Source organism: Centroberyx gerrardi, chromosome 20 (genome assembly GCF_048128805.1).
Source record: "Centroberyx gerrardi isolate f3 chromosome 20, fCenGer3.hap1.cur.20231027, whole genome shotgun sequence".
NCBI lineage: Eukaryota > Metazoa > Chordata > Actinopteri > Beryciformes > Berycidae > Centroberyx > Centroberyx gerrardi.
In genome coordinates, this window is record NC_136016.1 from 19204676 (window position 1) to 19762175 (window position 557500).

Consider the following 557500-nt stretch of genomic DNA (forward strand, 5'->3'; position numbering starts at 1 on the left):
TATACCAAAGGAAACCAAAGAGACAAGAGAGGAAAAAGATCTAACGTTGGTGAGTCCAGCTTTCTCTGGACGGAGCGCTGCTGTGTAGTAGATTTGGGTTTCACTCTTAAATTTGAATTTGTCACTTCATGTGGGTGGAGAAGTGTCCAGGCGAAACAGTAAAAAAAGAAAGGCGTAAGCTGAAACATGTTGGAATCAACCCATAGTCTTTTTGTATAGAGAGACGAGTGCATCCATTTTTTTTTACTATTTTGCCTTGTCATTATTCCAATAGTCGGCACCTTGTTTGGGTGTGAGTTCTTTTCTTGTCTTTTTTACAGAGAAGTAACCATACTGACACCAGAATTTTATTTGGGCAAATATGGTGAATCTATATGGTCTCAATTAGTGGGTCTCTTCTCTGTTGCTGCCCCACTTTGTGATTTAGGCTGATAGGACAGGTGTATTTGTACATTACAATCTTGCTTAATGTGTTCTTGTGTGTATTTTACTCCAGTTGTAATAAAACAACAGGTGCACCTCACACATTACCACCCAACCACCATCGCTGGAGAAAACCAAGAGAGAACATCATAAAATCGCTGCAGTTATGTGATTCCCTCTCTTCTTTTCCTATCGCTTAGTTTCCCTTCCTTTATACCTTTATATATCCTTTGTACCTATCAGCAGACAACAGAAATTCAGTTGCTGACATCGGTGCACTTTGCCACAGCGTTGTGGGAATTATATATGATCCTAGATAAACACAGGCACAGGAAAGAGGAGTTTCCTGTCAGTTAAGCAGAGATAGTAAAATAAGCACTAAGTCAACTAATCTCAGCAGTATGCAAAACAGGCAGACCTGGTTCGTTGGAAACCGACCTGCACATTACAGAGAACAGCATGTTTGTGTAGGGAGAGCAGCCTCTGCATGATTGAACGCATGTCAGCTCTCCTCACACATTGTCTTTTGAAGAAGATCTGTATCTGTCAATACATAGTTTGGCACCACTTCTGTTGTCTTGTGATGTGCGATCCTCCTCTGCTACTGGGCCGGGTCATCAGGAGGGAGAGTCAGGTCGTCAAACAGTATTTACTTAATAAAGTTATTGTGACGCCAACTATGAATCTCCACATCTTAGCTGCGAATTTTCACCTCCCACAGTCCAGTGCCAACCTGGAAACAAAAGGGATGGAAGGGGCATTTTAGTTGTTAAACTGCTAATCCACCTGATTCTTGTTTTATTTTTTCATTTTGTTGACATCTTTGTTGCTAAGAATTTCTCTCATTTCTGTGGTGTTTCTGCACTGCACTTCCCAGAGATCACCCGTCAATCAAACAGTGGACTGTTTAGTCCAAACAAACCGCTGTTGCTGTTTGCCTGAGGATTTTTCCTGGGAAAGAGCTAACTGACACCGGGTGTGTAGAACGGCAAATGTAAAAACTTTCATGAACTGGATATAGGTTGAATAGATAGAGAGTAGCTAAATGGAAATTTATTGATATGAAAATGTAACAAGCTATTACTTTAAGACAAGTGGATTTCAGTGGTCATACATTTGTTTGTGACAGAGAACAAGACAAATTCATCAAATTAATTGTGAGAATACAAAACTTTTGACAGCTTCAGTGGGAGACAGAAAGCACTGGTTTTAAAGGAGAGTCTCCTTATATGGTGTCTGCCTTCCCTATCTTTCCGGTCGCACCCTTCCCCTTCATTTCTATCTATGTTATCTGAACTTGTTTTCAATCACACCCTTGTGATGCAGCATTTAACATTTGCAAACCCTGCAACAACACAACCATGTTGTTTTCACCTGTTCATCTGGTGGCATTAAATACACCCAGTCAAGGTTATAGGACGCTGGTATACACAGCTAGTAAAATTTCACAGCACACAGGAATTAACCTTGAATATCCAACCATAATCCTTACAGTAGGTAGTTAAACAGAGAGATCATCGGTGTGTGTGTGTGACAGAAGGTAAATGATGATAAGGAAACTCCTGCAGTTCAGTGGCAAGACTGGCAGCGCGGAGGGTGAAGGATGACTGAGGTGAGGACAGACACACACACACACACACACATATATACACACACACATCTATACACTGTTGCACGCAAGCAACGATAAAAGCCCACTGTTCACATTTTCTCTCTCTCTGTCTATCTCTCCTGCACACAAACCTCTGATCTGGTTGAGTGGGCTGCGTTCAGCACGTAATGACTGTGCTATGTGGTTTTTATTTTTCTTACTCCCGTAAAGTTGTCTCATGCTCTGCTGCCTGGTGAGTGTGTGTGTGTGTGTGTGTGTGTGTGTGTGTGTGTGTGTGTGTGGGAGATGTTGAAACGTTGACAGACAGAGTTCACTGTTCTCATATTCACAATAACTGATGATGTGGTGTGATCGGTGACTGTAGCCAAAACTATTGCAGACATGTTTCAAAATGAGAGTTTGTGGAGGTGTTGTTCAATTTTTCAACTGACTTCCCGTTGAAAGCCCAGGCAGCTTGTATAAACACACACACACACACACACACACACACGATCAGACACACACATTCACGCATACTCTCACACACACACACACACACACACACATGCGAATATGTAGGCTCAAACATACAGATATGGACACACAAACTCACACACACTCATATACAGACACACAGACATACATACACACACACACACACACACACACACATGCAACCTTGTAGCGAAATAAGCTACCGCTAAAATAAATAGAAGCATAAATGAATGAATCACACCACTCCATCCTCCATCTTTGTTTAGATGAACAAAGTTATTGTATATCTGTTCACACACACATACATTACATTGGCATGGAAACACACACACACACACACACAGAGGGATATCATGCATTCTAGGCCTACAGTGCCGAGGCGTTCAGTAATTGAAAACAGGGCTGAATAATCTGAGAGAATGACAGCGCTGAAAGATTATGTGAACTCAAACATTAACACAATTAAGTGTGTGAGCACTGGAGTATGTCGCAGCATTAGACACTGTCTTAATAGTCCCTCAGCACAAAGACAGAGGAATGTGTATGTGTGTGTATGTGAGAGAGAGAAAGAGCGAGAGAAAGAAAGAGAGAGAGAGAGAGAGAGAGAGAGAGAGAGAGAGAGAGTGCATGCGTGTGTGTGATTATAACCCATATCGCCATGGTGCAATGAAGAAAGCCCAGAAGCAATGCATCGGTTGCATTTGAGGCACCAAACGTTGCAAAACAAAGAAATATGGTTCTGTTTTAATATCAGTTTGATTACAAAACCAGAAATCCATCCAAAACACAACTCGACCCTGTGCAGAGAAAAATACGCTGATAACAAATAGTCTTATTTTTTATAGCAGTGATCCGGTTGTTAAAGACAGACGCTTTATCAGACAGTGAGCAAATGATTCAATTGTCTCCTGGTGATTCCACGCCTTAGCAACAGCCGCCGGGTCGGCGTGGCGACGGCCGACTTCTGATTTATCTCGCGGGCTGCACTCAGGTGCTGTTTTGTTAACAGGATTGCAGCCATTTATAACTGTGTTTCATTACTGTACTAAGAGCCGATAAGATGATCACTCACACACACACAGAGAGACACACACACGCTCGCGCGCACACACGCGCACGCACAGGCGCTAATTCAATCTGCTGACAGGGAAACACGGCAAACAACATCCATTATGGCCACAGAGCTAATTGGTAATAGGGGGTGGGGGGGTGGGGGGGCAGAGGAAAGAGGGGAAGATGGGAGGCGGGGGCGGAGGAAAGGGGAAAGGGAGCTGGAGAAAGATTTCTTCACTGAGGGGTACAGGACCTCCAGAGAATATTTCCCCTGTTTTTCACCGCCCAGTTTTGTAATTATTCATCACATCCACCTCTCCCACTCTCCCTCCATACCTAAAAAAAAAAAAAGGCCTCCTGAATCCAAGAGGACCATACCTTCTTTCCTCCCTCTTCCCGAAAACAAACCCTGACACTTGCAGTGATAACTCACGGTAACTGTAATCTGTGGGAGGAGGGAAACTGGCGGAGGGGAGAAAACCTGCCAATAAAGTAAATAAACGCATCCGTCTAGACTGGCAGGGGACATTAAGGCCGAGCCCAAAATAAAGATGGCGTCTCGGCCCGGGTGGCATTAAACTGGTAGTGACATTTAATAACTCCCTCTCTCCCACTAGCATCCCCTTCCCACCCCCCCTTCGCTCATCTGACTCTCTATTACAATTAGAGATAAATCTTCTACTGTGGAGAGAAGGAGAGGAGAGGAGAGGAGAGGAGAGGAGGGAAGAGGAGAGGAGAGGAGAGGAGAGGAGAGGAGAGGAGAGGAGAGGAGAGGAGAGGAGAGACAAGGTGGTGATGAATTACCTTCATTCATGCAAAGACAAAAATCTTTTAGGATTCCTGGCTTTGGCTCTATTTATTTACTTCCTCCATCGCACCACATCAGCAACGGAGTGATGGTGGATGAGCGGCTGGAGAGGCAGACAGACCACCAGACAGATGGGAGTTGCCGAGAGAAATAAATAACGCCAGTGGAGATGTTGAATCCAGAGAAGGAAGAGAGAGGAAGAATAAAACAAAAAGAGAGAGAGAGAGAGAGAAAGAGAGACAGAGCAGGAATCAGCCTGAGGAAGAGAGAGATAAACAGAGGGAGATAGAAGAGGGAGGGAGCGATGGATGAGCAGATTTAGAGGGCAGGAGATAAGAGGAGAGATAAAAGCAGGGGGGAACAGAAGGAGGGAGGGAGGGAGGGGGGGGGGGATGCAGCGTACAATGTTTACATGCACAAATACGCTGTTGAACATGTCTGCTTACTTATGTCATTAGCTCAAGCTACTGAGCACGCACACAGCGGATGGCACATGCAGGTACCCAGGCGCGCACACACACACACACACACACACATACACACACACACGAGAAAGAGAGAGAGACAGAGAGAGAGAGAGAGAGTGATGACATGTAGGTAAAAACAAAAGCCGCTGTGTTTCAGCAGTGAGAAACACCCTCTTCATTTTGGCAGATATCCTAATCCTGTTCAAAGCTCTCTCTCTCTCTCTCTTTGCGTGTGTGTGTGTGTGTGTGTGTGTATCTGTGTGTTGCCTATGAGCCTAATAAACAAGCGTTTATTCTCATAAAAGAACATTTGCGTATGAGCTTGATAGAATATATGACACTTACATTCATATTTGTTCATACAGACTGAGCAATTTTACATTGATTAGCCATTTAAAAGACGTCTAAACCGATATAGAAGTCTGGGCTAAAATTAGGCTACATAGGGTTTAAAAGTGAAAGTTTAGTAGACATCTACATCTTAGACTACATCTTCTGAGGTATATGACAAAAATAAAGCATTATCTTGTATATATGGACTTCTCTGGTGCATATGTTTGATATTTACAGTTATTTACAGTTTATTTAAGTGTTTATGTATTATTTAAATATGTAACAATGTATTTACTGCTTTGTCTAAAACTGAACTATACATAGTTAAAAAGATCCTGGGCTATTTAAGAGCTAAAGAATAGATGCAACATTGAAATGACGTCTAGTGCTCAGTGGGTATTCTGCCTCTTGTCAAGGCATTGTGGACCCATGCAGCACAGACTCCCAAAGTTTTGTGAATTGAGCACCAAATCTGAAAGGCCAAAGGATTATGTGACAATTGCAAAAACTGCACACGCCATTTTGACCTGATCGTCACGGTTAAGTTTTCATTTTGATTTAGGTTAGGGTTAGGGTTAGGTTTAGGCGACTGAAACTTTGGTTAAGGTTTGGCCACTAAAACAATTTTGTCAACATTAGATAAATGATTAAAAATGATTAAATAAGAAAATGAAAACTTCACTCACAGTAGAAAATGTCTTGCACGAGTTGGGAATTGAACCTGAGTTATCAGAGGCAAATGTCTAACCGTAACCCTAATCCAACCTCCACATCTTTACTTTGTATTCCTCTCACTTTTCACGTACGGAGCACATTATTTGCATTTTAAGACATCGTGCTCATTTAAGACACATGATCATGAGGCCAAATTCAACTTTTCATGGGACCGCAGGCTGGTAGACATGTAAGTTTTCATAAATAGTACAGTCTTCATCACCAGCAGAGCAGCCCCTCACTTTGTCCAGTGTTTCGTATTCAGGAGACACGGACTGGATATCCAGAGCTGCGTAGGGGTCAGCGTTGGGGTCGGGAGGCTCTGGGACCAAACTGCTACACCTCTTCTTCATTTTGAGGACCAGAAAAGCCCCCGCCACCGTTATCGCAACAACCAACCCGACGCCAGCACTGGCCGCAAATATTTTAGAAAACATGCTTTTGTCTGCGGGTTTCAGGTATTTGCTGAGGTTCTGGGCCGTGGAGTTCTGAGCTGTGATGCGGTTCGCAGCCTCGCAGAGATACAGGTCATCGTCCTGGAAACCGGCAGCGACGATGAAGTCCTTTCTCCCTCCTCTCTGCAGCACCTCCTCTCCCTCTCTGCTCCTCCTGTACCAGGTGTATCCGTGCGCAGGAGGGTTGGCGTCGCTGCTGCAGGTCAGCGTCATTACACCGCCCTTTGTTGTTCCGTCACCTGGGATTTCAACCGACACCGTGGTGTTTCTGGGACCGTATCGGACGCCGAGATTGACAGCCGACGACGGGTGGTCTTCGTAGCCAGTCATAGCGCAGGAGTAGCTGCCTGCGTCCTCATTACTGATCGGGTCCAAAGGCAGCAAGCTCGCGATTGCCCTGCTGCCACTTAGCAGCAGTCTGTTCTTGTACCAGATGTAGGCTGGGTCGGGGTTTGCAGCACAGCCGGGGACACAAGTCAGTATTATCCTCTGACCCTCTGTCACTTCCTGCTCAGCAACAAGCGCTCTCCGGCCCTTAACAATCTCCTCCACCAGGACAGACACAGCAGAAACACGGATATGGAGCCACACACCAGGAGAACCCATACAGGTCCTGTTGACTGAGAAATACCTGAAATAGTAGAGAAAAGAGGGTAACGCTTTATTTTCCGGGTCCGCTCTTTCCTAATAATTTCCTAGAAAGGAACTGTCCTGGAAAGAAACATGAAATTATGTTCTAATTATAGGGAAAATAGAGAAAGAGTTCAATGGTAGTTGGGAAGTACCTCCAATTTCTTCGGCTGTTTCCAAGACAGAACCATGAAATGATGTAGTAGTTTAGAAATTAACTAAAATTAATTCAACAAATAACTATATTATATAATGACCTCTGATAATTGACCTCTGCTTATTATTTTTCCAATAGTTTATAGTTTTGCAGTTCTTTCCAGAAAATTCTTTTAGAAATGTTCAGTATCTTATCAACTCCACCAGACTGCTTACATTTTCTGCATAGCTACTAGATCATTTCATGGTTCTTTCCAAGAAACTTCCTAAGAAATTAACAGTTCCTTTCTAGGGAAATTATTCGGAAATTGTGGACTCTGAAAATAAGGCGTTACCTAAAAGAGTAATAGGACGTGTCGCTCTCTTTTAAGTCTGTGATTCTCAGGGTGCAGTCGTTCCCTCCACCTCTGGCGTACTGCATTCGACCTGAAAATGCCGTGACCTGGTTCAGGTTTTCAGGTTTCATTTTAGGGTCCAATCGTTTGGACCAGAACATGTCGGAGACCTGTGTGTTACTGGAAAAGGAGCAGGGAATCTCCACCGACGAGCCCTCGAAGCCGCAGATTTTGCTCTGCTTGTAGGTCACACACCGGATCGTAGCTAGTCTCCCTGAAGTACAAAACACAAAGTATACAGGCATTAGGAAGATGTTGAAGAAGAAGTTGAGAAGTTGAGACCAAGAGGCCAAAAGTTGAAACTAGAGTAATAGCGATGGTGTGATGAAATCTTTACCTGCCACAGGAAATAACACTAAGAGAGAGGACAAAAATACACATCCTGCTGCCTCCATCGGTTCTTCAAAGGTGCTGTGGCAAGAAAATGGACATAAACGGCAATGAGAGAAGATATACGCAGATACAGGACATGAAAAGTTGTGTATTCTCTCTTATCTACACACTTTTGCGACCCCATCTTATATATTTCAAAGTTATTTACTGATTATGTCTGTAATACTGCCCAATATAATAATTTCTAAACATTTGATCATTTGTTTATCGTCACTTGATGATTTACTGTTGGTTCATGACTGCAAAATAACCTGCCGCAGGAACAACAGGGTCCAATTCAGCTGTCGTTGAATCAGTTTTGTTATTTATGAGTCTTGTTTGTGATGGGAAACGCAGCAGCTATATCATATTTAATCTGTCAGGCAAAAGCGTTGTGCCTCTGAAGAGTCAACCACAGGAACTGAGAGAGCATACTTATTTTCAGATCGACAGCCATGTATTTTTGACGAGACACGGCATATTTTGAACATATTTAATGGGTGCAAGGTTGTACGGCTTACCCAGCGCGTAAACTTTCAACTCAAGCAGGAAAGTGAAAACCTCCGGTCCATAAGTGGAGTTGCAAAGCCTTTGATGAGCGATGCCACGTTGCAACCGTCACAATTAGAAATAAATGATCCTACTTACGATCGGACGGCGGTGCAGTCTGGTCAGTGATCATGGAAACAGCACAACATATTTGTGGTTGTGGTCGGCTAAAACAGGCTGCTGATGCTGCGGGCGTAGCAGACCTAGCTCCCTCCCTTCCTCTTCAATAAGCATGACTCACTGAACTTCATCTGTGCACTGGTGACAATTGTGTCACTGTCACAGGTTAAATAAACAAGTACAGTATATTGGAAATGAAATCATAAGCAAAACAAATTTTTCAGTTTCATTACAAAATGCTACTCATTCATTTTGAGAAACAAATAGCTCAAAATTCTTTACTTCATATTCCAAAAAGACAGAATACACTGCAAAAACTGACAAATTTGACATTTTTTTCAGGATAATGTAACTTGTTGAAGGACATTTACTTGGTAAAAGTGAAATTGTCTTGGAGAAAGTTTCTTGTTTCAAGGTTTTCTTCATTGTTTTCATGATGATTTCGTGAAAGAAGTCATTTTGGCATGAAAGAAGTGAAATTTATTGAAACCAGCAAGATTATCTGCCAGTGCAGTGAGATAATTTGACTAAAAATATCATAAAATAAGCTTGATAGGTCTGGAAACGAGTTAAAATCACTGGACAGCTTGTCATTTTTGCAGAGCACAATGAATAAATTCAAACCGGTAACATTTGGAAAGCAATGGACATATAAGCTAGCAAAACTTTAAACTAAAACGACAGTCTTATGTGATATTCCACAAGTTCCAAGTTTGCTCTCATGACAGCAATCTACTCTCATTATTTCTTATTGAACCAAAACTTTCCAAATACAAAACTGAGTATATCAAGAATACAACAACCCATTAGAAATTGTCACTTCTCCACTTGAGGCTGTGTAGATGTCAGCATCAGATGTCACCAAAATAAAAAATAACGAGGATTTTGCAGATTATTATAAGAGAGGAATTCCAATGACCAAGATAGCCAAACTAACACTTTTTTAAAAGGGTTGAAGGAAGCAGGTATTTTCTTTAGGTGATTGTGGAATGTCCAGCACTGATCTCATTCCCTGCACCATAATAATACTGAATTATTTCCACAGCAGTGATAGTAATGCTAATTTCACTGCCCTCTCCCTGTCTGAAATATCATCTCTTCCTCTCTGCTCGTCTTCCACCAGATGTATTCATGCACATGTGGGGTGGAAACACTGCCGCAGGTCAGAGTCTCTGCAGCGCCTCCTGAAGACACTTTGACTGACACTGTGGTGTGTCTGGGCCGCCTGTATCCTCGCTGCTGACTGAGTCCATATAAAGGAAGTTCACACGATGAGGTCACACGATCGTTTATCTGTCGGCCATTTCTGTATTCAGTGTAAGAGAGATGTTGTGGAGATGTTATTAAAGGAAAAATCCACCCTAAAACACACAAAAAACAGCTATTGGTGCATGTACCATGCATTTCTGGGACAATTTTGTTTTTTGGCGGTATATTTTTCTTATTCTCAAAGATAAGTGGCCAAACATAGATGACATCTTCTACCAGAGGTATGTGAGGTTTAGTCAATCAAAGGTGTGAATCCCCAGACTGGCTGGGAAACGGTGGGTGGGGAAAGTGAATGAGTAATGATCTTCCCTGTCGAGGTGCCTTTGAGCAAGGCACTCAACTCCCAACTGCTCAGTTATTAACATTAATAGAAAACTGTGGTTATACTGGGCAGCTCTCAGGTGTGAATGTGAAGCAGGGTGTTGCTAAAAAAAAAAAGAAAGTGTGCCTAGTCGACATTGACTGGATAGATAAAGGATTTTTAAAAAAAATACAGGTGGTGTTCCAGTCTGGTTTTGCAGAACCATTTGGCGATTATCATTTGAACACCTGTAGAGAAGATTTCTCTAGTTTAAGACTAGTCTAAGCCTTAGACTGGACTAGGCTTATTAAGACTGTCTGTTAGTTAAATACGACGGTCTGTTACTTAAAGTCTGAAACGGAAGTTAGAGCGTCTTTAGCTTCTGTACTGTCACGTATTTCCCAGTGAAACGGAATATTTGAGCGGTGTACAGTTACAAGAGGGATTTAAATCAAATCCTTCGCATTTGATTGGACCGCTAAACAGTGGGCGGGGCTTAGAGTTTAGCGCGATATGGAGCTACAGAGAGAAACGGAGCTACAGAGGACTGTTGGCTCCACACCTCCCTCACCTGTTGTTAGATCAGGAGGAGGACAAGGTAGAGATGAATGAATTAGACCTCAGCAACATTGTTTTGGAAATGAAAACAAAGTTTTTGCCCACTGATATCCAAACACACATCTCTTCCATCTCTCTCCATATTGCTCTGTCAGCTACGACCCAGAAACGGTGAAGTGCGGTTTTATATGACCGGTGTGGCTAGCTAGAGGTTGAAGAATGAGTGATGGGTGGATGTCATGATATTATTGGTTGAAATTGGTTGGTTCATGCTTACGTAAGCACACGGCATATTTTGGATTTAAGTCCAAGACTAGGTCTATCTTTATGCAACTGGCCCCAAGTTGCCAAAAATATTTCCTTTTTCTTGTTTAGTTTGTCCAAACTGAGCGTACGATTAGCTAAGTCAGGTCATTCTCTTTATTTCCAAGATAGCCTACTCCACCCATATCTTCAGGTCCATCAGCAGGCAGCCATGTTTTGAACCTGAATACCTTGGTGACCGCTGGCCGGTGGGAAGTGTGTCAGAGCCGGGGAACTCCGGTCGAGCCGCAGGTTTCTTGTGTTTGTACATCAGACACTCTGATTCTGCATCAGAGAATGAATAGCATAACACCAATGCATTTTTTTGTATGTATTTTGAAGGGTGTAGCCTATTGTTTATGTCTGCTTGAACCAATGTGTATCGTCATCACATGCCAAAAATATAAGGGTGAGAAGACTTTCATAATTAAACATGTGCAACGGGGAAATTAGAATGCATGAGAAAAGAAAGCCAAATGAGAACATACATGCAAAAGATCCTCTTAATCAAATACTATGTATTTCACTGTAATTCAAATAGGACGCATTTTAATGTCTTTCAGCATATGTGTAGTGCTTCTCCACCCTAAGGATTCACACATTGAAATTGCCTAATTTGACAGTATCTTCCTATAGTTTGATTTGATTTGCGTTCAGCTATCTGGAAATTGTAATAATATAAAAACATTTAAGCCTGTTAAAACTAGAAGAAAAGGCCAGGAATGCAATTTAGATAGATAATAAGATAAATTAAAATTTAAATTACACTCTGAACACCACGAAGTAGAACTATTAGAGTGCATTGCTTTTGATAGAAAGATGTAGTCACAGATGAGAACAATGTATTTTTGATGGTCCAATATTTATATGGTCCAAAATCCCACTGCACACAGTCCAGGACTTGTATGACAGCAGTCTAAAGAGGATTGAAGCTGTTCTGAAGAGAAACGAGGCCCTACTCCTTAGTGGGTACTTGATATTTATATATTGTTAGGTTATTTTGCCCCTATACCATTTGCATTCACAACAGCTTCAATCACACAAGTCCTGAACTGTGCAGTGAGATATTGGACCTTTCTTCAAAAAGGAAAGCCTCCAGCTCTTTGAGGGATGAAGGAGGTGGAAATCTACTTTCCCATAAAGGTTCAGTGAAGTTTAGATCTGCTGATTGGGGCCATGGAAGGAGTTTGACTTCATCCTGGAGTTCATGAAACCACTCTTGAATTTGTTTATCAGTGTGTATGCGGGCATTATCATCTTGGAATACGGGAACATCATGTGGGAACAGTGTTTGCACCACAGGGTGCAGCTGGTCCTGTAAAATGGCCTCATATTCCTCTGGCTTTATACGGCCATGCAGAGGAATCATCAGCCCTAATGACATTCATGACACTCCGGATATAAGAGAAACATTGAAAGACGACTCATCAGACTGTGTTACCTTCCTCCACTGCTCATGGCGTCAGGTTTTGTGCTCCTTACACCAGGTTATGCGTCTTTGTGTAGCAGCTTCTGAATGGCAGCCCTGCTTTAAATACCAGCTTTATGAAGCTCATAACGTACAGTTTTGATTGAGAGTCACAGAGGTCTTTAACTTCTGTGGTGATTTTTTTTCAGGCTGTATTTTTATGCCGTTTAGTGCGTCCGTCTGTCTCTGTTGATGAGCTTCAACTTGCAGCCGCTGTTCCTCTCTGCCTGTCTGTTTGTCTGTGTTTGACACGTCATGATTTTCCAGACTGTTCCCTTTGCCACATTAAATAATCTTGCAGTTGCACCAGCACAGACTATTTGGCCTCTTTGTTAGTTGCCTCATGTCTTCTGAAAAAACACATACTGTCACTGTCAGGTGAAAACCTTGCATCTCCAAAATGGCGTCTTTTCAGGAACTAAGAAAAACAGCCTTGTTTTTAGCTTGATGACAAGTTATTTTTGACATTATCCCGTGGGTTTTGAAAGGGTTTCATGAGCCCAAGAGGGCGGAGAATTTTTTCAACCTGTGGAGGAGCATGTGCTCTTTCAATGGAAGTGAAAATATGAAAATCACCAACACTGGAGAAACGAGATCTTCACACGACAACAGCGATATAAAAGTGGCAACTGTCAGATTGTTAAATATCTTGCTCAAGGACACTTAAACAGGTACGATCTCGCGGACGATCGAATGTTCCAGCACACTTACTACAAGGCCACCCTGCCCATTTATATATTGTATTGCAGCATTGTATATATATATAATACAGTTGGAATTATATAGGCTATACAATGCAATGCTTACATGCAGCAGCGAGAACGGAAAGAAGGCCGGTCGGTCGGTTAGTTTTGGCGAGAGGCAGCGAGGTACGGCGTGATAGCGCGGGTGGCGGCTGCGGTCGGCTCGAGCCGGCTATACGATGCAGACGTGGCTTCCTCCCTCTCACATGTTCCTTCCACAGACAGACTTCGGCTCTAATTATTGTGTCAATGTCACACATTAGCCCACTGGGCCAGAAAAAAAATCTCCTCGGCAAACAAACAAAACCAAGAATAAACCAATTTATCAATTTATTCTTGAGACGATGGCAGGGTAAAGCCCATGAAAACTGAACCAAACACCGAGCATTATTCACAGCAGCGGCAGTGCCATCTGGTTTGAGTTTATATCTCTATATGCGTGTAATTTGTGCTACAGTTGATCCGCGTACTGTGTAAACACATTTTAATACACTGGTGGGAACGGGGGGAAGAACGTCAAGACAGAAATGAGTGACGTGGCAGCGTACACTTGTTTCTCTTTCTCTTCTCTTTCCCTGTCTTCCTTCCTCTCTCTCTCTCTTTCACTCTATTCCTCTCTCTCTCTCTCTTTCTCTTTGGTGTGTTGATAGATATAGCACACTCAGCAACATTTCAAGGTATGATGGAGAAAAAAAACACACTTTCATGGTAAAACAAACATGCTTCCAGCTACATAGGCTTTTATTGACAAATGGCAGAGGCAGGAGGAGAAGGAACATTAAGTACAGTCGAAACTGGCAACCTGAATCCTCAAAAAGAATATGAAAAATTCTTGTTTTGGTTAGACCATAACTATAACCATAAGGCTAGGCATGTTTCAAACTGACACACACACAAACACACACACACACACACACACACAATCCTTCGAGGAGCCCGGGGCCTAGAGGGAATAATGGTTAGCAACCTGAAAAATGCCCTCATCACAAAAGGCCTCCGACAGTAATAAATGAAATAGTTGAGCCAAACACATTAATCCATGCTGGTGCTTGTATGTGTGTGTGTGTGTGTGTGTGTGTGTGTGTGCCTGTGTGTGTATTTGTCTGCATATTTGCCTGCATCTGTTGGCATTTCTGTGTGTCCACATGTTGAGTGTCTGCTGTTCATGCATACATGTGTGTGTGTGTGTGTGTGTGTGTGTGTGTGTGTGTGAGAGAGAGCGAGAGAGAGCTGAAAAGGCTGTGAGAGCGCTCTAGTGTAAGAAAGTGAGAGGTAGTAACCCACTGTCAAAGCAAGTAGCCTACTCTCGCTCTCTCTCTCTTTCACACTTTCCCCCTCTCTCTCTCTCTCTCTCTCTCTCCCACCTCCCTCTCTCCAAACTGTGTATATTTAGCCTTCCACTCCTTTCTCCCCCTTTACCTTTATCATCTTTCCAAACTGTATACCTTGGGCTGCTGTCCCTCTTTCTCTGTTTCCTATGCATTTCTCTTTTTTCTGTCTCTAAACTGTGTATTTTTAATCTCCATTTGGACTCACCTTGTTCTTTCCTTCATATTTTTTGTCTGCCTCTCTCTCTCTCCCTCTCTCTCTCTCTCTCTCTCTCTCCAAACTGTGTATATTTGGGTCTGTCTATGGGGAGCCAGGGGTCATTATTAATCTTGCTGGCTCTCTTAGCTTCAGGCATAACAGCGGGGCAGCATCTGTGTGTGTGTGTGTTTGTGTGTGTGTGTGTGTGTGTGTGCATGCACACTAGTGTATAAGTGAGAGGGAGAAGAGTGGTTGTGAATGAGTCAGTTACGCTGTTCGAGGAAAGGTGTGGGAGAACATGTTTATGTGAGTGCACCGTGTGTGTGCGTGTGTGTGTGTGTGTGTGTGTGTGTGTGTGTGTGTGGAGAGGGAAAGTGCATTTTGCCATGATGGATCATGAGAGACGCACATTCTTAATGCACACTCGCACAAGACAGACACCCATGAGAAATGAAGGGGAGAGAGAAACAGAGAGCAGAGAGGGGGGTGAGGAGGGGGAGGGAGAGAGGGAAGGGGGGAGAGAGGGAGGGAGGGAGGGAGGGGGGTGAGTAGGTGATGGGGACACAGAGTGAGAGAAAGAGAGAAAGAAAGGAGAGAGAGAGAGAGAGAGCAGGGAGAGTCTGTCGTTCCTCCTGAACTCATTAACCGTTGTCCTCTCCGCCCTCCCTCCCGCACTCCCACAATGCCGAGCAGCGGCGTGCATCAATAACGCCCGTGACAGCACGAGGGGGACGGGTCAGACAAGCAACCGCCGTCTCCCTGGCAACCACCGCCACGGCCACCATCGCCACGACAACAATTGCCGAGCGCACGCAGGGGGTATCCCCCTTCCTCCTCGGCCCGGCTCCCCTCCTGCAGCCGTCGCACAGCGAGCTCCGCCAAACCCGCCGCTACCGGATCAGACGAGGGCTAAAGCCTCCGCACGACGCCGGCGAAGGATGCGGCGAGACTGTGGATCTTGATTCTGTGGTGAATTGAATGTAAAGGAGATTGATTTTGCACCGAGTACACAAGGACTCCAGCGTGATCCAGGATTCAAGAGGTGGTGGAGGATAGGGGGTCTGCTGAGGGAAGCTACCCCAAAAAGAGCCACTCTAGCTGGACTGTGAGGCTCAGGGAGTATTGGTCGAATTTCACAAGGCCAACAGTTCCCCTCCATTCATCGTCTATAGCCGTCTTTACACAGAGCATTTATACTGGGATATTGATGGATCTGACCTAGGTTTGGTTTCTGTGTAAAAGATTAAAATACGCCCGGCTCTGACCTACATCACGACAAAAAAAAAGTAGAAAACCAGGAGAAAACCTGATGACCTAACCCGGTTTTTGTCTGCATAAAGTAGAGCCGGAGAAATGCGACCATCCACGCCATCTGAGAACCGCGAAAAATCAAAGCTAGCTTAGTAGAGACTTGGTTTCAATTCAAGCAAACTAGAAATATGAACGGAAACATCTTGAATCTACCAGACGTATAAATGGCCTTGTTTCTAAACTATATAATCATCCACGAGATAAACAAAGCTTAGTCATTCCCGCGGTTCCCGTTCCCACAATGTAAAGATGATCATAGCCAACCGGGCAAAAGGTGGATAAAGACGCTTGTTGAAATTGATCATGATGACTTCTCTCCCGGCTCTGCTACGGTATTTTTATCCGGGTCCGCTGTGTAAAGACGGCTTATGAGAAGTGACTAACCGCGTGTGCACGGCATGATGGGATAGGTGGCGACGTGAACCAGGCTCATGATGCAACGATTAAAGTTGAAGAAAACGCAACCAAGCACGACGGCCGTGGTGCGAGAACCAATGACACTGGCGCAAAAATCTGTCTCATTTCTCATTGAATTCCCATTAAATTCTCCCTTCATTCAATTTTTTGTCTCAAATATTTTAGCTGCTAACTCTTGTAGGCTAAACAAGCAATGTTAGCTTGCGTACCTCCCATCACATCCAAATAGCTGTAGCCACTCAGCTAGCTCGCTAGAGTAAAGCATATAACTTTAAGATGACGCTTTTCTGACATAAGTAGGCTACGGATTTTATTCAGGCATAATGAACTGAATAAAATGATAAAATATGAAATATGAAATAATCGAATAATGTTAAACAAACCTGACCCAGAACAACAGCCACAAGCGACGACTTTTGATACAGCGAAGCGATGCAAAGTACTTGTTCTATATACTATGTGGATCAGACTAGAGTCATGTCCATTCAAAAAGTCTTTCAGATATATAATGAATGGAGATTTCATTATATCATTTGTAATATTTAGCCTAGTCACGGTGATTCTGTGTCCTTCTCATGTTTTAGCTCCTTCCATAAATAAATTGGCACCACCAGAGATAGCGGACATAGGAATAACTGTTAATATCAATGTTATCTATTGATTTGCATTGTTTGAATGAGTGCACTATCCCTTGTTTGTACGGTAAAGGAGTTTTTTATTGAGTGTAGATGGATGCAAATACCCAGAATCCAAGAGGTGGAGGAGGATCGAGGATCTTCTGAGGGAAGCTGCCCCAAAAAAAAGACTCTGAAACTGAGGGAGATGAATGGAAAGGTGAATGAATAGACTGACATAAGAAAGTAAAGGGATGGGAAGAATGATAGATAGATAGATAGATAGATAGATAGATAGATAGATAGATAGATAGATAGATAGATAGATAGATAGATAGATAGATAGCCATACACACCAAATTTGATTAAGCTTGCTGGCCTGTTAATCTTTAGTAATCTAATTGATTCATTAAAGGTTAACAGTCCTGTAGTGGCGTCTGTCAGACCTGACACTGCAACACTGCATGTACGTAGAGAACAAGCGTAGTTCACGCGCGTGTGTGTGTGTGTGTGACAGAGAGAGAGAGAGAGAGAGAGAGAGAGAGAGAGAGAGAGAGAGAGAGAGAGAGAGAGAGAGAGAGAGAGAGAGAGAGAGAGAGAGTGTGTGTGTTTCTGTCCATGCTCTTCATGCAACTGGGTTACGGTGAGAGAGCAAATAGCGGCTGGCTGCTTTATGAAGAGGAGAGAGAGAGAGAGAGAAAGAAAGAGAGAGAGAGAGAGAGAGAGAGAGAGAGAGAGAGAGAGAGAGAGAGAGAGAGAGAGAGAGAGAGAGAGAGAGAGGAAAACGTCTCAGGCAATTGGCGATAAAACGAAATAACGGGCAACACCGGCTGACAGACTCTGAGAGCGCGCGGCCGTTTGCAGCCCGGAGACGACGGCGGAGTTAAATATCATATCTAATAATCGTGTTTTTAAAAGAAATCATATTGCGGGTTGTTAAGAGGACCGGTGCGAAATGTCAGATCTGAGTTCGTTTCACGCGCCTCTTGATAGATGTGAAGCGACGAACCGGCCGAGCCCACGGAGCTCGCGAGAGGGATATTTCCTTTCGGACGGAAAACAAGGCAGGGAAGGCGGGAGGGGGGGGGAGGAGGAGGAGTCGAGCGCGCGGCGGTTAGGCCAATAAAACGGCCAAAGATTCCACGGGCGGGTCTTGATTGTGCGGATTCGACCAATGGGAGCCCGAGTGGCGGTCCGCACCCCACGTGGGCGCTGAGCTCCGAACAACATCGACCATGCATTCAGCCCGCTCCGGCCAATCAGGGCGGCGTAAGGTGTTAATCTCGACGCTGATTGGCCTGCAGCTTCACATAGTCCCTCAGTCATCACGTTTAGCCCATTCTAGTTAACTCTTTCCTACCACACAGGAAGGAACAGCCCTGCCATAAAACAAACCCGTACTGTAATAGCCAAATGTGAATTAATGAATGATTCAGAGGCGGTTTGTTTTTAGAAACAAGATACATCAGTTAATCCGGACTGTTTCAAAGACTCGTTTTAGACACATTTAAAGAAACGTGGGGGTAATATACTGGAGCCCATGGGGCGACCCGCGCTGCAGCCTTTTAAGCTTTATGTTGCCCTGATCATAATCAAATCAACATGCAAGCAAGCCAATGAGATTAAAAGCACATGATAAATGAATGCTTCGCAGTGAGGTAGAACCCACATTCACACATACACACGCCCTAAATTGTGGATCTAACCTACTCTAGCTATGCCATATATATAGGATATATTATATGAGCTCAATAGACAAAGAACGAGATTCAGATACAAGATTGGAGACTGATTGGAAATGAGTGCAACAGCAGAAATGCTATTGGATTTCAATGGGAAACGTCCTTCTGTGGTCCCCTTACTGTTAAGAATCACCAACATCACCCCTCTCTCTCTCTCTCTCTCTCTCTCTCTCTCTCTCTCTCTCTCTCTCTCTCTCCCTGCTGTTTTAATTGCACTGGTGATTTAGAGTTGATAAGGCTTCACATGTTGACGTCTTTCAGTTTCTGTAAGGTCCCCCATTAAAGAAGCAGCTAGACATTAAAAGCAGCGATTTAAAATAGCTCTAAAGTCCTCCCCTCCTACGCTATGCAGTCACACAGGCACCAACACTGACAAACCAAGCATCAATCTTCTGAATTTTTTTTTTTTTTTTTTTTTTTTTTTTACCCTCCAAAAACATATAGGCAAGGCTTCCATAAAGGAGCCATGATGGAACAGGCCGATACCGCCTCTGAGTGGCCGGTTTGGGAATTACAACTGTGATCGGGGTCCATCTGGGCATACTAACAAAGGTCAAACTGTGTGTGTGTGTGTGTGTGTGTGTGTGTGTGTGTGTGTGTGAGAGAGAGAGAGAGAGAGAGAGAGAGAGAGAGAAAGAGAGAGAGAGAGAGTGTTTGTATGTATGGAAGCGCAAGGAAGGTTAGTGTTTGTGCATGAAACACAAGAGTGTGTGTGTGTGTGTGTGTGACAGACAGAGAGAGAGAGAGAGAGAGAGAGAGAGAGAGAATGTGTGTTTGTATGTATGGAAGTGCAAGAAAGGTTGGTATTTGTGCATTAAACACAAGGGTGTGTGTGTGTGTGTGTGTGTGTGTCCAAAATCCATTATTTTCATATTTTTTAAAAAATATGGAAGAAATGCATGTAATATATCAAATTATTCTTATCTGCCTCACAATAAACCACTTTCATTTTATTGAAATGCAATTCATTTTTGGATTTTTTTCAAAGTCAAAAAATGTCAGGTGGTGCAGAGCAAACCTGCAGTAAAAAAAAGTACAAATCCTAATCAAATAGTTATATACATTTTAGATTTATGTTTATGGGTTTTCAGTAGTGGTATAAACAGTAAAAGTGCATTATTTTAAATATTTATACGGTTGCATTTCCTGCGTGGTAAGATCATAAATCTTATCTTATATTATGAATATTAAAAAATATTATTAAAAAATTAATACCATCTTAATTAAAGCTATAAAACAAATATGTATACCCAGAACACATTCTATGTTACTCCGTTTTTTTATTGTTTTGTCAGATTTCTTCTTTTTTTTTCTCTATGGAAAACCTCATTTGTCACTGATTGATGAGCATGTGTGTTTGTGTGAGTGTGTGTGCATTAAAGAGGGGGGGAGACGGGTGTGTGTGTGTGTGTGTGTGTGTGTGTGTGTGTGTGTGTTGGGGGGGTATATATTGATGAGGAGGAAGACTGACAGCGGAGACCAGAGATCGGCTTTCCTCCATCCTGTCCGTCCCAAAAGTGTGTCCCCGCAGGAAAAGGAGGAGTAGGGTTTAGGAGGAGAGAGAGAGGAGGGAGGGGGGTTGAGGAAGAGAAGAGGAAAGGGAAGGAGGAGAAAGGCGGATAACAATAAGAGAGAGAGGGAGAGAGAGAGAGAGAGGGTCCGAGGTGATGGGAGTCGGGGAGGAGGAGGAGGAGGAGGAGGAGGAGGTGTGGGACAGAGGGGGAAAAGGAGAGATGGAGACAGATGGACAGGGGGGAAATGGGAGAGGATGGGGGGATGGAAGGGTAGAAGAGGGGAGCGAGAGAGAGAGAGAGAGAGAGAGAGAGAGAGAGAGAGAGAGGGGAAATGGGGATGTGAGGATGAGGAGGGGAGGAGGAAGAGGAGGAGGCAGGAGAAAGGTGGATATGGGCGAGGAGGAAGATCAGAGGGTGAAAGTGATGGTGGAGTTTGATGTATGAAGAAGGAGGGATGGAGGAGGAGGAGGAGGAGGAGGGAGGGGGGAGGGAGGGTGTGAATTAAGGGGAGGCACAGCCATAATAGTGGGAGGTGGGAGTAGAGGAGTGTTTCCCAACCAGTGGGTCGGGGCCCAAGAGTGGGACACGGGTCAGCTCTGATAGGTTCCCAGCAAAAACTCTTGTGACTCTGAAACTGAAAACAAGCCAGTACCTTTTTGTGTGTGTTTGGTTTTTATTTGGATGGAAAGATACACTTCTTTTCTTTCATTGAGCCTACATATCAGTCAGATAACCAGAGAAGGTCTTGTGAGTGACATCCTCCGCCTTCACCTTTTTTCACCCGTTCTCACCTGTTCTTGCTTATTCTCTCTCAAAAAAAACGTGACGGATAGAAGTGTTTAACACAAAAATTCACAATTTGACAGATTGTCATTTTTACTTTTTTGTGATTCTGTTTTGAAATTCTCTTTTCCCTTGCCCCCGCTCCACAGAGAGGTCAGAGGTCAGAGGTCAGAGTCAGCTACAGGGTTGGGTAGTAACAGAATACTTGTGAAGCCGTTACATATTCAAAATGCAAAAAAAATTAACTGCATTCCCTTATCTCACCAAAAAAAGAATGCATTCTGATTACAGATACTTTTGAAAAATTAGAGGATTATTTCTAGGAATGCTTTTAAAGTCAAAGCAAGAAACTTCCACGTCTCTATATAAAGAGACACAGAACAAAATTTCTGTTTGTATGCAAACCTGAAATAATTGCCTGAACTCTGTAAGTTTTCACTTTTTCTCATCTATACCGATCCCTTTATACCTCAAATATGGCAAAGCAATCTGAAAGAAATCTGAATACGTACAGGAGAGAAAGAAGGGAAAGAAACAGACAAAGAAGTGAGGTGAACAAAGCAAGACCACAACCCAAAAATGGCCAAACCTGCTTGGTGAAATGCCAAAATGCAGTAATAGCAGCAAAATTCATAACAGCTCGTAAAAACCTAAGCTGGATCCAGTCGATGTCTCTCTTTTTTTATTCAGCTGTTAATTCAAGTTTAGTATGATTTGTTCAAATCACACAATTTTGAATTGAATTGGTGGAGGTGAGGGGAGAGAAAGACATCGCAAAGGGGAGAGAGGAAGAGTGTGTGGAAGAGAGAAAGAGGTGTGTGTGTGTGTGTGTGTGTGTGGGGAGGGGGGGTATCTATAAGGGTAGGGGGACAGTGGGGGAGCGGGGTAGGAGGGAGCACCCTGCAGTCCCAGGTAATGGCAGAATAGAACTTAATAGGGTAGAAAAGGCTGGGGGCTGTTAACTCAGAAACGGTCATTTTGAGTTCCACCCCTCTCCCTCTCTCTCTCTCTCTCTCTCTCTCTCTTTCTCTCTCTCTCTTTCATTCATTCTCTCGTCTCTCACTCCTCCGTCCATGCGCCCGCTACATCTTTAACTCAGTTTTCCTCCCTGTCTGTCTGTGTAATTTGCCGTCTCTCCCCCCTGTCTCCCCTCCTGTCTCTCTGCACCCTCCACCCGTCTCCCACCGCTCCACCTTTTCCCCTGTCTCTCCTTCCTTCTCCCTTTCACCCTCCTCTGTCTCCTCGTTCTTTTGCTTCGTCCGCGCTTCCTCTACTTCTCTTTTCCTCCCCTCCCTGCGCCCTCACTTCCGTCCATCCCCTCCCTCCCTCCCTCCCTCCTGCCTGTGCACCCCCTCCCTCCTCCCCTCCTCTCCTCCTCCGTGTCTCCTTGGAGGAGGTGTAATGATAGCTATTTGAGTGTCATCAGAGGACCGCAGTAATGGCTTCTAAAGCACCATTCCACGGTTGCCACGGTGAACCTGGCACAGCCGCCATCCCAGAATAAGAAAAGAAAAAAAAAAAAACCCAAAACATCTGGTTGGCTATCGACAGGCGTCACCGTGCCGACGGCGGCACATCAACAGACGATGACACGGCCCCTGGGGGCCGCAGAGAGCGAGCTAATGATGCGTGGGATAGGATCCATATGAGGGGAAGTACAGTAATAGTGATAATAGTGATAGTAATGAAAATAATAGCACTGATAACAATAACAGTATATGGCTTTTTTTGATTTGTGAACAGTGTTTCTCTCTCGCTCCTGTCTCTGTTTCTCTTCTGCTCTCTCGTGTGTTTTCTGTGTGTGTGTGTGTGTGTGTGTGTGCGCGTGTGTGTGTGTGTGGTTGGAAGAGAGAGAGAGAGTGTGAGAGAGAGGTTGTTTCCTTGATGAGGACTCAGGCATGCAAATGTGGGGCTCTGATTTCCAATTCATGTCTGTTATTTCAAAGATAAGGAGTGTTGAGTTCACAGAATGAAGTACATAAGCAGGCGCCTGTACACACACACACACACACACACACACACACACACACACACACACACACACACACGCTGCAGCTCCTCTTACCAAGGCGAGATCAGATGACTTGTCCAAGCAGAAGAGCAGAGTGAATGTACACAGTGAAGTGATTTCATCCATAACTTTAAGTGTTTTTAGGCAGACAGGTAGAGAGTCTTTTTTTTTTTTCAAATGCCAGATGGATTTCAGGAAGTATTTGTGAAACTGTGAGCTTTTACATAGAAGCACACACTCTGAATGAACAGGTTTACATTTAATGTCTCGGTTTGAATTTAAAGGAAAGTCACATGTCAAATTCAGCTGATGCAAGAAGAGATATTCTTGTTGAAAGAAAACCTAAAATCGTCCAAACTTGGGTTCACTTCAGACTGCGAAAGACTTCATGAAGTCCTGCTGGGTCTCCTGTCTACAGAGCAGGAGCGCCCTCTGTAGGCCGAGCAGTGTAGAGCCCAATGTAAAGCTCACGTTTTTATACCAGTGGTTTTTATAGCAGGGCGTTCTGTCATTTATTTCCTAAAAGGCACTAGTCACTAAAAATGAGCCACTGGTACTTATCTTTTAGTGACCAGTTACTTTTCTGCCAGCTACTAGTCACTATTGTAATTTTACTAGTTGCTTTGTATGGTTCTAGGATACTTTACAGCATTTAAATGGTTCTTATTTGAATGTTGTGATGGTAAAAGTGCTCATTTTAGATGCTTAGACTTGGATAGATGACCTTTTTTACTTTTTAACTTCCCATTTTCTCCTGCAGCTGTCGTGTCATGCCTTCTTCTAGTCCGCCTGCCAGACAGCATTCAGTTCTTGCTGTGATAATTTGATAGGGCCAAGTGTAGGATAAAACTGTAAATACTGATCTGGGGTCATTTTAACAATCCTTACAGCAGGCAAAGAGGAGGCAGGGAAACTGATCTCTAGTCAGCATCATAGAAATGTGGGATGGCAGTCTGTTTAGTGTTCACACACTCAGGAATGGGCTCAGGGAACAATTTCACCACTCATTCTCTTCAATACATCTCATGAATGTAATTATTCAACAGATACGGTCTTCTTTATAGTGGATCAGTCAGTGGAAATCTGTGGGTATATTCAGTGGAAATAGAAAGCTTCTGTGTAGATCAACTGCTGGGTGGTGATGAATACATGCATTTTCTTTAATGGTGTGTGTGTGTGGGTGGGTGTGTGTGTGTCAGTGTGTCTCAGTGTGTGTGTGTGTGTGTGTGTGTGTGTGTGTGTGTGTTTGACATGCATTGTTTATCACATTTTGCGTAAAAGCTAGCAGTTCAAGTCTGGGTCACAGGAAGAGTAAATCTCTGGGTGGGTGGAGTTTACCATGAACCCTGAGACCCTCCTCTGACCTCTGTGTGTGTGTGTGTGTGTGTGTGTGTGTGTGTGTGTGTATATATATACGTGTGTGTGTGTGTGTGTGTGTGTGTGTGTGTGTGTATGGTGATGACATGCGTGGTGCTATGGGTCAGTGAGTCTATGCGTATGTTTATAGTCATTGACAAGCAGATGGGGGAGTGTGCGTGTGTGTGCATGTGTGTGCATGTGTGTGTGTGTGTGTGTGTGTGTGTGTGTGTCAGAGATGGGGAGGGGTAGCGCTAGTAGATTAGCCAGGTTGGGATGATTGGGTTGAGGATTAGATGGACTCAGGAACGGACACGTCTGTTTACTCTCCAAACAGGACTTATATCAGGCTGATTGGCACGGCTGATTACACACACACACACACACACACACACACATGCACATGCCCATGCCCATGCACACACACATTCACTCAAGAGCCCATATGCTGATTGCCTGTTATTGTTGCATTTGCAGCACCCACCCACCCCACTCCTCCCCCCCCACCCCACCCCAACCCTCCTGTCCCAAATTCAGATAAAGTCCGACTCCCTCGGCCTCTAGCAAACATTCTCCATTCTCTCCGCCCCTCTCACTCACTCTTGTCCCATTAACACTGACCCATAGAGCTTGCAATCAGAGAAGGTGTGTAACCGAACCCCCAGCCTCGGCAGGTAAGGGGAGCCGCACTCAGGCAACTGCCCCAAAGGCACAGGGAGCGCTCTGGTTACCCGACGCTCTGTGTGTGTGTGTGTGTGTGTGTGTGTGTGCATTGTTTCTAGTTACCTTGTCTTTATGTGTGCCTCGCAGTAAGAGGCGAACAGCAGAGCACAGAATAAAGCGCAGAGCCAGAGAAAGGCAGGATTATACACATGGCAAGTTAGAGAGAGAGAGAGACAGAGAGAGAGAGAGAGAGAGAGAGGATGGGAGTAAAAAGTGAGACAGAGAGAGGCTTAAGACTACAAAAGTGAGCAGTCTTTGTTGCTGAGTTTAGTTGCGATGGAGGGTTTATGTTTTGGAAAAAAGTGAAGGACCAGGACCTCTGAGGATGTTCTTCTTCGCTGATCAAACCTGCGTCTGACACACCGGGAAACTGGACTACAAATAAAGGAAGGAGAAGAAGAAGGTTAGAGCGCTCCATGTGATAGAAACCTGTGGAGAGTTAGGAAGCAAAGGAGTGGAAGGAGGGACAAAACCAAAAACCGGAGGGAGGATAGTCTAGAGGGAGAGAGTGATAGAGCCTTCGGGGATCTGAATAACGAGTCGAGCAAAGACAGGGAGTGTGGAAGAGAGGGGCTGGGCGAGAGAGCACTGTTTGACAGGAGAGAGAGAGAGAGAGAGGCTGAGCAGGCTGCACAAGTGGGGATAAGCAGTGTGACAGAGCGAAGTTAGACTAGAGAGAGAGAGAGAGAGAGGGTGACGTCAGACTCCGGACTGAACAGAGATCAAGGTTGATTCAAGTCCTCGCTGCTTCTAATCCTGATTAGGGAACAGAGAGGGTGGGGGGGGGGCGAACAGGGAGACCCGAACGACAGAACGAGAGAGAGAGCAACAAGCATAGAGAGAGAGAGAGGGAGGAGAGGAGAGGAGAGGAGAGGAGAGAGAGACAGAATTGCAGGAGGATTCTCGGTGAAAGAAACCTCTTAAATCTGGGAGCTGGAATTAGAGACGCAGAAACTCGCAGAGAGGAAGCCACAAAACCACAGTAAGTAAATTAGGAGGCTGTGGCTGGAAAAATGTAAAAGGAAGATGAGGGTGGGGGCGGGAATGTGTGGTCTCTGGAGTGCTTTATATACTGTACCTTAATGAATTGATTTCCTGTCTTTGAGCCTTTCTCATTTCATCATTCTCCATGACTTCACCTCCTTCCTCCTTCCCCTCGCCTCCCTAAAAGCCCCCTTTCTTACCCTTTCTTTTTACACACACTCCTCCCTTCTGCACCCCTCTTCTGGTCTTTTTACCCCTCCTGCTCCCCTCTCTCTCTCTCCTCCCCCAATCCCTAACTTGTCTCACCCCTTTATTCTCCCGCTCTCCTCACCCTCACCCTCCCGATTGCTCCAGGTCAGGATGCCTGCTAACGGGAATCGTCCCTTGAAGTTGCAGTTTGGTCTGATCAACCATGAGAGCCGCTACCTCACCGCTGAGGCCTTTGGCTTCAAGGTACAGACTGCCATCTAACATAACATGAGCCACTTGATGGGCGCTTTTATCCAAAGCACCTTAAAATACCATGAGTGCGTACATTTTTGCATGGGTGGCCCCTGTGGGAATTAATAGTGTTGGTGCCTTGCCTTGCCTGTTGAGCTGTACAGGAACACATTAAGGTATGCAGACAGTAAATCATGCTCCAACCTGCCAGGTTTGTCATATAGTTACAGTATAATTCTCCTATATGCATGCAAGGCGCTGTTAACTGTTTACTTGCTCTGTGCTGGAATATTTTCTATGTATATCAGTGCAGTGAGCCATCCTTGTCTCCAGTGGTAGAAAGAATACTAAAACATCCTACTCAAGTAGTAGTAGTCTACTGTTACTTTGCTGATATTTAAGTACTGGTGTATAAAGTAGCTCATTTAAAATGTACTTAATTGTAAGTAAAAGTTACTGAGTTACTATTTAGAAAAGACAATATTGTTAGATGAGTCTTTCCTATGCAACTCTAATAGGACGAGAGGACAGAGTTCAAACTAGATTCTTTTAATTGGAAAATCACAGGCCCTCTAAACAAAAAATGGGCCGCCTGGCATTCAGATGTGAATTACAAGTGTAGTTTGTAAAGTGTCTGTACAATCTTGCAATCTCAAGCTATGTATAGTGGCCATGTTCTGTTTTTTTGTTAATGCATAAGCACAGTTTCAATCATCAAACTGTATTTCAATATTTCATTGAACAAATGTAATTTATTAAAAATGTTATACTCGCTGTAAAGTGTAATTGTGTAAAATTAGTACTCATTCATGAAAACTGAATTGCATTCAGTCCATTTTGTGGTGTGGTTAGGTTGGGGTACAGGGGGCCCCATAGCAATTCTGGCACCCCGGCCCCTGGTGAACCTCTTACGCCCCTGCTTCCCATCTTCTTGTCTCTCAGGTGAACGCGTCAGCGCCCAGCCTGAAGAAGAAGCAGATCTGGACGCTGGAGCAGGACTCCCAGGACACCCAGGTGGTCTACCTGCGCAGCCACCTGGGCCGCTACCTGGCCTCCGACAAGGACGGCAAGGTCACCTGCGAGGCGGACGGGCGCAACTCCGACTCCCGCTTCCTCATCGTGGCGCAGTCGGACGGCCGCTGGGCCCTGCAGTCCGAGCAGCACCTCCGCTTCTTCGGCGGCTCCCGGGACTACCTGTCCTGCTTCGCCCAGTTCATCACGGACGCCGAGCTGTGGGCGATGCACCTGGCGCTCCACCCGCAGGCCAACCTGCTGTCCGTGGCCCGCAAGCGCTACGCCCACCTGTCCATGGAGGACGGGGAGATCGCCGTGGACCGGAACATCCCGTGGGGCGTGGCGGCGCTGCTCACCCTGGTCTACCTGGACGGGAAGTACTGCCTCAAGACCTGCGACAGCCGCTTCCTCAGCAACGACGGCAAGCTGCTGGCGCAGAGCGGCAGGGCCACGGCCTACACACTGGAGCTGAAGTGTGGGAAGCTGGCCTTTAAAGACTGCGAGGGGAAGTACCTGTCCCCCATGGGGCCCACGGGCACCCTGAGGTCCGGACGATGCTCCAAGCCGGGCAAGGACGAGCTGTTTGATCTAGAGGAGAGCCACCCACAGGTGGTGCTGATGGCAGCCAATGGGCGATACGTCTCCATAAGACAAGGTAGGAAGACACACACACACAAAGGTGTAGATTTGGGGGGAAACAGGTGAAACATGTAGCTACCCCTCAATATTAAGAGGAACTATCCCCTTACTATTTCTGCCTCTGACACATATACTGTATTTTACTCACTTTGTGTTTTTAGAGGCACAGCTGAGATCCACCAAAACATATTTTATGATTGGCTTTGGTCACTAATGCAAACGCTCCTTCCCTTAAAAAATGGATCCCTTCCCTTTGTTTCTTTTAAAGCCTTTAAAGGCATTTCAACAACCAATCAGACTGCCATGTTTCATATTTTGGGGTTCAGTTTTGTAATGTCTCACTGTATTTTATATTGACCAATAATATCACCCCTCTCTCTCTCTCATACATGCACACTTTTCTCATATAAAGTAGCATGTTTTGTTTAAATTCTGCTGAAAACAGAGCTGCATTTATGCTACTACCATGCCAATAGTATGTCAGTGCTCATGGTTTGAACCAGAGTGTGTCCCCACCTCCAAAAATTTAAATGAAACCTACACCCTTGCACACACACACACACACATACACACACACACACACACACGAATTGGAGGCGATACAGCCACATATCTGATGATACGTTGCCCTGAAGCATGGCACGCACGTACAAGCTGTACTTCTGGGATCCTGTTAGTTTCCTTATTGAGAAGGTCATGCAAAGAATCACAGGACATCATTATGTTAAAATGGACCAAGGTGCTGCTGAGGATCAACACAGACAGCAGCCTACACACATACATAATGAAGCAGAGGGGCCGCTACAACTGCTACACCTACTACAGTTACTACTACTAGCCTATATTCATACTGTGCACCGATACACCCGGAGAAAACTGAGCTGTCCGATGCACAGGAAGTACATTAGCTAGTGGACATGCTGAATATGCATGGTCCTGGAATAGACCACTCTCAAATGATTGACAGCTGATAGGGGGTGCACGGTAATTATGGGTAATGTAGTCTGGGGCCGTTCACGTGCCTGTCTTCTTTATCTGCACATCGACATCACATTGGATCTGGCTGGATCTTTCCAGGAAAACAAGATAGACGCGGCCGATATGGGAGACTTGAGACTCGAACTTGAATACACTTGAATACGTCATTTGTGTTGGAGGCTTGCCCATTGATTCAGTCTGTAAGAAAGTCTTTGACAAGTGGGTGATTTGTGCAAACTGATAGATTTACTGTGCATTTACTGTATTTTGGATTTGAGTCTGAATGGATTTACTGTATTTTGGGGGGGAAAAACTAAAACTTTAGCTGATATTGATTGTTCAACAAGAGGAAATAACATCGATGACTATATTCTCCAAAATGTTTCTATAACATAATATTCCATACTAAGTTTTAGTGTCGAAATTAGAAATGAATGTTGTCAGAGAAGCTGTCACATTCTTTAAATGGCGGATATAACTCTTTCTGGGATGCAGAAAAAAAAAAAAAGGGGGATGGTGGGGATGATAATGCATTGTTATCCCTTACTTTTATCTAATAATCTATCATAAACAGTGATGCTTTTCGTAATTTGCATCCCCTCTCGTTCCCTCCCAACTTGACTCCCAGGCTCTGGTAGTGTAATGCTGTTAACGCTGTACACTTTCACCCTTCAGGCTTACTGAAAGAGCTCTTTGTAACCTATATGCTGTACAGTAATGCTCTGTTGGTACTGTATTATATATTTACTCTTTGGTGTGTTTGAGTGGGTTATTTGATCAGCATGCAGGCATGTCAGCGCACCACTACACTGATGGATTACACCTGCTGCACGCTGGCTTCAAAGTCACTGTTTCACAAAAACAAGGCTGGATTTTTTCGGTGGATGTAAAAAAAAGTGTAATTGTGAAGTTCACGTTTCATCTAGCTATAAAGTTACTGAGGCACTTGCTCAGAGCTCGGTTGCTGATGGCGGAGAGGGCTTGCCGGCCTGATTTGAAACTGGATTTGGGATGGATTAGCATACACCAACAGTGCTTGTCAGCATACTTGGCCATGACGCCCGTCCATGGGCTGCAGATTCTTGTCTGAGGGGTCGAGTTTCTTCGGCCCTGGCTGCTGTAACCGAATCGCCGCCCGCTCATTGTTCCTGGTCAGCAGTGGGAGCTGCAGGCAATAACCAAATGACTGGGAGCGCCGCAAACTGATTGGCCCGAGGGCAGCAGAGATAAGGCCAGAGACATGAAAACAACACACACATATACAGTACAGGCATGTGTGTTCACACACAGACACACACATATGTAAACACACAGGCATAGAAATGCACACACACACACATGAAAAAGTTATATCATGCTCACATGCAAGAACTATTTCTCTCTCTCTCTCTTTCTGTGTGTGTGTGCGTCTCTCTCTCTCTCTCTCTCTCTCTCTGTGTGTGAGGGTCTCTCTCTCTCTCTCTCTGTCTCTGTCTCTCTCTCTGTCAATTCTATTCAATGAACTTTATTGGCATGTACAATACAAGTACAATTCAGTATGTATTGCCAAAGCTTTGGTAGTAATCAATAATGATAACATTAATAATTATGATAAAAAAATGTCCCCTAAAATTAAAAGAAACAATTAGAATAATGGTAATAATAACAATATATGTAAAATAGAGAATAGATTGTTAATATTAAGTATAGAAGAGTATACCATAGAGAGTATAGTATAATAGAAAATACAGTAAAATATGTCAAATAAAAGAAAATGTAGTGGAGTATGCTGATATAATATGCAAACACTCCTCTTTGGGAGGCCATGTCTTTTTGTGTCTTCCTGTTTCTACTGCCAATTGGTGTCTCTCTCCCTCTCTCTCTCTCCCTCTCTCTCTCTCTCTCTCTGTCTCTCTCTCTCTCTCTCTGGTCATACACTTGTTCTGCACAAACAAAAGCTTTCTCTTTCTCCGACACGCTCACCCACACACAGCCACACGGTCCTGCTGCGGCGAGTGGTGAGGTGAGGTGAGCCTGTTGAATTATTGATAGAGTCGGCCGCTGTTCATGGAAGGCAAGGTGGAGTCTGCTTTCAGAAACCCAAGCTGCCTCTCTAACCCCGGGCCAAAGCCTCCGCACCGCCAAGTCCCCGGTCTAACCAGGACCGGGCTCACAGGGCTGCTGGAAATCAAGGGAACCGCACTGTTAAAGAGGATGGAAATATACTGTATGTTGTTGGCAAAGTAGGACGTAGTGAAAAAGTAGCACAAAGCTTATTATCATAAACAAAACTAAAACTGAGACAAAACTAGGTGTTATACAGAAATAAAAAGAAAAAACAGGACTTTGAAAAAACTATGTTGTCTATTTGTCTAGGCTATCTTGTAAAAAGAACTAAAATAAAATAAAAAATATACGTGAAATTTTTGTCTTTTTATGTGCAGTGTAAATAGATAATTACATTTTTTTTTAGGCTTATTTATAAAAAACATTTAAGATAAAACAACAGAGAATGGGTTTTGGGCAAACTAGGCCACTAGATGGCGCTGTCCTTTTGCTGCTGAGTCAAGTAGCCTAGTCCCAACTCTAAATTAGTTGAGGATGCATTCAATAAGTAATGTAAAGGAATTTTGAAAATAATTCATGATGTATGTTCTATAATAATCCTGGTACACCATCTGAATAGAGTAGGAAGGAGGGAGGAGGCAGCTGGGGGAGAAAGGGATACTGAATGGTGGAGACATGTAGCCTGTATATGAGGGGAAAGGGGAATGAAAAGACAATATATATAAAACGAAGGGTCCAGAGACAAAACCAAGAAGGAGGTTGAAGGGGAGAGCAAGGAACAGCGAGATGAAGAGAGAACTAGGTGAACATGGAAGTAGATGAGCACAGAAATAAATTCAGAAAGGATGCAGCGAAAAGAGGCTACACCATATCTGCTGAAAGGATGAAAGAGATAAATTTTAAAAGACAGCAGGAACTCCTCTGACAGTTGCACACCAGACGTGATTTCAGGAGGTGAACAGTCAGCCTCCATTCACTGTCTATGAGAAGCAAATAACCATGTGCACACAGCATGATGGGATACGTGGCAACGCTCACCAGGCCCACAACACAAGAAAAGTTGAATAAGTTGAATATTATGTAAATGAACGTGATCGGTCATAACATTCATACAAAAAGCTGGAGATTGATGGTATTCCTGGTGTGTAACGGTTACCAGAAGTAACCTAAAATACTTTAGCTGCTAACTTTAATGTTTAATGAGACAAAACAAGGGGTTGAAAACATTGTTATACTGAAATAAACAGAAAAAACAAGACTGTGAAAAAACTAGGTTATCTTGTATAACAAACTGAAATAGAATTTTAAAAAAAAATGTGAAATGTTTTTAGTTTTTGCTTTTTTGTTTGTAACTATTCCATTACATCTAAAGAGCTGGTGCCACTCAGCTAGCTAGCTGGCTAAAGTAAAGCACAATTTCAAGATTATGTTTTCCATATTTATGCTTATGGACATTTGGCCAAAATGAAATGAAGAAAATGATAAAATATGAAATAGGTCTTCATGAACAAATTGAGACTTTTGAAACTGAAACTGACGACTTTTGATAGAGCAAAGTGGTGTGCATGTGACATGAGGGACTAAAACCCTGGCTGTTAGCTTGTCAGGGTCAATGAAAACAAAAGGGGAAGAGGGGGAAGAGGGGGAGAGGAGAGAGCAGAAGGGAAGGGAGGATCCAAGTGAAGAAGGACTCTCGGAGGACTTCAGGACAATAGCAGGAGGTGTGGAGACAGGTGGGCCGCTCTGCCTCCCTATTGTCACCTGTGTGTTCGCACATAAATCAACACGCTAGTCTGTTCTCCCAGCAGAGCAGAGGTGTCATATTGACTATCTATTTTAAAGTGAGTGCAAATGCAGCACATGGCTCAGTAATAAAGAGGTTTAGTGTTATGAGGTAGAAACTCCACTTTAATAACGTGGATGTGTAAAAGAGTCTTTGCAATAGCCACACTTAAGGCAGTAGTGCTTTGTGTATACGGCTTCCTGTGCTTTCTCTCTGCCCTGAGCCTGTCGCGTGTGTGTGTGTGTGTGCGTGTGTGTGTGTGTGTGTGTGTGTGTGTGTGTGTGTGTGTGTGTGTCAGGTAGATCTGTCATCGTGTCTCTCATCACCTCCCTGTGTTGCTCAGGTTTAAGCGGTCAACTCTGCCTGGAAAGTGAAAAAGAGCTGATACTCCAAAGACACCTACTTTCCATCAACACACACACGTGCATGCACTCACACACACACACACACACACACACACACACACACACACACACACACTGACAGACTCAATCGCACACATGCAGCCCACGAACAGACAAGTGGGAAAGGAGAAAGAAAGAAAGAAAGAAAGAAAGAAAGAAAGAAAGTGCGGCTGTGTAGAATGAAGGATTGGGAGAAAGAAGAAAATAAGGGACAGAGGGGAGTGGCATCACCTTACCATTAATAATAGATGTCAGAGCCATCCATCGCTGATGGATTAGTCAGGCCTGCTCCACTTCTGCGTTCCAGGTAGGACAGCAGCAGAAAGTGGAGCTGGATCCGAGGTCTGCTCCAAAATGTGCCACTACCGAGGCAAACTGTGTGTGTGTGTGTGTGTGTGTGTGTGTGCAGATGTATACAGTGCCACGCTGCATAGTTTATCCGTGCTCATGCCTATGACAACATCTTATTTAGTATGCTTGACCAACTGATGTGTCAAAGATGGTCATCAACACAGCTATTGATATCCTCAGATTCCTGGCTTGGATTTCAACGTATCCAATCTCTCTCTCTCTCTTTCCCCCCCCGCTCTCTGTTTCTCGCTCTTCCTCCATCCTTCTCCCCTTCCTCTGTCTCCTTTTCTCTGGTCTATCAGATAGCGGCGGTGCGGCCCCAGCTGAGCCCCGTCTGGGGATCGTCTCTGGGCTGAATTAGTGTGAAATGGTCACATTGAATTGGTAGATAAAGCATGACATTGAGTTGGGATGAAAGGGAATGAGGGGTGATGGGCCCCTATAGGCAAAGGAGCATAGGTATGGGCGTATGGGCAGAAATATATGCTTCAAATATACTTTAAAATAATGATAATTTGGCCAGTTATATGAATTTGTGATACCTATAGTAGGGCTGAATGATCGAACAAAAAATCTAATTGCAATTATTTGACAGAATATTGCAATTTAGTTTTTCTTATCATACATTTTTTAGAACTTTAAAATTGCTTAAAGAAAAGTGATTTCAGAAAAAAAAATAGATGTCAGTGTGCAGGATTTACTGAGTTTGAGTATGATGAAAGGTTTTCACCGATACTGTACTTGATTCATGGACCAAAGATTACCTGCAGCTCTAAAACACCTTGTTCAGAAATCCATTTTGGACGCTCCTCTCTCTCTCTCTTAAGCAATTAATGCAGCCTCTGCGATTTGGAAATTGCAGAAGTTCATATTGCGATTGCGATTTTATTTTTCATTAATTGTTCAGCTCTAACACCCAGTTTATCAGGTGTGAATAAGATGTGATCAGACTGGTTTGAAACAGCAGACTGCTCACTTGGCTGAACTTGGTGAAGCCTGATATTTGTCAGACAAAAGAGATGTAGCCTGACTTACAACTGCTCCATAAATTTCATGCTACAAGTGGGCACACTGCCTTTCATGATGAGTCTAAGTAAACAATAATGCAGATACGTGTTTCTTTAGCATGTTCTCCATGTGTTTGAGCATTTGGCTTGTGGGTAATTATCTGTATATCCTGCTAAGCACGGACCGCACAATCCTCTGGTCTTTTCCTGTTTTTCCTCTTTTCTTTCATTGAGGGGATTGAGGGATTGGACGGGTAGCACTCCAAAAGCTGATTATATCAGAGCCCCGCTGTGATGTGGAAGGGAGGGGGTGGGGGCGTGTGTCGGAGGGGTAAGGAGGAGGGAGCGATGGGGGAAGGAAGGGAAGGAAGGGAGGGAGGGAGGGAAGGAGGGAGAGAAGGATGGCCATGAGAAGAGAGCAGGGAGAGATAAGAGGGGGGGTAAGGTGCACGGATCAGTGTTGTTAAAGGATTAAGAAAATGAATTGGGGATATTCTGGGATGCATCTCATTTGGGATTTAGCCCTCTGCAATCTGTCTCACGGTGGTGCGATAAACAGCCGTCGCTTTGGTACTTTGGTGCTGTAAACATTTATGATCATGTTTAGATTCGGTAGAAAATATTACAGCTGACAGTTTTAAAGCCAGCACCTGTGATGTCTCTCCACCTGTTCTGATCACAAAAGACTGATTTAGAATTTAATTAGTGTATACTCAGGTGTATGTAAAGAGTGTGTGTGTGTGTGTGTGTGTGTGTGTGTGTGTGTGTGTGTGTGTGTGTTTCTCACGTTTGACACAAAATTCTTGCTTTCAAGTAGTTCACGGGCCGATAATGAGAAGCCCTCAGCAGTAAACACTTCCTCTGTTGAACTAATTGGTTCCTAAGCAATATCCAGAAACTGTTTGTCGGTCAAAGGCCTTTTGTGCTCGGGTGTTAATTAAGTAATGTGGATGCTATTGATGTTGAGCATCGTGGCGAGAGTGGGGAGGAGCGGTGTTACTACAGTGTGGATGGAAACGCATTTCGCTGACTTGTCTGTGTACGATTTGCTTAGCTACATGCAGTGTAGGAAAACAAAAGTGTAGCCTATATAAATCAGAGGGTCAATTCGTGAATGAACTCATCAATTCCAATTCAACTGAGGAATTAGAATTGGAATTTAATTAGAATTTCAAAAAGTTGAATTTAATTCAATGAAATTCTGTGAAATTCCATGTTTTGTTTTTTTGTTTTTTTCTCATCACATATCTGAGATCACACGTAGTGTTATATATTATCGATACTGAATATCATAACATGTTTAAAGGTGGTATTTGATGCAGAACATGTAATCATAATACAAACATTATGATTGAATGTATTTGATTTAAGTGTCTTTTATTTGATTCATTTGATTTATAATGTTTAGTGAGTCAATATAAAGTCTCTTAGAAGTGGAATTTCATGACTATTTCCATGCATTCTCAGTTCAATTAATGAATGGCCCAAACCCTGGTATAAATTCATCTATCCATGTGTGTATCCAGCGCCCCCCGTCAGTGAACATGTCTTTCTCACCCTCGGCCACAGGGGGGCGCAGCAGCCTGTCACATCAAGGCTGCGGTTTAGGACTGAACCACTTAAAAATAACCTAACATCCCAGGATCAGACATGATTACCAACTCTCTCACGCTGTGCCAAGCTAAACATAACAATACAAACTGATTAGCAAGCTGTTATGTCGATGTTTTTTTTCAAACCGCTTTGCTAGGTGTTAGTCTAGCCAGGAAGACTTGAGTGGAAATCCAATGAAGGATAGCAGAGGTCAGTGGAGAAATCAGCCTGGTAACATCTGACAGGGGAGGCGTTCAGGTGCCATGGTCATTTGCAACTCTCTGTGCTGCTTAAAGCCATTGGAAACTGACTATCTCTCTTAATGCATTGTTTTCATTATTGTCTAGGCATATAAAGCAAGTCTGCATAAATATTAGAACTTTGTTACATTCTTAATTTCAGAAATATTAATGTCAAGCATTCCTCTAAATCAGTCAATGGGCTTTCAGGTGAGTGGGGTTAACAAGGAGGTAGTGATGTAATGATAATAATAATGTAATAATGTCCAACCAACCACAGTTTTTTAGTTTAATTTATTTCCTGTATGAACCACTTAAATTAAACCCATTCAATACCCATTCAAATTTATTTGAAACCACAGTTTGATGCTACCTTCTGCTCATTATCCAGTGCTGTTAGCTCACCTCCCCTGTATCTGTGTTTAAATCCTACAAACGTAGTCAAATTAGAACCTGTTAATTCAGCAATAAAACATAAAGCACACAAAGTGAAGTGCAAGGACACAGTTGAGGCGTGAGAAAAAGTGACTTTCAAATGGCTTAGACTAAATAAAAGTTGTGAGCTGCAGTTGATGGATGTAGAAGTTGATGGATGGATTTCTCCAGGCGTTAAATGGCCCTCAAAGTATTCACGCTTTTGGCCGCCTAGAAAGTATACTGAAAGGTTGTCCTTAATATGCCCCTCCCAGGAGTGAGCCTCTCAGCCAATCAGGAGGATGAGACGGACATGGAGACGTTCCAGATGGAGATTGACAAGGAAACCAAGAAGTGTATGTTCCGCACCAGCCAAGGGAACTACTGGGCCCTGGTGGCCCACGGAGGCATCCAGAGCACCGCCACCGAAGTGTGAGTAAACACAGAATTAAAATTAATACATCATCATTTTGTTGTTGTCATGTGAAAACTTCATAACTCCAATGTTGGTGATGTTTGAAAACCTTTCAAAACTCTAAACTCTACAAAAAAACAAAAAAAAAAGTTCCTGAAAACTTTACATTTTGGAGATACAAGGTTTTCACCAGACAGCGATGATTTGCATATGTCAGCTCGACACATTTCATATTGCAGATCTGGGTATATACTGTGCCCTGTTCTGTACTACTAGGTTAAAAGTGACCTTTTTGACTCTGAACCTCTATGTTTCTCTCTAATCACATGCTGCCTTCAAGTGCGCCACATAAGCTCCTACTTCTGAGATCGAAAGTTGTGAATACGACTGGTCACGCATTCAAGTGCATTTGGTCAGAAATTACAAAATGGACCCTGTAACAAAAGTAGTTATTTTGGTGGCTGATGTTTTACTTTAGAAATCAAACAGAACAGTGCTAGTTTGTGCAGAATGAAGAACAGAAAATCCATGTCAGGCATGTTATTGATGTCTTCATTTATTAAAAACAACTTGAAGTTACAATTTAGTAACTTAGAAGTTACACAAAGAATGAAAATGTTGAAAAATGATTCATACAGCAATAGCAGTTACTTACATGGGATGCCAAACAGTAATGTATAGTAATGTATTGCATCATAGTTACCATCAGCTTATTGATATGGCTTACATGATCTTTGCAACTCAGGTCTTATAGAAAATTCCCTCTTTCCTAGTCATATTTACCAATTTGTTGTGCCGTTCATATCCGCTCAACATGTCATGATAGTATTTCCAACAGCATTTGAAGACAGGGAAACTCATCTTCTACCTTGTGATGCTCTGCTACAGGTCAGCAAACACCATGTTTGCAATGGAGTGGCTCGACCACAGGGTGGCGCTAAGAGCCAACAATGGCAAATACGTCTGCACCAAGAAGAATGGCCAGCTACTAGCTGTCAGTGACTCCATAGGTAAGAGTACGACTATGGACAACTGTGAGTTTGTTTCTTTTTTCTCTCTCTGTGCAGTCAAACTAAACCCTGCTTTTTTCCTCTCTACTCATGCTCTTACTGCCCTCACTACCTCCCTCTGCTCCCTGCTGCCCCCCTCTGGTCAGGTGAGGACGAGCAGCTGATTCTGAAGCTGATCAACCGGCCCATGCTGATCCTGAGAGGAGCGAACGGCTTCATCTGCCACCACAGGAACTCCAACACGCTGGATGCCGGCAGATCAGTCTATGACATCTTTAACCTGCAGTTCAGTGATGGGGCTTACCACATTAAAGGTCAGGACACACACACACACACACACACACACACACTGTTTTTTGCTTTCTGCTTCTCTCCTCCCACTTGCTTTTTTTCCCTCCTTTCCATCTCTCAAAAGAGTCTGTGTTCCAGCAATGGGAAACTAATTAATTGCAACAGATTACCGAATCAAGCCACATGACTTGGACTCAAGTCAGACTTGAGTCACAATTTTAGCTGCTTGAGACTTGACTTGATGCATGAAGAGAAGACTTGAGACTTGACTAAGTGACTTAGATTGAAAGTGATGAGATTTGTTCCACCAGACGACTGAATTTAAATTCTGTTTTATGAATTTGTATGGAATGATTGAATTTATTGAAGTTGAAACTCATGATGCTCTTACCAAGTTTTTATCCTATTAAAGCCATATTGCATTGAAAAGTCCTAGATATTTAGTTTTCTTTAAGATATTAAATTGATGCTGGACTCTTGATTTGGTCTGACTTGACTTGGTGTTTCTACATTTACACTTGAGACTTGTGCCTCAAGACTTGAAACACACTTGGTCACACCTCTGATGCCCCACAATCACACACACATCACACACAACCCATATTACTCCAATCATCAGACACACAGCACAACAATCCCATAATGCCGCTTGTCAGTGTGATCAGTCCTTGTCTCTCTCTTGTTCTGCTCCCCCCTGCAGGTGTGAACGGGCGTTTCTGGTACGTGAACAGCGCTGGTTTGGTGTGTGCAGACGGCGAAACCCCTGAGGATTTCACCCTGGAGTTCCCGGAGCACGGTCGCATCGCCATCCGCGGCAAGAACGGCAAATACCTGCGCGGAGACCAGGGAGGCACGCTGAAGGGAGACGGACACAGCCTGACCAGCTCCGCCATTTGGGAGTACTGATCCAGGACTGCGGCAGAGCTGAGGCCTCCCTCTGACTCTAGTCAAGGTAGAGGCGATGAGCTGCTAATCATTGATCGAGGGTCAGCATCAACGAATCATCCAAAGACGCACTCGACGGCTTTTTGAGGTAGAGGACGGTTCATCAGTGACTATAGGTGCAGCCTCTACCTCCCTCCCTCCTTACTGTGGCGAAGGACCACAACAGAGGACTCAAAGAGAAAACCAAGACTTGTACCGGGTGAGAAGGTGTGAGATGGGGGATGAAGTGACCGCGCATAATCAGCCAAGAAGTGTCTCGATGAAGCCGATCACGTTTTGAGTCAGAGCTTGATTTCAAAACAGCAATATATTGGTTTGGTTGTTGTGTTTTTCCTCCCTTTTTTTCCCCAAAGAGACAGTTTTTAGATGATTCTCTGAGTAATTCATACAATTGGCTTTGATTTCCCAAGCTAAATAAAGAGATGTAGATTTCTTGACACTTCTGAGAACTTCTGAAGCCCCACTGGTGTTAAACCAAGAAGTATTTTGACATTTTTAACTATTCTCTCCCTCGATTCATCTTTCCGCTCCACCTTTTCTCTTTTGTCTGTATCTTCTCGGCCATTTTGCCAATCCTGACAGGTATTACGTGAGTGACAGCGTGGCAACGAGCTCAGTCAAAGTCTATGTATTATGACAGAGGTGTGTAATGACTTACAGGCAAAAGCTGACACTTGTCGCTCATCCAGTGAGCGCTCCAGTAAGTAAGAAATTGGGTGCCATTTGAGACGGACCTAGTCACCGTTATTGAGGTCACCTTTTAGCCAGGTCATTAGCATGGTAGCATTGTCAGAGGATGCTTATTAGCAGATGATTGGGTTTCTAGCATGTAACCAACCCTACTATAATCACCCATAGTAACAGGAGTAGACCGTAACCAAGACCGGTGTGTACATGGTTGTAGTACTAATGGGCTCATTTACAACCTGCTGCTTAGAAGTTGGTGAATTTTTCATTTGTCCCTCATCTTTCCAACAGTATTTCTTACTTGACTCTTTTATGAACATGGAAATAAAACTCAACTGACATGGCAAGTGGTGTTCTGTCTTAGAAATGTCTCATTGCTATCAAAACACTGGGGTTTTGCATGTGATATGAAGGATATAATTGGTTGCACTATTGTAAGGATGCAATAGTGTGACCAAGATGAAAGTGTCACCTGGTGAATTCAATACCCTGCCTGATACTCTTATCCTTTGGATTACAGGTAGACAGTACAGACTCAGAAGGTTAACATGGGACTTTTAGTTTGCACACCTAGGATTATAGGATGTATTCACAGGAATTTCCTCCTGTTTTTGGTCATCCTTAATCTAACTCCTGCAATCTGTTCATATTTCAATGCAAATCTCTGCAGTCCATTGTGTGCTGTTCTGGTTGTAAAGACGGCTCTTCCTATGTAGCAGTAATACCAGCATCTTGCATTAGTAAACTCAGTGGGAAACCAGAGTGCCTTTGCCCAGCTGTAAAGAGTGTGTTTTTTGCTATTTGGGCTATACGTTTGTATGTATTTACACCGCCTCTTTACACGCACACTGTGCTGAATGCATTGGTTTGAATAGTGAACTTTCATTATGGAGCATGCTACTAACCAGAAAAAGGGTGAGGTGGGTGACACCAGGCATCATTAGCAGACCAGAGACAGCAGTGAGCTGCATGTGAACATGCACAACAGCAACGTCTAGTGGGTCCCATGGGGATAATCATGAGGGAGAAAATATAGAGTTCATAGAGATAGTTTAGGTTAGGTAGGAGAGTAGCACACTATGCAATACAATCAATATCTCATTTATATATCAGCAAACACACAAAGTCATACCACAAATTCTTTATTATGTGAAGTATCAAATGACAAATCATTATTTACAGTGCTGGAAAAGTATGTTTAGGGCTGCATCCGTCGAGTCTGCATCCAAAATAAATTACTGTTGCCATGAACGGACATTATTTTTGCAGCAAAGTTAGATTATGTAACCCCAGAGCAAGGTGAAGTCAGGCTGCAGGCTCAGTTGAGAAAGGTGTTAGATAATGAGGAGAGGATTTTGTCTGAGTTGTTGGTAGACACCGAGGAGAGACTGGGTCGTCTGCCCTCTGGACAAACCCACGCCAAAGGCCTCTGGGATTCGACTTTGCTGGATCTGGTGCAACAAGAGCTGGAGAGGAGCAGGAAAAGAAAAAGGACATCCACTTAAAACCACTGAGTGCATCTGTTTTTACCGAGCTGGCTGACAGGCTGAGAAAGATATTAACAGACTGAATAGGTCTTACCTCAGCCTGCTGTAGTGCCCGTCTTAAACCCAATCTCTCCACTCTCATTGTGCAAGCAGCTTTCTCCTTCTCAGGAACCTTCTGCAACAGAGTCTGAGTCACGGGACAGAGCAGAAGATGAAAGGAGTTTCAAACCTTAGAAACCTCTTCAGTGTTTGTCAAAGTCATCCTCCTGTAGGTTTCTCTCTGAAAATAACGGAAAGGTTGGCTGTGAGTGTGTTTGTACCTGTACCCGGCGTAACACGGCATGGTGCAGTCCACACACAGCAGCCATGGACGAGCTCTCCACCTGGACCTCCACTGCAGTCAGGGGAACCTCGTCCTTCCCAACGCTCTCCTCCCCTACATTCACCTGGAGAACACAGATGCAACACTGGCTTTCAACTCTCAGCTAATCTCTCTCGACAGAATGTGTGCTTTCAGTTGTTTAAAGGGGCGGGACCAGCATATCTTGACAGTCAAATGTTTTCTCGATTCACGATTGGGTGAGGGAGGCACTTAGAAGACTAGGCGGGGATTCAACAGGGAAATGTGTCGGCTGTGTTCTGTTAACATGGCTTTTAAGAAAACATTAAAAACATTCAAACTCTTCCCGAAACTAGTCAAAAGGCATGCAGAAGCATCACATTTCAAAAGTAAATACCTTAAACAGAGATGTTGCACCAGTTTAAACATTGAAAATTAATGTAAAGTGGAAAGTTTTGACAGAAGTTGGTTGAAAATGTCGGCCATCAAGTACATGTTTACCTTTTCTCTGTTGTTTTATGCTGGAATGAAACACAAGACACAACGCACAGGGTACAACTTCATTAATACAATATTAACAGTGATGCTACCACATACCTCTTTTGCAGTCAGTTTGACTGTGTGTCCATCTGGACCTCGAGCATGGACCACTGAGCTGCCGTGGGCACTCTTGTCTCTTGGGGGTCCCATCTCACCTCCTGCAGGACCTTGGGACAGCAGCCAGTCCAGCAGAGAGACACACAGACTTGGAGGAGACAGCTTTGGCCCCTGGGGGTCCAAATCTGGGGCTTTCAACACCAGTGCAGCACTCAGCAGCTCTGACGACACCCTAACTCTTGCTGAGTACTGCTCTCGCTCAGGCCTTGAAGCACTCTCTCCCTCCCCGCTCCCAGTCCAGCTGACCCGACGAGTGCTTAAAAAAGCTTGGATGCCATCCATGGTGCTCCCTGTGGACTGAGAGGTGATATTTTTGTGGGAGGTTGTGGTTCTGTTCACCTGCAGGGAATCCAACCAATCAACTGTCAGTGTGTCCAAAGCCAAACTGACACAACTACCGTACAATCCCAGGAGTCTGGCCGCCTCCTCCTCTCCCAGCAGACTTTTCAACGAGAAGATGAGTGAGCAGCTCACTGTCATGGGGAAGCATGAGTCACCTGCAGCTGCAAGGGGCAAAGATACTTCTAACTTTTCCCCTGGATGGAGATTGAGGAATGGGAATGAGAAAGTTCTGGAGGAGCTTTCCCCTCCTGCAGTGAGAGAGTAGGACAGAGGAAACACAGTGATGCTCAATGTCCAGCCTCGTTCCAGAACGTAAGGACTAGCATTATCCAGGACACAAGTCAGGTTCAACGAGTCTTTTTGAAGCAATCTGCTCCAACTGGTCACAGCATGACATCTGATTGGCTTCTCCTGGATATGAGGCTGCTCTTCACTATTCCTACTGGCTAGCAGCAGGAAGCTGATGTTGAGCACCTGATTCAGGTTCCTGAGAATTTGGTTTTTGGATTTGATGGTGCTTTTCAATTCTGATGCTCTGAGGGAAAGGAAGTGAAAGCACATTCAGATCAGGTCATATTAGCTATAATAACGTTTTCAGGTGTTTTGTATTTCACTCACAACCAAGAGGAAATCAAGGTGAGTATACCTCTGACATACATCTCCGATAGCAGCCAGGAGGTCCCTGACACTCTGGCCCACCTGTGCTGAGTGGAGGCTGGGTAATCCTGCATCCTCTCTCCCCTTAGGCAGGGTAATCCTCTGGAGCCTCCCGCTGGCAGAGAGCACAAGCAGCTGAACTGCACCTGATGATGAGGCATCACAGCAATGTTTAAAGTCAGGAAAAAACACATGGTTTGGTCTGAAGTGCATATGAGAGGGTTTCCAGGGGCATGATGAGTTAGACTCAGCAAAAGAAAGGCAACACATATAGAGAGATACAAACATACAAGATAGAAATCTTAATTTAACCAAAATGCAAAGGAACCATGTCACCACTTCCACTGTGGTCCCAGTCTGGTTACCTGCAGCGTTGTGTGTAGCTCCAGCCAGGGCGACAACTCTGCAGACATTTAAACTGACGGGGCTTTGCAGGACAGCAGTAACTGTCCTGCTGGTCGTCTCCTCACCGCGGCCCGCAGCCTCACCCCGTCCTGGGCCTGCTCTCTCTGCCGGTCCCCCTGGTAGGTCCAGCACCAGCAGGTCTGAACCGGTGCTGTAGTAAAGATGGCGTTCATCCACACACCCACACACCACGGGTCCCGGCACGCACCCCTCCGTAAAACCAGCTACCTTGCCCCCTACCTCCGGCCCGCCCTCGTCGGTCCTGATCAGCACCACCCTCCCCAGTCCGCCCACTGCCACCAAACACCGAGCCTCCCCCAGGCCCGTTTCCGTGACAACAGATGCTCCGACGAACACGACTGGCTGCTCGAGGCTATGCAGGACTCGGACCCGCGACCCTGGGGGGAGACGCAGAGGGAGGAAGCACAGGCGACCGTCGGGCAGGCCGCAAAGGATTATGGGTGACCTGACGAGGGCCGCGTCAACCCCAAACAGAAGCTTGAAGAGCAGTGGCTCAAGGCGAAAATGGCCGTCCCCGAGTGTTGCCTCTGATGATGACGATAACATGGAGGGAGAGGAAGATGGCGGTGGTTCGTCACTGGAGTGGACACAAATCACCACAGGCTTCCTCCCAAGTCCGCTCTTCATCTTCCTCTCTTTGTCGTCATGTAAACTAACTGAAACCACTGGGAGACTGAGCTCAGCGAGCTTCTCATAGCTGCTGGACGTCGACTGTCTGGAGGCCGGTGTTTTGTACAGAGTAAACCACCACAGTGTGTCTCTCTGGGAAAGGGTGAGGAGAACAGAGCCGACCAGGAGCAGAGAACACACTCCTTCCTCTCCAACAGCAAGACAGTCAGAAGAGATTTTCAGCTCAGCCGGGCTGGAGGAGACGTTAGCCGGGGAGCTGGGAACCCTGGAGGGGTGAAAGGTCACATTTAAGTTAAGAGTCACTGTCTTTCTTCAGTGTTTAAATAGACTGAATGGATTTATTTGACAAATTTCAGTTAACAGCACATTGACAGAAGATATACATGAACTAGAAAAGGTTACATTTTCTAAATAAAATGTGTGCTTGCTTCAGTTTCATATAAAAAAAAAAATAGCTTGCTTCAGTTTGAAAGGTTAAAAGTTAAATTCAGAAATTCATTCATTTAGAAAGTGTAGATGTGTTTAGGATTTGATTACTCTAGAAATATTATTATTACTATTTGATTATTATTATAATTAGAATGAAATGGAATGACAGCTGACTTGTAAATACAATGAAATTAAAGTCTCATGTTTTATTGCACCTGCAGTTGCTAGGTAATTACTAGTGCTTGCTAGGATGCTGCTAAGCGGTCGCTAGGTGATTACTAATGGTCGCTAGGGTGTTACTAGGCGGTTGCTAAGTGACTACTAATGGTTTCTAGGATGTTACTGGGTGGCTTCAAGGATGTCCCCATCTGAACTGTACATTTTGGCTCATACCTGGACAGCAGATTTGGTAAGTTGACACAGTAAACTCCACTCTCACAGGCCACATAGAGGAGCTGCTTATCATGACTGTGAACCAGGTCAGACACAGGACCGGGGAACTGAAGAACAGCCTGCAACAAGAGGAAAAGCAAGGGAACTGTCTAACATTAGCAGCCATAGCAAATGACGAGGCAAATCTATCTTAACAACCTGTCCACAGTCCAGCTAAATGCTTGCCTGGTAAATCTACAGTCCAACGCCCCAGATAGTAAACGTACTGTTAGTTTTCTCTGTTGAATATTGAAGACAACGATCTCGTCGCCACCTGGATAGAGCAACACATCTGTCCCAACAGTAAACACGACTTTCGATGTGCATGCTGCTGCCGAACAGCCAAACTCTGCCCAAGTCTCAACAGCACACCGTCCTTCCATAGCCACGACAGCGAAGAAGAAGAAACTGACGGGTCCGCATATGTAAACACACTTTTGCTGTAAGGTCTGGGGGTCTGTGGAGCTAATTAAAGGCTCGGATAGTGTCAAAACCGTAGTGTTTGACGATCTTGAACCGGTTATTGACACAGGATGCGAAGTTCCGCGCGTCTCGTTTCGGACCAATAGCCGTTAAGAACTACATTACCCATGAAAAATAAACGGAACTTCGAGTCTGGACTCTGGAACTCAAAACGGCTGATGGGCTCAAGTGAAGGTAAACGAGAGATTAAGGATTAAAATTGAACTATTCGCGTTTCTTTCAAAAACAGGTTTGGAAATAGAAATATAGATATTTATTTTTTGTATAACGATAATTTAGCGCTATGCCTACATATACTCCGGTACAGTAGGTGGCGGTATGTACCTTTGCGATACGCGAATAAAGAAGAAGTAGAAGAAGAAGAAGAAACAGAAGGCCGGGGTTTCGTTAGCCAATCAGAACAGTCGAGGTGAACATCCGCCGAAATTTCAAAACGCTCTTAGCTCGGTACTGGCGATTTAGTCTAGTTATACTCTTTTTTAAAACTAAAATATCATGGAGCCATCAAACGAAGAGGAAACCAAAATGTATTTTTACGAAAACAGACTGAAAACTTACGTGGGTTGGCCATTCGACGAAGACTGCAGTTGTACCCCGGAGAACGTGAGTAAACGTTTCAATCTTAACGCCAGACGTTAGCTAGCTAATGTTAGCGAGGCTTGCTGCTTGCATGTAAAACAACAAAACAAATCAGTGTTCAGTTGAGAAAAACAAATGGTATTAAGTGGGAAAACGTTACAACCATACCGAGGGTGTATCGGTTAATCAGAACTTCCCGCAGCGTTAACATTAGTTTTGCTAACTAGCTAAAGCTTTGAATGCTGTTTTGAAGTATTTAGCCACATGTAAAGTGTCTTTTGTTGATTTGATTTTGTCTGGATATGTGTCGTTTCACTGCAGATGGCCAAAGCTGGCTTCATCCACACGCCTTTAGAAAACAGTCCTGACATCGCCAAGTGTTTCTTCTGCCTCAAAGAGCTGGAGGGCTGGGAGCCGGAGGATGACCCAGAGTAAGACGACTGTTCAGTAACGTTACAGTAGGACATGGGTGTACCTTCATCTCATCTACAAATTAACTTTAACATGTCTTGCTAATCCAATTCTAAAGATTTTCTTTCTCTGGAGCCTATACTGAAAAGTTTGGATAAGATGAAATGATTCAGTAGGGAAAACAGACAAATAGAATATAAAATAAGTAATAAAACAATGAAACAAAGTAATAAAATAGGATGTCAACCGTAGACTATATTGGTAGGAAATATGGGGAGAACTTGCAATGAAAGCCAGTCATTAGACCGAGTATGATGTGGTCCAAAGGACCGGTCTAGCATAGATGTGATATAATGCCGCTTTTCCACCGCATGGTACCGGCTCGACATTGAGGGGGTACTATCTGCAGTGGAAAACCAAAGTGGTACTACCAAAAGCGAGTCAAGTCAACTTTTTCAAACAGGATGCAATGATGAGTGCTATAAACATCACCAGTAATAAACCTAAGAGCAGAATGGTAAACAGCATCCAAGGGCTTAAGAGTAGAGGCAGAGGCATGCCTATAAATTACATCACCATAATCTATGACAGAGAGAAAAACAACTTCAACAATCCTTTTCCTACAAACCATAGGAAAGTTAGTTCTATTTCTATACAAAAAAAAACAATTTTCTGTCGTAATTTGTTGACAAGATTGTCTATATGAAATTTGAATGTGAATTTGTCATCTATCCAAATACCAAGGTATTTATATTCTGTAACTCTCTCAATAATGGATCCTTGTACAGTGGAAATATGACAGTTTTTGCTACCATTATCACTAATTATAGAGAATAACATAAACTTAGTTTTATGTGCATTCAGTACAAGTTTAAGATCATTAAGTGCAGCTTGGAGAACGTCAAAGGAATGTAGGTTCTCCACAGCTAGCTGAGCAGAGTCTGCAATGCAATACAATATTGTATCATCCGCGTATAAATGTGCATGGCAATTGGTTAAAGATGAAAAAATATTATTAATATAAATTGTAAAAAGAACTGGACCCAGAATTGAACCTTGTGGAACACCCTTAGTTATCGATAAAAACTCTGAACGAATAGTTCCCAAGTTCACTGACTGCTGCCGATCAGATAGGTAATTCAGGAACCATGCATAAGCACTTGAACTAAAACCAACATTATTTAAAATATATAAAAGCAAGGAATGATCAACAGTGTCAAATGCCTTGGAGAGGTCCACAAAGATGGCCGCACAATGTTTTTTCTCATCCAAGGCATTGACAATGTCATTCACAACCAAAGTGATGGCAGAAACAGTGCTGTGCAAGGGCCTGAACCCGGATTGATGCGGACTCAGAACAGAGTATGCGGCTTAAGTTGACAATTTACCAGTGACTCTAGAATTTTAGCCAAACAAGACAATTTGGATATTGGTCTATAGTTATTTGGATCACTCCTTTCTCCACCCTTATGCAGGGGGATGACATGAGCAGTTTTCCAGACTCTGGGAACTACACCAGTAGAAATAGAAAGGTTAAAAATGTGAGTTATTTGCTCAGCAATTAGTGGAGCAGAAAGATGAAGGAAAAAAGGATCCAAATTGTCTTCACCAGTAGATTTCTTAGGATCAATGGTTTGAAGAGCCTCAATAGCTACGCTGAGAGAGACAGGATCTAGAATAAACTGAGAGGCATAATTTGTAGTAGGTTCATAATCATGATTAATGAAAAGATGGTCAATATTAGTAGAAGGGGATTCCCTATTCTCATCCTCAAAAATGTGGCCAGCTGCTGCAAAGTGTCCATTAAAGGCAGAACAGATCTCACTATGATCATGTACTAAGCAATCATCAAACTTGACATGAGTAGGTAGAGAGGCAGCAGAATTGCTGTTATTAGATTTTACCACTTTACAAAATTTTGCAGGGTTTGAATAAGAGCTAGAGACCAAGTTCAAATAATAATCAGATTTAGCCTTTCTCACAAGGGACGTACATTTATTTCTAATCTTTCTAAATGAAGCCCAGTGGGATTCCTCTGTAGTGCATCTTGCGAGAGACCAAGGTTTGTTTCTTGCCATGAATAAGGTTGGTAGTTCAGGGGAAAACCATGGACTAGATCAATTTTTCACTCTAATCTTTTTAAAAGGTGCATGCTTATTTACGATAGAGAGGAACGCATTTGTAAAAAAAATCTAAAGCTAATTCAACATCAGGAATTCCAGATGTAAGATTAATGTTGCTATCATACAGATCGTTTAGAAAAGCTTGTTCATTAAAATTTCTTACATTTCTCTTAACTATAATTGGTGATGAAGTTCTCTTCAAGTGTGTGTTCCTAATACATGCAATAGGACAATGATCACTAATTCCTAAGTCGAAAACACCACTTGCAATGATATTGTTACTCCTGTTAGAAAAAATTAAATCAATTAGTGTAGATCTTAAAGGGTTCTTCAGATTAGGCCTGGTGGGTTCATTGATCAATTGAGATAAATTGAGGCTAGAAGAAACCTCCTTTAAATAATCAGAAGCAACAGTCAACCAATCAATGTTAAAATCTCCCAAGACTATCATTTCCGAGTTGTTATACCGGGAGAGTAACTCTGCCAAATAATCAATAGAGCCAGCATCAGCTGAAGGAGGTCTATAAATCCCAATTACAACAATGGAGTTATTAGACCCAATATTTATCTTTAAGGCAATAAATTCAAAACATTTGGGCATGGTAATGGCGTTTAAGATAGAAACAGAAAAGCAAGATTTGACATAGATGGCCACCCCACTGCCCCTTCCAATTCTGTCAATTCTAAAAAGATTATAGTCATTCAAGGCCACCTCAGAATCACTAATGCTATTTTTAAGCCATGTTTCTGAAAGGGCCAAAATATCTGGATCAGCTTGAGAGACTAATAAATTCAAGTGATCAAGTTTCTGATGCTGGAGCAGACTTCTAATATTCCAATGAATCAATCCTAAGCCTTTTCTGATCTTAAGCTTATATGGATTATTTAGACAGAATGGAATGGACTCGGGTAGGCATGTCTGAGGAGGAGAAGAATTACATGGAATAACAGAATTAAAACTCAGAGAGGCTGCAGGCACAGCTTCAGGTATATAAGGGGGATCGGAGACAAGACAACTATTTGACAAACTATTTTCAGATGTAGGTAGTTGTCAGGCCAGCGATGCTATAGAATTAATACAGTCTGAAGTCAGTTGCTTTACTCCCAGTCCATTTGGATGAATACCATCCTTTTTGTACAGGTCCTCCCTGGGCCAGAACGATTCAAAATTGCTTATGAATCCATATCCAGTAGCAGTACAGAAGTTCTGTAACCAGCAATGCAGGCTAAAAAAGCGACTAAAAAAATAGAAATTATGCTATATAAGTATGTATAAAATATTAGCAGTATATAGTAAGGGAGATATGTGAACACTGAAGAGTTAAATGTGAATACATAGTAATATTCATGATGTGAAAATGTGCCTCATAAGTCTATAAGGAGCAGCCAAATACTTAATTCTTACTAAAAGCACAGCTATTTCTCTGGCCAGGATTCCTCTTTTGGCTGACTGGTAACTAGATGTTCAAGTTCCCATGTGGGAGAGCCACTGATAAATAAAAAGAAATAGTTGCATCCTCTGTTGTTTGCTACTGAAGTGCAGCCTGAAGCCAGTTCATTAGTTTTTCAATTAGTATTCCAGTGCTCTCACAGTCATTCTGCTGTAGGGACATCAAGCAGAAAACCACCATAGTTCACAAAAAGAAAGAACAGTGCATACATTTATACAGAGGTACATGACGTGCTGTTAACACCACCAGTACACATTTTCTTGTTATAAACCACATACACCAGTGGATTTGTGTGCACATGACTTTAGCTCCTACAGTTAGTCTAAATAGATGTTGAAACAGCCCATGTTCAGCTACGTTTTTAATTTCTCATTGAACTTATTCAGTCTTGTCAAGGAAATGGAAAATATAGGGAAAGTCAGGAAATTTGGTAAATTCTCTGGGGAATATCAGGGAATTTTACAAATGGATTGCATTACCAGCAATATACCAGAACGTATTTTACAACTTAGTTCACATATTTATTGCATTAGATGTTGTTTTCAGCTTTCTCCACAGCAAGCCTGCCCAACTGTAGTGAAAACCAGACTGTTTACCCCTTCAGAACCTTTCTTGGCTGAAAAACATCAACAACCCAGGAAGTAATAAAAGTTTTCTATCATGGAAACACTCCTTTTTAGTCATGGAAAAGTCATGGAATTTTACATCAGGGCCATGGTGGAAATATTCCCACACTCAGTTTCCCTTCAAACTTTGCCAGTGGATGGTGTAGAAAAGGCACAGCAGCAGTACACACATTCTCTGGTTTGCGTGGAAAGATGACTATGCCTCCTATCTGTGCATACACAATTTGCACAGCGCCCTTGGATTTGACTCTTATCTGCACAGTCAAAGTGTGGCTCCTCATCTCTTTCTCTTTCTTTGCCAGAAAGGAGCACAATTCTCACTCCTCGTCCTGCCACTTCATCGTCCTGAAGAAGAGCGTGGAGGAACTGACCGTGGAGGAATTCCTCAAACTGCAGAAGGAGAGACAGAAGTTTATCATAGTACGTGCTTCTGAGGACACCATAAAATATCAATTTGCGATTACTGGCTTACATAATACACCATTTAATCAATTGAGTTAACTAATTTAAGTCACATTAAAGAACATGACTGCCAACAGCAAAACAGACGTCTAAAAATGGCAAATTGTAACTGTCTGTGAGAACAAGAGATGCTGACAACTTATCTGATCCAAATATATTTTCTTCCGCTCACAGAACAAAAGCTGCAATGAAGCCATCACCAAGTTTGAGGAGGCGGCCAAACTGAGGAGAGCAGAACTAATCAAGACAGCCATGGATGAAGAGTGACAAGAGAGAAAAGGATGAATGAGAGATTGGGGGGGTTGAGTGAGAGATCAATTGTGAGAAGTGTCGTTTTCTCAGTGATTTAATTTCCATTTTTCTTTTCTATGTCATTGTCTCCGTTTATTATCTCTGTGATCTTTCAAGATGTATGTGTTGTAATCTGGGAAAAAGTCTTTATATCTGTTTTTAATCATTAAACCTTTACTTTCAGATACACTGTGTTGCGTTAATTATTGTATTTGTTGTATATTTTTGCTTGGAAAGTTCCTAATATGTAACAAATAGCTAGTGGTGTATTTGGTTGTAACTGGCGCTGGAAACCTATAATGCCCCTAATAATTTTGCGTGCTTTTAAATTATGACCATGAAACAAAAGTGGGGATGGCGATACATTTGTCTATTTTTTTTTAATGTGAAATCATGAAGAAATTTGATATTTTTGATATTTGAGATGTTTCTCTAAGTGGCAACAGGAATGAGTGGATTGCAGATCCACAGTATTGTTCCTGTACAAATTAGATAAACTAATAATCTGATATGTGAATTACAAGAGGTATGCACTGCATTGTCTCATTTGCCCTGCTTATAAAGTGTATAAGAGAGCGCAGCTGAAGCGCAACTCAGTTTATAGTCCGCTCTCATCTTTCATCATTATTTTCTCCCACCGTGCCGTGCGTAAATTTGGCTTGTGCGTAAAACTGCGCGCCACCCGAATAAAAAGACGTCCCTCCCTGCCAGCAGCCGCTGTTGTTCAGGCAGGAGGCTGCTGTCATCCCTGTTCAGCTGTCGGAGTTTATTTATCCAGTTTAAGAGAAGTTAATTTATCTCCATCTCTCTTCTACAGGTTTCATTTTCTGCGGCGGTAAGGAAAGCTTTTGGATATCCTCGTAGCTTTTTTTTTTTTTTTTAAACAAACGAACACATCATCGCTCAATTGGTGAATTTCACCCTAAGATTATGGTGTTTTTAAAATCTGTGCATCCCGTTGTAAGTGCGTAAAACGTTGGAGAGGCGAGTGGTCGGGTCAGCACCAGGGAATCGGCGCTACGCATGAGTCAAAGCCATCACCTGTGCAGGATGAGGGTAACTTTTGGCTGGCTGGTGATCGCAGCGGGCATCTGCGGCTTACTGAGCTTCGCTTTACTGGCGGCTGCCATCGGGAGCGAGTACTGGTACATCATAGAGATGAACCCGCTGAACATGAGCGACTTTGAGGACCTGAGCTCCCACTCGGGACTGTGGAAAATCAACGAAGGTACATTTTCATTTACAATTTCAGATTTCAGTGCCTTTACAACTCTCTTCCATGCTGTTTTTAATAACCCAGTCAGTGATAGATAGTAGAATGGCAATTATATATATCTAATGTTCTCATTTTAATGTTTTTTATTACTATATTCAGGTGGGAAGGTGTATGCTTTCACAGCTGACTACTCCAGCTACTCTGAGTCTGAGCTGCAAATGCTGAGTGAGTCTTTCCTGCCTCAGCTTTGATAAAACCATAACACACATTCTGCTAATGAAGTTTTATTGTCAAGACAGCCATAACTCCACTGACGCCCCATAATCCATCTGTGTGTGTGTGTCTGGCTGTGTGTGTGTGTGTGTCTGTCTTCCTCCACACAGACATGCACAGTGTGATTGTGGTGGTGCTTCCTCTCAGCCTGGTCCTGCTGGTGTTTGGCGGCATCTGCGGATTGGTCAGCTCCCTGGCTCGGAGCCCCGCCCTCCTCACCGGCACCGCCTGCTACTTCTTTGTCTGCAGTAAGTGAGGTTCAGTTCCTTCACTCAGGTTTATTCTCACTGGGAGCGAGTTCCAGGTTTAGAAGTCTAGAATTACCCTGATTTTTTTTTGGTTTTTGAATGTGTTTTTTTTTATGCGTCCTCTGAGATATTTTTGCAGCGATTCAAGACAGAGCCATGATACAAAAACCACAATGCCCAGTGGCGCTGTGGGACTAAGATGAATCAGTGATCTGCACCCACCAGGGCTTCGTCAGTACTGTCCACAGGGTGTTGCAGTCCTCCAACTCGCACCAACAGATCGAAAATTGTCCGCACTGCTGTAAAAATCTCAGTAAATCTTATCCATATGGTCTGATTGGCTCACCCAAAACATATGAGGCAAAAAAAATTGCAATTTACAGCACTGTTATTCCATATATCATGATGTAAGTATCCAAAAAGAGCTTGGTACGGAAATTTATACTCAGAATCGATGTGGGAGGAAAATCTGGTTCCAGTACTAAAGTTACCCCAGGCTCCCTATGAAACTAAAATTTTATGGGATAGTTTAGTTTAGTGCTGAAATGATTCATCGATTAGTCATATGACAGGAAATGTATCAATTATGATCGTTTTAGTCATTTATCAAGTGAAAATACCAAACATTTGCTGGTTTCAACTTCACAAATGCTAAGATTTGCTTGCTGTTTTTCCATTTCATATCGTTAAAAATGAATACTTTGGGGTTTTTTTGGCTGCTGGTCAGATCACTTTGGGCTCTGGTAACTTATTTTTGACATTATATAAGCTAAACAATTCATTGATTAATCGAAAAAATAATCTATAGATTAATTGATAATGAAAATAATCATTAGTTGCAGCCCTGGTTTAGTTATACAGTTAAAAAAATGGAAGTAAAGTGATCCAGAAACTCTGGAAAAACACAATGACAAAATACACAGAAAGAACAGATGCAATTGCTGATTTGTTTAGATGACATTTTTTTAAAGGTGCTGATAAAAACATTGCTCCTCAAATCAAACAGTCACAAATTGATAACCAATCATATGGCAGAGCAGGCAGTGTGGCTGGTTACCTACCTATCCATACAATACATCTTTAATATACTGAAGGTATTGTGGAAGAAAGTGGAAAACACTAGAAAACTTTGGAAAGATGCAGTAACTGGAGTCATATTTCAGCTATTTGGAGGCCGCTCTGCACATATGGAGGGAATATGGAGGTGATATGAGGCCATGTGGCTAATGGGAGCAGAGGAAGGCTCTTTATGTGCCGGGCCGTAACTGACCTCCGTTATAGTTATCGACCTCTGGTGGCCGAAGGGACTGAAGTGTTTTACAGCCGGCTCAATCCCTCAAGACGGGTGATTCTTTTGATTTGGCCATATTGGGTAAACAGGAGTGGATGGGCAGGTGTGTGAGTGTCTGAGTGTGTGTGTGTGTGTGTGTACTTTTGATTTTATTGCTGTCTAAGTGTTACAGAGATCCTCCTCAGAAATGCTTCATCCTCTACTCTATTGGATCGGTTATGAGAGTTTCTATCGGTCTGTGGGGAAGAACAACAGTGAAGTAAAATTGCTTCGGAAACCATTACAGCCCAGATTTGCCCTGCATCAGTCACACATAAGATTCTCCCCCCTTATTCTCTCATTTCCTCTCTCTTTCTCTCTCTCTCGCTCTCTTTATCTCTCTCTTTCTTTCAAACTTTCGAACTTTCCCAGAATCCCAACGTCTAATTTCAGATTGTTCGTGTGGGACAACTGAGGGGAACAATGGTCCTGATCAGGCCGCCAAAAGGAATAAAAGAAAATTGCGTAATGTAATTAGATTGAGTGTTTTGTTAGAGAAAGAGGAAAAAGGTCTTGTGGGGTTTTCTCCAGTCGTCTTGTCCCTCTCACTACTTCTCTTTTCCCCTTTACTTCATCGAGGGTTTAGAGCGAAAGGGGCGTAAGCGACCCTTTCCTAATTTTATAGCCGTGCAAAAACAAAACTTTAAATGATTGCATCTTTTTTTTTTTCTTCTTGAAAACATAACATCGGAACCATTCATACTTTTAAAGAGATTAATATTCAGAAAATTGATATTCTACAAAAATATATCAAGTGCAGTTGCGCCCTTTTAGCACCACATTAGGGTTTTCTGTTGAGTCTATTGGATTGTCCCTTTTATTTTAATCATCTTTAAGAGTACAAATGCAGATAGAGCTCAACAGGAGCTTTCCGATTATATATTTTTTTATTTTATTTTTATTATTTTTATTTTTCCTTTATTTAAACAGGTAAGTCTCATTGAGATCAAGATCTCGTTTTCAAGAGAGACCAGTGTACACAACAACAAGAAAACAAAACAAACAAAATTTACGACAAGTTATTTCCAGACAATCCACATGCAGACAAAATAAGAAAACTAAGAAAAACAAGAGCAGTCCCTATATAATGCATCACCCAGCAGCACCCTAAACGTCTCTATGGAGACAAGTCGGTCCAATTTGAGTGAGTCTTGAAGCCTTTTCCATCTATTAGGAGCGTAAAAGATGAAAGCAGTCTTTCCTGACTCTGTGTTCATACGTGGAATGTCCAATCTAATGTATGCCTGCGAACGTGTATGATATCCTGTAGCACTGAAACTTAAAAGCGAAGACAAATACAGTGGTAAATCACATCTGCATAATCAAGCACTGATAAAAATGTTGCTTGTACAATCTGCATCCTACTACTCATTGTAAGGCATTGTTTATTTCTAAAAAAGAAACCCAGTTTAAACTTTAGTTTCTTAGTTCATTGACATGGGTTTTAAAAGACAATTTTTCATCTAACCAGATACCTAGGTACTTGTAGCACTGGACCTTATGAATTTGAACCCCATTTATTGTACTAATGTTAAAATTCATAGGATTTTTTGTATGTGAACTGGTAAAGAGCATGTATTTCGTCTTATCTGGGTTTAGCACTAGCTTAAGTTTAATCAGGGCATTTTGATATATAATACTATATGAGTCAGTAAGTGTCACTTACATCCTTTTTGCACCAAACCATCATCTTCAGTCCATAATCAAAACCGTCAAAGAAGAAGAACTGATGATGATGATGTATATGAAAAGTGTATCTTAATGGGAAGAGCAGGGACTGACATCACCAAGGTACTGTAGGAGTTTCATTCCCACTGGGTTTTTCTGTGCTGGAAATGTATGTGCTCATGGTTCTGTGAGGCACTCTAGATAAAAGCATCCACAAAAAGCCCGATGTTACATGAGAGAAAGAGGGACAGAAGAGAGAGAGAGAGAAAAAGAAAGAGACTGCAAATGGTTTACTGGCTCAGGCTGTACAGAAAAGCTTTTACTTTCTCACCAAACCCTTTCTGTGATTTTTTTTTTTAGTCATTTGAAATAACTCACATTAATGTTCATGATCAATAGAAACACTTGGAAATGTGTAATAAAATCAGAATCAGTTTTATTGGCTGGGTCAGTTTGTACGCGCAAGGAATTTGACTTGAGTTGCTCATGTAGGTCACAAAAACACAAAAATTATAAAAGCATATGAAAAAGTAAAATTAGAAAGTTTGGGGATATATCTCATTTAGAGGTAGTATATAAAAGAAGTGGTATGCAATGTATAAGTAGCATGTATAAGTAGTGCATAAAAAGTACAAGTAGTACATAGAAAAAATCAACGGAGAAATTTAAGAACTAGGCCTCTTTTCCATACAAAAATATATACAGATCTGGAGAATATTGCACTGGGTTCTCTGTGTTTTTTCAACACCGAAAAAGAAAATATTCATCATTGGTTGAATGATTTTCTAATTGATATGACAATTCCTGTTAAATTATGGCAAAATACACAAGATCTCCACTACTCTTGCATTTCTTGGGCAAGAACGCATAAATTGAAAGAGAAGTGTACTGTTAGTCCCGCCCTCCTCCCTCAGTTGGATAAGTTCCCGCCCCCAACGCTTGTCACTCATCCTGATGAGCCGTCTACCTTGAAACAGCATCTATCCTGAGGCTGAGGAAACCAACATCCTTAAAGCTTCCACAGGTGTTGAAGAGGCAGATGGTGAACGCAGCCAGCCTGCAATTTTATAACCGCTGATGTTCACCGTGTTTCTGGACCTGAGTCTTATCTGCTACACGTTCGGCTTCGCTGTACGTTTTCTTACCTTCTCTTTTCTACTATTGTTGTTGTTGCTATGACTTCAGCTCACCACTGGCCACGCCCACAGCTAATGGTACACGCCCCCAAACATCCAGAACAACACTGAAAAGAGGATTTAAGGGATTTAGGCATGAACACACACAGTCACAAACAGACCCAGACTGATCATATATCCTATTTATTTATTGTTATTTTAATATCAAAAAAGTTGCATAACGTTGCTTTAAAGTTGAGCATCTGATTGTCTGTACTGCTGCCATGTGGGTCCCTTGGGTGCTCTCCAGCCAGCAGCATATGACCTCCATAAAGAGGGCCTTGTGTTGGACGAACACTTAATAAACAAGGCCCTTTATAGTCTCCCTTTAAGCAGCAGCACATGGCAATGTGTGAAATGGAATAAAGGCTGGAATTAGATTGGAGTTGTCTTGTGAATTTGGTGACTGTCTGACTGCCCCGGGCCCCCGAGCACGGTACCGCATCCGTTTGAACATATTGTTCTTCCTTAATTTCTCTTCGCCCTGTTTATCGTTCGGTCGGCCACTGTTCTTACACTGACATTCCTACTTGATTCAGTTACATTCTCTATAGTAAGTATCAGTTAAATAGCTTCTAATACTTGAGATTTACTGGAATTTGACTTCAGGCATGGTGTGTGTGTGTGTGTGTGTGTGTGTGTGTCAGTGTGCTTCTCGGTTTGAAACTCCCTTCCCTTAATTCCTTAAGTAAATAAAACCCTGACAGGAACAGGAGCTGTCGACTTTAACAGCTGAAGTGAGAGTGAGGGAGTCAGATCGCAGCTTCATTACGAGCCGCAGACACTTCTTGCGAGTTATTCTGGCGGGAAATGGGTATAAATATATATATATATATGTATAAACCTGGTAATTAGGATTGTCTGTTAATTGCTTTGTTTCCTCGATCTCTGTTTTATGCGACTACCTTCCTCACCAACCGTCACGCTGCCTAATGTGTGTGTCTGCGCTCCCTGCAGGGCTTTGTTCCACTGCCTCTCATGCAGTTCATCTTCGGTGTAATTGATACCCATTCTTGATAAGGTTTCTTCTTAAATGAGTAAATTTACAAAATGATTTCAAGTTCAGAAACTCATTTATTAGAACAACCCATTTAGAACACAAGTGGAAATGCATGTGTGATTTGCATGACGCATGTAACCACTTATCATCATTTTTTATTATTATAGTCATAATAATGATGGCAAAATCCCAACAGTGTCAGTCCCGATTGGCTTTTGTACCTCGAAAAAAGAGTGTAATTGTTGTACTTGTTATGGTAACCATAGGAACAGATGCAGAGTTGGGTTAAAAATATATTCCAGTGCAGTTACGAGTTACTTCATCAAAGTTGGCATCCGTTAAGTAATCCAGTGGATTACTCAAACTCAGTAATGCATTCTGATTACTTTGAGATTACTTTGTCATGTTTAGGTATAAAGTAGTTACAAAGAAAAAGTGAAAAACAAACAAATTTTCCTCTGTGCCACATTTTATGAAGACGAACACCTGCCACGGTTTAAATGGCCTTATGAGTTTCTTGCTTTCATTTTAAAGGTATTCCCAGAAGTAATCCGTAATCTGTAATCAGAATACATTATTTTGTTAGGTAACGTATGGGAATAGTGTTATTATTATTATTTTTTTGTCTTTATAATACATAATGCTGTTGCATGTATTCTTTTACTATATGTACATGTGTGTTTCTATGTGTGTAGATCTTTTCCTGCTTGTCTGTATGTCAGATCGTTCCTCCCTGTCTGTCTGTGCCTGTCTCGCCACTCCTCTACTGTTTACTGTGAACTGCGAGAAAATGAGCTACCAGAGGCAGCTTCCTCCAGGATGACACCCTGGGGTGTAATCGTGATAAAATGATTATTAGTCCCACCCTCGTTAGCCTCCCTGCTCCACTTGCATCCTCTTAAAAACTGTAGCAAGCCGCCAAAATTGAATGGGTTTCTAATAGCAACACAATGGAATTCTGAGAACTCAGACGTCTGTGTGTGTGTGTGTGTGTATGTGTGTGTGTGTGTGTGTGTGTTAGTGTGTGTTTTTATCCAATCCTTTGAGGTCTAACAGGTTATGTAAGCAGATAACATGTGTCAGTGCGTTTCCTGTTTCTTACGACTTTCTGTGGCTAATGGCTTGACGTTATCGTTGGTTTTATTGATGAGTGCTCAGGACCGCAGGCGAGTTTCCGCTTTATAATTGCTAAAGTATGATGCCAGCGCTGACAGAGTTCCCACGAGCCTTGGCAACCCTTGAAAGTTTATGGATATGAGAAAAAAAAGACACAAGGCCAAAAGGGTTTTGGAAAATGAATGGATGGCTTAGTAATCACTTGATGTTTGTTTGTTAAAATATAACACCCACATTCACCAACATACCTCAGCTGTCTCAACCTCCTGTCTCTTCATGTTGGGATCAAGGCTTCACATCCTGAGGAGAAACCCTGTGATGGAGATTTGTCTCGATACAACAGCACTTTTCAAACGATTTCACCATGATTTATTGACTTGACAAGATCACGAGTCAAAAATGAGGCGTCTGTGTCTAATTTCGACCAACGTCATGTCCGGCTGAGGAAGTCGCACGCTCTTTACCTCCTTAAGTGTTTTTTTTATGAGGACCATTGTTCCAGCAGAAATGCCCGATGAAGGCCTGGCACGTCTCCCAACATGCAACTTTGTGTCTTGAGCTTTGTTTTGTTTCCTTGTTTTATTTTCACACTGTATTCCATCATTTGGTTTTGTGATTGATTGTCGATTAGTTAGATTTAGGCTGCTATGAAACCAAACCCCTTCATTTTATCACTGAAATGTCCTTCATTTTTCCATTATATAAACATTAATTATCCATTAAAAAAGTATAATACTTAGTATGATGGGTTTTTAAGGGATTTACTCAGCGGTTGATTCATGGAGACACTAGTAATTAAGGGATTTTTTTTAATCCCTTTTGTGCATGGATTACATGTTATTAATGAATTATTAATGGAAAGTTCTGATTGAATGTACTATATTTTTAATTATCTTAAATTCTCTTAAATCCATTTTGATCTGAAGGCTTATGCTTAAATGCTTGAAGTTTGTTTCTTAGACAAATATAAATAGTGAAGTTGATCCTATGTATGAATTTCTTTCCAAAGCCTTTGCCTTTCCATCAAGGCAAAGGGCGGCTACTTTAAAGAATCTAAAATATAAGATAGTTTTGATTTGTTTAACACTTTTTTGGTCACTGCATCGTTCCATTTGTGTTATTTCATAGTTTTGATGTCTTTACTATTATTCTAAAATGTGGAAAATAGTAAAAAATAAAACTTTTGCCTGGTAGTGTACACTGTCTCCTCTGTGTCCCCAGGCCTGCTGACTCTGTGCGGAGCGAGTCTGTACATCATCTACTCGTACCGCGCCCTGGCGGAGACGGAGCGGCTGGTGGGGGCGGAGGGCCTGGCCCACGTCCGCACCTCCTTCGGCTGGTCTCTGGGTCTGGCCTGGCTCTCCTACGGCCTGGAGCTCCTCACCGGCCTGCTGCTGCTCGCCGCCGCCCACATGACCAGGCGGCAGCGGAGCAGGCCCACCATGGCTTAACGCAAAGCGGATTGAGCACGAGACGGGGGAAACTGGACTGTACTGAACTGTGTCTGAGCGTATGATGTGCTGTAAGGTATGTGGCTGCCGTCTGGCTCTGTGTGTGTTTAAGAACAGGAACAAGGTGGCAGATCCTGACTGGACTACTTTAGGGCTTTGACAAACCACTAAAGTTGAAATTGAGTGGGAATCTCCTTTAAAGATGTATGGGACGGTTTTAAAGGCAAGGCAAGTTTATTTATATAGCACATTTCATACACAAAGGCAATTCAAAGTGCATGTATTTTTTAAATACGTGTCTATGGTCCTTAATGTTCTTGAAACAACTTTAAATTGGAGATTGAAAATTCTTCAGTGATGCAAGCCAAAGCTTGAATACTTGATGTGGCCGACTCATCTTCTGAAGTAAAATTGACCAATTACGCCCCCTTGTGGTGAGAAGTGGCGTTTCAAATCCACTGTCTGCATTTTACCATACTGTTTTTCATACTAATATTCTTGTAACAGATAGTAACTTTAAATAACTTTATCTCTGTGCCAAACTAAACTGAGTGTTTACATGTTCGCATATCCCTTTATGTTAATCTTTATCTTCAATTGGATTTCCTACTATGTTTGTAACATTTGACCAATTACCTCTGTTTTGTCCCGTCATTGTTTATTATATTTAACATAAAAATGAACTTGATGTATAGTGTATTTGTTTGGTCTGAATGTAATAATGAAAGCTGTACTACCATAAGCAATTCCTAAAAGGTATTGTATATATCCTATGAATGTTTTTCATCATGTGTTGATGTGTAATATTGTCCTTTCCATGTGACTGTAACTTATCATTATACTACTGCAGATCTTTCCCCTTTATTCTCCAAATCTTCATGACGGTTTCTCCTGTACCTTCAGTACTGTAGATGTCAGAAACTGCAGTATATGGGATGTGCAGTGCAGTAATTACTCTCTCTGCTCTGAACCTGCAGAGAGTAAAGATACTGCATGTGGAAGCGTTCCTGTGACCGGACAGATGAAATGACAGAGAAGCTTATTAAAAGCATGTATCAAAACTGGTCTCACCACTGCTGCTGCTGTGAAATGTCGTTTAATACCAAGTGAATAACGAACAGCTGTGGAGGAAAAGTAGCAGGAGACGAGTGAGCAGAGGGGCAGCGCTCCTTTATTACTTTTTTAATTTCGATTTTGTAGGCATCCAAAAGAAATGATCACGTAATTTGTAACAAGATACTTTTTTTTGATAGAAGAAAAAAAGCCCTTGTAGAGCTGCCTGAACCACTTGATGCTGTAAAAGAAGGCTGACAGACTGTTCAATGATGTAAAAACAGGCAGCTGATCATACTGATCGGACACGATAAAGCCTCTGCTTGGACCAGTGGGAAACACACAAAGGATTTATTTCCAAAATGCTCTACATTCATGAGGAAAAAATAGATCCCAGCCACTTCGAAAAATAGGTTAAAAAGCCTTTAATCTGTTTGGATATCCATCATGAAAAGTTCACAAACTGCACTCATTGGGCCAAAAGTTTTTTAAACTTTTCATAATGAATAGCCAAATAGAATAAAGGCTTTTTAACCTATTTTGGAGGGCCTCGGATGTTTCAGCTTTCTGCCATCATTAACATCAGAGGCTGAGATGTTTTCCAGCCTCCTATCTGTTTTTCATGATATATATCCATTTTGAAAAATAATTGCTTCCTGGAAACTTTTTTTTTTAATAATTCTCTTAGTTTGGCTTTTAACTTCAAAAGTATTCTACAATAAGATGCACTTTTGCAACATGTTTTTTCAGAGAAGTTGCCAGTTTTGTCACATTGGTAGATATCTCATTTTGGAATGGGATATCAGACTTGAAGGGCAGATTATGATCTACACTGCATGTACAAAAGATTAGAGATATCTTCCTCATATTGAGTTGCAGCACATCTAAATTATCTCAAAGCTTAAAAATCCTCCTCTGATTCTCTTCATCTACATCTCCTCCTTTGTGATCGGTATAGATTTAATAAGGGAAATCAATAAGGGATATCGACCTTTACCTGGATTAATTTCATCAGTGTACTTCATTAAAGGAGAAGTGTCCCTAAGTATTTTGTATATTCAGTGTACTTTGTACTGTGTGTGCATCCATCATGCCCTCATATTATAAAAGGTGATCAAAATCTGGATTCAAAAGCTAAAAAATAATGTTAAAACACCCACACAAATAGAGACACAGCGCCTTATTGAGCAATAAAATAAAGTATTAAAAGTATTAAACTGTTTAAATTCTTCGCCTCATACTTCTTTAACTCGTTAAAGGATAGGTAGGATTTTATTTGGATGTGACTGTTTAGAAATCCCTGTATCAAAGATGACTGTTCAATTTTTTGAAAACAAAGTCCATCTATTTTAATTAAACATATTCCTTCCCACCAGCGTGTTATCACTGAATATTTGTATTGTGCAACTAGATACAATTTCTCATGTATTTTTATTCACCTTAGCCTTGGAGAGAGAGAAGCTGCTTTATCACTTTATAACGCCCGACCGTACCACCTCTCTCTCTCTCTCTCTCTCTCTCTCCTTTTCTCTGTTTGTTACCATGGGAACCGCAACGTTTGAAATAAAAGAAAAAGCAACAAGCAAGGACACAGCAGGGTACACTTGAGGAAAAAAATGGATTTCAGGTCTTAAAATAGCAGCACTTGTGACTGGGAGAGCCGGTTAGAAGGTCAGAGGCGGGAGGCCATCTGAATACTTGACTCCTGACAGCAGTGGGAGAGTGGGATATGACCTTTAATATGGCTGCCTGTAGCCGGCTGGACCGTTGTAGAAAACACACACACACACACACACCAAATACTTTTCAAATAGGTTTCCATAGCAACCTAAACATATCCTGTGTGTACACTCTCACACAAAGGATGAAAATGGGTGCGAGACTCGGCTCTATCCAAGCTCCGCTGGCGCCGCGCTGTACGGTTAAAAAAAAAAAGAAAAAGTTAAAAGCATCTGTAAGACAATTCAGTGAATGATTTTATCCATTCTGCACCCATCTGACTCAACAGTTTTAATCTGTCGCTGTCAGGTGAAAACCTCGCATCTCCAAAATGTCAGGGATAAGGGAAAACAACCTTGGTTTTAGCTCGGTGACGATGCATTTTTGACATTATCCAATGGGTTTTGAAAGGGTTTTGTCCTTCAACAGAAGTGAAAATAATGAAAATCACAACCTTTGGAGTTACAATATTTTCACACGACAGCAGCAATATGCTCTAATTCCATCTCGAAGTAAGAAAAATCTTGTCAATCTCTCTCTTTATCTCTTAGTTCCCTTCTTAGCACATCTCTCTTACACAATCATAACTTTGCACCGATTACGTTGGTGATTTAGGAATTGAAGCTCGTCCTTCTGTTGCTCTCACTGTAAACTGGATCGTAAATAATGATGATGAAATGAACCGGTAACACTGTCGACACAAAGCGTTGAGATAATCGATGCTTCAGTGAGTCATTTTTAATGGGATGAGATCTTCCATGCTCATTCATGAATATCACAGTGCTTCCAGAAACGACACAGACCGGCTTGTCTGTTAATTTATGCAGGAATAAACTTAGGCAACAAAGACCCGAACACAGAAAACAAAACTAGTCAAAAAGATTTAAGTCATTTCTCGATACAGTGCATGAACAACAGAAAAAACTCAATGAGGTGAATTAAGTACATTCACTACATCGTTAAAATGAACAAAGCTTGAAAGTTTAGATGAAAATGTGACGTCATCCCAGAGACCAGCTCCTCGTCCTGCAAGAAACCCGTGGACACGTACAGTATGGCTACATCTTCCCATTTACTGACCCTCATATTGATATGAAGTAGGGACCGATGCGGGTTTTTGAAGGCCGATACTCATATTTTTTTTATTTCATTTTGACCATTTTTCAAGCCAAAATTAATTAATTAACATATTCAGTGTTTCCCCCAGAGTTTTATTCTCATCAGGGTGGACAAGCCTCTGAAACGGCATTCAGAGCATCATGGGACACTAAAACTCTCCACTGAAACCCAGACTGGTGAAATTATTTTAGTGTTTACAGCTCTTTAAGGCAGGGAGACCCGTCCATCTACTGAATGGAAGGGGAAACTCTGGGATACATTTGGCCTTTAAATGAAGAATTCATTTACAAAAAAAACATGATTGAACAATTAAACGAATAAATAAAATGTGATCAGCGAGGAACCTCAGTTTATTGGAGGTGAACGACATGACTGGCCGATATCTGATATTTAGTAAAAGGCAGATATCGCCCCAATATATCAGTCTAACCCTAATATGAACAGATTAGGGGACGGGATGAGAAGGCAGAGGGTTTTATGTTACCGTCTTGCTACGGGATGACAAGCGTCCCAGATGAAAGACGACACCGCAGGGGTTTTCTTTCCAAGTCCTGATGTTTTCATCCACTTTCCCTGACGCTCGTTCTTCTATCCTCCTCTGTCTTCACCCCTCATCGATCGGGACGGACGAAGACGAAGGGACGCTTTCACTCACTGCATCTACATCCACCTCTGGTCTCTCTGGGGGGGGAAAAATGATCACAGATGGACAGAAGCTACACCCCGACTTTTGGCTTCGGCCATCTGAGCCGCATCGGGACGATTCACCAAAAAAAAGAAAAAAAAACACACACGGGTGCTTCTCGATTTCCTCATCGCACTTCGGCGATGCTTCCAACGCTGCCGGGGCGAAGTCAGTTCCACTGGCCGTATGTCTCCAAGGATACAAAAAGGGGTGTGTGGGGGAAGGGGGGGGGGGGGGGGGGGGGGGGCGGATATATTCGGATTTGTCAGCCAGGTAAGCACACCTTTCCAGCAAACAGCAGTCCTACTATGGTGAAGAATATGGAGAGAACAAAGAGTACATAGGAGGAGCCCACCACTGTGTTGTTGGGCAGTTTGTATGGCTGTCCTCCCACCTCGTTAATGTAGAAGCCTATTGGGAATATGAGAGCTGCCATACAAAACAGGACCACTGGAGAGAGAGAGAGAGAGAGAGAGAGAGAGAGAGAGAGAGAGAGAGAGAGAGAGAGGCGTTAGTATCCTATCTAGACGACACATTGTTGTTCACAGTATTAAATATCTAGTTCCTCGTGTCCACTCCAAAAGACTCATTCAGAAACTGGGCCACTTTACCACCTTTAGAACCAAAATATCACAGCCACATTTCAGACATAACATCCAGATACAAAACTGATCACTGAACCTATTCACTGTGTGTGAAAAACTGTCCTTGTCCTCCTAAAAGCAAATAATAGCCGCCGATATGAAGCAGCATCACATAATTCCACCTTCAGAGCCAGAAAAAGCTCCGGTCGTCCTCGCTAATAGAGACGAGCTTCATCTCTCTCCTGTAAAAATAGAAACCGGTTCATCAGTGAAAACTCTCTGGCAGACACTTCGTCAAGATGTTTGCAGTCACCAGACGGAAAGCTTTCACTGAAACGATAAGCAGCACGAAGCGCAGAACGCTGATATCAAACTGATCCCCGCTCATATGACAGGAGATTCTCCAGGTGCAGCTGATTCTCATTTTGCAGTTTGTCAGTGTCACAGTTTCAACCTGGACTTGATTCTCCCGTCTTTTTCCATCATACTGATCGATTTAGACCAAAATCTCATCAATTGCTTCACTATAGAGCTACTTCAGCCTTGCTTGGCTCTCTAATACAGTCCAAAAAGGCCAATGGACACTCAAAAAATCAACCACAAAAGCACCTAAAGCATGTCTTTTTCAGCATATTGATTGCTCGTGTTGGTTGTTGGTTAAAAGATGTAAATGAAAAGTATCTAAAGTGAAAGTCTTGCGTTTCTCATACAGTTTTGATGCTTCCTTGGCCGTTGTTTCAGCACTTTCTTCTTTACTGTTGTTTACTCAACTGTGGCTGCCTGTCTACGTGCACCGCTGTGTAAAGTAGTGCAAAATAAATAGTGAAAGTTGTCACTTAAAAATATACATGTCTCATATATTTGGGTGCTTTTAGGGTTGATTTTTGGAGTGTCCGTTGGCCTTACAGGACTGTATTTTGTATGGTATGATAGTTAGAACGAGCTAAAAAGGCGAAAAAGTAATTTTTCATTCCAGTGTCACAAAGTTTCAATTCATCACCCCCTGTGGGCTGAGAAGTGACCGTACCCGACACTAAAATTTCATCTGGGCAAGAATCTACAGGGTCTCAGTTAGCGGGGATGGGACGCTCTTCTCTACTGCAGCCCCACTTTGTGATTTAGGCTGATATGGTGGGTGTAATTTCACAAAAAAAAATTGACATGTGCAGCTTTAACACGACCAAGGTTAGAGGTTCAATTCCTATGTTGGCCGATGCTTAAGATGCTGCAAAAAGCTTTGGGTAAAAGCATAGCAGCATCCGCCAAATGTTATATGTTGTGTATAGCCTATGTTTCAGTTAGGAACTGTGATAGACTTGGTTGTGCAGCGGATTTCAAGCACAGACTTAGAAATAAACAAGTAGTCTCCTGTATATTATGCATTTCTCTGTTCTGCTTCATCTGCTTTAGATGACTCAAGTAAACATTTCCAGGCTCGCGTCGCATAAATTTACATAATGTGGCGCTGGGAAAAAAAGGACTGCGCAAACAATACGAGTCACCTGCGTGTCTGTGAACACATCAGAGACACTGTGGGGGCGGAATAAGACAGAAGTGATGGAGGAGGGCGAACACCTACTCCCGGTGAAGGCGATCCAGCGGGCGTATCGGGTGGCCTCGCGCCGCCAGTGTGACATCACCAGCAGGCCGCAGGTGACGGTGAGCGAGATGATGCCCAGGACGATGAAGAAGAGCGTGGTGACCCACTCCGGGGGCAGCTGAGGGGGGATGCAGGTCCGGTCCCGTCCGTGGATGGTCTGACACTGCCGGACCAGACCCACCGTCAGAGAGCCTGAGAGAGAGAGAGAGAGAGAGAAGAGTCAACTTTCTCTGTGTTTATAGAAAGAGAAAAGCTCCAGGTTTTATGGGGGAAAAATGTAAAAACTGTAGAACTCGCAGCTCAGTTTGTTAGTAAATGTCTTCAGCTGTGTGAGAAAATATAAATGTTAAAAATGTATTGTCTGCTGCAGATTTACCCTGCTTTCCTTTTCCCTTTCTATCCAATTACTCCTTCAAAAGAGTTCTTCTCTTTCCAATATTGATTGTTGTTATTCGTTAGATTACTGTTTATATATTATTAATTATTAGTCAATGTTGTAGTCTTACCCCATTTGAAATATTGTACTGCTTTGTCAGAGAGAGAGAGAAAGAGAAAGAAAGAGAGAGAGAGATTGATTAAGTTCTATCCATGTTGCTGCAATTCCTACTGGTGGCTGATAGAGGTTGATAAAGATCAAAGATGCCCCTTTAAATTAAAAAGTGGGTTAAACTATGACCTCCATTATGAGATCATCATAAGACAAACCACCACCGACATGAATAAAAATCAGCAAAATATAGATATAGTTTTGGATGTTTTTACAGTGGGAAAACACACATTCTATTCACTTAAAACGATTTAGATCTTTTGATAGTTATAGTTATCGTCCTAGATGTGAATGGGCCTGAAGGTTTATCCTCCTCTACATCGCCGACACACAGGAGGCAGAGACAGACGGAGTTAAGCATCACATCACATTCCTACAGACACAAACAAACAAACCAAACCCTTCCAACAAGCCAACACAAGCTCCAACTCTTTGCGGCTCTTTGTGGTTTTCACAACACCAGGTTACTGCACAACGAAACATGACGTCATTTATGAACGTGCGTCGGGAGGGAAACAGGCTGTTGGGCTGCAGGCCAATGACAGCCGACATCACCCCCCCCCCCCACCCCCCCACCCACCCACCCACAGCATCACAGGGCGAGAGAAACAAGAGACTAACAGTAAGGTGGAAGTCAACAAATGAAAAGTTCAGCGGCCCCAACATTAGGTGGTGAGTCACTAACCCCAAAGCCTGGTGGGTCCAATTATGTCAGCTAGGTCAGACCTCTGCACGCAACACACACACACACACACACACACACACACACAGACCAAGCAGGGGAACCCCACCCTCCAAGGCCCCGCAGAGAATGCATCTGCTCAGCACTCCGCTCCACTCCTCATCCAGTCCGACAACAGAGGACTCCTCACATATAAATGAGAGAAATGCAAAATTAAATCCTCCCACGCCTCTTTTGTTGTTTCTGTTTTTCATGTCTTTGCCTCTTTTGTTGCTCTTTCACAGCATTATCTGGAGCCAGCAGTTGGTGCCAACCACAGAGAGAGGGAACTTTATATTTACGTTTCTGGGATTTATTCAGGGGGCAACTTACAGAGTGCAACTGTAGAATAAGATGGGCAACATTACAAGCAACCAAAATTGCAGGAAATGAGTGCAGGAAAATAGAAGGAATCAGAAATATGAAATTGACATAAAACCTCTTGCTGCTTTTAAATAAACACCTGGGACTTTCAGTGATTCAAAAAAGAGCTCTTACTTTATAATTAACACCGGAGTATTTTTTAAAATCATAATTGTGGGCTTTTCATGTGACAGTAGAGATATAAACGAAGATGAGTTGTTGACACAGAGCATGGATAAAACACTTGCATAAAGTATATTCAGTTAGTTATGAGGACATCACAAGTCGCAATCTTTACAGCAGTGTGTTAAGACGTGCTAAAATAATTAAAGCTGCACTTGGCGGCCCCAAATGGCAACGAGAGGTAACTGTTTGAATTTTAAAGACTTCAAAACCCAGAAATGATGTAACACGTCGTTGGTGACGCAGCGCTCACTTGTTGCCGTTTTGGATTTCACTCTTAAATCTCAATTCTTTATTCCCTGTGTGCTGAGAGAAGATTTCCCTCCGGTGCCCAATATACCAGAATTGAATTTGGGCAATCAGGGCAAATCTGCGAAGTCTCAATTAGCAGATATGGGACGCTCCGGATGGGTGAATTTTTATAGAGATCTTGCCTGCCTGGTGCAGCTTTAGGTATAAAGCCTCGTGTTAAAGAGAGCGTGGTTAGATAAGACTATCGTGTAACTGGAAGTTCACAGGTTCGATCCTCTGCAACAGCCAGAGCGTCTCTCCACGTCAGCGTCCTCGATGTCCTTGATCCCTCTGCTGAAATGGATCTGTGTGTCAGAGGAGCAGGCAAGGAAACGAATCCCCCGGGTGGAAAGACCAAAACATCAGACTCAAGCCGAAGTGCTGTCGCTTAACTGAAGTTTTACTTGTACACCTGCTGGTATAAAAATCTTGAGTAAAAGTAAACAGTTGCTAATCTAAAATGTACTCAGACATGTAATAGACATTGTTAAATATGACTTTTTCCCATACAATGCAAAAAACAACAAAAGGACAGAGTTCAACATGTTTTTATTGACTATGTCGAGAGTAAAAATAGACTTTTGAAATTCATGTCATTATTTGACCTATGATGTAAAAAAACAAATAAAAAACGCCATTATTCCTCTAAGTTACAACACCGATGTTTCCTTTGCTATTAGCTGTCCAGCTAGCAAAACAACAACCAGGCTAACACAAATCAATAATACTGTAGCTGGTTTGACGGCTTTTTGGCTAATATTAACTAAGCTACTATTATGGATAAATTTAAGTATTTAATGTTACAGTTAGTTAATGTTTCCTCCACATGCTCACATGGGTTTGACGCAGGTGAAATTTACCAGTGGAGAGTTTCTGATGTGCAGAAGAGGATTAGGGTCACATGTGGAAAATGTATTTGAGTTCTGAGATTAATAGTTTAATAGATGAATAGAATTCCGAGTTTAAAGTCAGAATTAGTCAGTTTATTCTCAGAATTCTGACTTTATTCTCAGAATCTCAGAATTCAGTTATAGAGTTCTGACAGAATTCTGACTTTATTCTCAGAACTAAAAATGTTTTTTTCACTTGGCCCTAATCCTCTTCCGTACTGACGCAATGCTTATGGAGAGCCTACAAATTTTTTTACTCTGTAATGGATGTGATTTAAAAAGTAGGCAAGTACAATACTTAATACTTTTTGTATTAATTAATAAAATTGTAAAACACAAGTACAAGCTCACAAAAAAGTTACTTGAGAGAAAATGTAATTGGTTACCCCCAGCCTTGTGTATTCCTAATTACACAGTGTGTAATACGACAACTGAGTACTCTAAAAAATTCTTAAAAACATTCCTCATTCCTCTCCCATATCAAGTTCCCCTCTCATCCATCCTGCTGCGTGCCATAAAAATAAAAACAACCTTTTAAATAATTAATGGTCCCATAGTATTAGCCTCAGTTCCTGTACATGGATACAGTGCTGAGTGGGGAGACGTACTGATACCAGGAAAGGCTGAGGATGTGGGAACCGCATCCTTCTGGAGGCTGACCGCTGTTCCCCCTATACACAGGATATCCTGTTCCCTCTCACACATCCTTTCATACAGGGAGGGAGGGGGGGGGGGAAATCTGAATAGTGCCGTTTCATATTTTTTCCCAGACATACTGCATACTGGAGCCCAAGTCAGAGAGCTTGATTAACAACCAGTGGTGAATCCAGATGTGCTGTTGCTCCGTCTCAGTAAGGAAAATGGCATTTGTTTGTATAATAAGAATATGAATAAGGAAAAAATATAAAAATAAGAATAAACACTTATTAATCAGCACTTTTCAAAACTTAGTTAGACAATAAAAACGCCAGAACATGAATTAGAAACATAAGAATTAAACAGGAAAAAACCCTTGCAAATAAAAACACAGAAATGATGTAAAAGACTATCTGTAAACTGCATTTTAGCAGAGAAAACTTCCAGAGATATACAGCCAATTCTGCATTCTATCAATTTGAATAACACAGCACAAAATAACGGCTCTTTTATTGGTTTTGAAAGCATTGAGACCGCAACACAAAACTGGGGATACATAAAATCCCACCACAGAAGGTTTCGGAAGGTTTCTGCAGGGCGTTGTTGTGGGATATATTAAATGGTATCGAATCAATCCAATTGTCCTTTAATAGGATTGGGCATTTGGGAAATAGCTGATGCACTTATCCAGAACAACTTGCAATGAGTGTTACAGTGGAATAAGCTTTAATTCCTAGATCCGCAGCATTTCAAGCAATAGTAAGAAGTCCAAGGGTCAGAGCCGTAATGCCCTGACAATATTCCTGTGACCCCACACCAATTATCCTGTGAGAGAGAAGGACAAGGAAACAAGAGAAATAAGAGATAAGGAGAGAAAAACTAGTTTCTTTTTTTTATTAAGATGAGACCGTATTAGACGGAGCGGATGAGAAATGCTTTGTCATGCAGCACAGTGTTGGTGTGCATGGTCGTGTGTGTGTGTGTGTGTGTGTGTCGTGTAGGTACAGTATACTTTACAAGCGGCCAGCCAAAATCCGAGGTTGGTAAACACTTCCCGAAACCCAGACAGTCTCCCACTGCTTCCAAATTCACAACAGAGTACTTACTGTACTTAACTAGGCGGCACACCGGTGTTCATACACAAATAACAACACACACACACACACACACACACACACACACACACACACAGAGCTCATAAACATGCACTCTAACATTGTGGTACATGACAAAGCATTGGGAATTACAGAACAGCAGCAAAGGAAAACAAGTTTGCCTTTAAGTGATTCAACAATGTCACAACAGCAGCTAATGAGCGAAAGGTGTCGCCGTCTCCATCTGAACGACCACATGATGACGAGTCAACAACAAGTGCACCGCGGGACTGACCTTGTTGTACATTATTAACATCGTGAGGCATTTCAACATTCTTACTGTTTTGTTGGTGTGTAAAAAAAATCTAGTGAGAAGTAGTATCAGAGCCAGTGTAAGTGCGGGAGGAGGAAACAGTGATTTCCACAGGACGATTCTCCATGTTTTTGACACAAAACGCTCCCAGCCGAGGGATAATTTCCGTCATAATTGAGCTTGGAGAGCTTCAATTCTCTAAGCGGAAAGTATTTCTGTCCCAGGAGGCCTAATTAAAAGTCACTACACACATCTCCATTCACAAACAACACCCACCCCCCACACCCCATCATCAGGTAATTACTATTAGGCTAATTAAACGGGAACAAAAGGCTTTTAGTCCCGTCCGATTTCACACCACTGCTCGCTCCTCTGTGGAACAGGAGGGCAGAAGCCTCACATGGAATTAATTGTGTTGAACTTAAGCCCATTTTGAAGGATAAAGAGTGAGATGTGTTGGCAAAAAAATGTTTTAATTGATTTGGTGGGTTTAGTTATGCAACGTAAACCTGTTTGCCATGCACTGAAGTAGCAGCTGCATTGAGTAGGCTATATTTGCATCTGATTCAAGCCTGTGATAAACATGCAACACAACTTTGCATATAGTGGTGCGAAGGCCGTCTGTTTGTTGCTGCATCGGTTTTAGTTTTAGTCAATGTTTAGCCTTTGGACTTTGGATCTGGATATTACAGTAGTGCGATACCTAGGGAATCTGACAATCTACAAACAAACATAACATATGGTATTTGGTGGGCACTTCTACTCTAGGGCTGCACAATTAATACCATATAATCATATATGCAATTTTTGCTCCCACAGCTAATAATCGCAGGCTGTAATATTGTAATAACAGCAATAATTAATCACTCAAAACATAAATATTCCATTCAAAACATCTGCTGTGAGTGAAAATAATCATGATGTTAATGTAGATGCCATAAATGCAGAAAAATAATTATGTTTGTTTCAAATCATGCGGACTAATAATCATAATTAACAACTGTGATCACAGTATCTAGCAATTATCATTTCAGACACAATTATTCGGCCCTAGTGCACATCAGATTTATTCAAAGCAACTTGTAGTAACATGACAACATACTGGTTCTTAAAGGGATCTTTGGTTAGAGCAGTGGGTAATACTGTATTCACTGAAAAATAAAAAATTCTGGTAAATCAGAATAAAGAGTCCAGCATGGTTTTTAAAAAGGTACCATAAAGGTTCAACAATGTACATTTGAACATGGTCCTATAGTGAACCTATAAGCTGTAAGCCCTTCTAAAAGGGTTCCTTATAACACCAACAAGGGTTCTGCTATAGTACAGGCCTAAAGAACCATCTTCCTGGTATTATATAACGATTTTAGTTAAGTGTGTATACAGGACCAAAAGTTGTCCCTTGAGGGTATTTCATTGAGTGTTTTGGGGACAAGCATTGGAGTAAATTCTTAGCTTGTTTAACATTGTTTATGGACACCTATTTTGTATTTTATCATTTTCTTAATGTAATTTTGAAGCATACATATGGAAAATGTAACTTTGAAATTGTGCTTTACTCTAGTTAAGTGGCTACAGCTATTTGGATGTGATGGGATAGTTAAGTGACATCACTTGTTTAGCCTACCGGAGATAAAGTTGGCAGCTTTTATACTAACTCCAGTGATGTAACACATTCATTTGCATATTAGATATTTGTAAACTTTTCTCATCATGTCATGTGCCTGGTTTGTGTCCCCACCTATCCCATCATGCTAAGCGCACACAGTTATTGGCTTCTCATAGACAGTGAATGGAGGTGAACTGTTGGTGAAATCGTGTCACCGTCACCCTGTAAGGTCTATCAGTAGCCATCTCCTGCCTTTACTGCAGCTCTCCACCATAACTCAGCCATGGGAATTTGATAAAGAATACTAATATGGCTGTCAGGCTCTCTGTCCGTCTCTCTGGATCAGAGGCACGGCAGAATGACAGTGAACAGATATCCATGACCACGGCTACACACACACACACACACACATCCACAAACACATACACACACTCGTTTCACACATCTGTTGGAGCATTTTGTCAACTGTCCCTGTCATGGCTGGTACTTGATGCTGAAGGATGGGGGAGAAGAACCTGAAGGGACGAGGAATTTGAACATGTTGGTGCAAAATGCCAAAGAGCAGAAGGTGGCTGGTGAAACCTGGGGCGATGGGACAGGGGTTCAGACTACCCAGGGCCCCAAACTGAGGGAGGGGGCCCTAAAGTGTCCCGACTAAAACGCCTTTTGTGGACCTATATATTTATAAATATTTCATACTTTAATTTCACACTGCTCTGGCATTTGGTGTAAATCTGCAAAACTGCAAACAAATTACACTTTCTCAAAAATACGGTACTGCAACTGTCGTGGAATAGCTGGAATAATGGTGGTGTGGGGAGGAGAGGAGAGTGGAGGGGGGCCCCAGAGTCCCCCTCCCATGCATATAGGACCCACAATTCCTAGCTACGCCCCTGGGTGCAACCTGAGTTTCTTCAGTTTGCTTTTAGCTCAGTACCCACTGCCTGAGTGTGGAGACAGAGGACTCAGCTGGACAGCAGAGGAGAAAGAGGACAAACACTTGGTGGCGAGTCGCACAACAGCTTTGTCAAATCAACATTTTTTAAAGGTGGTGTTGCCAACAATCTTGCTGAAGAGGACATACAGCTGGGCACTGATTCAATATCATCATTTATGGTCTTTCAGTACAATCATATCATGATGAAATATGATACTGAGTTATTGTAATATGACATTCTGCTGTTTAAATTAATGAAACACAGCAAATAGTAATTAAAATCTCTCACAAAATTAGATTTGAAGCAAAGTTAGGGATTATTATTTTGAAAATTTGTGGAGTTTGTGCATACTTTATATTAGGCTACATGCAGTTAAATACAATGACCATGAATTTGATTATTTAACATGTGATTTTGCATATCTGTGTTTTCTGCTAACACCTCAAAACTCCAATTTTGGTGATTTTCATGATATTCGTTGACCTCTTGGGCGTATTAAACCCTTTCAAAACCTAATGGATAATGTCAAAAACTCATTATCATCAAGCTAAAAAATAAGGCCTTTTCTCTTCTTCCTAAAAAGTTGACATTGTGGAGATTGGAGGTTTTCACTAGACAGACACGATACTTTCGCAGATATCGTTATACATCTATATCGCAATAATTTCTTACGATTATCGTGATATGAATTGTTTCCATACTGCCCAGCCCTAAACAATGGTTGACCCTATAGGACAGTGCACATAAACCATTAACAACCCATCATGTTTGTGATAGTTCACCAGTTAAATGGCAGTGCTGGAGTGGAGAAAGTGCCAGTATAACTTACCAGCTGATTCCCCGGTGTTGATCCAGTCCGGGTTGGCGATGCTGGCGATGGCGAAGATGTCTGCAGCTAGGAAGAGGCATCCTGATATCACGGTGAGTTTATCCATCGCCAAGAAGACGCGTTTGGTGATGGACAGCAGGGAGGTCAGTGTGTGTATATATGCCTCTATCTCACCCCTCCAAACGGGAGACAGGACATTTAAAAGTCCCTTACGTTCAATGGCGAGGATCCATAGCCATGCCCAGATCATGCCCTATCATCGTGGCCATCACTGCGGCGATGGGGACGATCCTCGGAGCCTCAATGTTGCCTGTGCATCCCGTTTAATCCCGTACAGTCCAATACGCAGACTTATTCCTTTAAAGTTCCTGGTGATGTTCCTCCTACAGCCGACCATGGCCCGACCTGCTGGCACTTCTCCAGCCCAGGAGAGGATCGCTGACCGGGCTCATGGATATTTAACAGCTCCCTCCAGATGACCGTGCATCCCGCTGATGTTTGCAAATGGACTGGAGGAAAAACAAACCGGGTGTGTTGCTGTAATCGCTAGTTAATTCCCAGCAGCGGAGACGGATTCATGCATGCAGCCTACTTATTTCCTGACTCTGCATGAAGCCCCCCTCTCTCCATATGGAAGCTTTTTCCTTCTTTTAGGCAAGCACAAACCAAAAACGCCGCCCATACTCAGCCACGGCAAAGTGCTTTCTGTGAAGCTTAAAATACCTCCACTTCTAGTTGAATTTCGTTATTTTACCCCTCTTTAAAAAGCTCTTCAAAAGACGTACGTTTCCTCTCCAGCCGCTCCTGGTCGTCTCCCTCTCTCGGCAATGGGAACTGAAAAGCGAGCTCGCGTCTCTCCGTGTGTGTAGTGGACACCAGCTCTCGCGAGAAAATCCGTAAACACCAAACGAGAACGGGAAGCTATTTTCATGTTCCTAAAGTTGGCATCACCACAAATCATGCAATCAGAACTGTAAATGGGTTGTGAAAATTACTCAGAATAAATCGTGCAATTTCAGTCCAGACAGTCTGACGCCACACAGACATGCGCACAAAACATTTAAATTTAGTCTGTTAATTATTAAAATTATTGTCCCTAGGTGATGCACAAAATGTCAACTTTCACTACTAAGGACTAGAATTCATCGTATTTATAGTATTCAAAGCATAGTACACCACAAAAAACTTTAAGGTAGATAGAATTTATTCATTAATTTACATCAGCTATACAGTTCAAGTGGACAAATGAGTGGATCATGACGTTATGATGCACCAGGGAAGCATCCACTGAAAATATAAGAACACCTATAAATTACCCAATGGAATAATGGTGACATTTTATCTCCTGGAACAACAGCATTATGATAGGTAATGATCTGGATTCTCTTTCTGCTTTTGCTGAAATGGACAGAACAAATTCTGCTTTGCAGTTGATGTTACAGTTAGGTTCAGTACGAGGAGACAGGGAGGGATTAGATCTCATCCACGAAGGGCGTTTTTACAAGGTTTCCGCTGGATGCCATGGTCTTCTTGCCGGACACAAACTTCTTTGCAGCCTGGAAATATACAGGAGGAAAGATAAGGACATCATCATTAACTACATAAACCAGAATTTCCCCAAGGGGATTAATAAAGTGCTATCTTATCTTATCTTATCTTATCTTAGATCGATTCCATGTCAAGTCCTAAGTCTCAATGTAGAACAGCAAGTCAAGTCAGAACAAATCAAGAGTCCAGTATCAATTTAATATCTTAAAGAAAACTAAATATCTAGGACTTTTCAATGCAATATGGTTTTAATAGGATAAAAACTTGGTGAGAGCATCATGAGTTTGATTTCTATAATCAGTTTCAACTTCAATAAATTCAATCATTCCATACAAATTCAGAAAACAATTTAAATTCAGTCGTCTGCTGGAACAAATCTCATCACTTTCAATCCAAGTCATTTACACAAACACAAGATCTTTTGTCGAGACTTTAGAAACCTTTTCAAGTCATCAAAGTACAAGTCAAAGTCAAGTCCCAAGTCAAGTCTCAAGTCTTCTCTTCATGCATCAAGTCAAGTCTCAAGCGATTAAAATTGTGACTCGAGTCCAAGTCATGTGACTCAAGTCCCCACCTCTGACAGAAATAACAGTGTCATAGTAGAAGAATTTACATCCCTCCTCTTTGTTTTGACGGCCCTAACAAGCAACTACAGACAGAATAAAACCACTTACGTTGGCGACATCGGTTAAGGAGACGTTGTCGATGCTTTTAGTGATCGACTCGGGAGACTGGTAGGCTCCATCGGCCAGAGCCTGAGAGCCCATGGCCTCCAGCAAACCCTCCGAGGTTTCCAGAGACATCAGGTACTGGGCCTTCAGCTGGGCCCTGCAGGGGGGCGGGGGAGACAATTTGGTCAGAAGCCAATAATATTTAACTCTGAGTGTGAAGTATGAGGGGGAAAGGGCAGTACTGTTTACTTTGTCCTCATCTGTTTTCTACCTTGTGTTGTTATTTAGATTCTTCCAGTTCTGTCTTTGCTTTTTGTTGTTTATTTGTTTATTTTGAGGTGAGATGTTTTAATAATTACATTTTTTTTTATCTCACCTGCACAAATGTTTGGTTCTCTTCTGTGTTTTTTTTTTTTAATTACTGTATTTTTTAGCACTGTTTTTAAATCGCTTTGCTGTGACTGTGGGGGGTTAGGAGTGTAACAATTACCCGATTCAATTTGAGGATTTGGTTTAAAGCTACGCTAGGCAACATCGCACACTATCGGCTCCAAATGACAGCAAGAGGCAAATCTGACATGACCGTAATAAAGTGATTAACTGCTCAGCGAGACATGCTTTAGTTTCTCTCTTTCACATTAGTTTACATCCTACTGCCTTTTTCTGACTATTGTTCACTCCCCTCTTGCTGTCATATTATGTCTGTGCTTGTGAAGGAGTTCCCACTGCTTACAGAACAAGCCATCTGTCTCACAGTGGAAATCGAACAGTCGTGTTGGAATATAAAATGGACGGAAATAAAAAGGCTTCTAGCTTATCGAGACGTTCTTAAGCCTGGTTCATGCTTTCTGTTTGGTTAGGCGCGCGGAAACTGCAACATGTACCTTGGCATTCATGCTTCTCACAACAAGACTTTAAAGCTATTCCCTGTGTATTTCAATGGGCATGGCAAGGCACTAACACTGCCAAGGTTAGAGGTTCTATTCCCCATTGCGATTCATATTAAACTACTATAAGGCACCTTGAATAAACACATCCAACAAATGGCCAATATCAAATCAAAACTAAATTAAACTGTATCTCTAGATGATTTGGCTGTATATTATAGGCCATGCACACAGATATAACAACAAGTAACAGGGAGATATGTACTCTTAGTGTTAGTGTGTATTAGTGTGTGTGTGTGTTTGTCTTACTTGGCCCTGGTGAGGTCAGCAGCTGTGACTCCACCGTCAGCAACAGCCTTCACCTGGGCGACCGCAGCCTTGATCACCTGGAGAGACAGGAGAGTGTGGAGGTCAGGCAAGATTGTTTCACTTTTTACAGTTTCATATTTGAAGGTATAATCCAGCTATTTTGCTGAATAGCTTGTGCTGATTAATAGACTCTTATCATGACTGAGCTAGAGATGTGGAAGGAATCTGTGGTGGGATACTCACATCACCAGCGGCAGCAGTCTGGGAGATGGTGTAGACCCCAAACAGACCAGAGTCAGAGTAGCTTGCACTGAAAGCAGAGGCCTGTACAGAAAAACACACAAGAAAGGGCCAAATGTTGTTGTTTTTTTAACAGGTGGTGTTGCACTTAATGTTTAACACATCTTTCAATTCTAACACAATAAGCAAGGCAAAAGTAAACAGATTGTCCCCCACAAATGATGCAGTCCTCATAACGGCCAGTGAGAAACAAATACGTCACCTTGTTTTGACCTGTAATTGTAGTGCCCCCCTTGGGTCAATCAGTATAATTTTGAAAGAGTGTAGTCGTGAGATGCAAGATTTCCCCAGGTTTCGTATAACCCAATCAGTGGTGGCTGAGATATTGTGTGCGACACACAGACAAATAAATGAAAGAACAAGTTGTGCCCCCTCAGGCTAATCAGTGTAATTGTGAAGCAGTTGCAGTGCAGTTTTTGTTGGATGTGTATGAATTTTTTTAATTTTACTGGTTATGAAAACCAACTGCCAGCCACTCACATCGAAGGGGTCGCTGGTTGCCATGGCAACACCCTGGACCAGTTTGCTGGTGGAGTTGGAGCCCCTCTTGATGTGCGGACCGGCCCCCAGGACGTGCTGCAGCACGCTGAAGGCCAGAGCCTCGCCGGTGCCTGCTGCCGCCGCCTGGCTCACCACCGCCGAGTGGACCAGACCGCTGGAGCTGGGCAGACGAACCTCACCTGGAGAGGGGAAGAGAGGAGAAGAGGATGAGGATGAGGATGAGAGGAGAGGAGAAAAGACAAAAGAAAGGGGATGATGATGAGAGGAGAGGAGAAAAGAGAAGAGGATGAGGAGAGAGGAGAGGAGGGAAGAGAAGAGAAGACAAGACAAGAGAAGAGAAGAGAAGAGAAGAGAAGAGAAGAGAAGACAAGAGAAGAGGATGAGGGCAGGATGAGGAGAGGAGAGGAGAGGAGAGTTTGCCATGTTTAGACTTCTTGGTAGCGGGGGTAAGTGGTCAGCTTTCTCTTCGACTGTTAATTGTTGTATACCCCCATTCAATTTAGTCAGTTAATTTCCTAAATAGAATTCATAAAAATGCCAAGAAATTAGTTAAAATAGAAATCAAACTTTATGAACCCAATATTTTGAAGCTTGTTGATACCCTTTGATTCATTAAAACCTATTCTGGTCCCAAAAGTTGGTGTGGGGTCGACACTCAACAGTGATTTTAGATTTCCAGCTGTCTGGAAACGGATCTCACCTCCACGATACTGGGCTTTGGCCCCTGTGGTTCCCGCCCCACTGCGGATGTTGAGGAACTGCTCGCCCACTTGCTTCAGCACAGTGTGGTCGACACCTGGGGGAAAGAGGAACACATGCATGATCCATTGGTTATTTAGAAGACACTGGGTATGCTATTTTAATGTTAATTCCCAGTTAAGCTGAGTAATGACATCATGTGTCATTTCAGGTTAATATGGTAATAGTATGGTTATTATAAGAATATTATTATAATGATGTAATGACCCTTACCAAGTCCAACAAGAGCCATTCGCGCACTTGTGAAATTATTCTGGACAAAGTGGTGCAGCTGGAGACAAACATTAGAAAGAGGGTTTTAAAGGTTATGATAACACCATCAGTCACAATGTGATAAATACTGAACCATGAATGAATTTATCCTTCAGGAAAGCTCAGGAAAAAAATGAGGCATCTTACATGGTCAGACTTGACGTTGCCAACCATGTGGTCTGGACAGTAGAGGGAGTTACAAAGGGCGTTCTTGTAGGCAGCTGCATGGAGACCTTCAATCACACCTAGAGGAGAGAGATAAGGACAGGATTAGACCTCAGAATGGGAAGTGAGAGGTGATGGGGGGGGGGATCAAAAGGTAGATATTGAAAAGAGTGTGTGTTATAAGGGAAATGAAGGCTGACCAATCTGGGCGCTCTGTGCAGCCTGGGCCTTGTCCGTCTTCACCCTGGGTGTGAGGTCCGACACCTCCCACGGCCGAAACTCTGGGGCTGTGGTCACATTGATCAAATACTCCATCACCGTGTCACTGTAGACAGACAACCAATAAACAAGAGGGAGAGAAACGTGTCAGCCATTTGAACTGCTGTGGGACTGGGCCAGTATCCTGTGCAGCTCAGGATTGCTCAAAATAAACTCAAAAACAAATCTGCTGGTGGAGGATCTTAAAATCTGTTTGTGCTTTGCAGTTTTTAGGATCAAAAATCAGAATCGAAAATCAAAAATTACCAAAGATATTTGTATGTACACATCAGTGTAAGAAATTATTGTTGATTGATCTGATTTTTATAGGCAATTAGGTTCTTTTTGGGGGAAACCTTTATTAAACTATAAAAATAATACATTTCCACTGCATATTGGAAAATAAACACTAAATTTTTACCACTAAGATTTGTTTTAACTTCTTTCCCACAACTGGAAAATCAGGGCAAGCCTAACAGAAGAGCATGATGCTGTTTTCCCCACTCTCTGCCCCCAACCGGTCCATCCTCCACCCCCAATTGTTTAGTTTTTTATGATATTGGTTGTTTTATTTTTTGACGACACAGTGGTTTGCATGGGGTCGGCTTTTTCTTCTCCAGCTGGCTGCAGGGTGCCAACATTTTCTACTGTTTCAGACTGCGTACTGGGTTGTTTTCTGACCAAAAACCGATCAATTCTTCTCATCCAGAATGCACTGGAATTAATCTTCCTGTGAATACACTTGTAGTATGAACACAGCACTAGTATTCATCCAAAGACTCACATGTCGTCTCTCAAGCAGTCGACGGAGTAGATCATGTTCTCTCTGGATGAGGTCACGCTGCAGAGAGGCACAGACATTCAGACATCCAGATAAGAACGCCATTCATGGTGTGTACATACATTCAGAGGTTTTGTTATGACAAATTTTTTCTATTCCAGTTCAAATTTCTTTGTAACTTGCTGACCTCAGGCTGCCTCCCACTGCCTCCACACCGCGACATATCTTGAAAGCTGAGGCTCCTTTGGTTGTCTGGAAAAGTAAAAACACTTGTCAACAGCCGGCTGAGACAGAACGTAATATTCATGCTCCTAAAATACATTATTCAAGTTCTCTATGTTCTGCTTTGTAATAACAAAAACAAGGGCTGGAAGGATAAAGACTTCATGAATACTAAATCGTCAGCAGCTGTTTGAAGTCCTAACAAAGCGCACAATACACCACAACATCAAAGTATAGACATTTAAAACATAAGCATTCAGGCATCCTGGGGGCTCAGTTGGTTAAAGTGCGTATATCCTTGGTTCAAATTCGGCCCAGGACCTTTGTCACGTCATCCCCTCCACTCTGTCTCTCTCCCACTCTTTCCTGTCTATCTCCACTGACAACTATCAAACAAAGGCAAAAATGCCCAAAATCTAATCTTTACAACATCAGCATTTAACATTTAGTAGATATGTTGATTTATCTTCAGCAGTGGTTTGGACAGCGGTCCATATGTTCTACACATTAGCCCTATATGTGCAGGTTTTTCAGCGGAAAAGTAGATAGGTGACAATTTGGTCTAATTTTCTGAGAAGGCATAGGCATTCACAGATGAAGACGGCCTGTCCATCATAATGTTTGTAGGTTAGTAATCAATAAAGATTTGGTCTGAATCAGAGGTACAGGTGTGCAGTTGCTTTCAGGTCTGGAATTCTTGATAATTTTCCCAAAGCTGGTGAATAAAGACAGAGGATGCTCCGCGTTACGGTTTCATACCAGGCTGGAGGCCAGTCGGAGGATGTGGGTGACCCCCTGGTTGTCGGGCGTCTCATAACGACAGCCAGCCTTGATAAACACTCCGATCTTGGAGGCCGGGGAATAGTTCTCCAGCGAGGCAATCACCAGCCCACTGGGCAGTTTGGTCACCTGGACAGGAGGCAACATATAGAGATATGTCTTGCATGAAATTTAGATAGAAATTCAACTAAAGCATAAGAGACAAAACTTCAAATCCCATTCTACACAAGCCTCAATGTATACTTCCAAGTTCAGCTAAGAACAAAGGCACATAATAGTCTTATAAAAAAAGACAAACAGCCTCAGCATTAAGCATGAGCAACACAAACTAGAGTTAGGGCTGGGCGATATGGTTGAAATCAGTATCACAATAGTATTTTTTTCTATATCAATATATATCATGATATGATTCACATATGCAAAATTACATGAAAAAAAATCAAATTTATGTTCATTCCACTGAACCAAATGGTAATGTTAGGTGTGATGTCAAACAAAACTGAAATTTTCAAACAATATTCCTTAAAATGTTTCATACCTCATTTTGTCAGTTTTTAAATTAAATCTGCTTGTTATCATCAGTTTAGACAGCAGAATTGTGCGTCACGATATCCCAAAATCACCATATCATCACAAAATCATTCCAAGACGATAAATGACAATACTGAATTATCGCCCAGCCCTAATTGGAGTAACACAGTTAGAACTATTTTCTAATAGACAAACAAACTCATATCTTCACTCTCAGGCCCCCACCACACTGCCTGGACACCCAGCCCAGCCCTCCTCATTACTCCCCGACATACATGGACATCCTGGTAGGAGTGGGCAGCCCCCGGAGAGAGCTTGAGGCCAGCTAGGGGCTGGGCAAGGGACTGGTCTTTTCTGGCAGCCGCATAGAACCGTCTCTGTGGAGAAGAGAGACACGTCAACAACCACTGACCTGCACTTCCTGCGGCTGAAACTTAACGTGTTCGGCAGCCCCCGTGACCTCCACCTTACGGGCAGCCTGGGCTGCGTAAAGCCTCCTCTGAAAAACCAGAAAACATCAGAAGGAGGGACATTACAGCTAAGGTGTTGTCGGCCGACTGACCCAAGAGCAGTCTGCTGGCTAGAGAGGAAATCAGTGGCAAGAAAGAGTTTGATGTGATGAGAATGAAGGTTAAAAACTAGACTGGATTGTGTTATTGTCATGACCTCTATCCACTTATATATGCTTCTCAAATTCACAGTATTCTGCTGCATCACCACACAGCCATCTTGGTAGGAAAACAACAGGTGATTATAATAAATTAACAGCTGATTATAATCAAATGACAACCACAGCCAATGAGCTGCTTAAATGGCAAGCAAAGCACCATATTGGTAGGAAATGCATGTGACATCATGGGGAGTACTATGAATATACACAATATTCTAATATACAATTATAGCTGTTCCAACAAAATGGCAAAAAGCTCGTGACCAGGATATATGTTTGACAGAGTTAAATAGCCAAGAGTTAACTGTCGTCACAGATATAGGCTGAAATCAGGTCAGAAATGATTAAGCAACTCTTCTTGAGATAACATAAGTCCGCTACATTGTGACAGCAGACAGTCACTGTATTAAATGTATGGCTACTGAGTTGTTGCTCTGATGGAAGCTAGCTTTATTTTGTTATCGTTGTAAAGCAGAGTATCCACTTTTGAGTCTGTGCATGGAGCAAATACCCAATGCTTATGTGTGACCTAATACATAAAACTGTTTATGTAACTTACAACGTATTCCGACTGTCCACATGCTAGCTGTTTATGAACAGATATTCTGACAGTCAAAGCACCGGCTAACGTTACATTGGGGTTTCGAGGAAAAAACACACAACTACACAAACACCATAAGTTAACTTGTCTGGTCAGTTCTTTATTTTTATCCTTATTTGGATTTGAAACTGATCTGGTCGTTTGACACTGTCAATGACAGGCGACGCACAGCACAGTGAGCAGCTTAGCTAACTGACTGTGGAAGGATACTTACTAGCTTGGGCAGTAATGCTAGGTAGCCGTTAATTTAACTAAGCTAGATAGGCGCACGAGCTTCAAGATGCGGCTGGGGTTAATGTTAAATCAGCACGACACGAAAATGAAGCTATAGTTTTCTTTTCGTTTATCTATTCGGTGTTGCGTTGCTTTCTGTGGACCTGGTTTTAAGGACAAAGTAGGTGGTGCTTGTTGGCTGATTGCTTCCTCGCTTGTCTTGACATCTGAACTCTTCTCATATTTTTTTTATAACGGCCGAGAATCCCAGAAAGAGAAACAAATCGGCTGTTGTTCATACAGCTATTCCGACACACGAATATGTAAAGTAAATCCTTACCGATAACTGACTTATTCCCCGAATCCCCTTCATATCCACCTCTCTCCTTCAGCCAGGACGATAAAACAATATGGCTGACTTGACAATGTCCTACCCAGAATTCGTAGCGCGTTGAACTCTTCTTCTGTTTTGCAACGCGTCACTGCGCCCTCTGCTGTCTTGGAGAGTAATAGAGTATTAAAATTATCATATAGTAAAGAGAGTCTACACATTTATTTACTGTATGTTTCTAGCAGCAATATCGGACTTCTGGAATTTCTGATGATGGACGACAGAAACACAGAATTACGGGTGAATAATATAATTTTAATGTGTAATTTCTTTATTTGCCTGAAGACATCCAAACTTTCTCATCTTTCATAAGGAACTGCTCACCTTCACTTCCTTGGAAAATATGAAAAGCAAAATTACAAAGAGACTCTTACAATGAACACAAATATGGCATAGTAGAAATACGCCTTGTTAACCCTTTTTGTTTTTAATAATACATATTATTAAGCAAAAACACAGGCATATAGGAATAGAATATAACAACAGTGTACAGTATGCTCATAACAAACAAAAAGAAAACATGAAAGAAAAGAAAAGCCTGTTGGTGGAGATTTATACAAACAATTTGACAGTATTATAAGCATCCAAGTTCTTACAGCTTTCAAACTAGATGATACATTTCTTAGTTTTAAATGTATTGTTCCTTTTACCATATTGCTAATATAATTGTTTCTTAGATTTGTCGTAAACATGGAATCCCAACAAGACATTTTTATATAACAGAGCAAAGTCACTATAAATATTATCTACGACAAATCTTGAAGTCTCGCCACGATTTCTCTGAAAAATGGCAATACCAAAACAAATGTAAAACAGTTTAAAGTTGTCTTTTTTTAACGCCTTTTTTATGATTTATATTTTATTGAATTTTCAAGTTTTATAACATATACATACAGATAGACAAATGATGAGGGACATAATCAAATATATATATATGAAAGCAACAAAATAATAATAATAATAATAATAATAAAAGAAACAAACAAAAAAACAACTATATAACGCCTTTTTATTTCAATCAGTACAGTACAATAAGTCAGGTAGAAAAAAACAATTAAGACAAAAAGTAAAACGAAGTACAGCGATACGACAAGACAATAAATTAAAAAATAAATAAAGTTGTGTATTGCAAAAACTACAGCACGCCTTGTTAACAAATTTTTTTTTTTAAAAAAGCATTTCCTGTCTGAGAACGGCTGATGCTGAGGCCATCAGTGCGCATGTGCGTCACCACACACGTGTAGTCACCGAGCGGAGCTGCTGCATGCAACAGAACCTGACGAGCTTTTAGCGACGAAGAAATAAAGACAAGCTCTACAGAAACAGTGCAGTCTGTAAACCTTTTCCCACCCGGGTGAAAGAAGATAAGTCCTCCGTGAAGCTTTTCGCCGAGAGGGCCGGACTAATTTGAATAACATAATCCAAAATGGTCAGTGTTTGCTTTGTGTTGAATTAACTAACAAGCTAACTGTTTGCTAGGCGCTAGGTAAACGTACCCCATGCTGTAGAGCTAACTGGAACACCCGGATAGTAATTGCCCCGTGGCTTAAGACACCCTGTATTTCTTTCTTCGTTGTGTAATACTGTTGTCTTGCTTGTTGACAGACTGACGCCGAGGTGAACCCCAAGGCCTACCCGCTGGCCGACGCCACGCTCACCAGCACCATCCTGGACCTCGTGCAGCAGTCCTCCAACTACAAACAGCTGAGGAAGGGAGCCAACGAAGGTGAGGAGGGGAAACGGACACATTGTCTTTTTTTAAGTTACAATGTGGCATCTAGTTCATTGATTCTCAACCCCTTTCATATCAACGACCCCCATATTGAGTCCACATTAGGGCCACGGACCCCCATTTGATGAGATTTTGTCTCTCAGACCCAAATCTTGAGACTATTTTTATTGTTAGATATGATTTTGTCCAGAATTCCATGACTTACATGATCTGTATTGTAGGTAGAGAGATAACAGTCAAACTATGATCAAAATAGTCATTTTTCTACATTCTCTTCTCGTATTATGAAATAATGGTGAAGTTTAACAATGCATCAGTTTGCTGGGGACCCCCCTCAAGGACCCCTGGTGGTGCCCGGACCCCACGTTGAGAACCACTGGTCTAGTTAACTTATGCTACCCACTAATGCATAGGGTTGTGCTGAATCAGCCTGGGTTAAATGTGCGTTTCCACTAGTCTTGGATAGACTGCTTAGCACTTACCTTACATTTTCAGGGAGTAATTAGGGCTGCAACAAACGATTATTTTCATTATTGATTTTTTTTTTCGATTAATCATTTAGTCTATAAAATGTCAAAATGACAAATGTCCACCCAAGTTACCAGAGCCTAAAGAGATTATTAAAATTGCGTACTTAGTCTGACCAGCAGCCAGAAAAAAACACCCAAAGTATTCATTGTATAATGATATGAAACAGAGAAAAGCAGCAAATCTTGGGATTTGTGAAGCTGTAACCAGCAAATATTTGGTCTTTTTACTTGATAAATGACTAAAATGTTTGAGTATCGATTAGTTTTCTGTTGCTCGACTAGTCATTTCAGCTCTTGGAGTAATAATAAACTTTGCTGCTTGACTGCTTTTATTTCTTTTGTAAGTTTTTTCCATGCAATTGTTTTTAGTGGTGTCCTCCTTGTTGCCTTATTTGTTTTTTGTTGCATTCAGCAAACAGCTAGCCTTCTTATCCTGTCTCCTTGTATTTTTTTCACTATTAATATTTTATTTTAATCTGTTTTTTTTTCTCCCATTTCCCCCAATTCCACATAAAAGGGCATTTTGCCTCAGTCTTTTTAGGTCGTTATTGTAAATAACAATTTGTTCTGGATTGACTTGCCTGGTTAAATGAGACATTTTTCCTAACCACTGTTACAAAGTGCTTTAAAAACACATAAGAGATGAATAAATACAATATAGGAGTAGATAAAAAAGGAAACAGACAAATGAGAATAAAATGGAAAAGGAGACAGACACAATTACAGCAGGGTTAAAGCACGACATTAAAATTAACTTTGTAAAAAGACTTTCTTGTACAAACTGGGGGTGATGTGATATCATCCTAAACTTTGTCCATTTCTTCTTCTCCTCCACAAACCTCAGCCACTAAAACTCTGAACAGAGGCATTGCCGAGTTTATCGTGATGGCCGCTGACGCCGAACCACTGGAGATCATCCTCCACCTGCCGCTGCTCTGCGAGGACAAGAACGTCCCGTACGTGTTCGTCCGCTCCAAACAGGCCCTGGGCCGCGCCTGTGGGGTGTCCCGCCCCGTCATCGCTACCTCGGTCACCATAAAGGAAGGATCGCAGCTCAAACCTCAGATTCGGTCCGTTCAGATGTCTATTGAGAGACTGCTTGTGTGATTATGTTGCACTGTTGTACACAGTGGTGACAGTCTTCTTGAAAGGGGAAGACTGACTTCGTAAAGTGAAAGTATTCCTTTTTTTTTATTAAAAGAAAAACATTTTTTGCCATGACCTGGAAATATAGCTATAAGTTTTAGGTTTTTTTTTGTTTTACTTCTCAGGACAATGACAATGGTCCATTTCAATGTACTAGTTTGCCAAGTCATAATCTGATGTTTTGTAATAATAAAACATAATTTCTATTTAAAGTTGTTTTTGATTTTTTCATGTTCACAATTTTGTAAGGAGTGCATCTTTTACATTGAGATAATTTTTGGGGCTTTAACAATGAAACAAATCAAATGTGTCCAAAGTCATTAAACGCTGAAAACCAGAATAAATGGGATATTCATTCGGCGGCGCATCTCCGTGTGTCTTAAAGACCTCAGTGCTTGGATGTCTGTGCACCACCTGAAGCTCAGTCGTGACAAGACGGAGCTCCTCTTTCTCCCAGGGAGAGAGGAAACACTGCCTCACACAGACCTCCATCACCACTGAGAAGACCACTGTGTTGCCCTCTCAGACGACCAGCTGTCCTGCTCTGCCCACACAACCCCAAAATACGCCCGTTCCTTACAAGGGAAGCGGCACAACTCCTGGTCCTGGGCTCCTGCACCGCTCTCCTGGCCGGGCGACCCTCTGCCATCAGACCTTTACAGCGCATTCAGAGCGCTGCAGCCCGTCTGGTGTCACTTCACTGGCTTCTTATCTCCGCTCGCATCAAATTTAAGACCCTGGTACTCTCCTACAGGGCAGGACATCAGACTGCCCCTCCCTATCTGCAATCACTGGTCAGGTTAGGGCCTATAGGGTAGAAAAAGCAGAACCATGATTTTCAAAAAATGTCGTGTCTCCTTAAAGAAATTAATGGTTGTATAAAAATATTTTACAGCTAGCCTAGAATAATAGACAAAGTGACACTACAAAAGTTGTGAGGGCGCTGAAAACTATTTTGATTGAGGTAAGGAGCGCATAAGGCCGATCAACATGGCACTGGATAATCCGAAACATTCTGAGAACTCCAAATTGTTAAAGACCAACACAGGATATACAGGTTTGTCTAGTTTCATGGAGGATCCACCTCCTGAGAAATCAAGAGCAAGAGAAAGATCAGCTGCACCGGCCTCCACCCCTCTGTCCATCTTGTTCCCTGGTGAGCCACTGGCAAACAGACCTGTTCCTCTGTGAAGAAATCATCGAGAGTTAAATTTCATACGTTAATTAAAAAACCCTTCAGTTACACATGACTTGACCTGGGCGATTGCACAGCAGGGTAAAAGACAGAGAGAGGTTAGTACGTACCGGCCTCCATCCTCTGCAGCTGGGCCCTGGAGAGCCAATAAATAGTTTTTTACAGTGTAGGCTAATGGGTTGCAGTGTTAAAACAATAACAAATTTTCCTTACTAAGAGACAGCATTGTATGTTTAAGTAGGCTACTCCTCCTCAAGATGAGAAGTGTGCAAACGACCTCACATGTTAGTCATCCTCTGCAGGTTATAAGTAATAAGTGAGAAATAATTACTGGCTCTTAAAGTGAGACTCAGATATATACTCGAGTCTTAAAACAGAGTAGGTCTAGTGCAGCTCACACAATACAAAAGATTTGGTATTAAAATATTACATCTGCAGTGCAATTTAAGAACATATTTTGTGTTTTTGTTCCTTTTAAAGCAATACAATACAACACAATACAATAAGCTGTAAATATTATGTTCAGCAACTGTTATCATGGTAAGTGAAACATGACATGAAAACATGATAAACCTGAAAGGTGTGATATGATATATATGATATGATATGATATGATATGATAACCCGCGCCGGTCTGACCTGTAAGACAGCGCTGAGGGCTCAAACCGCTCCTGGACAAACTGAATATAAGTCGTTGCCCATTGGACCATTGGACCCACACCCTGTCAGACACACACAGTGGGCTCTTTGGGCTTTATGTCACGTCCTGGTTTAGGTTTAGACTCTGCCGGAGCAGAAGCCATGGCCGAGCCTCCTGTTGTCATATGGCACGATGAAGTCGCGCGCCTGCTGCGGTACAGAGACCTGATTCCCCGTCTGGAGGAAGCCTTGGGCAGTTTCTCCAAACGGGACAGCGCAGAGCTGATCCAGCCGGTGCGCAGCACGCTGCCCCTGCAGAAATACAATGGGTATGTAGAGAAATGCAGAAATACAACGGGCATGTATGCAGAAATACAATGGGTATGTAGAGAAATGCAGAAATACAACGGGCATGTATGCAGAAATACAATGGGTATGTAGGCTTCTATAGCTGGAGCCATCCTTGTCCACTTATAACCAGGTGGAAAAAGTAAACACCGATTCAAGTAGAAGTAGCTATACTCACTGTACTACAGTGATACTCAACAATAATTTCAGTAGTAAGTTTCTTAAAACAAAGTAACAGTGAGGAAGGACTTACAGTAACACACTGGCGACACTGATGCCAGTAGGCTATAGTCCAATAAAAACTTCCATATGCCAGCAAATTACTGTAAAACTGTAAGGGCTAAGTTACAGTACTGTAAAGACATTTAACACAGTAACGATACTGTAAAGGGCTGGTTACAGTATTTAGCTGGCAAGTGTTGCCAGTATTGCTGCACAAAACCAAGGACAAGTCAGTGCTTGCCTGAAAGTAAAACTAGGTCTACTGGTGTAGTAGAAAGTAGCTCATTATGTACTCGTAAAAGTTACTGAGTTACTTTTTAGAAAAGAGAACGTGTTAGCTGTGATCTTTCCCATGTGATTCTAAAAGGAGAGAGGACAGAGTTCAAACTAGATTCTTTTAATTTGAAAATGTGGAAATTACTAAATAAAGTGCACAAACACAGTAAAGCCACATTACTCTTCTCTGCTGACTGACCATTCACTCTGAATGGCTCCACAATTAATTCACGACTGTGCAGGTTCTGATGCTTATGAAGATAGGCCTATTACAAAATTTGTACTGTCATGGATGTAATTTAAAATGTAGCCAAGTAGGTACTTCAGCAAAAATGTACTTAAGTTAAAGTAAAATTACTGACTTAAAAAAATACTCAAAAAACAGTACACAAAAAAAGCTACTCGGGAGTAAATGTAATTAGTTACTTCCACCTTTGGTTATAACAAATTCAACATTCACAATTTTGACCTTTTAGCTCATTCTGTTGTCATTAATGATTCATTTTCATGGTGAAATGACCGATTGACAGATTTTTCGGATCGATGCCCGCATACATGGAGAACAGCGGGGTCCTGTGCACAAAGCTGCTGTGCGTTTACCAGAGGGAGGTTGGCTCAACTCTGCCGTCCGTACAAGCCACAGTGCTGGTGTTCGACCCAGAGTGCGGGAACATGAAAGCGGTGAGTAAAACTGATGATGAGCATGATCTGATGCATACATGAATGACTTATAACATACCTGTGGAGATACCTGCAGGGAGCCCTCCTTCATTCCCCACTTCGTAATATGTAGTCAGGAGAGTGGCCAGGGGGCGGAGTCAGAACAGGGGGCGGGGTCAGAGCAGGGGGCGGGGTCCGGGCAGGGGGTGGAGTCAGGGCAGGGGGTGGAGTCAGGGCACGGGGTGGAGTCAGGGCACGGGGTGGAGTCAGCAAGTGATTGTAAGAGTTATAGTTTCACACCCCATTGACTTGTGCTAGCATTGCTAATAAATGATAATAGGAGGTGGTTGCCAGTTTCACAGAAACGGAAGCTCTAATGTAAAAACTTTTGGCACATTGGCTTGATTAGTGATTAATAGGGTAGGCTTATAAAATTGCTGAGCCTTCCCTATAAGCAGGCCTAATAATTAGTAATAAAAAAAATATAGCCTACAGAATAATTCATAAGTAGTCTAAATCCTCTAAATATTGTTTGTTTACTTGTTTACTGTTACTGAACTCTAGAGCGGACATCATAGGGCTAAAATTACAATGAAGATGACGATTTAAAAGGTGAAGAACAATATATAAAAAAGTAGGCAAAAAGAGGTCAGTCTGTCAGTAATGTGTTCTGGTAACAGCCAGAATGAGAGTGAGGCACAGGAGACAGCCATGTAGAAATGATTCATGACCGCTTCCCATTCCAGTAAGAACAACACCCATTTTTACAACTGAAAAAACTATCTTTTTAAGAAGGACCTCACTCCCCCCTCTCCCATATCTTCATCCTCTGCTTGCTCTCATTCGTTTGTATCTTAGAAGTTAAAAACAAAAAAAATCCCTTCTGCCTCTCTCCTTATAGCTCTTATTTCTCTTCTTTTTCTTACATTATCCCTCTATAGCCTTGCAGGAATATTGTCAAAATCCTTGTACTTCTTAAAGGTTGCTTGTAGTGTGGTGGATCCAAGGAATGATAGCTTAATATAAGTTGTGGATAAAAGGGTCAGCTAAATGCCTGACGTGAATTTCTGTGTTGCCCGAAAATAATTATGTTGCAGATTATTGACGGAGAGGTCATCACAGCCATGAGGACCGCTGCAGCTTCGGCCATTTCTGCTAAAGTACGCTTTCCATTTTTGTTTGACACCAAACCCACTTCAAACATACACTTCTAGTATCTTCATATCTCATCTGTAGTGCTGAAACGATTAGTCGATTAATCACTTAGTCGATCAGTCAATCAACAGAAAATTAATCGATTTTGATAATCGATTAATCGTTGAAGTCATTTATCAAGTAAAAATACCAAACATTTGTTGGTTGCAGCTTCACACATGCTGAGATTTGCTGCTTTTCTCTGTTTCATATCATTATAAAATGAATCCTTTGGGTTTTTTCAGACTAAATAAACAATTTGAAGAATCACTTTGGGCTCTGGTGACTTGTAATGGGCATTTGTCATTATTTTTGACATTTTTTTTTTTTTTTAAATGATTAATCGATTAATCCATAATGAAGATAATCGTTAGTTGCAGCCCTACTCATTTCACCTTGCAGGTCTGACTGTTCTCATTACTTGCACTGTTGTAACGTAACGTAACTTTGTGTTGTGCTGACATTGAAACTCTTGTAGTATCTGATGCCGGCTGGAGCGGAGGTGTTGACCATCTTGGGAACCGGCACACAGGCCCTCAGCCACTACAACATCTTCACAGAAACGTTTACATTTAAAGAGGTACAGTTAAAAAAAATGTGTAAAATGCAACCTGGCAGCCCATTTGTAATCAACTGACAGAAAGTGTGAACAGAGGCATGCATGTGATCCTTGGCAATTTGGGGAAATGTGGCATTGGGTGAATTCAACATAAATGGGACACTTTTTGCATTTCTGAATTCTGTCACATCTATACACCTCTACACAACATACTAGCCCAACACAACATTACATTTCTGAATTCCTCAAGATGTTGCCTAACCAAATACGAAAGATCCCTGCTGCTATCGTATTCACAGGAGACACGACACACACACACACATTTGTGTACAATGTGCATAAAAACAAATTTCAAGTATTTGGCACAGTGAGACTGTAGGCTACCCCAATTACAATTTAATGCACATTAAATATTAATATACAGTATATGAATTAATACTCAACAGAGGGGAACACTGGTTCTGGATGCTGTTCTGTGGGCTTTTTTAGATTTGGCCTCCAAATAGATTTCTGGCAGATTTATCTTGATCTTTGCACTCCATTATAATGACAAAAGCTACAAGATTAGATTTGGGCTGACTTGGACTTATAGGCCTAATATTGGTTCTCATTGTAGGCCATACCTGCCCTAAGTACAGGTGCTTCCTTAATGTAAACTGCATATCTTTCTCCCAAGTGCAAAAGCCAAAAGACTGTCCCACTTTGTATAAAACATGCTGTCCCACTTTATCTATCTGGGTCTAATAAAGCGGGACAACACAAAAGACAAAAGACTGACTTAAACTTCAAACATCATATTGACAATTGATGACATTTCTTTAATTTGAATGCACCAGTAAGTATTTGGCACTTACATAACATTTGGCACAGTGCCATATTCATGACAGATTTATAGCCTTAACATCATAACAGAAAAAGTCTTACCTTGTGCGCCCCTCGATGATGTCACACCAGTGATGTCACACGTTTTTGATCATATGGTTTCACTGCTATGGGTCAGTAACAGCAATGTTGATTTTCAGTCCAAGAAATATACACAAAAAACCATAAGTTGTCCCACTTCACAAAGTCCCACTTCTGCTGAATTCACTTTTAAACCGTTCGATACAGACTGACCGCGTCATCCGTCGTGTCTCCTCCTCCAGGTGCGAGTGTGGAGCCGGACGAGGGAGTCGGCAGAGAGGTTCAGCCGCTCTGTGGGCGGAGCTGTGACCGTGTGCGACTCGGTGGAGGAGGCAGTGAAGGGAGCAGACGCCATAGTGACCGCAACCAGATCCACTGAGCCTGTGCTGTTCGGTCGCTGGGTCAAACCAGGAGCCCATGTGGCAGGTGAGAATGAATGATTCACACACACACACAAACTTTGGGATTTCAACACACTCCCAATCTCCTCTCTTGTATTTTCAACTGCTCAAAGATGGAGGACGGCGCTACAGGCGAGCAACCGGCATCACAACACATTTCAGCTAGCCAAAAACACAAATGACAAAGCAATATTACTATTCAACTGTTATCAATCCTGATGTTTTACTTGTGTAGGAGGAGACAAGTTCTATCAATGCTGTTGTAATTCCTACTGGTCGCTAAAGATTATCGATAAAGATGCAAAAACTCTTAATTGTGTTAGTCTGAAAATACATATACAGGAGAGAGACTAAAGCACACACTCTGTCTCTTTCTCTCACGTGATTGGCCAGCGGTGGGAGCCTGCAGGCCAAACTGGCGGGAGCTGGACGATGTGTTGATGAAGGAGGCGGTGGTGTACGCCGACAGCAGGGAGGGCGCCGCGTCCGAGTCCGGCGACGTCATCATGTCCGGGGTCAGCCTTTCATTCAGCGCGCTCGCATCGGTTCACAAAAGTGTGAAGTTTTAGTTGATGAGAGTGGATTCTCTTACTTTTTTTTTTTTTTTTTCTTCAGGTCGAGGTGTTTGCAGAGATTGGAGACGTTATTAATGGAACCAGACCGGCCCACAGAGAGAAGACGACTGTGTTCAAATCCCTTGGTAAGACACACTTGTTACGGGCGTGTTCCATATCATGGGGCATGTTCTTTATTTTCCTCCTTTCAGTTCATTAAGCATCATGAAAATCACCTTATTTTCATAGTATCCGATTCTTTAAGTTTGCATCTCCAGTTTAGTGTGGTTGTCACATGTATCTGAATCTCGTTATCAGTTGTTTCTTATCCAAGGTTATTACAGTAAACCAAAACTAAAGCTAAGATGAAAACTAGGTGTTTAACTGAAATAAAAATAAAAATGAGATATTGTGAAAAAACTAAAACTGAACTGAAACTACTGTCTCCTTGTAAAACTAACTAAAATAAAATTATAGGGGAAATGTTTTTAGTTTTCGTCTTTTTGTTTATGTGCAGGGGGAAAAAGAGAATGAAGTTTGGGCGGAGATTTTTTGCTTTTGTTTTTACTGAACAATTTTGTATAAATACATTTTAAAAATGATGATTTGTTTGTATTACACTTGTAATACAAACAAAATAAAAACTAAACTAAGAGTCAACATTTGTAAAAAATAAAAACTAAACTAAAATGGCAACCCTAACCTACACTGGAAACTAATCAAAACGAAACTGAAAACTGAACTCAAAATTGAAAACTATATTGAAATAAAAACTAATGACAAATCCTAAACCTAAAAGTAACCCTGTTCTTATGTCCCTACAACAGGAATGGGAGTGGAAGACGCCGTGTCTGCCAAGCTGGTGTTTGACCAGTGGAAGAACAAAGCCAGCAAACTGTGAAGGGAGTCAGCCAGGAAGACAAAAAAAATGACCTATGAACCTGAAAAGCCTGAAATTGTTTTCTTCTTCTCTTCTCTTTCTCTCTCTCTCTCTCGACCTTTATAGTAAAAGTTTATCAAGATCAAGGAAATGTAACAAAAGGCCAGAAATAATGTCTTTCACGTTACTTAATCCACACTGGGACAGCCTCCTCTGAAAGGTTCACTGCTGTAAAATCTGATCCTGCTTGCCATAAATACAGTATGTGTACAGTTTGTGCTCAAGATTAGAGATTATACAGTGTGGGAGCTTGACTCAATATAAGAAACCAACATGGAGAAGGTAAAACTTGTTCAACCTGCCTTGAACTGATGTGTGATTACAAAGTTGATATAAAAGACGACAACGGGTAATTTTAAACGAATTTATTTGCTTTTTTAAAAATTCAGCAGATTACTATATTATGTCAAAATAAAACCACATTTAGCAAGAAGGTAAATCAAGTGTGTACTTTCACTGTGCCATTGAAACACTGCTAAAATGAATCAACAGTTACAATGACTCCCCAGACCACCTATGCATTTTGATCATTGCTCATTTCAAAATAAAAAAAAAATAAAAATGTACTTGGAAAATAGTTAACTGCTGAAGTATGTTGTATAACAGACAAACACATTGTAGTCGGTTGCAACCTCTGAATGCTGATACACTGGATCATAAACTTTGAGATACAGTAATAGATCGGCTCAAAAATGACACGGTTACAAACCATCATGATAGCAATAAGAGCATCGTATACTGAGTCAAAAGCCTAGATTATCCAAGTAAAAAAACACCAGAAATCTTCAAACAAGAGTTACGATGAAAACTTCAAACGATGGCCACGACTACCAAATGAATCCAACCTTTACGGGAAATGGAGGATGTACTGTAGGTCACAGAACGGGTATAACAACATAACATTCAGTCAAACCTCTGGCAATGGAAATCACATACAGAAATGCTGACAAACCATGAAGTTGATTGAACTAACCTGGAGCCTCTCTCTTAAAAGAGGCATTTCTCCCAACACTGAAGCTGAAAGACCGTTGCGTTTTCTCTAAACACAGAATGCAGCGGTGGGCAAAGGGATATTCAGGTTCATCTACAAAGCTTTACAGATAAAGTAAGAGCCATTTTCCATTTAATATCTAGTGTACTATGGTATATTTATTGTTCTGACTGAACTGGAAGATCACAAAAAAATTGCACCTCAACAAGCAGAGACTGCGTTATAAATTTCCTTCCATTGTAGAGAGTAATCATCACAGATCTTAGCAGCTGCTACAACACTTGTTATGGAGCCATTTAGAGTTCATTAACATTTCTCACAAATAGTTAAAACCGTTCTTTCAAGATTGCAAATGATGGTATCTTATACAGGATTAAAACAAAACTCAAAAGGAACAACTTCATTGATACATTTAGTGTACACGGAGTGACTACAAAGTGACGACCGTTAACTGAATTTTGGCAACGCCTCAGTCTAGACAATTGAAGAATGTAAACAAAACGGTCTGTCGAGAAGAGCGGAAAAGGAACTGACACTGAAAAAAGGAGAAATTAGTTTTTAAATCTTCCAAAAGTAAAATTTTAAGAAGGCAGCAGGAATTTCTTAGTGTAGGGGGGAAAAGAGCGCAGCGTGGGACCTTTCTCTTCAATCTGACGAGAGTTAATTCTAGGGTCATTTTTTATGATAAAATCATATTTAAGTAGTACTTCTTACAATACCAGAGAGAAAAAAATGACATATGGATGCATATGCTTTTGTAGAATCTTCCCTCTTTCTCCGAATGCGCAAACCCAAAATCCCAAATCAACTCCCCCTACCCCCCGCCTTACCTAATTCACTTCATTTCTGTCGATCTGAAAGAATTTTGACAGATGTAAGCAAGTCAGGAATAAATCTACCTGAACCATCAGATCTGATCATTTCAGCGTTGCTTAAAGCTATCAAATGCTTTCAGATGCAAGCCTCATCTAACAGGAGCATCTAAGGAAGCGAGGACAAAAGGGGGTGACTTGAGATTCGGGGTACCCCACTATCACCTTCTTCCCCTCTGAATAGGCGAGCTCTGACTGCAGCCGTGTACCTTCTGCTCCCCGTGCGTCGCGTTTACAGTAGTGAGCACTTCTTCTTCCTCTTCTTGACGGGCGGGGGGCACAGGACCGCCCTGATGGCTTCGTCGAACACCGTCTTAAGGCCGCGCTGTGTCAAGGCTGAGCACTCCAGGTACTTCACCGATCCTGGAAGACAGGAGTGAAACATGAACGCAGAGGAAAACTTGTGATGGAAGTCTGAAAACCAGCCTGCAGTCTCTATGTTGACGTGGCATGATCCTGTATTCCAAATAGCCAGTGTTTTACTTCTTGTGCATGTGACAGGTGTTTTCCATAAACGTAACACCATTACAATGACTGTCAAAAACAAAAACTTTCCACAGTATAGACTACAGATTTTGGTTGAAAAGTGAGTCTCATCATAGTGTATTATGCAACCGATTAAGTCTGCATGATGATGAAGTTAAATTAAAATAATGCGACTGTGATACATGAGGACACAGCTCTGTTTAACACGATTTCTTTATAAGCTCTTCTAAAAAGCTTAGGAATATCTTGAGGAAACTGCCAGAATCACCCTAAAAAAAACAGTCTTCCAACTTGAAAATCTCAACAGTCAATATTGTGATTTCAGTATTTCATCAATTAACTGTGCAGCCCCACAACTGACCGATCTCTTTGGCCATGGCCAGGCCCTGGGGGTAGATGATGGGGGAGAGTTTCTTCTCCTTCAGCTTTTCAATAGTGTCCTTGTCGTCTCTCAGATCCAGCTTGGTGCCCACTAGGATGATGGGCGTGTTGGGGCAGTGGTGTCTCACCTCGGGGTACCACTGGAGGGAGGAGGGAGGAGGGGGGAGAGACAGGAGGTCAGAGGATCCTGATACAACTGGACGGTGTGAAGGCTAGTGTGGAATGTGAGTGGGCTGCTAAAGAGAATAGATTACTTTCTTGGAAATGTTCTGGTGCTTGGTCAAATTCTACTGGATGTGACCTTTGATGACCTAGACGGCACAAACCTCCGCCAACGCTGAACAATTCTCCAACCTGCTGCTACACCCACACACATTGTTCCTATGACTTCAATTTTAAAAAGGACCACAACAATGATTTTGCATGCGTTAGCCAATTTACTACAATTCACATGTACTTGACATTACTACCAACCACTTCCCAAAGCGTACCATACTTTTCTTTTTAGATGTTTGAATGCATTTTTCCTACCTTCCAGGCAGCCATTTGCTTCCATTCATTTCAGTATGGTAAGTGGTTCAGTAAACCAACTTGCAGAGACTTTAAACTTGCTTGTAAGCATCCCACCCCGGGTTTATTTTTGTCAAAGTTACTTTATTGTTCACGTAGTAATTTAGTTTGATGCCCGCACTGACTGGAAAAGTCTACATGTCTTCTGGTGCGTCCATATGCTGGTGGGAAGCTCCGACATCTGGGACTTCAAAGTCAGTTGCATCACATGCTAATCAGTCGGAAAATCAAACCCAGAAGACAACATGGCAGCATTGAGAAACGGATGATGTGGATTTGGCTTCTTCTTGCTTTAAACGACCAAATGTGAAATTAGTTTTCCTGATTTATCAAATGCACGTGAATGCACCATTCCTCTCGCACTTGGAAACCCACACAACAGAATGTAAATCTCTGCCAAGGGGTAGTCCGTGAAGAAACGACTGTTTTACAAACTAAATTCAAACGTCCATGACTTCTAAACCCGGGCACAAATGTAAGCTGGAACAGCAAAGAATTTTGAGTCAGGTTTATCACCTGAACGTTTGAATTTTAAAAAAACAGGGAAATAATAAGTAATAATATAAATATTCAAAGCTCTAAAAAGGTATGGTATGCTTTGAAAAATTGTCGGTAGTAATGCAAGGTATGCATGCAGTGTAGTAAATGGGCTAAAACATGCAGAAACACTGGTATGGTCCTTGACCCTGCAAACATACCCTTCGGATTTGGAATGAAGTCTCTATTTAATGGCAGAAATCCCAGATCTGGATCACCACCAAAATCTAATCTATTGTTCCTTGGCCCAAGGCCTATCTGTAATATGTTTTTGAGATATCCTGCTGACAGACAGACAAATCAACAGGGACAAAAACATAACCTTCTTAGTGGAGGTAATGAAACTGAACAAAACATAAAGCAGGCTGTTCTCACCTTGGCACGGACGTTTTCGAAGGAGGCCGGACTGACTAGAGAAAAGCAGATCAGGAACACATCCTAGGGAGGGAGAACCACAACATTAGCTGAATCACTACAAAAAACAGAACCATCAAAATGACATTTTAAATTCAATCAGCATTGTGGAGATGGGTTTTTTTTGGTTATTATTGAGACAATTGTAACCAGAGCCTAATCTGAAAATTGGTTAACTCTGAGATGTCGAAGCTAAAAGAGACAGCACACAATATTTGACTTAACAAATCATTAAACAAGAGAAATGATTCACCAGTCTAGACAAATCTGTATTGGTCCTGTCACTAAAGACGAACTGCCTCCCACTTTCACCTCCCTGTATGTCTTTGGCACAGAGGCCAGTGTGTTACGAAGACAAAGGAGACAGACAGAGCCTCCTTTCACTTCCTCCCAGCGCTCCTCTAGACAGTGTATAGGTACTGTGGAGACAAGGCTCTACTCTCTGCTGAGTGCACAGTCACAGTCTTAAGCATTACAGGCCGATGAATAGCTCAAATTCAATGCTGGCAAAGTGAAAACAGCGTTCCCCTATGGTAAAGGGGCAAATGGTGTTCATCGTAGCATTGTTTGGCTGATACTAATCTATGCGAAACAGTGGTCTGAGACAAGCTATTATTATTATTTGTTTGTGTGTGTGTGTGTGTGTGTGTGTGTGTGTGTGTGTGTGTGTGTGTATACCGTCTGTGGGTAAGACAGTGGCCTGAGCCTGTCATAGTCCTCCTGTCCTGCTGTATCCCACAGTCCCAGGTTCACTGGTTTCCCATCTACCATCACGTTGGCAGAGTAGTTGTCAAAGCTGCCGGAAGGAAAGAAGATATTCAGTCACAATGAAATGAAAACTAACTTTATCACCTTGTTAGCTAATTTGCCATGTCATAAAGTACACAGTTTCAACAAAAAATGCCATAAAATTGACAAATTGGGTTTTTTTTATATCAGAATTCCTTTACTTTTACTTCCTGGAAAACAATGGAATTTTTATTGGTCACTTTAAGGCATACCCACATCGTATAAAACCTGCAACTTCACAATTTGCTGCTGTTGGCAATAGGACCGGCACTAAATGCACCATATGCTTGTACTAATGCACTGCAACCTTAATAATGCCATTGTTTCTTGACTTGTGATAATACTACCTCACACTGAAGTGCAATACTACCTTTTTAATCACTTTAACTTGTTAGCACTTTTTTTTTAATTTGTTGTTAATCATACATGTTGATTACCTAGTTATTGTATATTTATAATAGTTGCATTTACAGATTGCTGCTAAATGGAATTTTGCTGTACTTGTTATAATGACAACAAAGAATCTAATCTAATCTTTCAATGTGACACGGGCAATAGTGCATTTTTGGGTGTTCACCCCCCCTTAAAGCCCTGTTTCCACCATGTCTGTGTCCCAATGGCTGTAATTTATTAATTCTGAAAAATCCAGAGTTTGTGACAGCTCAGGATCATGCACAAAGTTTTGATTTGCACAAGTTTATGCGCAACATTCTTGAATTTCTGGACACTTTTGAACAGTCAATCCACACATAATGTCCCGCCCCAATATACCACTTCAACCAGGAACGTGTTGCATTACAGACGCAAGACACCATCGAAATGCAGTTTCCTTGCGACTTTGGACCACCAGGTGACACGGCAAACGGAGACTGCCTCCACACAATACAGTGATGACATACAGATGTATACAAGCATTAGACGTTTGTTAACAAATTATCTGGAGAGTGACCATATTTTTGAATGTTAGCACTCCAGATGTCTGAGGGAGTAAGTTCAGCATCATCAGCTGAACCATGGCATGTTTCCATATGCTGACTATCTCTTTACATCAGTCAAAAGATAGCTGTCCAGGCTAGATTGTTCAAGAAGTGTGCTTTAGTGTGTGTGTGTGTGTGTGTGTGTGTGTGTGCGTGTGTGTGTGTGCGTGTGTGTGTTACTTACACTGTGGGGATGTACTCCCCGGGGAAAGCATTGGTAGTGTAGCTGATGAGCAGGCATGTTTTACCCACAGCCCTGAGGGGAGAAAGGAGGGCAGGGAGAGGAAAGATTGACAGAGAGAGAGAGAGAGAAGACAATGACTAGAATTTAAGGAGGCTCTTTCACTGACATCTCATTGTTTTAATAGTTACATTCTACTTTAAAACCAAGGGAATAGTTTGAATAAGTTTGAATACTTAATTAGTCACGTTATCAGATTTAATTTCACTATTAACATGATATTTCATTCTGAACTAACTATGACTTTGCAGTTTCTAAGCTGTGTTTTAAGATTACAATATCATGAACTGCCAGTGGGCAAACTAACTATGACAAGAAGTTTTAAAACTGCTGTCGACATGCCAGTGTGCTTAATTTCTGTTAGGGTTAGGTTAAATTACATGTTGTGGGCCTTCTAGTCTCACCCAACTAGCTATCTACGTGCAAATCACCACTGACTGACCCAGCTGGAGAGGAAAGCCGTCACAACAACAGTTGTCAATAGTTAACGTTAGCATGTTATCTGAGGCTAACTAGCCACTAGACAACTATTGTTAACTAAGTTTGAGAAAACCATTACACTACGTAGGTGTTGTTATCAATTATGTCTAATTGTGAAATATTAGAGGACGCAGTGCGGATAGAAACGCCAGCTGAACTTACCCGTCCCCCACCACCACACACTTGATGGCCTGCATCGGACGCCTCTCTCGCTAGCAAGCCAGCTAACGTTAAAGTAGCCCGTTCTCGGTTAGCTTAGCTAACGTTAGCTAAAGTAAACCACTCTTGTGTGTCGCGTGAACCTATTTTCCCAAACAGGGAAAAGAAGTGATAAGGCCTCGACTTTAAGGCAGAAGTTGTTTTAAAAGTTGTCGTGGCGGAAAATATCCCTCTCGTCCCACTTCCTCAGCAACACCTGGGTGGAATTCCAAAGTTGTAAACCAGCAGCAGGCAACACCCAAAAACTCTGAGTGGAGATTGAAAAAACGCCCTCAGACGGAAGCTGCGGCTCGAGATCCATGCAAGTCATTTCCGGTCAGGATTGTCAAAAATGGCCATCTAGTGGTGATCAAGGAGGTTGGAGATACCTACGGGTGATACCCAGGGTGATACCCACGGTGATACCTCAGTGATGACAACATGCCACTGAGCTTCAGTGATCAACATCCTGAAATAGAAAAAGCCGCAGTGTTCACAGTTAACAAAAACAAACAACACAGACCGAACAGACTTGTTGGAAATCGGCCTCTGGTGAGTTAATGGGAATGCCACTCATTAAAAAAAACCAAAACACATTACCCAGGACACTTCAACCAATACTTGTGAACATGCACCACAGTTTCCTGATGTCACTGGAATTTAAAATCTGGCACTGCTCCATAGACAATGAATGGGGCACTGATTTTGTTGATGCATAAGGTTTTTGTGCGAGTTGTTGCACCCAAATGAGGTTTAAATTCAGGTTAATATCTGTTGGCATTGCTAGAATGTAAACTTAATTTTAGTGTGACAACTCAACTTAGCATCTCATGGCTCCACAAAGTCAGACAGCGCCGTTTTCATTACCTATGGAGTAGACGCTGGTTTAATGTCCAAATTACAAATTCAAGGGGTTTCTCTCTGATTTTTAGCTTTAGGAAAGAGTGGTGCAAGTTCACACACACATACACACACACACACACACACACACACTGACTGAACTATCCTGGCCTGGGAGAAAACAAATAACAGATGTGAATTCCTAAAATGGGTGGCATTCCCCCTTAAAGCTACAAAAGTCATTATCCTACATTCCACAGTTTAGCATGTGAACACCAGAGAGCAGCATTCACTTTTAGATGATTATCCATGCTCAATTCAAACTTGTATTCACAGATTAACCACATAACGCTTTATTGGGGTTTTGTTTTATATGTAAATGTTTTGCATTGATCAATTTTACCATTTTTAAAAGTACTGACTGAAAACTCTGCTAACCCAACCTGGAGAAAAATATAAACCATCCAAATCCTCTCTCTTTTTCCTCAGTCTGCCTCTCTCTCTCTCTCTCTCTCTCTCTCTCTCTCTCTCTCTCTCTCTCTCTCTCTCCCTCTATCTCGCTCTCTCTCTCTCTCTATCTCTGTCTCTCTCTCTCCCTCTCTCTTTTTTTCTCTCTCTCCCTCTCTCAATTCAATTCAATATGCTTTATTCTGACTCTTTATTATGACTCTTTCTCTCTTTCTCTGTCACTGTCTCTGTCTCTCTCTCTCTCTCCCTCTCTTTCCCTCTCTGTCTCTCTCTCCCTCTCTCTCTCTCTCTCTCTCTCTCTCTCTCTCTCCCTGTGTCTTCCTAATCAAGGTCTTTACCTGTCATCATTCTAATGGTTTTACCTCTCCATTAATTAATCACTGTCTCCACGGCAACCACTCAGTGCAACATCACCTTCCACCTTTGCACACACAATGTAGACACGCTCATACACACACACACACACACACACACACACACACACACATTCATTAGTAACCTTGACTCTGGATTATGTTATTGGGGGATTTTCAAGCAAACAACACATTAATAGGATAAACGGCAACGTTAAGCGGGGGGGGGGTAAAAGCAGAGGAGAGAGATTAATGAAGGATAAACAGGCCTGTCGCCGGCACATTAGAGGCTGTAAAACACAGAGGAGACACACTGCGGGACCTTGGCATGACAAACAGAGAACAGAGATTAAAGGGAAAATCTGCCCTGAAGCAGAGTTAACACATTGTGGTAAAAAAGAACATATGACTGCAATATTTGTGGTGTTTTTATATGCAGTATTTGTGTTATTTATGTGTTGAATGTGTTTTATGCACCTTGGGCCTTTGAGATCTGTTTAAAACCCACTGGATATTTTCAAGAATACACTGGCGTTTTTTTTTTTCTCTTGCTTTGTGTGGCCTGTAGTAAAACCCTTGCTTATTATGTGACCACTTTCTATATCTCAGGTACCTGCCTCCGCTTGAGAAGGCTTGTATAAAGAATGTATAAGAAAGAAAAGCCTGTCGAATGTTGTTGCGGGCTCTGGGTGTCACCCTTGCATCCCCCCCCCCATGTTATCTTTATTTCTGTTTTGTTATGCAGTGTTGTCTTTCGTATTACCTTGTCCATTGCGTGTTTTGTATAATGATGAAAATGTACAATAAAACTCTTAATATAAAAAAAAAAAAAGAATACACTGGCGTCAATGAGAAAATAGGTATTCTTTCCATAATCCCTGAAGAAAACATACTTTTTGCAGTTATGTTTTGTTTTGGTCAGACAAAAGCATGCAATATGTCATCATGTGAACTGATATTTGCAAACATTTTTGTCTTGCTCCCAATCCATAACCCGGAGAATCAAGACTCTAATGTGTGATGGCACTAAAGTGACACTTCTGCAGCGGATCCATTGATAATCAATGGGAGGGATACATTATCAATGGAGCAACACAGGATTTCTGTCTTTGGGAGTACTTTAGTGTTATCTTGCTATAACAGTTGGCTTTGGAAGAAGAATTGGTACGAGGAAAAAAGAGGTTTAACCAAGCAAGAGAAGATATTAAAGAGATGAGATTAGATAGGCTGTTTAATATATGAACTTTGTCGGAAAGAGCTATTTTTCTGCTCTCTCTCTCTCTCTCTCTCTCTCTCTCTCTCTCGCTCTGCCCTCCTTCTCCTTCCCTGCCTCCCTCAGTCCTTATGTATCTTCCTTCCAAACTGCGGCTCGGATTGTCATTTCACCGGATCATTATGTTCCCCCATTATTCCTCTGAATAATCACCAAGATTTAATGACCCCCATCACAGGACTCCCATTTGCATAGCAGTCAGATTGACAGTCTGCAGGCAATCAACATGTAAATGCCTGCATGTGCTCCGTAATGGCAGCACTGGTAGACCATGTGTGGCGTTGTATAATGTGGGAAAGAGTCAACATTTTAACAAAGTGAAATGAGAATTAGACGGCTGAATGATGGAACCAGTAAGAAGAACCGAATTTGTGTTTTTCCTCCCTTTACCTTCCCTGTGTTATGTGATTATGAACACACAGAACTGAACCCAGCTGAGGCGTTGCCTTCTGTGCCGTTATCTCCACTTCCCACATGATCAATACGAGGCCCTCTGCTGCAGTAATATGATACTGTAGATAACAATGTGCTGTGATTCATTTAGCAGCTGAGATGGGCCGCCACATCTGATGGATTTCCTGAGAACTTCTGCAGAAGCCTGTATGCGTAAGGTGTTGTAAATGTGGATTTTTTTTTGATCTGATAATATGAGTGTGTTTTGATTTCACAGCTGCATCAAAGAATAGTAGCCACCCATGAAGGCCTTTCTATCAAATCCACCCACTAAGCCGAATGTTACACTGCAAAAAATCTCCATCTTAACAAATCATTTAGTTTATTATTGAGTCCTGAAATCGCAATTTTCTTAAAATAAGTGAAAAAATCTTCCAATGCGGTTAGATAATTTCACTCTTTTCCAATGCAAATCAACTTGTTTCAAGAATTTTGTAGAATCAAGTGTCATTTTCTTGATAGTGGTGCAAAGTAGCTTCTTTCAAGATACTGTCACTCATTTCTTGAAAATTCCTGAAACAAGTGAAACTGCATTGGAAGCAGGTGGAGTTATCTCACCTCGTTGGCAGAATCTTTATCTTGTTTTAAGAAAAATCAGATTTGAAGGATGAATATGAGACTAAATGGATGTTTTTTTGCAGTGTCACACAGAGCATAGCACGTACACACACACATGCACACACATGCACACAAAAGCTCTCTATTCCCGCACTGCATTTACAGCTGTGTCAACACTTCAAGCACCGCAGCACAACAAATCCAACCTGAAAATGCCTTAGCGCTAGAAATTAATTCCTCTTTTTTTCTTCGTCACAGGCCGTAAACTGCCTCCAGATCCTTCCGCTCGCTTTCTCAAACCCCTTTGACTTATTAGACTCGTGTGTGTCGTATAGAGCGATGTATAGCCTACTTCAGGGTGTTTATTACCCAGAAGCTATCTAAAGATAACCCCCACTTTTGATGAAGTCTCCACACTGCATGAACAGCGATGTACAGCTCGGTACACACAAGCTTCTGTCGTTAGTCATCAGATGAGGAGGACTTCTGTGTGATTCGTGGTGTCCGGTCCCATCTGCTCACAGGGGCTATTTTTCTCTGATGTCAGTATGTTATGATAAATGTAGCGTTCTCTAACAATCAGCCCATGAGTCATTTTTGCAATCAGGTTTGATCAGCGAGAGCGGAGCAGTGAGGTGAGTCACAGTCACATGCTGCTGCTGTGGTGAGCGGGATGGGAGGCTCCGGTCAAAAAACAGCAAATCACATCACAGTCACTCCTGGCCGGAAAGATGTGCCACATGTTTCCTTAGTCTCTCTCTCTGACTCTCTCTCTCTCTGTCTCTCTCTCTTTCTCTCTCTCTCTCTCTCTCTCTCTCTCTCTGTCTCTTTCTCTCTGTCTCTCTCTCTCTCTCTCTCTCTCTCTGTCTCTTTCTCTCTCTCTCTCTCTCTCTCTCTCTCTCAATTCAATTCAATATGCTTTATTCTGACTTTTTATTCTGACTTTCTCTCTTTCTCTGTCTCTGTCTCTCCCTCTCTCCCTGTCTCCCTCTCTCTCTCTCCATCTCTCTCTCTCCCTCTCTCTGTCTCTCTCTCCCTCTCTCCTTCTCTCTCTCTCTCTCTGTCTCTCTCTTTCTCTCCCTCCCTCTCTCTCTCTCTCTCTCTCTCATCCTCATTCTCTCTTCTGTTATTCCCCAGAATTGCCTGCTTCAGTCTCCCACCCTCTGTGAGAAAGGAAGTGTGTCACATTCACTTGTATGTTTGTGTGTGTGTGTGTGTGTGTGTGTGTGTGTGTGTGTGTGTGTGTGTGTGTGTGTGTGTGTGTGTATGTGTGTGTGTGTGTGTTTGCATTAGCAGGAATGTGTGTGGGACTGCTGCTTCTATCGGTTCCTGATGGGTTTCCTGCATGGGGTTCAGGAATTTCTTGGGAACTCACCAGGCTCCAACACTGACCATCTATTTTCTTAAGCCCAGATGTGAATATTTATTAAACATTATTTTTGAGACAGATTTTGAGAAGAATCCAAGATTTCTCAATCAATCATTACTCATGGCAGATTTTTTTCTGTGATTATGATAAGTTCCCAATGTTGCTGAATCCATTTCTAAACATATTCCACAGAAATGCATCACATCGTTTTAATCACCGTGTTTTAACTTGAAGATCTTTCAGCTGAGGAATTAATGTCTCAATTTTACTGCATGTCAAACAAGTGAATGACAGACAAACTGCAGGGTTGAGTAGACATGAAGTAGTCCGTGTATTTAAATCAAACCTAGATGGAGCAGAGTCTTTCACACAGATGACTGAAACTCGGCCAGTTGGCTCCTGTCAACGCGTACCTCATTATAACAGCATGGGTCACGAAACGGGTTATTCTCTCACTTGTGCATAATGTGAACGCCGTGCGACCGCAGCCAAGAGACACACTGGATGAAACCGGTTCCATGCGGGGTCGTTTCCTCGAGGAGCGTGATGAAACTTCAGGCCATGAAATTTGGATGAGCCGACATGGAGGACAGATATAAGGCGTGACTGCGACACTGACAGGCTACAGTGTGTTAATCCTGTGAGAGATCTCATCTGCAGCGATGCGAGACACTTAGATGTGTGTGTGTGTGAGGGTGTGTGTGAGGGTCTTTGGGTGTGTGTTTGGCTGGCAGTGTATGTGTGTGTATGAGTGTGAGTCTACTAGGATTTGAGTGATATGCGTTTGTGAAGGCCGATGCTGATATTTTTAGGTTGAAACTGCAGATAGTTGAATTTTTTTGCTGATATTCTTTCTTTAAATTTGACCATTTTCATGCCAAAAACAAGGAGTCAGTCTTTCCCCTAGAATTTTATTCTTTAGAGGGTGATAAAGCCTCTTATAAAGCATTTATAGACCATCACGGGACACTAAAACTCTCCATTGAAAGCCACTAATTAAATTATTTTAGATGGCTTTGCAGCTCCTTGCAGGAAAATCCCACCCTCAGATAATCTTACATATCATAAATTTTTGATGTTCAATACGTTCCAGCAGTTATTTTATGATGAATTGTTGTAATTTACTTTTTTTTTGGTGAACCCACTTTCCCTCAACCTGCCTCGTCTACTTCTACTTCAGTTAGCGATTGCCTACATTTCCCAGAATGCCTTTCAACAACCTCCAGAGAACGAGCCTGAACTTGTTCCATTCAGCTGCGGGTTATTAAGTGTAGGTGGAGAGAGCGATAGTGATAGCATAGTAAGAGCAAGAAAGCAAGTTTCTTCCAGTGGAGAAAAAGTGAGAGTCGCGTCCCCTTACTCAGAACATTTGTTTTATGGCTGCATTGCATTCTGGTCTCTCTCCTGCTCCTGTGGGTGGAGAAATTGGTCTCTCTTTCTCTTCTACGATGGATTTCTCCCTGTATGACTGTTGAACGTCTCTTGGTGCAAAATGGCGGCTCTAGAAAGAAGCCCTCGCTCTTTGATACTGAGGGACTGACACCAAAACCTGACGTTTACCGCTGATGTTGAAACATTTTCTGCTTTTAGCTTTAAGAAAAATACACCACCAAACCAGAAATGCAAGATACATCGCCAACAGCTGTTTTTTAACCGTGTTAAAGTGTTTTGGGATGGATTTTTCCTTGAAGGCTGATCCCCTGGTTGAGTAAAATCAAATCCTTACCTCCATAATAGCAGGGCACGACACTCGCTGATATCTGATTTTTATTAAAAAGCCAATATCAGCAAGCTGATACATGTGTCTAAGCCCAGCGCCTGCAGAGTGCGGATGTGTTCACCCTCCCTGCAGCTCCCATCGGACAGCGGCAGATGAGCATGATTGTCCATGACCGCTCAGCGAGGGTCGAGTTAGCTCGGCCCGTTCATCACCGCTCCCTCGCCCCGCGCTGCGATGCCTTAATCTGCCTGACATATGCTGCCTTGTGGGAAACCCGCTTCCAGAGAAATATGGAAAGCATCCATGCAAATGTTTTCCCCTGGCTTGTAAATGGGGAATAAAGAGAGATATATAACTAGATTTTAGACCTTATTTTAATTTATTTTTTTATTTTTTAGGGTAAAGATGATGTAAGATAAGAGTGAGGTTGAGTTGTGATACGTTCTTTGATAAAAAGGGACTCTAATGATTTTCATAGTCAAGACATACAGTGTCATACAGAGTGTATGGGTGAAAAAAATAGGAAAATAGTCAAGCCAAGTAAAGTGAATTCTTATATATGAGGAGTTTCACTTCAAAATGAGATGTCCATCATTTGAACAAAATTATATCTAATCTCACAAAATATTTGCTAGCATAGTCACATTATGGATTACTTTTGAATATTCCCAAAATCTGTAGGTTTTTACGGTTAGAATGATCTGTGGTTTTGAGATATTGGCTCATGAATTTTAGTTAGCAAAATTGTTAAAAAATAAATCAGATATCCATGTAGTGTTTTGGACTAGACTTCTGAGACTTCTTTGGACTTCTGGGTCCAAATATTCCTGTAAACACACTGGACACCATGTGAACAGCAAATGAATTCAACCCCATGTGTTGCGTCTGTATTGATTAAAGGGAAATGGATGAATTGTGTGACGGAGGCGGCTGTTCCTGGACTCCACCCTGCTGGTTTTCACTATGGGAGTGAAACTGGAAATGGAGCCTCTTCCTGGACCGGGCCGGACATCTGCTCTCAACACAGGAAATCATTCCCCAAACTGAAGGCCTCCACGTTCCTGACACAAAAACCCCCATGATTTCTGTCTGTGTGTGTGTGTGTAAGAGGAGCTGTGTGTGTGTGTGTGTGTTTGGTTTGACGGAGATGAGACAGCTGTGGGTAGAAAAAATGAGAGGGAGACAGAAAGAGAGAGACAGAACTTCCCTGATGAAGATTTCATACGTTCAATCAACATTCCCCTCAGGGTCCTCTGTGAAGAAATATAAGGGACCCACGGTGTTTTGGTTGCTGGCCACAGGCGCGGCTCTGGGGCCGCATGAGGAGGACGTTATGGGAACATGCCGCAAATTAGTTGTAACTATCAACGCTGAAATGAGCTGCGGAGCCTGTATTTGTTTACGCCTGGAGCCTTTGAGGGGGGAAAAAAGCAAAAACAACTGAGGCCATTAATTTTCTATTTTAGGAAGGAGATGATATATGGTAAGACAGTATGATGTCATTGCGTTTGGGGTGGAAAGTATATAAGTGAGGAACTTTTAAGCAAGTACTTTACAGAAATAGACTTTTGAGGTGGTGGTTCTTCACTTGAGTAGCTATTCCATTTTAAATAATACTCCACTGCCTTTCAGAGAAAATGCAAAGCATCTTTTTACGCCCTTTCAATGAGAGGGTTTGCATCCAAAACATGTGATCAGCTCATAAGACTGATGCTCTTTTTGACATTGAGTTAATCAACTTATAAAGGTAGTTATCAGGGTAAATATAACTGGACCACCAACCCTGTAAACTTAATCTTAATCTAAGGTTAATGAATTGAAAATGGAACACATTGTTTAATCTGAAATAAGAGCAAATGACAATATGTTGAGCATGTTTTGTTTTGATATCTGAGAACATTTAATATCCAATAGTTTTAGTTGGAAAGACTTTTGAATGGAGGCGTTCTACTGTTAACACAGCGCTGTTTTCTCAGGCTATTTTTACCTTTAATAAAGTCAAATATTTGGGTGCTTCTTCCCCCACTGGTTGGATTATGATTAGCTACAATAGACATCTCAGTGTCATTACTGTGTTTTATAGTAATAAATGCAGAAGTGTTTTACCCAACATGTATATACAGTATTTTTCATACATGTTTAGATTACTGTTACATAAAAAAAAAAAATCCCAAGTCATATAAACATATATTGAGTTAAAATCTTGTCTTTCTCAAAACAAGTCAAATATCTGCCAGTGGTATGAGGTAATTTCACTTTTTTCTATTACAAATCATCTTGTTTCAAGAATTTTCTCAAGAAAAAGAAAGTTATATTATCTTGAAACATACGGAGTGATTGGCCTTATTTCAAGATATTGTCAGTTGTGAAAGTGAAAACAGCATTGAAAACGAGAGAAATTATCTCACCCAATCAAGATTTTTTTTTCTCCACCTAATTTAATAAAACAATATTCCTAAGACTCAGTACTAGATTTACGGAGTTGTCAATATGGGTATTGTTTTCTTTTTTCGAAGGGCATGAAAATCATGACCAAATCGCTGCAGGTAGGGAACATTTGTAAATGGGTTAGTGCTTGTGTGTTTTATAAGCTTGTTCCAGTAACAGTGAGGTCATTCCCAGTGTATGAAACAATGGTTATGTTCATCCAGTTCCTCTTATACAGTTATGTCACGCTCGGCTGTACTGCCAGCAGGTCGACTTTCAGAGCAATTGAACTGTGATTTAAACATGGAAGTGAAGCGAAGGGCGGGAGCAGCAGTCAGTTTCCCATAATTGTTGCATAACAGTTCAAGCTTTCCATGAACAGAGGGAAAATCCAAGGTATCCCACCTAACGCTCAGCAACAGTCAGACTAATTGAGCACAGACTGCAAAATATACACTGTTCGACCATTTCTCAGAGTGTGTATTCTATGTAAGGTTATAAGGGATGAGAGGGGTCCAGCTATAGGGGAGGAGCTTTTTTACAACCCAGAAAAAAACATATTGAGCTGAATACAGGGGACAACAGCAGACTAAATGAATACATTAGAAGTTCATCCTTCCACTTTAGACCTACTGAGAAGATGGTAGGTTAGATTAAGTGAAAATCTTACAAACTGCAGGTCAGGATACCTTTAACACACATGTTCTGTTAAATCAGATGATTATAGCAAATGTATAGATATACCACGGAAAAGAATAGACTATAGAGTAAAAGTTGATCCATCCAATCCAACAACACTTTTTTGCCGTCTAGCTGTGAGTCCTCAGGTCAAAACCTGTGTGAGTTTCATTCCAAAAAGAGATATCCACCATTTCATAAATAATTAACATCTTCTCTTTAAAAAAAAAAAAGTGCAACTCATTGTGGAATACTAATTGAAGTTATTGGCCAACCAAAGAATTTTTCTTACAAAATAGCGACACTTTTGAGAAAGACCCATATTCATGAAATATTGACCAAAACATTTCAGGTGACATTTGAAATATTTTTCAGCATGGATATACAGTATAGCAGTTTGGAATTAAACTCTTCAAATGTAAATGTAAATCAGCTTTCATATTAGTGAGCGGATTGGGGAGGGTGCATCATATCACTTCCTTTACTGTAACTTTCTTCTATCGCCCCCTGCAGCGCTCTACAATAGGTTTAAACAGAACTCCCTTCCTGAACGCTGGACCGTGCGCTGGCTCCTCCCTCCATATTCCTCCTATAGATGGATCACAGCTGGACTGGATCCTGTCTGGAAAACCCTCTGAGTCAGTGAGGTTCAGTGCTGTGAGCTCACAGCTGGGCAGGGACAGGCAGGAAGGAACCACGCAGGATTCATCTGGTCCAACGCCTTGGAAGATGTCATCATGCCTGCATCAGCAACAGAGGATGCAGGGTGTGTGTCCTCACTGTCCTGGGGCAAGATTCATATGTACGAGCTTCTCAAATAAGGCCCGCCTAACAGCTGTGATGTAAACAAGCATAAGGAGTTATTTTAGCTATAGCGATATAACCTTTGTTGGTTTGAAAATGGAAATCCACACGCACAACAATAAAATGTTAATCTTAAAATGTAAGATACAGTAAGTAAAGCTATTCATACTTGGAAATACGTAAAGTTCCAATGAAACCGCATTTTGAGAGCATCTTGCTTGTGATGTAGGCTTCCAGGCATCCTGTTGAAACAGGATGCTGGGGCGGGACGGACCATTCAAAAGTGTAAACTAATGGGAGATCAGTTAGGGAGAGAAAGGAAGTTTTATTTGATGGGAGGGGCGGGACTGTTCAAAACTCTGTGATGGTTTTATTGGTTTGAATTTTGATGCTGCCTCCTGGTACACAATGATGTCACCACTAAAGATTTGCTGTTTTCCAGAAAGTAGAAGTAGGCTAATGACATGTTGATATAAGAATACAAGAAAATTATTTTTTTGTCAGTTTTTTTTGGCATAAATTGTAGGTGGGAAGAGAGTAGGCTCACCATGTGCACACAGTGTTGATGTGAAAAGGTTCAACATGATGCACAGAACGAGAACCAATCACATTCGGGCAAAAATCCAGTCCTTTTTGCCTAAAGACATCTCATTCAACATTATTTCTTTGTTTACAACATGTAGCTAGCCTTAGCCACTAGAATAACATCATTTCAAAAAGAAAAGATTAAGAAAACGAAATGAAAAAAACACCCAGTGAAACACCTACAAGCAATGAGTCAGTATATAACTCAGTAACATCCCTTGTGCAATTCTGCAGAAAGTAGTAGCCTAAGGAGTAAAACGATTTTATTTCAGTTAGTTTCTCCGCTTATTCTTGCAACAAAAACAACATTGGAGCCTTGCGGTGGCTTTTGCTGTGTTTGTGTGTGTGTGTGTGTGTGTGCGGGAGGGTAAGGGGTGGGGGGGGATTGGCAGGGGCGGGGCGTGATGACGTAGCCGCTGGTTGCGGTGTAGCGAATGTGAATGCAGACTCGGCCAGCTGAGGATCCGGCTTGGATGGAGCTGAGAGGGAGGAATGAGCCGTCTCTCTCACATCGGACCCAGACACCCGTAAAATACCCGTCCACAATTAAGGATTTCCCTCTAATTCAGAGCCACACTGCGGTTTCTTCTTGTTCATGTGTCTGCTGGTTCACTTCACCCATCTGTCAACCACCGGCTTCGTCAGTCTGTCAATAGACATTTATGTTGGTTTTTTTTTTTGGTATCCTGTGTGTAACCAGTCAACAAAACATATTTTTGCCGTGAGATTTCAGCTGAACACACCTTCTGTTGCTCTGCCTTGTCAGCGCTGTCAATATGGATGAAGACAATCACGGTAAGCCTCTGTTTTCCCTTTCCTCTGCCTGTAGTCCGTATGTAGAGATGGATGGAGATGGATCCATACGAGTCGAGGGGCTCAGATGGTAACAGCTGTGCTTGGATGTGGATATTTTAGAGACAGGCTGTTATCATCCTAGTTATTCAAAAGACATCGAGGAAATTGAGAAGAAATGACCCCAGTCGGTTGTCACTGTTTACAAATTGAGAATTAAGAAGAAGCCACATCCAGGAGAAAAATACGCTCCTGTTGGTTTCCATGCTCACCATTCTCGCAGGTGAGGGGATATCAGGATATTTCTCCTCACATAAAAACGTTTGTGTTAAATACATATCGGAAGTCTTCATGAAAAAAAAGAAAAACACCTCAGTCTGTCGTACATGTAGCCTATGTCCGTTTGCCAGTTTCCATCTGTTTGATGTCTTGCTGCAAGGCTTTGAAGTTTGTTTGCTCTTATTCTCACTATCTTGTCGCGCCGTTTGAAGCCACTAAATGGGGGGAAATTGATAAGATAAGATGTCCATCATCCATATGGAGGATTCTCCAAGGAAGATATTGATCCCCTATACGAAAAAGAGCTATAGTTTCCCTATAGCAAATTACAGAAGGATACTTTACAAATATCACAGCAAAAAGTCCCTATAGCAGTAGGCTATTATAGGAATATTAACCTATAATGAATCCATAGGAGTTAAAACATACCTTAAAGTACGATAAGACCACTATAAACTCACTATTAAGCACTCCAGGCACGCTGTAAATCCCTATAGTTATATATCATATATAGCTATATGATAGTAGGAATATTATAGTGATACTATAGTTAGGTGGTAAAAATATCGATAAGGTTATAAGCTCACTGATGAGTACCATAGACACGCTGTAAATCCCTATAGTGATAGGCTATTATAGGAGTATTACAGTAATACCATAGGAGATATAAATAGCTTTAAGGTCACTAGAAACTCTATTGAGCACCATAGACACGCTATAAATTCCTATAGTGATACCTTAGGAGATGAAAAAAAAAAAAAAGTATGATAAAGTCACCATTGAGTTCCAATAGTGATTTCAGATGAATATTACAGTGATTTTTGTATAGGGAATTATGTCTATTCAACCCATGCAACTGTATGCAACTGTATGCAATTTGACTAACCCAGATTACTGCTCACATGGCTGCACTCGGCCTCCCATATCGGTATTATGGTGGTTAAACACACAGAGGAGATAATCCAAACCGTTGTGCGGGGTGAAGGTCTTGTTAATGTAGTGTCAACAAATGTCTTAGTCCGGACCGCGATAACATTTTGTCAGTTAAACTGTGGGAGATTAGCAGATGCTGGCTGGGGAAGCAGGAGCCCGGTCTGTCTGAACCACAGTCCTCCACCCGCTTCCTCATCTACATCTTCATGTCTCACCAGGCTGAAAGTATCCAAAACTGAATCTTTGCCATGAATTTCAATGGAAGTGGAGATATATATGAACAACCTAATTAGACACATTTCATTATAGTTCCTAAGGGGAAATCACTATAATATTGCTGTTTTATTCCTATAGGGACTTATGGTACTCAATAGTGAGTTTATTTGACCTAATTGGATTTTATGGTATTTTTTCTTTTATCTCCTATTGTATCACTATAGGATTTTCTGTGGTATGCATATATATTTAACCTGTAATAGCATGATATGTTAAGGTATTGCTGTGATATTTGTATACAGTAGTAGCCCTCTAAAATCTATTAGAGAATAACTGTTAGGGTTAGACCGATACATTGGTTTGTTGATATATTTGGCCGATATCTGCCTTTTCTTAAATATCGGATAGGATATCGGCCATGTTGTCTACTGCTGATATGATGGAGGTTCCTTACCACATGCAATCACATTTTTGTTTCTTTGCACATTTTGTTTATTCATTTATGTTTTTTGTAAATGTATTCTTCATTTAAAGGCAATAATGTATCCCAGAGTTTCTCTTACCATTGAATAGGTGTAGTGGGTCACCCTAAAGACATTTTATTTTTATGGTTTTCATAGAGTTTTAGTGTCCCACATGGTCTAAATGCTGTTTCAGAGGCTTTTCCACCCTGACAAGAAAAGGTCAACTTTAAAGATACTGAATATTGGCACAAAATATCGGCTATCAGCAACTTCAGTCTCACAATATCGGTATCGGTCGAACCTTAATTCCTACAGTTCTTTTTCATAAGCGCTGCACTCTGTTTAGTGAAACAAACACCCGGCTTCAACCCTTTCCAGGCTCTATAAATGGAGTCCTTATCTCTTTAGATGAAAGTTGTGTCCCAGTCGTCTGTCACGCTGTTCACCACTGTAAATGTCAAACTGCTGGGCGACTCACTATTGATTTAGCCTCTTAAGGTTACAAGTGTGAAACCACTGTGGCTTCTGGTGAACCAGACTAGAAATCAAACCCATCAAGCATGCTTTTCATCTACATGGTCTTTACTGTAGGTCTCAGACAGAAGGTAAAACTACAGTAATAGATCTATGGAGTTTAAGAGCTTCTTATAAAGATCCATTACACTGCTTTTAAATGATTTTCACGGCTTGTTGTTTGTTGTTGAAGGTAATAATATGCTGAATTTAGGCTTTGACATGCAGCCTCCTTGCACTGTAGACCATGAGGATATGCTGTAGCCCATAACTGAGCTTTACCATTACCAGGAAAGTGTTTTGTACGTGCCGTTTCCCCTCAAAATCAGTTATTCAAATGTATTGCAAGTGCGATCACCTGAGCCGAGGCCGGTCAGCCACACAGAGAGCCGCTGGTCACCGGATCATGTGACAGGAAGCCAGAGAGAGCAGAGAGGCATGCGGTCCTGTGATCAAAACCGGAAAAGATAACGAAGACAAGAGCCTGGAAAGATTCTGTGCAGCGCCACGCGGCATGAATTATTAAAATAACTCACCATAAATGTTAAACATATTAAGAGAGTGCTCCCCCCCTCCTCCCTCTCTCCTGCACACAATCACATTATCTTGAATTGCATACACACTTACCAACGCACAGACACTATACATGCTAAATTTGCTTCCTCCAGTCACTTAACAGCAGCGCTAGTTACAGAATTCCACTTTCATCAAGACAAGCTCTTCAACCCAGAGCTATTAAATATATCACAGAGTCAGGAGTGTGTGTGTGTGTGAGAGAATATGTGTGTGTGTGCTTCATCTCAGTGGCTGTGAATGCCTCCAAAGACAAGCTGTGCATTGTTGTTGCGTGCCCACAAATGTGTAGTATATCATAGTCATGTGTGTGTGTGTATGCAAATGTGTACATTAGGGGCTATGCTGTCCACACGCCACATGTACAGTAGGCTATGTGTGCGTGCAAACTGTACAACATATGCTCAAAGTTGGGGCCGTAATTTGTTCTGCATCAGCGGGCCGGCCATGTTAAAACAACAGGGAACGGAGCCAACAGATGCCATGATACTCTATAGGATTAGATCGTGGACAAATGAACAGCCGACGCTCTCACTGGCTACTTCTCATGACACAGAAAAGCAGTGAAACCTGGGGCGATGGAGCAGGGGGGAACAGGGGTACGGACTATACCCCAGGGCCCCAAACTGAGGGAGGGGCCCCAAGGTGTCTGGCCTTTTGTGGTCCTTAAGTGTATTGTCTATTTCACACTGCTGTGGTTTTGAAACAGGATTTTGGATGAAAAATGCAGACAAATCAGGCTTTCTCAAAAATATGATACAGCAACTGTTATCTGAGAAAAACTGGAACAAGCAGGAATGAAATTTGGCTCGGTTTTTACATTTCTTGTGCAAAATAACACAACATTTGTCCTCTCTAGACAGATTTTGAACAGAGGAATACTGGTGAAAGTATGACTATAGCAGCCGATTAGTACTATCAGCCCAAACTCCATCATTTAAATTAGGGATGTGTCTGATAATTGATCAGTAAGTGAATGTGTGGAGTTGTGTGTTTGAGTTGTAGATGGGTAGATGTTTGTCATAGCTGGAATAATGGTGGTGTGGGGAAACTGTAGGGGGGGGGCTCAGAGTCCCCGTCCTGTACAAAGGACCCATAATTCCTAGCTACGCCCCTGACTGAAACTATAAACTATGCCACTGTGCAGTATTTGCGGGACGAGGCTATGGCACGGGATTCATTACTCCCATGTTTACTGCGTTCCCTAATCAGAGTTGGCGCTTCTACGCCTCGGTTTACACGCCGCAGAGCAGACACGGCCTGGCCTCCAAATGAATATAAATCAGCGACAGGCTTGAAATCCTAAGTGTTTTTATTGCTCATGAGTCTATTTTTAGCCGCCGTCGTATAGCTGGACGGAGAAGTGGAAAGAACACAGAAGCAGAAATTGGCTGACAGCGGCAGGGTGAAGTCAGTCAGGTCGCTGGTGGACGCCGGCCACGAATTTTAACACTCAGCGCTGCATTGCTGTAGTTAAGGGAGAGAATGAAATTGTGCTGATTAAATGGTCGTTTTGGGTTCCTGTGAGGTTCACTCGGCCATATTTCCTCTGCTGATAACCCCACTGACTCTTTCTGTCAGTCAACACTCTTCTCTCTGTCTGACTGTGGGAAAAGCTGAATGGGAAAGCCCTTTCCTCCAATTCTTCTATTCTCTTTGGACTCTGAGTGTGTGTGTGTGTGTGTGTGTGTGCTAAAATAACAAATATCTAACTGCGTTACTTCTGCTTTTGTCTGTATGAGCCTTTTAATGCTGCACACAAGAATAAATGATGGTGTGTGTGTGCAGATTCTGTTAATAGACATTTGTAATCATGAACGTGCACCTTGCCTTTGCGATTGTTCTTCTTCTGCGCTGGAAAAAAATGAAATTGTGCCTTTCTTCTCAGTACTTTTTTGCAATCATCTTCCTTCTCAAGCCTAATGGACATCTTCCGGGACGCAGTTATTCCGTATAGAGTTCTCCCCCCGCAGGCATGCAACCAAACCCAAGGTGGTTTTCGGAGAACTCGAATCAACGCGTATTAGTGGTTTCGCGGAGAGTGGGTTTAGGTGGGGGAGGTCGGTCTGAGGCGGGCACCATCTTTGTTGTGGCTGTAGGGTGGGTGCGTGGGAGGACATCAGACAGTCACTGGGTGCCAGCTGTGGGTGCTGTGTGGGTATACTTCACCCTGGGGGGCTTAAAGCAGGCGGTTGGTACTGAATGGCCAGACAGCAGCAAAACAGACATCTGAGCCCAAACATCTGTTTCTCGCTCTGTATCTGTAGCTTTCATCTGTCTAATGTCAACCTGTAGATGGACAGTACGTGTGTGCATGGTGCATTTTGCTTGGGTAAAATGCATTAGTTGGCTATTCAATAATGTAAAGCTAAAGGCACCACAGTAGCTTGCAGAGGTGTGACCAAGTCAACTTTGCTCGAGTCCCAAGTCTAAATGTAGTCCAAGTCAAGTCCATGTCATTAATGTCAAGTTTCAAGTCTAAATGTAGAAACACCAAGTCAAGTCAGAACAAATCAAGAGTCCAGTATCAATTTAATATCTTAAAGAAAACTAAATATCTAGGACTTTTCAATGCAATATGGTTTTAATAGGATAAAAACTTGGTAAGAGCATCATGAGTTTGATTTCTATAATCAGTTTCAACTTCAATAAATTCAATCATTCCATACAAATTCAGAAAACAGAATTTAAATTCAGTCGTCTGCTGGAACAAATCTCATCACTTTCAATCTGAGTCATTAACACAAACACAAGATCTCAAGTCAAGACTTTAGAAACCTAAAAAGTACAAGTCAAAGTCAAGTCCCAAGTCACCAGAATTGTGTTTTGTTTTTATCTGACTAGAGCTGGCCAGTCACACAGTACTGTAGTTCAACAAGTGATTTTCCCCGTGTTATCCTGTCCAAAGTCATTCTCTTGTTGATTACAGCCGATCTGTATCAAATCGGCTTATTATCTTTTACGTTGGTGAAGCAAAGCTCCATTATGTGATTGCTATCATCAGTGATTGTGAATGTTTCAGCCTCACCAAACTCCCGACCAATCACAACAGCTCTTACACTCGTTTCACTGGTTTAATCTTACTGTATCAGTCTGATCCACCGTTCTTTCGAGCATTCACTCTGTCTGTGATGCTCAAGGTTCCTAAACAAAACTTATTCCATGTGTGTGTTGATGCAGATGCCAAAAGATGTGCCAACATGCAGAGTTCGTTCCGGCCCCCTACCAGGCTGCGTTATTCAAGGGCTTAAAGGGAGATTTGGAAAAGAACAGAATTCATTTTGACTGTCTAGATTATGGGTTTTGTGGCGCAACATTAGAAGATTAGACACACATTACACCACATGCAAAAAAGCAGACAAATACACACACATGCACACACACACACATTGTCGGAGGGGGTTATGCATTAATGGCAGTGTTGGTGCGTGATGTGGAGGGAGTGAGAGGGAACTAGTAAAGGACGGCCGTACTGAAGCGTTAAGAGAGGGAGCGAGGAAGACTACATATGGACCTGATTAGGAGAGAGACTGGAGAGGCTTCCCGACATGTTCCCATCACCATGGTAGTGTGTGTGTGTGTGTGTGTGTGTGTGTGTGTGTTAGTGTGTGTGGGTGGGTGGGGGGTGAGGCACTGTTGCTGTTTGTCCGCCCGGCAGTACACAACATATTTGTGCTGTTGTGAACGGAGATGCGCTCTAAAAGGGACGGCAGGTGAAATAAGGAGGAGTGAAAGCGCTGGGGAGTGAAAGGTGAAGACAGTGTGGGCAGAGGAGTGCTACGCTTGAGTAATCCACACCTAATTTCAGTGGAAGGCGAGCTAAGTGAAAACAGAGCCTGGCTAACCATGCCGGCATTATGGGGGGATCCAGGGAGGCTGGAGGCTGAAGGACTTGTGTTTCTTGGCCTCTGGAGCTTCTGGGCTTCTGGTCCGATCAGAACGGAGAACCGCACCAACGTCCCGCCTCGTCCCGGCAATCTTTTGGGCATCGCTTCACTCCTTTCCCCCCACCGCTATTTCTCCATGTCCAAGTGTATATTTTCTCCTCTGCTCTGCTCTTGTTTTGAATGGGCTTGTGTGGGCAGCTGGCTTTAGTAGAAAGTCTTTGTTCAGGCGTTCAGACAGAGAACAGGTAGCCATGGGACAGCTTGATGTTTAACATGCTCTATATGAGGAAGTGTGCAGCACTTTGAGGCAATACCAAGAGACGTTGTGGGTAGAGTCCGCAGCCTGTTGTTTTGATCAAAGGTCGTTTTAGTCTCGTCTTGAAAGGCATCAGGGTGGTCCGCCAAACCCTGTGTTATTGCGGGCAGACGGACAACCATCACAGGAACATCCTGAACCTCCAGGCGGGCTTGGGGGGGGGCGACTGCACCTTCTCACTGGAACTGCGACCCATCCAACAGAGCTGCATGGTCAAAGGATAATACCAGTGGTTTTTTTTAAGTTTGTGCCAATCGTCTAGGTTTCTCTTATCCTTTAAATTATTTCTGCTGGAGCACAGTCAGCGTGGAGATATCAGAGCTTGTTTTCCTCCTTCAGAAGAAGCCGTTTGCTGCCGTTCATTCCTGTCCAGTATGAAAAGCAACTTCCACAGAGTGAGAGAATCCATCACAGTAAACATGAAGCCTTCATTTGGTTTTGTCAGAGTTTCTGTTTTATCTGTATTTCATTGTGGCAAGTTGAATGTTTTCATATTAGCGCTGCATTATCGAAATCGAATTACATACGGCACGCATTCCAAACTGATTGGGGGAAATGTAAACTAGACGCAGATGCAACTAAATGGGCTGTAACTCTGAATTTCACTGGTATTCTCCTTTAAATTGGGCCCTTTTTTGCTAAATTTCAGATATGTGAGAATATGGAAAGTGGAGAGTATAAACATGGAGGCTATTGCAGCTTCTCTGCAGGTTCTGAACAAGGACACCGTGGAGGAAGCTACTTGGACCGGACCCAGTCTCATAAAAGCCCCCGATCCTGCCTGGATGCCAGAAGAAACAGCATCCGCCTCCTTCGCTCTCAGGCCTATCAAGTCATCAGATTATGGTTACTTTGGCTGCTAGCATATGGCAGTGGAAGCCCTACAGATCCTACCGGCGGTGTTCATCAAATCAAATGTTGACATAGTGCTGATTCTGAGCAGATGTGTGATATAAGGAGGACATCGTGTGCAGACCACCTCCTATGCAAACACACACACACACACACATGCACACACAGCAGGGGGGCTCTACCCAAAACTGCAGATTAACCAGTGTAATCAGTGTATGGGCAGTTCAGCCCCCGAGCCCCAGATTCCCCCCCAGACCCCAGAGGTAGTTAAACACTCACATATTAGCTCCCCAAATCTCTCTTCTCACGCAAAGGGCAGACTGTTATTACTGAATGATGCAGGGGGCAGCATCATGTTCCCTAATAATGCACGGGTCCATAGGCAGAGATACAACATGCACACAAAGATGAGCTTTACACTCATTATCAGGAATTCATATAATTTGAAAGGGAATGGGAAGGGAAAGTGTGAAAGTAATAATTAGTGACATTTTCATATAAATCAATTTCCATTTTGCTACTCTCTATCGCTGATTTGTATACCACAATATTGATTAATGGACACATTGACTGCACTTACATGCACATCAATATCCTGTTAATATTGGGGTTATTGGCGTGCGCACATATGATATTCCGTTACAAATAGCTGGATAAACCCTGAGTCCAGTTCTGTTAGCCGGGATACTGGGGCATATAAACCCTGTATCCTGACTACTGACATTTATCACAAGTTGCGTAGGCGCACTTTCGCAAGATGTCAAGTCTGAAGTTGGAAGTCAGAAGCTGAAAGACAAAAGCGGAGAATTAAGAATATTCGCAGATGTGTACGGACACAGGGAGATTAGAAAGCGGGATAGTAAATGTACATGTATCCCGAATAAGACCTTCAACGGCTTATGCATTAGCATCTGAGATACTGTGCGCATGTAAACACAGTCGCTGTTTGATTGACAGGTGATCTCTGGGAAGTGCAGTGCAGAAATACCACAGCGATAAGCGATTGGCGCCAAAGATGTCGCCACAATCCAAAAAAAACACGAATCTTGCAAGCTGCCACGGAGGAAACAAAAGGTTTAACTCAGTTATTTCCCTCATTAACAAACTGCCTGCTTACGGGTATTTGGCAGTATGCTCATTAGACATGCATGTACTCTCCTGTGTGCTTGACCCTTCACCCTCCGTCTCCCTCTAACCTCCTTGTCCTCAGCTCGGCCCCTGTGCTAAACTCCCAACATTCCCGCCTTGTGGCTCAGAGCCAAAACGAGTGAGAAACTGAGTCATTTCTCAAGGCCTGGAAATAGATTTTGTTTCTCTGTCCACTCCGAAAAGTGCCAAAAGACCAAAATGCTTCACCAGATAGCCGCAACACGCTCCATCTGCTGTTACAGTTACCGCCGCCGCCGCCGCCACCATGTTGTCCGTCAGCGCCGGGCCAAAGTAGGTTAAAGGCAGGCGGCGGCCGGACGGCGGCAGCATCTGTGCGTTCGCTGTTACACATCACACTTCCTCTGTAAAAGAGCCGTTGTCACATTGGGCTTAAAGAGCTGCGGGGAGGGGGAGTGTGTGGGATTAGTGCCAGCTGGCCTTGCAGTGTGTGTGTATGTGTGTGCGCGCTCAGTGTGTGTGCTCACGTGCGGCTGTATGACCCAGGCTGTAATGCAGAGCGTGTGCTCGTCTACGGTTAGAGGGATTGGGGGCAGCAGGCTCCAGATTAGGGTCTGGATCCAGAGGAAGTTCGCTGCCTTCCTTCCTCCCTGTGTATTTCAGGGCCGACCGGGGGAACAGGGTCATCTCTTTTCAAGCTCCAGCAGTTTAAAAGACACTACAGCAGTTAAAGTCGCTGGTATTAGACCAAAGGATCTGGCTCAATCCGCCTCTCGCTCACACGAGTCGGTGAAAACTGGGAACGCGGCCCGTGTTAAGTGAGCGTGGGATTTTGTCTCTGAGCTCCAGCGCTCTAAGTACCTCGCTACTTTATCTGCCCAACTGGGATGAGTGGTGGAGTGGTGGTTTTAAATTAGAGCTGAACAATGAATCGGAAAAAAATCAAAATCGCAATATGACCTTCTGCAATTTCCAAATCGCAGAGGCTGCAATTAATTGCATAAGAGAGAGAGGGGCGTCCAAAATGGATTTCTAAACTTCTAAACGAGGTGTTTTAGTGCTGCAGGTAATCTTTGGTCCATGAATCAAGTACAGTATTGGTGAAAACCTTTCATCATACTCAAACTCAGTAAATCCTGCACACTGACAGACTCACTTTTCTTTAAACAATTTTAAAGTTCTAAAAATGTATGACAAGAAAAGCCTGAAAAATCACAGTTTAAATCGCAATTGCAATATTCTGTCAAATAATCGCAATTCGATTTTTTGTCTATCTTTCAGCCCTATTTTAAATCATTTTTGAGTCTGTTTTTGAAGTCATTTAGTCATTTTTTAGGCCTGGAAATATGATTTGATTATGATTTTTATGATTTGTTTCTCTCTGTCCACTGCAAAAAGTGCCTGGAATGTATATGAGCATTATGTGACCAAAATAGACAACAAGAACTTTATGAAACTGAAGTATGATGTAGATCTGTGTGTGTGTGTGTGTGTGTGTGTGTGTGTGTGTGTGTGCCCAAGCATCCCTGCATTGGTTTAAAAGCCCCTGGTTTCAGTGGGTGGGCTGGACAGTTGTTAGTTTTGGGTGTGACGAGTGTTCAGGGATTTACTCCTAAGAGTAGATTTTGAGGGATTTGTTTTTTGGGGGTGGGGGGGGGTGGGGGCGGAAATTACTGGAGTGTCTTGTTCTGTGGTGCACATGTTGGAGTTTAAATAAACCCTCTGGCACCGGCTTTGCACCCTCTCAACCCGCCGCTTCATACACTGAATGTTCAAACTCTCATATAGTGGCTCTCTGCTAGAAGTCACGGAGGAGACGGAAATGGGCTTCAAATCTAGTTTTCTGCACATATACCATGGTTGTTTTATCATCAAAGGACTTTCTTGAAATGGATCATAGTTAGCTACGGTAATAAAACATTCCACTCACTGTTACTAACTTCCATGCATTAAATTATAAAGGCCGCATAAGGAGACTATGCAGAAACTGAAGTCAGCGCCTCACAAACCACATCAGATCTGACATTGCTGCTCCACCCAAAGTCTGCGATTTACTGAGAAGCAGTGACTCACATTGTAATTGATTTTAGTAGATTATCATCCAGGCGTGGTTTGGTTTGGTTTGAGCCAATATAGTGTCAGTGACCGGCCTTGTCCCCCCTGCTGACTGAAGACACTAAACTAATTTCCTGGATGAGTCACGGACGGCCACTGGGGGAAGTGTGTTAATAATTTAATTGGTGAGTAATGTAATTGGTGGACCGCCTCTGTTGAAATGCCCACCACCACTAAACCAGATTATTACCGGACCAGAGACATTAGCTCTAATTCTGCAGTCCTCTGGATCATCAGATGGCCGGTTTCCAAGCCATATATTACAGTAGATCCAGTAAAAGAGGCCTGGTTTTGGAGGATAATGGGAAGGCTTTGCTGTTAACGGCAGGCAGGCTTTCATTAAAGGGAGCATCCACTACTTCTCATTAGATTTGCAATGAATCAGGATTGCAATCATGCGCGTTATTGCAGCCAGTGGATGTTTCCATTAGCTAATACACAGCCTGAGGCACCTGAAGAACATTGAGCTCTCTGTTGGCACACTATGAGCAAGTGTTCATAATACAGAATACAAAGAAATATATCACATTTTGAGACTATAATAGTTTTTTTTGACAAATCTCTGTTACAAAAATAGAAAAAGGATTGAGGAATGATGTGCTTAAACCTGATTTCAAACAAATTACCATGTCGTCACCCACAAATAATGTAGGTACACTACACATTGGTCCAATCAGCATCAAGATGCATTCTCCCTCCAAGTTTCATCAAAATCTAGCAGTTTCAAAGTTTGAAATTTTGACCTTTAATAATAGTGGCATCATTCAGCCAATCAGTGTCATTTTTTAAACACTGAAACACAGTGCGAAGATGCATCACCTCTCCAAGTTTCATCAAAATCAGACCAGTGGAGTCTGAGATATCACCTGAGACATCACATTTCATTGCGTGGGGGGGGACAAAAATCCAGCAGAAAACAACACTTAAGTAGAATATTAAAGGCAAAGCGCTCTGTAGAGAAACTTTTTAAGAGGCCTAATTGGCTTTAAAGCGACAGTAGCAGCGCTCATGATTCATGTTGCATAAGTACAGCGAGGTAGCCTGAGGTTATCCGGGCCTAATTAGAGTCTTTATTTCCTCACTGGATTCCACTCACAGTCGTTTTGCGTTCATATCCGCCTCTATTGTTGATTAAAAACATGGCCGACTCGGAGGAAATCCCTCGGCTGTCTCTCCCTCTGTTTACCTGACCCCCATCACTGCTCTACTGTACCGCACAGCGTTGCATAACCAGGTTAGAAACAGTGTGTTGTCTCACTGTTAATGCGAACGCCATCGATTACAATACTTGAACGCAACTCTTTCGCAAACTGTCAAATTAAAAGTGGGCTGAATGCTTTCTCTTGAGCCCGCTGACCTTGTTTCACTTTAATTGGCACAGCTTCTCGCCTGCAAGGAAAATAACAAGTCGATTTTTTTTTTTTTCCTTTAGCAACTTGTAGGCACGAAGCTGTGGCTGTGATATTAGATGTGTCATTTTCCTGTGGCGAGATTTGGCGTGCGTTTCTGCCTCTAAGCTGGTTTAATGAAGCAAGATCACAGAGGCTCTTTTTTTTCTTTTTTTTTTTTGCTCGCTGGTGGCTTCAGAGAGACGGAGGAAATTGAGGAATGAAGTGGGAGGGAGAGAAATGAAATTAAGAGAGAGAGGAAGAGAGGAAAATGATGGAGAAGGAGGACTGAAAGAGAAAGAGAGAGAGAGAGGGGAAGAAACACTGAAAAGCCCTCCTCGCTCATTTCACCCTGCAGCTGTAAAAAAAAAAAAAAAAAAAAAAAAACCCTCGCGGCGGGGGAATCGGGGTCGTAGGCTGTGTTAAATTACCAAATTCACTTTTAATGAAAGGAAACTTAATCTGGATTGGTTTTATTAATAGAATATTCCCCCGGGCCAAGCGGAGAGCGAGGGAGGGAGAGAGAGAGAGCGAGAGAGAGAGAGAGAGGGGGGTGAAACACTTTCAAGTGGAATAATTAAGACCCTTCGCCTTCTCTCTTTCTCTGGTTAATTAAGACGAACACGCTGGCTCTTGATATGTGTTGCTCCAGCTGAACTAGGTGAAACAATCTTCACAGCAGCAGCAGCAGCACTCATCACTTTACAGAGCAAGAGGAGGATGAATCTTCAAGCTGGTTTTTCCTCTCTGATGCGAACTCTTTAAGTGCGTATAGGTGGTAGATTAGACGATCCCTGCCCTCCTCCCTCTTCTACAGAAATCCTCTCATTTTTTGCCTGTGATCTTCTTCTTCTCTTCTGTGCAGGATGAAGTGAGCTGTGTGTGTGTGTGTGTGTCTGCAGATGATTGTTAAGTTTTGATGTATTTCTCTGTTCCTATGTGTTTCAGTTCCTGAGGATCTGTCCCTGGAGGAGAGGGATGAACTGTCCAACATCCGACGCAGGAAGAGAGAGCTGCTCGATGATATTGAGGTGTGTGTGTGTGTTTGTGTGTTTCTCAGTAGCTGGGAAAGCCTCTGTGCTGATATGCTTGTTTGATGTTAATAATTTTAGTTTGCCTTATTTATAGTAGATCTTTTGTTTAGACATACTCTGAAAAAGGACTTCAATGTTTAATGTGTGTCCAAACAAAAATACTGTAGGTGCAGCAGTGGACTGTATATCGTTTAAAAGCATTTATGAGTATAATTTCTTGCTTGTGTTCAATCTAAACTCTAGTTATTGCCTTTGACCTTTAAGACACATAAAAAGTAGTTCCTGCTGTTTATGTTTATGGGCCTATTTGCATGCTGTAAGTAACACAAATTAAGAAACATTCCCGTTATCACACTCAGTTCACTCATAAAACGAAATGAATTTTCCACCACTTGCTGTGCGTTCTCGGTCCCGTTTCGTGCCGGAAAGCTTTCCGTTTAACTTAACGAAAGAAAGCCAACTCCAGGAAAACCAACTGTGTCTTTTCTCTCCGTCTCTCTGTCTCTGTCAGAGGTTGAAGTTTGAGATAGCTGAGGTCATGACGGAGATCGAGCAGCTAACGTGTGTTGGAGAGAGGTAAGTCAGTTTGTCTGGGTGTGCATGTGATGCTCGGCTCTCTAATACAATCTGCAATACCTTTTTATCAATTAATTAACCCTGTGTGGTATGATCCTGTGTGCAGGCCTGGGCGATAAGACCTCAAATCCAATTATATTGTCACATTTACCTCGATAACGATGAATGAAACAGTAATTTATTGTTTTGTTTATGTTTTTTTTTACCCTGGTTCATAAATACCCGTATTTACCACTAGCATCATGGCTCTAGTAGAAACTAAAAATGAAAATGTGTCTGACATCTCTTTAAGGTAAATAAGTGCTTGTCAGCTGCCTCTTTTTGCTTTGCCATACACTCACCATATTCAGTGAGGTGGTTATATATTTGAAGTGGTGAAACAAATTGCTTGTGTTCCCTGTCGTAGCTGCTGCTGCTTTCCGACAGCGTTTACATTTCGTTTTACTCTGCATCATGTTTGCTAAAGTCAAAATGTGCCCAAATGGCCGAGTCCTTTTTCTGTACCAGGTCGTCTCTATCTTCAGCTGACTTCAGTTGATTGCCTTAGCTGGGTTCGGCATTTGCACTCATGTTAGAATAGTCACCGGATGTGACTTTATATTGTAGTTTTTCTCAAAAGCTCAGAAAACAGTGAGGAAGACTTCATACCATCAGCAAAATTAGGCCAGTGAGAGATTCATAATATCGGTATGGGTGAATCTTCCATGTGCCGCCCAGGCCTACCTGTGTGTTTTATGCTTTTATAAATGTAAATATTGACTTATTACACCTATTGTTTGGCACGATGCTAACAGAATCACTCTATAATCTATATGATATAAACAGCAGTCTGTGGTGACTTGGCCAGACGGTAGACGTCCTCCACCCGACAGTTTCATGGTCTATAAATCAATCATAGTCAAAGTGCAGCACAGCTTCCCTGTATAAATCAATCAGGGTGAACGTACCGTACGTGCTTCCCATAGATAAATCACTGTGCATCCACAGTGTGTGTGTGTGTGTGTGTGTGTGTGTGTGCTGTTTGTAGCTGAGGCCACGACTGCTTTATGTTCTCATCTGTCATTTATCAGCCAACTCTGGTATATATCCACATTAAAGGTGGATGTTTTTTTGTTTTAGTTTGAGTGTGTGTGTGCATGTGTGTGTTTTAGATTGTATTTTGGCATGAACATACATACATAGAAGACTAATGATTTGAATGGGTTTGGCAGGAAATAATCTCTCAGTTTCAACTCTGAAGAAAGTGCACTTTAGGCAAATATGTTATTTTCAATGTGGGCATTTGTTGAGGGTAAATTAGAGGAATCTCCTAATTAAATATCCACTTTTCTGTTTTTGTGTTCCAGCAAAACATCACAGAGAAACAAACAGATCGCCATGGGCAGGAAGAAATTCAACATGGATCCCAAAAAGGTACCGTTTCTTTTCCTATACTGTCCCTCACATCTTCACCGTAAACCACCACAGCCTCCAGTCTCTCTCTCTCTAGCCTTGAAACCGGTGTGCAGAGCGATCCATCCTCAGCAGTGAAACCCTGTCATTTTCAAATCATCCGTCCTTGATTGAGCTGAACAGGCGGCCTCGTCTTGTCTCCTTCTCTTCCTCTCCAGGGGATCCAGTTCCTGCTGGAGAACGACCTGCTGCAGCACACTCCTGAAGACATTTCCCAGTTCCTCTACAAAGGCGAGGGCCTCAACAAGACCGTCATCGGAGACTACTTAGGGGAGCGGTAAGCCAGACCGTCTATCAAGCCGCCGGAGAAATTGTTTTTCCCTGCCGTTCGTTTCGGCCCTACTGGCGGCAGATTTATGCCCCCGCTGTGATTAGAGCAGGAAATTATGGGCTGGATTTATTGATTGAAAGTGGGAGAACATGACTGGTTCCCCCCCCCCTAAACATGAATCTTGAAGGTAGCGTGGGTGTCTTGTCATACTCCACCTGCATATAACTGGTAATAAAACGGCCGTCCGATTCCTCACATCTCACGCCAGACTGTCTCAGATAGCAGAGCTGCAGGGTGATGAGGTGAGATGGTTAAATGTGCAGTGTGATTTCTGTTCAATTTAAAAAAAAAACACATTTGAAAAAGCAATCTAAAATTGAAACATTTCGTCCCAAGTTTAGATATCTGCGACACATTCTCTGGCAAAATGATGGCTGCGCAAAATTTACATAAGTTAAGCTCTTTATCCACGCAGAAAAACATCAGCTGTGGACATGTGTGTCTGCATTGTCTTACTCTGTCTAAAAGTTGCTGATTGTGCATGAGTAGACAGATGAGCAATTGTATTCAGACAGAAGATGAACCAGTGAAAGACCCCCCCCCCCACCCCCACCCCCACCCCCTCCCCCAGCTCACTGATGGAGGGGGTGGGGGTGGGGGTGGGGGGGCTCTGGGGACTCCCTTGTTAGGAAGGGAACAGACTTTATTCATGGAGGATCATCAAAGAGCCCACCTACTCAGTGGAAATACCGGTAAATATAGGTTGAAGGGTTACGCTCAGTAATTATCACTAATTGAGTTTATGCTAGGAGCTGGAACCCATCATTACATGCTGAGTAGCTCCCATAGAGAGAGAGAAAGAGAAAGAGAAAGAGGAGGAGGGAAACAGAGAGAGAGGAACAGATGGAAAGGAGGGCTAATAGAAGAGAAAAATGGCTAGAAGGAGGAGAGAGAGAGAGAGAGAGAAGGAGGGATGGAGGCATTTAAATTACGGCTCCAGACCGAGGCAGGAGGGGTGTCAGGGTTCCTGTCTTTGTTCCGCAGCCCTTTTTTTTTATTGTTCCTGTACTTACAATTTAGCTTTGTTTGTCACATACAATCCACTCACTGTTATCACAAGAACTCTGTGTGTGTGTGTTTCTATGTGTGTGTGTGTTTTATTTCTGTGTCACAAACAACAGGCCATATCCGAGTACCTCTGTAATAAATTCAACTATAACCCTGGCCCCGTTCCCCTTCTACCAACACGCACAAACCTCTCAGGACAGGATTTCATTCGGTTTGGTTGCAGACTACAATGTGCGGTGCAATACAGTCTGAGCAAAAACAATCAGCGGGCTCAGAAATACAAACAAGCAAGCAGAACAATCCCCAACCCCCCCCCCCCAAAAAAAATCAAAGAATGTTATTGTAATATGCAACTTTGCTTGTTTCTTTCTTGTAAAGCAGCAAAAACCTCTCCGCAGCGTCTTTCCACACAAAAACGCAAAATGCTCGCTCTGAAAATTCCTCCGTTTCCTTGTTATCTGAGCGATACAAAACACAAAGAGCGTCCAGGATGGAGGAACATGGACCTCGATGTAAAGCAAACAAGATCAGAGAAGCTGTAGCCGCAGCCTGAGAGCAGCTGTTGACTTTTCCCTCTAAAACCCCTCCGACGGTCAAACAAACCTCTGACAAAAGGGACCCTGTGTGGATTCGGTTTAGCTGTTTTTTTCCATCAGTCAAACACACCGTTCGCCCTCGCCAAGTCTGCAGAGCCGAGCGGCCCTATAGGTGCCTCGGGGCGGGGGGGGGGGGAACTCGAGCGCCGGGCCAGCTGTTTAAATTGCTTCCAGACTCCGCCGCTCTGCCTCGCGCGTGAATAAGGGAAGAAATATGACAGGAATGCTGAGAAGAAGGAATCCAGGTTGGGAAATGCCTTCGCGGAGGAAATCTGCTCTTCCCCCGCCCTTCTCCTGGGTTCACACTGCGCTCCTGGCTATCTCGCATCTTCTCCCAGATGTGTTGATATCCCCCACATGGTCTTCCTGTTTCTTTGAAACAAAATGGCTCGGAGGAAGAAACACGTTTTCTAATATGAAATCTCTATTTTCTGGTTCTTCTTGTTTTTTCTCAACAGGGATGACTTCAACATCAAGGTGCTGCAGGCTTTTGTGGAGCTGCACGAGTTTGCAGACCTCAACCTCGTCCAAGCTCTACGGTGAGCAGACGGTTAAACCACATAGAGAGCAGAACTTTTTGATTAAACTCATAATTCAATTCTATATTCACGACAGCCATGTCTTGTATCAATAAATGAATTCCCTCTCCTCTCCCTCTCTGTGTTGCAGGCAGTTCCTGTGGAGTTTCCGCTTGCCAGGCGAAGCCCAGAAGATCGACCGTATGATGGAGGCTTTTGCCTCGCGGTACTGCCAGTGTAACCCCGGGGTCTTCCAGTCCACAGGTCAGTGGGCTGCTGTAATGTGAGCAATGAAATGGTGTGTCTGTGCAGGTTCATTTCAGTCATCCAGGTGGTAAAATGTCCCAATAAAATAAAAACAAAATCCACTGGACTTAAAAATGAAGAGGTGAAGCTGTTTTTCGCCACTCATCCAAGAGGCTTCATCACTTTTACCAACTGATGAGAACTGATGAAGCCTCTCGGAAACGTCTTCAACTCCTCGATTTTAAGTCCAATGGATTTTGTTTTTATTTTTTTGGACAGCGAAATAGCGTGCTTGTCCGTCCTCCATATGAGCGAAGCATGAAAAACCGATGTGTTGGCCAACATTCATGCCACATCTGCCAATAGAAGTACTGCCTGAGGGTCTATTACAGAGTGCAGAGCGGTGGCCTGTTTTATAATGCCTCTGAGTGTAATCATTATGCTATTAGAGGCACTGTAACTGAGGCTCAGTGAGGATTAACCAGATTACAGTCACTACAGAGTCCAGTTCGCGGCAGCAAATTAGCTCACTGAGTAAACAGCCAGCAACAAACATGGGACATCCATTATTCAAGAAGACTCAACCCGGGCCAAGAGTGATACATGTAATCCTGTAATATAGAAAGCCTACAACCACAACAGTCAATACACAATTGATGGATCATGGAGCAACCTTTTGTTACTCCTGGCAAAGAGGATGCAAGGGATAGAGAAGTGTAAACACTGTTAGGGTTAGAGGTTTGACTCGCGCTGGAGTCACCGATGACAAAAATATATCGCTGTTGTCATGGGAAAACCTTGTAACTCCAATTTTGGTGATTTTCATGTTTTAACTTCAATTGGAGGATTACCTGACCCTCTGTGGATTCAGCAAATTCTCCAACTCCTTGGGCTTATGAAAGTCTTTCAAAGCCTGTTTAATAATGACAAATAATCAGAAATGCATGGTGGTGAAGCTACAAACACGGCGGTTTTTCTTTGACGTTTTGGAGATGCAAGGTTTTCACCCAGCAGCATCAATATGCAAGATAAAGACTTTGACTTTGTCCCCGTCCAAATGCTTTACCCACATGGTGCAGCTTTTGTGTTGCATGTCTCCACAGAAGTTATTCTCAGACAAGATTGTCTCTCCGAACAATAGATTCAGGAAGTTTGACAAATAAAATGTGTGTGTGTACGTGCGTGTGTGTGTGTGTTCTGCCATCTCTCCCCATTTTCGTCAGTAGATTCATAGAGTCTGACCACAATCTGTGTGTATGCATGCATGTGTGTGTGTGTGTGTGTGTTTGTGTGTGTGTGTCAGTGTGCAGAGCAGCATAGTGAATCTGTGTAGCAGGCAGACAATAGGCTGCACAGCCAGGGCAAAGTGTGTCAGGGAGAGAGGAGACAGACAGAGGGGAATGAATGATTCATTTACAGACAGTCACTGGCCTGTGTCAGTCTGAACATTAACACACAGCAGAGAGACTATAGCACTCTCTCTCTCTCTCTCTCTCTCTCTCACACACACACACACACACACACACACATCTCAAATAGTCAAAGCCAGCCAGCCATCAAAACAATCTTAAGAAACTGTCAGCTGTGTTAGTCTGAACACCGAGAAGAGAGGCTAAAGCAGACTCTCTCTGTCTCTCTCTTTGTTTCTTGTTTATTTTTATTATTATTATTATTTTTATTTAACCTTCATTTAACCAGGCAGGTCAATTAAGAAATTCTTTTTAATATCTATATCTATATCTATATCCCACCTTTCATCGATAAATAAATCAGAAATGCCAACAAAACTATCTTAAAAAACTAAAAAACTGATATACAAGTCAAAGAGAGACTAAACCACTGTCTCTTTTTCTGTTTCTCTATGTCTCTCGCCCCTGCCTCTCATTGTCAAAATAGAAATACCTTTGAATCGATTTTAAAACACAAAATTAAAAAGAACTAAGGTTTACTATCCAATATAATGAGTCATCCTGACTGTAATTATCATATTTCTGATCCTGTCAGTCGTCATCTGTGCAGATTATTTGACTGAACCCAGCGATGCTCATTTATATTTGGCGTCCATGCTATTGTACGCCCACTGTGCTTCCTACAGCGTTTTCTGCTAAATTTCTCTATTTTTTGCATCCCCTCTGTGGCAGGATACACTTTCATAACCCGATTCCCTCTCTGCTGTCCACAGATACGTGCTATGTTCTGTCGTTTGCCATCATCATGCTGAACACCAGCCTGCACAACCCCAACGTCAGAGACAAGCCCCCCGTCGAGCGCTTCATCTCCATGAATAGAGGCATCAATGAGGGAGGAGACCTGCCAGAGGAGCTTCTCCGGGTGAGAATTTGTCTGTAATGAGTGTGTGAGTGTGTGTGTGTGTGTGTGTGTGTGTGTGTGTGTGTGTGTCCTTGATCTCCCCTACCGCTCTCCCACGCCTCCTCTATACGAATGAGCAAATTTCACCGCAGTTTGATAAATCATTTCCCTCCTGTTTTCTGCAGAATCTATATGACAGCATCAAAAATGAGCCCTTCAAAATCCCAGAGGATGATGGGAATGATCTGACGCACACGTTCTTCAACCCGGACAGAGAAGGCTGGCTGTTAAAGCTAGGTACGTGCATTCATCAAATCAAAAGTAGCTCATGCCTTGATGTGTTAATTCATGTCACTGGAGCCTCAACATATGAGTATCGTCTGTAGTCTTTATTCCTCCCATGATGTGTTTGTTATTTGTGTTGTCTGTGTGTGACTTGTCTATAAAAGGCTTTCAGCTGACGTAACGCACTCTCTGTCGGCCATATTGGAGGTCCTCAGCTCTTGGGCAACAACTGATTGCATTTCTAAATGTACAATTTGTCCGTCTCAACAGAATTCAATAGTCATGGTTAATTTCTGTGCTGTTTTCGCCACTGATAAAACACATCTAATTTGCACACTAGCTAACATAGAAGCTAGCGTTAGTAGTGGCTAGTAGTTTCATGTTAACATTAATATTGGTTTCTTTGATAAATTAGCCTGCTGGCTAGTTAGCTACCTAACAAAGCCAACAAACAAACCATTTGTTCAGTTTAACTGAGCTGACTCGAGATAAAAGAGTGTTTTGGTAGAGACTAGTCTAAAGACAAGTTAACAAATCTACATTATCAGACCTAACGCTAACTCTAACCCTAACCCTAACCATGTTTACTTATAACATTACTGAATGGATCTACACCCACAACACAACAACAAACGTTTTTAGTTATATTTTTTTCTAGGCCGGTTGCTATATATTTAGCTATTGTTTGCACAAAGCTAATTGCCTCCATGATGGCATCAGATGTGGTTGCTAGGAGATTTGTGACGCAACTCTAAAGCCTCTATTCTCTCCTCGCCTGTCATCTTGTCTCGTCTCGTCTTTTCCTCTCCTCTCCTCCCCTTTCCATCCACTTAAAGCATTCTCGTCTGTGTGATTACGCTTTCACCCTCTCTCTCTCTGTCTCTGTCACGGTGATTTGTGTGCTCGATGTGTCTTTCAAAAGTTCTGCCCTTCTGTGTGTGTTTTTTCCCTCTCGCCCTCCCCCTGACCTTTCACCCTTTCACCCTTCTGTGACTGCTGTTGCTTCTTAAATCTCTGCATTAGGAGGTAGGTACCCCTCCTTCCTCCACCACCCTCCCTGCTCATCACGGAGCGTCCTCATACTGGCATCGGCTGCCGTTCTCTCCCTACCAAACCGGGCTCCTGAACATGCTAGCCGCCTCATCTAATTGCCTGGTTGTAGCGGAGCTGTTAGTGGCTGTTAGTGAGTTATGGTGTCCTGAGGTGACGGGTTATCTCGTTCAAAAGCAGGGCCACAGGGAGGTTTCCGATCTCTCTCTCATGCTGCATGGGGATTGGCTGCATTCCTCTTTTGGCATTCCTCTCGCGGCTCTGGAGGAAGCTGGATGACACCGAGGGCTCGTCTCAGTTGGTGCCCCGCAGAGCGCTGCTTTTGATCCCAGGAGGCCTTAGCACAGACGACACCTTTTTATCTCACCACTCTCCTGACATTCCCCTTTTTTATCCCGTCCCTTCCTACAACAGTTAGGGGCTGATACGGATATACACAACAAGCAAGGAATCTCTGGAGAAGGAAAAGTCAGATACGTCAGAGCGTTAAATTGGAGGCAAACTCTAAAGCTTGCAGCAGAATTTGTATTGTAGCAGATGGGAAGTACCTTAAGTTTTTGAAGCCTGAGTTTCAAATGCCTTGGCAATGACACCAACAGCAATTTGTTATTTGGTTTATGTAGTCGTGTTTTGAGTGTTTTCAGAGTGACTGGTAATAATGGGATGTGACCAGACTATTAGGTATAAGCAGATAACCACCTGAGCTTTTTCTGTTGGGTAACGTTAAATAAATTAAATAAAGAAAACCTATAACATTGATCACGTAGTTTGCCTACTGTTTGCAATGCTCTGAAATTGCACCAACAGCTAGCGGTAGCTGGTAGCATAAAGATGAGTGGGCGTGCTGATATCCGACAGAATAACCTCTAGTGAAGTTAAAGTTATTTGCTTTCCTTCACAGCAGTGGTTGAAGAAAAATACCCAAAAAATATATATTTATATGTTTAAGAGTTGACACATTTAGCATTCAAAATGTACTCAAAAACATTAGCTAGTGAACCAAATAACAAATTCCTGTTGGTCCGTGTTTCAAAGGCTATAAGGTATCTGCTGCAATACAAATTGTGCTTCAGGCTGTACAGTTTGTCTCTAGTTAACGCTCTGATGTATCTGACTTTTCCGTCTTTACAGATTCCTTGACACCAAGCTCCCATAGGTCAGTCTGGCTACGTCTCCTTCAGCAGTGTGGAAGGAAAGCAGTTCACCTCATGTTGAGCTACGGACCATTAGAGACTTGCCCTTCGCCTCATACAGCTCCTGCTCCAGCTTTAGTGAATGGGCTGCTTGAGTCTGCGCTGTGAGAATGCGTAAACCGCTGTATGGATGGTCTTGCAGCCAACTAACGGAAACCCCCCGCCATTTTCCTCCCTCTGTTCCTGCCCTCCAGGCCTCAAAACCTCCCGCTGCTTCTCCTCTTCCTCCTCGAGGGATCCCTTTCTCTCTCTCTCTTTCTCTCTCTCTCTCTCTCTCTCCATCCATCTCTCTCCCTCTCTCTCTGTCCCACCGGCTGCGCTTGCCAAACCATTTTAGCTCCAGTTTCCCCCATTAGTGAATTCCACGCTAATTTTAGCCCTGCTTTACTAGGGGAAGAATGGGGATTTTTTTTTGTGTGTTTACAGTGCAGTTGAATGAGTCATTGTACTGGCCTGTCAGGTAGTTTGATATCACAGACTGCTGCTCTACTGTGAGGCTGTGAAGCTCCATAAGCTCTCATTACACTGAGGTGCCTGCTGTTCCCCGGGACTGAGCCTGCGCTGTGCCTGAATCCATCATCATCCAGTCTGTACAGCATGTCATAGTATTCAAATATATTTAAAACGTTCTTAGACAACATTTCAGCCCCAAATTAAAGGGGCCCTTTTAGCGGAATTACAATTTTCTTCTATTTAACTACCTATATGTTCAAAGGTATTTAATGAAGATGTTAAAAGGTGATTTTGTTTGATTGGTTACATTTTAAGTTATTTAGTTGCATTTTAAAAAATCTGTCCTTTTTTACAGGCAGTTTCAGTAGTACTAGTGTTGATTGTGTTGATTGGCTGCCATTACTAAATAACTGCTAAAATCCTTTCAATCAGGAAATGTTGCAGCACTTAAACTGACAAACCATCTATGCCTCCAATCAGCAGATTTACCTAATTTGAATTAGAGGAGCTGGTGTTGTCGGCCAATCAGGGTCCAGTATTGTGACGGTTCTGCCTGTGAGGACTTACTCTTCAAATTCATTTTAACTAAACTACATTTATTTGTAAAACATCATAAAGAGCATTTTTTGCATCCTGAGCCACAGTATCATGAAAACTGAATAATACAAATTATCTTTAATGTACACACCATTTAGAAACCTACACACATTTGTTTGCACTCAAGTGTCCTTAAAGACAACACATGAAACATATGAACACACTGGAAACATGCAAACACAGAAGGCCGTGCAGCGAGCATGAATACACAGATAAACATCAGGTTTGGGGATGAAATGAAACACATGGCTAATCATGTCACCAGGGGGATGTGGTGCTATGGTAAACAGATTTCTGGGCTGCCATATGGTTGAGTATAGCAGAAAAAAAACACACATTCGCTCATATTGACTGACTTAAGATGGTATTCTGTAATGATAGTACACTATTTCTATTTGGCAAGTGATCAAAATTAAATAAGGTGGTTCCCTCTGGGCATATTGCCTGTGAAAGTAAATATTGCGTGAGAAATAATTAAATACATGTTGTGTTGAACTGTAGCCAATATTATAGGGTGGCATCTGTGCCTCGTGTGTATTACGTATTGATTACATCAGTAACTGGTGAGGCGTATGCACACATTCTGGAAAGTCAGCAAGCATGTTATTATATGTTATGCACATTGCAGCACTGGACAGACTGCACATTAATAATAGCCACAGTATAGCTTTGATTACATAGGTTAATTGCTCATTGCGTCATTGGAGGCTTAATTAACAGAAAATCCAATAATCCCGATAATCTGGACAACTATGACCGTTCGTAATCTACATTTATCTGCTGACGGAGGCAGAAGGAGAGACGGCTGTGTCTCTCACTGGGAGATTTCATTTTGGATTTCCTCTGAAAAGAAAAGAAATGCTGGCTGCTCATTTGCTTCCTCATATTCTGCGGTGAAGATAATGTATTATTGAGCATGAGTCAGTTGCTAGAATTAGACCTTTCCTTGTAAAAAGGCGTCGGCTCAGACATTGATAGATGCTCGGGGGAACAACCACGTCTTCGATTCACTGTTTATTACTCGAACTGCTTGGATTTCTTGGCCCAAAGAGGAATGCTCTCTGCAACAATCAGAGTCTCGACATTTTTCTTCCTCGGAAATATGAAAGGCTTTTCTCGGGTCAAGCTTGTAACATGCATCACAATCACTGCAGACCAGTTGAGTACGTTCCCCCTCGGGCGAACCCATGTTGTCACATGTACAGGGCAGCAGGTCTGGGATTTCTCCCCAGAATGAACCCCGGCTCTCCTGTTTTCACAAGCCGCCCCTCCCTCCCTCTCCCCTCCGCCGGCCGAGCCTCGGGCCTCTCTCTCTCTCTCTCTGGGGACTGAGGAGTGTTGGAGGGAGTGTTCACCCTCTGATTGAGTCTAATAACGCAGAGAGCGGATGATCAGAACCAGATGTGGCACGTGGAGCTGAGGTTTCCTGCAGGGCTAGCATGTCGAGCGCTAATACTAACACTACTCGAATCCCAATTTTAATCACTCGAGACTTGATGCATGAAGAGAATACTTGGAACTTGATTTGACTTGGGTTCTGGTGACTTGGGACTTGACTTTGATGACTTGAAAAGGTTTCTAAAGTCTCGACAAAAGATCTTGTGTTTGTGTAAATGACTTGGATTGAAACTGATGAGATTTGTTCCAGCAGGCGACTGAAGTTAAATTCTGTTTTCTGAATTTGTATGGAATGATTTAATTTATTGAAGTTGAAACTGATTATAGAAATCAAACTCATGATGCTCTTACCAAGTTTTTATCCTATTAAAACCATATTGCATTGAAAAGTCCTAGATATTTAGTTTTCTTTAAGATATTAAATTGATACTGGACTCTTGATTTGTTCTGACTTGACTTGCTGTTCTACATTTAGACTTGAGACTTGACTTCAGACTTGGGACTCGAGCAAAGTTGACTTGGTCTATAATGGACCCAGTTTTAAGTCAAAACTCTGCTCTGTTTCTCTCCACAGGCGGCAGGGTAAAGACGTGGAAGAGAAGGTGGTTTATTCTGACCGACAACTGCCTCTACTACTTTGAATACACAACAGTAAGTAGTCAGTGTGTGTGAAGTCTCATTGAAATAAATGTTTTGACGTATCACAGATGCTCATTTGAATGGCACCTTAACATCACATTGTGACCATGAAAAACATTATATAAAGTGTGATCTGATTGGAAGGGAAATGATGAGACAGAGGAAATAAAGGAGACACACATGCCAACACTCAGTCTCTGTCTCTTTCACACACACACACACACACACACACACACACACACACACACCAGCAATCAACATGAGGCATCATGGGAAACATCTGGGAAGTGTGCAGCACATCTGGCCCAGCTAAGCCAAGTGCTTCCCCCAACTCCTGTCACCCCATGCTCAACACACACACACACACACACACACACACACACACACACACACACATACATCCCATCCCCCAACACACACAAATGTACATAATCACGTCGCAGACATATGTGTGGGCAGGGGCCACACAGGCATGCTCAAAGACACGCGTGTATGTATAAATACCAACACACACACACACACACACACACACACACACTCAGACCCTCTCCATTAACCCCACCCCCACCCATCCATCCAGCTGTGAGCCCCTGTCCCCAGGCATGTCCTCCCTGCTGTGCTCCCTCATTAGTGGAAAGACGACAGGACGGGACAAGGGGCTGTTCCTCAAGACCCCCCCCCCCCCCCACACACACACACACACACACACATACACACCAACCTCAGGCCAATGCAGACACAATAGCGGTCGCTGGAGGATGCAGGGTGTGGGGTTACGTCTCCCCCGGGTGCCCCCCCTCTGCATGACCAGGATGAACAATAACCTGTAGTTTGCTGTAATCGCAACCTCGATATGTCCCATGATCCTGTCAGGCTTTGACTAATCTATTTCCTCCTACAATAAGATAATTTAAAATAATCATAAACTATGTCGCAGTGGATATTAAAGGTGCTACCTGTAGCATCAGAAATCATTACCGCATTAATTTTGAGACGTTAGTGTAATTACCGTAAACAAATGAGGCCATCGCTGAGAAGATTGGCAGCCTCTACCCGCCTCTACTCTACGTTTTACATTGTGCGACATTGAATTTGGTGAGAAATCTGCTAGATGCTTTACAGCACAAAGAGAGATTGCTTTATGGCACAAAACACTTTCAATATGTTTATCCTCTTCAATAAAGACAAAGAGAAAACCTTTGACCGAAGAATCAAAGGTCCTCTCTTTGCGACAGGATGCAACAGGGTTTTATGGGAAATGTAGTCTTAATTTTGAGAAACACTAACAATACCACTGGTGTGAGATAGAGGCTACCAGTCGTCTCAAACATGGTCTCATTTTTTCAGGTAAATAAACCAAGGTATCATAATTAATTTGACAATGATATATTGATATTTAGTTGATATTGAAATTCTACATGTCGCACCTTTAAGGAAATGACGAATCACAGTTCAGTCACAGTTTCATCAGACAACTTCAAGGGTGAAATTATTCCAGATGGATCTTTTCTCCATAATGCAGCTTGTCATCCTCATTGATCGTAACCTAATTGTCCAGCCTCCCAATCCCATCTCTGACAGCGGTAGCACATATTGAATGTGTCATGTGTTGATGATGCTGTCTGTGTGTGTGTGTGTGTGTGTGTGTGTGTGTGTGTCTCCAGGATAAGGAGCCTCGTGGGATTATTCCTCTGGAGAACCTCAGTATCAGAGAGGTGGACGAGCCCAGGAAACCAGTAAGAAGCATTTCCAGCATCTCTTCTGTCTCTCTCTGTCTATCTCTGTCTCCCTTATAACTTCAAACACATTTCACCTTTGGAAAAAAATGATTAAAAAATACCATAAAACTGACTGCTATTCTCTCAAAGATATCAATGTTTTTGAAGATTTGCAGACTGAATCATGATTTGTGGTTTAGGGTTGTAGTTTTGGATTTTTCATTCGTTTTTATGTTTACATAGTTTTCAATTTTTATTTCAATTTCAGTTTAGTTTTGTTAGTGTTCAGGTATTGTGTGTAAGACAAACAACAAATCCTAAATTCTTTTTCAAATTTATTTACATACATTTTTCAATACATCCTCAACTAATTGAATGTTTTTCACCCTTTTTCACCCTGCACATAAGCAAAAAGACTAAAACTAAAACCATTCCACATATATTTTTATTTCATTTTATTTTTACAAGTAGCCAAGATGTCCGTTTCAGTTTCCGATGTTTCCAGTTTCCAGTTCTCTAATAACCTTGGCACGCTTGCATCCTGTCCTCCTCCCAGAACTGCTTCGAGCTCTACAACCCCGGCCACAAGGGTCAGGTGATCAAGGCCTGCAAGACGGAGGCGGACGGGCGGGTCGTCGAGGGCAACCACGTGGTGTACAGGATATCAGCGCCCACGCCGGAGGAGAAGGAGGAGTGGATCAAATCCATCAAGTAAGAGAATCCATTTACACTGAGAGGGGCCGGTCCCATGTGGGAGCTTCTCATGTCTGACCTTGGCTGTGAGAAACTAACACACACACACACACACACACACACACACACACACATACGTACTCAGATGTGAGCTCATGCATAAATGTGCAAACTGGCACACATGCACAGAGGCACGTGCACACACACACACACACAGACTCGTGACTCAATTTCTCACACTGGGACACAGATAAGACTTTGACTCTGGGTGATATCTGCTCTCTACTGGATAACCAGGCTTCCCTTTGATTAGGGCTAAAGGAAAACACACACACACACACACACACACACACACAGTTGCACTACGCCTCGCTGTGCTCCTATTCCTGTTTTGGCAGCCTGTTTGTCATATCCAAAACGCTGCCTTGTTAACCTGCAGAGAGCCTCAGTAAATTGGACCCAGCGGGTAATTGATCACCCTCTTCCTCCTCATCATTACTCTCAGCCTAAGCTTCGCCGGGCCGATCCGCCGATCGATACCAGGGCAGAAAATCATATTATATGATCCTTCCATGCTCTTAACGATATAAAAACCCCATTAGCATTGACATTTGTGTTTCCATTAAACGAGAGTGATGGATTTTCGGCCGAGTTCCAGCGAGTTAGTGGGAGTCTTGTCGGAGCGCGGCTGCTTCATGTACAGTTAAGGAGATTGGAAAGCGGGGAGAGCTGCTCATTTGTCCGGGATGGGGAGATTCAAGAGTCAATTGGCTATATTATATGTTTCACACTCCCCACCACGCCGTATCATATATCCTGTTGCAGTGCTATTAGTACCAAAGCATGGATCTGGTTCGCAGTGTAAAGCCTCTTCCTGTAGCTGTTGGAAAAATAATGATAATAGACCGGACTCTGTGCTGCCTCGCCCACACTCTGTCTTGACTCAGCTGCTGGGATGGCAGACTGTCCTGTGGTCAGCAGATTCACACACACACACACACACACACACAAACACACACAAAGACACGCAAACAAACACACATCCACGCTGTACCACCTGACTCATCTGCAGGGGTGGCAACCGCTGCTGTGGCTACTTTTCTATGCACACACACGCACACACACACACACACACACACACACACACACACACACACACACACAGGACTGGCCATCTCAGCACGTCCGCTGCCCCGGCTGCTGGGAAGTCAGTGGATTACTCAGCCTTATTCCCATCCCAGTGTGTGACAGCGACAACACACCACACTGAAGCCAACAAAACAGAGCATTAAAGGAAAAATCCACCCAAAAACACTGTTAAAGAAACAGCTATTGGTGATGTGTGTTGCATTTCTGGGCCCATTTTGTTGTTTGGTGGTGAATTTTTCTTATTCCTGTGGATAACTGGCCAGACGTAGACGATGTGACGTCACGCTGAGATATTTCCAGCGCAGTTACAATGGAGTTTGATATCGGAAAATGTTTCAGCGATCTAAAACCTCAGCGGTAAACGTCAGGTTTTGGCGTCAGTCCCTCAGAATCAAAGAGCGAGGGCTTCTTTCTAGAGCCGCCATTTTGCACCAAGAGACGTTCAACAATCATACAGGGAGAAATCCATCCTAGAAGAAGACGAGAGACCAATTTCTCCACCCACAGGAGCAGAAAATAGACCAGAATGCAATGCAGCTACAACATATGAAAGTCACCGTGGGAAACGTAGGAAATCACTGACAGAAGAAGAAGTAGATGAGGCAGGTTGAGGGAAATTGGGTAAAAAAAACAAAAAAGGAAATCACAACACTCCATCACCTTTTGACGTTTTTAATTTTGTGCATGACTGTACAGTGTCCTTGGGTAGCCTACAAAGAGGCTAAAAATAAAAAGTATTATCACAAAATAATGCATGCATTGAGCATCACAGATTGATGATATCTAACAGTGGATTTTTCCAGCCAGCTGTGTTTTAGAGCACTGCTTCATAAGTAAAACTCTGTAGCAGTAGTTTCGAACAATGTTTATTAGATACTGGAATAAAATATGCAAAATAAGGCAGTAGAAAAATACATCATGTACAGAAAACAGCATCAACAACAGCATACACTTCATTGTATAAAGAGAAAGTCAGTGGGTTGATCATTTATCCTTCCTTCCTCCTTTCCTTTCCTTCCTTCCTCAGAGCGAGCATCAGCAGGGATCCTTTCTACGACATGCTGGCCACCAGGAAGCGGAGGATAGCCAATAAGAAATGATGACCGCCCCTCCTTCCACCAGCCCCATCCGCCATCGCCGCCGCTGTCGTCACCAGCAAGCGCCCTTGTGTGTGTGTGTGTGTGTGTGTGTGTGTGTGTGTCCATCCAGGGCCGGAGGACGCCGAGACACGGGTGGGGGCGTTTCAGATAATACCGCAGCGGTTCCTCATCATACCTTCCAGGAGTTTGTCTGCTTGAACGTATTGAAGATATTTGTTTGATTTGGCACAGACTTTGGGTGCCAATGCTGTGCCATCTGGGTTAAGACTGAATGAGAAAAAACAGCTGCAAAATCTTCACCAAGCTGGATTATAACAAATAGACTGAAGGAAGAGGACTACAATTTTCCTTTAAATGGACTTCAACCCAACTTGGAGGCAAATCCATGGCTGGAAACATGGTAAATCTTTGCATTATTGTAGCTGTGACTGCATCGCCCTCTGCTGGACACATACAGAATTGAATCTACATGTTTCATCGGCAAATATTGGACTTCAGACCTCTATATCCATCCTGGTATCAAATGGGAGTTACATCCACGCTTTCAATCTGCCCCATGTGCTGTTTTTCCCTGCCCAAAATGCCAACAATATGCAGTTGTAGTGTAGCATCATGTTACTGCAAAGCCTCAAGCTTATGAATCAGCTGGTCTGATTGTTAGCCCCCAAAATGACTGTATGCAAGATTTATTCTAAAAGATAAACGACAGTTACTGAAGGAATGGCAGCCAAGAAAGCTGAGCTCACACAGTTCACTTACAGTACATCTTCTTCTTATCAACCGAAGCAAGTTGGGGAATAATGTTGATGAAATTTGTGTGAACTGACCCTTTAAAGCTACAGCACATCCTATTTTAATTCTGCAAACACTCATTTATAAAGTGCTTTATGTATTGAAGATCCACGTCTGCGATCAAGTCCATTTCTTTCATATTTATTTTCCTCTTAATTTGCTCTAACAAAAAAAAAAAAAAAAAGACAGTTTCCTCCCCATTTACATTATGCATGTATATAATGTACATACTGTTTATTTTCTCCTTTGTCGTGTTTTTTTTTTTTTATGTAGCATGTAAATCGTCACGGCCGTAGCCTATACCCGTTCACCTCTTTAGTTTTGTTTTGACAGCATAAAACGTTTACAATAGTGGAAGTGGTGAGTGGATGAAGGCTCCTCATACTGTGTCACTATTGAAAATCTGATGATACATGGTTATGATAGTAAAGCTCACTGCGCTGAGTTTGACAAAGGGAGTGCAGGACATAAACAGAGAGGGGTTTAAAATACCCTGAAAAGGTGAAATAAACAAGATACTGGATTTTTTCTATCAAAACTCAAGTTGTGTGAAGGCTAACTGGAATCTAAGGGCCGTTAATCCCAAGACAGAGATCGAGCTTTTAGGGTTTTAAGCTTGATCCCGGTTTGGGGAAACCGCTCCTAAACACTTTTGATGAAGACTTTGAATAAAAAATACAATGCTGATCAGAAAACACGTGTGTTTGCGTGTGAATTAACTGACAAGACAATGAAGCCTGACTCACCAAACTAACCAGGTCTTTGGTTATTATTTCAAATGTGGCAATACTGTTGTGAATACAAAATGAGGGCGAGGCGAGCCGTCATGCCGACCCGTATTATTACTGGATAGCTAGAAAACGTGTGTGTATTTAACAAACCCTGAATACAAAAGAGTGCCATCAGCCTCCTTCCTTAAATACTCCCTTATTATCATGTAACTCCAGTGGAAAGGAGTCTCCAATACGATCAATCGATTCTATATATATTGTACAAAGGCAGACAGGAGCTTTTCAAAACCCTGGAAAGTCTTCAGTCTTCATCTCAAACCATCAGCATTTTCTAATCATTTCAAATGCAGCTTGTAAACAAAGTCAGAGACAGAGAACCAGTTACAATTTCTGACATTAACAAATGTATTTTAAGGCTTTTTATATACCTTATACAATGTATAAATCTTGACATGCTATTGTTGAACTAAAGGTATAACATAGCCGTTTTTCAACTTTTTTTGTCTTTTAAAAGGTAGTTTAAAAAAAAAGCAAAACCATACCTATTACTGACATATGTCCATAGAATATGGTCTAAATTATGGTGTGGGACTTTTTCTAAAAACAAAGTAACAACAAAAAAAACCAAAACATCTACTGATAATCCTGATACAGGATTTTTATGTATAAAAAAAATAACTGATAGTACAGTTCAAAATTAAATTCACAGTATTCCTTATGACGCTAGAAGACACAAACTGTATTTTTCTTTAAAAGCAAACACAAAAAGGTCCACAGCCATGATAAACAACTTTTGATGCTTTTTTTTTTTTTTGAATGCTTGAATAAAGTGTAAAAAGAAAGAGAAGGATGTGAGAGAGAAGAGGGAGAGGGAGAGAGAGAGAGAGAGAGAGAGAGAGGGGATGCAGAGAAAAACCTCCACATCTGTGAAAAGTTTTAAAAACACAGAGACTGAATCTTATGCTTCGGAGCAAAATGGAAACATAAAAGAGAGCTGGGAAATGTCCTCAAGTCTGTCCAGGGTAACGTGGAGGTATCAGTCACAGAAGCCTTGTTCCCACTGCCGCACTCCTCCGTCTCGTCCACAAACGCCTCCCTCCGTTTTGTTTGTTTGTCCAATCCGCAGAGGGATTTATTTTTTTTAAAATAACAAAAAAAAAAAAAAAAAAAACAAACATTTTGCTTAGGGCTCCATTACAGGTCTGTAGATACGGTGACATCTTAAACTTGCAGCCGTCATGATGTCTTACAGTTCATCTCTTAGGCAACAATTTGTTTTCCCTTTGTTTCATTCTTCGTATTCGGTTGAACCAGGTGGATGTTCACAAGTTTTTAAAGTCCTGAGTCTTCCACTGAGCAGCAGTTGAGATGTTTAAGCTCCAGGCTTCTTCTTTTTTTTTTTTTTTAACTTTCCTTTTTTTTGTTGGTTTTTATTAAATTTGTGTTTATACAAGTATATATTAATCTTTTTTTGTTTTTATCATAAATGTTCATTGAGTGACAGTATTTTTTATTTTTTAACCATAGTTGGGAGAATTAGGGCAAAGAAATCGATGCCTTAAAAAAAAAGAATCTTTAGAACATTTAAAACACTCTTAATGTGGTAAAAATACAATATATTCCCAACGAAGAAGCACCGCGTCAAAAAATTCTTGATGTCATTCTTCTGCTGTTAAAAAGGTGTTGATTTGTACAGTATCTCCAGGTCTGAAACGACAGCAAAGAGGCTTGTTAGGTTATATAATTAAAACAAGCTACAATATTAGTGCTCATAATAACGTTTCCTAGTCATTTCACATCAGCTATGATTACAGCACTGACAGTTGAGCATTTTGGTGATAAAACATAAAAAAGGAAGCCCACTCACATTGTTCTTTTTGCGAGTGAAGTCAGTGTTTCATAGCGCTGCACAGGCCGTTGGAGGAGAATCCGTGGGAGTCTCCGTTGGCTCGGCTGTAGCCATTTCCTACAAAATAGATCAAGACTTTCAACTGACAGACGTGACAGCAGCAATTACAGAGCAGCATATATTGAAACACTGACATTTACAATCCCACTCTGTTCTCAAAGGCTCATTTCTGTTTGTTTCGATGTGATATTTAGATGATTCTTTGGCCTTGGTGTAGGTCGTCTTCAACCCCAAATGAAACTGGTAATGGTTTGTTTACCATTATCACAAAAACATCAACAAATTTTTGCTGCTGCTAATGTTAAATTAGTTCTAGGTAAGGCTGCGACCAATGATTATTTTCATTATCGATTAATCTATCATTTTTTCAAATAATCATTTAGTTTAATGTCAAAAATAATGACAAATGCCAATCACAAGTTACCAGAGCCCAAAGTAATGTCTTAAAATTGCTTAGTCAGTCTGACCAGCAGCCAAAAAACCCCCCAAAGTATTCATTTTATGAGGATATAAAATGGAGAATAGGAGCAAATCTCAGCATTTGTGACGCTGTAACCAACAAATGTTTGGTATTTTTACTTAGATTAATTTTCTGTATATCGACTAAACGTTTCAGCACTAGTCAGATTATTTTAAATCAACAATCACCCAGTTTTTACTAGAATGAGGATGATTTTGCCTAGAATTTGAGGCTGCAGTCGCCACCATCATTCCCCTTCAACACTCATCGTCTCAAAGCAGTAATACCTGTGTGTCCGTTGAGATGGCGGTGTGTTGCGCCGTTTGTGGCTGCCATGGATGATGTGTGGCAGGAAGCGAGTTGATGGTCACCGTTGTCGTCAGCACTGTATGTGCGCTGGCGTTTCTCTGGAGAGCAGCCGCTGTTGTGTTTAGCGTCCTTGTTGTCACAGTAACGGCGCTTGCGGCTCTCCTGTTCCTCGCTGCTGTCGGCCCTGTGGCTGCGGGCGGCGATTGGGCTGCGCTGCGCAGAGCGACGGCCTTCGAAGCTTTGATCGGCCTCGCTGTCGCTGTCGTGCCGCCGCCTTTTCTTTTTCTTCTTCTTGTGTTTGGAGGTCTTGCCCTCAACGGCTCTGTCTGAAGAATCCACGTCAGAGCTTCTAGAGGAAGACAGAACAATACAGACTAGGATCAGCCTCAGGACTCAAATCAACAACCGACTGTGGTATTAGACCTGGTAATCAGCCAAGGAAAATGACATGTAAAATCATGCACTTCAGTTTACAATACAGAGAATAGTATAGAGAGGGTGGTGAGTGTCTTCTTCTTGTTAATAGTTGTGCAAAAGGGCAAATATTATACTGAAAACATAAAAAAAGCACAATGTAGCATAGAGGTGCAAACAGCATTACTCACCCGCTCTCTCTGTGTCTGTCTTTATCCTTTGACTTCTTCTTTTTCTTGCTCTTTTTGTGTTTTTTAGCCCAACGGGCCTCTGAGCTGTCCTCCCTCTCCCTGCTCAGAGGAGCAGCCGTCCTCCTGTCCTGATCCTCCTTCCTAGGAGCAGATTCAAAGGCAGAGAGAGGAGCGCGAGTGGGAGAGCGCCTGGCCTTGGTAGAGGTCTCCGGTACTGGGACAGGCGAGGAAGTGTCCTCTTTTGAAGGGTGATAGTCCCTGTCCCTGCCGTTGCTCTTGTCCTTTTTCTCCCAGGACTCTCGACCCTCCTGCCGCGATCTCCAGCGGCCTTGAGGCTCCTCGCGTTGGGAATAGCCGTGCCCCCTCCGCTCGCGGTCCCGCTCCTCTCTGGATCGCTGGTGGTAGTGGTGGTAGTGGTTAGAGCACCTGTCGCGGTCGCGCTCCCTGGGGTGGTAGACGGTCCGCTCCCGGCGGCGCTCAGACTCCCAGTCCCTGTAGTGACGGTCGTGAGCGGGTGAACGGTCCCTGTATGAGCGATGGTGGTGGTGATCCCGGTCCCGCCTGTAGCGGTACCGATCGGTGTCGGAGTCTCGCTCACGACTCCTGTCCCGGTAGCATCTCTCCTTGTCCCGATCTTTGCTCCAGTCGGAGGAGTGCAGTCTCTCTCTCTCCCTGTCGCGGGAAGATCGTCTTTCGTTGCCTCGGGAACTCGGCTTGGTCAGGTGAGTCTCCCGAACCTCAGTCTGTCCCTCAGGCCCCGTTACTGGACCATTGGTCTGCCGTTTGTCGAGTTCCCCGGCCTCATCAGCACCTGCGCTCGCCCTTTGAGGAGCTACAGCGGTCCCTGCAGTGCTGGCAGGATGGTCTGGCAGGATGGATAAGGCCGCAGGTTTGCCGTGCTGCGCAGAAGAGGAAGCAGATTCTCCAGACGAGAGAGAGCAGCTCTTGGTGGCAGTGGCTGAAGATGGAGAGCTAGCAGCAGAGGATGCTGTGTGCTGAGGCAGGGGGTCAGGAGGAGGTTTAGCCCTTGTGTCATGAGTGGAGAGATGCTGGCTTTCACTGGCAGCAAGATGGAGGTTCTGAGAGGAACTGGCCTGGGTGGGGGCGGCATTATATGCCTCTTTGCTGGAGGAAAAAAACCAAACAAAAACATTCAAGCACATAAAAAGGTGTTTTATGACATCTTTTGGACACAATGTCAGAATGAGAGACATGCACAGCCCAAACATCGATGCAATTGAGTATGTTTTTAACTAACTGAATAAAGTTGTCATTTTAACCTCAGACATGAAGGGATGTGCCTTTCAGTTCACTGCCCTAAGAGGAATTTTTTAGACTGCACCTAATGTCTGGCTGGCTGATACAGCAGTATCTTTTTTTAAATCAACTCAATGTCAGAATGCTAATCTCACCTTGGTTGGCTGTGGTCACATTCTAGTCCATTAGCAGCAGGAGTAGCCACACTGGACAAACCGCCATGATTGTTGCCAGAAATCTGAAGAGCACAAAACAAGACATTTATTAGTTTGTGCATGAAAATAGCTGTTTTCTAAACTTATCAACACAGAGCAAAATGCAAGCAACAATGAGCTAATATTTACCTTAGTTGGGGTGTCAAGTCCGTTGACTTTGTGGTGTCCGTTGTGGTGCCCGTTTTGACTGGGTTTGGAGACGCCATTAGTTGGTCCGTTTAGTCCGTTACCGTTATGATGCACTCCTGCCTCCCCATTGGTGGGTCGTGGAGCCGGTCCATACATCTCTCCTGCTCCGTTCTTTCCATTAACGTGACTCTTGGCCAAGCAGCCGTTATCCAGAGTGCCACAGTTCTCCTGGTCTGATTCCTCGGACGACTCGTGGCCGTACGGCACCAGGAATGACGCTCCGTTCCCTCCACTGTGGTGATCCCCGTTACCGTAAGACGTGCCATTAACGTGATGGAGCTGGCGCGGGACGAAGTGAAGGTCTGAGCGGACGTCTGAGGTAGACTGTGAGGAGGAGGAGGAGGAGGCGCTGGAGGAAGAGGAGGAGGACGGCTGGCTGTAAGAGGAAGAGGAGGACGAGGAGGAGGAGGAAGGGCGGTTCTGTTTGCCCTGGCCAATGAAGAAGGAAAGCTTCTGGCGTTTGTCATGATCTGGGATGACTGTGGGCCGGCTGAGTGTGTGGGAAATGGAGGAGGAAGAGGCAAGTCCGTGGCTAGGCTTTCCCAGACCACCGCTGCTGGTGCTAGGCTTGGAGCTGGAGGGATAATCCCTTAGCGATCCATTCCCATTGACGTGGAGAGCGCTCTGAACGAGGAACAACAAAGGAAACAGGAGAATATTTTATAAGGGTCTTGGTCAGACACGGGCCACATATCTTAAATTCCGAATATGTTTAAGTTTAAGCACCGAAAGAGTGTGCAGTACCTTGGTCATGTGTGGGGGCAGTTGGGGACCGATGAAGCCTGTAGTGGTGTGTCGGGGCGTGGTGTTGATGCGAGGTATGACCACCGGCCGGGGGGACGACTGACCAGGGTTGCCAGGGTTATGGCTCATGTGGCTGTAGTCCCCTCCGTTCTTCACGTCACTGGACCTGGTGACCCGAGAGGAAGGGACATTAGCAAGGAGGAAGATTTAAATAACTAAAGTTAAGAGGGTTAAAAGACTAGGGTTTAAAGACTGTCTAAGACCCTTTAAATGCCATTTAAAATAAAAAAATGGGGAAAAAACAAACAAAAAACAGTACATCTTTCGGAATATACATCAGTGTGACCAGGGTTGAGATCTCACTGGAAAAGTAACACTGAGAAAACAACATTAAACACTATATTTAACTGTATTTAATGCCTTGAATTTGAATGTCTCAAACACTTTCACACAGACTTTTTCTTTTTCTCTTAAGTTCAAGACATGAGTTTTTAATTTAATTTACCAGTAGTGACAGAACAGTCATAGCTTTAGTTGAATTGGGGTTTACTCACTTGATGTAGAAAAGGACGTAGGCCTGCTGGTTGAGAACGGACCTGATGTCAGTGACAGACACAGAGGAGTCGTTCATCTGATACCACTGTCCGTTACTGGCCTGCAGACACAACAGCAGAGTTGGCAGGTTGGCAGATTTTCTACACAGATTTCAGGCTTCCCACACATAGTCCACTTCAAAATTAGTCACTTTTCCCAGACGTTAATTTATGTGAGTGTTTAAGAGACAAATGTGTGTGCATGTGTATCGCAGCAGTAGCGCCCTGATGGGAGTATGTGATAGACTAGACCAGTGGTCTGTAGCAGTGCTCATACCTTAATGTAGCAGAAGTAGTGTCCAGCGTGACAGCTGAAGCCAGAGTGGACCAGCACAGCGTACAGCCCGTAGACCTGGGGCTCTCCCTGGGACTGAGACATGAACGGCCGCAGGTCCAGGTACTCTGGGTATCTCACATCCTGAGGACCAGAGAGCAGCGGTCAACTGACATCAGGCCACAATCAAATATTCACCCTTTAAAGTCACAATAAAACCGCATTTTGAGAGCATCTTACTTCCTTAATTTTATGTTTTTCCTGTTAAAACAGGATATTGGGGCGGAACATAACATAGGGAGGGACCATCTAATTGAAAATTAGAATGAGTCATTTTTACTTTCAGTGTGACTAACACTGGCACTCCTTTCATGGTGGAAGGATGCAGTCCTACGGCCATTCATGTTACTGGATATTATAGTCCTAGTTTGTTTTGTTACCTTAGTGATTTTGCCTCCGCTGAAGTTTGCGAAGCGCTTCAGTGAGATGGTGAGCACGTTGGAGCTGCGGTGGATGGTGAATCTCTTTGAGGCTGTGACCATTTTTTTGCACCTGAGGGAAACACATGTTCATATTGTTTTAGCTGGCAAATTGCCAAGCAAAAATCACACCTAGGCTATTGCTTGTTCTATTTGCAGGGGATTAGCTTTTGTTTGGACAAAAGGCGAGTACAACTACTCACTTGGTGCATTTGTAGGCGTTTTCTCCATCCAGTTGTTCAGGCTTGACAAACTGCTCCAGAGCCTTGGTGACACTGGGAGCCGTCTGCATGGAGAGACAAAACAATCCAGAGTTTGGCCTTATTCTAAAAATCACTCACAAAAGATAAATTCCTTGGTTTGTTACAGGTTTGTAGTAAAAAAAAAAACACTGAAATATTAGATCTGCTAAGGCTGGCAAATTTTGCTTTATTACCTTAATTTCCAGAGTAACATCCAAGAAAGGGTCAAATGTATCAGAGACTGCTTTGCAGTTTAAACATTTCACTGTAGAGGAAAGAACAATCAGTGACACGGTGTTAGTCTAGCAAAGCTGTGAGCCATACAGATATGAGAGCAAGCTGATACATTGAATAACAAAAACAAATCAAAACTAAGTTACCTCTGGACCTTAGGTACCCGCCAAAGACTTGATGGATGAAACTCGTTGCCTGCGTTTGCCTGTCCAGTCTGTTACAAAGATAAATTTCATGAGGACAAAGAACAAGCAGCAAAGGCACTGATCAAAATTTTGTGACTGCCTCAAAAATAAATAAATGAATAAATAAATAAATAAATGTTTGCCTCCTAATATGGTACATATGAAAAACAATCTAAGACGAAACTGTGCTCCTTTGTATCGGCAAGTTACAAAATATTACACAGCCTTGAGAGAGGGAGGAAGACAAGGGAGGTAAGAGACAGCAGAGGAATTAGAGCAAGAGTAATTAGTTGAGAGGCCACCTGTTAGTACAGAATAGAATTTGAGCTGATACTTGAGGTTCCTAAAGTCACTTTTTAAGAGTTCCTTGAGTACCAATATGGTCAGGACAGTATATCTATTAAACATGCCTCGCTGTAGCGTTAGTTAAAAATTCATGTGGGTTAGCTATGTGTACATAACCCAATTCTTGGCAGTGGCTCTACACTGATTTCTAATCACAATCACAAATGCATCAACATGTAGCTTTTATGCGGGGTTTAACTACTGTCTACTGGAAGGCCTGAGCAGAATATTGTGTGGATCAGCAGAGTAAAAGGAAGACCATTTCCTCCCAGTGTCATGAGTTTGAATTCCGCTCATGACCTACATCACAGGCCATCCTCTCTTATCTTTCCTGTACTCTCCACTATAAAACGATCTAATAAAGCCCAACCCTTGTAAGCAAACATGTGGTCATGTCTTGTCTATTTCTAAACACAAAACAGCACAACTTTGCATTAAAAAAAATTACTTTGTTCCAGGTAGGCAGGACTTTTGCATAGCATCCACTGTGTACCGCAGGAACTCGTGGGCATCCTCCTGGCTTCCATAGCGGAAGTGCTTTGCAATCCCTATGTAGGAGAAACACAACAAAACACAGGAAGATATGTAAGTGACAGATGCTGCACTTAGCTTACAAGTCTCTATTATCATTACTTTTAAAAGGAAAGGAGTCATTGTTGCATGGTGTGCTTGATCAATAACAATTATCTACTAGAAACTTTCTCCCAAAATTTCCCTCCAAAAATAAAAGGTAAACAGCCTTACAGCGCCTCCTATTGTCCGTTTGAGGGAAAACATTTTTGCCTTGCACAACATCAGTCCTCTAATTCTGAATAAAACCACTCACTTTTGAGCTCATTGAGGACGCCAATGGGTTTGATGACATTCCCAGAGTTGGCAAAAACCTGAATGATGTGGTTTTGCATGGTGCACATCATACAGAAGCCCGGCTCGTGACCTGCAACAGGGACAGACAGGCACAACATTCACGAGTAAGGCAAGGCCTGAGAGGAAAACAATTCTTAGATACAGCAACACTACTAAGACTGATGTATTAATTATCAAATGACTGTATAATTATACAAGAACCACCTTGGTGCAAAGCATCCACATGAAACTCACAAAATGACAGCCGATTTAAAAGTTTAAAAGCCGATCCTTTGGCCGGAAACAACAATAACTTACATGTTTTGGAATGCTCCCTCGTCAGCATGTAGTTGGTAAGCGGAGGGGTGTAGGAGAGACACTGCAGGGCCGAGTTGAGGAAGCAGGTGTTCCCCATGTTCTGCAGGCCTGCACCGATACGGTGGACCTGGGTCCACTTCAGGCTGAGCCGCTCTGGAGGGAAGAGGACCTTCTGGGGCAGGGCGATGCCGTCGCCACTGGTCATTACCACTGGATACACAGATAAAACAGAACCAATATCATTATCAAAATTACATTTCATTTATTTCCCATGTTCAGTATATCTACAAGAGCTTGTCTTTGTATGCTGAAACCTAGACAGCTTACATAAGTACATATTGGCACATGATAAAGGGGCAATAGGACGTCATTGTAAGGCAACAGTGCAGGAAATACAGACGATAGATATCGCTCTAGATATACACTTAATGCGATTCTGATTGAGTGTCAGACTATAAAACAATTCAAACAATCTGAGATCACAAGATAGGCCAGGTGAATTTTTGAGAGGGTGGGAGAAAGGGGTTTCCTCTCTCTTCTTTTATTTCTGCTGCACAAACAGAGAGAGTCAGCCTGCTACTCTTTAAATCAAAAGCCCAATTGGGTCACAAGCCCAAGCGATTGATTATGCTCTCGCTTCAAACACCAGCTCGCTCACATAAGAGCGTGAGTCTGAAAGCGGAAGTAGCAATACAACACCTACAAAACTCGTTTTGTCACTCTGAAATACTTTCAATTTTAGTTTTCTTTGATACATTACATTATGGCAGACAGATCTGTACATTTATCTTTAATAACACATATAATTGCTTAACATTAACCTAACATATGTGCAACTTGGTGGATCATTTTATAAAAAGCACCTTAGAGTGCCACATTTTTATAACCCACACTAAAGAGCTAGCTTGAGGCTAATGGTGCAGTATGATTTGAACAAGAAATGCTAGCAATAACAACCATCAATTTTTAGTATTGAAACCAACTGGTAGCTCTGGCTGCAAACAAATAAGCCAGCTTGTGGTAGCATTTGGTTTGAATGATGAATGCAAACATGTTGTTTTTCAGTTAATTGAAGTGCTACTACAAACACTTATGCCCTAATGTGCTTGGTTAAGATAAGCAACAGACTAAAATTCAAACTGTCACAGTATCCCTTGATAATGTCCTTCCAGCCAGACCACTCTCAGCACCAATATGGCCTCTACAGACTAGTGGAGGAGGGGATAAGGCCAGGGAACTCGACATGCATCTACTGCAGACCAACAGTTCAGCAATAGGGCTTGAGGGATAAATGGAAGGTAGGGAGCATCAGCTGGCCAAGCCCAGCTCCAGAGGAAATTGGGTATCCTCAATGTATCAACAGCCTACTTTCTACACAGTCTCCTGCTAGGTTTCAAAACAAAAACACACGCATGGTAATGCACAGCTGATAAACCACACTGCTCCTACCTTGCTCCTTGGGTCGGTCCACAGAGCTGGGCGTGCTGTTGTAGACGGTGGCGCCAGGCGTCGGGCCCAGGCAGCCTCCTGGAGCCTTCAGCCTGGGGGAGTCACTGGGCATGGCGGGGCCCATTCCCCAGCTGCTGGAGCAGCTGCCATCCATCCCGTCTCCACTGGTGAAGGGGGAGCGCTTGCACCCGACTGACTCGTGGTCAGACTTCTCTGAAGATCTGTCAACTATGGTCATTGTTCATTGCTGTAGGTGGGACAAGAATACAGGGATATACAGTTTAACAAGCCGCGTTAGACAGGTTAATACAAGGGTTTTGTTACTTACATAGTATGTAATTACATCCGTGTGTGGCATTAATTTTGTGGAAATTAAAGCCCACCACATGCTGGTAAGTTTCACTAACATTTGGAGGTATCCATCTTATAAGAAACTTGTTGGCTGATAAAATGTTGAAAGGGACTGATGAAATTTGCAATGCACTAGCCACTAGGGCAGGTGATAAAAGTTAACAATAGTTTCCTACCCAAAACACTTATCACTTTTGGCAAAAAGTGATACATTTGTCAAAAAAGCAACATTAGATCAGATATTTTTCAGAAAAAGAAACAAAATACACCTTATGACTATATTTGGAAAATCAACAAGTACTTATTGTCTCATGGACATCATTTACAAATGCACAAACGTGCCAGCAAGTGGTTCAACTGAATGTTCGATCATTTGACTCAAGAAATCACTAGCTTATATTAGCCTAGCACTCTGAGTTTTCATTCCTATAATGCAAGTTAGATGTAAATGCAGTGAATCTGTAGTTGAGTTATCCACCTATGCAGCGGTTCAAGGGACGCTGCAACTTTGCATCGAATTTACATACTACGACGTAACAAAGAGTTTACTCTTCCAAGGAGAGTTGGTGTTGCGGGAGAAGCCTGGGCTAAACTGGCACTTTAACATTAAAGCTAATTTTACATTTAGAGACAAGCTGTCTTCATTAAACCTGGCAATTAACGGTTAACGTTTGAAAACCGATGACATAAAATCTGCAACTGCATTAAAGCGGGCACATTTGCCATTCAGACTACGTTTAGAGCTAAATGTTAAGCTAGCGCTTGGTTATATAGCATTTAACGGCACTTTGTAAGATTTCCCCAAAGACAAGCGTTAGGAAACACTGACAACGTGTTATCTTGGGTGTTCAACATGATCATATAAGCGAACATGAAATGTATTTAGCTGAGCTAACAGGCTAACGTTAGTAGTAAGCAATCCGCCTGAGAACATTTCTTGGTCTGAAGCACGTTTACGACAACTGTTCCCTCCCACCTGCTCTGGCACACTGGCTCACATTGGCTAGGGCTTAAGCTAGCAACTGCTGGCTAGGCCTCTAACACGCAGCGCAGTGAAAGCTTCATAAAAAATAAATTAAACCTTCTTTGGTCCTTGTTCAGGGCGGAGAGTCGGTTAACCTTACCTTTCTCGTCGAGGACAGGAACAGAATAACTGAGGTGCGCGGCTCGCGTAGCCACAAACACCATGGTAACGGCGAACGTAACAAAGCTACCGAAACATGGGAGACGGCTAACGTTACGGCGGTAAGCATCGTGCAACAATATTGGTGCTACTAGCCAGCCACGATGCAAGCTAGCTGCCATTACAGATTGTGAAACAACAACTAGGACACTAAGGACCACCTTCCCATTCCCACTTTAAAACAAATACCGAAGTTTGGTGAAATGTACGTGCCTAAGTAACGGGACAACTAGCTAGCTCCGGCTAGGCTGTGAAAGGAGGGGCTCGACACCGGTGGCTGTGCTCACTGCGCTGGTCTCTCCGACATGACACTCACTGACTGATAACCGGTGTACGGCAACTACAACAATTCTCAACGGGCTAAACCTACCGAAATATTACGGTTGCACAATTAAAGTGTCATTGGTTCATAAAAGCATTTGTACACTCACCTGTGATCTATTATAAATACGTTAATAGACGTTGTAAATCCATTCCTTATTTCCAGCGGGTGTCCGGCGGTGAACAATGACGTAGCTAATTGCCCCACGGGTACATCCGGGTACCTGGGATGAAAGGAGAGTCCTGATTGGTTCATTTCGCCGTTGTTCTGTGTGGAACGTGTTCGGGAAAAGCCGTCGCAAGTACACACCTCTGACCTTTGTGTACATGATGTACCGCCGTTATGTGCTCTTTATACCCAAACACATTCAGACTGATTTTTCAGCACGGATAACAAAGATAAAGATTTGAACCTATAGTGCGGCCAATATAGTGTCAACATCGATCTTCAAAAGCCCTTTCACTATGAAATCATTCAACTTGGCTCATAGCCCAATTTCTGCTTTCAAAAAGTCACCCCAAAACAAATAGCCTATGATTAGACATTAATATAAAATCATTGTCAATCAAACACACAGACCAGAAAAAATAGGTTGTGATCTCTATACTGTTATCAAATGAAACCACACAGTTTGTTTGAGAATCCAAATGAGCGTCTAAAAGCCCTAATCAAAATAAAATCCTCCTGGGAAGTCTCACTGTGATTTGTCCAACTGTCAGAAATCATATGAATACTAAAATGTAAATTCAGTTTTTTGAGTAGTTTTCAAGTTGTACTAAATGTAATCCTTTCAAAGTGACATCTGAAATTGCACCACCAATTGCATATTGCATCTCTTAGAAATTCCAGAGGAGATAGAATAAATAAGTTTTATTGTACAGCTGATTGAAGTTAAATAGTTGCACCGTCACATTCAGGTATAGAGGACACACTCACATGCTCAAACACACATTCTACCATTTGCACCAAGTTATTCACATGTGGCACTGGTTGATTAAATCAAGTTTTGTCAGTCTGTTGAGTGTCATCGTCATGATCAGGTCTTGTCTGACTCGGAGAAATGAGTCGAGTTGTGTGAGCTCTGGAACTGACTGAGCCGTCTCCTGAGCTGAACGATCTCCTCCGCCTGTTCCTCAACTTTCCTCTGCAAACCATGGATAACCTGAAGGGGAAAAAAAAGAAAAGAATTGATTGTTAATTATTATTAGGATCCTAATTTTAGAAAAGGTTTCTAATACACTTCAGACTCTGTTTTTTTGTTTTGATTGTTTTTAGTTATGAGTTTGCGTATTTGTGTCCTAGGCACACATAAATCCAAAACTGCATGCATTAAAGTCATCATAAACGTAATTTACGATGATCACATTAATTTAAAAATCCCTTGTGAACTTTAAATCATATTGGTCCCACAGTGGCTATAAGAAATATTAATCCCCCTTGAATTTTTGGCACTTTTTCCATGTTCTACAAAATGAGTTCAAAGTCCATCTGTTTGGGATTTTTGGTCTGAAGTCCATGCAAAGAACTCTTTTCTATCAAAGTGGAGAGGAAATTTATGTCGAAGCATAAAATTCCAATATCAGAAACAGAAAAAAATCTAGTTTGTAAAAGCATTTCCTCTTTACTTGCTTGCCAAAAACATTTCATAATCTATTATTCATACTTTTACACCATTATTCACTTTCATCTTCTCATCCATCTGAGCACTGTTGTTCTGTTCTGCTGTTCTGAGCACACCGTGTTTGTGTTTCCTGTTTGATTATCGATGTTATATAATCCCACATGGGATGAGCCACAAACTGCCATGACACAAAAATAAAATATTCATTCATTCATTCACTCATTTGAGGTATATTTTAGGATATTTATAATTCATTTTCTTTTTAAAATTGCTCTAAATTTTATCTTTGTTGCCAGGAAGTAATCTACTATGTAGATTTTAGACCACAAATCCCCAAATAAATGTATTTTGAACTCATATTGCAGCACAATAAACTATGCAAAAAGTAATGGAAGGGTGAATACTTTTTCTAGCCACTGTACATCCATCCATCCCTCCATACCATGTCTTTACTGCTGAAGAGTTCGCTCTGCAGCAGCTGGGTGGCGTTGGGCCGGACGCTGGGGTCTTTACTCGTCAGCTTCATGACGTGCTTGGCCAGGACGGGCCACCTGTGGCCGAAGGAGTCTGGGATCTTCCCTTCTCGCAGGTCCCCGAGGGTCCGCACCCGCTCCATCTCTGTCCCAAACGGCTGGAAAAGCTCCAGAGCCAGCACTCCTACGCTGTACATGTCCGACTGGGAGAGAAACACCCAGACACATAAAGATTAGACTCATATTTCAGTATAGTTTGAAGATCCTGACTGAGTTAGGCACCGTTATAAAAAATAATTCTAAATGGTAAATGGACTAAAACACCAGTATGGTCCTTTAAAGATAATTCAGCTGTCTTTATTATACTATTATTGTGTTTACCTTTGAATCATAATGGGAGCCCTCCAGTTGCTCTGGTGCAGCATACACAAATGTACCAACACCTGTAGTGTGTGTGGAACCTGCAAAAACGCACCAGATGTGTGTGACTCGAATGCACATAGCACCATCTACTGGTGATTTTCAGAGGTACCATTGTGCTGAAAATATTTAAAGCTACAAAGGTGTTACCACTGCTGTTGGAGGTGGAGCTTTCATGGCCATCCAGTATTATATTCCTGCAGGCCAGGCCAAAGTCTCCAATCCTGACATGGCAGTCTTGCCCATGGAGGAAAATGTTCCTAGGCTGTGAAAAATGAGAGAAATTATAATTAGTTCCATATAATATTAAGTATAATAGTGCAGATTCAGATGTAAATGAAACAAATAACAGTTTCAGGACCTTCTCATGTTACAGGACCTTCTCATACATACTTTTCCCCCATAAAAGCTCTAATCAGGAACAGAAATAACTTATAATGCCATAATCTTATTTTACATTAATTATGGCATTCTATCCCTGTTTTTATGTTCATTCTATGTCTATTTTCATGTGCATTCTATGTATTCTATTCTCATCTTTATCTTATTTTTACTATTATTATCAAGTTTTATGTGAAGCACTTGGTGCATGTAATTTCTTTGTTGTAAAGCACTTTGAGCTGCATTTCTTGTATGAAAGGTGCTATACAAATAAAGTTTATTATTATTCTTATTATTATTCTTATTATTATTATAATGTATGCAAAAAGGTGAACAAGAAGTTGAGGTTTCTGTGATGAGATTCCTAGAGAGTTTGATCATGTGACAATACAAACTGGATGAAGCCACAGTGGAAGGAGAGGGTGTCCAGCTGCTGAGGCATCCAATCAACTATCTGATTCAAATTTGGATGTACTGTACTTTGTTTTCTGCACTTCCAAAGACAGGTTAGTAAACATTTCTTTTGAACAATCTAATTTTTCCTCTTCCTTTCTCAAAATTAAATATTTAACTGCCACTGTCTGTAAGTTCAACCACTTCGAACAGCCTATAGGCCACTCCAGAGTGTGTTATCAGCCCCCATAATTGGCCCCAAAAGCAGCCAGAAGTTATCAGTTGTGACAGAAAGGCCACACATCAAACTTTGACACACGACTCACAAACCTCAATGACAAAATCAGACGAGCCCAGCCCATAAAAGAGAAGCAGCTGTCAACCATGTTTCCTCAAAGTGAGGAAGTGTGACTAAGTAACTGACATTCTCGTGAGACATTTACACTCACGTTTAAAAACCAGAATGACCAGCTTTCAAAACCTCTGCTCACCTTCTGCAAGTCAAGACAGAAGGTAGTGGAGCTGCGATGCCTAACCATGCTGGAGGAGAGCGAGGAGAGCGAGGACAGAAACTGTAACATTACCACGTTTCACGACAATGAATTCTACGTTGCGATTATGGATGAAGATTTGGGACGCATTGATGACATGTCAAGAAAGCATGGGAGCAACTTTCTGATAAAGATACGAGATGGAGGACCCATAAAAGTCATGCACAAGGTAAGTGCAGCGTAACCTTGTTTTGGGCAAATTAGGAATTAGTCATGACAGTTGAAAGACACATCTTGGAAAACACTGTCATGTGGACTAAAATACCTACAGCATTTTAAATACTGTAATATCACAAAATCATACACAGACGACCATGCATGTAGACAGTGATAACCATCGCAAGCTCAATGATTATTCATATTTGTGAAGTGTTTCTGCTCTAATGTGGTCATTCAGGTTAAGAAATGACCTTTAATGAAAATAAAACTGTTTGTAGTGTTAGACAACAGCACATATTTAGTGTGTTTGAACACCCTTCCAGTCTGTCTGGTCTTGTCTTGCCTCAGGGCCTTGCTATCCTCCCCCTTCATTTGGCTGCGTCTTACAGAAGAGTGAAGAGCATGCAGAGCCTCCTGTCAGCAGGGGTGGACCCTGAAATGAGGTTTGCACAAATATGTACACACACACACACGGACAAGAACACGGATACACACACAAATATCACCACCACCTACACTACAATGTAATATGGGGTTGATGTGTCATGGTGTACGCCTCTTGGAGTAAAAAACGGTAACTCCAGCCCCAACTCTGGTTGAGTTGTTTAAATAAACCCATCTGGGTCATAGGATTGGTACATTTCTCAAAACCAAGACTGCGTATTATAGAATACAATTTCACTTTCACTTCCTTGTTACAGCTGCTGTGAAGGCCACTCATACAAAATGACTACCAGTACAATGACACACATTTCACTGGTGCCTTTTATCCCAAATAAACAGGAGTCAGCTCTCCATCTGAATTGAGTTCAGATTTGTACATTCGCTACACTGATACTAAGGCTGAACAATATTGACAAAAAATCTAACAATCTAACAACAAATCTAGCAATTGTGATTTAACCTGCTATTCATATCATCACATTTTTCTTGTAATCGCCTTTTTAGAACTTTAAAATAGTTTAAAGAAAAGTGATTTTGTTAACAAAAAATGTCAGTGTGCAGGATTTACTGATTTTGAGTATGATGAAAGGTTTTCACCAATACTGTACTTGATTCATGGACCAAAGATTACCTGCAGCTCTAAAACACCTTGTTTAGAAATCCATTTTGGACGCAACTCTCTCTCTTAAGCAATTAATTGCAGCCTCTGCAATTTTGAAATTGCAGAAATTCATATTGCGATATCGATTTTTTTTTCTTCTTTGATTAATTGTTCAGCTCTAACTGATGCCTCTCCACACCTTTCACAGGGACCAGCAGGGTCGGACCGCGCTGCACCTGGTCATTAGCGCTTGGCCGTACATCCTGAGTACCTGGCCCAAACCACGCTCCAAGTTCCAGACTGCTGTGAGCAGCAAGCAGCAGCGGGCCGAGGCCTGCCTGCGGCTCCTCTGTGACCACGGGGCTAATGTCAACGCTGAGGTGACCAATCAGTTTTGTATGACAAGTCTCTGTTTAGGGTTCTCAAAAAGCCCCTTTCGCTCTATTCTGTATCTGTGAGATTCAATAGGTAGAGCTTGGCTAACAATGCCAGGGTTAGGGGGTTCAGGTCTCACTGGGCCCCCATGCTACACAGGAATGCCCTCTTGTTCTGTACCTGCTCCAAACTGCGCTCATCCAAAAAGTTGCCTTCAACCGCTTGCCTTTTGCTCCTATTTCTGACTTCTTCTGCAGCACTTCTCTCACAAGAATGTAGTCAGGGCACTGCGGTTCACACCTACCTGTGCACGTTTTACTAGCTGTTGCTTGTAATGATGTCATAGTAATTGAAGCTTACTTTACTGTTACTGAGATTTAAGGTTAAGGGCGTCAGCTAAATGTCTAAAATGAAAATGTAAAATGTCCGGTACTGATAGTATTGTGCCTAAGGCTTGTGTTTATTGCGGTTCTTGTCAAGGTGGAGGGTGAGAGCCGCCAGACGTCTCTCCACCTGACAGTGCGCTACGCGGCTCTGCCGGCAGTCCAGATCCTGTCCAGCTACGGCGCAGATGTTAACGCTGTGGACGGCACCGGGATGACGGCCCTGCACATGGCCTCTGGGATCCTCCACAAGGACATTATGGCCAGCTTGATCAGGCAAGGAGCAGATGTCAATAAGGTTAGTGTTGCCCCCTCTATTTAATTATTTATTTTTCCGTTGTTGAACTTCCTTGTAAATTATTCAATTTTCACATAACACAAAAGACAAACACCGTAGGTCAAGGCCCAAGTAAACCAGAGAACACTCAAATCCCGACAGAGGACAGCAAAGAGAATACTCTAGTGGAAAAAAATAAAAGACATTTCAGCCCTCCATATCCATGTTTCAGCTGTTATGGGAATCCTGAACAGTTTGATGCTCAGTTGAATGCCTTGAGAGCAAATATTAGTTTTGGTCTTAGCATGCTTGTTGCATAAAGTTTTGGAAATCTAATTGATTTTGGTATTGATAATAATAGTAGTGGTGGAATTAGGTGGTTAATCCATTCCTGGTGTCATGTTAAGCTTCAGGTTTTGTTCAAATATATGCTTGAAACTCTGTCTGTATTTCATGAAATTAACGTACACTGTTGTATGTTTTGAAGGGGATGAAACAGTCTGGGAACACTCCTCTGCACCTGGCTGGTTCGGCAGCAACTATGAGGAACACTAAAACCTCGGAGGAAGACATGAGCTGCATCTCTGAGCTCCTGGAGCAGGGGGCGGAGCCCGACGCGGTGAACAAGGCCGGCAGGACGCCTCTACAGGAGGCCTGCAGCGGGGGCAACGAGGCGCTGGTGGACCTGCTGCTGCGGTACGGAGCCGACATCAACAAGCTGACCAGAGCAGGAGAGAACTGTCTGTTCCTGTTCCTGAACCACATGCCCAATGTGAGGCACGGCTCTCTGCTGGTGAAACTCCTCAGCCTCACCTCCCCATTCACTGTCTACAACCAAGATGGCCTCCTGCCCTCCACCTTGATGCTAACACGGTTCTGCAAGCAGAGACTCCAGCTGCTGAACCTGACTCAGCAGCCCAGGAGGCTTCAGGACATTTGCAAGATTCAAATCTATCTAAAACGTGGCCGGGGCAAGAGAGAAGAGTTGAGAAAGATCCTGCCTGAGAGGTTATATGACTTTGTCTTCAACTGCTGGCAGAATACACACAGCATCTCCTTTGTGGCAGATGATGAAACGGATTCCTTTAGCAACTTGTCTGACTTTTCTGCTGCTTGGCATCTGTCTGTCATGCCGAACTGAAGCTGACTACGAGAGGAGGTGGGAGGATAATTTAAATACAGACACCTGAGCTCAGTCTGTGAACCCTCAAATGCCTCAAATCTGATCTATCTCACCAAAGACAAAATCCGTCAAAATCTGCTTTATCCAATCAAATAAAATCTGCTGCACTTGCAAAGCACATTACCTTTAAGTCTCTGTGCATGATTCCCCTGGAGTGAATGTATTCCACGCCTTCAAGTATTTTTCTCAGCAGGTTGAGTGTGCGCTCTGCATCCACGCTCCCATAAGGACCTGAAAATACAAATGTACAAAGTATTTATTATCCAAACTCTATGTGGGTCTGTCAATGCATGTGTTAATGAGTCATAACAGAATAATTACATCTGGTGGCATGTTCCTCTTTGGGCATGGCGTTCCTCTCAGAGATCCAGTCCTTCAGAGAGCGTTCACACAGCTGCATCTGGATGTACAGCATCAGGTGGAACTGAACCACGGAAAAAAAAAAGAACAATAACTACTAGAAAACTACGCATCCTTTTTGAATGGAAGGAAAAATGTACATTTCACTGCAACACTCGTTTCTGTACTTGCACAAGGTTTTAATGCAGAGTTTTTGTGTCACATGACGGACTAAATGCTGTTTCAGAGCCTTTTCGACCCTGCAAGGACTTGTAATTTCTTTTAATATGTTGGCATGAAATTGGTCATATTTAAAGATATTCAAAGACATTGAAAATGTTGGCTATCAACAGCTTCAATCCATAAATAAATGTATTGGCCTTTAAAAACCCATAGTGGCCGAACCCCAACATTCAGTACTATGTCCACCTCTGTTTTACTGATTCTATTTTTCCAAATAGGCCTGTACTTTTGCTTTTTGAAGAAAAGAAACAGACAAAACAAAAACAGAAGCTGACGCTACCAAACTTGCACACAGACGCATCTCTTTTTGAGCTGAGCTTAACAATATCAGAATCTTTTATGTTCTCCAAAATAATAGAAAAGAGGAACCACTTATAATGCAAAAAGAAGAGTATTTATTCAAGCTAACAGTCGCAAAGATGAAAACACGTACTTAGGCTGTGAAACAGTAAATATGGCGATACAATACATGCACACTTTAGGTAACACGTTTCAAGTGGATCCACTCTCCATCAGGCAGCTTTACACTGAGCAACAGGCATTTCATCTTAGCAGCTTTGTTCCCCTCTCTTTACTTTTCTAGTATTTTACATCCTTGGGATCCCTTTTCCACATTCACTGAAGCATCTTAGACCACCTACCTCTTTAGAAGGCTTGGCTGTGTGTTTGTCAGCCCACTGCTGACTCTCCATGTCGATGCAGGAGTTGTTGTTCAGCTCCACGTTCCTCCTGCTGGAGTCGTCCTCCAGCAGCACTGAGCCGTCCCAACTCACGGCGGGACATTTGGAGTTCTTCACGGGGCTTCGCTGACCCAGGAACGCACAGGGGACGTAGTTCTCCGGGATGCGGCGCATCGTCTTGGGACAAAGCACCTGGCCCTTCTCCTGGTTAGGGACTAAGACTTGGACAGGCTGGGTTTCCCTTGGAAGTACTTTGGCACTTGAAGCGGTATCTGGCTGTGAGTGACTGCTGCTTTGAAAGATGATTGAGGAGCCGGTGCTGCTGTAGTCAGGGCTTTCATCAGTACTGCGAAGAAAGGACCGAGATAGATGTAGGGAATTGCAGCAAATGACTTGGGACAAATATCTTACCCAGTGTCTGAAATTAACTTTTTGGTTCACCTGCCACAGGCTGGTAAACTAAAAAGATTTACTTGCCAAGAATATTTTTTCAACTAAGTTTCAACTAAGGTCATGCTAGTTCAGAGGAAAAGTTTGCAGAAGTTTAGACACTACTGCTTTGTGTAGAGCAGTGAAACAGGCATCCAATCAACAGGCTAATTTGATTTGTTGACAGTCACAGAGAGTGTACGGTGGTCAGCAGGGACAAAGTTTCAGAACAAGTAATGACCAAATACTGTAAATAACTTCTAAAAGCATTCAGATGTTATCTTATATTCAAATGACCCTTATTGTTATTATTGACAAATTTTACCAGCATTAGCACTTGGCGAGTGTTAATGTTGGACGCTGATCTTACCTATCTTGCTGTGCAGGTGAATCCAGTGCTGGCAGGGGAGATTGGGGGTCTGCAATAGAGAAGGCTCAAAATTAAAGCTTGTCCAATGATGTGAGAGAACAATACCTTCATTCATTTCAGCACAAGAAATTGTCCCAGGGCAGCAGGCGAACACTCACACGCTGTAGGTTGGACATGCTCCATCCAAGCAGTGTGATAGCCCACGATATTTACATGCTGCAGGCTGGACAACACCTTGGCCTCCCGGAGGACCTGGAGAGAAGCCAAAGACAAAAAAACACTTATTAGTTACCGCAGGTGTGTGTGCCATCTCAGGTCTATCAACATGATAGACGTCCGGGTTAGCCCACCTTCATGCAGTCATCCCTTGAGACGTTTTTGATGAGAATTTTCTTCACAGCATAATCCTGGCCATCCAGCTTGTTTGTAACCTACAAAATGAAGTAAAAGATGATATGGTGGTGGTATTGGGCCAGACAACTCTCGTCCTTGATAAAAGCATGTTTTAAAGAATGGAGCAGTGTGAGTGAAGTACCTTAAAAACCTTGCCATAGGATCCTTTTCCAAGTCTGCAGATCTCTTCAAACTCACTGAGATATCGTGACGTCTGCGCTTGAAACAGTCCCTCTTTAGGTCTGTGGGAAGGTGAAAGCAATGCTCTTACTCAATATACAAATATTCCTCGAAAGCAACTCAGCATTCAAGCTCACTCCACATAAAAGAACGAGTGCTCCTACCTTACAGCAAGGCTCTGTGCGTCTGTGTTAAGAAGGTGTTGGCCCTGTGAAATGACATGATGAAGATAAGCACAGTTACAACAATAAACACTGACAGTAGATTACAACCAGGGGAAATAGATAAAGATAATTTTGAATCCAGAAATCCATCGGTCTACATTTCCCTCAATACATGCATTTTCTTTTAATTTGTACACGCCAAAATGCAGCATTCATGGCAGTAGCATCCCACCTATACACACACACACATTTGGAAAAATTCCCTCACTTACATGGCCTTATAGATTATCCCCAAAACAAATAAATATAGGACAATCACAATCTAGGGGTCACCTGTGGAAACAGAGAGGAGCTGGCAGCGTGCAGCAGCTCAGTGAAGGCCCGGTTGTGCTGCAGTCTGACGGTGCTGAACTCGTCACTGATGGCCAACGGGGAGAGGAGGTTCATGGCAGCTAAACGTTGGCCAATCACTGTGGGGGAGAAAGAAAAGCATGAGGGCGCAAAGAGTGAATTTATGACTCAGTTAAATGATAATCTCACTGTGCGTCACACGGCCTGAATGCATGTAGTGACAGACTGCTGAATCCGTATATACAAAGTGATATGTAGCGTCTAGAGTATAATCTAAAGGAGGTGGACAAAATTACAGAAACATCACATGAAACAGGACTTTACAGGTTTTTATGGGCATTTATTCATTCATTCATTCATTCATATATTTATTTATTTAAGATTTAAGATATTTATGGGAGGGCTGCCTTTCAGAAGCCGCTTGTATCCAAGGCCAATGTAGAAAGGAGCGTAACCTGGTGTAAGGAGCACAAAACCTGAATCCCTGTGCAATGGGAAAAAAACTAATATCGTCTAATGAGTGATCTTTCATCCTTATTCAACTTCTGTTATTGTCCCACACTGTCAACTTGTACTACACACAAAGTCCTGTTGTCCCTGTGTGTGTGATATTATGCACTTCTGCTCCTATATGCTATGTTTAAACCTTTTAGGGTGTGATAGGTATGGAACCTAACAACATTTTACAAATAAGTACCTAAGTGCAAAGTGCAAAACGGAAAACACCTTTTACAGGGTTCCTACACAGTTTCAATTACATTTTGAGACTTCGATACAATTTACGTAGACAGTCGTCTTGTCCCTACTAACTGCCATATCACTCCATGGATGATGAAGATTATTCTTCACAGTGACAAATACCAGAATATTACCAGAGATGACAGGGGTCTAAACAACAGGAACTGTGTAGTTGCATGTACATCGGGACATTATAACAATATTTTTCCATAATTTTCTAAACATTTTTTGTACAATTTCAAAACTTTTCAACACCTGGAATATACCCAATTCTTTTTCCATACATTTCCATACTTTCCGGACATGTGTAGGAAGGAACACAGTAATCTCTGTCAATTCCATGAGAAAATGTCAACAGCTACCTTTGAACAGCATGCGTGAGCGTGCTGGATTACTCTCGTAGACGAAGCACAGGTGCTCCAGCAGGGAGCCCAGGAGGAGGTGGTTGGGGATCGCAGAGGCAAACTCTTGGATGGACGGGTAATGCTTCCCAGCCATCAGCACTTCACGGTTATTATCTGAGTCAGTAGCTGAGAATGCAAAAAAAATGGCAAAAATGAGAAAGAGGAAGCAGTGGCGTTGAACGTTAGTGAAAGATGACAATAAAAGAATCAGCTTCGTTTTTTTCATGCTTCCTTTTCTTGCAAACTTCTTACAATGAAACTTGCCCTTGAATGCTTCATTAATGCAGGGATTGTAACACACAACAAACAGTTCACATTCATATTTCCACTATGTTTTTTTTTCTCTACACAAGAACCACAGCTGTCTTACCTTCAGCAATAACTCGCGCTATCAGTTCAACAATGTCTTTTTCCCCTGGGTCCATTTTTCTGTATAAAACACTTGCAGTGTAATATCAAGAACCCAGAGCTTCACCTCCAAGGAAGCAAATGAGCCCATCTTGTTTATACATAAGGGGGTGTGTGCTCAGTGGTAACGCTTATCTGCCTGGTCCAGCACACAGCGGCCCCCTCCCCTCCACCTACTGTATATGTAATAAACATATGACCGGGGCAGAGAGGGGGTGCCGTGTGCCAGAAAGAAAAGGAGTGGCCATGTTGTCTGGCAAAGTTCCCCAACACTCCTTTAGGCTACTTTCATTTCATCATATCGCAAGATGTGTGGAGCGGAAGTCTACTGACTCACCATCTAAGTAGAAATTCAGTAGAGCCTAACTGATCAGCCCAACTGACACTATACCTTTAATCTGCAGTTTTAAATAGGAATTCAACTCACAGTCATCTTAATTTATCTTTCGTAATTCATTCTCTTTTTATTTATCTGTTCCACATTTTACACCCTGATGACCTCAAATACTATTCACAAACTACTATACCATGGTATTCCCATGACTTAACTTAATCTTAACAGATTTGCATATTTATTGACAAACAGTTAAATGTGGCCTGTGTACACTGGGGTGATGAGGTGGTTCTCAAGTGTATATTATAAATATTTTAGACATTTTCATACTGCTCTGGTTTTGAAACAGGGTTTGATTGAAATCTTAGGCCTACACTTTATAGAAAATGTGATATACCAACTGTTTTATCTGTATTATCTGACAGACTGGGACAAGCAGGAATTAAATTTGGCTAAAACCCAGGTTTTCAGTGGAAATATATTGTGATAATATAATGAGAATGAATAATGTCGTCTAAATTGATTCAATTACTTTTTGAAGATTTCAGACTTTGTTTTGACATTACCATAGCCTACAGTTCAATGCAATGAGCAGCAATTTGATTATTTAACGTGATTTTGCATATGTAAGCCATATCCTGACAGCTATCGATATCGACAAAAAATCCTTGTGATTATTGTGACACTGATTTTAACCATATCGCCGAGCCCTAGGTAGACAGGCACGTGCTTTGTCATAGTTGAAAAGATGGTGGTTTGTTTTTCTATCAAGGTGTCAAGCACCGCTGAATAGCTCCGCCCACCAAAGTTCACCTACTATAAAGGTTCAGTACACCGAATGACTGAGTATAGTAGTAAGTACAGTAGTAACGCTGCTTACTATCAAACTGGGCGTCTTCCTCGTCCTCTTCGCTTGTCAAACTGAACAGACTTCTCTCATGTCTCCTGGTTGAAAAGTTGACAGTTGACAGGTTGCGGCGAATCAAGACGTTGCTCATGCCTCCGCTGCTGCTGTTGCTGGAACATTCCTCCGACCGGAGTCCGTTGAACATTTTTATGTGTGAATAATGAAGCATTGACGACCATCAAAGTATTCTTTTTTTAAAACTTGACCAATCAACAACGACACCTACCCCATATCTGCGTTTGGATAAGTCCCATGTCTAAAACGGCTTGTTAAAGTTCAGTTGTTTAGACGTTACATTGTATGATCCTAGCATAAAGTCCCACACGGTCGGTCAACTGGCGGCCATGATTCAACTAACACATGTGAAGGGACCGTCTGACAATATGAGCGACAATAGAAAAAGGAATAAACTCATTAAAAATATTTTACACAAAATAACAGCATAAGCCCTGCTCGTAACGTGTGTCCTGCAAGAAGTAGAAGTCCTATATTGAACCCCAGCACGAACGGCACTGCAACAAGATTTCTTCGTTTATATACACTACGTGGCAGTTATACATGCACCCTAACATCTCAACAGCATTTGGTCACAAATCCTGGCGAGATGATGAAATGTTACAAAGTTTGGGGACTCAAAAAGAAACAGCTACTGGGCTCGCTCATCATAGAAAATGATGAGTTTGTTTGTTTGTATCGTTTGTTATTACAACCTGTGTGCAAACAGCAGGAGGTATTATCATGATATGCTCAGCTGATTTTTAGGGAAAACATTAATATACGTATTTTGCATTAATACAGTTGTAATACTAATCTTAAGAGCAAATTACACCATAGCCATGCTTTCATCTCAGAAAACGTGCCATAATTGTAATCGTGTTGTTTTGCGCTCTGTTTTGTATATAAAGTACCGTATATAAAGATTAACTGCGCAGGTCAGTGCACAGTTGACGCTCGCGAATAATCAAAGCGCAACTCCCTGTAGCGCGCGGAACAGCTTCACTTCACGCTTTACTGTTGTGTTTACAAAGTGAATATGCAAAGCGGTTGCATTGATGATGATTGATTTGAGCTCTAATGAAAACAATGTAGCCTACATTAAGTTACATGAATGACAACTAGCAGGCATTATCTCTTCTCTCTTGCTCGGTTTCCGTTTAGAGGAAGTCACAAATGAAAACCAGGACGCATTACATGCTGCACGCTGCTGAAAACACCGTGCTAGTTGCCTGAAGCTTTTCTACTCCAGATTAAAGATGACTGATGCTTGGTAAGTTACCAAACTATTTTTGAATAACTTTTTTAAACTATGGTCATCTATAACGTTAGAGTTCTATTCCGTTTTATTAGGCCCGATAGTTGTCTTGTATACAGAGATAGCAATGCTAAACTTCACTCAAAAACCTGGCAGTTTCATGTGGCCTTGCTTATCGCCAAAGATATATACCGCCTGGAACGTAGCTTGAGGCTTTTTACGAATGCTAAGGAGTCACTCTTCAATTCGGCATGCAGCCAATACACCAAGCAGCACTTATTTTAATACAATTTCACGATTCAATACAATTGGGTCACCTGCTATTCCCATACTCACTTTACACCAAAATACACTGCGGAGGGCGGTAGCGAGCAGTGAACCAGTTCTAAAAGTTGAAAATCTATTAAAATAATGTGCTGCTTGGTCTGCATATGTATGCCGAATACAGCAGTGGACACTAATGATTAGCTTAAGGTCTCAAGTCAAGTTTCATAAGGTATGTGTGTTTGCCAACAAGCAAAGTCACAGAAAAGTGCGATTTTTTAATGGCGTTTCGCTTGACATTCTCTCCACAAAAGAGAACATATCGGGGCTTATTCCATCTGCGTTATTTGCTAGAGAGCTGTACATGTGTAAATATGTCCCTGTAACATTTATTCAGCACAAGTAGAAGCCATTACACAGTGCTGTCAGTCGCACCCAATGCTTTCTTTCTTTCCTCTCAGCAGCTCTGAACCAGCTGGAGCCATCAAGGCCATTGACAGGCACTCGGTGCATCAGATCTGCTCCGGACAGGTGGTGCTGACTCTGGCCACTGCTGTCAAAGAGCTGGTGGAGAACAGCATCGATGCAGGGGCCACCAATGTTGGTACGCAAAGATGTGTCTCAACAGGGAGGGTTCTCACTTGAGTATTGACACTTTATATAGTGTAAAGGAATCATCTGCATAACAGGATTTACAGTCAACAAGAGATTTTATTACTTAATTAACAGAACTTATATCTATTTTACTGAGGCAGATTATGAGCTTTCTTGTCATTGTGGTGTTACGAACAGTATTGTATCTTTGCATGTTCCAGATGTCAAGCTGAAGGATAGTGGAGTTGAACTGGTGGAAGTGTCGGACAATGGGAAAGGAGTGGATGAAGCCAACTTTGAAGGACTGAGTAAGTGTTACCTTTTTTTCTCCTGTCAGTGCTGTTTTTGTGCACTGTCAATACATCCTGGTCAAGATTCACCTGTTCATCTTGAGCAAAAGAATCCTCTTCCCTCTGTTCCACAGCGTTGAAGCATCACACGTCAAAGCTAAAGGATTTCTCTGATCTGATCCATGTTGAGACGTTTGGCTTCAGAGGTGAAGCCCTCAGCTCTTTATGTGCTCTGAGGTAAAACAGTTCTACGTTCACATATAGTGACATTATTGAACAGTTGGCCATACATAAAAATGAGCTTGAACCATAGGCTTGAACACTTCTTCGAAACGCTTTATTAAAAACTACCCCGCTAAATAGGCAAACTCTTTGGTACAGGTATATACCGTTTATTTTCCTTTAAATTGGGCTTCTTAACATGTCATCTTGTTGAAACCTTCCCAAACATTATATTCCTGAATTGAGAATACCAGCCTCCCATGAGAATGAAAGATCTTGTTTATTACAATTGACTGACTTGATTGATGGATTTTACCTACATTATCAGACAATAGATGTCTCAAAAACAAACTAAAACAAATGATTCTGTCTGGAGAAATGCACTTTATAGGGTTAGGGTTAGTGAACGGTTTCAAATTAGGACACAGTTCTACACAGACTTCAATTTTGTTGCCACATCATCAGCTTTGCCCCTACCCCTTCCCCCCTTGCCTCCTTGCCCCAGTGACCTGAGTGTGGTGACGTGCCATGAGTCCGCCCAGGTGGGGACCAAGCTGGTGTTCGATCACAACGGCCACTTGGTGCAGCGCTCGCCTCATCCCCGGCAGCAGGGAACCACAGTCAGCCTGCAGCAGCTCTTCTCCACCCTGCCCGTCCGACACAAGGAGTTCCAACGCAATATAAAGAAGGTCGGTTATAAACATGATGTTTTGGGCATCTACTGTAGATTAGATCTGAAATTATGAGAATGACGGGTGTCAGTGTTTTTAACATAACATACTTCACTTTAAAAACAACCCAAGTAAAACTCTTCTCTGAGGTTTCCAATCATCATGAGACTTGAAATAAAGTTATATTTGGTTATCTGTGGTTATTTGTAGTTATCTATACAGTAATAATCAATGGCTATCTTTGGTTATCAATGGTTATCTGTGCTGTATATATGGTTATCTATGGTTATCTATATAGTAATTATCTGTGATTATCTTTGGTTGTCTATACAGTACTCTGTTGACATTAACATTAATCTGTCCTTTTCCCACTCAACCTGATATCTTTATTTATTACTTGAGACTATACTACAATGGCCAATAAAATGCCCAATCCGTCATTCTGTTGTGCTTCCAGGAGTACACCAAAATGATACATGTGCTGCAGTCCTACTGTATCATCTCTACTGGAGTGCGCATCACCTGCTCCAACCAGACTGGGCAGGGGAAACGCAGCCCAGTGCTCAACACCAGCGGCAGCCAGAGTATGAGGGACAACATAGGAGCCGTATTTGGACCCAAACAGGTTGGAACATCAGCTTGACTTTTTTCTTGAAGACACTGTTAATTTGCAAGCTACAGATATTGTTAATATGACCTGCAGGTTGTATTGTTTGGTTTCCTGAAGAACTTGGCTGTGTTTTGTTTCTGCAGATACAGAGTCTGTTGCCTTTTCAGCAGACGTCTCCTACAGAAAATGTTAAGGAAGACTATGGACTCAAGGAGGCAGAACTACCCAAAGATCTCTTTACGTGAGTGACACCTAAGGATGGGACAATAACCGGTATTACTATATATCGCGGTAAAAATCAATAACAGTTATATTGCCCAAAAGAGGGAGGGCTATAATAATAATTAATATATTCATAGCATATTACAGTACTGTTTATAAAGTATTAATCTTTTTAATAATCATTGAGATAATATCGTATATTGAGATAATTTTGGTCAAGATAATCATAGTATGAAATTTTTATATTGGCAGAGGCCTAGTGGCACCATTGCATGGGAATCCTGTGTATTCTCCTTCTCTGCTAACGAAGCAGAGTATTTTCACTAATTGTGTGTTGCAGCATCACTGGGTTTGTGTCGCGGGGAGACCACGGTGTTGGGAGAAGCGCCACAGACAGACAGTTCTTTTTCATCAACAACCGGCCATGTGATCCCCTTAAGGTCATTACTGTTCAGTGGATTTAAAGGGTAAATTAGGGGTGAGGGAGTCGTATTTTGAGCCTAACCTCTGCTTATTCTCATCTTGTAGGTGACCAAACTTGTAAATGAAGTATATCACATGTACAACAGACATCAGTATCCGTTTGTTGCCTTGAACATAGCCGTTGCCTCAGGTAAGAAAATAGGCACATATCAAAACGGAGGTTAATCTGGAAACTCACCATTACCTCCCTGTGTTAAATTTTTTTGTGGTGTTATTTCAGAGTGTGTGGACGTGAACGTAACGCCAGACAAGCGTCAGATTTTCCTCCAGGAGGAGAAGCTGCTGCTGGCTATCCTGAAGACGTCGCTCATCACCATGTATGAGGCAGGGGTCAATAAGATCAGCCTCAACCACACTGCCTTACCCAGCACCAGTAAGAACACAGCATTACATTTAGCCTGCATATCAGTGGTTAAGAATATTCATGTGTATAGTAATATAAAACATAGCATGGTAATATCAATAGCGTAGCAAAAGCACTGAGAGGGAGTTTTTTAGTTTATGAATGATTTTGTGTAGACCTAGGGCTGGGCAATATGGACAAAATTAGTATCACAGAGATCATAAGAAATTATTTCGATATCAATTTATAACAATAAGTGCTTACATATAAAATCACATGTTAAATTATCAAATTGATGTTCAGCACATTGAACTGCATGGTAATATAAAGTACAGTATGGCAAAACTCTTTAATTTTCAAATATTACTGCCAAATTTGTTTTAGATTTCTTTGTGAGAGATTTTAATTAGTATTTGCCTTTATAATTAATTTAGAAACAGAATTGGATAACAATATCATTATTTCATCATGATATGATCCTATTCAAAGACGCTATTATTGAATTATTGCCCTACGTAGACTTCAATTCAAGTGAATGCACTGATAAAAGTTCACTCTGTAGATTTCATTTTGAGTGTTCATCTCTCTGCAGCTGCCCACAAACCCGTGGAGCCAAGGCCTGAATCGGAACGGTGTCGGGTCGTCCCGTCTAACGAGAACGTCCCAGAGGCGGGAGGGGACGCCGAACCAGTGCTTCGAAGCCCCAGGTCGTCTCTAAACCTGGCTGGGCTAAAAGCTGCTTTCTCAAACCACCACAGCTCCGGTAACGGGACCAAGTCGAGTTCCTCAAAAGCTGCCAACAGCGGCCCGGCGCAGAAAACACTGCAGTCTTTCTTTAAGGGCTCGGAAAACACTCCCACCCACAGACCAAGTTTACAATCTCCTTTGAAACCCACAAGAGATGTAAGTAAACGCTCCCCAGTGGGAAGGTCGGTGCTGGATGGGTTCAGGTATGGAAGGACACCGGGCAGCGATGTAGACTCTGGGAAAGACAGCGCCTTGTCCGACTGTGACTCCACTACAGCAACACCTGACAGTCTGTATTGTGGGTTAGAGTTCAACTCTCCTGAACTGGTGATTGACAAACCAAGTATCAAAAACGAGACAGTTGAAGAACCTTCAGATGAGACTCAAGATGTTCCTGAACACCTGGAGCCGCAGACTGAACCATGTACTTCCAATGAGGACTCTAACCTGAGTCCAGAGGCCAAGAGAGCCAGGAAAGGGGATCACAAATCCACCTCTCATGCATCCTGTTCTGAGGGATCCTCCATCTCTAAGGTGGACGCTCCAGTCCGCGTACAAAAGAGGACGGTTCCTGTCCAGTTCTCATTAGGAGAGCTGGCAGGCAGGGTGAGGAGGCTGCAGGACCAGCGGAAGCAGAAGGCCAGCGATGAGCTTCAATACAGACGCTTCAGGGCCAAGATCAACCCAGGAGAAAACCAAAGTGCAGAGGATGAGCTGAGGAAGGAGATCAGGTAGGATGCTACTTGGTCTGCCATTACTTCTTCAGTCCAGTGACCGATAGTGCAGTGTAATTTACAGTAGGGATGGGATGGGACGATATGCTTAACTCACGATATGAGTCGATACGCGATATGGGGTTCACGATTCAATACAACCACGATACGATGGAGTATATATAGGTTATGTGCAGAATTAAGCTTATTTCTGAGCCACAAATCATTCTAGCAATGGCACTGGCTTTCTAGAATGTAAACAACAATTGAAAAATGTCATTACAAAGTGAAAATAATATAATTTCTATGGAGAGCTTGTGAAATTGTGATGGACAAGCCGTCTCATTTGTGATTACTACAGCAGAATAAAATGGAGCTGATATCACGATTCATTGTTCTGCCCCACGATACGTATCGACACTTTTTTGCATTGCCATATATTGAATTTTGATTTATCGTCCCACCCCTAATTTACAGCACACTAAAATAGCTTTCTTTCATCCCCACAGTAAAGACATGTTCAAAGAGATGGAGATCATCGGTCAGTTCAACCTGGGATTCATTATCACCAAACTCAACTCGGACATCTTCATGATTGACCAGCATGCCACAGATGAGAAATACAACTTTGAGATGCTGCAGCAGCACACTGTGCTCCAAGGGCAGAAACTCATAGTGTAAGAATCCACAGCTGTACATAAATCTTTGCACTAGATTGATTACATTTATTGTCTTTAGTGCTTTTAGCTAAATATTCATGTTTTTGTGTTGTTCTGTTGTGTTTCCAGCCCTCAGAACCTTCACCTCACTGCCGTCAGTGAGAACGTACTCATGGAGAACGTCGAGATTTTCAGAAAGAACGGCTTTGATTTCCTTATTGATGAGGAAGGTATGAACCGTTTATGTGAAACTGTGCTTTGGCCTAAGAGACTGAGAGCGCCCACTTACTGTATAAGAATGGTTAAACCTCAACTTGACTGTTGATTTCGTTTTTTCAGCATTTTTGTATTATCCTCAGATCAAATATACTGAAGCTATAGACTTGTTTCTATTGTTATAAAAAGTGAAACATCCTTCTTGTTGTGATCATAGGCCAGGTGATGGAGAGGGTGAAGCTGGTGTCTTTGCCCACCAGTAAGAACTGGACATTCGGCCCAGCGGACATCGAGGAGCTGATCTTCATGTTGAGCGACAGTCCGGGGGTCATGTGCCGACCGTCCCGCGTCAGACAGATGTTCGCCTCCAGGGCTTGTCGGAAATCTGTGAGTTCATACTGATGACAAATACTGTATCGCTTACCAGTCATCATTAGAAGTTGGCAGTTGTCCAGTTGGCAGGTAAAATTTGCCTACTAACCACTGTGGCTGGTGGACAAAAAAATATATATTTTCCCACCTTGATCACTAGTGCTTAACTATATGTATATGTAGTATGGATTACTTGCACTTCAGATTTATTAGTAATTAGAGTACTTGCCAGTGGTGGAAAGAGTACTAGAATATCCTACTCAAGTAGAAGTATTGTTACTTTGCTAATATTTCCTGTGAACGGCTCCACAATTTGTCAGTTAACGACTGTCCAATTTCTGATGCTTCTAAAGATACTACAACATTTGTACACTGGATGTGATTTAAAATGTAGCCAAGTACTCCAGCAAAAACATACTTAAGTAAAAGTAAAATTACTGACTTGAAATTTTCAAAAAAGCACAAGTACACAAAAAAGCTACTCAATTAGTTACTTCCACGTTTGGTAATTGCATAACATATTCAAATTGTTGTACTTTTAAGGCCTTTGTATTCCACACAGACGCAGCCAAATGAAAAGCTGTTCAACAGTGCGATGTGATTTTCCTCCTCAGGTGATGATCGGCACCGCTCTGAGCGCCGGCGAGATGAGGAAGCTGGTGGTTCACATGGGGGAGATCGAACAGCCGTGGAACTGTCCTCATGGCCGGCCCACCATGAGACACCTGGCCAACCTGGACATCATCTCACAAGACTGACGGTCTCCAGGATGTGGGAGGAAACTGACTGAGAGGCTCACACTGCACTTGGCTTCCAATGATTGGACTGTGACTTTGGGCACTTCTGTGTCTGAGCTAAAGTGTTAAACATCACCTCTGTTGATGCTTTCATACACTGAAGATTTATTTCCAATGATTGTATTTTTTTTGTTGTCTTTGTCTTAATGTTTTTTCTGACCTGCATTTTTATTTGTGTGTATCACACTACGATTATAGCCTCAAAGTTTTATATTTTTACGCACTAAGTAGCTAGGACAAAAAAAAAGATTAAAGGCATTTTGCTTGTCTATTTTTGTCACTGTAGTGGTATGAATAAGGTGAAATCCTTGTTGGACCAGTGAGGGGTTTACTTTTCGACGACATAGGTAACCTTTTTGAACTAGTACAGGTGCCGTAGTGGTAGCGCGTTCCACTAAAGGCTCACCGTTGCCACGGAGACGACACTAACGATCATCTGAATTCGAGAAACGGCACACGAAATGGCAAAGGGAGATAAAAAGAAGAAAGCTAAGAAGAAAAATGATAAAAGCACACCCGAGGAAACAGAAAGTAAAATATTAGCTAGCGGCTCTGCTAGCTCCGTGCTGAAGTCTCCAGATATCGACCAGGAGTCGGAACAACATACAAACTTCACCACCTCTTTCTCGTCGCAAGCCGATCCTGTCACTGACCAACAGCCGGAGATTGATGAAATGATATATGAACTCCCTGACCTTTCTAATATTATTGTTCAGAGGTGAATCAGGATCCATAAAGTAACATTAAGTATTTAAAGTTAAAGGCATGACACCCACACGCCTATTTTAGTTATAAGGATCATTATCTTAGTGGTAATCCTGAATGTAGTGATTTTTCATAGGACCTGTGATAGTTTATGTGAGCTAAAAATGTCCAAAATTGACAGCAAATGTTGAAATATTGATGTCACCTGGACAGATATGAAGGGGAAAGCTGTAACGGGCAGTTCCACGGAGAAGGTGTTGCTTATTTTCAAGGAGGACATGTGTACAAGGTATTGCAAAACCACAGCACATCCTTGTAAATGATACAATATAATCACAGCATCCAGGCCCAGATGTGGAGTGAAATATCTTTACTTTGCTGTGTTTCTCTGAAGGGCGTGTTTTCAGAGGGACTGATGCATGGACATGGTGTCTACACATGGGCAGATGGAGTGAAGTATGAGGTACAGTAGAAGCGTAAACAAGTAAACGTTGCTCGAGTCCCAAGTCAGTGTCAAGTCTTGAGGCACAAGTCTCAAGTCTAAATGTAGAAACACCAAGTCAAGACAGAACAATTCAAGAGTCCAGTATCAATTTAATATCTTAAAGAAAACTAAATATCTAGGACTTTTCAATGCAATATGGTTTTAATAGGATAAAAACTTGGTAAGAGCATCATGAGTTTGATTTCTATAATCAGTTTCAACTTCAATCAATTCAATCAATTGTCGTCTGATGGAACAAATCTCATCACTTTCAATCCAAGTCATTTACCCAAACACAAGATCTTTTGTCAAGACTTAAGAAACCTTTTCAAGTCATCGGAGGACAAGTCCCAAGTCACCAGAACCCAAGTCAAGTCAAGTCTCAAGTATTCTCTTCATTCATCAAGTCAAGTCTCAAACAGTTAAAATTGTGACTCGAGTCTGACATGAGTCCAAGTCATGTGACTCAAGTCCCCACCTCTGATATTCACAAATTGTAGCATATGATAAATGAAAGTGTCAGTGAACCGAAGTTTGTCCCCTGTCAGGGAGAGTTTGTGTCCAATGTGCCCATGGGCCACAGCAGGTACAGCTGGCTGGACAGCAGCTGCTATGAGGGTGACGTGTACAACGCTATCCGCCACGGGACTGGGACCTACACATGTGCCGATAAGTCTGTGGTATACAGAGGGCAGTGGCATCGGGGCAAAAGGCATGGAAAGGTATGATTCACCATTTATATGTCAAATATGGTCATTCAGTTTTTTAATATGTGTGTTTTTTTAACTGTTGTCTGTTTACTAGGGTGCAATCTATTATAACCAGGATGAGACTTCATGGTATAAAGGAGATTGGGTGAATAACAACAGAGAGGGATGTGGAGTGAGAAGGTATGTATGTAGTGAGAAGAGAAATGAACAGACCTTTTCTGCTTTTATGTGAACTCTGTACATGAAATAATCCGCAACCTATGTTGCATTTGAATTGCCGGTGAGAAACATGAACCCAAAGACTTACGTCTGTTTCCTAACAGCTACCCCTCTGGTAACATTTACGAGGGTGAGTGGAGGAACAACATCAGGCATGGAGAAGGCACCATGAAGTGGCTGAAGCTGGGACAGCAGTACAGCGGGACGTGGCAGACTGGTGTCCAGGCATGAAAACACATCATTAAAGGAGTAGTTCACCCCAAAATGAAAATTCAGTCATTATCTGCTCACCCCCATGTCAGTCGAAAGCTGAAAGTCGAGTTAGCCCATGTAGTTCCATCTCAGCTTTCTATCGAACTATTGAGGTTCCAGCTCCAACAAATCCATCAAATTTCTCCAAATAGCTTGTACAGCAGAATCAAGTGTTTTGTAGCCAAACAATTGCACTGTGGATCCAAAAGTCCAATATTTAACTGTTGCATTTTCCTCACTGACAATGCTCTGATTGGGCATTGCACCCGACAGTAGCAAGTCTTCCGCCGGAGTGTTGTAGGGTGCATGGTCAGTGAGGAAAATGTTATGCAGTCGTTTGGCTACAAAACACTTGGGTTATGCTGCATGAGGTGTTTGGAGAAATCTGAGGGACGATTTTGTCCTTTTTTTGGGAGCTGTGAAAAATGCCCCTGTTAACTTCAATAGTTTGGGAGAAGGCTGAGATGGAACTACAGGGGCTAAATCACTGTGTTTGGTGGTCCTACCAACTTTAATGGAGTTTCAAACTGACATGGGGGTGAGTAGATAATGATTGAATTTTCATTTTGGCGTGAACTATTCCTTTAGGTCCTCTGTCTCTCTCTCTCTTTGGCTTCCATGTCCAATGAAATATTAAGGGGAAAATATAGCTTGCTAAGACATCTAGTGGAACAGAGTTTGAAGCTATTGGAAGAGTTACTGTGCCATATATTGTGCACCAAGTCTCTTTTAGCCTTTCTACTTTGCATAGTAATAAAAGTAGAATCTTTGTTCAGTGTTTGTGGCACATTTTGCTCCAAATCTGAAAGAAATTGGAGTAATTCCAGGGATATTGCTTTTTCTCTTATGAGGTTCACAGATTTCCTTGTACACCTGATTGTTGTTTTAAAACAGCATCCCCTCTCTTGTCTGTCAGCATGGGCGAGGCACACACACCTGGTTCCTGAGGCGGGTCGACGGCTCCCAGTATCCCCAGAGGAACCAATACAGCGGGGATTTCGTTGAGGGTCAGAGGCACGGACAGGGAACCTTCTGCTATGCGAGTGGGGCGCGCTACGAGGGAGAATGGAAGAACAATAAAAAGCACGGCCAGGTTAAGACCTATAATTGATGATACAACACATAAACCTTTATTGGTTATCATGTTTGTCTGATTTAAAAGACTAAATGACAAATAGATGTAATTGAAATAAATTCTGAAAGTGACCCTACTGTATGTGTCGTAGGGAAAATACACTTTGAAGAATGGGCATGTCTTTGAAGGAGAGTTTGTGGACGATCAGATGACAACCCCCAACTTGAGTGGAATTAGATCTCACACTCCAAATGGTAAACGCATAAATCTTATCAAGAGGGACAGTAGCACCGGTATTGCAGTCTGAAACTCTCAGACAAACCAGTGTCTTGGTTACTGAGTGTAGTACTTGTATATATCCTGTTATAGGTGGATTTCTCAAGAGACTGTCAGACCCAAGTAATGATTCATCTGTACTAGTACCAGACATGGCTCTGGACATCGAATCTCTGCTGGAGAAAATCCCCAAGAGACAGCGAGACATGGAGCGCAAAGAGGTCAGGTCCTACTTTACCATGAAGTGTGTGTGATTTCCCATGTCATTTTTTCAGCCCCGTTTCTGACCTGACGCTCAGGCTTGTGTGTAACAGGTGGAGTTCGTGGTGCTGAGGCACAACGCCGAGCTGCGGTCCATCTACAGTTTCTACAGCAGACTTGGCCACGCCCACTCCCCAGACAACACCTTCCTGCTGTCCCGCCTGCAGCTCTGGCGCTTGCTGAAAGACTGTAATGTCCACCATCACGGCATCACTCTGACACAGATGGACCGCTTCATCAGAGGTGAGACGGACTAATACCTAAATACTTTATACAGTGAAAAATTTACAAATCCCTGCACTACTAAAATTTGTTTTTTAGGGTGCTGGGAAGTGCAGCAAAAAATCACTGTTGCAATGTATTGATTTTTGCCACACAGCAAGTCTCTAGAAATGATTTTACATGAGATTTTGCTTCCTGCTTCTTCTTTAGGTTTGCTCTTCTGAAGAAGAAGAAGAAGCAGGAGGCGAAACGTGTTGTTTGCTTCTAAACGTTTTACCTCACGTAAAATAAAGGAAGTTCTTATAGAGAGTTGGTGTGTGGCAAGAGTCAATACTTAAATACTTTACTCGCACATAGGAATAACACACTGGAGATTGACAAATTCATAATTACAGTATTCTTGGATTTGAGCAAGTCTCAGAAGGATGTTTTTGGGATGTTGCCTTCTGATTGTCCACTGGTTAAGGCCTTGTCCAGGAATAAGAAATTATGTTTTTTAAGTCTAGGAGGAGGATAAATCTATATCTGATCAACCAGTGCAATATTAGCAAAAACTCACTCTGCTGTATCTGTTTGCTTTCATGTTGTTCGTGCCTCAGAGGACGATCTCCCTCCAGAGGAAATCCACTCTCCCTTCACTGCCATGCTGCTCCGCAGGCTCCTCAGCTGTCTGGTGGTCGTGGCCTACCACACTTACCATAAGGACATGGAGTAAGGAACAAAACCCTACTCTAACATATCGTCACTGTTGCGTGAAAACCTTGTATTTCCAAAATGTAGACTTTTCAGGAGCTAAGAAAAACAGCGGGTTTAGTTCAGAGTATTTTCTCAAACCAATATGGGAACACAGAACTACTGCACCAATAAACCATTTGACTATACTGCAATACACAGTGACAATGTTTTTAACTGGAACAACACATCTTTGGTTAAACCTGATCTTTAGAGAAACGTCACTCCCCTTGTCTCTCCTTGTCACAGGTCACCAAAGAACATTCTGGCTGCATGCTTTTCCAAGCTGATGAAGGACAACATCCTTCCTAATGCAAAGAATGTAAAAGGTGTTCATACTATTAATACAGGAGCATGTCCACACACACACACATTAGATGACAGAGGAACCCGCAGTATGCCACACTGGACTGAAAAGTCTGCAGTAATTAATTATATTTTGCACTATTTTGCACTGTTTTTGCTGTCTCCACTACCTGATTTCCCTTTTTGATGCTTCTTATGTTCTAGCAAATCAGTGTGCGGGTTCCTCTGTCATCTAATGTTGTTGCATGATTTATCTGAACCTGTGTACCTAACAGCCATTTTGGCAAGACAGGTACAATATCAAACACCCTAATTGCTGTGCTCATTAACTCTAGCTGTGTCGTGTTGATCCAGGGTTCCTGTTCAGTCACCCAGTCCGTGCGGTGGTTGCTCTGAACTACACTGAGAGGTGCTGGGAAGTGTACCAGGCTCACTGCAGGGTCAGCCCAGCCCCCTCAGCTGACCGCACCATGACCTGCCGACACCTGCTGTGGATGTTCAAGGTGCAACACACTGTGATGTCTCTGTAAACACGAGAAGATTACTATAAATATCGACCGCCTCTTATTTGTTTTCCCCACTGGTGTACACATAAGAGATAAATGCAACCTCAGGATTATGGCCAACTGCGCCATTTTGAACCGTCACATTATTTAACTGACAAAGTGAAAGAATCTAATCGACATTATACAGTTGAATTAAAAAAAAATACCACCAAAGTGAATAACTCACTAATCTACACTTTTACTAGCATTCAGTTTGCATCAGTGTGTGTTGGGCCTGGCCACCACTCACTGTTGGCTACTCATGTAAAAACCCAAAACCACAAAGCTGTTTTTCTTACTTCCTGAAAAGTTGACATTTGGTTTTGACCTGACATCAAGGCACTGCAACATCCCCCACTGTGTCAAAACTTAGCTTCAAAGAACTGCCAGCTTCCCCAAGGACCAACATATCATGAAAAAAAGACCACTCTGTCCATGGAATAAAAACAAAATCCACTGATATGCATAAAGCAGTGTAGAGCCATGTGTGATTCCCACTACACTTGAGTCGTTGTGTTGATTGGTTTGGTTTCTCCTGCCAGGATCTCAGTCTGTTGGACACTAAGTTGACCATAGCGAGGCTATTAGAGATCATCACTGCAGAGAGCGTCGACCCCAGCAACCTGTCATACTGCAACCTGGATCTAGAGGTCAGCTGTGTGCCTAAAATTAATCAATTTCCCCATCCATACAGCCTCTTTGTTTGGGCATTCTTTCTATCCATCCATCCACTAACTTACCCTCTCCTGTATTCCCTCCTTCCCACTCTTTTTCTTGTAGATTACCTTCCTGGAGTTCTTCGAGGCCCTCCTGGGTTGTGCTGAGGTGAAGTGTCAGCAGGTTGAATCCCCTCAGGAGGGCCAGTCACAGTCCAGTCCTGACGCAGAGGCCAGGAGGGATTCACCAGTGCAGGAGGCCAGTGAGAGCGGCCTGCCGACTCCAAGCTGCCCCTCCCAGTCGGTCAGATCCTTTCTCCAGACTCTCAATCCTTCCCTACCTTACCTCCCTCAAAGAATTAGATACTGTGGTTCCTCGATTTTGTTTAGGATTGTTGAAATGCATAAAACTATATGGTACATTCAGCTAATCATGCACAAGAAAAAAACAACAACACACTTGGAAAGAAGGTGACTTTTCGCGGGTTTCTTTTCTCCAGGCTGCAGCTCCAGTGAATTCCCCCATCTCTCCTGAAGTCTCCAGCCCCAAGTCAGTGGAGGTTGGTCAAATCTGAAAGAAAAAACAACAGGAGAACTTAAACATCTTGCAAATAAATTCAGTATATTGTATGTGCATTCTGTACAAATCAGACAGAGTTATAAAGTTTCAGCACAGGCCAATATGGAATACCAGTTACTTTTACTGAACACTGTAGACTTCAATCATTGGTTACTAGACAAAAATGACTGAGGTTTATTAATACATTTTATGTCTATTTGAGAGATCTAACATCCATCTGTGTATGAAAAAAGGCAGAAAATCAAGCTGCTTGCTGATGAAACATGCTGTGAACCTGGTAATATGACTTTAAGTTGTTCAAGCACATATTTATTACCGTATTTACTTCTCAATAGATAGGGAAATCCAGAGAGATCCTGCAGTTATCCACTTCTGAAGACATGGAGGCTCAACAGAATCTCAAGACTGTAGTCAACATCAAATCTCAGATGGCAGGTTTGTTGTTTGTGGGGTTTTTGCTTGATAATTCATTCAAATACTGCATTTCCTATAACAGAATATGACTTGAATTGTCTTATATATTGTTTAGAAAATATAATTACTTTGTATATTCATTGCATTAGATACACTAGAACATAACTTGTAGTTTTGTATATTGACCTGCCTGAATGGCACTATCATGTTTTATCATGAGGGTGAAATATATAAAAATAGACTTTAAGATATACAATTAATTTTCAGTGTGAACTTGTGAATGTATGTGACTTTGTATTGTGGCTATGTAAGGTCTTGCATTTTAAACTTGAGCTGCACTAAGGAAAATATAAATTATTTTTGCAGGCATGTAATTAAATTTTGTATCTTGAATTTTAAACTTATATGATTTATAGAGAGCTTATATAGTTTTTTAAATCAGGAACCACTTGATGAATGTTGTTAATTTGAATGTTTCTCAGAGATGGGCAGTGATTCTGCTACACTGTTGTCAGACACTGGGAGAAGGGAGGAGGTTTCCCTTCAGAGACAGTCCTTTGCAGGTGCCACCATGGTGCCAGTACTGGAGACTAAATTGACCAGTAATCCTTCCCATCTACCCAGCACAGGTACACTGAACTGAGCTCTGCTTTATCAACAGTTCTCTGCTTATATCACAACTTAGACCAAGAAGGGGACTCTTAATTCAAACCAAAGGGTATATACAGAAGAGGGGAACAATTTCTTCATTCATTGTGGAATATTCAAATGTAGCCCAGAGAACCATAATCCTTCATATGGAGATGTTACAGTAGACTTCCTACACACCTGCTTATGTTAGTCTAACAGGCTCTATATTTCATCCAGAGACCACAGAAGAGGGGGGAGATGAAGGAAAGCTGGCCAGGGAGAGTGAGCTGGACCTGTGGATTCAGAGGATCCATCAGTTCTTCAGCCACTGTTTCTTCCCTGCTTACGTCCATAACCAGTTAGTGAGCAGGGAGCTGAAGGAAGGGCGGCTCCGCCAGAAGGCCCAGAGACGCATCGCTCTGGCCAAGGCCCAGGAGCAAGCCAGGTAGCCAAGCCTCCTGATGATTAACTACAGACAACTTGTGTTTAGGCATCTTTTTCCCTTTGAAATGTCACAGAAGTTGTGTGTGTTGCGTTTCAGGCTGAGAGAGCACTGGGAGGCTGAGGAGGAAAGACGGCAGAAGGAGGAAGAGGAGGAGGCAGCAGAGAAATCTGATGGACAGGACGATGAAGTCAGCTGTTCTTCCCCAGCGCCTCAGACACCTGTGGCCTCAAACACTTCTCTCTTGGTCACTGCTGCGGCTAAATTGTCCACAGGCACAGGGTCCAAAAAGAAGAAATAAATATCCAGAGCAGCCCTAACCTTAAGTCAATAACTGAACTTGAACAAGCCTTTCACTTGAACATTTTATGTGCTTACATTGAGTGCATCTTACCATTTATTTAGCATTGCTCTGTGTATGATTGGAAACATGAAGACTATTGGCCATTTAATTTTTGAAATGAGAGAGAGAATTTTATTTAAAAAAAACAATAAAAATACAGTGGAAATTTTTTCAAATCACCCAGATAGTCTTTTTTCAAGAGGGGAAAAAGTACATCTTTAAAATAAAAACTTTGACACAGTAGTACACTATAGGTTGCTATATATTTTTGCTGTATATGCTACATGTTGGAGGGAGGGGTGAAGACCATCAGGTCACTGGGGCAGACAGACTGCCGTATCCTGTTCTTCGGGTCAGGGGTGAAAAGGAGGAGGTCAGACTCCGCCGTCTGGACCTGACAAACACGAAGAAGAAAGAGACTGTCAGGACATTCAGCAACAATCAGGCTAAAATTAAAACAGTACACCAAGTGAAATTGAGGAGAGGTCATTCCAAGTGAATTTAAGGTTTATATTTGGAGAGGAAAGAAAAGGGAAAAGACTTTAACCTGTGGTGACTGAGGAGTGAACACTGTTGGAACACCTGGTAGTGCTGTGGTGAGAGTGAGAGAGGAGTGAGCATAACAGTGATCACAGACAGCAAAAGATACTGTGTAGATAGGGTGCAATTTTTAAGCAAAACTTGTAATACTGTCAGTTTGTAATATACCCATGCTAAAAAAGACTGAATATAACTACTCCAATATCCATCTGTCTTAAAGCTTTTTTTTGCAACAGAAAAATGTCGTCCCAATATGGGGATTACTATTGCTCAATAAAAAAGAAAAAGCCAATTTAGAAACCTGCCTACTGCAGCTTTAATATCCATTATAGTGTTGTTGAAGTACAAAACCCAGGTGAAACCTGCATCTGTGTGTGTTTGTATACATTACCTGTGGGCATCATAACTGCCTCTTCCTGATTTAGCAGATCCCCAGGCTGAGCTCTGGGACTCTCCATTTCCACATCCACTGCCATGGGTGAGTTGGTCTCTATGGCTACAGGCTCCCTGGGTGACAGGCTGCATCTCTCTGAAGGTTGGAGGTAGCGCTCAAAGTCCAACCCAGGAATGTCCTAAAAACACAACAGGTTAACTTGTTTATTGAAGAGCTCAAGCTACAAATGGTTTTGCAGATTGGACCAGGGTTTGATTCCTGCTGGGATCACTTGTGCTGAAAGAGTATTCAATTATGGTACAGTAAGACAGACACTTTGGATCAATGGCATCTTATAAGGCTGCATTTAGCCAATAAGATTTTTCCAACTCAGAAACGGGACTATCATAGCATCAATTCATATATTACAGCACCGCTCCGACTATTTAGTTTCACCAAATACACAAAACTGTTTACCTCAATGACTGAGCTGTCCGGAGTGACGCTCATGGACTCTTGGGCCTCCACAGGTTCCTGGACTGCAGGAGGAGAGGAAAACACCGTAGGGGAGGAGAGGGGAGACTGGCTGGGTGCTGAGCAGGGAGACAGGGAGAAACTCAGCGCTGAGGAGAGTTCAGGAATGTGGCTGGATGGAGAAGGAGGTTTGCATGGAGAGAGGGATAGCCTGGGAGAGAGAGGCAGGCTAGGATTGCTGTCTTCAGGGGATCCATCTCGCTCCTGGACTACAGCAATGGTTGGGAGTGAATGTGCAGGTACTGGGCTGCTGGGTTCAGGAAGCGTACAGCGCTCAGGTTGGCTGGCGTCTTCGTCACACCCAGAAGTGACCTCATCCTGCCTGGAAAGTGTTTCTGATTGGTTTGCGGGACATTCTTCAGCTTGTGTGTCGTCTGAGGGAACCTCCTTGACGGGTGAGATACAGAGGGAGGCGTTTACAGTATCCTTTCTGTTCTGGGGCGGCTGAGGGGTGCCAGGCTGAGACTTTGGTGGTGCTTGGCGAGGGCTTTGCCTGAGAGGAAGAGTGAGGTGGGCAGGAGTGTGGGTGAGGGGAGCAGGGGAGGCGTGGGAGGGGAGAGGGGAGGCGTGTGACAGAGCAGCAGATCGGCGGGTGACTCTTCCAGGAGTGAGGTACTTGGTGAGGGAGGAGCAGGGAGAGGCCTGAGGCAGCGGGGCAGCACTCAGACGGCTGGATTTCCTCACTGAACCTGCAGAGATAGAGAACACAAGACAGAATTTAGTCCAAATCCAGCAGCTCAAACAGCCTGGTAAAGCACACTGCAAGTCCCGGGGATTCCCCCTCCTCCAGCCATCCTACTTTGACGAGGAGTGCTGGTTTTCTCACCTGATAGTTTGGCTGGGCTCTCCACCTGGAAGAAACCTCCATGGAACGTCACGGTGTCTGCAGGCTGGGCCGCTGCCAGGGGCTGTGAGTCCTGAGGGTTCGGGCCAGGTCCGTCCTCAGCGTTACCTGCAGCCTTGGCAGCTTTCTCTGCCTCGGCAGCCTGCTGTCTGGCTTTCATGGCAGCCTTCACTGCAGCCAGGCGGGACTTGGCTGCGGCGTTGGTCCCTGCTGGCTTGGGAGCTGTGGCGGAAGGTGGTTTCTGTCAAAAGGACAAGAGACAAAAAGTCTTAGTTTGTGTTCACACCATTATACTTTTTTTTTTAAAAACTGACTTGCACTTTTACAAGTCAATGGAGCACGGCCGTTTTGGAAAGGTGCTGCACCTGGCATCTTTTTAGGCAGAGTGGAGTGCTTTCTAAAGTTGAGAATGCTGGGAAGGAGGAGTGCTCATGATGTAGAGCTCCTTTTTGTGAGCCGACTAATCACCAAGAAGAGGCAGGGTTTCACATTACATTGGCAGCTGACTGACAACCAGAATGAAAACGGAGAAAATACCGGTAGAAAAGTTGTTAGTAGGTCTTCTACCTTAAAAACCAAGACAGATGCACAAGTGAAAAACAACTAAATTCCAACCAGCAATAGCTCTACTATAATCTAAATTGCATTTACACCACAAACTCTTTGCCTCTGGAGAAAAAAAATGCAAGTAGAGGGTCTTCACCTTGACTACCTTCCTCTGTCGCGGTGGGGGTTTGTGTTCGTGTTCCTCCACCCAACCTCGGGACTCCAACTCTTTGAGGGCATCAAACTTCTTGTTGACATCCTCCACCTGAAAGCCGACAACAGGAGAAAAGGGCAAGATTCAGTCAATTTTCACCAAAATCATTATATTCATCCATTTTTGGCATGTTTTACATTTGAAACAACGTGTTGTTTCTGCCCCTCTCCTGTGAGGCTCTCACCTGGTAGTAAACCATGTCCCAGAACCCCTGCAGGTCAGTGCAGGTGGTGATCTTCTCCCCTCTGCCCAGCTCGCAGTCGTCCACCAGACCGCCGAACTGGTTAAAGCGCTCCTTCATCAGCAGCCTGGCTTGGCCAACCACTGTGCGCATACGGTCTCTCACTACACAGGTAAGGAGCACAAGACAAACATGTACTCAAACCGTGGTTTAGTTAGGAACAATGTAATTTTCCCCAGTTAGGATACCACCACTCCCTGCAGCACCCAAGTTCAGTTACAGTCACATATTCAACACGTCACCCTGGCCTCTGGTAAAAGAGAATACACTCACTTTCTTCTGGGATGGACTCATCTTCCACTTTATACACCCAGTTGCCACATAGACTCATCAGTCTGTCCGTCTCATTGGCGATTTCTGATCTGAACATACAGAGACACACATAAAATTCAAAGTGAATAATACACACATTACAAGTACGGCCTTGCAATATTTTATGAGAGATTTTTGTTTCTTTACCTGAAGTATGGTACATCGTGCTTCGGCTCTTGGGGGCTGACTGGAGTTGGTAGGGCCAGTGTGGGAGAGGGGCGAGGCGGGGAGCGGTGGAGGGATTTGGGGGGAGAGGGTTCGCTCTGCTCAGCTTGAGGCTCGAGGTCGAGCGCAGGAACAGGAGCAGAGGGAAGATTGAAGCTGCAACTGGGAAGTCAGAGAATGGGATTTAGATTTTTCACTGGGCTTGAGTCTAATGTAACTTTAGAAAAAGTGTGGTTCTTCGGCTCTGCCCATAATTGTGGTTTGACTTAACCAATGAGATTATCTCTACCTCCAAGAAATGTTTGCATAACTACAAAACTCCAATCTGCAGCAAAATGATACTAGAAACAACTACATCGACCAAGGTTTGTCAGTGTTTTGCATACCGTCAAGCAATTTAAAAATATAAAGAGGAGGGAAAAAACAGACACAGACCTTGGTGTGAGGAAAGCACCTGCTGAGCGAGGAGTGAGAGGCTCAAATTTGAAGGAGGAACAGCCGACAGGAGCCTGGAAGATAAAGCCTTGAGGGGCGAAGGAGGCTGCAGATTCAGCCGGATCCACAGGAGGGAGAGAGTCGGCCGGAGCTTGGTCCACCACCATCTCCTCCTCCTCTGCGCAGGGTGTTGGGCTGGCGGGACAAGCTTTCTGCTCCGGTTCCCTTAACTCAGGCTCCTACACAAGACATAAACAGTAAACTAAACGGCCTAAAGGATAATTTGCTCCTGTGTTACCAGTCATAGGTTAAACCCACTGCATGTGAAATACACTGAAATGCTTACCTTTGGCACAGCAAATTGGACTGTGTCATCACCAGTCACTGTAGAATAAAAGAGAGAGGGACACACACACAGAAAAAGGTATAATAGACAAATAAAAACAACTGTACAGAGTTCGCTGAGAAAAAATTAAAACTGAGACAGCATCTAAATATGGGTTGTGGTAAGGATGTTGTGGATGCAGTCATGTTGACAACAGTAGATACCTTTGTTGTTCCTTTCTCTGCCAGAAGGGGGGGCTGCAAGCTTGACATTTGCTTTGGTCCTTGTCACTCTTGCATCTGTCAGAAAGGACATGTTTTAGTATTACAGATGGCTAAGTGTAACTGTACTGTCTCTGTACATTTGCTTTGATATTTGTACTTCCAACACTCAGAATAGAAATGCTCCTTAAAGTCCCCATGAAATGAACCTTCGATTACTTTTATTTCCTGGAAAACAGTCTATCTTTAATGGGCACTTCATGCTGCACCATAATATAAATTCTAACCAATAAAACCATCACAGACTGCTGAACAATCCCGCTCATCCCATCAAATAAAACTGCCTTCCATTGGTTTAGACTTTTGAATGATCCCTCACTGCATTATGTCTCGCCCCAACATCCTGTTTCACCAGGAAATGCATGAAATCAAGGCGGTAAAGATGCCGTTTCATGGGGTCTTTAAAGTGCAAGTTTGGTTCAGTCTGTACCTGTGGCAGAGTTGTCTTTAGTCTTGTTCTTAGCCAGAGGAACAGCTGCGACAGGAGGCCTGTTGGCTGATCTGGTCGACAGAGCTCGCATGACCGGCTCTACTAGAGAAGGGCATGGGACAGACGCAAAGAATAAGAAAAAACATGATAGCTGATCTCACTGTCCAGTTACGAATGAGGTTTGTTTTGCAGCATGTGATTTGCTCTTCATTAGTTACCTGTAGAGGCTTTGGTCCTGGTTACAGTAGGTGCTGGCAATGGTTGGACAACAGCAACCCGGCTCCTGGTTGATCTCTCCACAGCAGGTTGGACTATAAGAGAATGGGAGGTCAGAACTACTATAAACGGGCAAAGATGATCTAAATCATAAGATGTTTTTTTTTTTTTTTTTATAAATCCAGGAGTGACGTAGCTAAATTAAATGCTGGGAATTAGCACTGCTGAAGCTCTATGATGAGCAGTGTCCTAGTAATTCAATTACAATTTACCTTTTTTCACAGCAGTGCTTCGGTCCTGTTCCTTCTGAGGCTGTGGAGAAAAGAAGCAACAAAGCACAGGTATGGTTTTAAATGTTGTTTTATTAAAACAATGAGAGGGGTTTGATAAAGTGTTGAAGATTTGGGAGAATATGATACCTTCTGCACTTGCTGCTGTTTCATAGAGCGGGTTACTCTGGTACTCTGGGGCTGGGCTACCTTTTCCTGATGGGAAGACAGGGAAACATTACATGCAAATCAACGGAACTCTTTATCAGTACAATAGTATTATATATACACACCAACAATAACAGCAGGGTGTAAGATGTAAGAGCTACATGGAACTTTTACACTATGAAAACAAATCTTTTTAGATACAGGTTTCTCTAAATCTACATCATACTTTAATATGAACTGGTCTGATGACGAGTCCTCTCTCACCTCCTTAGCTCTGGTTGTGGCACCTGGGACCTGAGGCAGAGAGGCAAAGGACAGGGTGTCCTTTGGCTGATACAGGCCTGTCTTAAACACTCCTTTACGTTCCTTGTCTCTCTTTTCCTTCTCCTTCTCCAGTGCCTTGCGTTCTTTCCAGCGCTCGAGCTGTTTCATCCTCTCGTTTGCAGCCGCGTCTGTGGAGAAGTGGAAGAGGTGTGGGATAGGGGAAGAGTTAACTAGATGGATGGGTAGCCTGGTGATACGAGAGTTATGGTCATGGGTTTGATCCCTGCAACAGCCAATGTATCCTGTCAAAACATCCTTGAGGGAGACCCTGGACCCCTAACTGCTAATTCATTGTTTGTCTCTCTGAATCAGAGCATCAGCTAAATGTAAAATGGAGAGTAAATCCGTTGGGTGAACCATGGTAGGATACAAAAAAAGGGTGAGGTGAAACAATAGGTGAGTGTATTGATTTCACAGGTAATCAATCCTTACGTTTAGCTGGTGCCTTCTCCTGAATGGCCGACATGTTGACTGTCATTATGGAGGCGTCCAGACAGGAGCTCTCCAGCTCAGGCAGCTTGTCCAGCTGCCTGCGCGTGTTGATTGCGCGTTCCCTGTTCTCCTTCTGGGACTGAGACCTTCTCCGGGACAATTTCACCCGCAACATCGACACGCTGCTGTCCCGCTGGCGCAGGCGGGCAAAGCGAGACTCCATGGTGATCAGATACCTGGTCTGGTCAGGCGAGCAGAAGAAGGTGTAAGAGGCGTATTGACATGTTATTACGAAGAAATATCACTGTCATTACAGATACTGATGTACACTGTGGTCAATGTAGATGTGTCACTAGATATGGCAACTGTTATAAAAAGGAGAAATCAACTTGAACTGTGTCTAAATTTGCTTGTTATTCCAATAGCAAAAAAGTTTTCATTCCAACCACTGATCTCAACTACAGTTAACGTTAACGCCACTGGAAATAAGTTAAACCAACGCCAAACTACAGCAAAATGTCACGTTAACGTTAGTCAGCTACTCGTCCACAACGGCTGTTCAGTTTTGTGGAACATTAAAAACAAGGACCCACAACTGAAATTCAATTCAAAGGCTTCAACAACATGTTTGGATAACCAAGCTAGCAAACGTTAGCTACCTATAACGTTAGGTGAGTTAGGTTGTTATCATTAACTGGTCGGCAGACATTTGACAAAAATCTAACGATACAGTAATAAACATATCAGTCACACAGCGTTTGATAACCACCGTATCTTACCGTTTAAAAAGTTCCCAAAAACTACTTAAAATCTAATTGTTCCTGCTGCCTGCTCAGGTAACGTTGAGACACAACGGACGGAGTCGAGTCAAAACAATCATGGCGGGTCAGTTTTTAAAATTCGTCCAACGTGACTCTGATTGGCTACCAGACTCGTTTCCTGGCAGGAACGGTGTGCGCTGATTGGCTGATTTTTACTCTTGAATTCTTTCTTCCTGATACGACCGATCTAGCCCCGCCTTGCCTGACTTGAAGTCATTTGATGCATCAAAGAAAGGAAACATGGTGTGTTACAAGCAGGGACAAAAGTGCAAAAATATTTTTATAGTAAATTAGTTTTGTATGATTCCACACAAACATTCTCTAAGTACAAATACCAACAGTCCTTTCATTGCACAGCAGTGCGATTTGTTTTCTAACTGGGTGACTTTTAAGTTCTTTGGTGACATTAGAAGCTAATGTTGCTCAGTATTAGACTAAAAAAAAGTAATGCGAGTTGATTATGGATCACCTGTCTATGAAAAAAACTTTGATTAGACTGCTGACTGTTAAAAAGTTGTTCTTATCTGGTTGGTTTGTTTTGGAGGCAGAAATGATTGTAATAAACCACGATAAACGTCTCATACATGGTGAAGCATGGGCGTGCACAGACTCTGAAAGGGGCAGGGGCAAAACTTCTAGCCCCCTGGTGCCTACCATGTAAAATGCAAAGTCTTGGGTCGAAATCGGCCTGGAACCCTTGTTGCTTTGTTACATCCCCTCTCTCCCATCTTTACTGTCCCTTTCCACTGTGAACTGTTTAATAAAGCAGAAATGTCATACAAATAATATTTAAAAGGGTAGAGCTACTTCACCAAAAATGCTAGGGGGTTCTGGGGGCATGTTGCTCCCCCGGGGAGAGATTTTTGAAAATGTGCTTTGAAAAACTAATGTGTGGTGAGTTCTGTACAGCAGTGGTTGTCAATGTGGGGTCCGGGGACCATCAGGGGTCCTTGGGGGGGTTCCAGGGGGTCTCCAGCAAATTGATGAATTGTTGACTATTTTGATCATAGTTTCACTGTTATCTCTCTACAGATAGTCATGGAATTCTGGACAAAATCATATCTAACAATAAAAATATTTTCAGATTTGGGTCAGAGAGACAAAATCTCATCAAATGAAAATAAATGAGGGGTCCTTGATATGAAAAAGGTTGAGAGTCACTGCTGTACAGTGGCATGAGCATTTCCTTTCAAGGGAGAAAATACAATATCATTTCTGACCTCTCACCGATATGTAATCCACTCTAAAAATTACAGGTATAAAATTATATGCAATATGAAATTGAACAACTTTGAAATATCACACAGGAGTCCTGTTTGATATTGTACCAAACCTTTTACTGGATGTGCATTTTCAACTCAACAAAAAAAAGACAATTGTAATGCGGAGTAAAATTAGAATTTCTTAATTTATTTAAAGTTTGGGCAGCTGTTTACAAACCACAATACTTTTGACATGATGACATCTTATTTCAAAACTATCACTGATAATCAATCGAACCTAAAGAAAAACATATTGTGTGCATGTCTGTTTTTAAATTAATTTTGAGACAATGTCAGGATGTATTCATAAAAAAAAAACCCAGCATGAACAAATGATGTCATTTGTAAGAAATCAAAATAAACAGTTGACAAAAATCCTACAAGACAATGTATGTACAAAGAAACTGAAAGAAAATTAAGTACATGTACAGTAAAAATCTGGATTTTTACACTTAATTACAAGAGAAAATTACAATTTGTATCGGTTAAATAAAAATCTTGGAAAAAAAAACCCATGGTGTGAAAGCTTTTTTTTTGTTTGTTTTTACAATGCAATTATTGCATTACGCTGATGCTGTCATGATACCCTGCAACACTGACAGTCTTTAGTGTGGTGAAACAGTCTGGTTCTCCGTCTGACCTTCCCTCCCTCCATCAGTCCAAGAAGAATATATTGTTGAACTGCGTTGCACAAAGCCTCTTAACTTCCTCTGCAGCGGAGAAAAGACAAAAGGGCATTAAGGTTAAAGGGGAGATTAAGTATCAAGGCAGATTGTCTTTTTGTGGTGGTAATGACACAGATTTGGCGGCGGAGTCGTTCACGTCAGACCTACCGTTTACTTCGATCAGATTGGCGTTCTTCTGGTTCAAGATGACGTACAATTCTCTCTGGTCTGACTTCTTGCCGACTACCCAGTAGTCTGTCATAGCTTTAACGATGATTTCTTCGTCTTCATCAACCCTAGAAGAAACACACAAATGGCAAAGCACCTTAACATAAGAGCCACTATCGCATTTATACGCTTTGTATTCATGTGCTGCTATCGTGTGTCGGATAGCAGCTGCAACTGTAATTCTTGGGTTATGTAATTAACCAATCAGCCCTGAATTTTTCCATTACAAAATGTGTAATTTTATAATTTTTTTCAGCATTTGTCTCAGGAATGACTGTAGATTTTTTTTGTTCAAATGATGAAAAACGGATATCAGTTGAAAAACACAACTGAACCCACATGCAAAATGCCCCAACTCTAATACTTCAATAGGACAAATGGTCCTGTATTGAGGGTATGGAGAAAGTGAGATGACAATCAAAACCTACAGTAGATGAGTTGGATAAAAGTTCAAATTTAGCTTCTCTGACTTTAATGCCATTTTTTGGAGATATTTACACTTACCTAAACTAAAAACAAATACAACAAAAAGTCACACATCACTGGCATACAGGAAAAGAGGAACTGATATTAATAATGAAAAAAGAAATGCTGTGAATATGAATGCTGTTGCCAAGCCCCATAGACAGAAAATGGGATTTTCACATGACTACAGTCTCATGACTGCTTTAAAGGAGATTTCCAAAGTTCCCAGGAGCATTCATATTATGTATGAAAATGGCAAGCCAATGATGACAACAAGAGAAACAGGTTCAGAGTTCCTGCTTCTAACTAATGTCTTGCCTGAAAATCAGGTTTTGTGGAATTTAAAACATATTCACAGTATTGCTGCAGTTTACTGCAGAAGCTACACATTTTCAAACCTACTGTAAATAATGGGGGGAAATACATTACTGAAAATTTTTATAGAATATATTTTTATATAAAAAGGCAAAATGTGTAGGATTGCAGTACATCACAGTCGAACTGAATTGTATGTGAGATTCAGATTTCAAAGGCCTGATTTCTGCTTCCTCTCTGCTGCTTTCTCTGTGTATCAATGGAATCAGTTAAACAGTAATAAGCAATTAGTAACTAACTCTCCAGCTGTCCCAAATAAAAACACAAAGCAAATCACCTACTATTCCTAACTGTGACAGACAAAACAGGTTTTTTTGATTCTGAAAGGAATACTGTGACATTCAAAATTTTGTTTCAGCACTGACACTTGCGTAAAAAGGAAAAAAGTCTTCGGTTATCATGATGTAAGCAAATGTAAGAAAAACTGACTTAGCTTTATCCTAATTTTTGGTTTCTTGGTAAAGAGTTAAACGCCTGGAGCCACATGGTGATGTTAAATTCCACACACCAACCCTTTACTGAGCAAATATTCTGTACTGTACCTGGCGAAGTCACAGTTGATGTCTCCCAGGATCTTCATGAGGTCGGGATGGACAGAAGTGAGGGAGACGCTGGCCGTTTTCCTCATGTGGATGGTGCTCTTCTCTGCCAGGTTCATGTGGTTGAAGTAGATGAACTTAAACTGGGGCTCCTTGTCCGGCCTGAGTGACACAAAACAAGAGAAAAGATAGATACAAAAAAATAGGAACTTTGATTAAACAAGGACACAGTAAACATGCCATCCTCCACACATGATGCAGTCATTGTTTGGGCTAATCCTTTAAAATTATGTGACCCAATCCTCGTATTGTCTGTGGATTTGTGTGCAGACACCACTGATCGGATTTTGACAGAATTTGTGGGAATGATGCATCTCGCCGCTGCGTTTTGTGCATTTTCAGAATTACAGTGATTGGTTCGTCTGTTTTGTCATCTCTGTCATGTGATACTGCAGATGCTGCTACAACTTTTGAAACAAACTTGGAGGAAAGCTACATCTCACTACTGCGTTGCAACACTTGGAAAATGTAAGTCATGGATTATACAGGGGGCGCGACATACGTTTATGTGTCACATAACATCTCAGACACCTCTGGTTTGATTTTAATGATTTTAACTTTTCAGAGGGATAGCCTACATCTTCCCAATGTATTTCTGCATTGTCAGTATTTCACTGATTGGGACAAAAGTTACTAATGTTTTTAAATGCCAGAACACAGTGCCAAACTATATCATCCCTCCAAGTTTTGTCAAAATCACACCAGTGGTGTCTGAGATAGCCTGTTTGAGTTTAAAACTGTGAACTTTAACTATAGCGCCCCCATTACACCAGCATTATTTCTGTGGTCACAGGCAGACAATGTGTCATATCCAAATCCTGAGTTAGTTCATTGGACTTGTTCTTATTAAAAAGTCAACAGCTGGAGCCACGGTCCTGTATAACCCAATGGGTAGAGCATGACACACCAACACTGTCAGGGTTAGGTGATCAACTCACACTGGGGCCAGCCATGCTGAAAATGTACAGTAGACATTAATGACACTGAGGGACTTTGGATAAAAACATCCACCAAATGGCATGTCATGGATGTTAATTACGACACACATTTTAAAGGTAAGGTGAGTCGAGGAGACAGTTACAGTATTGCCGCAGCTTAACTGACAGCAGCATTGTAACTGACTCTCTGGAGGTGTGTGTAGACGTATTCAACTCAGCCTCACCCCAGATTTTATCTGCGGTGCGCCTAATTATTCACAGTTCCGGCTGGCTTAGCTGGGACACGGGCCTGGTGCCAGCTGAGGAATTTTGGGCAGCATGATTTATTCAGTCCATTCTTCACTAGGATGATTAAAAAGGGACCCATCAAATTGTCTAGGCCAGGGAGTCCAGTCTTGGGTTACAGGCAAGGGCATATCTCAAGCTATCTGCTGGGGTTAGAGGAGAGCGGGCCAGGATGCCAGTCTCCAAAGCAACACGGCAGCGGTGCTTGAGTTACCCCTAAGTAGTGCCATGACGATATCCCATGGTAATAGAGTCTCATCTATCATTGTCAGCCAGCTTGAGTTAATTCAAAGGATTGAGTGCATACCGATGACAAACGACACTGCTGGTGTAATCACCAAGGAGAGAAGTGCTCACCTTCCTACTGAGACAAAGAATTTTTTGACAAGAGTTTTTGTCATCTGGTAAATAAACGGATGACTAAATGAACTGAAGTAATGAATTTAAAGACATTGTCTCCCAGCCTTATGATACTTTCTCCATGGGTTAAAAAAATTTAAATGAGTAAGAAAGTCAATATGCTGGGCAAGAAAATGGACATAAAATAAGGCTTCTCTGGTGCGTCGATTTCAATTAGGCTTAATTCAAAAACCCCCAGAAAAAGGGGAAATCCGCACTCTCAAAAAGATATCTTAATTGATTTGTTTTACATGTTTCAAATAAAAATATACAGCTTGGCGAAATGAAAAGATATCTTTTTTTAGAGTGTGGATTTCCCCTTTTTTTGGTTCTTAAAAAAGTTAAAATAATTCCTTAACATTTCAAGCCTTAAATTCTCGTTGAGCGTTTTATGAGCAAAGTGATGTGGACCCATTCTGAAAACTGAGAAGGGTTAAACCAAAGACAAACATCTCTTTGAAACGTACTGCAAATATCTGCAATCTGAGCATCAAGTGTTAGTAACGACTACTAGAAGAAAGCTCCATCTCCACAGGGCAGTGAGTTGTAAATAAAGAGTGATGGATTCTCCACTGACCCTGATATCCTGCGGTTAATGTTGAACTGTTCACATATATCAGATGCCAGCAAGGTAAGCTGGGGCCCCACCAAGCCGTCCAGCTGCTCACAGAAGTCCCTCGTCAGCTCCACCGAGGCTGGAAAGAGGCGAGAGAAGGAAGGAAAGCACAGTGGGACGGGACACGAGAGAAACATGTACAACTTTGTTCTTATATGAGCAGTGAAACGGCCAAAACAGAAGTTGTAATAACAATTGACAAAAAGAAAAGAAATGAGTGGAGGCAAATGACAGCTAACTACATCATATGACTCTAGTTGTGTGGATACATACCACTGATCATAAAACAAGCCGCAGCGCTCATCGCCTGAAAAAAAAAGAGCAGATCGATGCGGGTTGAATGCAGACCCAGGAATGCACAGGTTGCAAATTACATTAATGTAGTGCAACGCAATCATTTTAAAATCCTGCCATTTAATCCCAAAAATCCATATCATTTGATAGAGCAGTGGAACATTTCATCCTACATCTACTGCTCATAAACAAAAGGTCAAATCCTCCAGTCACAGATTATCAAAATCATCCCCAAAGAAATGAATAGCAACTTTAGAGTACTACCTTCCCCGTTTTAAAATATATTAAAAAAAAACATAAAGCCTGCGAGTGAATCAAGTGATTAAACCTGTGGACTGCCACCACAAACAGCAGGGATTCAAGCTCATAATTATTCAGTCTCACCTTATAAACGATCAGATGCAGCTCCTCGTAGCTGTCCTCTGTGTTGACGAATATTTTGGGGAATCGAAATTTGGCCTCTGGGTCTTTGAGATTGGCAGGTCCTGTCAAGAACCTGGAGAGGACAGAGGATAATATGCTTAGGTAAAAACATTTCCTCCTGGTGAGTAAAAGTCAAAATGGGTATTCAGATGTGACTCTATAAAAAAAGGATTTATTTGTGTGCTGTCACGCAAATTTTGACTGAATTTGTAGGAATGATGCATCTCGCGGCTGCATTTATGCATTTTCAACATTACAGTGATTGGTTTGTCTGTTTTGTCATCTTTGTCATGTGATATTGCAGATGCTGCTCGTTCGATTTTGACCAAACTTGGAGGAAAGCTACATCTCGCTACTGTGCTGCAACATTTGTTCATATCATATCACCCTAGTCATAAGATGCACTTAGAGGTAAACTTTTCACCAAATTCTCGTTAAAGTGGATCAACCGTTATTCCCTCCCTTCTCTGACTGGTCCAACAGACACGACCACAAACCAACAACAATGAAATCACTGTTGTAATATTAGCTGGATTCCAAGGATGCCACTAAATATCAAGGCAGAACGATCTGCATTGAAGTGCGTGTCTGTGTGTGTTTACATGTGTGTGTGCGTGCCTTCTCCTGTGTGTGTGTGTGCTGGCGTACACTGATCTCAAAGTGCGTCAGTCACCTTCCATAACTTGTTGTATTACAGTTAAGCCTAATCTTTGGGGGCCTCTGCAAACTAATCTCCATGTTCTACTGCATTATCCCGTTACAGCCGTGAAGCAGCGGTCCCAGTCCAGGACAGGACACCAGGAGTCAGTGTGGGACCGCTGCACCAGCTGCACCTTCACCTGCAGACACAAGTCACCTCAGGCATGCACGCAGACACAGTGAGATTTATGTGCAAGATAGCAAATATCAATGCAAACATACCCTTGTTACATATTTACACTGAAACTGAATTGAAAGTGAATTAACCCCAAGCCTGCACCGATACCCTGCCCTCCACCGCTCTAGTTTGTGTTAGCTGAGGGAGTTACATCCTTATCTCATCTGTTTGTGATGACTGCTACTCAAGCACATTACTGGCAGCGAGCTGAAACCACATGATGCTGGCAAACAGACGTGCATTCGTACCTACACACACACACACACACACACACACACTCACACACACACTACGCTGCTTGGTGCGTAATCCGTATGTAGTTAAAAAATTAGACAAGTCTCTTCGTCCCAAATCAATGTTACCCCACTGTCCTGCTAGCCAAGCCACTTCCATTAGCAGACCTACTAATGGACAGCCATTTGTTAAACAAGTGCCAAATTATCCTGCTCCAATATGAAAACAACGAGCTCTCAGAGAAGACAGAGGCCCAAAAGGCCGCCAATTCAACCATGTGACCTCAAAAGCAACAAAGAACAGACACATCAAAGCACTTTTTAAGTACTTGAAAATATTTCTACTTTCATTTAACCAAATCCTTTACCCAAGTATGTTGCTGGAAATATGGACAAATATATCACATTTACAACCCAATACAACGCAAAACACTAACAGTACAGTGCTCCATTTGGAGCCATTAAAGAAAGTATATGCAACAAGGAAAAACATGTTATGAAATTTGAGTTCATTACAACTTAACAAAGATTTAGTCAAATTGTGTTTTTTCAATTCAATTTTAATAAATCCTAGTTTCAAAAGGTAAACAAGCACTGTACAGCCTCCAGTCACGAATGAAAGGAGCACTAAGACTCAAATAAGGGTCTGAAGTATGACTAGACTACAATTTGTAATGGCAAAACATTTGTCATTACATCTTTACATGCCATTTTCTCGCAGCAAACCAAGTACAGTCACGGAATAGCGGTTTCAGAAAACAAAATGCAGCAGGACATTTTATACTGAGGGATAGCATCTATGAACAAGCCACTGAAATTTTCATTTTCAATTTCAAGGAACAGTTACAGCATCTGTTACCTCTTGCTAGCATTTGCTTTTCGCCCCCCTCCTACCCCGAGTCGAGCCCTACAGCGGCCTGCAGAGAGCCAGGAGGAAGCGGGCCGTGCCTATACAAGCCCTGTGCAGATACAGAGCGTCGAGGGAGGTTTTCCTTCCCAGGTTAGAGGCCGTTAACGAACTTACCTCCCATAGTGCAACAGATTCCCTGCGACCTCCGGCCTCAGAGGAGAGTCCCTGCCTGCCAACTGGGGAAAAGAGAGTAAGACGAGGGAGGGGAAAGGAGGGAGAGAGGATCATATACAATTTTATGACGCCGCATACTTCCCATATTAGCTCCTTGCTCACTTTCCTTATTATGTTTTGACAGTAGAGTGCACGGTTACCATTCTGGACACCTTTCTTACACTGTTATATATCATCAATCTGTGATGTTCAGTGCATTCCAGGAGTTTTTTTGTGATTAAGTGTTGTAATTTGCTTTTTTGGTGAACCCACTTTCTCTCAACCTGCCTCATCTACTTCGACTTCAGTTAGTGATTTCCTACATTTCCCAGAACGCCTTTCATCAACCCCCAGAGTGAACTTGTTTAATTCAGCTGTTGGTTATATGTGTAGGTGGAGAAAGCGATAGCGGTAGCAATAGAAAGCAAAAGTTTTTCCAGTTTCCAGTCGAGAAAAAGTGAGTCGCGTCCCTTACTCAAAATACACCTGACAGTGTTGAAATTAGTCTCTCTCCTCTTCTACGATGGATTTCACCAAGTATGATCGTCGGTGCAAAATGCCAGCTCTAGAAAGAAGCCTTTGCTCTCTGATTCTGAGGGACTAACTCCAGAAATCGTGGAAAAAATTTCTGCTATCAAACTCCATTGTAGCTGCTGGAAATATCTCAACGTGACATTATGTGTACAGCTGGCTAGTTACAGTATCCAAGGGAATAAGAAAAAAACACCACCAAACAAGACAATAGACCCAGAAATGGAAAGTAGTCCACCAATGGCTGTTTTAAAGTGGTTTAGGGTGGACTTTTCATTTAAATGGCATAATAGTGAGTCTCTTCTCTATCCTGTATATCCATCCCTCCTTCCTTCACAACAATCATCACCTTCCCTCCTTATCACACCATTCTTTATTTCTTTCACCATGTCCTCAGTCTCTCTCCTCATCTTCCCTCAGCTATTCCCTTCTCTCCCCACTCACCTCTGGTTCAGAGTGCCTGGGGAACAGCGAGGTGGTCAGGTACTTGTACAAGATCCTCATGTCATCCTGTTCCAGTCCGCTCCTGCAGACGCAAACACAAACACACAGAATTACATCTCTCTGTGTCACGTCTTTCACCCTTACAACAAGGCAGTGTTCAGGCTAACAGGTGCAAAACCATGTGTGGCTGCATGAGTATTTTTCAGTGTGCTGTAAATAATATAATAGGTAATGGGTTAGATGATAAAATGAGTTCTAGTGCTAATTATTGTTCTGTGTAATTGTAAATGTGCTAAGATGAATACTACAGCTGCAGAGGATGAGAGCAGACAATCCTGCCGCAATAATGGGCAGATATAACCTGAGCGCAAATTAAACTGCTCATCTCCCTGTGTCTGTTGAAGTAATCAAAGGTCACACAATGCCGTCAAAAACTGCTCTCGAGTCAATTCATTAGCGATCACGTAATCCCCCTGCTCACACAGCGAGCGGACAGGCTGACAGCGCAATTAAAGGTACTAAGGATCATGTCAGAGTGCACATAACCCACAAAGAGGATTAGAGGGCATATTTGAAGCCGCCTCTGTTCTACCCGGCCTGTTGTAATGCGTTTGCAGATGCCAACGGCAGTATTTTACCTAGGCAGAAGGCTGAGAATAGATGCAGGGAGGTGTAAGGGTCTACCTTGGCTTCCCGAGTCTTTTAGAATTCATTGTAAAGTCCTTTTATTTGTCTATAAAGCACTAAATGGCCTAGCACCTTCATACATTAAAGATTGTTTATCATTTTAGAACACTTAGGCCCTCTAACCCTTTTACACAAGAACTCTGGTGAAGCCGCCTTCTGTTTTTACGCCCCTAAACTCTGGAAAACCCTCCCACAAGATCTCAGAATGCCGAGCTCTGTTGGTATTTTTAAGAAAAAGTTAAAGACACATCTTTTTAATCTGGCTTTAATTTAAGGTTGTTCTATGCACAGAGGATTTTATGTTCATATTCCTCTTTTTTTCTGTTCTGTTTTTTGTTTTATATTCATATTCGTCTTATTAACCTGTTTTTATCCTGTTTTATTCTTTTATTTTACATCAGCTATTTTACTGCTTGTTAGGTATTTATGTTTAACTTTCCTGTTTTTATTTATTATGTGAAGCACTTTGGGCTACAATTCTGTATGAATGGTGCTATACAAATAAAGTTTATGATCATTATTGTTATTATTATGGGTCTGGCATAGTACAGGCTGCAAGTAACACTTCAGGAAATCACCGCAATATTCCTAATTTTCTTTATAAAGTACCTAGTGCACAGGGCTTCATATAGAGAATCCACTACTGTTGTGGATGTTCTGTTGTGTCAGTTAACTTTGACGGACAAGACACACAATTTAGATCACGTTTTCAACAAGCGCTCAGTCCGTACCAGATGAGCTGGTCGTTGTAGAGGAAGGCTGTGTATTTGACCAGGCTGAGGCTCTCCTCCACTCTGTTGACGAAGGACTGGATCTTCAGGTAGGTCATCTTGTCCAGCGGGAAGAAGCTGATGCCCCCAAATACATCCAGCAGGTCACAGGACTGCAGGTGGAGAGTCTGCAGATACTGAAACCCCCGGTATGAACGCACAGGGACACACACACACACACATGCACACACACAAAACAAGAGATGCCCCACAGACACAGGAGAAGGAAAGGAGAAAGGGGTTAGTTTACCTGCCTACTAGTGCTTGCTTACCATGCAATAAAGACAGCGGAGAGAGGAGCAGACGCTCTCTAGAGACGCCGACGTCACCTCAGGGCAGAGGAGAGGCGCTGACATTCAACCTCTGATACACACACCATCGGCTCTCTCTTTCTCTCTCTGTCTTTGGGTTACATTCTGGAGAGGGAAGCCCATGTAAGCTTAAGACGCTCTGAAGGGTATTCCCTAATTAGAAATGAATTTTTTATACTTGGGAATAATCTCAGTGTTTATGCCTAAAGCTGGATCCTTCCAGCGAGGTGAGGGCAGCACAAGGCGACGGCTAATGCTGGCGGTTACCGAGAATTACTTGGCAATTAGGCGTGACTGCAAACACGACTGATGCAACGGCTTCCCCAAATGTAACTTGTGTCAAAACCTATTTACAAAAATAAAGAGTCAATGTATGTTTAAGTGTCATCCAACTGGAAATCATCCGGAACCAAGTGGACATTTGTGGAGCCAAACCCATGTGAAAACACTGGCTGTCAGGCCTGACCGACTTTTTATGAACAACTATGCACTATGTAATCAAAATTAATTACACTGTCAAGGCAAGCCCAACGTAAACTAATGGTCTGTGTTGGAAAACAAAAAAAGACATCTCCACCCAGCAACAAGCATTTATCTGTCAACGTGGTTTTGTCTATTTACCCTGTAGAAGAACTTTTCAAGCTTCTGAATGAGCAGCTCCACTCCACCTGCCTCCATTGCTCTGCCAAACGTGCCGTTGAAGAGCTAGAGGAGTAAAAAGACAATAATCAGTGTTACAATGCGACTCTTTTTGTAGTTTTTAAAGCCTCAACATGGGATAGTTTGGGGTACATTTATTATAGGTATCTGTGCATGGATTTTTGGAGGGGAGGACCTAGTTTCCATTTTGTCCGTTTTCTTCAATGGCTAAGTTTGGCCATTTTGGACGTATATATATATATATATATATATAATTTGTCTCTTCCATACCTGCAGTACTTGGACCTGCAGAGAATATTAACTCCAGAGTCAGCTGTTGGTTGAGGTGGTGAGCTCCATTGCCTCTTGCTGCTAACAATGAGTCCAAATGGGGTTTGTCAAAATTTCGCCAAAAAAGCCAGTGTGTGATGATATGGCGACCAACTGACGTATTTCTATCCATGATCCGGAAAGCAGCGGCACCGCACCATTTCCACTCAGTGGATCGTCTTCTACCAATGTCAACTCGGCACCATGTGCAATTGTTTACAACCTGGCTTGACAAAACTAGATCACACCGCCAGTAACGCACTTTCACCCCACAGCAGTCTGTGCTGCGGCAGAGAAAAATAGTTTCATGATTTCCTGATTAGTTTCAACTGACAGCTGACTCTGGAGTCAGTATTCTCTGCGGGTCCAAGTACTAAAGGGTTGTAAGAGAGAAATTATATTTAGGACCAAAATCGCTGAACTTTATCCTTTAAGATGAAGCCTCTACTAGAATATTTATATGCAATGTCAGACTGTACTTTAACTACACAAAAAAGCATAACAACCATGTTGTGAAAGCATCACTCTGAAATGTCAAAGCGTACTCACCTTGTACATACTGTAGCATTGCCTCAACACTGCACCATAAACAGTGTCCTACAGAAGGAAGAGGGCATGGTAAGGTATAAAAACAGACAATATACCATGGAAGAAATGAAGTTGAAGAGAAAGTTCTCTTGATACTCACAAGTATCTCCTCTTCCTGATACTCTATGGTGGGAGGTTTACCATCTTTGTTAGGTTTCTCTACCATTGGGTTTCGCACCACCTGAAGAACCAATTAAAAACACCAAAATCAGTGAATATAAGCGATTGGTTGAGCACATCTAAATTACATTCCAAAGACAGTCTACAATGTCTTGACGAACACAGCATGTACTGTACAAGTAAAGTAAATGGAAAGTAAAGACCATGGCAAGTTGTACGATACCATGACTATCCAGAAATTGTCCTCTGGTTCAAAGAAAAACTGCCTGTTCTTCTGTGTGTGCAGGGATTTAGCTGGTTTTGTCGGACAGAATGTTCTGAAACGCAGAAAACATGGCAGTTAGGAAAGACGAGGTACAAAACCAATACTCAGGATGTAAGTACAGATACAAGAGTCGGGGAACAGATACAAATACAAAAAGGTGGGAAATTAAATTAATTTTAGCTGTGACCTAGTTGGCTGATAAAATAGAGTCTGGTGAATTTAGGGATGTACCAGACACTGCAGCCTTCAGTTTCCTGTCCTGGATGTAATTTTAGTCCTTAGCTCAGGGTTTTCCCAAGGAGTGATTGATTGTATTTTGACTGATTGGAAACATAACGCTGTTCAAATTTCACAAGCTGGTGCAATGCCACCATTCACAACTTGTGGACAGCTCTGCTCTGGGTTCGACCTGGTGTAAACTACATGGGAGGAAACCCCGGCAGGCAGTGGCCCAGCTGCAGATTTATGGCAGTATCATGGAATACAGCATTAGGCCCTACATTTATATAATACTAACATCTGTAAGAGGATTTGAAAAGATGACTATATAATCATTCTCCATTTAACACAGAGGCACACAAGAGCCTCTGTTGTACATTCCTACAGCATGGCCTAAAGCTTGCAGCCATTCTACTATTCTACTGTTCTTGCCACATCAGTGGCATTTGGGGAATCTAAGTCAAGAGTCTGTAGTCAGCTCCGCCAATCAGAAGTAATGTTAACATGAGAGTCGGCTGCACTACTGCTAAATTTTGGATGGTTAGATTTAACTGAGAGACAGAAACGTAAAACCCCAAATCAGATCAAATCTATACATTACTACCATATTTTAAAAATTAGAACCAAGATGACTAGCTCCCCATTTTGTGTTTTTACCAAGACTACATTTAAATTACCAACACTACTGCAACATTTCCCTATTCTGTTGAAACTCAGCTTCAAAGACAAGCCACTTTCCTGTCTGCCTGCATAGAAGTAGCTAGTCAATGCAAAACCTGTTAGTAATGTTAGATACTTTTTTCCCCATATCTAAGCTAGATGCACAGGTGACCCACCTGGTCTGTAATGTGCTGGGAAAATGCTGCTGTAGCTGCACTCTGCTTCTGTTCAAAGTACAATAGTAAGATCTCTACCTGGTAAACTGTACAATGGCTTCACAAAGGCCCACATTACGGATCTTCTCATTCTTCTCCACCTCACAGGGATGGTAAAACAAGATCTTCTTCTCCTCCTAAACAAGACACGTCAGTTAGCAATTTAGATAGGAGTAAATTAAGGATTTTATCAAAACACCCCCAGCAAAAACCTACTGTTTACTTTAATAAAGATCAGGCTGGAGATACATTAAGTACACTGCTGCAGGACAGAGAGGTATGAAATATGTAATTAGCAGGAAAAAAAAAAACATTTTTCCTGTGGGAGTAGACCTCACCTCTCCTTCACGTGGCCCAAATGAAGGGTTGTAAATGAAAAAATTTAGCAGAGATGGCGTGTACTGTTTCTCTTGCATTCCTGTGGCCATTCTTGGACTGCAATAGACACAAAGCACAAGGCTGATGAACAAACACAGCAAGCTTGAAGCCTTCTTGATTTCTTTTAGGTTAATTAAACGTTGATCTTACTTGATCAAAATCACACCTGCCTTACCTGATCATCAGCATTAGAGTAACTTGTGTCGAGATTTCCTTTGTTCCAAAGAAAGTTTGGTTAGCATGCCGTGTGCCTGCAGAATGAAGAGAAGTATGACACAAATCTAGAGAGAAACAACCACTAACTCCTAATTAGTGGGTCCACACGTTGAATAAAGTTGACGAGCCAAATTTGACACAACTGCAAGAAACTAGTAGTACACAGGGCATTTAAGAGACACGTTTGTTAGCAACTTGCTGACTTTATTCTGTCACTCGCATTGTTTACATTGATGCTACTGTAAGTTAGCATCCAGTAAACTCTGCAAGCAGAGCAGCAAGCTTAGCTAAACCTGTACAACAACCGGCCCGGACTGGGAAAAACTAAATCTTTGTACAGTAGATTAATTATTTCTTCTGACTCAACGAACTGAAGAGCAATCTCTTTGGTTCCGTCAGCAAACCAACACAGCTAGTTGTCTAGCTTGTAATTAGCCGACGTTAGGTGGTCAATTTGAGTAGCTAGCTAGCTAGTTGGCTATGCTAGCACTAATGACAACAGTCCGCCGCCAGCAGCAGTTTGAGTTGTGTTTGCAGAGATACAAGCGGGGGAAGACCTCGTTGAACCGCGACAGTGACCGTACAACACAGCTGTAATACTCACCTTATAGTGTATAAACCTGACACGTTCAGAGGCTTGTGGTCATAGTTGGCGTAAATCAAAATAAAAGTTGAGGAAATGAGATCAATGAGAGGAGATGCCGCATATACTTCACATTCTAAACTTCCTGCTTCTGACAGCGGAGCGTCACAAGTCCAAGTGCTCGGGTAGATTTGATTTCACACGATGTAAGGTTCCTGAATTAAAGTTCCTCCTCGCCTTCAAAGATGTACAGTATGTAGAGTGTTAAATTAACAAGGGATCTTTTACTATCAAGTATAAGTCATTTTTCTAACAACATCTGAGAAGAGAATGAGCAGGATTGTGTAAAGTCTATCCTATTGATTGATAATGAAGACTGGTGGTTTCAGACTTTTGTAGAGAGTTTTGTGTTAGGCCTTTAAATTCTGACTGGGACCAACTTAAATAATGTCTACGAATCAAATGACAGCTACAAGCTGCTTGTTCTCCCTGTATAATGTGTTAACAACACAGCTGGATGAAATTATCTTTGACCCTAACAAATATCCCACTATTTTGGTATCTGTTTCCAATATAGGCTAATTTCACTTGCTCTAGTCTTCATCTTAACTTAACTAAACCCTTCTTTGGTCTCAGTCTTGATTCCAATTAGTCTAAGCCCGGTCTTTTTTTCCCCTGGACTTGTCTTGGGGGTTTTTGATTACATCCTCAGGCATCTCTGCACTGTACACTGGGGATAATGATGGCAGTCTCTACTGTTTGGTGGGGTTTGTGTAACAACCTTTGGCATGGCCTGTGAACCACTTCATGGCGGTAACATAGACACTGGGGATACTTAAAGAAATTGATGCAATCCCCTCCTATCAATACATTATTGACCTATCAGGCATAGTGCAAACAGTGAACCGATTCCCTGAACTCTACAAGGAAACCTACAAGGAAAACTGCTTTTAGATCTTGTAAAATAGACTTAAGCCTCTGACAGCAATGAATGATGCGAAATAATAGTTGAGCTGGTTCTGATCTTGTCCTCTGTCTCGTCTGCTGGGCAAATTCAGTCAGCAGAAACTCTAGAAGGGAGACTTTTGCCAGAGAGAGACATCGAGAGGCTCTGGTCATTTGTAACTTTAATCTGCACATTCAGTCCCTTGCTAAAGTTTCACCACAAATTTACTTTCAATCTTTGATACTCTCTATCTTGTCCCTTCTTTATAGATCATGTAAGGAAATCCTTATTGAGTTATGAGGGGGAAATACAGTAGACTAATACCTTCAAGTTCTCTCATGGTTATTCTTTAGTAAACGATCTATGAATAATAGACCATATCATCATTTGAAATGATTTTCAAGATAATCATTAGCAAGACTGTCATCAACATCAATTTGCAATCATGTTAGTCTCTAAAACTCTTCTCATTTTATCCTGTGAAGTCATGCAAACCCATAATAGCACTCAAGTAACTCAATTTAATGTGTTTATATTTGTTCTGTGATATTCATAAATACACAGCATACTACCACTGTTTCAAATAATCCCTCTACACTTAGTGCCTTTACCCCCTGCTCTTATTTATGTAATCTAGGTTCAATTCAACCTCCAACATGTTAGGTAGGATACATGTATATACTCTCGAGGAATTTAGCACAGTGCTACATGCATTTCTGCTGCATATAAACCTCTCCACAGCTGGAATATGATATATAGACTGATGTGATATAGAATGAGCATAAAGAGGCAGTGTATACGTTTCCACATGTTTATTTATTCGTCTCATTCATTGTCAGTGGTGAGGTGGGGAGTTGAGCGCAGAACAGAAAAACATGGACCAAGACTCAGATAAAGGCAGATTAAAAAGGGGGTTGTCTTCTAAATGAGCAAAAAGGTCATTTAAAAACAATTCAAGCACGCAGAATTTGGGGGCAGAAAATAAAAGAAAGGCTGGGGGATCTGGAGACGTCCAGAGGGAAGAAGACCTGAAGACTTGAGCGCTCTCTTCTTCTTCTGCAGAACTCAGGACAGGACCATAGTCTGGAATTCTAGAGGGAGAAACATATTCGGATTAGCTCTGAAAACATAATTGCAAAATAAAACATTTTTATTTCACAGAATCGGGGCACAAACAAATTTCGACCTTATGTAGAATCTTTGTAAGTATGATTGACATGGGGTATATCCTTAAACCCTCAACTGACCTGACAGTTTGAACAAAAAAACATAAAAATAAAGGGACTGAAATCATCTTTATTGGATTGTCCAAATCCTTGATCCTGTTATGCAACGCAGCTGAGCCCAGATATTGCTGGTGGCCGGACAATGGGCAACATTTAGGCCTAAAGCGGCATCATGAGGTCATGGCCTCATGCGCGCCAACAGGACCAAATAGTTTTCACAGAAGTGTAAATCTGCTTTGGTGACCTTCTGTCAAAGTCCGTTCCAAATACACAGACGAAAAAACATTTAAAGATTTATCTTCCAAGCACCTAGAAACACTCAGTGAATCAACTTTCTCTACTTTTCTCCTTCATTCTGCCTTTCTGGATCACTCTGTTATGTAATGTAATTTTTTATTAATTTTCCATTATCTATTCAGATGATCTCTACACCCATAAATCTGAAAAAGCATGGTTAAAAAAAATTCCACAAGGCACCATGTGGCAATTAAAACATAATTCAAGTGCTCTAAACACCAAATAATAATAATTGAAGAAACTGATTTCTCGTGATTTCAAATCTGAGCTCAGGAGATGAATTTAGTTTTTGTTTTTTTGGTGAATATCTCATTTTTATGGAGCACAAACTGAAATACATTCTGATACTTTTTTGTAATTTGGTAACTTTAACCTACAGCCTGGATACTCAAAGACGTTAAATGATGAACTTCATTACTTTCCAAAATGGATGTATTGCATTTTGGAGTTGAACTGTCCATGTCCTGCTGACCTTATGATCTGAACTGACCTTATCCTATTCTGTTACATCCCTCCTCTCTCTTTATCTCCACTGTACTATCAGAAAACCAAACCAAAAACTATTATTGCTCTTTCATTTTGCTTCTATATACAAAGTTGCTTGTGCTAATACATCTGATACTGAGGATTTAATCAGCTCAAGGCCATGCAGCAGAGTATTGTCATGCCTCAGGGATGACTGCACTCAAACTTAAGATAAAGAGCAAAACTAATGCAGAACTGAACTGCTGACTTACTTTGTCAACACATTTGCGTTTGAGATTTTACACTAAAATGTGGTTTTGAACCAGTAAATGTGTCACCATGTCCTCATCTTCTATTGACCTCTATTAAGCCCAAGGCAGCGTATGATGATGCTATCGCTGATTAGCGTCTTCCAGCATCACAAGCAAATTGTTCACGCGCACAAATTTGCACTGAACAGTCCAAGATCATAGAAATAAGTGGTGAAATTTGTTTTATGGTGGTGGATTTTCAATTTCAAGACTTTCCCAATGCAACTGACCTAAACATCTGGAACGAAAGCCCAGCATTAAAAGCCATACAAACAAAAGGACAGTCCAGGCACTCCAAATATAAAAATATAACCACGAGGAAGAAAATACTTAAAAAAGCCTTTATTGTAGTGGCTAAATCATTAAAAAAGCCAACATGTTTCGACCACTGTAGGTCTTCTTCAGGGCTTTAAACAGGTCTGTTTTTTACAGGACAGATTACATGTTTAAAGAGCATAATCCGATATAAGAAATCCACACAATACATAAAATATGGCGTAAGAGCTCTTGCTACTGAGAGAATTGTGATGTTTTTAACTGCTCTGCTGTGGCTTTGAAGAGACATAATCTTCTGTCTTGCCATTTACTCCATAATGCGCCTAGCCTGCATGTCTCTATCCTGTCTCTATCCTCTCTTGCCCTTTGTAGCAAAGCAATAGTCAAAATTTGGGCAGATTGTAGTTTTAGTTATACAAACATTTCTCTGGAGGCAGAAATAATCTCATTGGTTGAGTTAAACCTCAGTGGGTGGAGCCAAAGAACCACCGTGTTTCGGAGTGCAAGTTAGCTAACTGGCAAACAATGGTATTTTTTATTTTTTTTTGCTTTTATTTATCCGCAGAAAGTCGACTGTAGTGATTGGAGTTTTTGTTATGCAAACATTTTTTCGGAAGCAGAGTTGCTCTGAAGGCAAAAATAATCTCATTGGTTGAGTTAAACCTCAATGGGCGGAGCCAAAGAACCACAGTTTAGTACAAGCGCAAGTTAGCTAATTGGCAAACTTGAATGGCAAACTATGAAAAAAAAATGGTAATGACCTCTTTTGTCATTCATTCATGACTACAGTATTCATGATTATGGAAGGTCAGCAGGCTAGCTAACTAGTTTAACTAGAAAGCTAGAGGCTAGTATGGCTAGTTTGAACTAGGAAGGCTAGGCTAGCTAGCCTAACACTTAGACTGTATTTTTTCAGTTAGTAGCAGAGCGCTAGGCTTCATAATATTAGCTTCTTCTTCTCTTAGCTCTTTTTCACTGAGCTTCAGTCTAATATTACTGAGCCAGAAAACTGTGATTTCTTTGGCCCCGCCCACTGAGGTTTAATCCAACCAATGAGATTATTTCTGCCTCCAATAAATGTTTGTATGACTAAAAGTCCAGTCTGAGAAATTCAGACACTGACCCTCTGCTCCGATCTTGCCATCGTCGTCATCATCAGCCGCTGAGATGAAGCTCTTGGCTTCTGCGTCAGTCAGTGTCCGCGCCCCGGGGACAAACCGCTGCAGGAAGAACCTGGACACACACACGCACACACACACACACACACACACACACACACACACACACAGATAAAGAGAAATACGTATGCTTGTTATTTTTCTAAGGAACTAACTGACACATACAGACACACATGCAAAAGCACACAACGCAACAATTCCTAAATTGCACAGCTTGAGTCACCTTTGACCTCAGCTCGTTTCACACAATTACATAAAGGTGAATTATATAACACAAATACAATAATGACACTTTGCACATAGTGGATTATTACTGTAGGAGACGGCTTAATGGCGCCATCCCATTAATACAGTGGTGTGATCTTATTGTACTAAATCTCTTTCTATCTCTCTCCCTGTGTCTGTCACACACACACACACACACACACACACACACACACACACACACACACACGCACACACTAGGCTCTATAACACATTACAAATAATGTTCTATGAAAATTACGTTGATTGCAGTAAAAATTAAAAGTAGCATGTGGTATTGCAAAAAGGGTGTCATATCTGTATGCTTTAGTTTTTAGTTTAGTTTATTCGACAACATAAGCAAGATAGACACAGTAAAAAAATGCATCTCTGCTTAAAATTGACAAAGATAACACAATAAAGTCAACAGACTTATTTCTACTGTGGTCCTTGTTCACTGGATCCACATTCATAACAATTATAATAACTAGAATCAGTTGGAGGATAACACAGTATATGTCAGGGAAATTAATCAAAACCTAAATGAGAAGACTCTGAAGATCTTAGATTAAGAGGTACTGGTCAATATCCCAGTGAGGTCTTTAGGCTTATCATGCCTCAGTAGAGCAGAGATCTATTGTTGTTTCACATACTTGAGCTCAGCCTCCTCGATGTACCCGCTGTTGTCCTCATCCAGGATCTGGAAGACATCTTTGATCTCCTTGGGCGTCTTTGAGGACAGGCCACACAACTGGAAGAACTTCTTGTAGCTGAATGAGTCCGGAGCTGGGAGATAACACACACACACACACACACACACACACACACACACACAACCATAGAGAGAAAGAAGAGAAACAGGAATGGGGTTAGAGTAGAGGTTGCCAGGTGGAGAGTTGATGCGGGGATTAAACCAGCATGTGGCTGCTGTCCAGGTGGGAGATTTTTTATCTTTTAAGGCCAGCAGACACATGCCTCCACTAAAACAGACAAGATGATTAAAAAACGTTTTCAAATTCGGATTTAATCGTGCGGCTCTGGATGCATTTGGACATGGATATGATGGTTGGACATGGATATGATTATAAAAACAGTGTTCAAAACAATGCAGGTCAAGTGTAGTTTAGTGTGATCAAGTGTGACACAGTTTAAGAGTAGATTAATCACATTCAATACAATTCAAGATTTGAACTATATACAGAATGGGCTATTATTTATTTTGAGAACATATTTGAGACTTAAACCAAGTGAATTCCCCAAATTACACAAAGTCATCCCAACAAATGAGCGGCATCACAGCTCAGTATAGGGAGTCAAATTATTTGGAAATTTTGAAGTTTCTGTCTAAATAATGGAAGAAAAAAAATCACTAAAAATAAAACTCTAATATTGGGAAGACTAAACTTAACGTTACACAGAATTAAATCTTGATCTAGATGATCAGGTTTAGGATTATTGTGCACTTTATCAGAATTAAGTGGGAATTTTATTTGCAAATAGTTTTGGGAAGTTACAGAATGTGATCCAATGGATTTTTTTTTTTATCTTAATGGTCAAGTCATGAATAGACAAGTCATATAATGCGGATATGCAGAATTTGCAGTTCTACTAATGTCATGGATGATGGACATCTTGCTTGTATTTTGTGTAGGGATAGTGAATTAAAATTTAGTGGGATTTATTATATATTAGGAGATATTAATAGCTACTTGTCTATAGGTTTCTTACAAGTGTGTGTGTGTGTGTGTGTGCGTGTGTGTGTGCGTGTGTGCGTGTGTGTGAAGTTTAACTCATCCTCTCTGTTTTTGCATCAGAGAGGAAGATGCTGCAGCATAACTCACCTGAACAGTCCTTGACAGCGTTGTCAATGGCCTCAGCAGAAAGGATAGAAGTGAGTGACATATTAATCCTGTAGGGTGAAAGAAGAGCATGGTAAATTATTCAGTCTCTCTCTCTCTCTCTCTCTCTCTCTCTCTCTCTCTCTCTCTCTCTCTCTCTCTCTGTCCACGTCATCATCAGGTTCATCTTCACCCAGGCTCAGGCTCAGTTTTTTGAGCCTCTGTTGTGCATCGACCCGGACAGACATGCTGCACTCAGCCAATTTTTGTTTCACGCTGGATGAAGTTTTTTTTTAATTTTTAAATTTTTTTTGGACATGCATCTAGGTTAATACTTTGATCCTGTCAAAACTACAGTAATGACCGTTTTGGAACCATGAATGAGTTGAAATGAAAAACAAAATTGTGGATAATCAGTCAAACCAACAACTTTTATTTTACTTTTTTTAAGTTATTAACCTATTTTCAAGAAAAAAAACTACTGATGTAGCTGTCAGATGATAGCGTCCTGCCACTTCAATGTCTATTTCTGATAAATCTGCTAAAGTCAAAATGATGTTATTATCCCTGCCTGTAATCGCGCTTCCTGATCGGATTTCCCCATGGACTGTGCATGGGGCCTGTTAATTGCTGACGCTATATTTAATTGCCTTCCACATAAAACTCCTTAATAATAATGGGGGTATGTAGCAAGGTACCAGCACGTGCCATACCATAGCTCTTTAGTGTTAAAGTGATCTTGTGGTAGCCTATTTTATCATCATAGTAGAAAGAAAAAGCCAAATTAGAAAGAGCAGAAATCTAATTGAAAGCCATAATCTAAAAGAAGTTCACATCAATGTTCCCTCTTACTTTAAAGTTTGGTGAGCTAAAAACCGATCACAATGATCAAATAATAAAAATATATTGTCAGTCGGCAGTAATTTCTCCACTTTTCCTTCTCCATTTAGTCGATATAAGCGGGTTTGGAAGTTTTGATGACAAATGGTGGAGGGATTTTGCCATGCCAAACCTTAGATTTTAGTAGAGACCCAGAAAACACTTAACCGAGTATGACTTCAGACGAGCCTGCATATCTCTAGAGTTTACTCAGCATCTATTACAAATAAATAAACCCATATAAGAGTGTGTAACTCCGCTGCCAGGCTCCCTCCCAGCCTGGCAGCCGACCGGCCCGACACACCTGCAATGAAAGTTTCCCATGCAGCTTACTCACCGCTGTTTGGGGTTTCTGTCCCGTCGAGGTCCAAAGCAGGAGGGATAAGGCTTTTTGGTGGAGGCTGACAGCCGGCGGACACTTATATAGGCCGCGGTGGATGAGGTGGATGAGCCGGCAGTGACGGATGCTTGAGTTACCTGTCCGCGGATCAAATTCTCGCAGCCAGGTCCGTCTCGTATTCCCTTACCTGCCCAATTAACCTTTACTGTTTACATCCGCTCTTATACACCTGGATATGCGCTCGCTCTCTCCCTCTCTCTCTCTCTCTCTCTCTCTCTCTCTCTCTCTCTCTCTCTCTCTCTGTGTCATAACTCTATGGTTTTTGATTTGTCCAATCACCTTTTCCTGCCTCCCCCTCTCTCATCTCTCTCTCCCTCTTCTCTCTCCCCCTCCCTCCACCCCTCCCTGCCCTCCCCCCCCCTCTCTCCCTCTGTCATAACTCTATGGTCCCCTCTTTCTCTCTCTGTTCTCCCCCCTTCTCTCTCTCTCTCTCTCTCTCTCTCTCTCTCTCTCTCTGTCATAACTCTATGGTTTCTGATTTGTCCAATCACCTTTTCCTGCCTCCCCCTCTCTCATCTCTCTCTCCCTCTTCTCTCTCCCCCTCCCTCCATCCCTTCCTGCCCTCCCCCCTCTCTCTCTCCCTCTGTCATAACTCTATGGTCCTCTCTTTCTCTCCGTTCTCCCCCCCCTCTCTCTCTGTCATAACTCTATGGTTTTTGATTTGTCCAATCACCTTTTCCTGCCTCCCCCTCTCTCATCTCTCTCTCCCTCTTCTCTCTCCCCCTCCCTCCATCCCTTCCTGCCCTCCCCCCTCTCTCTCTCCCTCTGTCATAACTCTATGGTCCTCTCTTTCTCTCCGTTCTCCCCCCCCTCTCTCTCTGTCATAACTCTATGGTTTTTGATTTGTCCAATCACCTTTTCCTGCCTCCCCCTCTCTCTCTCATCTCTCTCTCCCTCCCTCCATCCCCCCCTTCTCTCTCTCCCTCTGTCATAACTCTATGGTCCCCTCTTTCTCCCCCGCTTCTCTTTCCCCCCTCCCCTCTCTCTCTCCCTCTCTCCCCCTCCCCTCTCTCTCTCTCTCTCTCTCTCTCTCTCTCTCTCTCTCTCTCTCTCTCTCTCTCCAGGTGACATGGACAAGCTTACAGACATCTCAAATTTAATCCATCCCCTTTTTTCAGTGAATAATCTCCTAAATTCAGATCCATAAATCACCTTGCAGCAGATGCAGATGGAGGGATTGTTATCCTCATTTTACAATAATCTTATATTAAATATCACACAGATATTACTCGCTCTGTCTAACAGCAAATGTCATCATGACAATCTAAGGTGACCCACCCAACAAAAACAAGGGTTCAAAACCTTCTGACTGGCTGTTTTGGTTTTGCTTATGGTTATTTTATAGAGCAGGGGTGGATTTCCTCTATGCAGAAATGCTTAAAGAGGCATTTCTCTTGCTGAACTACACTCTCCCCTATAGGACTATGAAATGTAATTTGTGAAGAAACTTGTTCTTTAACATAGAAAATAAACGTTCCTTTCATTTTCTATTCACCTCTGTGACTGTAAGCACCATGGGTCACTCTGCTGTCTTGTTATATGTATTTGCAGTTGAAAACACACACACACACACACACACACACACACACACACACACACACACACACACACACACACACACACACACACACACACATTACCCACAGCAAGTCCCCCCAGCATTACAGGCTGGCTCATTGACACCTGACCTACTGTGAAGGTGAGGGCTGGTGGTGGGAGGGAAGGTGGTGGGGTGGGGGGGGTGACACCCGGTCACCACGGTAACCGGCCACCCTAAACTGGCGGGGTTTGTTTTCTAAAAGGGAAGCATTTCGAACCATCTGACGCAGCAGTGTCTCTGATGAATCCAGTCAGCACTAATACATTAGCAGACAGGGGAAATGCTTTTTTTGTAACGAGGACCGAGGGAATAAATCTCATTACAGTCAAACCTTCACACCGCAACGTCAACCTCTGACTTCACACTTTATGGTGGTTTTCTCTCGACTGCTTGTTGTGCAAAAAGTGAAATATTTCTCAGAATCACATGAAGTCATTTGATGCCTATATGGGCAATACGCTCAGAAAATAGACAGACAAACTAATTGCCAGACTCCTAGAGGGTTTGCAGTGTAAATCCATCCTCCACCTGAAACCTCTTTTCCCTGTTGCCAGATTAGAGACTCCACCTTGTGGTTGCTTCATGCCAGTGCAGGGCCATCATTACTTGGGGCATCAAATTGAGGGTATTACAGCTGCAACACATGTGAGATGAGAGGTGGATAAAGTGGAGGAATTGGGAAATGCTGGGAAACTGGGGTGGGGGTGCATCAGAGTTTCAGTCATCCAGGTACTAAGATGTCCAAAAAAAACAAAAACAAAATCCACTGGACTTAAAAAAGTTGAAAATGTTTTGGTAGAATTGATGAAGCCTCAAAAGTGGTGTAAACATCTTCAACTCTTCAATTTTAAGTCCAGTGGATTTTGTTTTTTATTTTTCTATTTTTTGGATGGCCCTTTTATGGTGTAAAAGGTAATATGTCATGAATTTGTGGCTGTAAACAACAGGAGTGAAAGAACCAGGGAATATATTGTCATTTGCTATTAGATCCTTGTGTTAACATCAATTGATGGATTCTCAGTGTGTTACACCTTTATTATCATCTGTACCAATAGGTGAAGAGGTGAGTAATATTCATCCCGGGAGAAGACAATAAAAGTCCCGAGGGCCTAATGCATTTCTTAAGGTGGTTTTGCATAAAATGATTCACCAGTTAAAACTCACTGATTTACTGATTCACGGTTCATTATTGACGACCAGACGTGTCTTATTGAAAAAGAACCTTTATTCTTTTCTCATCGTCCGTCCGTTTCCCATAAAAGTGCATCATCATTGATCTGACAGTAAGCAAAACTCACATAGTAAAACGACGACAGGAGAGAGAGAGAGAGAGGAGAGAGAGAGAGAGAGAGAGAGAGAGAGAGAGAGAGAGAGAGACAACCACGCCATACACTTAGGTACATTCATCGTGGACAGCAGGGGTGAGCGTGGCCAGAGAGAGGAAGCGGGTTTTGTCTGTGGTTGGGGTGAAAGGTCACGTGTATAAAAGTGGTGTGAAGAGCTGAGGAGAGAGAGAGAGCGAGAGAGAGAGGAGAAGGGAGGAAGGGTACGTCTCGGTTCAAGTTGTTCCTTCAGAGTTTATTAAGGTGTTGGTCAGTTTGTAATTTATCCCTTGATCATGGCAGCGAACTCTGTAGAGGGGAGAGCAAAGAAAGACAGAAAAAAGTGTTGTTTCAGCTGCAACTTGGTGAAACTTGGCAGACTTGGATCTGAATATCTAAAAATCTAAAAACCCAGAAATTGTGTCCCTGATCCCTGATGAAGCTCCTGTTGTGATAAAAATAAAATGAAATGATTCTCTCACCATCAACACCGATCTTGCCGTCACCGTCGGAGTCTCCGGCCTTGAGGAACTCCTTGGTCTCGGCGTCGGTCAGAGCCCTGGCACTGCCAGAGAAGTTCTGCAGGAACAGCCTGCAGACGAGGATCAGGGAGAAATATAGCTGTCAGATGTCATGCATGTCAGGAATGAACAGGAATATATATATATGTCATCCTAGTTAGGTGAAAAATGTTCAGGATCTGAGAAAATAGCCTTGTATTTGGCTTGAGGAACATGCATTTTTGAATTTATCTAATGGATTTTGAAAAGGTTTCATAAGCCCAAGGGTTGTACAATTTTCTCAACCCATAGAGGAGCATGTAATCCTCCAACTGAAGTTCAAATATCAAAATCTCCAACCACAACAAACACTATTTGGCCCAAAAAAGTGATGTTCTGTTCTGTTCTGTTCTCTTCTGTTCTCCTCTGTTTTGTTCCTTTCTCTTCTGTTCCCTTCTGTTCTGTTTTGTTCTATTCTGTTCTCTTCTGTTCTCCTCTGCTCTATGTCAGCCTATAACATGAGACACCAGAGGAGAGAGCCGGCGTAGAGTTACTCCCACGGAGAACACCAAGCGCCCGGCTTCTCAGATGCTTCGAGGCGCTGACATCATTCTAAATTCACTGTGGGCCAAACCCTGAAAGCTGATCTGAGCACCGCTGAGGCCCTGAGAGGCTCTTCTCATGTTGGCACAGGGTGAAATCTAAGAGAGGGTGCCTACTTCAGCTCGTCCTCCTCAATGAAGCCGCTCTTGTCCTGGTCAATGATGGCGAAGGCCTTCTTGACATCATCAGCGGACTTGGCGGCCAGGCCGACCTTAGCGAAGAAATCCTTGTGCTTGAAGGAGCCTTCACCTGTGGTGAGAGAGAGGGGTCGTGTCAGACATCATAGACTGCAGCCACGGCACTTGCAGGACTATACTTTGACATTTGACATGTTACTTCGCCAAGTCGAGTCAGGTGTGTTTCTATATCCCTATATCCCTCATCACAAAAGCAAGCCTCAAAGGACTTTACAAAGAACAAATCTACCTAAATCTAAATATTCAGTTATCAACCACAAAACAAAATGATGGAATACAGTAAAACAATAAAACACAAGGGAAAAAAAACAAAGCACAAGACACAAAATAGCAAGTGCTAAGATACACTGATACAAATTTGGCCTACTCCTTCCTGCAAAATAGAATGTTCTTATCTATTTTCAGTGGGTTTGCATTGTAGGTCACATAGAAGTCAATCTTTATATGCATGCTCCTCCTCCATCCCTTTAAAAAGAAAATCCTGCAGCGTTAAATGCAGAATAGAAGCAAGGTGGAGGAGTTCTTCAGTGTCTGTCACTGTAATCTGGTTATGTGATTCTGCATTAGCAATTGCATCCTGCCACACCACAGTCAACTGCACATTAGCAAACTAAGGATTCAGGTCTTTGCCTCGCTAAGCAGGTCTGATCAAGTAGATGTGCACTATCTAGGCTCCCTCCATGCTTAAAGGTAACCTATTAAGTTGCAATGGCAGTGTCATTTTCATCCGAAAGGGGTTTACCTTTGCAAGCCGCAAGGGCTGCAGTGATGTCAGCGTCATTAAGAACACCGGCGAATGCCATTTTTACCTGAGGGGAGGAGAGCAGAGGACAAGGCTTCAGTTCAGCTGCAGCACATCAGACAGAAGCATCATACTGAAGAAGCATTTTTATTTCTCATCTGAGCATGGTATCTGTATCAACTTCCCTCTTTGTACTTCACAATGCATAATTGGAGGTATGACAGTTATCAAAGGCCTATAATCTTCATAAAGCCATGCAGTCCCTCTCTGTCAGTGTTCCTCTGTTAGCCCCAAAATGATCAGAAAAGGTAGTCCAAAACCAAGCCCGCCAAGGCAAGATAGAATATCCTTTGCAGTTGTATTTTTTTTTTTCTTTTTTCTTTTTTTTTTTTCTTTTCTCATTTTTCCATTTGGTTCCTTAGTCCACAGCCAAACTCTGAGCCTGTGATGTTTTGAATCTGGCCCTGTGGGGCCTTTCCCCGTTTTGCATCCCATTGCATGAGGTTGAAGCCCTGAAACGTTCAGTGACTTGGGTAGCAGACCTGCCTAAAGAGCTGCAGGTCTTCAGGGAAACTCACCTTAGGTTTATCTCTAAGACTAGAGTGGATTCGCTAAGATGGATCTGGTCACTGCAGTAAGCTCCCTGGCGACGCTCACGAGCTTATATACCTTCAGCCACCCGAAATATGAAGCATATGTAATGGACACCTCATGCAAAGCGGTCAGTTGAAAAATCTGTCCAGTAGTCAGAGCTGTTCTATTTATATATACACAAATGAAGATGCTTAAATGGTACGTGTAGTCCTATGCGAAACCGCTTGATATTGCATTGGGCTAATAATATACGCTGCTGATTTGGGTGGAACACTCTCTGGTCGAGCAGTTCTGCATGGCTTAAAACTGCGCACAGCACCACGGATGGAAAAGCAAGGTAAACCTTTACATTGCAGATCACAAAGCCATTGCAAATTATCGGACTGGTCAAGCAGTTTTGTTGGGTGTAAGTTATTACAACAAATATGGATGAGAAACGTATTTTATCATCAATTAGCCTATGGGTGTGCGTAATAGTCACACATATGTGTGCGTTTACGCATATGTATAATAAACCTAATGCAATTATTAGTAGCCTATATAGCGAAATCTACGCTACCTCCAGTAAATTTTCACAATGTAACTACCTTGATTAACTGCCGACTCGTGCGCTCTCTGAACCGTACAGTTTTGGTGAGAATGAACTTGTGCGTAATTGGCATGCGTAAAATGTCTGTAATGAGTTTGTTCGCATTCCAGTGTCGGAAAAGTCCAGTTGTTGTTGTGATTGATTACCAGCGGCGCTGGTATTGTGATTTGGAGGAGGAAACTCAGTCAGAAGGAGAAGCATTTCACAATAAAGTTTTGATGAATAAAAACCTAAGAAATTGAATAATCTTTTGACTTTCACGTAGCCTACTAAACATGATTTGATTCATCGATGAACATATATCTGTTGTAGTGTATGACCTAATTTAATGATGGCACTATGGTGGGGATTAGACTGCATGTACATAATAGGGAAAAATAAGAACGATCCACTATCTTAAACAAAAAAAAAAAAAATGTCACTCCCATTAGACGTTATGGCAAACTTTATTGAAACAGAAAGATAATGAGCTTTGAAGATCACTATACCCAAACTAAAACTAACCTACTGGGAGTTAACCGTAGAGGGTGCAGGTGTTGGTTGGAGACCCAGAGGCACTAATTGAAATGATTTCACTTGATAGTAAATCAATCATCACCTGCATGTAGTAGAGGACAGGTTCTACTTTTGGACCACCTCACCTCTTTTTCCACCCATTCAGACCATTTCTGCTTATGGCTAGACAGTATTTGAGATGCTATTTCAGGAAACACTGAAAGTTGATATCATCATCACCATTTTTCACACATATAACATCATCATGTCATCATGATTCACACATACTGTATTACTCTTTGGATTGTGTCTGGTGGTTGCATAATGATTCTGAGTTTCGTACTATACCAAACAATGGAATCAAATGAGGAATTTGTCCCTGCAGGGATTTTCCAATGTCCATATTTGTTCCCAAGACAGTCTTGTTGCTTTATGTGTGCTATGTGCCAATTTTGCAGCAGGTGGCGGTGTTGAGATGCTTCTGTGACTACTGTAATATGAAGTTAATATTTAAATACTAATAAATTTCAACTGTCTGAAAAACAGTGATCTTTTAAACCTGTACAATAATACCTGTTCAGTGTAACTGCAGCCTGTGTGTAAAATAAAGTGTGTTTTCAATCTGGATATCTTGTCTATTTCATGACTCCCCCTCACAGCTTCAGGTGTATTTATCTCAGCAGAGAGAAGGAAGACCAATGTCAGCACAGTTCCTTTTCCATTTCCCCCCATGAAGCCTCTTCTTCCCTCTGAACCTCCTTGTTAAACGCTTTATAAAGCTAAATCTTTGGCCTGTAACTTTTGTAATGGTCAGCTCTCACCTCAAACGACTCCGTTATGGATACTGTAACTATTCCTGCCCTTCTTCAATATCAGGCTTATATTACAAATATGTCAGAGCAGGAATGAAACCTATCATGCAAAGCTATCAAGTAATTCAAGACAGTGAGGAACGCCTGCCCATCATGGCATTCAGAACTGTATATTTCAAGTTTGTGAATGTGTGAAATCTTTGGACCCTAATTCTTTGGTTTCCCTGATTTAATAGCCTATGTAAAAACTGTCTTGGGGTGGTAAACACTTTGACTTTGCATTAGATTTTCAGATTACATTTTAAAATGTCACCATCCACAAATAATGTGGGATTAGAAGATTCTCCTGATATGAAAAGTAGTTTGAGGTCTTTGTTCTGTCTTTCTGTGTGATTACATTTAGGATTAAACTGTGAATACTTCTTTAAATGCTCCGTCTTAGACCTGTCTCTTCATCCCCCCTCCTGCTTTCCCCTCCTGCTGCAGCAGAAATAGAAGTGACCCATATTCCCTGTCACTCTCCTCTGCCTGGCAGTCGCTTGCAATCTGAGAGAGGGTTGCAAATAAATGTGCCTCATTGACAAAAAGTCCTGTAATTGTGCTGGCACAGAAACCGTATCCCGCCCCGTGGCCCCTCTGCTGGCTCTCTGGAACATAGAGAGGCATCCTCAGACTAGAGCAGCTGAAGCGCTGCCAGAAACTGAGTCCTGCCGTCACCGCTCCCACTGAGCCACCTGTCTCTCTGCCAGTGCTGACCATTGATCTAACAGTCTGTATCACCAAGCTATGCCAAAAGATCTGTTTCCACCTCCATGTGCAATTCACACCACCAAAGACCTCTTGGGTGTACAGTGGTAAAAGTTTGAATGCCAAAAAAAGCTGAGGAGTGACTGGTATTGATCCAGTTGAGTTAGATGACACTATTGTGTAACCATTAAACAACTTCCCCCTTGTTGGAAAATGCAATACAAAAACATTTTTTGTTTCTAATCCAAATGGGAGTTTATTTCATTTTCAAAAAGTACAAATGTCTGGCGGTGTTCTTTATTCCTTTAGGTCCACTGTGACTTTGAAAATGAATTAAAAACATGGACAGTAAACACGCTCTTGGGTCAGAGGGAACTTACAGTACAGGTCTGTGACATTCATAAATAAAATGAATATAAAAAAGATATATTTGACAGAGTCAGGACATCTTCAGCAGCACAGGTGTGGTAGTAGAATGAGATTATGCTTTGACCAGGGTGGTAAATTCTGTGGAGAGAAGCAAGAGACAAAATGTGTCAGTGAAAGAATGATAATTAAATTTCATAAAAGTTGAGGTTCATAGAAACTATTCTGACCATAAGGTTTATGATAGTTTAATTCACAATTTCTTTCCATATCAGTTAATAGCTGTGTATTTGTACATTAAAATATAGAAAGGTAATCAAACTTTTAAATGCATTCTATTAAATACATTATCTGACAGACTGTGATTGTCAAAGATGCTAAAGAAGCCTATTTTTGGATGAGTGAACTTCATCCCTTTAAATATATTTCCAATTACAATTAGTGGCATGTTTACAGTAGCTTTGTTTACAGTTCATGAAAGATAAAGCTATAATAAAGCTATAATTAATAAAATCAGTGAATCACTGAGACTAATGGCATCAATGAGGAAATCAGTGTCATGTGATTGGTTACCATCGACTCCAATAGCGCCGTCACCGTCGGTGTCACCGGCTTTCAGGAAGGCCTTGGTCTCAGCGTCTGTGAGGGCCCTGGCACCAGCAGAGAAGTTCTGGAGGAACAGCCTGCAGAAACAAGGCGGAGGTGAGAAGGTTTCAGGTGCGATTCTTCTGCAAGAGTCGGCTGGTTGCAATGGTTTTTAGCTATTATGTAGCCAGGGAAAGTCGACTGAGCTCCATGTTATTTTCCAGCAACGCATCACATAGGCTACTCTACGTACTCAAATCCTTTAGCCTACTTAAGTAAAAGTAGCAATACCATGATGGAAAAATACTCCATTATAAGTAAAACTCCTGCATTCAGAATTGTACTTAAGTCAAATTATAGAAGTATTAGCAGTAAAATGTACTTAAGTATCAAAAGTAAAAGTGCTCATTCTGAAGAACAGAGTGTTAAATTATTGATGCATTAACCTGTAAGAAGTATTTTAATGTTGTCGGTCTAACTGCTCCATATACTGTTGGGGAAGTTTAAACTGTAATAATGCAACATATTTTATGAGCTTATTGTATATTTTGCATGTAAAACCTTATTATGCAAAGTAACTAGTATTAGTAAAAAATTTCCCTCTGAAATGTAGTGGAGGAAAACTATAAAGTCTCACAAAATGGAAATATTCAAGTAAAGTGCCAGTAGCTCAGAATTGTACTTCAGTACAGTACTTCAGTAAATGTACTTAGTTACTTCCTACCTCTGACTGGAATTTAAATACAAATATTTCTCTGAGGCAGAGCTGCTCTGAAGGCAGAAAACAATCTGATTGGTTGAATTAAACCTCAGTGGGTGGAGCCAAAGCGCCACAGTTTTTGGGAGAGCAAGTTAGCTAACTGGCACACTTGAATTTATAAATATAATAAATATAGCAAGAGGACTGGGCTTCATAATATTAACTACCTAACTTTGTCAAAGTGAAAATGCAACTAAATATTTCAATGATATTGCAATCAACATTTATCGCTAAATGTATCAATTTTAAGGTTCAAAAAGCTTTCAAAGGCCTTCAAAGGCAAATGTTAAATTTGTCAGCAGCTGTAAATAATATTTAAAGTTTTTCCATACTTAAGCTCATCCTCCTCAATGAAGCCACTCTTGTCCTGGTCAATCACAAAGAAGGCCTTCTTGATGTCTTCGGGGGACTTTGCAGACAGACCGACCTTGGCGAAGAAATTCTTGTAGCTGAAGGAGTCAGCCGCTGTTAGAGAGAAAGAGAGAGAGGGAAGGATAGAGAGAGAGAGAGAGGGAGAGAGGGAGAAGGATAGAGGGAGAGAGAGAGGGGGCGAAAGAGAGAAGGATAGAGAGAAAGAGAGAGGGAGAAGGATAGAGGGAGAGAGAGAGAAGGATAGATAGAGATAGATGGAGAGAGAGAGGGATAGAGAGAGGGAGAGAGAGAGGGATAGAGAAGAGAGAGGGAGAGAGAGAAGGATAGAGAGATAGATAGATAGATAGAGAGAGAGTGAGAGGGAAGGAGAGAGAGGGGGAGATAGAGAAGGATAGAGAGAGGATAGAGAGAAGTAAAGAGAAGAGAGGGAGAGAGAGAAGGATAGAAAGATAGATAGATAGATAGAGAGAGAGTGAGAGGGAAGGAGAGAGAGAAGGATAGAGAGAGAAGGATAGAGAGAAGGAGAGAGAGAGGGAGAGAGAGAAGGATAGAGAGAATGAGAGAGGGAGAGAGAAGGATAGAGAGATAATTAGATAGAGAGTGAGAGAGAAAGATAGAGAGGGAGAGAGAGAAAGATAGAGAGATAAATAGAGAGAGAGAGTGAGAGAAAGATAGAGAGGGAGAGAGAGAAAGATAGAGAGAGGGAGAGATCAATATACAGTTCCACTTCCACACAGTCTCACTGATTTGTTTGATCTGCATTCATTAGTTTTACTTTTGAATTAGCCTTTTATGAATGTGTTTGTTTTATGTGTCAGAACTATCAGTGCTGTGGTGAGTCCAAAATGAAGAGATTGCACAGTCAGAGGCCTTTGACTGAGATGAATGAATGAATGAATGAATGAATATGATCAAGAGGCATAACAGCCTCGCTCTATGTGTGTGATTTAGGGTTTGAAAAGTAGAGAGAAAGTAATTTGCACAGACCTTCGCAAGCCTTGATGGCTGCGGCAACATCAGCGTCATTCAGAATTCCAGCGAATGCCATTTTGGATTATTCTATGGGAGAGAAAAAAAACATTTAGATTTTGAGCTCCAAAATAATGAGTAGGCCTACTTGTGCCTAATGTAACTAGACCAAAGCAGGCTGAATAAATGAGAGATGTTCCCATGATGCGCAAATCATTCTGTAATGTAATTTAATCCAAAATCAACAGATGCGCAGCAGACCCTGAACTGTTAAAATAAAACTTTCCATTGGTTCAGCGGCACACAGATTGACTTGGTGCCTACATGCATTTAGAAATTGCTCTGGCGGATTGGTATGCACGGCCTTGCTTTGTAACCTCCTGCTCTTATCAACACACTGCAAGCCTATAGATTTATACACAATATAGGAAGAAGAAGGTGCTGCAGTCCGTGGTAAACTTCCTTCCAGCCTTGGGCCTGTGAAGGTTTGAGCAGGCCGCTGTTTAGTTGAAGTAGAGTAAATGCTGGAGTAATTTCTGTAGTTCCACTGTAGCTTTTAAACTCCAAATGCCAAAGTGTCCTCAGTGTGTGTACTCCATGGCGATGAGAGAAAAGCCCTTGCAATCTCAAGATAAATTGATCTCCTGTGTGGATCGTTTTTTTTTTTTTTTTTTTCTTCATGTGTCCGATAAATGCAGGAAAGATGGAGCCAGGATGAACTCACCTTTGCAAGAACGAGTGTAGCAGTATCCCACTAGAGAGCCGATGAAGCAAGCTGCTCTCTCCTCTGCATTTTATACCCTCCAGCCTCGTCCTTCAAGGTGTAACACACACCACTTGCATAGCGATAGTTTTTGGAAAAAAATGTGTCTAGTTGTCAATTTGGGCTATTTTTATCCTTCCCACTGAGGGATGCAGTCCTTGTGTGAAACGCAAGAGGGACATTTTTTTTCAGTCTAAACTTGATGCTGCTCATTGGCTGCATGTAAACTGCAAACTGACTGCAATGCATTTCTTCTGTAAGTTGATTCCTGTGATTTGCAATAGGTGGCACTGGGTGTCATGAGGTGATTATCTGGTGAGAGATAGCTACATGTCAAACGCATAGGAGCCGATGGATCACAGTCTATTTATTTTCATGGGGAGTTTGCACTGTTTAAAATTATATATAGGTTAATCTTTTATCCTTTTGGAGGACGGGCAGTGGCAAAGAGTAGCACAATGAGCATAGCCTGAATTTCTTTGGTTTTATGATACTAAATAATGAAGTCAATGTTCAACAGATAGGATTTCACCTATAGATTTCATCTATAAATAGGCTGTCATCTATAAAAGTAGTTCCAATATGGATTTTAATGTTATCTAAGAATTTACTGTCACATTTACTTTATCAAATGTTTCAAATTGTGGCTGCCAGAACAACAAACACTTGATTTGGACAGTTGAAAGTTGCCCATGCTGTTAATTGGAGAAACCAAAGCCTCCTAACCTCTCGACAGGCTTGACCTCTCTCACTGCTCAATATAACATCGTGGGAGGAAAATGACTGACAGTGTCAGTTAATCTACAGTAACTAGAAGTACTTAACAGAAATCTGCTCTTCTGTTGAGCGGGCTCTGGCTGCCTCTGCTCTCAAAGACGCAGACAGGACAAATCACACCGGGACTCGTGAGACGGATTCTTTAATATTTTATGGACAGAAGCACATTTATTTAAAAACTTCAGGGAAAGACACACAGCAGCGAGGCAAAGGTTAATCCATGGACTCTTTATTTGAATGTCTTTACAGCATTGTATTTTCTCTTGAAACTACATCATATTGTATTGCTCTACACATGAATGTATCCCAGAAAATACTTGAATGAGTCCATGTTATATATCTAAAAGCTAGTCAACATTATAAACTGAGATTTATAATTAAAAAATTTTTTTTTTTAAATAATAATTCCTGATATCACCATGGAACAAATCATCTAGGGATCATGCAAGGTTTATGAAGACTTGACCAGCGCAGAAAACTCTGACAAAAGAAAGAAAGACACAAACAGATAAAAAAACAAATAAGCAAAGCACAAATACATATTAGACATTTTTGAAACCCACACATAGAGATTATATTCTTTTAATTCCACAGATACAGATTACACAATAGGCCTAATCTCGTAAAATCGTTTTGTAATCTCATCCAACAACTGCAAGTGCCACTTAAAATACTGAAGTGTGCATCTCTGGCAGTGACACTTACACTTTGTGTGAAGTGACTGTTGTGTCTGCACTGCAGTTGCCAAGCAACCAAATGAAAGACAGCCGTGAGTGCTGACTGGGGACCAATTTACAGCCACCAGCCCTAAACCATTAACAGGCATACCCGGGCCTTATTTTCCTAGTTTTTGCCATCATGCTGATCGATTCTGATCAAAATTTTCTCAGTTACTCCAATACAATCCAATGGGGCATGGGGAAACTCAAATAGTCAAACCCAAGAAGTGATAAAAACATTCCCAGTTACACACGTCTAGCTGCGATTGAAGTATCACATGACATTTTGGTAACAATTGCCCATTTCATACTTTTTGGCATTGCTCACACACTTTCTTGTTTACTGTGCTGGCTGCCAGTACTTGAACTTCCTACTTACTAACCAGCTTACGGCAGGTCTCATTGTAGTGTGGGTGTTACTGCGTTGAAAAGGACTTGTTTTGGATGCTTTTGGGTTCAACTGTTTGATTTTCCCTTTGCCCCATTGGACTGTATTGGAGGGCAGCACTCTCTGAATACTGGCAAAATGGCAAAACAATAGGAAAATAAAGCCCAGGTTGAAAATAGACGGAATTATCCTTTAAAAAAGTGAGCAAATGCTGACCTCTGATCAGTATCGAAGGGCGAGCCCCCCCCATCAGACCTGAGCCTACCTTCCCAGCCGATCTTTCCGTCGCCGTCTGAGTCTCCTGCCAGGAGGAAAGCTCTGGTCTCAGCCGCAGTCAGAGGCCTCGCTCCCCTGGAGAAATTCTGCAGGAACAGCCTGAAGGAGAGGAGGGCACACACACACACACACGCACACACACACACACTATAGTAAGGAAAGGAATACATGAAATCTGTCTGTACAGTACTGTGTCCTTCAGCTGTGGAGAGACTACAGACAGTATGGTGAAATGCAAAAAGAGAGAAATCTGTCAGGTTTTGCTCAGACAGTCAGGATAAGTTTTGTGTGTCAGACTCAACTGTAACTCATCCTGCTCTATGTAGCCGCTCTTGTCCTGGTCCAGGATCTTGAAGACCCTCTCGATCTCCGACGGAGTCTTCTTGGACAAACCCACAGTTTTGAAAAACATCTTCGGGCTGAAGGAATCTTTTGCTGAAAGTGAAACGATAGATAGAACAACTTTTGATATCTGTAGACAAGCTATCCTTCAAAATCCATCATGCAGCAAAGGCCTCTAGTCCTGGGACAAGAGAGTCAGCATCCGCTTTCTTCTCACACCCAAACCTGCTCATCTCCTCACCTTTACAAGCATTAATAGCTGAAGTGATATCCGAGGCGGCCAGGAAGTCGGTGATAGCCATGATGATGGGCGATGCTGCAGTCTGGAGCGATACGAGGCTGCTGATGGGCAGAAGAAGAGCAACTGGTGACAGTGAACCGGTTTTACCCCCCGGTGTCAGAAACCACCAGTGTCTTCCTGTCCCCTGTCACCTGCAGCTGGTCCCGCAGAAACCACTTCAGCCTCTAGTGTGTGTTTGTGTGTGTGTGTGTGTGTGTGTGTGTGAGGGAGACTGCTAGAGAGCTTTGCCCATTACACAGCTGTGTTTTTGAGTGGTTTCTGTGGTGAGTGAGGAAGGGGTCAGAGGTCATGGTTGGGTCTGTGTCTGGCCAAACGGACCCCAGCCAGGTAGGGTCCGTCTGTAAACAAACAGTAGTCGGCGGGGTTATATTTGGGTTAGCTAGAGGGAACCTGGCTGGCCTGCTTTCCCTCTTCGCTCATGTTTCCAACCACAGTCGCCGGCTGCTCGCGGTCGTGCGGCGGCCCTGGCACGGCTTTCTCAGCCTGTAAACATCCTGTTATGTTGCGGCCTCTGTTGCTTTTCGGGCCGTCTTCCATGGTTGTGGCTGTCTCCGCTCACAGCCGCTTCAATCTGACATGCTGCATTTAGCTTGTGAAGAGCTCCAATCCAAAACGAGTTCACTACAATTTAAAAAACGATGCTAAACCTGCTCTTATGACATGGTTAATGAGATGAAAATAACACTCACACACTGTGGGTTATTATCAAAGTGATTAATTATCTTAAGACCTAACTTATACATTTAGAGAATGTTCTACTTTCTTTTCTAACATAGAACTGTGAACATCAGGAAACAATCTTGTCCAAAATGGGTATATGCTGTTGGGTGAAAACTTTGTATCTCTAAAATGTTAAGAAAAACAGCCTTGTTTTTAGCTTGACCTCCATGCATTTTTGAGTTTGTCTAATTGGTTTTGAAAGTGTTTCATCAGTTGTTTTACACTTTTCTCATGCTATAGAGGACCAGGTGATTCTTCAATTAAAGTTAAAACATGACAAACACCAAGTTACAAGGTTTTCACATGACAACAGCGACATGAAGTGCTCTATTCCAAACTATTATCTTGGTAAAAATGTTATTTTTGTGGATTATTATCACACTTATCAACTATCTTAAGACCTTAACTTAAACAATACTTATATATTTAGAGGATACTCTGCTCTCCAGTTAACAATCTTTTCTAAAATCAATATATAGCACATCAGAATGAATTATTCACATGTAAATAATAACCAATTTGCCATGCAAGGCTGAGCCAAGTCTTTGTAAAAGAAATCTGGAGCCTTTCACTTTTTCTTTACTCTTGATGATAACAATGTTTCACCCTGAACCCACCAGTCGAAGCGAGCGTCTGTCCACCTGTTGTCCAGTGGGACACACACATTGTTTTGCTATATTGTAAATCTATTAGAGGGGCTCTCTGGCAGCCACCTGCTGAAAAATTCACACACTCGCAGGTGGCTGCTCAGGAAGCGGATAATGGTTACTTGGCAAAGCTGCAGACTTTTGTTCTGATGAAACCCAAATACAGTATCTCCCCCAAACCGCATTTGACCCCCACTCTGTGACATCATTTTGACTCCTTGTAAAGCCCCATTCTGATTTGAAATACGGTGTTTTCCACAGTTTTGGTCTTTACAGCTCCCCTGTGTGAGGGAGTGCTGGTGCTCCTGCGTCACACCGGGCAGCACGTGTGCACCCGAGGCCCGGCCAGAGTGACGTTAGCCCGGCTTCCTCAGGATGGACTACAGTAGGGCCTGCAGCGGCCAGAGGGGCCGAGGAACGACAAAAACATCCTCCCCCCCCTTCTTGTCCACCCCCACTTCGGCCTTGTCCCTTTCCACGCTTTCGACGCTTGTTTGCAGGAAGACCAGACTTCCTGCGTGATGGAGCAGAAGGGGGGAAGTGGTGGATGAGAGGAGGAAGAGGGGGGGGATGGGGCAGAGAGGAAAAGACAGACAGAGAGAGAGAGATGGATGGGGATGGGGTGGCGGTCCTGAGCACGTAGTTTTCGCTCAGCGCTGATGTGATTGTGCTGGTTGTTTTCTTGTGCGTCTGTGGATAAAACAGATTTCAGGACAGGCCTTCTTGGTAGGTAGAAAACTATGATCTTGTTTTGTCTTGTCTTCTGCACCTAAGAATAGTCTCGTCCTATGTCTGCTCACCAGGCCAGGGAGTGGCCAATTCACCATGGGATTTAGTTTGAGACAAATAAAGGCATTTTATGTTTGTATACAACTCCCAGTCGTGCCCGGACCTGGATTTTTGTACTTTCACACACCAGAAGTAACATTTTTCCCATTTAGTTTGAGAAATATTGAGCTATGGGACAATCAGCACAGGATACGGCCTTTAAATGGAAACCAGTAGAGGTAAGTATTACATGAACTGGTGATGGTTTGCATTTTATACACATGAAAGAATGTAAAAAGCCTGTCTTATTGTGTCAGGACTGATTACTTTCTTGTTCTGTGTTGAATTGGTTAGTAAAAGTAGTTGAAAAGTCTGTGTATCACTAAAGCAGGTTGAATAATTATGATGAGTAAGCATGTAGGAGTTTGGTGTCTTGCTCCAACAGAATGCATGGCTGTTGAATAACACACACACACATACACACACACACACACACACACACACACAGGCTGTTGTGGGGACTGAATATGCGAGCTTTGGGTTACAGGCCGGTCTCTCCCCTGTGGCATATCATGTGTTTGAATTTCAAGTAAACAACCAAAAAAAGGCATATTAAAAGGCGTATTTATTTTTTGTTTTCTTAGGTTTCATCATTTTGTCTAAAATCCAGAATAGCTCGACTCCAAAGCTCCTCAAGGGAAAACAGCAGCATGAGAGCTTTACTGTCTATGGAAGCTCACATGTGTCATGCTGCTTACCGCAAAAATAAAACACAAATTATCTCACTGTGGTATCTCCCATTTACAACCCTGATGATAACTGGGACGTAGTTGTTTTAATCAGCGCTTGCCTTGGATAGATTGTTGCCGTCTATTATATTTCCCCCAAAGCTTAAGTGCGTTATTGGCATCTCTCTCTCTCTCTCTCTCTCTCTCTCTCTCTCTTTCTATTCATTCATCTCTGCCTCTTTTTCTTTCTCTCTCGCTTTCATTCTGAATATCGAGTTTCGATTTTTTTTGTTATATGTAGTAAAACACAATTTTGCTAATAAATTAGTCATCATTATTGTTTGATTATTGTTTGTAGCAATTCCTCACAATTTATCGAATTAGTATTACAGTAATTTCACTTGGCATAGCTCTAAATTGTGGCTGAGCTAACTCCTATAATGGCCTTTAAAGCAGGCCACTCCTGCAGTTTGGCCTTTCTGGCTCAGGACTTCGTTTGATCTCCGCTGCATGGTTTAAACTGTTCATTCAACAGGCCATATTCAGAATTTTGGAAATTTTTGGATAGAGAAATTATGGATAGAGGTAGTTTGACTTTATCCTGAATTCAGTTGGTACTGACTTTTTGTATTCTGGTTTGATAAATTACACTGTTTCCTTTGATTGCTATCTATTCCACTATTTGGACATGATAAAATAAACGGTTGTACATTCAAAATCATCAAGTGTCATCATAAACTGTAAAGTGTAATCATTGTATGACTCCATATGCCATATTATTGTAACTTTCTGGTGTAGAAGAAAAGGAGGAATATGGCGTGGACAAGGGATGGGCAGTCTTGCCAGAGCCATCTTGACCAGCCTTTCTCATACCGGATATTTCCACACTATCCAGTTATTTGTTGTTGTTGTATAGCCTGACCATTTGGCTCACTGTCCTGTTTGTTATCTTCATATTCTTTAAGTTTATGCATATTGGAAAAAGCTCACTCGAGCCTTAAAATCAATAAATCCGCTTTATTTAGGCCTTATATGGAAAAAAAAAACGTTTCTCCTGCTGTTTCCCTGACGTTCACAGTGACCTTTAGTCTTCACTGTACGGACAGAATAAATATACAAGGCGTTTAGAAAGACGTGTTGGATTTCAGCGAGTGAATTTGTTTGTGCAGTCGCCGTAATCCCCTCAGTATGAACAATTTGTCTTGGAAACCTTTTGAATTCAGATGAATCATAATGTCATCAGGTTATTAGCCTTAATGTACTCAGCTCGCTAAATTGTATCTTTGAGCGTTGCTGTAATGTTTGAAACATTTGGCTTCTCGGAGAGAGAGAGAGAGAACAAGAGAGACAGTCCATTCATCCGTGCATCCAGCCCCGAGGAAAGTGATTGCTCCTCCTTTTTCCCGGGCTCAGTTACTGTCTTGTCTATTTCTATCTGACCAGCTGTGGTGGGGGCATGCCAGTAACACTCTCAAATTCAGCCAAGACGCTCCCCCCTCCCCCCTCCCCCTCCCCCTCCTCCCAGTGACACCCCCCCCCCCCCCCCCCTCCTCAACCCCCCCCCCCACCCCTTGGCCCCGCTAACAGTTTTATCTCACTTCTCTCTCCACTGCTTCGCCATCAATCTCTCAAGCCTGAATGTGTGTGTGTGTGCGTCTATCTGTATGTGCATTTTTGTATGTCTATGTGTGTGAGTGTGTGTGTGCATGCGTGTGTGTGTCTTTATCTGTCACTCTGTCTTCTCTACTGTTTTGGCATCAATCACTCAAGCCTGGATTTGTGAGTGTGTGTGTGTGTTTGTGTGTGTGTGTTTGTGCGTGCGCATGCGTCTGTACATGTATCCATTCAGTGTATGTATGTATGTGTATGTGTGAGTTTTGGAGCGTGCATGTGTCTTTTGGTTGTGTTTTGTTGCTATAAATTCAGCAGAATGAGAGAAAAAATAAATCACAAAAACTCTCCTGGTCTGCGTTCATTCCTGTTCCCATCATGCCAGCCTTACTTAGTGCTGGGGGATCACCTTGGCCAGATCACATGAACACACACACACACGTGCACGCGTGCACGCCCAGACACACACTCATAGATGTTCTCCCCTTCATACACACTTCTGCTGCAATCTCAGTGAGTCACACCTGTTGCACAACTCAGTCCTTCGGGAGAAGAGTTGTTTTGTTGGGTTTCCCTTACCGCCTTCAGCAGCATGAGGAAACTCTCCACCTGCGTTTGTCTCTCTACACGTCTTCCAGATTAAAGCTAGTCCCCCATTCTCCCCCATATCTTCATTTTCTCTTTGTACTTCTTTCAGTCTATGCCAGTATTCACTGTCTAGCAGACAGAGTGAGTTGAGGGAGTTTAGAGATTGAAGATTGACTTCTACTTATCTTCCAAAATGTTCCAATCTTCAGAGAAATGACTGAAGCCTCTTATGGGCCTCGAACTAATGTAGCGGGTATTTTATGTAATGATTAAAGGTTTGCAAGTTGTGGTGGTTTTACTCTTCTTTACTTTACTGGACTGTATCCAATCAAACTATGATTTTGAACAGTGAAGTCATAAATGTCAGCGTCATACACAGTGTGGAGGGCGGCAATAATCTGATGTTGTCCTGGTGAACAGGGAAGCCGATCCTCTTCAGGCTGGTAGATGTGTGCAGTTCATTTTTGCACATGCATCCATCTATAAGTTCGCAGCCGTTCCCTTTCTGTTTCTGATCTGTTTGAGCCGTAACCAGGGGCAACCCTGACTCATTACATTTTTGACTGAAATATCGTTGCTGCTGTGCAACTGGATCAGGGCCCGATGAATACCAGCCAGCTTAGGACACAAGTGACAGGATCTGGGCAGCGAGGGAGGGAGGGAGGGAGGGAGGGATAGGGTGGCGGGGGTGGGGTGGGGTGGGGGATGAGGGGCGGGGTGGGGGGGATCAGGGACTCCCCTGGGCCTCTCACAGCACAGGAGGGTGGGGGCGCAAAGTAAGTGAGGTGCAGTTAAGATTGGTGGTGTCAGGGTTAGAGAGGCTCTGCCTGGATTTATAGGTGTGGTGGACAGATGGATGTGAGGATATAGAACCCTAAAGGGTGAATGTCAATATACTGTAACTAAGACCTTTCCCAAAATATATGACTTCTGCAGAGCCTTCTCTGTTTGTTAGAGAATCCATATGGCATTCATTGGAATCTGCAGGCCAAAATAGACCTCCATATAAAAGTGAGGCTTAGACAGGAAAGGACAGTGTCCTATTCCCTGTTTCTATAGCGTGAGGTAGCATGATACGCCCCTGGGCATGTTGCTGGTCTGCGGCAGCGCCCTATTCCCAAATAAAGGTATTCATGTATATTGTAAACCTCATCACAGTTAAGATTAGCTGCTGAAACGAATCTGTTCTTATCTGATCGTGGTTGTGTGTGTGAGTGAGAGCTCTGTCAACGTGGGGTCAAACTAAGTTACTCCATAAACACTTTAAACCAGTTCGAGAAGCTCCACAGCTGTCTCACTGTGTGTGTGTTCACGTGTGCGTGTGTGAGTGTGTTTGTACAGGTCAGAGGTCACGGTCCCGCTTTTCAACACTTTTCCCACCGTCCTCGGCCGGCCAGCGGTCCTGACATTGCAAGCAGATTCTTTGTGGCTTGTGTGTGCGGCAACTCTATGTTAGCTTTATGTTATTGCTGAAATATCATTTTGCCCTGCTTAGCTGCTCCTGTGGTTTGATTACAGGACACGGTGAGGTAAGTGTTTACACTCGCAGTCAGCGGCCTACTCTTTAAATGGCACAAGCACAGAAACAGAAATGCTTCCACATAAAGTGATAGGCAGACACAGGCCTTTCACCATTGGTCCGACTACCAGACTGCTGTAATGGTTTAGCGGTAAAAAGTCGAAAATTTCCAGGTGTGTTTCTTACTTGCTCTTTGTTGCATCTTACACAAAACAAATGGTGCATTTGAGATCAAAGAAAAAGCAAAAAATGCAAAGGAAAAGGAACAACTCATGCTTTTCTCTATGCATTTATTTATCCTACTACACCAAGGCTAACAGATTGTATGTGTGCATGCATGTGTGTGTGTGTGTGTGTGTGTGTGTGTGTGTGTGTGTGTGTGTGTGTGTGTGGAGTCCCCAATCATATAATAACCACCAGGTCAGTGTGGCAAACTGCCACACTGACCTGTTGCATTCATGTTCAAAGGCCTGTAACAGCCTGTATGTTCAGCATAATCTATCAGACATTTATGACCATACAAGGTCTACTTCCACGCTCACGAGGCCTGGTATCTCTACTGCCATCTGGCGGTGGGATCCTGCAATGACACATGCTGGGGAAAAGGTTTTATTAATCGATGGAGGGACTGTGGGATCATTTTCTTCTCTCATTCATAGGCTGCCTTTATTTATTGTGAGTCACAGTTTGTACTTGAACTTTGTAATGCTGTAGTGTGTAAATGCTTGTAAAGTAGTAGTGGTGCCCTAGAAGTAGTGGTATTATTAGTAGCAGTAGAAGTGGTAGCAGCAGTAGCAGCAGCAGCATTAGTAGTAGTAGTAGTAGTAGCAGCGGCAGTAGTCGTAGTAATAGTAGTAATAGTAGCAGTAGTGGTAGTAGTAGTAGTAGTAGTAGTAGTGGTAGCATTAGTAGTAGTAGCCTAGTATTAGTAGTAGCAGTAGTAATAGTAGTAGTAGTAGTAGTACTAGTAGTAGTAGCAGCAGTAGTAGTAGTAGTAGTAATAGTAGCAGTAGTATAGTAGTAGTAGTAGTAGTAGTAGTAGTAGTAATAGCAGCAGTAGTAGTAGTATAGTAGTAGTAGTAGTAGTACATTATTATTATTATAATTATTAATATAATAATATTATATTATCTTGCAGCTGCATGTTTGTTGTTGTTTTAAAATATTTTGCTCCATTTATTTTGCAGAAGTTTGTAACTTTGGCAATGAAAGTGCCATGTCATGTAAATGTCATGTGTCGCCTGTTTTCAGTGTGCCAGCATGTGTCAGTCAGAGGAAAGTCTGACCTGCAGGCAGCAGGAACACCCTGACAACACCTGTACAGCAACACACCCAAACTAAACGCATGAATCCTGAGCAACACTTGGGTAGATGGAGGAATATGTTTCTCATTAGACCGTACGTTTACTTTCAGCCTGATCCCACTGAGTTTATTTGTATGTGTGTCCTCTTTTGGTGTCTTGCTCTGCCCGGCCGGAGTCTCTTGGTGTAAACAGGATATTTATTTCCAGCTCCACAGTCATTAAATGGATTCTATATGGTGAGTGATGGAGCAATAAATCACTCCCAGTAAGCCATGTTCTTATAGCACCGGGAAATGAGTAAAGATAGGCTTGCCTCATTTGGCCCCACTTGTTATCGACCCCCCCCCATTCCCTCTATCCCCACCCCACCCCACCCCACCTGAAATCCTAATACCATCACCCACCCACCCTGCCCGCACAGCTTTCTCTCTGCCTATATTTCTGTATCTCTGTGCTTTTTCATACAGACACTCAGCCCCCTCCCTCTCATACACCTTACACACACACACACACACACACACACAAACACACACACTCTTTGCCCAATATGGCAGTGTTGTTGGCAGCAGTGGTGCTAGTCCAGGCGGGCAGTGTTCCCAGGTCTGGACTAGGGAAGAGCAGGTGTACCGCTGTCAACAGAGGCTCATAAATACACTGCCAGCTATCTGAGATGGATTACACATTTATGTCATCATATTAAAGGCACTCTGTCAGCAAACACTTTAAAGACCCTATAATCTCTTCCTAAGAGAAAAGTCTTTTCTCCTCACAAAGGGAGTTTATGGCACGGCTCTCCGCTGTGCAGCACAGTGCTGATCTACAACAAATTAGTCCTTCATTTGTGATTATGTTTGAATTTGACACCCAGATGCAGAGCTCGACCTCGGCTTAGACCCTTTTAAATGCAAAGAGTGCAAATTAACATGTTTCCTCACAACTTTCACATGCTAAAGACGCAGGGCATGGCTTTTCTTTTTTACTACTGTCCAAGCCATGCACCTTGTACAAATATGTACACAACAGTGACATATTTACCACTCTCTGTGTTGTGATTCTAGTGTCCTATTTCACTCCCTCTCCTCCCAAACCAGCAGCACCCCCCTCTCCCCCTACGTCTGCAGCCATGAGAACCTCCTGTGTCCAAATAAAGGCTGCGGACGGCACTGCCAGCGTCCTGACTGGATGTTTCATTTTCACATTTTACCCAGAGTGCTTTGCTGCACCCCGTTGCACCGTTGTTGGGCAGTGAGTTCAGAGCCTGGAGCTCCATGTGTCGCTCGCCTCGGGCGTCTGTGTATTCTGCATGCTCAGAATAAGCCCAATGATCTCCAATTACCCTCCTCTCACGGATTGTTTGGTGTCACTTGCCGTCTGCCGGCTGGATATGATGATTCTGCGGCTGCAGTGTAAAAGGATAGTTACGCAGTTTTTTTGGCATGGGGTGTGTGCGTTACAACTCAATTGGAGCTGTAAGTTGTAGCTGGCCCAACCCAATTAATTAGAAAATTGAAGCTGAAGCGCCACCCCCGCTCTTTCACTTGTTCTCACCCTCTTTTTCACAACAGACACGTTCTTTCGTTGGTTCTCCTAGTCTACTCATTGGTGTCCACAAGTTTCCCTGTATGCTGCAGTGCATTGTGGGATCGGTGCATGTCTCCTGGCTGTCATCAGTAGACATGAGACATCAGAAGACATGAAGAGAGTGCGTGTTGGCTAGCTGGCTCTCTGGTTGGTTGGACACCAGATCTGGCTGGCAGACTGAAGAGCTAGATGGGTTTCATTTCACCGCTGGCTGAAATAGCAATTCGGGCCAGTGGAGAAAGAATATTCAGTGCTTTGCCCTGCTTAAATAAACAACAGTTAATAATGGCATGCAACAGCTAACTGTCCCACCTGTAGCCTGAGAAAATAGGGAACACCTTGTTCAACATGGCTACCGCGGCTTCCAACCAGTCCCAAGTCAGAAGAGCTGAAACCAAAGACGGATCACTTATTCCTTTGACGGTTGGATATAGAAGTTGTCGAGATATCAGATGAAGAGCAGCCGGACAGGCCACATCAATCATTACCCAAATGTGAAAATAGAATGTGAAATAGAATGTAAGAGGCTCATATTTTTTTTCTGCCAGCGAGAAGGCTTTCAGCTCGGCAGCTATATCGTATCCTCATATGTACTGCTAAGTCCAGTGAAAAAAGAGTGGAGCATTGAAACAGTGTACTGTAAGCAGTCAGGGTGTCCTGGCTGTCCTGGCTGACCTGACGGGGGGCCCATGGCTGCAGGGTGCCGGGTGACACCCTGCCTGGGAGGACGGGTGCAGGGATAAAGTGAAGAGAAATGCATGGAAAATGGGGAGAAAAGCAGAGTTGAAGCCACACAAAGAGGAAAGGGAAATCTTGAGAATGGCAGAGACAGTGAAAAGCAAAAGCAGAGTGAAGTAGGAAGGGATAGAGAGTGGAGAAAGGAAAGGAGAAATGCAATCACCTTCCTCATTCTGAATGGAAACACCATCTGTCCATCTCTACGTCTCCTTCCCTATCTCTTTCTGTCTTTACTACCCTTCTTTCTCTGTCTTTTCCCCCCTCTTCAGAAGCAGAGATGGACTGAATGGTGACGTTGTTTCCTCCTGGGAACAAAATCCTGATGCTGTCTGGGTGTGTTAAGCAGAACTCCAGCATCAGTGATTTTGTTGCCAGGGGGAAAACAATACCGACGGGAACTTCCTTTCCAAAAATGGATGTTTGGAAGTTACTATTATTATTATTATTATTATTATTATTAGTAGTAGTAGTAGTAGTAGTAGTAGCGGTAATAGCATTAATAGTAGTAGTACTAGAAGCTATTAGTAGCAGTAGTAGTAGTTGTAGTAGTAGAAGTATTAGTAGTAGTTGTAGTAGTACTAGTAATAGTATTAGTAATAGTAATAGATAATATTTAATCTAGTTACATTCTCTAAAAGGTGTTTGAATTGATCTATGAAAGTTTGAAATTCAAATTAATAGCATGTATAGGGGACAAACTATTAGTTAAACAAGCAAAAATTATTTTGTATTAACTATGCTGAGACATAGACGTAGATCTGTGATTACTCTTTGCATGACATGTGATCTCATCTAGCCAGCCCAGCACAAGCTAACAGCCCCTCTGCACTCCTCTCTTCTCAGCTTGACTGCTATTCTGCTCATAGCCTCCAGAGGAAGCTAAAGCTCACTAAAGCATCTGACACATAAACCACAGGCCCAAATGTTTTCATGTCAAGAACCAACAAATAGATATGCTTAGGAAAACAAACCCCCGTTTGATAAGTGCTTTGTCCCAGAGACCCCATCTGAGCTTTTTGTTGTCTAGGGTTTGACTGATATGGGTATTTTGTGCTGATATTCAATATCTTTAAATTAGACCATTTTCATGCCAAAAAAATTAAGTATTCAGTGGTTTACATCAAAATGTTATTCTTAGCAGGGTAGAATAATCTCTGAAACAGCATTTACACCATAATGTAACACTAAAACTCTCCATTTAAACCCAAGATAATGATGATGATAAGAAAACTACTACTACTACTACTACTAATAATAATAATTAACCCCAGTCTCTTCTTATACATTCTTGCCTGGTGATAACTTGATAACTTAAGTGAATAAACAATGGTGAAATTGAACTATTCTTCATGTTGCTGGGGACCCTCTGGAACCTCCTTAAGGACCCCTGGTGGTCCCCGGGCCCCACTTTCAGAACCTCATCCCATGCTCATCTGTCCAGTGAGGATAGAGTCTGCCACGCTCTGATCTTGTGTGCAGGTAATATTAGTATGGATGACTTTTCAAACCTTCTTGCACACATTCAAATGTAAAATAATAAAAATAAATCCAGACACTATGACAAGGCCTAGCAAACAAGCCCAGACTTTTAATGGTTGTAGAGGCTGTATGATGACGACTGTATATCCTACATGAGGCTTTTAATAACTGTAATAGAGCACTACAGTCTCTTGAGAGTGATTTTTTTTTTAAATTATTTTTTATTGAGTGAGTAAGGGTCTGAATACAATACATTCAATATTTCAACATGTTACATAATCATAATTTCTTCAAGAAATCAAATTTCATGATTTGACCCTGTTTGAGTTGCTCATCCACAAGTATCATACAGTCACATACGGTTGTTATCACAGATAATATAGCATCCCCACCCACACAAACATATACACACTTATCTCTCACACACACACACACACACACACACACACACATACACACACACACACAACACACAACAAAACAGAACAAAATAAAAATGAAAACAGGGTTCCTTAAAATTTATGGATGCTGGGTGATTGTGATTTTGCGGCTCCGCTATCTACAGAGCTTCGTAAATTGAGCTCCATATCTTGTGAAATTTTCTCTTTCTCTTTGTTGCTGTCCTCCGACATTGTCCTTTCAATACTCAAGTAATATTTCATTAATGTTTTCCATTTTTGAAGTGTAGGTGCTTCTTTATTTTTCCAGTTTTGCAATATTAGCTTCTTATAAACTAATGACGAAAAAAGAATTTGCCATCCAGTTGGGTATCTTATTTTCCCAACATTTTAAAAGAGACAAATCATTGGTGAAAATGCTACTTTACAATTACAAGTTCTTGAAATCCATCTTTCAATGCTCCCAAGTCTTTCTAATTTTCTCACAGTACCAAAAGGCATGTATGAGGGAGTCACTCTGCTATCTATCAGAGGAGCTGGTGTCAAACTTATGAATTTTGTCTCTACTATAGTATATTCTTGTCATTAATTTATACTGTATTAGATGTAAATTTTCATTAGTGGTAATTTTATATGTGAGTTGTAAACATTCCTTCCATTTTTTTTTTGCATCTACCATACCAAGATCTTTATTCCCTCTTGAGAGTGATTTAAGGCCAGTTTCTAGACACCGAGGAAGGATGGAAGCAGACAAACCCGCTCTGATAATTAAAAATCCATACCAACAGCAATGTTGGTATAGATACAGACCACAGTATCCAGGACATACTTAGAATTTATACTGTTGAGTAGTATGTATAGGAGTTTGTAAATCAGACTTTATCAAATTTTATAGTGTTGTTTGAAACATTAGAAACTCAATATCTCTAAAGTATAGGGGATCCAATCTGTAGACATGGACCTAACTTATCTAGAATTCTTTAAAAAGTACCATACCTTATATAATTTTGTGCAATCATTCATTTTATAAGATAAGTTAATCTATTTCAAATGGCAGATATCTCATTTTCTAGCAAAACTCATGACATATATGGTAAGATGAATCTAGCCAACCTCATGTAACTGTCTCCTATGTGTGACTGTAAATGACCCACACTGCTGCTATTCTATCTGTCAGTAAGGCGGCTGTGTTACATTAGACCAGATATGGTATTGATCGCATTCCTGCACTCCGCTGCTGCAGAAAGGCCGGCACCCCCAGGAGTGTATATGCGAGCTGTTCGTCCTTTCTCTGTCCTCTCATCCCCTTCTCATCTTTTCCCCTCTGTCACCTTCCCCCCTCGCTTCCTCTGATCTACCCCCCTCTTCTTGTTTCCCCTTTTTTCTTCACTCTCTGTGTCCCGCCTTATCTCTCTCCCTCTCCCTCTCTCTCTCTTTCTGTGCATCTCTCTCTGAACCATATATTATCGTTCCTTTAGCGTCTTTGTTACAGTGTCCTCGATGAGCGGGAGTAAAAAGCCTACGGGATGAATGGGGCTCACGGGATGCAAGGTAGGACATGAAATGTGCTGGCATCATGCGCGCTAGATGCAGAGAGATTAAGCATTTTGCAACACTTAACAGCATCATGATGCAGCAAAGCAGTGAAGCAACGCATATCAGTTGATAATCATGTTCCTCTCTCCCTTTCTTTTTACATGCAGAGTTAAAATACATCAAGGGTGGAGCAACCTTGGTGTTTTCACTGGATGGACTCCAAAATAATTGGCTGTCTGACAGAGGGAGGCAATGCATCAAGAAAAGGTATGATGGTTTTATTTTGAATTCTGTTACTGTGGTCGGTGGTTGTTGTCTCTGCACATACAGACTGCCTGCTGTGAAATTTTGGTGTGTTCGTTTGTTTGTTTGTTTGTTTGTTGTGTGTCCGGGGTCAACAGTGTCTGTTTGCGTATTGGCTGTTAGGAGGGGTCTTTACCCCTCAGCTCCTCCACCTGTTACACACTGAGGTGTTAATCTACCTGATAAAGGAGGTAGATTAGAGCCTTCAGGGCCTAACACACACTGACAGTGTGTGTGTGTGTGTGTGAGAGAGAGAGAGAGAGAGAGAGAGAGGGAGAGAGAGAGAGAGTGCATGTGTGCATCGTTTTATCTACGTGTTTGTGCCTGCCTGTCAGTCTGTTTATGTATGCGCATGTCTGTGTGTGTGTGTGTGTGTGTGTGTGTGACCATACAGTGTGTGTGTGTGTGTGTCCCCTTAAATCCTTTACGTCACAGTGGCTGTGAGTCAGCTCCTCTCTTCCTTTCCTGAGTCACTCATTCGCCGGTTGCTTGGTTACTGCAGAGCGGTGAAAGTTTCCTATTGCGTCTTTGTCTCTGCAGATGGAGTGGCGCCGATATTTATTCAGGCTCAGCAGTGAGTGGCCAATAGCAAATAATGTATGTGTTTGTGTGTGTGTGTGCGTGTGTGTGTGCGTGTGTGTGCGTGTGTGTGCATGTGCACCCGTGTCATCCAGTGGACAAAAGCTGACTAATCAGGTTTAGTACATCCTGTTGTTAAAGGAGACTGAAGGACTGTCTGGGTACAGCAGCAGAGGGATCCGGTGTGACCTATGAAAATGGCTTCATAGAATTAAAAAAGAAGACTAGGCAGGCTCTGCAATGGAGTTATGTGAATGAGATGATTCATAAGTAAGACTACAGGTCATCTGAAGTCACTTAGGTCAAAAGGTCAAGACTTCAGGCTTGTTAGATGGTGGTGGAAGGATGACCAAGTGCCATGAGAGTCTGCAGGTTTTCATCCCAACCAAACACTACAGCAGGTGATTTCACTCATTAGTTCCTCCTCTCTGGTTGAAGGTGTGTTAATCAGTTAAATCACCTGGTGCAGTGATTGGTTGAAATGAAAACCTGTAGACTCTAGGCCCTCTTGCCTATCTTTGGCCTCGTGTTTAGAGAAACCATCCCGTAACCCAGCAGTCATAGGCTCGATCCAGTGACCTTTCACGTGGCCTTTAGCAAGACACTGAACCAATTGCCTTATCTCTCATTGTAAGTTGGTGGGTAAATGCTGTAAGGAATAAAATGAATATTGTGCTTTTTATATGAATAACACACTCTGTTCTTTGTTCTCAGAGTAGAGTGTCTTTTTTTCTCTACATACCATGGTGAGGCAATCAGTATGTATGTGTGCACGTGTACTGTATATGGTTATGTGTGGTTTTGAGTGATCCTATAGGTGGACACATGGTTAAGAAGCCCTGAACTGTGGGTTGTCTTTGAGCCAAGTGGGTTTGGCTCTGTGCCGAGATTTACGGTTTTGTTTACTTCAACCTACATAAGTGGATCCTCAACTCCTGTCTTCGTCACTTCTTTGTTGCTTGTCTGGAACACTGAACTGAACCGTGCATGTCTGAATAAAGAATCCACGGAAGACTCTTGAACCTTTGCTTATTCATTTTGACTCACAAAGGGTGAAGTTTATTTTTCCCTTACAATGCCTAGAATATAAACTGTAAATGTGATTGTCACACCTATTTTGGAGCAATTTAGCAAAGGTTTCTTTGTTCATCGGGCTGCTTGTCATTAGCATTAAAGTAATAATCCAATAATCCAATTTTCAAATAAATCCATTTCAGTTTTGCTACTTCAGTTCATGAATGCTTTTACATTTGCTGTTCTAAACACCCGGTGTCTGGTAGCGCTTTTCTTGGAAAAATCCTTTGAAGCATGGGAAGTGATGCGTTTTATATTTCCGGTTTGTTTGGAATTAATAGAAGAAGAACTGGGTGGTTAGCATGAGCAGTGATAGCCACCATGGCTGAACAGACAAAGAAAAAAACCTATAGAAACTCAAACTTCAGGGAAGGGTTAAAAGACATCTCAGTCCCGCCCAAACTGTTTGATTGACAGGTGATCTGTGGGAAGTGCAGTGCAGAAACACCACAGTGATGAACGCTGAGCACCAAAGATGTCACCAAAATAAGAAAACTGAAAACAAGAATCTCGCAGATTACCACTTCAAATACTTTTAATGAAGCCTGCCCTGATGTGTAATAAATATATATAATATATACAGTATATTATAAATTTAGCTTTATTTCATGCTTATTTATAACTGGATGATCAACAGAAACAAACTAAATGCAATAGAGAGTCTCACTGAGTCGTTTTGAATCGTTCATGCAGGGATGAAGAGCTCCAGTTCTGGATCTCCTCCGGTCAGGTGACCCAGGCTGATGAGGACCTGAACCCGATCACCTGCCTCTGTATCCTGGGTCAAAGAGGCACCGCAGCCCCTCAGTCCCGGAGGAACCACCACCCCAAACCATCTGTCCCTCCTCAACACTGTTGTCTTCTGGAGCGATCACAGCCCATCCATCACCCAACAATTACTTCTGTAGCATCTATTACAAATACTTTTGCCTCAGAGTCCCTGAAGGAGGCACCTTGGACAAGACTAATCTTTAATAAACGGGACTTTTTCGGTTCGATCACTAAGGATCTAAACGTTGCAACCCAGCGGGATACTGGTTATACGATGGGTCAGCATAAAGTTTTCATCCTTCTCTGTGATGAACATTGCTCTGTGCCACCGGAGATATTTGGTGACATTTACCACAAGGAGCATGATAGGACAATCAATGGGATCAACGATACCAGCAAGGCATCAGGTGATTTAAAAAACTCTACTCCCTGCAGTCCCAACACGGACAGCTTTGAGGAATGTAAGTGTGAAAAGATCGCCACAGACAATATTAATACACGCAACCCTAAAAGTCTTCTGAAAACCAGTCGAAGCTACGAAGTTCCAGGCAAATCGTCTGGGAGGGACCGAGAGGGAATCAAGAGGAAGTGTGTGTCCTTCGATGAGGATGTCACTGTCTACCTGTTTGATCAGGTACTGTTCTCCTGCAGTCCTGTACAGCGCAGCACTAGGGATGGGACGATACATCGAAATTCAATATATCGCAATACAAAACTGTGACAATAGGTATCGTGGGGCAGAAAAATTAATCGCGATATTAGCTCCATTTTATTCTGCTGTAGTAATCACAAATGAGATGGCTTGACCATCACAGTTTCACAAGCTCCCCATCGAAATAGTATTATTTGCACTTTGTAATGACATTTTAAAATTTTTGTTTACATTCTAGCAAGCCAATGCCATCGCTAGAAAGATTTGTGGCTCAGAAATAAACATAATTCTCCACAGTCAGTTGTTATTGAACTTTTATTTATTACATCGTATCGTAGTTGTATCAAATCGTGAACTCCATATCGAGCATATCGTGAGATAAGCATATTGTCCCATCCCTACACAGCACTAACACCCATGGATTTGGACTTTGTTTCCCACTGGGGTTACCCATGCTAAAAAAAAATGTAGTATCCATGGTAATGTAAGGCATCTTCCAAATGGCAAAAGGGTTTTGAGGGTCAAAATGTACCCGTTTGACTTGTTTCAATACTTTCTATTCATCTTGCAAACCTAGATCAAGCCCAAGATGCTTCCAACCTCCTTTGTTTCCTGTTATTACTCACTATTCATCAAACTGTAGCATGATCTGCCTGCCAGCTAACTGACTATGACTGTTATTCTTCATAGGAGAGTCCCACCATGGAGCTGCAGAGCTCAGCAGAGGACTGCACCTCTCCACCATGCAGTTATCCTTACAACCTCCCAGATCTCACCTTAGACGACAGCGGTACCCTGTTAACTATCCTTAAAACTAATCCCTCCTCACACCTATGACCCGTAACAAGATCAGGGGCGGGACACTGCAATCAGCAAAGTTAACAACATTTGCAAACGCTGCTAAACCCAAGTGTTGCACTCTATTAGCAGTTTGTTGTCACTAATTGTGGGTTTGGTTTTGCTCTGCAGGCTTCGAGTGGGAGGATGACTTCTCAGCTTTGGACTGGGCCAGTAGGAACTGCCGTCAGTGTGTCCGACACTCGCCGCTATCTCACCGCTACGCCCCGACCCACAGCTGGACCGGTCTGTCCCGGCCTCGGCATTTCTTTCTGTCCCAAACCTGCCTATTCCTCACTCATGTCACTGAGTCAGACCTTGAGCTGTGAGACAAAGGGTCAGTGACACGAACACACACACACACACACACACACATATCCGATTGTAGGTGCTGATTTTGATGACACAAAACGGAGGCTTTCTATCCTATCACAGCGTCTGCCTTCAGCCAAAGGCCACCTCACTGTCACCATGGCCTAGTGTGACATCCACACTTGTTTTTCTTTCAGACAGCCAGCCTTGGCCTCATGGAAAAACTGACTAATCTTCCCTATCTCCTCCTCTTCGCCCCTACTCGTCTCTCCCCACCTCCCTCCTCTTTTATGATGAGTCAGGGTTTTAATGGCTTTTTTTTTTTTTTTTTTTTCCTTCCCAAATGGATACAAAGCACCTGCCGCTCATGACATCACAACGCTGCAAGGCTGTGTGACGGCGCATTGAGTGCTTCGGCGGTGTGAGACGGATCACTGGCTACGTTGTGATAAAACAGCCAGTTGCACAACTTGAATATTGGTACCTTTCCAGCTGCAAAACCCTTTATTTCAAGCTGTTTTTTCTTATCATCCTGTCTTCTTCATCAATATGATTACATACAAACCTGAATCTCAGACTAAACCAAACGTGTTCAAAAGTACCGGACTATGGACTGAAACACAGTACAGACAGTGTGTTTCTGTCAAGAGTGTTTCTAGAAGACAGACAGGTTGCAGTGCTGACTGTCAAGGAGAGAAAAAAAAGACGACCAAGGAGGAAAATGAGTGAATGAGACGAGGAAACAGAAAAAGAGGTGTGTACTATGTCAAGGTGTGTTCTTCGCCCTCTGGTCTAGGCTGCGATGAGTATAATAAATTATTGTCTGTTGCTGAAAATCCCACGTTATCTTTAAAATGTTGTATTCCATGCTCTCCAAGCATAAAATCCTAGTTAATCTTGGTGTCAAGATATGAGGAGTATATGGTGATTGTCAATACAGTTTGTTTTCCTCAAACAAAGCATGCTTGTGGAGGCCCTGTTTGCTTGCCTCATTACTGAAGTGTATTCAGCCCAGAATTTATCAGCGACTGTGACTAAACACACAGTGTAGGCCTTAGGGCCAATGGAAGCAGAAGCTGAACAAACCAAAAATAATAGATAATGTTTCCACACAACCAGCATCAGCGAGGTTTGGTTGATTAGATACAATGTACCTGAGGAGGAAAGGAAACCTGGCAGGACTAGTCTTAGTGTTCACAAGCACTCACGCACACACACACACACACACACGCATACACACAAATGTAAGCTGCTCAAGGACACCAAACCCAGCAGTGTGGGTAAGAGTGTTTGCTTGTAAAAGCTGGGAGCGTCACACCTGTACAATATTGTTGCTGTTGCATGTTCATGTTTGTCTGACAAGCTGACATTGGTGTGAATGTTGCTCACAGCAGCAGAAACCGTTAAAGGTAAACTGGTGCTCTTGGGCCACATTCACAAAACACTCTTAGGTAAAAAAAATTCTTAAGTTCTGTTTTTCCCCTGCAACTCTAATCTTAAGAAAAGATTTAAGAGCAGTTTTATTCATCAAAATTATTAAGCATTTTCTTAACTTTCTTTTTATTTTGCTTCCTGAGAAAAAAAAAAATTACAAATAAATGAGATTCTTGAAAGTAAAGTTCTCAAATTATATTCCTAAATTGTTGCATTAAAAAAACGTAAATTCATACATCTAAACACAAATTAAGCTTTTGCTAAGCTTAGCTAGCTAGCTTTGTGCTTGCCAATGTGGCTGCTGAAATTCATGGGTGTTTTATTTACAAAACTCCTCTTAAATTGATGTTGGACTTTGGTTGTGTAGCTTCTTGGACATGATAAAACCCCAAAATCGGCGAGTCTCTGTTATCTGTTGCTCCGGTAGAGGAGATTGGAGAATTGTATTTTGGTGATGTAATGTATGGCGGAAACAGGTCTCAAAATCACACTTCTAGCACATAAACAAATGCGAACAAAGCAGATTCTGACAATATATTAAAAAAATTGTCATTCTGCAATTTTTTAAAAGTAAATCGCCTTTGTTATATTAAACCAATGTGTACCATCGACCAAAATCGGTAGGTTTTATAAACATAAAGAAAGATTCACATAAAAAAAAAATTGCAGAATGAATCGTTTTTTTTATATATCGTCAGAATCTGGCTTGTTTGAGTTTGTTTGTGTCCTAGAAGTGTGATTTTCAGACCTGTTTCGCCATATAATGGCAGTCATTGGAAAGAGAAAAAAAAACACAATCTCCTCTACTAGAGCAACAGATAACAGAGATTCACCAATTTTGGGGTTATATCATGTCCAGGAAGCTACTATCAAAGTTCAGCATCGCTTTAAGAGAGATCTTGATAAGTTACCTTAGAAGAAATTTTAGGAAGTTCTTGAGAAGATAAATGGCTTCCCCAATATTTTCTTAAGATTGGTCTCAACTTGTCTTGGTTTCTTACTTAGGAACTTCTGAAATTGGGCCTACCTAGCAACCATGCTGTAAACAAGCCGAAACTTTAATTTCAGTCATTTAAATGACAATGTTTGATGACATTACGCTAGCTATAGCAATATAGCCTTTGTTGGTTTGAAAATTTAAATCCACTCACGTGACCTTTAAGGAGAAAACATTAACCTAAACAGTATGCTATCAGCTAATGTATGCTAATGGCTAGCTAGCTAAGCTTAATACAATTTCAACTTAAAATGTAAGATACTGTAAGTTTACCTTTTCACAGCAACAATTTTAAGACAAGTGGAAGGTTATCTTAAAGTTAGGACAAAATTTATTTGAGAATTTGCTTTTAAGAATCTCATTTTTTCTCACAAAGCAAAGTAAGTTATGAAAATTCTGAAAATACTTCCAAATTATATATAAACTTATATATAAACTTTTCTTAGATATTTTCTACAGACAAAATGGGAATTAAGAAGATTTTTTTTTCAAGAGCGCTTTGTGAATCTGGCCCCATCAGAACAATGATGCGAGCTTCTTAAGAAACTGTGGGACATTTCCACTTTAACACTATAAAACATGCTGTGAAACATGTAACAGTGTAAATGGTCAGTATGTCCACATCACTGCCATGACACCACCCAATTCAACTATCTTTCACAGTACCAGAGATAGTAATCACAACTGCCAACAGTTGGTGTTTGGGTCCCCAAGCCAAACAGTATAGGAGCTGGGTCAACAATTAAAGATTACTGCAGATCACACATCCATGCAAAGAAGGGGTGTGATGGCAATTAGTTAACAAGGTTAATTATGTTCCATGATCCTTCTCCCTATAGGAACAGGCAGCCATCTTCAGCCAACAACTGTTTTTAACACACAGTAATCTCTGCTCTCTAGGCAAATTAGATAGATTTGAGGCTATATATGATCCTTTATTTGGTGTCTTTGTTTAATTCTATGTTACTTTCTCATTATAGGGAAGGTAATGACAATGGTGCAATGTGCAAGGAATAAAGATGCTTCTAAAATGGTTTCAGATTGGAAAAAAGTTAATAATGAAACGTATTTTACAGGTGACATTGGAAGGCCAGCTTCATTTAGGTGTAGCTGACTGTATTCAAATGAAGCAGGGGACGGTGATAACCCACAATGGAAATTATGTTAACTGCTTGGAGTCGAGGGAGTGGCTGAGGAACCGAAGTGGAACATTTCATGTGGTCATTTTTTACATCTAATTCAAGACTATAGTCATTACAATAAGTCTCTGTCACATTATCTGTTCTGACTTCTGCTGAGTGCTGAAGCAAAAGGTTCGGGCTCAGCTGCATAGTACAAAAAAATAAATGTTTCGAGATATGTTTCAAAATAAGCAAAAATTGACCAAAAATGTATTTGTACATGCAGATGACATTCATTCAAAATATACTTTGGACACTGGAAATACATTTTCTCATCATATGGTATATTAGAGTGAGACTAATATATTGGTTTGCTGATGTCTGGTGCCGATATTGGACACAAGTAGCCTACATTAAAATAAAGTTTAATTTTCTTTATTTGCTTTTAAGGAGCTTCTAACCACCTAAAATAATGTCATCAGAGTTTTAGTGTCACTTGATCTTATAAATGTTGTTTCCACCTTGGCAAGAATAAAAATGTAGGGGGGAAAAAACACTGAATCCTTGTCATTTTTTGGAATTTCTTGGGCACGAAAGAATGTCGGCACAACATTTTTGGCAGCTTCAAGGCAAAAATATCGGTATCGGTCTCGGCCATCAAAAACCCATATCGGTCGAACCCTACATGTATATCTGCAAGTATATCCCCAGTAAATATATGGTCAAAATTTCTATCTATTTGGAATGTCATCTGCATTTCTAATGAATGTAGATAATTTTTGCGCATACCTTTAAACATAAAGTATTCTGAAATGCATGTGAGAGTTTTTTTTTTGTTTTTTTTTTGTAGTACGGTGATATTGCACAGCAGCCCGTCTGTTCCTGCTGTGACATTTTGGCTGACCACAGGCTCAGTTGTCAGAGCGGCTCTCCTATTGGCTGAGCAGCGCTACGTGTACAACAGTCAGCAACAGGTAGCTGACTCACATGTGACAGTTTATCTCTGCTGCACAGGGACGCTCCGCTCTCACCACAATAAACTTTATATTATGGTGCTTTAATTGACGACTAGATGGTGACGCTCTTGCTGTAGCCCAGAAACACTCAGGAGGGGAAAGTTATTTTTTTTTTACTTCCAAGGTAAGGCTTTTCAATCCTTCACCACTGCTTTTTAATCTCCTGTCATGGTTGCTTTGTCTATTATTTGGTTAGAGTGAATGAAATAGACTTTTGGCTGGCTGCCTCTTATCTCTTACAACACTACAGTTGAGGTGATTAAACGTAGGTCAGGGAAAAGAGGGAGAAAAGGGAGAAAGAAGGAGAAAAAACCCTAAAGGGATGATGATGGAGACATATAGCCTTGAGGTTTATGTTCTCACGTTAAAAAATAAAGTGTGTGCACTAATCTATGTAAAGCAACTTTATCTTGTGGATATTAGCATGTTTGATAATATGGTTTGAACAAATTTTCATACTACTGTCACCACTGTGTGAATGATTACAATCAGCCTCAACAAATTTCAAAATTGCATCATCTTCAACTTCAGAAACTTTACTCACTCAGATATATATCTTTATCTTTTTAGCTTTCATGGCCAAAGTGCTTCAAGCCAACCTTTCTATGGGTAAAATCAGGCTGTGGAGCATCAGAGGTGAATTAGCCGACTGTGACTGCTGCCTGCTCTCTGTTTTTTTGTGAGTGTAACCTTGAAATGGGCATTATCTGAGGCCCAGCAGGATAAGAGAGGCGTAGATTACAGACCAACATCATGGAGTTTTCACACCGCAAGAGGCTGATTAGATACAACAGGATGCATGGCCGTTTGACTGAGAGACAAGCTTATTCAGAAGTTGGGCTTTGTTGCTGGTTGACTGACAGAAAACTATATGAAAACAGTTTCTGAAAACAGTTTCTGAAAATGAATTTACATTAAATTTACATGCATCAAATGAATTTGCATTAAAACTCCACTTTTTTAGTGTGTTTGAGAAGCATCATGAGTCATGTTCGCTTCTGTTCTCTTGTCTTCTCGTCTCATCCTTTCTCTTCTTCCCTTTTCTTCTTCTCTTTTCTCCTCTCCTCTCCTCCCCCCTTCTCTTCTCTCCTCTTCTCTTCTCTTCCCTTCTCTCCTCTAGGCTGTTGTCGTCCCTCTTGCCTTGCAGGCCTGTTTGAAGCTGTGAAATCTACACTGTGAGAGGGAAAGGTGGAGGAGGCAGCAAGATGAAGTCCAAAGGGAAGGCTGTGAAACCATCCAGGAGGACCTGGCCGGACCCCGACCCGGAGCCAGAACTGGAACCAGACACAGAACCAGAACCCGGCTCCAGTGAACAGGAAGGCTCCGAGGCCTCCGTCCGGATCGGCGGCTCTTGGAGGGGGTCGCTGAGGAGTGGCGACCGGGAGCGACGAAGACGAGGAGGAGGAGGGGGTGATGGAGGAGGAGGAGGCGCCGGAGGAAGAGCGACCCTAGCTCCTCACCGGCGCCGTCGGCAACACGGCACCGGCACCAAGGAGCGCAACGTCCGCCGCCTGGAGAGCAACGAGCGGGAACGCCAGCGCATGCACAAACTCAACAACGCCTTCCAAGCGTTGCGCGAGGCCATCCCCCACGTCAAGACGGAGAAGAAGCTGTCCAAGATCGAGACACTGACCCTGGCCAAGAATTACATCAAATCCCTGACCACCATCATCCTGGGTATGTCCGGGGCCTGTCTGCCCGCCGGCGAGGCCGCATCGGAGGCCAGCGCCGCCAAGCTGCTCCAGTGCTACCAGCAGCACCTGGAGGAGGAGGGGGAAGACGGTCTGACCCAGTACCTCAGCCACATGCACAGCTTCAGCCAGCTCAGCTAGCACACAGCTAACGGTGGAGACCAGGAAAGACCGAGAGGCTGGTCTCCAAGGCACGTAGAGAGGATGAGGATGGACTTCTGGGGCCAAATCTCAAATGACATCCAGTTCCTACAGGCGCACTGCTTCGATCAGAGCCGCAGTAAACCGTACAAGGTTCTGGTCGAAAATGGTGTTCTGTAGGAACAGGGTGCAATTTCAGATCATATTCCTCTGTCACTAATCCAGATCGACCTTACTTTATTGTCATGAAAGCATCCAGCAGTGCTTGAACATGGCATGACATAGTTCAAGGTGGGCTGTCTCCATCAGCTGTGGCCTTATCTCAAAGAACATGCTCTTGGTGGGAGGTGAGGAACGACCTGGGGACAGTCAGGACCGTTCACCTTGATATAATATACTATAACTCTTTGATTCAATAAGCAGAAGGCAGCGTGTTTTCTCCACAGTAAGACCCGAGTGAGTGGAGCGGATACAAAGACTGCAGATAGGACAGTGGAATCCCAATGGAACATGGTGAAACTTCAAGAGCAGTGAAACACTGAAGTTCCTCTGCTGCGGTACTCAGAAAGGAAGGGCTAATCTTTTGCCGTTCTGTCTCATTCATTTTCTTGTCTTCTAAAGTTTTAAGCAGGGGCTGAGGACTTGTTCTTCTTTTTTTTCTGTTATCTTGTTATCTTCTTGTGTGTTTTCTGTTGAGAAACCTGCCAAGCATAGCCTCTAGTCACAACTGTCACATCCAAGAATGGGAAGACAAGCAGGCGTCTGCTCGACTATTTAAATATTGCCATGTTGAAAGACGACAGAAAGCGGGTTTGACCATTTGCTTATGATTACTGTTGAAAACAAGATTTGTTTGTCTACCCACAAATGTTGTACACCTACCTGGAAGGTAAACATGATGTTAAAGATGTGTGAAATCTGCTGTACTGTGTCTCTATGGGTTGTTTTGAGGCAGGAAATCGTAGTGAAGGAGATCAGAAGAAAAGAGAAACCATTCGAGGAGTTATTATCAATAAACACATTTATTTATTGACAAGTACCGTTATTTTGACCATGCACAACACTACTGAGGAAGATGTACGCCACGATGTCAACAGCACTGGTGTGTTGCACAGTACAGTACCACGTTTTAATGTTAGTTATTCACAGACAATACAGACAGATCTCTGTACAGAACATTTACAATCATTTCATTATATTTTGACAGAACCTCCTTATTGTGGCGCATTTAAGGCAGCCATTAACATAAACTAATGCCTCAAGGGATGCAGTCTGTCAGTGTCTGTTTGAATGGTTTATGGATATTTCATAATGGAACAGTTGACTTTCTTGATTTACTTGCTCTTCATCAAACAATATGCCATCTCAATATATTAACATTGCAACACCCACAATACTCTAACAATAACACTAATATCTTACAGGTTTATAACAAAAATATAGTTTTTTTACTGCTGTCTGCTCCCTGCTCAGTCATTCTACTAGCATCAGTCAAAAGGAAGTGGAGAGCATGCAAAATGTTTTTTTTTGTGGGTTTTTTTGGGAATAATGATATTCTCCTGAGAAAGAGGAAGGTCCATTTTTAGCATTTCAACCACAAGACTTTTACAAGTAACCCACACTTTGCCTTCATCCCAGTGTATAGCCGTAATGCTAACCATTGCACATAGTCCATGAGAATAACACATATTTCTGAAAATAACATCAAATTGTTATATAAAAGATCAGTCCACTGTAGGTACAAGGGTGTAAAGCATTGTGGCTGATTACCAGACAACAAGGGAGCCAGTAAGCCCTGGATCAAACGCTGCCCTGCCTGCTATATCCGGTAATCGATTTACTTCTGACTCCAGAAATAAATCCGTAGTAATCTAGGTTAACTCTGCTGTTACAAGATCTCTTAACCCGGTGCCAGCAGGTTAAAAAAAACAAGAGTATATTTTTGTGACATTTCTTTAGTTTGCATACAGCTGGTTACTGACAGTTCAGTTCAATTCAATCTTTCTCTCACTAAAAACTTCATTAGATATCTTTTAAAAAAACAGCATCACCCCGCCACCTTCACCACGTAACGACAAAACTCCACAGTTGACCCCACATACAGCTCTCTATATATAGCAACCATACAAAGAAACAGAAACATTACATCCTGATGAATAAATAAAAAACAGTAACGTATTAAGACCATTGAGTTAAATATTAGTGAAAAAACAAATGGCAAAAAAATGACATAGGAATGCCCTATTGAGATGAATGCTTAGTAAAGTGAACAACATTTAGAGAGAGAGAGAGTGAGAGAGAGAGAGAGAGAGAGAGAGAGAGAGACAGAGAGCGAGAGAGAGATAGAGACAGAGATAGAGAGAGAGAGAGAGAGAGAGAGAGAGAGAGAGAGAGAGAGAGAGAGAGAGAGAGAGAGAGAGAGAGAGAGAGAGAGAGAGAGAGAGAGAGAGAGATTCAGCACAGGATTTAAGATACCAGAGATAGTTTGCAGTATATTTTTCACCTTACAGAAAACAGCCTTCTGTTACAGTGACTTAGGTAATGCATTATAAGACTAAAGGACTCTGGAATTAAATAATCATCAGTGCTACTTCAGTATCAACAGCAGCAGTGGTTTTAAAAGGACGCTGATTCAAAAAAAAGTGAAAATTTACCACAAAAGTAAAACGGGTTAGGATGGCTACGAGTGTGTGTCTGTATTTATGAGAGTATCTGTACACTGTACAAACAACGCATGTGTGCCCTTGTGTGTACGTGGGTGTGTGTGTGTGTGTCTAGCATCCCACAGCATTGCCATTGACCTCCATGTTCCGGACAGGGAGGGGGCTGCGGGGGGCGGAGGGGTCGGTTAGAGAGGGCAGTCGCACCCGGGGCGGCTCCGTGGAGTTCCCTCTCACTGTGATGTGGTCCCATCCACCCTGAGTGACGGACAGGAAGAGAGGGAGGGAGAGAGAGAGAGAGAGAGAGAAGGAGGGAGAGAAGGATAGAGCAAGAGAGAAAGAGAGATTCAGCCCAGGATTTGATACTGTCTTACTGTGGCGAGATCTACTGTTGTTTGTACATAGATTTTACACTGTGAAAAAGACATAGCCTATTACAGCAAACTATTGTCTCAGTAAACACCGGATACTAATATATCTATTATTGTTTCAATAGGAAGTACGATTTTTACTGCCCCATAGCACAAAATGACCATAATATTTATCTGCAAGGGGTTGATAGGACTGTGGATCAATACTAATGACTCAACATTTACTTTGCCAGGTGCCAAGACAGCTACGAACACTAAAAAACCTTGATCTCAAGCCAAAAAATCTAATGACAAAGCAGTATTATTATTCCAGTATTTAGCATGGTAATATGTTGCCTCTTCACTAGACCTTTTGTTGGATCTCTGCTCTACTTAGCTAGCTTTCTTAGGGGATGTGCGTTGTGGGTGAGAGTCTGTGCCAGTGACTCATGTAGGAGTAGATAAGTTCTATCAGTGGTGTTGTAATTCCTACTGGTCACCAATAGAGGTCGATAAAATCCATAGATTACTTGATGTCCCTTTAAAACTTACAGTATATAAAGAAAGTGAGAGGTGGTCAAATACACTGTAGGGCCACATTGCTTTTGTGGGGTCAAACAGACAATAGAGGAATGCCACACACACAGTTTAGTCTCCATGGTGTCTTACCCCTATGCCATAGTCCCAGGACTGTCCTTTGGGCTCCATGGGTTGGACCCCGAGTCGATGGCACACTGTCCCGCAGCTCAGACTGTGGCTGCCCTGCACCTTGTCTGCTATGATCCACACCTACAACAACAAAACACCAAAAATCACTGACAAAAGTGAGGAGGAGTTTTTTCTTCATATCATTGATCTTTCTAATCCATCACCACATCATGTCATTTACTCATATATATACCAGGGGTCAACCTGGGGTCAGGGGTCAACCTGGGGTCAGTACACCCCAGAGGGTCGCATGGTGATTTTGGTGGGTTTGTGTGATGATTTAATGGTTGTGAAAAATTGATTCTGAATATACAAATATATTATGATTTTATAATAAAGCTATACTAGGCAACTTCACACATTAGCAGCTTCAAATGGCAGTGAGAGGTAACTGAAAACTTTAACTTTAATATCCAGAAATTTTAGGCTTTCTCCAATAATTCAAGTGAAAATCCTAAAATGGGGAAATAAAAAATTTGGTTCCTCAGTTTAATGTCAAGAGGTCATGAGTATGTATCTCCTGTTTTTTAAGTTGTGGGCCAAAAAGGTTCAGAACCACTGATATATTATACCATGACTATCACAGGCAATTCTACCACTTACTTCAATCTAAATGACTCTTTGCCTGACAACAGTGAAAGATGAACAACAGAGAAGAAAGTGCCATGCTGTGGTATCTGACATCCTGGTCCTACCTGGTCCAGAGGTCCAACTGAGACTTTGCGTACATTATTGGAGATGTGTTCCCATGACGACCCCTGGGGGTAGCTGGGGGTCACGCCCTGCCGGTACCACAGGTTACCTGGACAGGGACAAACACCATCACACACATGATCAGTGATACTGAGGAAGTCTCTCACAGGCACAGAGGTTTAACTGAAGCTACTTTGAATGATTAAAGGAATCTGGCATGTCTGAATTTATGTACACAACCAGTCAAAAGTTTGGACACACCACATTTTTCTTAATTTTTTTACATTTTAGAATAATAGTAAAAACATCAAAACTATGAAATAACACAAATGGAATTATGCAGTGACCAAAAAAGTGTGAAACAAATCAAAGCTATCTTATATTTTAGATTCTTTAAAGTAGCCGCCCTTTGCCTTGATGGAAATGCAAAGGCTTTGGAAAGAAATTCATACATAGGATCAACTTCACTATTTATATTTGACTAAGAAACAAATTTCAAGCATTTCAGCATAAGCCTTAATGAAAAACATAGTACATTCAATCAGGTGTGTCCAAACTTCTAACTGGTAGTGTTTGTGTGAGGTTAAATGGTAAATAGGAACACAGTTGCTTTACCGTTCTCATCTACAGTGTAGACTGACGTTCTCCCGACAGACACCTGCTTCAGCTTCTGTTTGGCTGGGGAGGGGATGTGGTACCAGCAGTCTCCTGCAGGGGGAGACACAGCACACACACACACACACACACACACACACGCACACACACGCACGAAATACTTTGAGACCATAACGGGGAAAATCATCTCTGTTTGCAGTGTCAAATGTTGCCAAGTCTTGTTTTCATAACTCTGTTCACTTCAAGTTAATCTTAAAGTGTTCCTCTTTGTTTTATTTAAATTCAAGTTGAAAGGTTTCTAATGAGATGCAGACTCAAAGATGACGGGGAATATCAACACTTCAGTCGGTTCTTCCTGGCAGGACCTGTAGGGTTCTCCCACTGACCTGCTGGGTTCTGAGGAGACACCGAACCCCTGTAGAAGGCAGAGCCGTCCCGGGCGATGGCCCAAACCTGGTTGGCAGCACCGATGGAGATGGACTTGAAAGGCTGGTCCGTTCCCACATGGAGCCACGATGAGCCCTAAGAGACCGACAAGAGGATATTAAAGGAAAAATCCCCCTTCTGAATACTCTTACACTGTTAGACATCATCAATTTAAGATGTTCACTGCCTTTCAGGATTTATTTTGTGATGAAGTGTTGTCATTTACTTTGGTAAATGGTGTACCCACTTTCCTTCAACCTGCCTCGTCTACTTCTACTTCAGTTAGTGATTTCCTACATTTCCCAGAATGCCTTTCAACAACCCCCAGAGAATGGGCCTGAACGTGTTGCATTAAGCTGTGGGTTATACATGTAGGTGGAGAGAGCGATAGTGATAGCATTGTAAGAGCAAGACAGCGAGAGTTTCTCCAGTCGAGAAAAAGTGAGAGTCGCATCCCTTACTCAAAACACAACCAGCTTTGCAGCTGCATTGCATTCTGGTCTATTGAGGCCGCTGTCAGTGGAGAAATTGGTCTCTCTCCTCTTCTACCATGGATTTCTCCCTGTATGATTGTTGAACGTTGGTGCAAAATGGTGAGTCTGGACACCACCAAACAACAAAATGGGCCCAAGTGCAAGGTACATCGGCAATAGCTGTTTTTTTTTAGTCAGTGTTAAAGTGTTTTAGGGGATTTTTCCTTTAAAAATCAGAGTGGAAGGACAGTGTGGTAAGGTGCATGGCTGTGCATTTGTGGAATTAAGGTATCAACGAGAGACAGACTGGAAAAAGACGGTGAAAGTGTCTGTGTGACTCACCAGAAGGTGTTAGAGCTGCATACTGAGTGTGTGTGTGTGTGTGTGTGTAACCGTGACTCACAGCGGGCGTCAGTGTGGTGACTCCCAGGCGGCACAGCACGTCTCCCTTGTTGCTGATGGCCCACAGAGGAACCAGATCCACGCTGCTCTGAGCCGCACACGGCAGGATGGTCACGTCACTCAGCGGGACGGGCGGGACTTCCTGCCAGGGGCCTGTGGTGGTCAATTTACACTTCCTGTGGGGGCAAGTAAAGACAAGCGTATGGCTTACAGCTGCACTTATAGCCAAATCAAAAATATCTTAATAATAATAAAAGAGTTATAAAGTATTTTACGAGACAGATAAATGAAAATGCAAGAACTGAACATTGCTGGAATGATGTTTGCCATACTCTATGGTTATGGTCCAAAGCAATCCAATATTCAACACTATGATAAAAATCAATACTAAGATATTTCTTCCAATTTGCATAATGTTAATACATTTGCTACCCACTGAACAGTAGATGTGATTTCTATGCTTTAGTTCTCATACAGCCCCGGATCTTATAGCTCAGTTTTAGACCAAGCAGTAAATACATTATTACATATTTAAACAATGCATAAACAGCTGTAAATATCAAAATATGCACCAGAGAAGTCCATATGTACTAAGCTAAGATGTAAAACACAACTAAACTACTTAACTTTCACTTTTAAACCCCATGCAGCATAATTTAAGCCTAAACAGCTATAAACCATTTAGACAATGTAAATGCAAAATTGCGGAGTGGGTAATTATTGCTGATCAATCAACTGTAAAATATGCAAAACTATCCCTTTCTTTTTCTGCCAAGGTATATGTCCTGTCATATTATGCTCAGTACTATTCTGATTTGTATTTTGTGTTTATTGTATGTTTTGTATTGTATTGTTTTCTTTTTCTAGCTCATGAAAATTTCCAATAAAAATATCAATCATAAAAAAAAAATATGCAAAACTGCCTTTGAGTTAGAGGAGGCTCCTGTTCACAAAGGTTTAGTTCCAGCTGAATATGCCCAGAAATAGTTGAATAGTTAAGCTTTCTATCCTGTCTCTCCTCCTCCGTCACCTTCGCTACGCTCCTACTGTCTGAATAAAGAACAAAAAAATGCAAACGGAGCGGACCGCCCACTCTCACACTGTGTGCTTGCTTGAACAAATATTTCAGAGGTAAATATGCCTGCGTTGCCTGTTATAGTACCTGGCCCATCGCCTGCGACGCACAAAGTCCTTCAAGGTCTTATAACCATGATATGACCTGCGATGGAGCGATGGGGAGGAGGGAAGAAGAAGAGAAGAGACACAGAAATCAGTCAGGTTTACAATCTTGGGGGAGGCACGGTTTCAATAGACTGAAATAGGAAAGAAGGTAGAGGAACGGCATATGAAACTTACGCTGGAAAATCAGCTGCGTATTGCCAGCCCTCTCTGTCTGTCCCTCCTGAGATGCCATAGTCAATTGCCCAATCAGACACCTGAAAACAGCAAATACGGGAAGTGAAACGCTGGAAACTTTCATCTCTTGTGACTCGACACCTTGTCTGTGATAATTCAAGACCCGCTATTTATAGTTTCCCCCATCTAAGAATTAGAATGGCATGATGGTGGTTAATCTATGTATCACAGGATCAATTTCAGACCAACACAGGGGATTTCCCAGTGTGTGTGTGTGTGTGTGTGTGTGTGTGTGTGTGTTTACCCATGTCCAGTGAGGGGAGGGAGGTTTGGTGTTGGTTTTGGTGCACTCATGTAGTCCTGAAGCATCACTCCACATGTAGCGGTCTGTAGGCAGACCTCTAAAACACAAAAAAACACGCTTCAAATGAATCATGAGTGGCTCTTTACTTTAAATGTTCAAAAAACATAATTAAACAACATCTACTTCAGTTTCAGTGGCAATTTTCCACTTATAGTTTCCATTTGTTACGTCATAGTGTCAGGGTAAAAGTCTAGTTGTCAAAAAAAAATAAAAAATTCAGTTCCGTTTATCGAAAAACTCATCCTTGAATCTCACTAAACTTAAAGGAGTGGGGGGAATTATACAGTGTGGCATTTCCCCAGTATTTATCATATTTTAAATCTATTTTAAATCATATTTTAAATCATATTTTAAATCAAATTTAATAAGCAGTTTAGATTTTGCCCCAACGTCTACATAGACACTAGACATGAGTAAAATCAACCAATCAGAGCCAGAGAAAAGGGTGGACCCCCATGTACATCCAGCCAATTGGAGCAGTGGCTCATTTTGCTTGCGTGGTAGAATAAAAACTCTGAGAGAAAGTGACAACCGGCCCGTCTTCAACTCGAATCGGCACATCACCTGTTGGTGTAGCCGGTGACAGGGTTCCACCTCTGGTTCTCGTAGATGTAGACGCTCTTCACGTCCGTCTGGGTGTAGATGTTGTCCGTGCTGCTGGCCAGGCCCTGGAAGAAGCCGCCGCCGTAGCCCCCGGTGTAGGCCCAGGCGGTGTGGTCGTAGCCGATCCCCCACACCACCCCGACGCTGTTACACTCCACCACACGCAGGTGACCCCCGACCTGCCGCCAGAACCTGCAGCACGGAAGAAACGCTTTAGAAAAAGGCAGAATGATAGTGGAGATCATTGAAAATTAAAGGAAATGACGATGTGGCTAGTAAGGCTGTGTGAATTGAACCGAACGGTAATGTTAGGTGTGATGTCAAACAAAACTGACATTTTCAAATAATATGGTAGCCCGCACTCTGTTTCTTCTAATTTTATTAGAAAAATAAAATGATTAGAAACAGAGTGCGGGCTACCTTTGTTTATTTCAAGATTGTCCATATAGACAAACCAAAAATAAATAATAGAATTTTTGTCTATTTTTTGTCATTTTTTGTCTATTTTTTTCTATGTTTGTTCCAAATAATATTCCTTTAAAATATTTCATACCTTATTTTGCCAGAGGTTTTACATAAAATGTGCTTGTTATCATCAATTTAGACCTCAGAATTGTGTATCACAATATCCCAAAATCACCATATCAAAACGATATGATTCCACTGAAAGATGATAAATGCCCTATTGCTAGTATCAAAGCTGCTATCAGAGGACACCCTTACACCCTCATCCACCAGAACCGCACCCCCATATTCTCTCCCATGCACCCAGAGATGTGTGTGTGATCCTTACATCTGGTCGCAGGGTGTGGGGTAAGGCATGGCCTCCAGGCCGGGAGAGGGCTCGCTCACGAAGACGTCCCCTTTACAGGTGACCGACCAGATGGCCTGTTTGGAGGGGGGACCCTGGATCCCCCTGGAGTCACAGCACGACACGCTCAGCAACGCCAGCTGGAGACGGGGAGGGAGGGAGAGAGAGGCAGATGGAGCGAGGAAGGGAGGGAGAGAGAGAGAAATGAGAAGTGACAGCAAGAGACAGAGAGAAAGCAAAAAAAGGGAAAGAAAATGGTAAAATGTGTGTGAAAACCACCTGGGCATTTTGGTGGAACAGAGAACCACAAAAATGATCGCACACTACTACACTACTTCTAATATCTCTTCTCTCTTGTACCTTCCAAAAATGACAGCGGCCATTTTGAACACTCAGGGTGAGAAACTCCACCCGGAAGACTCACATATAATAAAACAATTACTTCGACACATAGGTGCAGGACTTCAGATAGAGATAGCGAGCAATTTCAAGAACAACAACTACAACGACCACTTGAATTTAGCTACAGTATTTCTGGTGATTTTGGTACTTGGAGGTGTGAAGTAATAATAGAAAAAAATCTGAAAATCATGTTAGTAGTCACCAACTATAAAAAAAACACCTTCTTGTACAAGCCATTCAGATTTTGCTCTAGCGTTTACATAGACACTAGACTGTCTGAAATCGACCAATCAGCTCTAACTACTCATTAGTATATTCCCGCCCCAGTGCCTGCAAACTCCGCCCAAATTTAACTCCGACTGCGACCGCCATTGCAAACACCCGAACCTATATCCCTCCAGATTGTTTAGATCCATTTGTTTCTGATACGTTTTTCAGTGGGGAATCTATAAAAAGATAAAAGACTGATTCCTTCGTTTGTATCATATCCATCTTGGTTCACAACAGTAGGAGACAGCTGGGCTGCAGTGTGACAGTAAAGTTCAAAATGGCCGCCATGGGAATACCATATTCCCATGGCGCTACCGCTCTGGTATCCTGTGAGTGAAAACGCTGTGTCGTGTTGACTGATGCCTACCCAGTCATGCATCTCCAGCTCTGTGGCAGCTGCCAATCTGATCGGCCACCTCTGTTTGGTCCTCTCTGGTGTGTAGATGGCAAAAGTGTGTTTGGAGTCGTTCAGCACAGGAACCAGGATGGTCACCTCGTTGATGAAGGCATGCAGGTACTGGAGAGAGAGGGGGAGAGAGAGAGAGAGAGAGAGAGAGAGAGAGAGAGAGAGAAAGAGAGAGAGAGAGATAGAAAAAAAGAGGATTGGGGAGAAGAACATCAGTATTGATTAATTGAAGGAAGACATACTGTGCCATGCAAGTCCCATGCACACAACAACACACACACACACGCACGCACGCACACACTCACTCACACACACACACACACACCTTCTTCTCTTCGTAGTAGTTGTAGTAGATGAAGAGGATGCCGTCCTTGTTGCCCTCCGGCCCTGAGAACTGCTCCAGGGCAAAACGAACATCCATCCACTTGTGAGGCTTCCAGTCTCTCCACCACTGCATGGTCCCCTTCTTCACCCACACAGACTGCAACGGATGCATGAATGAATGAATGAATGAATGAAGGAGAGAAGGAGGAAAAGGAACCACAGTGAGAGCAGGGATAGAGGAAGGCAGAAAGGGAGAAAGAGCAAGAAATAAGTGGAGAGATAAAGAATTCAACCAAATGAAGGAATAAAGGTGAAGTAGTTGTTTGCTATGATAATAACAGCTACAGTTAAAGAAGCTCTGCCTGTTTGGCAGGTCCTGTGTTTTCCTATACTGTGTACCTGTTCTATGGCCTGTTCATAGTGTCTGAAGTTATCCATCTCTCTCTTGGATCTCTCGCTGAGCTGCTCAAAGATTTGTTTCCGCCAGGCTGCCGTCTGAGCCGGGGTGATGGACAGACTCATGGACTGGACCGACTGGACCAGAGCTGGAGGGAGGGAGGGAGAGAGAGAGAGAGAGAGAGAGAGAGATAAATCAACACTGATAATTAAAAGGAACCAAAATGGACTGACCTTTGACCCAATTAACTGCATCAGAAGCTTCATGCGGACGCAAACTGGAAATGCAAGCATGTGAACCCCTGAAGTCTGAGACCTGTATGTCACATAGGGCTGCAACTAACAATTATTTTCATTATCGATTAATCTATCAATAATTTTTTTTGATGAATCCATTAATTATTTAAGTCTATAAAATGACAAAAATCACAAAAATGGCCATCACAAGTTGCTTACTTAGTCTGACCAGCAGCCAAAAAAACACTCAAGTATTCATTTTATAATGATATGAAATGGAGAAAAGCAGCAAATCTCAGCATTTCTAAAGCTGTAACCCACAAAAGTTTGACTGAAACGATTAATCAATTATCAAAATTATAATCCATGATTTTTCTGTCGATTGACTCTGATGTTATTGAGCAGTCATTGTGCAACCCATCACTTTATTAGGTACACCCAGCTAGCACCAGGTGGGACCCTCTTTTGCCTAAATTCTTCGAGGCACGGATTCAACGAGATGCTGGAAAATCCTCAGTTTGTCAGGCCGGTCAATCAGCGGACAGACATCTCAGTGTAACTCACATGCAGCGTTGGCAGAGCAGTTGAACCAGTTGAGTTGGGAGTGACAGTCCACAGAGCAGCCTCCTCCGTTCACCCAGGCCCACAGAGGGTGCTCGTCCGGCCCGTACGGCTCCTCCAGGGCCAGCGTGTACGTAGCCACAGACGACAAGCTGCAGGTGTCGGCAGAGTCCAGCACTGCTCCGGCCCCGGCTCCGGCCCCGGCCTGCTGGCTCTGAGCCTCCTCCAGGTCCACGTTGCTCCACTGGGGGGCCAGAGTCCCTCCAGACTGGCTGGAGGAAAGAACCGCGCCAGCAGGGGGAGACTTGACCTCGCCGTCCCCAGGGAGGGACTCTTCCTCCAGGATAGCCGAAGCGGCGGATCCCCCCTCTCTGGAGGTCTTCCCCGGCTCCCGGTCGGAGACGAGTTCAGAGATGAAGCTGTCGCTGGTGACCTTGGGGATGCGGGGTTTTGGGGCGTCAGTGGGGGGGTCAGAGGCGGCGTCTGTGGGGGCGTCGACAAAAGACTCTGGGGAGGCGGAGGCGGCGAGGCAGCCGGCTCCTTCTGCAGACCCTTTCTCTTTCTCCGTGTCCGAGTCCACATCACTCACTACTGACTGAGCACGCACCTCACCAGAGAAGAAACAACCAGCACTGCAGGATGAGAGGCGAGAAACAGGAACCGAATTAAAATGTATGATAATCAGTTATTATTGTTTCCCAGCAAACATTTAGATGTTGAACAAATGCTGACATGACGACTTGCACCAACATTGAAAATCTGTGTAAATATCATCCTCAAATGAAAGTTGAGACATCGTCCATAGCTGCTACCTGCATCATTTTGTGTAATCTGTACCTAAATATCTTTCTGATATCAGTTCAAACCCATTTCCAAATGCTGTTTTAATATGATTTTTTACTGTGCCATAATGCCATATTGTGAAAATTTGGTGCTCGTTTGTGTTGACGTTTAACTTGGCTGCCTCCTGCATGTTGCCATCTGTCAAACGCTTGCTGCGTTACTGCTCTGCTCTGTGCTTGGTCTATGTGTGTGAACGGTGTGTGTGTGTGTGCTCAACTACAGTCCGCAGGCCTCTACCTAACATGTAAAGACTGCTGTTGTTATTTTATCATTGTGCACTGCTGTGACTGGAGCGTGTCTGTATCTGTGTGTGTGTGTGTGTGTGTTTGTGTGTGTATCCACTACATCTCTGCAGGCCTTTCCCCCACCTCTGCAGACTGTTTGCGCTGGCGCTGGAGTGCGACCGGTCTCCGTCTCGGGGAACGTTGATGGCCTTCCAGGCTTTCCCGCTCAGCTCACTGGAGGTCACGCCCTGTCGGTAGTACACCGCCCGCTCCTCACAGCCGATACCCCACACCTGCACACAACAGGAAGACCTTCAGACCGGGTGACTGACTTGAATACATTCACGACCCATAATCTGATGCCGTTTACCATAAAAGCCTCATGGAAACGGTAGAACGACCAGCATGGACGGAAGGTGTTTATGTACTTCCCTGGTTTCCTGTTTCACCCAGCATGTGGTTGTAACTCACCTGGTCGTTGAGGCCCACGTTGATCATGATCATTTCTCCCACCATGCCGATCCAGCCGGAGCCACAGGGGTTGTGGGAGTTCACGCCGCGCCTGAACCACACCTGGCAAAGCAGGACAGAGGGGAGAGAGAGACTGTCCCGTAACTGAAAAGGTCACAGGTTCAGTCTCTGCAACGACCAGTGTGCCCATCAACAGCAAAGTGTCATGTGTCAAAGCGATCTTTAGCAAACCGCTGCACACTGTGGCAGTCACCCGTGTTGGTGGTTAATAATTAACGGCACAGCAAATAAACATATTCAAAATAACTCAGAAAATCTTTGTCTAGTGTTCTAAATTTTAGTTTCTACATTTGATCGCCAGGATTTTAGAAAGTAGTTTGTACAGATGCAGCTATTGTAGAGATTCACTTTTTACATGCACTGCTGCACTAATGCAGTACAGAAACAAGGTGGGGCGTTATCTACAATGTTTACCATAGCAGTATTTGAACAATTCTGTTCCAAAATGAGATATCCACCATTTAAAAAAATGATTCCCACTCTCCCATTTTGATTGCTAGTTAAGAGCCATCTTAAGACATTTGCTTATAAAATTGTTCATTTTTTTGAGGACAGAAACCCTTCATTGTCTTACTCTGTTGTCCTTGGTGACGGCCCAGACCACGTTGACTCCCACCGCTACATGAATGGCTCCCACCTCAGGAGTGGGAGAGTCCACCACCACCCAGGAGGTACCTGACACGCAGAAGGTGCTATTCTTAATACAGAAGGCACACACAAACACACACAAATCGCATCCCCCCTCCCTCCGGCGAGCTCTCGTACCTTGGGGACAGTCTCGGCCGATGCCCTCCCGGACGATGAGCTGCCCCTCCCACAGCACGGCCCACACCAGATCCCCCGGGCCGCAGCTGATCTGCACCACCTCCCCCGGCAGAGACAACTCCTCCCAGGACGAGCCTTCGGGGTTGTGGTGGTAGATGCCCTGTCTGAACCACACCTGGATGGGGAGAGAGAGAGAGGGAGAGAGAGAAAAGGAGGGGTAAGATGAAGCGAGAAAGAAAGGGTGACAGCACAAGAAAAAGGGAGGATGAGATAAAGTGTGAAAGAGTGAAAGAGAGCCTAGAGGAAAACAGCTGATTACACCGTGCGGTACAAACAGAGTTGTTTATTTGATGTGACATGACTGTGTGAGGTGCGACCTTGCTGCGGGCATCAGGAGACACACACACATATTGTTTTTCTTAGTGCATGTGTGTATGGCAGAGCGAGTGTCTCGGTCTGTCTGTATATCCATCACAATGATGTTGATGTGTGTGTATGTCTGCGCTTTTTATGCTTCTTTGTCATAGCTTGCATCATCCTGCATGTGTGGATCACGGGACCAGGTAGGGGGCATGCAGTTTATTTGTGGGTCCTTAAAAAGTCAGAAAAAGCCTTAAAATAAATCATCTAAATTTAAGGCCTTAAAAGTATTAAAGCGCCTTAGATTCAGTTATTAGAGGTCTTATTTTTTCTCCATGCAATAACCGGTTTCTTTGAGCTGCATGTAAGAACGGAGTTAGACGTACAGTATGCAAAACATGTTTTTTCTTTTTCATCCTATCTGCTTTATTAAATACAATTGGACTTCATGTCCCCTAACAATTCATTTCCTGTTGTCCTTCCTCTTGCTGATTTATAGTTTCACAGCATTCTTTATCTATGTTCAATCAGAAATGGTTTTGCCAGCTTTATCTCTATTTTTCAGTTCAATTGCAGGTAGAATTAAATAAGTCTCAAAAAGTCTTACATTTGGCTTTTTAAAAACCAATCAGGTTTCAGGGGAATGTTGTGTTGGAATGTTGTGTTAGTGGCCCGACTCAACACACGCTAATGCAATTCTAATTCTGGTAAAAGGCCAAATAAATGAGCTAATCACCTTGGTTGTAATTTTTCAAATTTGAGTATAATATTTAATTGTCACACAAGTAAATAATTTATAGGTCATAATTGCTAAACCTTGGACCCAGATAGCTGAGCCAGGATTGACTTTTCGCTTTGGTACATTTCTCGAATCATCCTTAACATTTGCAAAACAGTGAGTGCATTTCTCGAAACAATTCGTACAAACAGCACCACACAATGGATTACCTGCAAAAGCCCATAACTTGCTCAAAATCCTTAGTTTATCTTTCAAAAGTAAATATTTATGTCAATGAACATGTCAGTGCCATCAGAATGACAAGTCCTTGTGTCATTGTTTACAAACAAGATAGTCAAAATGCTTAGCCATGTTGTCAATATAACAGTGTACTCTGTAAGTATTTTCTGATGTAAACTATGGCTAAGGTTTTGATGACAATGATTGAAAATGCACAAGGCTGCACTTTTTCTGTATGGCGTATATCAATTTCAACAGTACAAAGTTGCACATTACTGTATGTGGGAGATTGATTGCAAGAGATTGGACAGGATTCACATTTACGCTTTTACTGTTTGTACAGTAATTTGTTGACAGACCATGTCACTGCGATACAGAAAAGAAAAAGACAAGACTGTTTTACAGCACTGCATAGCACAAAGGAAAAAAATACAAAATTAGAAATGTAAACATAGGAAACAGCCCTTAGGCAGAACTGTACAGGCAGCGCTGTATGGGGAGTTACAGTGCGGTCTTTCTACACCTCCTTCCTCTGTTTTGCCTCCCTACCCTTCCACCACGCAGCCTTACTCCTCTTCTTCTTCCCGGCTGTTGACCCTGTTCATTTCCTTGTTGTTCTTCCATTGTCAGACATTGCAACACTGTGTTGTGCTCTGTCTATATATGCAATTCAGGACACATTTACAAAAAAAGTCTAATAGAAATGTATAGAAAATATGCTTGACAGATTATGACAACTGGTTCAACCATTTTGCATGTAATGACTCATGCAATGAACTAATGCCTAGATGTTTTGGGGGGTAAGACTATTCAACAGAGAACCGGTATAATACATTTTGATCAACATGACATAAGCAATTGATAATGTAGGAAACAGCAGACAATTGTACATAATCATTTGCATGAATGTGCCAAAGCATTTGCAATTTGTTCAAAAGAATGAGAAACTGCTTTTATGATGTGCACAAGTGACTAGATGATGTGGAGGTTGAACAAGTAGTTTTGAGAATTTCAATTCTGATCTGAGAAATGTACCAAAGCGACTGAGAAAAACTGTAATACATTAGTTCTGTTTGGCAGAGCAGACTGCAGGCTCGTTGCTCACAAACCCTAAAATACCCCCGATGGAGCAGGAACAAGCTACAGTACAACGTCTGAAGACACGGAAATAGAGACGAAACTTGACTTCGGGCACAGAGGCTGCACCTGTTTCCTCTGTACATCAGTGGCAGAAGTCCGACACGTTTTCCATTTCAAAATTCCTCCATTTCTTGACTGGATTTGAAAGTAGCGGCTGGGCAATAAGACTTTCCACTAGTTTATATCAGTCTACAGCTGAAGATTATTCTGCACAACAACAAATCTACAGCCTCATAAAACGTGTCATCATATATGTATTGGGACAGGATAACGGTTTCTTGTGCAGGTTTTGTGCAATTCCCAAATTTTTCAAAACCTAGACATTATCGAGTTCCTTTCCCACAGTTTTGCAGACTTTCCAGACCTGTGTACAGGTTTCCTACACACTCCACACTTTCTCCAGACGCCAACTTTCTTGTGTTTTAAGTTTTGTTTTGCATATTTGTAATCTTGGCACCATTGAAAAAGAGGGCTCCAACCCTCAATGTGTTTTCTGTGAACTAAATAAAGGTTGAATGATTTAAAAATTTCGTCATCTTGCCCCTAACTATGCCGTATCACTCTATAGACTTATTCTTCACAGCGACAAATATAGAAATATAAAATAAAAATAAAATATAGAAATATAGAAAATGTCAGATGACAGCTAAAATAAAAATCTAAAATCACAGAAAATGTGTAGCTGTATGTATATCTGAGCAGCACAACAATATTTTTCCAAACTTTTCCTAACTTTTTTGTGCAATTTCCAAACTTATTAAGACCTGAAAATGACCAAATTCTTTATCCATACAGTTCCAGACCTCGGTAGGAACCCTGTAGTTGTGTGTGTGTGTGTGTGTGTGTGTGTGTGTGTGAGCTGTACCTTGCCCTGCAGAGACACAGCCCACAGCGACAGCCGGCCCCTGGGCTCCTCACTGATCTCCCAGCCTCCACAACTGATGTCGTTAAAAGGATCCGGCAGACCAGACTGCTCCGAGGGGATCTGTCAACACACACAGGAAGAGAGGTGCAGGTGAACAAACACGCTTACACACACAGACACAGTCATAAACACACACACACACACACACACCCACCTTAGCCCAGGTGTCTCTGGCCTTGTACCTCCTGTAGCGGAGCCATCGCCTGCGACGGACACAGGAGTTCCACTTCTTGTCTTTGGTGTAAGTGGCGGGGAAGTCGATGGCGTACGTCCAGCCCTGCAGAAACACAACACATCAGCTATTTAGCACAAAGCAGGAGCCATCTGGGTGAGGGGTGGATGGAGACAGAGGTAGACAGGAAGCTAGAAGGATAAATGCAAGAAGCAGCAAAGAGTGAAATGGAGGAGGATCATGCAAAAACAGAGAGAAAGGAATTCATTTGTGTAGGGATGGGATGATATGCTAATCTCACCATACGATACGATACACGATATGAGGTTCACAAATTCGATTCCAACCACGATATGTTGTAAAGAATAAAACGGCAACAAAGTCTGACTGTGCAGAATTATGTTTATTTCTGAGCCACAAATCTACAGTATATTCACATTCTAGCAAGCCAATGTTACTGCTAGAATGTAAACAACATTTTAAAAATGTCATTACAAAGTGCAAATAATATCATTTGGATGGAGAGCTTGTGAAATTGTGATGGCCAAGCCGTCTCATTTGTGATTACTACAGCAGAATAAAATGGAGCTAATATCGCAATTCATTTTTCTGCCTCACAATAGTATTGCCACATTTTGTACTGCAATATATTGAATTGGTACTGAGATAGAAGCAGTGATGTAGTGGTAAATACAAAATTTGGGTAAACCATGATCTCTAGTCAGTGATCATCACAAGGCATCACAACCCACAATATAAATATCCATGACTTTTCCATGACTTTCTATAACTAAGCAGGAGCAGTTCCATGATCAAAAAAATATGATTCCTTCCTGTTGTTCCTCATGTTGTTTTTCAGCTCAGAAAGGTTTAGAAGGGTAAACTTCTGGTTAAGTTAAAAAAATGTGTACAATATTGTGGTATATTCCTGTAAAGTGTCCCATTTCTGAAATTATTCCCAGAGAATTCATCAAATTCCCAGACTTTTCCTGTCCTCTCAAGAGACTGAGAGAGCAAGACAGACACAGAGAGAGAGAGAGACTGAGAGACAGAGACGGACAGAGAGAGAGAGAGAGAGAGAGAGAGAGAGAGACAGCGAGAGAGAGAGAGAGACAGAGACAGACAGACAGAGAGAGAGACTGAGAGAGTAAGAAACGAGCAGTTGGACCGTCAGACACTCACCCCTTTCTCGGTGGGATCCCCCTCGAAGTTTTCGTCCACGTACCAGTCAGCCTCCCACTCCCAGCTGGCGGAGGGAAGGTTGAAGCTGTCCAGAGGTTGGTGCTGCAGGCCCGTGACATCACTCCACTGCCAGCGGTCGCTCGGCAACAAGCGCTCCGAGAAGCCGTCCACGGGATTCCACCGCTGGCAGACAGACAGACAGACAGACGGGTGGGATGTTAGAGCCCACACAGGACCAAAAGGAAACAAGCCAACAATAAACATGTCGTCCCACACAAATGATGCAGTCCCCCTCACAGCCAATCGGTAACAAACATGTCACATGACTTGATTTTGACATGTAATTGTAGCACCCCCACTTGGATCAATCAGTGTAATTTTGAAAATACCAGAACACAGTGGTGAGATGCATCATTCCCCCAACTTTTGTCAACATCCAATCAGAAACAAACCAACGAATGATGTAGCGCCCCTTTTGGGCCAATCAGAGTAATTTTGAAAACGTTGCAACACAATAGTGAGATGCCTCATTTCCCGAAATTCAACAAAATTCAATCAGCCATGTCGGAGATATCGTGTGACACATAAACAAACAAATGAATCAATGCAATTGCCAGAATGCACTGTTGAGACGCAGCGTTCCCCAAGTTTCATCAAAATTTGATTAGTGCTGTCTAAAATATCACTAGTAGTGCAGTAACACAGTAGTGAGATTCATCATTCCCCCAACTTTTGTAAAATCCAATCAACATCGTCTAACCCCCTCCCCCCCCTGTCCAGGCCAATTGAAAACAACAGAACACAGAAATGAGATGCATCATTCCCCTAGATTTGTCAAAGTTCAATTGTTGGGCCTGACAAATATGTTGCAGAACCAAAAGCTGTTTTGTGACAAGCACCTTGAAGAGGAAGTCATTCGAACAGTAGAATGATACTATAGAGCATTGATTTAACACACACAGCCTGATGCAACTGCCTGACAAAGACCTTGGTGGTGCAGCTTGAATGCAGTGTCTGTGGATATATATATTTGTATATAGTAAGTATACTTTTATCTGGCATCCAACTTTTTAAAAAACTGCTTCACCTTCTAATTTGCTTGTTAATGAAGCCATCAAGGGAGGAAGTGGGACACTGCTGTATGAGGATGTTTTACTTTCTTTCATTCAATCACTCAGATATCATGAGTTCAAGGGGAAGTCCATAATTTCGATTTTACTTGAGTCACCCCTGATGAAAGTTCATATGCTGGAACATGCAGGGTAGCTACAGAAAAAAATAAAGGCATTTTTCACTTTTGCTTATAAAAGAACAGTACTTTTGCTTCCTTTTCTCAGGTTTCTTTAACCCTCGACTCCAATGAGCACCAAACAGACTAAAGGCAGTTTTTATAGTTCTGTGTCGAAGTTTCGCCGTAGCTACAGCATAGATCTCTACGCCGGTGTGAGCATTTATAGTTCTGCGTCGGTGATTCTGCACGTAGACCACCGAAACGCTAGATGGCAGTGTCGTGCTTTGTTAACACTGAAGTAACAGAAGAAGTAGCTCATGTTCTGGAATATTTCTCTCCACAAATCCAGCGACATCTTGTAGTCTTTATAATTCGGAGATGAGGTGACGTACAAATGAACATATTTGCGAACCTCCTCAGCTTGTCTCTCTTCGATCTGCTTCATGTTGTCTTCACTATCGGCGGACAGCAACCGGATACACGTAGGAGGAAATACGAAGCGGGCCAATCACAGTTCTTACAGCTACAGTGACACTTCGACACAGAAGTATAAAATGGCCTTTATGGTTCGGAGAGGCATGAGGCAAACTCTCAAACTGCAGGGCTGAGAAATCATTGGCCTGGATTGGTTAATTACCCTACAACCGTTGGTCCTGATAGGCTAACCTGTGTAAGAAACAACACTCCGATTGGACAAATAGACCCACGTGATTCTCGTAGGTCTCCTCCTGGTAGCGGATGGGCAGGTCGGACGCGTGGACGTTCAGGTAGATGTTGTGGTCGCAGGCGATGCCCCAGCAGCACTGCTGCGCCGCCGTCGCCCGCTTGAACTCCAGCTGGGCGTCGCGGCACTGCTCCCACTGCTGCCCCCCGGTGGACAGGCTGTACACCCGGCCGTACACATCCACCGCCCACAGCAGGGAGACGGGCATGGCTGCACCTGGAACCTGCTGGGGAGGGGGGAGAAGAGGGGGTGGTTAAGGAGGAGAGAGCCACAGAGAGAACAACAGATTTATTAGGCCAGGATGAATAAATCAGAGGCATAGAAGACATGAGGGAGTGTGCAGTTAAAGGGCAGGGAGAGAATGAAATCAGTTCAGCCTCCGCCACCCAGGGGCCATTATGAGATGTAACAGTATAAGACACAGTTTAGCTCTGGAGGACATGAACACACTCATTACCTCCAGCGGCCTGTCTCTGCAGTACACCTCGCCTCAGAAAGAGAGAGAGAGTGAAGCCTGAAGGAAGCGTGTGAATCAGCAGCTGGGAGGACTGCTGACCCTCTGTGGCTTTCTCTCCTCTCTAAGACTCTGATGAATTCAAAATGAAGCCAAGCCACAGCCTGAACGGCTTCTTGTCCGGCAATACTCCACTCATCTCCTCATCGACTGCTTGTATACGCATATTTCCCCTATTTAATTTGGGTTAACAAAACAGGGGTAAAAGTATCACCTGTCAATCAAAGCCATTTCTGCAAAAATGAGTAGAGCAGAGCTTCACACAATAAGCAGGATCATGTATTGAGGTGGCAGTGATCCATGGACACTGTGCTTTGTTTACACCACTTTTGCTCCACTTCTCAGGTGCGGGTCAAAGCCTTTATAATACCACGATACTGACCCATATTCCAAATACAACACGTTTTAGCCAACGTGGCAACTGTAAACGGAATGCTATAAAATACTGCAAGGTAACTGTAAAGTGATGCAGTCAGTATAGTAAACAAAGAGATGGATGTGGCCTGCAAAAATGTTTTTTCATCTCATAGTATTGCGTAACCAGCAGGGATGAAGCCGTTCAAAGGCGTATCCTCTGTCACCAGCAATCAATAAACTACATCCTGTATTTTGACTCGACTGGGAAATAGAAATGCGAGCATGACTGCGGTAAAAACAAAATCACCTAACTGCTTCTTCTAACGATCAGCAGGAAGGCAGAAAATGATTGCGTTGTGGGAATATTAGCAGCAATATGTTTGATGTCTCTGTTTGATGTTTGTTACATTGTAACGAAGGTTGTGTAGCAGTTCATCCGCAATGTGCAACACTATTATCAACACAGTATGTAAGGCTTAACATTAGGATGATATACTGCATGGTTCAATGACTGTAAATGTAATGCTAACATTATTCACCGGTCTACACAACGCTACTGTACAGTAAAACAAGCCTCGAGCTTAAACGACAACACTCAGCTCGCTTTTGGTTTAGGCTTAGAGGCTTACACCTCTAGAAATAGAAAATCAACAACAGTTCAAACACACCAACCTTGACTTTCCTCTCATAAACCGCGTGCCGGTGCGAGTATTTCCCTGCTGTTCATTCAGCAGGTGAGGATGAATGGACAGCCTGCTAAAATCATAATGTTACCTATTTACATCACGATTCCTCCTGTATTTGAAACAGGAAGTGCTGGTGTGTCTCCTTTCCTATTGGCTGCCTCTGCGGTTCCAAGTGTTTGTAGCTTTGTCGTCCAGTAGGGGGCGCTGCTGGGTTATATTTGACAGCATGGAAGAATCAAAGGGGAGTCAGTAGGCTTGAAGCAGGGGTTCCCAAACTTTTTCAAGTCAAGGACCTTCCAAATACATACACATCAGCCCACGGAGCCCTGTTTTATGATTTTTTTTATCCTAAAGAAGCCCCATCAGAGAAGATTGAGTTGTTAGTTATGACTTTACAAATCCAACCACAACTGGCACTGATAAAAAAAAAAAGGAAGAAATCTAAAAGAGGCATTATTTGTGTAAAAAGTGGGGGGAAAAAAATGCAAAGCTTAACAAAAAGCTTAATATTATGCTGTAAGCGACAAAAAAGTGAAAAAAATAATAGTACACAGAAAATGTTTTGGTTATTCTCATCCTCCTCCTCATCATCATTATCATCATCATCATCATCACAGAACTGATAATAATCTATACCGAAACCTTCTCTGTTGTGCACTTTTTTTTAGTTTTTGCATTATTTTCTGTCACTTTTGCACCTTATGTAAAAAAAAATGCAGTCCTTTTTTGCATCAGTTGGCCTCTTTTTGGGTTTCTTCCTTTTTTTTTTAATCAGTGTGCAAGTTCTTGTTTGATTCTTTTTGTCTGTGATTTTTTAACCTATACACCTGAGACAAACCTCCTATATCAAAGGACTTTTCTTTAGAGTGCAGATATCTCTCAATTGCTCTACTAGCCATGAGTTTATGCAGACTTATGTATAGCTGTCTTGTCTATATGTGGGGAGTTAACAGTGAGGACATAGAAACTGATGATCAAAACTGTCATCCTTGTTTTTCCATCCATTTTCTCAATGTGCTAACATCAGGTGAGTGAAATAAAACAAAAGAAATTTAACCTAATTTTGCTGGAGACCTGCTGGAAGCTCCTCAAGGACCCCAGGTGGATCCACGGACCTCACTTTGGGAACCACTGGATTTCTTAAACTCTTAAACTATATTCTAACTCATACTGTCAGTTACAGAAACTAGTAAGAGAAAAAAAGAGAGAGAATCAGTGAGTAAAGAGAGAGGTGGGGGTTTAGCCCATTATAAATCTTAATAGCAAAGACTTTTCCTTTTCCTTGTTTTATTGAGAAATAAAAAGACTACATTGGTCAACACAGTGGCAAGGTACGCATTGAAAAGAGTATGTGGGAATAACTGTCAGTAAAATCAATTCAGTTACACACATCAGTGGGTTTTTGAGGATGAAAAAAAATGGTTTCACTTCTATTCCAGGTGGCAATCAGTTCCTCATCATACGATTACATTCTGTAAAGCGTTCATCCACAAATATAAGGCAAAAAAAATCCTCCTTTTCTTCACAATATATTTAATACTTTGTATATTTCAAACAATGACCCACCATACTCAAATACAATGCAATGTCCACCAGTAAGGTACACTTTTAATTTGCATAAACAGTGTGCATTGTATACAAAGACCTACAGCTTACAGTGAAAGCAAAGGGAATATTGGGACCCGACACTTACAGCAGTAAAACCATGAGGAGTGAAAAAATATTCCCTTCATCAATAGGTCAATTTACCCATTTAAAATACATTCTAGCAGTCAATGGCAAATCAAAAATCAATACGGGACATTTTCCATGGCTCAGATTGAGCATAGTGGCCAATTCTTTGACTATAAAATCATCAGAGGGGCACCTTCACAGAATGGACTTCTGTATACATATCTTATTTAAATATATCTAAAAAAAAATGTACTTATAACTGTATATAAATAGCCTGCTCATTTTTATTAACTGGTCACATAGAGATAATGCCTTCGTTGAAGCACAACGCCACGCGAACAACAAAGCCCTTTTCCCAAAACGTCACTCTCCCTTCATTCTCACAACTTCCATAGATCACAATGCCTTTACAAAAAAAAAAAGAAAAAAAAAAAAAAAGAAATAGACAAATAAAAATAACAATCCTTTTGCTGCCGAGTCTGGAAGGTAGCCTGGGTGCCGGTCTGTTTCAGCATCGTCCGTTCAATATCATTGGATCACTGGGTTTCTGCAGCTATCACCGCACTGACTACAGCGCAAAAAAGCCTAAAATGACCTTGTGGCACTGTTGAGGCATCTTTGAAAAACATGAATTCCACCCAAAGAGATGATCTTAAAGGAGTAGTTCACCCCAAAATGAAAATTCAGCCATTCTCTACTCACCCCTGTCAGTTGAAACTCCACTGACCTTGGTAGGAAAACCAAACACACAGTGATTTAAACCCTGTAGTTTCATCTCAGCTTTCTCCCAAGCTATTGAAATTAACAGGGCCATATTTTTACAGCTCCAAAAAAAAGCATAAAATGTCCATCAAATTTCTCCAAACACCTCATGCAGCATAATCAAAGTGTTTTGTAGCCAAACGATTACACAGTGAGTCCACAAGTCCAACATTTACCTCATTATCTCCTATATTCTTAGCTTTCTTTTCTTTCCTTTCTATCTTTTGTTATACAAAGTTGGTCCCATTAACTTCAAAAATTAGGGATAAGACTACTCAAGGGGTTTACTTGCTGTGTGTTTTGTGGTCCTACAAACTTTAATGGCGTTTTGAGTGACAATAGCAGGCGAGTAGATAATGACTGAATTTTCATTTTGGTCATTTTGGGGTGAACTGTTCCTTTAAGACACACACAGGCTGGATGCATACCCAAAATATTTGCTTTGTGTTACAGAGCTTTCCAGGAAATTCAGCAGAGATTTCGACAGATCTGCTTCTTCATGTATTGATTACACAATGTCCCTCCTGTTGCGGCAAATGGACAACACATACTGGCATGGTAAAGCACGCCTTCCCCAAAATACAATGGATCCCTTTGATAGAGCGGGCTGGTGCTGAGAAAGACGAGCATGCGGGCCGACAAGACGTCAGGTCGGGGTGAGAGTCAGCGTGGCACGGAGCTCCATGGTGCGTGATTCCCCTGAAGGCATGATGACGGCGAAGCTCCTCCCGGTGCGCTAGATGACCGGCGCCGATCTGTCATTCGTGACCGTCGGCCTCAGCTTCACCGTGGCGAAGGGATTCCCGCCTCTGCAGGGCGAAAAAGGGAAATTCACATCCGGTTGAAATCGCAAATACTTGGCATGATTATCTTCATTCCCACTTCGTTTTAATCATAAATCAACCTTGATTTACTAATGCATATCTGCGGTAATCTATCAGGTTTTATTAGTCGTGTTTGGTTAAGTCACCCACCCTAGAAAAGGAGCCTTTCCAGTCCCATTGACTAGGGAAACCTGTTGCCGGAAGAAAAAAGAGAGGAAATTGAAGATACAATGTACACAGTGAAGTAACATGCAGCACCAACACCTCACACCTCACACACCCCAGCCACTATCACCACACACACACACCCTCCTTCCAGCTGTGATGAAAGTCAATGTTGCCAGACTGGTTTGATAAGATCTGTCAGCAGCACCGGTCGCTCCCCCCTCCCAGAGGTTCATACAGCTTGTACCATAACCTCACAGACCTCACACACTCAGGAATCTAGACCATCTAGAAAGACACACTCCTCCCTTTCTCTGTCTTGGCAGTCTTATCGCCTCTCCAGAGCCAAGTGAGCATGAGGACGATAAAGTTAGGGGACACAAATAGCTGACAGATTAGCTATGTGCCTGGAGGGATACTGAGGTGAATAGAAAGTATTTCCTTAGTAAGGTTAGTAAAGAAACTTATGGAGGTGTTACAGTAGATCGAGAAACTCTCATCGACTCGTGAGTTTTTAGTTTAATCTGTTGTTTTGTAGATCAGATCAGTTCAGATTTTATGTAGAAGTCAAAGTACTGGTGTAAAAATCTGCTTAAAGTGAAAGTAAAAAGTAGCTAATTTAAAATGACATCACAGTAAAAGTTACTGAGTTACTTTTTAGAAAAGACAAAACTTTGTTAGATGTGATCTTTTCTGTGCAAAGGACAGAGTTCAAACTAGGTTCTTTTGATTTGAAAATTACACAATAAATGACACAATAAAGTGCCCAAACAAAGTAAAGCCAGCTTACTCTTCTCTTCTTTGCTGACTGACCGTTCACTGTGAATGGATTTACAACTGGCCAATTTACAACGGTGCAGTTTAGGATGCTAATGAAGATGCTACAAAATCTATACTCTGTAATGGATGTGATTTAAAATGTAGCTAAGTACAATGCTTCAGTGAAAATATACTTAAGTAAAAGTAAAATTACTGACTGAGTAACATGAGTAAATGTAATAATTAGTTGCTAAATACATGACAAACATGCATTTACCCTGCTCTTCCACTAGAGAGCAGGCTACATCCAGCAGTCACTGAACATGGACCTCGCAATGAACCAACAGACGCGGTTACAAGGTCCACCTCTGACCCACAGACACAAAAACAAACCTAAAGAGCACAGTCAGCCCTCTGCCATCACCTGACGAAACGGTTGAAGGGACGGCTTTCTATACGTGGCATTATTAAAGTCTTTATCCTAAGACTAAGGACCAGGAAGAGTTAAAAATAGAGGTGTAAAACGAAGAGATGAGAGGACTGGGATTCCTACTGTTGGGCCGGCTTTCCTCACAGTAGTGCATTTCATCCCAAAACCCTGAGGCAGCAGATACAGAGGACATTGAGAGCAGAGGGAAACGAAGCGGGGTGATGATGGGGGAGAAAGAGAGAGGGAGGCTGAAAGAGAGAGAGAGAGAGAGAGAGAGAGAGAGAGAGAGACTGGGAGAGGCTGAGAGAGGTGTGTCGGGGCTTTTCTGCTTCCTGGACAGCTACTAGTTCATTCTCAATCAGCTGAAACAGTGCAGGCCCTAATTGAAATTGTGTCTCTACCCTCCTGTCCTCTATCCCTCCTTCTGTAACTCTCTCTCTCCTTCTCTTTCTCTCTCTGTCTCTCTCTCTCTCTCTCTCTCTCTCTCTCCATTCCTGAGCAGAGGTAAAACCTGGCCGGGAGCATTTTTCAGATGTCTTTTTTTACTTTTGAGCCGACAACTGTCTGGTCTCTCTGTCTTTCACTCTCTCCCTCTCTTTCTTTCTGTCTCTTACTACACAACTGAGGTTTGTATCACTGCAGTATTTTATCTTATAATGGAGTATATACAGTACAGTATACAAGTAATGATATACGCCAAGTAATGAACATTTCTGACAAGAGCAACCATGGGTAAGCATATGAAGTTCTGCGAGGAGATATTCACCTTACTCTTACACAACTATTGATATTGAAAAATAAAAAGGAATAATGGTACTTTTTAAAGGATAATTGATAATTTAAGCCCCTGGTTGTCAAAAATGACAACAACTTTTCAGACAATGCTTTTTCTTCCAAATTGGATATATTGTGTTTTGGAAGTGAACTTTTCACATGGAAACAGTAGCTACTGTATTCCACTCCGTTGATTCTGTTTATAATGAGCATAGCTATAAAACTATAATATACTAAACTAATACTAATAAACTACTACTGATAAATATCTGTGGCTGCAGCTGCATTGTACAGTATCCATAATGAGGAGAAACACAGGCTGTACTACAAGTTTTTCAATTTTGCAAGTTTTGAGGCCAGTCCAGACTCGCCAGTAAGTTTCTGATGAACACTTCCTCTCAGCCAGAATGAGAAAACTGTATATGAAAGAGCTGACGACTGTAGGAATCATTAATGTTTCAATCAGAGTGTTGTAGTTCAAGAAAGTGCAAAAAAAACAGAGGGTTTACTGCAAACTTATCATTCATAGACAGACCTTTCTCAATTATTTATCTTTTTAATTTTTCTTAGGCTCACTCATCCTTCTTGGAAAATCATCAATATTTCCTTGAACTGGGTGAAAGGTTTTGAGGTGTGTGTCTGACTCTGCTCTGTTTCGAGGGTGTGGAGGCAGTGACTATGCAGCCAGGAGATGATAAGACCTTATTAAGTCAAAATTAAATGTGTGTCATGGTGTTTTCTGGTATCGGTGTGGAGTGCATGACGACTCAGCTAGGGCAATAAAGATATAAAAAGATATCAGATATAAAATGCACTTATTGTAAGTCGCTTTGGACAGAAGCATCTGCTGAACAACATATACAACATGTCATATCGATATACATTAGACCTTTTTTCCTGAACATGTGTGATCTTTTTCAGTGATGCCACACATCACAGCGATTATGTTACAGACATAATCCTCTACTGGAACAACTGGGGTTTCAGTGCCTGGCCTAATGGCACATCCACAATATTTACTGAAGGAGGGGAGAGTGTGTCTTGTTCACTTCCTCTTCCCAGAGTTTCCCAGAAAAGGATTTGAACCGGCAACCCTCACAAGCTCGCTTCAACTTCAGATTTAGTGGATCTGATTGTGCTTTGTGGTGAGGATGTTGAAGGGACACCAACTTTTAGTAAAGATATAATGTATCAGTGTTCTGGAAAATTACTTCTTAAAATAATTACTTTGTTACTTTACTTTGTTACTTACCTTAAAAAGTAACTAGTTATGTTACAAAGTTACTCTTTACTCAAAGTAACTCTTTAGAGTTGTTTACCCACTTCAAACACCGTAGCAATATGGCTTGTGTTGCCAAGTGTGTTGATGATCATTGTTTCAAAATGCAAAGCAAAGCTATTGCTCTGTTTTTATAATAGGAAGTCAATATCGTTTTTATCAAGCAGATTAGATTGTGTTTTTTTCAATTAGCAGCATGTATAAATAAATATGAACTTCAATACCCATAAATCCTATAAGGTGATATCAGCGACCCGGCCGGTCTGTGATGCTTTATACCAAAGGAAACCAAAAGGACGATCTAACGCTGGTGAGTCCAGCTTTCTCTGGACTTTTTAATAAATAAACCTGACTTGACCAGGCTAGGTTTGATCCTGCAGGGGATCATCAGGTACTGACCGTGTTCTTTGGCGAGGGCGTCAGGCGGACCACCGGGCTGGAGGAGGTGTCGTCGCTGTAGTCCGGGGGCGGCAGCAGCACCGGCTCCTCCTCCTCCTGCTCCGGCAGACTGGCCACACTCAGACTACGCACCGGCGTCCCCAGGTTGCTGCCACGGTCAGAGACATATGGCATCGTCACAAACGCAAAGGTCATCAAATTGGGGCTGTACAAACTCACTGAGTGATTACCTATGTTGTAATGTGTTGTTTTCTTACCTATTTGATATCGCTGGCTCAGTGTAAGGTCTGCAGTAAGATGAGGGAAACCAGCCCCGCCTAAAACAAAAAAGACAAACACAGCACAATATCAGGCCATCTGGAAAATAAGACAGCAACATAAACATCAGCTCAAATGTCCAGACAATTCTTAACAAACTTAATAAACAGTAATCATGTAAATCAGTATTTCTTAGCTTGGGGCTCACAAGATAATATAATAATATATCCAATAATACATGATGATATATGAGGGCCTTTTTCTTGTGAAATAACAAATGTGTGCAGCCTCTGGGCTTCTTTCAATAATGAAATAAACCAGTCGGAGCAGGAAGAACAACAACCATCATCTGAAGATCACCATTCGGCATGTGCACAGGAATGACTTTATGGGGTTGTGAGCCAAAAAGGTTGATAACCACTGATACAGAAAACACACTTGAATCTTGACACGTATATGAGACATGAAATATCGGACAGATTTGACAGACAGACAGAAGTCGTCTCCAACTCACGTCTGGGGAAAAGAATAGCAAATCAGGCCAAGGCATTGGATTTGTTGCTAAGGAACTGAATTCGCTGTTAACCGTGATTTATGCCCACATGTCCTCTTCTTGACAAACTGCCACTGATAGCATTCATATTAAAAGCATTTCAATTCAAAAAGCAGCTTAATGACACACACACACACACACACACACAGAGAAAGAGAGGAGATAAGACTTCCATTCATTTGTTTCTACGAGGGAATTAAAAAAATGACAAGGACTCGAAGCTCTCAGTAATGCTTTCACCTACACTATGACTCCTAACAGCAGCAGGGAGGGGTGGAGAGGTTGTTGAAGATGACTGGAATTACACTGGCAACTCCGAAGCTACTTTATGGATTTGTGCTGCTGCGTACACAAACACAACTGGTTGTACAATAACAGTGCCAAACCTGACAATTCAGGCAAACAAGACGCACAAGGCCAACAGGTGCACTGATTGTTTGTCTAAGAGAATATCGTACAGGAAAGGATTTGGTTTAGCGTCTGAGATTTATTTATTTTTCCCTCGCTTCCGTCTGGAGGTGAGATGGAGTCACAGCCAGCGTTCAAAGGTGTGATTTCTACTTAATTTCTTTTTTTTCCTCATCGCTGACATATGAAATATTCCTGTCATACCTTCCTGCATCACCATGGGAGTTATAAAAGTGTCTCTTGTTTCTGTGTGTGTGTGTGTGTGTGTGTGTGTGTGTGTGTGTGTGTGCGGGCATGCGTCTGGATTTATGTGTGTGTAGTGTTGTTTTCTGATGAGACAGAGCAACAGTGAGAGAGAGAGAGAGAGAAAGAGAGAGAGAGAGAGAGAGAGAGAGCATTACGACTGTCAAGTCAAGCATACCTGACATGCTCCGTGTTTTCAGCCATGATGTATTAGCGCAGCGAAATATTAACAAACACAAAGCAGAAACTCGTACAGCCACCTCAGAAATGTGAACAATGCCCGTGTGTCAATGCTGCTGCATATTTGCTGGAATGAAAGTACATTTCCTCTTGTGGGTGTGTCAAAGGTTGTATTTAGATTTCATCTAAATGGTGTACTGACGTGGCACAGTAGATCCTGTAATGAAACCTTCCAGCTTTTAGTTATGTTATGTATGACCTAGAGACTTGCAGTTACATACCATATATCCTTTCAAACTCATCATACAGCAGGTTATAACCAGCGATGTGGTGGTAAATAAAAAAGTGGGTAAACTACAGTTTATCTTAAGGCAAACAACCACCAATATAAACAAAAATAATTTATATTTTCAGAAAAGCATTATGCCTTTCCCCTTAAATGACCCCATCTTTAGAGAACTTACATAAGTTTGATACTACTTACTACGATGTATACTATTAATTTAAGTTATAAATATTTATGTCAGCCCTAAAAAGGTGGGTGAACTCAATTAAAGACCCCATGAAATGGCATCTTTACTTCCTGGATTTGATGCATTTCCTGATAAAACAGGGTTTTGGGGCAGGACATAATGCAGTGAGGGATCATTCAAAAGTCTAAACCAATGGAATATGAGTCAGGGAGAGAAAGGCAGTTTTATCTGATGGTTTTGTTGGTTAGAAACGTATATTTATGCCTACTGGTGCAGCATGAGGTCACCATGAAAGATACTGTGTTTTCCAGGATGTAAAATTGATAGGAGTTCATTTCATGGGGACTTTAAGCAAATAAAAAGGAGGGTAAACTGAGTTGAGGTGGGTTTATCCTCCACCACATCCTTGGATATAACACTTCCTATAATTCCTAAATCAGCACACATAAGGGATTATCGAGTGAGTAACAAACGTACTGCCGTGTCTTCTCCAGCTCGCCGTACAGCCAGCCGTCCTTCTCCTCCTGGATGAGCAGGGCGATGACGTCGCCGTCGTCGAAGCTGAGGAGCGTGTCGTTGTTGCCCGCCGTGTGGGGGAAGATGGTCCGGACCCGGGGCTTCCTGCCCACGTTGAGACCGGACGACTGGGACACCGACCGGGACAGGCTGCCCTCCCCGATGCTGCCCTGGTCTGGAGGCAGCAGAGGATCCCAGAACAGAGATTAGAGTCATGATACTGTCAACTCAGTCTGTCAAATCTCTGTTGATAAAACAGAGAGCACCGGAGCCTCCTTTTCCTCCATATTTAGAATGAGAATTTTCCATAAATCCTACAGATGAAGTGTTTAATTAAATTAGATATCCACCATTTGAAAAACAAACCCCTCTACTGTGGCAAAATGGTTGCTGGAATAAAGGTAAAGCACGCTATAGGTTACTATTAAAGTTTTGAGTCATTGTGAGGCATTTTCTTACCACATAGTAATGCCTTTGAGGACAAAATCATGTTTTTGATATATTAACTAAATGGATATATAGCATTTAGGAATGAAATCCTTCAAATACAAATTTAGCTAAAGCACTGTAGATCACAGTCTTTTAACAAGCAGATGAGAGTAGGATTTTTACATTTTGTAGGATCTACGAAATGTAAAAAATTAGTACTGACGGAGGCACTATAATTCAAGGTCAAACTTTCTAATTGTGAAAGGCCATAACAGCTACACCATCAGTCCAATTTTGATTAAACTTGACTTGTTTGTGTGTGAGAGGCTCCTGTCAGGCCAGCAGTACCTGAATTGTGGTCCGAAGAGGAGGTGAGGGGAGATCTGGGCTCTGGGTTGAACATGTTGGCTAGTGGACTGATCTGGGCCTTAAGCAGCGGCGGCGCTGGAGGAGGACCCATTGACTCCACGTTGTTCTGGGGAGATCATAAAGACTACGATGAGTAAATGCATAACAGGATAAATCATAAATCCATTTTAAAGGATGTACTGCAGACAGAACCCGGCAATCTATTATTCAGTGACAATAATAGCTTGCGATACTGCATATCGGTGTCGTCTGGTGACAACCATATATCTCCAAAATGTCAACTTTTCAGGAACTAAGAAAAACAGCCTTGTTTTTAGCTTGACAACCATGCATCTTTTTAATTTATCCAGTGGGTTTTCATATAATCTTTCAATTTATGTTAAAACATGAAAATCACCAAAATTAGAGTTATGAGACTTTCACCCGACAATGATGATATTCATCAACAAGGTTCAAGTGCTTATCAAGGAAGTGGTGTTCAAACAGCCATTAACGTGATTAGAGCTTATTGTCTCTTTCCTACACAGCAATAAACACCTGAGGCCATAACACTGAGTGGACTTTATCTGAGGGCGAGAACAACAGCACATGCTGCGTTTCCCCTGGCTGACAGCCAGCTAATGATAACCTACACGTTTGCACACAACAGCCTCCATCTGATACAGCTGATCTCGTTGTCATTTCACAACAGGAGTGTGACATCCCTGCAAGATAAACTACAAACAAAAACAGGATAAAACACTACTGGGGCCATTTTTTTTATGTACCATTTGGTGAAGCTTTTATCTGAAGTACCTTACAGTACAATGAGTGTATGAAAAAACATGATCAAAAGCAGTACAAAGTATTATACAATTTCAGGTATCCTAATACCTCCTATGATGTCATATCCTGTGATGTAACCTCATGTCACTTAACATATATGTCATTTTTATGCCATTTTTGGAGTACGGTTTCATCCAAAGCTCCATGCACAGCAGTGTTCGTGCCACTCGATCGTTCAGCTCACGCTCACCCTGTTGTAGCGTTCGACGAGCGGCGACGGTTCTGGAGTGTTGGACACGGGAGTGCGCATCCCTTCTATCATGGTCATCACGGTGTCTGGCACCCTGGTGGCGTCGCTGCACTTCTCCTGCCAGCTGGGGAGCTTCACTGCCAGCAGCTCTCTGGCCTGGAGACAAGACATTGAGAGAGGAAGAGAGTGAGTGAGTGGTGAAGAACGTTTGTCTTGATCAGTGATATGACTATAGACATTTCTGGAGTGATATTGCCTCATCAAAAAGGGACACACGTCAGAAAAGTTTACCAAAAGTATCGAGGGCTTGCAGGTGGCGTAATGCCGGCCTCTGGCGGCCATATTGGAGGTCTTAAGCTCTTGGGCCACAGTGGCTAAGTTTCTACACCTTACACTCGTCCTTTCCAACAATATGGAATAGGCATGGTTCATTTCTGTGCGGGTTTTGACTGGGAACTGATCATTCAACAAATACATCTGATCACTTTTATGTTTAGATAATAGAATCTGGTCAGTAACTATCGCTGTCTTGTAAACACATTTACGCACTAGCTAACGTATAGTAGAAGCATGTCGCATGTCAACATTAACATTCTCAAGCTACAAGTCATAGTGTTTTGGAGTTGAGACTGGGAGTAAAAGACAAAACAGTAACCTTTATATTCACTTTTACTTGCAGTGTTACTGAATGGCTCTTCAGATATCTCTCTTTTTCTTGCCCTGTTATATTTAGCCATTATTTGCACACAGCCAATTTTCCACAGGACCTCCATGATGGCGGCAGCCTCGGTCGAAGTTTGTGATGCAACTGCAAAGCCTCAATCAGGCAAAGAGTTTATCATCCATATTTTCCTTACACCCCATCTGCCTCATCCTCTCGCTCTCTCCTTTCCACTCATCCCCTTCCCCACTGCCTCATCTGTCACCCAGCCTTCCATCCATCCATCCCTTACGGTTTCTTCCATGCCATCTTCTCTCCCTCGTTCCTCCCAGATCCCCCCCTCCCTCTTCCCCACCTCCCCTCTCTCCTGTCTTCCTTACCTTCTCGTGGAAGGTGGAGATCTGATAGGAGAACATGCAGTGTTTGTCCACCAGGAAACAGAAGCGTCTCTTCTCCTCCAGCAGAGCCTCTCTGCAGCCGTCGGAGATGAACTTCTGCATGTCCGTCTGGCGTGACGAGATGGTCTCCATGTACTGCGGACAGGATCAGAGGACGGCAGAGAGGTTAGAAGGACCCGGTGTGGGATTAATAACTAGTTCGGTTTTAAATGAAGTCTTAAAATGAGCAGTACAATTGTGTTTTGTGGGGTGTCCTGGAAGAGAAGCATTGGTTTGGATGAACACAGACTCCAAAAAGTCAGCATGTCAATAGTGAAGGAAACAGACTTATTTTAAGAAGGATGACCATGCAGTTTTGAAATTGCATATAAGATTACGAATGGGTTTCATTTCATCAAACTTGAAAGGCCATTTCAAATCAAGTAAAAAAAACCATTTGGTCATAAATGGAGAATATACAGAAACTTTGCCCTCATTATATTTTGTCGGCCTTTATGATTCAAGTGCACTAACGCTTTATAAATGCCCGGGTGGAGGGGTGGAGTAGACGGTATGAATGATTGGAGTGAGTGAAACTACACCTGTTAACACCTAACTGTAGCAGTGTTATTGTAACTAAGAGAATCGCTGAACAAAATATTAAATTCATGCAAGGATAACAGTTTGAAATTTTGAAAATTTGAAGGACTTCATTACCCAGAAATCATGTAATGCATCAATAAACTGCACATTCTTCGGACTAAAATTTATTTTCTTAGTGACACAGCGGGTTCGGCTGTCATTGGTGACTCCAGCTTTTCTCTGGACAAAGCAATCACTCGCTGTTGCTTAAGAGACAGCTTTGTATTTCGCTCTTCGGTTTTGATTTGTCACTTCTTGTGTGCCAGTGACCATACCCTGCACAAGAAATTAAGTTGGGCAATTAGGGTGAATCTACAGCACCTGAATTAGGAGGGATGGGACTCTGTTCTCTGTTGTAGCCCCAATTTGTGATTCAGTCTGATAAGATGGGTGTATTTTTACATAAAGATCTTGCCTAGTGCAGCTTTAATATTGACCTGAGAAACCAGCTGTTGGACGGGGCTCTTTGAGGAAAAATCGATCGAAGCGCACTCGAGGAACCGCGGCCACAGCTTCATGTTTCTCAATCTTTCTTGCTTAATCTGCTCAGGTCAGAGTCACCGCCTCAGAATCAAGGCCCTGGCACTAATGAGCTTTCTAATCAAAGTCTCTCTGCACTTAGCGACGAGTTCATTTGCGGCTCTCGCTGTTTCTCCGATCTCTCCTCGCGCCGCGGGAAACCCAATCAGTCCGCCGAAAGACACACCTTCTCACTGAGAGACCAACAAAGATTCTGTCTGTCACGCAGCACAGATGGGCAACTGGACCTGACGTAAGGATATCAAACTCTTTAAAATGACTTCTCTCCCCCTCTGCCCTCCCTCCCCTTATCCTCCACCCACCCACCCACTATCTCACCCATTCTCTCTTTCCTCAGGTTGTCATGGTGATGGAAAAAAGCAGTCTGTCTCTAGAGGCTTTAGTTTCCTGTTGGTGTCGCGGACCCTCCTCTAGTGTCTGGTCTCACTCTCTCTCTCTTTCTGTCTCTCTCTCTCTCTCTCTCTCTCTCTCTCTCTCTCTCTCTCTCTCTCTCTCTCTCCCCTCTACGATGTCAGAGGCAGAGCCAAGGCACTTCATTTCCCATTTTCACAGCAAACAATCGCTCAGACTCTCAGCGAGGGGCCAGAGAGCAGACAGATAGCACTGAGCTCATTATTTTGCAGCTCTCTCAAGCCCCTGTGCATGATTATTAGAAGGCTGGTCAGTTGGCCTCTCCTCTCTCGTACTCCACCGGTGTCCTTTTTATCAGATAATGGAAAAGCCATTCACACCTCTGAAGAGGAGGGGCCCCGAGTTTCAGCTCACCTTGGAGAGAGCCAGGCTCAGGCTATTTAGCTCCACCCAGATAAGAGGACTTATTGTACGAGCGTCTTTTAAAAGGTGCCATTCAAGTGCAAAGATAAACAGAAGACTGATACTGATATTAGCAGCAGCGAGAGAGGGAGAAAGTGAGAGAAGTAAAGAAACGGCATGCTGATAGAAAGAGAGAGAAAGAGATGGAGATCCAGTGTCTTAACACATATAGCTGGGAGCTACGCTTTTACAACCTTTCAATCAATGCCTGGTTTTCCAATTAAAGGTTTTGTTTAATAATCCTCTAGAAACAAACCAGGCTTACAAACTGTCCGTCATCAAAGTGAGGCCATGAAAACAGTCGATAAATTAGACCAAGAGACAGACAGGAGTTATTGCTCAGGCAGCCTTGTATCGCACAAACACAAACCCTCTCTCATCTTGCCACACTGATTTACAAATCAGCTCACTGTCTGAGGTGTGAGACTACTTGTTGGTAGTGGACAGCAGGACAGAAGAAACACCAAGATCATATCAGGCACTTGGAAGCATACAACTTGAACCAAAAGCCACTTAGCATGAAAGCATACTGCTGCTGAAAGCCATAGAACAAACCTAGTTAAGCAGGGCCATGTAAACACTGGCTGGTAATACTTCAAAGTCAAGACTGTGTACTTTCTGTTCGGTTACATTTGTCATTTCAACATGATTTTTGAGATTCTGAAGATTAGATTTTATGAGGCCACACTGCTGTGTGTCCACACTGGCTGTTATGCATCTCCTGTGGCTCAGTTCATTTAAATCACCTCCCCGTGTTACTTTGTCCTGCTCTCCCTCTCCATCTCTTTACAGTACACTGCTTGTATGTGTATTGTGGCTGGGCACAGACCACATGGCAAACCTCACTGCAAAGTGTGAGCAACATCCATATTTTGTGCGTCCAGACCAGTCTAGGCCACTAGGCATCTTTGCATGTCGGCAGTTCCAAATGGCAGCAAAAGGTAAATGTTTGAACAATTTCAACTTCAATATCCAGAAATCATGTGACGTCAGTAAAGTACACACAGCACACTCATGTTTACCAAATCGCCCAGTCTGTGATCGCTTTATACCAAAGGATACCAAAGGGACGAAAGAGGCAAAATATCTGATAGTTTGGGATTTTGCTCTTAAGTTTTGATTTGTCACTTCTGGACAGAGAAGTGTACATACAAGACACCCATATTTAATTTGATCAAAATGTGCAAATCTACAGTCCCATTCCCACATCTCAATTAGTGGGGATGGGACGCTCTTTTCTATTGCAGGCCCATTTCATGATTTAGGCTGATAAGAAAAGTGCATTTTTGCATAAAAAACTTGCCTAGCGCAGCTTTAATACTGTATGTCCTAGAGTGATTGCATGATAGAAGTTACACTTAAATGACAAGTGTATCCGTAGCTTCTGCTTTCCAGCATTGAAACCCTCAAGTCTGCATTTGTACAGATTAACGCCACTCGCCCTGTCCTGAATAACCTGGATCTCTAACCTGGGTCTGGCTTTGTGTGTGTGTGTGTGTGCCTGCATGTGAGCATTCATGCATGTGTTTGTGCAGATTTGGGTGTGTGCCTTCAGTGAACACACAGTCTCCAGTCTGCAGCTGAACGCGGTGAACCAAGGTATAATGGTCTTATTCTACTTTACATCAATACAAAGAATCCGCCAGCAGCTAGGCGTGGTGCCACTGTTGCTGCTTTCTGTCCCTTGCCCTACCTTGAAAAGTGCTTTCATGCATGTCATGGTGAGTGTTAAGATCTGAGGAGACTTAAGTGATTTCTTTTTTCTCGGGATTTAGTCTTGCAGCGAATTTGAATACACATCTTAGATCCTCTTATATTGGAGATTATCTTGACTTGAGGGGGGGTCTGTGATTACTGGGCATTGTTTATGTAAGAAACGCTTGACAACCATGTTGACTGGGATGTTTTTAGTATCATAATACGATAGAACAGCAAAATTAGGAGTTTCAGCACCATAAAGTTTTTTCATCCAGAGTGAAAACCACAAGCTCCTCACCTCCTCCTTTCTCCTGCGTGCTGGTATGCGAGCAGCATGAGAACACTCTTACCCACAATTCTCCACCCTATCACACAAATTGTACACTTGTCAAACTATTTTCACGGGCATCAGAAGACAGGCATGCAGCAACCCCATGCCTGCAAAGTGTTAGATGCATACACTGTACAGTTTGAAGGGAAGGATAGGGGAGTCCGTGTTCAGGGTCAGCTGGTTTCCGTCTCACCTCGTTCTCTTTGATCTCGTACTTGGAGGAGTGTTTCCCCTGGCTTTTCCTCCTCAGCTTCTTCAGATCTGTCTGGGAGCGCTCCAGGGAGTCCTGCTTCAGCTTGTGCTCTGACTGATAGCGCTTGAAGGTGGCCTGCAGGAGACATTTGACAAGAGAGGCGAGGGACGAGTGAGGGGAGGAATTGATGGATGAAGGGACAGAGGAGCAGATTGGAGTTTTAGTGATACAAATGTTTCCTGGAGGCAGTGCAGCTCTGGAGGCAGACAGCGCTCACCCACCCACCCTCCTCCTGCAGACTGCAGAGTTTTACACAAACATTTGCTGGAGACAGAGCTTCTCTGGAGGGAGAAATAATCTCATTGGCTGTGTTACACATCAGTGGGCGGAGCCAAAGAACCACATACAGTTTTTGCCACGCAAGAATGATCTCTGGTCAAAATGTAAATAAAAAATATGAATGGCAATGACTTTATTTTTTAATTCATTCATGACCATGGCATCCATGATCTTGGATGACCTACATAACTTAGTATGGCTAGATTGCATTTTTTCAATTAGTACCAAGAGTGCTAGGCGTCATAATAGCTATTACCTTATTACATGACATCGCACAAGCATAAAGTAGCATTCAAAGATCATAAATATATGGATAACTCAACTTTAATAACAAAAAATCAGATAGAACCTTATAATTCCAAGCTCATGATTTCTATTTTGAGCAGCTTTCATTCTTTGCCATCCAAGTTTGCCAGTTAGCAAAGTTGCGCTCTTGAAAAACTGTGGTTCTTTGGCTCCGCCCACTGAGGTTTAACTCAACCAATGAGATTATTTCTGCCTCTGGAGCAGCTCTGCCTCCGAGATATGTTTATATAAATAAAAATCCAATCTGCAGGAGGAGGATGGGTAGGTGGATGCTCGCACTGATGGGTATATAGATGGATGGATGGAAAGATGAGAGGGACAGCAGACTGGAATGGGACAAGATTAGGGAACTACACACATACACACACACACACACACACACACACATCGGCACAGTCTCATAATCACAACTACGGTGGCACTTACATTCATGTATTTGACATCCATCTCTGTCTTCTTCTCCAGCTCGGTAATAATCTCTCTGTGGAACCTCTTGAACTGCAGAGACAAAACACACACCGCATACTCATTGCAACATACATCAGCCTGCATGAATGCTGATCTAAACACAATGTACAGTACAGTCACATGGCTCGACGGCCACATTATGATAAGAGCGGAGTGACCCGGTGGAATGCACGATAATGGGTTTCTGAGAGGATGAGATTTCAACTACCAGGGCCGGCTTATCAGCATGCTATGGTTAAAGATTTACAACTTTCCCCTCTGACAGATAAGTCAGAACCAACCCAGCTTAGTTTGAAGGAAACTCAGAGAAAGTAGAGAAAAGCTCCACTTATATGAGCAAGGGATTAAAAAGCTCTATTATAGATATATGTATGTATATCAATAGGTTAGTTATAAAGCTAAATTCTTATTATATCGACAAATACTGACAGTAGCGCTATTCTAATGATGATGGCATAGCAAGGGTCAGTTTATTGGGTTAAAGGTCATGTCCATATTTCGGTGTTGTTGATACTGTTCACTAGATCTACGAGTGATACACGCTTAGGGATGTTATGTCAATTTGTTTAAGGTTACGGTGAGGTTTTTGTCATGGTAAAATAAGAAAAACTCTTGCTGAAAATGAAAACTTCTCTCACAGTAAAAGACGTCTTCGCATGAGTTGGCAATTGAACTCAGGTTGTTGGGGAATGTATACACCCATCCGCCAACCAGCGCCCTATTTCAGTGTCAAACTACTGCCTGATTCTCATCACATCTATACATAATCCTTTCGTGGTGAAGAAACATACTTCTCTCACTTTTCGTGCACGGAGCACATTATTCACATTTGACATTGTGACATTGTGCTCATTTCACAACATTTCGTGACGCCAGGCTGCGTTTTTGTATTTCAGTTGTTGCCCTATTTACACTGGTGACACTTGACTTCACTTTACCTCTCTTCATCAGCAGCTATTCAAAGCATTTCGCCCTGAGGCAGCAGCAGGGTCAAGAATGAATCTCCGGCTTCTTTCCGCTCTTGTCAAACTTTCCCTTAGCTTTTGTTGCGACAATGTAAAACTCTCTAAAATGAACGGTATGAGCTAGAGAGGTTGCAGGGGGGGTGATGTGTCCAGAGAGGAGTGCAGCAATCGGCCAGTCTCTGTCTATTAGGTATGTGAAGATAAGCTGAGGCGCAAAATTACTCTAACGACATAATTACAACACAGGGAAGGCCTTGAGCTTTTTTTACCCTCCAGATCCATTATGTTGCTCTCATTCATCTCACTTTGAATGACTGACTGAGATGAATAGTTCACTCATTTTGAAGACTCTTGCATTTATACTTAATGCAGGACTAGACAGAGTGGAGTGTAACATAACAAGGAGAAGGATCTGACGAGTTCTGGACTGAGGCTCTTGAGATTTCTCTTCAAAATGCAGTTATGGGCTACTTACATTCTCCTCCATTTCCACTTGGACCTTCCTGTTGACTTCTGCGATCTCCATCAAAACCACACCTAGAAAGACACCGGGAACGACATTTAGTGTTGTGTATAATGAGAGGGGTCAGAGCATAGAATGACAAATGGGTTTTCGAATGTGCGGCCGCATGGCTTTGTGCCCCAACCGGGGTCAAAAAGAGGATTAAGGGAGGCGGGTGGCGGAGAGCGACCGGAAACCAGAGGGCAAACATTCAACAGCAGCGCACGGCGGGATGCAGATTCAGGAGGAAATACAATTTTTGATCATTTTGTGAAAGAGCTTCGTCAACAATAAACACTTTCCAAATTTCCTGTGTAAACCTAATCTGTTTTTCATCGAGCCTCGCATACATTTCTACATATTTCACCGAAGACTTATCTCCTTTCAAACGGGACAATATTTGAACAGCTGTCAATAAGTAATCTCTATGAAACGCCGTGTTATTGTGCAGTCAGATACAGAACAATCTCCATTCACCAGAGCGCTACACCATAGATAGAGCAGCGTATGACAGGGGACAATGGGAGTCAGTCAATACTGTAAACAGTCAGAGCTGAACAGTTTATAGTGCAACCTCAATCACAATGGGGCGAAATCTAGACTCAAGGTTTACTATAGGACACAGTGTTCTGGTAAAAACCTGTAAAAAAAAACAAAAACAGTACGGGACATCGTATCTGACTGGACACGTGACCGTCTGTGACTGGGAGTTACAGCCGGGCAAAGGAGCAGGACAGAGCGGCTGAAATGATTTTCTGCACCTTCACTGAAACCATGCTGAGTGAGGAAAGCGCCGGTGTCAAGTTCACACCTGGCTGGCAGCATTTGTATTTTAGGAGGCAAAATCAAAAGCTGCACGTCAGCACACTCCATGAGTAAACAATATTAAAGGGGTGGTGAACTTTGGTAGTGCCTTGGGTTGTGTAGCTTCCTGGCCATGATGTAACCCCAAAATCTGTTGCTCAAAAGCAGATTCTGACAATATATATAAAACAACTAGTTATGTTGCTGAATTGTTTTTAAGTCAATCACTTTCTTTATGTTTGTTAAACCTTTCAGTTTGAACAAGTGCAACATTGAAATCCGGTCAGAGGAAATTTATGCTGATAGACCGAACAAAATAATATGTTTACCAATAATTGTAAATAGGCGAAAAAAAGTGAGAGACTTGTTTTTTATATATAGGCAGAATCTGCTTTGTCAAAGTCCTGTCTCCCACTTTTTTTCACCTGTTTACAATTACTGGTAAACATACTATTTTCTTTCTTTCTTTGTTCCATCAGCACAGAATATACTGAAAGGTATAATAAACATACAGAAAGCGATTCACTTAACCACATTTCAGCAGAATGACTAGTTTCTTCATATATTGTTAGAATCTGCTTTGTTCGCATTTGTTTATATGCTAGAAGTGTGATTTTCAGATCTGTTTCACCACACAATGAGAGTGGATGGAGAGAGAAAAAAAACGCAATTCTCCAATCTCCTCTAGCGGAGCAATTTTGGGATTTTATCATGGCCAGAAAGCTACACAACCCAAGGTACTGCCAAAGTTCAACATCACTTTAAGGAGTTATGCACATACGCATTCGACTCAACGCCTTGCCCCCCACCCCAATTCCTCCCTGCACACATCACACACTAGCCAACAAGTGTAATGACCCCGCTGATACAGAGCTGTGGCTCCCTGCGTCCAGCTACAACAACATTGCCCTCTGAAGGTCACCAGAATGTACTGGTAAATGCTGCCTTTGTGCTGGGACAGGGAGGGGTGGCGCTGGGCACGGGGCTGTTTGTACAGTCCCAACAACAGACTGCATGGGGTGGAGGGGGCGAGGAAGGATGGGAGGGGGTTCAAAGAGGCCACTGTACACCTGCAGGTTTCACCTTTTGGGGTTAACAAGGTGTGAAAGCCTGCCTGAGGGTGAATACACGCAACAGCGGGGTAACATACGAACATACGGAACATATGAAGCTGTCAATTAACCGGTGAAACTGTCAGATAAACAACATGAAAAGGGAGAATGGCTGGGGAGGATCGGGGTTGAGAGACATTTGCAGGTTTCCTCTCCATGGTAACAAGGTGTGAGAAGCTGAGGTGTGTAACATGTCAAAAAAAAAAAAAAAAAAAAGGCTCACGTCAAAATCTCATTGGCTTCTCTCTGAACACAAGTGACAAACTCTGGAGAAATCGTACCTGACTACACAGAGTTGGAAAGGCTGGGATTCATTTCTTGTGCATTTAATAAATAGATTTTGTTTGTTACTGGAGAGAGGAAAGACTCAAGAGAGGGACAGAATAGCAACTAGTGGGCTGAAGTGGATTGTTATTCATGTTAGGTAACTTGAAAACAACATCCAGGGGCGCTTTATCTCACCTTATCTTATCACCTATCTCTATCTCTCGCTGGTGATTTGTTCTCTTTTGAGTTTTAAGTGTCTGCCGAGATAATCCGATCTCACTTTAACGACTTCAAATACATGACAGCATATTCACATGTGCTTTTACGCAGGTCGGCGTGAGGTTGGTAAAAGATCCCTGTGGAAAACTACACCCTGCATGATTCAGTCTTATGACTTAAGACTCAATACTGTGACTACTCTCCCTGCTCTGTCTTTCCTCATCTGCTCATCCTCCCTCTCTCCTCCCTCCCCCTCCCCCTCTCACGTCTCTCTCTATACAGTGAGGCAGATAGCTCACCACTAGACAACGACTTCTGACCTTTTAATCCAACACATGGTGCGGGTCTCAGCTTTGAGCCTGGGGGATATGAAAATAAACACCATGGGGTGAAACAGCCATTCCAACTCCATCTGTGCCATCCAGCAGCACATAGTGTTAAAAATCAAATGTCGTTGCAGAAAAGGACATTTCTTTAAGCTATTACAAATGTTGGACTGTCTCCATACATGACAAAATATACAATATAGCCACTACTTATATAACTTTGTATCAAACGTCAGAGACAGAATTCATCCAAACTATTAATCAAATTAGTAGCAATGGCACATCAGACCATGTATGACTACCGTCCTTCCTTGTTGGTAAAGTAGAACTGGTCTTGGCAAGATTATCATACCTCATGTGTTCTTTGCGACACCTGTATCAAATACCTATTTTATGAGACTGCTGATAGGGAGCGCAGCGACGCCTTCAGCATTCTCAACAGGTGACGCCATTAATGAGCCGGAGCTGGAAATGCCTTGTGCCAACACAATCCCTGCCCAGCTGGAGTTTGATAAGGAAGCCGTCGGAAACGCCAAATAAAGTTGAGATGACGGTGGCGGGGCAAACGGTCACCGCTGACCTGTCGGCACCTTTTCCCCCCCCGTGTCTCGCCTTTATTTCACCAGTTCATTTGACTGACAGTGTTTTCTCATTTCGCAAACTGGACACATGATCAGTTCCCATTCTCTTAAGCAATATTTGAACTAGCTCTGAACTTGGCGGAAGGTATCGATAATCTGTAAATCAAGCAGTGTTTAATCACTGGGACTGCATCACTGGGCTTGTCCACGCAGGCTTACGTGTGACGCAACACGGCCAACACCTATGTGAATCAGGACGGCACCTTATTTCAATTCCACACATTCCTCTGCAGGTAGGGAGAGAGACTGTTTGGAGGTTGCCATGGAGGAGCTGCTCCCTCCCTGTTATCATACTGATGTGACTCAGATCAATACTAAATCCATTGTGTGGTGACGTGATTAAACCCTCTGTGGACTAACCGTTCCTCATGAAACAGGTTGCTCCTACTGGATCCGTGTCTTAGTCACTCGTCTGTCATCCGCTATTGGGTAAGAATAAGCCCTTACCTCTAAGGGGCAAAACCTCATAACTTCAATTTTGATGTGATTTTCATTTTTTAATCAGTTGAAGGACTTACTCTTGGGCTTATGAAACCCTTTCAGAAACCATTGAATAAAAATATAGAATAGAAATGTCATGGTCTGCCCCTGTCTGCCATGATTTTGCCCCTTTCAGCTCTAGTGTCTGCCCTCTTAGCCCTAGCCCTTGTGTCTGCCATGGTCTGCCCCTGTGTCCTGGTCACCACCCCTTTCACTCCCCAGTCCTGCCATCCTCCTGCCAGCCACTAGATGCCCTTGGTCTTTCCTCCCTTCTCTGCTCCTTCCCTCCACACCTGCCTGTAATCAGCTCATCACCGGTCTCCTCACCTGCTTCCTATCAGCCACAGTATTTATCCCCAGTTTGCCATCCACTCTCCGCTGGATCATACATGCTGTTCATGCAAAGACTCAGCTACCATTCCGCCTGCCAGCCAGACTCCAGCCTCTGTCTCCAGTCCTCCTGCCTCGTCTGCTTCCCTCATCGGATCAGTTCAGCTCCCTGCTCTTTGGAACCTGCTCTGCCTGGCTCTCCTCAGCACTTTCCCTGTCCTGCCTTGGCCCAGCTTCGCGCCTTATCCTCAGCTCCAGGGCTCCGACTGCCTGCCCGGGTCCTTGCTCCAGCTTCCAGCTACCAGCTACCAGTACAGCAAATAAACTGTCTTTTGAACTGTGCTCCAGCCCCTTGTGTCTGTGTCTGCATTTTGGGTCCTCACCACACCTCACCGTAACAAGAAATGCCTCAGACTAAAAGCAAGGCTGTTTTTCTTAGTTCCTAAAAAGTTGACATGTTGGAGATACAAGGTTTTCACACAACCACACAAGAGTTTATGCTAAGATGGCTAATGGGACTTGACAATCACTAGCGCCAATAAAAGATGCCTTCCATAACTATCAAGACGATCATCGATTCATTACGCGAACGGTGATCAAAAGCAACTTCTCTGTTTATTAAATGTTATTGTTTAGTGATTTGGGAGCATCTAACTGTCATTCAGTGTGTTTACTGTGTTTGTTGCAGATCAATAGTTGTGACAGCTTCCTTAATATAGAGCTATGACCTGCCATCACACCCATGCGCAACATCATTTATCACTCGACCATGTAAAACTAAACGCAGCTCCAAGCATCTCGCAGAAAGTTTGTTTTTTGAGTCATTTTGTAAAACTACAGTCTTTACGGACACTGATTTCCACTGAGCACCGACTGAAACCTAAAACAACCCCTTTGGATGAATGGCCCGGCGGCTAGCTTGAGATGCTGAGTGAGCGGCTGAGGGGTCAGAAGGCATGATGGGACATTTCTGTGAAAAGACTTTGGAATGTGACCAGGTTTTAGATGCTCCGACGTCACGGTTTACCGAGCGGAAAGCGAGTCTCGGGTCTCTCCGGGAGTCGTCTGGATGAAACTCCCAGGATATTGGGAGAGCGCTCAGTTTAATGGGGGATGGAGAGCGAGGGCTTGTGAGGTCGGGGGTCGTTATGAAGCGGTTGTTTGGGGAGCTGCGGACTGTGACGACAGAGGGACCGGAACTTATTAAACACTGAGTGCACTCTGCAAAATGACTTCCATCCTCCCCTACTTTACTCCTTTCAATTAGTCCCTGCCTGCTTTGGAAAAAACAAACTGTGTGATGTTTTAGTGGGTAAGACTCCTGTCTCCAGATCTATATTTGCCATATGATCCAGCTGATTTAGGATTATATCCAACCAGGATCTTCTGTTATGTGTCTCCTTCTAAACTTTGCTTCTTTCTTTCTAAATGAGGAAAACAGAAAAGGATCCACTGGGCACTAGACTGATTTCAACATTGTGTCTATTCTTTATCTCTCATATAGCCCAGGATCTTTTCGACTAGCCCAGCTTTAACCACGCTGTAAATAAACAATGCATTAAACAATGCATAAACAGCTGTAAATATCGAAATATGCATCAGAGAAATCCATATGTGCAAGATAAGATAAGTACAAGATATCCTTAGACATAGTTTAAGACGTAGTGTCTACTAAACATTCACTTTTAAACCCTCTGCAGCCTAATTTAAGCCCAGACATCCATAACCATTTAGATGTCTTCCGGCTAATCAATGTAAAATCGCTCACTGGGGGAGTGGGCCGCCTACTTTCACAAAGAAAAAGACATTATCAACTTCTAAGACAAGTCTTGCGCCGAAGCAGCCAAGCTGTGACTGTGGTTTGGAAACAGGATAGATGGGTCTGCTCCTCGGAGACGAGGCATGACGCAGGGAGAGAAGCGAGCAGGGCCGTGGTTTCACTGACTTTACGGGAACCGTTTTTGCTCCCGGTGACGTCGAGTCTGTAACAAAAGATAAATTGCCTTTTCACGTACTGATGATACGGGCAATACTGCGGGCCACGGCGAGAGACTAAAAACATCCCAGTCAAATAGCTGTAAGTCAGAGGTTTGAAATGTCACAAACTCTTATTAACCCTCACATCGACTTCCCCATCGGAAGAAACATCTCCTCTCAAAAGCCAAAAAAAAAAAAAGCCTGTTACAGCGTTCTGGAGCCTCGCTCTCTCTCTCTCCGGCTTGACATTACCATTTTTCTCATGCTGACAGCGCACCGCAATATTTCAAAAAACAATTTCGACCGCGGCTTGACAAACAGCTCAGAGAAAAGGTGGAAGGGGTGGGGATCGAGCCATTCTTTCTTCAATAACATTTTCGGTCCCTCAGTACCTGCTGCTTTTCAGAGTGGAGTGGCAACTCCCTGCAGGGTCCGCTCACACTCCCTGCACAGGAAGTGGCTAATTGTAGACCCATTGAAAACTATGACTTGTAAATATACAGTGTATAAGTATGGCATCCTACTGGCACTGTGAGATACAAGAATAACAACTGAAGGCATATACTTTCGATGATGTCAAGCTATAATCATGTGTGATTTCACATGTAAAACTAGTGGCCTTAAGGTACAGTATATATATGTACAGTATGCTGTCCTCTCTGCTGAAAATACTGATCTTTCCATAACTGAATGGCAGGAAGGAGACGGGTAGTCTAGTAGATCTCTCTCTCTCTCTCTCTCTCTCTCTCCCCCGTTCTCTCTCTCCTTTCTCATTATCTCTCTGCCTCTGTCTCCATCTTTCTTTCTTTCTTTCTTTCTCACTGTCTCCCCCTCTCTCTTATATCTCTTTCTCTCCCTCTCTCTCTCTCTCTCACTCTCTCCCCTTCTCTCCTTCTATTTCTCTCTCTCCCCCTTCTCTCTTTCTGTCTCTCTCTCCTTTCTCATTATCTCTCTGCCTCTGTCTCCATCTTTCTTTCTTTCTTTCTTTCTTTCTTTCTCACTCTCCCCCTCTCTCCTATATCTCTTTCTCTCCCTATCTCTCCTTCTCTCCTTCTATACATCTCTCTCCCTCCCCCTCTCTCTCTCTCTCCCTCTCTCTCTCTCTCTCTCAATTCAATATTCACTTCATTGGCATGAATGTTAGAAAGAAACAATAGTGCCAAAGCATTCAACAATATAAAAGTACAAATAATGAATACAATAATACAAATAAACTTTCTCTCTGTCTATCTCACTCTGTTTCCCTCTCTGTGACTCTGTTGTTGACAGTCAGTTTTGAGCTTTTAAAATTGTCAGAATCGTTCTCCTATAAAAAGGTCTGGCTGTCTAGCTGTCGGGCTTAATTGCATAATTGGTGAAAGTTGGCCCATTAAATGTTCACAGATTGCAGAGCCGGTTGTTTGAAGTAGGAGAAGTGGGAAAAATTCACTTTTAGAGGTTATCAAGTCGCTGGCCCTTATCAGAAACTCTCGGAGTAATTAGTCAATAAGCTGACGGTTCTCACTGCGAATTACACTATTGGTGTTTTTCAAAGTCATGGTGAGAGAGAGGAGGTCAAACAGAGCAGAGGAACACCGACACGGGCTGCAGGCCGGCGCTCCTCTGGGCTTTATTAGATTCATATTCCTCCAAGTTTTCCTTTTGGGCAGCTGTGAGAAGAGAGAATGTCTTGCCTCATGACCAGTGTTGGGCAGTAATGTGATTACTTTTTTCAGTTACACTTTTTTCCAAATCCCTGTTTGGTGTTTTTCTCATATGTATCTTAAGGACATGCTGGGCAGGTTTATGTCAGTTACTAGCTAAAAAAGCAAAACAAAAGATGGAGGGTGAGGGGAGAGACGCAGACTTTCAGCAGCTGGAAGTGTTCTCATAACTTTTGAATTGATCTCATTCAAGGATGCAAAGAACATTATGGTCCGCTGTAAACTTTATGTGGCAGCAGAACGCTTTCCACTTTCCGCAAAACAAAACATCCAATTTATCAAAGCATCAACACAGCAATGTGAAACTGAAGGGAAAAGCAGGGAGCCGCTACTGCCAAAACAGAAAGGAATGTAACGAGGAACGTAACTAATAACTGCTCCTGTTGAGTAATTAGTAATGTGATTTCAATGAGAGTAATAATGTAAAGAGTAATTGACACTGCTCATGACTTATATAACTAGTGAATGGGCAAACACTTCCAGCTGAATATACGATGGCATCAATCTGAAAGAGAAAATCTAGACTCTCTGTGGTCATACAGGTGAAGTGAAGCCTGACAAAGAAGCAACGCAGCATGAAGTAAAAGCCTCAGGTCGCTTTCTGCAAATACCTGCCGACCGCTGTGACGCAAGTACTTTTTACACCACTCCGTTCACCAAGGTGAGAAAAAAAAACACAGTCCACCAGCTCAGAGAGAAAAAAACCCTTACAGGTGTCTGCGGTGGAGATCTAGTCATAACAACATGCTAAGGCATTTCGTCTGTCACTCCTGACAGTGGCGTAGTTTAAAGGAAATTATGAAATTATGCTGAGTGTTATGTCACAGACTTTAACTCCAGCTTTAAAGCAATATTCCACTTAGTTGAATCTTATTCCACTTAGTTGAATCTGTTCACCAACGTGTTAAATGTCAGTTTTCAGACAGTTGTCGGGTTTTTTTTTTAAGAAAACTCTGAACGCTACAAACTTGTCCAGCTGCATCTGATCTTGGTGAGTAGTTTATATTCTGGTTTTCATGACAATTAAGTGCCAAATAACCCCCATGTTAAAACTAAGTGGAATATTGCTTTAAGTCCAGTATCCTGCGTTCAACACTTTCAGAGACGGAGCGAATCCAAGTGAAGCCGTCAAAGATATAGACTCGAGGCCCAGAAAACCATCAATCACAAATCCTCCCAAAGTAGATTCTCCATTATTGCGTCCCCTTGGCCTCCACAGAGCGAGAGAGAGAGAGAGAGAGAGAGAGAGAGAGAGAGAGGACTCGGGGTGTGTTTGGTGAGGCAGATGGAGGGACGGGGGACGAGGGGAGTCGGTGGGAAGACAGTCTTCTCTGTCTGTCTGTTTGTTCTGTGTGTTTGCTGCTCCGCTCTGTGCAGCGTGTGAGAGAATTCACACCGCCTCGCCGTCAAGGAATGAACGGCCGCAAAGACGGGATTTCTTCAAGAGGCGGGCCTACCAGTCATGTTTGAAACCTTTTGATTGTTAAGATAGATTCTCATGACCTGAAATGATGTGTAATGTGTAATCTGAGCTTCTCGCAACAGGCAAGGGGTTTTTGTCGTTTCGATCGAGTTTCATTCTTTGCCAAAAATAAAGCTGGAAGTGCATACAAGTACGACCACATACATACACATGCACGTGCTCATTCGCACATGGCTACACAAATGCCACACACACTCCAGCATTCATGAAAAAGTAAGAGATGAGGGAAGAGTAGAAGAAGGTGTAAGGGAAGTGTGTAGACGTTCCCTTTGTGATTCAAATCCTGAGCATTTTTCGACCAAAGACAGGCAGGTTGTAAAAGAGTCGAGAATTGATGCCACCAGCCTTATATTTCACATGGGAAACAGAAGGATCATTAAAGGATAAATCCAGCCATAGTGAATGTTAAGCCCATTTCCCAGAGTTCCCTCTCTCTTTCTTATGAAATTCCTGTTTTTTGTGGTAACCTGCAGCTAGAGACTTTTCATAAATGTCCTTTATTTTACCTATATTCAAAAATTTTTGAAATGGGTCTCATAGTGGATAATTGACTGTTTTGTGCGTCTACATGAAGGATAAAACTTGCTTACTAGCACCTTATTTTAATCCATTTCATAAGAAATACTTTCAGGTCGGGAAAAGTTTCTTTCTCAGCTGAGAGGCTTGAAATGAGGCGGGATGCAACCATGGAGGATGCCAGCGATTGGTTAGAAGTTCTGTTAAAGGCGGGACTTTTGGTGTAAACAAAAGAGTGTAAGCAAAGATTGTAACGAGAGTTTTTGGTGAAACTGTGCTGAGCTAGTCATGTTACTTTCTTTTTTACCATTTATTCATTTTCATAACCCGACATTGTTTCAATGATACAGCAATACAACAAAGATGCTATGCTGTTTTTACTACTACTACTTTCTTATACCAGTGTTTACATTTTCATAGAAACACCCACTCTTGTCTTGTTCGTCCAGTAAGGGTTTTCTGAATGTGCATTAGGTAAAAAAACGTTCAAATGTATTTGAATAGGAACTAATATCACACACATCTCCATGGATTACGTCACTGCACTTAGTTTACCATCGCAGAAATTAGATTTTGATCGTTATTTTATCGTTTGGAGTTGAATGAAAGCGAATGGCATCTAGAGGAAGGGAAATACATCGCATGATAACTGTTTCTCTGATAATAACAAGCTGGAAAATAGACATTCCCTGAACATTGTGTCTGGAATTATCCTTTAAACGACCAACGGGCATTATCTGTCCATTTCAGCTGCCCAGCCCCGACTCTCTGTCTGCCACAGCAGCCTGAGCTCACACAAAGCGCTCCTGCATCAAGGAGACCGGCAGGAGAATACAAAAAAAGCAATAAAAATGAATCGTAACAGCGTAGAATTAGGACCCCTGGACAAGATAGGTCAGTCCACGAATTTCAGCACTTACGGAATAATTGGAGATGAGTCATAGCCCGGGTGAATAACAACCTGCACAAGCTTAATGGAAGCCTTAGAGAAGAGATAGACAGAAAATAGAGGAGAGGGCTGGATGACGAATTGCTGTTAACTCCACGAGGCTTCAATCAATGTTATTTACACATAATTGCATAATTATCTTGTGTTTGGGATGGTATTTTCTTGCAGGCGAACTATGTCACCGTTCTGATGGAGCCTTGCTGCTGAAATTCAATGCATTTTGGGTTGAAGCAGGATGTTGGGGTGGGACAGGACTCTTCAAAAGTGTTCAAATATTCAAAAATGCTTTGCGCATAATCTGGAGCTGTCACAAATTCTTCAAAATGAATAAATTCCAGCCATCGGGACACGACCGCGGTGTCTTAGGAAAAGGAAACTGCAAAAATGCACTGGCACACCATGTTGACACTCATGTCACTTTGAAAGTTGTGAGGTTGCAGGTTTTATGTGATGGGAGCAGCGGAGAGGGAGGAGGGGTTGTTCAAAAATCTGTGATGGTATTTATGGTTGGAAATAGTTTATGTATGCCTAGTGGTAAACCATGAAATAACTACTAAAAATACACCGGAAAGCACCACTGGAAAGTCAAAGTAATGGGATTTTGATATAAGAAACACGAGAAAATAAAAATGTTGTCAATTTTTGGGCAGTTATTGTTATGTTTTGATGTAGAGAATTAGCTAACAAGGTGAAAAAGTCATTTGATTGTGACTTTAAGTACATTTCAACAGAAAAGGACACTTCAACCCGGCTTATGATCTCTTTTCAAGCTGTAACTTCACAGCAGACACACTCTGAGCGTGGACAGCATGCAGAATCCGCAGAGCTGTGACTCACAGTGGGAGCGGCGGTGAACCTGGACTCATGTGAAACTCACCCAGCTCCCTGGAGACCGGAGACACGGCAGCGGTCTCCCCGATCTTCGAGACCGCATCGAAATAGGCCTTCCCAGCAAGAGTCATCGCTGTGTGGGACAATAAACACACAGTTACTGGTTAGGAGGGAAGAGTTCATGTATCATCATACATTTATACCTAAGGACCCAAGAGGAAAGCCTGAGGAGCTTAGTCTGGATAAATCACTGTCGTACTTTTCATTTTATATATTTTTGATTTTTAGGTGTTTATTTCTAACGTTAATTTTATCAATTTAATAAAAAAAAAAGTTTTATATTTACAGTTTTATTTAATTTTTATTACATTTTAAATGCACTTCCCCTCACTATTGCTATTTTCTTGCTGTTTCTTTTTACTACCTGTTTGTAACTTCTGCTTTAAAAAGTGCTATATAAAGTGTATTATTATTATTAGTTGTATTAGTACTAGTAGTATAGTAGTAGTACTAGTATTATTTATTTAGCACCTTGGCAAAATCAATCAAAAAAAGTCCATTATTCAATATTTTTTAAAAGATAAAGAAGTAAGTTAGCTACTATCCTTCTAAAAGTACCAACATTCATTTTAATTTGTGCTACCAATCACATTGAAAGAGCAGGTATCACTTTTTTCCAAACTAAACTCTTCAGTTAAAGTAGGTGTTGTTGTCAAGCTGGGTGACTTGTTCACATGTCACAAGCTGTTCCCTTTTCCTATCCTGAGCCACATCACTAAGCTAGGGAGACACATGTGATCATTTGTGCCGAGGGAGAGCAGCGCCATCCCCCCCCTTTCCTGTCCCGTTCCAAGGGTGAAAGGTGTGTTTACCTGTGACTGATTTCTCATAGCTCTTCCCGAGGTTGACCAGGTTCCTCAGGCCCGGGTTGAACTGCTCCATCACATTCTGGGACAAGGAGCAGAGAGGAAAGGTTGTGGCACTTGTCTAATTATAACATATTCACAGTTTTATAAGTCACTCTCTCCCTCTGTCTTCCTGTCACTCTCTCTCTTTTCTCTCTCACACACACATTTCTCATTTCTTAAAAGGACTTGTTGAGAATAATAAAGCTCTTGAGGCTATTTTTGGAGTGGGTGGAGAATACATGAAAACAGGTGTAACTGTTTGTGCCGTTGCTCTATAAATAACGCCGTCTGAGAATAATAAAAACGTTCAATCGTTAACTTGACCCCTCATGTATGCTTTATAACTCCCTGAAAGAGCGAAGTCCCACACAAAGTTTGAGCTGCAGCTATTTGCAGCACGAACCTCACCCCCCCTCCACCTCCACCCCGCCCCCCCTCCTCTCTCTCTCTCTCTCTCTCTCTCTCTCTATTGAAACGCCTCAACAATCAAGTGTTGTTCACCTCCCTGTCTCTATTCCCCAGGCACACCCTCAATAGAACAATGAGGGGGCAGGTATGACTTTACTGGGAGAAAAGAACAGAGCCGAGAGAAGGGAAAAAAAAGAAAAGATAAACAGGTTCCTTGTGTGTGTGTTTTTTTTTTCTTCCTCCCAGCTGAAACTGTGGCACGTTGTAAACGACAGGCATGACACTCTCTCTCTCTCTCTCTCTCTCTCTCTCTCACACACACACACACACAGGCTTGTATTACTATACTAGGGAGGACTTTCCATTGACTGACCTACAAATCTAACCCTAAATTCTAATCTAAACCCTAAACTGAAGTCCTAAACCTAAACTAACCTTAACCTTAACCCTTATCCAACCTAAACTTAATCCTAATTCTAATCTTAACCATCCAAAACCTAAACTAGCCCCTTGTGAAAAAGTGAAAATGTCCTCACTTTGCATGTTTTTCCTCATCTTTCTATCCTTCTGAGGACATTTGGTCCTCACAGGTATAGGAAAACAAAACCAAACACACACTGACACACACACACCTTCAACTCCACCTGCTTATCACAGGTGAGAGGTGGTAATATAAACTTGATTGGATCATTCCTGTCTAACTAAACAAGATTAGCCTAATCATCTAATGACAATTGATCAAATCACCTAATGGCTATTGACCAGCTACAGCGTGATGATTGATGGATTAAAAAAAAACAAAAAACCCACAAACTTCTTTTTTTCCTTGTGAAAATGGAAGATAATAACAACAGGGTGTGTCCCTGAATTGGAATTATTTTGTTATTGATGTTATACTTTACTGTCATTAAGCAACATGAAGCTTCCCTATAGAGCTACAGTAAAACTATGATTGAACTTTAGGGGGATACTATACAAATATTAAAGCAAAAAAGAAGCCCCTATAGGATAATATGGTGATAAGAGATACAAATACCTTTAAACCATCATAAAGTCACAAAAAACTCACTATTGAGCAGCACAGACACACTTTAAGTCCATAGAATCATAAGAATATTACAGTGATTTATGAGTAGGATTAAAATACACATCAGTATTATAACAATTATACAAATATGAGGAACCGATTTCCTACATCACAGCCCGGGCAGAAGAAACATGCTGATTATTAATCCTTACATGACTTCACTCACCTTGTATGTACTTTCAGTAAGCTTGCTCACATCTTCAGGACCTCGAGACATGTTGGCAGGTTATTTCTCACTCCCCCGACAGACAGAAGTATAAAAAAAAAACCCCCACAAACAAAACAAAACAAAACAAAACAAAACAGGTCTATCTTCTCAGTAATCCCAGTAATAATCACTCGCAGTGGTAAATCCCGCGGCCGGTCCTGCTCGCAGTGTGGACCGTCAGTCGGTGCATGTGGGCAGACAGACAGACAGACGCTCGCTCAGCAGCCGGCGCACTCACTGAAGGCACCGCGCGACTTCCCGGTGTGTTTAGGCTGAGGGGCGGAGAGGAGGAGAGGAGCGGGGAGGGGGGAGGGGAGGAGGGGGTCGTGACGTCACCGCGGCTGTTGACATGATCTAAGAGACGCGACTGGTGTGATTTGGATGAAACTTGGAGGGATGATGCATTTGATGATGATGCATTTTGGCACAGTGTTCTGGTTTTTTAAAATCATTACACTGATTGGCCTGATGGGGGCGCTATGATCAAAGGGCAAAAATTTCAAACTTTGAATTTCCATATTTGCTCCATCATCACTTTCAGATTTTTGCTGAAACTTGAAGGGAAGATGGAGCTTGTTTCTGATTGGCCCGATGGGTGCCTGCATCATCCATGGGGGACGACATGTTTACTTACTTACTTTACTTACCTCTGGAAGCACCCACCCTCCTTGTCAAGTGGTGTGTGTGTGTGTGTGTGTGTGTGTGTGTGTGTGCTTACTGTGCAAAAAATACATTTCACATATACTTTACTTCAGAAGTTTCAAAAGAAGCAAAAATGTATTTGTGCAAGTAGATGATTCATTTGAAATGCACTTTGGACACTGGAAATACATTTTCTTCCACTGTTGACAACATACTGCATATCTGCAGGTTTATCCTAAATATATTGTAACCACTCAACATATATTTCAAATGAATGTCAAAACATGTAGGCTACAAAATATTTTGGACCATTTTTGGAAACATCTCTAAAGATATTGAAGTACATTTCCTCTGTGTTTGATGCATATAGTATATAGACTTATTCTGATTCTAAAGTCATAATTATTATAGACTATTACAAATTGTTATGATTATATTTACATAGGCTATCTATATTCACATATGCTGCATTTGACATCAACATTGTACATCAACTGCACATCAAACTGGCAACTTTATATTCCAGGCAATGCCATCATTTAGGAATAGTCCCTGTATTACACATGTATCAGTGTTATATAAGGTAGTTATAGTTTAAGGTAGTTATAGGCCTATGGAGGGATGTAGTGGTAAAGTGTAGTGGTAAATAAAAAGGTTAGTAAACCTCCAGTCGCTGATCATCACATTGACAATCCACCACCAAGATTAACAAAATCAGTTATGCTTTCAGAAAAACGTGAATTTATGCTTTCTACTGCAAAAGACTTGAACTTCATGTCATATGTCAAACTCTATTCTACAAATAGAAAAGGTGGATAAACTATTCTACAAATAAAAAAAGGTGGGTAAGCTCTATTCCCAAATAAAAAAGTTGGGCAACCTGATTATATCACTGACAGACATCATAGTTACTTCACTGGATCGTTGTTGAACTGTATCTTTGAGCCTGAACAGCCACTGTGAATAGCCTAGTTGTGTATTTCTTGTTTGGGTGTTTGATGCCACCATGTGGACGCTCCCTGAGGCAAAGAAAACCCCTCCAAAACCCCCCCCCCCCACTTACCCTGGTTATATATGATTTAATCACACTATCATTATCCAATTTGGAATGACGACACATTTCTTGTTTCAAAGAAATATATATATTTTTACAACTTACCACATCAGAGAAATGTCCCACATCACTGACAGGAATGCGACCCAGGCGCTGGCCTTCAGCTCAAAAGCTGCTTGTTGCTCTGCAGGCACATGATTGAAACGCGTGGTGACAATTTCAAGCCTCTGCAGCTCTCATCCGTGTGATGAAAATCCCCCAGACTGTCTGCCTTCTCCTCCATGTCCTACGACTTTTAGCATCGACTATATTTATATCTGAGGTCCTCCAGCCGCAGCTCCTGAGAGAGGACCAGCGGATATGTATCGGTAAATATAACGTCTATTACAGGTAGACTCATCTAATTTTCTTTTTTTCTGTGTTTAACTTTGGGTGTGTGCTTTTCAGACATAAGATTGCGTGGATCTTGGTGCGTCTTCCTCTGATCCTGGGAGTGTCAGTGACGACAGACCCTTTCACCAGCTTGGGTATGTTCATCCTGCATCACTTTCTTTACTTTCACTGCTGGTATAACAACTCTATAACGTTGTATATCCTTTCCTACATCTAGAAAACATTGCTGGGAAGCTGGTTTTCTATCAGATGGAGGGGAATGCCACCTATGTGAGAGACACAGGAGAGCTGGCTTCAGATGTTCCCACCGAGGCCATGTTTGAACTCTTCGATCCGCCGAAGACTTTAAGCACGGCAAAGTTCACTTACACATGGGATTTAGGAAACGGGTACGAGGATTTTTTTTTTTCTTTATTGAAATATTCAGAAGAATTTGGGATGCTTTTCTTCACCTTCAGTAGCTGTTTTTTTTCTCTTGTTTTTGATCCAGAGAAGTGATCCACGGGACTGAGCCGGTGGTCCGCTACCTCTACTCCGAGTCCGGGAACTACACACTGAAGCTGAGTGTTGGGGCCAATGTGACCAAATACGAAACTCCAATCACTGGAGTCTATTCCATGGATGTAAAAGTGCTTGGTGTGTAGATTCATGTGTCAAAAAGTATTCTGCAGTGCTTATGTTCATCTTAACAAGTCATTTAGTCTCATATTCAGTCTTAAACTCTATTTTTATATCTATATCTATATTTATATCTACTCTATTTTCTTGAAATAAGTGAAAAAGAGATCAGACAATGCCACTGGTTTCCTATGCAGTTTCACTTTTTTCAGAAAATTTTCAAGAAGCAAGTCAATATCTTGAAACAAGGCAGAATAAGGCAGATCACTCCTCTAGAATCAAGAAAATCAGACTTGATCCAAGAAAAATCTTGATTTTTTTTCTTCTTTGCTCTGGAAACAAATGAAATTATCTCACCTCATTGGCAGATTACATTTTAAGTCTCAGTATTAGATTAAATGACCTGTTAAGATGGATATTTATCGCAGTGCAGTCGGTGATAACTAATAACTGATAACGGGCCTAATAACTGAATCATTTGATTTATAGATGCCATCAAAAACATCGAGCTGAAGGGGCCTGCAGACTACGAGGTGTCTCAGAACACCAGCTTGGATTTTCATGTTGATGGAAGGTAAGATGGATTCAGCCTGTTCATTTTCTTTTTAATGCATAACTCTTACTGTAATTCCTCCAGTTAATGATGGTCAGTATCAGAAATACGTGATTTATTTAACAAATATCTTACGCTGGCTGGGAAGTGGAGATTCATCGTGTCAATTCTATAGCAACGGCTGGAACCAGGTCATATTTTATCTATTCATCTCTCTCTCTCTCTCTCCATCACTCTCTCTCTCTCTCTCTCTCTCTCTCTCTCTGTCTCTGTGTCAATTCAATTCAATTCAAGGTGCTTTATTGGCATGAAATACAAAAGTACATATTGCCAAAGCAAAGTCAACAGTGTCTCTCTCTCCATCATTCTATCTCTGTCACTTTCTTCATCTATCTACCTATCTATCTATCTATCTATCTATCTATCTATCTATCTATCTACCTACCTATCTATCTATCTTATCATTTCAATTCTTTTCAATTCATCATTCATTTTATTTCAGTTTTTTACCATAAAATCTGACGTTTGACCAAGGAAAGTTACAAAAATAATCAATCTTTTTTTTGACAGAAAACGACTCACTCTCTGTCTCTTTCTTCCTCTCTCTCTCTCTCTCTCTCTCTCTCTCTCTCTCTCTCTCTCTCTCCATGATTTTCTTTTTATCTATTTCATCTCTCTCTTTCCCTCTCTCTCTCTCTCTCTCTTTCCATTTCAATTCATCATTCACTTCATTTCAATTTTTTTTGCCATGTAATTTGACAAGTTTGACCAATGCAAGTAAAAAAAAGAATCATAACAATGATGATTATGAGGGAAAATCTCTCTCTCTCTCTCTCTCACACTCTCTCTCTCCCTCCTGTGTGTGTGTGTGTGTGTGTGTGTGTGTGTGTGTGTGTGTGTGTGTGCGTGCGTCCCCCAGCCCTCCCATGTGGGTGTGCTGGCGCTTCCTGCCCAACTGCATGTCGGACACGCCGGTGGGCTGCACGCTCACCATGCTGTACGGGAACACGCTGCGGCTGGACCACACCTTCACCTCCACCGGCGTCCACTGCCTCGACATCAGCGCCCGCAACGACATCAGCAAGCTGCAGACCTCCTACAGCCTCTACGTCAGGAGGAACCGTGAGTGGACACGCCCACCTGCAGGACGGAGGGAGAGGGGGAGGGACGGAGGGAGAGAGAGAGGGAGAGAGACAGAGAGACAGAGAGGAAGAGAGACTGGAAGGCAGGGAGGAATAGAGAAAGATGGAGACAGAGGCAGGGAGAGAATGAGAAAGAGAGGGAGATATATAGAACTAGATAAGGGGAGAGAGAGGGGAGAGAGAGAGAGAGAGAGAGAGAGGGAGATATAGAAGGAGATAAGGGGAGAGACAGGGACAGAGAGGGAGAGAGGGAGATATAGAAGGAAAGAAGGGGAGAGAGAGAAGGAGAGAGAGAAGGGAGAGAGAGATATAGAAAGAGAGAAGGGGAGAGAGGAGAGAGACAGTAGGAGAGATGGGGAGAGACAGTGAGAGAGAGAGAGAAGAAAGAAAGAAAGAAAGAAAGAAAGAAAGAACGAAAGGAGACAGAGGCAGAGAGATAATGAGAAAGAGAGGGAGAGATATAGAACTAGAGAAGGGGAGAGAGAGGGGAAGAGAGAGGGAGGGAGAGATATGGAAGGAGATAAGGGGAGAGACAGGGACAGAGAGGGAGAGAGGGAGATATAGAAGGAGAGAAGGGGAGAGAAGGAGAAGGAGAAGGAGAGAAGGGGAGAGAGAAGGAGGGAGAGATATGGAAGGAGAGAAGGGGAGAGAGTGGGAGCAAGAGATAGAAGGAGAGAAGGGAGAGAGAGATATAGAAGGAGAGAAGGGGAGAGGAGAGAGACAGTAGGAGAGAAGGGGAGAGACAGTGAGAGAGAGAGAAGAAAGAAAGAGAAAGAATGAAAGAAAGAACAAAGGAGACAGAGGCAGAGAGATAATGAGAAAGGAGAGAGAGAGAGACAGAAAGAGGGAAGGGGAGAGAGAGAGCAAGAGAGGGAGAGAGAGATATAGAAGGAGTAAAGGGGAGGGAGAGGGAGAGAGAGATATAGAAGGAGAGAAGCAAAAATGAGAGAAAAATCTGAAAAAACCAGACATGACAGTAAATTTGTATAGTATCCCATAAATCATCTTGCGACCCCCAGTAAAATCATCTCTTGACCCCCTGGGGGGTCCCGACCCCCAGGTTGAGAACCACTGCTGTAAGGCACATTGTTGTCGTCATGTGTAAACCTTTGTCACTCCAGTATGGGTGATTTTCATGTTTTCACTTCCGTTGAAGGATGACATGCTCCTCTATGGGTTGAGGAGATTCTACGGCTATTTAGTTTATGAAACCCTTTCAAAACCTACTGCATAATACCCAGCATGCATTGTGTTCCAGCTGAAAACACAGCTGTCTCTCTAAGTTCCTGACATTTTGGACAAAGTTGACATTTGGAGATACAAGGTTTTCACCCGACAAGCCTCATTATCTCAGATTCAGGTTGATAAATAACATAATCATGAACAATTTACATAATTATTATTGATAAAACATCACTATTAACACATTCAAAACTGGCATTGCACTTGCAATACCAGGGATTCATAGGATTCATCCTTCTCATCTGAACCACATAAAAAATACAGAAAAATATGCAGGAATTCTAATGAAATCAGGAGCCGGACGGAAAAACAAAGCATAGAACAAAAGTAGAGTCTGAGTTATAGAACAAAAAGAGTCTGCACATTGAAAACTGCTCCCAATAATATAAATAGATCAATATATATGAAGCGTTTCGAGCATGATGAGGATGATCAATCCATTTTTACACCTTTCAGTGTGCAGACTCTACTTCTGTTCTAAACAAAATCAATTAACCATTAATTAACCAGTAATAAGAGAGGGCTGTTTCCATAAGTTTATATAATCTTATCTTATTTTTGTCATTTTCTTTCCAGCGTTAGCATTTCAATTTAACATTTCAACCACATTTCAGCAGTTATAGCATCAGTGTTTTTCCAGTTTTGCCGCAGTCCGGAGAACTGTGACATGAATACAAGTTGTGCTGCGTCATGAGGGGCTTCAGAAGAAATTTACCGTGTGTCATTGGGTTCATTAGTTCCACAGACAGAGAGGGAACAGCGAGCGTGGAGGAGTCCAGGCACATCAGAGCAGAGCGAGTTAACCGGCCAGCACATGTCTGCTGTGGTCAATTGATTCACCGCCGCTGGAGCCAGGCAGACAAATCCAGAGAACTTGTGATCCAGCTGAAACTCATGATAATTTGCTTTTTTTGTAGCAGAAGGGGCTATGGGTGATAAGTGTTGTGTCTGGGTATCTTATGTGAGAGTGGAACAGAGGAACAATACTTATCCGGTTGTCTTGTTACTTGACAAACGACTTCTAGTGTTGTATTACAGTTTCTAAAGCTTTCCAAAATGAGGAATAGTTCAATTTAACTCGAATTCAGTAGAAATGATCCCAACTATAGAATACAGACTATGGCAATCACAGGTTTCACTCTCACCATTATTATCTCGCCATGAGAGGAGGGGAGGGGAGAGGAGGGGAGGGGAGAGGAGAGGAGAGGAGAGGAAAGGAAAGGAAAGGAAAGGAAAGGGGGAGGGAAGAGGAAACTCCTGTTTGGAACATTCAAGTGTGGCTCATCTTATTAAATCGTATCAAATCTTATCTAATTTTGGTGTGTTGACACAAAAATGAGAACCACTGTCTTATACTGTGTTTTACTAATGTGTGGAAAGGAACAATTCACTAAAGATTTGTTGTTTTGTGTCTAAATTTGCCAGCTCTCTGGTATCTTGTCAGCTCATAACAGATCCCTAAGCTATATTCTCCACTTGCCTACGTTCTCTGGCCTTGTATTCAATCTAAAATGTGCACATTCACTACCGTTAACATGTTTTTTCTGTGTTAACCACAGTGAACAGCAACCTGCTCTTCATTCTGCCATGTGTGGCCGTTCTTGTAGCGACCTTCTCCTTCATCACGGTCACCGCCTGCCGGCCTCGCCATCACAACAAGCCACAGGTAAAGACCTACTACAACCTATAACCTAACCACACAAATATAAACTATTATTTTATATCTTAATGTAAACTGTCATTGTCCTGGTTTTACTGGGATAAGCAGTGGTGCGCTGATTAAATGACATGAAACGATGAAGAAGTACCACATTATAGTAAGAAATTGGGTTCAAATCCATGCTGTTGTGCTGTTTGACTCTCCAATCACCAGCATGATGCAATTCTTTACTAATGCTACATTCAAGTGCTGTTGGAAATATCATAATTATGAGTAGAGTACACATGAATGTCCTAACAAAGTGGTAAATACGACTGGAAAAGCCACTTGATGGCAGAGAGCATGTATCAACAACTGATGGTAAAAGTGATTAATTTTATCATTATTTGCTATAGTTTGGCATTTCTTTGTAAATAATAAGTATTGCTGTATGTTTCTGTTTCCATTTAGTTTAAGTTTTAGAGGTCACACATTTTTGTTTTTAATAAATGAATAGAAAACATCAGTTCTCTTCATTCTGCAGCTGCAGCACAAAGTAGCTCTGCCCTGCTTGATGTCTAAAATAAAACAACAGCCACCAAAAAAAATGCTTTTGTTAGAACATCCATTTTTGTTATGATTTCCAACCAAAAAACACTTGAATGTGCGGTAAGTCGTACATCATGAGGTTATGAGGAGCTTGAAGGCAGCATATGACCACAAGGAGGTAGTCTGCGCTAAACAATAAACTACAACTGAGGAACAAACATCCATGTGGCAGAGGGTTTTTTAATAGTATTTTCTAAGTATTTCAACACAGTTACAGGTATTGATGACTTAACTTTCATTAGTTAATGGAAATGTATTTAATTTCAATGCATTTGTTAAAAAAGAAACAACATTAAACTGATTGAATTTAATTGAACATAAGTGTTTGTCAATTTGCAGATTGCTGCTTCCAGTAATGCTATATTCCTGAAGAACGAAGACCGCGACGGTCCCAACAATATTCACTTCAGCTTCTCCACCGCAGAGAGAGGAGAGAGCCAGCCGCTCCTCATTCAGTATGGGACTCAGTACTCCACTTAACCCTCACATCGCTCCTCCTGCTCTCTCTCTCTGTACCCGCTCTCCTCCTGTGCTCCAGCACACTTCAGTTTCTGCGGTTGGTTTACTCCCAAAGGCCATAAGAGAGAATGTATGCATGTATGTACTTTACAAATTAAAATGTACAATTATTTGAGCACTATTTTGCATGCTTACACAAGTGACAAAGACAATCTTACATTATATCTTTGAACTTGACAATATAGAGCCTTATCCATGATATTAGTGTAAACTTTGTAAGCAGGCTAGAAATTAAGTTTGCCCACTCAAACAGGGCAAGTGATTTTGGGAGTGGGTGAGTCCAGAAACAGAAGAACTGGCCCAGCTGGCAAGTGAGATTTTCAGACCATAAAGCACACAGAAATTTCACAAATCAAGATTTAGTCCAGGTGTTATAGAAGTAACAGCAACTGTCAGCCAGTAGCCTGCATGTTATCTCTGCAGTTCCACCTTAAAAAACAATATATAAAACAGATGAGCACAGTTTCAGTGAGTAAATAACTGAATGCTCCGTCACTTCACTTGTGTGCCATCAAACTTTGCCATAGTGTACAGCACAATCCTTTTCTACACATCATATCTGTTCTATATTTAGCAGCGTCTAATTAATAAAAGGAAGTAAAAGTTCTATTATTGTGAAAATGTGATATTAACTATGAATCTTCTCACTTTAGCAGTGAATTTTCACACAACTCCCACAGTCCTCTAGGTGAAATTCACATGACGTCATACAATGCAAGAACTTCTGTTCTGCATTGTGATTCGTTTGCATGGATTGCTGCAATACTGTGGTGTGTGCTGATGTACATAGTTAAATGTTTTAATGACCGTAACACAACACATACTCTGGTATTTTGTAATAAATCACATTGTTGTATAAAGAGTGCCATTATGTATGTAATGTGCTATAAGCTGAGCAAGCCAAGCAGCCTAACGTTACTGTATTCTCCATAGCAGAGATGAAGTTCATCAACTAATGAGTCACAGAACTTAGACTCACATTCAAATAAACTTATAATCAATTATTAACACAATGCTTAAACAATGAGTAACTTATGTATGGAAATGCTTGCTGTCAGTATGCATAACGACTTGGAGAGAGGCTCTTGCAGCGAGTCAATTAGTAAAACGTGGTAAAGTTTATTTAATAATCCCTCCATCGCTTCATGTGAATGTAAAACACAGAGACAGGGTGATGTGATGGCTGCCAGTCTTTCCCACAGCCAGCATGAGACAGACAGACAGTCTCAGGTTTGTTTTGGTTCCTCTTTCTCTCTTTCTCTCTTTCTCTTTAAGCGATACCCCAGGCCCGTCTTTGTGATTTTTCCTTGTTGGATTTACCAGACAGAAACAGAAAAACCTCAATCTGTTTCCTTTGGGGAACTTTTGCCTGCAGCATCAAACTGTATAAATGCATTGATTTTGAGCCCATATGAAGAAGAGGAGTGGAATGGATTATTAGAACTGGGACTTTGTTTATTGCCCCACTGCTAAGTTGAATGAATTATGAATTGTATAAAATTGAATTGTATAAAAGAAAAGTAACTTTGTGATGCTTTTTATATAAATATATGTTTATTCTTTCAAAGGATGCCCTGCCCTGTTTAACCCCAATATAAAATGTTTAATATGAAGAAGATTCTCACTCAGTGAGGACAGCAGCTCCCAAAGACAGACTGCAACACTACTTCTCTTAAAATAACTCTCTTTATTGTTAAAAACTGACATGTTTTGACATTTGGGAGTTCCTATCCTCACTGAGTGAGACTCTTCTTCAGGTTATTGAGACTTTTTTGACAAGCACCCCTATCCCAAGAAAATATGTTTTGTTGTGCAGGAACAATACTAGAAACTACATTTTTTAACCAGGCTCATAAAAATTTGGGAAAATGAAAACAACACACACACTGTTCCAACATAAGGAAAACATCAAACTGAGGCTTATACTGCTGCAAAAAATATTTATTAACAAATTGTGCTCCAATGAAAAAAAAGAGAAAAAAAAGGTGAGATTGAGAGAAAATGTGTCAGTGTTACATCGTCCTCAGTTCAGAGAGGCACACACACCTGAAACATGATGACTAATTAGTTGCAGTACATTGACAATTCAACCAATAGGCACTAAACAACAGGCACTAATGAGTAATGATTCAATGTGAGAGCTTCAGAGTATCAGGAGGAAAAGAATAATCATAAAAAACAATTCAGTTGCATTTTTTACTTTTAGAACCAAAGGATGTTACAGGCATTTCATGTAGAAAACCCCTTTACATTCTGCTTCCTCAGTACCTGACATCTGAATCTGCTCAGATTTGACACTTTACTCAGAGTTTCAGTGAAGAGACAGAGGGCCCAGCCTCCCTAAATTATAGTTTGCAGTGGGAGATTTCTCATCATCTCTTCTAACTGCGATCTTATCCTCAGTAATGTAAGGTTTCTTATAACAATTTGGCAACGCCTGTAGAAATGTAATTCTGCTAGCCCCAGGAGCTAGTGCCCAAAATCCATAAATTCCACCCATGCTTTTAATCCCTCTCAGCAGTGAATGGCTGCATATGAAGAATTACATTTTTATTTTTTGCATTTTAGCTTTATTTGATAGTTCACAGTAGAGTGGAACAGAAAAGATAGGAGAGTTTTTGAATTTTTTCCAATAAAACAAGCTCTGCACTGACGTCCATGAGAATATTTTTTATGCCACTTAATAGCTTGACGGGAGTTCAATAACAGCTTCTCCTGTGTCAGAGGCGTCACAGCGTTATTAAGTGTGTGTCTCCTGATGAATGCCAGCTGTCAGGAAGCCTGTGGTGAGCGCTGGGTGTTGACGGCTGCTACCTGAAGGCCGTCCCTGCAGCGGTGAATACCTCACCTCCGTCAGGACCTTGAGCTCCAACAGAGGGACTGCTGTGTGGAATGTGGCCAACAGCTGTTCACATTTTTAAAGAAACTGAGTTGTGTGTGTGTGTGAGTTCCTGGAACGCAAAAAACACAACTGTCTTTGTTTGACTTGCAGTGGTTCATCGTTTAAGGAAAAAATCCACCATTGGATTCTGTTAAATCTCAACAATCTGTGATATTCAGTACATCCCAGGAGTTATTTGTTTTATGATGAAATGTTGTAATTTACATTTTTGGTGAACCTACTTTCCCTCAACCTGCCTCATCTACTTCTTCTTCGGTTAGTGATTTCCTACGTTTCCCAGAATGCCTTTCAGCAACTCCCAGAGAACGGGTGTGAACTTGTCGCATTCAGCTGTGGGTTTTACATGTATAGGTGGAGAGAGCGATAGCATAGTAAGACTTTGGGGTCACAGCAATAACACACACACACACACACACACACACACACACACACACACAAACTGTCCCACTCATTTCCAATTTCACTCCCCTTATGATTTCATTTTCTGCATCAAAGATTTTTTTTATTTTGATTTCCCTTGACAGTGGATGCATCTTATTTTTTTTTTTCCCATTTTCCACCACATTGTTATCCAATCCACTTGTGTCTCAGTTGTCACCTTGTTTCTTTTTTTTTGTTTTTTTGTTTTGTTTTTTGTTAGAATTTGAGATGCTTGTGAGAATTCGTCATTGCATCTCTGCTTGTCTTGTCTACTCGTCTTTTATCACAGTATTTTATCATTGTATTTTTTTTGCTTATATGTTTGTTGCTGTGCAAATAAACAAAAGCAATGTCTCTGTTTTCCAGGAAACCAGAGTTATATATTTAACCATGTAGCTTGCCAGTAAAAACAGCAGTAAAACCAGACACACAGGACAGGCTGATAAAGAGTGAGCAGACACAGACAGAGGGCACGGCCATCTACTTATCAAATTTCCATGATCATAATTGTTTAACTCCAGCTCTGAGTAGCTGGATGAAAACCTTTATGCTCTTTCTTTTCCTTTCAGCCCACATGAAAGGCTGCGACACACAGAAGAACACCCTGTCTCTTTAGAGAATGATGTGCTACGAGGAGAAGGACAAAGACTCTTGTGGGGCTTGGGTCAGTTTACAATTCGCCCATTAATTAAAAAATCCTGGAAGAGTATAAAGTGGAGTATAAAGATTACACAGAGCGATAAGCAGCAGACTCTGAGGACTTGAAACAAGGCCATGGCCAGCAGCTACAAACAAGAATCTTTCTGTCTTTCAGGGATTTGTCTCCAAAACCAACCAACCAGGTTATGGGAGACAAATTATACAACTTCATTTGAGGACTTTACAGAAGAGTAGAGAAGTGTAAAGGATGCAACAAGTAAACCAGATTCCTGTCTGAATTTTATTAAATCTTAGATATCAGTCAGCCATGTTGTCCATCTCCGATATGATTGAATTTCTCCCTGACCACAGCTACATGAAAACAGTCTGTAAAACGTCAGCTCATTTTATTTATTCATTTAATTATATAACAGTTATGATTTTTGTTTGTTTGTAAGGTAATTGTTCATTTAAAGGTTTAATGCATCCCATATTTTGCCTACCATTGAATAGGTGCTTTAACAGCTTTAAAGAGCTGCTAACCCTATTAATTTCATTATCCTGGGGTTCAGTGGGGAGTTTTAGTGTCCCATGATGGTCTAAAAGCTGTTTCAGAGGCTTTTCCACCCTGACAAGAAGAAAATTCTGGGAGAAACATGAATTCTTGTCATTTTTTGGCATGAAAACGGTCAAATGGCCAAACTTAAAGATATTGAATATTGGCACAAAATATCTAACTATGAGCGACTTCAATCCTGGCCTTCAAAAGAAAATCAGTTGAACCCTACTAGAGCCTCGTTCAGACCGGTGTGTGGGTGGAAGGAGCTGTCGGTCTGTGTGACGTCACCTCCGACCTTTCGGCCTCTCTCATCCGTTAAGCGTCGCTAAAGCCACCAAGGACACCTGTTGTTGTGTTAGCTCAAGCCTTCTGAGTCAAAAGATCCTGAGCCTGTCGTAAACCGCTCCTGTCGCTCGTGATGTCACTCAGCGGACGGACCGGAAACAGATAAATTGATTTTTAAGTGATGTGGATCTGACAGTTCACCCTGATTTATTTCACAGGACCCTTAGTTCCCGAAGTGGAAATACAACATATAATCAAAAACAAATTTCTCAGGAGGAATGTAATGGTTGAAGATATGAACCACAGACATTTGTAAATTAAATTTGCAACAGTTTTTTTTTTTTTATTATTTTCGATTATTTTCCACATTTTCATTCATTGGCAAAGCAAATAATCTGCAAATCTCAGAAAGCACTTAATGGCACTTTATTCTTCATTAGAAGGCCACATGATAAGGTGGAAATTGCCTCAAAAAGGTACTACAACAACAGTATAATTGCACAAAGATTAAATATATATATAAAAAAACTAGACAATGTGGTTTTCATGGACACTAAGTGATGGAAAAATACATTACACTTACAAGTACATTCACAAGAGGTTTTTCGAAGGTTTTGACATTAGAATAGCAGACAGGTCAACTAGTCTCTTACATTTCTCTCTTGAACGCTTGGTCAAAGTATCCGCTGCAACAATTTTACAAAGCAAGGCTAAAGTTATGCAACTAGAACGAAGCTACGAATATACTTTCAATGTGATTCTCCAGTTTACACAGGGGTTTGCTCAAATTTAAAAGGCAGACTTTGGGTGTTGAAAATAATATGAGCAAATAAATAAAACCCTTATTTTTGGAATTATTAGTGTCTGTTCTGCTTGCAAGGACTTCAGGTTTTCAGTCTCTCCTATATATCTAATTCAAAAGAGCAGTAGAATTAGATGAACGGCAGCGTTTCTACCAGAGAAACGAGTTTAACCAACTTCTTCACTGCCATTACACGTTCTACATCCACCAGCCAGTGCAACATAACTGGTAAAACCTCAAATGCTATTTTTCTGGTTATTTCCCCCTGACAAATAAGTGGATAACTACTTTCCGTGTGAAGAAAAGACCGGAGACGTCTGGATAAGGGGTTTGGAGTTGGCTCTAAGCCCATTCTCTAGTTAAGGAAGAGACACAACCTCAGACAGACATTTAATCTGTCCCGCGACTCACGCAACACCAGCTCACATGTCATCGCCCAACTGCCGACTAGTCTGGCCCTCAGTGTGTGTGTGTGTGGTAGTAGCAGTATGTGTGTGTGTGTGTGTGTGTGTGTGTGTATGTGCAAACAAGTGTTGAACCAGAGTGGATTTTTGTTATTTCACAGCTTCATACACAGCTTTAGGAGCTGTGTGTGGCTTCTGTGTGTGTGTGGGGAGGGATTGATTTGTGAGGTAATGTGTATTGGTGTGTGTGTGCGTGTGTGTGTGTATGTGTGTGAAGTACGTCTTTACAATAGCAATAATACCTGAGAGGGCATTCTTTCTGATTCTGATGCAGTAAGCAAGAGGCAGAAATGAATGCCGTCGGCGGCATTGAAGTACCCATAATCAAGGTAAAAAAACACCCCTCCTGTGTATTATTAGCTTTTATACAATGGTTATCAATGCATGTGTGCTGACTGAAAGGTGTTCTTCAAAGTAGCGAACACAGACGGGAACAAAAACCAGGAGGAAACCAGAAAGATCGCTAACTAGCTCTCTGATTGCCACAGCAAGCAATAAAGCTTTATGGGAATTATTAGTACAGCTGGAAAATGTCTTTGACCGATAAGGTTGCTTGGATGAAACTATCTGTTGTATAGCATGTATATGTGCATGTGAATGTGTGTGTGTGTTTGTGTGTATATGCATGATAGTGTGTATTTGTACGCATCCACATAACAGTTTGCACTTTGGTGTGTTTCCACGTCCGATGCTACAAATCTATTACTGTGACTGTTAAAAGACAAAGTGAATGTCTACAGCTGTAATATTCATTTTTGAGAGATCCCATTTCACAAAACGGATAAATCAGATTTCTCTCTGTGCAGAGCAGGCAAAACCACGGCCTTTCTTTGTTAGACACCCATATATAACACATAGTCCATAACAACCACTTTAAAGTCAGAGCACACAAATCAAAACACTGAATGGATGGAAATGACAGCTAAGCAGATCAGAGATAGACAGACAGAAAGACAGATAGGCAGACAGACAGACAGGCAGACAGAGAGAGAGAGAGAGAGACAGGCAGGCAAGCAGACAGACAGACAGACAGACAGAGAGAGAGAGAGAGAGAGACAGGCAGGCAAACAGGCAGACAGACAGACAGAGAGAGAGAGAGAGACAGGCAGACAGACAGACAGACAGGCAGACAGAGAGAGAGAGAGAGACAGACAGGCAGGCAGGCAGACAGACAGACAGACAGACAGACAGACAGAGAGAGAGAGAGGGAGACAGACAGACAGACAGACAGGCAGACAGACAGAGAGAGAGAGAGACAGACAGGCAGGTAGACAGACAGACAGAGAGAGAGAGAGACAGGCAGACAGACAGACAGGCAGACAGACAGAGAGAGAGAGAGAGACAGACAGGCAGGCAGACAGACAGACAGAGACAGAGACAGAGAGAGAGACAGGCAGACAGACAGACAGAGAGAGAGAGAGAGAGACAGGCAGACAGACAGACAGACAGACAGACAGACAGAGAGAGAGAGAGACAGGCAGACAGACAGACAGAGAGGCAGACAGAGAGAGAGAGACAGGCAGACAGACAGACAGAGAGGCAGACAGAGAGAGAGAGACAGGCAGACAGACAGGCAGACAGACAGGCAGACAGACAGGCAGACAGGCAGACAGACAGAGAGAGAGAGAGAGAGAGAGACAGACAGACAGACAGACAGACAGACAGACAGACAGAGAGAGAGGCAGACAGACAAACAGGCAGACAGGCAGACAGACAGACCCTTTCTAAGCATTGGGCAGCCGGTCCTGACACATCTCCAGGGGCCGTTTGAAGGCTCCCCTCCCGAAAACCTCCACGTTGCTCACCAGCCAGGAAACCACGTTCCCGGGGATGTAAGCGGTGCAGTTGGCCATGTTCTGGATCTCCACCGGCTTCAGCACCCGGTCCCAGATGTTCACCTGACTCAGCTCGCCCACGAAAGCCTGCCCGGCGTCAAAGCGCCCACCCACCACGTCCTGTAAGGGCCGTAAACAGCAGGCATTATTAAACAGCAGCAGCAACAACAACAACAACGCAATTAAAGGCAATTATCTTTCTGAGGTGAAGGAGGCAATGTGCAACTCGAGCTGCTGCCGACGCTACGAAAAGAGTTCAGTCACGACTTCTTCTTTAAAAAAAATACAAAAACATAATTTCTAAACTTGCTTTTATTTCGTTTTCGTGTTTAGATTGCTCGCCATCATTCTCTAGTATCATTTTCTCCGCTTTTAGGTTTGGTTGTTTTTTTTGTTTTCCTTTCTGCTGTTCCGTGAAGCACTTTGTAACTTTGTCTGCAAATGTGCTCCATAACTAAAGTCTTTTGTTATTATTATAAGTAGTAGCAGTATTACTTGGCCTTGGGATTTGAAGGGTTTGCTTGTGATTATGTGAGCTAAGCTGTACATCCATCAAGGAAGACTCAGTGGCTGTGCAGACAAATATTTTTCCACTTTCTAGTACATTGTTACTGTTCTTCACCGGCTGTGCGGGGTAAAAAAAAAATCAATACCACTTCACGAAGAAGAGAAGCACAGGATGATGCAACTGCTGATAAGTGGCTGTGTCCTTTAATCTTGCTAAAAGGAGAAGAGTAATGACTAAACCCACAGACGCAGGTATGTGGGATATGTGGGTACAGTGGTCTGATAAGATCGGCATGAAGGACGCTTGCAACGCTCGTTTCCTCAGAGATTTGGGGTTCTACAGGGCTTCCCCACCTGCTCCTGCCCCAGGATGATGACACCCCCAGGTTTGATGGGGTGCCAGGCTGCCAGGTTGTCCCCGGTTCCCAGCTTCTCCCCATCCTGGTAAGCGTCCCATTGTCCGTCCCGCGTGGTCCAGGCGACGCAGACGTGGTGCCACCTCCCGTCACGCACCGACAAGGGCAGCTGGGCCACCTAGACCCATGATATGGTGTACTTAGTAGCGGTATAGTGTAGTATGGTTACTGCATGAAAACATACTTAGAAACACAAACAGTGGTGCGACCAGAGCATTGTCAGTGAGGAAAATATAGAGATAATGAGGTAAATATTGGACTTTTGGACCCATTGTGCGATCGTTTGGCTACAGAACAGTTGGATCATGCTGCATGAATTGTTTGGAGAAATTTAATGGACATTTTATGCTATTTTTGGGAGCTGTAAACAGATGGCTCTATTAACTTCAATAGTTTGGAAGAAGGCTGAGATGGAACCATGGGGGCTAAATCACTGTGTGTTTGGTGATCCTACGAATTTCAATGGAGTTTCGACTGACATGGGGGTGAGTATACTGAATTTTCAATTTTGGAGTGAACTGTTTCTTTAATAAATAGCTATGAAAGTTATCTAAGGTGGGGGAAACAACCGGAAAACAAAAGTTTTATTTGTGAGACTGTACTTGCCTTGTCATTGATGAGCAACTCAATCGGGTTGTTGCCCCATTCGATGAGCACGATCTCGTTCGCTTGTCCCGGCACGCCGTAAGAGAAGGGCGTGCCGATGCCGGGGCTGGCGCTGGACTTGATCCACATGCAGAGGGTGAAGGCGTACATCTCTGGCAGGCTCTTGGTGATGCGGCCATACAGGTAGTTGGTCCGCTGGGGGAGGGAGAGCTTAAACTGCTCCGGGGACTTGAAGTCTCCTCCACCTGGAGTGAGGGAGACAGAGAGAGAAGGAGAGAAGAGACAGAGAGAGGGAGGGAGAGGTCAAGGTCATGTCCTTTATTTAACTTGTTAATCACTGCCTGGGAAGTCAGGAAGGGAAACAACACTCCTCTCCCTTTATAGTTAATCCACAGACAGTCGGGATGTGGGCTAAAAAGAGACTCAACAAAGGGAAGACAGTCCCTTTTATGTATATGTGAAAGTGACAGTTCAAACTCTGTGTGTGTGTCTGTGCAGGTGTGCATGTGTGTAACCGCTGTTTCACTTTCTCTGATCCATAAAACACCCTCACAGCGCCTTTGTCCTTCAGAGTGCCCCCCCCCCCCCCCTCTCCCTCTCCCCCTCTCTCCCCCCCCCCCCCCCCCCCCTCTCTCTCTGTGTGCTTCATATGTACCTCTCCCTGGCTCCACTCCATTAGTGTAGTGCAGGTACATTATGTTGCATGCTCCATGCACTGTTGTATGCTTTCAGCCTCTGTGTGCCATCTTCCATTTCACTCATCCTCTCCACTAGTGCGTTGTATGTGCTGTGTCTGTGACCTAACTCTATATATAGTGCTACAACCCTTTCTCCGATTCACTGTCAGTTGCTTAATCCTTTCAAAACAATGTTCACGCTCATCTTAACTTCACCTGTAAAGGTTAGATGATGTAAATCTAACATTGGAGCAGTTTCTGAACGAATACGCACTTTGTCACAGTGTCTTTTGTGTCGATTCTGTACCCTCATCTTCCATTTAGGGCCCCGTACCTTTCTCCAGCTCACTGATCCTCTCCACCAGGGCATTGAGCGTGCTTTCCGTCTTCATCCTGTAGGCGGCCGTGGCGTTGGACAGCATGCTCTTCTCCTCCTCCAGGTTGCTGACTTTCCTCAGCAGCTGTTTCTCCAGCTCCCCCAGCCGACGCTGCAGCAGGTTGCGCAGCTCGCTGGGGAACGAGGCGCCCGAGCTGTTGGCCCGCAGCTGCTGTTGCTAAGAGAGGAAGGACGGGAGGACAATGACAGGAATTGCTTTTACATTGCTGTTCAACCAGCCACGATGTTACTGGATGATTGGTAGAAAGATATAATTTCAGGATTCATCTATCAGGAGAAGTCTTACAAAAGTGAATTCTTTGCATTGCTGGTCTGCTGTGTGTAGACTAGACAGCATTGGTAATGAGCTTACTTTTGGCACTTGTGTTAATTAAGTCTGGGAATAAGGCTGAAGGGGCACAGTCAACTAGGCCTCCTACTGTACTCTTACTTACAGAACCAGAATGGATTAACCATATGGTGGTTTACCATATGGTACTAGATTTTGGGATATAAGCCTACTTGTTGAGTCTAAGTAGTCCAGCACTGAAGTCTCCACTGAACCACAAACATGTTGCAAATCAAATGACTCATTTTCAGCCTTTAGGACTGTGGAGGAGATATTATTGAGGCTAGCTAAGGCGCTCTGTTGATCGGACAAGCGCACTGAACACACAGGCTACATAATCAGCGCTGCGTAATAGGTTGGCCAGTTAGAGTGTTAATCTCTTTCCCACCCATTACACCTCCGCGTAATCTCCAAAATACCCACATGATTCTCAGAATTGCTCGTCTACTGTTGAGGTGTGAACATGGGAACATGATCAAATTTAATTTGTCGAGAGCATAAAACCACACTGGCAACCAAGCATTACTTTTACGCATGCCTTTGGCACACTGGTTAAGCCTTGCGCAGTCGGTTGCCTTACCTCCAGGTTCTCCAGCCGGTCTTTCAGCCCCTGCATGGTTTTCCCAAGACTGTCAATGGTATCATTAGGATCTCTGGGAACGTCCCCCATTGTGTTTTGCTTATCTTTGCTCCAGGAGACCCCATTCTCGTACTTCCCATCATCGGAGGCTGAGGCGCAGAGGGAGAGTTTAGTGGTCAGCTCGTTGATGGTACCGAGCTGGTTAGAAATCGTTTCTTTCTGCTGTAGGATTGTCTCCCGTAGCTGCATCACAGTATTTCTCAGCTCCTCTTCCTGACCCCCGGTGTTTAGCTCGGGTAACAATGTCACCGGGCAGCTGGCATCGCCGCTGATGGGGACGACCCGGCAGATGTACCGCTTTCCGTCGTCAGGCTGGCCGCTCGCAAGTTGACTACAGCCCAGCGAACAAAAGCACAGCAATCCGTACAAGAGTGAAAACATTTTTACCGTTGAGGACAGTCTGGTGAAACGTGAAAATCCTAACACTTAAGCCTGCCACTCGAGTCTCAAATTCGGTGCGTAAAGTGTTCCCCAAAAGTGGAGCTCTACAGTAAATACCATCATGAATAACTATTGACAAAGCCGTGGCATGTCAAACAAACTAAATCAAGAAAATTCTAACCAGAAAATCCGATCAAGGGAGAGTTGTCGACCATAAGCCCGGATAATGTGGCTTGGTTAACGGGACTATTCCTGGCGCAAACAGAGCGCGCGGTGTGGTGCTGATCGGACAGCTCCCGTCAGGAAAGAGGATTAGCAAAAAAGGTGTTTCTAGAAGCTACCGGATTGGTTGTAGTAGGTTGACGTCACCGACCAGCTAGCTCAAACCTGTTGTGTGTTGTTTTTTTTTGTTTGTTTGTGTTTTTCAGAAGGCTAATTAAAGCCAGTCAATTAAGAGTTAATCATTTCATAGCAATTATCCCAAGTACATCTTAACTTGTCAACAGGGTGCGATACATGCCATTTTATTGCCTCCCAGTAACATTTCATAACCACACATTAATTCACACTCCTATTTATTCCGATGATCTTCTTTTGGTTCCCTAATATGTTCAATGACTTCATTTCCCTTTCCTCTCCCTGGGTAGATATGTCCTCCCTGAATACATCTCACTCTCTCTCTCCTTAATCTACTGTACATTTGTCTGTCTGTCTGTCTAACTGTCTGTTCTCATGTTGGTCTGTCTTCCTCTGTCTGTCTGTCTATCTGCCCTTTTTTGCCCTGCCCTAATAGCTATGAGGTTGTTTTTGGTGCGGCTTCAAATAATATATATATATATTGTAATGCATGAGAATTAAGTTTTCCTCTGAAGAGGGGCAGTGGTGGGCTAATAAAGAAAAACAAATCAGAGAGAGGCCTTCTTACAGGAGTTTAGTCATGGTGGATGAGTCTAAAAACACAGGATTTACACCACAGGACTTTCATCATTTCAACAAAGATCTACAGGTTTAACCATGCTCATGAAAATGTGTGAGACAAGTTTAAGTCTTGCCGTGTGTATGTGGATCATGAATTAATAATAATGATACTAATAATAAACTTTATTCATACAGTGCTTTTCAATAACAGTTTACAAATTGGTCAGCAATCAAATAAAATGAAACAGCAGTATCATAAAATCAGATCAATCAAGTAAAAACAAGGCACCACAGGATAAAAGGTAAGAACACAGAGTAAGGAGGGTAAAAAAAACAGGCAGAGGCATTACATAAAAGTCTAATGATGGGTTTAAAGAGGTGATATAAAAGATTATGACACCCAGACACAAGGCCAGACTTGAGATCATTTCCAGGCAGTAAAAAAACATGGATACAAATCATTCTCAACCCAAATGAGTCTTTTCCATAAACCGGGCGGTGAGGAGACGCAGGATGTGGCGGTAAACAATTAGCAACAGCTGCCTGCCTGGCTGTGAAAGGTCAATAAAGCGTGGTGCGCAGGCCGGAAGGTATGCCACTGGGCTTTGAACATGGCCTCCCACCAGGCACCTAAACACAGCTCATCAGGGCTTTTCTATGACACACAGGATGATAAAGTAAACAGGCAAATGGGTTCTATTAAAGGCAAATACGAGCTTCAGTTTTGGGCTTTAAAACAAACAATTCTCTGTTAAAGCTGCCATATTCTAGGAATTCAAATGTGCCTCTATTTAGATACACATACGATCAAAGATGTTTAAAGGGGACATTGTTAAAATTTGATTTAGTTTGAGGCGTCAGATTTAATGTTATTGCACCTTCAAAAATCCATCCTTTTTTTTTTACAGGCAGTTTCAGACTAACAGTCAACGCATCACAACTGGACTTGGCCCTGATTGGTTCCCTCACTAATGAATGACAGTTTGCAGCATTTCTACTGGAAAGCCTCCACTCAGCAGGTTTACCTCATTTGAATTAGAGGAGCTGCTGCTGTCAGCCAATCAGAGTCCAGGATTGTGACTGTTCTGCCTTCATTCAATAAATTACCCTTTATATTAAACTACATTTATTTGCAAAACACCATGAAGAACATTATTGTTATCCTGAGCCATAGTATCTTTGAAAACAAAATGAAAACTGAATAATATGTGACCCTGATTTCACTGATGCATAGTATTTAGGCATATGCTTTTTTTTTTTTTTTTTTTTTTAACAATATTATACTCATGTACATAGACATTTCCTTCACTCTCTGTGATTAGGAGAGCAGCATGTTAATTAAATTCAAGCAGAGTAAGCATTCAGTTTTATTGCTGTCATGAAATCTGTTATAGCCTCTGCTGACACTACATAAGCTGTCATTTTACACGTCATTTTACATACAATATGCATTTTTTGAGTTTTATGTGAAATGTGTATGAAATGTGCTATATAAATAAAGTTTGCCTTGCCTTTGCCTTGCCTTGCATGCAGACAACACAAGGACTACTCAACAACTGTAAATAAATTAAATGAATGAATAAATGAAAACACAATAAATGAAAACTAGTGGGGTTTTTTTAGAGAGCAATAGAGCAGAGAGAGGTTGCATGATGAGTACTTAATTTTGAAAGAGAAGAGATGGAAGAAAGAAAGAAAGAAAGAAAGAACAAAAGGTGGGGAGTAGAGGAAATCGAAAATAATAATTGATAGGCACAGGTTCTGGCCACAATGATTAATCATCAACACCTCCAGGTTGCTCAGTGTGAGTGCGGGGCTCTGAGCCTGTTCAGACCAATTACTGTCTGACAGACTCCGACAGGCTCTGGCCAACACCCCCCCCCCCCCCAGCCTCACACACAATAACTGACTCTGACATCACACCTGCTTTCTGGTTACCAGGTGACACAGACAAAGTGACCTGCCAGTCCACCTTACACTCTATAATAAAAAAAAAAAAAAAAAAAAAAAAAAAAAAAAGCTCCTGGGAATGGAAAAATCAACTTTTATTAAATTGCAGGCATAAAACCCGCGTCATGAAATTACAGTTTGTAGTAACAACCATTTTAATAAAGCTGGAAACCTGCCTGATGAGAAGAAGTGTTGACCTGTGGAGTGCATACAGTGTGAAAAGAGTGAGAGAGCATGGGAGCTTTACAGGCAAATGTTTTTCATGGTATTGTGAAAGATTCAGGCTTAATCCCATAGAGAGTGCATTTCTCTTTATATTAGAAATAATGCACTAGTGCACTAAGAGAACACAAATCTAATGGACAGACAAGTGGTTTTGGAGAACTAGTGCGACATCCGCTCTCTCCTCTCAGGGTAAAAAAAACCAAAAAGAAAACACTAATGAAATGAGCAGGAAAGTCCAATAAGCCTGAGAGACAAACATCTTTCAACAGATCATTATTACTCAGGGAACAGGGAGCGAGGCAGAATCAGAATATCACATTATCTGTCACATTATCTGTTACACTATACGTGACATTCGGTGAAAGAAATATTTAATTTTGCGAGTCTTTTGCCAGTCTATTCACTCTCCGTGGAAGGAGCAGGCTGTGAGGGAGAGAATCGTGAATTAAAAGCCATTAGCAAGGCATGTGGGCAGGAGACAGACAGCAGATAAATAATGAACATCTTTCAACAAGACAGCATCATTTCCAAAGCTATTAAATCAAGCGTAATTAAAAATGTCTCGAGCCTTTATTCTATTGTATTTTGGGGTGGGGGGGGGGGGGGGGGTGATCATGAAAGGGAATTATACATATTTATACATATTTTCAATGATATGAGTATGACAGGTATCTTCTAACCAGCCCTCCTCCTAATCTATAACCCTTTAACAGTCGACCCTGGAAAGAGCTAAAATAAAATATATTTTACTTTAAATTCTCATCACTAGCAACCCAAATACCAACCACAAAACATTTTGTTTTTCATTTTGATGTTACATAAGATGCACTTTATTGATCCCCTAGGGGAAATTCGGGTGTCACAGCAGCAATGTACAGTACAGTAGCAGAACAAAGTACAGAGAAGGTAATAAAAAAGAATAGAATAACAATAGTGCAGAAAGGATATAGGCAATATACATAAACAATACAACAATATAACTGTAAAACGATTAAAAAATGTCTTAATGTCCAAAGTGTCTGAGTGGTGTTATCCAGTGTAATAAATTTGAGTCAGGGGATTGTGATTAGTGCAAGTTCCAGTGCAGGTCATATATGAACAATCAAGACCTTACATATTGTTTGATAACCTCTACTTTACTTAATCATTATCTTCATCATTACCCCTCTCTTCCTCTCAAACACATCCCATCATGCTGACTTCTGTCCTGGGTTCAGCTGCACGGTCACACATGTTTCTGGAAAGCTCTAAGAATTTCTGACTATTTTCATACTTTTTGTAATATTCTTACTATTTAAGGTCTGTTCTACTGGACAAAACATCCTGGTGTGTCCCTTGATTGCCAAATTCCTGTTTTATGCCCTGATCTTTGAGGGGTGATTTTGGGGGATCTGGACTGTGAGGCCTGCTGCTTTTCACAGGTGAAGTGAGATGTGACACCCCATGCTCAGGGTGATGAAGGCGGGATCGGCCCACAAACCAATCAAGCTGATACACAGATTGTTTTTTCTGCTCATGTATTTTTTTACTCTCAAAGTTAGCTCTACCACTCTGTTGAGATGTCTGTTACGGGGATAAGGGGAAAGAGAGCGAGGATGTGGCGGGGGACCTAGACCTACCACTGAACACACTTCTTCTTCTTCTTTTTAATGGGTATAGTTTGCTGTGACCAGAAGGAAGCTATGCTCAGATTTATGACTGACTGATTACCTGCTGACTGAACCAACAAATTAAAGAAACAACACACTGTCAAGAGGATAGATAAATAAAGCATGAGGGGCCAATGCAAATCTAATTACATCTACGAGTCCCAAGTCAGTCTCAAGTCTTGAGGCACAAGTCTCAAGTCAAGTCCCAAGTCTAAATGTAGATTACCAAGTCAAGTCCAAGTCAAGTCCATGTCATTAAAGTCAAGTCTCAAGTCTAAATGTAGAACACAAGTGAAGTCAGAACAAATCAAGAGTCCAGTGTCAATTTAATATCTTAAAGAAAACTAAATATTGAGGACTTTTCAATGCAATATGATTTTAATAGGATAAAAACTTGGTAAGAGCATCATGAGTTTGATTTCTATAATCAGTTTCAGCTTCAATAAATTCAATCATTCCATACAAATTCAGAAAACAGAATTTAAATTCAGTCGTCTGCTGGAACAAAGACTTTGCAAACCTTTTCAAGTCATCAGAGTACAAGTCAAAGTCAAGTCCCAAGTCACCAGAACCCAAGTCAAGTCAAGTCTCAAGTCTTCTCTTCATGCATCAAGTCAAGTCTCAAGCAATTAAAAATGTGACTCGAGTCCAAGTCATGTGACTCGAGTCCCCACCTCTGCTTCCTTCCGTCAACTGTGATGATTTTATGACATTTTTGATGGATGAATAAATAAATAAATAATAGAAAACATCAGAACATGACAATGCATTTTAACCGGGCCAGATCGGATAGTCTATCTCATTTTATTCTAATTCCAATGCAAGAGTCCCCCAAGCTGGTTATGCGATCTAAATCATCTACTTGTATTCTAGACACCATGCCCAGAAATTTATTGAAAACACTACACTCCCTGCCACAGGCTCATCTCTACTTAATGTTGTTAATAGTCTGATTCTGGTGCCATCGAAAGTCTGAGTTATCAAGCCGCTATTAAAGAATCAAAGCCTCAACCCGAAAGGTCAGACCAATTTACAATCATCTGTTCATCTCAAAAACACCAATTAAAGTTTTTAAACAGCATCCTAGACCTCCTCCAGTCTGGCCTCAAACTTTAACACAACACTGAGGCAGTTTGAACCAAAATAACAAACCCAATTTATTATTATCCTAGATCGATGTTTTTCAGTCATGTGCCATGCCGGGCCAGGGCTCTGCAGGCTTTCATTCCAAGCAAACACTTCAGCGGCAAATTTCATTGATTTGCTCAACTTCAAGACAGAGGGGGAAATAATTAGCGTGAAATCAGCCGTTGTTGGGCCGGGGGTTCAGCTAATTTTCCAACATAACACCAGTCATCAGACATGAAGGTAATGTGTCAATGCAACATTTGCAGTGCAGCATCTCTGGCAGCCTGTAACACTTCTGCTCTAAAAGGAAAAAAAGCCCATCCAGGATCTGTTCAGGAGATGAAACACTGCACTCAGATGCCATAAAAGAGACACACTGGGAATTTTTTTTTTATTATTCTAAAGGGAATATCATCAAAGGCATGCTTTTTGTGTGGCTTTTTTACAATGCGAGGCAAAGGATAGGCTTCAGTGGGCTGCCATCTTGTGGTTAAAGCAAGCAACACTCAGCAATTCATTTGAACACGATAATTAGTCCAAGTGGAAGGCCTATCTTATAGACCAGTGGTTCTCAACGTGGGGTCCGGGGACCACCAGGGGTCCTTGAAGGGGTTCCAGGGGGTCCCCAGCAAATTGATGAATCGTTAAACTTCACCATTATTTCATTTACAAGAAGTTAACACAATTAGAGAATGTAGGAGAATGACTGTTTTGATCATAGTTTCAATGTTATCTCTCTACCTACAATACAGACAGTCATGGAATTCTGGACAAAATCATATAAAAATATTCTCAGATTTGGGCTCAGGAGACAAATAGACAGTGGTGAGAACTAGAATGCCCTACTCAAGTAGAGGTAGGCAGTTACTTTGCTGATATTTTACTTAAGTAGAAGTAAAAGTACTGGTGTAAAAATCTAAATCTAAGTAAAAGTAAAAGTGTCTTTTTAGAAAAGAGTAATATTTGCCATGTAGAGTAGCCTATATTATTTTAACGGGAAAAATTAGAAATCACAAAATAAAGTGCACAAACAAGAGCAAGTAAAGCCAGATTCACTGGTTCACTGGCTTCACAATTTGCCAATTTAAGATTGTCCAGTTTCTGTTGCTTATGGAGAGCTACAAAATGTGTACTCTGTCATGGATGTGATTTAAAATGTAGCCTACAAAAATTAAGTAGTCTAAAAGTAAAATTCCTGAATTTAAAAAATATTCCAAAAAGTACAAGTAGGCTACACAAAAAAGCTACTGAATTACAGTAAATGCAATTAGTAACTTCCATCCTTGATTATGGGCATAATGAAGTTGGCAAGGCGAAGTCAGTCTATTGGCCTGTGTAAATTGTGGGAGAAAAACCTTCAGTTGGGCCAGATGTCTTCAGGTCCTCAACCACACTTCTTCATTACCATTAATTAAATAATTCAGACATATTCAGTAGAGTTCAATATAATATAGGTTTACTGCAAAATCACAAAGGGTACATGTAAACCGAGCTGATCCATGGAGCAACTAACTTCGTTTCACAATGCATCCCTTTTTATGCCTTTTTACACTCTCCTCAGGCTCTCCCTTAAACTTTCATCTTCTTTGATACACCATTGTTTACCTATCACAGGGTTTTCTTATCGTTTACCTTAATTAACGGTGTCTACTCCCTCAACCATCTGTGTCTACTGAGGAATGGTATCATGCTTGATACATGAATAGAATGGCCAGGTTCCGGAGATAAAAGATTTCCTGTTTAAACAAGGACCAATTAAACTAGCCACTGTCTTATCTGTTTCAGGTCAGGTCAAAGGCATGAGAGATGTGCTGAACAGCAGTTTGTAAATTTCCACACAGAGATGAGCTCTCATAATAGGATTAAAGACATAGAATAGTATTCTTCATTTGGGACATCATTATTAAGGTGAAAATAACATAATTGGTGGACCCAATGTTATAAAATGGCACATAAATTCCCACAAAATCCTTGCCTAATTGTTGATTATTTTTTTAATTGGAGCAAAGCAGATACAATCAAACAATATCTGTCTAGTCTACACATTTATTATGTTTTCTATGGAAATAAAACAATGTTGTTGTTTTTTCAATGTTTCTACATGCACTGCTGCGCTCGACAGATGGTGCAGATCGCTTCGATTAACCCTTCAAACTGTTCCTGACCGGTGGGGCCGCCTGCGCAGCTACCCGCAAAATTACTTCGTCTACTAACAAGCCTTGGGGCCAGAAGACCATCGAAAACGATGGTCTTATAACCATTGGATTATACTGTGTATCCTTCCACTGGTACTAGAATAAGACTATAAGCCATTAAAATACAGTTTCACAACACTAAACGTTAATTTTAACGTTCTAATGGATAGGCTCATGTCAATACAATATATCCCTGCATTATCTATATATTCATAGAAAAAAGATGATGTGCATAACGCGGAGGGATATTGTCCCTTTCTGATTGTCGCGAGCCCGGAGCAGCAGCGCGGCGGATACAGAGCGACTGTTTCCTGTCTGTGGTGCTGGGTAAGTCCAAATGAAATGCTTTTTCTTATAAAGTGTTGCTTATATATTCAGTATTTGATGCTTTCCGCTACCCCTTGCGTGCATTTAACTTTTGAACAGGCCTATATCTGAGAAAAGTTGCCGTACCTCTGTGGTTAATGAGTTTTTTTAAACTAGAGTTTAGGAGATGCGTGAGCGCTTTCTTTCTTTGGGAGTGCTAGCTTGTTAGCTTAGCTAACGGTAGCTAATGAAGTATACAGGACAAGATTTGTATCACGCTTGATTTTTTGGCTTTATGGATTAGGTGGATTATAGTTTAAGACCTTTTGGGTGATAGATAGGTTAAGACTTTGACGTCGGAAAAACAGTTTTTAATTTACAATTTGCACCGTGTTCTGCAAAAAAATGTGCTAGCTGATGCTTCTAGTGATGTCATCATTATGCGCCCACTATGCGTTAGAGGCATGTTAGTGGATTTGTTGCCAATTTGTTTGCGAAACACCTCACATATGTAACCCCCCCTGTAATAACACTGATTGCTGCCTAAGTTTTGAATAACATACTGTTTGTATTTAGACATTTAGGAGTTTAAAACTGCAAAACTACTCTCATTGCTTTCAGTGCCAGTGTTTTTCATGCCAGTTATTTCCTCTTTCCTGTCATGTGTGCAGTGCACATGAATTCCTTGTAAGAGCTGTGCAGACTGCTGTCTGCCCCTCGCCCATTGCAGCCCTGTCTCTCCCAGCCGGCACCATGGCCTTTGTGCCAACGCCGAGCCCCACTGTGGTGGACCAAACCACACTGATGAAGAAGTACCTGCAGTTTGTGGCAGCACTCACAGACACCAACACACGTACGTTCAGAGATTTTAAACTGTGTTGCCATGGAAAATGTTTAAGATAAGATTGCACTGTATTTATCCCCTGGGGGAAATTCGGGTAAAGTAGAAGTAGAGTAGTAATAGTCCCATTTCCCACTCACATTCACTAGAAGACTTGACAAACTTCTGAAATATGTCATCCCCAAAAAGTTGCAATAATATCTGCTGCACCTTCTATTGCATTGACACCATGAAATGCAGGTATAGTAGTTGCAAAGATTACTATGTTAGTGTAAATAAACACTAAAGAAGTACTTGGTCCCTATCAGACTCACACAATGTCAATGTGCGTGCTGACAAAATGTATCTAATTAGCTGATACGTTTTTATTCTAGGACTAATGGAAGGATACACAGTAAAATTGAATGGTTATGAGACCACTGTGTGTTTGTATGTCCTTGCATGTACACACTGTTCCTATTTGGACTCTTGAAAATGTTGTCAGTCATTTCAAATCACACATATAAAGACCATATTTCTCAGTGTAACATATTGATTAGTACACAAATCTTGCCATAACTAGTTTGAATTTTTATCCACTCATTATCAACAAAATATATGATGGTGTAGTTTCCAGGATAGGCAGCTTTGCTTAGCATGGGCGATGTGATGAGAGCGATATGCTTTAGTCCGGACAAAGGTACGTGTGTGTGGGAGAGTGCATGTCTGTGAGTGTGAGTGTGTTTGTTGTTGATGTACCTTTTGATCAATCTGGGCGATGAAAGTAAAACTGATAAGATCTGAGAGTCCCTGCTGAGCAAAGCGAGATGGCCATGAAAAGAGAAACTGTATCATTAGCAACTCTGATTGATGACAACGCTCTGTCCTTCAACCTCCAGCTGATGAGACCAAGCTGAAGATGATGCAGGAGGTCAGCGAGAACTTTGAGGTGAGTTTGATGAATAGTACTCTGCCTGTAATGGAGAGGAGTCATTTCCTTGATGGATTTTGAAGGGTTTTAAGGATTTCGGCAATGTGCAGGGAGATCATTTCTCTAAGATTACCTGACAGTTTTTTGACAGTAACTGAAATTAGGAAAAAGGTGAATGAAATGCATTGAAATAAACCTGTAGCAACAAAGAAAAAGACACAGTTGATATTCAGATTTGCAGAATATTGAAACACAACCTTAGTATACTCAGACTTGCTTTGTGGTATGATGTGTCTTGCGGTTGTCCTTTTCAGAATGTGACGTCGTCGCCCCAGTACTCCACCTTCTTGGAACACATCATCCCCCGCTTCCTTACGTTCCTTCAGGACGGAGAGGTGCAGTTCCTGCAGGAGAAACCTACACAGGTATGCAGCTAAAGCAAAACCTACTTTTCAGTCAAGTTTCAATAGAAAAATCCACCCTAAAAACTGTAACACCGTTTTTGGCGATGTACCCCTCATATCTTAGGCAGCTCAGCAACAATGTAGTTTGATAGCAGATAATTTTTCAGCGATCTGACATCAAACATCAATATCAGGTTTTGGTGTCAGTCGCTCCGAATCAAAGAGCGAGGGCTTCTTTCTAGAGCCACCATTTTGCACCAAGAGATGTTCAACAATCATACAGGGAGAAATCCATTGTAGAAGAGGAGAGAGACCAATTTCTCCATCAACAGTAGCTTCAATAGACCAGAATGCAATGCAGCAACAAGACATGTTGCATTTAGACATGTTCCAGTGTTCACAAACTGGTCAGCTAGCTACCTATAATTATATGCCCATACACCCACCGTTGATTGAAAGCAACAAGTTCACGCCTCTTCTCTGGGGGTTGTTGAAAGGCATTCTGGGAAATGTAGGAAGTCACTAACTGAAGTAGAAGTAGGGAAGGCAGGTTGAGGAAAATTGGGACACAAAAAACATAGTACATCAACACAGTAAATTACACAATTACAAAATAACTCCTCAAAATAACTCCTCACATCACAAATTGATATCTAACAGTGTAAGAGTATCCTAGGGTGGATTCTTTGCTTTAAAAGGTGTATCCATACTTTGTCAAAAGAAACTAATGAATATTGGATTGTTTCTTGCAGCAACTGAGGAAGCTAGTGCTGGAAATCATCCACCGTATCCCAACGAATGAGCACCTTCGCCCACACACCAAGAACATCCTGTCTGTGATGTTCCGCTTCCTGGAGGTACACACACTCTTCTCTTACAACGCCTCAGACACACTCTGTTACTTTGTGCTTTTTCCACATCTTATGGCTGTGCATTAGTGTATTGCTAGTAGCTGAAATTGCCTTGCTTTCTAACCACTGAGCAATTTCCAAAGCTTAGCATAGGAATAACAAAAGGGTTGGGAAATTAAAAGCAGCCACCTGCCAAATGCTGCAACATTTTGATTTTTCTACTTTATCAGCCACTTTGGCAGGTATGGGATTTCTTTCCTGTTGTAAAAACAAATTTGTATGGTAACGTAGGTTGCTGGTAAAGTTTGGAATTTACAAACCACTGTGGGTAGTGGGCAAAAAAAACTTCTCCTGCCCTGAATATAAATGCTTAGAGATACAGTTATTCCACACGAGTGTAACTGGAACTAATGCCTGGCTTCTTACCTTGTTTTTCCAGATTGAGAGTGAGGAGAATGTGCTGATATGCCTCCGCATTATTATTGAGCTGCACAAGCAGTTCCGCCCTCAGATCTCTCAAGAGGTGAGAATCTCAGCCTTATTGCTTAAACAGAATTATGTGTTTTGAAAGCGATACTGAATACTTGTTACGATGCCTTGACAGGGAATTTGTCCTCCTTGGCTTAACCAGGCTAAATGAAACTAAGGCATAGATGATTTTTAAATTTTCCTCTCATTCTTTATGCTAAAAAAAGAACGTTATCTTGAGTCTTGGATTAACATGTTTGCCATAATCCTCTATTCTCAGATTCATCACTTTCTGGACTTTGTGAAGCAGATTTACAAAGACCTTCCAAAAGTTGTTGTAAGTACGACCTCCTTACTGGAAGCTGATGACTCCTTGCACCATGTTCCCATCTTTTTTTTTCTCCTCTGCCTTTCTTCTTTTCCACTTACATCTGTGTCTTCCTCCCTCTCTTTCACACTCCCTTTCTCCCTTTCCCTTTCTAACCCCTCGCTCTCAAATCCTAAATTTTTCTCTCTGTTCCATCTGTGCCCCCACCAGGCTCGGTACTTTGAGAACCCCCAGGTGATAGCGGAGAACACGGTTCCCTCTCCAGAAATGGTGGGGATGATCACCTCGGTGCTGGTGAAGACGGCCCCCGAGAGGGAAGACAGCGAAACGCGAACAGTAAGCTAACCGGCAGATTGTAACAGTTTGTGTAATCACTGTTAAATCCCCGTACCTCACTGCATCCTATTACAATACTGTCTGTAACCACTGGATGGTAGTAGTGCACCTTGTTGGCACAGTTATAGGAGAAAGCAGAAAACTGCAACTCTTCCCAGACAGAAAATACATAAAGTATTTTTTGCATTCTTTCAGCAATGCCCTGCTTCACATTCATAGATGCATACACATTCAGTCCAGAGAGCTGACCAGTGCAAATGCAGTCTCTACTGCAGTTGTCACTGAGCAGCTCCACTAGACCAATTCAAGCTTCTTCCACAAGTCTGGAGTGGAAATGAAGAAGACAAAGCTGTTACAAGCACATGAACCCTAAAATGGACAAAACAGCATTTGGTAAATTGTGTAAAAAGACATTTGACATATCCATTAGGTCGTACTACCTCATTACATTCCAATCAAAAGACCTTCATATTATGGCCAATGAGGTTAATGTTTCACTACCTGGGCTGGACAGGCAAAATAAACAGCTCAGAGTCAGTTAAAATTTCTATCCTCTGTGCACTTTTGAGGTTTAAACATGATGCTGCAGTTCATTCTGTCCTATTGAGGAACTTGGTCCTCTATTGATTTGTCTTAGATAAGTTTCTATAGCAAACATTTTATTTTGAGAACCTTTTCTTAAAAATTACTTCTGGACTGTTTGAAAACTGATAATGTACTACTGCTATATAGCAACCATAGTCTTAGATGGGGGAAAATATCTGGAAAGCCTGGAATTTTGAAAGGGAAAATGTGCAAGATCCCTGGCAGCTGGGAATTAAGTGTCTTGCTCAAGGGCATCTCAACAATGTTTTTTGAGGCAGTTCCTCATTCACCCAGATTTTCCCAGCCTGACTGGGATTCAAACCAGTAACCTTCCAGTCACAAGCCCACTTCTCTAACCTCTACGTTACTGGTTCCCATTGTACACCAGTGATATCTGTCTGTCAGAATCACTTTATTTGCCAAGTATAATAAATGTGCCGGAGTTTGTCTTGGTGGCCTTGATGCAGGGACATTTCCGCGACTAATGTAGTAGAATAAGCACACACAGGCACCGAGGTACAGGGATCTCGCATTCAGTGCGAGAGGAAAGTGTAAAACATACAACAGATATATATACAGTATACGTTGCATGCTATCACTGTGTATATTCAGGCATCATGTCATATAATATGGCTGCAGTTGTAGATGGGGATGCTGAGTGTCCCGCAGTTCAATCATTCAGTCTTTGCTGTCGTGTTCATTTTGTTTGTGACTTTCTTTCTGCCTCCAGCACACCATCATCCCACGGGGGTCCTTGTCTCTCAAGGTGCTGGCAGAGCTGCCTATCATAGTAGTGCTGATGTACCAGGTTAGTGATTTACTCCCAGAATACACCAAATAACAACTGCACACAGAGACGTATGGTAACATATGGTTCAATAATTTGTTGGAATAAGTTGAAGAGATTAATTCTAAAAAAATGAGATCTACAGGGTTTCCACAAAGTTCTGGAAAGTATGGAAATGATTTAGAAAATGTACATGTCTTGAAAGGTTTAGAAAAATACTTGAGCCTGTGATATATTATGTATATTATTCAGGATTGGTAATATTATCAGCCTGTGTAGTTGGATATATAAAATGAGGGACAATGCTACATTGTCTAAAAGTAAAGGTCTTGAAAAATGTGGCATTATAAAGTGGAAAATGTGTCGGAACTCTATAAAAAGTGACAACTACTGCAAAAAACGAACCTCTTTTTAGGGAAAAAAAACATGAAAGTTGTTGGCTATTTAAATATTTGCACACCAAGTATTCACATTTTTATGGATTGACTCATCTGTATTTTTAAATGATGGGAGTCATGAATTTCTAGTAATATTTTTTTTCCAAAAATGCATATAAAAAGTATGGAGTTTTGGAATTAATCCCTTCAGCTGTATAAATGTGGCCAAAATGAAAGTAGTTTATCATCAGTGGACACGATGTGTGTGCTCTGTCCCTTCAGCTGTACAAACTGAACATTCACAACGTGGTGTCAGAGTTTGTCCCGCTCATCATGAGCACCATCATGCTCCAGGTCTCTCCACAGGCCAGGTGAGATCCGTCTGTGTGTGTCTGTAAATGTATGTATGTGTGTGTGTGTGTGACATTTTTCTGTGTGAGCATGTCTGAAATAGCAGTGTGAGTGTGCCTCTAACAATTTTCATTTTCACTTTACAGCCTCCAAAATGAGTTTGGGCACGTTTAAGAGAATTGATTTTTTTTTTTTCCCTTCCTCCCTCGCAGTAAGTTTGTTGATGGTGTTGCTCGGCACTTTGCCTGCCAAAGCCCAAGTTAAAATCCATTTGGGGAAGTTAAAATTGTAGAAATTGGCTTAGCAGGAGGTGAAACCTCTCAGGGTAGGAAGAGGGTTGCGTTAAGCATTCCGAACAGGAAGGAAATGGAGCAGAGTTAATTTTAAAAAATGCCTCGGCAGGCTCTGGCAGGTATCGAGAAAGTTTTTTCCTGACGTGCGATAACAGCTCTGGCGCAAATAAACAAGTCAGCCATGTAGAATCGACTTCACCATGTATACATTTATAATTTCAACCTCATTAATTGCCGCCTAACTGCAAGTATACAAAATCATAATTGCCTTTGATGGGACTTAAATGGTTTTTGTATGTGAACAACGCTGTTTCCATTGCAGGCAACACAAGCTTTACAACAAGGAGCTGTATGCCGACTTCATCGCTGCTCAGATCAAGACTCTGTCCTTCCTCGCCTACATCATCCGCATCTACCAGGTACACCTGTCTGACAGCTGAGTCGCTTCAGTGATGCTGTTAAGCACAAGCTAGGGGCAGATTTGAGATTCTTGAGTTGAAATTGCCTTGAAAGTATTTGCTTTCGGGTTAGTCCGATATATTGTTTGGCCTTTTATTAAATGGTGGATCTTGGCCAGTCAGTGTCGTCCACTGCTGATATGATGGAGGTTTCTCCCTGACCACAGCTACATAAAAACAGTCTGTAAAACCTGCAGTGAAGTTTTATTTTCTTTTATAATCTGCATATTTTATTTATTTGCTTAATTCTTAATTCTTCATTTAATGTCCGTAATCTATCCATTTCCACTACCACTGAACAGGTGTGGTGAGTCACCCTGCCTTACTGGTGTCATTTAGAGTTACAGAACACTAACTACTGTCTATGCGTAGTTTCCCCCAAACAGCAAGTTTCCCTAAACGGCATGCATTGCAAAATGTTTGGGTTTTAGTGTCACATGATGGTGTAAATGCTGTTTCTCACCCTGCCAAGAATAAAATTCTGGGGAAACGCTGAATATTTGACATTTTTGGCATTAAAATGCTCAAATAAAAAAAAATTATATATTGAGTATTGGCTCAAAATATCAGACATCAGCGGCTTTAATTCTGTGTCGGCCTTTAAAAACCCATATTGGTCGAACCCTAATATGCTCCCATACTTTTTATGTACAGTAATTTTCAAAAAGTAATTGCGCCTTTTAATCATATTGTGTGTTTGTGTGTGTGTGTGTGTGTGTGTGCGCGCCCTGTCAGGACCTGGTAGGGAAGTACTCTCAGCAGATGGTGAAGGGCATGCTGCAGCTGCTGTCCAACTGCCCTTCAGAGACCGCTCACCTCCGCAAGGAGCTGCTCATCGCAGCCAAGCACATCCTCACCACTGACCTCCGCAGCCGTACGTACACACACACAAACTAGTGTGACACCGGGTAACAGTGGGGCTGGGTGATATGGCCAAAAATATTATCACAATTACATTTTTCATGTTGGTTGATAGGATAGTTATCATGATATACATCAGATCATTTTTCAAAGGCTGCTTTTTGGTCTTGAGTGAAAGCTGAAGAAACCAGAAGGTTAATTTTGGTTAATGTATTCTTTACAGTCAAAACATGACAGACCTAGGTTTTCTTGCCTTCATTCTTCACATTTCACACTTTATCTGAAATAACATTTATGTCAGCTCTCAAACTGCGCTGTAGAACCTCCATTTTGATTTATTGACTCTGAGTGGTGAAAAGTGAGACATTGAATGAAACAATAAAAGCTTAACCATCCATCAGTGAGATCTAGAGGCGATGATAGGTACTGTAGATGATTTTCTGCATGATTCTTTGACTTTCGTATAGTTTCTGTGGCACAAACACATTCAATGATTCAACTCGTTTTCCGCAAAAATATTCCACGATCGAGAAATCACAGAAGACTGAGTGACTGTCTAACCATGATTGGCTGTTTGTGTGACAGTTAGTAGCTTGCTGCCAAAGCCTGAAACAGTAATTATACTGAAGAAAAGTAATTATCATTAGAGTTGTATCGCCCACACCTAGGTAACTGTATTGAAAAAATACCGTGGCAACTGATCTGAGAAATGGTGCTCACACAATATTTACTATGGCCAGTTTCCATAAAATTGACACCAACACATGCACATCTTGTTTAAAAACTTGTGTATTTACACACAGATTAATATACTGTACATTGGGTGGAAGGCAGGGAGAGGGGAAAGTTATATGTGAGGAACAAAGTGTCCCACAGGAAACACTCTTGGTAATTTCTCTTCCCCGACTTCAAAAGAGCTGTAAAAGCAACATTTACTTGTGCATATTTTGCATTCCAATTAACCTTAAGTATTATTTTATGTTACTTTATTATTCCCTTTTTTGCCGTGGTATTAATTTAGAATTGAAACCTTGCAGTGCTACAGTATGTTTTGCTACCGAAGTTTATTTCAGTATCGTGCCAACACTAAGTACGCACGTTTTTAAATGTTTTTTCTTTTCTCTCCCTTCAACTTCTTTCTCACAGACATTTTAAAACATTTTTGAATCACGCCTTGAAAGTTTATCTCCTCCTTGTTGTTTTGCAGAGTTCATACCTTGTATGGACAAACTTTTTGATGAATCCATCTTGATCGGCTCTGGCTACACCGCTCGGGAGACACTCCGGTAAGTGTGTGTGCATTAGTATGTGTGTGTTCACGGTCACTTGATCTCATCGGTGTCAGCACCCCCTCTCCCCTGGTGGTTGATTGCTCTTCCAGGTGCAGGATAAATGACCTAGCATACTAATCAAGCTGTTCTCGGTGCTGTTGAAGTGCTCAGGGAGACGGACTGGAACGCTGCACCACAGCTCAGGTTGTCATCCTGTCATATTCACCCTCATCTCCAGGGGGCAGGCTGCTCGCACGTCCTCCCACGGGTTGAATTGAAAACCCCCTTGACCCTCCTCAGTTGCCATACCAGCCCCCCGTCATCAACACAATAGCTGTCATTTCTTATTAGTGCTACATGGGTAACGAGGCAGCAGGATGAGACCTGGCAGGACTATCAGTGTCAGTTATTAACTCAGCTTCTCTCTCTCTCTCTTTCTCTTTCTCTCTCACATAAGTCTGTTTGACTTGCATCCCAACGCTACTTTCCAAATCTGTCAAGCTGTTTCTGTCTTCTACTTTCCCCTTCTCTCTCTTCTCTTCTCTCCACATTTGTGAAAATGTTTGGTGGAGCACTGCCCAAGTTTTCAATGCTATAAAGCAATGAAACTTGATGCACATTTTATTCTAACGTCACAGTCTTTTTTAAAATCTCACCATGTCTCCCCTCCCGCCCAGACCCTTGGCCTACAGCACATTGGCAGACCTGGTGCACCACGTCCGTCAGAACCTGCCCCTGACGGATCTGTCCCTAGCTGTGCAGCTCTTTGCCAAGAATATTGATGACGAGTCGCTTCCCAGCAACATCCAGACCATGTCCTGCAAGCTGCTGCTCAACCTGGTGGACTGCATCCGCTCCAAGTCGGAGCAGGAGAACGGCAATGGACGGGACATCCTGATGAGGATGCTGGAAGTAAGCGACATAGAATTGGGATTAATAGAAAGCACACTAGGTATTTGGAAAAGTTAGTGTAGGACGATGATGGAGTATCATTTTCTTTTACCCTCCCTGTATAAAATCAGGTGTTTGTGCTGAAGTTCCACACCATTGCGCGCTACCAGCTTGTCACCATCTTCAAAAAGTGCAAGCCCCAGTCGGAGATGGGCGTGGTCGACCCGGGGGCGTTACCCGGGGTCCCGGCCACTCCCACCCCATCCACCACCCCTGCCCTCCCGCCTCCTGCTCCTCCCACACCCGTCGCTTCCACGCCTGCCCCCCCATCCACGCCCTTCGACCGGCAGGGGGAGAAGGAGGACAAGCAGACCTTCCAGGTGTCGGACTGCCGCAGCCTAGTCAAGACCCTGGTGTGTGGGGTGAAGACGATCACCTGGGGTATCACCTCCTGTAAAGCCCCTGGAGGTGAGAGCAGAGCACAGCTTCCCTGGCTCTATGTTATGAAAGTCCACATGAACTCTCAACACGTGGTTGGGGGTTTTGGTCCTGTGTAGCTCAGTGAATAGAGCAGTGACACTGTCAAATGGCATATCCAGCATATAAAATGGCATATGTATCAGTGATCACCTGATGAAATCTGGTCTAGCCGCATGCGCTATCTAACTTCTCTGTTCTCTGTTTGTTTTCAGAGGCGCAGTTCATTCCTAACAAGCAGCTCCAGCCCAAGGAGACGCAAATCTACATCAAGCTAGTAAAATACGCCATGCAGGCCTTGGACATCTACCAGGTACGGCCAGCAAAGAGCTACACTAAACCATCAGGGGCTTTCTCTAACAGAAATCGGCTCGCTTTGGACTTGTTGATTTTTCAAATAATTAGTTTTATTTATTTGTGCAGTGAGAAGTGAAATTATGAAGCACAATGATAAAACACAGAAATAAAAATAGAAATTTGTGCAGGTGACTCAAATGAAAAGCCCTAACAGATAAGCATGTGTCAGCAAGATGTGTCTCTGATAAACGGAATGGGTTTAGATCCAGTAACAGCCCGGTGTAACAGCGCCCCATCCCCCTCCTGGCTAGGTACAGGTTGCCAATAACCAACAGACGTACATCAGGGTGGCTAACTGCCAGACAGTGCGCATGAAGGAGGAGAAGGAGGTTCTGGAGCACTTTGCCGGGGTCTTCACCATGATGAACCCCCTCACCTTCAAAGAGATCTTCCAGACAACCGTACCCTACATGGTGGAGCGGATCTCCAAGAACTACGCACTGCAGGTACATGCTAGCCCACATACAAGCAACAAGAAAATTGCTACACATTTTTCTCACATATTTGAATGATGCAAGTCATTAAATAACAATTAAGTGCATACGATGTCTTCAGCCTTAATTAGCTGTGCTCAAATTCCATTTCTGGTTCTCCGTGTCCCAGATTGTGGCTAACTCTTTCCTGGCCAACCTGTCGACGTCCGCTCTGTTTGCCACCATCCTGGTGGAGTATCTTCTAGAGAGGCTGCCGGAGATGGGCTCCAATGTCGAGCTCTCGAACCTCTACCTCAAGCTCTTCAAACTGGTCTTCGGATCGGTGTCACTGTTCGCTGCTGAGAATGAGCAGATGCTCAAGGTAAATCTGCAAGTTATAAGACGGATATCTGGGTGTTAACTTTTTTTTTGCAAGGCAATATTTTTTTCTTTACCTTTTTCACTACCTTTTTAGTAATATTCCTCTCCCTGTTTCCCCAGCCCCACCTCCATAAGATAGTGAACAGCTCCATGGAGCTGGCCCAATCAGCTAAGGAGCCCTACAACTACTTCCTGCTTCTCCGGGCTCTCTTCCGCTCCATCGGTGGAGGCAGCCATGACCTGCTCTACCAGGAGTTCCTGCCCCTCTTACCCAACCTGCTGCAAGGTAAGACCTCACACTTCTCTTTGATTTAGAAAGAGGTGAGATGAGTTGTATTTGACAAGCTGTGTGAGAACGTGTACAACTCTATCACATCCCAATCCCCTCAGCAGTGCCCCTCTGTAATTGTTTGAACTTCAGCTCAGCTTCACTCTTACCTCTTTTTGTCCAATCTCCCTTCCTCTCCCCACTAGGTCTGAACATGCTGCAGAGTGGCCTTCACAAGCAGCACATGAAGGACCTGTTTGTGGAGCTGTGTCTGACAGTGCCGGTGCGTCTGAGCTCCCTGCTGCCCTACCTGCCCATGCTGATGGACCCGCTGGTGTCCGCCCTCAACGGCTCCCAGACCCTGGTCAGCCAGGGCCTTCGCACCCTGGAGCTGTGTGTGGACAACCTGCAGCCGGACTTCCTCTACGACCACATCCAGCCTGTCAGGGCTGAGCTCATGCAGGTAAGGGGGGGGCTGCTCGTTTTACAGTTCTCATCATTATGATCGGTCACCTGGCAATCCAATGCAAATTTTACTGAACAGCTTAAAAAAATCAACAACACAGAAATCATTGTAATTGTATGAGATGATATACAGTCTCATATCACGATATCGATATTATACGATATATCGCCCATCCCTAGGCGGAACACAAATTTTTAATCCTCTAGCCCATAATTAACAACCACTTTGACTGTTTTGCCAGCCAAATTAATAGAAATGAATATAAATAATGACTGCTTATCTACCAAAGTGGCTAGCAGCCTAGAGCAACTTACCAGCCACTGCCCAACTTTTTTGGCTGGTGGCTGTTGCTAATTTCCCACCCTGTGTAGCAGTAATGATTGTAATCGGTCATCGCAGTTTTGACAATGATCAGCTGTTCTTCTAACTTAAGCCGCTTCATGGCCTGCTGCTCTTTCTTCCCTCCAACACTCAAACTAATTATCTGATCTCTCCTCTGTGCTCCAGGCCTTGTGGCGTACCCTGCGTAACCCAGCGGAGACCATCTCCCATGTGGCCTACCGGGTCCTGGGGAAGTTCGGTGGCAGCAACAGGAAGATGCTGAAGGAGTCCCAGAGGCTGCAGTACGTGGTGACCGAGGTCCAGGGGCCCAGCATCAAGGCCGAATTCACCGACTGCAAGGCGTCCATACAGCTACCCATGGAGAAGGTAGGACCAGTTAGTTGTGGCTTAGTTTTTTTGCCTTTGACTTGCTGTTGAAGTAGCTGTTTGGAAAAAGTTTAGTATAGATGCATCTGAAACGGTGAACTCATAATCGGCGTCCTCCATTTTATTCAGTCAGTTGCAGAGCTCTGAAGAGGAAAGTTTTGGGATGACATCACTCTGTAACACAGCTTGAACACCCTTTATCCATCCCCTTTTACCTTTGTATTTCAATTTGAGCAGGAAAGAAAGAATCGAACAGAAAAGAGCTAGATATTCCCTCGTTATTGTTCCCTAGAGAGGGCAATATATCCTTGTCATGGGTTTGTGTGTGTGTGTGTGTGTGTGTGTGTTAGTGTGTGAGAAGATGGCTTGTGAGGAGACGGTGTGTTCCTCAGGTAATTAAATTCATCTCCTGTTCCTCCTCCTCATCCGCAGTCAGTAATCATCAATCTAGTGCGGGCCGCCATGATGGCATTATTTACTCTCACTAATGGCTGCTCCTTCTTTTCTGGCTCTCCATCTGTGTGTTTGCCATCAACATGGACGCAGGCAACACACACACAAACACACACACACTCAGGCATTCACACACACACGGTAACTGCAGTTAGATGCATACAAACACACCCCCTCAACCTGCAGCTACACACACACACACGCTTACCACTGTCATTTTTGCAATTGTGTTTGCACTCCAAGATGGATGCCACTTACAGCATGCCTCCAACTTTTGACATTTCCTCCCTTCATGTCAAACTGAATGTGGCTTAATGTCATTAGCTTGTCGTACACCTGTCCCCTCTCGCTTCCTTCTGTCACCTTAAATAACATTACAACTTATAGAAGCCTCATACACTCTCACTGTGCCTGTGTTGCATAGGACACAGGTGCATTGAGTGTGCGTTAAGCTCCATTTTGCCCTTCATTAGTTTTGACTTTGGGAAATAGAATTCAAACTTGTTCTCTGCTTATGCACAAGAATGGAAGGAGATTCACATAAGGATATGTTTAGGATTGGAGTTTTTCAAAATCTTTATCTTCCCCTGTCCTCCAAATATTCTCACCCCCTCCGTTTGAAAACAGAACTCCGTCCCTTTTCGACCTGGACTCTATTTTCCCATCTTTTTCCAGCAAAAATCTTGTCAATTGCTTCTCTATAGAACTACTTGCTTGCCTGGGTGTCTGGTTCTCCAGTACAGTGCTATAGTGAATAGAATGGGTACAGGTGTGATTCCTCGCGAAAGGCTACTTTGTAGCTGGGTGCTGGATTTGAATGACCAGAGTTCAAAGTGAAAAAAGCAGCACACCAGTATTATAATGAAAAAAGATGTCATCTCATTTTCACCAGTTTTTCATCAGTTTTGGCCGTGTCCTACAGTCCTATAGGGGCAATGGATAATGGCCAATGTCTCTCTAAAAACAAACCCTGAAAGCACCCAACGCAAAAATCTTTTTCAACACATTGATTGCTCACTCTGTAATGGGTACGTGTTGGTAAAAAGATGCAAATGAAAATGGGCCCAAGTCTCGTCTTGCCTTTCTCATACAGTTTTGTTGCGGCCTAGATATTGGCGAATTGTGCACCCTAACAAGCAAGACCTAAGTGGCTTTATAGTGTGAATTGGCAAGATTTTTGCCAGAATCATCGGTGTGATGGAAAATGGGGGGTAAAATAGGGTCCAGGTCATAAATTTCCCCTTTTGAAAGGTTGTTTGAGAAATGACTGTTGTTACAGAAAGGCCTCATCTAAGGGATTTGTGTGTGTGTGTGTGTGTGTGTGTGTGTGTGTGAGAGAGAGAGAGAGAGAGACAGAGAGGGAGAGGTGTGCCTATGTCAGGGCTAGCACTGGACTTAATGGGTGAAGGCAGACTGGCAGGCTCTTGGTAATGCAGCCATACAGGTAGATGGTGCGGTGGGGCGGGGGCAGCTTAAACTGCAGTGATGTGGAGAGAGAGGGAGATCAAATGACACTGATTAGAATAAATTGCCTCTCTTCAAGGCAGTGCGGCGGTTAAAAACTCACTCACATGGGAATCAAGCTACACAAATCTGAGATGAATTTTCTTGCCCCCTCACGTTTCTGCACCTTTTTGCCTTTCATCTGCCTTTCCAACTCTTTCCAGTTTCTTTTTAACTCTATTCATACTGACCACCTTTAGAAATATTTTCCAGTAATACACTGCTCTTCAAAGGGCGGAAGCAGAAAGCTGCATTTTCTCAGCAGTTTGCATTCAAAATCTTTTCTCTTTACCCTTCGATTTTATGTCTAAGTAGGTCCTGTTAGATTTACTGAGTACTTGTCAGAGGCCCAGTCCTTTTAATATCCTGACAGGTCTACAATTCAATTATGCAGTGGCCTCATCTCCTCTCTTCCTCGTCCTGCTCTTGCCTCCTCCTCATCTTCTCCCTTCTGTTCTGAGTGGCGTTAATTAGTTCATTTTCTCCCTTTTTAAGTGCCTGGCTGCCGTGGCTTGTCAGCCCATAATCTGGCAATCATAATGGCCTTTGCTTGGCCAGATGGAGCTCAGTGTGCCTTCCTCTTAAGGCTGCAAATTAATCGTATATACACGTATATTGCGATTTTAGCCTCCACATTGATAGTGTTGATAGAATATTGGCATATCGCAATATTGAAACATTTCATTTCACAAAGAGTTCAAGCTGTATTTGAAAATGGTGAAGATATGAAGTCAGATTCAAAGTGCAAAAAAAATATGTTCCTCAACTGATCAATATTCATTATTGTGAATAGTCGGGATCACAATATCTAGCAAGATTATTGTCATTATTATCATAATTTTAGCTATAATCATGCCTCATTTTCTTCTAAAAGTCCCTCTGAAGCTTATCTTGGTGCAGCACTCAGCAGGCGCACATAGATGTTAAAGCTGCTCTCTGCTCAGCATCAGGCTATAGAGGGACCTGGCTTTCTTGGTATGCTATCCTATAGCTGAAAGAGGCGACAGATTGTGTTATCATTTTGGGAAGAGGGGCTAAGAGGTGGCCTCAGGCAGTTTTATGTATTTGCATATCTAATGGACAGCAAGATCCCCTTATGTTGGGATAGATTTTGCTTTGTGTGTGTTTTGTGAGCTGCAGGCTACACTGTTGCATCTGAAGAGTTTTATTCCAAAATTAGATATCCTCCATTAGAAAATATTGACACTTTACAAAATGATTGTTTGCATGACAGAAAGTACAGCACATTATGGCTTACTATTAAAACTGTGAGTCATCTTAAGACCTTTGCAGCTAATAATGTTTTTAAGGATAGAATCATGTGTGATTTTGAAGTACTGGCTAAATGTTAGTTACATATTTGTGTTTCCATTCCTCTCAAGGCGATAGAGACGGCGCTGGACTGCCTGAAGAGCGCCAACACGGAGCCGTACTACAGGCGACAGGCCTGGGAGGTCATCAAGTGTTTCCTGGTGGCCATGACCAGTCTGGACGACAACAAGCACGCTCTCTACCAGCTTCTGTCTCATCCCAAGTAAGGAGACACATAAATTTGGATTATGACTCAAATATTGTTGAAAAATGTGATTAACCTCACAAAATATTTGAAATGCAATGCTCAAATAGTAGAAAATCAATGTGATAGATTTTATGTCACAGAAAAAAACAATCAAATGTATTTTTTAATTGGGTCAGAGCTACTACAATTAACCAACCTGCCAAGAGTGACATGCACAGATTAACAAACATAAAATCCTTTCTAGAACTGATTTTCTCATATAAATCAGTTGGTTTCAGTACATTGATGCATTATATTTACACACATTCATTATATGACATAGTTTGACAGGGGAATTGGTTATTCAGTATAAAATTCGTTCTCTAGAACAAAACCTTTTTTTGTAAATAAAAGGACCATGATGCTGCACCAGCATTGCTACACTGCACACCACTAATAAACACTCGCATACAAAACATCGGTGACATGAACTGCTCAAATTATGACTCACACCCTCGAGCTTGACTGAACACACAGTTAGATCTTCCATCAGTCTCCCCCCTCCTACTGGACCACCACCCACCCACCCATGACCTCCACTGCTCCCCTCTCCCTCTCTCTTTCTACCTGCCATCTCCCCCCACCCCACCTCACCTCATCTGTGTATGTCGTCCCACTACCCCGCCAACCCCCCCCCCCCCCCCCCCCACCCCCCCCCCCCCCCCACCCCGCCAACCACAGCACCCGCCGACATGCCAGGCGCTCAGTGTCTCGCATCACGTCTTCCATACTCTCCCCACCACCCGCTGCCTCATCAACTCCGTCTCAAGGGTGGGAGCGGCTAATTACACACTCGCAGTCTCCCACCCTCTCAGGCTTCACTGCGAGGCTGAAACAGACACATGAACAGACAAACAGGGGGTGGGGGTGGTGTTGGGGGGTGCTGGGGGGGGGGGGGGGTCGGGTGGGTTAGTCACATTACCATCATTGATCCCCGGGCAGGGGCTAATTGACTTTCCCCTGTCTGTTTACACTGCTCCATGCCCCTTCCACCCTCCTGTCGGTACACACCAACGCACGCACACACACAAACACACACACGCGTGCGCACATTTCTGCGGAGATAATGAAGTGTGTCAGTTATGATCGGGGGGGCTGCGCCTGCCGCCTGCTCTTGTCAGATGTCTTGATTCATGACGTCCCCTCTCCCTCAACAGACTTTTTCTCTCCTTTCCCTCTCTCCTCCTCCCTCCTTCTCGCTCCCTCCCTCTCTCCTCCTCCCTTCCTCCCTCCCTCCATCTCTCTCTCCTCCTCCCACCATCTCTCTTTGTCTTGGCGTTCGGTCACTGTGAAAAGAGCCTTTCAGTAAAAAAAAAAAAAAAAGTCTTGAGCGTTTCTTAATATCACCAAATGCCAAGCAGGCAGAATGGAGCTGCATTGGAGTAGCAGGCCCCTGAATGAGTGAAGGGCAATTGATCTGGCATTCTGTCAACCATCGCCCCCCCCACCGCCCTCTCCTCCTAGCCCCCCTCCTCCTCATCCTCCTCCTCCACCTCCTCCACCACCTCCTCCTCCTCCTCTTCCAAAGTGCAGTCTTTTAAATGGCGATAATGAAATGAAGCGATCCATCAGGTCTGCCCCTGGCGTGTGGCATTATAAAACACAAGCTCAAGCATGGAGAAAACAGCTGCTCAATCACACCATGGCCCAGTTGCCATCAGCCGCAGTAAATAACAAAAATACGAAGAGGGGGACGGAGAGGGAGGCAGAGGGACAGAGAGATAGAAGGAACGAGAGAGAGAGAGATGCACAAATAGTGTGTGGAGGGAGGGGGTGGAATGGGGAAGGAGGGTGGCCGATTGCCAGGGTTTTAAATGTGTTTCAAAAGACAGATCACTGTCCATTGTCTGTCTGCAGAGGGAATAGGCTCACCAAAAGCAATTAAAGGCATATTATGCAGGATGTCCCCCATGCTACATGTTGTTTTGCCTCTGTGTGTCCATTCAAATTGCCACCGCCTCCCTGCACCCTCCCACCACCAGTGCGAAGGACACTCCTCCACAGGGATCAGTTGATAATTTGACACAGGGGCTAACTAGAAAACATTAGCTAACTAGCCATTTGTTTACCTTACCTGTCCAACAGAAAGGCAAACTCTGAATCACTCTAAATCCCCTTCTGTTATTTTAATTCTCGCCAGCGTGGAAAAGCCAAGTCAAAGTTGAGCTCTGTCTGCAGCTCCTTTTGCTTTACTTTCCTTTTTTTCGCCGTACGCTACACGCCGTACGCTACTCGCCGTATGCTACACGCCGTACGCTACACTATTTTGAAGAAATGCGGTGTTAGGTAGCCACACCTACACTAATACAGTTAATACAGGCACTGATTGACAGAAAAAGGTTACCACCCAGAAACGTCCCGAACACAACGAACACAGGCAGAGGAGGCAGAAGGAGAGACTCGGCAGTCATGGGTGTTTTTATAGACTGCCAGTCCAGTGAAGTGCTGATAAAATGTGTTAATTTAAAAAATATTTTAAAAAAGTAAAATTTTGCATGCCTTTTTAATGGGTGATGTTTAGGGTTCCTGATTATAACTGTATCAATGCCATAAAATGTTGTCAGGCAATTTTTATCATCCAATTTATTGTTTTGTTGTTTGTGTTTGTCCCCATCAGCTTCACTGAGAAGTGGATCCCCAATGTCATCATCTCTCACCGCTACAAGGCGCAGGACACGCCTGCCCGCAGGACTTTTGAACAGGCCCTGACAGGGGCATTCATGTCTGCGGTGATAAAAGACCTGAGGCCCAGCGCGCTGCCCTTTGTAGCCAGCCTGATCCGCCATTACACCATGGTGGCTGTGGCCCAGCAGTGTGGTGAGGGACTGGTGCTCTCTGGCCTTTCCACATCTAATATTAGCTTTCTGTTTCGCCCTGGCACTGACTCTCTTTTTCCCAGTTGTGCAAGAAACTCACAAGCATTTAAGTGCTTGGTTTTTAATGTTGCACAAAGCAAGGCATTTTCAAAACAAAACGTAAAAAATTGCCTGTATTACACACAGCTGTAGTTCTCACCTCTCACACTTAATTCATATTAAACATAATTATTTTTCCTTTCTCCTGTGTCTCTTTCTGTCCTCCCTCCCAGGGCCGTTCCTGCTGCCGTGCTACCAGTTGGGCAGCCAGCCCAGCACAGCCATGTTCCACAGTGAGGAGAACGGCTCCAAGGGAATGGACCCGCTGGTTCTGATTGATGCTATCGCTATCTGCATGGCCTACGAGGAGAAGGAGCTGTGTAAGATCGGAGAGGTGGCCCTGGCCGTGATCTTCGACGTGGCCAGCATCATCCTGGGCTCCAAGGAGAGGGTCAGTGGCCTGGGGGGCGGGGGGGGTTCAGTTATAAGTGGATGTAATAACACGTTGACGTTGTAATCCTCATCTCATCTCTCATCAGTTCTTGTGTAATTGTGGTGATGTGCGCTGGCCATTAAGATCATTTAGGAAAGCTTTCACTGTCTATCTTATGATTACTTTAGTATTAAATTGAACAGTTGCATTCCGACCAAATGAGAGATCGACCATTTGAAAAATGGGGCAGCTACTCGCATGGACTTGCTTGCATGGACATATTAAAGTTATTATCTGTCTAAGGTTATTGAACCCATTACTTACTAAGAATTACTAAATTGTAAGTAAACAGAGAAAGCAAACATCTGCATTTTGGAAATATTCAGCATGAGGTAGTAATTCGGTTTTCAAAATGGATATTTAGATTTGGAATGAAACTTTTAAATTGTTTTCCTTTTCTCTGTGAAAAAAATACACCTTTAATGCCAAATTCAAAAGTTTTCATTGGTGGTTTTATTGTCTATTTTTCTATGTGTTTGCTTTAGTTGTATTATTTTTTAATAATTTTTCAAATGGGAACCAATTAATCATCCTGGCCTCTCCTCTCCACCTCCAGGCGTGCCAGCTGCCCTTGTTCTCCTACATTGTGGAGCGTCTGTGCGCCTGCTGCTATGAGCAGGCCTGGTACGCCAAGCTGGGCGGCGTGGTGTCCATCAAGTTCCTGATGGAGAGGCTGCCTCTGATCTGGGTGCTGCAGAACCAGCTCACCTTCCTCAAGGCGCTGCTCTTTGTCATGATGGATCTCACAGGAGAGGTGAGGGGACATCAGTATCATGTAAATAATCCAGGAGAAGGAGTAGGAGTAATATTCACTCCCTTTAGTTGATGCCGTTGTTATTTAGTGCATCGATTCAAGGTCTGCCTGCTCCCATTTGTTTTTTGTCCTCCCTCTGTGTTTTACAAAGGGTTGCAGCAGGTGTAGTGAAACAACTCGTCCGTTTTGTTGTCGTACCGCTGCACTCTCACTGCTATGACATGGTACTACCTGTCTTATTGATTTTCACATAGGTGTCTAACGGAGCGGTGGCCATGGCTAAGACCACGCTGGAGCAGCTGCTGGTGCGCTGCGCCACACCTCTGAAAGATGAGGAAAAGACCGAGGAGCTGCTGGCCGCCCAGGACAAATCCTTCCACATGGTCACGCACGACCTGGTCCGAGAGGTGACCTCCCCCAACTCCACCGTCAGGAAGCAGGCCATGCACTCCCTGCAGGTCCTGGCCCAGGTCACCGGCAAGAGTGTCACCGTAATCATGGAGCCACACAAAGAGGTGGGGCTGAGGACTGTTGAGACCTGATAGGGCCGCACAATTACTTTTACTTTTACTTTTATAGACTTTGGCAATACTGAAACATTTAATTTCATTTTGAATGTCTGCTGTAGTTGAAAGCAGTCAGGGTATTGACTGTTGGAAAAGGTGTGGTAAAATAATACATATGAGGTTATATTTGTCACCCGTCTTCGTTCTCTCCAGGTTTTGCAGGACATGGTTCCCCCCAAGAAGCACCTGCTGCGTCACCAGCCGGCCAACGCCCAGATCGGTCTGATGGAGGGCAACACCTTCTGCACCACCCTGCAGCCCCGCCTCTTCACCATGGACCTCAACGTCATGGAGCACAAGGTCTTCTACACAGAGGTAGTTTGGAGCTATTCCTTAACGTTTATTTAGCTGCAGGGCCCCCACAGCTGGAAAATTGCTCCTAACAACTAGAACAATGTAAATGTAACGAAAATTCATTGTTTGGCCTTATTTTCTAGCCTGCACCTCCAAAACACAATTACATTTGCAATTACAGTTGTTTATATATTATACTGCCCACAGCATTTTGTCGCATTACCTATTTATTTTTCTTTTAACCTATTGTTTATTGAATGTGTTTTATTTTCATCTTAAATTTGATCTATTCTTGTTTTTATGCCTTTTTGTAAAACACTTTGTAAACCTGCTTTTAGATGAGTTAGATGTTTGTTTTGCGTTTAAATGACAACATACTGTACATTGCTATGCATGTGGCACACAGGCATCTTAGGTTTAGATTTAGTTTAGATTCAGTGCATTTGTACTAGTGATAAAAACACAGAGAGAGGAAAAGAAGAAGGAATCAAGCAGTGTGTCACCGAAAATAGAATCAAATGAATCCTCTACAGTGTCACTGTGGCAGTGCCTTCTATTTTGAGACGACTGTGTGCTTCCCCCCCCTCAAAATTGTACACTGACTCCAGTACTTAATCAGTAAATGCTGTAAGACATTTTGGCTTTCTTGACCTCTGACCTGTATTGTTCTCCTCTCCAGTTGCTGAACCTGTGTGAGGCAGAGGATGCTGCTCTGATGAAGCTGCCCTGTTACAAAAGCCTTCCCTCCCTGGTTCCCCTCCGCATCGCTGCCCTCAGTGAGTTGGCTACACGAGACCTGATATTGGTTCATTGTAATATTGGCATGCTATGAATTGATGCTTACTCTGCTTTTGTGCTCACTGCAAGTCATTGTGGATGAGAGCCTCAGCTAAATGCCTAAAAACGCAAACCGAATGGTCCGTAACACCATCTATGGGGAACACGAATATGGCGGGTTTTGATTACATTTAACTGTCTTAAAACTATTCTCATGATAGCAGACACTGTCATGATCATTTTATCACTTCATGTCTTTGTTTTACCTCTGTGTGAATTAACTAATTTACTAACATTTCAGTATTTCTATCATCTGACCTCTTTTTCTGGTATTGTTTCATAGATTTTTATCATTCCTTGTCTCCGACTTGTCAGGAAGAATTTCTTAAATTATGTTCTGTCTCCTGGTTAGATGCCCTGGCAGCCTGTAACTACTTGCCCCAGTCCAGAGAGAAGATCATCGCTGCGCTGTTCAAAGCCCTCAACTCCACCAACAGTGAGCTGCAGGAAGCAGGAGAGGCCTGCATGAGGAAGGTCAGTGCGGTACTTTTCATCCTTATTTCTGCTGCTTCTGCCCCAAGCCTTTCTTCTCCCAACCTTCTCCTTCTTGTCTTATAGGCCCATTCCATTATAAAAATGCGGTAAAGCTTTCTGCTTGTTTGGGCTGTTGTATGGCCAAAATTGCAGCTTGCTCCTTGTGGTTTCATAATTGGTTTTGAATTGTGTGAAAGTGTATTTTATGTCGAGAATTACAGTTCATATCATTGCGTTTTTTGTCCCACCTCTCCTAGTCCCCACAAACGCATCATCGTCCTTCTCTTTGCGGGAGTGTTATTGTCTGTTTTGGTTGCAAACTGGATAGTTGTTTTTGAAAGGTAATCATTTTTGGTACTGCCAAAATCACTTATCAGACATGGCAGATAGTCATTGTTGTATACTATCAGCGTGTCAACCTGCACAAAGCCCAAGAGGAAGATTTTCGGTGAGCTTGGCTATTTCATTGGCAAGAATCAGACTGCTCTGTTTAGATTCAGCATCCCTATGCAGTGGACTGCATTTTGAATTTGACTCAACACTCAAGAGTTCAGGTTTGCCAAAGTTTTGCTAGTTGTCACCAGATGCCATTCCTTAAATCGACGTAAATAAGTAACTATCTGCAAGAAGCCGCTGCTTTTTATTCACAGGAAATGTCAGCGTTCGTATACTAGTGTCTCTATATGCTAGCATCTGTCCAACATTGTTTACAAGTGGTTACCTCCAGTGTGTGCTTGGCCGTCAACATGTCGGTCAAAGCTCTGTTGTGAACGGAAAGGTTACACACCCAGATATCAAGGCAGGCGCCAGGTAAAGTGAAAATGTGGGTGAATGAAACCAGTATTTTTTTGGTGAAAATGAAGGCAAAGATGTGAATTGATTTTAAGGAATTCATTTGCCAACAGTACAAACTGATTTGAAAGTCACCAACATGGGTCTTTAAATGTTAATCATCCCTCACCTGCCGTCATAGTTTTCTCTCTATCTTTGGTGCTGTACCCTCTTGTTTTCCTTCTCGCTCTTCCTCCCTTTCATCTCCTCAGTCCCTTCTCTATATCCCTCCCGTCATTTGCCATTTTAGAAGTCCTTTGTTAATCTCTCCCTCATGCGATCTCCCCCACCCAGTTATCTTCATACAGACCTCCCACTGCTTTATCACACGCTCCTCTGAAACAGCCCTGCCTCTATTTGTCAAACTATCCATACCTCCTTTGCCTCTATCCATCCACCCCAACCTCTTTGTCCCTTTTCCCCTCCATTTCTCTCTGTGTCCTTCATTTTCTTTCTTTACCACCGTCACTCCTTTTCACTATCCTCCCATTTTTTTTCCCCCTGCCTAGCCATTCTCTGCTCTCCCCATCCTTTCATCTCTGCCCTGCTAGCACTAATGAGCGTTGCCACGGGCCGATCGATACAGGATGGAGTGTTTGTTCTCAGCGCTGAGAGGAAAATGAATGTGGCTGCCATGCATCATCCCCTCCCGTCTGTGTGAGAATGTGGGTGTGCGTCGTCACTGTTTGGCGTTGGCATGTGTGCTTGTTTACGGCTGGCCATGCCCTCATTTGAGTGGCCTTAGTTCCTTAATGGAGACACAAGGGGTAGTGAGCTCTTCACAGGGCTGGGAGGCCCGACAAGGCCAGGTCTAATGCAGGCGGAAGATGATTTGTGGAAGGGGAATTAGAGTGATTCAATTTTAGGCCTTGGGAAAAAAAACCCAGCCCTGCATATTTCTAGTTTTTGAATGCTGAGTGAGTTTGTTTCCGAAGCCTGAACTTGGCATGGGATTTTGGGAGTTTTTACATAATGCAGGTCAAGGTTATGTTGCTTGTTAGATCCGTGAAAATGTTGCCTATTAAAAAAAGATGGCATAGTGTGATACTTTACAATTTTAGTAGAATGTATTTCTATCATTATGGTACAGTATATCATCAACATCTTTCAAACCTTTTGAGACATTTTTGGTTTACAGGGCCAATCTGTAGTATGCAGTATGGCGCCCCCTGCTGAACCGTTGTCTTCCTATTATGGGCATTGAACGTTATTGTCTGACACAAGGTGGACACTATGCAGCAGCTAAAAAAATTATGTGTGACGCTTCATTGGTCACATTACCAACAGTGTTTTGAAGCTGTTTCTTAACAGCTTAATTAGTAAGGTATGGCAATATCGGAGCAGTTTTTTGTGAAAGCTTATTTTCCATCTACAAGTCAAACCCTTCAAGAATACTGTGTTTAGATGGTCAGTTTTAGATTGTGTCTTTAAGAATTCTAATGATATTGAGTATGAGTATTATAACAATTTCAAAGAAACGTCTTAGTATTGTAATTTATGCGTCCAATTCCTGTATTTTAGTTCCTGGAAGGCGCCACCATTGAAGTGGACCAGATCCACACTCACATGCGCCCCCTGTTGATGATGCTGGGCGACTACCGCAGCCTGACGCTCAACGTGGTGAACCGCCTGACCTCCGTCACGCGCCTCTTCCCCAACTCCTTCAACGACAAGTTCTGTGACCAGATGATGGTGAGAAACACATCGTTCTGTCTCCCCCTCCTCCTCTCTCATCTCATAACATTTGTCATTTGGTCATTTTTTATGCCTTTTATCCAAAGCGTCTGGCAGCACAACATGCATTTTTATCATGGGTGTCTTCATGGCAGTCAAAGTTAGTCACCTAACTTTGGCAGTGTTGATGCCATGATCTACCCATTAAGCCATATAGTAACACACATACTCACTACACATACACTCTCACTCTCTCACAAACACACACACATAGTCTCAATCTTGTCTCTCTGACTCTGTCTCTCTCAGCAACACCTGAGGAAGTGGATGGAGGTGGTTGTAATAACCCACAAGGGAGGCCAGCGCAGCGATGGCAGCGTGAGTATAGACACATCAGACACACACACACACACACACATACACACACACTCACACCTTTCAGCGCTGTGAAATTTGATATAAATGTGAAGCTTTCATCATTCATACCATGTAGAGGTGTCTTGTTACTTTCATCAACCTCAGTTCAATACCTCAGTTGAAAGCCTGAGCGAATGCAATACAGAAGCAGACATGGCCTGTAGGAACAGGTCAATACAGCTGTCTCCTGGCACCTTTTTTTTTTTTTTTTTTTTTTTTGTTCAGTTGATCTGTCCTGCTCCAGCCAAACGGCACACACACTGAAGGGGCAGAGAAATTCCCCTTACACACACAAAGCCATAGTCGCACACAGTCAACACCTCCTCAGTGTGGCCTCCTCCCAGATGAGTCGTGAGTGGCCATATTACAATCAATGATTAATTAGGCGCCAGGCAGGCGGTGGTGGGCCCAGCGCTGCGTCTCCTCATTATCTCCCCGACAGATAACCTTGTAAAGGCAAAGAAAAGGTGAGAGAGAAAGAGGGGGAAAAAGCCGCTGCCTCTCCCTCACAGAAATAGCACCCATTTTTTTCCCTCTGTTCTCTCTTTTCTTTTTTCTTTTTTTTTTTAGTTCATCGTTCTCCATCTCAAAACGGTGAGCGTAATTAGATGCAAATTGGCCCCCGTGTCCCCCCCCCCCCCCGCCTCCACTCCTAGTCTTTGTGCCTGTTGACAGCAAGGCTGGCAGTGACAATAAGGCCGGGGTCACGGGGTCAACTAGCCAAGCTCGATAAAGACAAAAACCGGAAAGAGAGCGAGATGGAGCAGGGCCGGGGAGGATGGAGGGAGACACGGAGAGGCTAGAGGAAGGTTAAGGGAGAGAGGAGGAGAAAGGAGATGGTAGAAAGGAACAAAGGGAAAAAAAAAGAAAACGGGGGTAGGTTATATTAATTTGACTTTCACCTAAAAGGTTTGACGCAAGCAAAATGTCAGTGTCTGTAGTGCTGAAGAGTATTGAGTGAATGACCTGAAATCTGTCATGACATTGAAAGAGTGTTTTTCTCTCCAAATGCCATGGATTTTCTGTTGCCCGACTAACCTTCTGATATGCCCCTCCGCCCTGTTATTCACCCAGTTCGGAGAAAAGTTGTTCCAGAGGTCACGCTTAAAGGCCGTGGCTGTCTGCCCATTCATTTCATTGTTATCACCCTGTCTCATCTGCTCACCTTCCATATGGAACACACACACACACACACACACACACACAAAAACATGCACACTCACACACACACTGCTCTGCTGACTCTCTGATCATTGTCTCCCGTTCCGGCACAGCCTGCGTTGGAGGGCGTTGAGGTGAGATGTGGCCCGGTGTTGCGCCCTCTGTTGGTGACTCCTCTGTCAGTGATTGAAACTTTAGTCGAGCCGATGTCGTGGTAGTGGTGATGGTGGACTTGCCCTGTATTTCTGTGTCCGTGTGTCTGTGGTCGTCTTTCAGAAACCTTACTGTCGTCTTCAGCCTCGCTCTAACCTCACATTTTGACTGTTATAAAGTGTCCAATCCCCCCCAAACTCCCCCCACCCCTCCAAGAACTCATTCCAGTGTGATGCCACGTACTTTTCTTCCAGAAACTTATCTACCCCTAATGCGGCTCTGATTGCATTTTCACTAGTTTAACACGACTAAGATCCATCCTTGTCTTTCCGCAGTGGCTGTCCGTCGAGACTGTCTGTCAGAAATTATGTCCATGTCTAGTACCATCGTCTTTCCCAGACTTTCATGCGTCCTTCTCTTCCCTCCTCTCTCTGTCTCTCTCTCTCTCTCTCTCTCTCTCTCTCTAGGAAATGAAGATCTGTTCTGCCATCATCAACCTTTTCCACCTGATCCCAGCAGCACCTCAGACTCTGGTCAAACCTCTGCTGGAGGTGGTCATGAAGACGGAGAGGGCCATGCTCATAGAGGTAGGAACCAAACTCCACTCTTACGACTGACTATTTGAATGGGCTCGTCCAGTCTAGGAGTCGAGTTTGGGGTAGTTTTGTAGATGAAGCTCTCTCACTTTTAGGGATGGGACGATACACTTATCTCACGATACGATTATTTCTGAGCCACAAATCTTTCTAGCAAAGGCATTGGCTTGCTAAGAATGTAAACAACAATTTAAAAATCTCATTACAAAGTGCAAATAATATAATTTCAATGGAGAGCTTGTGAAATTGTGATGTGCAAGCCGTCTCATTTGTGATTACTACAGCAGAATAAAATAGAGCTAATGTCACGATTAATTTTTCTGTCCCATGTACTACGTATTGTCACATTTTGTATTGCGGTATATTGAATATCGATATATCGTCCGATCCCTACTCATTTTACGATATTACAATATGTTCCTGCCTTAAAGTATAACTCTGGCCTTTTTCAGTCTGACTCTATTTTCCCATCTTTTTCCATCACACCAATAGATTCTGACCAAAATGGACACTTCAGAAATCAAACCCAAAAGCACACAAAACATGCCTTTCACCATATTGACACTGGACTGTATTGGAGAGCTGCACACCCTGGCAAGGAAGACAGGAGTAGCTCTATAGTGAAGCAGTTGATGAGTTTTTGGTCAGATTTGATTCGTATGATAGAAACAGATGGGAAAATGGACTTCGAGTTGAAAATGGTCTGAGTCATACTTTAAAGGGTGCACTAGCTTGAAGGAGATTTATTTCCTTTACCTTTTTTAGAGTTTTATAGGTGATGTAGGCTTTACGTTATGAGTTTACAGCAAATCCTTCTGATATAAATTTCCTTGACCTGGGATAAGCCTCCTAATCCAGTTTGATCTAATCTGATTAGTGTGTATGAGACATTAAACTCCGCCGCTCCACTCAGAGCTTCACAAGGAAGTGATAGAATCTCGATTTGCTTTCAAGAAATCACTCCCATCTTCCCTCCTTTCTGCCTCTTTTCTCACCTGTTTTCCTCTGCCGTCTCCCTTCTCCTTCCACGCTACTCCTCCTCCATCAGGCCGGCAGTCCGTTCAGGGAGCCTTTGATCAAGTTCCTGACGCGCCACCCATCTCAGACGGTGGAGCTGTTCATGATGGAAGCCACGCTGAACGACCCCCAGTGGAGCCGCATGTTCATGGTCAGACACGGGGAGCTCTAAAGACGCAATCCCCGCAGTCTTCTCGCAGACACATTTGGCGTTGAAACAGCATTTAAATTTTTTTTACTGCCTTAGTAATAGGCCATAATCAGGGATATATTTCGTGTTTCGAGGCTCACTGGTCCCGTTAACACCAAATGGAGATGGATCACTCCCAGTACAAATTCTTAGTATTCTGTGTCGTTTGATTAGATTTTTTTTAATAATACGTAACACCACAGCGATCCAAAACAGTGAACATGGCTTTCTCCCGTCTCGCCTCATTTTGTCTAATGCACACGGTATTGTATGTGTTCATATACAGAGTTTCCTGAAGCACAAAGATGCCAAGCCTCTAAGGGACGTGTTGGCCTCTAACCCCAACCGCTTCGTCCCCCTGCTGGTTCCTGCTGGTACTGCGGCAACCGTCCGTCCCGGATCGCCTTCCACCACCACAGCCAGACTGGACCTGCAGTTTCAAGCTATCAAGGTAAACATATCTTCATTACATCTCAAGGTATACATTGTCTACATGGGTCAAATTTATGCATTTATGAAACAACCCCATTTTGGTGGCGGTGGTACTATTTCCTAATGTGAATACTGTTAAACTCCAGTAAACTCCTTCCATAATTTAGTCTCCGTCTGTTTTTCTTTCTTCATCCCCTGTGCTCAGATCATCAGCATCATAGTGAAGAATGATGAGGGCTGGCTGGCAGGGCAGCACTCCCTGGTCAGCCAGCTGAGGCGAGTCTGGGTCAGTGAGGCCTTCCAGGAGAGACATCGCAAAGACAACATGGCCGCCACCAACTGGAAGGAGCCCAAGCTGCTGGCCTTCTGCCTGCTCAGCTACTGCAAGTGAGTACACTTATTCAAGTTGCAATGGGGACGACAGTAGCCTGGAGGTTAGGCAAAGTGGGCTTCTGGAAAGTGGCCGGTTGGAATCCAGGATTGACAGGGGAAATCTGGGTTAGGGAGTGAATGAGAAACGCTCTCCTCTTCCTCAGCAACTCCTGTGGAGATGCCCTTGAGCAAGGCACTTAACCAGTGTCTGAAATTAACCTTTTGACTCGTCTGCCAAGGGCTGATAAACTAGAAAGGTACTGTGTGAAACATTCAATTAAGACAGATTAAGACTTTTAATTTAAAACTCACTCAATTATACAGTGGATCTGGAACGTTATGTTTCAGTTAACAGTATGGAGCTAACTATCCAGGTAATGGAGAAACAGAAGTTTGTGTAGAGCCACTGTAATAGCAGCCAATTAACAGTCTCTTTGATACAGACCCATTGTTTTGCTTTAATTTGATCAGTGGTTGTCCTAGTTACAACAACACTACCATATCACTTTAGTGCTAATAGGTGGAGTTTTTAAAGTCAGTGTAGTTTCACTTACTCCAATCATGCATACACCTTCACCTGAACACCTAAAAAGTGTTAACACACTTGTCGATTTATCCACCAAAGACAATTTCTACTGGTATTTGGCACTTACTGGGTGTTAATTTCAGACCCTGCACTTAACCCCCAACCTCTCCAGCCAACAGTGTGAGATCATACATTTCACACTTCCCTCAATTAAAGGTTTAAAAAGAACTTTGTGAATTGGATGAATAGTCAGAGTTCACATTATTATCTAAAGGTTATTTGAAAGTTATGGTAGTTAAAGTTCTCCCCGCTGTACGAAGTCGGTGTTGCCGACAGTTGGACAACTGCCTTCCTACCTGCGCACTGAACTCCGCACTGAGCTTGACCCCGCTGTCTGCCCTCCAGGCGCAACTACTCGGAGATCGAGCTCCTGTTCCAGCTGCTGCGGGCGTTCACGGGCCGCTTCCTGTGCAACATGACCTTCCTGAAGGAGTACATGGAGGAGGAGATCCCCAGGAACTACACCATCGCCCACAAACGGGCCCTCTTCTTCCGCTTCGTCGAGTTCAATGACCCACACTTCAACGACGAGCTCAAAGCGAAGGTATGCTCAGAGGCAATCAGGGCAGGGAACTAACTTATGTCTGCATGCCACAGGGGGCTGGAAAATCCCGAAATTCCCCAGCCAGTTTCACAGTTTTACCAGCCAGCTTTTAGAATTGAATTGGACCTTCAAACGATGGTTGGTTACCTGCCAAAGTGGCTGTTAGACTAGACGGGACTCCCAACCACACAGCCAACATTTACCCATGTTTGCCTGGTGGCAGGTGTTCAGCACTGTCCCTCAGCCTGGCTCAGACCACCAGCCCTCCTCTCTCCAGCACCGTGTGACCTTGGCATGACAGTTGAATACACACACTCTTATCTGAGCTGACATTTGAAAAGGATCCAATTGAAATGGTTAAACTGGGGGGGGGGGGGGGTTCAACTTAGGAATCAATTGGCCAAGCCATGCGTTATAAACCATGTTACATACATTCTGGGACCATCAACACAGCTTACTTGCTCTGCTGTAGTTCCTCGCATACGTCGGTCTTCAGTGTGGGAAATGCAGCCATTTAGGGACCTAATCTGTGTGACTTTTATGGTTGGTGTGTTTTGTACCAGAAGTTCTTTGATAGAGTCAGGGAGGTCATTTTCCCTGGTTCTGGACCCTTAGAGGCTCACAGATGAATGCCTCTGTCCTCTCTGCCTGACCTGCTGCTGCAAGCATTACAATCAGTCGTGTTGCTTTTTAATTAAGCTCACGCACGCACACACACACACACACACACACACACACACACGCACACATACACACACACTGCACAGCTGTAACGGGCACACAACCTGGCACAGAGGAGCGACAGCACTGCTGTTAAGTACAAACGGGTCAGTGGGGAAGGCCTGGCCTGGCACAGCCTGAGACTGGCCGTGTGGCAAGAACACACACATGCACAATCTCACACACACACACACACACACACACACACACACTCTGACCAAGATGCTGGCACGTGCACTTGGACCCCAAATACAAGGACAAACGCTGACTGGTGTTTATGATGCCGCTCACTCGGCTCTGCCCTTTTCGCTCATGTTAGGGTTTGCATTGCTTCAGTGGCATATGGACCGAGAAAAACAAACAGACAAAGTAAGAAATGAACCCAGAGGAAGAGGAAGGCAGCGTATTCAGCCAACTCATTATGCTGCGTCTCTCCCGGCTGAAACGCTGCGTTTGAATTTTTAGCAGAGCAGAGTATAGTCTCTTAGCTCGCAGAGCCACAGCCCCCCCCCCACTGAATTCTGCTCATATTGTTGTTTTCCCCTTAATTGTCCTCCTCTGGTGTGCAGCAGATGCTAGCTGTGTGTCTGTCTGTGTGTGTGTGAGCGGATGTGTTTTTCAGTGTTAATATATGTTTGTGTTTATTGCTGTATGAGTGAGCGAGAGAGTGTGGGGGTGTGTGTGTGTTACTTCCACTGACATTTAAATAATTGACTTAAGCATTTTCCTGGAAACCACGGGGAAGTGTGTGTGTGTGTCTTAGTGTGTTTGTGTGTGTATGTGGGCATCACAGGGGTCTGAGAGAATATTTCAGTTTAAACCAGAGACGGAGAGGAGAGGAGTGTGTGAGAGAGAGAGAGAGAGAGTGTGCGACAGCGGCAATGAATTGTCTGTGATGGTGCAGCCTGACTTCACGCTGTTCTTGTATTGCTTCTCTTGTTTTATCCAAACAATCCTCTCAGAAAACTGCTTTTGTGCTGCGTTTTTGTTCACAAAAGCATTTGACTATTCATGGAACTACAGAGTAAATTCCAAGCAGACAAGCAAACAAACAAGTCTATAAAATTTATGAGCCACAGCGTGCCTGTTTCACATTCAGCTAGTATTCTTCTTTTCTTTTTTTGCTTGTGCTCGACGTGAGAGTAGAGACAGGTAGACGGCAAGCAGAAATTTCAGCAACATCAAAATGTATCTACGCGCTGTGCTGGTATCATTTCCCCGGAGAAGATTGAAATCAAACTACAGTGTTCGGTTCAAACAACAAATAGATGTTGTTTTTGTTAGTAGCTACACCCGTTATGTGCCTCTCCTGTCAGTGTGAACAAAAATAAAGTAGATTGAAATTCCACGTCAAATCCAAACCTGCAAGCAAAAGTGTTTTCTTGCATGAACCAACAGCTGTATGTGTGTGTGTGTGTGTGAGTGTAATACTTATTCTGGGCCACACACACCACACTCTGCCTCCTAAGGTGGCTGGAGAGTAATGCTAGCGGCACTGCAACACACACACACACACACACACACACACACACACACAGAGTTATTTGTTTAGGGGTATAGGAATGGGATCCAAGATAATTAAGAGACACCTGCAGAACGAGATCTGGGCTACTAGCCTGGCGGTGTTGCGCACACACACACACACACACACACACACAAGCAAGCTGCAGGAACACACTAATCATCTAATGGCATTATAGAAATGTGCGGCGGTCTTCCAGTGATTGATATCAGAGAGGCTCAGAATTAATAGGAATAGATGAGACTGAAGAAGAGACTGGCGCTTCATGCATTTTCTTTGTGTCTTTATTTGGTGTGGGTGGGTGTGTGTGTGTATATGTATGTGTGTTTCCTCAGTTTGTGCATGTGTGTGTGTGTGTCTATCAAGCATGCGTGTGCATTGTGCAGAACGTGTGTGAATAATGTGCTAATGGAGGAGCCGGAACATATGCTGCCACAGCTCGTTCTCCGCTGAGCGATGCCCTGTCCTCCCCCATGATGGATTGAATGGGGGGGTTCATTAGGAGATAGCAGCTTCTCTAATAAATGCAGTCGTTAGCTGTATTGTGGTGGGGGTTATTCTGCTTTTCACTGGCTAATCAAGCCTTTGTCTTCATTCAAAGCTCCCTGGTAACGTTCCCTGCCGGTTTCAGGGTGTTATTAAATAGCATTTTAAGTCTTGCCCCAGATATCGTAACGCCTCTGTATCCCTTTGGATTTTTTTGTTATCTAGGTTTATGTCTTAATTAATAGAGTGTTTTATGGTTATTGAGCATCATTTCAGAGTATAAAATGTTCTCTTTTGCCATTCATTTTCATTTCATCCCATTCATTAGCAGTGTCACAGGTCGTATTTGTCATTGCCGTGCTCAAATACTTTCTTCATTCTCAATCAGAGCTTTTTTACTTTCCTCTCTGATGTGTTGCAAAGTTTTTTTGCTGTAATTTTTTAACCTGTGAAGGAGCTGTGTCCCTTCAGAGTCTCAGGTGTTATGTAGATTTCTGCTTCATAACTCTAACCTGTGTCTTTCCTGCTTCTGAGCATCCTTTCTGATTCTCAAGGTTTTTCGTATTTCTTACCAGTTAAGACATTGTAGCATGTGTTCCTCCTGGTTCTCAGGTGTTACGAAGCTTTCAGTACAGAGAGTGTAACTTGTGTCCTTCCTGGTTCTCAGGTGCTGCAGCACATCCTGAACCCGGCCTTCCTGTACAGCTTTGAGAAGGGCGAAGGAGAGCAGCTGCTTGGACCGCCCAACCCTGAAGGAGACAATCCCGAGAGCATCACCAGTGTCTTCATCACTAAGGTACACACACACACACACACACACACACACACTCTCCTAACCACACACACTGGTTTCCCCTCTCATCAGTTTGTTTTCACATGCAGCCCCCTCCTTTCTCCCCCTCCTTCCTTTCTTCATTAGTCAAAGGCTTTGTCTCTCCATCGCTCTGATTTCATTACCTGCTGCATTTCCTCTCATAATGTCTTATCAGTCCAGCATCTTTCCATTCTCTCTCCCTTCATCAACTACATCCCACTCAGTCTGATCCCTCTCGTCTCATGACCTCCACTCATTACTTTATCACTTCATTGCTATCGTTCCATCTTGCTCTACTTCCTTTTCCCATCCTCTCCTCTCATCTCCTCCATCCGTCTTTCTCTCTCTCTCTCTCTCTCGCTCCCTCCTCTCATCCCACTGTCCTCTCCTCCCATCACGCGTTTCATTCATCAGACCCGACTATAATGCCTGGTGTAAATGTCACGGTGTGACCATGCTAAAGGTCAGTGTGTTTGTTTGTGCTGTGGCAGATCTCATCACTGACTAACACCAGTGCTAATGGCTGCTAATGGCTCCTCTCTGCGCTGGTTAAAACTCATTTCCTCGCTCCCCTCCCTCGCTCTGTGTCTTCTCCTCTCTGCGTCTGCTCTCCAGGGAATTCAAATGGTGATTTGGTGTTTTGAATGGGGAGCTGTCTTTTTGTAAGAGGTTTTCAATGCGTGTGAAAGCGGATTGGGTTGTGCCGGGTTGTCATTCACATGGAATTTTGGGCTGCAAGCATGACTCAGATTTGCCATATCTTTTCAAAGAAACATAATTCAGGCAAACGGTAAAGCATCTTTCTTTTATAGAATCCATTTCTCTTTTCTTATTCATTTAAATGTGCATTAAGTGGTCTGTGACTTCTGTTGACCTCGATCGGCGACCAGTATGAATTGCAGCAACATAGACAGCTCTCTGGCTCAGCCTCCCTCCCCTCTCAGCCCCTTGAGGGACGATGGCCTGTTCCTGACACAAACAATTAAGTCACACTTTCACAGCACGGTGCGTAAGCTAGTTAATTAGAGCAGAGATCTAACAGAAACATCTAGTGAAGAGGTAATATATCAAAATGCAAAATACTGTCATAAAAATACTGCTTTGGCATTTGTTTTCTTTGGCTTGAGGACAAAATGTCTTGTGAAGTTGGTTGCTCGCTCTTAGCACCATCCTCCATTGAGCAGGGAGTTTTTGCTCCAAAACAGAGTACCGACCAGAAAGTGAGTTTTTAAAGTGAAAAATCTCAGCACTTGGCAACGAAATGGTTCAGTCACTGGTACTGATCAACAACCCTACCAATCCCTGCAGATATGGTCATTTGTCGCTATGTGGTATTGTCCCTTTAACCCCAAACACCGACTTTCCCCCCTCATCTCTCCCATCCCTCCCCAAGGTGCTGGACCCAGAGAAGCAGGCCGACCTGCTGGACTCCTTGCGGATCTACCTGCTGCAGTTCTCCACCCTGCTGGTGGAGCACGCCCCCCACCACATCCACGACAACAACAAGTCGCGCAACAGCAAGCTGCGGCGCCTCATGACCTTTGCCTGGCCCTGCCTGTTGCCCAAAGCCTGCGTGGATCCCGCCTGCAAGTACAGCGGACACCTGCTTCTGGCCCACATCATCGCCAAGTTCGCCATCCACAAGAAGATCGTCCTGCAGGTGGGGAGGAGGATGAGAAAGGAGGCTCAAAGGAAAACAGGAGGAGGAAAATTCCTTTAGTCGAGTTTATTAATTTGCCCAGTGATAAAAGATATAAGTGAAGTGCTACAAAACAGTAATAAAATACAGTGTCGAGAAAACACAGAGGAAGAAACATGGCAAATTTGTGCAGGAGAGATTAAAAAAAAAAAATGAACCCAAGGGGCTAGTAAACCCAATCTGCCTAAAAACAAACAGAACATGCAAAACATCAAGATGACAAGCAAAGACACAACTGAATTGAAATGACAACAGGGGACTACGTGGTGGAAAACGATAACGAGCTGCGTACAATTAGAAAGGAACTAAAATATATTTAAGTAGCGCTGATGGAGAAAATGATGCCATATGGGAATTGAGCATGTGGTAGGGAGTGGGAAGGTGTGTGTATGTGAGCGGGAGTGTGGTAGCACATGGTTGTATTCCTTCTCATGTTCCACTGGATATGGAATATGAGAAGGGAGAGCTAAGAAGGGATATAAAGCGATTGAAGGGGTCAGAAGAAAAGTATAGTAAGGATTGAGAGTACGGGAAAAGGTCCGTGGATGAATTGCTAGAAATTGTCAACTAGTCATTGAAATTTCAGCATCAAATGAGCTGTGAGCGAATCAGATGGGATGTGTGTCTGCTTTGTACAGGTCTTCCACAGCCTGCTGAAGGCCCACACGATGGAGGCTCGTGCCATCGTGCGGCAGGCCATGGCCATCCTGACCCCGGCCGTGCCCGCCCGCATGGAGGACGGCCACCAGATGTTGACCCACTGGACCCGCAAAATCATCGTGGAGGAGGGCCACACTGTTCCGCAGCTGGTCCACATACTGCATCTCATCGTGCAGCACTTCAGGGTGAGGAGCCATGGGAGAACACACACACACACCCACACACACACACACACACACACACAAACAAACTAGGGTTGGGCAATGGCGTACTTCCTCCTATCAACCCATCGTCATTACTTTTATTGATTTGTCCATGCCGGGTGGAATTCCTGTAACTGTAGCTAATCATGATGGATGCTCTTTGCCGTAATTTACCTTCTCTGGTGTTCATCCAAATTAAGAACACATGAAGAAATAGCTGAATATGAGCATCAGACAAGGCTACGGTAAAATACCCATAAAAAATACCCATAAAACCTTGTATTTTGTTCGTTTGATTTGATTCTCATTCCTCGAACCACACCACAGTTCACTTGGAAGAGAATCGAGACCTATATTTTCAGGGGTCTCAATACGGTTATTTATAGCCACTCGTGTTCGGATGGCATTGTTCTCGCCTGCCCAAAACGAACCGAAGGAGTTAACGCTCCAGAGTTTGAATGAAGTGTCCCAAACACGTCTTTGGAGGTAAGGTAAAAACTGATGGAAGGGTATCCGGTCAAAATGCGTTCCCAATAGGAAGCAGTAGCACAAGACAGTCAAGTGGGACAAAACCAGCACACCCTGAGGAAGGCTGTGTGGAAATGTTGGCTGTGTTCAGTCTATCTTCTGTGCTGGCTCTAAATACATTTTAAATCAACTTATGCCATATTTTTTGTCCCTGTGTGTGTGCTTCCTCATTTGACTGGCAGTTTAAAATGTAGCCTAGTGCAAGAAAATGATCCAGATAATTTCAGTGGACAAAAAATCGGCAAGGGAATTTCCGACCCTTGTTGTATTTGTCCAGTCGTCACACTAGCGATCAGCAGGGTCAAAGGGCGACTCTGGTGCGCACAAGTCAACACCAGCAAAGCATCTTGGGCCTTTATGGCCCAAGATGTTTTGTTTGTTGGCCTTCATCCTTGAACATCAAAGACCGTCTCTGCCCTCTCTGCTCCTTCAGCTGATGTTCGCCGCCCCGCCAGTCGGGGAGCGACAGTCTCCTAACAGAAGACTGACGTTTTCCTCAGCTCCCCTCTATATCTCACTGACAGGCTGCTCTCACTGGGCCAGATGACTAATCTAATGTAATCACATCAGCATAATTACACTGGGGAGTAGATAATGACAGGCAGATGAGAGAGACTTTGTGTATGTGTGTGTATGTGTGTGTGTGTGTGCGATAGAGAAAAAGAGAGACCGTGTGTGTGTTTGTCTGTGTGCATACGTGATGGACAGGGCTTAGCCACTCTGTCCTTAAGGGGCTTTGAAGTCCTGCTCTATCGACTATAATTACCCTCAAAGTGAAAAGCTTTAATATTCTTTGACACTGGCGACAGCGACAGCCCTCAGATAGACATCTCGTCTCTTGCTCTTTTGTCTCTGTGTGTGTGTGTGTGTGTGTGTGTGTGTTTCAGAGTCCCTGTTCGGTTTGCGATGAGGCTAAGTGACTCTTGAGTGTGACGCTTGAGAGTGCGAGTGCTCGGGGCTAAGTGTGTGTCATCATGTCCTTGAGACTTAGTAGGAGTGCGACTTCACAGACTTTGCCTCTTCTGACTCCGTGTCTCAAAGTGATTGCGTTCAACTTAGCATGTGTTATTCCCCCAGAATCTAGAGCAAGGCATCGACAGTGTAGTAAAATATTGGAAATACACTTTTTCCACAAGTCAGTGTCATCGCGTTTGATTCACTTTTCCCACTTTTGGCAGCCTTCATCATAATGATCCTTGTCTTTTTGATTGTAGCGACATCTTTGCTAAGCGGTCAATGCTGTGGTTTCTGCACTACATTTCCTAGAGATCACCTGTCAATCAAACAGTGTGTCCAGTACAGTGACTTCTTTTTCCTTGGATTTTCTGTAGATGAAGTTTGAGTTTCTGTAGGTGATGCTCTTTTCTTTGTCTGTTCAGCCATGGTGGCTATCACTGGCTGTCTGTTGAATCACTATTATCATTTCGCTGATAGGGAGTAGCAAAACGGACCTTTATTTACATGAAAATGTTGCAGGGTTTTACTTAAGTTCTACCTACCTTACCCTCTTTCTCTTTCCAGGTGTACTACCCGGTGCGCCACCACCTGGTGCAGCACATGATCAGTGCCATGCAGCGTCTGGGCTTCACCCCCAGCGTCACCATCGAGCAGAGGAAGCTGGCCGTCGACCTGGCTGAGGTGGTCATCAAGTGGGAGTTACAGAGGATCAAAGACCAGCAGGTGTGTTCAGAGACGACTCTACACACATACACACACATACATGTAAATGCAGGCATAGAAGCACACTGAATTACACACGGGAAGCTTTTTAATGACTTAAAATAGTGTTCTTCAATCTTTTCAGCTTGAAAACGGCACTATGCCTCTGTAAGACCCCCTGTTGCAGACATAAACGCTCAGTGAACTTAACTTTTGCACGAAACAATCATTTCCATTTTCCCCTTTTCAAGATATTTTACTTGATAAATTATTGGAAGAACGCTGGAGGCTGCAAATATTTATTATTTCACAAGAAAAAGGCATTCATCACCAAGATTAAAAACATATTTTTTGTCATATTCCATAAATACTCATGACTCCGGCGACTTAAACAAGATATACCCACATTATGTTTCATGCCACAGACTGTAATTATGCTAATTGATGGACTCAGAGTCTCTCTTTCTCATCTCCACCCCCATCCTCTTATCTCCCGTTCTCTTCGGATGTGGCAGCTGGAGTCGGAGGCTGAGGCGGGGGCGAGTGGTGAGGGGACCAGCGGGGGGTCCGGAGGTGTGAAGCGAGGCCTGTCGGTGGACACCGCCGCTGCCGGGCAGGACGTCAAGAGGTTCCGCACCGCCACCGGAGCCGCCTCCACGGTGAGCTACGAAAGCCGTTCAAATGCCGGTAGATTTTGGCTGTGACTGGCGAGTGTGTCTGCTGTCGTTCAAATATTCAGGCCTACTTCCTCTCCCTTTTCATTTGTATTTTGGAAGTGGTTGATGCACGTAGCAATTCTGAGGATTACAAGCCTTGAGCAAACCTTTATTTTAATCCATAGCTATCGCACACCTGTTCCTAAAGGCTAATTGAATCAGAACCCCTGTTCCAAAAGTGACAAATTTTCTGCTTTCATTTAAGGCAAAATGGCCTTACTTGTACTCTGGCTATCTGTATTCTGGCTGCTTAGTGCTGGCTGCTGCTCTAGAATATTAAAATAAAATAACTCTGTGAGCATCTTCACAGTAAGTGTAAATCTGTTGCGTTTGCATTGGTGCATGTCGTGAGATATCTTAAGATTCAGTGTTTTTATTATGACACGTGTTAAGAAAATGTCCTCAATCGTCCTTAATCATTAAGTAGATTTCGTTTTATAACCGCTGATTGATTGATTGATTGAATTTATTATGGGCAAAAAAGAATCAAACATGTTAAAAGACTACAAAACACTTATTTCCAATGTGGTCCTTGATGGAAGACAAATAACACATAGCACACTAACTATAACTATAAAATTTTCAATGTTTATGGAATCTTTTTCTCTCCAATCTACTCAAAATTGATCTGTGTAACAAATTGCAGGGAATTAATTCTGGTGTGTGTTTGTGTGTTTAGGTGTTTGGCCGTAGCCAGTCCATGCCAGGAACAGAGACCCTGCTCACCAAGCCTGTGGAGAAACAACACACAGACACTGTGGTCAACTTCCTCATCAGGATTGCCTGCCAGGTAACACACACACACACACACACCCACACACACACACACACACTAGGTACAGCTCTGCCAACCATATCGCCTGCCAGGTAGGACACTACTAACCTAAACCCCTCAGTGGTGAAGGTAGGACATACCTGGTGGCTGTCCTAAACGTGTCCCTTAACACACTCACACACACTCACACACACTCACACACACACACGCAGTCCTTTAGGTGTCTCCTCACACAGCTGTCCCCTGCTCTAGTGGCAGTGATGACCTTGGTTCCAGGCCTGAAATAGACTGTTGAGATTTCACTCACCTTCCCTTTTTCCCTTTTTCCTACTTCTTCTTTTTGGGCCAAACTCAATTTTCACTGTTCAACCAACCACTTCTGTTGAATACAAGCTACTGTATAACCAGTAGGGATCACACACTGCTCCTAGAACACAGTGTAGAAACATAGTCTTGCATTTTGATTCTTTACTGATCTTTGTAGGGAAATTCACCTTTTTACCTCCCCACCCCTCCACAGGGAGGTCAGAGGTCACTGTCAGCTACAGAGCAGCACACCTAGAGCTGGTAGGGATTCATTGTCTTGCTCAAGGACACTTCAGCGGGCTGTATGCGTGTTGACATCCATCTGGTTGAAGGGCGTTCTCCTGACTCACTAGGCCACATGAATGAAATGAAGATATATGGTGACGTTCCTTCCCTCTCCTTGCCCTGCGTGATTTCTCGCCCTGTCAGGACGGTGTTATGATATTGACGATGCAGCCCCGTTGTCGTTGACGATGATATGATAATGATACCCCTCCCCCTCCCCTCCCATGTAGGTGAATGACAGCACCAACGTGGCCGGGTCTCCAGGAGAGCTGCTGTCTCGTCGGTGTGTTAGCCTGATGAAGACCGCCCTCAGGCCTGACATGTGGCCTCGCGCCGAGCTCAAGCTGCAGTGGTTCGACAAGCTGCTTATGACTGTGGTAAGATGGCGCATGCATTTAGGATGACTCACTCAGTTATTGTGTACCCTCTTAGGCTGTTTTTTGGGGTCTCATAGAGCCACATCTGCCTATAATGCTGAAATCTAATCTGCGATATCCTTGGTTTTTTTGGTAACATCTTTGCTGCTAAGCGCTCATTGCTGTGGTGTTTCTGCACTGTACTTCCCAGAGATCAATCACCTGTCAATCAAGAAGTATGGGCGGGACTGTGACGTCTTTTTCCTTGGATTTTCTGTAGATGAAGTTTGAGTTTCTGTAGCTGGCGCTCTTTTCTTTGTCTGTTCAGCCACACCGCTGTTGCTGCCACCAGAAACTTAAAACACACTTCATGTGTGGTGGAGGATTTTTCCCAGGAAAGACCTACCACACTCCGGGTGTTTTAGAATAGCAAATGTAAAAGCTTTCATGAACTAGATATAGGCGGAGTCGCTACTTTGTTATATCAGTTGGTGATAGAGAGCAGCAAAACAGACATTTATTTATATGAAAATGTCACAGATTATTTCTTTAAGTTTCTTTAAGTGCAAGTCTGTGGTCTCAACAGGGTTTTTTTAAGCGAACAAGTTGGAGGTAAAGCCCAAATGTTCAGACTTGTTATTGTCACGGCTCTGAGCAGTAAGTAGCAAACAATAAAGGACAACTAATGTGTCTCTGCCATCCGCCTCCCCAGAGACTGCAGAAGTTTCCCTGGCCCTGCTTAAGCTCTGTCTTGGTGTTTGCCCTAACGCTCCCGAGTCCTTTGTCTGTTATCAGTAAAACACGGAGTGAAGCGCCAACCGCCGTAATGACAAAATAATGACAGTGGGGAGATAACAGGAGTCTATCTAGGCTGGCCTGTGCCTTCCTGTTCACCCCCCCCCTCTCCCCTCTTCATCCTAGACTCTTCATCCTTGCCTTCTGTATCACCCCCTCCGTGCCTCTCTGCATCTCCCCTCTCCTTTCCCTCTGTCTCTTGCCGCCACTTCCTCCTCTCATCTCTTTGCCTCTCTTCGTCCTCTTATCGCAGCCTCTCTTCATTTATTTATTTTTTTTATCCTTCCCTCCTCTCCTCCTCTACTCATCTCCCTGGTCCGATTCGGCGCCACTGCTCAGACAAGGTTATCACCACGCGCCGCCAATTGTCACGCACTTCCCTTGTTCTCTTTTGTGGATCGCTGCGTCGACCGCGCCTTTCTTTCTGCCTACACACACACACACAGATACACACACACACACACACACACAAACCCAACCAACCCCTCCACGTCCCATGCGGATGGTCGGACAAACAAGGCGTTCTGTAGGCCTTATGCAGATGCACACACACACACACACACACACACACACACTTCTCCTTTGGGAGCACGCAGTACCTGCCCAGCCGTCTTATCCAGACTAATGAACAATGCTCTAAATCGGATTTCCCTTTTATCATCTCATTGTAAGAGCACAGCAGTGATTAAGAGTTGGGAGGAGTGGCATGAGGGGGCAAAGGAGGAGGGGAATGGGACACACACGTATAACACACACACGTAACACACACACACATACATACATATGCCCTATCTGCATGGCTCCAGAGGCTCGGTCCCATTCTGGTAATACAGTGCCAGATCAATACTCCCCTAACTTCTACCAGGGGCCTTATCACCAGAGTCACCTTGTTCATTAGCTGAGATTAGTGCCATGGATCTGTTCCAGATTATCCTCTTGGCCCTGCCGTCATTGTAAGCCTTGATTGCAATTTAGACAAAATTAGGGCTTGATGTTGGCCATTGATCTTTGGTTTAGCGGTGATCATAATGCCTCGGCCCTTTTGTGTAAGGAATACCTCTGTGTGCGGAATATTGATTTCTGATTTGTCTGGAATTTGTATGGAATAGGAACTTGCTGTGATTGATGCATCCTCTGAAGAATTTATACTTTTGTTTTTTATTTATTTTTTATTTTTTTGCTATAATCCTGATTGTTTTCCTAGATATTGTGATCACATTATTTGATCATGATTATTAGTGTTAATGATTGTAACGTGTTTTACTGCATTTTTGTCATGCCAACATCATGTTGTAAACAAGATGTTTCAATATTGTTAATATGACAAGAAAAACAAAACTGCCGCTACCCCGCTGTACAGCCAGGGTGTGTGAATTAGAAAAAGATAGAAAGGAAGAACAAATTCAGCTACTCTTGGAGGCCTTTGGATGTTTAAAAAAAGTCTCTATTGGTACATAAAAAATGAGTTTCGGCAGAAAGCCTTCATCAGGGTGCCAGAATTCTACAGTTAATAATTGTAGAAACAAAAATCGCAAAAGACGACTATACATGATTAATTGCGCCACCCTACTTTGTTCCACACACACACTCCCTTCCCTGACTCTCTGTACTCCACTGCCCTCCTTGTTCCACTCTTCTCATCCCTCCCTCCTTTCTTCCCTCCCTCTCAGGAGCAGCCGGCGCAGGCCAACTTCTCCAACATCTGCACGGGGCTGGAGATCCTCTGCTTCCTGCTGACGGTGCTCCAGTCCCCGGCCATCCTGGCCCACTTCAAGCCCCTCCAGCGGGGCATCGCCGCCTGCATGACCTGCGGCAACACCAAAGTCCTGCGGGCCGTGCACTCGCTCCTCTCTCGCCTCATGAGCATCTTCCCCACCGAGCCCAGTGAGTCAGGCCAGCTTCACACACAAACTCCCAAAAAACTCTTAAGCACTTCTAAGAGGATCTATGCTCAAACTGTGGACAGTTTGTTGTAGCCATGTGTTTAAAGTGAGGCTTACATTTTCTGCTTTTGTTTGTTTGAAGCTAACATTACACTCCCTCTTCTTAGGCACATCAACAGTGGCATCTAAGTATGAGGAGCTGGAGTGTCTGTATGCTGCTGTGGGCAAGGTCATCTATGAGGGACTCACCAACTATGAAAAAGCCACAAGCAACGCCAACCCCACGCAGCTCTTTGGTAAGACATTCAGCTCTGCCTTCCTCATTTATCACTTTCTGCCCCCTTGTGCTCTGTTACTCTCACTTTGTTGCTCATAAACCCTGTAATTCTTTATTTTTCACACTCTCACTCTTTCCCCTACAAAACCAGGCTTACCTCTCAGACACTCTCAGCAATTAAGGCGTGAAATAAGTGGGTCGTTAAAATGCAAACCGATGGGCCCTGCTGCTTGGGCTAACATCTGGTCTGTTTAAACGGAGGCCACAGTCCAGCGGTTTGGGAAAGGTTGTCTGGGGAAGGATTGCTGCTATTGGCCACACTCCCTGTACGAACATTACTTTTATCCACCCAGATGTCGGAGGGTATTTATGGAAAAAACCTTATATTTAATACATGAGGCTAAATTCTCATTTTACACAAAGACAGCGATTTTATTTATGTATGATTTTTTCTTTTTTTCAAATATCTTGAAATATAGCTTTCCTAGTAAAGGGCCCTCAAGGTGACAAATGGCTATTGGAGAGCAATCTAAAGGTAACGCTATTTGATACCGTTTCCCAAAATGGCAGCAGTGGTCAATAAAAAGCCTTTGGTATCCTGCAGTGGCAGAGAGGTAGCGCTGGTGTGATGCATGCGTCTGGCCAGGGGGTGACATTTTAACATTTGTCTCCTCCCCTCCAGGGAGCGGGGACAGAGGGGGAACATTACTCATACCTATCCCTGCCTATCTGACTCCCTGCAACTTTTGTTAGATTCCCTCAAAAAAAGATAAAAAAACGTCCTTGTTGTGCTGCGTGAATGAACACAGGCTGACTGCAGGTGTGTGTGTGTTGTATTACATTGCCCCTCTGTGGTTTAGGTTCACGTCCGGATCATTGTATTTCCCGTTTTCTTCTCCCTTCATCCTCCTCCCCTCCCCTCCCCTCGTCTTCCAGGAACTCTGATGATCCTGAAGTCAGCCTGCAGTTATAACGCCAGCTACATCGACCGCCTCATCTCGGTGTTCATGCGCTCGCTGCAGAAGATGGTGCGGGAACACCTGAGCCCTCAGCAGGCCAACCCCGGGGTCACCGAGACCAGCACAGGTACAGGGACACGGACGCATTTGAAAGATATGAAGCAGCCCGACTCAAGCAAGCATACACATATAGAAATTAACATATAAAGCATGATCATACAAACGTTTAAGGGTAGGGTTAGACTGATATCGGTCAGCTGATACTGTTGGGCTTTTATTAAATATCAGATATCGACCAGTCGTGCTGTCCACTGCCAACATGAAGGACGTTCTGCCTGACCACAACTACATAAAAAGGCAGTAATGCATTCCAGTTTTCCCCTACTATTGAACAAAACAGTCTCATTAAATTTTGTGAAATAAGCACAAACTCTGAAACGCAGATTGCGTGTTGTGGACACAAATTATGTGAACATTAAGTTCCTCCAACACCACAAATTGGATTATGTGACAATAGCTTGAATTGGACGCACTATATGCAGGTTAGGTTTAGGCAACTAAAACTTTGGGTAAGATTAGGCAGCTGAAACTATTTTTTTAGGGTGGGTTGGGGCATAAAATATTGGCAAACGGCAGCTTCAGTACAAAAATATCGGTCTTCAGTTGCCTGTATTGGTCAAACCCTAATAAAAAGTATCAAACGCAGACACACAAAGATAAATCACAAACCACACAAGCATCCACGCCCACACACACAAAGAACAGCCACAGATCAAACAAACCCCTGCACACAGCCAATCCTGTCCCACTATCCCCATTTCTCCCAGTAGATTTGTTACCCCATCTTCAGTGGGACCGGCGTTGCGCTACCTCTCCCTGTGTGGCTCAATTATTGAACCCAATTCTTCAGTTCATCGTAACCCAGTCACCGTCAGACCTCATAGACCCCCCCCCCAGATTGCGCGCGACACATAAACTACCGTTTCAGCTGACCTTATCCTGCAGGGCTGCGGTTACAGCGGGCTGACATTAACCGGTAGGGTGGTCTGCGTACTTTCCCCGACCCGTACGCAACAAGGGGCTGACTGTGTGTGAGGTCAGTCGTACGCACACACACGCACACTTACGCGGTGACCCTCCTCGGACTCTCTCAGGAATCAGATATCCCGTGTATCTTGGCGCTGCCTGGCCCCATACAAAGGCCAGAGTGGCTGTCCTGTCCCCAGCTGCAGTCTCAAAAGCTGTAGTGGTCAGGGGAGATCCACTCCACAGATAGTTTGGTTTCACAGGGAATGTTCCTCAGCTCTGGTTCCCTGCCTGCATTGTGTCGTCGTCACTCTCTGATTAAAGCAAACAGGTGCTTTTTTCACTCAACCTGGCCAAGGTTGGACCGTACGGGTTTGAAAGGTTAGGCGGTGTGTGACGCTTAAACTCGTGACAACTTGTATCCGTCAGCAAGGGTAAAATAGACAACGGGGGTTCACAAGTTTAGGTGCAGTTGTGAATAAATTTGGGCTACATCAGGGCTTTGCTTTGTTTAGTTTTCTCCTGATCTGTGCAAAATATGTGCAGGCTTGCTGTGCAGCTCTTTCTCAGAGCTGTAGGTTTATAGAAGTCAGGCAGTGTACGATTCCTGTTTCTGCCTCTCAGACGGGGGTAATGGCTGTAAGATGCTATCTGGGCTTTAAATTGGTCCTTAATGACTGTATCGGGAAACGCACACATTTACCCTCCGCTAGCAGCAGTTATAGTCACTGAGACCAAAGGCTATCTGACCAACAAGACGTTGGCCTCCAAAGATCTTTGTTCATATCTCACTCCATCTCATTACCGTAACTGAAGTAGTTTTATCCTAACTGCACTGAAGCTGTTTAGTTGTCCGTTGGCTGCCATCACTCTAGGATTAAGCTACAGTGGACAACTCACATAGTGGCTGTGGAGTTGGTGTTGTTCGATGTGGTCAGGTTCAGCTTATTTGTTATGACCTCTCACTAGGGCAGGAAGCTAACTTTTGTCTGGCGGTCACAGCCCCTTGTCAACCCCCAAATTGACCTGCTACTTTCACTGCTTTACTAGCCTGCTGGATTTGTAGAACAGAAAAAAACGTTTTGTAAATTATTTTTTGTTTACCTGCCTAGTAGAGTAGGCAAACTGACAAAATTTTGCTTTTGGCCGGTGGCTGGAAAGCTTGCACATGTGTAATTGTAGATCGCAATTTTAGTTTCCACAATTAATAATCCGAGGATATTGGCTCATGGTCAATATCTAAACAGTTAATTTCATTCAACAAACAAACTGATGTATGCAGGAAAAATGCACCCAACGCATTTCAACCTAACAGGTCTTCCTCAGGCAGTGCACTTAGTCCGCTATTACTTCATTAAAATTAAGTGAAGCTATTTTTTTTTTACTATATTTTTTCAACCCTTTGAGGTCTTTTTCATTTTCTACACTTTTTTGTATATTTATCATTTTAACCACTATCATGCAGCCATTGTAGCTTCATCATTTCCCATCCTTCCACTGACCCTTAACCTCTGACCTTCAACCTTTCCGTTGTCATAGTGACCAGTGAGCTGGTGATGCTGAGCCTTGACCTGGTCAAGACTCGGCTGTCCGTCATGAGCATGGAGATGAGGAAGAACTTCATCCAGGTCATCCTCACCTCGCTGATCGAGAAGTCGCCCGACGCCAAGATCCTCCGCGCCGTCGTCAAGATCGTGGAGGAGTGGGTGAAAAACAACTCGCCCATGGCTGCCAACCAGGTAGGAGAGAGCTTTCACTCAGCCTCTGCATACAGAAAAAGAACGTTATCCCAGTAAGACCGTTCAGAATGTGACAAAAGTAAGGGTATTAAAAAGTTGCACAAATAATACGTGCAAATAAACAAATAAAAATGTGTATGATTCAGCACATCACAGCACTATTCCTTAGATACGAGCAGGTGTGAATCCCACAACTGAATCAGCAAAGCACATCTCAAAAGGTGTGAAACCCCCGGACAAACAACCAGCAAAGCACATTTCTAAACCCCACCGAGGTTAACATTAGCATAATACCGACAGGGGTGTCTTTGGTTCTCTCTTTTCTTTCAAGTGGTAGAATCCACTCTAGAGAGGGAGGGAGAGAGCGAGTGATGAAGGGGCTGAGGTGGGCAGAGAGATGCAGTAATGAGAAATAAACTCAATAGATTGTCTGTTTTCTCTCCTTCTCCCCCATCTCACTCATTTACTCATCTCTTTAATTTTCACATCCCCTCTCCTGCATCTGTTTCTTGTTCTGTTATGTTTTGGCCTGTGTGTGTCTGTCTCTTTCTCTCTCTCTCTCTCTCTCTCTCTCTCTCTGTCTCTCTCTCTCTCTCTCTGTCTCACTCTCTCTCACTCTCTCTCTCTCTGTCTCGCTCTCTCTCTCCTCTCAATTCAATGAGCTTTATTAGCATGACATATATATTATTGCTAAAGCATTTAGATCACAGTACATTAAAACAGGAACAGTAATAACAATTGATAGCAGTAATGAAAGTAGGAAGGATAATGAATAAGCAACAATTATAATAACAACAATAACAATAATAACAGTAAGTGATTATAAGATCATAACAATAAGATAGATATAGTAAAGCAAGGAGAGAAATGAAACTATACTAACACTCTCTCTCTCTCTCTCTCCCCCTTTCTTTCTCTCTCCCTCCTTTCCTTCCAGATGCCCAACCTCCGCGAGAAGTCCATCCTGCTGGTGAAGATGATGACCTACATCGAGAAGCGTTTCCCCGACGACCTTGAGTTAAACGCCCAGTTCCTGGACCTCGTTAATTACGTCTACAGGTAATTACCGCCATTCATCACATGGCCGAGTGGCCGTGCCGCCCACGCCACGCCGTCCCCGCATCCATCTTAGCGGGAGGGAGGGAGGGAGGGAGGGAGGGAGGGAGGGAGGGAGGGAGGTCGGGAGGTTGAGGCAGGAGGAGAAGAGAGGGAGAAATGGACGGTTGGGGCAAAGGAGAACGGAGATGGTTTGAAACTTGGGCTTTATTCAAGAGAAGGAGATGGAGATGAGGGAAGAAAGAAAACATTAAATATAGACTGAGACAGTGGGAATCAATTGTGCTAATTGCGATTATTTGACAGAATATTGCAATTGCGATTTGAACTGCGATTCATATCAGCTTTTCTTGTCATAAATGTTTTAGAACTTTAAAATTGTTAAAAGAAAAGTGATTCTGTTTAAAAAAAAAATAGATGCCAGAGTGCAGGATTTACTCAGTTTGAGTATGATGAAAGGTTTTCCCCAATATTGTACTTGATTCATGGACCAAAGATTACCTGCAGCTCTAAAAAACCTTGTTTAGAAATCCATTTTGGATGCTCCTCTCTCTTAAGCAAGTAATTGCAGTCTCTGCGCTTTGGAAATTCAGAAGTTCAAGGTTTTTTTTCGGTTAATTGTTCAGCTCTACATGAAAGCGGAGAAATGAATGAATGGAAATGATAGCGGTAGATAGAAAGAGGGTGGGGAAGAGGCGGGCGGCGTTGTGCAGAGCGGGTCAGAGAGCCGGCAGATAGCGATAGAGATAGATAGCGTGCCAGGGTCTTGCACAGGGCGGCGGTAGTGCCGGGACCCAGCCAGTCCGTGACAGGACGCCCAGTGGGTGGGGGCCAGAGGGGAGAGACTGTCCTGCCGCCTGCTATTCATCAAACCACGGCTCTGTCTTTGTCTTTCTCTGTCTTATACACACACACATACACACACATTTAATCAGCCAAGCACACCCTTTATCCTTCTGCCCCATCTGCTCTTTGTGTCAAAAGACTTAAAACAAGCAGTAAAGCCATGATGGACAGCAAGTAATGATAATGGAATGACACTGCAGCTGTGCCAGAACACTGTATGTGATTAAGAGGATGGCGCAAATAGGTTTAATGTGCAGCTGTGGTAGTCTTGCCTTTGTTGTCTCTCCCTCTGTCTCCTTCCCTCCCTCCCTCCTCCTGTTTCGTGAATCGTCCCCGTGAGGCCCGTTCGCCAGTGCAGCAGGATGATCTAGGAATGATGACACTGGTTATTAAGGTGTTTTAATGCGTGACTGTTAGTGCTTTACCATCCCAGCAGTCTCTGCCCCATCAGAGATACTTAATTTCACCCAATATTCAGCGGTAACTGCCATTTCCTCACGCTTCAGTGACCCTCAGCGTCGCAGGACACGGTCGCTTAAATATGCTGGCACGCTGCATTGAAATGTTGCTATGAGACAACTTTCTGTGCTTGTAATATGTTGGGAATCTTACCATTATCATATTTGGAAAATAATAACCTAGTCCCAAGTGTGATTGAGTAAATTTCATTCTCCTAACTCGTATTAAGGCTGTGCAATTATGTCTAAATTGTAATCCCAATTATTTTACTAGATGTGGACGTTCAAAGTGCAGTGAAATGTTTCAGTACTGCCGATATTATACAGTTATGAATTGTGGAAACTAAAATCGTAATTTAGGGCTGTAACTTTTTACTCGCGCAGCCATAACTCGTCCTTTTTTTTTTGTCCATTATTCAGGGATGAGAGTCTTTCAGGAAGTGACATCACATCCAAGTTGGAGCCGGCCTTCCTGTCGGGGCTGCGCTGCGCCCAGCCGCTGATCAGAGCCAAGTTCTTCGAGGTGTTTGACTCCTCCATGAAGCGCCGCGTTTACGAGAGGCTCCTCTACATCTGCTGCTCTCAGAACTGGGAGGCCATGGGCAGCCACTTCTGGATCAAACAGTGCATAGAGGTAGACAGAGTGCCACTTCTGATCTTTTAGTGTATCCTAGGACATTAACAATAGGGATGGGACGGTATGCTTATTACACGATATGATTCGGTACGCGATATGGGGTTCACAATTCGATACAACCACGATACGATGTAATAAATAAAAGTTCAACGACAGCAAAGTCTGACTGTGCAGAATTATGTTTATGTCTGAGCCACAAATCTTTCTAGCAATGGCATTGGCTTGCTAGAATGTAAACAACAATTTAAAAATGTAATTAGGAAGTGCAAATAATACAATTTCAATGGAGAGCTTGTGAAATTGTGATGGGCAAGCCGTCTCATTTTTGATTACTACAGCAGAATAAAATTTTGCGATTCAGTTTTTCTGCCCCACGATACGTATTGTCACATTTTTGAATTGCGATATATTTAATTTCGATATATCGTCCCATCCCTAATTAAAAAGAATGGGGTGTTTATTTAACATTAAAAACAATGAGTGTTTTTGTTGTTGTTTTGGTTTCTCTCCACTTGTCCCTTGCCGCCATTGATATCTTCTGCATTTGTGTGTTTGTGCACCTCCTTCTGTGTGTGTGTGTGTTTGTGTGTTTGGTAGCTGCTGCTGGCAGTGTGTGAGCGTAACACCATCATCGGCACCAGCTGCCAGGGTTCCATGCTGCCGTCCATCACCAACGTCATCAACTTGGCCGACAGCCACGACCGCGCCGCCTTCGCCATGGCAACGCATGTCAAGCAGGAGCCGCGTGAGAGGGAGAACAGCGAGACCAAGGAGGAGGTGGGACACACACACACACACACATACACACACACGACGCATCAGGAGACGTGCTCTCTCGCATAAACTATCACATTATCCCACCAGGAGTGCGTTACATGCTGCGGTCCTCAGAAAAGATTGAAGTGTAGTATTCTCATGGCTCATGCTCTCTGTCTCTCTTTAAGATTGGTCTCTGCTCTTATCCCTCATCCTACCACCTAAAAGCTGTTGAAAGCTCATTTCACTCACACAAAGTGCCCTTTCAAAACAGCATGCTTGCGCCCAACGGCGACCGTGAAATGTCAAAGCTGTCCTAATAGAGGATTGTTTTCTTTCCTGTCTCCTGTCGTCCCCGGCAGGATGTAGAGATAGACATTGAGCTAGCACCAGGCGACCAGACGGCCATCCCCAAGACGAAAGAGCAGGCCGAGAGAGACGCGGGCAACCAACTGCACATGCTTACCAACCGCCACGACAAGTTCCTGGACTCGCTGCGGGAGGTCAAGGTAAGGCGGGCCCTCCTGGAGTCGGCATGCTCTCTGTCCTTCAGATCACAGAGTGTAGCTTAGGGGAATGATGCATCTCACCACTGTGTTCAGGCATTTTCAGAATTACTCTGATTGGCCCGAGGGTGGAAGCAACAATTACAGGTCAAAAAATGAAAAAAAATGCACCCTGATTGGCCAGGAGCAGGACTATTATTTGTGTGCAGCAACATCTTTACTGTTGCTTTCTTTTACATTTTGAGTCATCACTACAGCTTGGCCCGGGCCTGAAATTGCCTGAGCCTGAGGGGTATAGTGTTTTGTGAGTCAAAACCAGACTAAAAGTTCAAAATTGCTTACACTTTTACTTATGTTCTAATAATTAAAGTAACCAAGTTAATTAAAGTAACAGTTAAGACTTGCTGTCCTTGGGGATTGAATGTAGTGTTTTAGATATTGAACTTCAAACTGGAGATATTCAATCCCTTATCGACCCTTTTCCCTCATCTGTACTATGCAGAAGGTAGGAAATAATTGTGTTTTGTAATTAACTAGCTGGTAGGACAGAAGACGAGCAGTACTGAGGGATTGAGAACCGCTGCAATATTGAGTCAACGGCTGTCATTTCCTCTGCTCTTTGTATCAGACAGGGGCGCTCCTGAACGCCCTGGTCCAGCTCTGTCACATCTCCACTCCGCTGGCTGAGAGGACCTGGGTCCAGCTCTTCCCTCGCCTCTGGAAGATCCTGTCTGACAGGCAGCAGCATGTGAGTATACTTTACTGGCCTTAGTCTAGTTATACCTGGAGCAGAGAAACTTAACTTGGCGTATAAAATGAGGAATATTATACATATATGTACAGTATATGTAGTGTTGTGCGGACTACAGTTAGTTAAAAAGTACCACACTACCTAGTTTTAGATTTGGTACTATACTCGCCTTCCTCTGGAACTGGTAGTTTATTTTGCAGTGTTTTCATATTTACCGTTGTCAGCTTGCATGAAATTCCCAATCACAAATGTAAATCCCTGTGAAAAAACGTGTTCATTTACACACATTAAATTTGCCTCACACATTACCAGAAATATTGTGATAATCATGTTCTCCATTTGCAAGACTGTGTTATTTTGCTGCTGGCATTAGAGAGAAGGGGAAGTTGTGTGTCAGCACATTAGGACCTAGGGGAAACACTCTGCAATTTGTGTTCGCCTCTTGAAAAGAAATCAAGATCAGTAGGTACTTAATGGGAAAATCTAATATTGAATTGACTATAATTACTGCATTTATTATAATTTCAAGTGTGTTTTCATATTATTTTAGGTTTTGTGCATAATCCGGTATTGGTCATTAAGCCAAAATTGTGATATCGTGACATCACTATTATATGGTGAACTCACCTTCGTTCTTCGTGGACGTTTATGTCGTTAATATGCAATTAAGACTTGATCTTCGGTGTTTCGGAAACTCAACTGATGCGCGAGAAGCTTCAGTGTGCAAAAAAGAAACAGAAATGATAAAAAAACCGAAGTAGAACTACGCTCGCTATAGGGGAGGGTGAAATCGGCAGCGCTAATATATCAGTATTTCCTGGAGTTGGTAGCTACCTGGCAGCAGGTCACCGGGACAGAGAGGTCAGACAGCAGTGGCTGAATGACTCATCGCTGCCCTGTGTCTTCAATCAGTCATCCAAACCGACCATCATGCTCCCAGACACGGGTCACTGGCTCTGGGCTGACCTGGCTGGCCAGGAGCGCACACGCAGCCGGGCACATGGACAGGAAAACTGGGCGACACACACACACACACACACACACACTCATTTCCACTCTCTGCCCCTGATATTTTTTCAGACTCACTTGCCACATAGCCCATTTATTCTCACTCTGACACACACACACACACACACACACACACACACACACACACACACATCCGCTCCCCTGCTCCTTTCCTGCATCTTATCAGTGACGTAAGCAAGCAGACAGTTGCTGTGACCTTGGCCATCCCATTTCTGTCTCAAAACGTGCAATTCCACTTAATGAGGACAGATTCATTTATGCTAAATATGGAAAGGATAGAGCGGAGGGAGAAAAAAAAAATGTAATGAGTTTAACGAACCAGATGCCTAGAGTATTTCCAGGCTCGTTGAAAGGCCTTGATTTGAAGTGATTGAGCTCTTAAACGTCTGAAAGGCTCTGGAAATGGAAAGACGCCATCCAAATGATGAGGTTTTCTTTCTGTGACAGGCATGAAGTCACAAATGTGTCACATGTGTTTATTCTGATGCCTATCTGAGCTCATAGCATTTCAGGCCGCCGATACAAGAAATCAATTTATGGTGAAAATGGACTGATTACTGTTGCTCAGGCTCTATGTCTGTAGGCTTATTATCACATGGGAACGGGTAGAAAAGCAGTTTCTTCTTAGTGAGGGCTTGGTTGACACATTGGCCTTGTCCACCACCAGCCAAATTAAAGTGACCGTCAAGGCGTTAATTATCCCATGTTATCAGTGAGCAGTGAAAATGATATTCATCATCAAAGCATTCTGTCAATCATGATTATCGGAGCACTAACCGTGCATTCACACTGCGAGCGACTTGGTTGATGTGTCGTTCCCTTCTGACTGGCATCATGTCACGGTCTTGTGCAGCTGCAAAGTTTTGAAGAGGCTAAGAGGCCTTTCAAAACGATTTGATGAGTTAACATAACTAGCTAGCAAGTGCTAATTAGGTAGCATTAATCGAAAATTTGCATGAAAAAGCTCAAAAATTACCATCGATGGATGCAAACGTTCTCCAAGCCTAATTTTTGAGAGGTTTATTCATGTATTTTTTCTAAAGATTATTTTGCGGCATTTTCGCCTTTATTAGAGAGCTATAAGTGGAGAGAGACAGGAAAGATTGGGAAAGAGAGAGAGAGAGAGAGAGAGAGGGAGGGGGTGTGACATGTGACAAAGGTTCTGGGCCAGATTCAAACCCAGAACGTTGTGTTTACATGGTACACAGTTTTTTCAAATATAAGTTGTAGAGAACTTGTACGTGTTGACTGGATTTAATCAACTTCTCATGCATTTTGCACTTGCCAGGCAGAACTATTGTTCATGAAACAAAATCACATCTGTAGGGAAATAAGGAACTGCAGAAATCCAGTCTTTTCTCATCCGACCAGCTTGTTAACTGTCCACACAACAGCGGAGTCTCCCTGGTCGCTCAGCTCTGTAGGAAATTCATGGACTTCCTGTGATCTGTAGATCATGCGCACCCTTTATACCCCCCCCCCCCCCCCCCCTCCTCTCTCTCCTCTCTCCCTCCTGTTGCCTGTTTTTCCTTACATCTCCTCCCCTATGCATCTTCCCAACTCTCTTTTCCCGGAAAAAGGATCATGTTGTATCCCTTCCATGCAACAGAATGCCTTTATCAATACACTACATCAGTGCACTGCAGTTAAAGTGATTCTGGGTGGTTGATGATCTCTCACTGCCCTCCTCGCTCTCCAGGCTCTCTCAGGAGAAATGAGTCCGTTCCTGTGCAGCGGCAGCCACCAGGCGCAGAGGGACTGCCAGCCCAGCGCCCTCAACTGCTTTGTGGAGGCCATGTCCCAGTGCGTGCCTCCTATTCCCATCCGGCCCTGCGTGCTCAAGTACCTGGGCAAGACGCACAACCTGTGGCTGCGCTCCACTCTGATGCTGGAGCAGCAGGCCTTCGAAAAGGGCCTCAGCCTGCACAGCAAGCCCAAGCAAAGCACCGAGTTTTACGAACAGGAGAGCATCACACCGCCTCAACAGGTAATGTGTCATGTTTTAAGCTAGGGCTTGACCGATATAGGTTTTTGAAGGTTGATACAGAGATAGTGTTATTTTTGTATTGGAGCTGCATATAGTCAAAGTTTTGTGCTAATATTCAATATCTTTAAATTTAGTGTTTAGTTTCCCCCAGAATGTTATTCTTGTCGGGGTAGAAAAACCAATAATAATGAAATTCTTTTAGGGTTAGCTGTTCCTTAACAAAAAATATTATTGAACAATTAAATTCAAAAATAAAATTTCATTGCAGGTTTTACAGACTGTTTTTATGTAGCTGTGATCAGGGAGGAACCTCCATCGTATCGTCACTGGATGACATTGACTGCTCAATATCGGCGCCCAATATCGGCGCAATATATCTCCAAATCAATAAATCAGTCAAACCCTAATTGAAGCAGAAAACATAAACTCTAGGCTATTGTGTAATTAGTGCACTTACTCACAGCAACTGCTAGGCGGTTGTAAACATCCAGGGTTCATAGAGTTTATTATATGATTAGTTCTTTTACAGCTCAGCAATTATTTTTTATTTCCTCTTCCTTGTTTGGAGGGGCTGCGGATATAATTTGCCATGTGTCTGTTACAGCCTCATGTTTAAGTTGGCAAACTCTCGCCGCTTATCTCGTTTGAACTCGACTCATTAGCGAAGCGGCTCTCATCCTTTTTACAGTTTGATGACCTCCGTTTATCCGCTTTGTTCTGCTGCACTCTACTCAACACTACATTCTTTTTCTGCCGCCCATCAGGAGATCCTGGACTCTCTGGCGGAGCTCTACTCTCTGCTGCAGGAGGAGGACATGTGGGCGGGGCTGTGGCAGAAGAGGTGCAAGTTCCCTGAGACCGCCACCGCCATCGCCTACGAGCAGCACGGCTTCTTCGAACAGGTGAGAGCAGCTTGAAGGGTCACCAGACCGCTGTGTCAGGTTGAACTGTTTACGGTCTCGTGTTGTGTGTTCAGAGCGATTTCACTGGTCTGGAAAAACATGTAGTATTGATTTGATAATTTCTTGAAGGAAAAAAGTTTATGAAAGTATGGAAAATTACTATGACGTGATACATTGTACGTTGATGGTGTACTGTGTCCATTTAAGCCTCGTACAGCCTTGTCTTCTTCCCTATACCGCTGCACATTGTTAATTACTAATTAATAGGTGTTAATCACTCATGCTGATATGTTGCCCCACTTTTCATTTTGATCCAATCCTTATCTTTTATTCTGACAATGAACGTTTGATCGGCATTGCTAAAAACACCAATAAAAAAACATTCACCAATAAAAAAAGTGTGGAAAAATAAAGCTTCAATCCCAAAAACACAAACACAGTTTTGATCATTGCAGTTGTGAAGAATGATCTTTATCTATGCAGTGTTAACGGGCAAATAAATAGACATCATCTTGAAAAAAAGCACCAAAATCTTCAAATGTATCGATGAATTAAGGTCTAGAAAAAGTATGGAAGCTTGAAATGGAAATCGTGTAAGAACCCTGAGGTTGAGAGGTTGTATCTTCTTGTGATGTAAGGAAACAAAATGTATTCATGTATTATCTGGGGGATCTGTTTATGTACAGACTTGAACCAAGGCATCCATGTGGTACTGATATCCAATGTATTGGCCCAAAAAAGCTTGTACTGACAAATGAAGCCATGTGTCTCTCCAGGCCCAGGAAAGCTATGAGAAGGCGATGGAGAAGGCGAGGAAGGAGCACGAGAGGAGCAACGTCTCCCCGGCCATCTTCCCGGAGTACCAGCTCTGGGAGGACCACTGGATACGGTACGATATCCGGAATAGAAAAGATGCTCATTATCCCTGAGGGGAGTCTGTCTTCCACATCAAGAGAGCCAGCAGAGCTCAAAAACACACACCGATACATTCATACGTTCTGCGCACAATTCATCACACGAGGTAGACAACAGTTAATCCATTCTTCACATGAATTATACAGCAGTTCATCCAGAAACCACAACCTTTTGAATGGCATAGTGGAAAAACAGAATGTCTATTTAATCTGTATAATCTCTCTTTCAATCTCTCCATGTCACCATTGTTTGTGTAGGCCTGTAATATACTGTATTTTTTCCATATATGGATTTGGCAGAGGCACTGTAACCAGCAAAATATGTATTTGTCAACACTGAACTTTACATGTGATCCACTTGCTCTGTGATATATGTGAATTAATCAGCTTCATAAATGTTGAACTTCTGCAAATGATAAAAACTGAAAAAGAACGAAGAAGAAGAAAAAGAGAAAGGTCACAACAGTAAACAGAATGGACTTAAAGCTGCAGTAGGCAACGTAACAGCGGAAGCTCCAAATGGGTTAGGGTTAGTGAGTTGAGTGATAATTGTTTGAAAAATGTGAAGTTTAATACCCATAAATCATGTAACATGACGTCAGTAAACGTCACACAGCTCGCTCATGTTTACCAACCGGCTGGTCTGTGATGCTTTATACCAAAGGAAACCAATGGATTAGAGAGTTAGTGCATTAGTGAGTCCAGCTTTCTCTGGACAGAGTGCTGCTCACTGCTATTTAGGAGACAGAACTTTGATCAATTTTGATTCGTCGCTTCCTGTGGGTACATACTCAACACCAGAATTTAATTTGGGCAAGAACGGTGAACCTGTGGCCTTTCAATTAGGGAGAGACGGGGCATGCTGCACTGTTGCAGCTCCACTTTGTGATTTAGGCTGATAAAAAGGGTGAATTTTAACATAAAAACATTGCCTAGTGCAGCTGTAATGGACTTAAAAGCACATATAATTACCTGAACTTTTTGTCTCCCTTGTCTCCCTCATGTCCAGCTGTTCCAAGGAGCTGAACCAGTGGGAACCGCTGACAGAGTACGGCCAGTCTAAAGGCCACTCCAACCCCTATCTGGTGCTGGAGTGTGCCTGGAGGGTCTCCAACTGGGCCGCCATGAAGGAGGCTCTGGTTCAGGTGTGGAGCGCTCACTCATATTCAAAAATATACGCATGCGTGGATCCGTACACACTCACACATACTCTGATACACATGCACGCACACGCAGGCGTGCTCGCTCACTCACTCACGAGGGGTGTAACAGCCCCAAACGGTTTGACAGAAGAAAAAGAAACTATAACCACAAGTTCTCACTAACACAATCACAGACCCGGTGGAGCCTCTAGGCTTCAACCCAATGAAGCAGAGACTGCGATAAAAACGTTCTACTCCGAGTTCAACTTTCTACTTTCTCATTTTATTGCTGGTTTCCGGTACAGTGCTGTATATAAGCCCAGGCCTTGTGTCAGTGTGAAGTATAGTAACTTGATATTTGGACAGTCCGGCCTCCTCCACCCCCTCCACCGCCCCCCCCACACCCCGAGGGAGAGCGAGAGAGCCGGCCGTAAAGCTGTGGAAATGCAGTTCGGCTGTTTGGTCGGCTAATTTATTGGCCTCATGTTTCCTAAAACAAAGTGTAGGCGGGTGGCGAGAGCGTGATAGTACCTGACACATAACAAATACTCCTGCTTTGCTCTTTCAAGGAGACTTGGAACCAATCCATTGAGCCGCTCCGTCCTAAGGTGACACCTAATTAAATTGTCTGGATGGCAACGGCAGCTCCACTACCTCCCCTCCCCTCCTTGCTTTCTTCCTTCCTTCCTTCCTTCCCTCCCTCCTTCCTCGCTTTACCCGTTTCTTTTTCTTTCTTCTGCTTTGCTCCCCCAACTTCTCTTCTTTACTTGCTCTTACTTTTTTGTTTTTGCCTCCCTCTCCACTCCCATCTCCCGCTCTCCTCTTCCCTCCCTCTGTGCGGCTCGGGGTTTTGCAGCTAATATTTACGACAGCCCCGCGCGTGAATAATTACCCCGGCATCTGCTGCGGGGTGATTTGTTTTATGGCGGAGGAGAGAGGAGCGAGGCATTTCAGCCGCCCGCCTGCCCACCGCTCGCCCGCTCAGAGGCGAAGTCCAAATGTCCCCGCTTTCAATTAAAGCTGGCCCTTGATAAGGGCGGCCCTGTCTCGAGGATATTCATCACGCGTCACCCCTGATAAGTGCGCGTTGACCGATCACTGTAATTTTCTCCGGCGTCAGGAGAACTCCCACACAGACGCGCACCTATGCTTTCTCGCTCTCTCGCTCTTTCACTCATCCTTGCTTTTGTCTTCTCTCATCCTGTCTCTTCCTCTCACTTCACTCACTTATAAACACACACACGGCACACCAAGCCACAGGTTTTTGACGTGGCAGGCTCCCCAGGGCTATTGTTTGTGTAGCTGTTAATGCACTCAGCGTTTTAATCAATAGCAGGGCCCTTTCCTCTTCTCCACCTCCGTGTCAGACGCGACAGGTTGATTAGTCATTAGCACAAAAGCCCTGCTGAAACTGTTCACAAAATGAATAGGAAACAACAGCGTCGTGTATTTGTCCAAGCGCTTCATTATGCGAGAAAAGTGTCGTAGGCCTTTTCCCCTCGGATGTTTTCATTTAATTAAAACTGCAACATTCACAGCGCTCTGAAACTGTGTGTGTGGTAATTTGCTTGACGACATGGGGACAAACACACACAGAAAAGCAACATGGCACATAAACCAACTGAGCTATTCTTGGAGAGTATGTCACCAATATCCAACTTACTGAAGCAGCATCCTACCCCGAGGATGCTATGTGTAGAATTTGAACATCAATCAATCAATCATTACCACTTCGAGACATTGATAAATTTGTGCTCCTATTTCTTTAGGCTTGTCTCACTGAAACTGATCTGATCCATGATGCCGTGATTATGTTTATGTTGATTACGATTTTTCCGTTTGGTTGTTTTGTCTGTGTGTACGTTGTTGGAAAATAGAAAATGAATACATAAAGTTAAAAAAGAATTACTGTATAATTACGGTAAAGTGGGATTTTGCAAGAAATCTGCCGGATTGTTTTACGGCACAAGACAGAAAGAGGGCGCCGTTTTTCCAGCACAAAATGGAGATGGCGGAAGGAGTGAAAACCTGATGGAAAAATCAATTCCAACATGTTTCTCCTCTTCAGTAAACACAAGAAAGAGAAAACCTTTGACCAAAAAAGCAAAGATTGTCTTTGCATTAGAATCCAACAGGGACTATGTGGTCTTCATTTTGAGAAACACTAGCACACAATCCCACTGGTATGAGATAGAGGCTACCAATCGTCTTGACCGTGATCTGATAATGATATATTGATGTTTAAAAACGCTACACATTTAAGTTACCTATTATTTTAAACATCAATCATTTTGTAAGTCACTTTTTTGTAGTGGTGGATAACTAATTCTGGAACCAAACTCTTCTGCTGCTACATTTTTTGTGTGTAAATATGGATGTCTGTTTGTGTCTCTGCAGGTGGAGCTGAGCTGTCCCAAGGAGATGGCGTGGAAGGTGAACATGCACCGCGGCTACCTGGCCATCTGCCACCCCGAGGAGCAGCAGCTCAACTACATCGAGAGGCTGGTGGAGATGGCCTCCAGCCTGGCCATCCGCGAGTGGAGGAGGCTGCCGCACATCGTCTCCCACGTCCACACGCCGCTGCTGCAGGTCAGAAACACCAAAACGCACCGCGGCCGCCGCTTTGCCTCTTCTGAACGGCTCCATCTAGAGTGAAGCATCAGTCAGGAAGCCAGGGAGAGTATCGAAGGGAAGTTGGTTTATTGTGATAAGCGCTTCAAGATGCGTGTCAAGAGATACTTCATCAGTAGCCCTGAGACATAACGCTGTTGAGTGACACTGATAACGGCCTCTATCTCTTTCTCACTCCATTCTATAAAATTGAGATGGATGATTAAAAAAAAATAAAAAAATAACGAAAAAACCCTTAAGCCTCTTTGACTCCACTAAGAGAGATTACAATAGACAGGGGCAAATATGAAAATAAAATGGAGAAAGAGAAAAGAGGGGAGAATGAGGAGATGGAAATTGAAAAAGGTGGAGAGGGAGCGAAGAAAGAGAGAGAGAGAGAAGGGGAGAGGGGGGAGAAAGAGAGTTAGTTGAGAATGGCTGTAATTACTTCCCTGCCATCAGATAGCATTTGATTAAATACCTGCAGCAGAATTACATTTACATGATGAATGGGACAGTCTGAATGAAGGTTAGAAATGGGCCATCAGCTGATATTAACAGATAATTGTGAAAAATATTGTATTGGCTAATTTATTTTGTTTTGGGAGGATTTGATTTGGGGGGGTTAAGTCTTCAGCACAGCTCTGATTCAGTACATTTATCTTTTCAAAATGGGTATTTGAATTGGGTGACTACTTTCTTTGTTAATGTGTGTGTGTGTGTGTCTGCGCGTGTGTTTTAGTGCGCGTGTGCTCGCATATGTGCGGTCCAATTATTTACCCTAGCCGAGGGAAAACAAGCTATTTATTCCCCTGCCCAGCCAAGCGGCCTGTTGTAAATCTCCATTCCAAACTCTATATCTCACACTCACGACTCCATGAGCCTTGCAGAATGAGAAGCCCAGACTCTGCAAATACAGGAGGGTTCAAATACCATTTGAATCAAGCCATCATCAAATCCCAGCTCTCAGCAGTGACTGACGATCAATGGATTATCACCTGCGAAATATCGATTAGGAGGGTTGGTATTAATATTGATTGATGGGTAGTTATAATGAAATGATTGATTATGTGTTCACAAAGCGGCTTTGGACCAATCGATGAGGCTGCTTTTCACAGAATGAGATGGAAGACCTCGCTTATCATTTTCACATTTTCCCCATCTCTCTGTTCTTTTTATTCCTGTGCCAGAAAGGAGCCGATTAGCTATTGAAGTAATGTCCTTCTCTGGGGGGGGATGATTTCTGGGGGCAAGGTGATTTTGGGGGTATCGCGAAATAAAAAAAGAATGTATTCCTAAATGCAGAAATTAATTATCATGTTTTTACTCTTTGTGATAAATGGTTTAACCTGTGAAATATTTAACGTTTGCAGGCCTCCAGGCTTCTTCCACTAATTAATCAAGCAAAATTGCCTGAAAAGGGCAAATAAAAATCAGCATTGTGGTATTAAAAAGTTCACCATTTTGTGTGTTAACGCCCGCAACAAGGGGGCTGTGAGTAGGCATTGCTTTGTTCTTTGGGGTCGTGAGCTGAAAATATTATGAACCGCAGATCTAGCTGTCCCTAAAGGTAAATACCTGCTCGGTCACTTTGATCCATCTACTTTGCGGCGGCTTTTTAGCCCCCGTGTTTTTCCAGTAGAAGTCCTAAGCCGGTGATGCGGTGGTGTAATGGCCGGGGGATTGGACAGGCTGGGCGTTAATGGCCACAGAAGAGGACAGCCTCATCTTTGTCTTTTGTCTTTTATATCTGTTCATACCCGAACAGTAACAGTCCTCTTTTTCTGTTTCTCTCAGTCTGTCTTTATCTCTTTCTTTACCAACTTTCTCCTGGCTGCTTTTATTTTTTTACCCTCCATTATTTTACTTTATTCTCTCTGTCACACACACACACACTCTCACTCGTTTTCTCACATTATCACAACTGTCTCATTCCCACTCTCACACTCTCTTGCCGTCACCTTCCCTCTTGTTGTTTATCTCCACCTATCTTCCCATCTCTTCCTTTCTCAAGCAGCAACAGCCCTTATAATGTTTCATCTCCACATTGCCTCCATCCATTTCCTGACCTTTGTTCTCCATGTCTCCCTTTCTCTCTTTTTTCCTCTTAACTAAACTCAGATCTCCAAAGACTCCAGATCCCTACTTTGTAACCATGGTATCTCCTTCTCTTCTAACTCTTTCCTCCCCTTCCTACTCTGCCTTTCTCTTCGTCAAATCATTCATGAAGATATTTTTTGGCATCTCTGCCTTTATTACACACCACACACTGGAGAAGGACAGGCAAGGATGGGAGGGAGAAGAGTCGGAAATGCACTGGAAACGCCAGACGTGTTTCAGTGGCCCAACAAGCACCAGAAGCAAAACGCCCTGCAGCGTCTGCATCAACAGAAGACCAAAACAGATGTTTTTCATGAGATTTCTGGAACTGCAATGACCACTTGCTTATTTCAAGGCAGGGTGTTCTTGTAGAGAAGCAGGCTGCAGTACACATGGATGAGGAAAGGCTAATTAACAAAATCTAAAATGCACTGCAAAGTCTAGCTGGTGTACTATCTGGACTCTAAATATATGAAGCGGACTGTAGAACAGGCCCTGGAACAGAAAATATTAAGTAGTAATGTTACCCATTGCGATAGTGAAATGCATTTCCCGTTACTGTCGATGCTTCAAATCTGCTGCCAGCAGTGCCACCATAGAGGTTTCAATTTAAGAGGGTCAAATGAGTGCATTCAAGCCTATTATAGGGTATGAAAGGTGTAAAAGGTCTGGAGCCACTGGTACACTCCGTCCGTGTGAGTTTTAACTTCTCATTTCTCCCCCTCTCTTCTCCCCAGGCGGCGCAGCAGATCATTGAGCTCCAGGAAGCGGCCCAAATCAACGCAGGGCTCCAGCCGGCCAGCCTGGGCCGCAACACCAGCCTGCATGACATGAAGACCGTGGTGAAGACCTGGAGGAACCGGCTGCCCATCGTCTCTGATGACCTGTCGCACTGGAGCAGCATCTTCATGTGGCGCCAGCACCACTACCAAGGTACGACACGCTCACACACTCACTGACTCAGTGGTGCCTCTGAGTTTGAAACCCGTGAACTCAAAACTGCTTTCACAAACATGACGCTTTACACATTATACACGTGACACACAATGATACACACATGCATGCTTACTAATATGTGCATGTACATACACACACTCTCTCAGATTCCTGCTTAGGTTTCCACTAGTTCCAGGAAGGGGTCTTCTGTGAAAGGCCACGGTGTGCAGAACCCCCTCAGGGTCTCTGTACATTTCCAAATGTCAGCTCACTAAAGCACTCTCTCTCTCACTGCAGGACACACACACACACACACACACACACACTCTTACCTTGCTCGGTGCTCAGCTCTCTCCCGCGGTGACTTTGAAACCATTCAGAGAGGCAGCCACTGCAAAATGTGATGTCTCAAGCAAGTTGAGCCCCGACTCACACTGCGAGGCCCTGAAATAATGATAGCGCTGGTTCTGCAGCGACACGCCAATAAAATCCACTTCATTTATACATGACAGGCTTCAAACTTAAGTTAGAGTGAAATGGAATTTTCTCGGTGAAATTCGTTGCCATGGCCCATTTACTGTTCAATACGTGTAGTGTCCCCAGTGCCCTCCTCTCCGTCATGACCGTTGAGCCTTTAGAGCGCTAGAAGATCCACAATATTCATACCTCCTATATATGCTTTCAGCCTCTCACTCACTTGTTCAACTCTTTGACCTTTATACTGAGAGAAAAGTGTCGTATTTGTAACTGTTTTGTCTCATTTCTTCACAGCCATAGTGACGGCGTATGAGACGAACACACAGCATGATCCCAACAACAACAACGCCATGTTGGGCGTTCATGCCTCGGCCTCTGCTATCATTCAGTATGGCAAGATAGGACGCAAACAGGTACTGGTCCAGCTACTGTCAGAATTTGATCAGATAAAATTGAAATGAATGTACCTTGATTAGAAAAGAACTAGGAAAATGGCTATCACAGATATATTATAACTCCAAGGTTTTAGATTTTACAGCCTGTGAACAATGAAAAGCCTGTTTTTATTTTAGGACCATGTTGAGCATTTGTTTTTTCAGGTTATTCTGAACATCTGAACACACTAAACTGTTGTTTCCCCAGGGTTTGGTGAACGTGGCGTTGGACATCCTGAGTCGTATCCATACCATCCCCACGGTGCCCATCGTCGACTGCTTCCAGAAGATCAGACAGCAGGTCAAATGTTACCTGCAGCTGGCCGGCGTTATGGGCAAGAACGAATGCATGCAGGTAAGATAGAGTCTCTGTACCCTTCTGTTCCTGTGTCTTACCCTCTACTCTAAACTACTACGAGTCTCTGGAAGGAAGTCCATTACTACAACCGGAGAAACATCAGTCAGTGTTAACCACAGTTGCCTTTTTGTTTCTGTTTGCCGGCACAGAAAATCTGGCTCCGGCTGACCTTTTTGGTGACATCACCCTATCAATCAACCTATAACATACTAGTGTCACTGAACGTCCTGAATATTGCTGCAACACCATTGCCGCTATAGTTAACAATCAGCTACAGTAAGACAGCGGTGTGGTTTCTTCTGGTGTGAACACAGACCTTACTGTTTGTTAGTTGCTGTGTTATTTGATGCCAACCAATTGCTCTGACTTTTTCTTATTCCGCTTTTCTGCAGCATATATTTCTTGCCCCTTGACCACACACTGAGAAGATAGAAGTTAATTCTATTTATGTGTTGATTATGGATGCATATGCAGGCGCAAACTAACCTGAATGTTGTTCTACGCCTCTTTTTGTGATGTTTTATTGATGAAAACATTTCTTTAGGAAATCAAAGTTGCAAAGAAAGGTAATCTGGTAATACTGTAATCAATAATCCCACTTAATCAGTTTAATCTCAATACATTTGAGCCGCAGGATCTTTGGGTAGAACTCTGCACATAGCAGTGCCATGAATACTTAACAGATGAAGTGTGATTGGAGCGTTAGCCGTGTGTTACTCCGAGGTTCAGTACTGCAACAGTAAGACTCCTTATGCCACAATCACACTTGATTATAGTATTAACATACATACATTTTCATTGCAACTTTGTATTTAAATTTTTAAATCACAAAACATTGCAAAGAAATGGCAAAAAACAGCTTTTCGTTTAGGGAATATTTAGTCTAATTATGTGTAATCAATGCATAAGTTGAATAAATGGTATGTTTGCAGCACCTGCATCAAAAGATTCAGATAGTGGTAACAGATTCTCTCATTTGAAATTGACTTCCAGTGAAGAACAACACTTTGAATGCATTAAGTGTGATTTGGGGGTTTGGTTGATTTTATTTCTGTCAGTACTAGCTGGAGGCGTAGTTAGCAGTACTTTGAGTGGGAAGAGAAGTGAGAGCAAGAAGAGTTTGGAGTGGCTCTAGGTGACAAGTTATAGCAGAGAGACTTATAAGAGAGTGTAACTCAGGAGCTTGCTCTTAAGCCCGTGGAGCACTCTGATTAATAGAAGCAGTTCAGCACACCACAAGTCATTAAAGTGCCAGTGGACACTCTTCTTCTCTTCTTCGTCCTCCTCCTCTTTCTCTCTGTCTCTCTCTCTCTCTCTCTTTTCTATCTCATCTCCTCTGGTTCTCTCTGACTCTCTCTCGCGCTACACATCGTTTGTCACAGCGGTACATAGGGGACACCTAATCAGAGCCTCACCATAATGGAAGTTTAGTTCCCTTAACGCCTCTTTTCTTACTTCCTAATGAACACCTTGCAGCTTGTTTGTTTTTCACCTGTGATTATAGCCTTGTCTCAGACTGAATATTGTGTTATCCACCTCCCGGTTCTTTTCCCCAGCGTGGCTGAAAGTTTCTTTTCTGCAGTTTTGTTTGATGTTAAGCATCTGCTGTTTTCTTTCTCTCTCTGTGTGTCTGTGTGTGTGTGTGTGTGTGTGTGTGTGTGTGTGGGGCCAGGGTTTGGAGGTGATAGAGTCGACCAACCTGAAGTATTTCACCAAGGAGATGACTGCTGAGTTCTACGCTCTCAAGGGGATGTTCCTGGCTCAGATCAACAAGTATGGCTACCAGAGCTTTTGACTACCTTTCTGGCTCAGTTTGTCTTTTGTTCTCCTCTTTCACCTTTTTGTTAATTTCAGTCTTTTGTTTCCATCTCTCTCCCTCTGTCTCTCTCCTCTGTTCATAATCACGTCGTTGTCAAACTGTATCAGAGGTCCTTTACCTCTGCGTGGGAGTTGTATCCTGTCATAATGTGGCAGTCATCTTTAATCGGAGCTTCTCGCCTCTAGCTGACGGCACCTCTGAGGTTCTGTTACTAGGTGACCCCCCCTGATGTGGCCTAGATGTTCATTTACGTCCGTGCCGTCAACGTGTGACGGTGTCAGTAACGTGCTCTTGCTGCGGGGTTTGCCTCTGGGTCACACAACTGTCCTCAATGCTTTGCTGGGCCACGCACACACACACACACTTACACAGCCCTCGCCTTTCAGCGCCCCCTCTTCCTCATCATCCTTGACGTGACATGGCGTCCTGAGGGGTGAAAGACAAATTGGGGAAGGCTTATTAAATGTATATGCAGCTGAATAATTAACTCGAGGCAATTTGCAGGAATCTCTGGGATCAGCAGAACTTGCCTCCACCTCAGCAGGGTTTATTGCAATCATTAAGTTCCCCCCACACCGGGGGAGAATTAACAGCATGGTGGGGGTTAGGGGTTGAGAGAGCGTGTGTGTGTGTGTGTGGGGGCGCGTGTGCGAGCGTGCGCAGCCAAGGATTTTGGGATCATTCAATTAAACGGGTGTCAGAGATTTGACAGTCTGCTGGGTGTCTGCGCTCCTGTTGAGCTGGGTAGTAGAAACTGTTAATGTACTTTAACACGGGCAAAGTGACGGAGGCAACCCCATTAAGTATTACTGGAGGGTCCTCGGCTCCGACTCCCATAGCAATCAAGCTCCCATTTCTTAATCACATGCCAAAATGCCTTTTATAATAACACATTTTAATTGATTGGCTTGGGAGACATTTCACTGTAAGTAAGCGGGAGAGTAGTTTTGGAAAGCACTCCTAAAATGGAGGTCCATTTACAAACTGTAGCTCAGCGAGGCTTTCTCATTGACAGGCCTGCCTTTATTTTGACTGCAGGGTAGAGCTTCCTGGGGTGCCCCTTGCAACTTATTTATTAATCAAAGCCTGAAAGGGGTGTAAAAATTATTCAAACGACGTGCCAACGGGTGGTTAGAAGCCTGCTTGGCGTGGTGAAAACAGCTGATGATTCAGAATATACTTCCCTGTCAGCATAAATGGTGCAGTCAAAACGCGGGTCTCCTGCCAGATTTCACCTGTCTGCCTCTCTGCCTGCTATTTAACAGTTTCTAAATGGAATACTGAAAGTGTGACTGCTAGATTGCAGCACCAGGATAAAAAAAATTCCAAGGATTCTCAAGTTTATCAGCCTCCGGATTTCTCTAAGCTCCAGCAATGCTCTTCACGGTCAATGTATTTATATACAGATAAATATAGCCATTACACCCAGGTTTTTACCTTGCTGTGGCTCTCTGTCATTTCTGATGAAATAGGAAGATGTTAAGCTGGAATGTCACCCAGTATTAAATGCATTGATCTGCACAGCGTGATAGGGTTGAGCCAGACTCATATTACATTATAGCAAAATGCCTGAACCCTTGGTGACTTTAATTCATGCTGGGTTAAATGCTTACTCTGTAATGCCAAGGGAAAGGCCTTGAAGATTACAGCGAGTGAAATATGGTGCTTATTGATGTGTAGTACATAATTCAGAAAATGATCATCATAATCTGTTTCTTGCACACTCCATCTTTCTCCTTTTCTCTCTCTCTCTCTCTCCTCCCTCACCACCCTTGTTGCATCCATCTCTCCGACTCTGTCGTTTTCCTCTTCCTTGCCCTTCCCCCTCACCCTCTTCTCCCCTCCTCCCACTCCCTCAACCCGCTGTATCCCCGCTTCATTCTAACTCCCCTTTCACCCACTATCTTACTCTCTCACCTTCCCCTTCTGCCACCTCCCTTTGCCTCGCTTGCCCTCTGTCCTTCATCTTACCCTTAAATCCTTCCTTCACTCTATAATTCTCTCCTCCCTCCCTCGCTCCAGGTCAGAGGAGGCCAACAAGGCCTTTTCGGCGGCAGTGCAGATGCACGACGTCCTGGTGAAGGCCTGGGCCATGTGGGGCGACTATCTGGAGAACATCTTCGTCAAGGACCGCCAGCTCCACCTGGGCGTCTCCGCCATCACCTGCTACCTCCATGCCTGCCGACACCAGAACGAGAGCAAGTCCCGCAAGTACCTAGCAAAGGTGAGGAGATGGGGAAGGAGGCTGTCGTCTGTGTGTGTGTGTGTGTGTGTGTGTGTGTGCATGTTCATGTGTGTTTTAGGCCTCCAATTAGGCAAAATGGGAAGAATGCCTGTCGAGTTGATATCGGTAACATAATCAATGCTGCTGGTTTATCGCCTGTTTTCTGTTGCTGAGGATAAACGAGGGAAAGTGCTTTTTCTTTGTTTGGATCAACCACGTCAGCAACCTAACCACCCGTTTCTATACAATCAGCTGCCTCAATCGGGCCTTTTTCCAAACGGGGTCGCCGTTAATTCCCTCGTTTCCTGACCCCATCTAGCCCATACATTATTGGCGCTGATGAGAAGTAAGGCCCCTTCTTTTTTTTTTTTTTTTTTTTCTTTTTTCCCCCCCTCAGTCTCTGCCACAATTACAAGCAGAGGGTGGTGATTTGATCGATTACGGTCCAGCGGTAGCGAGCGTGGATGTGCTCCCACGGCAGAGGGTTGGTGGAGTGAAGGCCGTCCTCTGGCTCAGAGGTTAACAGACTAATGGTCTCCCCTGACGCTCCAATCTCAAAACCCTCTGCCTGGAGCGACCTTTCGCTAACAGGCAGACGGGCGCTACTGTACCTAACAGTTACAGTGAGTCCGTGTGTGGGAGGTGAAGAGGAGCCTCGCTAACAAGCCCCCCCCCACCCACACACACACACACACACACACATATACAGAGAGAGCTCCAACACCCTCACTGCTCTTCTAATCCCCGTCCCTCCAGAGGTTAACACTCGTAATATAGCAGCACCCGCTATCCGCTTGGACAATAGTTTCCTCGCTGTGCCTCACCGCCATACTGTACTGAGAGAGACGGACGGTGTGCAGGTCAGGTGGTGCTCGCTATCAGAAAATGAGGCAACGTGAGATCAGATAACGCCGGATTGATCTCGGAGAAGGAACAGGATGGGGTGAAGTAATCAGACCCCTGATATGAGACGCAGTAGTGGCCTTGTCGTGGTGGATGATACCCTCAAACAGGGGGCGATTCACTCAAGATAATATGATATGGGGAGTGTGACGGGTCAGTACGAGGGCGATGGCTGTATCGCTGGAATACCACCTGGTTGTATGTTGATATGAAGAGTTTTGTTCTAGAATGAGATTTACATACTCTTACAGAATGACACACAAAATTAAAGCAATTATGGTACTTTAAGGTAACTTCATGGCAACCTAAGTCCTTGGTTGACAAGGACTTTTACAAACTGGAACCTCTATATAGGGATGGGACGATATGCTTCTCTCACAATGCGATTCCATATGCGATATGGGGTTCACGTTTCGATAAAACCACGATACGATGTAATAAATAAAAGGCCAATGACAATAAAGTATGACTGTGCAGAACTGTGTTTACTTCTGAGCCACAAATCTTTCCTGTAATGACATTGGCATTGCTAGAACAACTTAAAAATGTCATTACAACATGCAAATACTATAATTTCAATGAAGAGCTTGTGAAATTGTGATGGGCGAGGCGTCTCATTTGTGATTACTACAGCGGAATAAAATGGAGCTAATATCATGATTAATTTTCCTGCCCCACGATACGTATTGTCACATTTTTGTATTGCGGATATATTGAATTTTTGATATATATCACCCCATTCTTACCTCTATATTTTAGAGATTTTGAATAATTAAAATCATGAAATAGATATATAGCGTTTTGGAATACAACCTCACATTCTCTTAAATACTGTGGCGTATTTTCTCACAACCTCTTCTTTTTAATAGATATCTCTCTTGTTCTATCACATCACCTTACAGCGGGGTGAGTGTGTGTGTGTGTGGGAGCTGACGGAGTATTAAAACTTTCCATAACTGCCCGCTGGATCTCTGCTTTCAAATAGGCACAAGAGAGTCAGACATGAGAGGATCATCCAGAGAGCTAATTACCACCCACCTCTGTCTGTCATGTCGGATAAATAGTAAATACGGTCTTTCTAGTTCACTGTTCGCATCATTATCACCATTATCCATTCTAATAATGGCTGCTACTAGCTTCAAATTCCAATTAGCTGTTTTCCTGGCGCGGGGGAGGCAGAGTCTGGTGACCCCTGGTATCGTGCTGCGTGCCGTGCCAAGCTGGTTTGGCAATGCTTAGTCCTGATGGATGAAGCGAGATGACCAGTCATTATCAGTAATTATACACAAGCTGTGTAGGCTGGTTGGCTCGCTGAAGAGGGCCAGGGGGAGTTGAGAGGGGTTAATGTCTTCATCATCACACACACACACACACACACACACACACACGCATGCACGCACACACACTGGGGAGGAGAGATCACCTCCACATTGGCTCAGCTTTGATCGTAGCGAGGACTGCCAAGATCTGGTTGTTCATTCCTCTGCGGCTCCTCTCCCGCTGTGAGCAGCCAGAAAACCAGCGATGGTCTGATTAATGATAGAGACCTCACCGCTCACTTCTCCGTGCCTTACAGTAGTTATTTTATTGTATAATTCATGGAATATTTTAATGTTACTGCCTCGGTAGAATAACCAGAATGTTAACGTTTAATCTAATTTCGTGTTTTTTTTTTCTTTTGCTGCCCCATTTCCGACCCGTCTTCCCTCCTTTCCTCGCCTCCCTCCCTGTCTCCTCCCATTTTTATCTTTGTTCATCGCTAGGTGTTGTGGCTGCTCAGCTTCGATGACAAGAACACACTGGCGGACGCCGTGGATAAATACTGCATCGGAGTCCCGCCCATCCAGTGGTTGGCGTGGATACCGCAGCTGCTCACCTGCTTGGTGGGGTCGGAGGGCAAACCGCTGCTCAACCTAATCAGCCAGGTGAGGCCTTTACAAACGCACCTGTCCCATGTCTGTATCCAGGCCAAAATCCTCTGGTATCAGCTTTTTATCAGTGAAAACAGCTGTCAAATGGCTTTAGTCGTCAAATAAGTCAGAGAAGAATCTACTTTACCCTCCACTTCTCCTTTTGGTTTTTTAGTTTTGTCCTCCTCCCTTCACTTTCCTGACTAGATTTTTGCCCCGCCCATCAGTCATTCATTTTTTTTTTTCTCCCCTGCTTCTTCCATCCTTTGGTGGAAGCACATCTGGCTGGTGTGTTACCATTAGTGCTCATGCACGTCTTTCTAATCAAGATAAATTAACTGCATTCACGCCAAAGTGGCCTCTCTCCAGCATTCTATTTACCAAATTAAGCATTCAGATTCCTCCGCCATCCCTTTTACGGCAATTTATTGGCTTTCACCATTCCCTAGCGAGATGGTTTTTAAATTATTTGTTCAAGGAATGATTATAAAGTTAATATCGCACGCATCCGCACTGCGGGAACAGAGCTAGTAATTAAACCGAGGACTAATTTGCTTTGGTTAATGGAGTATTATTTCCGCACAATTTGAAGAGGGTGATCTTCAAAGAGTAGTCTGCTATAACAAACAGCCTTCCTCTCAGCAGAGCAGAAATATTAAATAGAGGATATGAAAGAAAGCAGGGAGGAGAGGAGGAAGAGAAGAGGAGGAAGAGAGAGAGAGTTTGGAAAGACAAGTGGGCAGTGTGAGAGATAGATGTAGAAACATGGAAAGATGGAGCGTGATGAAGCGACGACTGCTTTGGGAATCCCCTCCGTTTCATGTTTTAGCACACAGATGAAGAGCAAACGACTGATAGCTGATGGTTAGTCAAGCTTATGACAAGCGGGCCTAATGGAGCAGAAATGGTTTAATAGTGCTGAAATGATTAATTGATTGACAGAAAATTAATCGATTATAATTTTGATAATTGATTCGTCATTTTAGTCATTCATCAAGTAGTATCTATAGGAAGATCACCGCACACTACTATTTTATGCTAAGGTGCTAGAGGTCAAAAAACAACAAAGTGGGAGAGCAAAAGTTCTGCACACTTAGATCCATGCAAGTTTCTTTATTGAACCAAGCTTTCGGTCAAGTAGACCTTCAGGGCATACCAGTCATTTATCAAGTAAAAATACCAAACATTTGCTGGTTACGGCTTCACAAATGCTAAGATTTCCTTGCCTTTCTATTATAAAGTGAAAATTTTGGGACATTTTGGAATATTTTTGGCTGCTGGTCAGACTAAGTAAGCAATTTGAAGAATCACTTTGGGCTCTGGCAAACATGTCATGGACATTTGTCATTATTTCTGACATATTATAGACTAAATGATTAATCGAAAAAATTATCGATAATGAAAATAATCGTTAGTTGCAGCCCTAGAAGTGGCAACGTACTGTATATCATTTTCATTTACGGTCTTATCCTGGGTGAATTATAATGGGCGAGCCGTTAAGTGTTTAGTATTTTGCTTAAGGACACTTAAACAGGATACATGGTTGTTAAGAGGATCAAACCTGTGACCTCTTAGTGACGGTGCGGTCACTCTAACCCGTCGGCCTGCGTCTTGCATGTTTATGAATGGATGTCAGTGGGTTACTGTAGGGATTTGCCATCTGAGGAGCTGCAAACCTCCCTTTGGTCTGCCTGTAATGACTGAAGGGTAAAAGGTTGATGCTCTTTCTTCTTCCCGTTCCTTTTTTATGTAAAGAGAAGAGCACCTTTTAATGCATGGCAGGCTTTATCTCTGCCGCTCCACCGCCTGAATTATTTAGAGTTTCTCTGCGGCGGCGGGATGTTTAAAAAACGCACGGTGAAATATTGATGAAGGTGAGGAGAAGAGCGCCCGGGGGCAGGCGGGGAGATGAATCAGAAGTTAACAGAGAGTCTTAACACCCCCCACCCCTCCATCCCCTCCTCCCCCTCCCCTCCCCGCGCTCCTCCACCCTCCGCTCACCGCCTCCTCCTCGTCTACCGCTCGCTCTCTTCCCCTCAGCCCACCTCAGCCTCGCCAAAATATGACATTTCTTATCTTCCCATTAGCGCGTTGATCTCTGGTTCCTCCTCTTCCTCGCTGCCCTCCTTCCATGTTTAATGTTGCTGTTAACTGCCACTTACAACTTCCCCCTTCCTTTTTACCCCTGACTCCAGCACCTCACTTCTCATCTCTGCAGTGTATTTTTCTCTCTAAATCTCTCTCTCTTCTCTGTCTCTCTGCATTATGAAAAAAGTGGAGAATCATGGAAATTGTAAAAATGAGAAAATATCAGTATTTATGCAATATGTAACGGTGAGGGGAATGTGAGAGTATTAGAAAAGATTACAGAATATGATATATACACAGGGTGCGCAAAAATGTGTTTCTATTCACATTAATGGGTCTGCAGGGGGCCGTTAATAATCTATAAAAGTGACACTGAGAGAACTATACACTTTCCAGATATATTCACTTCACTTTAGTTTAGTTTAGTTTAGTTTATTTAACAGGGGCCATGCACTACACAACCGTTGGGCCAGAGTTAGCTATATAGCTAATTTACATCCGCAGTCCCTGGGCAGGAAGATATTAAAAAACAATACAAACAGTACAATACAAGCAATTAAAAACAATACAATTAGCAAAGTTTACAAACAGTACATCACATATAAAACAACGTCATACAAAATATACATTATAGTTGGAAAACAGTTGGTTCCATACAAGGGTTTAGATCAGTGATCACATGATTGATTTGTCTTGAGACATGTTTTACAGATGTAGATAATATGTACAGCTGTGAAGATTGCAGATGGAGGAACCCTATGTACAGAAAAGGTGCAAGGCACATGTAAATTTAGTACTCTAATAATCTGAACCTGTTATATACATGTACTGAAGACACAAACTGTGCAAGCAATGCTGTATAGATTAGTCCAGAGCATAGGTCGTTCAGTATATTTTGTGTAGACTCTTAAGCATTGTACAGTCTGATGGCTGTAGGCACAAAAGAGCAGATAAATCCTTTAAGGGGGGTTGAGGCGGAGGCTGACGGTGCTCCGCAGCTGCATTATTCCACCACAGAGAGGGTGAGAAGTGTTTTTCAGGATGGAGTTCAGTTTAGTTATCGTTACTCCCTCCTCTACTGCCTCCAGGCTGTCCAGGCTGAGCCCCGACAACACAACCAGCCCCTTTTCACCAGTTTATTAATCCTGCCTGTCTCCCCGGCCTTGGTGCTGCCTCCACAGCAAAGAACAGTGTACTGGCCTCCGCTGATCGGTAGAACATGTAAAGTAGACCTGAACCTCCTCAAGAAGAACTGTCCGCTCTGCCCTCTCTTGTACATTGCCTCCAGGGGTCCAAACTGAGGAGTCCAGTACAGTTTGTTGGTGTGCATCCCTAGATTTGACCTGAGGTTATTTTATGTTTTGCCATGCTCCAGAACAGTCCATAGTCCTTAGTCCAAGGCTAACTACATTCTAATGACTTTTTGACCCTAGCCAGCTTTAACACCTAAGTTAGTTTATGTGTAAGCTTGATTTGTGCAGTGTGAGAATCCCACTCTGAAGTCCCTGGGCTAAAAGTCGGAGGAATGTGGATCTAGTCAGAGAAAGCTTAGAGGTTCTCAAATCCATTTAGCCCTAGGCTAAGTGTGAAAAGAGCTTCCTTCTCATTCTTTCTCTGTCTCTCTCTCCTGTACGCCCCTCTGCCCCTCCGCCCCCCACCCTCGCCCCACCTTCAGTGGTATTGAGCCCAGTCTGGTCGGCAGGGTGTGGAGGTATCCCTTTCTGCCCTGCAGGCGTATAGCGGGCCTAGAGGGGATCAGGTAGCTTTCTAATGGCGGCCCAGGAAATTGTGCTCCGAGACCTGAGAGAACCTTGTGGTTTGGGCTTCCACCAACACTCCACGGGCCTAACGCCAGACTCGGAGATCTGCCCCACCTGGAATTCAAGCCCACCGTCTCTGGAAATGTTTTAAAAAGCTGTGATATTGACTTGGGGCGGCGATTGTTTTTCCTTGGCATGTGCTTTTTAAAAGAATTACAAATATCCGTTCCTGCCTCCCTAGCGTTTTGGGGAGGGATGTCACAGCTCATGTTCTACCTTTAGGCGTTAGCTTTGTGCAGTCACAGCGATAGCCCGGTGTCACACGCACAAATATATCAGTGTCGACTTGAGTTTATCTCTCATTCAGTGGGTGATTCCTTTACAATTTCTGTCTGTGATTTGTCACAGCGGCCGCCTTCTTATGTATTAGGATGTCAAGTGGTGACGAGGTAAGTGTGGAATTAGGATGATGGACACAGAAAGGAGGTGTTGGAGAATTTGTTCCGGGCTTTTACAGTATGTTAGAGAAATGATTTACGCTTTTAGAGTAGGCAGTGTATTAGGGAAATGTGTAGTATTTCTATATCGCTATCTGACCTTGCAGATGGATAAAATGCAGCAGATCTACCATGGCAAGTAGGGTACAGTGACATTCTAAAATACAATCTTGTTCAACATCAATTATATGTATACATTGATTTTAAAAATGCAACATACCCATTATCAAACACAAAAATAATCCTATTGTAATTGGCCTCTGAGTCATTTCTTGAATGCACATTTGAAACCTCCTAGACCTTTAATTGTCTTAATACTTGGAAACCTATTCCTCAAACTTACTGCTGCATATAAAAAAGTTTCCTCTCACAGGTTAGTCTTAACCCTGGGATGAATAAACTGAATGTGCCTCTACTTATCAAGGGCTGCAGGTGTTGATTTGGGCATCATTCTCTTGTGGAAGTATTAAGTGGATCACGTACATCAAGCATTTTTAATGCAGAGTATAAAACACTTGAGCATAATTAGAACAGCAGCAATGAAGAAGACTATCTAACAAGCAAGCTGGTTAGCTTCATATTTAGTCCTGAGGTAGCTTGCCAATGTTTTTTGGATAGATTTTCACTCCGTTTCTTGGCTTTGTGGCAGGTATTTTCAATGAATGTAGCATTTTGATGCCAGCAAGCTATCCAGGATGCTGGTTAAAGTAGGCTACCTAGCTAACTGATCCTGCCTGGTGCAACGAGCTGTGGCATTGACGCCAGAGACCGAGTTACACTATGCAGACAGTAGACACCGTAACGCACCTGCTGCATTACTTATCAAAGGAATCCAACTGCACCAAGTTTGGGGTGAATTTGCGCTTTGTTTAAAACTTGAAACCTCTTATATACTAACTTCAACCATTAAACCTGCCAATGTTGTCAGTGACTTCTGTTGAAAGTCTGGAGGGCAATTTCATCATCAGTCACATTCAGTTTTGTAATTCAGCCATGAAGTGTTTTAACTTCCCCTAACTCCCCCGACTCAAAGCTTCAAACACTCGCTCTGTTACAGCAGAGGTCTCTGGCTGTATCAGTATGATCACACACACACACACACACACACACACACTCACAGAGTCAGTCTCTCTCTCTCTCTCTCTCTCTCTCTCTCTCTCTCGCTCTGCCTCTGTCTGCCTCCTCTCTCTCCTCTGCGGTCCTGAGGGGGAGTCTTTGAAATGTAATCTGTGACCCTCTTTTATCTGCTAGGTGGGACGAGTGTACCCCCAGGCTGTCTACTTCCCCATCCGCACCCTTTACCTGACGCTCAAGATCGAGCAGAGGGAGCGCTACAAAAGTGGTAAGTAAACATGGCTGGCTGCAATGTGCTGCCTCTTAACCACACTCTGAAAATTCAAAGCTCCTTTCTGCCGCTACCCTGCTGAGTTATTCAAATTGAAAGTACATATAGTGTGTGTTTAGGAGCCTTTGCTGATATTATATCCAATATGCTCTGCATGCTGTACATACAAGATCTGCAGTGTTGTTGGTTTGACGCATTATAGACCAAGTCTGAGATTTGTTTGTGCTTCAAAACTGTTTGTCCTTGAAGGCACAGTTTAAAATTTGTCTTTGCTTGTTTTTTGTTTTTTTCTGTTTGCCGTTTCCAACTCTGACTACCATCTGCTTTTATGTCTCTCCTTTCTTCAATCATTCCTCTCACATCCCTTCCTTTCCCCCCAAATCCACCCGACCTCCTCTCCACCTCCCTCCTGTTTTCCTCCTCATATCTCTCACATCTTATCTCTTTCTTCACCACTCATCCTCTCCTCTCCTGTCCTCTCCTCTCCTCTCCTCTCCTCTCCTCTCCTCTCTTCATCCTCTCCTCTCCTCTCTTCATCCTTTCCTCTTTTCTCCTCTCCTCTCCTCTCTTCATCCTCTCCTGTCCTCTCCTCTCTTCATCCTCTCCTGTCCTCATCTCTTCTCTTCTCTCTTCATCCTCTCCTCATCCCCTCCCCCAGATGCATCTGGACAGCAGCAGCCCAGTTCAGTGGGATCCCAGCCTCATTCAGGAGCCTCAGACCCGGGTCCTATCCGGGCCACGGCCCCCATGTGGCGCTGCAGCCGCATCATGCACATGCAGCGGGAGCTCCACCCCACCCTGCTCTCCTCCCTGGAGGGAATCGTGGACCAGATGGTCTGGTTCAGGGAGAACTGGCACGAGGAGGTGAGAAGAACAAAGGCGTTGGTGTTGCGTGTGTCTGTGTTTGTTGGTATGTGTCCTCAGTAGATCAGATGGTGAGAAAACAGTGCAGGTGGTTGAGTGTATTCTCATGCATCTGCGCATATGTGAGAAAGCAAGTTTGTGCGCACATCTTGCGTGTATGTGTGTGTGCGCCACCTGGTCAACCAGATGACCACAGTTTGGCACAGCCTGCCTCCCTGGTGGGCTGACACATCTGTTTAGTCTAAGGCGTTAGCCTGACTCGTCTGGAGCCGTGACGAGGTCATCGCTCTCTCCTGTTCCTTATCTGAACCGATGTGCTGCCGTAAACAATCCAGAGCCGAGAGACTTGGCCACCATATTTATGGCAGATGACATTTAAGTCGGAATAGCCAGTAGAACCATGTGCGTTTCCCGGACAGTAGATTGCACCTATAACCTCATCATTCCACAGCTGGTACTTTCTCAAATCCCTTTTTAAGTCGAAGCACATGTCGACCAAAATCACCCATTCACCCAGACGTTTTTTTTTTACCCCCTCGAGCTAATTCTGTGTAGATGTCAGCAGAGAGAGCCGGCCTGACGGGAGCGTCCAAATTGAACTTGGCGGTGCTGCAAAGTGTTTTAGCCATGCTAGGGAGCATCCAAGCACTGTAGCTGGTCCGTGGGTGGAGGGGAAGGCTGGGAGAAAAGAGCGGCGGAGGGGGGGAGAAAAGACCAAGACAGGTGATGGATGGGTGCGGTGAGCATGTAGGATGGGGCGAGGGATTTAGGGCCGGAAATTTGTTGGTGTGTGTGTGAGATTATCGGTGATGGTTTGGGGCACTCAGCAGCAGCTGCAGGCTCTATGCTTCGTTCCACTGGGCAGGCAGGGACAGAGGCACGATATCCCATCACCACCTATCTCCCTCACCCTTCCTGTGGGTTTGACGTCACCTGGTTGCACCTATGGCCATTCTGAGGAGTGTGTGTGTCTGTGTGTACTTGGATGCGTGTTTGTAGTGGACCTTGAGCTTTATTGTGTGTCCATTTTTAAGAGCAAAAGGAAGTAGTTTCCTAGAGGCACATCACCTCCAGAGGGACACAACCTGATCACAGCAGCATCACTGAAGAACCTTTTGGGGTTATAGGAGAGAATTATTTGTCCATTTTCAAACATCCAAGTATCTGGCAGAAAAGACGAGGCCCCATTTGCAGCTGGCATTAACATGCACGTCATCTCCAGATTCTGTCTAGATATAATTGAGTCAGATTATATTTACCCCCTGTATTAAAATAGGTCTCCTTTGTCCACATGAAATCAAATTGCTCTCTCCCTCATAAAACATAAATTGCTGGGCAGGTCACATTCCCTCTTAATCTTTATCTCCTTTAGAAAAATGGCAAGCACTCAGGAAATCATGTTATTAAATTCACTTTTTCTTACTTTTCGAAACGGAGGAAGACGTTGACTTAAAAAACAGGGATACAGTAGGCAACAGCTAAAGATAAGGCGGTTTTATGTAGCTATAGTATACCGACTATCCTCATAAAAAAAATCCCACATGGTAGGAAGAAAGCAATTCCCAAGAATAGACTGCAAACACGATCCTGTTTTTCAATTCATAGTGCTCATTTTATTGTAAACTGACAGGTTTCAAGATTGTCTGTCAAAGCATGAATGTCAAAACATGCCAGTTTTGTGAGCACTATGCATTGAAAAGAAGAAGATTATGGTTGCAGTCTATTATCTGGAGTTGCTGTCTTCCTACCATGTGGGAATTGTAATCTAGATTATTTATTATTATTTTTGACACGGCTGTCCCACACCTTCCCTCCCCCCCCTCTCTGCAGGTCTTGAGGCAGCTCCAGCAGGGTTTGGCTAAATGCTACTCGGTGGCCTTCGAGAAGAGCGGCACCGTGTCCGACGCCAAGATCACGCCGCACACGCTCAACTTTGTCAAGAAGCTGGTCAGCACCTTTGGCGTCGGTCTGGAGAACGTCTCCAACGTCTCCACCATGTTCTCCAGCGCCGCCTCCGAGTCGCTGGCCCGCCGGGCCCAGGCCACGGCCCAGGACCCCGTGTTCCAGAAGATGAAGGGACAGTTCACAACAGGTTGGTTGGCTTTAAGAACCTCACAACTGGCTTGTATAGTCGTAGTACCAGACAGAACAGTTAGCCGTCAAAAAAAACCTGCCTTCTTTCTTCTGTATTTACTTTTTGAACTTCCTCTTTAGTTCACTTTAGTCTCATGACTCTTGGTCTTGTTAACTTTCAGCATCGTTGGTTTTGCGCATTGAAATTGCATCTCACCCATGAAAATTTGAAGAGACACAAAGTGCCAAGCATTGCTGTTGTTTTCAGGCAACAAAATAAAGCTGTTTTGTGTGTATTTGACATGATAAAGTGTGACAAACAGGCAGGTATCGAACTCAAAACAAGCAACACCTCCTCGCTCTTCTCCCTTGGGCCCTGCATCAGAGGTGACATCAACCACCTTTCAGCACACAGGAGCGACCTGCGTGCTGCAGGGTGTCCACACCGGTCCAAATGATGAGACAGTGGGACTGTGGCTGCCTGGCTACGTTATATCTGCACAGAGAGCCATGCGTCTCGTATCAGGGCTGCACAGGACGGACTGGACTGTTGCTCGGAGCAGCTGGAACAGTGGTGTTCAGCAACGTAATTAAGGTTCCCAACCAGATGATTTGATTTTAGGGAGGGGGGTGGGGCTGGTGACTGGTCAGAAATGAGTGTATGGGTGTGTGTTTGTTTGTGTCTATTAGACTGTCAGTGTGTGTGGGTCTATACTTGTGTGTAATAGTGGTTTTGATTATACACAAGTCACTGCCATAATCTTAAGCCAGTGCAGCGCCCCAGTGATCATCTCAGAAATACACTGTTGCAAGGAAAATCACCAGCTAACCCACTGCTGCAGTTTGCTGACACATGGAGAGTGTTGCGTTAAAACGGCTCCAGGTTGAATATGCAGTAAAATAAAACGTGTGCTTTTTTAAAAATCTAATTTAGAACAATATTAAGCTGGAACCATGAACAGAGAAGTGCTGCAGTGTCATTTACTCATTTTTAACTGACAGTCAATGTCAGGAGTACAGTACAAGTTTCTGAAGGCTGATACCGATACCAATATCCTTCAAATTGAAGCTGCTCATAGGCGATATTCTGTATGTTTGGCAAGAATATGTTTTAATTTGACCATATTCTTGCCAAATAAATATATAAGGATTTAGTGTTTCTCCCAGAGTTTTAGTCTTGGTGGGATTTAAAAGCCTCTGAAACAGTATTTAAACCATGTGACACTAAAACTCTCCACTGAAACCCATTATAATGAAATTATTATGTTAGTTGGCAGCACCTTCAGCCAGGGTGAGGCAGGTTTCAACGCAGGTTTTACAGCCTGCACCGCCTGAAGCTGTTGAATAAAATTCCCTCACCTCCATCATATCTGCAGTGGGCAACACTGATTGGCTGATATTTGATTTTTATTGAAAGGCCAATATTGTCTAAGCCTAGTCAGGGAAATTACCACCTGCCACCAGTCAAATGCTGGTACATTTTGGCTGTAGCTGGTAGGTTCGCCTGTTGTGTCATCCTCTTTGGCAGGTAACCAGCCATTGTTCAGATATTCCTCACTGTACCAAAAGTGAATACTAGAAATGGACAGTGAATTTTGGAATCCACCATCCTACTGTGGCAGGTAGACAAAGCCGTTATTCTCCTGCCCTGCTTGCTTCATATTAGTCTAAAACACTATCTCAGTGGCAATCATGTTCTCATTACAGAGAAAAACACTCATTCCCAGGAGAGTCCAATTAGCATTCGTAAACATAAACAACCCCCCTCCAATGCTAGACTAGAAAAGTAAGAATAATGTATAATGCCATGGTGATATACAGCCTGGAGCCATGTGACGGTGTGAATTACAGACTGACAGTGGAGTCAATATTTATATCGGCGTGTATTTCCAAATCAGCTGTATATTATCAAGGCTGTAACTGCAGAAAATTCCTATTGGCACCTTTTTCCGTCTTTTCCAATCCGTTCTCTATGGCGGTGTACATTGACATCACAGATTAGGGGTTGGTAGAAACTCTTCTGTTTCTGCCGATGGGAAGACAGTTGCGAATGTTCTTTGATCCCTCCGCAGCTTTGGATTAACATATTTCAAATCTGAAATTCTCTTTTATTGATAGGCATATTCATGTGAGGCAGCGATGAAGCACCCAGTCATTCAGCGCTTCATATTCAGATTCAGATTCAGGCTGTGGAATCCAACAGGACAGGTGCAGCTCGAGCTCCGCCAAGGCCCCTACTGAGACATTTTCCTCAAAACAATCATTCCCCTGTTTTTGGAAGCCGCGTGTCTGTTTTCCTACATTACATAAGGGAGTTGAACCACAGTTCACTGGACCCCAGTTTAAACAAGGAATGTCTGCTACTGCTCCCCCAGCTCTCGGCGTTCAAATAAACCTCTCCGCTGGCTCCTCTCCACTCCCTAGGTCTGACACACACACACACACACACACACATGTACACCCGCATAGACTCAGACTGAACTGCCCAGTCTCTCCTTCTCAGTCCACCTCCACACCGCCTCTCCCTCCTCTCCTCCCGCCTCCCCCTCTCTGCTTTCCCCAGTTTCCCCAGCGCTTTTCCCCTCCACTGGTCCTGAGAGTGGCCAATAGAGCTAATGTGTTTGGCCCTGGGATAGAGGAGGACTAGGAGAGGGAGAGAATGAGAAGCAGCTAGGGAGAAAACGAGCGCCTGACTCAGGAAGAAGGGAGCCAGAACAGAGGAGGATAGAAAATTACAGAGAAAGGAGCATAAAAGACGGAGGAACGGGAGATCAACAGATAGAAAACAATAGGAGCGAGAGCCTGTGAGGAAAAACAAGAGGACAGGTGTGGTGGAATTAGCAAGCGAAAGCATGAGAGAACGGCAGAGCGAATGAGTGAGTGAATGAACAAGCAAACGAGAGCCAGTGTAAGCACTGCACTGATGAATCCTACCAGATGTTGGGGTGCCAGCTGTGTTGGCGCAGCCAGGCGTCACCAGGGCTTCTGCCTCGCAGGGTGCCTGGCGACCGTCGCTGCCCAGCTGTACGCACGGCGGCGGGGGAACGGGGCCGACGGAGGGAGAAACCACACAAGCCTTCTGGAGCGGAACAAACAGGGTTTACAGAGCTGCTGAGCAGCCAAGCTCCCCTTCCCCGCACCACGTTAGTGGCTCACTCGCTTTCACAGGGTTTGTGGGCCGGAAAATATGGGTTTATGTGTGCACACATAACATTTGGCAGTGGGGAGGCATTCAAATCCAATTACGGCGAATGCTATTTGCATGAGTTACTGTTTTAGGAGTGGATCTGTTCCAGAGACCTTTGTCAGAAGAGCCTTCTCTGAAAAAAATTGCATAAGTTTCTTGGCTTGTTTATTCTTTCCTCGTGGAAGAGTCATGAAAGCCTTGCTGAAATGAAGTTTTGCTGAAATGACATTTAGCATTGTTAAATTCAACTCAGTTTAATTTTGCATAGTAGTTTGGCTTAGTTTATACAGCCTTTAATTAGTCTTCAGACATCAGTCTTAAGCTTTTACTGCTAGTAGAAGCTGGGAACCCCTCCGCTGCTGTCGACCTCTGAATGGCTCAGCAGTGCAGCCCGCCAATCAGATAGAAGAGAGTCAAGTGAACTCCCAACACACACATTCACACACTCAATCCCACACTGAGTCAGGAACAAGGCAGTGCATGAGGGGAGGATAGTCCTATATATAGAGGCAGCCCACCTCCTGGGTCTGGGTCCATAATTTTGGTGCAGCAGTGCTGCTGCTCTGCTGCGGTCTGTCAGGCGGGCCGGAGCTGGTTCCTGCTCACAGGTCAGAGAACGGCCTGGCTAGTTTTCCACGCAGCACTCTTTTTCTCAGCAGCCCCACTCCCCTGCTAGCTGACAGAGCGGAGGTCAAATATGGGTTCAGGGCGACTGAAAATAACCTCTCTGCTACTCTCTTGTGGTCTCACTGGCTCTGATGTACTTTCTGCGCCGCACTCCAGTTTCTCTCAGCAACTGTGAATAGTTTTAATCATGTCACCAAGATTCTCATTGGCAAACTAATTTTAAAAAATTAGTCAACGATGAGCATAATGAATAGAAATTCTGTACTATGACAACATTAAAAATTTAGTTTAGTTATTTAATCTATTGTTGGCAAAAATGGAAGGAGAAACATTTTCAAAGGATGGTCGTCACGTCATGATTTTCATAACTGTCCTAGGGGAAGAAAAGTTACTGGTTTGTCAAGAAAACAGAGCACAGTGCCTGTTCTTAAATATCAGATAGCTCCCAGATCAGTAGATATATTGGGGAAACGTCTTAATGTTGAAAATGTAATCTACTGTAGTGCAGCGGTGCCAATTTTTCTAATGTAGATTTAAAGAGCTGCTGCAGTAGATGCCTTTTCGCTGACTGTGATTTTGAATAAAATCTTGTCAGTGCAGTCGGTGAATAATAGAATAAACTGAATCAAAATGACAAACCTGCCTAAATTGTAAGGACCTTTTGGTTAAAAGACTTACGTTATACACTGTATTTTACACTTCATTAAATATTAAGGTATTTTTTATGAGTTGCATTAACATAATACACTGTATCTTATGTGCAGTTGTCTGCTGTTAAACAGGTAATAGGCTTTATACCCGATAAAGATGGAATGGTATTACTGCATAGCCTCATGGCTTGAAAGGACCGGAGCATGTCTCTTTTATTCTATTTGGAGGCATTATACACTTTTATGATCCTGAATTGTTGTCGGGTTGCAATTTCTCAGGACTGTTTCAATTTTACCTCTGCTATTGAGGCAGCCGAATTGCAGGCAGACGGGTAGCGAAATAGGGCCGCTACGAAAAGAACATTGGCTGTTTTAAAGGGCTTATTTAAAGTATTAGGAGGTCTCACTCTGGGAGAGATTGAACAGGTTTGAAATGGCAAGGCCTTGCCGTTTCATGGCTTCATTATAACAGGCGGCACAACAGGGTGTACTGAAATAGGAGAGGTGTGTGTGCGTGTGTGTGTGTGCATCTGTGTTACAGAGATGTCCTGGGGGCTTTACTCTAAAATGGAAAACCTGCCTGCCTCACTTCTCCCACTTCCGTTGTTATTGCTACAGCTCATCGCAATATGTTAGGCGCAATATGAGTTGTGACTTGAATCAGGAATTTAATACTTTAAGACTCTCATTTTTATAGCTCTGATTTAATCAGCTCTCAGCCTCCGCGAGGGAGTTTTAAGTAGAAAGAGCAAACAGCTCTCCTTGTGCTGCCAGCCTGCCATGAATAACTTATTCTTGAAGTGCCCTTAAGCAAGGCACTGTACCCCCACTGCTCCACTTTAGTGCCCAGCAGTGCAACATAGTGTTTGTAATGGGCAGTTGCCAGATGTAAGTTTGTGTAAGCACAACCCCCCCAGGCCGTCACTGTGACTAACAAGGTGTTCTTAGTCCACGTTCCTGGGTAAATAAGGGTTAAGTAAATAAAATCGTAGCCTTACCCTCTTGTTGACTCCCCTCTCGGCCTATAGTGTATAGCCAGATCTCACTTTCATTAATCTTAGCTGTTTGCTGTTTCAAATAGGCTTTTCCACGTGACTGTTGAAATCTCATGTGACCCAAAACCTTTAAAACATGAAGAGCTTTTTTAATAGTTTGATTCTACTTGACTCTAAGTTGAGTAGCATCCCTTGTTTATACTGTATGCGTGGGTTTTTAAACCCTTATTTAACTTGGCAAGGTAACTTAACAACACATTTAAAACATTCTACAGTCTTGTACTATTGGCTGCTGAGACCAGCTCCATTTGAGCAGTTGGGGCTTTAGTTTTCTTGCTCATTTCAGTCGCCCATCCAGATTTTCTCAGCCAGCCCGAGGATTTCAACTGTCCGCCATCCAATCACTTGCAACCTGCTTCTCTAACTGACAGGCTATTGCTGCTCTTAATCTGTGTATCTCCCTTCCTTTGGTTGTCATGTTTCATTCAAAATTTATACTAATAGCACTAACACATGCTTGGGCTTGGGGAAGGGGAGTGAGTGCAGGTTGTGTCTCTATTTGTTGCCAAGCAACTCTTGAAAACCTTTTTGAAGTGTAGCACCTTTTTTGAGATTTTTTTTTTTTTAGCATTTCTGCTTTATTGGATAGTCGCAGTGAAGAGAGACAGGAAGAATGGGAGAGAGAGAGGAGGATGACATGCAACAAATGTCCTGGGCCAGATTCAAAGATGTTGCTGGTTTATGGTATGCACCTTAGCCAGCTGAGCCTCTAGGTCACACCACTCTTTTGCTGATGAACTATTTTTACCTAATAGCTCTCAGGTGTTCTGGGCACTAAAATCACACTAAACTCTCTGTTTATTCAATGTGCATCATCCTTCCTATAGGGGAAATAAGGAGATAAAGAGGCCAGCGCTGTGAAGTGAGGTTCCTGTTGGGACATGTAACCATAACCCTTTATTTTCTCTCCTCCCCTACCAGACTTTGACTTCAGTGTGCCAGGCTCCATGAAGCTTCACAACTTGATCTCCAAGCTGAAGAAGTGGATCAAGATACTGGAGGCCAAGACCAAGCAGCTGCCCAAGTTCTTCCTCATCGAGGAGAAGTGCCGCTTCCTCAGCAACTTCTCGGCGCAGACAGCCGAGGTGGAGATCCCCGGGGAGTTCCTCATGCCCAAACCTACGCACTACTATATCAAGATCGCCAGGTAGAGGACTCGCCCACACTCGCACACTTGGGTCCAGTAAGCAGGGAGGGAAATTAACACCAGCCACATGCTGATAAACTTTGACTGTGGTGCCTAAGTTTGTCTGCTCTACCAGCCACTTTAGCAGGTTTTAGAGGTCTTGTTCTTTTCTAAAACTAGTTGTGAAAGTGGCTGAATTCAGAGATTTACCAGCTACTTTCCTTCCCTGCTAGTCACTTCTACAAAGACTCAGTTAGACCTTAACTCAGGCCACGTAACCCTGAACGAAACCCCAAAAAGTTTGGTCCAAACCCAAACTTTGCCTGAGGCGTATATCTTTTTGTGAGCCCAAACCCAACTAAAGCTCAAAAAAAGTGTTGATCATTTGCTAATAATACATTGCTTATTTATTAAAGCCAGGTCCTTTGGGTTCAGACTTAATGTGAAGTTTTCACTCAACCATCACGCTTCTATAAATGTTAGACAAAACAAACAAATGCGCACAAAAACACACAAACACACACAAGGAGAGTTGTACCCACATTTCATTCCTCCCCACACCTCTTCCTCGGTTTCATTTCTGTTCTCTGTGCGTCTCTCTCCAGGTTCATGCCCAGAGTGGAGATCGTTCAGAAACACAACACGGCGGCACGGCGCCTCTACATCCGCGGCCACAACGGCAAGATCTACCCCTACCTGGTGATGAACGACGCCTGCCTGACCGAGTCACGGCGGGAGGAGAGGGTCCTGCAGCTGCTGCGGCTCCTGAACCCCTGTCTGGAGAAGAGGAAGGAGACCACCAAGAGGCACCTCTTCTTCACTGGTAGGACCGGGGACACGAGGCGTGGGCGCGTGTGTGCATCAGGGTCCGAAATTAACGGGGACTTGGCGGCAGAAATGCCCTTGAATGTTCTTAAAAGCCTGTGAAATTAAAAAGGAGCGGAAAGGAGCGCCTTTTTTTGCCTTTCACCCTGTTGTGTTTTTTCATTGAGTTGTCATATACTCAAGTGTCTGCTGTCCCCCCTGGGCCACCATAGGTGATTTGTGGGAGCTTATGGCTGAGCGATTCTTTCTAGTGCATTCTGGGCAAGAAAAACAGAGCGTTTTTTGATCAAGAAATAACCGGGCGCGCTTTCTTTCTCTTATTACACCTATTTGTCCCTCACAGGTCTGATCAGAGCTCTCTGTCCTTGGAGATCAGAAAGTAACGCATGACCTCCACCGCTACTGTGCACTCAGAACAATTGGCAATGACCCTCTCCTTTCATTTTTCTTTGCTCTCTTTCTCTCTCTGTCACACACACACACACACACACAATTTCTTTTCTCTTTCAAGCACAATTTCCTCTCCTGTCATCCCCTGGAGGTTTGCCTCCACCCAGATGTTTGCCCACTCTCCATTTCTGCACTTGATTGGTTTGTTTAAGGGGAAATATGGACGGGGAATTCAGCGGTCCCATCCAACCCATTTCCTCCCAACTGGAATGGCTGGTATTGATTCGCTGGGTGCCAGCGTATGTAAATGTTTAGACTGTTTTCATCACGAGTCCCAAGTGCTGCATTTTGCCCCCTTTGACCCAGCTTGGTCACCTCATATTGCAGCTATTTCCCAACTTGGAGTATTTTAGTTGTAGGTTTAGATCTGTGGTTTACACTGTGGTAACACGGGGACTGTTTGTTAGCGAGTGTAACCAAATGTTTACAGTCGTCCTGTCACTGACTTGGTTGTTTTCCCCTTTCCCTACCTCCTTCCTTCCTGCCACCTTCTCCTCTTCTCTTTTCCCTCGGGCTTCCTTCCATCTTATTTCCTCCCTCTGTTCTTCTCCTCACCCCTCCCCTTTCCCTCCGCTGTCCTGTCTTTTCCTCTCCCTCCCTCCCTCTCTCCAGTGCCCCGGGTGGTGGCAGTGTCGCCTCAGATGCGGCTGGTAGAGGACAACCCCTCGTCTCTGTCCCTGGTGGAAATCTACAAGCAGCGCTGTGCCAAGAAGGGCATTGAGCACGACAACCCCATTTCCCGTTACTACGACCGCCTGGCCACCGTACAGGCCAGAGGCACGCAGGCCAGCCACCAGGTAGGGACACAAAATAGATTCATTCAAATAAACACATCTGCACACACTCACAGATAACGTCGTAGTACCTTTACAGCTTGATACAACTGTGACGCCCTTTACACCCGGCATTAACATGCATCCTGAGTGACTAGATTGTCATCAGTTAGAGCAAAATCACTCATGGCAAGACGAGGCGTTTACTATGTTTTAAAGGATGTAAATGTTATGATAAGAAGTGACGTGTGCAGCAATCAGTATTTTGTAAGGAAAATAGAAACCTGATTTCATTGTGTATACCAGAGATGCATTTTAAAGGAAAAATCCAAATTGGGATACTCTTGGACTGTGTTATCATCAGGACCAGGAGAATGAAGTTTTGTAATTAACTTTTTTTGGTGTACCCACTTTCCCTGAAACCTGCCTGGTCTACTTCTACTTCAGTTAGTAATTTCCTAAATTTCCCACAATGACTTTCGGTAAACCTAAAAACTAAAAGTTTAAACTAAAAGTTGCACATGAATTGAAAGTCACAAAACAGCATAGATAATCAGATTAAGGAAAACCGGTGTTCCAGTTATTTTAGCCAGTGAGTGTATATTGTACAGCATCACAAGTCGGGGGATTGAGTTCCATTGTGATGAACAAACTGGGCCTGACTTTGACTCCTGATTTTAGCTGGACCACAGCTATCCATCAGCCACCTGCCTAACCTAACCCTTCCTCCCCCCTCCTCCTCCTCCTCTATCTCTCTCTCTCTACCAGGTCCTGCGGGACATCCTGAAGGAGGTGCAGGGCAACATGGTGCCTCGCAGCATGCTGAAGGAGTGGGCCCTCCACACCTTCCCCAACGCTACCGACTACTGGACCTTCCGCAAGATGTTCACCATCCAGCTGGCCCTCATTGGCCTGGCCGAGTTCATGCTCCACCTCAACAGGCTCAACCCCGAGATGCTGCAGATAGCACAGGTCGGCCACACACACACACACACACACACACACACACGTACACACACACATCTTGGACTGTCAAGGGCAAGTGGGATCCATGTGACGGGGGGGGCTAATTCAATATGTATACGCTCTCATAGATGCATTAAGAGATCACCATTACTCTCTCCATATCTGGCCGTATGAATTACCATTCTCCCCCATGACATTCACGCTAGGCCTATCAGTCACCCAGCCGCTGTCAATGCGAAGGATGTTTTGACAGAACGTTATATTCAGTCCCTCTGCTCTACAGCTATCAAAGACGTTTCAATTTGAAGAGGCAGTGTGTGCATTTGTTTGTGTGTCTGTGTGTGTGTGTGTGTGCGCCCGAGTCCTCGTGCATCCGTCTGGCGCTCGGGGTCCGCAGACAGCTTTCTCAAAGTCATTATTAAAGATGATTGTGTCAGTCGGCCACCCCTCCCCTCTGATCCTAATCGGCCTTTGCTGACAGGCGTTCCTCCGGGCAGCTAAGCGCTGGTATTAAGCCCCCTCTCTGCCTGTTCCACTCCGCAGATCCCATTAGACACAGGAGGATTACGGTGCGGAGAGCGTACACACACACACACAAACACACACACACACACAAGCAGAGAGAGAGAGAGAGAGCAAGGACAGGACATCACAGCCATAACATCGTGCCCCACCCCGTCTAAATGGAGACCCCCTTCTCATTTTTTTTTTTTTATAGTTGTCTATGCAAAGCCTATTGATGCTGCAAGGCTTCAACAAAAAAAAAAAAATGCAGCTAGGGCTGGGCAATATATCGTATAATATCGATATTGTGATATGAGACTACATATCGTTTTGGTTATCATAATATTGTGAAATAAATTAAATGTTCCTTCTTCCTGGTCTTAACGGCTGTGTTACAGTAAAGTGACACAATTTTCTAAACTTATAAGTAGAGTAAGAGTAAAATGAACAGCGATTGGCTTTACCTGCTCATCATGTCCACAATACTCATTACTGATTACACATTACGGATTACTAATAATCATTACTAATTTTCAAAATGTTCTTGTGTGTAAATATCTTATGAAAGCACCAGTACTCATCCCCAAAATATCATCACATTATCAATATAGAGGTATTCAGTGTAAAATATTGTGATATTTGATTTTGTCAATAGTGCCCAGCCTTCAGTGCATTGGTCAGTCAGTTATAGACATAAAGAAGAAGATAATCCTTTCAACCCCTGTCTTCTTCTTCACAAGCAGAGTTCTCAGGCATCACATCGTCTCTTCAGAACTTGTTGAAATGCCCTTTTGTCATTTTCCTCTCCATCCCCTCTGACTCAGTGACGTTTTTCAAAAGATTACCCAGTATCCGTTATTGCTCGCGGTCAAGTTCATGATCCCAAATTGCTCCATGTGACACGTTTATGTGGAGTCATCCCATTTGACACGAGCCCCAGAATGGAGCCGTCGCTGGTCACTAGGCTGGCGATTAGCATTCTGAGCGCTGCCTCCTCAGCCAACTGTCTGCGGGCTTATCACAGCCTCCTGGGGGTTGCCGGTGTCTCAGCCCACTGCCTTGAGGCCCTCCGCCGGGGCCTGGAGGAGCAAATGACACAGAGAGAGAGAGAGAGGGGGAGGAGAGGAGGAGGGAGGAGAAGAGGCGAGACGGAGGAGGAGGAGAAGGGAGTAAGAGTTGGAATGAAATGCGCTGCTATAAAGCTGTCAGGGCCACTCACCTTTTCATATAAGGGAGCTTATCTCCCCGGAATGGCTGCTCGTGCGGCGGCCCTCTCGCACATAAACGCAGGCTTAAAGATGAAAACTTGGCTGTATATATTAAACTCAGCGGGGAGCGAGGGGGAGCGGGGGGTGAACTGAGGATTATAGATGTCCTGCTGCTGATAGTTTGACGTTTTACTGTGTCTGGGGCACCCAGATCAATAACGGCAGCCATTTCGTTGTTGCGTGCTTGTTGTTTTGTAACTCCCCTAGCCTTTGTGGAGACGAGTAATTTTCTTCCATGGCTTATATGGTCTAAGAGGACTACGGAGTACACTGCAGAAAGGAATATTTATAGCTAACCTTTCTTGTTTCTTAGTGGTTATAAACTGGTGCATCTGAACAATAGTATTGCTTTACTGCTTTATATAAAATGTCCCTCACACACTCCCATCCTCCCACACGCTTGTTTATATGATGACTGAGTTGTACCTTAACCTTTACCTTTACCTCTGTCCTCCGCCTCCAGGACACCGGAAAGCTCAACGTCTCCTACTTCCGCTTCGACATAAACGACGCCACGGGCGACCTGGACGCTAACCGGCCCGTCCCGTTCCGCCTGACGCCCAACATCTCCGAGTTCCTCACCACCATCGGCGTCTCCGGCCCGCTCACCGCCTCCATGATCGCCGTGGCACGATGCTTCGCACAGCCAAACTTCAAGGTAGTTTGTCTGGAAAGGCTTGATCTTAAAAGTCCTGTATTACCCTGCTTTTTCAAATATACTACGGCACAGGATAAGAATAATGTTCTCCATGATGTTTTGCAAATGAATGTAGTTAAAAGGGTTTTTACTGAATGAATTTGAACACTACTAAGTCCTCATACACAGAACAGTCACAATACTGGACCCTGATTGTCCGACAATACCAGCTCCTGTTACTCAAATGATGCAAACTCGTTTCTAGTTCAAATGCTGGAAACTTGGCGTGATTTTAATGATTTTAGCAGTAGCAATTTTCGATATTTTGAAAATGCAATAACTTCAAATTTAACCACTCAAACAAAACCAAACTTAAGCAATGTCTTCATTAAACAGCTCTAATCATATATGTACATAAATAGAGGAAAATTGGAATTCCCGTAAGAGGATCACTTTAAGGAATATATCTTTTGAGTCAAAGTTTTGTAAAAATGGCTTATGTTTAGTCATATGTGTACTTGCAAAATGGCGATACTTGATAGATAGATAGAATTGATAGAAGTGCTGGAGGGGTTTTTAGGACAAGTTTTTATAAGATGTGAGGTTCAGTCAGCTGGCAGTGTTGGTGAGTATATATTTCATTCTGACAATATCATGAGGATTCTGCAATAACAGTCCTCTGTAATAACAGAATAGCACTCCTCTGTCCTCGCGCTGTCAAAATCTTTGGCTCCTGCGAAACTCTCCAGCCATTGTTTAGCGCTCAAACTTACAAAGATAAACCCAGAGAGGAAGCCCACTAAGGCACAACCAAACAAAAACAATACAATGAAAATATGAGCAGTCGGAGGCTTTGTATAGTTTATCTACAGCAGAGCCGTAATGACAGGCGTGTGGTGTCTATGTATAGGTCTCCCCTGTACTTTGAGCCTGAGTGATGTGGAGGGACCGGGAGTGAAGACGCAAATAAACAAAACACTCGGCTAAGTTGAACTAGCTCGGGCCGTATCCCAGTGGCCTCTGTTTCTTGTGGTCAAGGAAAATGGACGTTTCCAGGGATCAGCGACACACAAACAAACACGTAACATTCATCCACTCAAATATAGTGGAGCCTAAAACCATATAAACACTTTAGGTAAGGGAAGAGAACAGTGTGTGCCTAGTTAGGTGATGATTGCTGGTGTTGCGGCCCCGCCGTGGTTTACATGGTTATGTATTTCAGTTCTTCGCCACCATAATAAGCTGCAAACAACACAGAGAAATTGCCCCGTGGAAGATTGATGCTCCCCAAATTGGAGTTAACAGTTTTGTTTTATGTGTATGTTTTAGATCGGCTACGATTTTATATAAACTGAACTTTTATCACATTTTATTGACCTTACTCCCACGGTGGCCATTTTGAACGCTCGGTGTGGGAAACTTTACCCACATGATTGGCGCATATATATATATATATATATAGTATAGTATATAATAGCATGTCTTCAACACACCAGCGAGGACTTCAGATAAACCTAACAGTTATCAAATTAGCTAGCAATCTCGAGAACAACAACTATAACTGCTTGAATTTAGCAGGGAAGTTTGCTAGCTTACTTACTAGCTAGTTGGCTAGTAAGCTTAAAAAGTGATCTTATATCCCTCCAGATTCTTGAGATCCATTCATTTCTAATATGTTTTTCAGTTGGGAATCTGTGAAATGATAAATGTCTGATTCCTGATGTTTTTTGCGATGTGCATCTTGGTCCACAACACTAGGATTTAGCTGGGCTGTACTTGCTCTTCTGGGTAGAGTTCCTCACCCCGAGTGTGATGCAAGTTCAAAATGGCCGCTCTGGGATTGTGGTCTACTACCAAACAAACTTCCAATTAAAATGCCTTGCCCCATTTTCACTTCCTTATTTCCTCTGTCTCCGATAGGTGGATGGCATCCTGAAGGCGGTCCTTCGCGACGAGATCATCGCCTGGCACAAGAAGACCCAGGAAGACACGTCCATGCCCCTGTCCCCCGCCGGCCAACCAGAGAACATGGACTCCCAGCAGTTGGTCTCATTGGTCCAGAAGGCCGTCACGGCCATCATGACCCGCCTGCACAACTTGGCTCAGTTCGAGGGAGGGGAGAGCAAGGTCAACACCCTGGTGGCTGCAGCCAACAGCCTGGACAACCTCTGTCGCATGGACCCTGCCTGGCATCCCTGGCTGTGAGACACCAGACAGGAGACACTGACAGAAGATAAATCAGCATTATTTTAGCACAGGAGAGGAAAGATGATGATGATGACAAAATGCTGCAAGGACTAGATAAGAATGACGAGATAAGATGTGGAACAAGAAAGTGTTTTTGTATCTGACAGGTGTTGTTTTTTCCACTGATGAAAGCACACTGAAATAGTTTGCAAAGTGGAATGGAGTTGAAACAAAGGCTTCACGTGTCACATCTCAATGGTTTGTCAGTTTTAGTTTGAAGAGGGCTTCCTAATATCAGATGCCTAATACTAATGCCTGAACTGATACAGCTCTTTTAGGAAATCTGATGATTTCTCCTCCAACCTTTTAAGCAATCTCGCCTATTTATTGTGACAGGAGAACTACTTACCCATGATGCCATGATGTCTTTTTGAGCCGCAGTCACCCCGTCTCAAACATGACAAGGTGACAGGGTGTCTATTGTTGTTGGCATCATCATCAGCTGTCCTTTAAAGCTGACAGGACATTGTTGTTTTATGGGAGGGGAAAAGGCCTCCGTCTGCACCGTTGTATTTCACCCATTACAAAAAAGGAGCAGCAATTATGTTGGAAAATGTTTAATATAATTGAATATTGGTTTCTGTGGAGGTTTGTTCCTGCTTCAGGAGCTTACAATGTTTCTACTCTGAAGCTGGTGAATCTTTCCTCAAAATTACCATTTGTCCTCTTGAATTTGTATTTTTATTTAAACTGAAAAATGTGTAGCTTCTCTTTTCTATCCTTACAGAATGTAGAGTATTGTGCTCCTGTGAATAACAGATTATGCTGTATGATTTTGTTTTTTTTTTTCTACCCACTGCCTGTACTATGTTAAGATGTCTGAACTACTCCAAAAGCCATTTTACTTTAGATTTTTCTTGTCTGGTGTCCAAAACGTTCTGTGTAAAGGATTTTTTGTTAGTCTTGTTGAAAGACTTACAAAAATTCTACAAATTAAAACTTCAGGGTGATAGTGACACTGTAATAAGCTATAAGTGCTATGATGCATCTATGGCATTCACAAGCTGTTTTTGTATGCATATTCCTCCCCATTTTGTATAGGTACAGTGCTTTTTTCCAACCGAAGGATTATCTCTTGCCTTGTAAATATGCATTTTGTTTTAATAAAATGCTCTTTTTAAAAAAAAAGTGCAGAAGTTGTGCTGGCTTTCTTGTGCAACAGCCCCCAGGTTGTTATATATACTTCATTGTTTAAACTGAAGAGTCTGCCTTTCTTTATTTTCAACCCAGGAACCTCAAAAAATGAGTTCCAACTGTGCTGAAGATTTCACAGCTATCACAGTTGTCCTCCTGAGCCTTTTTTTATTATATCTGTATTGTACTTTAGAGAAAACTTCTCAGTCCCTGCACATGCATTGGTAACTGTTGTAAAATGGCAATAATACCCAATAATACTCAGCTGCACCTCGCATCTACTGCATCACTGTCGTACCCATAATCACATTGAAGGACGCACTCTGGGGTATTATTGCTGTAATAACTCATAACTGTGAAATGACTCCAGACGTGCCATTCTCTGACGCTAAAAAGTCTGCTGCTGTCATCGTGGCGGTCCACAGCTGTGTAGACGTTTATGAAGAAGTAGTCGAGTGAAATCAAAGTGCTGCTCTGTCTCCTGGAGGTGGAATAACCTTGCGGTCGTTGCCTTTCCGTCCCCGGGCCTCTCTCTGGCTGGAAAGCCCTGCGGAGGTGTGCGGAGCCGCTCTCCCCTCCCCTGGTGGTTGATTAATGCATGCCAGTAGATCTCCGAGTGGGCCGGCCTCTGTTGACTTACACACACTGTCAGCCGGCCCGCCCATGCTCATAAACAACGGTTATATCTCTGTTCGCCTCTACAGGATCCACACGCACAGCCTCTCCCTTTCAAAGCATTTACACAGCTTCTCTCCAGCACTTCTCTCTCTCTCCACTTCTCTTTCTGACACATTAAGGGAAGGAAACACTTTTTTTGTCTACTGGTAGGTTCCAACATTCACCAGCCACTTTCATCATTTTTCCCAACCGACTAGGTTTGTTTGCCCTTCTGGCAAGCATCTACATGTGCTGATGCCACTAAGAGACTGTAGTATTTTCATTAGGTCCTTGTTGAAATGTGTATGTGCATGAAATGCCCGAGGTAGTTCATGCAGTTGCATGAAAGATTGCCTTTTCAATTTCACATTTCTCTACAATTCAAATTGCTTGTGGAAGCAAGCAATTTTGCAAGCTAGTAGAGGATTCATTTCCAGCACCCTGGTTTCCTGATAAGGTCAGTCATGTCATTTTACATTTTGCATATTGTTTGTTGGACTTCCTCACTGTAAGGTGGCGTAATCCTTTGTTGAGGATGTAGCTGTACCCTAGTAGGCCTAGTGGTGAGCTGATTGATTTCATTATTATAATTTCATTTGCCAAGACGCTCACAGCTGGCATGTAAAGGCTAAGCTAGCTTTCACTTTTTAGAATTGCGTCTCCAAATGATAGCTGGTTACCTACCAACATGGCTGGTGGAGAGGGAAGACTTGTGAGCCAAAGACATTTGGCCGGTGGCGTCTCCCCACCCTGCACACAACACAATCTGCTCTTCCTAATGTCTCCCAACATAAAGAAGCAGCTCAGCCTCGCAGGGTTCCCCGTGCTTTATCATGTTTCTAGATGCATCGTTTCCCCAGCCAAACACAAACTGGCCTCACCAGCAGCCAGGCTGCCATGGTGACCTGGAGCTGATGCCTCTTCACAAACAAGAGGGATATCCATGTCAAGCACAGGCCAAAACATGATGGAGAGATTTCATTTCAGTCTCTCAATGGAAGCAGACGGAGACACACACACATCCAGGCCGTTTTGTTCAGAGTCCCTTTGAACGATTGTGTTTGAAGTTCTGGGTGCCCTCTGTTGGGAAAGGCATCCATTTCACGCCTCAGGTGTCTGTTCCGATTTGAGAGAGATGAGGTGAAATATGAAATCCACAACAGCAGAACACACATGTACACGCACACACACACACACACACACACACACACACACACACACACACACACCCCAGCAGAGATGTGTCGTAGCTTGCCTGCTGGGGTATTGTCTTGGCGTCTGCCGACTGATATCAGAGGAGCGGAGGTGATGGCTGCAGCAGCAACCCCACTCTCCTTCTTTTCTTCCCCTTTTCTCTCCGTCTGACATGAGCGGAGCAGAGGTGATGGCTTCAGCACCTCCTCTCCTCCCTCCCCCTCCCATCTCTCTCTCTCTCTCTCTCTAGTATGAGTGGAGTGGAGGTGATTGATGTGCTCCAGTGGGAGTGGAGGTGTAGAGCCTGGATCATCATCAGCTCTGGCAGAGAGCAGAGATCTCTGAGGACACACCAAGGCAGGAATGGATCCTGGCAGGACCAGATGATGAAATCTTCCCCCCTTCAATGATCTCATCCCCGCCAGGGATGAGGCGGAGGGAGGAAGGGCTCGGGGCGGGGAAGGAGAGAAGGAACTATCCGTCTGTTTGGTTTATACGGCAACTTGGCTGTCATAATATTTCTGTGGAGTCGCGTTTGGATACTCCGTAATGAAAAGTTAGACGTGACGCTGCAGATACACCGTCCTCCTGGTTCACGCAGTGTCGTTTCACATCACCACTCATCGTTCAACATATCTTTACACGGATCAGTGGCTGTAACACTGAGGCCACTGAAGCGCAGGAGGCGTGGATGAAGCCATTGCGAATCTGTAAAGAGAACAGAGGCGTAAAGGCAGCGTTGAAGAGGGGAAAATGCTGCACCAGGCCCCTACCCCTCACCCCCACCCCACCCCTCACCCCCCAAACCCCCCCAAAAACCTGCTCCTTTGCTTCTCTACAGCAATTCATCACTCAAGATCAGGATGCCTCCCGCTCGGCTTATACAGCCAGCGTCTAATTATATATCGCATTGTATCGGGCCTTGCTGTGGAGGGGGGGATCTTTTTTGTATTTTCCTGTAAACAAACAGTATTAATCAAATAGGAGATTGTGTGTTGATCTGCAGTCTCAGAAGCATATCTCATATCTAGCAGGATTTGTTTTGTTACTCGGCGAAGGAGCCCCATTAAGACTTCTAATGGCATTTTCACTCGGAGGAGTTGAGCTCATTTGTTTTGGTGTCTGAAAATCCGCCATTATGATTTTAATTGCCCACGTTATACGCAGTACTATGGAAAGCAATCAGAATCAGAATCACTTTATTCGCCGAGTATTATAAATGTGCGAGAATTTGTCTTGGTGACAGTGGGGCAGGAACGCATCAACAGCTCACATAGTGATGTAAACACATACACTACCAGTCAAAAGTTTGGACCCAACTGATTGAATGTACTATGTTTCTCATTCTCTTAAAGCCGTTCTGATCTAAATACTTATGCTTAAATGCTTGAAATTAGTTTCTTAGACAAATATAAATAGTGAAGTTGATCCTATGTATGAATTTCTTTCCAAAGCCTTTTGCCTTTCCATCAAGACAAAGGGCGGCTACTTTAAAGAATCTAAAATATAAGATAGTTTTGATTTGTTTAACACTTTTTTGGTCACTGCATCATTCCATTTGTGTTATTTCATAGTTTTGATGTCTTTACTGTTATTTCATAATGTGAAAAATAGTAAAAATAAAGAAAAATGCATGTGTCCAAACTTTTGACTGGTAGTGTATACACACACACACACACACACACACACACACACACACACACACACAGTGCACGGACAACATGAGGGTTAAGAACAAAAGGGGTGGAAGTGACATTTTCATATAGCAGAGCAAAAACAAACCTTTAAATGATTGCATCTTTTTTATATTCAAAACACAACATACAAATCATTCATACTTCAAGAGATTAACATTCAGAAAATTGATAACCTATAAAAAAAAACTATTGTGTGCAGTTATGCCCTTTTTTTCCGAACCAAATTCACTTGACTTCACCAAGATTTCACTTGACTCTTTTGGATTCTCCCCATTATTTTACATTTTCTTTGTGATTACAAACGTGTTATTCTGACCATCAGATAAAGCTCAACAAGTGCTTTCCAATGATATATTACACTCATTTTCGGGCAAAACGTTACTGATGCCCCTTTCGCCCCAAACCCTCAAACAGGACATCAGTTAGTACAAAGGGACAGTGCAGAACATACAGTAGACAATAGACTATACTTATTACTGTATACATGTGGGAGGAAGCATTAAAACACTGCATGTGCGCTCATACAGAGTCATATACACAGTTTGCAGCAGGAGAGAGAAATAGTAAGAGTCAAGCAGTGCAACAGAACATTAAACTGAGTACTGCAGTACATGAAATAAGAATGACCTGATTTCTGTTTCACTACTGGCTCATTTTGTTCTAAAACACCGGTGTTTGCTCAGTCCTTCACTTGTCCTCTTGAATGCGTCTTTACGTTATCCATTGGCCATTTCCCCATTCTTAAATACTGTACAGTCCCTTTAATTTCCATGTTTAGAGAGCTCATTTGCTGCTCAGATCAAACTTGTCCTCATTACACCGGTGGCTAGCGGCGAGGTGTTCACATGATTCCTGCTACAGAACGCTATTTAGCACATCACAGTCTACAGTAATCAATTCTTGAGCGGTAGGGGCTCAGTGTGAACCTTTCTGCTCCTGCTGCACACATTGATTCAGTGCTACCTATCTGGGAACTTTTCTGGCAGTTGTCAATGTTATTGCCTGAAATGAACTGGGAGGCTCTGTCCCAACAATGTGTTATGGATTTGAATGAAGCGGGGTGTTTGTCAGCGGGGCATCTGGCGCTGCTTCAGTCTGAGATGGACTCCTGTGAGCAGTGTGAGGCTTTCATGATGAATTCTGTGCATTGATGAACAATTTAGGCGGGGCAGAAGGAGAAGATGTAACACAGATGTAACCATGTTGTTTACTGCGTGCTTTTCTGAACTACGGCTGCACTTTGGCTCGATCCCTGTGAGTGGAAATGCATGGAAACAAATGAGGTTTTGCTCTTTTCAGCTGTCAGAAATGGCAAGGAATGGTCTAGTAACAAGTTGGCAGTAATACTAGAGCGCAGGATACGGTAGATGCATGAAGGGGGGCAAACACAACGGCTGCCACTGTAGAAGAGATGAGTGAAAAAACATATCAGTAGTGTTTTCCTTTAATTTCCCAAAAACTCTCTCTTGGCTAAATACCACAGCGCCTGTTAATCCTGTTCAACTGTACTCACTGATATGACAACTTATTGGCTACCATACAGTGGTGCGTGTAGTAAATAACTGAGGTACTAGCAATCTTGTTTCAGTTGCCAATCCGCTTCGTTCTCCTTTGGTAAATACAGCACAGTAAATACAATTCTGTGCTGGCTAATTTACAATCTTACCTCCGTTTGGGAAGCAATTTGTAAAATGAAAATTCACTTCTATTGCAGAGAAATGTCTTCACGGCGTGCGTGCTGTCTCCAGGATACAAGCTCATCTGACTCATGACCACATTTTTAGTAACAAAGCAACATCATATTCCATTATTTTCCCATTAGCCTTTCGTAGCAGAGAGTATAGTCGTCTAATAAGGTTTAAACCGTCTGAAAGTTCGCTGAGTGAGTACTTTACAGCGCCGCCGCATCAAGTTCATCCTTTATGTTCCTAAAATAGTCAGGTAACTTGAGAAAACATACATAGCTCTCGTTGACAACTGGGAAAATAATTCACCCCCTTCTATGTAAGAGAGCGCTGAAATAGTGCCAGCAGGAATAAGTCAGCCAACCATTTTTATTAAAGGAAAATTCCACCCCCAGATTCTCTTACTCTGTTATATATAATCAATCTGTGATGTTCAGTGCGTTCCAGGAGTTATTTTGTGATAAAGTGTGCAATTTACTTTTTTGGTGCACCCACTTTCTCTCAACCTGCCTCATCTACCTTTACTTCAGTTAGTGATATTCTACATTTCCCAGAATGCCTTTAGACAACCCCCCTCCCGACGTGCCTGAACTTGTTGTGTTCTAGCTGTGGGTTATACATGTAGGTGGAGCGGGCAAAAGACGTTAGTGATCCAGTCAAGAAAAAGAGAATCGTGCCCCTTACTCAAAACACAACATCGTCTTGTTGCTGCATTGCATTCTGGGTGCGGTTCCAAACTTCTGCACTGCTGGTTTTCTATCTGTCCTACCAGCTAGTTAATTGCATTCACCTGGTGTCCCAGGTCTAAATCAGTCCCTATTAGACGGCTAGAATGAAAAGCAGCAGTGCGCTTTTGGAAACTCTGTTGGCTCGTGTTGGGAACCGTTCCATCCTGGTCTATTGAGGCCACCGCCAGTGGAGAAATTGGCATCTGTGCCTCTTCTATGATGGATTTCTCCCTGTATGAGTGTTGAACATCAGGGAGTATAGACAGAAGCCCTCGCCCTTTGATTCTGAGGGACTGACACCAAAACCTGACGTTTACCGCTGATGTTTTACATAGCTGAAACTTTTTCTGCCATTAAACTCCGTTGTAGCTGCTGGAAATATCTTGACATGATGTCACATTGTCTACGTTTGGCCAGTTATCCACAGGAATGAGAAAAACACACTAACAAACGCCCCAAACGTGCCCAGAAATGCAGGGTACATCGCTAATAGCTGTTTGTTTAACAGTGTTCAAGTGTTTTAGGGTGGATTTTTCCTTTAAGCATGACTGGTGGGATTCCTACTTCACCTGCAGCTGCGGTGGCTGCCACATCCCTGATAAGGCCTTTAATTGCCAGCCATCATGGCTTTGTCATGGTCCTGGCCAGCAGCAGCAGCAGCAGCAGCGGCAGGGCCGGCTCCCACTCGCTCTCCCTCTCCATCCTGAGCCAATTAACGATTCTCCTCCTAGGATGTCCTGATCAGGCCAGGCAGAGAGCTGCTCAGCCCGGTTGACAACTGCTCCCCCCCTCTCCCCTCTTCTCTCTCCTCCACCCATCCATCCCACCTTCCTCAGCACTCTCTCTCTCTCTCTCCCCCCCGCGTGATTTAATTTGTTTGGTAATATCAGGATTGGCATGTTCAGCCCAGCTTCACTCCAAAGTGAAATTGGACAAGGGCATTGGAGCCTCACCATGTAAAACCGCCTCACCTTGACAGCTGCTTGAGTGGGCAGCGGATTGCGGTGGAGAGGAGAGGAGGAGGAGGAGGAGGGAAGAGGAGAAGAGAGGGGGAGTGAAGGATGTACCTGAGAGGAAGGCAGACACCAATTCACTTCTCTCTTTTCCACAGGGGAGTTTTCTGTCAGGAAGGGAGCCAGCTATGAAGACGGAAGCTGTTTAAAGTGGAGACAAAGCACCAGGTGCTACTGGGGACCAATCTGCCCGACGACAACATGCTGGAGCTCATCCAATCTGTCCAATCAGCTTCCAAGGAGACTCCGGCAAGACAGCTCAGCTTGTAGTGTGTGATGGCTCTTGTTGTAATTTGTCGCACTTATTTTGTCAATTCAGATCTTCAAAACCCTGTCTGTGTTTTGATCAGTGGCATCACAGATATGTGTACAGCAGAGCCGCTCATCTAGAGTATTGTCTTGGGCCTCTGTCCAAATGTTCCACATCCACTCAAAATTTACATCGCCGTTTGATGGCAAAAAAATGTTAAAACCACTTCCAAGCACTCTAAAAGCATGACAGGTTTCCATAGTAACGTATTTCCTGTGAGAGATGCAAGTCCATTGTGAGGGGAGACAAAAAGCTTGGCTGAGGATTACAAAGTTAAAGGAAAAATCCATCCTTAAACACTTTAACACTGCTAAAAAAAAACAAGCTATTAGTGATGTACTTTGTGTTTCTGGGCCTCCTTTTGTTGTTTGGTGTATTTTTCTTATTCCTGTGGATAACTGGCCACAATGCAGACAATGTGACGTCATGTTGAGAGTTTGATAGCAGAAAAATGTTCCACTATCTAAAACATCAGCGGTAAACGTCAGGTTTCGGCGCCAGTCCCTCAGAATCAAAGAGCGAGGGCTTCTTTCTAGAGCCGCCATTTTGCAACGACAATGGATTTCTATGAGATTCATCATAGAAGAGGAGCAGATACCAATTTCTCCACTGACAGTAGCCTTGAGATATATTTAAATGCCCTGCACCCACCTTTGACTGAAAGTAACAGGTTCATGCTTAACTGACTGAAGTAGAAGTAGACGAGGCAGGTTGAGGGAAAGTGGGTTCGCCAAAAAAAGTAAATGATAACACTTATCATGACCCGGCTCGTGAGCCATGACAAAGAAGGGAGATGCACGGTTTTAACGGAGAAAAGAATCACGTTTATTAACAAAATACTAACAAATCCATACCAAAAAGGCACGAGATGTGTCAATCAGTAGTGTCAGTGAGTCGATCTGTGAGAGATGTAGCGTAAGAAAGTGTTGTAAGGTGTAAACTAAAACTTAACAAAACGGCAGCGCCAACCCAAAACAAAACATGCTGCATCGGGGAGAGAGCCTCCTCAGACTGGGGAGCGGTCCGATCTTAAATACCCCTGGGAGACTGGCCAGGTGCTCCCAGTTGCACTAATGTAGAAACTCTGCCTACCAGGGACCTGAGGGAAGAGACACACAGACAGGGAAATACACACAAACAGGCCCTGATAGAACAGGAGGGCCGTCACACACTTCATCACAAAATAACTCCTGGAATGCATCACAAATTGATATCTACCAATGTAAGAGTACTGGAGGGTGGATTTATCTTTTAAACTAAAGTCAAAAACTCACCTTTGTCTTGTTTCCTTTGTGTTTGAATAGCAGTTTGATTTTAGCCAATCCCAGGAAGCAGAAACGTGGACCAGCGTTCGCTCACAGCCGCCCCAAACATTTACATTGTTGTGAGCGATAACAACAACTCGGATTAACCTCGTAATCCTCGATGCAGGCGCACAGCGATCTTCCTGAAGAAGGTTTAATAAAACAGTGCAGAAAGCTGAGAGCGGCAGCCATGTACGTGTCTAGTGTGACAGCTTAACAACCCAGCAGACAGACAAGACAAGCAGCGAACCTTATTATATATATATATGGAAAACCCCACATCTCTCTCTCTCTGCTCCTCCACAGTAACTTAAACAGTCCTGGACTAGAAAACATGCTGAGGCAGCGAGGAGAGATGGTAATCAGGTTAGTTTTCCCCCCCCGAAACTTTCATACGAGGCAGATGGACATCATTTGTGGCGATGTCACTCTGTCAAGGCCTCTGTTGTTGCTGATAAGTCATGGCAGTTTGACAGACAGTGATGCACACCAGGAGAAATGAGAGTCCCTGTGTGTTTAGCTGACTCCGCTGCTGTAGAGCATCGGATCGGCGAGGGAGGAATCAAACAGTCGCAGGTAATTGGATTCAATAAAACCGTGCTGTAATTGATCATTCTATGGTTTTGGAAATGGGGGAGCGGGTTGCAGGGGGGGGAGCTGAGGTACTCTGATGCGAGCGCAAACACAGATACACACACACACACACACACACACACATACATATCCCCAACTTGCTCCCAGCACATCAAACGAAGTGAGATGGCCTAGATAGGTAGACAGGTAGACAAGCCGGGTGTTAGAGGGAGCAGAAAGGAGAGGGGATCTGAGGCCAGATTCATTTCCACCTCCAGTGGAGGGAGACCACCTATTTAGCCTGTCTGTGAGAGGCCAGGCCACAGGGACGATAACAGATCACAGCCCATCAGCCGCGGGAGCTCAGATCTAACTGATTGCCTTGAGAAGAGAACTCATGACTGCATTTCACGAACTCACGACTTCAATTTCCATATCATTAAGCCTGTCTGCATTAGTACATTTCAACACTAGTTGCCATAAATCCAGCGCAGCATATGCAGCTCCTTGTGGAATAAGTATGATCAAAGCAAGATAAATAACACAAGTCATGAATCCAACAGCAGCGATGCTTGTGTTGTTTATAGGATGTCAAAAAAAATGGATGTTTTCCACTCACTAAAGCCCATTTTATCTACCAAAATAATGGAATATAGTCTTGTTGCAGCTTAGGGATTTTTTGTATGTTTTCCCCACACAGACTGAATGATCTTCTTCTGTTGTTTAGTGAGAGAAAGAATGGAGGAGGAGCCCCAATCTTCCTTCTTCCCACCTCATTACCCGCACCTGGATAGGGCTGCAGGGGATCCTAATTTAAGTCACTCGTTAGCAAGTCCTAATGCTTTTTGACAGCAACAAGAGATGGGGATGGAGGGAAGGTGAGAGAGAGCGAGAGAAGAAGTGGGCAAAAGACACAGATCCGTCTTGACAGAGACAATTGTGGGACAGAAAATCAGGCGCAGGAGAGACGGCTGTGCATAATGCGGGCGCCATGCTTATTCCTTGGTTTGATTTCCATAAAATAAGCATCATCCTAAATCATTAGAGCCCTTCGCTGTTGGCCTCGTATGCATAAACCATTAGATTCCTTCGCTAACGTACATAAACTAATGAACAGAATATGGCCGCTTCCCACTACTGTATGCCCCAGCGCAACACGAAATCAAATAAAACCCCGTTTACGAAACAACCGATTCTTCTGCGTCTGTTCGGGTCTGCCTCTGGTCGGCTGTGTGTTTGGCGTCAGATGCAGCTGCACAGCACATGCAAACAACACAACGCAACGCAGCAGCATGTAGGGTAATGGATCGGAAGAAATTATCAAGGGAGCTGCAGCAAATTTGACTTCTGAGAATGAATCGGGGGGGGTGAATTTACACCTCCAAATGGGTTCGGAACAAGGTCGGACAGAGTTTCGACGAAAGCAAATCCCCTTTGTCTGCCTGAGATGAGGAAGGATATATTCCCGATTACCTCGCAATCGCAAAACCCGACATTCTGCCACAAATCTCATTTCACTGCCCCAGTTAAAGCGTTTTAAAAGATTTCCATATCAGGCCAGTTATATCCCACATTTAGTAATTGAAAGTCAATGAATGTCTGTTCTACAAGGCTGCCGGTAAGACGATCCGGCGGTTCAGCTGAGGGGAGGGAAGGAGGTTCGGAGGTTTTTACCATGTGTGGCAGAGAGGAAATGAATAACAGTAAAATGTAGAAACTCTCTCTCTCTCTTTCTCTCTCTTCCTCTCTCCCCATCACTTTTCTCTTAATCTCCCTCTCTATCTCTCCCCCGCTACTTGCAGTGGCGAGACCCAATGAGAAGAGTTCAAATGTATTATTTATCATTAGACATTTCTCTTAAGGATTACTTTGTTTTGATAGTTAAGAGTAGAGAGATGGGAGAGAGGCTGATGATGTGCAACAAAGGTCCCAGGCCGCATTCAAACCCAGGATGTTGCAGGTGTGTATGCGCCTTAGGCAACTGAGCCACCAGGACGCCCATTACAGTTTTTCTCGATTGCTAAGACACGCTTAATGAAACTGGGATCCACTTGATCTTCATCATCACCCCCTTAGCCCAGCAGAAGTCTTCTCTTGCAAATGTGTTATTTTCATTGGTTTCACACATTTTTCACACCCTTTTTCAAAACAGTTAACACAGATCTCATAGAAAGACCCAAAACTCCATTGGATTAACTGTGTTAAACAAAAGGAAAACATCTATTCACAGCTGATAGAGATTACTTGCATAATTATGAATCTCTAATGCACCTGTGTGAAACTCCTTTGCACAACTCTTCAATCAGCAATCAGTCCAGTCGCATGCGCGGTGGAGGAGCCGCAGCAAGAGGAGAAAATAGAGCTCAAGTTTCAAATGAAATTCGGGCAACAATTATTGACCATGTCATCAATCATGGCTCGTCCTTTAGAGAGGCCGGACAAAGGGTGCAGCCCCTTCTGAGTCGGAGCACTGTGGCATCTACTGTCAGACTTTTTCAGAATGAGAATAGGTAAGTCACAATGTTACTGTATACCACTGTGTATTTCAGCTTTACTGTATTGCCCTGTTGGCAGATCGATCCCATTTATGTGACTGTCATAATGCCAATTTTGACATGCTTTTTGCATTTACTTTATAGAATCCACAGACTACCACACACTGGTGGCAGAGGAAAGATCTTTAGTGCTGAACAGGAGTCTGCCACTGTAGATATGGTCGTGGCAAACAATGCGATCAGACTGCATGAAATCCAGGCAGCAGTAATTGCAGATCAGGGAGCATTTAGAAATATCAACAGTGTGAGTTTGGCTACTATTGATCGAGTCCCTACACGAAACCATGTCGGAATGAAGCAGCTGTACGGAGATCCATTCGAAAGAAACTCTGACATCGTGAAGGAGGCAAGACTCCAGTATGTGCAGGTAAGGATTTGTTATTGTAATGCCTTGTCATACAGTTGTCCTTGTCCAGTTACATGCAACTGGAATAATTTGCTTCATGAATTTGCTTTTTTCTTAGAGAATAATGGAGCTTGAAGCTGAAGGGGCACATCACATATTCATTTATGTGGATGAAGCCGGCTTCAACCTCTCTAAAGTGAGGAGACGCGGGAGGAGCATCATTGGGCAGAGGGCCACTGTTACAGTGCCAGGTCAGAGGGGCGCCAATGTCACCATGTGTGCTGCCATCTCCAATGATGGTGTCCTTTGCCACATACCAACTATCGGCCCATACAATACAGAACGCCTCATCACATTTCTTGATGTACTGAATGAAAAGATTGGTTCCACCCGAGGAGAGAGGGCTGTTGAGGCCTGGCATGACCCTGTATGTCATCATTTGGGACGATGTTGCCTTCCACCGCTCTCGCCTTGTGAATGAACGGTTTGCAGCACAGCCCCGTATGATGATGCAATTCCTCCCTGCATACTGTCCTTTTCTGAACCCAGTTGAGGAATTCTTCTCTGCTTGGAGATGGAAGGTATATGATCAGCGGCCATATGACCGGATGTCCCTCCTGGAGGCAATGAATGCTGGTTGCCTGGCAATAGGTGCAGAGGACTGCCAGGGATGGATACGCCATGCAAGGAGGTTTTTCCCTCGGTGCGTTGCAAGGGAAAACATCTAATGCGATGTTGATGAGAACCTGAGGCCTAATCGTCAGGAACGAATGGACTAAATGTGAAGTTCTGAGTATTTCAACTCTTTATTTTGTTTTTTGGATATTTCCACCCATAAGTTTCCTTTGGTTGCTTTTATGTTTATTTTATTTGTATTTACAGTATTCAGCATTTCTGAGTTTGAAAAGTATGGAAACAAGACTAGGTCTTGCCTTTTTTGGCACATACTATAACTATGTAAAGTATCAACAAATGGCACAGGCATATAGCACAAATTAAGGTTGAACCGGTTCATATTGATAGCTGTATTTTGTTGTCCATTGTGTAATGATTGATTGAAAGAATATATTAATTTGACCACAAGTTGTGTTGTTTGATGGAAATATTTGCTTTTGTTGCATGTTGTTTGCAATGTTTTGTGAGTGTTAGAGCATGTGTCATTTTGGCCAGCGACTTTCAGTTTAGGCCTGTGTGTGAACTGTTTTGAAAATGTAACTTCTGAATGGACAAATGTGTTCAAGCAAATGAGGAAAAACTGTATTTCCTAATAAAAACTTTCAAAATTTCAAATTCCTGTGATTTTCAAAGCGAAGCCTGAAGTTTGAGTCCAGAGCCGAGTGTCAGTTTGAGTCTGAGTGAGTTTGAGTGAGAGAGCGAGGGCGCAGCCGTGAATTCCTCTCAAACTCCAGACAACAAACCGAATCAGAGAGAAGTTTGGAGAGGCAGGGGTTCAGCGGGTTCATCTTGATAAATATGAGAAAGCGTTCCAAACCCACTCATTAGTCCTGACCTGGAGCATAATTCGGGCTCGGCAGCCTGTCGAAGCGGCGCGGTGAGAGAGAGAGACGTGAGAGGAAAAGCAGAGTGAGAAGAACAGCCGGTGACAATGCGCTCCACGCCGGCGTTTTCAGATGAAAAGAGGCCTCCTGACTCGAGAGGCACCGAAAGACGAGCGGGAGAAGAAATATTTAGAAAGTGCCAGAATTAATGTGACGGGTACCAGCAGCAGATATCACCGCTGTCTTCTATTACCATGTCTTTGAGGGCTCGACAGTCTGGCCACCTCAAAGCACACGGCTACTTTTCTTTGAATACACAGTTCATCTTGGCGGCAAATACAATATGTGAATAGACTGGCTGGAAAATGAGATCGTCACCATTTGAAATATGTGACACTGATGCTTACAGAATGATTGATAGCAAAAAAAATTCAAACAAATGATGGTGCTTTTTTATGGATAGTAGGTAACTTCAGTCCTTTGTTGACAAAATAATAAACCTTTTACAGACTGGATCCTCTGTATTTTAAGATCATTGAGCTACAAACAGCTCAATAATATGTTTGTTTTGTGGATGTTATGAAATGAAATAGAATGCAATCTTTCAAAGTGTTTGGGAGCTGATGAGAACATAGACACCAAAATCATCCATGTGTCCTCGGTAGATCATTGGCTCCAGTGCTCCATGCTAACACTTTAGCATACGCTATGTTGAGTGATAGTAGGCGACTAGCATTATCTAAAGAGTGAGAAAATGAGAACTTGTAGCAGCTCTAAAGCTAAATGGTAAGTAATCTTAAATGATATGTGGCTAAGTCTGGTAGTTTTGTGCAGGATTTTGGCAAAATTGACATGAAATATATAAATTTACTGTAGGCTACTTTCCCTGTTTTTATAGAAAGTGAATGGTGGCTGATGGCAGACTGTGCACAGCTAAAAATCACTGCACAGCGGATGAATATGTGGTTTCTCACCTGAAATAGTTCCAAAAATAATTCTGGCTGCATCAGCTATATTGAGTTAATGGTATTTCATTTTTTAAATGTATGAATCTTCAGGCCATATAATAAAAATGACAAACAACTTATTTATTTCTAAAAGGTTAGTCTTCTTGCTTTTCCAGTTGCTTACTATCACTCAACATAGTGCATGCTAAAGTGTTAGCATGAAGGACCGGAGCGAATGATCTACCGGGAACACTTGGATGATTTTAGTGTCTCATTGCTTAACAGGTAAATTGACCAATGGGAGAATCTCCCAAAAACTTGGTGTATTCCTTTCAGCTTCTTTCATCAGAAGAGAAGACAGGGAAGCAAAGAGAAGACAAGAGACACACTATGATAGTACTGCAGGGAAATCAATGGACTCAGTAACATCTACAAACTGTTGCACCAGTTAAACTTAAGTTCAAGCATTGGCTAGTTTGAACGTCATTTCCCACTGAGTCCAAATAAAATTTACACATTACTACAATTTTAACAGTTGCACCAACTGAAATAGATTCACTGTAGCCAGAAGTTACAAATTAAAACTTACACCTACCCTCTATGTAAATTCTTGCCTAAAATAGCTGTTGGCATGGCAAATCAGTTTGATAAATGAGAAAAAAACAAACTTCTGGAGCACCCAGAGAACAAATAGCCTACAGCACGGTTTACATGGGCAACATGAAATTAAATTACTGGTAAAACCTGAGAAATACAGCAGATGATATATTGCAGCACATATCTACTTGTGCCTGACTCATTCCAGCCTTACTAGCTACAAGACAATATAAACCTTAACAAAACTTTTAAAAGTTGCTCTGTACTGGCTGAAACAAATTTTTAGCACCGATATTTACGGGGCTTGATAGTTACAGGACAGAAATAAGGGCCCTTGCTTAGCATAGCCTGCATTCTACCAGGTGAGAGAAATATAAATATATAAATAACCAAGCAATTAATATTTAATCTTGTCCTTACTGTACCCTCCCATGCTGGTAATGCAGCCTCACCATTTACAGATATTACAGATCGCTAGTCACACAACACACTGAATAATTCACTTGCTGATTGGAAAAATAATATTGGGGAGCCTGGAGCACAAAGATATGGGTTTTAATTTGGTTTGCTGATGCATTCTGAGGGATAAACAAATAGATAACTGCATGATCTTAGGCAGGCACAGATGGATTTCCTGGTTACTTTTTCACAGTTGAAAGAGTTTGTGGGTACAGCATGTAGAGGTACACTGGCGATGTTTTTTTGAGCTGCAATGACATTCAAACACATGGTGCATATCTGGACCGGAACAAGAAGAAAAACTGTCAAAATGTGACGGGAATATTCATGAATGTATTGAAGTTAGTTAAACTTTTGCTACACTGCAAAAAATGACAAGCTGACCAGTGATTTTATTTAGAGTTTCCAGACCTATCAAGCTTAAATCATGATATTTTTAGTCAAATTATCTCACTGTACTGGCAGATAATCTTGCTGATTTTAATAAATTCCACTTGATACATGCCAATATGACTTCTTGCAAGATATCGTCATAAAACTGAAAAAATGAAGAAAATCTAGAAACAAGAAACTTTCTCCAAGACACTTTCACTTTTTACCAAGTCCTGAAACAAGTTACATTATCCTGAAAAAAAGTCTAATTTGTTGAAACCAGTAAAAAAAAAAAATCCTAAAATAAGCTTGATAAGTCTGGATACAGGATAAAATAACCTAACAAGTTTGTCAGTTTTTGCAGTGTACCTGCAGAATATGGAAGCATTGTTCAGCAATTAATTCACGCTTGCAAACCAACCCTCTGCACTACAGTCTGTTGCACTTTGATATTATGCTGATCAGCCTCTGATTTTGCATTTGCTCTCTGTTTGGAAACGCCTCTCAGATTGATCCGATGTCAACGACGTGCGCGGCGTTCCGCTTTGTCCTTGTCCGAGCGCACCTGAGCGTGTTCCCGGCTAGTTGACCTCTGCCTCTGCTTAGAAGGCACTTTCCGGCTATTACACTAATTTGCTCTGGGCTCCGGGAGTCCGTGCAGAGGAGCGATGAATAGGTTTCAGTATACGGTGTTAGTGTGGCATCACAGGAGGGCTGTAATTAGCACAGACTGGTGCGCTATGCCATACCTTCTCCTGTAGCCTGATAGACGATAAACACAGTGTGCTGCCACTCCAGATTTCATTTATAATTCAGTTGGAAAAGCAGGAACAAACCAGAAATGTGAAGACTTTTGGCATTATGTAAGGACAGTACTGTGTGAATGATATCTTTTAACCGTTTCATTTAGCCTCCTAATGTGTTTTTTATCCAATCCAGCTGGGATGCAATTTAAAAGGGGGTCACCCTGTCACCTTCAGCTGCTGTAACAGTGTCAATATCTCAATAGGAGGCCTCATAACACTGGCTGGCAGATTAAATGGGTTTATGTGTGTGTGTGTGTGTGTGTGTGTGTGTGGCTCAGATGTGTTTGTGCGTGCACGTGTGTATGTGCGTGTGCACGTGTGTTCCTTGAAGGCAGGTCAATGTCACTGGATCATTGGAAATAGCATTCTTATCTACCTGCCGGAGCTGTTGCACTTGACACAAGGGACGGGTGTCAAATGAATCAAAGTTTAAGGGCCTCTGCCAGAACAAATAACCCCATTACCTTTCTGGGAAGGATTGAGAGATTACTCCCATGGACTCTTCCCTATTAATAATTAAAAACACTGATGCTGTTGTCAATGCTCATAAATCTAATCTAACAGTGTGGAGGTGGAGGTTTTGAGCGTGTGTGTGTGTGTGTGTGTGTGTGTGTGTGTACAGTGTCAATGCACACATGCATGTTTGTGTGTGTGTGTGTGTGTTGTGAAGTGTAAACTACACAGGCAATGACTTACAACTTGACCTTAGCTGTTTGATGATGGATTGCCGTGTTGTTCAACAGCCGTAACAGAATTATTTTGATGAGCTGCTGACAAGTGATGGCAGTAGGAATAATAGCTCCTGGTTTCTTCCTCTGTGTGTAAAAACTATAATTGAGGTTACAGTCGCTCACTGTTCGTCTGTAAAAATTAATCAATGCCCAAAACATGATTTATTTAATCTGTTTTTATATTAATGTTGCGTAGCGCCAAGAAGAAGTGGGAGGTTTGTTTACCTGCAAAATTAAAACTAATAGAATAAAAAAAACAAACATGATATTTATAGAAACCAATTAAGCTGGCCACACCACAAACAATTCAGTAAATGAATGGCTATTATTTTGTGTGTGTGTCTGCGTGCGTGTGTGTGTGTGTGTGTGTACACTATGAGTTTCTTTAAAAGAGCTATACAAAACCTGCCTCAAGGCACTCAGTGTTATCACGAAGGACAGAGAGGTAATGTACTGTCACAGTGACACCTGTGTGTGTGTGTGTGTGTGTGTGCGTGCATACTTGCAGGTAGGTATGTGTGTTTGAGTGTGTGTATGTGTTGGTTCTTACCAGTTCATTTGTGTTCGTAGCTGTGTGTGCATGCATGAGTGTGTTTGTGTGTGTGCACGTGAGCGCATGAGCGTGCACGTGTGCAATCTCACCCAGCCTGTGTGCAGGAGCCCATGGGACCTCGGTGATAAATTGTTGACAACCTACAGTAATTACTGATCTGTGGTCTGATAGCTACAGCGACTGAGTGCGAAGAAGAGAGATAGAGCAGCAGATAGTTTTCAATCTGCCGGTTCGTCACATATAATAAAGAGATTGTCCCACTTGATCATCACAGAAATCTGCTCAAACAAATTATTATTGGACTCCCGCTTTTTCTGGGGAGCATTTCTTGTTTGAAAGAAAAAATCGAATACTTTTCCTGGCTGTGACTTTTAACTTTGCTTTCCCATTTCTCTTCTTCTGTGAGTCAGATTCCTTTGACAGAGTTATAATGGCGCCGAGATGAAAATAGATGAAAATAATGAATTCACTGTGCGAATTCTCACAGGAGGCTCTGTATAGTGTGCCTAATGACATTTAGATAGTATTTGTGTTTCTCTGTGGGTGACCCGTGTCAAAGAGCAAATCTTCTCTTTTCATCTGACTGAATCTCTAATTACAGTGGTGAATCATGTTATTTCCTGCTATTGATATCCTCTCAGTGACTCATTCACAAACTCATTCAATTGCAGAAGGGGTAGGAAATCAAATCAATTGTGTATAACTGATGTTTGGGATGTGACGCTTTTCTTGTAGCATCTGCTTCTATTATTACCCCTCATGGCTTCATGCTTTTTCTGTAGCCATTTTGACAAGGCTGTTAGCCAACATGCTAGAAGCTGCTGGCAGAGGAGCTAGCTACTGTAGCACAGTGGAAAGTTATCACCTGAAAAGCTCAGAGAACACTTTGATATCAAAAGATTGAGTTAGATAGTGTAGCAGTAGCACCATGTTACTTTAGTTTATAATAATAATAATAATAATAATAAACTTTATTTATATAGCACTTTTCTTAACAAAGTTACAAAGTGCTTAACAAAAAGAATTTAAAAAACAATTAAAAACAAAAGAAAAACAAACAGATCATGAAACAGAGGGGAATAAAAATGAAGTTACCCAAAAATATAGACTGTCAAAAGTGGGATAATCAAACACAGCAACATATCAAACATTCATAAAAGCTTTCCGATAAAAGAATGTTTTAAGAAGAGATTTAAAAGACTAAAGATGTTGCCTGTCTGATCTCAAAAGGCAGACTGTTGCACAGTTTGGGGGCTCTAACAGCAAAGGGCCGGTCACCTTTGGTCACTAGCCGAGACCTAGGAATAACCAGCAGAGCCCTATCCACCCATCTAAGTGAACGCCCAGGCACATAGGGGGTTAATAGGTTGTTGCTGTAATTTGGAGCAAGGCCATTTAATGCTTTAAAAGTGATAAGTAGAATTTTAAAGTGTAAGTTGGCAAGTACCGGAGTAATATGTTCATATCTCTTGGTGTCAGTTAAAATCTGGGCAGCAGCGTTCTGTACCAGTTGGAGTCGGTGAAGGGAGCTCTGACTGATGCCGGCATAAAGTGCATTGCAGTAGTCGAGGCGGGAGAAAATAAATGCATCTATGACCTTATGTATCAGTAGGAGACAGGAATGATCTGATTTTGGAGATTTTTTTGAGTTGAAAAAAGCTGGACAACATTTTTCACTTGCGCATCAAAACAGAGATCTGCATCAAAAATAACTCCAAGATTTCTAGCAGATCGCTTCATGTATTTGGTCAGGGAACCAAGTTTACTGTGAAGCAGGCTGGTAGAATCAGTGGGACCAACAACTATGACCTCAGACTTATCGTCGTTGAATTTTGAAAAAGCTTTGGGACAGCCAGCATTTAACATCACTGAGGCAGGCAAACAGATTATCAAGGCTGCTGGGGTTGTTGGTTTGAAGAGGGACATATAACTGCGTAACAGTGGTGGGAGATACTATGGTTCTGAACGATCTGGCATGTATATTGAAAACAGCAGTGGGCCAAGGACAGAGCCTTGAGGAACACCACAATTAAAATGGGCAACAGAGGAACAGGCATTTGCTATGACAACAGAGAAGGTTTTATTGGAGAGGTATGAACGTAATAGATGTAGAGCAGTTCCCTTGAGACCAACCCAGGTTTCTAGACAGGAGAATGGAGTGATCGATTGTGTCGAAGGCAGCGCTCAAATCTAAAAGCACCAGGACTGTGCAGTCACCTTTATCAGCTGTTAGAAGTAGATCATTAGAAACCTTCATGAGGGCTGTCTCTGTGCTATGGCGAGCTCTAAAACCTGACTGAAAACTATTAAAAGTATCATTACTATTCATAAAAGATATTAATTGAGTTGAAATGACTTTCTCCAGCACCTTAGATAAAAATGATAATTTAGAAATTGGTCTGTAATTATTGAGTAATAGGGGATCCAAATTAAGTTTTTTCAGTAACGGTTGAATGATTGCATGTTTAAAACAAATGGGAAAATTACCAGAAGTTAAAGAACTGTTAATAATTAAGAGAATAAAATGACCAACAGAGGGGAATATCTCTTTAAAAAACGTATGATAATATCTACACCACAGGTAGAGGATTTCATTTGAGAAGTTATTTTATCTAGTGCTGAGATGTTAATGGTTTGAAACTGGGAAAGTGAAGCAAGACTATTGTTGAAGGTGGATAGATTTTGTGGATCAGGTGAAATTTGAGACCGAATGCTCTCTATCTTCCCAATAAAATGAGCCGCGAGTTTAGACCTGAATGCTTTCACAATGCTGAATTCTGAAGGCTCAGCTACACCACGTGTTCCTGTTCTGTCCGTTCGTGTCGGAGATCACAGGCATTTACTTCAATGTAGGATCTGAGTTGAAGCCGGATCGGAGTCGCAACCTTTTTGAGATGCATCGCTTCTATTTTTGCTGGACTGAACGCAGTTATTTGTTGTGTATTTGAACCATATAAATGTATATAAATGCCAAGATTCTGCTTATTATAGTCATTTATATGTCAGATATAAAAAATATTAGTGCATAGCAGCGAAGCAAAAACAGCTTGCAACCTAAAAAAAATTGATTTTGATTTGAATTGTGTTCACTTGCCCATAGGTAAAATGTAGATAAGCACGACACAACCAGCAGACTGCGGTGGAACAAGAACAGAGCTGGTGTAGCAGCTTAAAAAAAATAAAAAAAAAATGCCGTGCTGCAACAGGTTTGGACACGCAAATGTTACGCATGCCGTTTAGTTCAGGTGTAAGTGTGCGTCCACACTGCAAGCAACTTGGTTGATGTGTCTGACTGAAAATTTTGAAAGGCAAATCATGCATTTTTGCTGCTCTGGTTTTGTCTTTTAGAACATTATGTTGTTTTAATGAGTTAACTTAGCTAGCTGGCAAGCGCTAGTTAGGCAACAGTCTAAAACAAACAGAAAACAACGCCATAAAATGACTTCAGCGTTTACCATCAACCCCAACGATGGATGCAACCGTTCTCCAAGCATCGTTTTTGAGACGTTTATTCACCTTTCAAATAAAAATGTAGAGAACATGAATGGCTGGAATTAACTTCTCGTCCATTTTGCACTTCCCAGACAGAACTATTGTTCATGAAACAAAATGGAAACAAGGGGAATCTGATTGGCTGACGGCTGATGACCAAAGAAAGTTCAGCCATGGACAACTTTTCTCGGTCAACAAGTTTTGTTAACCGTCCACCAATCAGCTGAGTTTCCCTGGTGGCTCGGCTCTGTAGGAAATGAATGGACTTCTGCTGAATTGCTGATCGTGTTGCTCAGAGTGTGAACACACGTTAAGAAAATTGAGAGAAACAGATTGTGTCGACATAATCTGATTCACAAAGGTCACGATGTTTTGCCTGTTGTTCAGCAGCCTCTGTACTTGTACTTGTTTTGCAATTACACAGATATCACAGTGATGCAAAACTGACAGTGATATACGACGGAATACAAGATGTTATTTTCATTATATTTTTCATGTAACTGCTAACACAAATCATCTATGCTATGTAGTTTTTGTTTCGTACTGCTGGAGGATTAGGATAGTTTTGTCTCCGTTCTCTCCCTGAATCAGTGGCTGACTGAGGCTGAGGAACCTAGTTAAAACCTCTCTCCAACCCAATCGATGGCTTTAATGTATCAATTAACATCAGGTCATGTATTGATTAACCGGCTATCACACTGCTGCAGCCTGGTAAGAGCTGTATAGTTCCAAAAAGTGAACAAGCTTTTGTGTATTGTTGAGTAAACAGCTAATAAACTTGAGCATTGTAAAGTGGCATTAGCACATTAAGAACTAGTCTTAGGATTTGTGGGTCGTTCGGGGACGAGGCTTTAGGTGAATTAGCTGCCTACGAGCCCTGAAGACTGTCTGAGGAGTCCAAACATGGGCTTGTTATCTTAGACTCCCAGGGGGGAAACACTGAGCGGGTGAAAGAGCAATAGAGTTGTTAAAGTGCTGAGAATTGTGTGAATGAGAGAAACAAGAAGAACGAAAAGCAGCAAAACTTTGGGTTTATCCTGTTGAAAAAGAAAACACCCACAGTTTTGACGTACGTACCTACTAGATTAGGGTTATGGTTTGTATTAATGAAGCCTCTTTCACCTTGTATAGCTCTGTTTCTTAAGACAACAGCAGTTAATCTAAGAAGGGATCTGACCTCCATCCACATGCTGATGGCGCCATAATCAAAGCTCCCACTTTTTGCAAACTTGTTGCACTGGAGCTGATGTGTTGTTCCATTCCCAAAAAGGTGCTTTTAGGAAAATCCTAGATAGACGCAGGCTGAGGGACAACATACCAACATGTTGTAGCTTCCTCTCAGAGAGTCTTCTCAGGTGATTATCACATCCAAGAACGCCAAATTGATAAATGTGTTTTGAGGAGAACGTTTTTGCAGAGAACAAACTTCTCAACAACGTGAGAACAGAGAACATCTGTACAGATTGAGATGGGCTGTGTGCTTGACGTCACAACTTCAATTAAGACGCACAGCTGTTCATTTTCCCAGCTGATTCAACCAGCTCTGTACTGTAGACTGTAGCGCTGTTTGGATGTGTCGTTCTTGCAATGAATCTTCCTAATCGTTCTCATTGGCCAAGCCTCGTTTGGCAAGTAAACTTCCAGGATCTTTATCCGCTGTCCATCCTCGCCTTCTTTTGTTTCGGAATTGTACTTCGGCTTTTAGATATTACATCAGTGGCCGTAGGAGAATAAAATCTATATTTTGAGGCCACAATTTATTTTATGGAGGGCAGGAGATGGTGTTGCGTGTGCAAGAAAACCACTCTGCCCTCGTTTTAATTCATGTGGATGTACAACATATATCGTTCCCATGTTTTGTTGCCACAATTTCATAATTTGTGCAAATTAACACATACAACGTTTTTTAAAGCATGTGCTCCATTTAGCTCCTGCAGCAAGTTTCAAACTGGTTTCACTCACTTGCCATAGTTAGTTAAATTTACTTGATTACATTGATTTATATGTTTAATTAGCCTGATATTTTACTGGATAAAGATATATTTAGTGACTGAGGATTTTGGTAACATATAATAGATTAAATTGATTACATTTTACTTCAATTTAAAAAGTCAGGGTGCAGTTACATTTCCTACTGACAATGTTGCTGTTTTTAGTAAGAAACAACTGACAACATATTGGGAGCTAATGGGCTCTGCCATCATCAATATACAGACTGGAGGGATATTATATGATGGGATGAGTATCGGTCAACAAACACACACAAAAAGGTGCTGGTGTGGTTGCACTGGCTCTATATATTAACTCATAACTTATTTTTGTGCGGCGTGAGCCCACACACAATAGCAGGTCGCGTTGTTTCTTCATCACCACGAGACATTTTGACCCCGCAGGTCGGCGGCTGCCAGGCTCCGTGCTCAGGTGGCGGAGAAAGCATGGACATTTTAATGCACATAGTGTATCCTCTATCTTTGTGATGCCAGAGCAGCTGTGAACTGAGCCGTGATACAGCCCCTAATTAGACGTGATGGTTTAATCAGCCTAACAAGGCACAGTCAGTCAGTCACTCAGACAGGCTCCTAATGAACCAACAAGTGTCTGCAGTGAGGGGAACTGAGTCATTTGAATGGATGGAGAAAGGGAGGGAAGTCTATTTGCCTTATCTGAATGGAAGGGCATGTGGCCGCACCAGTTTTGCTTACTTGCAGAATGTTGGCAGCAGCTGATAGATAATTGACGCCGATAACGATGATGAAGACACAGAAGGTGCGTCTGACTCTTTGTCAGCAGGAGCGTTTTAAGGATTATACGCACTGGTAACTTATTGTGGCAAAAGAGGAATAATGCAAATGTCTACATGAATGGAGTCGACAAAAGGGATGGGATACAATAACTGCAGATGTCATAGAGAATGTCCTTCAATTTAAGAAGACCTATTTAAATAAATCCCATTATCAATATGCTGAGGCAGTTTTTACATCACAGAGAAGGAGAAACAGAGAGAGAGAGAGAGTGACAAAGAGGAGAGGGAGAGACAAGGAGAAAGGAAAGAGAGAGATGTAAAATGGTGTCCGACAGAAATGAGAAACAAAGAAGGTGGGGTGTCGGGGTGAGGAGATATGATAATAGATTCACTACAGAGCTGAACCAATTTCCATTCTTAACCTCGTCCGGACCAGCTGATGGTTTTAAGAACGCGGCGAGGGTCACCTTGCTCCAGCTCTCCTTTTTCCAGCTCAAATTAGAGACACTTATGGATTCATGACATGCATAGATCGAATGGAGTCGCTCCGAATTCTGTGCCAATATACAAATCAGGACACTTTCGGTTAATAAGCGAGACATAGCATATGTATGAGAGCAAGTTGAGGAGCCAGAGTGACTAAAAAAGGATGTTCCAGCTCGACCGCCATACTTTTGTGCTGCATGCTGAAGGTTTTACAGGTTAGAGATCGTCTTAATCAAGAGACTTAAGCCTTGTTCACCAGGTTTTGCAGTCGACCTGCAGGTGACCTTTCTTTTCAGTGTTCATGTCGTTTCATGTGCTCAAGGTTATTTTAGGGCTTGTCATTCAGGTTTCTACAATAGGCCTATATACTTTACACTCCCTGGCTTAATGTGATGTTGAACTTTGGTAATACCGTGGGTTGTGTAGCTTCCTAGACATGATATAACCCCCAAAATCTGTGATTCTCTGTTATCTGTTGCTCCAGTAGAGGAGATTGGAGAATTGCGTTAGTTTCTCTCTCCATTCAATGCCATTGTATGAAAAAATCACACTTCTAGCACAAAAACGAATGCGAACAAAGCAGATTCTGACAATATATAAAAAAGTCATGTTGCTGAATTGTGGTTAGGTGAATCACTTTCTTTATGATTATTAAACCTTTCAGTTTAAACAAGTGTAACACTGAAATCCGGACTGAAGAATTTCGGTGTTGGTGTTCAAACTGAAAGGTAATGTAACATAAAGAAAATCGATTTTGGGGTTATATCACAACCCAAGGAACTACCAAAGTTCAACATCACTTTAATTGTTCTGGATCTGTATTTTATAGTTTGTGCCATGAGGTCGCCCCATGAGTTTAGTGGTAATGGTCACACTTTATTTGGATAGTCCAATGCTGATACTCAACTTACTATCAAGTGACTATAATGTGTCACTAAAAAGTCTACTGAGTTTCAAGTGATACAGTAACGTGAAAAGTAGTCTACAGAGATTCAGTGTCAGGGTTCATTTTAGGCTTAGGTTTAGGATTAAATATCTACATCTACTTTTTGTCGTTAGCTGAGTATCAACATTGGAATATCCAAATAAAACGTTACCCCTTTTTTTTTTTTATTTAGGTGACATCTATGGCTCTAAGCGCTCATTGCTGTGGTGTTTCTGCACTGCACTTCCCACCGATCACCTGTCAATCAAACAGTGTGGGCGGTACTTTCCTTGGATTGACATATATTTATTTATATGAAAATGTTGTGGGTTATTACTTTAAAAAGTTCAGTTTGCTCCTCCTGCTGAATCTGTTGATGTCTATGGACAGTGTGATGATGAGGACTTAGGCAGCCATCTTTTATTGAGGTGTTAATATATATATTTTGTTGGCCGAAACACACTGATTTTCAAAATGAACTTGTAGTTGTTCAGAAAATGTAGCTGAATTTCTTGTCATCACTGCACCACACAGCTCCAGCATCTTGTTAGAACAGCAGAGTGGCAAGATTTTGTTTTCCGGGCCAGCGACATTCAAAGCTAATCCGCTACACTCTCATCTCATACTGTACTGATCTGAGGCCAGTCGGGGTTGGCACAACCGGCAGATCCATGCCTTCTTTCATCTGTCTCTCCATTGACATCCTTTTCTTCTCTGGGCTCATTTATTCCATTGGAGCGCAGCTTACTGTAATTGACTCCAAAGTAAAGCTGAAATCATTCAGTGGAGCCGCACAATTTCCAGTATTACAGGAGGAAAAACAGGATGAAAGCGCTTGGATTATGTTGAATTATTGTGGTCATTGTCAGTGTAGCAGGTCTGAGTCTGTGCTATCTTTGAATAATATAGATATATGCTATTTTACCCCATAACCATACAAGCTGTACTGTATGATTCTCCCATAACAGCAGTCCATCTGTTCAGCCCATGACACTAATGAGAACTATATCATCATTACAAAACCATTAGGGAATGTTGGCTTTATCTTTAAAAGTATAATTAGCCCTCGCAACACTTAAGCATCCCCGAAATAGTGACAAAAAAAAAAGGAAAAACGTAAAGAAAATGTAAAAGTGAATCCAATCAAGAGGAAAAAACAATTAGCAGCGTAATCAGTGGGCTCTACTAACTGTTCTGTAATTACTGCATGTTCATATTGGCCTTGTTATCACACACACACACACAGAGAGAGAGAGGCAAACTCAGGGACCATTCACTGATACACGTTAAAGATATTTTCATGACTTAATGTGTTTACCATCGTGTTGTGGTGAAAAGGCCTGGTGATCTAATGAGTTTGGATAACGACAACACTATCAGTTAAGACCGGGCCTCGGGGGGGGGGGGGGGGGGGGGGGGAGAGGAGAGAGAGAGAGAGAGAGAGAGAGAGAGAGAGAGAGAGAGAGAGAGAGAGAGAGAGAGAGAGAAATTCAGAAGGCCATTTACATAGCAGCAGGTTTATAAAATGTGTCACAGAAGAACATTTGTGTTTGTATGCAAAGCTGAAATCTGGGGGGGGGGAGAGGAGAGGAGAGAGAGAGAGAGAGAGAGAGAGAGAGAGAGAGAGAGAGAGAGAGAGAGAGAGAGAGAGAGAGAGAGAGAGAGAGAGAGAGAGAGAGAGAGAGAGAGAGAGAGAGAGAGAGAGAGAGAGAGAGAGAGAGAGAGAGAGAGAGAGATTCAGAAGGCCATTTACATAGCAGCAGGTTTATAAAATGTGTCACAGAAGAACATTTGTGTTTGTATGCAAAGCTGAAATCATCTTTGCCTTTATACCTACATTTTTGGCAAAGTAATCTAAAAAGTAGACTAAACTGAAAGTAATCAAAATTTTTTTTTTTAACTAGTATCTGTAATGCAAGGATAGGCAACCATGGGCCAGGAGTGTGCAGGTTTTCACTACAGTATTTAGTTAGAAAACCTTGAGACATGCGGCCCTTCATGGCACATGGTTGCCTGTCCCTGCTGTAATGGAATACATTTTTAAAATCACCTCGTCGACCCTGCACACGCAACGCGATCGATCCTACTCTGCTTCACTCGAAGTGCACACACTGCATGATATCCATTAGGAAACACCCCATAACATCCTTCATACGGCAGCATCCAATTTCCTTACAGTGGGTGTGCAGGGTAACAGGTTAATAGGTTCAGGGGTAACCCGGTGGTAAATTGGTTGCACCGCAGTGGTTAAGGGACTAATCAAAGCCGCTGATCGAGGCCCGCTCACCTGTCCCGATCCCCGGGGTCAGACCATCGGCTGACACGCACGCCGCCGCTCTGCTGCCGCTGGCCGGGCGAGCAGATGGCTAATTGAACGACGGCCGGGCCGGGGCTCTCGGAGGGGAGATGGGTCAGGTCGAAAAAGTGATGGAGGGGAGTGATGGAGGGATGGAAGGACGGAAAGGGGGAGGGAAGAATGAATAGATGTTGATATGAAGGTCGGCTGCGGCGTTGAGAAACTGTAAGCGCCAAAATAAAAGTTGAGATGATGTCCGTAGTCGTCCATCGCTGTTAGATCTATCGTTTTGTTATATCAGGAGCTAAGTATCTTTCTGATATGTGTTCAAAACAGAATTCAAAGAATTTTTGCCCTGCCATAATATCAGCTTGTGGAAATTTTGTACTTGTTTGGGTTGATGTTGAACTGGGACAAGAGGGACGGAAGGTGGGACAGAAGGACAGTAGAGAGAGGTGTGAGGGGGAAAAAGAAGGGAATGTTGAAGCAGGGAAGGAGGGAGAGAATGAGGAACGGAAAGAAGAATGGAAGGAAGGAGGGAGAGAAAATGGAGAGAGTGAAGGTAGAGAGAAATGTGGATGAGAAGAAGGGAATAGAGAAGCAGGGACTGGGGAGAGTGGGATAGAAGGAAGGAAGGATGGAGGGACAGGAGGAAGGTCGGGAAGGAGGGACGGAAGGAAGTAGCAAAGGAATATGGGGAGAGTAAAGGTAGAGAGAGGTGTGGACGAGAAGATGGGAATGGGGAGGGAGAGAGGGACGGAAGGAGGGAGGGAGAGAGAAGATGAAGAGAGTGAAGGTAGAGAGAGGTGTGGATGAGAAGAAAGGAATAGAGAAGCAGGGAATGAAGGAGAGATGGAAGGACGGACAGAAAGAGGGAGGAAGGGATGAAGGGAGTGAAGGTAGAGAGAGGTATAGGCGAGCTAAGATAAGAATAGCGAACAATACGGGAGGAAGGATGGAAGGAGGGAGGGACAGAAGACAGAAGACAGAGTTGTAAGGGGGAAAAGAGAAGGAAAGAGAAGAGAGAGTAAGTGTATTTTCTAACGAGGAGAGAGAGGATGGTTTTATTTAAGCAGTATGCGCAGAAGGAGTGAGGAAAGCTGCGGGGTCGTCTGCTGAAGATGACCTGAGTGTAAGAAAAACACACAGAGTGAAAAAGCACAGCTTCCCTTTCACCCAGCGTGACCTCTGCTCCGCTGCTCTGCATATTAACACAGACGACATGCGGAGGAAGATGCTCTGCTGCACATTATCCCAGTGAGAAATTCATTTGCTATTCCCTCTCTTGCTGCAATAAATGCTTTACAAAGCGTTTTTTGACCTAATAAAAAAATAAAAAATAATGCACCACATGCAGTTTTTTTTTTTTTTTTTTTTTTTTTCCCCGGCAAGACATCCATTCCAGCCCCCCCCCCCCCTCCCCTTTGCTCTGATTATCTCTCTGGCCCCTGCATGTGCTTTTCTCCTTGAACGTCCCTTCGAATTTGGAGTGCCTTGGAAGTAGTTGATGACTTTGTTTTGAAGGACAAAAGTTTGGAAGAAGTGCTTCCAGGTAAATCGGATGGGTTTGTGAAATGATATGTAGCGCAGCAGGAAATTCTGTCAGACATTGTACGTTTTTCTCCACTTTATATTCTTTCATTTTGACTGTTTGGATGGGTGGTAGCAGGTCGTCATTTGCACAAAAGTATTATCAATAAACACAATGGAAAACGCTGTTTCCTCTCATTGCAGTGGTGCCGTCGTTTCATGTGATTCACTGTGATAGAGATAGACAGACAGGCAGTGACATAGGCAGTCAGACAGGTATGCAGCGAGACAGGCAGTCAGACAGACAGTCAGGTAGTCATGCAGTCAGGCAGTTGAAATCACATAGGCAGTCACACAGTTAGGCAGTGAGGCACATAGTCAGGTATGCAGAGAAACAGGTAGTCAGGCAGACAGTCAATTATTCAGACACGTCAGATATGCAGACAGACGGGCAGTTAGACAGATTAGCAGTCACACAGACAGGCAGTTAGATATTTCCGCAGTCAGACAGGTAGGCAGTCAGGTATTCAGAAAGACTGGCAGTCAGACAGAGATGCAGTCACACAGTTAGACAGTCAGACAGACAGACAGATTCAGACAGGGAGGTGTAGGTATTCAGGCGATTAGGTATTTGTGCAGTCGGACAGACAGACAGACAGTTAGACAGTCAGACAGACAGGCAGTTAGATATGTAGTCAGACAGGTAGGCAGGCTGCTGTGTAGGGAATACCAATAGCGCTCAGTCAGTGCCATTACAGCCCTACAAACACAGACAGCATGGCAGATTAGCCACTCTCCACTGACCAGCAGCACTGGACGAGCCAACGGAGCCACAGTGAATGAATGGATCATTTAACAATAGGTCCCTCTTCCTGGAACAGGGCGTCTAACATGGCTGCCAGAAGGACAAGTGTGAACGGTGAGGGATTGAGCATGTCCAGGTTTGTCTTAGTTAAGGACACAGCTCCGGTGATAAAAGTGCAGTTAGTGTCCAGCGCAATTCCCAAAGAAAACCCACAGCTTTGTAAACTGTACAGGAGGAGCCATGCAGTATATTTTGTTGTTTACGTGACCACAATGCCAACTAAGGACCGACTATTTGGTTAAATTGACCGGAATGGTGCAATTTCAGTCTCATTAGCCAATCTCTGCCCATTAATTCTATCAGGATCGGTGTTGTGATGCAGGGTTTCTGGTTTGGATTTCATTCATGCCGTTATCTTCAACAACATAAGCGACCAAACCTTCTTATAATGGATTCATTTAGTAACTTCAGTGGTTTGGGTGGAATATTAAAATAAAATTCCACCCTTGGATACTCTTACACTGTTTTATATAAAAAAAAATCTGTGATACTCAGTGCATTCTAAGAGTTATTTTGTGAACAAATATTAATAATAATTTACTTTTTTGGTGTTCCCACTTTCCCTCAACCTGCTTCATCTACTTCTACTTCGTTTAGTGATGTCCTACATTTCCCAGAATGCCTTTTGACAACCCCCAGAGTGTGAACTTGTTGCACTGTGGGTTATGCCTCTAGGTGAAGAGAGCAATAACAATAGCAAACAGCAAAAGAGAGTTTTTCCAGTCCAGGAAAAGTGAGAGTCGTGTCCCTTATTAAAAATACAACATGTCTTGTGGCTGCATTGCACTCAAGCTACTGTCAGTGGAGAAATTGGTCTCTCTGCCTCTCCTATGATGAATTTCTCCCTGTATGGTTGTTGAATTTCGGTCCTAAATGGTGAGTCGAGAAAGAAGCTCTTGCTCTTTGAGGGACTGACACAAAAATCTGACGTTTATTGATGTTTTGGATTTTTCAGCTATCGAACTCCATTGTAGCTGCTGGAAATATCTCAACATGATGTCAAGTCATCTACATTTGTCCCTCGTTATGCGTGGGAATAAGAAAAATACACAAAATGGGCCTACAAATGCAAAGCACATCATCAATAGCTGTTTTTTTTAACAGTGTGAAGTGTTTTAGGGTGGATTTTCCACCAATGGTCCTGTTATACATAACAAATATTTCACAGTCTACTGTATTCTATTCTTTGGGCCTATGCTGAATCAACAGCACATTAGAATATATGTAAAACTCTTTGAGTCAGTTAGCTCTTGTGGATTCTCCTCACATGCCTCATTGTCCCAGGTTGTTTGTTAAGGTATTTTTCCTGCTCACAGCCGCTAAACGATAGAGAAAGATTTATTCCAACTCCTGTTCGGGTCAAAAGGCTCGTTTTGCTTCCGGGTACAGCTTAATAATGCCCATAACGAGGGCTGACAGAGAATTAATATTAATTAAAAAGGATCAAAGAGTGCCTGCAAACTTGTCTTCATTAATAGGTAAGTGACAATGTAATTTTTGTGGGGTACTCTTGCCAAGAGGCTCATACAATAGGCTCTGTATAGGCTGCCAACTTATGAGTTATTTCATTGTGTTTTGGAGCATAATTGGCTTTTGGTAAAGCTTTATGAGGGGGGTAGAGGAAGGGCGGAGAGAAGAAGGGTAAAATAAAACTGCTTTAACAGGATATTAGCCTCCGGCCCCCCTCCGCTTGCTGTGGGGTCTCGGCACTTCACATTGTGTATTAGGTTATATTAATTTGGAGAGTGGTGTCTCTTGCAGGGAAAAAGGGGGGGTACTCTTTGATGCGCTCTCCTCTGCGGTTTCCCCGGAGCCATTTTTCATGTAGGTGCTCCACTCGGTATTGATTAGGCCTCATAAATTGTGAAAGAGTATAGGGGCGATGGAGAGGCCTAAAAGCTGCCCTAAATAGGTTAATGCCGGGTAGCGAGAGCCAGTGGGGAGTAGAGGCAACGGGAGCCTCATCTCAGAGGGGCTCATTTGAAGGCACTGCTGAGACCATGTATTATCCCCTTATGAAATTAACTGAGACTGCGAGGAGCTTTTTGTCCATATCTGCCTTTGTCTCACATAAATACACAGATATAGGCTACATCCCCACTGCAGCAGAAAGTGTCCCAGTTCCGATTGTTTTCACCCCTCACATGTGACACAGATCGGATGTTTTCTAATCGGTGTGCTGCATGGAGTCGCATTTTTTTTCAACTCTGATCTGGACCGCATGGATGTGTCGTACAAAATGGGATCCTGAGGCACGCAACCTACATGCGACTGGTATTTAAACGCTCAAATCGGAATTTGTCAGCGTTGCCATGACAATAAGCAAATTTCACATCATTCGGTGTTGCTCGTTTTTAATCCTTTTTGACTTCAGCGCATCACCAATTTTAACTGAACGCCTTAAAGCAATATTCCAATTAGTTTGGCTCTTGACCGCCATGAAAACCAGAATAAACTACTCACAAAGATTAGATGCAGGGGACGAGTTTGTAGCGTGATTTTTCTTCCCATTCATTTGAATGAGGCCACAAATATAGCCTGAAAACGTATTCAGCAACAGATCCTGCTTTTAAGACAACAAAGCAGCCCTGGGTTCGTCTGCATTTTTTTTTTTTGGCATTTTGCATTTCTGTTCTTGGTTTACACTAAAATTAGTATTTAAAAATAAAAGTAGATCCGGTCTCCCAAACAGGAACTATCTCTCCTAAATGGTATCCCTCCACTATGTCCTCTTCTATCAGTAAAAAAGCTGTTCGGTGAAATTATGTTCTAAAACGTTGGACCAACAGTCAGTTGAAAATCACAGTAGTGGGATCTGTTGTTGAATCCGTTCATCAACGTGTTAAATGTCAGTTTTCAGGCTATTTTCGTGGCCTCATTCAAATGAATGGGAAGTAAAAATCTGAACGCTACAAACTCATCCCAGCTGCATCTGATCTCGGTGAGTAGTTTATATTCTGGTTTTCATGGCGGTCAAGAGTCAAATAACCCCCATGTTAAAACTCAGTGGAATATTGCTTTAAGCACTGGGTGGGTATCTTCTACTCTTCCACTTCTACTTTTCTACTTTTCCAATAGAACATTCTCCCTAACCACAGATAAATCATCATCCTCCTCAGCTAATATCACCTGCGGGGTGCCACAAGGCTCAATACTTGGCCCAATCCTTTTCTCACTGTACATGCTCCCACATGGCCACATAACCCGTAGGTCTCCTTTCTCTGCTACGCTGATGACACCCATGTATATCTGCCACTGAAACCTGACTATCCAAACAGCCTTGACACACTAAATAACTGCCTCCGTGATATCAAACGCTGGATGCGGCCCAGAAATTGTTTTACAGCTCAACGATAGTTGAATTATTTGATTCGGCCCTCCCAGCTTCAGAGGCAGCATTTTAAGCAGGCGAGGGAATCTATCTACCAATTTCAAGCCAGTGGCCAGAAACTTGGGAGTGTTTATTGACAATGACTTGAATTTGAAGATCAAGTTAAGAGACTAGTACAGTCAGGCTTCTTTCAGTTGACGAATCTGTCCAAAGTCAAGGATTTTTATTTTTATTGGAGGCTTGCTTTTATATCTGGTGACCACTGTAACTCTCTTTACTCAGACTTTAGGTAAAATCAATCTCTTGCCTTCACCTTGTACAGAATGCTGCAGCTTGGATTTTAACTGGTGTTAAATGAAGAGACCATCTTACCCCTATCTCAGCATCTTTACTCAGGTTAAAAGCCAGTCTTTACAAACTGGCTTTTATGTAAATGTTTCATTTTAATTTGTCATTTATCCTTTTTATTCCTAGTATCTTTTTGAATTCTTTTGGACCCTTGTGTTATTTATTATTCCTTGTGCTCCATTCCTGCTGCTTTTTAGTTCATTTTATGTAAAGCACTTTATAAACTCTGTGTTTTTATATAACTGCTACAACAATTCTGGTGCCGTGGCAGCTTGTCTGAGACAGCGTTGGCACGGAAGACAAAGACACCCAACAATGGAAAAAGAGTAAAATATTCAACTAGGTAGGTATTTGGGGAGACGCCTCAATTGAATCAAAACTCGAAGCACATACTGTAACGCATGTGAGATCTTTTGTTATTGCTACTCTGCGTCTGCGTGTCTTTTCAACATCGCTGTCTGCATCCCAGAATAGATACGAACAGTCATCCAAAATAATCAGATATAAGCAGCAGTTCAGAATTGAGTATAAAGGCTTGCAGTGTGAATGCAGCCTTAGATACACAGATGCACACACACACACACAGATATGCAAACACAGAATCACAGAAAGGCATATGTACACACACACACACTTCTCAGCTTGTCTGGCACTGTGTCTTTCTCCCTGTTTGTATCGTTTGTGTGTTAAAATTGAATATGCTTACACTAATGTGTTTTGATCATGGCTGGGAGGCCACACAGATAATTGACTTGTTTAGATTAGAAACCACCTCTCTCCGTTTCCCATTATCTAACTAGACTGCTGGCTGTTGTTGGTATGCTAGTGTGGAGCGAACAGGTACATGTGTGTGTGTGTGTGTGTGTTTCTATGCCTGTGAGTGTGTGCTGATATATCTTAGTAGTGTACTCTGCGTGTGTTTGGTGCAGTTTGTTTGGGCGTGTGTGTAGGTGCGTTCTCTGTGTTTGTGGTGTACACCCTCTCTCTGTGTGTGTGTGTGTGTGTGTGTGCGTGTGTGTGTGTGTGTGTGTGTGCACCTCCTCACTGGCATGGAAATAAGGTATGAGTTGTAATGGCAAAGCAGGGAGCCACAGTCATCTGTCTTTGTTCAGCGCTGATGTCCTGTTATATATCAGAGGCAAAGATGAATGCAGTTAATAGACTGTGACACAACCATTAACTACAGCTGTAATAGAAGTGTAATGGAATCAAACAGCCATTTCTCCCCTCAGCATAGGCAGGCCCAGGTAAATGTTTAAAGACCATTCGCTGTGGGGGCACCTGTCTCTTCCTCCCTCAGTCTCGCTGTTATGTTTTCTCTTTTATCTCCCTCTCTCCTCTGTCCCCCGCCTCGCTCTGTTCCTACCACATACATGCACATTTTCAGCTTTCCCCACTTCCTCCACGCATCAATCCCCACCTCCGTCCCTCTCGCTTTCCCTCCCACAGCGCTGCAGTCGTCCTTGAAACCTCCATCGGCCTCATCGCCAACATCAAAGCCAGCAGATAAAAGTGTCCAATTGTCCATTTTCCTACCGATATTCCATGCCGCCAGACAGATCCAGCAGATCCACTGATGTCTGCTTTTATCCTCCTGTGTCTGCGGGATAAAATGCGACATTCTTCTTTTCACCCACCCCACCACCCCCTCCACTCCCTATTTGTAACTCCCTGTATGTTCCTGTATGAAATTACCGTATTGATTGGTGAAATTGTCGTTGATGGTCTAGCTCTTGAGTTTCAGGAGATAATGGAACTCGTGTTATGCACCAACCTGGACAGAAAATCATTGGAAAATGGAGAGCAGTCATATCTGCACAATGATAATGTCCATGTATGAACAACACTGGCAAAAGTGCTATCATTGTGAGCACAGATGGGCACATTTTCCGGTATGTGCATCAAAAAAAAGAGTCTTTTCTTTTTTTTACATTGCACTTTCCTTTCATGTGATTTTGACTGTATTTTGCTCCTGTGCATTACTGTACTGTATGTTATTTGCCTTCTATTTTTATGTTTGGATTGATGCTGCTTTCCTGGCCAGACCTCTCTTAGAAAAAGAAAAAATAGATTCTTAATGGAACTACCTGGTGAATTTAAGGTTAGAAAAACTGTAAACAGATACTTCCATGGACATTATTTGTGTATTGTAAAAATACCAAAGTACTTTTTCTTAAAGATTAGTCTTTTGGCAACAAAAAACCACCTGAATAGTTCAGTGATGTGATAATCATTTGTATTTACATTTTAGCCACTTAGCTAACACTCTTCAGAGCAACTTACAGTGAGTGCCAGAGCACATTAACCTCTAACTCAGACCAGTGTACAGACTGTATGTAGCAATTTCACAACTACTGTACACACAGATGGTTCAGATGGTGCAACCAATGAAAATCATTTATTTTTTCCCTTTCAGAAGCAACTGCCAACTTACAGCAAACGAAAAACAAAGTCCTACACAGCAGCACCACTGCTCACCAGTGTCACAATCTTCTCTTTTCTCCTGCACCCACTGATCCAAACCAGGGGAATACAGCGTGCAGGAGAGAGGTAATGGGGTTCAGGTGCCGTCACTCGTCCCATCAGGCTGCTCCTCATCTCCTGCCTCCTGACAGCTCTCCACCCCCCACGCCCCTCCCCGCCCCCACGTGCCACAGTATAGTTATCGCACTCACAGGGAAAATGGTATAGAGTGGCCTGTTACGGTCTCTACAGTCTCCATGCCTGACACCATTAAAAGGAGCTGTGTGTAGCATTTTAACATCAATAAATCTTTACCACGGTCATTTTGAGACCTGAGTATAATTACCATAAACAAAGCAGACCACCACCGAGAAGATTATATTCTACACCGCATTTTACACTGTATGACACAGGGTTGGATTTTACGTGAAATTTGCTAGAGCACTTTTGTTAGTAGAAGCAACAGGGTTTATGGAAAATGTGGTTTTAATTTAAAGAAATGCTAGCACCAACAAAACCACTGATGTGAGATAGAGGCTACTAATCATCTCGATCATGGTTTCATTTATTTAGGTTAATTATAGGTATCATAATTAAATAGACAATGACATATTGATTTTTTAAAACACATAGCGCCTTTAAAAACCTGGAATCAAAACTTAAAAAAAGGTTAAATAACGTAAATAACTGGGAAATAAGATGCTTGACAGTTTGTGTAATTTCCTCGGTGTAATCCTTTTTTTCTCCTTGTCAGTTACTTTATTTGACATGGCATTAACAATGTGTTGGATTTTGTTTCTACATGCATTAAGAATACAATATCCGATGACTGAAAATAAATGGTGAAAGTTGTCAGGTCGTGGATAGACTGAAAAGTAAATATATACACGTCTCATTACACAGTAAGTGTCAATGTGTTGAAAAAGACATGCTTTGGGTGCTTTTGGGATAGATTTTTTTTAGTGTTTATAGGACTGTACTGGACATAAGTAGCACTATAGTGAACCGGGTTAAAAGATTTTGGTCAGAATTGATCAGTATTATGGAAAAAGACAGAAGGAAAATAGCGACCAGGTCGAAAATGGGTTAAGTTAAGCTTTAAAAGAAAAGCTTCAAATCTGATCAAATGACTCTCACACACCCACCAATGCAAGACAAAACTCTCCAGGAGTTTTTTCCGAAGACACAACCTTGCATGCTAACAGGGACATATTTCAGAAATGATTAAGGGTGAATAAGATCCATCCTGTCCAGCTGAGAACAATCAGGCAGTGATAGATGAGTTGTGTCTGCTTGCTGTTTACCAGAGCTGTAGAGCTGCTTCCTGATTAATCAGACTCACCTGTGTTCAGCCCCGTCTGGGACTGGACAAACCGAGCGGCGCATCATTACCCGGTGTGATTGGACCTGGCCGGCCGCTGACACCCAGCGAGACGCTCTGCACCTGCTGCTTCTGAGGGAAACATGCATCATAACTTTCTCTTGTTCCTTCATTAGCTAGTTAGCTCCTTTGTTTGTCCCTCCTTCCATCCTTCCTTCCTCCCCTAATCTATTTTGTCTCCTCCCAGCAAACCCTTTGACATTGAATAGATGTTGATACGGTTTGCAGCAATGATGAAAACCCGTCTAAATATAGCGCCAAAAAGTTGAGGTGAAGTCCGCAGTTATTCATTGCTGCTGCCTGCACCCAGGAAGCGTTTCACAACATGCAAGTTAAACGTCGAGCCAAATGAGTACAACATTTTCACAATATGATATTATGGCATGCCAAAAAAAATCATATCGGAATAGCTTTTGGAAACTGTTTTGAACTGATATCAGAAACAGATATTTAGGTTCCAATTTCACAAAACGATGCAGGTAGCAGCTATGGACGACTACAGACGTCGTCTCATCTTTGATTTCAGCCCTATATTGACACTGTGTTTACGTACAGTATGCGTTCAACGTTGGTGCGGGCCGTCGCCTCAACATCTATTCAACATCTAAATGTTTGCTGTTTTGTGAAATTGAAACAAAAATGTTTTTCTGATGATTTCAGTTCAAAACAGATTCCAAAGCTGTTGTAATATGATTTTTTTTTTTACAATGCCATACTATGATATTGTGAAGATGTTGGGTTGATGCTGAACGTGGCCTCCTCCTGCACATTGCTCTGTTCTTCCCTGCTTAGCTTCTCTTCCTACTTCCAGCCTTTATCCCTTTGTTGGTTTGTCAGTTGGTCCAGTCTTTTACTTCCTTCATTTATTCCCTTGTTTATTTGTTCCTTCCTTCCTTCCATCCATCCATATGTCCTTCCTTCCATCACCCCCCTTGGAATAATAATAATTACACCTGTCCTCCTACATGTCCAGTCCAACATTGACTCAATTCTGTTTCTCTAGCTCTACATTTCCCTGAGATTAATTCAAAAACACATAGCATTCGTCCCTGCAAACATGACCAAAAGATGAGCCCTTATTGTCTGAAGACTGATGCTAACATCTCAGCGGGCGGAGCAGCTCCATTGTTTGGTGAAGAGTAAATCAAGCCGGAGTTGTCCTTCCACCTACTGTCCCCCCATCAGCGGCTCTGAGTGTTACGAGTCATTGCTCTCTGGTGTACAATCCACCATTCTGGCTGCTTATGTGGCTGCCTGCTCAGGATTTAGTAGACTGGTAAACGATGCCATCCGCAGCGTGTATACACACACACACACACACACACACACACACACACACACTCAAGGCCTCTGTCATTTCTAGCTGCGAAGCCACTGTTAGTCAGACAGATGGAGAATTACAGCCCTGAAAATTGCGGTTCGCTCACATTCGGCGAACAGTCACTCACACGGATACGCTTCCATACTTCCACATGCGCCCGAGCACACAGGTGAAGGCAGATAGAGCTGTTTGACTCAAAAACACGGAAGAGCAAGCATACGCAGGCATGGCAGGTCAGATATGAACAGGGACTCGGGGGCAAAAATGCCCTTGATAGTAAATGGCTGTGAAATTAAAAAATGAGGGGGCATTTTAATTAGGAGAACCATTTTTTTTACATTTCACCCTGTTCACGTTTTATTCGTTGAGCTGTCAAATTATATTATATTCGATATAATATTCACGTGTGAATGTAACTACTGTCCCCTTGGGCTACTGCAGGTGATTTTATTTTTTTCCCCCAGTGCTTTCTGGGAGAGAAAAATGGAGCATTTGTTGGTCAGAAAACAACCGAGTACGCAGTCTGAAACTAGTAGAAAATGTTGATGTACCACACAGCCAGCAGTAGGAGAAAATGCCGAACTCACACAAACCACTGCATCAACCAAAACAAAAACAACCAGTGTGGTAAAAAACAAATCGAGCGGTGGAGGATGGACTGGTTGGGGACAGAGTGGGAAAACATCAGCATCCTTTTCTGAAAGGCCTGCTGACAGGTTCCAGCAGTGGGAAAGAAGTTAAAGCAGCTCTTAGTGGTACAAATAAACTGCTTATTTGCCAAAATGCAGCGGAAAAGTATCACAGTTCAGTAAAATTGCACCCAGAAAGAACAAAAATGCCTCTAAAAATCAGTTCAAGGGGCAAAAAATGCTCTCTGAAAAAAACTTACCTTTTTTTACCTTTTTTTTTACTGTAGTGCAGACACACGCACACACACACACACACATACAAACACACACACACACACACACATACAAACACACACACACACACACACAAGTAAGTAAAGACATACGCAGAATTTCTATATAGAGATTGAAAAGCAAGCATGCACAGGCATACACAAAAGCACACATACACAAGAACACACACACACACACACACACACACACACACACACACACACAGCAGTCAGGCAGGCAGGCTCACCTTGCTGTGTACTCTCTGAATGAGATGTAAATGTGCTCCCCGCCCCGCCACCGCAGCCCCGCTGTGATCAAAGTGTTTTTAGAGACGCGACTGCTCTGCTCACCGTGAAAATCTGCTGTGAAGAAACTCACTGCGGGTGGAGACACGGCCATTTTAATTACTGCGCTTGTGTGTGTGTGTGTGTGTGTGTGTGTGCACATGTATGTATGGGTGCACGTTTTTTTTGGCGTCAACATTTTTGTGTGTATGCATTTAAACATATTGTGCATTTCTGGGTTTCTGTATGTGCGTGTTTGATTCTGTGAGTGTGTGTGTGTGTGTGTGCTGGTGGGATAGCATGTGTGTGCAGACTGAAGTGTGACTCCAGGCTACCAATGATATCTCAAAGCGGCAGGTGGATCTCATGGAAAGTTCTGGTCTTGCAGAAGCCGCGGCGCTCGCAGGCTCGGCCACCTGCTGTGTGCATTACAAGCCTCCGGACCGTAAAGGTTATCACGCCGGCCTTTGTGTCAGCAGTTTTAACAACATTTCAGACTCCTCAAAATGCAGCTTTTTGGCCCCTTTGACATACTTTACAGCTCAGCTTCGCAAATTCATTTGAGCCACCTCGGCGCGGAAGCTTGTGCAAAAACGCATCCGGGCTGCGATGTATATTAGCAGCCTCATAAACGGTTTATGGCAGTAATACAACAACGGCGTTCGAAGACCACGACTCAGAAGGAGCCGTGTAACCCTGTGGAGTCTTGAAGATACTCAAACAATTTTCAAGACCAGCAACTTTCAAGTCTATAAAAATTGATCTGTTTGTCATGAGACCAGACCCATTTGGGATCCTTCAAGCGCGAAATCTTCGTGAAATGGGTGTATCAATCAGAAAAACAGAGAGGCAGAGATTGAAAGACGGTAGAGAGAGAGAGAGAGAGAGAGAGTGGAAGAGCGAGAGAGAAGAGAGACAATATCACTTTAATTTAGTCATTGTCTCAGCTTTCCGAAATCCTTTCAAGAAGAGAGTCGAGCCGTCTGTCTCTCAAGCCAAGAGCGGTAGAATATCACTCCTCTCCACTGTCACAGCAGATATGGAGAGCAATAGGCACTTGTCACATGTAATAGCATATAATATCTCGTATCTTCTTCATTTCCCTGCCTCCGCTGACAACACAGGGCCGCTGCTGGATAAATGCTTTGGATTTTTACGCAATTGTGTGTCCGCCCTCCCTGCAAATAAAACCCACTGCAACTTCAGCAGCTTTTCCTTTAAGTTCCTGAGCTCAGATTCAGATGGGGGACAAAAGTGTCTCAACAAATATCTTCTCTTGTTTGCGGAGCTGCCCGAAAACATTACTCCCCAACAATTTCCAAGTCACATTCGTCACTCTGATTCGAGGATAACTGGGAGCCTTGGGCATCAGTCAAATTCACAGAAGTATGTGTGATGAAGTTTACCTGCGCTCCTTCAGAAGTTCAACTCGTTTCAACTTTTTTGACAAATATAAATAGTGAAGTTGATCCTATGTATGAATTTCTTTCCAAAGCCTTTGCCTTTCCATCAAGGCAAAGGGCGGCTACTTTAAAGAATCTAAAATATAAGATGGTTTTGATTTGTTTAACACTTTTTTGGTCACTGCATAATCCCATTTGTGTTATTTCATAGTTTTCTTTACTATTATTCTAAAATGTGAAAAATAGTACAAATAAAGAAAAATGCGTGTGTCCAAATTTTTGACTGGTAGTGTATATCTCATTGAAATACATGGCATATTGTCTGCTTTTTCACGAGTCACAAATGCTCATGTGAACGGGGCCTAACCCAGTTTTGGGCTGATGCAAGTAAACATCATAACTCGCTTAGACTAACCTGGTTAAGCTCATACTCTGATTATGAGAAATCTCATTAAGATGCCTGGTTTACTGTGACATTTTTGTAATAATTAAATAAAAACCTCTTATACGAATGCTACTTATTCCTATTGAAGGCTGCTTAGCTGATGAAAACTGTTATATGTCTGCTAAATGACATAATGTAATGTAATGTAATATTACATGGGTTACTTTGGCAAGGAAACATCTTACTCCTTCCACTTTTCGTTTTCACCGTCTTGCACAGTTTTGAACGGTATTCTTCCCTGCTTTGGTTCAAAAATATTCAAAAATAAACAGAAAAAATAAAATGACTTCAGATCTTACCATCGACCCCAACGATGGATGCAACCATCCAAGCATCGTTTTTGAGACTTTTATTCCTGTAGTCTGTCAAATAAAAGTGGTAGAGAACTGGGAAGCTTTGAATGACTGTAATCAACTTCTCATCCATTTTGCACTTATCCGGTGAAACTATTGTTCATGAAACAAAATCACATCAGTAGGGAAACAAGGAAGCACAGAAATCTGGCCAATAACCACAAAAAGTGACCACTTTTCCCAGCTGACAAGTGTGTTGAGCGTTCACACATCAGAGTTTCCCTGCTCTACAGGAAATTAGTGGACTTCCGGTGACTTTCTGACCATGTAACTCACAGTTACTACTGGGATCCTTCTTTCTTTCCCCTTCTTCAGCAGTAACCATCATCCTTTTTTTGCCGACGGACCGTTCTATCTGTATGCGAAACGCCGCAGGTAGACAGGAATATTCTGTTTACTGGTTTATTTATGGGAACAGAGATGCTCAATGGCAGAGTATCAAAAGGTTCATGTAAACAGTTTAACCTGAAGAAGACCTTAACAGGAGTATGGACAGCAGCCGGGTCGCTGTGGAGGCAAACCTGGCCATCGTTAAGACTGATTTAGGGATAAAGGAAGAGAGGAAGCTGAAGGCCCGAATCCCCGACAGCGGTTCTGGTCAATGCAGATGACTAATGGTGTGGAAATAGACAAAATATAAAAAGACCCCCCCCCCCCACCCCACCCCGACACACACACACACACACACACACCCACACACCATCAGCAGCACCTGCAGCTCTGCTCCTCTTCCTCCATTTGTCATCTGCCTGGGAGAACAGAAGCAGAGAGAGAGAGAGAGAGAGAGAGAGAGAGAGAGAGAGAGAGAGAGAGAGAGAGAGAGAGAGAGAGAGAGAGAGAGAGAGAGAGAGAGAGAGAGAGAGAGAGAGAGAGAGAGAGAGAGAGAGAGAGAGAGAGAGAGAGAGAATACCTGAAAATGAGTATAGTGGTAGAGATATAATTGCTTTCTTGTCTTTTTCAGTTCCCTCCCAAAAGGAGGAGGCACAGCTGTGAGTGACTGAGGTTATCTTCACCACCATATCTGCTGAAGAAGCACATTAATGAATAGTGCATTAAAAGTTTGAGTCTATGCTCCACACAAAAAAAAAACACTATCCTGCAACTACTGTAATTTAAAAAATCACAATAGCCGGTATGCAATCTTGAAAATGAAAAAGAAAGGCTTTCATGCATTGTGCAGAATGGTTTTCTTTTTTTTTTTTTTTTCAAACAAAGCACAAAAGAACAAGTAACTATCTATAGTTAAAGCCTAATTGATTCATTTCACAGAACCTCATTCATTTTGCAGAAAAAATATACGCTTTCCTCCCACGGCGCGCATAAACAAACATATACATTCAGGTAAACACAGAGATTATGATAAGGAACAGAGACTGTAGAGAATAATGCAAAACAAACAAACAGGCCCGGCAGTGACTAGCGGGGATCCACATGAAACAATGAACAAGTCACAATGTGGTGTAAATAACAGAAGAAAACCCAAATCACTACATTGTGACTAGGGCTGGGTGATATATCGTATAATACTGATATCGTGATATGAGACTAGATTATCGTAATATTGTGAAAATAACTTAAATGTCACTTCTTCCTCATCTTAAAGGCTGTGTTACAGTAAAGTGACACAATTTTCTGCCTGTTCTGGCTGAGTAAAATAAACAGTGATTGCCTTTACCTGCTCATCATAATCACATTACTCAATACTGATTACACATTACTGATTACTAATGATCATTACTAATTTTCAAAATGTTCTTGTGTAAATATCTTACGAAAGCACCAATATTCATCCCCAAAATGTCATCACATTATCGATATCGAGGTGTTCAGTCTAAAATATCGATATCGCCCCGCCCTAATCGTCACCCTGGTAACGGTGGCATCATCCATCAGTTATCCGTCTCCCAGTCTGTCTCCGCCCTGAACCGCAGGCTGAGGCCGCCGTCTCCGGCTGGGTGGCTCTCTGAACTGAAAACCCAATTACTGTAGCGTGAATGCTTGTTTAATTAGCCTTGTATGATAGGCTGCCCATCCATTACGTGGCTAATTGCCGTCCTATCAGACCAAATAAAACGCACTATCACACTCCGGAGTCCACATCATTGCGCCAGATGATATAATTTCCTTGTGAATCATCTGGATAATGAAAGGAGAGTGACTGACTGAGGGGTAAGGCTAAATGTGCATGTGTGTGTGTGTGTGCGTGTGTGTGTGTGTACGTGTGTGTGGGTGGTTTGTGCGTGTAAGATTGAATGCGATGGGATTCCACAGCTATTCATTCTCTGAGCTGGTTTGTAGTCATAGCAACGGCTAGTGGGAGGCGTTCATCTGTCTTAATCGAGGAAGAGGTGTGTTTGTTGTGTGTGTGTGTGTGTGTGTGTGTGTGTGTGTGTGTGTGTTTTAGGACCTCACCGGACGTCTCTCTCCCCTCATGTCATACTCCCCATGGAAGGACGGTGTAGATTTTGAGCTCATCTGAAGAGCTGGTATTTACACACACACACACACACACACACACACACACACACACACACACACACTTACTTATCTCCACTGTAATATTCACCAGGCCCGTTCGGCATCAGGAGCTGCACAACTCAAACAAACGAAAAGGAACCTCCAGCTCGTTCTTACCTCCATGTAAACACCTTCTGAACTAAGTTGCCCTCGAAGCCGTTTACTCAGCCAGAATTTGCCCTACTTCCCTGTGCTGTTAAGCCCTGTAGTCGTTTACTCCCAGATTTGCTCCTTTTAGGGCCCGGCACAATGTATTCTCCTGATGAAATTGAAGCAGAGAGCGGCTGCTGGTAGATTTTTTTACATCGGCCGGCCCATGTGAAGTAGAAGAGACTGTCATTATGCTGTTCATTGGAGCAGCAATATCTCTAGCTGCTTGGGGACATTGGGTGCCTGAGCATAGCCGGCCTGCCAGCCTGTCTGTCTGTCTGTCTATCTGTCTGCCTGTCTGTCTATCTGTCTGCCTGTCTGTCTATCTGTCTGCCTGTCTGCCTCTGTGCCTGTTAGGCTGTCTGTCTGTCTGTCTGTCTGTCTGTCTGTCTGTCTGCCTGTCTGTCTGTCTGCCTGTCTGCCTCTGTGCCTGTTAGGCTGTCTGTCTGTCTGTCTGTCTGTCTGTCTGTCTGTCTGTCTGCCTGTCTGTCTGCCTGTCTGCCTCTGTGCCTGTTAGGCTGTCTGTCTGTCTGTCTGTCTGTCTGCCTGCCTGTCTGTCTGCCTGTCTGCCTCTGTGCCTGTTAGGCTGTCTGCCTGTCTGTCTGTCTGTCTGTCTGTCTGTCTGTCTGCCTGTCTGTCTGCCTGTCTGTCTGCCTGTCTGTCTGTCTGCCTGTCTGTCTGCCTGTCTGTCTGTCTGTCTATCAGTCTGCCCGTCTGTCTGGATGGCTGCCTGCTTGCCTCTCACTCCGCTTGTCAGATTATCTGTCTGTCTCTCGGTCTATCTCCTCTGGTGTGTGTGTGTGTGTCTGTATGTATGTGTGTGTGTGTGCATTTACCTGTGCATTTGTGTGTGTGTGTGTGTGTGTGTGTGAAGAGAAGCACAAGCTGTACCCCAGGGATCTGGGCTCTCGGCTCGGAGACAGCATGGCAGATAATAGGAGCTTCTCTGGAAGATTACTGGGCCTTGTTCTCTCCCCATCAGCCTCTCAGTCTGTCCTCCTCGCCTCTCTCTCCTCCTCCTCTTCCTCCTCTTCATCTCTCCCTCCTCCTCCTCCTCTCCCAGCTCCTGTATCAAACCAGGTTGCAGGTGGGTTAAGGTCGTCGAAGCAATTAAACAAACCTCCCTTCTGTCTCCGTCCCCGTCACTTTCTTCATTTTTTTTTCTCCCCCTCTTCCTCATCTTCTCCGCCCCCTCTCCTCTCTCTGTTCAGCAGCTCTTCTTCATGGGATCGAGGTATACAGTATGGCGAAGGTTTCAAGCAGAGGGGAAATTGGACGTCAACCACTCCTCATCCTCCCTCTCATTCCCTCCTTATCATCCTTTTCCTCTCGTCCCTGTCTCCCCATCCGTCTCCCTTATGTAAGAGAGTTGTCATCATAGAGAGAGAGAAAGCTCAGATTGGAGCAGGTACAGATTCTGTCCTTTCCCATGATGCATTTTGTGGCGAAGACATACCGACCTAATCAATTATCAGTCTATTTGAATGTGATTTCTGGCTCTCAGGTTGATCTGCTTCATGTCTGCTGTGGGGAGTTTAGTAATGTTAGGCTACCTGGCTAGTTATTGTTAGAAAATAATAGCTTATAACACATTACATACATAGAAACACTGCTTATACAACAATGTGCTTTATTATAAAATTCCATGTTGTAGCAGTTCATACACACTAATAGCGATGAAGAAAGTTCTTGTGCCGTGTGACATTGTGTGAAATTCATTTGCACACGAGAAAAGGATCATGGGAGTGGTGTGAAAATTTGTAGCTAAGATGTGAAGATTTATAATTTCAGTTACATTTTCCCCTCCTTTTTAATTTAATTAGACACTGCTTAATAAAGAATAGACATGATTGGTATAGAAAATCAAGCACTGTACATTGTGACCAGTGTTGGCTTACTGTTACAAGTCATTAGTTACTTTATTACTTAAAGAATAACTAGTTACGTTACAATGCTACTCTTTATTAAAAGTAACTCATTAGTCTACTTTTGCATTACCCACTTCAAAAACACGCTGTATAAATATGGCTTTTGCTGCCAAGTGTGTTATCGGTCACTGTTTTAAAATGCAAAGCAAGGCTGCTGCTCTGATTTTATAACAGTAAGCCAATTTCATTTTTATCAAGCAGACTTAGATTGTGTGTATTTTCAATTAGCAGCTTGTTGTCTGCACCAAATGCCAAGGGATTTCCACTTTTTTTCTACCTTGTAATAAAATTTGCCCTAACACATATGAAACAATATGAGAGGAAACTAAAAGTAGGAGACATTCTAATTTTAAAATGTAACTGAAGAACGAATGCATTAAGTTACTAGTTACTATAAAAACTAATCTGAGTACCGAGCCCCCAACACCGACCGTGTCTGGCAGTGTCCAGGTAGGGGAGTGCAGCGTCCCACCTGCAGCTGAACGGAGCGCTGGGTGACCACAGTGGCGATAAAGAGGAGAGCTGATGTGTGGGTGGTTTGGTATCGTTTCCTCTGAAAACAGACGCAGCGCTGTGTTTTTCTCCCGCGTGTGTGAAGCTTTGTGTGCTGTGAGCTTAATTGGTCTGGCAGCATGCAACAAGCCGCTGCAGAAGTGCGGCGTAATGAGCAAAACTGAGAGGGAGAAGCTGAAAGAGTGCTGGGAAAAACGCTTCAACACAACTCCCATTCATGTTGAGGAGGGAGGTGAACGTTTGTCTGTGCTTTTTATCTGTGCAGAGTCACAGTGGGCGGGGCCATGTGGTGCAGGTGACGCTGAAATTAAGCTTAAAAGAAAGAAATCAATCAATAAATCAATCATTTAGTGAACGAATAGATACATAAATGAATGAATGTACAGTTTCTCTGATAAATGAATGCACACATGAACAAACAAACAAATGAACAATATCGAATGAATGAATGAACTGATCGATAAATAAATCAATCTTTCAAAAAGATGGAATTAACAGTATTGATCACTAAAAAGAACTGGCCATTGCTTTTGTAATAGGATTACAGACTATCCCTCATTTTTCCCAGACCTGTCAATTTCCCGTACATTAGAAACACTTAGCTAAATGAGGATTAACTAATCAAACTAAAATTATTAGAAAATGTGGAGGAAAATCTGTGCCAGCAGCCCTTTTTTGTTTATCCACCGGGACTGAGATTACATTAAAAAGGATAAATTGGTTTAAATACAACTAATAGAAATGCTTTTAGTGAAATTAAAAGCAGTCCCTATTAAAACAGACTTTAATTCACTGTGATTTTTTTCCCCTCCCTCCACCCCCGGTGCTAATCCAGGCCCAGTGGTCCTCATCCTGACAGCCAATGAAATCGAGCCTGGCACCCACAGCCCAACATTATTAGCAAATGCACAAAAAGCTCTACCTTGCCTGTTGGGTGGTGGAGAACAGTCTGTCTCTCTCTCCATCTTCCCCTCACTCAACACACCGCAGCTACAATTCCCTCTGACAGGTTTCCAGCCCCTGTGTGTGTGTGTGTGTGTGTGTGTGTGTGTGTGTGTGTGTGTGTGTGTGTGTGTGTGTGTGTGTGTGTGGAGGAGGGTCCAGGGATCATGTGTCGCATGATACTCCTGCAGCTCTAATGCTAATTGCAGCTATTAGGCCTCCAGAGACCGTATCCGAGTCTGAGAGCCTAGCATGGTTAATGAGCAGAGCGCGGTGAGATAAATGAGACATTGTATATCTCGTGTTGGAACAACGACCGGGTGACGTTAGACGTGCTGTCAAGTGGCAGAGGAACAGTTGCGATGATCATGACCCTCGCTCTGACGCAGCGCGGGAGGCTGGAGTATTACAGCTGAAGAAAAGAACTGCTGCAGGTTCTTCAATGGCAATAATCAGGGATTTTTTTTTTTGGTGCTGATTAGATCTTTGTCCCAAGTGATCGTTCAGGCTGCAGAGGTGTGCATGTGGTGCTCTTTTCTCTTTCTTCTCCCTCTCCTCCGTTACTGTGGCCACCATCTTTTACTTGTGTTATATATAGCGTCACGTTCAGGCGCAAACCCTGTACCTCCAAAATGTCAGCTTTTCGGAAACGAAGAAAACCAGCCTTGTTTTCAGCTTGACCACCACGCATTTTAGAGTTTATCCAGTGAGGTTTTGAAATAGTTTTCTCAATCCATAGAAGAACGTGGAATCCTTCAATTGACGTTAAAGCAAGAAAATCACCAAAATTAGTAATAGTTACGAGGTTTTCACACGACAACAGTGATAGGGAACTTATATACTACTAATATTAATACTAATACTTCATCTCTACCTTTATTCTACCTCATATCTCCAAACTGTGATTTTTTCAGAAATGAAGAACAACAGCCTTGTTTCAGCTTGACATGAAGCATTTTTGAGATCATCCAATACTATAAAAGGGTTTCATAAGCTCAGGGGTTTTTGAATTTTCTCTACTTGTAGTTTAACTTGTAACGATGCAGTATCCCATTAAGACACATTATGGTGGGAATGTGCTTTTATTCCACCAGGTACCCATAGAAATACTACATGGATCAGGGATGGACAATAACAGCAGTGAAGCCTCATTTTCACAACAGAGGAGAAAGCTAGCTAATTAGAGCAGAGATCCAGCAGAAACATCTAGTGGAGAGGTAAAATATCACCATGAAAAACACTGGAATAACAACACTGCTTTTAGCCTTGGTAGCTGAGTAATCATTGAATCACTGGTATTGATCACCAACCCTATCAACTCTCAACAGGGCATTTAGGTCATTTTGTGCTATGGGGCAGTAAAAATCTTATTTTACTAATCCTACTAAATGATGCCAGGAAATGTTTTAACTTCTCTACAAGTTAAAACATGAAGAATCCCCAACACTGGAGTTACAAGGTTTTATGCTTTTGAACAGGCAAATCATTTATTTCTCGTTGCTTTGGTATTGCCTTTCATACTGTTACATAGTTTTGATGAGTTAACTTTGCTCGTAAGCAAACACTAATTAGCTAACATTAATCAAACATAAGCAGAAAAAATTAGAAGCTAACCGTCGACCCCTGTGTTTCATTTTTGGAGATGTTTATTCCTCTCGTCTCTCAAATCAAACAGTAGAGCTTTTGCGCACCTGAGTACTAAGTGACAGGTGTTGACGAGAAGACAACTGATCAAAGAACAAGCTTGAAGAAAGAAAAAGCTTCTCTACAAATCAAAGACAACCTCTTCCTGATAAAGATGACTTCCTAGTAAAGTTCAGTAGACAGTACAAGTGAGCTTTTTCTTCCTTTGTTGGTCTTTCAAGTCAAAGTTATAGAGAAATTGGAAGCTTTGAACGGCTGTAATTAACTTCTCGTCCATTTTTGCGCTTACCAGGCAGAACTATTGTTTAGGAAATGAAATCTCATTGGTAGGGAAACAGGGAAGCGTGGAAATCTGGCCGACGATCACGAAAAGTTTCCCTGGTCGCTCATCTCTATGGGAAACGAACGGACCTGACCGGTTGATCGTGTTGCTCAGAGTGTGAACGCGCGGTGAGACTAAGTATAGGTGCGGTGACAGGGGAGTGTAGGTGTATAGCGAAGACGAATATAGGTCTAATCAGCGTGGCATCAGCATGTACTGTTGAGCCCTTGGGGTGTCATGGGTTTAATTCAATGAAACATGTGTGATCGGAGGATGACATTTCCCATCTCATCCGTTCCCCTAACATCCAAACCAGGTCTCTAGATCGGTGCTCACTGGAAAATAGCAAAAGGGATAATTGCAACAGATCAAATCCTCTGTAGTGTCAAAGATGTTCTCTCTTCTCTCTAGGCAAAAATCTGAAAGCTTGAGAAATTCAGAACTGTATTCAAAGCAGCCAATTTTTTCCACGTCAAGGGAAATTACAGCTGCTTGTTTATGCCGTACAGCTTTTCCAATTCAATCACTTTCTTATCAAAGGACAGATACTGTAACCGGCGTTGTCCCTCATCCATAAAACCACATACATTCCTGTCAGCATCATACTTTCCATACATGAGATGAGATTATTACTTTCTACAGGAGGCAGACGAGTCTCTTCATGTCGGAGATGAGGATCGGCGGCGTTTCCTCGCAGCCAGTCATGTGAAGGATGGCAGAACATACGTAATGTAAACTGCAAATGAAATGAAAAAGCCGATTCTGCTGGAGGACATGTAATCGAAATATTTAGATTGGCGGCTCATACAACGTATATCCTTTTGTTTATGAGGATAGTTAGGATTACAGAGAGGTACAGAGACACTTAGAGCTTCCCTTGATAGGTAGGAAATTGTCTTACAAATTACTCTCTGGGGAGCAATTTGCAATCAGCACTCATATTAACACCGTGCAGTGGATGCTTTCAGAAATGGTTTCAATGATGATGATAGCCACATAGTGGGACATGTTAATGCCATTCATTCCCTTCTGTATTGTCAGTCATAATGAAGTTATATTCTTCACTGTAACCATGGAGATTGAGCAACATCAAAGATCTGCTCCAGTTCATTGTTCCTCCTCAACTCCACACCGCTGTAGTTTCTAAGAGTATATTCATCACTCCTTTCTCAGTCTCCTCCTTTTCTTTCGCGGCCGTTCTTCCCCCTTCTGCCTTTTCTTTCCAGCTTAGATCTCCTCGCTGTTTCTCGCTCTCTTTTTCTCTGAAACTCATCTCCATTTGGGATTTCTTGAATAAATCCCTCTCTCTTACCGAAGACCTTCTCTCTCGCTTTCTTTTCAAGACCAGATCAATAACTGGGAGCTGCAGGAGGGGAGGATCCAACCGGTGGCGGCAACGGACGAAACTATTCATGTCGCCGCTACTTTTTAATCCAACCAAGAGGACAGTGAAGACCAGATTTCTCCTCCTCTGGCTCAGTTTAAAGGCTAGCTTGACAGACAGGGCCGCCGTTGATCAAAAGGCCTCATTAACATTTCAATCTGCCGCTGCACAGATAAGACAACGACGGCCATTTTGAGATGGGCGCTGCCTGTCAGATGTCCTGGGTGGCCAGTAATGACGGTGATATTTCATGTATGTTATCACCATCTCCATGCGTCCATCTTTCAAATAACAGATGCCGCAGCCTTAATCTGTCCACCCTTCATTTTAATGAAAACATTGGTCGGCGCACATCCCTTTCTCGCAAATCCAAAAGATAAATTGAGTAATTGCTCCTTTGAGGTGAGGGTGGAAACTGACCGTTAGCCAGATCCACCGGCCTTTAAAATCCTTGAAAGTTGGTGGAATTGAGGAATAGAAGATAATTTATCTCATGCCTCAGCTCTCTGAACCTCTGTTTGTCCTTGCATCAACTTCATATCCTGAGGAAACCCCTGTGATGGATATATGTATTGATTTAGCACCAGTTTAAAAAAACCCAAAACAATTTCATCATAATATCTTCACTCAACAAGATCTGAAGTATAAATGGGGCCTTTGTGTCTAATTTTGACCAAAACGTGCCAAATTTGACTCCTTGAATTTCACCAAAAACAACTTGGAAGTCATTGAAAACTGCATTTGATGCCCAAGTGAGTGTTGTGAACCCCCGATGGGTGTATCCAGGTGAATTATCATTACTGCTGCAAGATGATCATTCAGCCAAGACTTCACTTCCGCCTCCATCCCTCCACGGCCCCGGGGCTTTTAAATTTGGAGACACACGGGATGTACAGTGTCCCTCCCCATGGAGCGGCAGCTGGAGAAACGTGTCGACAAGTCAGAGCAAAATGAGTTATTGAGTCGTTTCTCCTTTCGACACCAGATCACGCCCTTATAATTGCGGGGGTGGAGGTGGGGTGGGGTGGGGTGGGGGGCATGTCATCGATGGCGAAGAGAGAGGGCAGGATGTGAAGGAAAGGAGAGGAACGGAGGGGAGAGAGAGGGGTGAGGGAGGAAGGAGAGGAGACAGAGAGAGAGAGAGTGTATCTGAGTGGGCAGCGCTGGTCTTAACAAATCCCAGCAACCAAGTCCTGTGAGTAATATAGATATGATTTCACCCCGGCCCTCCACGTCTACCAATGGAATTATGATAGCTCTTTTCTCCAGGCCTAGATCTACTCTCTCTCTGTGTGTGTGTGTGTGTGTGTGTGTGTGTGTGTGTGTGTGTGGGCTCCTATGTGTGTATGTATTTGGCCTGAGCTACCTGGCTGCTGCTCAACCAAAATGAACAAAGACTGACCCGACACAGTAAGAACAAACATGGTGTTCGATGGTTTCCTGGCACCATTTAGTAGGATTAGTAAGATTTTTACTGCCCCGTAGCACAAAATGACCAAAATGCCCTGTTGAGAGTTGATAGGGTTGGCGATCAATACCAGTGATTCAATGATTACTCAGCTACCGAGGCTAAAAAGCTTCCTTCTCAAGCCGAAAAGCTGTGTTGTTATTCCAGTGTTTTTCATGGTGATATTTTACCTCTCCACTAGACGTTTCTGCTGGATCTCTGCTCTAATTAGCTAGCTTTCTCCTCTGTTGTGAAAATGAGGCTTCACTGCTGTTATTGTCCATCCCTGATCCATGTAGTATTTCTATGGGTACCTGGTGGAATAAAAGCACATTCGCACCATAATGTGTCTTAATGGGATACTGCATCATTACAAGCCTTTAGACCAGTTTCACTGCTTCTTTGCATCAGTTCTACAACTCTTCCTGAACCGCGCTGAAGGGAAGTGGGGAGAGAAATTACAGTATTTTATGTTTTGTTGATGGTGGTAGAAAAAAAAATACTGTCTTGGGCACTGCTCTACAATCTACTAATCATGATTATCTCTACCATTAAAGGAAAATAATGAAAGAAATGTATATATAAGCTCCTTTTTATTGTTTTTTTTTGGCAGGGTTGCAGTTGCTGAAAAAATGTTTTGGATGGTCTCCAGCTTATTCTTGTGACATTGTAGTTAATATGTGAGGATACAATGATGGGTTACAAGTTACAAATTCAATATAAATTCAAATTTCCCTCTATTTATATACACATATGATCAAAGATGCTTCATGAATACATTGTTAAAATTGAATTGTTTTGTTGAGTGGTTCAATTTAATGTTATTTCTGTTTCAGATTAACTCCACTGGGACCTTAAAATAATAAACATTAAAAGCATATCTTGATGATAATACCTCAGAAATATCCCACGGACATAAAATGTACCCATAATTACAAAATGCCTCGCTTATAGTTTACACATCATTTTCATGCTGGCAAAACAACATTAGATTAGACCGTCCTGTAATCAATAGATCACAAGTTTGATCCCTGTATCAGCCAATGTGTGTCTATCACCAGCCATGTGTTGAGTTGTCCTCGAGTAAGACAGACAATCCGTACCTGTGTGTGTGTGTGTGTGTGTGTGTGTGTGTGTGTGTGTGTGGTCTCAAATACAACAGCACACACTTCTTTCTAAACTTCAGCCGACAAACACTGCGAGACGGTAAGAAATAGACAAATATTCCAGTATGCAAGTGTTTTATCGATCTCTACAGTATTGTATTACTCGATAGATGCAGCACTGTAAGCGCTGAGGAGGGTAAAGCAGGCAGCCGGGTGGTGTTATGGGTGTCTCGGGGGCGGGGGGGGGGTGGATTACAACTCCCACTGTTACCATGGTAACGGAGGAACAACAGGGATATCTGCCTCCCAAGGCCTGCTGGCTGGCTGGACCACAGAGACACTGGACACGCAATTATACCTCACACATGACTGGATACACACTTGTTAAACTGTAGTGTGTATATGTGTGTATGTGTGTGTGTATTCATGGGTGTGTGTGTATGTGTTTTTTTTGGGGGGGGGAGGCATTGAGGGCTCATATATGTGTGTCTATGTACATGCGAGGGGTGTTACAGGCTCATTAGTGTGTGTATATGTGTGCATGTGTGTATGTGTGCATCTGTGTGTGTATGTATGTTTGGGGGAGTTTTGTGAGTGTGTGTGTGTGTGTGTGTGTGTGTGTAGGGGACACTCATATGTGTGTGTGTCTGTGTGTTTTGGGGTGAGGGCATGTTGGGTGCTCTTTGTGCTTTTTGTTTGTGTGTGTTTGTGTGTGTTGTAGGTTCATATATGTGTGTATCTGTGTGTGTGTGTGTGTGTGTGTGTGTGTTTTGGGGGTGAGGAGGGGTCGGGGCCCTCTTGTTGTGTGTTTGTTGTAGTGTAAAGCGATGGGGCGCATCAACTAAATCAGCTCCTGTCCGTCCCATTCTCCAATCAATCCTGTTTTGGATACTGCAGCAGCCCTCCAGATATTTCCTCTGGCAGCGGATCAATAGTGGGATTGAATGATTGAAGACTACTAATCCAATTGACTTTTTTATTTTTTATTTTTTTTCCCCATTTGACTGAGATTTATTCAGAGGCTCCAATTTGGTTTCCCTTGCTCTCTTTAATTTAAAGCAGGCTAAGATGAATGCAGAATGACAGACAGAGAGAAAGGGCATTCGTCTCTTTGGAGTTGATTGTGATCACTGGCCATGGAGTGCATCTACACTCGGTTTAAATTCATCACTGTGCACCGACTCTGCATGTCAGTGGCAGCGACTGGTATCCATTTAAGTGAGTGCTGTTACAAATCAGCTGGCTTTCCACCGCATTTACCTTGGCACAGCACCCGGCACTCTGAAAATCCGCTGAATGCTTTAGGCAGCTCCTTTGAATTCAGCCTTCTTTGAAAGTCTGAGATATATATACGCCACAACAGGACCCCGACTCTATTATGTGCGGCAAACAAGCGGCAGATACGAGCCCCGCCGAGATCCATTTGAAGCTTCGCCCCCATTTTGGTGTGATTGTCGGGGTCGTCCGCACCGCCGCTGATGGAGAACAAGAGGCATTGCACCCATTGTCGCGTCTCCATGCCCGACCTGCCGCCGCTGATATTTAGATGGATATCCAATCATCCGAACAGTTGAAAAGATCCCGGTCTCAGCTGCAGCCTTCACTCACCACTTGGTTTCACTTTTAAAAAACACCCTGAATGCGACTCGCCTCGCGCCGCACAGGCATCAAGACCCCGGTGGCTCGGAGAAAACCCCAGTCCGACACCTTTGTTAATGCCCCCCGTATTCATCTTCAGCCTTTCAGGGCTCCGGCGGCATGTTGTCTTTCGAAAGACCCTCGGTGAAAGGAAATGAGATGCGGCGGGTGGCCCGAGAGAAACCCTTTTACAGGTTTAAGATCATCCACAGGTATTAAACCCCTCTCAGGATCCCAACAAAGCCCAGGCAGAAAGCCCATGGCAGGCAGGTGGGAGCTCAGACAACAGGGAATCAGATATGTATTTCAGAGGGAAATCACTGTGATACACCGAGACGCACGATAATCTGGGCCAAACAGAAAACCCAGGCTTTAATGTTTGTTTTGTGCTCAAAGAAAATTAGCTTGGGAATGTATTGCCATTTGATGCCGGAATAGAGGATCAGCGCTGGAAGTTGATTAAGCAAACCCCTGATCCTGAATTCAGATTTCTGTGAGTGTTTTTCTTCTCCCTTCATCTCTATTTTCTCTCAAGCTCAGTTATTCCCTTCATCATTCCATCTGACTCTCTCCCGCCATTCCCAGTTTGTTTTCATTTGCTCTCTCTCTCTCACTCTCTCTCTCTCGGTCAGGTTCAAAGGGGGTTAAGACCAAGTCAATGCAAATCTCTTTCCTATACCCTTTGACATCCAACTAATGCCTAGAAATTGACTAATCAATGCACAGAAGTTTGAGGCCCACGTTTCTACAGGTGGAATCCCTTCAATTATTTGCAGTGCAGGGGAGAAAGTAAACCAAATATCAATAAAATTCCTAATTTTATATGTGTTTTTATATGTTTAGATAGGCAGGAAAAGCTCGAGTCAACATTCATTAGTTGCCGAGACCAAGTCAAGTCTGAGTCAACACAGACACGAGCCTGAGACAAGTCCAGAAAACACTGAGACCAGACTTACAGTAAGACTGAAATTGGACTCCGTAGTATTACAGCTCTGCTCTCTCTTCCTGTCCTCGCTTTCACTCCCTTATCTTTCTTTCCCTTTAATTCATTCATCCTCTGCTCGCTCTTTTAATCCCACCTCTACCTCCCTCCCTCCCCTGCGTCACACCTTTACCTCTCTGACATACTTTTAGGTATTTCGGTCACACTTTAATTGGATAGTGCGGTGTTGATACTCTACTTCCTATTGAGTGACTCTAATGTGCCACTAAGAAGTCTATTGAGTTTCAAGTGATCCTCATAATTGTGTGAAAAGCAGTCTATAGCTATTCAGTGTCTGGGCTAGGGTTAATCTGAGGGTTAGGGTTAGTCTAAGGTTAGGGTTACATAGTCTATAGAGATGCAGCAAATAGGCAAGTGACACTTTGCTGAACATCTACTTTTTGTCACCTGATAGTTGAGTATCAACATTGGACTGTCCAAATAAAGTGTTAGGGCTTGGCAGGAAACAGGCCTTCAGTCTTTTTCCCCCTCTCTTCCTCTGTGGTGTTTTGAGCGCGTCATCGCTCTAATGCAATCAAGGCCAGCCACCTGCCCCGGCCGCCACAAACCACCACCTATTACAACAGCGCTTTTGTCTTCACGCACAAAGACACGGGGCCTCTGTTTCAGAAAGACTGGGATGGAGCGACAGGCGGAGGGAAGGAGAGATGGAAAGAAAGAGAGAGGGACAGACAGAGAGAGAGAGAGAGAGAAACTGAAATCCAATGCAGGTTTGTTCTGGCTTTGGGGATTGAGGGAAAATACAGTATGAGCAGCAGTATCTCACTATGGTTCAAGATCATTTTTACATTTCGCTATTGTCATGTGAAAACCTCGTAACTTCAATTTTAGGGATTTTTCATGTTTTTATTTCAATTGAAGGATTACATGCTTCTCTGTGGGTTGAGAAAAATCAAAAACCCTCGAGCTTACGAAACCCTTTTATCCTTTTGGATGAACTCAAAAATGCATGGATGTCAAGCTAAAAACAAGGCGGTTTTTCTTCGTTTCTGAAAAAATTTACATTTTGGAGATACAAGGTTTTCACCCGACAGCGACAATATGTACTGTAGGTTAAAGGGTTTAGAGGAGGAAGCAGAAGGTGTGTGCCTGTGAGTGTATGTACATCTATTAAGGCTAACAGTTCAATATCTACAACATGAGCGCGAGGGGATTTAGTGACTGTGGTCTTCAGGGAAATAAGGCGACAATGGTTTTGTGTAAAGCTGGATCAATATGTCCTTTGAATTGCAAAAACACAGACAGAGGTCTTGCGTGCGGCGTCCATTTGACAATGTTAGCGGTAATAGAGTTTGATGTATATGTTTTATGAGGCAATAATACTTCAAGGTTTGTCGTATCTTACCCCCATTGATCACATCCTCCGCCGCCTTTATCGCGGTAGATATCATAAAGCAAAATCCTATAAGCTGCGGTATAAAAATCACATAACGATAAAATTATGGATGCACAAAGCACAGCTGTAAAACCATGCATGTTTCATGGCTCATATCACCCAGCATTAGGAGGTGCATTAGAACATGTCCCATAGCCTGGATGGTTTACATTTTTAATACACTTTCTGTCCATAATGCATTTGCATGGTGAGAACTATTTCTGTATAAAAAAAAAAAGCGCAAAAAAATCGGTTTTGCTCTCCAAGGTTGAGAAATGGATGAGGGTGAGACTTTATCGCAATTTTGCATGACATTCGATAAGGAAAGTGGAGGAGAAACAGCCGCCCTTCTCTCTCTCTTTCTCTCTCTTTCTCTCTCTCTCTCCGTTCAATAAAGCTCCCATTGAGGAAAACAGCAGACGTGTCTTTTCTTTTTACCCTGAGGGGGAAAGTACCTCACGTCGAGGCTATCACTGAAAGGTCAAGCCGCTCCGAATCTCATGGAAACTCCGTTCAAGATACACACTTCCTGTGCCATTCAAATAGAGTTACTGGGCTCCATCCAGCTATCATCTCCGTTACAATAACATTTCCACGACCCGGCGGGGAATATTAGCTGGAGAGGTGTAGAGAATGTCAGGACATCGGTATGACCTTTTGATTGTAGTGAATATAGATGGGCATCTGACACTCTGTTTATGTTAAGAATACAACCTGCGTCGTTCCCGTTTACAGTGCCCTTTCTCTCTTTCACTGCTCTGCATCTCTTTCTTTAACACACACTCCATCTTCCTCTTACACACACACACACACACGCCCATGTAAGTGCAAGTAAGTAAATATTTATGTATATGGCACCTTTGAAAACCGGGAGTTACAAAGTGCTTCACAAAACAAAAGGAGCAACAACAATATGACATATATAATGACAACATAACATATATTCACAAGCGGCAGTTGACAGGGTCCAAGCACATAGCGCCACCTATCGGCCAAATGCCGTTACATTCTTCATGGTCAAATCCTGACTGATCTTTCTGCAAAGATGATGATGTGTGCAAAGTTTCAACTTAATTGGACTAACAGCCAAATACCTCAGATTCACTAACTGCACATGTGCGCCAATTTTTTTTGCGATTACACAGAGCGTTCATGAGTTATGGCAGTTTTTGTAAAATATGCCCCACCCACAACATTTTTGTGAACTGTGGCAACCAACTGTGGCCAAACAGTACGGAATATAAAAAATCTGACATCTTTTATTCAGGGAAGTGCAGACATGCTGCGAGCCAAATTTGGTGAAGATTTGATAAAATATGAGGAGTAGGGAAAAATGTGTTTTGGACAAAATTCAAAATGCCGTAAAATCTAGCCAGACAGAAATGGACAGCAATGTTGTGCATATGTATGACTTACAGATCAGAAGTTATAGGCAAAAATGCCAAGTTGGTTGTTATACTTCCACCATCTGGCCAGTTGGTATCATTTTTGTTGCCTGGGTTAGAGTTAGGGTTAGAAATTGAACCCTAAAAACTTACTAGAAGGCACTCAGAGAGCGCAAACCTCTGCCAACGCTGAACAATTCTCCAACTTGCTGTTACACCCAAACACATGTTCCTATCGTGTAAATTTTAAGTTAAGTTGTTTTCTTGACCCTGCAAACAGACCCTTAGAATCTGAAATCAAGTCTCTATCTGTGTTAGTTTCATAGTTATGACTTAAAAAAAACGATAATCATCTAATGGCAGAAATCCCTGGATCACCACCAAAATCGAATCAATTGTCCCCTGGCCCAAGGCTTATCTGTCTGCCAAATCTCATGGAAATCTGTTCTTAAGTTTTACAGAAAGACAAACTAACACAGGCAAAAACAGAACCTGCTTGGCAGAGATACATAAACGAGACGCTGACATGGCAGACAATAACATCGATGCAAAACTAACATAAAAAGATGAGTGGGCACTTACGCACACACATGTACGTTCACATGCAGACGCACAAACACTAGCTTGTTGGACTGAGCTCAGATTTGTGCTAAATCATTTCCCACTTACAGCAGTCTGAATGAACACAGGCTGAAGTCAAAACCCCCTTTACTCACACACTGGAGTTTCCTAAAAAAGCACTGAAGCACAAAGTTCATCTTGATACAACTGTAATCCAACTACATGGAAATTGCCAGCAAAAACAGGGAAAATTGGGAAACTATTCCTTGAATGGAGCATTGTTGATCAGTTCATCGTAGTCACATTGCTGTTTTCATGAATCAAATCCATAACAGTCCCAAAATTTCCTCGACCCATGTCTGTATAAGTCTGAAGTGTAAAATCAATAATAACAGGGCTATAATGCAAAATTTCACGCAGTGTTTTGTATTGCTTCATGACCCAGTAGCACATTAACTCTCTGAAACAGGATCCTCAGAATACAGTTTATCCATAGAAATCCCTCTAACTGCAGTGTTGTGGCACTGTGGAAGCTTTGTGGTTCCACGCTGTGCCTGTCTGAAGCCAGACTTGTACCTCTAGTAGCAAACAAAGACAAGTGTCTCTTTCACTGTGTCACCGTGACTGGTTATCCTCCTACACACACGCACACACACACACACACACACACACACACACACAAACAAAAACACACACTGAGAAGACAGGGCAGGCTTGCCAAGTAGAGCCTGCTACCTCTTAAAAACCTCATGTTTATGCAGACATTTTGTGTGTTTCTGGCTGACAATGATGGGCTCTTTGTTGACACACCATAGGAACAGTGATGAAGAGAAAGAAGAGAAGAGAAGAGAAGAGAAGAGAAGAGAAGAGAAGAGAAGAGAAGAGAAGGGAAAAATACAAAGGAGAGAAAAAACAAAAAGAGGAGAGAAGCAAGAAAAGAATTCAAGAGAAGAAAAAAGAGAAGAAACACAAAGAAAAGAAGAGAAGGAAAGAAACAAAAAGAGACGAGAAGGAAAGAAATAAGAAGAGAAGGAAAGAAGCAAGAAAAGAAGTTAAGAGAAGAAATAAAGGAAGAAAAGAAACAAAGAAGAAAAGGAAAGTAACAAAATGAGAGAAAGGGGAGAGAAATAAGAAGAGAAGATAAATAAGAAGAGAAAGAAGAGAATGAGAGAGAAGAGAAGAAGAAAAATAAGAAGAGAAGAGAGAGGCCCTTGACAAGTCTACAGTTTGGAGTCGACCGGCTGAGTGTGTGGGAATGTGAAGAAGAAGAAAAAAAAAAGACGAAGAAGAAGAGGGGGAGGCAGAGTGAGAAGAGAGAGGCTTGAGCTGCAGAGTCAGCTCAAGCCGGGGCAGTGTGTGTGTGTGTGTGTGTGTGTGTGTGTGTGTGTGTGTGTGTGTGTGTGGGAAGGCGGGGGGGGGGGGGGGGCAGCCTTCTAAGGTGAGCTGCAGAACCGCTGGAATAGGCAAGTTGGTTATCTGTGTGTGTGTGTGTGTGTGTGTGTGTGTGTGTGTGTGTGTGTGCAATATGTCCAGCATGAGTAAAGCGTCAGGATGGAATAGGTTCATATATCTCTCCCCTAATGCTGTTGGCCCTGAGTCAAATCTTTAAGACATCACTCCCTCTCTCTCTCTTTCTCTCATTATGTCTTAACGACTTCGGGTCTGTCCCCATTTAGCTCGATCTGCGCCCGCCTGTCATAACCGGCCAGATTTACTGCGGAGCAACTCCTCCACTCCCGCTGCATTTAGCAAACCCAAACATGAATTTGCTGAGCAGGATTAATAGTGAGGTTTCTGCGTTTTCAAGCCGTCGGGATGTTTATGTCTTTTTCAATACCCAACATGAATCTTTGCTTTCGCAGTCTGAGTCTAAGTTAACCTCATGAAGTCTTCCAATATAAATGTTGATTCGGTGAGATGGTATCTGTAAAGAGGGTCATGGAAAAGCATATAGGGAGCACAATGTGTTTATCATAAGGACCATGAGTCACAAGATAAGAATTGTTTTGCTCAATTGGTAAGTAGAGTGATTAATTCCAAGGTTTGCATGAAATTGAATATCTGGAAGATAACATTCAGAATGAAAGGTGCGGACATTAGGGTGAGAGTAAAAATGGAGTGCCATATCCTATTCAAGAAATACAGTTAATTTTCTGACATTTTACCAAAGTAGAAGAAGCAAAACCAGTGTAAAAATCTACTTAAGAAAAAGTTAAAAAGTAGCTCAATTAATATGTATTAGTATGGAGATAGAGTATGGAAAATGGTATTATAAAAGTAAAAGAGTAGCTTTAAAAACAGACATTTTTACATCTGGACTTTCCCATGCAATGCCAAAAGGATGAGAGGACAGAGAGTTCAATATGTGATATTACACATGTTTCTATTAACTACAGTATGTTGAGTGTTGTAGAAATAAGATTCTCAAATTCATGTTGTTATTAAATCTGTATTAACCTACATTGATGTTTCCTTTGCTATCCAACTAGCAAACTAGCTAGACAACAACCAGGCTAACACAAACCAATAATACTGCAGCTTGGAGGTACTGTCATGGAAGAAAATTTCAGTATATCATGTAAGTTAACATAATGTTTCCTCCACCTGCTTGTGCCTGTTTGATGCATTTGACATTTACGATTATGGCAGTTTCTGATGCGATGCTTATGAAGAGCCAACACAATCTGTACTTTCTAGTCTGCATTTTACAGTGTAGTAAAGTACAAACTTACAACACAGTTCAAAATTACTGACACAAGTACACAAAAAAAAGCTAATTCGTTACTTCTACTTTTGTATTTCAGCATAACAGAAGTCATTGTTTTGACTCATGAAATGCAGATGTCATGCAAATTCAGTTCCCCTCCATGACGCAGCAGAACTTCCAAAGGTGAACCGACGGGTCAGGGAGCATATTTACGGCAATCAGAGTGAAAGTTAACAAACAACTTCACCACAGATGACTGTTATTTGACTGGGATGGGAGGGTGTGTGTGTGTGTGTGTGGGGGGGGGGGGGGGTGAGGGTCGCTGCTATATCTGGACCCGAGCACCATCCCGGGAGGAGGAGGAGGAGGATGAGGAGGGGGGGGCCTGGCAGTCGACGAAGCCGCACTCTAAAATAAACACACTCGCTCCTGCCGAAATGATCCAAACAGGAACGCTCATCCATCGCGGCCGGCCTTCATTAAAGTGGTCCGCCCAGGGTCTAATTATAGGATTACAGGGCAGCCAGCAGGACAAACACAGCAAGGGCCTCTGGATGGATGCAGCTGCCCAGCGCTACCATACAAACACACCGATCACTGTACCCACTCACCCAGGTATCCACCCACACACACACACACACACACACACATACACGTGGCTCTAACCCCAAACACTCATTTACACAGTACCTGTTTTCTCTCGCTCTCCACAGGACCCTATACACACTTCTCACAGTCTGTACGGGTCTAAACCAACACGCAAACACACACACACACTAACACACACACACACACAGACCAAACAAGACATATAGGTAAGTATAGAGCTGACCCAGCCTCCCAAAACAGACTTAAAAATAACCCCAAGGTGGAGCGGCGGGGAGAGCCAGTCATGCAGCCTGTGATAGCAGAGTGAGGCAGAGCGGGTCAGCACAGCTCTTCTCAATAACAGCTTATTATAGCCAGAGACTGTCTGGGCTTTTAAGATGTTTTAAGAGACGGCCCCAGGGAGCCGCTATCACCGCTGAAGAGTCTCGGTTTGAGTGGAGAACATGCATCTTTTTTCCTTCCCTCCTTTTTAGCATAAACCATCCAGTGGACCCTTTTATCCGTAGCACTTTACTGCGTGTGTGTATGTTTTTAGCATGGTGGGTGCCTTCCTTCCCTCTTTCCGTCATTCCTTCCTTTGAGGTTTAGACCAATATTGGTTTGCCGATATTCGAATATCGCCCCAATGACTTTACCCACCCACCTTCAGTGGCTGCAGTCTGTGAAACCTGCTTCACCCTGATTTAAAGTCACAATGAAAGCACATTTTGAGAGCATCACACTTCCTTAATGTGATGTATTTCCTCTTGAAACAGGAAATTGGGGCCGGGACGGATTATTCAAAAGTGTAAACCAATGGGAGATCAGTTAGGGAGAGAGACGCGGGATTATTGAAAAATCTGTGATGGTTTTGTACGCCACCTGGTACACGATGATGTCACCACAAAAGATCTTCCATTTTCTAGGAAGTAAAGGCAATGAGATTTTGATATAAAAATACAAGAAGTTTGTTGTTGTTTTTTTGCAGAAATGGTCAAATAGTTGTATGGTATGACAGAATGAGCTAAAAAAAACAAAAAAAAGTTTCATTTCATTTTTCATTTCAGTGTGACTTTAAGGAGCTGCTAAACAACAAATTTCATTTGTATGAGTTTTAATGGAGAGTTTTAGTGTCCCATGATGATCTTAAATGCTGTTTCTGAATCTTTTCCATCCCGCAAAGAATGCTTTTCTGGCATGAAAACGGTCAAAATGAAATATACAGAATATCAGCACAAAATATTGACGATTGGCAGCTTCAGTCCAAGAATATCGGTATCTTTAACGGCCTTCCGGATCAATCGAACCCTACTTCCTTCATTCCTCCCTCCCTTCCCTCCTTCCTTTCATCCATCTACTCACTGATTCTGATCACACCGATGAGAGTAAAAACTTTAACACAGCAGTCCACGTTAATGTTTTATCTGAAGTGTTCATGAAGGAATATGTTGTAGGAATTCATATATACAGTAATAACAGCTGTGAATCTGCACAAAGCAGCTAAGATTGATATCAGTAGATGTTTTTTATCGAAGCCCTTGGGCATCATCGCGGGGAACAATGAATTCTCAACCACTATTGCATTTCCTCTAAATGAGCCGCCAATTATTTTTATCAACAACTTGCATCCTTCAGCGAGTGAGAACAAAGCGACGATCACAAAGAGAACACATCTCTCTCTCACACGTCCCTAATATGCAATCAAGCGAAATGTCAACCTTGCTTTGCGCTGACACCCACAAGTGATAATTGTGTAAACAAAAGGCGCATAATGCATTCAAACATTATAAGGAAATAGACGAGAATGAACACAAACAGAATCAAGAACGAGAGGAAGAGGAGGAGTGTAATTCAGAAACAAGTCGGATAATTTCAAAATGTCACCGGGTCCCTGATGACTGTGGATGTTTTTACAAAAGTGATTATCCGCGACGCAATTTCAAAAGTGTCTGTGTTCAAACAGTTTAGACATCTGGCCTTTGAACTGTGGCACTGTAAATGGAAATGAGGAGGGGCGGAAAGAGCAGGAGGGAGGCAGAGCAAACGGAGGAGAAGAAAGAGGGGCGTGAGGCTTATTGGGGCCAACAGAGGGCATTGTTATCTGTAATATCCATTTAAACGTGGCGTATCAGATGCGGCGAGAGGCCGCGCCGCCTCACGGATGGAAATTAGTCTTGTTCCCCACTCGGCCCTGGTCACGCCAAGGGCAAATTCATACAAATGAATTTACGCAGACAATACATATGGAAAGCTGAGGGATGTATGAGCGGGGAAACGGCGGCGGGATACGGAGGAGAGAGGTCGACCCCCTCACTCCCTCACACCTCCTCTCTCTCTTTCTCTCTCTCTCTCTCTTTTTCCCTGTCTCTGATAATACTATAGAAATGTCAGCAATTTTTATTTCTAAGAGGCTTCAGGGTGACTTTCACATTTCATTTAAACATAATGTACTTTCCTTGAAAGTTTTTACAGTCGTGCCCAATGATGCCATGGTTACACTCACACTTACTTTACTCACACTAACTTTACTCACGAAAATCATGATAAGGCCATATTCTGACCATAGCTTTCACGTGACAATAAAATCAAATGTATGAGATGAGCTCCCATTTGTGATTTGAATCAAATTATAATTAAAGTTCATGGAAACGGCCTTTCGATGGTGTCTCGCATCCGTAATGTGACGCATTTCCAGTTGAAACAGGATGTTGGGGCGAGACATAAAGCGGGAACGGACCGTTAAAAAGCGTTCAAAAGTTCAAAAAATGCTTTGCGCATAATCTGGAGCTGTCACATATTTCCGATTCTTCAAAATGAATGTCTTAGGAAAAGGAAACAGGGTTTTCGGGGAGGGGTGAACACCCAAAATGCACCGCTGTACCATGATGCCAGTCTGTCACGTTGAAATTTGTTAAAGTTGCAGGTTTTCTATGATTTAGGGGCTGGGGGATTGTTCAAAAATCTGTGACGGTATTATTGATTGGAATTTTTCTGTTCGACTACTGGTACAGCATGAAGAAAATACTAAAAACAAGCAATTTTCAAGGAAGTAAAAGAAATGGGATTTTGATATGAAAGTATGAGAAAACAACATTAGATGTATGTTATGATATGGATATATTTTTCATTGCATTCTGCCTTTAACCGCCTCTTACCTATAGCCTATAAGTCAAGCCTGTTTGGCAGACTTTGTACAGTAGCGAGCAGGTGCCTCGCCCTTCGCTGTGATGGTGCAGATAGGAATAGAGATACTGCTATCTTCCTCATCCTCTGTGCTATCTAACCCAGAGACACCGTGAACAGTAGAGGACATAAATCTTGTGTATTTACGACCTGTGCTGTAGTCAGCTATCTGTTAGGATGCCCTCCTCCGCCTGATCTTGTCTGTACAAGGTCTAGGTTCTTTTTAATTCTCCTGTCATATGAAATATCTGAGGACGGCGTTTCTCAATCTGTCTTTTATGTCGCACAGATTGGCAGCAGTGATCGTTTTCTTTCAGGGACGGCGGTGGCGTTTTCACCCTCTGGTATGACAAAGTCTTAAGATTGCGAAACAGGGTTAAAATCCTGTTAAAATTTAAAGAGATTTTTATTCAAAAGGAGCCTTGCCAAGAAGCTTCATCGTGGAAAATATAAAAGTTGCAGCCAAACAACATCACCACAGATGTGAATTTGACTTCCCATATTGTTAGTTCACTTTGTCTGTAGTGTCAATGAAAGCTTTGTGGTTTTCTAGATTGCACAATGCTTTGTCTTGTAGATAGTTGGCATCGCTAGTCATGTATTTCTATCCAGTGATAATTCATTGTGAGATGAGAATATTAATCTGATCGAATAGCTTCTTGTCATCTCGCAACAGTCCACTGCAATTACCAGATCTGAGGGCCTAATGTCATCTGACAGCCTATAAAATGAGAGGAGAAAATGCGTTGAGGTAACGGCGACGCATCCCTACAGAGAGAGAGAGAGAGAGAGAGAGAGAGAGAGAGAGAGAGAAACCAAAACACCAGATAGTCCTCTTGATTCATCCTGAGAGCCCGAGCTACAATCGCACAAGACAAGCCTTGTGAGGAAGCATTGACCCATCGACTGCCGTGATCCATGTCTGACTGACATCAATACACATTCATCTCTGCTTGTTTCACCTCGGGCTAGTAGGCCACAGGCTAGAATGGCTGGCGTGAGACGTGGACGGGCAACAAGCATCACTTTGTCTTCCACGCTCTCGGTATCATGGTCATCAAACACCGACGGGGGCGATCTGATGAACCTTTCGCTTTGTTGTGAATTAGTCACCGTTCAAAGGCCTCAAATGTCAACGGTCAGTGTGTCCTGTATGTAAACCCCCCATTACTCAGTCATTTAGGGGAATACTTCCTTCGGTGAGCGGGACAATGATGCTTTTCTCTCCGGGTCTATGTCTAACACAATAGACAACACTGTGGAGGAGGTTTGTCGGGTCCATTGTGTGTCACTTGATACTCGGTGTGTTTCATTCTGGGAAGGGCTCCTCTCGGTAAGACGGGAATAAACCAATCACTTGTCATCGACTGTGCCACCACACGTGCACCCACGCATCCACACACACAATTTAGAGCTTTAGATTAACACTGATCTCCGCGCCGCTGTTTTAATTTTGCCTCTACATCAGGTTCATTAACATTCACAACTAATGTTTTGTTCCAGTGAGTAAATCCCCCCATAGAGCGTATCTTAAGCCATCTCCACTTTCCTCTCTTATAAAGCTGTTCCTTCAGCGGCTGTGTTAGCACAACAGCCACCGCAGCCTCTCTCTCTCTCCCTCTCTTTCAATTATAAACTAATCTAGGGAGGTAACCACGGACAGCATGATCAGTTACTCATGCGTATACGCCATACTACGGTATGTGCGAGCGGTTTATTACCTCTCCTGTCTATTTGCAGCCACATTCACAGCCGCTAAGAACCATGCATGCTGCGCCAATAAAGAGAAACATTAGTCTGAGTGGATATTGGACATAAGTGTGTATGGGTTTCATGGCTATTAATGTGGTATATGTGGTTCATGTGGTATATGTGGGTTAAAGGTCAGACAGCACAGCAGCAGAGAAAAAAGTGTGGAGTCAGTCGGTTTCTCTGCTGCACAAGACTCGTTACTTTTTCTTTCGGAGCTGAAAGGTGCTTTGTGGTTTTCATTTCATGCGGGCCTTTTAAATATTATTGAAGATGTGATTGCTGCTGAGTGGCAGCAGTGCAGGATGGAACTGGATCCTCAGACTGATGAGCAGTCTAATAGGCCTGTCTAATGTATCATCGATGGATTGACTGCCGTCTCAGAGGAGATATTTCAGAGGGATTCCAGCAGATGAATTTCACCAAAAAAAAAAAAGAAATGGCTTCATGGGGCTTTGCTGCTCTCTCTCTCTCTCTCTCTCTCTCTCTCTGTGTGTGTGTGTGTGTGTGTGTGTGTGTGTGTGTGTGTCTGCGTGTGCGTGTACGTGTGTGTGTGTGTGTGTGTCAGGCTGAATATTGGCCAGTGGGATGAGACGCCCTCTTCTTGCACAGTCTGGATGTGCAGCGAGGATTTATTCCAAGAGGAATACAGACGAGCACTTCATGCTTCACATGGTCGCAGTCCTCTCTCTCTCTCTCTCTCTCTCTCTCTCTCTCTCTCTCTCTCTCTCTCTCTCTCTCTCTCTCTCCCCTCAGCCAATCTGCGCACGGTGACGCTGCGCAAAGGCTGGATCTAGTCTTGGCTTCATCATCATATTTAACACACCCACCCAGATTCACACATGCTACAGAGGTGGATTCTCTTTCCCCACTACTCCTAGAGGTTGCCTGGCCCTGCGGGGGGATTTCTGTCTCCTGCTATACCTGTGCAAATTATTCCTTTGGCTCGCCTCGGGTGATTTTGTCGGGCGTGACAGAATTACGCATACCGGATCGCTGAGGTGGATGAGTTACGTCGACTACTTTTCTGGGACTTTCCCTAAAATATATTTAAATGTGACATCCGTGAAGAGCTGCACTTTCCGTACATTTCTCCGGGCCGATGTCCCAGCTGGTCCGCGGCGGCTCTCTCCAGAGGATCGAGGCTGGACGGTGAGGCTGATGCGCGCCCTCGGACCTCTTGGACACGCAGATTTGACGGATCATTTATCCCGCGTTATCAGAGCCGCTTTTGGATCCTACTCACTTGTCTAATAGTCTGTATTGATCCTGAAATATTGGGTGGTCGATAGGAAAGAGAGAGCGGCGGCGTGGAGAGGATGTGGCTTGCGCAAATCGACCGCTGGTCTGAACCGACTCGACCTGTTTTACCTGGACGCTTGCGGATGATTTTGCGCTTCTGAAATCTGGACATCCGAGCCAATAAAGCAGGACTCTGAGTCTGATGTTGAAAATACAAAGGCTGAACACTGAATCCTTTACTCAAGACGGCAAGTGAAGATGGTTCCTACGTGTTTAACGTATATTTCATTAGATTGGCATCCAGTCTAATAAACATAATCAGCGATGTAGTCAGCTTGTTCATCTGCGTGCTGATCATTTGCAGTAAATACTCACATCTGCTCAAAACGGAGACTATGAAGATGATACTCTTGCGTAAATTCCGGGTTTTGATTCTCATGGTGTTTCTCATCGCATGCTCGATGCACATAATGATAGACTTGTTACCGAAGCTGGAGAGGCGCAGCAACAGCGGCTGCTCCTGCTCCCACACGCCGAGCGAGGAGCCTCAGAGCTGGGGGAAGCAGGGCTGGCCTAACAAGCACACCCTGCGGATCCTCCAGGACTTCAGCAACGAGCCGAGCTCAAACGTTTCCTCCCACTCGCTGGAAAAGATTCCGGTTACGGGCGACAAAACGGAGGGCTTCAGGCGGCTCGAGCATTACGCGCAGCGCGGTGACAGGAAGAGGCAGTTCATCCAGGACGCCACGGTGACCAAGAACATGCCGGTGAGGGGTTCAAGGTTGTCGGCTCTCTACGACCACCCGTTATATAAAAGATCCCCGCCGCCGCTGACGGACGAGGACACGCTGTTCAACGTCAACACGGACATCAGATTTGACCCCAAAGCCGCAGAGGATCAGGAATGGTAAAGTGCAGCATTTCATAAACATGAAGCCAGCTTGCTCTCACCATTTATAATAGAAGTGAACCTGAAACACATCACCTATCCAGTCTGTGGCATCATAAGCTGGTAAATTAGACTGAACATTTTGGGTAGAAAAAGGATAATTTGTCAGAAGGTGTAGGACCTCAATCCAAATATCCCAACAAAGAGCTTAGTTTTGCTCTGTGCAATCACATTAGTCTAAATACTGCACCAGCATCCAAACTATATCACCCATTACATCAAAACCTGATAATCCTCTTCCTCCCCATCCCTTTCCACCCCTCCCTCCTCTTCCTCCTCCCATGCAGGCACGGTGAAGGCACCATGGATGAGTTCAGTCCAACAGGAGAGCTGACGGCGGACTCCTACCCCAACTGGCTCCGCTTCCACATAGGGATTAACCGATACGAGCTGTACTCCAGGCACAACCCGGTCATCGACGCCCTCCTGAAGGACCTGGTCTCCCAGAGGATCACCAGCGTCGGTGAGTCAGGACTCGGGGGAGAGGTGATCCAGCGTACGGCACCTTTAGGAACAGCAGGAGGGCTCCGCTGCTGGATGCGGTTGGAGGGTTTCTGCTCACAGACAGAATATCAGACGCAAAATTACACTTTTCTCTTTAGGGGTTTAGTTGATTTTCTCATCCAGAGAGACACACAGCGATGTAGCGGAGGGTAAACCCACCTAAACTGCAGTTTGCCCGCCTTTTTATTTGCAGAATAGTGTTCACCCACCTGTTTAGGCTGACATGAATCTTCATTACATGAATTCATAGTAGGTAATATCACAAAGGTGGGGTCTTTCAAGCAGAAATTGAAGTTTTTCTGATTGATTTCTGTTCATATTGGTGCTTGTTTGCCGTTTGATGATCACCAACTGGAGGTCATACAGTTTACCTTTTTATTTACCGTTACATCACTGGTGTCACGCAATAACTGAGCAGCCGGGGTTCAAGGACACTTGGACAGCTCACATGGCTTCTAATAGACACACACTGGCTTTTTTTCTCATTGAACTTGTGCCCTTTTGGTTACAGGACTGTCTGTCACACCGTGGCCTAGAGGGTGTCCCATGTAGAGGTCAGAGTTCAGTTCAGAGGGTGTGCCACATGGGAAACAGTGGCAATCAAACAGTAAGCCAAAGGGGAATATGCTGTGGCCGGGTTAATTGGGCCTACCAGGTCTTAGGTAGGGCGACTGCTACACATATCAATTAAGAATGAGAGGAGGGGAGGCTGCTAAGTGATGGACAAGTGCACTGCTGGCTGCTACAGAACACACACACACACACACACACACACACACACACACACACTGAGTCTGATCAGCCTGCACATTCCTGCCTTACAAGGAAGAAGGAATAATAAAACCCACAAGTCTTCTCTCATGCGTTCCCACAAAGCGTCACAGCAGAACATAACTCGCCTCAGAGAACACCTGGTCTCCTTCCAAATCACAGCATGATCCAAATCACACATTGTGGCTTTTATTTGATCGACAAGCGCACAGTGAACCTGGCTTCTTGCGGAAAGCCACAAAGCCCTCGCTGCAAGTGCAAGTAGGTACCTGATAGAGCTGCTAAAATCCGTGTTAGGGCAGTTATATGGAATCTAACGTTTTTGAGGTTGGTTTTTTTTTCTTCTTTGGTCTTGGATTGTCTTCCTTTTTGGCTCCGCTCTGTTCCCACATTCCAGGAGTGTTTGTCGACTCAAGGTCGCCCATCTCACGCTCGCTGTAAAAAGTGATTGCAGATTTCAGGTTTATCTGCCAGTGACAAAACCGCGATTGCCCTATAGCTAAGATTAAATACTTATCTGGGACCAGAATTAACCGGTTATAAATCTAGCGTGGTGTCTGCGTGGTCACCACTAACAGAGGAAGAATTTATTTTTCTATCTTTCTTTCATTCTTTCTTTCTTTCTTTTCTTTCTCGCCACTTCAAATTCTCTCCTTTTCACTGATTTTTCTCCCTCTTACTTTCTGACTCTCTCAAGCCTGGGTGGATAGTGGAAGCAGTTCTCAGCGTCTCTAGCCAGCTAAATACATGCTGGCCCAGTAATTACAGAGCCATAGCAGAGGCCTGGGGCAGAATACCAATAAAAGCCAGCAGCAGTTGGTTATTATCTATGCTTAAGGATAGGAGGGCTTGGATGTATTATACACCGAACCTTTTTAAGCAGTGTTTATCAGTGAAAACGCAGCCTACAAATGCAGCATATAGGGTCAGTATTACTACCGATGATTGTAATAATCTGACGCACATTTGATCGCTGGACTGCACATTCTGAAAAGAGAAAGAGGCATAGAAGTTTCCTAGAGGGAAATGCTGTCAAAGAGGATTTGTGTGAGGGCGACTGGTATGGACGAAGTGGGACATTATCATTTGCATGGTTCCTGTATACAGTTACTCTGCAAACATGAGTCCCATAGCCTATATATTTCCTGCTGACCTGATTTGCTTTTATTCAAAATGCTCCCAAGCCTCTATACACAAACACACACATACACAACTGCACACCACGACAGGTGAGCTGGAAACTGATCTTTTCACTTGATTCACTTGATGATTTTTTCCCTGTAAGACACTAAGCTTGTCATCATGATTCCCATATGTAAAAAAAACTAATCAGAACATTGATTGAGAAGGCTGTGCTTTGGCAAAAGGCCACCGAAACACTGTTTACAATTGATCGGTAAAGGAGTAAAAGACACAGTGGCTCCTCTGTTGTTTCTGACAATTTTTCAGTGTTTTTTAGTGCAGCACCTCGCCCAAACATTGAGCCCAATCCCGTGAGTGCCTTTAGAATGCATTATCTTGTTCAAAAAGAGAGAAAACATGAAGGATAGAGGGATGGACAGAGAGAGAGAGAGCGAGAGAGAGAGACCCTGCAGAGAATACAGAGAGAGAGAGTAAACAACGGAGGAACAGAGAGCGACGGGCGAGCACTCGCTGTCCTTCACCCCCTCACTCTCCCTTCCCGTCAAACAAACACTGTGACATCAGCACTCGCTCGCTTCAGAGCGCAAACACTCATGCGCACACACACACACACACACACACACACACACACACACAGATATACCCATACACACAAACACAAACATACAAGCTTACATACGCAGCAGTGCACTTCATGGCAGGGGAAATTGAAGTTTCAAGCTCAGGTGTGCCGTGAAATTTCACTAAACTGTAAATCAAGTCAATATCAGTCAGTATTACACTGCAGTTTAAATTAAACAACATATTTTCACTTGGATGATGGACTTAAGTCTCTGTCCTGTGAGCTCTATGTATTTTATGTATTTTCTACTTATATGACCAAACACTGCTGAATATGGCATTTCTAAACTATCAATAATTGATATATTGTGTGCATATTGTCTGGAGACTGGAGTTTTAGTTATAGAAACATTTCTCAGAGGCAGAGCTGCTCTGGAGGCAGAAATAATCTGATTGGTTGAGTTAAACCTCAATGGGCGGAGCCAAAGAAGAACCGTTTTCTGGAGCAATAAAATATATGAATGGCAATAACTTTATTCATTCATTCATTCATGATCATAGGTCAGCAGCTAGCTAGCTAGCTTACGTGGATAGCTATAGGCTAGTATGGGTAGTTTGAACTTGGAAGGTCAGCTAGGCTAATAATAACTTATAATAACTTAGTATGGCTCGTTTGCATTTTTCAGTTAGTAGCAGAGCGCTTCCTCCTCTCTTACCTCTTGTCTCTTTCGCTGGACTTCAGTCAAACGTTTCTTAGCTAGAAAAAAAACGATTGGGCTCAACCAATGAGATTATTTCTGCCTCCAGAGCAGCTTTGCCTCCGAGAAATGTAATGCCAATTTGTGCCAGAGCATTAGAAGAGGTTGTACACCACCATGCACTAGTGTCTCATCTCCTGGGGTGTATAATTGCAAGGTAATTGTGCTCCAACAGTATTTGCTGCCAGTATGCCAGTCACGAGTCGCCAGCACACTATATCTGTTTAACAGCTATCACCTGTAGCCGTTGTTAATAGCAGTGTTGTCTGTTTCACCCCAACAGCAATGAAGTCGGGAGGCACCCAGCTAAAGCTGATTATGACTTTCCAGAACTACGGGCAGGCTCTGTTCAAACCCATGAAGTAAGTTATTGTCCTCCAACAGAAATACGCTTTATGTGTTGTGGTAAAAATGTGCTCCTGCTGGCTCTCTGGTGTCTCCTGTTAATCTGCCCCTCTCACCTTTCCTATACTGTGCCAGGATGGACTGTGTCAGGTCCACTCTCCTTAAAGAAATCCCTTCATATTAAAGCAGGTTTTAGAGATTAGGTCAGAAATACTCCTTTCACATTTTTACGTGCAGCTTCTTCAAAGCTTTTTAATCCCCTAAAGGGAAAGATGGTTATGTCCAATCATCAAATCACTGCACCTTGTTTCAGTATAAATCACCAACTATGCACCGCTCTACCTCACTTCGCCCCTTTCACATCCCACCAGCTCCCCATTCTCCTCACAACTCACATCAATCTCACATCCTCATTCTCCTCTCTGGCTATATCAAATGGGTTTCATTTCAGCGCAACCTTGATCTTCGATTGAAGGCCGATATCATTCTGCTGTGTCAGAGCCACAGATGTCGCATAAGCATTTCACTTTAGAGGGCTTTCAGGTGACGTAACACACCTTTCAGCGGCCATACTGGAGGACCTCAGCCTTCAAAGTGCTAACTAGCTAGCATTAAAGTGGCTAGTAGTTGCATGTTAACATTAACATTGGTTGCTTTGCTAAATTAGTCTGCTGGCTAGTTAGCTATCAAAGCATAAAAACAAAGCTATTTATTCAGGTTACAAATCATAGTGCTTTGGAGTAGAAATAGGACCAAAGGGGCTTTAGGGCTAAACATAAGTGAGGATAGGTAAAGGATTTATGAGTTTCCTAACTTAAATTTCACATTTACTTACAACATTACTGAACTATACCCAAACCACAACAGCCGTTATCAGGCATCACTCTTTTTCTAGCCCGGTTGCTTAGTCATTATTTGCACACAGCCAATTCTCCACTGGACCTCCATGATGGCGCCAGACATGATTAAGAGATTTGTGACGCAACTGCAAAGCCTCATACCTTACCTTGCCTCATGTTCTCCTCAGTCTTATTCCAGTTGTGATATGAGAATATCCAACTCGTGAGCTGCAGCATATCATTTTCGTCTCGCACAAAGGGGCAAAAGCAACACGTTCCTCTCCTTTTCTACCCAAGCCTTTTACTCACCCTGTAATCCACCTTGGCTTACCTTGTAGTGGAGATAAGTCTAGCCAATGGTAAAAACGGCCTCACTAGTAGATACGGTAAAGTGTTTGATTAATTCACACTTCCTTTATCCAGACTGTCATATTTAGACGATAACACATCCCAAGAGACGTGCTCTTTGCTCCTAATCCCTCCTCGATTGGTGGATTTAAATGTCACTCGTCCTTTGTTATGGTGATTGTAATTTAATTGTGGGTTAATGGTTTTCCACACACGCTGTTGTCTGGCCCCTGCATGTCAGTATGGAGAGCAGGGTTAAGCCTGTGGATGATAGGTAGCGAGGTTTCCGTGGGAGGAAAAGCTATTCAGAGACTGTTGTAATTACTGCTTCAATCGTACCACAGTAAGTCAGGCTAGACGCAACAAGCCTGAAATCATCTTGACAGGCCGGGAGGAGAAGAGATGAGAATGAGGTGAGAAGAGGGATCGGAGATGAGAGGTGTGGAATTGAAGAGAGGTAAGGGAGGAAAGAGGCGGGAGGAGAGGTGAGGGGGCAAGGACCGGAGGAGACAGGGGGAGGAGGATGGAGGATAGACGAGGAGAGGGGGGGCAGAAAGAGTTGTCAGCGCTGTATACACAAACGCAATCGAAATCCACAGATTATCTCAGCGCCGCGCCTAGATTCTGAACCCAGACGGAAACGTGAAATGACATTTTCCGTGAAAAACATGGGGTGATGCGGTTGGATGCAAATCTGTTCTGATCTGTTGCTTGACAGTTGTTGTTGTCAGAGCGGCCCTGATGTTTGATAATCCTGAAACTGGAAGTGCAGGATGGTTTTTATTCCTTTCTGCTTGAAAGCACTTCACTTAAACAAAATGGGGCAACCCATGCTGGTATGTGTGTGCTCATTTGGTTTGCAATCAAAGTCTTGATGGATTTGCACAGTCATTCTCTCTACATACATCAGTTCCCGCACAGAGAGGCGCACACATGCCTACAACCACACACACACACACACACACTCTTAACACCCCACATCATCTCCTCGCTCGCCATTCCCAAATCTGCTGGTGTGTTTCCACATGGTGCATCAAAGAGACAGAGGCTGAGAGATCAAAGACTTCTCCGGCTGTGCTCCTCCGCTCCGCTCCTCTCAACTCTAATGCAAATGTGTGCCAGGCAATCAGGCAGTGAAGGCAGGCAGCCGTGCAGCGTCTGGGTAACGATCGACCCTCCAACCATCCATATCTGTGGAAACCCGCGCTCTCGCTGCTCCCCTCTATCTGTTTATCTGCCCCTTCTCTCTGTCTCTCTTTCATTCATACTATTCTCCACCACTCGTCCTCTAGCTCTGCCTCTCTGTCCGTCTCTCTATCACTGTTGCTGTATCTCTTTTTCTCTCTTGCACACTCTCTACTGAATGGCACACATGCAGAAATCCATTAGCAGGCTGTGCTGTATTGATCCTTTAGCTATCCTTTTCATTCTTTTCTTTTCTCTCTCGAGAGAAAGAGATGATCACAGTCTTTGGTCAGTGGTTCTGATTTCTGCTGGCAGGTTTCCTTCTTTTCTTGGGTTGGCGGGGCAGTACACACCTTAGAAACAGAGAATGAATCAGCTTCTACTGACTTGAGGCTATACAGCATGGCCTGTAGAGCTCGGCAATATATCGATATTATCGTTTACCGAATCGTGAAAGTCAATTATGTTGTTTAAATGAAAGATATAGCAAATATAAGGTCAAATTTCTCAAAATAAAAAAATAAAAAATTGAGAATGTCAATTACAGGTTCAGTTTATTACTGTATAATTCTTCCAATTATCATACAGGTCAACATGAACATCAACTGGATTATTTAGCATGTGATTTCTCCATACCTAAGACAGCAGATATCATTATTTATCGATATCGCAAAAATTCCAACTAATTATTGTGATATTTATTTTTTCTGTATCGCCCAGCCCTGCACGAACAACAAGTACATGTTGAGTCGTAAAACTAGGTGCAATACTGTCCCAGTATGATATAAGATAGATGAAGTGGCCTATGGAGCTGCCGTATGCAGTCTGGTTTCCCAGACGTGGAAAAACCTAGTCTAGTCTAACACAAGGCTTCTTCCAACCAAGTGCTATAATTGTTAAGACTAGGCTTTAGGTGAGATCAGAGAGGCATTATGGGATAGCACTTCAAATCCCCGCTGATGCCCAGTTAACTTTGGTTAACTAGGCAGACGAAAACATCGCAACTGCGCTTCCTGTAACAACAAGTGCAGTGCAATTTGAATAAAGCTCAGTTAGATGAGTAAGCTCAATTATCATCTTCGTCATCCTCTGCATCCTCGCCCCGTTGTGCCTGTGGTTACGGGACTGAAATAACCCTGAATTGTGGCATTTCCATAATTTCTGCTTTTGTTCCTGTACACAAACATTTTACTCAAGTGGGGAGTGGGAGCATCTGCTGGATGTATTTGGGTGAAAAACATGCAAATTTTCATATAACCGTCAAAAAGTCTACGATGCATACGCTCTCAGAAAACGAGTTTGGCCGGGGCTGTATCATATTAGGGTACAAATATTGTACTGTTATGCACGGTCAATATTTGTACCCTTGTCGCCTGTACTTCTAAAGGAACAATTAAGTATGCTAAATGACAAAAATGTACAAAAATGTAGCCTTTGAAAAGGTACAGACACGTCCCTGTAGGAGTACTGGCCCAGCGACAAGCCATTTTGTACTTTAAAGTCGCAAAAAAATACCTTCAAATTCAAAGAAAACTAACACAAATATGTATCTTTTGCTGTCAGAAATGCAAACCTTCTAGTGCAATAAAACATATACATTTAGTACTTTAAAGACCACTAGCGCACCTTTAAGTGTCCATTTGTTACAGGTGATAAATACACCTTTGGGTACAGGTATGGACCTGTCCTGCACCTTTATTTCTGACAGTGTATAGTGTGCTACGAAGTGTGTTTGGTTGAGTCCCAGCTGGAGGACAGTAGTGTACTTTACAGTGCATTGAACCTGGGTACCAGGGTAGAGAAGTGTTATTGTTGTTGCTGATTGTCTCTCTGTTTGTCTTTCACTGTTGTCTCTCTCTCTCTCTCTTCTCTTTGTCTTTCTATCATTATCCAACTTTTATGCTGGTGTGAATTAGAGAGACATGATTGTCATATTTACAGTGAAATTAGCCTCGGAGCACACAAAGCCCATTAGATGATGAGAGCGGATGATAGACGGAGGGAGGGGGGGGAAACTAATGATTGATATAACGACGGGCTTCCGTTCCTTCTCGCTTCCACTTAATTGTATCGCTTGTCAATCAGCCGGCTGATGGCTTAGTCACACATAAATCAATCCAAGCATTCCTAGATGAGATATCTGCTCTTTCCGCCGCCCCTCCCTGCCGGGCAATCTATATCCGTGTCCCCTGAGTAATTTTTGATTGACACATCGGGGAGACGGGAGTCGGGAGCCACATAATGTCACCTCGTTTGTGTCAATAACATATTGACAGCAGCGCAAATAACAGCCTGGAGGAAACGTCTGTGTTAAATGTGAAATATTAGGCGGAAATTGGCCTCGTATAAGAGCCTGATGTTATATCATCAGGCTGCATCGGTCCTGGGAGGTGAAAGAATGAGATTGAGGAAGCTTTGTCTGGAGAGGGGGGGCATGTCTCGACAAAAAGCCTTATTATCCTCGCTTATAGCTGCCCGGATTCGTCCCTGAACGAGGCAAAGATTGAACAGTGAGAGATGGATGAAAAAGAGGACAGTTCAGCGATTGTTCCCCGGCTCGTCTGCTGTCGAACCCAGTAGACAACCTTGCTCTTTCTCTCGCTCTGCCTCATCTTTTATATGCGTTTGGTTGTTTGTTTGTTTGTGTGTGTGTCTCTCTGTGTGTGTGTGTGTGTCTCTGTGTGCGTGTTTACTGTGTGATATTGTATTCACAAGGTCTTCTGTGCCTGCGCTTTGACTTTGACTTGGGAAATAAAGAGATGAATCGCCTCAGGACAAGTCACTCAGAGCACAGATGATGAGTGCAGCTCGGTTTGGAAATAGAGGGAAACTCGCAGTGGCGCAACGGCGATGCCAGAGCCGCGGGGAAAAGTACCATGTTAACCCCCGAACTGCCGGCCCGCGTATCTGGACATGGCGCAACACACATTATGACTAGGCAGTTGCATTGAACCATGGCATGAAGCGTTTATACAGCACAAGAATAATTGGATATATGCAGTACAGACAGTAATTAAACCTAACCCTTGCGGCGTATGCAATAGGTAGCACATCAATGAAATTCACTGCTTTTTAACATGCCTTTTTTAATACTAGCTTACATCCTGGTAAAGGTTATATTTGGTATAATCATTTTATTTATGCATCCTCATATTCCAATCACAAATGTCCCTGAATACACAAATAATCTGAATATTTAGAATATAACCAAGGAAGCAGAAAAATGAACGGCAAATTTCCATGTCTCTGCATCTCCCAGCAATTACAGCAATTACAAATTTCAGGATATGAGCCTACCTGGATTGTAAACTGGATGTGGCGTTTACATGCTTCAAATCCCTAACTGAACACTTGAGGATCCCGAATAATAGCAGAATATTATTAGCGCTTGCCGACCTCAGTAAATTTCTCCGTTCTGTTCAGTTCTGCGGTACCATTGGTTCTGTTGGTGGAGAAAACAGTTGAATAATTAATCAAGAATTACAGCCACAGTGAGATCATGTGATTCAGCAGCACTTTAGGCTCCGCACCGCTCGGCAAATTTCCCCTTAATGTTTTGACTGTTTCCCCCCATGTAATAATTGCTTCTCCAGGGTATTGTTCAGTTCAGCGGAGTTTGTGCCGAAACAGAAATTAAAATGTTTAAAGTGATATTGCAGGAGCAAAGATGAAAATGGTGCCTGTGCATAAGCGCTCACTTTTAAACAAACACACACACACCTACAAGCGGAAATGTGTGCTATACACACACACACCAGGCAGCACACATACTGTACATGAGACTAACAGTAGTTGAACACATATTTTTCAGTGTGCAGAGAGAGAGAGAGACACACATGACCAAGAGGAGGCCTCAGGCAGAGTAATCTGACCCCGTTACTGTCTTCCCTACACAGGCTGTGACACACTGCAGCCCACTGGGATCATATAGAGCGGAGCCGCACTGTTTATTCCCCTATATTCCTATATTCAACAGCCCGTCTGTTCATAACACATATAGAGAAAACTGAAAAAAACAAACCTAAAACACTGAACGAAAGATAGTATCGCTAGTGGTGCATCGATGCGAGATACCAGGCTAATATATTCATCCTCGGCATTGGTGAAGGTTGTAGATACCAGGAAGGGAGCACTGGCTGATATTTATCTATTCGCTGCATTAGAAAAATAGAGATGCCTTTTGATAGACGAATTAAGAAAGGAACATGCTATTTTATTAGATTAACAGTATTGGAAATGTAAATTTTTTTCCTCCGCATTTTTCTCTGGCAGAAAGTAGCACAGCCAAACTGATCAATATTAAACAAGATAATGCTATAGTCCAGAAGTAGAGATGCTACAATCTGTGTCATTCAGTGGCCTGTTTCCAATAAGTCATCAGTGGGCCGCTTTGATGCTAAAGCCATCGCATGGTTACAACAGCACTGGTTCTCAACCAGTGGGCTGCGGCCCAAAAGTGAGTCACTGACATTTTCCTAAAAAAATCCACAGGACTTTTATGTTTAAATGTTATGTGACTGTTATGTGACTTTTATTTTTAAATATATCCGTTTCTACAAGATGCTGTTGTTGCTGTGTCCATCTGCCAGAGAGAGACAGAGTAAGACTGGAAATTAAGCAAATTTAACTCTAGAATAAAAACATATATTTGAAATTTTGGGGGAAAAAGGGTTACAGAACAAAATAAAATGTATGAAAATACTCAGTGGACTCATTAGATTAAACGGAATGGATACATTGACTACATTGTATTATGGTGAATTTTATTTCCTGATGTTAGAATACATTATGGACAGATAACTTGAGGCTAAAAATATATAAATTTGATGACTTAAAGACAACAAAACATGGACTACCAGAAAAATTAGGATGTCTACTGTCTAGAAGAAGTCCATTTTAGTCACATCAGTAGCACAATTGTTCTTAAAGACTACAGAATGGAGCCTTCTTTTTTCTATACTTGCAAAAATAAAGCAAAAAAAAAAAAAAAAAAACTCCCTTTGATAATGGTGGGTCACAACTAAGGTGAATTTTGATGCACACCTCTGCCACAGTGACCTGTGTGTGGGACCTTCACTAAGCCCATGCAGTAGTGGGAGGCCACAACAAATACCCTTTAATTAAAATAAAGGTTAGAGTGGCCCACTGTGATACTAATCTGTTAATGTGGGCGTAAAGCCGCTCTGGTCATGGCCAATAATCCAGTACAGACCTATGGCCCGCTATACTATGGAAAGACATGCTATAAACACTCAATAACAGAAGCTTACACAACTAATCTACGATCTAGTGGGGATGCTGTAGAGAAAAAAAAAGCCGCAAATGAGCAAGTAGCCCACTATAATAATCTCTTAATGTACTGTGGGCATGCTGCCATCTATAGTAATCAGCAGTAGTGATTTATGTAGAATGTAGATATGAGTAAGCCACTGATATTTTCCTCAGTAATGTATTCTAACACACGCTGCCAGTTTTAATCAGTGTTGTTGATTAGCCGAATCATTACAGATAAAGTTTGACATGTTTGTTAGATGCTGGAATCCGCTGCTTTTATTTTCTGCGGTTTTTACTATATAAAGACTCAACATCAGCATCCATTCTTCTCACGACTTCGCAAACAGTGTGTGTGTGTGTGTGTGTGTGTGTGTGTGTGTGAGAGAATGTGTCACAATCTCACTGCTACCTCTGACGACTTTGGACACACAGCGTTCCAAGCTGTCACAGTATTCGTACTGTAGTTGCCTAGGAGACAGAAAGCGCTCCTATTTTTTTGTCTTTGTGTGCTGATGTGTGTGTACATGTGTGTGTGTGTGTGTGTGTGTGTGTGTGTGCCTAGCTGTATACGTGAGTGCCACTCTGCAGCGATACAGTCAGTGTAAATTCCATGCAGAACCCAGATCAGACCTTCCAGGAGCGGAAATGTCTTGATGATATTATCAGTCAGCTGCCCCCTTCAGGTAAATGTTATCAGCTCTAATGCGGCGCTGAAGGAACGATAACACAGTGTTGCAGCCAGCAGAAATGGCAGGCCAGCATCCAATCTGCATATCAAAGCTTCGGCTAAATTCCTCTGCCATCTGTGTGCGTGTGTGTGTGTGTTTGCGTGTGTGTGTGTGTGTGTGTGTGTGCCCGAACAATCGCCAGAACAGTACGCACACGCACACACATGCGTTTGATATGCATGTTGTACTGCCGTTCCTCTGCAGTCTCAGAGGCAAGTTGTTCCTGGCCCGTTACAATCGCAATTCATCCCATTAAGAATCCCTGATAAACACATTCATTGTTTCTTAGAAATAATAAAATAAAAAAAGTGTAATTACTCACCCATAAACATTTCACAAACCTCGTCCGGCTCTGTGTTTCTGTGGGAATGTGGGATTTGATACCATCTGTCATCGTGTCTCTTTGCTTTGAAGGAGCTGTCACTCAAAGACGGGCTTTTGCTCTCTGTCTGGACATTGTACACCTCAATGGCTGATCTGAGACTGACATCAGACATTGATTCATCTGGTCTGGCCTGCTCCTCCACACTGCCAGGCTTATTGTGGACCAGATGTGGAAGCAGAGGCGCGGAGGGTGTTTGGTGACGGGAAACGAGCCTTTTCATTTCTTTCTCATGGTCAGCGAACAAAGGCAGTGTGGGAGGCAGTGTCATGCGTAGGTTTTGTCATACATGAATTACATGGAAAAGCTATTTTCACTTCAACTGAATGAGGCTAAAAACTCCTACTTCGAAAATCACATAAAACTCAGATTGTGGTTTCTTGAAATCCTTTTAGGGTGCAGTCACACCTACAGCTGGTTTCCTTTGGTCGAAACCATAGTGGAAAAGTTTACTTTTGTTGCATTTTTGTATTCGGTTCGTTTAAGTTCACGCTGCCCAATTACAAGCAAACCGAGGCTTGTAAACAAAAGTCACATGGACTCACATGTAGCTCGTTTATCGGGCCGAGTTTTGGTGACCTGTCATCCCGAGAGATTAGAGATTAGAGATTAGAGACATGCTTGGTGTGAACGCACCTTCAGTCCTAGACCTACAGCTCATCTTTGGCATTCAGTTGAACACAGATGATTTTACTAAGAATGCTGCCTTGGTTTCAAAGTTATAGTAGAGAACTATTCATAGGAGAATGGGGCATGCATACAAAAAAAGTGAAAAAAGGACTTTCTGTTTTAACCTTTTTGATTTGAGAACTCTGACGGCCTTAGGAAGCAGGTAGAAATACTAAAACACACAGTATCTGTTCTACTGCCATAGGGCGAGACAGCTCTGGATTTACAGAAGTCTTCACAGTTTTACAGTGTGGGACTTCAGTCTGGTTTGCAGAGCGCAGGGTTTCTCCTCTGATCTCCTCCTCGCTCTCCGTCTTCACCTCATAGCCATTAAAGTTTCTCATCTCTTCACACCGTCCCGGCGGCAGAAACTGATCCGTTTTATAAGCTGTAGTTAGTGTCAGGGAAAACACCTTAGGGGGATCATTAGACCATAATGAAGCAGGAGGTAAAATACCATGTTCGCCCGTCGTTCTCCAACATTCCTGATTGTCAGGTTTAATTATAGCACCGCAAGGTCTTCTGGTGTCACGTTTTTTACTGCGTTTATCTCATTTCTTCACCTCACCCCCACCTCTCCCTTTCAGCAGATGGACACTCGGTCTAATTAGGCTTTCCTTTCCCCCTGTCGAGCCGCCCTCTGAGGGGAGCGTTCAGGAACGTGACGTTACCGGGGCATGTTGCGATACGTAATTAGCAAACAGCAGAACGGCAACCGAGGGTTACGGTGGGACAGGCGCCGCGGTATAGATACGGATTAAACAACATCTGCTCCACACTGCTACGTATGAGCTTGATTAAAGCAGAACGCTCTGCTCTTACAATCCAATATCTGCATCCCTGTCTGTCTTCCTCCTGCTGCCCCTCCTCTTCAGAATGAGAAAAGGAGGTTGGATAGTCAAAACAAGTGATGCAACCTCCCTCCCTCAGATGGGAAGATTGCAAAGCCACCCAGAACGCCCATGTCTCAACATGATTTGTTTTCTTGCACCTCACATGAAAGAGAATGTGAGAAGGTTAGATGTGCTGTACTGTAGGGTGAGGAGGGCTCTCACTGTCAGTCAGTTCCAACTCTCAGACAACTAGCTGCGCTTGTCGTTTTGGAAATTAACATCATTTTAAAGTGATGACAGCATATCATTTGTTCCGCTCGGGATAGACTCAGGCCGAGTTGCCGACTCTTTATTGGCGCGCTTTTATTTTGTGCATATCAATTCACTTTCAGCTTAAATCATTGGTGCTTTATTGGCATGAAATACAAAGGTAGTTATGGCCGAAGCAGAAACATCTGTTGTACTTATTGCCAAAGCAAGAACATCAAACAACAGAGTAGTTTTAGCAACAAAGTAGATTTCAATAGCAACCACTACAATGTGACAAAAACAACACAAATGGTTCAGTGATATCATCCTAATCCATCACTAAACCAACAGACAACATATTGTTTTCCATTACTAATGTCCCTCCTGTCTGAATTTATAACAGGTTAATTCATACTGTATTGATACTATACTGTATCTGTGTGCTTACTGATATTTAGAGTTGCTCAATTTATTATGTATAATGGTCTATCATTAGTTTCCTTAATTCATTATCATAGCATTTTGCCATACCAGGAATTTTGAAGCGTTTAATTTCATTGAGAATGTTCGTTGCAGTTTAAAAAAGGCCAAAATTTAGCAGCAAACTAAGATTATTTGAATTTTGAGTGTTTCAGCCCTATACTCTCCCCTCCTACAGATTATTAATGTCAGTGGGGTGTGGATAAAGAAAGGATAAAGAAAAGAACATATGGTAGGGCTCAACAAAGGATTATGATTTGTTGTCTCTCTCCCCTCCCTCCTCCCCCCCCCTCTCCTGCCAAAAAAAGAAAAAAAAAAAGAAAAAAATAATAAGTGACTTCAGCATTGTTATGGGCCTAGCCAGGAGAAAGCAGCTTGGCAAAATGGCACGGATTAGTTTGCTGCGAGTGAGAGCTTCTCTACCTACTGTGATGCTGCGTGTCGAGTTCATTCTGGTTTCAGCACAGGGTGAGAGAGGGTGGGGGGGCGGGTGGTGGGAGGGTGGGGTGGGGGGGGGTGGAGCATTTATGGTGTGTTTGTCCAGTGCTTATTCAAATATGAGCTTTGGAGCCTAAGCTCTTGTCCAAGCACGGGCGAGCTTCCGAGGGGGTGTGGCCGCCTCATCATTCACAGTAATGACCCGGCGAAATCACAGCACAGCGCCTGGAATAGACCGCTGTATTTACCTTCAATTCCACCGGTCCTCCCCCAGTTCACTCTCCACGAACCACTCAACCAAGGAGGCCACTTAAGCACGCAGTATCTCCCGCTGTTCAAAATGCTCCCTCGCCTAAATATGAAGCGCAATGTGTACAAGTTGTAATTTATTAGTCGGTCTAGAAAGGGGCTTTCACATCTGCCATACCATGTAAGGAAACATTAAAAGGAATTTGCCCGAGCTCTCAGCCAATATTCACTCCTTTATACCGCGGCGTCGTAAAGGATGGGCTGTATGTGATTAAATATAAAAGACTTAGGGAATGATTTCTTAGGAAAAGACTTGGGAATAAGTGTTTTAAGTAACACTTTCTTCTGCTATCCTCTGGGGGTTTTTAATCATGTATTTTTCTAGTTTCTCAAATGAAATCAGTGTTTCTGTATGTGTGTGTGTGTGTGTGTGTGTCTATCACTGCACATGCATCATTATGAACTGTTGCTAGCTGCGTTCCAAGTCAGTGTTACTCGGGGCAGAAGAGAAACTGGAGCGTTGCACAGGGATTTACTGCTTGGTTCTCTTGTTGGAAAATGTGTGACAACATCCAAGCAAATTAACGGCAGTCTTTCCCTGGACGGCCACCATGCTTTCTCCCTCTTTACCCGTTCACTAATGTATAATATTGCTGGAGCATTTCGCATGAACGCACAAATCAATATCTTTAGAATTACCTTTCTTTCCTTTAAACTTGCGCAACCCATTTGTGGATTATGGGATTGGTGTTTCTCGGCATGTTTGCCTCGCTGTATCTAGGTGTTTCTCTCCTTCTTGGATGTGTGATATGGTAAAGCTGTCTGTTTTGCCCTGTCATGTCAGCAGCAAGATGCTGTATCTCCTGCCGTCGCCCTCCTGCCATCTGCTCATTTAATCAGCACTCTCCCTCTCTCTATCGCTCTTTGCCTCTCATCCTCTCTCTCTCTCTCACTTCCTTACTACTTTATTCCCTCATTCACCTCTCTGCTTCTCTGTCCCTCTTCTTTCCCCCCTCCCGTAGCCGTTTCCTGTTTTTCTCTTCCCTTTTTCTATCACCGTCACTCCTTCTCACCATCACTCCTTTCTCCTTCCAGCTACACCTCTCAGTCTTGGTTCTTTGGGAGGAGGATAGAAAGCGAGAGAGAAAGCGCCGCTCTCTCTCTCTCTCTCTCTCTCTCTCTCCCTCTGACGGCTGCCTCGCTCTCTCGTTTTCTCCCGATACGATCCAACCAGGAGAAACAGACTTATTGTAAAACTGTCCCTTTCCGCCTCTCCTCTGATTTTTTTTTTTTTTTTTCTCGCTCCACTGACTCTTGCAAGCGAGGTTTATTCATGTCCCTGGAAAATCTGAATCTGGATCTGTCGTTTATTGCGCCTCCTCTCGCAAAACTTGTTTTCCCCCTCCCATAAAGGCTCCCAGACAGTCCTTATAAACGCTTAACAAGGTCAGCTTTGCATTGTAGTTTCCAGCAGTGTGAATCCACTGGGCTTCCTGTTGCATTTGTGAGTTTATGATGGTGGTGCAATAAAAGGGATTGGTTCCTCTGAGGTCGGAGGAGCTAGATGCGCCCTTTTCCTTACTGGTCGTTTATTGGTCTTATGCAATAGAACAAGTGACTCACACTGTTAGTGGGATCTGATATAATCTACTTGCTTACCGGCTGGATCTCCTGGAAACCCTCCTTCGCTATCTAATCATCTCTTTCTTCCCTGATCCTTCCATCCTTTTTTGTACTTTCAGTTTGCAATCTTTCTGTTCATATCGCTCCATCTTCCCCTGCACATCCCAGTTCACTTCTATCTCCACCCCTCTCTTTCACTCTCCATCTCCTTCTTTTTTTCCCCCCCTAATCTTTTTGTAATAGCACTCCACAGCATCATTTTGGTTGCTGGTTGCAGGTTGAGGCGCCTTCCCTCCCTCTGCACCCTCGCCATGCTGGTCCCATGGCTCCAGGGTTTCCCTATGTGTATTTATAGCTGCACAGCCCTGTTTTCTATCTGCTTATCAACAGCCACCATGTTCCCCACCCACCAATTTACCATACTCAGCCCTGGGATTTCAGGCTACCACAGGCCCTGGCTGCAGTCGCTCACGGCTCACCAGACCTTGATGCTTGTCCTCCCCCTCTCATTCACTGCTCTCTATGACTGCATTCGCCAAAATCCCTTAATTCGTGTCCTGCTGATTCATGTTTTTTTTTTTTGTCACCACCCACTTTTTATTATTTCTCTCCATTTCGCCCTCTCTCTCTCTTTCTCGTCTCTGCTAACCCACTTTCTGGGGTTCCTCTCCTCCTCTCATCAGTCGTCGCTCTCCTCAAAGCTCTCATCGCTCAGAGACTCTGAGTTCCCTCGCTGCCCCGCGATGGGTTTCTCCAGACGGGACAGAAGAATAGCCTCTTAAACAATGTCCTCCTCTGTTCTTGTCGTGTGTATATCGCAATATCTGTGAAGTGTCAGCTGTGATCTGCAGAAATCCCTGTCATAAATCAGATGGTAGTAGTTTTCTGGCGGGGCTTGTTGCCAAATCACATCACAGTTCTGCGGGATTATTTCTGCTTCTGCAATTATGTCTGACTAAAAAGTGGAGACAAACAACAGGAGCGCACAAGTTGGATCCTGTTACAGTGGCATGCCACCACCTTCTTATCCAGGCGGCAAACAGTATAATTAGACTAATTGTCCCGGCAATAAATTTCCATCCAGACATGAAAGAATTTGGGGGGGGAAGAAACATTACTAATTATCCACATAGTTTGCACTCCATGTTCAGAATGCCGGGACAAGACGCTCGCTTCATTCCAGAGATCGCAGAGGTTTTACTCTAATCAACATGGTTTGATTAGAGAAAAACTCACAAGTTCAGGCATAGTTGGATGAAATTGTGCGCGGCGGCCACAAGATAAAACACACCCAGGTTTGTAGGGTATGACTCCTAAAGGGATGATTCAACCTTTGGAGAGAGAGAGACGGACACACACACACACACACACAACGTGGGAGGTAGAGTGTTTGTAGTGCTGCCTGGCAGAATGCGCCACTTCAACTGGATTTAATGGGACATTGCTAACAGATGTATGAATGGTTTATCTCCTCTTATAGCTCAACTCCACTCTGTTCCCATTGTCAGGCACCAATAGGAAAAACATATATATTTATCCTATCAGAATGGCTTGTTATATGTTGAACATACTCAACATATTACAATTAACATATTTAAATTAGCTAATATTTATCATATCAGTTAGAACACTTTTTCTCAGTGGATAAAGTCAGAGTGCATTTTGCTGTTTCATTCTGATGAATAATTAAATAATTATTACACAACACAGAAGGATTTGTAGACCTTTTTTTTTGGTGAATTATTTACAAAATCTTTTTTTTTACAAAATTTTTTCGTGTAAAACACCTCAGATAATCGAAATGACAAAATCTGTCATTTTAAAAAGCCTTTAAATTACCAGGTATTTTTTGCTAAAAGCAGCATGTCAAATTTGGTGGCCATATCTACAAGTTAAGGTGAAAAAACATCCTGTTTTTCATATACAGGAAATATGACATTTTGAGAAAATGGCCTTTAAAGTTTTTTAGCTAGTTTAGTGCTTGGTTTGCCTGACGCAGCTGCTGTTAAAACATTTAAATTAACTATTTCTGGGGCTGCGCCGCTGCATAAAACATTTCTGCTTTCAATCTATACAGTGATTGAAAAAAGGTCACTCCTGTCTCTAAATTAGCCGTCTTCTAACAAATCGTTGCTCTCAGCTCCATCACCAACATCTTTGTGATTTTCTCTTTTCAGTCCAAAGCCACAGGAAATCAGGAGAATCCATTAGCTGGGTGGTTTTAGCTGTTTTTCTCCCCATTCTCTCCTGCAGTCCGGTGGAAGCGCAGTCCTGCCCTGTGGGCCTGCGTGACAAGGGCAGAGGAAATGGCCTGGCATTAATGGCGGCTTTGATTACTCTCCTGTCACTAATGTAGCCGACATGAAAGACAACAAGAGGAGAGGGATGACTTCAGCCCCAATCAAAGGGAATCTGACTGCAGCTATATGAAGCCAGGCCATACTTACCGCCCCACTTGGAACACACACACGCGGCCTCTCGAGGGCATACTTACATTATTCAATCAAGAAAACGGAAACACACACCACACACACACCCGCCTCTCATCTACCTATATCCGGGTAATGCCTGGAGAGGGTGAGTGAACAGAGGGTCAGGCTGGCTATTACTAACTGGAGCGGTTAGCGGAAACAGGATCTTCTCTCTCATCTCCCTCCTCCTTCAGGGCTTCTATAGGATCAATAAACAGAAGGGTCCCTATACTGCTCTTTGCCATGGGCTGTTGTTCTGCCTGCTGGTGCGACAAGCTAGCTGAGCAGCGGAGACGTGTTGCATGGAGTTACATAGGAGGAGGCAGACGGCTGTGGGTGGGGCGGCTGTACAACCTGCCTAAAGACATGGTGTAACGTTACACAGCTGGAGAAAGAGAAAGGTGGAGTGAAACGCAAGGACACTGTGTTAAGAGGTTTGGTTAAATGGTGTGTGTGTGTGTGTGTGTGTGTGTGTGTGCATGTGTGTTCACATTAGTAAGAGTCTCCATGGTGTGCATCTATGCATATGCGTGCACATTGGAGTTTTAGTTATACAAACATTTCTTAGAGGTAGAAATAATCTCATTGGTCGAGTTAAACCTCAGTGGGCGGAGCCAAATATCCACAGTTTTTCTGGCTAATTAACATTAAACTGAAACCCAGTGAAAAAGACAAGAGGTAAGAGAGGAAGAAGCTAATATTATGAAGCCTAGCACTCTGCTACTAGCTGATAAAATACAATCTAATCATACTAAATTATCTAGGTTAGCTAGTTAGCTAGCTGACCTTCCAAGTTCAAACTAGCCATACTAGCCTATAGCTATCTAGGTAAGCTAGTTTGCTAGCTGCTGACCTTCCAACATCATAAAGGCCAAGGTCACGAATTAATGAAAAAATGTCATTTCCATTAATGTTTTTATTTATATTTTGACCAGAGTTCCTTCTTTGCCATTCAAGTTCGCCAGTTAGGTAACTGGCACTTAGAAAAACTGATTCTTTGGCTCCGCCCATTGAGGTTTAACTCAACCAATGAGATTATTTCTCAGAGGATCTCTGCTTCTGAGAAATATCTGTATAACTAGAACTCCAGTCTGCCATATGGGAGTCCCCATGTGCATTGCCGTGTCATATAAAACCCGATATTGTGTTCAGAGTGCAGAAATGTCATTATCCATCCAATTCACAATGGGACTCAGCGCCCAGTAGAGCCATTTAGCTCTGGCACGGTGCCAACCTGAGTAACTCTAGAGCAGCATGTCAGCCTGCACCAGGCCTGACAGAGCAGCTGAACATCACATAGGCCTGCTAAAGACGGACCATAGTGCTAACAGATAAGGAATTCATTTGAATGGGTTCATTCCAATATCAAACTTTTACAGCTGCACTAGGCTTCTTTTCTATGTAAAAATACACCAGTTTCACCTGCTCCCCAACAGCCACTAAGAACAAACTTTACAAGTGTGCAGTTTGCTGTAGTTGTGTTACATGATTTCTGGGTAATGAAGTGCTTCAAACTTTCAGTTATCTACTTTAACAGTTATCTACCGCTGTCACTAGGGGCCGCCAAAGTACAATGTTGCCTAGTTAACTTTTTTAATTTTTAAACGTTTAATTGCTCAGTACTTCAAAACTACAAATTAATGCATCCTCTAGATTGTCCTTATTAAGCAATGATTGCCAGCAACTTCCGATAATGAGTTTTACTTTAATGCCAGCAGTCATTCTGAAACAGCACGGTATGTGTGAAATCTCATTTTGCAACCAAAATCAGGTGATAATAACACACAAGTGATCAGTAATTTTTGCACCTGTAATCCTTTCTTAATTTAAACCTTTCATGATGGAATATCTTAAAGCAAATCCGATATCTTACTGTTTAAAACACATTTAAGAACAAAAAATCATTTTATACTGACTATAAAACCATATTATGTCGCGCTCCTGAGCTGCGTGACCCGAGTGTGAGGCTCTGTGTTTTGTACTGCGGTGATGTAAAGTAATGTCGGCCATGTCCAGCTGTTTCCAGATAGTCAGACTGCCCCAGCTTCAGCGTCTCCCCTGGGGATACACACACACACACACACACACACACACTCCCCACAAACACACACATATCTTCAGGCTATAAAGTGTAGAGTGATGAGTGTGAAGAGAGCATGTGAGTGAGTGTGTGTGCGTGGACGTTGGAATGGGGCTGGTAGTGTGTATGTGTGTGTGTGTGCGTGTGTGTGTGTGTGTGTCTGTGTGTGGTTGTGGATGTTGGAAAAGAGCTAGTAGTGTGTGTGTGTGTGTGTGTGTGTGTGTGTGTGTGTCTGCGTACGCATTTGAAATTCCACTTTTCCACCTGCTCACTCAGCATCAAAACTCACTGGAAATAGCATTGCCTGGGGTTCACATCTCTCTCTCTCTCTCTCTCTCTCTCTCTCTCTCTCTCTCTCTCTCTCTCTCTCTCTCTCTCTCTCTCTCTCTTCTCTCCCTGATCACAGATGCGGATGTGATTCCCCTGAGTGCCTTTAGTCCGTGCCTGGGAGTTCATTTAGTGTCAGGGGCGGCCTTATTGACTGGAGCCCGCACAATGGCTCCAACATATGTCCAAACCCGAGACACTCCAATCCGCTCTCAACAGAAACATCGCCGCCATTCTCTCCTCCTTTCATTCCCCCATCATAATTCTATTAGCGCGTCCTATTCAGGAGCGGCCTGATAAGTCCGCGGGACAATGAGCGGCACGACGGAGAGGTTCTTCTGGGGTTTGGACGCCGCTGGCCTGGGCGATGTTTCAGAGCGGCCCCGGCTTTGTTCTGGGCGGCGCCGCCTCCGGCAGCCGCTGCCGGTACGGCGAGCCCCGGTCTGTCTATCGGCTCCGAGAGCGGCTTGATGAGCTTAGGGAAGGCCTCGTGTCTTTGCCGGGGCTTTCATGCTCTGTTTTTGATGCCAAATATGGCACGAAATAGCATCTTGTGTGTGTATGTGTGTGCGAAAATACACTCGCATGCACATAAATAAGCAGACCGAGGCGTGACCTACACACACACACACGCAAGTACACTAACAAATGCACACTCTGACACACTTAATCACGCTGAATCGTCTCTGCTGCCTCAGGGAATATGTGGTTATGTATGTGCATGCTTGTGTGTGTGTGTGTGTGTGTGTGTGGATGCCTGTGACTGGGCCAGTCTCTCAAAGGAAGATTAATATTGCCTGTGTCCATCTCCAGTGTGTGTTTGTGCCATTAAGCTGTGTCAAACAGAGCACTATAATCTGGAAAGGACGGCCTCTGGCACCCTGATATTCCGACTTGGTCATCATTAACTTTCTGCCTAGAATTAGGAAAATCTGACTGTCCATGTATATGTGTGTAAATGTGTGTGTGTGTGTGTGTGTGTGTGTGTGTGTGTGTGTAAGGTCGGGAGCAACAACCTTCACTCCTATGATGCAACGCGCTGATGAACGTAGCCCATTAAGCGACCGCTCCCGTGGGGCTTCGATGATTTTTGCTGTGCATCACTGTGCTACAGCAAGGCAGGCTTATTCACTTTATATGAGGGAAAGAGAAAAAAGACAGAGAGAGAGAGAAGCCGAAAAGGTTTAATGGAAGGAGGGACAGAATATGAGAGAGAGAGAGAGAGAAGACAGAGAAAAGGCAGAGTGCGAAGAGACAGAGAGAGAAATCAGACACAGAACAGAGGCCAGTACTCATGTTAATACATAATGCTGCTTCAGTAAAGCCAAACATTTCCCCCGCATCATTAAAGCAAAATTAGTTGGCTTGTTGTAGGCGCCGGGTTATGAAAAATACATTTGAAAAAAAAAATACATTCACATTCTCATCCTCTCTCCCCTCTCTCTCTCTCTTCTCTCTGTCTCTTTGCCACCCATGCTGCTCTGTTGTGTTTCCTCCTGTGTGTTCTCTCTCTCTCCACCTCTTCCCCTATTTCCTTTCCAAGCATTCATCCCCTCGTTTTTCCTCTCTCACCTTTTCTCTCTCCCTCTTCTTCTCTTCTTCCTCTCCTGCCTGCATTGTGTCCATTAGGATGTAAGCACAGTAATGCCAGGCCTTCTTGGTAATACCTTCTAATAAATCCATTGCACGCTGTGAGAGCAAAAGGGCGGATGAAGGGATTGAGGGATGGAAGAACAAGGGGGGGGGGGGGGGGGAACAGCGAGGAGGAGGAGGAGGAGGAGGAGGAGGAGGAGGGCAGGCATGAATAATGAAAAGGCGCCAGAACCCACGCTGTCCCATCAGGCTTCGGCGACACCCCGGCATCCTCCCGTGCTGTTTTGGTTACGGGCAGATGAAGGCGGCGTGGACGAGAGGGGGGGGGGGGGGCGCGGGGGGGAGGGAGGGAGGGAGGGAGAGATAGAGCTGGGGAAGAATGGCCTGAGAAGTGAGCGAGTGGGTGTGCGCTACGTGCTCAGAGTGCTAAGGGCTGAAGCCGGGGCGAGCAGAGGAGCTGATAATTAGCGGTAATTGTTGTTCAGGGAGGGAAAAAAGGCAATTGGTTTGGGTTTCATCTTCGGCGCTTCTCTGTTTAGAGTTTTTCTCCTGTTCTCTCTCTCCAACCGCCTCTACGTGTCGTTCCACATGTCAGCATGGGGATATTATGCGCCTAACATTATTACTCATTATCATATGGCTTTTGCTCCTGATGTCCTAACAAAAGAGAGAGGTTAATATTAAACTGAAGTCGCCCACAGTGTCCTTTTTTGTCTGTGTGGTGGGTAGATGAGATCCAGTGTTTGATACCCGCATTCCAAAAGAAAATCAAAACAAGTGAAAAATGACAAACATCTTGTCAGCCAATCAGTGACAAGATGCACCATCCCTCCAAGTTTCAGCAAAATTGGACTGGTGGTGTAGCAGTTATGGCCTTTTAAAGTTTGACATTTTTACCTTTTAATTATAGCACCGCCATCAGTCCAAAATGGCAGAACAAAATGCCAAAGCCACAGTGCCAAAATACACCATCTCTTTTTTAAACAGCGCTTAGATGCATCATCCCTTCAAGTTTCGCCAAAATCTGACCAATGATGTCGCAGTTACGGCCTCGCAAGTTCAGTGTAATGTTTTTAAACGCCGGAACGCAGTGCCAAAATGCGTCATAAATGCCTCCTTATTTTGTCAAAATGGGACCAGTTGTGGCTGAGATGTTACATTCGAGTTTAAAATGTTGACCTTTAATTACAGCGCCCCCATCAGGCCCGTCAGTGTCATGTTTTTAAATGCTGGAAGCTCTCAAAATCAGACCGGCGGTGTCTTACATGCCACCTGAGATATCATGTTTGAAGGACACATCATGTGGAGGAAAATCATCGCAAGATCATAATCCGTATTTAGATGTTCACTGTGCAAAAAGGGCAAAGTGCAGCTTAATAGCAGGCTGAAACATCTGCACATGCACTTTGAACTTTTTCACACAATAAACATCTAACCGAGGATTGCGATCTCGTGAAGATTTGGACTCTCTTCTGGAGTGCGGGTATCACACAGACTGTCGTCAGGTTAGATAGATAAAAAACTGTTATAATCCCTCAGGGGAAATTATGCATCTGACTAAAATAAAAACGAATAAGTGTCATGTGAAGGTGCGATGTGAAGCGAACGCCGCCGAAGCGTGCGATGCAGATCTGTGGCGGTGATACGTGGGCTTTAAAAAACCAGGCTTTTCCTCTTCCCTCTGCACCGGTGACCGCCTGGGGGAGGAGAGAGAGAGAGGGAGGGAGCGAAGAAGAGAGGGTGAAAAGCAGACATAAAGCGAGAGACGGAATGACCATGAAAGAGCCGTAAAGGAGCAGCGCTGTATGTAGTTACAGAGAGCGGGGCTCGTATAGCTGCACACTGGAGGGGAAAGCTTAGTGAAGGAGAGGGAGCTTACAAGGGAAGAAAAATACTGGATTGAGAAACTATTCAGCAATGAAGTCCAGTTACACTCAAACGGAACGGCCTTCAGAAGGACTTGAAACTTAAGGGACCGATTCCTCTCAGAGGCTTTAAAGCAGCGGTTACCACTGTGGGAGATGAAGCATTTGGAAACGGGATATTTTTATTAACTTTTTTTTTTAGTTGACGGTGCAACTGCTTCTCCTCTCTCAGTTCAATTCAAGAACTACAAATGTATGTATTGCCAAAGCACAAACAACAAATAACAGATTATAACCAGATTCAGACACAAACCATGACAACATTATACTAATTGATCACTAAATTTTGAATTAAATTTGAATTTCCCTCTGGGATTAATAAAGTTCTTCTTCTCTTCTCTTCTCTTCTCTTCTCTTCTCTCCTCTTCTCTTCTCTTCTCTTAAATCAATAGACAAATTTACCAAGGATATATGATATGCATCTTTTTTTCGCTGTTTTTTTTTCTTCTAGAATATATTGTAGTTTTTCATTTAGAGGAAAGTTTTCAGAATTGCTACATATTTAGAATTTAGGAAAATAGGTTTCTCTTATTTTTTCAGAGATACTACATTACAGTTGGAAGTGCTACTCTCTCTCTCTCTCTCTCTCTCTCTTCTTCTTCTTCTCTTTCTCTCACCTTCTCTTAAATCGCCTTTTCCTTCTCTCATGAAACAAACTTATTGTAGTTTTGTCTGTAGCTAAATGTGCTGCTGCAGTCTTGGCCAGCTGTCTCTTGGAAAACCTCCTAACGTGTTTAGAGAAAGGTTGAAAAATCTAAAAATGAGCAAATGAACTAAATTATATATGTTTACACCACAGGGAAGCCATGTTGTATATTGTTATTAAAGAATGCATGAGGAGTGTGATGTTGTTCTTTGTTGGAAAGCTGCATTTTTCAGTACGTATTTATCTCCTAGATGAGCCCTCAATTATTCATCTTAAAATAAATTGTCAGACATGTTATAAAAGGTTTATTGTAGAAGGAAATATTTATTAATATACATAGCTTGATGGAGAACAAATAAATAACCTCTAGCGAATCACATTTTTTATTTGTGTAACATGGAGGAGATAGAAAATGTCTGTTTGTACAAGATGATGGGTTTGGGCGCCAGACGGAGAGAGAGATCCTTCCAGCTGTAACACAGTTTAGTCATGCTGACAGAGGGGTGTGGCTATTATTTAAGTGAATATTGTGATGTCTGCTATAGGGCCCTAACACAGCCTGACCTTTGACCCCGCGGGAGTCCACTCAATTCTCATTAGAGAGGACAATGGCACTGGTTTTCTTAACCCTACCTACCGTACCGTACAGTTACAAGGATGAGCTGGTCAATTCCAATTACTCTGTGGTGATTGCAACGCTGTCACAAAGACTACAAAGCCTGTTCAATGGGGCACGAACACACACACACACACACACACACACACACACACACACACATACACACACACACATATACACATACACAGGCAAGAGCAGCTGGCTATTGTTGACGCAAGGAGAACAAGGAGAGGAGGCTGCATCAATCTTGTCATCCAAAATCAGCACGCATGTTTGTGTGTGAGTGTGTGTGTGTATATACATGGGAACTGTTGTGTGTTTGAGTGTGTACGTGCGTGTGTTTAGAAATTAGACTCACCTTTTGGTCTCTGCTGGGTTTTACTGGACGGCGGGTCGATAGATCAATGTTGAGTGGAAGGCACACACTCAGCAGAGCCAGAATAGCTCTGGAAAGGCCACAGCAATCAGTTTTACCCGAGCCGGTCCCCTAATCATCTGCCGGCTATTCTGATGCTGAATGGGGACTATTATTACAAACTGGCACTTAAAGCACTTCAGATGAAGTCAAATATGCTGCAATTACAGATATGGATAATTGAATTTAATGACAAATCTGTCTTAAACCGTGACTGTTTATTTTGCATTAAGGCTGTTCTATACTCAGTTTTCGTCATTTAGCATTGAGAGCATGCTGGGGATAAGTGTTGTAGAAGCAGACTGGAGTTTTAGTGATACAAATATTTATCTGAAGCAGAGCTGCTCTGGAGGCAGAAATAATCTGATTGGTTGAGTTAAACCTCAGTGGGCGGAGCCGAAGAAGCACAGTTTTAGCTGCCGAGCTTGAATGGCAAAGAAATAACCCTGGTCAGAATATAAATAAAAATGGTTATGACTTCTTTTTCATTCATTCATGACCATGGCATCATGATGTTGGAAAGTCAGCAGCTAGCTAACTAGCTAACCTAGATAAGTTAGTGTAGCTAGATTGCATGAAGAGCACTAGGCTTCATAATATTAGCTATCTCCACTCTTAGCTCCGCCCCTTCAATGAGGTTTGACTCAACCAATCAGATTATTTCTGCCTCTGAGAGATATTTGCATAACTAAAACTACAATCTGCATTATAGTATTTGCATTGCTTTTATCTGCAGACCTTTGTGTTGACATGCATCATCTGCTGTATCCTGTCCTTTTTAACCCAAATTAAAATCAATCATTTGTAATAATTAGCCTATTATTGTAGCTGTAACAGTAGTGTCATTTTGAAAATTTTGTTGTTGCAAATTACGGATAGAAGCAATGGGTAAGCCTACATTAAGTTAACCTTTTTTATTTACCATCTCAGTTGTTTTTTTCATTTACTTTAGATAAATGTTGAATGCTGACAAGCTGACAGAGTAGAAGCGGCTCCATTTAATATCCGGGCCGTTCAGTTAATCAAAATAGTTTTGAAGTTGCACTCTTGACTGCTGTAAATTCTACATCACAAGAGATTTCAGTTTATTTCTTGTAGGGAGAGGTGTTTCAGGTATGCTGCTGCAGTGCAGAACCCTTGACCTACACATCAAATCAAATTGCATATCAGAGAGAATCTTTGATTTATTCAAACAGAGCAAATCCTAAGCATTAGCATCTCATTTTCTCCCCTTAACACAATTTTGTAAGCCCTAGAAAAGAAAATCTGTAGAAAAAGCTGTATCCGCATGTATCATAATACATATTACAAATGCAATATTCAGCCATATATACATGCACAGTCCATTGAAGTGCATATCCTAATGTGATTATTTGGTCAATATGCAGCCCTGCTTGATACCATGCTAGCTGACTGATGCTGCTATAGCGCTTCATTGATGTCAAGCGTTTGAAACCTGAATGAATGGCGAAGATTAAGGATCGTCTTTTATACCATAGAAGAAATTCATCATCTCTCCTTCCCACTCACCAAGACACACACACATGTAATCCACCTCTGCTTTAGAAATGGAGATTAGGGAAACGCCGGTGCCTGGTTCAGTTGTCCTTTATATAGGAATTCAATGATGCATGTTTACATTTCTGTTAAGAGATTCACTTCAAATCTTCTGCACGTTTATCATACCTTTCGCGTTTCGTATTTTCATTTAGTGCATGGAAAATGGGATTTCTTCTTCTCTTTGTGGAAAACCTGGAAAAATTTGAATTGCTAAGCGGAGAATTTTGCTTCCCTCCACCTCCCTTTGTCTATCTATCTATCTATCTATCTATCTATCTATCTATCTATCTATCTGTCTATCTATCTATCCATCTATCCATTCATTCCTTCTCTTCTCACCTGTCAATTTCTCCCCTCCTCATCTTAAATGCTTTCCTCCGCTAAAAGCCACTCAACATTTTGACTCTGAAGTAGCCATCCATCCATCCATCCATCCATCCATCCATCCATCCATCCATCCATCCATCCATCCATCCATCCATCCATCCATCTATCCATCCATCCATCCATCCATCCATCCATCCCCTCCTTGTCCCTCCCTCCTTATCCATCATCCTGCATTCCGTTCATCCACTCCACTCCAGCTTCAAGGTGGAAGGGATGATATTAGGCGGTTTGAAATGCTTAATTGCATTCTCAAGCTCAATTTTTAATCAAAGGCAATTTAATTAACTCGGAGCCCTTCCTGATTTCCTGGTGGCTTTGACGCACTTTAAATGAAATGAGAAATGATTGGTTATTTCCTGGGAATATTCCCGCTCTGGATGGAGGACTCCTGGAAGAGTCTCGGCCCGTTGTCTTCCGCCATAATATGAACCTTCGCCCCGGCCAAACCTTATGGAAAATTTGTGGGATTGGTGTGCATGCTGAACTGAAGTGAAGACAGTAAGGGCGTCGGGTTTAGGATCCTGCGTTGTTTTTGATTGTAAGATGCAGATGGAGAACGTGAGAACTTGACATACAGACAGAAGGAGTCGTGTTGATGTTTATTTACAAGAAAGAAAGAAAGAAAGGAGGGAGATAAAACGAGAAGAGACACTGCATTAGGACATGTGCAGCAGGGAGGAGGCGTCCGATACAGATTAGGAGATAGAGCTGGCTGTCAGAGGCAGCGGTAAATCTGTCTCAGATTATGTTGAGATGATGGCTTCATCTTTATGGCCTGTTTATCTGCCCAGGATATTTACAGGATGACATGACAACAGCTCAGGCAGGAGGAGAGGAAGAGGAGGCCTGATGGAGTATTGAGCGTTGTTGCTCCTGGGATATTATCAAACCGGCCTGTCGGCTTAGTGCTGCGTGTGTGTGGGATGTCTGGAAGGTGTGTGTGTGTGTGTGTGTGGGGCTGTAGACATGCATGCATGTGTGTGCCTCTCTGCGAGGGACTTGGTATATATAGAGAGGATGACAATGCAGATCCATCAACACTTTGATTGCAGTAAGTGAGCAGACACATAGCAGCATGGGTTGCCCTATTTTGTGAAAGTTAAAGTGATAATCTGCTAAATCCTCATTTTTTTATTATTATTTTGGAGACATTGGTGCTAAACAGTTGCAGTTGCGGTGTTTCTGCACTGCACTTCCCAGAGATCACCTGTCAATCAAACTGTGACGTCTTCTTCCTTGGGTTTTCTGTTGATGAAGTTTGAGTTTCTGTAGCTTTCGTAGCTGTAACTACCCAGTTCATGACCTGGGTGTAGACTGACCGGATCGCTGTTGCGTTGTATCAATTGGAGATTTAGACTAACAAAATGGACATTTATTTATAAAGCAAATGTCGGGGATTATTACTCTAAGTGCTTTCCAACAGAATGACATGCGAACCGTTCCCTGTTTCAGGATTATCAAACAGCAGCGCTGCTCCGGCAACAGCCACCATTTGTTTCTGACTGTATGTGTTTGTCTGTGTGTGTGTGTGTGTGTGTGTGTGTGCGTGTGTGTGATTTACCCTATATTGGTGGTGCCGAATCATTTCACCTTTCAGTCCCTTGTCTCTTGCCGTCATCCTAAAAGCCTCTCAGTAACAATCTAGTGGAACAGGCGTCTTCCAGCGCAGCCTCCTCCTGCCGCCCAGATCTCACAGCAAACACATTTCATGGTGTCTTGCCACACGCTAAACCTCTAATAGCTGTGTTTTGCTCAGTGATTTTCATTTAGGACTATTTTTAGCTAAAACACAGGCCTCTTTGAAGTGGCTCGGATGAAAAAATATATATGTTGTATTCTGAAGGCGTTGGCTACTTATTCAAGAGGGACGTATTTACATGCTGTTGCCCCTGAGGAAAACAGAGGCTGATATTAAAACAGAATGTAGTTTTTAACATAAACTGTATTACATAATTCATAATATTCACATTATCTTTATTCATACACATGGTAATGTGAATAATGTATGTGAATTATGATAATGTCGATGAATTCGTCTCTGCAGGAGTGCGCATTTAGCATGAATACATTGCTGTTTTCCAAGGAGAATAGCTAATTTCTAGATGGGAGTCAGGCTTTAACGGTGGTTTTTGCAGGGACTTTTGTGTGTGTGTGTGTGTGTGTGTGTGTGTGTGTGTGTGTGTGTGTGTCAGTCAGGCTAGCTGTCAGCTAGCTTGCTCTCTATTCTTTCATCACTTGCCATGTGTGTGTGTGTATTTGTGTGTCTGGGCGTGTGTCTCTCTCTTTTTGTGTGTATTTATGCATATTTGTGGCTGTGTGTGTCTCTTTCTCCTTCTGTGTGTCTCTTCTACTCTGTCTCTCTGGCGTGTGTGTGTGTGTGTGTGAGAGAGAGAGAGAGAGAGAGAGAGAGAGAGAGAGAGAGAGCTTGGCTGGGAGGAAACAGCTGTCTCTCTGTATGTCAGGCCTGGATCTGAAGGAGTTAGGGAGTAAAGCAGGAGGAGGAGGAGGAGGAGGAGGAAGAGCGCTGCCGTGCCTCGGGAACCGTGACAGCTATCACACTTAGAAACAGCTACACACATCACCCAAGCCAACACACACACACACACACACACAGACATGACACACACACACACACCTGGATCACTGTGTGAAGGTTACTTAGAAAGCCCTTGGGCGTTTGTGGTGCGTTAGCTTAAAAAGAAAATCCTTGAGTGACGTTTTTACTACCTGACAAATTTTCCTTTTACACACTTTTCAGTCAGTTTTGACTCATATGGGTTTTTGAAGGCTGATAACCGATATTTTTAGACTCAAATCGATCAATATCTCTAAATTTATCCTTTTTCATGCCAAGAAAATACACAAAGTCAGCGTTTTCCCCTCAGAATTTTCTTCTTCTCAGGGTGGAAAAGCCTCTGAAACAGCATTTGGACCATCATGTGACACTAAAACCCATTAAAACACAAGATAATTAAATGATTTTAGTGTTAGCAGCTCTTTAAACCAGGGTGACCTACCACAGCTGTTCAACGGTAGGAAAACTCTGGGCTGGATTACTGCCTTTTTAAATGAGAAATTAATTTACAAAAAACATAATGGAACAATTAAATGAGTAAATAAAACATGCAAAGAAAATAAAATTTCATTGCAGGCTTTACAGACTGTTTTATAGTAGCTGTGGTCAGGGAGGAAGCTCCGTTATATCAGCAGCGGACGACATCACTGGCCGGTATCCAAGATTTAATAAAAGGCCAATATCACAGAAAAAAAACCTCTTCCTCCTTCTCTTCCTTTCCTCCATTCTGTATCTCTCTCTCTTTCTTTTTGTCTCATTCTCTCCTCTCCATCTCTTGTCTTCCTCACTCACGCTCACAAAATGTCACATATCTGCACGCCATACACTGTATATACAACACGCGCTCGTACCAAACCGCCTGTCACCGCTTTCCACTTGTGCGCCAAATCGCTGGCGGAGGGATTTAGCGGGAAAAGCGCGCCGCGTGCCGCCAGACGCAGAACGCGCCGGACAGGTACGCGCCTGTCTCGTCTGCTGGGGGAACGCTTTTTTTTCTCAATTTATCAAATGTCATCGCTCCAAAGGTCAGCCTTCACACATGTTATGCTTGAGATAAAACAATGTAGCACCTCCTCTCTCTCATATCCAGTGTGTTTTTCTTCTTTTTTTTTTTTTTTAAAGATTCGGTATCTTCCCCTCTCTTCTGCATTTAAAGCTCACCTGACCGCTCACAGCTCAACATCCCCCCCTTGAGGATTACAAAAAACCTCTTTCCCCACAAAGCGAGCCGCCGCCGCCTCTCCTCATCCAGCGTGTGTGTGTGTGTGCATGTACAGTATGTGTGTACGTTTTCTGTGTGTGTGTGTGTGTGTGTGCGCCGTGCCCGTGCGTTTGACGGATGATGTGTGACAAGTGTGTGGAGTCAGCCCTTTGGTGGGAACCCGCTGGGGCTGGAAGATGCCCTTGTCCTTTTATATTTTACTGCGTATCTTTTTACTCCTCCGCTCTGCTTTCCTCCACAGCGCGGCCCGCGACCGCAGCTATAGGCTTATGGTGATCGATTGGCAGTTTGACTTTGAAACTAGACAAAACTTCCTCTCCCCGGCGTGGCCTCGTGCGCTTATGACAAGATGACGCACGCAAAAAAAATAGCTGTTCTTCCTCAGCCGCTTTAATGATTATACATCACGCTGGATAAGATATTCTCTCTTGAAGTCGCGAGGAAACGGCTTTTCCGACGGTGTCCTGCTTCGTTCTTAGTTTCGGGTGAAACAGGATGTCGTACCCCAGTGCTTTGTGCAGAATCTGGAGCTGAGACAAATTCCACGCTCTTCAAAATGCATGAATTCTCCAGACACAAGCCATGATGTCGTAGGAAAAGGAAACAGGGTTTTTTTGGGGGGGATGAACACCCAAAAGTGCACCGCAGTGCCATGTCGCCACTTCGCTTTGTCACTTTGAAAGTTGTGAAGTTGCAGATTTTATAGGATGGGAGCAGTGGGTGTTGTTCAAAAATCTGTGATGGTATTATTGGCTGGAATTTTTATGAACGCCTACTGGTATGCCACGAAGGAACCACTAAAAATACACTGTTTCCTAGGAAGTAAGTGGTGAGATTTTTATATAAAAACACAAGTGTACATGGTTTGCATTTATCATTAAATAGGTGTACATTGTGATAAATGCTAACAAGGTGAAAAACACTAGGAAACTCGTTTGAAAAACTTCAATACCTAGAAATAATGTAAGGCGATGTCAGCAAACTGCACACGACACCTTTGGAAACCAAAGAGACGAGAGACAAAAGATCTAATGTTGGTGCTGCTCACTGCTGTTTGGATTTCACTCTTAAGTTTTCATTTGTCACTTTCTGTGGGTGGAGGAGTGCTGATACCTTACAGCCGAAGTTCATTTGGGCAAATAATGTGAATCTACGGGGTCTGAAACAGGGGGGTGGGATATTCTTTAGTTTGTTGCAGCCTTACTTTGTGATTTGGGCTGATTAGACAAGTGTGTTTTTACATAAAACTCTTGGCTAGTGCAGCTTTAACTAAATGTTAAAAACAGGGTGAAAGGAAATTCCTCCCTCTCTCTCCCTCTCTCTCTCTCCCTCTCTCTCTCTCCCTCTCTCTCCCTCTCCCTCCCTCTCTCTTCCTCTCTCTCTCTCCCTCTCCCTCCCTCTCTCTCTCTCTCTCCCTCTCCCTCTCTCTCCCTCTCTCTCTCTCCCTCCCTCTCCCCCCCTCTCCCTCTCCCTCTCTCCCTCTCTCTCCCTCCCTCTCCCTCTCTCTCCCCCCCTCTCTCTCTCCCTCCCTCTCCCTCTTCCCCTCCCCCCTCTCCCCCTCCCTCCCTCTCCCTCTCTCTCTCTCTCTCCCTCTCTCTCCCTCTCTCTCTCTCCCTCTCCCCCCCTCTCTCCCCCTCTCTCCCTCTCCCTCCCTCTCTCTCTCCCTCTCTCTCCCTCTCTCTCCTTCTCTCTCTCTCCCTCTCTCTCCTTCTCTCTCTCTCCCTCTCTCTCTCTCTCTCTCTCTCCCTCTCTCTCCCTCCCTCCCCCTCTCTCTCTCTCCCCCCCTCTCCCTCCCTCTCTCCCCCCCCACTCTCTCCCTCTCTCCCTCTCTCTGAGAGGTCATGTGTGTACTGATGTCCTGTACTTTATGTACAGGTAGACGCTCCCATGCACCTTTCTATCCTCACACTGCTGTGTGGAGCTGCTGCCCCTCGGAGCGGGAAGCGGAGCCAAGAAGCTGTCTGACCCCCCCCACCGCAGTGTAAACTATGTGTTTACAGCAGGGCCGGGGTCACACTGGGCACGCCCGGCTCACTACATCTCGCCTGCTACCGATGATAAAAGCTGTGATGTCGGAGCCACCGAAACCCACTCCAAAAATACACTCTGTCTTTGTGCTTTACAGTAGAGTGAGCGGCGGGTCTACGGCGCCTCAAAAACCTTGCTGAGGAGGAAAGGAAATTTATGCTTCTGCTGGCAGTCTATTGGCAGCTTGGCGCGAGATATCCACTTACCATTCAACATAAATCCGCTGTGGATTTGTAAATATTTTAAAGGTTAAGCTCAACCAGGCAGTCCAAAGTGAAAGAGACTAGTAGCTCTTGAGCAACCAGCATCACGCAGGCTCCTCTGCCTCCTCCTCTGTTTTCTCTGAAGCTTAGTGCTTACCGTGTATTCAAACATTTATGGAGCTGCCGACCAGGACTTTATTATGCGGTCATGCATTTATGTATGTTTCCTTCGCCTGACGTCGACGGCGGCGCTTCCTCGTAGCGGCGTGGCCCCCCGCGCATAATCGTTCGCTTGATCAAAACGCACTCGGGTTCGCCCCGAAAAACACAGGTGCTACTGTCGGTGGATGAAAACAGAGCGTTACATAATGCATAACAGCTGCGTATTTGTTAGTTCAAAAAGCATTGAGAGACATTTGTACTGTACTCTTCTTCTCTGACGCCGCCCTTCCCCCACTTGACTCCGATGCCTTTAGTCTTTACACTCTTTTTCTCTCTTCTCCCTCACTTTCTTCTTCCTCTCTTCCCTCTTTTCATGTACCATCCATCTCGGTCAGTGGAGGGGATGGAGGGTGGGCAGGGGTGGGGGGGGGTGTGACGCCACGCTCTAAATAACTTTATTGACATTTGAATTGGATGTGTATCACGGTAATTATCCAGCCCTCCCGCTTCCTGGCCCACAGTCACTGAGAGAAGTGCAGCAGGCCGGTCGCATCTTCGAGCCAGTGCGCAGAGAAAGAGCAATTCATCTGTCACACACACACACACACACACACACACACATATGCAATCACATGCTCACATACTACCAAATACCGATGTCACATATCCAGTCATAATCGCACATAAACATGCTTTCACTCATAAAAACGCTGTGACCCTCGTATGCACACAAGCACAGAATGTACACACACACACACACACACACACACAAATACACACACACATCTTGATGGAAAGTAGACATATTTGCAGAGAGAGGCACTTGCAGATATTCCCACCATAAGACTCTGTATACGTTCTGGAGCCCAGGAATAGAAGCACGACTAAAGCACCTTTCTGTGGGATTTTTCCCTATGGAGACAGCAATGTAGTGTGAATATGTGAAGTATGCTTGTGGATTTCTTTAAGGCTGAATGACCATGAATCACAGCACCAGACTGTTTACTCAGGCTTATCCTCCGAGAAATCTCCATGACTACGCTCCCGTACAGGCAGAGACAGTGTTACCACGGCCAGTATGAACTCACACTCACAGCCATTTTGTCAGGTGGAGTTTTATGCATTTGCAAAATTTGTCTTTTTCTCGACGCCATCGGATTAGTTTTATTTTGCAATGATCTCACTCAGTGTCTCAAGTTCACTTTTTGGCTCACCTGCCAAGCTGATAAACTATTTAAAAAAATCACCTTTTTTTTACTGGCAAAATCATGAATATACAATTTTCATAAAAAATGTGTCAGAAATAAAAATTATCTTTCTTCGTTCCTGAAAAGTTGACATTTTGGAGATACAAGGTTTTATAAAATGGGTAGGGTGGAAAAACTTGTATCTCCAACTTTTCAGGAACTATATAAGAAAGACAATCTTGATTTTTGTTTGATGGAAATGTATTTTTTTGACATTATCCACTGGGTTTTGAAATGATTTCATAAGCCCAAGAGGTTGGAGAATTTTCTCAAGCCATAGAGGAAACATGCAATCTTTCATTTAAAGTGAAAATCATCAAAATTGGAGTTACAAGTTTTTCACTCGACTGCAGCAAATACAGAAATCAGGTACTCGCTTCAACATTCAAAGGTACGACAGAGCATTTTGAAGCGTAATCCAACCTTCAAATGTCACCGTCTAAAAAAAGATTTAAGACAGATTTTAGAGACATTTGGTGCTTGTCAGGTATTCGTTCCCGACCCTGATCTCACCCATTCACCCCCAACAATGTTGATAAAACGGCGATAGCGACTGCGACAGAGCGAGTCAGTTTATATGTTTGACTGAATGAGATCGTCCTGTCGAAAAAAGGCAGAGTGCCACCGGTGTAAAAATTGACACTGCTCTCCGCTTTCAAAGTCGGTATCATTTTTCCTTGATGGAGTGAGAGCTGTGTCCCTGAAGCAAGGCTATCCAGGAGAGGAGAGCGATACGATCTACAGCCTCCCGCGCGCGGTGTTTTCTCTCCGCGGCCGCGCACGGAGAGAGGGGAAGAGAGCGAGAGAACTAGTGAAGAGAGGAGGAAGGAAAAAATGAGAGAGAGACTGGGTGGGAGGAATAGCCTGTCAGGAGATATACAGTGTGTATTAGTAAAGAGAGACAGCCCAGAAACTATTTTGATGTTGGATCGACGTTACGATGACCTGCGCCAACACCGAAAACCCCGAATGAATCTCAAAATGAAAGTTAAGATGTCGTCCAAAGCGTCGTTTTGTGAAATCAGGGCCTAAATATCTCCCTGATAGCAGCTCGAAACAATTTCCAAAGCTGTTTTAATGTGTTTACCATGCCATAACATCACACTGTGAACATTTTCTGCTTGTTTGGGTTGAACTCGGCTGAACTCCTGCATGTCTCCGTCTGTCAAACGCTTGCTGGGAGACAGAAGATGGAGTGAGATGAGAGAGGCAGAAAGAGAGAGAGAGAGGAGGAAATTGAGCAGTTTTTTCAGTGGATGAGTGTGTTCCTGGGCTCCATGTTGGGTTAGTTAATGACTGGTGCATATGTCAGCCACGCAGCTGCGGAGCTACAATCAGCCAGCCAGCTGAGGAACGGAGCGATGGAAGACGGGACGAAGAGAGAGAGCCAGACAGATATAAAGAATTAAGCCGTGGACACAGAAAAGGCAGGGGAAACAGTTCGGCATGACAGAGAGAGAGAGAGAGAGAGAGAGAGAGAGGCAAAGTAGGTGAGATAGAGGATATGAGAGAAATAAACAGAGTGAGGCGTCCAGAGGGAATAGAGAGAGAACTTGCCAAGATAGTTTCCATTCTTCTCATCCTCCCACAGCTAGCTGAAGTAGAAATGGCAGAGGCTACAGTCCAATTCATTACACTATACTGCCTTCCTGGAATGTGTATCCTGTTGTCAATAAAAAGGCAAAGGGAAGGCAAAATAGCTAAAATTCTTAAAGTGATAGTGTGAGAGACGGGTGTGTGTGTGTGTGTGTGTGTGTGTGTGTAGGTAAAACTCAATTTGACTCGTCTTTGTGTTTTTCGAAGGAGTCTGGTTTGCGGTGTAATAAATAGACATATTCTGCGGCTCTGTCTTCCATCCAGCGCTATCTTTCGGGAGCGTTTTTCACCTTCCAGTCCCTTCGCCTCTTTACCCCGGCCGTCCTGCCTGTCCTGCCCCGTCCTGGCCCGCGTTCCATCAGCTCTGGGATTTAAGCCTTTAAGAGCCTCTTTCTCCTCCAGTAAGAGCTTTAAGGCAGAATGTGTGTGGAAAGCAGTTTTTTTTTTTTTTTTTTTGGGGGGGGGGGGGGATGAGAGCTTGACAGAAATAGGTACTGATAGAGAGAACAGGAGTGGACTCTTCAGACGGAGGCTTTGACCTTGAATTGCCTCCACTCCTTTTGCTGCCCCACTAAACACCCACTGTAGCTTCAGATGGGGGATTTTTGCGAGGCGAGGGCGCTGGTTCTGTGTGTTCACAGTGTGAGGTACACTGTGAAGTCAAGAGTCTTCGTTCAGTCTTCTTCTCTCCTGGTCTGGAGTGACGGGTCTGTGGAAATGCTTGGTAGAAGACGTCAAGATAAGATTGATTTGTGTCCCAGTGCACTGGTAGTACACAAACACAGTATATATAGTTTATTTGGAAACGTCTGTAGTCGTCCAGAGCTGCTACCTGCATCGTTTTGTGAAGTCAGGACCTAAATATCTTTCTGATATCACCTCAAAACAGTTTCTACACTGCAAAAAAACTCCATCTTAGGAAGTCATTTAGTCTATTATTGAGTCCAAAAATCGTAAAAATCTGCTAATGGAGTTAGATAATTTCACTTGTTTCCAATGCAAATCAACTTTGCAGTTGTAGAATCAAGTGTCATTTTCTTATTTTGACTTGTTTCAACATACTGACGCTCATTTCTAGAAAATTCCTGAAACTGCATTGGAAACAAGTGGAGTTATCTCACCTCATTGGCAGAATGTTTTTCTCTTGTTTTAAGAAAAGTAATTTAGTGTGATTTTTTTACTGTGCCATAATATCATATTGTGAAACTTTGGAGCTTGTTCGGGTTGACGTTGAACTTGGCTGCCTCCTGCATGTTGACGCCTGTCAGATTCCTGGATACCATGTGGCTTTGTTTGAAGGTTGTACATGACCTCTGACCTCCTGGTGTGTTTTGACCCTGTGCCCCTTGCAGGCAGACCCGGGAGCAGGAAACCCCTCCGGACTTCTTCTACTTCTCCGACTTCGAAAGACACAACGCTGAGATCGCTGCCTTTCATCTGGACAGGTAAGACATGAGCACACCTGGATTCTCCAACATTAGCCAATCACTGACTCTAGGCTGTGTGTGTGTGTGTGTGTGTGTGCGTGTGCGACTTCATACTTACACCACAGGTTCCCCCTATACAGTAGACAGTCTGATTAGATTTTGGAGCACCTTGCTGCATAAATCTGCATATTAATGAGGGCATACATTTACATATTAATGAGGAAACCACTGTAACTCCTTACTGCTTTTAGATACAGAGTTTATATTAATACCGCCAGACAAGTATGTTGACATCAAAATATTAACCAGCTTAATTAATGACCTCATTAGCATAACTGGTGATGTTTAATATATCATGGTGATTACGGCGGGACATGCAGTGCCTCTTGTCTAGACTCATGAGGATCTAGTGTCAAAGGATTGAAAGATAGACGGTTTTTACTTCTTTAAGATTAGAATTAGACTTAGAGAGAGTTTAAATTTAGGGTTAAGATTAGAATTAGACTTAGAGAGAGTTTAAATTTAGGGTTAAGATTAGAATTAGACTTAGAGAGAGTTTAAATTTAGGGTTAAGATTAGAATTAGACTTAAAGAGAGTTTAAGTTTAGGGTTAAGATTAGAATTAGGATTACGTTTAGGGTAAAGTAAGGGGATTTTTGAGGTTGGGGAATGAATGTAGTCAATGAAGGTCCTCGCAAGTACAGTACAGTAATACAAATGTGTGTGTGTGTGTATCTGTGTATGTGTGTGTGCGCTTGTTTGTACACTTGCTTCTCCCTTTCACCATCTCAGTCCCTCAGTCGCTCATCTCTTTTTAAAAAGCGCCAGGCGGTGCGAGTCGGGTCTGTACAGTAACGGCTGTGAGCACCGAGAGGCCGTGACTCATAGAGAATGAATGCCGCCTTCCCGCAGCTAGCATCTGACTGAACAATGACTGCAGCCTCTCTGCTTAGCTAACCACCACGCTCTCTGACTTCACTGCCTTTACAAGGCTAACACTTTATGGCCTGCCTGCCCGCCCGCCCGCCCGCCCTGCTGGAGGGAGAGACTTTAATGAAAAGAGAAAACCTCACGAGGCTTTTTGATCGACGAGAGAAAGCAATGAGTTTAGTGGCGGCGTTGCTGTTAAAGTGGAGCTGACGTCACCGGGGCTGCAGATTGTAATGAGCAGAGGGATTGTGTTGTAATGTGAATGCAGGTGATACTTTACTGGCACACACAAGATGACACCGAGTTCACACACACACACACACACACATATGCACACACACAGGGGGGACACAGAGGGTATGATGTTGAATCCAGCCTGCCTTCTGG

The 557500-nt window shown here is 43.0% G+C and overlaps 28 protein-coding genes across 38 annotated transcripts in view; 13 read left to right on the forward strand and 15 right to left on the reverse strand.

The window, feature by feature from the left end:
• Positions 1-26070: 26070 nt before the first annotated feature.
• fscn2b (fascin actin-bundling protein 2b, retinal) lies at positions 26071-40708 on the forward strand. The gene is made up of 7 exons (XM_071905115.2): positions 26071-26183; positions 26540-26638; positions 27569-28295; positions 37370-37526; positions 38398-38519; positions 38666-38833; positions 39511-40708. Exons 2-7 carry the CDS (start codon positions 26546-26548, stop codon positions 39714-39716), a joined length of 1473 nt encoding a protein of 490 aa, XP_071761216.1. The 5' UTR covers positions 26071-26183; positions 26540-26545; the 3' UTR covers positions 39717-40708.
• A 923-nt stretch (positions 40709-41631) lies between these two features.
• On the reverse strand, positions 41632-46225 carry faap100 (FA core complex associated protein 100). Its single transcript, XM_071905123.2, has 8 exons — positions 46070-46225; positions 45804-45922; positions 44291-45246; positions 43915-44071; positions 42867-43803; positions 42250-42375; positions 42024-42116; positions 41632-41908 (listed from the first exon to the last, which is right to left on the reverse strand). The coding sequence occupies exons 1-8, from the start codon at positions 46223-46225 to the stop codon at positions 41777-41779; spliced, it is 2676 nt and encodes an 891-aa protein (XP_071761224.2). The 3' UTR covers positions 41632-41776.
• A 516-nt stretch (positions 46226-46741) lies between these two features.
• On the forward strand, positions 46742-52447 carry birc5a (baculoviral IAP repeat containing 5a). The gene is made up of 4 exons (XM_071905122.1): positions 46742-46928; positions 47226-47335; positions 51818-51935; positions 52152-52447. The coding sequence occupies exons 1-4, from the start codon at positions 46821-46823 to the stop codon at positions 52242-52244; spliced, it is 429 nt and encodes a 142-aa protein (XP_071761223.1). The 5' UTR covers positions 46742-46820; the 3' UTR covers positions 52245-52447.
• Positions 52448-53318: 871 nt separating this feature from the next.
• tmem235b (transmembrane protein 235b) lies at positions 53319-61745 on the forward strand. The gene is made up of 4 exons (XM_071905124.1): positions 53319-53496; positions 53644-53709; positions 53868-54005; positions 61516-61745. The coding sequence occupies exons 1-4, from the start codon at positions 53319-53321 to the stop codon at positions 61743-61745; spliced, it is 612 nt and encodes a 203-aa protein (XP_071761225.1).
• A 3495-nt stretch (positions 61746-65240) lies between these two features.
• On the reverse strand, positions 65241-77733 carry LOC139916300 (uncharacterized protein C16orf52 homolog B-like). Its single transcript, XM_071905120.2, has 3 exons — positions 76917-77733; positions 68485-68697; positions 65241-66771 (listed from the first exon to the last, which is right to left on the reverse strand). Exons 1-3 carry the CDS (start codon positions 77164-77166, stop codon positions 66587-66589), a joined length of 648 nt encoding a protein of 215 aa, XP_071761221.1. The 5' UTR covers positions 77167-77733; the 3' UTR covers positions 65241-66586.
• A 369-nt stretch (positions 77734-78102) lies between these two features.
• On the reverse strand, positions 78103-86791 carry uqcrc2b (ubiquinol-cytochrome c reductase core protein 2b). 2 transcript variants are annotated; one of them, XM_071905107.2, is made up of 14 exons: positions 86705-86791; positions 85293-85379; positions 84329-84478; positions 83535-83599; positions 83351-83407; positions 82509-82633; positions 82291-82388; positions 82105-82162; positions 81833-81928; positions 81112-81311; positions 80575-80655; positions 80332-80408; positions 79139-79292; positions 78103-78472 (listed from the first exon to the last, which is right to left on the reverse strand). In XM_071905107.2, the coding sequence occupies exons 1-14, from the start codon at positions 86735-86737 to the stop codon at positions 78389-78391; spliced, it is 1365 nt and encodes a 454-aa protein (XP_071761208.1). In that variant the 5' UTR covers positions 86738-86791; the 3' UTR covers positions 78103-78388. The 2 variants fall into 2 exon arrangements, with proteins under 2 accessions (XP_071761208.1, XP_071761207.1); XM_071905106.2 differs by lacking the exon at positions 85293-85379 and adding an exon at positions 85156-85257 and having other exon boundaries at positions 86705-86772.
• A 1259-nt stretch (positions 86792-88050) lies between these two features.
• LOC139916296 (NHP2-like protein 1) lies at positions 88051-90194 on the forward strand. Of its 2 annotated transcripts, none has more exons than XM_071905114.2 (3): positions 88051-88190; positions 88361-88481; positions 89862-90194. In XM_071905114.2, the coding sequence occupies exons 1-3, from the start codon at positions 88182-88184 to the stop codon at positions 90122-90124; spliced, it is 393 nt and encodes a 130-aa protein (XP_071761215.1). In that variant the 5' UTR covers positions 88051-88181; the 3' UTR covers positions 90125-90194. The 2 variants fall into 2 exon arrangements, with proteins under 2 accessions (XP_071761215.1, XP_078146903.1); XM_078290777.1 differs by having other exon boundaries at positions 88051-88184.
• A 1888-nt stretch (positions 90195-92082) lies between these two features.
• Positions 92083-98616, forward strand: crym (crystallin, mu). The gene is made up of 8 exons (XM_071905116.2): positions 92083-92326; positions 93374-93524; positions 94601-94663; positions 95176-95277; positions 96402-96585; positions 96954-97075; positions 97176-97260; positions 97942-98616. The coding sequence occupies exons 1-8, from the start codon at positions 92115-92117 to the stop codon at positions 98013-98015; spliced, it is 993 nt and encodes a 330-aa protein (XP_071761217.1). The 5' UTR covers positions 92083-92114; the 3' UTR covers positions 98016-98616.
• LOC139916299 (ras-related C3 botulinum toxin substrate 1-like) lies at positions 98407-105253 on the reverse strand. Its single transcript, XM_071905117.2, has 6 exons — positions 104955-105253; positions 104256-104327; positions 102984-103101; positions 102267-102329; positions 100765-100924; positions 98407-100280 (listed from the first exon to the last, which is right to left on the reverse strand). The coding sequence occupies exons 1-6, from the start codon at positions 104987-104989 to the stop codon at positions 100150-100152; spliced, it is 579 nt and encodes a 192-aa protein (XP_071761218.1). The 5' UTR covers positions 104990-105253; the 3' UTR covers positions 98407-100149.
• A 12002-nt stretch (positions 105254-117255) lies between these two features.
• Positions 117256-149243, forward strand: LOC139916281 (cytohesin-3). The gene is made up of 13 exons (XM_078290619.1): positions 117256-117313; positions 130902-130984; positions 131499-131563; positions 132910-132976; positions 133174-133292; positions 135409-135489; positions 135620-135732; positions 137897-138045; positions 138210-138321; positions 143575-143651; positions 145304-145375; positions 145914-146068; positions 148227-149243. Exons 1-13 carry the CDS (start codon positions 117295-117297, stop codon positions 148297-148299), a joined length of 1185 nt encoding a protein of 394 aa, XP_078146745.1. The 5' UTR covers positions 117256-117294; the 3' UTR covers positions 148300-149243.
• Positions 149244-150316: 1073 nt separating this feature from the next.
• usp42 (ubiquitin specific peptidase 42) lies at positions 150317-162519 on the reverse strand. Its single transcript, XM_071905094.2, has 18 exons — positions 162441-162519; positions 160476-160722; positions 159027-159236; positions 158689-158799; positions 158311-158410; positions 157479-157546; positions 157293-157363; positions 157060-157142; positions 156818-156929; positions 156381-156521; positions 156065-156165; positions 155511-155676; positions 154707-155390; positions 154518-154600; positions 153106-154230; positions 152479-152849; positions 151690-151788; positions 150317-151529 (listed from the first exon to the last, which is right to left on the reverse strand). The coding sequence occupies exons 2-17, from the start codon at positions 160711-160713 to the stop codon at positions 151712-151714; spliced, it is 3741 nt and encodes a 1246-aa protein (XP_071761195.1). The 5' UTR covers positions 160714-160722; positions 162441-162519; the 3' UTR covers positions 150317-151529; positions 151690-151711.
• A 667-nt stretch (positions 162520-163186) lies between these two features.
• eif2ak1 (eukaryotic translation initiation factor 2-alpha kinase 1) lies at positions 163187-175859 on the reverse strand. 3 transcript variants are annotated; one of them, XM_078290630.1, is made up of 15 exons: positions 175506-175859; positions 173842-174009; positions 172724-172860; positions 172391-172434; positions 172189-172288; positions 172004-172084; positions 171812-171905; positions 171654-171702; positions 170816-171200; positions 169914-170016; positions 169717-169823; positions 164996-165110; positions 164807-164886; positions 164395-164628; positions 163187-163493 (listed from the first exon to the last, which is right to left on the reverse strand). In XM_078290630.1, exons 1-15 carry the CDS (start codon positions 175699-175701, stop codon positions 163368-163370), a joined length of 2019 nt encoding a protein of 672 aa, XP_078146756.1. In that variant the 5' UTR covers positions 175702-175859; the 3' UTR covers positions 163187-163367. The 3 variants fall into 3 exon arrangements, with proteins under 3 accessions (XP_078146756.1, XP_071761203.2, XP_071761202.2); XM_071905102.2 differs by having other exon boundaries at positions 169914-170020; positions 170814-171200; XM_071905101.2 differs by lacking the exon at positions 175506-175859 and adding an exon at positions 174254-174358 and having other exon boundaries at positions 169914-170020; positions 170814-171200.
• Positions 166101-169700, forward strand: LOC139916288 (ankyrin repeat domain-containing protein 61-like). Its single transcript, XM_071905104.2, has 5 exons — positions 166101-166339; positions 166678-166772; positions 167583-167754; positions 168230-168430; positions 168897-169700. The coding sequence occupies exons 1-5, from the start codon at positions 166157-166159 to the stop codon at positions 169548-169550; spliced, it is 1305 nt and encodes a 434-aa protein (XP_071761205.2). The 5' UTR covers positions 166101-166156; the 3' UTR covers positions 169551-169700.
• A 673-nt stretch (positions 175860-176532) lies between the features above and the next one.
• On the forward strand, positions 176533-184213 carry pms2 (PMS1 homolog 2, mismatch repair system component). The gene is made up of 15 exons (XM_078290628.1): positions 176533-176799; positions 177513-177652; positions 177864-177950; positions 178067-178169; positions 178660-178843; positions 179283-179450; positions 179579-179676; positions 179998-180097; positions 180186-180270; positions 180361-180513; positions 181076-181961; positions 182453-182620; positions 182732-182832; positions 183036-183205; positions 183805-184213. Exons 1-15 carry the CDS (start codon positions 176786-176788, stop codon positions 183946-183948), a joined length of 2601 nt encoding a protein of 866 aa, XP_078146754.1. The 5' UTR covers positions 176533-176785; the 3' UTR covers positions 183949-184213.
• A 235-nt stretch (positions 184214-184448) lies between these two features.
• Positions 184449-192903, forward strand: rsph10b (radial spoke head 10 homolog B). The gene is made up of 20 exons (XM_078290942.1): positions 184449-184705; positions 184906-184981; positions 185087-185155; positions 185725-185898; positions 185981-186066; positions 186210-186330; positions 187274-187450; positions 187584-187686; positions 187802-187929; positions 188023-188212; positions 188791-188902; positions 189173-189252; positions 189584-189732; positions 190317-190424; positions 190555-190734; positions 190931-190990; positions 191346-191445; positions 191907-192053; positions 192292-192499; positions 192596-192903. Exons 1-20 carry the CDS (start codon positions 184449-184451, stop codon positions 192795-192797), a joined length of 2727 nt encoding a protein of 908 aa, XP_078147068.1. The 3' UTR covers positions 192798-192903.
• Positions 192904-193010: 107 nt separating this feature from the next.
• dlgap5 (discs, large (Drosophila) homolog-associated protein 5) lies at positions 193011-200340 on the reverse strand. The gene is made up of 19 exons (XM_071905109.2): positions 200268-200340; positions 199489-199729; positions 198997-199184; positions 198715-198780; positions 198568-198607; positions 198298-198390; positions 198080-198181; positions 197593-197667; positions 197390-197427; positions 197044-197282; positions 196591-196770; positions 196405-196493; positions 196075-196235; positions 195834-195941; positions 195113-195371; positions 194230-194975; positions 193771-193951; positions 193387-193430; positions 193011-193233 (listed from the first exon to the last, which is right to left on the reverse strand). Exons 2-19 carry the CDS (start codon positions 199709-199711, stop codon positions 193120-193122), a joined length of 2946 nt encoding a protein of 981 aa, XP_071761210.2. The 5' UTR covers positions 199712-199729; positions 200268-200340; the 3' UTR covers positions 193011-193119.
• A 1468-nt stretch (positions 200341-201808) lies between these two features.
• ccz1 (CCZ1 vacuolar protein trafficking and biogenesis associated) lies at positions 201809-216143 on the reverse strand. Its single transcript, XM_071905110.2, has 17 exons — positions 216009-216143; positions 215364-215439; positions 215149-215245; positions 214850-214947; positions 213675-213768; positions 213432-213512; positions 213293-213340; positions 212396-212479; positions 211425-211600; positions 210007-210088; positions 208993-209054; positions 206820-206931; positions 206415-206448; positions 206103-206220; positions 203847-204005; positions 202405-202532; positions 201809-202281 (listed from the first exon to the last, which is right to left on the reverse strand). The coding sequence occupies exons 2-17, from the start codon at positions 215375-215377 to the stop codon at positions 202226-202228; spliced, it is 1443 nt and encodes a 480-aa protein (XP_071761211.1). The 5' UTR covers positions 215378-215439; positions 216009-216143; the 3' UTR covers positions 201809-202225.
• Positions 216144-217736: 1593 nt separating this feature from the next.
• On the reverse strand, positions 217737-224113 carry pvalb9 (parvalbumin 9). The gene is made up of 5 exons (XM_071905097.2): positions 223984-224113; positions 222771-222838; positions 221583-221715; positions 220632-220741; positions 217737-218024 (listed from the first exon to the last, which is right to left on the reverse strand). Exons 2-5 carry the CDS (start codon positions 222829-222831, stop codon positions 217999-218001), a joined length of 330 nt encoding a protein of 109 aa, XP_071761198.1. The 5' UTR covers positions 222832-222838; positions 223984-224113; the 3' UTR covers positions 217737-217998.
• Positions 224114-226853: 2740 nt separating this feature from the next.
• Positions 226854-229671, reverse strand: LOC139916301 (parvalbumin beta 2-like). The gene is made up of 5 exons (XM_071905121.2): positions 229589-229671; positions 229011-229077; positions 228188-228320; positions 227451-227560; positions 226854-227277 (listed from the first exon to the last, which is right to left on the reverse strand). The coding sequence occupies exons 2-5, from the start codon at positions 229069-229071 to the stop codon at positions 227252-227254; spliced, it is 330 nt and encodes a 109-aa protein (XP_071761222.1). The 5' UTR covers positions 229072-229077; positions 229589-229671; the 3' UTR covers positions 226854-227251.
• A 2817-nt stretch (positions 229672-232488) lies between these two features.
• LOC139916295 (parvalbumin beta 3) lies at positions 232489-236055 on the reverse strand. The gene is made up of 5 exons (XM_071905113.1): positions 236024-236055; positions 235318-235389; positions 234291-234423; positions 233187-233296; positions 232489-232754 (listed from the first exon to the last, which is right to left on the reverse strand). Exons 2-5 carry the CDS (start codon positions 235376-235378, stop codon positions 232729-232731), a joined length of 330 nt encoding a protein of 109 aa, XP_071761214.1. The 5' UTR covers positions 235379-235389; positions 236024-236055; the 3' UTR covers positions 232489-232728.
• Positions 236056-237257: 1202 nt separating this feature from the next.
• LOC139916294 (parvalbumin, thymic-like) lies at positions 237258-238932 on the reverse strand. Its single transcript, XM_071905112.1, has 4 exons — positions 238806-238932; positions 238525-238657; positions 238212-238321; positions 237258-237319 (listed from the first exon to the last, which is right to left on the reverse strand). Exons 1-4 carry the CDS (start codon positions 238864-238866, stop codon positions 237291-237293), a joined length of 333 nt encoding a protein of 110 aa, XP_071761213.1. The 5' UTR covers positions 238867-238932; the 3' UTR covers positions 237258-237290.
• Positions 238933-262780: 23848 nt separating this feature from the next.
• Positions 262781-264422, forward strand: bhlha15 (basic helix-loop-helix family, member a15). The gene has a single exon (XM_071905125.2). The coding sequence runs from the start codon at positions 262784-262786 to the stop codon at positions 263408-263410; it is 627 nt and encodes a 208-aa protein (XP_071761226.2). The 5' UTR covers positions 262781-262783; the 3' UTR covers positions 263411-264422.
• Positions 264414-286227, reverse strand: tecpr1a (tectonin beta-propeller repeat containing 1a). 3 transcript variants are annotated; one of them, XM_078290838.1, is made up of 24 exons: positions 286168-286227; positions 284506-284748; positions 282568-282750; positions 281368-281490; positions 281154-281273; positions 277831-278005; positions 277640-277740; positions 277006-277107; positions 276679-276827; positions 275471-276099; positions 274673-274818; positions 274275-274430; positions 273911-274060; positions 272854-273011; positions 272022-272252; positions 271398-271494; positions 271094-271173; positions 270900-270956; positions 269739-269913; positions 268823-268958; positions 268437-268529; positions 267824-267930; positions 267090-267209; positions 264414-266328 (listed from the first exon to the last, which is right to left on the reverse strand). In XM_078290838.1, the coding sequence occupies exons 2-24, from the start codon at positions 284728-284730 to the stop codon at positions 266185-266187; spliced, it is 3657 nt and encodes a 1218-aa protein (XP_078146964.1). In that variant the 5' UTR covers positions 284731-284748; positions 286168-286227; the 3' UTR covers positions 264414-266184. The 3 variants fall into 3 exon arrangements, with proteins under 3 accessions (XP_078146964.1, XP_078146963.1, XP_078146965.1); XM_078290837.1 differs by having other exon boundaries at positions 286066-286195; XM_078290839.1 differs by lacking the exon at positions 286168-286227 and adding an exon at positions 286066-286071 and having other exon boundaries at positions 284506-284745.
• Positions 286228-287349: 1122 nt separating this feature from the next.
• Positions 287350-319891, reverse strand: baiap2l1a (BAR/IMD domain containing adaptor protein 2 like 1a). 3 transcript variants are annotated; one of them, XM_071911841.2, is made up of 14 exons: positions 319632-319891; positions 317935-318010; positions 317109-317195; positions 305398-305459; positions 303916-303987; positions 302845-302979; positions 298631-298783; positions 297590-297745; positions 296554-296680; positions 295738-295951; positions 293403-293462; positions 293146-293293; positions 289490-289530; positions 287350-289324 (listed from the first exon to the last, which is right to left on the reverse strand). In XM_071911841.2, exons 1-14 carry the CDS (start codon positions 319680-319682, stop codon positions 289252-289254), a joined length of 1455 nt encoding a protein of 484 aa, XP_071767942.1. In that variant the 5' UTR covers positions 319683-319891; the 3' UTR covers positions 287350-289251. The 3 variants fall into 3 exon arrangements, with proteins under 3 accessions (XP_071767942.1, XP_078146861.1, XP_078146862.1); XM_078290735.1 differs by having other exon boundaries at positions 293146-293296; XM_078290736.1 differs by lacking the exon at positions 289490-289530 and having other exon boundaries at positions 293146-293296.
• A 1838-nt stretch (positions 319892-321729) lies between these two features.
• tmem130 (transmembrane protein 130) lies at positions 321730-328045 on the forward strand. The gene is made up of 8 exons (XM_071911829.2): positions 321730-321737; positions 321817-321896; positions 321980-322151; positions 322253-322398; positions 322870-322954; positions 323853-324059; positions 326884-326983; positions 327905-328045. Exons 1-8 carry the CDS (start codon positions 321730-321732, stop codon positions 328043-328045), a joined length of 939 nt encoding a protein of 312 aa, XP_071767930.2.
• Positions 328046-335879: 7834 nt separating this feature from the next.
• On the reverse strand, positions 335880-339942 carry nptx2b (neuronal pentraxin IIb). The gene is made up of 5 exons (XM_071911853.2): positions 339502-339942; positions 338531-338750; positions 337520-337764; positions 336852-337031; positions 335880-336110 (listed from the first exon to the last, which is right to left on the reverse strand). The coding sequence occupies exons 1-5, from the start codon at positions 339940-339942 to the stop codon at positions 335880-335882; spliced, it is 1317 nt and encodes a 438-aa protein (XP_071767954.1).
• A 9124-nt stretch (positions 339943-349066) lies between these two features.
• Positions 349067-445346, forward strand: trrap (transformation/transcription domain-associated protein). Of its 3 annotated transcripts, none has more exons than XM_071911835.2 (71): positions 349067-349166; positions 350033-350082; positions 350379-350489; positions 351221-351325; positions 351759-351842; positions 352068-352124; positions 352326-352451; positions 353767-353844; positions 354483-354571; positions 355167-355263; positions 356038-356176; positions 357371-357449; positions 358112-358346; positions 358457-358793; positions 359018-359115; positions 359411-359605; positions 359763-359954; positions 360074-360239; positions 360428-360684; positions 361195-361395; positions 364734-364885; positions 367527-367726; positions 367998-368215; positions 368814-369011; positions 369266-369526; positions 369731-369892; positions 370551-370647; positions 371061-371182; positions 373535-373705; positions 373997-374065; positions 375886-376005; positions 377063-377182; positions 377508-377672; positions 377859-378040; positions 378957-379155; positions 382551-382679; positions 384091-384357; positions 385035-385241; positions 387309-387467; positions 387962-388105; positions 388842-388952; positions 389759-389905; positions 392350-392563; positions 392730-392858; positions 393776-393925; positions 396364-396563; positions 397501-397622; positions 399344-399557; positions 400158-400337; positions 400679-400825; positions 401451-401570; positions 404302-404589; positions 405354-405491; positions 406268-406380; positions 407415-407550; positions 409945-410136; positions 412995-413190; positions 413965-414083; positions 414313-414459; positions 416135-416235; positions 418304-418505; positions 421172-421333; positions 426915-427005; positions 427667-427872; positions 429703-429964; positions 436386-436611; positions 437196-437413; positions 438478-438662; positions 439407-439610; positions 441840-442034; positions 443934-445346. In XM_071911835.2, the coding sequence occupies exons 1-71, from the start codon at positions 349067-349069 to the stop codon at positions 444216-444218; spliced, it is 11538 nt and encodes a 3845-aa protein (XP_071767936.1). In that variant the 3' UTR covers positions 444219-445346. The 3 variants fall into 3 exon arrangements, with proteins under 3 accessions (XP_071767936.1, XP_078146825.1, XP_078146824.1); XM_078290699.1 differs by having other exon boundaries at positions 392742-392858; XM_078290698.1 differs by having other exon boundaries at positions 359417-359605.
• A 69647-nt stretch (positions 445347-514993) lies between these two features.
• fam20cb (FAM20C golgi associated secretory pathway kinase b) overlaps positions 514994-557500 on the forward strand; it is a 52241-nt gene continuing 9734 nt past the window's right edge. The window contains exons 1-4 of the mRNA XM_071911834.2: positions 514994-516279; positions 516609-516784; positions 520342-520420; positions 556109-556201. Of these exons, the coding sequence (XP_071767935.2) occupies positions 515768-516279; positions 516609-516784; positions 520342-520420; positions 556109-556201 (860 nt within the window). The 5' untranslated portion in view covers positions 514994-515767. The remainder of the gene's footprint in view (positions 516280-516608; positions 516785-520341; positions 520421-556108; positions 556202-557500) is intronic.

Bases quoted from the DNA above. Each gene is read 5' to 3' on its own strand.
- fscn2b (XM_071905115.2), top strand. From the start codon at position 26,546: ATGCCTGCTAACGGGAATCGTCCCTTGAAGTTGCAGTTTGGTCTGATC. The intron at 37,527-38,397 runs GTGAGTAAACAC...GCTCTGCTACAG, and splicing joins CAGAGCACCGCCACCGAAGT to GTCAGCAAACACCATGTTTG. The intron at 38,834-39,510 runs GTCAGGACACAC...TCCCCCCTGCAG, and splicing joins TGGGGCTTACCACATTAAAG to GTGTGAACGGGCGTTTCTGG.
- faap100 (XM_071905123.2), bottom strand. From the start codon at position 46,225: ATGGAAGGACGGTGTGCTGTTGAGACTTGGGCAGAGTTTGGCTGTTCG. The intron at 43,804-43,914 runs GTATACTCACCT...CCTTTCCCTCAG, and splicing joins ATCGGAGATGTATGTCAGAG to AGCATCAGAATTGAAAAGCA. The intron at 42,117-42,249 runs GTACAAACACAC...CCCGTGACTCAG, and splicing joins CCGTGTTACGCCGGGTACAG to ACTCTGTTGCAGAAGGTTCC.
- birc5a (XM_071905122.1), top strand. From the start codon at position 46,821: ATGGAGCCATCAAACGAAGAGGAAACCAAAATGTATTTTTACGAAAAC. The intron at 47,336-51,817 runs GTAAGACGACTG...TTTCTTTGCCAG, and splicing joins GAGCCGGAGGATGACCCAGA to AAAGGAGCACAATTCTCACT. The intron at 51,936-52,151 runs GTACGTGCTTCT...TTCCGCTCACAG, and splicing joins AGAGACAGAAGTTTATCATA to AACAAAAGCTGCAATGAAGC.
- tmem235b (XM_071905124.1), top strand. From the start codon at position 53,319: ATGAGGGTAACTTTTGGCTGGCTGGTGATCGCAGCGGGCATCTGCGGC. The intron at 53,710-53,867 runs GTGAGTCTTTCC...TCCTCCACACAG, and splicing joins GTCTGAGCTGCAAATGCTGA to ACATGCACAGTGTGATTGTG. The intron at 54,006-61,515 runs GTAAGTGAGGTT...CTGTGTCCCCAG, and splicing joins CTGCTACTTCTTTGTCTGCA to GCCTGCTGACTCTGTGCGGA.
- LOC139916300 (XM_071905120.2), bottom strand. From the start codon at position 77,166: ATGATCTGGGCATGGCTATGGATCCTCGCCATTGAACGTAAGGGACTT. The intron at 68,698-76,916 runs GTAAGTTATACT...TCTCTCTCTCAG, and splicing joins CAACACCGGGGAATCAGCTG to GCTCTCTGACGGTGGGTCTG. The intron at 66,772-68,484 runs GTAGGTGTTCGC...CTCTCTCTCCAG, and splicing joins CTGGATCGCCTTCACCGGGA to TGGTCCTGTTTTGTATGGCA.
- uqcrc2b (XM_071905106.2), bottom strand. From the start codon at position 86,737: ATGAAGGGGATTCGGGGAATAAGTCAGTTATCG. The intron at 81,929-82,104 runs GTAAGGGTCATT...TCTTTCCCCCAG, and splicing joins AATGGCTCTTGTTGGACTTG to GTGTCGACCACACTGTGCTG. The intron at 78,473-79,138 runs GTAAGTGGTTTT...GTATATTTCCAG, and splicing joins CCTTAACCGATGTCGCCAAC to GCTGCAAAGAAGTTTGTGTC.
- LOC139916296 (XM_071905114.2), top strand. The intron at 88,482-89,861 runs GTGAGGAGGGGA...CACAAACCTCAG, and splicing joins GAGGAAGGGAGCCAACGAAG to CCACTAAAACTCTGAACAGA.
- crym (XM_071905116.2), top strand. From the start codon at position 92,115: ATGTCACGTCCTGGTTTAGGTTTAGACTCTGCCGGAGCAGAAGCCATG. The intron at 93,525-94,600 runs GTGAGTAAAACT...ATTATGTTGCAG, and splicing joins AGTGCGGGAACATGAAAGCG to ATTATTGACGGAGAGGTCAT. The intron at 97,261-97,941 runs GTAAGACACACT...TCCCTACAACAG, and splicing joins GACTGTGTTCAAATCCCTTG to GAATGGGAGTGGAAGACGCC.
- LOC139916299 (XM_071905117.2), bottom strand. From the start codon at position 104,989: ATGCAGGCCATCAAGTGTGTGGTGGTGGGGGACGG. The intron at 103,102-104,255 runs GTAAGTAACACA...TCCTTCCGGCAG, and splicing joins GGGGAGTACATCCCCACAGT to CTTTGACAACTACTCTGCCA. The intron at 102,330-102,983 runs GTATACACACAC...CTCCCTCCCTAG, and splicing joins CACTGTCTTACCCACAGACG to GATGTGTTCCTGATCTGCTT.
- LOC139916281 (XM_078290619.1), top strand. The intron at 132,977-133,173 runs GTACCGTTTCTT...CTTCCTCTCCAG, and splicing joins TCAACATGGATCCCAAAAAG to GGGATCCAGTTCCTGCTGGA. The intron at 138,322-143,574 runs GTACGTGCATTC...TTCTCTCCACAG, and splicing joins AGGCTGGCTGTTAAAGCTAG to GCGGCAGGGTAAAGACGTGG.
- usp42 (XM_071905094.2), bottom strand. From the start codon at position 160,713: ATGACCATAGTTGACAGATCTTCAGAGAAGTCTGACCACGAGTCAGTC. The intron at 157,364-157,478 runs GTAACTTAGTTT...TTTCCTCTACAG, and splicing joins CGGGTACCTAAGGTCCAGAG to TGAAATGTTTAAACTGCAAA. The intron at 156,522-156,817 runs GTAACAAAACAA...TCTGGTCCTCAG, and splicing joins GCGGAGGCAAAATCACTAAG to GATGTGAGATACCCAGAGTA.
- LOC139916288 (XM_071905104.2), top strand. From the start codon at position 166,157: ATGCTGGAGGAGAGCGAGGAGAGCGAGGACAGAAACTGTAACATTACC. The intron at 167,755-168,229 runs GTGACCAATCAG...GTTCTTGTCAAG, and splicing joins GGGCTAATGTCAACGCTGAG to GTGGAGGGTGAGAGCCGCCA. The intron at 168,431-168,896 runs GTTAGTGTTGCC...TATGTTTTGAAG, and splicing joins AAGGAGCAGATGTCAATAAG to GGGATGAAACAGTCTGGGAA.
- eif2ak1 (XM_071905102.2), bottom strand. From the start codon at position 175,701: ATGCTTCATTATTCACACATAAAAATGTTCAACGGACTCCGGTCGGAG. The intron at 170,021-170,813 runs AGGTGGTCTAAG...TTTTTCCGTGGT, and splicing joins GCCAAGCCTTCTAAAGAGGT to TCAGTTCCACCTGATGCTGT. The intron at 165,111-169,716 runs GTAATGTGCTTT...CATTTTTCACAG, and splicing joins TCATGCACAGAGACTTAAAG to CCTAGGAACATTTTCCTCCA.
- pms2 (XM_078290628.1), top strand. The intron at 180,514-181,075 runs GTAAGAACACAG...ATCTCTCTGCAG, and splicing joins CACTGCCTTACCCAGCACCA to CTGCCCACAAACCCGTGGAG. The intron at 181,962-182,452 runs GTAGGATGCTAC...TCATCCCCACAG, and splicing joins GAGCTGAGGAAGGAGATCAG to TAAAGACATGTTCAAAGAGA.
- rsph10b (XM_078290942.1), top strand. From the start codon at position 184,449: ATGGCAAAGGGAGATAAAAAGAAGAAAGCTAAGAAGAAAAATGATAAA. The intron at 185,156-185,724 runs GTACAGTAGAAG...GTCCCCTGTCAG, and splicing joins CAGATGGAGTGAAGTATGAG to GGAGAGTTTGTGTCCAATGT. The intron at 190,425-190,554 runs GTCAGCTGTGTG...TTTTTCTTGTAG, and splicing joins ACTGCAACCTGGATCTAGAG to ATTACCTTCCTGGAGTTCTT.
- dlgap5 (XM_071905109.2), bottom strand. From the start codon at position 199,711: ATGGAGTCTCGCTTTGCCCGCCTGCGCCAGCGGGACAGCAGCGTGTCG. The intron at 198,182-198,297 runs GTAACTAATGAA...GCCCTTCTCTAG, and splicing joins CAGGACCAAAGCCTCTACAG to TAGAGCCGGTCATGCGAGCT. The intron at 195,372-195,833 runs GTGAAGACCCTC...TCCTTTTGACAG, and splicing joins GACAGAGGAAGGTAGTCAAG to AAACCACCTTCCGCCACAGC.
- ccz1 (XM_071905110.2), bottom strand. The intron at 211,601-212,395 runs GTAAATAGACAA...CGGGGGTTTCAG, and splicing joins TTGAAAAGTTCTTCTACAGG to TATCTGCAGACTCTCCACCT. The intron at 206,221-206,414 runs GTATGTATCCAC...GCCTCTTTCCAG, and splicing joins GGCTTGTTTTATGATCAGTG to CCTCGGTGGAGCTGACGAGG.
- pvalb9 (XM_071905097.2), bottom strand. From the start codon at position 222,831: ATGTCACTCACTTCTATCCTTTCTGCTGAGGCCATTGACAACGCTGTC. The intron at 220,742-221,582 runs GTATGTGAAACA...GTGTGTGTCCAG, and splicing joins ATCGAGGAGGCTGAGCTCAA to GTTCTTCCTGCAGCGGTTTG. The intron at 218,025-220,631 runs GTCAGTGTCTGA...TTCTCCCTCTAG, and splicing joins TGGCAAGATCGGAGCAGAGG to AATTCCAGACTATGGTCCTG.
- LOC139916301 (XM_071905121.2), bottom strand. From the start codon at position 229,071: ATGGCATTCGCCGGTGTTCTTAATGACGCTGACATCACTGCAGCCCTT. The intron at 228,321-229,010 runs GTAAACCCCTTT...CTCTCACCACAG, and splicing joins AGCCCTTGCGGCTTGCAAAG to GTGAAGGCTCCTTCAAGCAC. The intron at 227,561-228,187 runs GTAGGCACCCTC...CCTCGTCTGCAG, and splicing joins ATTGAGGAGGACGAGCTGAA to GCTGTTCCTGCAGAACTTCT.
- LOC139916295 (XM_071905113.1), bottom strand. From the start codon at position 235,378: ATGGCATTCGCTGGAATTCTGAATGACGCTGATGTTGCCGCAGCCATC. The intron at 234,424-235,317 runs GTCTGTGCAAAT...TCTCTCTAACAG, and splicing joins AGCCATCAAGGCTTGCGAAG to CGGCTGACTCCTTCAGCTAC. The intron at 233,297-234,290 runs GTATGGAAAAAC...TTGTTTCTGCAG, and splicing joins ATTGAGGAGGATGAGCTTAA to GCTGTTCCTCCAGAACTTCT.
- LOC139916294 (XM_071905112.1), bottom strand. From the start codon at position 238,866: ATGGCTATCACCGACTTCCTGGCCGCCTCGGATATCACTTCAGCTATT. The intron at 238,322-238,524 runs GTTGAGTCTGAC...CCTCTCCTTCAG, and splicing joins ATAGAGCAGGATGAGTTACA to GCTGTTCCTGCAGAATTTCT. The intron at 237,320-238,211 runs GTAGGCTCAGGT...TTCTTTTGTCAG, and splicing joins CGGAAAGATCGGCTGGGAAG to AGTTTTCTGCGCTGGTCAAG.
- bhlha15 (XM_071905125.2), top strand. From the start codon at position 262,784: ATGAAGTCCAAAGGGAAGGCTGTGAAACCATCCAGGAGGACCTGGCCG.
- tecpr1a (XM_078290838.1), bottom strand. From the start codon at position 284,730: ATGCCCGTCTCCCTGCTGTGGGCGGTGGATGTGTACGGCCGGGTGTAC. The intron at 274,819-275,470 runs GTGAGTTACACT...CCCTCCCTCCAG, and splicing joins CTGCTCTGCCAACGCTGCAT to CTCTGGTCCAGTCGGTCCAG. The intron at 270,957-271,093 runs GTAAGTTTCATA...GCTCCATCGCAG, and splicing joins TACGCAGCTGATTTTCCAGC to GTCATATCATGGTTATAAGA.
- baiap2l1a (XM_078290735.1), bottom strand. From the start codon at position 319,682: ATGTCTCGAGGTCCTGAAGATGTGAGCAAGCTTACTGAAAGTACATAC. The intron at 296,681-297,589 runs GTGAGCGTGAGC...TGATCTCCCCAG, and splicing joins TCGTCGAACGCTACAACAGG to AACAACGTGGAGTCAATGGG. The intron at 293,297-293,402 runs GTAAGAAAACAA...CTCTGACCGTGG, and splicing joins GAGCCAGCGATATCAAATAG to CAGCAACCTGGGGACGCCGG.
- tmem130 (XM_071911829.2), top strand. The intron at 322,152-322,252 runs GTACGAGGATTT...TTTTTGATCCAG, and splicing joins ACATGGGATTTAGGAAACGG to AGAAGTGATCCACGGGACTG. The intron at 322,399-322,869 runs GTGTGTAGATTC...TTTGATTTATAG, and splicing joins CATGGATGTAAAAGTGCTTG to ATGCCATCAAAAACATCGAG.
- nptx2b (XM_071911853.2), bottom strand. From the start codon at position 339,942: ATGTTTTCACTCTTGTACGGATTGCTGTGCTTTTGTTCGCTGGGCTGT. The intron at 337,765-338,530 runs GTACGGGGCCCT...CCCTCACTCCAG, and splicing joins GATCAGTGAGCTGGAGAAAG to GTGGAGGAGACTTCAAGTCC. The intron at 337,032-337,519 runs GCAAGTACAGTC...TCATGGGTCTAG, and splicing joins AGTTGCTCATCAATGACAAG to GTGGCCCAGCTGCCCTTGTC.
- trrap (XM_071911835.2), top strand. From the start codon at position 349,067: ATGGCCTTTGTGCCAACGCCGAGCCCCACTGTGGTGGACCAAACCACA. The intron at 369,527-369,730 runs GTGGGGCTGAGG...CGTTCTCTCCAG, and splicing joins TCATGGAGCCACACAAAGAG to GTTTTGCAGGACATGGTTCC. The intron at 384,358-385,034 runs GTGGGGAGGAGG...TGCTTTGTACAG, and splicing joins ACAAGAAGATCGTCCTGCAG to GTCTTCCACAGCCTGCTGAA.